Below are 431,418 nucleotides of genomic sequence, written 5' to 3' on the forward strand. Positions count from 1 at the left end.
CTCCCCTATTTCTTCCTCAAAGTTTCTTTAAACCATTTTCATTCATTTCTTCTACTATTGTAAAAAGTGACACTGCGGTAAATTACTCTTCTGATTGCTGAAAATGACTATCTATATCTATCTATCTATCTATCTATCTATCTATCTATCTATCTATCCATCTATCATCTATCTATCATCTATCTATCTATCTATCTATCTATCTATCTATCTATCATCTATCTATCTATCATCTATCTATATCTATCTATCATCTATCATCTACCTATCATCTGGCTATCATCTATCTTCCTAGGATATCCATCAATGCAGAATTGAGTAAGTACAGCAGTATTCATGACTGCCTGCCGATATGCTGTCATCAAGGTTCAGAGCTTCATGGAGTCAAAAACTATTCAGGTCTACAGGCTTTTTCTTACTCACACAGATGTGTTTGCCCAGCACAACCAAAGCATTTGCGAAGAATATGCCGGTGGACCTGCAAAGGCCTGGAGCCTTTCCAAGCTACTCATCCATCTCTAATGATGTTGAAAAACTTTAACAAAAAAACAGGAATGCCAGAAGTCTGACATACTGATATGTTGCTACATGAAATGCATAATTCAACTGTAAGCAGCCTAAGGCATTGCTTCATAGTTAGGCACTCCATTACCGTAAATAACATTATAGCTAAAACTAGGCAGCTATCCAAGCTTTAGCAGCTATTCATATATGTATATCTGCTGTCTTTTAATAATGTTGTACTTTCCGCAGTGTTGCATTAAACACAGCAAATGATTCATTTCAATCGTTTTAACACAAAATGAAGTATCAGAAAGTCGCAGGGAACACTGTAGTTATTAGTCGTTTCAGGAGCATTTTGCCCAAGCCTCCAGTGACAAGTGTTGAATCCAGGAGAACTCCCAAACCACTCCTTCCTAGGGGGTGCAGAAGCACCATGACCAACCTGTGTATTTGGCAACCTAGAAAGGCAATTCTTGCTCAAGATATTTATGGTTACGATATACGCATTGGGGTTTTTTTCTTGTTGCTTTGTTATTTTACGTATAATGCTTTTAAAACACATCAAACTTCTTGTTACACCCCATCCTTTCATTTTTTAAAATTTAAGCATCTTTAACCCAACTCGCGTGAGACCTTTGTATAATAAAGCCTTGCAATTATGCTGGCAGTAACCTTGGAGATAACAGTTCAAGCCTTAGCAACTGCATGGCAACCCACACTGCAGAACTGATACATTTGTATGTGTGTGTGGGGGGGGTATGAATAGGTTTTTTGCTTACAGATCCTGGCAGCAAAGAAGCAGGTTGGAGCTAGTGGATGTGAGGTGTAAAAAAAAAAGCTGAAAACTATGATGCAAGAGGAAGTGGTGGGAATAAGGTGGGGGTGAATACCACTGAGGGGAGAAATGTGTATGTGTGTTTTTAAAAAGGCAGAGGTTTGAGTGAAAAGGGACTGAGGGGACACTGCAGGGTTGTTTTTAAAACACAAACAAACAAGTTTTAAAAAGGAGAAATGTAATGGTTCTAGGGGTTGCTCGTGCGTAAGCTTGTCCCAACCTCTGGCTGGGTTACCTGAGTGAACCTTTCCTGTCCGGGCAGCCACTCGCTCATGACTGTCTCAATCGCTGGCAGAATCTGTCAGTGGGCGTTTCTTAAACTTCTTCCAGCAAAGAAGCTCTTTGACGCCAAGTCTCCTCCTACTCTACCTCCGCGGAAGCCTTTTGCGCAAGGAGGGCGTAGGCAGCGGAGGACCCCTACTCTCCCCGCTGGTCCCTGGCAAGGAATCATGGGACCGCCTCACTGATTCCCCCATCTGCCCCCCTTCTCCACTGGAGCTACGTTGATTCTCTTCCCCAGAAGACGGGCTGCCCCTCCCACTCCCGGGACGCTCTCTGGGATCCCTTTGGAGCTTGCTCTCTCCCTCAGACACTGATGGCAGTTTCCTGACAAGAAATAATAATAATAATAATAATAATAATAATAATAATAATAATAATTATTATTATTATTATTATGCTGCCCATCTGACTGGGTTGCCCTAACAAAGTCTTTCCAAAACCCTTTCTTGCTGTACTCAAATTTTGTTTTACCATAGTTGCCACTCCCCTCTTACCAATCATTGCTCGCTTTACTCAGAAGCCTGCCATTATTTAAAATAGCCACGTTTCAGTGTCCAATCCTTCTCACTATACTCTTAACATCTCCCTCTTCCATTGCTCAGTTGCTTCATGTGTGAGAGAAAGGATGCACAGCTATCAAATACTCCAAAGTACTTTACTCAAACGTCTGCCATTGTTTAAAACTGGCATTTTCCTCTCAGTTCCTTCCAACCCTGCTGTATTCAACATACTCTTATTTTAAAGCACCACTTTCCTCCTCTCAGTGGTCCTCTCACTTCCATGCCATGGCCACTGCTGTTGTGCAACCTCTCTTAACTTTTGCTCTCCTACCCTGCCTTGACTTCATGCAAATCCAAGATTGTGAGGTGGCTCTACAAATACTCCAACGGGGGCTGTGCGATGACATCCTTACGTTTTTGTTATATAGATTCACATGAAGTAATTCCATCCCTGACAATGAGGGAATATGTGGAAAGTAGGAATTTCTGCATCCATTTAAGTTTCTGTCATAATTCTCCAACATTCCTAACAGAGGGTGTTGGGTACGTTTAGCCTGTGAAAGAAGAGAATGAGAGGAAATATGATAGCCATCTTCAAATATCTCAAGGGCTGACACGTGGAAGATGGAGCAAACTTGCTTTCTCCTGCTCTGGAGGGCAGGACGTGAACTAAGGAATTCATTCAAGTTACAAGAAAGGAGATTCCAACTAAAAATCAGGAATAACTTTCTGACAGAGCTGTTCGACATTGGAACGGGCTCCCTTGGGAGGTTGTGGACTCTCCTTTCTTGGAGGTTTTTAAACAAAAATTGGATGGCACCTGTCATGGATACTTTAGTTAAGATACCTGCATTGCAGGGGGTTGGACTAGATGACCCTCAAAGTCCCTTCCAACTCTACCATATGAGACCATAGCGCCATGAAAGACTCCATCCATTTCTTAACATCTCTGAAATGTATACATTTTATTATTTTTCCCACTTTGCTCTGTCTCTGTTTTTTGTTTTGTTTTTTTGCAAACCTTTCCTTCAGTGTTCGGAGCAAATGGGATTACAAAATAACCCAGGTGGTTACTCAGTGATCCATTGGTAACTCTCCCCTTCCCAAAATGCTTTTTGCCCAGCTAAGATCACAACTGTTATCTAAGCTTAGGTGGGCGGAGAGTAAACTGCTTATAGAAAGAAGTGGTAGTGAAATAACAGAGTTCTGCGCTCCTCACCTCTTTTTGCTTTTAAATCAGATCCCCTCGCTCCACACACACCTTAATTTTCTATGTGCTTTATGTGGAACTGCAACTGACACATCTAATTTGGTCCTCTGAGATATCATTTTCCACATGTGGCCACTAGGTGCCAGACTTGATTCAAATTTAGATGATTTTAAGAAGGCTCTGACTGCAGACAAGACAAGCAGTAGTCCTTTACACTAGCTTTGAGATGTCAAGACTAGCAGCTAGCAACCCAAGCTGTTCATGTGCTTTGCATTTTTAGATTTTCGTGTCACTCCTAAGTAAAGGCCATCTGGGGAAACCCAGCCAGATGGGCGGGGTATAAATAATAATAATATCTGAAGAATACAGGGAGAGTAAACATTTCTATTTTCTTGGGCATCAGGGCTCTTGAACTGTATCACATGCATGGATTGAGACTGGAACTTTTCCTACATTAGTCAGTTTGTATTTAACCTTTCAAATGCCATCCAAAGTCAGGTTACTGGTCACCAGTGTTGACATCTCAAACCCAGTGTAAAGGACTGCTTCCACATCAGAAAGGGATATAATACTAAGTGCTAGAAATCCCTCAGTTTGGTATATATCAAAAATGTGCTTGCTTGGTCAGTTATGGAAACTAGGTTCGCTTGTGATTTAGGGTATATCCAAGGTGTAGCAGCTTTCTGCTTATTTCTTTTGATAAGCAACATGTCCTCTCCTAACGGATACAGCTCAGGACTGCAATACCTCAAGGACCCCCCCTCTCCCCATATGAACTGCCCCAGACCCTGCAGTCATCATCTGAGGCACTTCTTCATGTGCGTCCTCTACAATATGTCCAGAGAGCAGCAACACAATAACTGGTCTTTTTTGTGGTGGCTCCTCACTTGTGGAATGCTCTCCCCAAGGAGGCTCCCTGGCACCTTTGTTACATATCTTTAGGTGCCAGACAAATACATTCCTCTTCTCCCAGGCCTTTGGCTAATTTAACAACCTATGGCCTTTTAAACTAGGGCGGGGGGGGAGTATTGTTTTTGTTTGTTACTATGGTATGTATTTTTTTGGTTTTATGTTGTAAATTGCCCCGTGATCCTCAGATGAAGGGCAGTATAGAAATTTGACAAATAATGATAACGATATTCTGAAGCAGAATTGGTTCAGAGAGGGTACAAATGCATGTCAGACAGCTTGTATTAGATGCACCTTACCTGACTTACTTCAAAATTGCCTCAGCAAGTTAGTTATCCAGTCTCTCCAGCATAATGGTGAGCCTGTGAGTCTATGATTTCTTTGGTCTTGTAATCCTTTAATTAAACTTTCAATCTATCCCCATTGAGTTATTCTTCTCCATTATCCCAATGTATCATTAGGTAACAACAAATGCCTTTTGTTTACAAGGCGTTTTTTTTCTGTAGGAATTAAGTATCACAAGAAGAAGCTCATGTCTTGTGGCACTTTTACAGACTGGAACGTGAAGAACCCAGATTATAGGCTGCTGAAGAATGGAGAGAAATCAATGTCTGTACTTGTGTGTTTGAGCCAGAATGTCACCCTTTCCCATTTCATATAAAGTGGGAGGAAAGATTGGTAGCTCTCCATCCTTCATTTCTTCAAATTTCTTCCAGCCATGTTGTAATGAATCATAGCAGGTTATTTTAAATGTTACATTTTAAAAAATATTAAAATCTCCGTCCTTGCATTTCTTCAGATCAAGAAGGAGCAACAGGTGACCTTCCAACTGTGTCTGGACTACAGCTCCCATCAGCCAGAGCCAATATGGCCGGTGGTTATGGATAATGGGAGTTGTAGTCAAACAAAATCTGGATTGGGATGGGGCAAACTTCCCCATCCCTGGTTTAGATATTCATGTGTGAAGACCAAGACGCAATAATTATTCTAGGACTCTCCTCCACAGCATGATGGTGGTGGTCTCAGTATTGGATCCAAATTATTTTTTTTTATATATGTGCTGCAGCTGTTGTTGTTTCTCAAAGGGTTTTATATATCTCATTGTTTTTATAAATGCAGTTGTTCTGTGGGGGAGGTTTATTTATTTATGAATAAATAATTATCTATTTTTTTTATAAAGCACTTAATTAATATGCTCCAGACCCTGTGCAGAAAATTTAAAAATACAAACAAATTAGGCTTTTTATTATAGATTGCCTCCAGCAGCCTTGACCAACGTTGCCCCCTCAAAATGTTCTGGACAACAACCCCCACCAGACGCAGTCAGCACTGCCATTGTAATCCAAGTGAGAATTGTAATCCAAAATATCTGGAAGGCAGCATGTTGGCACCTGCAGGCTCACCTTCTAAAATTCACAAGATGGGGGGGGGAATAAGGGGAGTACAATATCAAACCAGGAGAGACTTTAAAAGTAAAGAAGTCAAGTTAAAGAATACAATAAGTAACCCAGGAATTTGGGAGAGGCTACCAAGTAAACAAAAAATCCAAGTAGATTATCCAGAGAAAACAAGCGGAGGGGAATATGAGTTTTGAATAAGTTCCTTAAGTGAGACGAAGAAAAGGCCAGCCAATTATTTCAAGGAACAGAGTTTCATACTTCAGGGGCCCCAAGGATGGAGACAAGAAATAGCAGAGGAGAAGATTAGTGTTTGATCAGCAGAGGGACAGAAGAGGAGAGCAGAGAGAAAGCAATGGAGATTATAGATAAGAAGGGGGTAAGGTCACGAAGAGATGTAAAGGTTAAGAGAAGAAATGTTTAACTTGATCCAAAGCAAGGGAGGAAACCAGTGAAGGGAAACAGGTGTATATGCTTTACCTCCAGCAACATACTTGCAAACGTAATTGTGATTCTTTGTGCGCATGGGATGGAAGGTGGGAAGGGAGAAATTCCCCACCTGGGGAAGTATCCAAAAAAAGAGCTGGATTGTACATAAAATCATAGACTTGGAAGGGACCCGAGGGTCATCTAGTCCAACCCCCTGCAGTGCAGGAATCTCAGCTAAAGCATCCAAGACAGATGGCCATCCAACCTCTGCTTAAAAACCTCCAAGTCCAGCACCTCTTGTGGGAGTCTTATCACCTAAGACACAAATACAATAAAGCAATGCACAAATTTCAAAACATACAAAATTGAATGTTGCAACAGGCAATCAAAAATCGTATATAAGAGCTGAGAGATGCAGTCTAATTCTTCTGTTTTTTATCCTTAATAAAAGCACCTTCAACAGGCTTTCGTTTTTCAGCTAATACCCTCCACTTTGAAAAATGTGGGCTTCATACACCTCACACACTGAAAGCACCCCCTGCCCGAATCCTGGTCACTGCAGTTTATAAAAGGTGCTAGGAAGTATAGCTCTGCGACAGGGTAACTACAGGTCCCAGGATTGTCTAGGGGAAGTTGTGTGCTTTAAAGTACTTTATGGTGTGCACATTCCTTAAAACTTTGCAGATGCAATTGTAACAGGCCTCCATTGACTTATTATAAAATCCTCAGAGAGCCACAAGTTGTCGGCAGAATCTAAAAATTGAAGAGCTGGACATTGAGGGCGGGAGTCAACTGAGTTGCTGTGTGTGTGGAACAACGTCCACTTGCACAATGGGACTTCCCGCTGCCTTCGCTCTGAGACTTCTCCAAGTGTACTTCAAGTCCCAGAACAAGTTTATAGGAAGCACAGGTAGAGGAGGGAGGGGAAAATCATGTTGTGCAAGGACACTTTGTTCTCCAGGCACATACCACACTTAGTACAATGCTGAATTCCACTCTGGGTTTCAAAATTTGCCCCTTGGAACCTTCTGGAATTGACCGATTTCAACCCACACATGTTTTTAGAAGCTGCCATTTTTTTCATTCATCTTTTTATTCATTCCTTCATTTTCAGCCTTTCGACCCTGTACTTTCCACCTCAGCGAAGCTCTCATAGAAAGGAGAGAATGGAAAGGAAGAGAAAATCAAGCTGCCAACATCGTAATGCCGTTATACAAATCTATGGTGCCACTGCATTTGGAATACTGTGTACAGTTCTGGCTGCCTGACCTCAAAAAGGATATTGTAGAGTCAGAAAAGAAAAGAAAAGCCAAAATTATCCGTAGGAATGAAGTCTCTCTCTCTCTCTCTCTCTCTCTCTCACACACACACACACACACACAAACACACACACCGTTGAGGAAAGGTTGCTGCATTTGAGGCTTTAGAGGAAAGGTGAATTTGAAGTGGCATCCTAGAATTTTATATAATTATTCATGGCACACAGAAAGTGGATGGAGAAAGGTTTTTCTCCCCCTGTCATAACACTAGAACTAGCGGGCCTCCAATGAAGCTGAACGTTGGAAGATAAAGACAAGTTGTACTTCTTTGCACTACTCATAGTTAAACAATGAAACTCGCTCCCAAGGGGAATGGGCAAACTCATGGAGGATCAAGCTGTCAATGTCTATGTAGGAAAAAAGGTAAAGGACCCTTGAATTGTTAAGTCCAGTCAAAGGCGACTATGCAGTTGTGGCGCTCATCTCTCTTTCAGGCCGAGGGATCCAGCGTTTGTCCACAGACAGCTTTCCAGGTCATGTGGCCAGCAGGACTAAACCACTTCTGGTGCAACAGGACACCGTGACTGAAACCAGAGCACATGGAAATGCCGTTTACCTTCCCGCCACAGTGGTACCTATTTATCTACTTGCACTGGTGTGCTTTTGAACTGCTAGGTTGGCAGGAGCTGGGACAGAGCAACGGGAGCTCACCCTGTCACAGAGATTCGAACCGCCAACCTTCTGATCGGCAAGCCCAAGAGGCTCAGTGGACCACAGCGCATCCTGCAATATCTACTAGCCATGATGGGGCTATGCTCTTCTTCTGAATACCAGTTGCTGGAAACTGCAAGACGGGAGAGTTCCCTTGTGCTCAGATACTGCTTGCTGGTTTCCCATAGGCACCTGCTTGGCTGCTGTGAGAACTGGATATTGGGTTAGAAGGGCCATTGGCTGATCAAGTAGGCTCTTCTTATGTTCTGACAAGTCCAACAACATCTGGAGGGCTTCCCACCACCATGCTCTGACAGACCTGTATAAGTCTATATTTTTCTCCCCATGAACCTGCCCAGTTCCAAAAGCTCTATTCTTCTGGCAAAGCAAGGGATTCAATATACTACCGAAGGCCTTTTTTTTTTTTTAATAAATCAAAACAATCTCCAGAGAAGTTAATGCAATGGCTTCGGAGTAAGTGCAGTGTGAAAACAGAAATGGTACCTGTCTCCTTCCTGACAGTGCAGCTTTTAAGATAAGAGATTTTCTATTTATCAGCAGGTTCCCACCCACACGGACACGATAAGCATAAAAGAACCAGACTCTCTTCTCTCAAGCACCATGTGGAGTAATCCATTAAGGGAAGGATGACCCCTACCTTCATTTAGGGAACTGAGTCACCTTTTTTTTTCAGATAACAAGATCTTCCACCAGCAAATCCTGCAAAACCCAGCTTTTCCCCTGAGAAGACAACAAAAGGTTTCAGACAAATAAATGCCATTATCTCTTGCACCTTGAGATAATTAGGATGGTTTCTTAAAGGTCAACACATCCTTTTTTTATCATCCAGTTGCTGGTGCAGGGGCTGAGGTTGGGCATTTTGTGTATGTGAGAGAGAAATATTAAATATGTGTCCCTCAGACAAGGACGCATATTTGAAGGACTTACCCATGAAGAACAATAGGCAATTTAAGCAAACAGACCTCTAAACCTTCCTCTTCAAGATGGGAGAAATATCTTTCGAAACAAAGTGAGCAAGCTTCCCAATGAAATATTAACTTTTCTGCCACGGAGGCAGACATATAAGCTACGACATAAATATAGCCATTCTTTTGTGGTTAAATAGGAGCTGAGTTTACTCCCCATTAGTATTCTCATATATTTTCAGCCTCCTATGTGAGCAGATAAAAATGTGAGTATCAATCACGTGTTGTAGGCACACACAATTTCCTAAACACTTTCTAAGGCTTGCTTTACTCTAGCGGAGAGGCATGAATTAGTTGCTGATGTAATAAATTGTTTGAATGGGTTTTCCAATCTGACAAATGTTTTTTTTCTGCTGGCTCACACATTCCTAATAACTCTTTTTAAAGCAGCATCATTTTTGGGCACTTTGACAGTAGTGGATTAAAATTACCATGCTATAGTAAGTGCTGTGATAGCAGAACAGCTCTGTCATAAATCTAAACGAGCAGATGTAAAAATATTACCGTAACTTTCCCCCCTTTTGCTTAATGTCTCCAGCAAAGATAGAGAGTAGCATCTTCACAAGCCCCACACAAATCTTTTGAATATCTGCTATCTAATTTGGTGCCTTCCTCAAAACGGCAACAAATTAATGAGCCCTACAGTAATTATTCGTCTGCTTGATAGGAAACTAAGGCACACCCTTAATTTCCATGTCAGGATTGGGTCTCATTTAAATACTTTGTCTGACTAGGCCCCAAGGAACAGCTCCAGTTCACCACATCCATCCTTCAGTTTCAACCTTTTCTTCACAGCAGTGCTACGCCAATACTGCCCATAATAAGAATATAAGAAAAGCCTGGTAGATCAGGCCCAATGGCCCATTTAGTGCAGCATCCTGTTCTCACAGTGGCCAACCAGAAACCTATGAGATGTGCATAAACAGGACCAAAGCGCAACAACATTCTTCCTTCCTGTGGTTTCCAGCAACTGGTATAGCAGGTCCTCCCTTAAAGACCTAGCAGTGAGACCTGGCAACCAAACCCTGTGTTGTGGGTGGGTTGATTGAATAGCCACAACACCCAATTGGTAGGTCCCCTTGATGCTGGAGTCAATCAGGCCAATGGGACACAAGCTAAACGCATCAAGGGACCTATATATACCTATGCACGTGACCCAGAGCTTTCTCTTTCGGTGTGTGCATCAGGCTGCGCGCTTGACCTTGCTATGTCGTCGTGTGTCATCTGTCGTTGGGACAGGGGCACAGCAGGAATTTTCCCCATGGCTGATTGGCTGGTGCCATTTGGGTTTCGCCTGCCATGTAGCAAATCGTCACAACTTGTAAGGTTGCGGATAGGCTCTGGTTCAAGTGATAGGGATGGGAGAACGCTCTCACCATCCCTATGTGAAGGGTATTCTTGTTAAAGGAATCCAGGGACTCAATGGTTTGGTCAACCCCTGTGAGGGGGTTGTGCCCGTGCCTGAGTCCAGGGGGGCATTTGGGTGGCGGAGATAGCCTGTTCCTGGCTTTCTGCTTATCCAGGTGTTCACCCTAGGCTGACCTACGCTGGTGCCTTGGGTCAGTGCTGCCTGCAACGGTGCAGGGAGCTAGTCAAACCAGAGCCTATGCAACCACTTACTTGCTGTAATCAATAAAGTTGTGGCCTAAATTCTGCCAAAAACCAAACAAAATTTGAATCTTGTCTGAATTTATTTAAGGGAGAGGTTTAAAGGTCTGAACACGCAATCAGAAGGCTATGTTTGTCACGTTTGGAGGAAAGAGAAAATGTGGTTTGAGACAATCCAGGAACAGAAGTGTCAAATCTTTCCTAGGGCTGTGTGGGTGGGTTTGAGGAATGCGGGGATTTGATTAAATGATTTGTACCAGGAAGGATGCCATATGACATGAACGTTGACTTGACCCTCCAAAAGAACCATAGAGATTCATGAAGGATATGAATATTAGTTGTGGGGAACCAAGTCTGGTCTTCAGATTTATCGTGCCCCTAAACCAGGGGTCGGCAACATAAGGCTTAACCGGCCCATAGACCCCCGTCGCCTGCTCGGTTGGCTCCCGAGCACAGTGCTAAACAGGCACGGAGCAGAGCAGGGATCGCCTTCCGCGATGGCCAGCTTCTCATTGGCTGCAGGAAGCTCCTGCACGCAATGGGAAGCTGCGCATGCCTCCTCTGCACCGGAAGGAATGCCAGAAATAGTGTATGCGCATGTGCGCACTCGGGCCCACTGTAGCATCTGTGGGGCTGTGAACCGGCCCAAGCCACAAAAACTTTGCCGACCCCTGCCCTAAACTTTAGGTCAGGCTTCCTCAAACTCAGCCCTCCAGATGTTTGGAGACTACAATTCCCATCATCCCTGACCACTGGTCCTGCTAGGTAAGGATCATGGGAGTTGTAGGCCAAAAACATCTGGAGGGCCGAGTTTGAGGAAGCCTGCTTTAGGTGGTGGAAGTTGCTCTAAGATTAGCTAAAGGTGGACAATATATGGAATTGCACCATTATTTACGGGTTGCACTGTTGTTTTTGATTTGTGAAAACCTTCAGAACTGCAGTGGGGCAAAGAAGCTCCTTTTCCACTTTACTGTCATAGGAATGTAATGATGACTATTTTATTATTAGGCTGTCCGTCAGTATGTTTTTTATGATGTTTTTAAAACTGATGTTCTGCAATGAGTTTTTATTGTTGTACACTGCCCTGGGATCTTTTGATAAAGTGTAGTATATAAATTGAAATAATAATAATAATAATAATAATAATAATAATAATAATAATAATAATAATAATAATTTCATAGCCTGTATAATGTGGACAGCACCTGCAACAATTACCTCTGCTGCAATAGTTGGAATATCCAAATGAACTGGACAGATAATCACTGACAGGACAGACAAGTCCAGAGAATCAAAATTACACATGCTGACTTTTTTTACCATTTCCTGAATAAAATAACCATAAATCATAGTGTAATCTGAAGCCTCCGCTTCATGAACTTTGGACTATTAAAACAGATCTACTGTACCTAGTCATTAACAAGGGATTATTGGGAACAGGGCTATTTTCAATGGTGCCCCTTATAAACTGCCTGATACTTTGAGGTAGGGTTACAAAGAAATGTTAACCTCTCAGGATTAAAGTTATGCTGAATGTGGCAGAGTGGAGTGTGTGCCGCCTGCGACTTGCTTCGGCCTGGGCACTTCACGGTTCCAGCTTCTGCACCAGCAGCTCTAGAGAGGGTGTGTTTGCGTTTCTCTGCTCTTGCTCCTCATCTTAAAAGCATCTTTCCAAGTGGAGTTGCAAGTGGAGTTTCAAGAAGAGAATGCGGTGGAGCACGTGGTTTGCGTGAAGAGTTTGGCTTCAATCCCCGGCACCTCCTGTTATAAAGGGTCAGGTGGCAGGTACTTACAAAGCCCTCAGCTGGAGACACCCTGGAAGGCTTCTGTCACTCACAGGGCACGATGCTGAGCTACGGTGCCCAACAGAACACATTACGAGATGAACAGAGGGCTTCCAACACTGTGCTGGCCTTGTAGGGCTGAAGTAGGAAACTGTGGCGATCACACAGGGTCCCCGGACGTTTCACCGTCTATTGATCCCTGTGCCACCACTTTATTTCTCGCTGCCACCACCCAGGCCCTACCTGGTAAAATACTGAGTCCAGCCAGGGTTAAATTGGAACATAAACTTCTGTTTATTTATTGCAGTTTAACAAGCGTGTGGTTTCATAAACGGTCTCAGTCAATTACAATCATGGGCTGCCTATCCAGACCTATAACTTCCGCTACCTGCTCTCACTCACTAAACCACCTCTCAGATATTTACTTGTCTTCCTAGCTCCTAACTGTTCCTGACTCAGCTTATTCCATCGTTACACTAACTCAGCCTACCCACAGACTCTTTCCCAATTCATTCCCACTCCAACCAATCACCCAACGAACTCTCCCTTCGCCCCTCCCAGAGCTGGTTTTATAGTCCCTCTGACTCCACCCCCTGGGTTCTGATTGGGTAATCTGTTTAACTATTTCACCTCCAGCACTCTCATATGTTAACGTCACAGAAACAATCAATAACAAGGGATGCTTCCCTTTGCCCATCGCCTACTGATTCCCCTGGGCAAGTGTCATCTCCAAATCCCAGAACCTGGTTAGAGGATCCCCTGCTTCAACTGTACATCTCCTGCTTGGCGCTGCAGTGGGAAGCAAGAATCGTCCGTCTCTGGCGTTGTACCCTAGGAGCTCCAGGGATTCCCCAAGCACAGAACAAGCGCTGGGGAGATCCCCTACTCCCTCTGCAGCCCCAGGCTTGAGAGGGAAGCCTGTCACACTGTGCTTCTCAGAAGCACAGGGCAACTCAGAGTGCTGGTTCCCCCATCCCACCAATGGCTTCATGTTCCTCCAGCAAGTGAATATCGGAGTTATGAACATAAGTACATACGGGACTAGCCCCTTTGTGGCTTGCTTTCTTTATCTATTTTCTGCCTAGTGCTCCGGAATTCTAACTCTGTGGGAGTACAGGAGATTAGAAGGGGAACTGTGTCTGAGCTCTGGCAAACCTGGTTATTGTGATGAAAGTTTGTCGGCAGCTAATGATTGCTGTCATGGCCCGTACTTTGACTAGGTACCTGTGTCTCTGTCTGCCATCTCTCTCCTGTGAAGTGACAGCTCACACCTGTCATGGGAAAGTGGAGCAAAACAGATGTCTCTCAAATCACACCCAAACAACAACCGCTCCACACAGAAAGAATATCGAGGGTCCTATCCAGATCTTTCACAAGAGTCACCATTTTTCTACTATAATAAAAAGGTTTTCTTTTCTTCTTTTTTTAAGTATGTGATTTCAGAATACAGCGGTACCTCAGGTTAAGTACTTAATTCGTTCCGGAGGTCCGTACTTAACCTGAAACTGTTCTTAACCTGAAGCACCACTTTAGCTAATGGGGCCTCCAGCTGCCGCTGCGCTGCCGGAGCACGATTTCTGTTCTCATCCTGAAGCAAAGTTCTTAACCCGAGGTACTATTTCTAGGTTAGCAGAGTCTGTAACCTAAAGCGTATGTAACCTGAAGAGTATGTAACCTGAGGTACCACTGTACTAACTGAATAATCATGATGAAGGATAATAATAATAATAATAATGCAACTATACCACTATAAATTGTAAGTGTCAGAAAGGTCACTTTAAGGCAGAGTGTTGTGTGGGACTGTTCAGAAATCCAACCACAAATGCATTCTGCAACATTGTCAATGGCATGTTGCAGAACATATCGGGGGTGGGGGGCAACAATCTGGAAGGACCCCCCAGTAGTTTGCAACTGATACTAAAATGTACTGCTTCCTAACACCAGATGAAATGGTACTGGGTTCACAGATGTTTTATCTGCTGCTATTATTCTGCACATAAAATAGTTAGAAAATACATTATAAAAGTAATTAATAGGAAAATAATATTAGCCATGCCTCAGTGCTCAAATGGACTGCAGCACAAGGCTTTGTTACACTCAGTAATCCTGAAATGGGAGTGAATGATATTAATGAGAAAATTCCCCGATATGTTAGCATCATTACATCATCAATATATGTGACGCTTTATAAAGTAACGTAAGCAAAACAAAACATTGTTTGGGTGGCAATTCTGTGAGTTTGCAATGGAGAGAAATAAAGCTTGGGCACTGCTGCTAATTGGCAGCAAACCATATTGTGCATTTTTACCTGAGAGCATCTGGTCAAATCAGGGTCCCAAACGACAGTCTGCTCCAGGTTTGGGGTCCTGGCTTTTGGATAAACACTAGCCGTCTTCCGAAATATTGCTCACACATTGATACAGTGCAGGATATGGGCCACACCAATTACCTTGTCCCCAGTGTTGCATGCTTCACTTTACCCTACTACCCAGGGAATAGTGCAAGGACTTCCCTGGGGCAAATTCTTGTACTATAGATGCAGGTGCCAAGGGGGAAGCTGGAGGGTGCAATGTTAGTGAGTCTAACTGGCACACCCCCACTCCCACCTTATATCATTTATTGATTTATTGCATCTATATCCCACTTTTCCCCTCCAAGGAATTCAAAGTCCTAGTCTGACACATTAACCTCTGAAGGGAAGCTTGTAGTTTCCCCAAACCAATGTTTGCCATGTTTGAATGAGAGAGAAAATGTGGTTTGAGACAAACAGAAGCACCAAATCTTCCCTAGGGCGTAAAGGAAAGCCCAAGGCTTGCTGCTGCTTGTTCTCATAATGGCAAGGACCATTGTGCATTCCCAAAGAAAATTTTTGGGGAGAAATATGCAGTGTTGTGTGGCACTGATGCTTTGCTATAGAAAAATGGATGAATAACTCTTCAGCTGCTCTGTTGCATTGTCAGGCTAATGGATGCTGCCTGTACTTTTTCTTTGAACTTTCTGTATTTAGAATCATAGGGACACAAAGCCTCATACTGAGTCAGACTGCTGTTCTGTCTAGTTCAGAACTATCAGTACTGCCTGGGATTTCAGAGAGCAGTATTTTAATTTGTACAGCCTTACCTAGGGTGCTAGTGGGCAGCTCAGTAGGTTAGAGCGTGGTGCTGGTAATGCCAAGGTTGCAGGTTCGATCCCCATATGGGACAGCTGCATATTCCTACGTTACAGAGGGTTGGACTAGATGATCCTCGAGGTCCCTTCCAACTCTACAATTCTATGTATTGTATTTTTCGCTCTATAGGACGCACTTTTCCCGCTCCATAAATTAAGGGGAAATGTGTGTGCGTCCTATGGAGCGAATGCAGGTTCCTTGGCTTCAGCAATAGCAACGCGAAGCCTCCGAAGCGCAGAGGGAGCGCTCCCTCCGTGCTCCGGAGGCTTCACGTTGCTTTCCCTGAAGCCTGGAGAGTGAGAGGGGTCAGTGTGCACCAACCCCTCTTGCTCTTCAGGCTTTGAAGATAGCCACCTGAAGCCTCCAGGTGCACTCTGGAGGCTTCAGATTCCTTTCGCTGAAAGGTAGGTGCCCCTTCAGCTAAGGCGCAGCGCCCCTTCAGCTAAGCAGGAGGAGAAATGGAAGGGGCTCTGTTTCTCCTGCCACTTCGCTGAAGGGGCGCTGCACAAAGAGGGGGAGAATTTTTCCCCCTTGTTCTCCCCCTCTAAAACAAGGTGCGTCTCATGGTCAGATGCATCCTATAGAGCGAAAAATACAGTAATGCTGGGGATTTAACCTGGGATCTTTTGTGTCCAAAGCTGGTGTTGTACCACTAAGTGAAGGTTTATGTTAGCGGTCAGGTAAGGTGCAAAAAAAATGTTTCCTTTTCATAAAAGCTTTGAGTTTTCCCAAGACTTGACTGTGGATGTAGCTTATTGCAGCAAGTAACAATTATTTCCCCATTTTCATTTGTACACTTTACCTATTTAGGAAACTGGAGTTTGGCTTTTGCCATAATTTTCTGTCCCTCTTTAATCATTTATCCTCTCCGAATTTCAAGACGCCTCTATCTCAAAAGCTTGATTCGTTTTGACACACAAAGTGAACTCTGGTCTGAATTCAAATTTTTAACCTTAGTGGCCAGGTCAAGTGTTTGATTTACCAGAAGATTGCGCAACTACTCCGAACAGGAAGGCACAATCAGCTTTTCTGATAACTAACGAAGTGCAAAAACAAACATTTCCCAAACTGGGGAAACAGTCCAAATCATTTCGTATCTTCTCAGATTATCAGAAGTATCGTTTCCCTTCCCGATACACTTCACTGAGGTCAGATTTTTGGCAAATGTATTGACCCCACAGAACAATTAGGGCAATACATTTATCCGACCAATTCATGTTCATCATCGTATTAAAGGTGAAGATGCTATTAAAATAATTTGTTGTTTTTTAAAAAAAAAATATGACTTAAGACCCAGATTGATGTTAACTTAATATTGAATGTTACTTCTTCTTTTTTTTTAAAGAAGTAAGAAATTGTAAGTACCGTAGCCATGTATCCAATAATTTTGTAGCTGGTGTCTTCATTAAATGGATTATAGTGTGTTTTAATGTGCAGGTATATATATATATAATTTTTAATTTATCAAATTGTACACTGCCCTATGCCCATAGACCTCAGAGCAGTTCACAACATAAAATTACAATATAATGTTGCTTGTTCTCTCAAAGAGGTACCTTGAATCACAATTCCATCCCTGCTCCCTTCCAAGACAGGTTTATTCCAGAAGACAGGAGCTATTGGTATCTTGATAAAACCATTCCTAGAAAACCATCCTCTGACTGTACTAACTGTACTAACAAGCTATTTTCATACAATCATAGAACTGTAGAATTGGAAGGTGCCCTGAGGGTCATCTAACCCAATAGATGTGTTCATGTGCTGAAATAAAACTGGAACACATTTTCTGCAACTTTCTAATGCGAAAAAATGGCATTACACTTGTATGCTTATTTGATCTCTGCCAAAGAATATTTACACTGCCTTTTAATTTGCCTTTGAGTGACATGCGCTCAGAGGAAGCCACACAGCACATGGCCAGGGAACATTCCATTTCCTTTCAACAGCCTGCAAAGGAGAAGGGGGAGAAATCTTTTTTCTTTTTCAACGTGGCCTTCAGATGTTGCAGAAAAGCTAACAAGCAGGCATCACATTCCTAAACATACAGCATACTCCTCAATGGAAAAGATATCTCTCACTGCCGTGTTTGGAATCCTGGGCACCTCTCTTGTCCTATAAAGGTAAAGTTAAAGGACGCCTGACAGTTAAGTCCAGTCGCAAACAGTTGCAGCGCTCATCTTGCTTTACAGGCCAAGGGAGCTGGCGTTTGTCTGCAGTTTTTCCGGGTCACCTAAAGACAGCCTTCCCCATTTCCCAGGTAAGATCACCAGCTCCCGCAGAGACTTAAATGGCTTTAAGTTACAAGAAAGGATATTCTGACTAAACACCAGGAAAAACTTTCTGACAGCAAGAGCTGTTTGACACCGGAACGGTCTCCCTTGGAAGATTGTGGACTCTCCTTTCTTGGAGATCTTTAAGCAGAGGTTGAATGGCACCTGTCACAGATTATTTAGTTGGGATTCCTGCATCACAGGGGGTTGGACCAGATAACCCATCCAACTCTACAGCTCTTTGATTTTATGCGACCATACTACCATACAATTCTAGGATTCTTAACGGCGAGTCTTTCAAGACTTCAGATCTTCAATTTCCCGGGTCATGTAAAAATAATAACGCCTTCCTTAAAACCCACGTGTTCGTGCAAAGTGGGCAACTTGGGACTTCTCTGGCCATGCTCACCTGCCAGGTTCCATGTAGCCAACCTGTGACCATTGCAACTTTTTTTTTCTGTGGGGATCAACGGGGGTGGGCAAGATTGGCTGCTGTCAATGGATTCCTGCCTCTCCCCACCCCTGATTTAGGATTTTTCTTGTTGTTGTTAAGACTCGCATTGCAGCTGCTTTGGTCTGGCCAGCTTACCCCTCCAGCCGCCTGTGCCTTGCTGTGAAACCATGACAAGAATTCCAGTGGCAACCCTGCAAGACAAAGCAAACAACAATAGCAGGGGGAATAAAGCCCTTCGGGGCAGAAAGGAATGTTTCAGGAGCTGTTGGCCTGTAGAGAATGGAGACAGGCCGGCAGGCAGAGAGAGATTTGGAGAGCCCCTCCCTCTCTCCCTCCCTCCTCCTCCCCTTCCCCTCTCAGCAGCTCTAGATCTTGTGATGGAGAGATCTGATCCCTTCTTTGTGATTCAGAGGTGCCAGGAAGCTCATTGAATATTCTGATCTGCCCCCAGTGTTTCTTGTGGCTTGACCCCGGTGCTGTGTCGTACCACTACCCAAGCAGCCCTGAACCTGCATAAATCACAACCCCTGCTGAAAACCTTGCACACTCTTGCTCTTTTCCCTTCTGCTTTCCCTTCTCCTTGCTCTAATGGAAACGCCCGAGAGGTTATTAGAGAGTCCTTGAGGGTGCGATCAAGGCAGAAAGAAGAGGGAGTCTGGGATTTTGAGAGACAAGGGCCCTCCAGTAAATAACCAACAGTTCCCAGCTGTCTTGACATTTGAAAGGGTATAATTTTGCATGGGCTCTTCCTTGCGTTTGGAACATCCAGCAGGGAAGTTCGATCGTGTGAACCTTCCCCCCCCCCCCCAAGTTAACAGCCCTGGATATGGCCCGAGAGCATAAGGAATCATAAAAAGTAATATAACCAAGTATTACTCTTTGGAGCACGTATTAACAGAGGCATCCTATTTCGGTCAGAGTTCTCAGATTTCGGTTAAAAATGCACACACCTCAGCAATTTTTAAGGTTTCAGCAAGTTGCATTGCTGTAAAGGCGGCATTATTGTTGTTGATTAATAAATATACCACTTGTATGCCAAAATTTAATGCATACCCAAATTGTGACGTTTTGTAACACATCTGCCCTTTATTTTCCTGGGCCAGGAGGTCTATCTTCCACATGGTGACATCAAATTACAGTCATCTGCAACTGTTTCCTTCATAGAACAGACCTTATTCCTGTGCACTGAACTGCAGGTTTGGAGTGTCGAGCTCAGTTAACCAAAACACAAAACAAAAATTCCTAAATTGTATATACATTTAACCATATGAATTAAGATTATTTAAATAATATTTACCATCCAAGGCTTCTGTATTTAGATGTGTGTGTAAAAAAGGAAGAGAAATAATTAACTGTCTTGTGCTTCGCTGAATATGGACAGGTTCACACATGCGTGTTAATCACTTGATAGGCTGGAACCAGACTAGGTTAGCTGAATGACGTTAGTAACAACTAGGTCAAGTCCTACTGATTTCAACCAGAACTAAATTCAGTTCAGTTTGATTTATTGTGTTTAGCGAGCAGCCATTACGCACATAAAAATATGAAGAACAATAATACTGCTAATAATAGTGGTTTGCATTTCTACTCCACAACCTTTACAGAATAAATCATTTCCCATATCCCCTTTCAGTTTTATTACATGAATTTTTAAAGCCTTGGTAAGAAATTTTGATGATCTAAAGGATAGATACCTCTCTACATCAGACAACAAAAAACAGGTCTTGGCAACAGACGCCCTTCCTTTCTACGATCTTAACTATGGGAGAATGTAATTGTTTAAGAACTAAATTCAGCTAAGGTTAGATGCAACCGGATGGCTGTGACATTGCATGTATGAATGGGTCACCAAAGAAGAGCAACATGCGTCATGCTCGTGCCTGGGGCCGGCAGCTATAAAGAGCTTTATGCAATGTCTGGAGGGTGGGAGTACGGTATATAGAAACCTTGAAGCCTCAGCCTATGAGCATGCCTTTCTTCTGCAACTAGTGGGATAGGAAGAGATGGGGCAGGGAGGATGGACAAAACACAGCAGAGTTGTGCAGAACTTTCATAATGCTGTACATAGGATAGAGCTGCCAATCAACAAGCGTGCAGTAATCATACAGAGAAGAACTCAAGGTGCCTGCAGGCATGAACTACGGTAGGTTGACAGCCATAATGTAGATCTCATCCACTTGCTCATGCTAGCTGCAGTCTACGATTTACTTAATTTGGATGTGATCTTGGAGTAATTTAATGAGTAACAAACTCCAGAGGAAAGGGTTTCTGGGCTGGAAATTAGTTTCTAGTTTTCACAGCCGCCCCACACCTTGTATTAACAGGAAACACCTGAGACTCGGAAGGAATGTTTCCATTGTGTTTGATACTCTGTGGGTGATGCACACTGTGTTGTATCCCACCCTTCCTCACAAGAGAGCCCAGGGTGGCTAACAAGCTCCATAAATTACAACACGCAAGCACCATTGACATTACAATTCTAAAATCACAACAACACATTACAATAGTAAAAACAGTCAGCAATAAGAGTTCAGTAAGACTATTTCCATTATGTTCTGAAGACCTGCATAAATCATTAAGATTTTAACAACTGATGGCTGCGGGGGGACGGGGGACGGACGGACGGGCGGGGACACAACCAAATATCCACTGAAACAGAGATTCATTTTTAATAACTGTAGTTGTTGTTGTTGTTGTTGTTTAGTCGTTCAGTCGTGTCCGACTCTTCGTGACCCCATGGACCAGAGCACGCCAGGCACTTCTGTCTTCCACTGCCACCCGCAGTTTGGTCAGATTCATGTTTGTAGCTTCGAGAACACTGTCTAACCATCTCGTCCTCTGTCGTCCCCTTCTCCTTGTGCCCTCCATCTTTCCCAACATCAGGGTCTTTTCCAGTAAGTCTTCTCTTCTCATGAGGTGGCCAAAGTATTGGAGCCTCAGCTTCATGATCTGTCCTTCCAGTGAGCACTCAGGGCTGATTTCCTTAAGAATGGATGCGTTTGATCTTCTTGCAGTCCATGGGACTCTCAAGAGTCTCCTCCAGCACCAGAATTCAAAAGCGTCAATTCTTCGGCGATCAGCCTTCTTTATGGTCCAGCTCTCACTTCCATACATCACTACTGGGAAAACCATAGCTTTTACTATACGGACCTTTGTTGGCAAGGTGATGTCTCTACTTTTTAAAATGCTGTCTAGGTTTGCCATTGCTTTCCTCCCAAGAAGCAGGCGTCTCTTAATTTCGTAGTAACTCTTAATTTCGTAATAACTGTAGTAACTACATACATTTGTTTTATTTTCATAGTAAACTAATCTGATTTAGTAGTAGTTACCAGGGTGCATTCATGCTTTTGATGTGCTATATATTAAGTATGGGCCACAATCCACAATTGAGAGTTTAGAATCCTACCCTCTGGGTTGATGTATATCAGCTAAGCCTCAAAGTGTCTCACAGAGGTCTCTCTGGAAGTGCCAGGGATTGAACCTTGAACCGTCTGCAAACAAAGCACTGTTCTACCACTAAGCTGCATCCCCACCCTCCACAGTAATCCCTGAAATTTTTGCAAACACCTGAGGATCACTAATGAAAAACTGTCAGTGACATGAGCATAGCCAAAGGGGGGCAGTTGCCCCCATCAATAAAAACAATATAAATGTGAGGTTCTGGCACACCCTCCACAAAAGCTTGCTCGCCCTAACAAAAATCCTGGCTACGCCCATGGTCAGTGGCACCAATTGTTGCAACAATCTTTCACAACAATAACTTATAACTACTACAGTCCTGGAGAGCTCTTTCCTTAAAACAAGAACAGTAGCGGAGTACGTAATCCTATCTGTTAATGAAGATGTACTTTCTGAATTCACAAGAACCAGCATTCTCCGTACTTGACTGTGCAAGGATGCACATGCATTTTAGGTTTCTCAAAACTGCTTTGATTCAGCGTTTTCTTCCATAGCTCTAGGGCTATTTAGCTATTCCCTATTCATCATGTTGGGGTGTGTGTGTGTGTGCGCGCGCAGGGGGAGAGAGATGGAAAATAGGGAATGCGGGGGGGGGGGGGGAGAGAGAAATGGCGCAGGTCACACCAGGACAGATTTGGGAATAATACAGCTGGTTTGAAAATGTGCAGGTGGGCATAACAGAAGCAAATATAGTCATGTGAAGACAATGTATGTTGGGAAAACATGTCACTGAACCCATAGATGAAGCTCCACTGAAACAGTAACATTAACATAACAGTACTTTGTATGGGGCATTCGTGTTGGGGCTGTATCGCATGCTTTAAGCACCCCTGTATGGATGGCTTCTCTTACATGCTTATATGAAAGATGCGGGGTGGGGGTTACTAGCTGCCACTTGGGAACCATTTACAATGGTACCTCGGGTTACAGACGCTTCAGGTTACAGACTCTGCTAACCCAGAAATAGTACCTTGGGTTAAGAACTTTGCTTCAGGATGAAAACAGAAATCGTGCTCCGGTGGCGCGGCAGCAGCGGGAGGCCCCATTAGCTAAAGTGATACCTCAGGTTAAGAACAGTTTCAGGTTAAGAACGGACCTCCAGAACGAATTAAGTTTTTAACCCGAGGTACCACTGTATAAAGCATCTCATACTTTTAAAATAAAACTCTCCAATTTCTTTTTGTATTTTTTAAAAAATAATTTTCAATTATAATCCAATAATAGCCTCATTATAACAATACCAATATATAATACAATCAATCATTCAAATACCAAATTCTATAATTTAGAATTATGCGAGAGTTGATGGTTTTCTTTATTTCTGTGTTCCAAAACCTTGCTGATATAGTTTGAGATCCTCACCTGTAGTTTTATAAATCATTTAATGTGTCAACACGAATGGACTATTGCAACTGTTGTATAAGAAATTATGATGATGACTGGAATGAAATTAAAACTCTCCCATTTTAAACGACCCCCCCCCCCAAATCTTGCCCTCACCCCCACCCTTGACAAGCTTTCTTTGAGGGGAGCAGCTCCTCGCGAAAAAGTCCCACTTGAAACTTGCTCAGTATTGTTGGGTCGTGATTCTTGCCCCACCTCGCTCCTGCTGCAAAGGCCAGGGACCCTGCAGGAAGCGACTTGGAAGTTTCGCTTGCAAAGTTGCATCTCCGCACGCCCCGGTTGCAAAGTGCAACTGAAGGGAGGGGCAAGCGCTGCCCGGGCTTCCCGGTCCTGGAGCAAATGCCTCATGCTAGTTCCGGGGCCGGCGGGTATAAAGAGCTTTATGCAATGTCTGGAGAGGGTGGGAGCGTCGAGGCCAAGCGATGCCTCAGCTGACGAGCGCGCCTTTCTTCTGCAAATAGCGGGATCGGGAAAGACAGGGCGGGCGGGCGGGGAGAGAGAGAGAGACAGGCAGACAGAGGGAGGGCAGCCCGAGAGGTGCTTGCAGAAGCGCGCCTTCCTCGCCAAGCCCGGCCAGCTGCGTGGCTGCGAGGGCTCCCTGCGAGCATCCCCGCGCAGATGGGACCTCGACGGCGCCTGGACGGCGGAGCAGCCGCTGCCTGCCAAGTGCTCGCCTTGCTCGCTGCATGCATCTTGCAAGCTGCCTGCCAAGGTAAGCCCCCCTCCGTGCCTTTGCAGCTCCAGGGGGAACCCCACAACTTTTAAGTGTGTTTTTAAAGGGAGGGGGCAGAGGATTGAGGGTGGTGGGGGGGGAGGGGGCTTGCTCTCCTTTAGTTTTTTCCCACCTAGCGGGTCCTCTATGGAGAATAACTTTCTCCCTCCCAACAGTGGACGCGCTTGACAAGCGACAAAGAAGCGGGCTCCAGCTTCTTCCATCGCCGGGGAGGGATTTTCTCACAAACGCGCTCGCTCGAAGGCGCGCCGAATTCGCACCCGGACCCGCCCCCTGCCCCGCGCGCGCTCAGCCAGCCCGCGTTTGTGTTCGCAAGTTCATCCTCTCAACAGTTTTGTAACTGTTGCGGGCCGAGCTGGTGGTAGTCGCTCGTGCGGACGGCCGTTGGTTGGCTTTGCAATTTCTATATATATATATATATATATTGGGCATAGATTCATTTCAACTCTAAATCGCGCGCGCACGAGGGCCGTGAGGGTGGTTTTGTTTTTTGCTGCTGCAAGGTGCATCGGCTTACCGTCGTCTTGAAGTGGGTTGGCTTTGGACCGGTGCGCGCGCGCGATTTTTTGTTGCAATGATATATATACATACATATATATACATATATATATATATATGTATGTATGTATGTCTTGGAGGGAAATTTGTGCAACTTTGTACGCTGGAGGGATTGTGTCTGTGTGTTTCCTTTTTGCAAAGCAAAGAACGGTGGCTGTTTTTGTCCAAAGCGGAATAATAAGCGCCCTTCCCATCGGTCAGGCTCTCCCTGGCAGATTTGAAGTTGCAGGAGAGAACTTTTTCTCTGAGCTTTGCTGTTGCTAGGCAACGCCGGGAAGCATGTGACTGGCAGAGCCTTTGGCCGCATCACCACCACCTCCTCCTCCTCCTCTTCATCCCCTGGTACTAATCTGACTGTTGAGGATGGAGGAGCTCTATCTCCCACAGCCTCATTCCCACCTTGTAATGGCAGCCCCTTCCTCCCTGCCCCCTCCCTCTCTGGCCTCCCGCACAAGCAAAGCGTAATTACCCTACAATTAATGAAAACCCCATTGTTGAAGCAGGATTAGGACTAGATTTCTTGGGGCACATCTGTAGGCCTGGGGAGCGCCCCCTCCAGCCACCAGTGTGTGTGTGTGTGTGTGTGTGTTGGTTGTGTGGGTGCATTCAAACTGTTAATCTGCTTTCTTTGCTCAACTCTTAGCCTAAGCTCCTTAGAAGGAATCAAGTAAGTAATTATACAGCAACTGCTGCTAACAGCACCCTCTTTCCGAGGGGGGGAAGCAGATACCTGCAAAAGGTCCCACTGAGAAGGTCAACATGGGCAGGAAGCTAATTCCCTTGCAGTTATTATTTTCATTAATGTCTGGAGCCAAGGAAGGGCTGGCATGTCTTTGAATTTTCAGGCCCCCTCCCCTCTCCCCCTAACACTGCTGAGAGGGCATTTTCATTCCCAAACCTTACTTGTGTGGAAAATTCTGGGCTCTGAGCATCACATCAGGCCTCAGAGACACATTTTGTAGGTTTAAGTCATGTTAATGCAACATTCTTGGTATGTGCATGTGTGATTGGCAGGGGGTAGTAAGTCTGTGATATTTATCGCCAGTATGGTGTAGTGGTTAGAGTGCTGGATTTAGACCAATGATGATGATAATAATAATTAATAATAACAATAACAATAATAATAATGTAATTTATTATTTATACCCTACCCATCTGGCTGGGATTCTCCAGCTACTCTGGGTGGCTCCCAACAGAATATCAAAAACACGATAAAACATCAAACATTAAAAACTTTCCTAAACAGGGCTGCATTCACATGTTGTCTAAAAGTCAGATATTTGTTTATTTACTTGACATCTGATGGGAGGGCGTTCCACAGGGCGGGTACCACTACCGAGAAGGCCCTCTGTCTGGTTCCCTGTAACCTCACTGCTTGCAGTGAGGGAACCACCAGAAAGCCCTTGGAGCTGGACTTTAGTGTCCAGGCTGGAGTGCGGGTGGAGATGCTCCTTCAGAGGCCTGGGTTCAAATTCTTGCTCGACCACAAAGTTTGCTGAGTAAGCTAGGAACATAGGAAACATTGGTTTACAGATCTGTTCATGTTTACATGAACATAAAATGCTTACAACAGAGGTTTTCAAGGGAGTCCATGGCTCCCTTGATCAACTGTACATTATTTCTGCGGTACCCCTGTGGGGATCAGTTTTGTCACCCCTTGCCTGCACAGCTGGCAGCCTCTCACCCTTTTTAGAAACCTCTTCCCTTGTGGGAGTGTTCCCTCAGTCTCCTCTCCTCTCACCTCTCCTTGGGAGCCCTCTGGGCAGCCACAGATGCCACCTCTGGTCTCTGAGCTGCCCCCACCCCTGTGCCAAAGAGAGGTGCCTCCTCACAGTGTCCCACAGAGGCCTGGGACTTGTCTGTCCATTCCCAATGGCAAGGGCTGGTGGACTGGCTGGCTGGGCTCCCTCGCCTGCTTGCTTGCTTACTCTGAGGCTGCCTTAGCTCCTGGCAACCAGCACTCCCTGGCCAGCCCCAGAGGCACCATTTGCCTGGGGAGCTTATAGCCAGGGCTGCTGCAGCAAATAGCTGTGCAAGCCTTTGGGAGGCAGAGACATGAGAGGGTGTCAGAGGAGGGAGGGAAGGAAGGAAAGAGAGACAGAGGCCAGTGTTGCCCACAGCACCCCTTACCATCATTCAAGGCACCCCAGGGTGTCACAGCACACTGGTTGAAAACCACTGGCATACAACATTTATAATTTGAATATAATGGGCAAAGGTCTTAGCGCTGGGTCTTTCTCCTTTAATTTCACTTCATTGCCACCTGCTTTTTGAAAATAAGTATAGATCTTACAATGTGGCTGTGGGGAAAGAAAAACAATTGTATTTTTTAAAAAAGCATATTACAAAGGAGGACAGCCCCTGACAGTAACTTGAGTTATAAACTCAACTGGAGAATGTTCAGATTTCATGGCTATTGGGGCACCAATTAAGATCCTCCTTAACAAATGTATAGATTTTTTTTAAAAAAAAAGTTATGAGACAATTAACGGCATATGAGAAAATAGTCATGGGAGAAAACACAATGATAAAGGGTCTGATCTCATTTATATGTAGATAAATTACAGAATCACAATTCTGTCCTCAACAAACTTTGAAAAGTTGGTGGGAATTCAAACTGGAATGGCATAGAAGAAGAGGAACAGAATAAACTATGGCCAAAAGCATCATGTAAGTCCTTTCAGCAACAGCCAGGGAAAGAACTTTCAAGATTGTACATGGGATGGTATTTAACTCCTAGGCATCTATCCTATATAAAACCAAATAGCTGTCCCATGTGCAGGATGCCCTAGTATAGCTATGTACCAACATTTTCTACTTTGGATGGGAGTGCCCTTTGGCAGGAGTGTGCCAGAGAGTAGAAAAACTTTGGAAGCATATATTTGGAGAGAGATCACTGATTATGGCACAGATAATTCCTATGGCCCTTGGCTTGGCGTTACTCAATTTATATGGTCAGGACATGGAGCAAATCACAAATAAGGAACCATAGGCAGACCCTGGAAATCTTTACAACACAGAGCAGTAGTATAATGTTGTATGGCAGGCAGCACTGCTGGAAAAACTAACACAAAAATTAAAAGTGCCAAAAGAGAAAAAAGAAATGGGACATTTTTTGTGCAGTCTACTACAATTTTATTAATTACACAAGTATATACCAATGAGTTTAAGAGGGTCTTCTGGCGGTTCCCTCACTGTGAAAAGTGAAGTTACAGGGAACCAGTCAGAGAGGGCCTTTTCGGCAGTGGCACCCACCCTGCGGAATGCCCTCCTGTCAGATGTTGTAGAGATAAACAACTGCATGACTTTTGGAATACATCTGAAGGCAGCCCTGTATAGGGAAGTTTTTAATGTTTGATGTTTTTCTGTGGTTTTATATGTGTTGTAAGCTGCCCAGAGTGGCTGGGGAAACCCAGACAGATGCAGATGAGCGCGGCATAAATAATAAATTTGTTGTTGTTGCTGCTGTTATTACTATTATTATTATTTATTATTAACCAAAGGCTATAACATTACAAATGGGACGCGGGTGGCGCTGTGGGTTAAACCACAGAGCCTCGGACTTACCGATCAGAAGGTTGGCGGTTTGAATCCCTGCAACGGGATCCCTGCATGGTCCCAGCTCCTGCCAACCTAGCAGTTTGAAAGCACGTCAAAGTGCAAGTAGATAAATAGGTACTGCTCTGGTGGGAAGGTGAATGGCGTTTCCGTGTGCTGGTCTGGTTTGCCAGAAGCTGCTTAGTCATGCTGGCCACATGACCTAGAAGCTGTCTGCGGACAAACGCCAACTCCCTCGGCCTATACAGCAAGATGAGCGCCGCAACCCCAGAGTCGGCCACAACTGGACCTAATGGTCAGGGGTCCCTTTACCTTTACCTTTACCTATAACATTACAAATTGCCAAACTGTGAACCATAGCATACCGCGTACAATCAATTACATAAAGCAAGGGAGTCAGAGTTCATAATTATCACCACCTAGCTTATACTGTACCTAGCTTAACTTCTGCTAGACCTTTGAATCTCCAGTGCAATTTATTGCAATATTCTCTCTCTCTCTCTCTCTCTCTCTCTCTGTGATCACGGGATACCTCAGTGCAGAGGTATCCGGAGATGACATCCACTACTCGTCTGTCGCTTATTTCAACCCAACAACTCAGTCAGTAGAGCCTGAGACTCTTAATCTCAGGGTCATTGGTTTGAGCCCTGTGTTGGGTGAAAGATTCCTTCATTCAAGGGGTTATACTCACTAGGTGAACTTCATGGTCCCGTCCATCTCTACAATTCTACGATACTTTCTTGCATCCGGAGCATAAAGCACCACTTTTGTGTGTCACAAATCTGTTGGCGTTGCTCAAAATAAAGGGAACCATTTCTGCCTTAGTAAGCCTAATTAGCAAAGGTTTCCGAAATCAGTCTCTTTAATCCCTATAAAAAAGACAGATTAACAAGTAATGCATGCTGTCTTCCACCTGTGGCTGGCCCACATATGCAGAGTCCGTCATATGGGAACCTATTGTCCGAGACCCCTGTGGACATCGCCTGGAATCTGACCTCCGACCTCCTTAAAGGCATTTTTTAAACCAGGCATGAGTTAGGTATGACATGCTCTGAAAACTGCTCCATTTTCAGAAGTGGGAACCATGGCGAGAATCTGGAATTCCTAATTAAATGCAAATCCCTTCTGGATTCTTTCCAGAAGAGCTAGTCCCAAAGTTGTCTCTTATTCATGGTTAAGAACAGAATTCGACTCTGAGAAGCATAACCATATATAAGCTTTTGTTGTGCAGACACCAAGTATTGGGTATTACACCATTCTGTATAACGCAAAGCAGGAAAACATTCAGCTGAATTACATATATGGCAGAGCAGGACCTGTAGTTGTTTTTTTTTTTTTTTACAATGAATGTAGTGTAGTGTATATACTTTACTTTATCCCCCCCCCCTATTTTTAATTTAACTTTCTGGCCAGTTATTCAAAGATGAAAACAAAAATATGTAAAACCAAATCACTGACATCCTTACAATGTTACTTACCTGTGTTTGCCAGTCTAAATGATACGTGTAACTAAAATAAACTGTTATTGTAACTGTTCCATCTCTTTTCTCTCTTGATCCAGTTTATAAAACATAAGACTTTTATTTCATTTTTTTCTTTTGTTTATGTTACCCACACTCATGTAGGTTGCATGCTGTTATGCAATTTAAGTCTGTATATTTTGCAAGTGGAATATCAATAAAAAAATTTTCAAAAATAATAATAACAGTAGGGAGGATACATATGTATACAGAAGCAAGTTTGTGAATTAAAAGGAAAACAAAATGTTAAACTATCTAAGAGGTTCCCGTGACCTGTGAGTTTGCAGGATGCTCAGAATGTTGTGGTGGCAATTGAGAGAGAAAGTAGTACAGTAGTAGTAAAAAAAGAGGAAATTAGCCTGGCTCCTAACAAATTGTCTTGGGGAAGCATTGGTTGTGGTGGGGAAAGTATGTTCTTTCGAACCAATCTCTTTGTTCTATGCAGGGATGTTTTAGAAGGGAGAAAAAGAACAGGGTGCCTTTTACCTTTCCTCTCTCTCTCTCTCTTCTTCCAGAGAGTACAGTACAAAATGTAAGTACAGTACAGTAATGTAAGTACAGTACAAAAATCTCAGATTCAAGGCTGCCAGCCCTGAGTCCTCTTCAGTGAAGGTGCCAGGGAGGTAAGGGACTGGTGTGTGTGTGGAACCTTTGTCCCTCCCTTGCTACTGAATCTTCTCATCTCCTCCCCTCCACCCCATGCAACAGTTACACTCAGAGTAGACCCATTGAAATGAATGAACATGGCTAACACAAATCCATTAATTTCAGTGGGCCTACCCATAAAAGATAATTGAGTACCACCCTATAAGGCTCACACAAAAATCCACTCCTCACCCCCTTCCTCAAATCAGGAAAGCTTTTGTGTTGTTCATGTTAAATAATTGGAAATCGGAAATTTGTACATTATCTACCCAGAAAGCTATCAAGAGATCTCAGTACACTACCTGCCAACTTCTGGTATACAAGATAAAAAAAACAGACCGACCCATTCACAATGGCATTCCCAACAGCAATGTTAAACATTTAGCTATGCTATCCTAATTCAACAGCTGTTGTGAACTATAATTTTGAATGCTCCATCTAGGCTAGAACTTCCTGACAAATTCTCGTTCAGCAGTTTTGAATGTGAGCCTCTCTTTAAAGTCGTCATGTTGACTTTCAAGTCAGCAGCAGAGTGCCCTTTCTGGGGAGACTGAAATATTCTCCTTCTGGAAGACGGAAGCTCTTAATGAAGTCATTTCTGATGTCAGAATTGTGCCCATTTATTAGCTTGTGTTGAAACATTGGCTTGTTTTATTTATGTAGGCATCATGGCAGGCGATTGCATATGTGAACACGTTGGGTGTTGAGCAGGTGAATGAACCTCGTGATAGTATGGCAGATGTTGCCATGTATTGTCATAGCGTTACCTGAATAAATATGGGAACAGAGTCTGCCTCTGAGTTTGTTCCAGAGCTTAGTTGCTGGGTTTGCATCTTTGTTAAATAGTTGCAGGTGAGTAGCCATTTTAGAATAGGGGCCAGTCTGTGAATGAGAGCTGGTCTTCTCCCCAAGGCATTTGAAGGAGAAGTATCACTCTGAATGGATTGTAGTTACGTTTTGGCTGGGGCCTGTGATTGACAAGAAATGTTTTGTCAATTTCTCTTCTGGACCTGTCATAACAGTTTTCTCTTGAGCACCAGTCTGAGCTTCTCAATCTGATTCTTAACTTAATTGGGTGACTACTGCAGTTTTAAGACACCCTGTTGTTGTTCTAGCGCTAGCTCTTGTCTGATGAGCTGTAACAAATGTAGTTGTGTTGTAGAGCATGACTGTAGTTGATGGATTGTGTGATGCACATTTGAGTTAGTTGAAAACAAGCTGATGTACGGTGGTTAGCAGTGCCCCCCCCCTAGAAAAAAAGGTGCAAGTACTCACCATGAAGTCGTTACATTAAGTGCCACACAACATAAAGATGTGCCCTTGAGTACCCCTGAAAAGAAAAGCACTGGTGGTTAGTAAGTTTATGGTATTAGGTGATGGTTGTCCTCATAACTGCATCATGTTGCTTGGAAAATTAACTTGCTGAATGGATTGTTCCAAGCTCAGGTTGAGGATGGGTTGAATTCTGGTGGAACCTAGATGATGGGTCTAGATCAGCGGTTCTCAACCTGTGGGTCCCCAGATGTTGTTGGATTACAACTCCCATCATCCCTGAGCTCTGGCCTTGCTAGCTAGGGGTGATGGGAGTTGTAGTTCAACAACATCTGTGGACCCACAGGTTGAGAACCGCTGATCTAGATGATGCCAAGCATATCTCCGGTAAACATGAGGTACTGGGAAATGAATTGTTGGCACGGTGGAACCATGTTTGGTGCCAATTGCAATGCATTTAACTTAAAACCCTATAACCCTACTCATAAATAATGGTGGGTGAGGACACAGTGGGAAAGCATGCTATCCAGATGTGCTGTGGCAGCATCAAGGCTAGTATCCCTAGTTTGTAGCCCATCTTTGTGGGGGATGTTAGTGTACAGAACCTCGGCATCTAAGGTTGTTGGAATAGCATTCTGTGGAAGATAGTTAATGGGCTATTGTTATCTCAGGCATGCTTATCTCAGTAAATAACTAGGGATAGCAGCACACAGCTTGTAAATTAAGTCTGTAACTAAAAATCCTTACTGTGATAGTGCCAATGCCACAGACAACAAGACAGCCAGGGTTGTCTGGTTTGTATTTACTCAGATGATAGAACATCTGAATCTCTGAATGAGTAGCCACCACTTCCAGCTGTAAACTATTCACAGCCCTTCCTTGCACCCAAATGAGTTGAACTATAGTTTGCTTAACCTATGGGTTTGTGAACAAGCTGGAATCCAAAACAGTGGTTTGATACTGGCTAGGTCATGGTTTGATAAAATTGGAAGTAGATTTCCAATTTAGTCTTCTGATGTGGGGGCATTCATGAGTCTACAACTCTTTCACATAGCAGGAAGCCATAGTTTCCAGTTCTGTTTGAACCAGCCCATTATGTTCTCTGGAGTTGTGCTGTTCCATTCTAGTATAGGAAAAAATTATATTATAAAGGACTTTTAGTAAGCCTTGAGCCAAATAAACTGCTATGCACTGGGCTATGTCCTGTACTCTTGTGTAATGGAGATTTGATTTTGATCAAGGATGAAGGATCTAACTCACAGGGGGAAAGGATATTAAATGTTTAAATTTATTGTTTTGTATCCTGCTAACTTTTAGTTGTGATGTATCATTTTACTTTTTCCCAGCTTTTAGGAAATTAGATTGAATGTTGTTGTATTTTCACAGTTTTTATGTAAATGTCTTAGATAATTTTTTTATATTAAGCAGCATAAAATTTTAATAAATACTACCATTGTGTGTTGAATAAATGTAGTAATTTTTACAATTTGCTCTCATTGTAGTGATAGCAATTTTGTATTTGCTTTATTCAAGAGTATCGAGTACTAGGCTAATATTTCTGTCATTAATAATCAGTATTGTTTAGATTTCTCTTTAATTCTTTTTAAATTGTTTAGAACATTGGTGGGTGTTAAGAATAGCGGTTCAGATTCACTCTTACTCAAAATAAGTATAGCAAAAGGTTATAAACTATTTGTCTAATTTTATGGGGGTTTTTCCCAGAAGAAGATAAAGAAGCTGTTTGCAAGTCTTTTAATAGGTTGACAGCAAATTAAATATCATTTAACTAGAGAATCTTTATCGGTGATGTATTTTTGAATAAATGGTGCTCGGTTTTTGTACTTCCCTTAATCTTTCTTTAATAATTTACTCTTTTTCTATGTCCCAAGCAGGGAAGCGTATCAGGAATTTGCTAAGTAATCACTTAAAGTGGAGAATAGGACAAGAATAGGACAATTTCAGTTACACGTTGAAAGCAGTAACTAGATGACACCTGGTTAGACTTACGGTAAATTCCACTTTGCCAGTGGTTAAAGTTACAGCCAATTATTAAGCTGCAAAACTGAAGACAAACAGGTACTGGGCATCTAAGGAGACTTAAGCTAAGATAGACGAGCAATCTATTTAACACTTCCAGGTCCATGAAAGACTTCCCTTCTTTTATATATTGAGCTAACTAGAAATTTGAGTAACACAATTCCACTTTAATCCAGATTTACTTTCCATGTGTTCTACAGGAAATTAGAACAGTCATTTGAGGGGATACAGCAAAAAGCAATACCAGTAAAACCTTTTCTCCCTTTCCTTCTGGGCTTTGTGACCTGAAGTAGTATTGTTCTGAGCTTTCCCCTCATATTTGTCTTCTTGCAGTGTTAGGTTTTTGGCAGATCAAAGACCAACCGTGTTTATTTTTCTTTTAGATAATGAAGAGCTAAACCTGCTGCCCTTTAGCTCAAGGGTCCCCCCCCCTTAAGTTTTTTTTCCTTTTTAAAGTGCTTACTCCTGCAAAATTCTACCAAATGCAGTGGACTAAGGAAGGCCTTTCAGAATTTGACCCTGGATCATTTGCATTACTTTAGCTGACACAACCTGAATGTAAGATTAACCCAAATGAAACTTTTATTTCTTGGCATTTAAGAAGAAACTACAGTAAGTTTTAGGACGATTGGAGTAGTTTCTATACTGATCTAAAGATGCATGTTAAAACGAATTAGGCATTTCTCTGGTCAGTGCCCAGATACGAGACTTCTTGGCAAACCTACACAGCCCTGAATTAAATGAAGACAGGCTATACATTTAATAAATAGATTCTTCATGTGCCAGGGTGGGGAATGGGGAAGGGACAGGATTTTGTCATATAGTCATCACCTCCACAATTTTCATATTTTGCCAAACTTAGCAAAACTTCTTGCAATTTTCTTGTAAACTTAGAAGATTCCTAATAAACTACAGAATATTGGGGTGGGGGCAATGAAGAATACATAGGTTATCTCCTTGATGAAAATGTGTAGTATAGGATTTCAACCTAAATATGTCATTTTTTATGACATTTGCACCCTGACCTGAGCTCTCATGAGGATGTGAGATACCCCATTGTTTTATAGAAAGCGAAAATCCAGTTATGTACATGAAGCCACAATCGAATCTGGAATAAATTGGTACAGCCTAACCAAGTAGCTCAGGGACGAGGGTGGTGCTGTGGGTTAAACCACAGAGCCTAGGACTTGCCGATCAGAAGGTCGGCGGTTCGAATCCCTGCAACGGGGTGAGCTCCCGTTGCTCGGTCCCTGCTCCTACCAACCTAGCAGTTCGAAAGCACGTCAAAGTGCAAGTAGATAAATAGGTACCGCTCTGGTGGGAAGGTAAACGGCATTTGCCAGAAGCAGCTTAGTCATGCTGGCCACATGACGCGGACGCTGTACGTGGAAGCTCCCTCGGCCAATAAAGCGAGATGAGCGCCGCAACCCCAGAGTCGGCCATGATGGGACCTAATGGTCAGGGGTCCCTTTACCTTTAACAAAGTAGCTCAGGACCATGTGCCTGTAGGAAATTTTGGCTTAGGTGAGGGGCGAAAGGTTCTGTTGTTCTTTTTCTCATCCTGAATCCAGAACTGTCCATTTCAGGACAGTGAAAGGCACCGAAAGAAAGGTACAGTGATTAAAGTCCTTTGGAATACAGGCAACTCCCAATTTATGCGGGGGTTACATTGCAAGGCACCACACGTCTAAATGAAATCACACATATTTGAAACACAATTGAGAAAACCTGCAAAGACCCTGTTCTGCCCCGGCCTCGTTCCACCCCTTTTCATGACATTTTTGGGTCGCTTCCGGGTTTGGCGCGATGTATGTGTGCGCAGTCGTGCCCATATCACATGCACCTAAAACAGTTGCTGCCTGTATGTTCTGAAGATGATTAAAAACACCCCTCCTTGGAAGTTGTTACTGTGAGGCACACAGTTACAGTTTTGTGAACCAGAGACAGCTGCTTTGAGATTGCCAAGTAGTCTTAGGAAGCCAGTACAGGCAACCCCAGATTGGGGTGTGTGTGTTTGCGTTCCGAATCATTGCACACTTGCATGGAATCGTGCAATTGAAACACACTGTTCTGTGCCTGCCCCACCCTTTTAGTGACATATTTGATGACGTTTTCAGGTCAATTCCGGGTTCAGCACTCTGCTCATATCTGTCACGCCTCAAACAGATGGCCTGTAGTCAGTTGATCAAGATGACGCTGGCAGCTAAAGAAAACTTTGCTTAGGTTCTGCGTTGGCTTTACAGTGGTACCTCGGGTTAAGTACTTAATTTGTTCTGGAGGTCCGTTCTTAACCTGAAACTGTTCTTAACCTGTTCTTAACACTTTAGCTAATGGGGCCTCCCGCTGCCACTGCACAATTTCTGTTCTCATCCTGAAGCAAAATTCTTAACCCGAGGTACTATTTCTGGGTTAGCGGAGTCTGTAAGCTGAAGCATATGTAACCTGAAGAGTATGTAACCCGAGGTACCACTGTACTGACCATATCATAAGCCACATTTAAAGCAGATAGCCATCACTGGCACTCAGCGTTTTCTCCCTCCCCACTTTTAACTCCATCATGAAGCAGCCTGGGTTACCTGAATTATAAAATATCAAGTAAGTCTTACAGTCCTGTCATGGGAATCAGTTCAAGGCAGGTGATCACTGGCCTCATTCCTTTTAAAGAGCACTGGAATGTTCTCATCTAGCTTGACCACCAAAGAGAGAAGAAGACTGTTCGCTCTACTGCAAAGAATTTCAGACATTGTTGAACATTCTTCATTGTGGTTGACTGCACCTGTCTGGCCACTTTTGACATATGTTTGAGAGAAAACGTTACTATCAATTTATATCCCCCATAATTGTCAAGATGGTTTCTAAGCTATTTGCAAGTATAAAACAATTACAAAACACACAATATTAACATTCACAATATGTGCATGAAAATGTGTGGTATGCATATTTAAAAGGTCTGGGTCAGGGATCTTGTGGCTCAATTTTTTTTATCTGGTTATGGCCATGCAAGCTTTGTTCAGTGTGTTGTATCGCAGCATGACTGCAATTCTGTGCATGCTTACTCGGAAATAAGTCTCACTGTATTCAGTGGGGTTTACTCGCAGGTAGAAGTGCATGGGATTGTAGCCAGAGTTAATTGGAGCATGAACAGCCAACACATTAAATTATTTTAAAATTAAAGTCTATTCCTTGTGATGTGTTGATGGTGTTTCTCAGGTTTCCTAGTATGATCAAATTCTGCTTGAACAATTGAGTTCACCTTTTCACTTCATTGGTTTTCAGGTGTTTATTTTAGGGGCATAGCAACCCTAACGGCCCATGAGTTGTTCAGAGTGGTGGAACCACCACTGCCCTCAAAAGTCCTGCCAACTTAACGCTGCTGACAGGATGGAAATGGTGGTTCTTGTCTGGTTTGGCTGTGCCAACTTCAGGTTAGTGCAACTAAAGGGTTCAGATCAAGCCCCTCTCTAGCAAATGGTTTGGCTTAGGATTCAGGAACTGCACTGTTCCAGGACTTTGCGTCAGCTAATGCTAGCAGCTGCATTGCTAGTCGTGGTTCTGAAATGGGAGACGGAACAGGCTGCTCCCATCTCAGTAATATGGATAGGGTGTTAGTATTGTTGAAGCTAACGTGCCCAGAGGATAGTCAATATATCAGACTCAAACGCTAGGAGCAATTAGTATACAAACCTTTCAATAGTTTAACCATTTTTGGAAAATCTTTTGAAATCAAATCCTTTTTGCACCTTGAGCCCAGCATAGTTCTTTCATATTAAGCTGAGGTTGGATGTCCACCTGTCCTGGATGCTCTTTAGTTGGGATTCCTGCATTGCAGGGGGTTGGACTGGATTGGCCCCTGGGGTTGCTTGCAGCTCTACAATTCTGTGATTCTGTATTGTTTCAAGAACTCAACTTGTAAATGCCAAAGTAAGTGGCTGTCCTTTCATTTGACTTACCTTTTGATGGCCCTTTTGATGTTTTATTGGTTTTCCAGTTCTTACAAGGGACTGAAGGATTAGCGTTGTTCTGTATCTGAAAAAAAGTTATATAGAAGTGTCGGGGTATGTCTGAAATATACTCCTAGTCCTGTAGTGATTTCATGCTCTTTATTGCAGCTGGTAAAACACTGGTTGAATTGCCCCCCCCCCCCAACCTCAGGCTTTTATATACATTATTTACACAATGAGTCCCATCTGATTGGCTGATTCTGGAGCCTGATTGGTCTTTTCCTGCAGGCCAATCACTCCTAATAGGCTGATTAACTTACTCCTGGAGCCTGATTGGTCTTTTCTTCAAGCCAATCACTTGTTGCATTCTAGGATCCTACTTGCCTATTGTTCTAGGATCCAAGCGTAGTACAGTACATAACAATGTCTTTACTAGCAAAATGCTAAGAAAACAAGCTGCTTGACAGCTTTGATTAAGTACATCCGTTTACACCTTTAGTTTGTGCGAAGGTAAGACAATATGCCTACATCAGATCCATTTGACTTAAATATACATGCATTTCACAATAATATATTGAAGGTCTTGGAGCCACAGAACTGTTGCTTGTGCTGACCAGGCTGGAAGGCATGGAAGGGGCAGAGGCATATCTAGGAGTTGGTGAAAGCAGCCCCTGCCAGGGATGCAGACCTGCTCCCCCCAAAATCACCTGTTGGACTATAGAGTGTATAGTTGTGTGTGTTGCAACGCGCCATCGCTGTCATGGCAAGATCAAATGTGGGAGGAGCTTTCCATCCTTCTCGCACCATAACACAAAGGTGTGTGGTAAAGCAATTTTTGTGGGTGGTGGTTGGGCAATACAGCTCCTTGCCAAGGGCGCAAGGTATCCTTGATACCCCTCTGGGGGAGGGGAGAGAGAAAAAATGTCCCTTTGCTGTGCTAGCTCCTAGGCTGGCACAGTGAAGAGGTCTGAACTGCACCCTACACATGACAACTGCAGAGATGGCTCAGGATCCAGCGTGTTGTTTGCTGGCTGTGCCCTGCCCCCCCGGCACAGGGGGTGCAGTTGGCAGGGATGCTGCCACCACCACTTTCTGCCCACCCACTGTTTGGAAACATTGGGGTGCTTCTTTCCAGGGGAGGGAGGTCTTTCCTGCCAACTACAGTGGATTGGAGGTTTGGGTTGCTATATAGCAACCTTGTACATGTTTTGTACTGCCGAAAAAGCCTTGGGAGAGATGTGCAGCATTCTGTATATATTCACCGGGGTGGCAAAACAACAACACCCCATACTTTGCAGAGTTGCTGCTGGCATCCGTCCATCTCGGGAGACAATGGAGGAATTTCGCCTTTGGGGGTGAAGTCAAAACTTTTGGAAGGTTGGAAGCAGATCCTTCTTCAGATTAACAGTTGTGGTATTCACTGGAAACCTTTGGCAGCTGCTCTACTATTTGTTGAAACGCAGTCAGCCATTTTTTATTCTGTAGTATTGATTTATATCAGACCTTCAAAAGTTGCAACCTGCCAAACTGAACACAACCTACCAGCTATGTATGTTGATTGATGAAGGACGTGTGTGTGTGGGGGGCAGGTTTGCAAAAGCATGAGGAGGTGTCAAATCACCTGCTCTCCACAATACATGGGTGGTGATCCCAAGGTGCACCGGCGACTGGATCTCTTATCCACCCCCACTCAAGAGTACTAAACAACAGATGAATGCATTTTGACAGTTCAAATGTCTTAAGAGATTCATATGGATACAATAGTACAAACATATTTACCAAGCTATTATTGGCAGAGTGGTGTGAATACTTGAATATTTGATGCGAATTGTAATTAACGATCATTTTAGGCAAGGCAAAATTTTGCTGCACTGAATGTTTGAGTCCTGCCGTCAGTATGGCAAGCAGGAAGTGCAGCAGAGGTGCTCTGATATTTTCTAGGATGCCTACTGAAAGTATAAAAAATGATTAATTGGTAGGTGCATAAGTTAAATGTGACATTTGAAAACAACCTTAATGTCTGGGGTGACAAATGTCTCAATCTCAGCTCGAAGTCTCCTCTTCCTCTCCCCCCTCCCCTGTGTGTGTCTGTTTGGAATTGTTTCAGGATTTTTGTTAGCGCTAGGCAGTAAAATACTTAATACCTGCATAATCTAAACAAATTAACATACACATTTTAACGATAACTGAGTACTTCCTGTGGGTGAGAAGTGGTAACCACTTGGGAAGGATTGATAAATTCTGCCACTCTGATCATCAGTGAATTGGTTCAGATAAATTTAACTGACTGATGGCTGAAACAATGTTAGCTGAGATGCACAACCTTTTTGTAAAACTTCCCTAGTTTTGTAGAATTTTATTTCAGTTTGAAGACTCACACGGTTGCTTTCAGCAGGTTGCATCTCAGCGTGACAATAAAATAATCTAGTTGAGATATTTGAAACCACAACAGACTGCTTATGAATACTGCTGTATATTTTTTTCTGGGCATTATGTATTGGCTTGCATAAAGGCCTATTCATGCATCATTTTTTTTTGTCATTTTGAAGCATAATAGTTTTTAAAACTATTGCCCTTAGAAGTGAATGGAACAACACACTTGTCTGAAATTAGCAACAGTGCTTCTAGCCTCATGAGTGTGAATGGCTTTCTTTGTTAGCTATTCAGGTTTTGCCTCTTCCTTTCAAGCTAGCGACAGGGTGCACTTTAAATATATGTCTGGTTCCACAGTTGGAGCTCCCTTCTTCTCCTGACCATGTGTGAGGGCACCAAAGAAACAGATTCTTTTCATTTCCTCTGTGCTTATGTGTTAGTGATTAATCTTGGGTTTTGAGAAGTATGGATTGGGCTGATTTCAGGACATTTTGCTTTATCTGTCAAAGGCTTCCGAAGGTAGGCACATAGGATTTTTTTTTTGGCAAGCGAGGAGGTGGACATGTTGAGAATGAGTAACGCTCAAGATCACACTGTGTTTCTTCAGGAAGAATTTTATCCCACCTCCGTTCTGTCTTTGAGGCCATCAAACTTTCAGCATTGCTTGGACTATTTCCCATCCTTGTTTTGTTTGAACTAGTAACAACAAAGACAAGTATAGTTGTTTGATGGCAGCACGTCTACAAATAAATAATAACTAGCTAAGCTTTGGGAGAATCTCCACGCTGTTGAACATAGCTCCTAAGTCCTTGGGTTGACAGTTGGGACTTTTGAAGGCTATTGTGTGCAGGATGTTGAGCCAAGTCTCTGTGATCTGCTGGTAAAGCAAGCTCCAGCATACCCTACCCTTGTTCCACTCGTATCTCTGAATTTTGTCATTGTTCTGTAGGCTGCATGCAGAGGGCACATTTCTGTGCTAGCAATATTCTGAGCCCCATGCCCCTTCTCTTCCTCCTGTATGAGGTGAAAGAGGCAGGTGAACACAAGGAGGGATCTGTGGTGTAACAATTGAGTGTTATCCTTCAATATAAAACTCCTCAGCAAACTTGGTAGTAGCCCCTGGTGAGATACTTTAGCCCTACCCAAGTATCCTAAAGCCAGGGCTTCTTTTCAGCCGGAACTCACCAGAACTTTGGCACCTCTCAGGTTGGGTGCCATTGCCATTCTGAGAGAACAAGGGTGGCGTTCATGGTGAGTTCTGGCACCTCTTTTTCTAGAAAAATAGCACTGGTTTTCTCAATCAGGAGGGATACTGGCTCAATCAGGGCCACTCCTCGTATTGGGGCGGTCCATTCGCCTACATTAGTAGGTGAGCAGAGCCCTTCCCCACACTGTCTGAATATGTGGGCAGCGGAAAAGCGTTTCTGCCACAGATGACAACGGAGGTAGACCAGTGGGACCAATCCTTTCAGCCGTATGGGAGCGGGGTCTTTGCTAACTTCCCGTCAGTCTTTCCTGCTGTACGTCACAAGGGGGCTCTAAACTGGGGAAAACAGATGGTGTGTTGCCTTTCCGCTTCTTCCACTTGTACCTTTGCACCGGGGCTTGGGTGGTTCTTTTCTCCAGATATAGCATTTTGTTAACAGTTGAATTCTGTCTTGCAGATTGAAGGTCCTTTTGTCCTCAAATCTATCCGTTTCTTTCCTCATTTCTTTGAAACGCTTGCATCGCTTGCCAATAACACTGAAGTATAGGCATTGTCCATATTTGAGCAACTATCAGCCAGTGTATAAACCAGGGTTAGCCAACATTAAGCCCTCCACATATTCTTAGATTACAAAACCCATCATCTCTGACTGTTGGCAATGCTGGCTGGGGCTGATCAGAGTTGTAGTGGAGGGAGCCACATTGTCAAGCTGCAGTATAGATAGTTCTGAGCCAGTTGAACTATTTGTCTAACTTAAGTTTTGACTAAAATAAACGCGGAACAGTGAAACAATGTCCACTCAAAGCACTTTGGTGGTATTTATATTTGATTATGAATGAACGGACATGAAGCTCATTGAAGCACGATATTTAAATGCCTTGTGAGTATTGATTCGGCCTCGGCCCAGTATACCTGCGTCTCTACCCCCATCATTCTGCCCAGACGCTGAGGTCTAGCGCTGAGGGCATTCTGGCGGTTCCCTCACTGTGAGAGGCCAAGTTACAGGGAACCAGGCAGAGGGCCTTCTCGGTAGTGGCGCCCTCCCTGTGGAACACCCTCCCATCAGATGTCAAAGAGAAAACCAACTACCTGACATTTAGAAGACGTCTGAAGGCAGCCCTGTTCAGGGAAGTTTTTAATGTGTGACATTTAAATGTATTTTAAATCTTTGTTGGAAGCCGCCCAGAGTGGCTGGGGAAACCCAGCCAGATGGGTGGGGTACAAATAATAAATTATTATATTATGATGATGATGATGATTCAGATTTAAGAAGATTTTGTGGATTTCTCAGTTGGCAAGGAGGTGTGGATCCATGACATTTTTCAGTTGTCTGGGAAGTATTTAACAATGGACTCCAGCTCTTTCTCTCAGTATGGGGCTTATTTTTGAAAGCATACATTGCGTTGTGCACGTCTTCAATACATCTTGGTTCATTTCAGATGGAAATGAGTTGCTCCAAGGTTTGGGTGCTTTTTTTAAAAAAAATTCCAGTTGATATCTGGTGAAATTGTCTGAACATTTGCACTGTATTCACTGTATTCAGCACTTTCTGGAGCTGTAGCACTGATTCTCTCACTTTGCTCAGTTGTAATTCTGGGCCAATGTTGGAACCATGTTCTTACAAAAATGTTTGGGATACCTCCTAGTGATCAGGAGCTAGGCTTCTCCCATTCTAGAAAACTACGGTTTGTTGTCAGGATATTGGGCTAGTCAGAATAAGCTTTCACTTGTTTAATATGATTCACAATCCATCAAAGAACCAGGACCCTCAGGCTCATTCCAGCAGGCGCTACTAATTCAAGGAACTCTGTCAGCAGGGCAGGGACAGAATGTGGCAGGACTCAAACGTATGTGTGTCCACACAAATAGATATGGGGAACATTGCGAAAAAATAGCAGCTTTTCCTTGCTTCTTCCAAAATCAGCTTGGGATGATAAGAATACAGTGGTACCTCAGGTTAGTACTTAATTCGTTCCGGAGGTCCATTCTTAACCTGAAACTGTTCTTAACCTGAAGTACCACTTTAGCTAATGGGGCCTCCTGCTGCTGCTGTGCCGCTGCTACACGATTTCTGTTCTCATCCTGAAGCAAAGTTCTTAACCTGAGGTAATATTTCTGGGTTAGCGGAGTCTGTAACCTGAAGCGTATGTAACCTGAGGTACCACTGTAGCCGTTGAGTGGAGCTGTTGTCCCAATACCTTTGTCACTGCAGCTTACATGAACGGGACTTGATTAGATTGGGGTGGTGGCGATGTCATGCCTTTGTGGGTGCTCCAAGGGGAATGCGGCCCCCTGTCTGGGCAGAGGCACCACCAACCTGCACAGCTCCAACCTTACCACCACCCCAGCCCTGTTTAGGTAAACTGCAACAACAAATTGTCGGGACAGTGAGCCTACTCTGCCACTCCTGCTGCTACAGGCCCTACACATCTGTGAATTGGTGAGAGCTTTCTCCCAGAAGGCATTCAATCTATCCAGTTTTTGGCTAATTGGGGAGGAAGACTCTACTTGCTTCAGGATGCAGCCCCCCCCCCACTGGAGCTTTGGTTTGGTCCCTCCCTGCAAGGATCTGCTCCACAGTTTGCATTTGGTAGAACATTGTTCCAACTCAGTGATACTTCGGAAAAACCTAAATGTTTAGTGGTGTGTATGATTTTCACAGTGTATGCTTCTTAATGTTATCTAGTTATTGCTGCAACAGCAACACTATCATAGGGACCATCTTTATACGAACCATTTAGTCAGTTATTATCAAGGCTGTTTTAAACAACAGGTTATTTTATGTGATGTTGAGGCAGGTAGGAAATTTTATACAGCTCGTCATCTCCAGTTCATCTGCAGGAATGATAAAGATCTGACTCTGCGTTTCTAGAAATGTTGCAGTATAGTTTCAGGACTAAGTAATGTAAACTTTGTGGCATAAGAACATGTGTCAGGCCTTTCAATGGGAAACAAATCTGAGGCCATTTGTTACATATATATCCGGAAGAAATACTTCCTTCAGGCCTCAAGAGATAATTGATGCCGATCTTTAAAATCTCATTTCCCCTTTGTATAATCCTTAGCGGAATGTGTCTTCCACACTCGGGCTGCTGTTAAAAATATACTTGGGTAGATAATTAGATTATAATACTGTGGTTATGATTTGATAGATAGAAAATAGGGTGCAGCAGGAGGAGATGAACAACAACTTTGTAGAAAATAGAGGTGGGAAGTTGACAAAAATAAAAGACAAAATTGTGTTTTGACTATACGTGTTTAAAGTTTTGAAACTTAATAAAATGTAGTTGCAAAACTGTGTCTGCTGGACACAGTGGGACTTACTTCCAGGTAAACATGCATAGGATCACACAACATATGTACTTGCAGCTTGACACAGCCACTATTGCGCCACCTCTCTGGAAATCAATCTTGCGCTACTGTACATGGTAATTTTACACAAGCATCTAATAACATATGAAGTTGAGCTTTTGGTTGTTTTAATGTTTGAGGAAGATTTGCAACAGCAATTGCATGGTAGTAGAAGAGGCTTGGTGTTCGTATATGGCGATAAGCCAAGTCTGCTGGCTTATCATGGTTTTTATTGGGAGCAAAAATTATGCTAATGTGTGTTGCCCAATCTGTCCTGCTTTGCTCCTCTCCTGGCGTGGGCAGGAGAAACCACATATGAAGCTGCAGTTAACACTGGCTTCCCATGACATCAGAACCTGAGATTGCGGTTTGTTTTCCCAGTGGATTGCTAGCTAGCCATAAACTAGGGTTTGTTGTTGGCTTGTGAATCCTGCCATGTTGGGTGAAACAGCCCATGATCCTCTGTTTGGATGTCCTAGGAAGCCATGCTCTCCCGCTTGTGCTGTGGGAGAAATAAATGGAAGTAGGAGTCATGAGTTGCTGGGGGTGGGGTGCCACTGAAGACCTGGACCTCCAGCACTGATGTCACTGCTATGTTCTGGGCTGGGAGGGGAGCAGGGATGGTGGATGGCAACATGGGAGCAGTTAAGGTGCACCAGTGGAAGTGCTGAATTGGCTTTTCTGATGTGCCAGAACTGTGTATCTTGCTGCTGACCTAACCAGCCCTCATACCATCCTGGTATGTTGTTGTGGCAGCACAGCTGGGAAGCCAGATCCACAGTCCTGCCCCTCCCTGTCAGCCACACCTGGCAGGAATGATGGGACAGCATGTACCAGCATGTAGATCATTCACAGTAAACTACTGCATACCTAGCTTGTCATTGTGGGAGAACTAGCTACAGTGATTTGCTTTTATAATTCTATCAGAATTGGTAGCAACCTTTGTAAAACTGACTAATTTGTTCCTAACTAAACCAGTATTGCATCTGAAGATTAATATTAAGTAAACATTTTTTTTAAAAAAAGCATAGCGAGAAATAAATCGTATTTTTAGCAGACTATTTTCATTTATAGCAGTGTTTAAAAATGCTAATTGAAAGTAGCACGTGAGGCTTATGAATTTCTTTTAATTCATTTACCATGTGGGCTCTTTTGAACTTCATGCCCGCAGGAGACTTTAAACTTTATTTCCTTTGAAGACAAAAAGCTTTCCTGCTTAGTTTCAGCAGATTAGAGCTCTGAATTTCTTAAATTCTGGGGTTTATGCAGAGGAATTAATAGCCATGAATCTATAGGCCTTTTATGACTGTATTAAACTGGGGGGATGGGGTGGGGGAGTGGAAATAGCACGGTTTACAAACATAGTGAGCTATGGAAGGGATTTGATACTGAGCTTTCCTCCCCAGTGCAGATGACTGGCATGGGCGTACCCCGTCCCCTGATCTGGATTGGACCCACAGTGCGAGAAAAAGGTGTTACAGCCCACCTATGCCCCATGTCAGGTTCCCGTCCAGACCATCTCCGCAGCCCCTGCAATTTACATTTAGAAATTAACAGCTGTGTGGACGGCATCGGGTTCAATTTGACCCTTTGAAATGATTTTTACAACCGCTGTGTGGCATTCTCCCTCTCAGCATTTCTAAAGTTTCGCTTCTGGCAAACTTATCTCTTCAGCTATTTGTGATACATGAAATAGATTTCTGTTGCATTTGAACTGCCCCGGGGTCTTCACATATCCATCTTTTGCACTTTGGATAGATGTCCCCCTTTCCACCTTGCAAGACAATTTACGTGGCGTCACCCATGGTAGAGCTTATTTGCAAAAATGCAATGTTTAAAATAGTTGTTTTCACTGATAATGTCATTGTTTTATCCTTTTGTAAATCACTTCAAGGATTTGTTTTGTATTTGCAGTCAAGCAGTGTATAAATGTTATGGAATAAGCAATTCAGTTGCAAGAGAGTTGCAGGTATATGTATACCACTCTACTGTTGTGGTCCTGATTTCGATTTACATTGATAAACTGTGTGCAAAGTCTTCAGATTTGCATGTACAGAGCGGTACCTTGGTTTACAAGCATGATCCGTTCCGGAGGTCTGTTTGTAAACCAAAATGTTGTAACCCAAGGTGCGCTTTCGCCAATGGCCCCCCCCCCCCAAAAAATTTGTTCGTAATAAAAAAATAATGGGTTGTAATCCAAAAAAAGGTTGCAAACCAGGACACGCACTTCCGGGTTTGACGTGTTTGTAATCCAAAACGTATGCAAACCAGGGCGTCTGCAAACCAAGGTACCACTGTATTTATTTGTAGGCTAATTGCTGCTGTGACAATATATGGGAGTATCTGAGAGTTACAGGGTACTGTATCTGGGAATTGTCAGACTGAGACAGTGGTACCTCGGGTTAAGAACTTAATATGTTCTGGAGGTCTGTTCTTAACCTGAAACTGTTCTTAACCTGAAGCACCACTTTAGCTAATGGGGCCCCCTGCTGCTGCCGCACCGCCGGAGCACGATTTCTGTTCTCATCCTGAAGCAAAGTTCTTAATCCAAGGTACTATTTCTGGGTTAGTGGAGTCTGTAACCTGAAGTGTCTGTAACCTGAGGTACCACTGTACTCCAAATGGATCTTGTCAATCGTTTAACACCTCTTGGGTGTTAAGGTTGGCATAGGGGGTCTTCACAGCCCTCAGAGGTTGGGAGAGGTGTGTGACGGTCTAGGAGAGGGCATTCTTTGTGGTAGCCCCTAAGATGTGGATTACTGTTCCACACTGGTGCACTTGGCACCTTCATTATATAGTTTTCACTGTACGTATGCTGAAGACCCTAGCTTTTGACACCTGAGATGCATATTTTTAGGACCCACCCTATTCTTTTGACTATAAATTACTTTTAATTGATTTTATTGCTGCGTTTTTAAATGGTTATATTCCTGCTTGGGACCTCGTGGTGAAGGATGGCTAGCAATTCAATATTATTATAATTATTACGTAGAAGTTACATTTTCACAAATCACTGTGGGCACAAACATTTAGCTGTGATCGGGATGCTTGACAACGGTGGGTATTTTGTCGCTGAAAAGGACGAACCTGGTTTCCACATGCATTTTAAAAGTTGTGGGTGTGGTGTACAAGAATTAATGACTATGAAAGAAGAAAAAAGCGAGCGTGGTTTGTTTTTTAGGTTTGTGCGCATGGATGAATGATAAGACAATCCATCCATTCCACTGCCCTCTTTTCACCAATGCTAGGGTTTCATTTCTTAGATTATTAAAAAAATTCAGGTAGCACAAAACAATCATGCACATAAACATGGTACCAAAGCTATTTAGAATAAAACGACAATTCACCACCATTAAACAAGCAGTCTTCTACCCCTAACAGTGTAGGAAAAGCTCCAGAGGAACTTTATTTTAAGGGATACCTTCAGTTTCAGGAATTGTGATCTGTGTTTTTAATCTCGAAACAGCCTCATGCTCTGGTCCATTGACTAGGACAGCTCTGGTCTTCAGATATCTCTTTCATTTTTGGAATGTTGACCTGCCTCGTATTGCAACCTTCAGTGCAGGGGCAAAAGAATTCCAAAGAACTGCTAAAAAGATAAGGAAAGATCTTGTCACTTAGTTATCTTTTTGGAGAATGTATATGGCACTAGTAAGTGATTGATGCCGTCAGTGTTAGCACTGGGCTTCAAAGCCACTGGTCTGCTAGATGGAAAAGGTAAGGTGCCTTAAAGAATTCCTTTGGGCAGAAATCTTCTTTCACAGCATGATCATCATTATCCAAGGAAGGTGTAGCTAAAGTATTTGAAGTCCACATGTTTGTTGTAGAGATTTGGAATATTTTATTCAACCAAATCATTGGGGTAGATGCCAGATTTGTGATAAAACACTCTTTTTTAAATTGCACCACAAATCAAAGCACACTTACTTTGAAATAGGTGGAATATTTAATCTGGTTTGGAACTCTGGTATGGGATTTTAACACTTTGTCTCCTGCTTCAGTTCTGGTCTGGATCGGTACCTTCACACTAGCAGCTTGCATTGGGAAAGAAATCTCCAACTTGAGAAAATGGGAGCTTTTACCCAGCACAAATTGTAGGCAATGACAGATATTTTTTTTTTTTAAAACTTATCTATCCACAAAGCCATCCAGTGAAAGTTTATGACATGTTTGTTATACCAAGGATTGGTAAAATTTGATAAAGGGGACTTGGTTGCCCACTCAGGTCTCTTTGGCTGTCTGAATCTGTGGTGTGTATAGTGAGGTTTGAGTACTACTTTCCTGATGTTTGGATAAGTGAATTTTCGAATAGCAAGCATTCAGATAGTGAAACCTGTGTGCATACGCTTTACTCTTGCTCTTCTTGGCTGATTAAGCCAAATGGGAGTGATCTGGTTGAGTGGGAACAGAGAGGGATAAATCCATCTTTGGAAGAAGAAGTAATGCCTTAGTTACATCTAGGTGGAAGGAGTTGGCAAATGCCTTGGTCACATTGATTTATTGCAAAGCACTCTGTATGGGATTATTTTGAAGTGTCTCTGGAAGCTGCAGTAGGTCCAGAATGTAGCAGTGAGAATGGTCATGGGTGCTTGCCTACAGGATCATACAACATTTGTCCTGCAATGGCTGTGTTGTTGTTGTTTAGTCGTTTAGTCGTGTCTGACTCTTCGTGACCCCATGGACCAGAGCACGCCAGGCACTCCTGTCTTCCACTGCCTCCCGCAGTTTGGTCAAACTCATGCTGGTAGCTTCGAGAACACTATCCAACCATCTCGTCCTCTGTCGTCCCCTTCTCCTTGTGCCCTTCATCTTTCCTAACATCAGGGTCTTTTCCAGGGAGTCTTCTCTTCTCATGAGGTGGCCAAAGTATTGGAGTCTAGTGGTTACCAAATTCTTTCCAGGCACAATTCAGACCCAGAAATGGCTTAGGCCTACATACTTTAGGGCTGAGATAGACTCCTGCCTGAAACCCTGATCTGGAGAGACAGTGTAAACAATACAGAGCTAGATGGACCCAATGGTCTGCCCAGTAGAAGGCAACTTCCTATGTTCCTATTCTGTATGAGAATATACACTGTGAACAGGGCTGGCCCACACATGAGGCAAGATGAGACGACTGCCTCAGGTAGCAGGATTCACCGGGACAGCAGATCCTGAGCTCAATCTTTCTTCCTCCCTTGTGTCTGATGCAGATCTTCCCTTACCCCTTCTTCCCTGGTGGGGAAGAGAGTGCCATTTTGGGGTCTGTCTCAGGTGCCAAAATGTCTTGGGCTGGCCCTGACTGTGAAAATATACTAACAGTAAAGCACAGGAACAGGAAAACCCTCCTTTTTCAACGGTCTCCCCCTCATAACTCCACCGTGCAACTTTAACCATGCTTAGAGAAATAAGTCCTATTGAATTCAGCAGGGTGTATTCCCAAGTAAGTGAGGCGAGAACTTCAGCCTTACTTTATTCATAGATACATGTTGTGGATGGTTTCAAAACAACCTTTGATTTAATTGCTTTATTGTGTATATGAAACATACTGGTAATTTCCTACAGATATCCCTCATGCCCCGTTGTTAGCCCAAAAGAAGCAGCTGTCAAAATAAATCAGGGAAAATTAGCTCATTAGTATAACTTTTTTTTTTTTTTGGCAGCCTTCAGCTGATTCCTGCCCTGCCATTTTTTAAAAGGGCTTATTAGGAAGTAAATATTGCCTGTGAAATAAGTGTCAATAATTATTTGCCTTCTTCTTATGAGCCCAATTTCCCCCTCTTAATGCTGAGGCTGTTGTCCACCAAGTTACACTTGCAGTTACAAGAGTTCTTTGGAGTTCTGTGGATTTTGAAAGCTTGGTCTGTGCATTTGGTTGCTGTTTAAACGTAACTTAAAAGGCAAAATGATAATGCTTAATACCGCTTTCAGCATGAGGGGAAGCAGATCAAAGGGGAAAGGGAGGCTGTAGGCCCACAAGGACTCTCAGCATTAATTAAAATCCCCAGTGGAATGACCCAAGCAAGCAAAAACATTGTGGGGGGCGAAATCCCCCCCGTTGACCCCCTACCATGACTCTGACAATCAACATGGCAGGGAGGAGGTTCATAGCTTTCCAAATGTCACATACCAATTGGATTTGCCTTAGCTGGCACTCTTGTCTCATGGTAGGAGCAAGCACTGGGCCAAATTCTCATGATTATATTATTTGAAGGCTCAGGGCAGGCACTGATGCAATACAAAGAGGGAACCAAATGGTTAAAAGACTAATTGCTCTTTAGTGATCATAGAGGTTAAGAATGAGCCCTTAATTATGTAGGAATTCTTTATTCTCCTTTGAACTCATCTCAGTCTTATAGGGCTAAACTATAGATGGCATGGCAGTAGATCCCTATGTGAAGGTATCCTAGATACATATATAATACATACTGTATATAAACAAGGGACCTAAGCTACCTCAGAGGTTGGTTCAAAATGTGAGAAAATGTTATTAATTATATTCTCAACTACCAAGGACAGATGAAGAAGGTCATCAGTTTTTGTTGTAGGTAGGGAAAATGATTTTTATCACAATGTCAATTTTTGTATTAATTTTATTTGTATTTATGAAAAGATTTCTGTGGTGTCTTTCATGTGCAGCAACAAGGCAGTGTACAGGAAATAGATTGATTATGGATTGTAATTACAATGCAGATATATATCTGCACTATCTAGGTTAGTTGTACTGTACTGAAGTTTTATCATAGGCATAAATGGCTGTGGTTGCTAAATTACATTTTGACTGCAATCTATTGCTCACTAGTTCACAGGTGAAACATGTATTTAAGTCCGTTTGTGACAAAAAAGCTTTAAACTATTGATTACTAGCCTTCATTTCTCACCTCAAAGGACCCTTTCCAGCTTAATACTTTTTTTTTTTGTAGGTGACTACTAAGTGAATAGAAAGCATAAAATCACCCATGTGCCAGGCTGTTTTGCTTTTGTGCAATCATAGTTTGAGGCTGCAGCATTCATGGAATAAGCCAGCAGAGAAGATTACATTTGGAAAGACTCATGCTATAATTAAGTGAATTATAGTAGGTCTGCTGATGAATTGTGCAAGCAGGCATTGCTACAACACCAACTGTGTGTAGATATGAATGACTGGGTTTTTTATTTTTGGGTAATGTTAGAATGACTGTAAGGGTTACTCTTATTCCATTAAGCTTTAGTAATTCTGCTGTTTTTCACTTTGAAAAAAAGGCAATGTTATTCTTAAATGGAATTGTGCGACACATACATTGTAGGGCAGCGTGCTTCCTAAAATCGCAATGCATACACAATACCTGTGCTATATTAAATGAGTAAATGCAGTGTTTCGTTTGCTTGTTTCACGTATGCACCATTTACTTTGTAATTTTCTTTCTTGCTTGCTTTGTTAACAGCTCAGGTTTGTTTGTTTTTTTAACTAGCCCCAAGATTCTCTCATTTGCAGGGCAGAATTCAATCAAAGGGCCAGAGATTCCAGCATGCATTTATACATTCCTTCGGGGCATTTTTTGCAAGGGAGGTTGTTGTGCTTTTAAAGGTACTTGATAAGAGACCTGCACCACCAACCCCAGACCTGCACCACCAACCACCATCATGCATTAGTCTAGAAGGTATTTGGGTGTACATGTTCCTGTACCACCCGGTACCACCATTTATCCAAGCGAAATATCTGACCATTTGTAGGATACATTATAAATCAGGATGTCACTACCAGACAATCAGATTTGAACATTCCTCACGTAAAGCCGTTTGCCTATGGTATACACCAAAGGAGTGCATCACTTAGCTGTGTTTATGAGCGGTGATATGCCTGGTTTTTCTGTCGGAGCTCAGATAATCTGTTGTCTGTTTATCTCATTGTGAGTTCAAGGATTTACTGGCATTGCCTGTTTCTCATGAGTTACTTTCCGATGAGTTGTAATTGGAAATAAGTAATTTTTTAACACTTGGTTAATAAGACGAGACAAGATTTTGTTTGGGCCGACAGACGATGAGAGAGGTTATTTTTTGCTGCTGCTTTTTGCTCTTTGAACCGTCAACCTTTCTGAAACTTCATGAAACACGAGTTGATTGAACGTGTTTATAGGGAACAGCTATCCAGTTGCCTGTCATTTTCACTGCCTTGTTAATTTAGAACAAATCTCTCCTACAACAGCATTGCTTACCCCCTTTGTGATATTACTGAAGTATTTTCCTGCTGCCTTAGCAATAATCCAGCACACAAAACCAATTCTCAAAAAACAAATTACAGTGGTACCTTGGGTTACATACGCTTCAGGTTACAGACCCCGCTAACCCAGAAATAGTACCTCAGGTTAAGAACTTTGCTTCAGGATGAGAACAGAAATCGTGATCTGGCGGCGCAGTGGCAGCTGAAGGCCCCGTTAGCTAAAGTGGTGCTTCAGGTTAAGAGCAGTTTCAGGTTAAGAACAGACCTCCGGAATGAATTAAGTACTTAACCGGAGGTACCACTGTACATCTTTTAGATTTGCACCAGTATTCTACCCATTAGAGTTGCCAAATTTGACATCTTATTTCCTTTCATTATGTTACTAATAGATTTTTAAAAAAGAAACAGTGCATTTCTAAAAATGGAAAGATTTCCATGGAAAAATATTTGTTTGAATTTTTTTCTACACATCACTGGATAGAACGATTTTCCATGCTGTTATACCATATAGTGACATTTTCATAACAGATAAATGGAATAGTGGTATTTTGAAATACACTGGTTGAAGGCTTCTTCTGTACCTGGATAAATGCATGTGGAGAGATAAAAATTACCAATGTTGGACTGTGCATTCCTATAGCAGCTTTACAACCATCTGTATGGACAGAGTTCAGACCAAGGAATGTCTCTCCAACCATAGAAAACCATTCCCAACCATTCCTAGATCTCCTCTCTCTGCATTGTATAACTGCAAGGGGATCTAAATGCATGATCCAAACACATCTCATAAATGTGACTCTATATTTTAAAATAGAAGTATGTGGATTATTTGTGACAAATAGGTTCAACGCTTGCTGAAATGTTAGCTTTGTCGCGGTGCTTTTTGGCTTCTTAACACAGCAGTAATGGGTGTCATTATTAAAAAAAATACGAGCAGGTAGATAACTTCTGGTTTGGTGTTTACATGGTTTGACTTGTGGCTGTCTTGCGTGAAATCACATTGGTCTACTATTGAAAGCAGAATTCGGCCTTTCTATGTGTGGTGGGGCATTCTGTAAGACTGTGTTTGAAGATAGCCATATTGTCTAGTCATATCTCATGTTAAGTCCGCTTCATGTTACGTTCTTTCAGGTTATGTCCTGCGGCGACCCGGAAGTACCGGAAAGGGTTACTTCTGGGTTTCGCTGCTCACGCATGCACAGACGTGCAAAATGACATCATGTGCCTGTGCAGAAGCAGCGAATCACAACCCACACGTGCACAGGCGCGCTGCTGCGGGTTGCGTTCTTTTCATGTTGCGAACGGGTCTCCGGAACGGATCCCGTTCGCAACCAGAGGTACCACAGTACTTGATGTTTGATACAAAAGTAAGGACACAAGCTGTATTGCTTGCTTTCAGGGTGTGAAAGTGGACAGTTTCGTTGTGGAAATGGACGCTGTATCCCCGCCGACTGGAGATGTGATGGAGCAAGGGACTGTTCGGATGACTCCGATGAAGCTGGCTGCCGTAAGTGAAATTAAGCTCATTCAAAACGGGTGTGTACCCATGCCCTGTGCTAAAAAATAAAATAAAATCTAGCCGTTGCTATTAGCGTAATGTCCACTAGCTTAGATGATTTAGAAAAAGATGAATTCACGCAGGATAGATCTACCAGTGGCTGTTAAGCCACAATAATTAAATGATTTTTTTCCTGCCCAGAGACTGTTGTTCTTGTGTTCTGCTTGTGTATAGTCATGTCTACTCAGGCTAGTCATGTTTAGAAGTAGAATGGTGGACCTTTGGTCTGACCCAGCGAGGCTGTTTTTACATTTGTGTGGAAGGCACTTTAACCACCCGTACCCTTGTAGCCTCTCAGACTTTCCGCCTTCTTCCAGCATGTGGCATAGTGAGCATTGCCGCACTTCTACAATTACGCTGAGAATTGCAAGGAAGCAGAGAGTGCTTACTGAATGGCTGGAGACTATGAAGGACCTCAGCACAATGTAGAACCTTATTTAGATTGGTGGCTGGTTGTGGAGTCTCTCAGATGTCTAATAAATGGACTCTACAATTGTCCCATGATGTCCTCATACAGCTTTATAGATTTGATTTAAGTGATTTTATTTAGCTTGTGGACTGAAGCTGGTGGCTTGTCATGCCTCCAGTTGGGCTGAGATAAGGGGGAAAGACTATTAATTCAAGGAGTAAAACCTCAAGGAGTAAATGGAATTTGTCATGTTAGAGTACTGGTTGATAAGTGCTTCTATATAAAAGTCAACACCCACATGAGAGCATCCTCCTTGTCTCTCTCTCTCTCTCTCTCTCTTATTTCAGAGAACTGGGGGTGCTGAGGGAGGAAGAGGAGCCCTTGTTTCCTTAATCCTAGTGGGATGACAGATAAAAGCTATGTAATGGAATAGCCATAACTCCCATTTGTAAGAGGTAGCTGTGGACTGGATGGCAGAGCTGTTGGGAGAGGGAGGAGAGATAGCTTCATCTGAGATGCAGAGATGTGAGTCTTTTGTTTATAGGCAGAACTTAGAAGTTTTGAGCTAAGACTTTATCCAAATAAATGTAACCATGTTTACCCTCCTGTCAGTAGAGTTATCTGATCTTATAGACGATGTCTAGGTCTTATTGTGAGGTCTGACTGGTTGAATCAACTGAGTGATTAAGTCTGCTATATATGTTTCCTTCTGGGTCTGTTTTGCTTTGGCTTTCTCTCACAGTCTCCCATGTCTCTTGGATTATGAAACGTTGTCGGCAATGAGGGCTAGGTGGTAACATGAAGTGTTAATTGAGAAGAGGTGCAATATGAAGTCAGTTAAAGTCAGAATAAGACAGGCATAGTGAATGTGGAGGGGTTAAGGTTTAAGAAGAGAAGGAAGTTGCTTTCCATCCTTTCATGGTATTTTTAGGGAATTGGTATTCATAGGACTCTCTGGAACTGGGTATTCCAGGACTCTGGGACACACATCTGTTGACTATGATGTCTGCTCCCTCATGCACCTGTTTGACTTACGTATGTTGACATTGACAGGGTGGCTTTATTTCCTTATTAGAGATCACCGCTGGTTTATAAGATGAAGAAGAAGAAGAGTTTGGATTTGATATCCCGCCTTTCACTCCCTTTAAGGAGTCTCAAAGCGGCTAACATTCTCCTTTCCCTTCCTCCCCCACAACAAACACTCTGTGAGGTAACGGAGGATAAAACTGGAGAACTTTGTCAGAGGCAAATTAAAGTTTTTGTCTCCGTTACTGTGACATCGGAAAGGTGTCTTCCAGTCTAGCCCAGCCAAATGGCATGACAAAGCTAGCATGCTTGCACCAAGAGCATATTGTTAAGACTTGAAGCCATTTTAGTAGCTAAATCTCTTTATGTACCTAACATCCAAGCTGGTGGTTTCAAACATTATTTGCTTACCCTCACTAGCACATCCCACCTGTGAAGGAAATCAGTTTCAGTGCCACAGCGACGGAGAGTGCATTCCTCTGCCATGGGTATGTGATGATGAAGAAGACTGTGAAGATGGCTCTGATGAACGTCAACAGTGTCGTAAGTTATGAACTAGCAGTGACTCCTATAGCTCAGTTGTACAGCACAAATGTTTTGTATACAGAAGGTTCCAGGTTCAATCCCTGTTGTCTCCAGGTACTGGAGCTGGGAAAGACTCCAGTCTGAACCTTGGAGAGCTCCTGCCAATCAGAGTAGACAATAGTGAATTAGATGGACTAGTGGTCCAATCTGATAGAAGGTAGCATCCTATTTTACCCATTAAGTGACCTTTCAAGCCTTTGTTGATGGGTGGGTTGTGTGTTTTTATCCTTGTAAGTTGCTTTAAGACTTTTTGTGGAAAGAAGCTAACCTTTGGACTTTGTTTTAGGGACCTTAACAGTGCAATCATAAATTCAATCCAAAATTTAAGTGAAATGGGAAGAAGAGCAACTAACCTCACAAGAGTTGCTAAGATGCATTTGGATGGATAAAGAAGTGCAATTACTTGTCCTGAAGTTTAGGGTCCAGGAGGGCTTGTTGTGGATTTATGTTCAGACAATGTTCAAATTTTTCCTGTGCTCATGTTATTTATGGGAATTGCTAAGCCAACCCAAATTTTGCTCAGATACTCACTTTCTGGGAACTAATTTCCCCAGTTGTGCTGCAGATCAAGATTTGGACTATTGACCAAGGATAAGACTTTCAGATTATTATTATTTTTAGCACGCTCTAGAAGAGAAAGACAAGCTCACCTTGTTCTTTGTCCTCATCACCCTTTGACTAGGGGCTACTGCCACAAATAGTTACACATCTACTAAGGAATCAGTAAAGGGCAAAATCCAGGCATTTCTAAGCCATCACTGGACTAAATCATGACACTTGCTTTAGTTTTGCACGTCTACACATTAACTCAAGACCTTTGGGAGGTGGCTGTAAAGCAAAGTCCTGCTTCTGTTTTCGAGTCATTTTCAGGAAGATGCACTTGTTGCTTGCTGTGTGTGGTCACCTAACTATTGTACTAGAGAGCAAGCCACACTTTGGACACTCACAGAAGGTAACCCAGTGTTACTCTTTCCATCCACCCACAGAACCATATGCATTAAAAGTGACATCAAAGACAGTCTAGTCCAACCTTCTTCTGATACAAGAAACCTACTGTTACAGCAGCATCTCTCTCACCTGGCCATTGCACCACAGTGAACAGGGGCTGTTCATTCTTCTCCTTCAGGCTGATGTTTAGTGGGTTCCTATGACTGAAGGGGGACGCAGGTGGTGCTGTGGGTTAAACCACAGAGCCTAGGGCTTGCTGATCAGAAGGTTGGTGGTTCAAATCCCCACAACGGGGTGAGCTCCTGTTGCTCCGTCCCAGCTCCTGCCAACCTAGCAGTTCACAAGTATGAAGTGCAAGTAGATAAATAGGTACCGCTCCGGCAGGAAGGTAAACGGCGTTTCCGTGCGCTGCTCTGGTTCTCCAGAAGCGGCTTAGTCATGCTGGCCACATGACCTGGAAGCTGTACGCTGGCTCCCTCGGCCAGTAAAGCGAGATGAGCGCCGCAACCCCAGAGTCGTCTGCGACTGGACCTAGTGGTCAGGGGTCCCTTTACCTTTACCTTTATGACGGAAGGATTTTATCATTGATAGTTGATAAGTAATGGCCGCAGCCAACTGCACTTTGTTTGGATTTGTTCATGAGAAATATGACTGCAAATCCCTTCTAAGGCTCTGAAGTGTTCAAAGTGAATCCATCTGCATACAACAGAGCCATAGTGACAGCGTTGTTTTTTCCTGTTCAGTTTTTGTTCTGAGAGAGAGGACACATAATTCAAGTATTCGCAGGGCATCCTTTGCAGTAGGCATGGTGGCAGCAGGTGCTCCTCCAGCTGGTGTTTTATCTTTTGTGATAAAACTGAGGAGAGAAGTGACTGATAAGTCCTTGGACCACCTCATAAAGGAATTGAGTTTACAAGCATAACACGAAATTGGGCGACAGTGCATCTTCGGAGGCATCCAGATTGGCGCAGTTTGGAACCGTCACACCAGATTTGGCAACAGTATATTCAGAGCCTTCCAAATCTGTGCTGTTTGCAATGGCTTGGTCTGCCATCTTCATCCAAAATGGCACCCAATATCAAGCGTAGATGAAAACTGCCACCTCAGACAGACAAACCATTTTACAAAATACATAGTAAAAAATAGAATAAAGTAAAAAAAAAAAAGGATACAGAGAGAGATAGGAAACAGCTTCAAACAGAAAAAGTAATATTTTTTCTCTCTGTATAAGTGATGCACTTCTAAGCAAACTGTGTTTTGCAGCTGGGCGAACATGCTCCAGTCAGCAGTTTACATGTACAAACGGACAGTGTATCTCAGGAGAATACAGGTGCGATCGAGTCAAAGACTGCACAGATGAAACAGACGAGAGAGGCTGCCGTGAGTACTTTTCAATCTTTAGCACTAGATTTGGTTTCATCCCTTGTCTCGCTGGCATTTTAATCAATTTGTAAGATTAAGAGGTTTGTTGATGGACAGAAATGGCCACAATATGCTTCTTGTTATCAAAATTTCATTGCAGATTCTTTCATGGATTAGTGTTGATGCTCTTATAACAGCTACATTGTTTTAAGACTTATTACCTGAATTATTGCTGTGTTGTGGGGTATGGTTTGTAAGAATCTCTCTCTCCCTCTCCCTCCCTCTCTCCCTTCTTTTTTTTTTTTTGATGCTAAACAAAGAGATAACAGCCCAAAGTTAGCATAAGCAGTTTGATTTGGAAAAACAAGTATATGCAGAGAGGTACAGTTGGGGACACCTGCATATTAGCCAGAGGTGGGGCTCACCATATAGTGTTGAACTCTAGCTCCCATCAACTGCAACCAGCAAGGCCAGGGGTCAGGGATGATGGGAGTTGTAGTCAAGCAACATATTCTGGAGGGGCAAAGTTTCCCCATCCTTGACATAATCTATGGATTTTGAATTTTGGGTGTAAAACAAACATGTCAAAGAACCCCATTATTCAAATGAAGATCAAGTACCTTTTATTTGGGCTACAGAAAGCGAAGTGCTTCTTTCCCAATTTGATACAGAAATTGAGCAAAGGCACTGGGAGTCATGTAGAAGTGCTAAAGCACTAGGTGTATAGGAGCCAGAAAGTAGAGACTGTGGGTTTCAGGAGCAAAACCAGCCTGCTGTGTCCGCTGTCACTGTGTAGAGTCCTTCTTGAAGAGTCCTTGTTGAATGATATTGTTGTGTAAGAAAATGCTAATTATAACACAGGTCTGAGGCTGCCTTTTTCAAAGGGATGCTTATTGTACTTTTAAGCTACTCCCAGTTTGCTTTTCTGGCATAGCTGACAGATACTGAGAGTGAATTAGTTTTGCCATGAAACAGGTTGTGAGGCAGGTGCCCCCCACCTGCCTAGGACATAACCACATATTGTTTTCTCCAGAAGTAAGTAACAAAATCTAGGCCAAAGTAAACATAGGATGCTGGAACCTGTGGTTGTCAGGTGGTGAGCCACCAGCCACATCAACCTGCCATTCCTGTTTTGATACCCACTTTTGTAGTGTTTGGTGATAGTACTTCATACATAGAAGATGGAGTTTGCCATGAGTTCTGCATCTGTGACAAGTGATATCCATAAAACAGCTGAAGCTAGACGTTGAAACTCATCTGTAGTGGTATTTAATATATATTTTTAGAACCACTGTGAACATATAGCCTGGCCTCAGTACTTGGGAGGGCAAGCTGGAAAAGAAAGTAGCCCTCTTCATCCCCTTAGCTCAGCATTTTCAAACCTTGGGTCTCCAGCTGTTGTTGGACTACAACCCCCATCATCCTCAGCCAAAGCTCAGAGATGGTGTTAGTGGTAGCCCAACAACATCAGCAGACCCAGGGCTGGGTAAGGCTGCCTTAGCCAATTCCCTACCGGATTGGAATATTCTGCAACTTTATCTATGAGACAAAAAACATTTGAAAGGTTTGCACAAGGGAAGATCACATTTATGATGAGCCAGCAGCCTTTTATCCCTTTCATTCGCTAAAATCCATAATGTATCCAAAACGGTAAGCGGTTCAGACACAAACTGGAATAAACGGCATCCAAGACAAGCCAGCTTGGAATTTTCCCATGTAACAGAACCACTGAGTCAAAGTCCGTAAGCGGCGCTAAAGACTATGAGTATGCCAGTGGTTTAAGGAGCCAAGTACTAGGGCTGGAAAGAAGTTTCATATCTCGGCAAGTGTGGCCTTTATAGGAGAAAATAGTTTTTAATGTGCCTTTGATAGAGGAAAACTTGATTACTTGAAAGCATGTTTTTGTTTCTTCTTTTCTCAATGATTAAGTCTCTGGGTGGATGTGTCCAAACTAACCTTTTCCCATTGTTTCCACGCCATCTATGATTTCCACCCTTTTGATTGACAAATGAGGGTCAGCCCAGCTAGTCATGATAAGAGTAGGCTAAAAAGAAACGAGCAGCAGAGAGCTTATGGGGATTACAGTGTAATCGTGGACATCTGCTTGCATCATTTGCTTATTAAACATGGGCTCTGAGTACCATGCCTTATTGCCTATTGTTCATTATAGTTCCGTGTTATCCTACGCAACAGGGTTAAGTACCAGAGTGGGTATGACAAACAACAACAATATTGTGTGTCGTATTTCTGTGAAACAATTTACGTACGTACATTAGACCAAAGGTGGAACCTTAAGGATGTTAGTTTGGACAAACCACTCTGTGTTTCCCAAAACTGTAGACAAAGGTAGTCTATAGGAACATAACTATTAATTGTGGAACTTCTGAAAGATGCATTATGAATGGACAGAATCTCTACTGCCTTCCTTACCACATTCTGCTTCCTGCCCTGATATTCTCATAGGCCTGTGATAAAGGTTTTTCTTCCCTCTGGTCAATAATGAATCTCCAGTAATGATTTCCATTCACCATTTCCGTGAGTTCTAAGAACGATTTCTCATCAACATGCCTTAGAGACAGTTCATTTATCTAGCAGAATTCGGCCACTGTGGTTCCTTCCAGGTATTTTGGACTGCAATTCTCATCAGCCCCAGCCAGCATAGACTATGGTGAGGTATGATGGGAGCTGCGTGGCGAGTTCCCGCCTCCCACCAGCAGAAATCATAGAATCATAGAGTTGGAATAGACCACAAGGGCCATCGAGTCCAACCCCCTGCCAAGCAGGAAACACCATCAGAGCACTCCTGACATATGGTTGTCAAGCCTCTGCTTAAATACCTCCAAAGATGGAGACTCCACCACACTCCACTCCACCAATAAAGACACATGATGCAGATATTTAAGGTTAATGGGTGAAATTAGGCCACAACATTATTGGTTACAGGTAAAGAGCGGTATTGGCTTAGGCATTGGTCCTATCAGACTGTCCGGCTTCAGCCTGCTTGCTTGAAGACCGGGAAGGGTTAACACCAGCAGGGGGAGCCCTGCTGATGCACATCAACCAGGGACTCCCCCAGGGTCACCTATCGGGGGCGTGCTTTAGGCCCTGACCTCCATAGGCTTTGGATGAGGCAACGCCCCGGAATCCTTTACCGGACTACCCTTCAATATTTGGGGGAGGTGATGGCGCTCCCCCCCCCAACAGATCTGCATAACAATACCCCTACCAATACCTAACCACCAAAACCAGGTGAATTGTGACGATTAGCTACGAGGTACGCGAAAAACCAAATGGCCGGTGCCAATTTGCCAAGTGGAAAAAAATTCCTACCAGGCCCCTTAACGGCGACCAACCGAGGTCCATAGCAAGGTCAAAAGGGAACCTAAAGGGCGGGTGGGTGGGAAAACCTTACCAGCTGCGGGGACCCAAAGAGGGAGATCCCGGGGCCACGCCTGCCTTAAATGAGGCAAGCCACGCCCCCCGAGCCAGCCGATTGGCTGGCTCGGGAGATGACATGGCCCGAGGATTCCCCTGCTTGCGCGGGGCTGGAAGCCAGCCCCGCGCGTGTGTTGGGGGCGTGAAGCCCGCAACACCACCTCTTCCTGACGTCAGAAGTGGCTTTGTAGTCCCGCAGCATATGAAGGGCACCGGGTTGGCTATGCTTCAGTCAGTGGATTTAATTGAATTCTGTAGTTTTTGCTAAACTTTGTCAGTGAAGCACAAAAATTAAAGTGTAAAAGTTCAAAAGTACTCTGTTTAATTTTAAAGCCCGCTCCCAGCCAAATCAGTTAAGTGGGCCTGTCATTGCTTTAAGGTGATTAGTTTCGCACAGCAGTGTGGGAGACCCAGGGTTAATGCCTGATCTCCGTTTAGTAATCCTTGGGCCAATAAATCCTGGGATTGTTACAGAGTGGTAGACTCAGCCTTGGACTGAGGCAAGGCTTCATATCTTTCAGCAACAGTCATTACGACTAATTAAAGGGTCGGTGTTGACAAACCTTCTTAATCAACAGAAGGGAGGTGCCTGTTAGTGTGGGGTCTTAAAGATAGGAGCCTTGCGCTGATTATGGGAAAACTAATGGCAGCAAATAGCAAAAGCGTGCTAATGTTTTGGAGGGCATACAATGTGGATAAAGTGACAAACAATATGAGCCCCTCATAGCTCTCTTTTACCCAATAAAGACGAGGAGAGCTTTGGATTAAGACTTTTAAGGCAACGAGCTGCTGTTGAAGCAACTCTGAAAATAAAGACATACAGAATTTGGTTTCTCCAGCAGAATTTGAAGAGCCTTTATTCTATTTGGCAATTGGCATTGCTGGAGGTAGGTTTAACTGTGTAGGAGATAAACAATGTTTCTGAATGAGGTATGATATTTAAGAGATTGGTCAAATGCACAATGCTCTGCAGTTACAGGCAAAGTAAAATGGAACAAGCAGATCGACGGCCACAGCCCATTTTACTGCTAATGGGATTAACAGCAAGAAAAAACTACCCATGCAAAGGCTAAGATAAACATCAGACCAGTGTTTCAGCTCCAGTCCATTTAATTAGTGTTTCTGCTTCATAAAAATAATGGTTTTCTCCACTTACATAAATGCATTGCTCTGATTTAGAATCCTGGCTTCTCTCTCAATAACATTTCAGATAAAACCATTGTGAAGAATGTAGAAGGAAAGTACGGAAATTAGCGTGGGTCCAATTCCCTGTAATTTGCCATTTTTATGGACAAGCATCTTAATGCACCAACTATAACTTGATATTTTGCTTCTGCGCTGTGCTGCTAAACTGTAGGGAAACTGTGGTTGGGCCAACACATTTTTGCTATGTGAATCAGAATGCCAACTGTTGCCCAAATTAACTATGGCTGACACATAGTGTGCTGGTGCATGCTGCTGAAATCGTCAGTGTTTTGTTCCTCCTCCTCCTGCTGCTGCTGTCGATGGTCTCTAGGACCAGGCACAAATCCAAGCATCATCAATGGCAAAGGAATATCACTGCTGGCATTTTCCACTTTTGGGGCATGTTGAGCATTCCCGGTGGTTTTCATGCTGTAGTAGCTGGAGCCCTCAGCTACACCAAGTTGAAGATTGGCCGAAGAATGTGTTAATGAAGCATTTCAACTGCGCTGTCTACAACACCACATATACGTGCCACTGTCTCTGAAGCAGCTAGCAGCTGTTACAATATTGTCAAGATTAATCCCATTAGCCCCTAATGACCAGCTGTCCCCGATGATTATCCTGCCCTGGGCTCATAAGGTTTTACTACTGTTGCTTCATTTAGACAATGATTTAGAAACACAATAGGAAACGTTGGAACAAAAAACTGTGCTTTAAAAATAAATCTGAAATAAAAATCTTCAAATGAATTAAAATAGTAATAGTTAATGAACTATGGCAAAGATTAAGGGGAAACAATGCTATCGTTGTTATAGGTCTAGAGGTTCTGCAGCTCTGCAGTTGCAGGTACCCTTTCTTTGCAAAGCTTGAACCAGAAATAAGAAGTGAATGACAACACCTGAATTCCCCCAGTCATCTGAACATGGGGAGCTGTATTTAAAGAAATTTTAAACTCGTTGATGAGAGGAGATCCTACACTGTGAGATCTTCCATTTGGTCAATCACATTTCCTTGTGGTGCTGAGAGAAGTAGGAGTGAGTGCGTGTACTAGCACTTTCCCCCAAACTCTTCCTAGGATTGTTCTGGGTAGGGCCAGCCCTACCATTAGGCAGAGTGAGGTTGCTGCCTCGGGCAGCTGATTTTGAGCATTGTGAAATTTTGCTGTTTGTTAGTTAGCAAATCACTAGTCGTTTAATGTATTGGTTTTCTGTTTTTGCTGCCAGGGAGGAAGAGAAGTGCTTGGGTGATTTTCTGCCATAAGTGTTAGAGTAACTTGACTGGCCTTGGATACCATACACCTTGATCTCAGCTGCCATTTGCTGCTCCGTCACAGACAGTGAAATGTCTTGGATTGGTTTTGGTTCTGGGGAAGAAGTAAATAATGCCCAAGTGGACTTCATAGATTGCTTGCAGTCTTGGGAAAACTGGTGGATGATTCAAGAGCTCAGTGGCAAAGAAGGATGAAGATGGATGTTTCACAAAGCAACAATGAAAACAAAATTAAGTGACATAATGAACAGCCAGGAGGGGAATAGATGGCCCTTTAGATTAGGCATAGGCAACCTTTGGCCCTCCAGATGTTTTGGCCTACAACTCCCATGATCCCTAGCTAACAGGACCAGTGGTCAGGGATGATGGGAATTGTAGTCCAATACATCTGGAGGGCCGAAGGTTGCCTATGCCTGCTTTAGATGATGATGGACCACAACTCCCAAAGAGATCTGATCATAGGCCATGGTGACTGAGGCTGATGGAAGCTGGAGTCCATCTGCCACCGTTGCTGATGTATAGCCTAACCGCTTCCTCTGATGCATTAGAGTAAAGCATCTTTCCCCTTGCAGAGTACCCAACGTGTGATCAGCTATCGTGTTCCAATGGAGCATGCTTTAATGCAAGCCAACGCTGTGATGGCAATGTGGACTGCAGAGACGCCTCTGATGAAACCAACTGCAGTAAGTACTGCGTATGCACCCCATGGAGGATTCAACTGGTGTGCTTGATCATAATAACCAAAATGCTGGCATTTCTTTCTAGGCCACGTTCATGTGTTTGTCCTTCTTTTCAGCTCGTGGATGCTCCAATGCCCAGTTTCAGTGTGGAAATGGAGAATGTATCCCCCGAACCTTTGTTTGTGACCACGATGATGATTGTGGAGACAGGAGCGATGAAAACGCTTGCAGTACGTCAGTTTTCACTTGGGCTTCTTTCACTACTTTACAGCTCAGAGATAGGGAACTTGTGGCTCGTCAGTTGCTGTTGGACCACAACTCCCATCATCCTTGGCCATTCTGAGTGGGGCTGATGGGAATTTGAGTTCAGCAGCATCTGGAGGGCCACAGCTTCCCCATACCTGACCTAGAGGCTGAGCTTGAATTAAGCATGAAATGTACTGTTTAGAATATTGAACAGCATACCTGTGAGTTTTACCAGCAGTGGAGCAGGTTCACTCAAACCTGGACCATTTCAAATGTGTGTGGGTGTGGGTGGGTGTGTATGCATGTACACTGAAGATTGATGATGCCCCGCTACTGAAATCCCTAGATGGGAAATATCTCTGTCAACATAGCTAAGCTCAGCTATGGGACGAAAATTCTTCCTACTTGTTGCTTTACGGTAGGTTAGAAATCCTTGGGATGTTCTCCACTCTGTGCTCTTGGAGGTAGATTCTTTGAAGGAAGATTTGTTTGGGGGCTGGAACAGAAGGCACCTCTGCTTCTTTCCTAAACACAGTCTTTCTCCTGCCTTTGTAATGTGTGGTTGTGGGTCCCCTCCTGTTCTGCTCTGCTCTACTGCTTTCATCCAGTTCAGCTGTCCGTGCTCCTGCTTGCAGGCCTGGTAGAAAAGAAAGAAGTTAAGAAGGCAGCAGAAGCATTGTGCACTGAACCTTGGTGGTCTGAGCTTGCTCTAGCAAGTTTCATTTCCATTTACACATGTCTAGAGTCCAGGGAGGTAGTGTGAAAAGTTTGGCATGTGGGGAATTCTTTATTATTAATGTTTGCTGTTCTCTTCCTCAGCATATGCAACTTGTAAAGGGAATTTCTACACTTGCCCAAGCGGTCGCTGTATTCATCAGAGCTGGATATGTGATGGAGATGATGACTGTGAAGATAATGAAGATGAAATAGGATGCGGTAAGCAATGAAATAAGCTGGCTTCAAAAGTAGTGACATTTGCAAATATGACTTTCCTGTCCCTTCTGGGTGACGATTTATACAAATGCAGGTAGAAGATAACTTGCCATATTTTTGCACCCCCTTTTACAAAGTCCAGCTTTAGATATGTAGCTTTTTGTTACCAAGTTCAGTCCAGAACATTAGACTATGACGTATCAATCCTCAACTGCACTTTGGCACTCAAGATGTAATATCAGAGGTTTTGTTTAAACTCAGGGTACGTTAGTGGGACAATGTGGTAAGTGATGAAATCATAATATACACTTAAAGGACAAGATCCTTAAAAAAATATATCTGCCACAAAACACATAATACATGCCAGAAAGGTCTAATTCCTAGTTAGAAAGATGTGTATGTGGAACCCAAGACATATTTGTCAAAATGGTGTGACCATAGGCTGTCCTAAAGCGGAAGGACATGAGGCCCTATATGCCATCCCAGTTACTTATTCCTTGTTCAACTTGACAGATGTTTCTGAAATCAGTAAGAGTTCCACCATTACACACACATTCTCAGTCTTTTTAAAATTCAGTCTGTATTCTGCCATACTGTTCTTCCCCCCCCAAGAAACAGAAACCACTTCATCCATTTGATTTGTTAGATTTGCACTTAGAGCATTTTAAGTTTATGTTTCAACATACAATGTGTGAGTATGAGTGATAACGATTTGCAAACATGGAATATCTTACAAGCCGGCATGTCAAGGAGCTGTGATTGGAGGCAGCCATTGCCTTGTTGGCAAACCCAGGTTCATTTCTGCGTAATGTGTGAATTGATCTCTGGAAATAATGGAAAATTTTGCTTTCTTAAGTACCATGAAGCTGAAAGAGAGAGGCAGAAAGAAGTAAAAGATTGGCTGATGGAGGCTTTTCTAGTTATGCTACAGCTCAGATAGCTAGTGACAACCCCATCCCTCAAAATAACAAATGCTTCTTCAAACCTGAAATACTATTTGATATTGTGTAATGATTTTCTCTTCTGTTCCTTAGAGAGCGGGCATCGAGAATGCTACCCTGGTGAATGGGCCTGCCCTCTGTCAGGACAGTGTATTCCAATTGGCAAAGTCTGCGATGGGACTCCGGACTGCCCAGGCAGAGAAGATGAAACAAACATAACTGCAGGCAGACACTGCAGTGAGTAAATAGCACATGCAAAAGTGTATGGAAGGATCAGTCTTGCCATCTAGGCAACTATGGTTCATCTCTGAGAACCTAGTATTGGAAAGAAGAAAAGGGAGGAAGACTTCGTTTAACTTGCACTCACAAAGTCTGGGACACCCTTTCTGATTTTTTGCAATGCTTCTTCCACATAAAAGTTTGCTCAATAATTTTAAGTATAATTTGTCTACAGAGATCAGTGGCGGTCCCCTAAGATGAATGCTTACGTGGAATCATCCAACACATAACTACTGGGTTGCGATTCCTAAGCTTGAATTGCACACTAGTAGTTATGTATTTGACAGGGCCTGTGAACATAGCTGTTGGATGAGCTCATGGTGCAAAATGGCCGCATTTCCCAAGTGATGTCTTTGCATTGTGCACACATTGGCTTATAGTTGGCTTATAGTTAAGGTTCCCCATTTCCCCCCCTGTTTGCTGAAACAGATATTGTGTGACAAAATACCTGTACAATTCAGTTTGCAGAACCAAGCTGCTCATACTGTGTCTTAAGGGCGATATTCAAAATGACTTTGTTTTTGGCAGACATATCTCGCTGTGCGGCGTTGAGCTGCCAGTACCGCTGTCACTCTTCCCCTTCTGGAGGAACATGCTATTGTCCTGCAGGATACATAATCAGCAGCAATGACAGCCGCACCTGCATTGGTAAGTGAAGAATGTTGAGATATTGATTGTCCCTCTATTCACTTCCTCCCCACAATTGTCATGGATGTGAAGAACTTTCAATCTTCTAAAGCTATTGCTACTACCCATTTTTTCTTTTGTTACAGTGACTCACGGGTTCAGCTTTTGTAACCCATTGATTGATTACCTGATAGCAATCAGTTTCATGCATTTTAACTTCAAGCTTGCCTGTTTTATAACCATTACTTGACACATCTCAGCAAAACTTTGCTTAACACCCCTATTAATGTGGAACCTGTTGAGATGTTTATAATGCTTTCCAAGTTATTCATAGTTTTGTTGATGGGAATGTAAGAACACCAGTGACCATCTGATTGCAGGATATTTCTTCATAATCTATAGAAATGTTTTCCAAAAACATACAGGTACACAAGCTGTGTTAGATGCCGTGAAGCATGAATGGTTTTAATCATTTTATTCCCAATAAAGACCATTTTGACAAGTATCAATGGGATGGTTGAGCATGCATTTTGCCAAATAGTAGATCAATCCATTTTGGTTTTCTCTTGGATAGGGATGCTGTGTCACTACATCAGTCTTTAACATCAGCAGTCAGGAGCGTTTCAGCCCTGTTTTTGGGTTTGTTTAAAACCTAAACAGCTTATCTCGTATTCCTTTGTAAGTTTTTTTAAAAAAAACCTTTTTGTAAAGGCAGTACTATAGTTTTTACAGCCGAGTCCTCAATTTCTTAATACTACTGCTTGGCTCTCTTAAATAGGGCTATGTTTAAAACTTGTCATTGAGGTTTTCATGCCTTTTTTTTGTAAACTCAGGGAAGTGTTTCAGCCCTGCTCTTGAGTTTGTTTAAAATCTTTTAAAATCATTTAAGGTTTATAATTTCTTTATTTCCTTCTGAGGAAACTGATTAGTTCAGTGAAACGAGTTTTGTAGCTGGCATCTCGATAGAAGAAGAAGAGTTTGGATTTGATATCCCGCCTTTCACTCCCTTTAAGGAGTCTCAAAGCGGCTAACATTTTCCTTTCCCTTCCTCCCCCACAACAAACACTCTGTGGGGTGAGTGGGGCTGAGAGACTTCAAGGAAGTGTGACTAGCCCAAGGTCACCCAGCAGCTGCATGTGGAGGAGCGGAGACGCGAACCCGGTTCCCCAGATTAGGAGTCTACCGCTCTTAACCACTACACCACACTGGCTCTCGTTAAGTCTTTGTTTAATTCTAGGTTAATTTTTTCCTTAAACTTTTTGATTTTTGTTATTTAATTTAACTCTATAGTCGATTACTTGTTTCAGGGATTTTCACGGCATTTCATTTGTTTTGTGCTTTCCAGTGTATGGCACAGCCCATGCTTTTCTACTTGCTTTTTTCGCTTGTTGTGTTACTCTTGTCTTCAGTTATATATATGGTGATGCCCCAGTGAAAGCAGTGGGCTTTCTGCATGCGTGACAAGGCAGAGTATTGCAGTGTGTGATGCTTAAAGGTGTAAGTTAGAACAATAAGGTTGTATAATCCTCCCCATTACCTTTTGACCTAGTTCTCTTAAGGTGCATATTGACAGTACCACTTCAGACTATAGATGACGGAAGGAGGGTTTCTCAGACAGCTGAATGTTCTTCCACCATTCAGAAAGCTAGCTAGCAGAGAAGAAGGGGTTCAGTCCACTCTTCTTCCTGCCAGCCTATTTTTCCTATGTGTGGATAATTTTGTTTGTTTGAAGGAGTATGCAAATTTGGGAGCCTCCCTATCTAAAGTGGTACAAGCCCATCCTCCTTGAGGACTAGACCTTTGTCTGTTGGTTTGTTCTTCATTCTGCCTTACTCAGACAGCAAACGTAAAGCCATTCACCTGCAAAGTAATCCAATTTCAGTTGTCCTTACAGTTTTTGAGATGGAGGAGTTTAATCTTCTAATGCTGAAAGCCGAGTCCAAATTAGTGTCAATAATCTGATTCTTGCTTGCTCCTGTTATAAATGTTGTGAGATGAGAGAATAAGAGGCACGTCTGGCTTCAAGGTGATTTCTGAAATGTCAGAAGACAAAACTTCGATGATTTGCTTTTTTGTTAAGATTGTAGTGCAGCTGAAAAACCCCTAATAAAAGCACACAATTGTTTTTTAAAAAATTGGTTAGACCTATCCCTTCTGCTAAAGCATGATTTTCTGAAGTCTCTCGTAGCTACAGGCATTGCGGTCCCCATCATTTTAAGAAAGGTGGTTTTCACAAATCACAGAACAAGTTAACTTTGTTGTTGTTTAGTCGTTTAGTCGTGTCCGACTCTTCGTGACCCCATGGACCAGAGCATTCCAGGCACTCCTGTCTTCCACTGCCTCCCGCAGTTTGGTCAGACTCATGTTTGTAGCTTCGAGAACACTGTCCAACCATCTCGTCCTCTGTCGTCCCCTTCTCCTTGTGCCCTCAATCTTTCCTAACATCAGGGACTTTTCCAGGGAGTCCTCTCTTATCATGAGGTGGCCAAAGTATTGGAGCCTCAGCTTCACGATCTGTCCTTCCAGTGAGCACTCAGGGCTAATTTCCTTAAGAATGGATGTGTTTGATCTTCTTGCAGTCCATGGGACTCTCGAGTCTTCTCCAGCACCATAATTCAAAAGCATCAATTCTTCGGCAATCAGCCTTCTTTATGGTCCAGCTCTCACTTCCATACATCACTACTGGGAAAACCATGGCTTTAACTATACAGACCTTTGTTGGCAAGGTGATGTCTCTGCTTTTTAAGATGCTGTCTAGGTTTGCCATCACCTTTCTCCCAAGGAGCAGGCGTCTTTTAATTTCGTGACTGCTGTCACCATCTGCAGTGATCATGGAGCCCAAGAAAGTAAAATCTCTCACTGCCTCCATTTCTTCCAAGTTAACTTACCTCTGATTTAATTTAGAGTTGCTGTGAGTTTTTATTGTAAAATAAGTGGTTGGGATTGGTTTGAATAAGCATTTGAGCATATAAATTGATTTATCTCTTTTTCATTTTGATCAGGGTAGACTGAGCACTGAGGAGTTGTGATTGGCAAAAGGGCACCTAGCTTGTTTCATGGCCGGGCAGTGTTTGAACTTGAAACTTGAAACCAGGGTTCAAAACCAATATTCTACCTGTTGCATTACATGCTGCCTCATATAGTTACTGTGTGCCATCTTTATTAAATGGCAGCCCACATTTTAGCCAAGGCAGCGGTTTTCCAAAGATGGGCATCAGTCTGGGATGAGTTTAAGGAGAATGGAAACTTAATGCAACCACATAGAGGAGCTGGGTGTTGTGGTTGCTGCTGCTTTGTCCTGTGGACCCCTTACTCAAAATACTCTCAGAAGTCTTGGGTATTTTTAGATCCTAAGTTCCTGGAAAATATGGAAGAGGCATGCGTTTATAACATCTGAATCTGATGGGCATCTTTCTATTAGTAAGCAAGCATGTGCATCTGTGTACCTGCAAATAGGCAGAAAGAAAGTGATGAATTCTGTGGACAGAATGTGCTTGGCAATGTTTGCAACCTTGTCTGTGTCACAGACTTCGACGACTGCAAGACGTGGGGCATTTGTGACCAAGTGTGCGAAGACCGCGTTGGCCACCATCGGTGTCACTGTGCAGAAGGTTACGTCTTGGAGCATCACCGCCACTGCCGAGCCAATACCTCATGTAAGCCAGGAGCTCTGGGAGCTGATCTTTCTCCCTTGAGCGATGCTTTGAAAGCTAACATTATCTTGTCATCTCACAGGTGCTTGAAAGGAAAGCCGATTATATGCTTGTGATAAATGGAATGCCCTTGAGTGTAATGCAAGGATGCTTAAAGTTTTGCAAGGCCTCCCAGCACTTTGCTGTCACTGCCTGCACCATTTATTTACCTATTAGCCAGTTGTTGCTGGAAGACCAGGCAGCAAGTCCCCCCAGTATCCTTCACCAAATAATGAAAACAAACAACCCCCCCCCCCCCGCCTTGAAGGATTTCTAAGTGCCATTGATTTAGATGGGAGAGGTTTAAACAAGACCATAGCTCAGTGGCCGAACTTATGGTTTGCATGCAGAAGGTTCCACATTCCATTATTATATCTCCAGAAAGAAATTCCAGTCTGAGCTAGATGCACCAGTTGTATATGGCAGCTTTCTTAAATGTGCATTTATCTCCACAACAGAAATCGGTGATGCTTAAAAGTGCTTTAAATTGGGCAGGTTTGCACACAATGCACATATTTTTAAAGTATGAAAGTCGTCAAAGAGAAACAAATAATTTTTGCCTGGCACTTTATGTGTACTAGTTCATCTTGTCCCAGAGAATGAGACCCAATTTACATGTTACACCAGTTATGTGACTTCTTCCACAATGTGTAACCATATGGGCACTTCTGCGATATAGTTAGTTACCTGTATGAATTGGTGGTGGTGGGATTAGGTCTTGGTTATATATTGACCTAAGAAACAATAGAAAATGAAAAATGTTCTGAATAGGGCTGTGATACGAACCGCATGAATACCTGTTCATCCAAGCAGATAACTGTATAGACCATTATCCAGATAAGCTTGGAATCCTGACTCTCTGTTTCATGTGTAAATTGGGCCTTAATATTGGGGTTGCCATAGAGAACCAGATTCTAGAAAATGTATAGAATAGGTATGCCCGTAAGGTAATATTTTATAGGCTGGTGGTACACACGGTTGTCACAGTTAACTGTTGGCCGTTACCCACCCTTTCTGTAATTTTCTAGCTAATGCCCAACTGCACGAGAAATGGCACATTAACGCCATCTGTTCTTTCAGCTGGAGTTGCCTCAGTTATTTTTTCTAATGGCCGTGATTTGCTGGTTGGAGATGTTCATGGACGCAGTTTTCAGACTCTAGTCCGATCCCGGAACCGTGGAGTCGCCGTCGGCGTGGACTTTCATTTTCAGCTGCGTAGAGTATTTTGGACAGATACAGTGCAAGATAAGGTAGGTTGAAATGTCGAGCAAAATGGCATTTTTGGAGCAGAGGGACCCAAGAGCAGGATGTGTTGATAACTTTTCATTTCTCGGAACAGATGCAGGGCCCTCCTTTGTTTCCCAACAAAAACGAACTTTGAGATGGTTTTATGATAACGACCGCACTTGCAAGCTATGCTCTTACATGTGATTTATCAAACAAAGCACACTATTATGCCATGGTACTATCTTGAGCAACTCTTAATATGATTGGAAATGGAGTCCAAAAACCTAATTAAGAGAAATAGTAGACATTCTTTCAAAACTGAGTGTATTTTTTCCTTTGCAATTTCTTGAAACTTGATCGTTTAAGATGTGAAAGTACTGTGTTCTCCGAGGAGATAAAAATCAAATATTCCTCAAGTATATTACAGATAATTGAGCTCTAGGTAAGAAATATTGACAGTGTGTTGTGCCATGGGCCAATATTTTATTCCATTGCTTTTATGCATTGCTTATATTAAGTTCATATAATCCAAAAGGTGTATTCAGCTTCAAATCCAAATGGTTCAGGAGTAATTACTTTAAAAAGATTGGGAATATGAGTTAAGAAGAACAAGTTGCTTTTTCTCTTGCCTTGCAAATGCCCTTAAAAATATTCTGCTGTCCAGTTACTAAACAAACAAACAAACCTATATTTGGGAGCAGGAAGGATTTGTCTCTCAGAAGAAATTGGTTAGTAGTGATGTGGAGAACATTTGGCTTCATCTGTAGCCCATTCTCTGCATCAAGGGCTCCCAATCTGTGGTCCACAACCTTCACTCCGATGGTCCCTGACATGTCTGTGCATTTGTGATTGAAGATGGGAGATGGCACATCCATCACATTAACTCTTCAGATTGATTTTTAATTGTATTTTTCTTCTTTTATTTTTTATATCGTGTTGTATTTTATCCTGTTCTTGTACTGAACTATGGAATTCAAATTGCTTTACAATAAAATACAGTATATAAGAAATAAAAGAAACATACAGTGAAATACAGTGAAAACCACACTGCATCTAATACATCACGTCACAATTGCTGCAACAGGCAGAAAAACAATTCAAGGGATCTGCCAGGACTCAACAAATTTCAAGTGGTCTGTGCAGACAAAAGTTTGATTGCTGATGCTAGACCTGTATTCAGAGTGGGCTCTAAATGTCCAAAGACCTCACCATTGTAATTCAAACTTTACTTTCAGGTTTTTTCAGTTGGCATTGATGGCTCAGAAATCCACGAAGTTTTAAATGTTTCAGTCGACACACCTGAAAACCTAGCTGTGGACTGGATTAACAACAAGCTCTATATAGTAGAAACCAGTGTCAACAGAATTGATATGGTAAATTTGGATGGCACTAATCGAGTAACTCTTATTGCTGAAAGCTTGGGAAACCCTAGAGGAATAGCTGTCGATCCTACTGTTGGGTAAGTTATAATGCTGAATTAAACAGAATCCCTTCTGTTTGTAAACTGTAAACTTTAAAGCATTTAAAGTTTTTGAAATATCATGGACTGTGGAATAAATAGGAACGGATGATGGTATAGAGCTTTCAGCTCTTGTGTTCTCTTCCTCTTGCAGAATTGCATTATTTTGCTTTACATTCCTTTGTTCACTGCTGTAACGACTGTGTTCCGGTGCAGCAGTACAAGAGTCGTGATAGGAACATTTTGCTGAATCCAAGAGAAGAGGAAGAAATATGGTGCAACTCACTGTGTTTATGTCTGTGGCAGGAGATGGCAGGAACCTTCTTAGTGCAGTGGTACCTCTGGTTATGTACTTAATTCATTCTGGAAGTCCGTTCTTAACCTGAGACTGTTCTTAACCTGAGACAGCACTTTAGCTAATGGGGCCTCCCACTGCTGCTGTGCTGCCGGAGCACGATTTCTGTTCTCATCCTGAAGCAAAGTTCTTAACCCGAGGTACTATTTCTGGGTTAGCGGAGTCTGTAACCTGAAACGGATGTAACCCGAGGTACCACTGTACTTGCTACAGAATCAGTGCCTGGGAAAGATGGGTGTGAACATAGGGAGATAGTGATAATTAGTTATCTCTCACATCAACATGCAGACCATGCATTCAAAGAACATGGCTTCCCTGAAAGAATCATGGGGACCATAATTTACCCTTCACAGAGATACAATTCCCACCGCTCATGAAAAAACTAGAGTTCCCAGGATTCTTTGGAGGAAGCCATGAACTTCAAAGGTATGGTATGTATGTGACCTTACTTAGAAATGTCTTCTTACAAAAAGATTTAGTGTAACTATACATATGTTGATGAGAAAGACAACTTAGTTGATATCTAGCTTGCTCAAGTTTACAAGATCTATCCATCTGACAGACACATCCTTAAAGTTCTGTTGCTTTAGGCAATCTACATTAATCAACTGTGGTTGTAAGTAGATTGGGGCCTTGGTCTCTGTTTGCTGTAGTTAGGCCACTGTATACACTGTATAAGATGCTGGGAATAGTCTTCTCATTGCAATGGTTCTGCATGTGACAGAGGGCATTACTGGGGAGCTCCTCCATGCAGTTTGAGGGACTGATGTGATAAGAATTTGCATTTCTTGGTGGCTGGTGTAACATATACACTTGGTGGCTGGTGTAACATATTCCCATGTGTCCTATCCTGGCCAGTGAGCAGAACGGCTGGTCTGGTGCCACAAGACTATTTCTAGTATTTTTCTGAAGACTGAGGGGCACTCAGTGGATTTTTCTTTTCTTCTTTCCTTTTATAGTTATTTATTTTTCTCAGACTGGGATAGTCTCTCTGGTGACCCGAAAGTGGAAAGAGCCTTCATGGATGGAACAAACCGCCTAGACTTGGTTAAAACAAAATTAGGTTGGCCTGCTGGGATAACTTTGGATATTGTGTCGAAGAGACTTTACTGGGTGGATAGTCGGTTTGATTACATCGAAACTGTAACTTACGATGGACTGCAGAGGTGGGAAGAACTTTTAATCAATATTTTTAGTTGTTAATTTATTTGTACTATCGCTTGTTCCAATGATAATCTTCATAACAGTTTATGAGAGTTGTGTGTTATGGATTGCCATTAAATCCACACAGATGGATAAATATTTGAAACTATATTATGAAACATCTGGGTTTTTTTAGATATTCACCACTGTCCCTGGATCTGTGAGCAACAACAAACCAGGGGGTAGTTAACCTCAGATGTTCTTTGGCTGCAACTCCCATAATTCCTTACCATTAGCCATACTAGCTTGGTCTGATGAGAGCTGTGGTCAAGCAACATCTGAAGGACTCTGCTGGCAACTCCTGGGCTAAATTATTAACAGAAAAGTGGTAGGCTCTCCCTGTTACATGCATTGATAGGAGAGAATAAAGCTAAGAATATTGTGTTGATCCTTAGTATTTCTAGGAGTGCAGAAGGTTATTTCATTGCCCATGTAGATTTGCATATTCTTGGGTAGGGGAAGGGAATGGTTTTGGGGCTTCAAATATTGATCCTGAGATGATTGGTAGGGGAGGGGCAGGGTATCCCTCATGGAAACGTCAATCCCTAAATACTGTACACAACTCTGCGCAACTCTGGATGCCAGGGAGTTGGCACCCACACAGCGCCTTCCGTCCCATTTGCTCCTTTTGTTTACAGGGGAGAACTTAATTTTAAAGTCCTATCTTTGTTTTTCCTTGTAATCTGGACTTTTCAAGGTCATTTGTGAACCAAGAACGCAAATAGAATACTCTCCCCCACCTTTAAGATAAAAAAGCCTGTTACTTACTGCTGCCTGGAGCTTCAGATGTAACATTCCTTCCAGAGAGGAACAGTTTCTAGTTTATTAATATAAAAGTAAATGAGATGCTTCAGTATAAGCAGCATACTTAAGATAACATTAAAAAATGCACTTTTAAGCAAAAGTTTCGATTCGTTTGGCTATAGTACAGCAGCAGTTCTTCTGACACATACAGCTAAAGCACACACCCAAATGCACATTTAAAGTGCACAGCCCCCCCCTCAAGAATTCTGGGAACTGTAGTTTGGTAAGGATGTTGGGAGATTTAGCTCTGTGAAGGAGAAACTGCACTCCCCAGGATCCTTTGGGGGAAGTCACATACTTCAAATGTATGGCAGATGTGCTTTAAATGTTTGGTGTGAATCTGCCAATAGCCTTGCTTCATAATTAATGCCGCAATCAATTTCAAAGTCCATTAAGGCTATCAATAGCTACTAGTCCTGATGGTTGTGCTCACTGTCATCAGATGTCGAGGAAATAAACTATCTTGACTTTTAGAAGCCACCTGAAGGCAGGCCTGTATTGGGAAATTTTTAATGCCTGATGTTTTACAATTTTTTAAAATATGTGCTGTAAGCTGCCCAGAGTGGCTGGGGAAACCCAGCCAGATGGGCGGGGTATAAATAATAAAATTATTATTATTATGAACAGTTGCTGAGAATTTTAGGCATACAGTTGTGTGCCATTGTGTGCATGTTCTGATTGTGGGTTCCCCATAGTCTTCTTTTTCGACACTGTGAGAACAGGATGCCTTTAATCTGATCCAGTAAAACAGTTAAATTGGTTTTATTGGTTTGAGCCCTTTAATTTCTTCCTTATTTTTTTTTTAAAGCTCATCAAGTTGACCACCTCCTTATAACCCTTCCTTGATGTCCTGTTCAGTCTATTCAATTTTACATCATCCCAGTAGTTTTCTCCTCTATGATTTTTCTTCTTTGACCTCAGTGCGCATATTTGTTTATGATTCCGCAAGTCAGTTGCTAAATCCCTTGTGAAGCCACCTTAACCAGAGATGGAATGTAATATTGATCTTGCCTGACTATAAGTCTTCATTTTCAGATTTTGTTAATGAAAAAGAATTCTTTCTGACTCACAAACAGGAGAACAATAGCTCACGGAGGCTCCTTGATTCCTCATCCTTACGGAATAAGCCTTTTTGAACACAATGTGTATTTTACTGACTGGACAAAGATGGCGGTGATGAAAGCTAATAAATTTGAGGACTCTAACCCACAAGTTATTTATCAGTCTTCCTTGCGTCCGTACGGAGTGACAGTCTATCATGCTCTCAGGCAGCCCTATGGTAAGTCAAATGAGGGAGCCAAAGGGAAGTAGCCTCTTTAAAGTGGCCGGAGGTGCGATTGGATGCCATGGATTTGGCTATTAGTTGTGATAAATGTGTTGCATGAATGCTTGGTATGGGTGATGTTCGTTCAGTGCCTTATTCCCTTGAAGCTTTCAAAGAATAAAATACAACAGATGTAAGGCATGTCTGGCTAAACTGCAGCCTAACCATCGACCATGCCATCTGTGACGGATAGGATAAGGCATGTCTGGCTAAACTGCAGCCTTACCATTGACCATGCCATCTGTGACGGATAGGACTTGGAGGCCCTTGGGCTCCCCATTTCCGACGTAACAGAATCTTTGCACTTGTAAGGGAAGAAGGAGCCCAGTGGATATGACAACAGCATGCAGGGCAAGGGATACTTCGTGCATCTAGCAGTTTGGGCTGCATGTGAGCTGTTCTCCTTGTTGGTTTGGTCGCATCCTTGATGTTGAAGGGAGCAGTACTGTCAGCTCTGACATCACTGCACACTTGAGGGACTGTGGTGGTAGATCTCCAGGAGACTTAATTTCAGGCGTCCTGCCAGCTCTCACATCACAGCATAACAAAATAAAAAACTTCCTTCCAGTAGCACCTTAGAGACCAACTAAGTTTGTTATTGGTATGAGCTACATGGAAGCTCATACCAATAACAAACTTAGTTGGTCTCTAAGGTGCTACTGGAAGGAAGTTTTTTATTTTGTTTCAACTATGGCACACCAACATGGCTACCTATCTGTAACATGACAGCATACTTATTTACAGGTTGGCAGCTGGGATAGCACCCTGTCCTATCTTCCAAGTGATAAGTGTTGTTAAAGCTGGCAGTCCTGATGATCTTTTGGGAAAGTCTGTGTATGGCATATCCCTTTACAAGAGGATTTCTAGGCCTCACCCAGCCTCTGAAGTATATATTGGCATGGTGTGTGTGTGTGTGTGTGTGTGTGTGTGTGTGTGTATGTGTATGTTATATATTTCTCTGATGGAAATAGGGACATCCTATTCCATAATAATAATCTGATTATTTATAGTCTGCCCATCTGACTGGGCGGCTTCCAACATATATAAAACATAATAAAATATTAAACAATAAAAAACTTCCCTATACAGGGCTGGTTTCAGATGTCTTCTAAAGGTTGTATAAGTTACTTATCTCTATACCCTCCAACATTTCTCCAGTGAAAATAGGGACATCCTAAGGAAAAGTGGGACATTCCAGGATCATATCAGAAACTGGGGCAGCTTCTGTAAATCTGGGACTGTCCCTGGAAAATAGGGACACTGGGAGGGTCTTGTGTGTATGTGTGTGCAATTTTCTTTTCATTTTTAAAGCGTACTGTTCTAACTACTCTTAAAGGGGAGAGCGGCATTTCCTTATTAGCTGGAATGAATGAATGTGTTTCAGATGAATTAGGTGTGAGACAGCCTCTGATCCCAGAAGTTAAGCAATTCCAGTCCCATTGTTTTCAATAGGAGAGAGGAATGCTTTTAGCTTTCCCTTTTAAACCAATGGGACTTAAATGTACTTGATATATAGAAAGAAAAACTACTTTTGGGGGGGAAAAGTTAGCCAAAATCTGTGAGTCTGCAATATGCTGAGAATCGGTTCAGAAATGCTTAGACGGTTGGGAAATTTGAACAGATTTAACAGGAGTTGACCATGTAAAATGTGTTATAGGAGGCACTCAGCATGAGTAGAGGAAAGCTGATATTTTGTCCCTAATGTTCTGCATGCACTTAGGTAAAAAGTACCAATGAGATTAAAAACATCATGAAAACCTAACATTTGATTTAGTTTGGTAAGGCTGTAACCATATTATTTTTTTCCAGTAAGAAACCCTTGTGGTAGCAATAATGGAGGGTGTGAGCAGATCTGTGTTCTCAGTCACAAAACAGATAATGATGGTCTTGGCTATCGTTGCAAATGCATGTTGGGCTTTGACTTGCATCCTGACGGACGACGTTGCATTGGTAAGGACTCATGCTGACTCTCTTAAGTAATGGTTCTATGGATGGCCGTATTGCTAGCTGGCTTTTCAGTTTCAGTGTGTCCAATCCTCACAGCTGCTGTGCACCATTATGTAGCAGAGTGCATGTGGGACTACTCACATCTCCCCACAGGGGTGTTGTGCATGTTTCCTATGCTTGCCCAAAGTATTCCACGTGGTGGGAACTGTTGTGTTTCAAAGATAGTCCCGTATCTGCAGCCCATCCCAGTTCCTTGGCTTGCATCCTGAATATACTTCTCATTTCAGAAATGATTTGGGCGTGTGATTGGGTTCTGTTGTGATCTAGAGCAGGCAAAGTTCCATTGCTGGGTTTGGCCCTTATTTTATTTATTTATCACGTTTATATTCCACCTTTCTTCCATCACAAATTTCACAACATAGGTTTTTTAGACAGTTTCTGATGGAAGCATTGGCCAGATGAAGGCCTGCTTAGTTTCAGCAAGTTGACAACATCATATGCCTTTAGATTGGGTACTTGTTTAAGTTCATATACATGCTTTGTTGTAATTTTCTGTTCTCCACTTTTCATTTTTAATTGAGTTCATCTTTTCTGGTAGATGTTCTTGCATGAATATTTTCTCCTAATCTCAGTTATGTTTTTAAAAGCATTAACTTCAAGTAAATATTTTTAGGATCATTGGAGCCTTGAAGTAAGGAAGCTGATTTTTTTTGGTGTTCTTTCCCCTAACAGCTGTGCAGCAGTTTCTGCTCTTCTCATCCCAGCTAGCTGTTCGTGGAATCCCATTCAATCTTTCCACCCAGGAGGATGTGATCATCCCTGTGACAGGGACCCCTTCCTATTTTGTTGGGATTGACTTCTACGCCCAGGAGGATACCATCTTCTATTCTGATACCATTAAGGACATAATTTATAAACAAAAAACAGATGGGACAGGTAAGATGCAAATATCTCTGTTTTGATTTCCTCCTCTGCCTATCTTAGCATCTTGAACTGAGCAGGAAAAAATGGGTAATAATCGCTTTTGATCCCATTGATTCAGGCCACAAAGCAAAACTGCTGTTTTGAAAGAGCAAAATAGCTCTTCTCTATAGACTGTCTTATGTAGAATAAAACTGCTGGCCCATACTGTCTGCATTGATTGGGAGCTGCTTTTCAAGGCTCTTAGGCAGGGGTCAGCAAACTTTTTCGGCAGGGGGCTGGTCCACTGTGGACCTTGTGGGAGGCCGGAATATATTTTGAAAAATAATGAACGAATTCCTATGCCCCACAAATAACCCAGAGATGCATTTTAAATAAAAGCACACATTCTTCTCATGTAAAAACACGCTAATTCCCGGACCAACTGTGGGCCGGATTTAGAAGACGATTGGGCTCTTAGGCATGGGTAGGCAGACTAAGGCCCAGGGGGCGGATCTGGCCCAGTCACCTTCTAAATCTAAAATATAGGCCTGAGATGTTTCCCAACTATGGTTCCTCAGTTCCTTTTAACAGGAAATTGAACCTGGGATCTTTTGCATACAGAGACTGTTTTCTACCACTGAGCTAGAGATACGGATTCCATAGAATTCCTATGGAAATGGGAGTGGAAGTTGGAATGGAGCAGTATTCACGATCATTATTATTAGTCTGCAAATGCTATGCTTTAGTCTGCATTGGTTTTGATGTTGCCCTTCCATTGGAATTAATTAATTAGGTTAGTTCTGGCCATAGCAAATAGGTTCTATAACATAGGTTTTAGTGGAAATCAAACTGCAGCAGAACGGAAGCAGCGTTGATTGCAATGAACACAGGATGCAATAGAAATCTACTGCTTACTTCCCCATCCACTGGCCATTCACTTTGGGGATTGCAGAGGGGAAGTGGTTAAACAAATAGTTAACTATTTATCATATAACACTTAAATAGAAAGTTCCCCATTCCCCTTTTGATAAATTATATGTCCATTTTATATGAACACCAGGCAGGGAAATCCTTGTAGCCAACAGAGTGGAAGGAGTTGAAGACTTGGCTTTTGATTGGATCTCCAAGAATATCTACTGGACGGACCCTCCATATAGGAGCATTAGTGTCATGAGATTGGCTGATAAATCGAGAAGAGCTATAGTTCAGAATCTGAATAACCCTCGTTCAATAGTGGTTCATCCTGTTATTGGGTAAGTCTCAGCACTCAGCTGTGTGTTCAGAAATATAACGAGGTAAAGCCCTTCTGCGATGCTGCTGTGTTAGAATGCAGGCAGTGCATCATGTGCTAGAATGATCCTCTGTGTCAATAGACCCCTGCCTGGAAACTTGAATGCTATAGAAACGATTTCTACTGTAACCTGTTTTTCCACATGCAGGATTGCTATTAAAAATGTGGGTATTCAACCATGCCATTCCACCATCTCCATTCTGAAGTGATACCAGGTCCAGGAGGGCTGTACCACATGATATTTATGAAACTGTAGATTGACTCCAACTTTTTTTTTTTTTTACTGTTTGTGTGTGTTTTAAGGGCCATATGGTTTTGTATTTCAAAAATACTTCTTGCTGTTTTCAGTCCAGGAGCCTCCTTTTCCCATCTCAGATATCTTCCCCTTGTTCAGGCATCCCTCCCCCTCCGCCTTGTTGTCCTGGCACCAGTTACAACATCCAGAGCAAAACGCAAGGTGGTACAAAATCAAGACAAAAGGGGTATTCAGCAGAATTATCTATTAAAAAACCAAGAAGCGTTTGTTCTGTGCTCTTTCTTTGGATTGGAACAGAACTCACTGCAGCGTAAGAGTTCCTGTTATCTCCACGGTGTTATCTGTATAAATAACTCTCTTGGAGGAGTGTTAGAGCATGTCTTTCACTTACCTAGTCTCTGATACTCCGTTCTGAGGGCCAAATCCCAGCCTGATGTTTTTGTTCTGTAGAGGAAAAAGAAGTTATTTCAGAATGCAAAGTCCATGTGGAGGTTATTATCGTGGTTATGCGTACTGCCTCTGATGACTGGGGCTCCCTCTCCTGGCACTTGGTTACGCAGCTGGAGTCAGTTCCCATTATCTCTGAGCGAGAGGCTAATTTAAACCTTCTATGAATGCCCTGTAACTTTGATTATACTATGGAGAAACCTTCCTCCTATCTATTTCCTTATTTCCATATTGTTAACTGTTGACAGATCTGTAACAAGAAGTCATAATGTTTTTATTTATTGCTGTTTATCCATAATGGATGGGGAGGGAATGCTCCAGTTCTTAGCAATATGGCTGGCACTTGCTTCTCTATTGAGTTAAACTTTTGTTTTGGTGAAAACTGGTCACTGCTACTGCTATTACTATTATTATTTAGGGTCAAGCTATCCCTAGGTAATTTTTCATGGATTTTCCCTTGCAGCACACTGTACCTCCCTCCCAAAATACTCCTCAGGGTCACAGTGCCCTTTGGAACATCATGGGAAATGGCTCTGTGGGGGGCATAAGGGGAAAAAGAAATAGATGAAAATTTCCTGCCAATCCCTTCCTCCAGTGTAGTCCCCCATGAAATCCACTCAAGGGAAATCTGAATCCAATCCATTATTATCCTTTTATTTATTTAGTGAGTGAGTGAGTGAGTGAGTGTTGAGTTTGTTTTTAAATTTGTCTCCTCTATAAGCGATAGCAAGAACAAGTCTCAGAACATAGTAAGTACTATGTCTAAAAGACCGTTTTTAGTTTGGGGGTTGGGTTTTTGTTGCACTGCAGGTGACAGGCTGGGGAGAAATATCAACATTTTGATGACTATTTGTAGTTTCAGTGCATTTTATTATTATTTCCAGATACATATTTTGGACGGACTGGTTCCGGCCTGCTAAGATCATGAGAGCATGGAGTGATGGATCACATGCCTTACCAATTGTGAACACAACACTTGGCTGGCCTAACGGCTTAGCTATTGATTGGAGGTAAGAAATCAAATCAAAACAAGGATTTTTAAAAGCAGATATTATACAACCATTAACCGGACATTGCAGAAATAATCTTTACACTACAGCAAATGCAGCATCTTCCAGAATGCCGATAGTCAAGTCATTTTCTTGCAAACTACAGATGCTTTTAGTTTGTCACCAAAAGTTGAAATACTTTAGCTGGTAGGGAAGTAAGTTATGAAATGCCATTCCGAACAACAGATTTAAGTTTTCAATTACGGCTGGGCTGAAAGGGTGGGAGAGGGCACCTTAGCCAAAGCTTTGATCTGTAGTGATAGGCACTCCCCCCCCCCCCCCCGTGTTCTCCCTGCCTCAAGGTGTGCTTTGAAAGGAGATTGAAATGGTTCACACCTCCGAAGTGAGGGCATTGCTGAGCCAGAAAGTATTGCCCTCATACTGGATTGACTTATGCAAATGGCTGTGTGGAATCATAATCATTTTATTATTGTTTTTTTAAATTTGTACATCACCCTTTATCTGATGTACTACCTTTCTGTAAAAATTCAAATAAAACTGTCATTTCTTTCAGTTCTTTAAGGCTTTACTGGGTGGATGCCTTCTTTGATAAGATTGAACATAGTACCTTTGATGGGCTGGACAGGAAGACACTGGAACGAATTAATCAGATGACACATCCATTTGGTCTCACTATCTTTGGAGGTCAGTATCTATGTTGAGTCCTCACAGCGGTCCTTCATCTCTCACGGTATGAAAGCCTTTTGGAATATAGTAGGTTGCAATGCATTGAAATGCAGGTTTTCTTGCAAAAGGATTGTTTACAATAGGGATGGGGAACTGGTGGCCTTGCAGGTGTTGTTGTGTCTCCGACTTCCACCAGCCCAAGTCAGCATGTCCCAAAGTGTAAGGGATTGTGGGAGTTGCAGCCCAACAACATCTGGGAGGCTTCAGGTTCCCTTATCTCGGGTTTATGAGGTTTCACTTCTTCATTTGCTTTTGGAATACACACGCAAACAGAAAATGCAGGTTTCAGCCTTGTATCTGACATTGCAAGTGCAGCTTTGGTCATTTTCTGTCTGATTTCCAGTATGTTGTTGTTGTTGGTTGGTTGGGTTTGTTTGTTTTTAATGAGGGAAATAATGTTGGTTCTGAAACTCCGTGCTGTAAAAGCTGTTGTTGTCACTTGCTCATATCACCAAATGTGAACAATGCCATTCACCATGGCCTCTTTCTGGAGCAAGTATGTGGAGAAATAGACTGAACCTCACATCACACATTCATTTTCATGCTGCATCACCCAACTCCCCATGTGAAATTCTACAGTGGTCCAGAGATCACTTTTGCAGTATGGATAGAAGAGAAGAAGAGTTTGCATTTGATATCCTGCTTTATCACTACCCAAAGGAGTCTCAAAGTGGCTAACATTGGATTTGATATCCCGCTTTATCACTACCCGAAGGAGTCTCAAAGCGGCTAACATTCTCCTTCCCCTTCCTCCCCCACAACAAACACTCTGTGAGGTGAGTGGGGCTGAGAGACTTCAGAGAAGTGTGACTGGCCCAAGGTCACCCAGCAGCTGCATGTGGAGGAGCAGAGACGCGAACCTGGTTCACCAGATTACGAGTCTACCACTCTTAACCACTACACCACATTGGCTTTCACTAATTCTGAGGAAAAGTTAAGAATTGACTAGCACCCTAACTTCCTTAAGTGGAGATCGGCTTAATGGAACAAGGCTTTCTTGCCTCCCTCTTCTCTGTACTGCACTTCTACTTTATTCCAGTGTGTTCCTTCCAGTTGGGTGATCCTCTAGAACAGCATGTGGTGGTGGGGCTGCAGCAGAAAAAGTGGAATCCATAAAAAACCCCACCCACCCCCACAAACACGGCTCACAGCCAGTTGGATCCAAACCAGTACATATGCCCAGTCAGCTTTGGCATGTGAATATTCCTGTTGTTCATATATAATAATAACCTCCGTAATGTTTTGGTTGGGTGTTGCAGGTTATGCATATTTCACTGACTGGAGACTTGGCGGAATAGTTCGGGTCCGAAAGTCTGATGGAGGAGAAATGACTATTATTAGGAGGGGAATCAATAATATCATGCACGTGAAAGCATATAATGCTCAGTCTCAAATAGGTAAGCTTATCTATTGTACTTTTTCCAAGGATGTATGTCGAAGCATCTTGATTTGCAGTAGCATTATCTGTTCAACTCCTTTAAACATTTTCACAGATTTCCAAGTTTTTGCCCTTCCATTTTTCAACTTTTACTTTTTGTGTCTCAGGAATCTTTTCCTTCTTCGGGAAAGGGGGTGTTTTGTAAGTGTTTCCATAGTGTTGCAAATCTTCCGAATTAATCTTTCCTTGTGTTTTCGAAGGCAATAACTACTGTAACAGAGCAACAAATCCCAACGGAGACTGCAGCCATTTCTGTTTCCCCGTGCCCAATTTTCAGCGGGTTTGTGGCTGCCCCTATGGAATGAAACTGAGCTCTAACCAGTTGACCTGTGTGGAAGATCCATCCAACGAGCCGCCCACTTTACAGTGTGGTTCATACTCCTTTTCCTGTGGCAATGGCAGGTGTGTACCCAGGTACTATCGATGTGATGGTGTGGATGATTGCCACGACAACAGCGATGAACAGAACTGTGGATCCCTCAGTAAGTATTGTTTGTGTTCCCTTTGCCCCTAATGTCACTTCTTTCGTTCAAAAATTACTCCACCTATTACAGTCCACCTATTGCAACAAATTGGAGAACATAGTGTAAGCCTTCAATACCATTTCTTATTATTTTTTTAAAAAATAGTTTTTATTAATGATTTTTTGTGTTACAAAACAGATAAACAGGGAAAGGTGCATCTATTGTCTCTACTTTCGATCCATAGTCTTTTTGTTTACATTTAGTGAGAGACAATTTTGTCATAGACATCTTGCAGTTGGGGGAAAAAGAGCTTGCATTCTCAGTAAAAATAAATAAATACATAAACAAAGGGCCTACCCACACGATGCTGACACAAACCCCTACACCAGTAATAGGCAATAGAATGAAATACCATTTATGTTACTCAGACCTAATGAGTTTTCTCCCCCTCACCCCCCAAATTGTGTTTTTACATTGAGTGGAACATCTTTGTGTGGTAGCCAGGAAGGCTGGTTTTGGTGGCATTATAACTCAAATCTTCTCAACGTTTTATTTTCTCGTTTAGACAATTCTTGTGCTTCGTCGGCCTTTACCTGCAGAAATGGCCAGTGCATTCCTAACCGTTGGCGATGCGATAAGCACAACGACTGTCTCGATAGTAGCGATGAGCTCCACTGCCCCACGCAGGGCCCCACTTCATGCCCGGAAGCCTTGTTCACCTGTGACAACAGCAAGTGCATTCCCAGAATCTGGCTGTGCGATACAGACAATGACTGTGGTGATGGATCAGATGAAAGAAACTGCAGTAAGCGTTCAAATAGGGAGGATACAGCGCTGTGCTTAGTTTTTCTCAGAAATCTGCTTTTCTGCAACAACAGCCCAAAACCTCTCCTGCCTTTAAAAACCCAAAGCAGTGTCCATGTGAGCCCCATCCAGGCCCTGAACAGCTCCAGATAGTTTAGCTCCAGGGTACCCTAAGCCCCCTCTTCAAAGTAGTTGCTATTATTTCTCTGCAGCTCAGCTTCTACACAGCTCTGGCTACCGTTCTACACAGCTCTGGCTACCGTTGTAAACATGCTTAGTAGGAGTAAGCCTGAAGGCCTGAGGACCCACTGCTAGTGTGCATTGGCAACACTGAGCTAGGAGGACCAGTGGTCTCCTAAGGCAGATTCCTATGTTAGTTCTAAACTAGTTCCAGGGAGATTTTCCTTCTTAGAAAATACATTTAGGATGGTGCTGCACAGAGTGTAGCTCTGTAATATTCTGCATAGTGTGTTAATGCAAAATAGGGCTGTGGGAAAATAGGTACAGCGGTACCTCGGTTCTCGAACATCTCCATTGATGAGCGTTTCAGAACCTGAGCGCTGAAAACCCGGACGTAAATGCTTCCATCGGAAGCAAAACAGCTTCCGCTGTGTGTTTTTCAATTTTCTCAATTGAATTTGCAGGCCACCCTTTGTGCCTCAGTTTTCAAACATTTCGGAACTCGAAAGGTCTTCCGGAACGGATTACGTTTGAGAACTGAGGTACCACTGCATTCTATTAAGTTGGTGTTTTGTTTTTATGCTGTCTTGTTTAGCTTTCACAGAGACATGTGAGCCTGGTCAGTTCCAGTGTCCTGATCACAGGTGCATCGATCCATTTTATGTGTGTGATGGTGACAAGGATTGTGTAGATGGAGCGGATGAACATGATTGCAGTTAAGTATCACCTGCCTCCTCCTTACACTTGACATTTTCATCTTCAGGGCTAGTCACACTTCTCTGAAGTCTCTCAACCTCACTCACCTCACAGAGTGTTTGTTGTGGGGGAGGAAGGGAAAGGAGATTAATGGCCGCTTTGAGACTCCTTCGGGTAGTGATAAAGCGGGGTATCAAATCCAAATTCTTCTTCTTCTTTTTCTTCTTCTTCTTGTACTTCAGGGAAATGCGTGATGCAAGCATTCCTCCTGTCCTCTACAATCCCCAGGGATATATATTTAGCCGTAATCACTGCCTACCATGTTCTCGCTCTTAGTACAATGGCAGAGAAACTGTCCAAAAGCTTGTCACCAAGTGAAACCTGAGATAATCTTTCTTTTTTATTTCAGTTTACAACTGTAGTTCCAATGAGTTTAAATGTGCAAGTGGAGACCAGTGTATCAGCAATTATTACCAATGCGATGGTGTCTTTGACTGCAACGATCACTCAGATGAGGCTGGTTGTCGTAAGTACACAACTGACCCAAGACATTTGGCTGCCTCAGGCAGAACAGCAGATGCCTGTCCTCCCAAGTCAAATTACTTATTACCCAAGTACTTGAGGGAGAAAATCCCATATACACCTCCTTTCCTCCTTGGCAGTAAAAATACATCTGTGATTGATTGACTAACTAGCAATTTGCTGCCCTTTAATGACATCCAAAGTATGCTGCCTGAGGCAGCTGCCTCACTCTCCATAATGACAGGACTGGTCCTGACTATAGGAACAGACAAGGTTCCCTGTTACTAGTGAAATATTATGAAGAATTGAACACGCTGACTGCAGACAAGATGAGATGTCTGCAATAACTCAGCTTGAGGCGCATAATAAAGTGGCATTCTCCAATAATAACATGACATGGGTTAGCTCTCACATGTCTTCTGAATCCAAATTTGAGTCAAGATTTTGTTATACTGAACCGCTTTGTGTATAGTTTTAGAAACAATTCACACATTGAAATCAACAAGAGTTTTCCTAATGGGTTCAATGAGATGTGCATTAAATTACTTTTTTAAAAAATACAGAAAAAAGAAGAAATATCAGCACTACAATGGCAGCAAGAGGGAACGATGTTTGAACAAATGAAAACTACAAAGTATCCATACCGCTTTATATTTTTAAGTGAAAAAAATCTTAAATCAGTTTACAACCGGCATCAAAACAATCCAAGAGAACATTCCAAAATAAAATATTATAGAAGAAAACAAGATACAAAATACACATTAAGAGCAACATAATTAACAGGAAACTTAAAATATCTGAAACATTTAAAGATAAAATAGTACTAAAAGGAAGTGAAATATAGAATGCACATTTAAAACAGCATGCTTAGCAAAGGAATAAAATTAGCAAGAGAAAAACGTCCCGCACTTCAGGCAAAGGCCAGGGGATAGGTGCAAGTTTTTGTATTAAAGCATATCCAAAATGTTTGGTTTTTATATAAGTAAAATTGCTGCTGTCCACAGACATTAAAATGGAATGTGTACTAGTCTCTGATATCTGTGTCTGAAGAAGTGTGCATGCACACGCAAGCTTATACCCAGAACAAACTTAGTTGATCTCTAGGTTGCTACTGGACAATTTTTTAATTTATTTCGACTGTTTCAGACCAATATGGCTACCTATCTGAATATAGTCTCTGATATGTCATTCTGTCATGTCAAGGGTGGTCCTTTTGCAATTCCTCTTAATTTCCAAAAAATTGCTGCCCCTTGTGTCCGAAATGTGTGCCACAGCTCTGCTTGCTTTCCCACCAATGCGTGGACTGTCTCCCACATGCTTCGTATGACTATCTTTCAGCCACGAGGCCACCTGGGATGTGCCATCAGAATGAGTTCCAGTGTCAGTCGGATGGCAACTGTATCCCTGCCAACTGGGAATGTGATGGGCACCCCGACTGCATAGATGGCTCAGATGAGCATCATCGATGCCCCCCCAGGACCTGCCCTCCTTCCCTTTTCCACTGTGACAATGGGAACTGCGTCTACCGTGCTTGGGTCTGTGATGGTGACAACGACTGCCGCGACATGAGTGACGAGAGAGACTGTCCCACTCAGCCTTTCCGGTGCCCCAGCTGGCAGTGGCAATGTCCTGGCCACAGCATGTGTGTAAACCTCAGCAGAGTATGTGACAATCTTGCCGACTGCCCTAATGGAGCCGATGAATCGCCCTTGTGTAGTAAGTTACTTTTTTTTAAGGGGAAATGGAACTGCAAGATGCCTGGATATTGGATGGGGCAGGAAAATCCTAGGAAAATCCAGCCTATTCTATTTTGCAGGGTCATTGTGAAAGGTAAAATGGGAACAGCTATATATGGAATCCTGATCTCCTTAAAGCAAGAGTGGGATACCGACATAATAAATTTAAAAATACATAAAGCTCACAATCAAGTATAATATGCTTGTTTGTACGGTAAACCTGCAACTTAATGTGGGGGTTACGTTCCAGGGTTGGTGCCTAAAGCCAAAATTGAATATAGACAAAGCACATTCAGTTTCTGTCTGCTTTTTAATTTAATTTATTATTATTTTTTGCTATGCACATAAAGTTGAATGTGGACAAGTTAAATGTGCATAAATTGTGGTCTTACTGTATATTAATTGCAATACCTGGAGCCCGCAGTTGCATGGCCCCACCATAACTTGCAGGCCTTTTGCAACTGTGCAAGACTGTATGTTCCTTATTTTCAGCAGTGCTTCGGTTGAGTTTAATATGTTAAATGTGTTTCAAACTTTGCTTATATCCTCAAATACTTGTTAAAATCACTGTCTATGAGATTGGGACATAATCAGTAGTTTCTTTTAATTAAAATTAAATTTCATCCAGTCTTTAATATTTTCTGTACAATTTCTAACTTTTATCTGATAATAATCTCAAAAAATGGCAAGCGGCCAGAAGTCGTGTTTGTGATGATTACTGTCAGTGTTGATTTACACTTAATCCTAACTTCTTTCTTTCTTTCCTCCTTTTTTTCTAATCAATGCACATTCTCAGATGAGCCTCAGCCAGGTATGAGTCTAAAGCATACTAGATTAATATTTTGACACCAAATTGCATTTGTTAACTAAAGGCTTGTTTACAGAAACAGGTATTCCTGAGAAGGTTTCAAAGACTGTGGATTTGGGTTTGGTTTTTCCCCCTGAACCGACAAACTTTATTGAGGGTTGTTGAGTTGAGGAGGGAACTCCAGAATGTGGCAGCCATGTATTCATCCTCAACAGCTCAGCGGACTGCATCATTTCAGATAAATCTCCACTCCTCTCACTTGGGCATCTTCAGAATTCTATGTGTGCATGCAAACGAAGTGCTCTCACATGTACACATGAAACCAGCTACATTTTCCATTCTAACCATGGGCTCTTCTGCCACATCACATATTTCTGTGGGGATTCCCCCAATTTTCAGGATCATTTTGTGGGGTTTGGGGAGGCATTTAACAGGCTGAAGTACAAAACAATCACAGAAAACCCTTGGTATGTGTTCACCATACCCAGTCCTCTCTATCACAGCCACATTAGGAAGAACTTCCTGACAGTAAGAGCTGTTCGACAGTGGAATTTGCTGCCAAGGAGTGTGGTGGAGTCTCCTTCTTTGGAGGTCTTTAAGCAGAGGCTTGATAACCATATGTCAGGAGTGCTCTGATGGTGTTTCCTGCTTGGCAGGGGGTTGGACTCGATGGCCCTTGTGGTCTCTTCCAACCCTATGATTCTATGAAAAGGGTTCAAAGGGGAGCCAAAAGTTCTGTACAGTGGAACCACGGGTTGCAAACGTGATCCATGTGAGAGGCATGTTCGCAACCCGCAGCGCCGCAGGTTGCGATTCAGCACTTCTGCACATGTGCAAGTGCTGAAACTTGGAAGTAACCTGTTCCGGTACTTCTTGGTTCGGCGCATTGCACAACCTGAAAACGCGCAACCTGAAGCGTCTGTAACCCAAGGTACCACTGTACTATCCATATGTTCTTGTTCTCACTTCACTTTGTCTTCAAATTGACACCTTGAGCAACTCAGATTTAAGCTACACCAAACCTGTATTCTTCTCTCCGCATACCTGATTATGTAAAAATAAGCCTCCAATTACCACAATTCCTATTTCTGGTATTAAACCATTCCTTTTTATGTGCTAGTGGTGGGAGAGGGTGGGCAAGCCAAGTTCTTTTTTGAGCTTCTTGCAGCCTACATTTAGACTCCTAAATTGATCCATTTTTGTGTTGTTAAACAGCGGTGGGGAACCTGTGGTCCTCCAGATGTTGCCGGACTCCCCAACTCTCATCAGCCTCAGCCAAGATAGCTGATGGTTAGGAATGATGGGATTTGTAGTCCATCAACATCAGAAGGTCCACAGGTTCACCACCTCTGCTGCTAAAGAAAAAAATGTAGATTTTAGACTTTACACTAGCAAAGTGACCTGCTAGTGTATGAGTATGTCTGAAAGGATCATGAAGTAAAAAGCGAATTATTTTGACTTTGCATCTCGTCATAACATCCAATACCATATTTAACTCAATTAGTTTGTGGGGAGTGGGAGGTGGGGAGAACTCATATAGGCAGCAAAGTATTTGCGGTTCATTTGTGGAAACCATAGCTGGGACTTTGAAGTAATGTTTTCCTCATTATTATTTTTTTAAAAGCTAGGATGGCTTTCTGTCTATCAGTTTCCTTGCTATGCCATTTGAGGATTATGAGCACCGCCTGTTATTTTCAGATGCCTGTTAGCTGACGATACCTTTCAAAATATTTTTCTTCTTCTGGTACTACTTGGATGGCATTTCAGCAATGACAGCCCACAGGAAAAGCAGGCCTTCCGTGCTGGCTATGTGTTATTACCTGCCAAATTGGCTCAGAATTTACCTCAAAACATGTTAGTTATATGTATACATATCAGTATACATTCCTTTTACTTATAACTTATTTAGTGCACTTGTGGCCCTCTAGATATTGTTGAATTCCCAACCTCCCCAGCCAGGGAAGATGGGAGTTGGGAGTCTAATCGTAATATATGAAGGCCCCAGGTTCCCCAATCTCTCCTACTCCTACATAAGAGCAGGCACTGTTACTTTGCATTTGTTACAACTCCCTTTTCTATACTTTAGGGGAGTTGAGAGGTTTTCATACCTGCTGGTTTATGTCCCTCTCCCATTTATTTGCAGACCAGGAGAGCTGTACGGATAATAATGCCGGATGCACACACGACTGTATCCAAGGCCCCTTTGGCGCTCAGTGTTCTTGTCCCTTTGGGTACCAGCTGGCCAACGACTCTAAAACCTGCGAAGACATCAACGAATGTGACCCTCCAGGGTTTTGCAGCCAGCACTGCCACAACGAACGAGGGTCTTCCAGATGTTACTGTGACGAAGGTTATGTGTTGGAACCCAATGGGAGGACTTGCAAAGTAGCAGGTGAGGAAGGCAACGATAAGTCCATAAAGACAAGTGCACATGTAGATCCCCATGTCCCTAGCTATTCTGTGGCCTTGGCAAAAGTTTGTCCCCTGTTAAGTCACCTGAAACATATTAAGTAAGAAAAGGGGTTGGGGGTGGGATTGAGCTGATGAAACTTGCAGGTGTTTTGTTTGGTTGCTCAGCGTTTTCTGTTTAAATTAAGTTGTTAAAAATTAGCATACAGTCAGTGGTCGTATTTAAATTGGCACGCAGTCAATGGTTATATTTATTTGCACAGAATAATAACAATAATAATAATTAATAGTAATTTATTATTTATACCCCGCCATCTGGCTGGGCTCCCCCAGCCACTCTGGGCAGCTTCCAACAAAATATTAAAATACAGTAATGCATCAAACATTAAAAGCTTCCCTAAAGAGGGCTGCCTTCAGATGTCTTCTAAAAGTCTGGTAGCTGTTGTTCTCTTTGACATCTGGTGGGAGGGCGTTCCACAGGGCGGGTGCCACTACCGAGAAGCCCCTCTGCCTGGTTCCCTGTAACTTGGCTTCTTGCAGTGAGGGAACCACCAGAAGGCCCTTGGAGCTGGACCTCATTGACTGGAAGCCCTCCCTCTGTGCCTCACTGTGAATTATAGCATTTTACTGGATGGGACCCCTAAACCCTTTCTAGATGGCAAAAAAGGAACTGCTGCAACATTTTTATTTTTTCTTAAATTTGCATACCACTCTATACCTGCAGGTCTCAGGGTGGAACAACCAAATAACCCCACCCCAAAAACCCCACACATTTAAAAAGGGTATTGAATGTCAGTCAGGCAAAGGCCTGGTTAAAGAGGAATGTTGTTTGCCTGGTTCCTAAAGGTGTATAATGAAGGTGCCGAGCGAACCTCCCTGGGGAGAGGATTCCACAAGTGGAGAGCCACTTTCTTCATGGACAGAACATTCCCATTCCTGTTTGTGGAGCAGAGGAAGCTGTCTTATACCGAGTAAAGACTCTTGGACCCATCTAGGACAGCATTGTCTAGGCCAGGGGTAGTCAACCTTTTTATACCTACCGCCCACTAATGCATCTTTCTTGATGGTAAAATTTCCTTACCACCTACCAGTGCTCAATGGAAGGAGGATTCAGCTTGTCCCGTAGAACCCCCTACTGCCCACTAGTGGGTGGTAGGGACCAGGGTGACAACCCCTGGTCTAGACAACCCCTGGTCTCATGCTTTACTGACTGAGCTATCCCTTAGAGGCCTCTGTAGCATATGCTCTGCCACCGAGTTCCTGTCACAAAATGAGGCCACTACTAGTCCAGGGGTGGCGATTTTATGACTGGCTTTTCCTCCAGCAGGTTTTTGTTTTTGTGAAAAAACTGTTACAGAATTTACATGACTTTGCCTGTTTTTGCAGAATTTGGGAATCTCCTCTTGTTGGTGGCAAGCCGTAACCAAATTGTTGTCGACAACATAACTTCCCACGCGCAGCACATTTATTCTTTGGTTCGCGATGGAAGGAACATTGTCGCGGTTGATTTTGATTCGGTTACTGATCGAATCTTTTGGTCTGACACCACACAGGACAAGATTTGGACTGCCTACCAGAATGGGACAGACAGGAAAGTTGTAAGTCTCTCATGGAATGCAGACATTGGTCGCATGTCACGATTGCATGGCGCCCCTGTGTGTGTGTGTGTCCACTTCTTCACTTGTGCCGTAGCTAACTTCTTTACAGATGTTCATGCAGTGCACAGATGTTGAAATGGTGGAGCCAGCTGTTTTCATTTGTGTAATGCATGAAGGGACTGACTCCCATGGCAAACGCCATTGTTTGCATTCTTTGACCCAGTGGAGTGAAAAGTGCTGTACAAAGGCATGTGCTGACCTCTGCGATTTCCCCAGATGTGGGAAATTTGACATCATAATCTGTGATAGACCCATCTCTCACAGTGCCCTGCTTTAACGCTTGTTATGTACGTACGCTGTTGGGAAAGGGAGTAGAAAACAGAGCTGTGTTATGCACTGTGGGGATAAGCCTGCATGGCTGCTAAATGTTGCAGACTGGGTAGAGGATTTGCTCGTTTCATTTGATGTCTGTCCCTCGTTTCAATCCGCAAGGGTCCCAAAGGCAGCTTTCATTTTCTTGATGCTTGCAAGTTTTTGGATGAATCCGTCTCTAAGGGTTTTGTACAGCAGTTTTACTTCCAGCACACTGCTGGGTAGATTCTTCCCGTAATAAAGGAAACAAGCTAAAAATGCACAGGGCACTATATTTCCTAGTACGTAATTGATAGTACTTGTGACTTTTGTTTAACCCTTTGCTACTGCCAAGTCCTCTTGCTTCTCTTGAGCTATTAATGTATCTTTAACATTACTCAAATACTATCCGAATATGAGAGCAAGCCAACTGCTTCCAGCCATAAGCCATTTGTTTGTAGTAGTTTTAGAATAGCAGTGAATCGTTTCATTGCAGTGAATTAGTCTCTTTGGGAACATGAGTTACGCAGCATAGCTCTCTTTTTGCTGTCAGTAAGAACGAAGCTGCTCCTTTTCTTTTCCATAGGCAGTTCATTAATTTTCACTCATTTTGGCTGTAGCAAACTGCAAGAGCACTAACTTGTTCCTTCATGGTTCCCGGCAGGTACTTGACAGTGGTGTTACCGTAACAGAAAGCATCGCAGTGGACTGGGTAGGCCGCAATCTTTACTGGACAGACTTCGTTCTTGAGACAATCGAGGTCTCCAGACTCGATGGGAGCCACAGGACAGTGCTGATCAGTGAAAATGTAACAAACCCAAGGGGACTAGTGTTAGATCCCAGGACAGAGTAAGGTTTTCTCCTTTTTTCAAAAGGCACCTTTCGACAATGGGATACTTGCTTCCTTGGGAAGAGCAATTTAGCAAAGAATTATTGAATTAACAAACTGTAGTGTTATATTACCATTTGCTGGTATTTGTATGAGGTGTAGTAGTCAAGCCACTTGACCACATTCCCAGAAGTTGTCGTTGAGTTCTCCCAGAAGTGTTGTCCAAAGCTTAACCTAAGCAGATTGAACAGATTGAAATCTGTGGGTTTTGGATCAGACTGGCCATCTTGTGCCACTTGACCACTTCCAGTTCACCCCATTGTTAAGCAGCTCCTTATACAGGGAATGTGCAATTCATAGGACATTAGGTGTACTTCTGGCTATGTTCTATGGTCCTCCTATTCCATAAGCTGTAGGAAATGGTCTGACCCAACCATGCCAGCCCAATAAATCCAACTCTTTGGCCAGCTTGGGTTAGTCATCATAGATACATTTAGCAAACACTTTTTATTGTTTGCATGGTATATTTGAAAATGCACCAGCCACTTATTTACATATGAGATTATTTGAAGAGTTGAGGGGCTTTACAATCCTGACTTTATATATTCTCCATGAACTAGGTTGTGTTAGTTCAATTTCAGAAACAGTGGAGCATGCTGGAGAGATAGCAGCTTGCTGGGCCTGCTCCAAGAGCAGAGATGCTGTTTTGTTTCAGCCTAGATGCTATTTTTTTTTTTTTTTGCTCCTTGTTTTCCATAGACAGTAAGTTTTGAGGAAAGGGGTCAAGGACATAAGGAAACATGAGCTGAGACACCTTGCTCTACATGTATTTTTTTGAAAGAGTATATGCTTCTCTCTCTCTCTCTTTTTTTGCAAATGCAGGATCTTTTCCTCCTTTGCACATTTTATAAACTGAGATTTATATATCTTTGACTCCTTTGTTTAGAAGCAGTCAGCTCCACTTCTTTCAGGCCTGGGGTTCTTGTGGAAATGTATTGGTGTCGGAACCACAGCAAGCATCTTGACGAAGTCTCGTTTAATTAATATGGTTGCTTATTACATTTCTGAAGCCCTGACGAGGCTGATTTCAAGGCTGAAACTAGGGGCAGTGTGTGATGACAAGTGTTTCTGGGCTGTCTGAACTCTGCCCTAAAAATAGAGAAATGAGGCAGAAAATAGCCCCATTTGGGCCCCAAGGAAAGCTGGGCAGGGGACTAAGGCCAAGGGCTTGGCTTGCCTTAAGGCCAACTAAGTGAGCTCTTGGCAGAGGTAAGATTCAAACCAGGGACTTTCTGGCCCTTGACTCTCTCTCTTAGCCATTACACTATAGCACATTTCAATACACCAAAAGCAGCTTTTGTGAATGAGGTCCTTTGACATTTCCGATTGTACCAGTGGTACCATTGTTCCTGCGATCGTTAATCAGTTGTTTTCCACAGTGCTCACGTGATGTTCTGGACAGACTGGGGCCGGAATCCCCGAATCGAAAGAGCAAGCATGGACGGCACATTACGAACCACCATCGTCAGTAAGAAGATCTATTGGCCCAATGGACTTTCCATCGATTACCCAAACAAGCTGCTGTATTTTGCCGACGCCTATCTCGACTACATTGATTTCTGTGATTACAACGGAAACAACAGGCGCCAGGTGGTGGCAAGTGACTTGGTATGAAAAGGAAAAAAACAAGAGAATTGGCCAGGGGCGCAGGGTGTGACCATGGATTCCTGTATGGTGCAAATGGCTTCTGTGTTCTTCTGTGGTTAGGCAGCAGGTCCCAATCTTCTGACTCTACTCCAGAACTCTTGCGTCCAAATCCAACACCTGTTCACTGCACCATGACAGATTTCTGAAGCCATTAGCCTACAATATATTGCTTAAAAAGCACTTACAGTGGTGCCTCGCAAGACGAAATTAATTCGTTCTGCGAGTCTCTTCGTCTAGCGGTTTTCTCGTCTTGCGAAGCAACCCTATTAGCGGCTTAGCGGATTAGCGCTATTAGCGGTTTAGCAGCTATTAGCGGCTATTAGCGACTATTAAAGGCTTAAGGGATTAGCGGATTAGCTGCTAAAAGGCTATTAGCGGTTTAGCGGCTTAGAAAAAGGAGGTGGGGAGTGAAAAAAAATCTCAAGACTCGCAAGACATTTTCGTCTTGCGAAGCAAGCCCATAGGGAAATTCGTCCTGCGAAGTGCATCGAAAAACGGAAAACCCTTTTGTCTAGCGGGTTTTCCGTCTTGCGAGGCATTCGTCTTGCGGGGCACCACTGTATTTTAAAAAGTTCTGTGGCTTGTTGTCTAGTTCCTGTATGGGATGCAGTGCTTGGAGAGGAAGAACATAGGGCAACTCTGTCTTGTAGGTGTTGGCTTAAGGCTGACAAAGTCTATTGAACTTAAAAAGACTTCAGACATCCCACCGTATTGTGATTTTTGGGACCCCAAAACATGGCTTTCATAAGAAGTGAACTATTCAGTCTAAGCACAAGAGAGCAAAACTGAGGAGTGAGGCTTATATGATTTCTTTCTTTCTTTTTCTTTTCGGAATGAATTTGATTAGGGTTTATAGAGAAAACTAACAAAACAGTATCGAATATTGTTTCCTCTGTTTTATCCAAACTAAGACTTTGATCTAAATACAATAAAAACATAAAGAAAAAGGAGGGGAAGAGAAAGAAATAAGGAGAAAGAGAGAAATGAAAAGAAATAGAAAGGAGGTTAAAAGAGAGAGTGGGGAATAAAATCCAGAAGGTAAGGGACTCCTGATTCTTCATCCGTCCACTATTAACAATATTCACTTCATCCCCTCCAATATAAGACCCAACAAAGCCACTTACTATAAACAAACATCATCTTCAATCCTCAAATCCAAATGTCATTATTTCTTTTTCACTCAAAAGGTCAATGAGAGGTTTCCAGTCATTAACAAATGTTAACAATGGCTTTTCTCTGATTAAACATGTTAATTAAACATGTCAACATCTCTCAGCTAAGTCCGTTAATTTTAACAGCCATTCTTCCATTGTTGGCAATAATGGGTCCTTCCACCTTTGTGCGTACCATATAAAAGTCTTGCAGCCTGGAGCGATGCTTACATTATTTCTCATATTTTACCAGGTTGTGGGAGAAATTACACCTGAGAGTAAATGTAAAGATTTCTGTGCTGTGCCACTTATTCTAGATACCAGTAACAACTGTAATAGCAACAGTGTTAAAATGAAACCAAGCCCTTTGCCCTTCTTTTAGGTGTTGCGGCATCCTCACGCACTGACCCTTTTTGAAGATTTTGTATACTGGACGGACCGATACACCCACCGAGTACTTCGAGCCAACAAGTGGCATGGAAGAAATCAAACCGTGATGGTTTATAATATCCACCAGCCTCTGGGCATTGTTGCAGTTCATCCTGTGAAACAGCCGGCCGGTAAGCTCAGCCAGTTACGACTTTGCAGCAGAAAAGCAAAACCATCCAGTGTAAATATTAGTAGACATCAATAATATTTTGGATACTTCCAGCGATGATATTGGGCAAACTCTCTAGGGCCGCAGCGCTAAAGCAGGGGTGGGAAAGAGGGTCTAGCCCCTGCAGGCCATTTTGACACGTGGGTGGGATCGTCCATCTGTCAATCCCCTGATGTCACAATGATGTCAGGTCATCTTTTTTTTTTTTTTTTAAAGTACAGGCCCAGCTCCAACTGTTAGGAGACCGATAGAAAACTTCTGTTCCCAGCATTCTTTGGGGGAAGCCATGATTGTTGAAGCGGTATAAGGATGCTTTGAATGATTGGCGTGGATGAGGTTCATGAGTACAAAGAGTTAAGAGGAAACAGACCTATTTAGAGGGCCTCATAAGCAGCTTTCCTTCCAAATCCCTACTGTTGTTCTAAAAGTACAGGTTTCTTTTCTTTCTTTTTCAAAAAAGGTTTTTATTAGGGTTTATAAAGAAAAATGCAAAGATTATTGTCAAATATCCTTTTTTGTCCAAACTAAAACGAGAAAGGAAGGGGAAAAGATAGAGAAAAAGGAATAAAAAAATATTTAAGAGTGAGAGAGAAGCTAAAGAACTTCAAATTCTTCGTCTGTCTGCTATAGATAAACATTATTCACTCCATCCATCGAGTATGACCTAAAAATAAAGGTTTTCAATGCAAACCAAGATTCTGGGACATAGTACCGAGACGCCATCAATAACTAGTCTGAGCTTGATGTAAAAAGCCAGATGTGACAAACCGGTGGTCTTGCCTAATTCCCTCATTTCATATCATGCCACGCTATTTCTCTGTTTTTTCCCAATTTACCTTATCAATGCTTTTATTTCTCTCTCTCTCAGGTATCAATTTTTGCAGCTCATCCCCCTGCAGCCACCTGTGCTTGCTTTCTGCATCTGGACCACGGTTTTATTCCTGCGCCTGCCCGTCTGGCTGGACTCTCTCCCCTGATCGTGTGAACTGCATGAGAGGTGGGGCCCCGGGAACTGTAGCTGGAGAGAGAAAGAAAACCACAAAACATGCCACTATCAGGGAAAGACTTCTCTAGTCCCCGTCTGGTATTTCAGCAGAGTATAGGGGAGCAAATCTCCCAGATTTTGTTGTTATCGTTTTCAGGAAACACTGTGCAAATGCAGTTTATAAAATTAGACCGCCAAACCTGAATCAGTAGGCATGTATTTTGAAAACATTTCAAACTTTGCGTTACATGCATTTAATATGTGTAGGACTCCACGTTCTGTAGACTTTTCTGCTATACACTGAAAACATACTGTATTATGATAAATGTTAAGCATTCAGTCAATTGGACTTGATAATGCACATGAATACTTAACTTCCTTGGAGATGCTCTGGCAGGCCGTGCGTCATGAGACTTAAATAGGATAGATTCCCTTGGGATTTGAGCATCCTTACTGGATACTGCAATCCTATGCCTCCATACCTGGGACTAAGCGTCTCTGGAAACAGTGGTTAGGAGCCTAAGGTTCCCTTTTCTCTGGGAGAATGAGCTTCCTCAATGGAAGAAGTGATAGAAGGTCTTCTTTCCACTGATGGAAAGAACCTTTTGGATCCAGCCCAGCAGGACTCAGCTTCTGAGTTAACATGCACTGCACAGTGGTTTTAACACAGAAGAGCAGATCGTAGCAAACACAAGTATTACACATTCTCATTCAGGATTTGGAAAGAATGGGGGTGGGGGGTGGGCTTGACCTTTTCCCTTGCAGAGATTGATTGGGGCTGTAATCCTTGCTGACATTGTTTAGTTCAGCTTGCCAACAAGAAACTTTCAGCGACTGCACTGAGTCGCGTTTGCTTGCATTGTTTTCTTTTCACCACAGTGGTATTGTTTAAGTCTGCACAGCTAATTGGTGGAGCCAATATTGCAAACCGTCACGATGACAGAAAAGCACAAAGTCCCAAGCAGCACTGTTTTCTTGTTTTTTAATCATCGCATGGCAGTTTGATCCATGATATGCAGCCCTTGAACATTTTTGTGTTTCCCTCCTTTCACTGTGAAGCTGTTAAAACCGGTTTGTTTGTTTTTGCTCCCCACCCCCCCTTTTTTAAGCAGTAGAGCTGTGTAGTAGTATGGTGGTCCGGTTCTCTTAATATGCAAGCAGTTCAGAATTTCAGGACATTTTGAACATTAGGCCTCTGTGATAGGCCACACTTTGATCTCGGAAGGGCTGTGTGGGGAGAGGAAAGTATCTGCTATTGGAGTTTGCTGCTTGGCAGTGTGTTGGACTCGATGGCCCTTGTGGTCTCTTCCAACTCTATGATTCTATGGAGTTGACTTCATGCTTGCAAGTCAAAAAATAGGGCAACAGCTGCTGAAACGCAGAGTAGCTGCAAAGGTGACAAAGACTTGAGTCTCTCTTGGATGCCGATTTCAAGCGGACTGCTCCAGAATTAGTGCTTTGAGGACATGGATGCCTTATAGGAAGGAACCAAAGCTCAGTGGTGGAGAGACACACCTTTTATGTTAAAGGTTTCAGGTTTGATCCCAGGCATCTCCATTAAAATTAAATAAAAATACCTCGCAGCGGAGCCTGGAGTGCCACTGTTAGTCAGAGTCAATAATACTGGGCTGAATGCACAAATAATCTGACCTGGTATGAAATGTTCTACTGTGTTCATACATATGTTTCAATGAGCTGAATTTCCCTCCAAGCCAGAGAATTACATTTTCTTATTTTTAGGAAATACAGTAGAGTAAAATTTTGCTGCCTTATCATGCTCTTTTGCAGTCGAAGAGCCGTTCCTTATAGCCGTAAGAGATAACATAATTTACGGCATTTCTCTGAACCCTGAGGAGAAGACCAATGATGCGATGGTTCCAATAGCAGGAGTGCAGAATGGATATGATGTTGACTTTGACGACTCGGAACAGATGATCTACTGGGTTGAAAATCCAGTAAGTAAAATGCAGTTGCTTTGTATAGCTGTTGGCTGGAAGCGCTCTGCTTTGTAAAACTGCCGTAAGGAATTGATGCTTTAGCCCGTTGGTAGGCATGCTGACTTTTATCTGCAGGGCAGCCCCAAATGGCTGATTGTACTTTGCCTGTTTTGCCACCCTGTGCTTGGCAGGTAGGCAGACACCATCTTGTGAAGCAGGTCATTCATTGCAATCTATTACGAAAGCCGAATTCATTATTTGGCTTGCTTGGGAGAGCTGCCAAATGTCAGGCCTGCAATTTTTTTTTTTTTAAAAAATTTTATTCTTAACTGCACTTGTGACTCATATTTTTGCTGAAAGAGCCCCCTATGGTGGCAAACTATATCAAGGTCTCATTCATGCACAATGAGTTGCATTCAGCTAAGTCGTGCTCAGAGTAGACTCACTGAAATTAACGAACCCAAATTAGATGTGTCCATAAGCTTCAGTGGGTCTACACAGAGTAGGACTAGCATTTAAACCACATGGCTTCCCCCAAAGAATCCTGGGAACTGTATTTTGTGTAGCTCTGTGAGGGGTAAACTGTGTTTCTCAGGATTCTTTGCATTTAGAGCCTCCTTTTCTCTCTACCCCTGATTCTTTATATCACTATTTAGGACTGGCACATTTATTTTCATTTATCAGACAGTAGCTGCCATCCTAAATACACTTCCTTGGGAGTTTGTGCAGTGGGACAAACTTCTATGTATAGAAAGTGTCTAATCTGAGGGCTTTATTTGGTTCTTTTTTACATTCAAGTTGTAGTAGACCCAAATAATCCTCCTTAGAGCTTGTAACACTCTACAATACACATGTGTAAGACGTTCATGCTTTTTCAACGCTTGGCATTTGTTTTTTCTATCTTCAGGGGGAAATTCATAGAGTGAAGTCAGATGGAACAAACAGGACAATATTTGCCCCAGCATCTATTGTTGGTTCCCCTATGGGCCTTGCTTTAGACTGGATATCTGGAAATCTGTACTACAATAACCCTGCCACACAATCCATTGAGGTAAGCCATTATTATCTTCAGGATAACAATTTTAGGATCAAAAAATATTTGGTTTAACACCTCAGCTAAGTAGCTTACAGGTTCACTGCTGTGCCAACAAGTGTGCAAATTGTGATTTAAAGTGCCTTCCTTAATTTCTGTGCCATACGGTTTGTTTGGTAGGTACTGACGCTCCACAGAGAAGTAATTTATCGAAAAACACTAATCACCAATGATGGTACTGCTGCAGGATCTGGAAGGCCAGTTGGTATAACCTTGGATCCCATTCGTGGGTAAGTTCAATAAATTGTTTCTGGCTCTATCAAGGTTTTATATTCCTGGCTACCAGGTTTGTGTCCCAGGGAGGTCACTTTCCTGCTTTCCTGGTCGCTGGATCCCAGACTAGCTGAGACAAACCAACTCTAAAGCACAGTTTATGAAGCTGCCTTCTTTCAACTAACCATACTTAAGTTTAATCACAGTTTCAGGTTTGAACAGCACATTAAACTGAGGAAACTTCCGGTCTCTTTGTGGCCAAGAGAGGGAAGCGGAAGCCAACAAGCCTGAGGGTTACTGAGGCTCGTAATTGTTGTAGCACTAAGCCATTTGGTTTAACATTCTGTCCAAACACCATTTGTAGTAAAACACGTCATTTTGTACTAATATAAAATGAGGAGTGTTGTTATACACACTTCAATAAGAATTCCACAAAGCAGTTCTATAAAGGCCTACTCAGAAGAAAGTCTGAGGCCATAAGAGCCTGCTGTTAGGTCGGTGTGCATAGGATTGCAACCAGAATGCCAAATCTCTAAATGCGTACACACACACCCATTGGTTACTGAAAATCCTCATTTCCTGCTTTCTTGATGATTGAAATAACATTACGTTGCAGGAAGCTGTATTGGACGGACCATGGAACTGACAGTGGGGTCCCAGCCAAGATTGGCAGTGCGAATATGGATGGCTCAGGTATCCAGACCCTCTTCACTGGTAATCTGGACCATGTGGAGTTTATCACCATTGATATCAAGGAACAAAAGCTGTACTGGCCAGTCACAAGCACCGGAGTGGTATGTATGCACATATAAACTTGGGTACGTTTGTGTGTCTGACTTCTGCTACTTATCACAGCCAAAGAGTTATGAGCTTTAAAACAGAAATGATGAGGTGGTTAACGCTGAGGAGGGAAGAGATGGATCCATCACAAAGTATTTAGTGTGCAGCTTCGGGTAGCTCTGGAATAAATTCTGCATTGCAAATTTTTAGCGGATGATTAATTTCTAGAGTTAATAGGAACGCTTAGCAGAACGATTCTGTGAATGTCTACCCACGGAATTAAGTCCCATGGTATCCAGTGGAGCTTACACTTCTGTTTATATGATCCAAATGGTTTTTATTTGGGATGACTTTTGGGTGTTTCTGAAAACCGTTCAGTCATAACTGGAAATTTAACTGCCAGACCTAGATATACTTTAATTTCAGGCAGGGAATTCTTGTGGACAGAGATCTGACTTCGCAGTCAGTTGTAATACAGTCCATGTCCTTTACCTCCTAGATTGAACGAGGGAACGTGGATGGCACTAACCGGATAACGCTGGTTGTTCACCTTTCTCACCCGTGGGGAGTGGCGGTCTATGGCTCTTTCCTGTACTACACTGACCGGGATTATGAGGTCATTGAGCGGGTTGACAAGTCCACAGGAGCAAACAAAGTGGTGTTGAGAGACAATGTTTCAGGACTGAAATGCCTCCGGGTGTATTATCGAGACAGTGAGTATAAGATGTCACCTGTGAGAAGGTTTCACAAATTCCTAATTTTGAATTGCTGTTGAGCTTGTTCCTCAGCACCAAGTACAATGCTTTAAATAATAGCTAAATAAACAAAAATCCAGAGGGAACAAGTCTTAACTACAGGGTTTTTTTACCTGTGCAGGTAAAAGCATCAGATTACTGGATAGGGGTTGGGTTAGCTATCTAGATTGAGCTGGGGCATTGGAAGGAAGAACTTTTCATTTCAGCTGTGCATTTATTGTCGTTTGTTGGTTTATTTTAAAAGCTTTTATCAAACCAAACCAGCCAGTTTTGACTCTTGTGGAACCTTACAATTTTATTTTATTTTTAAACACCCTATCAAATCCAGTGAAGTTATCAGAGTAAAAAATCAAAAAAATCTCACTTGCTTAAAACATAGCAGCCTCAAGCAACACTCCTGCAGCCGACTGCGCCATGGTCACAGACAGCAAGCCCACCTGACGAGCTATGCTTCCATCTTTTTACTAAGGACAGGTAGAGAGATTTCCAAGTGGGCTTCCCCCAGGAAGAGAACTCCACAACCACGGCCCTGGATTATAATTCTTCTCTCATACATGTTTATTGGCAACAAGTTGGTCCATATAGTGGGAGTTTAATTCACTTGCGGCAATCTGTTGTTACTTTTAGAATTCTTTAAAAATATTCCTTTTTTACTAGTAGCTTGGGAAGGTTCTTATTTCATTTACAATCCAAGATTGCTGTCCGCTTTTTTGTTACTCCTTCAGGGTGCTCATGACTCGCTGTTAAATCTTGGTTCCTAGGTATTCTTCTCTCTCTCTCTCTGCTTTATAGATTCCGCTGGTTCCTCAAATGGCTGCAGCAACAACCCTGGGACTTGTCAGCAGCTGTGCCTGCCTGTGCCGGATGGGCGCTTCTCTTGTGCCTGTGCTACTGGGTTCCGGTTAAATCCAGACAACAGGACCTGCTCCCCTTACAGCTCCTTTGTCGTCGTTTCCATGTTGTCTGCAATTAAGGGCTTTAGCTTAGAGGCATCTGACCATTCTGAAGCCATGGTCCCCATGGCAGGAAGGGGTAGGTTGAGATTACAGGAGACGAGCAAAATCCTTTTATGCCTAATGCCAGAGTCTACTGTTGCAGATGGATAATGCCTTCTGTGTCTTTCCTGTAAAACGCGTGTATTTAATGTCCTGAGACTAAAAGTCAGGTGCGCAAACCAGCTAAGCAGAAGCGTTTCAATTTAAGCCAATTTACCTTCAATGAAAATAGGCTAGAATCTACGAAGCCTGGAACATGGGAACAGAGGGCAGATTCAGATTCTAGTAATTGTATAGCAGTGCTACACAGGGAGACCATAACACAGGGATGCTGCTGGACTCCCAACTGCCTTCCTCCTTGACCATTGGCCATGCTGGTTCGGGTTGTATTCCAACAATATCTGGAGAGCCACAGGGTCTTCCTTTCTACTGTAGCATTTTAAATGTCCTCACCAATCATATGCATAGTTTCTACACAATTGCTACAGAGGCCACAAGTATTGGAGTGGAAGTTGTCCATGTTATTGGGACAAAACACCTTGATAAGTGGTTTCAGGTGTTAAATACTCTCTTTGGAACATCATGTCAGCATGTCTGTAAAGGGTAGAAACTCAGGTGCTAACTGAACACAAGGAAGACTTCCAGAAGAGAGACCCAGGAGAGCTGGTGCACCAGGAATAACCTAGACTGAGGATCTAGGCCAGTGTTTCCCAAACTTGGGTCTCCAGCTCTTTTTGGACTACAGTTCCCATCATCCCTGACTACTGGTCCTGCTAGCAAGGGATGATGGGAGTTGTAGTCCAAAACCAGCTGGAGACCCAAGTTTTGGAAACACTGGTAGATGCTACAGCCTTTTCTGGCTGTCAGCCAGGCCCTGATCTGGACAGGTATTTACACAGACTTCCCTTTCCTTCTGAGAAGCCTTGTTTGACTAGTTGGGCAGTTTTCTGGTGCCTCTGGAGTTCCTGTCTGGCTCATTGTTTCTTCTGCTATTGTATTCCTGAGGTTTTCCACCTTGTGGTCCGTGATGTAGCTGGAAGTTCAGGCAACCAGTATGGAGTCCTCTGGTGCCACGACTGGAGTGCTGGCATGCAGAGGCTCTGTGTAAACGGTGGGCTCCTCAGAGTTGTTGACAGTGTCAGGGTTCATTTGGACCTTATCTTTTCCATTACCTGAGCAGTGCATTTTAATACAATGAATTAAACGACCTGCTTCCTTACTATTTTTCAGGGAGAAACGCGCTACATGTGGATGTCCACATGCCTTCTGGTTTCATTTACTGGTGTGACTTCAGCAGCAGAACTCCGTCTCAGAATGCAATACGCAAAATCAAGCCAGACGGTTCTTATTTTAGGAACGTCATCACAGATGGCATAGGACTCAATGGAATCCGTGGTATTGCAGTTGATTGGGTAGCTGGTCAGTATTACTGCTGCTTAACAAACTTGTTTCTAATACTTATCTTTCAGAAGCACTTATGCCAAGAATCAAGTAACAGGAAGAATAATTATAATGACCCGTTAAAGCAGGGATGGGAAACCTACAGCTTAAGGGTCAAATGGAGCCTGGCAAAGGTTTCAGTTTGACCCATGAGGCTATTTCGCCCAAACTGTGTCCTGCCCACCTATCAAAGTTGGCCCGCAGTGATGGGGACAAATAAGGATCCATCCTACAGAGGAGAAGGGGGAGGGGAGCCTGAGACTCACTGGTGCTTGTTCCTGTTAAAAACGGTCTAGCATTACATATGAATGCGGGCAATTGGAAATTCAAGTGAAACAATGTGAAATCTGTGAATCTAAGGCTGGCCCTGGAAGATGTGTGTAGGAAGACACAAGTATAGCTGCTTGTAACCTTGCAGGAAGAGCCAGGGAAACTGCCTTTACCATGGTTTGCTGAGTAAAGATGTAAATTTTAGTCATGCAAACCACAAAGTTTGCAAATCCAGTTCACACCCAACTGATTTGTGGGCATCCGTTAACCATGGTTTAGGTATTCAGATGTAACACCTTTTTTTAGTATGTTGGAAACTGATGTAAGAGTTTGACCCTAAAAAGTGGTTGAAATAAACACCTTAAATAAATTATGATTAAGAAAAATCTGATTAAAATCAAGAACATTACAGGACCATCCTGAGAAATTATATACTTTCTGTACTTAGGTTATCATACTAGACTTTAGCGTTTTCTTTTATTTCATTGCACATAGGAAATCTCTATTTTACCAATGCATTCCTGACTGAGACATTTGTAGAAGTTCTTCGTTTAAATACGTCTTATCGCCGCGTTCTGCTTAAAACCACTGTGGATATGCCGAGGCATATTGTAGTCGACCCCAAAAACAGATTCCTCTTTTGGGCAGACTATGGACAGAACCCCAAAATAGAACGTGCCCTTCTTGACTGCACTAACAGGACTGTGCTGGTCTCTGAAGGCATTGTGACCCCACGTGGCTTAGCAGTAGATCACAGCAACGGATACATTTATTGGGTAGACGATTCTTTAGACATGATTGCAAGAATCCCACATGACGGTGGAGAGCCTGAGATCGTCCGCTACGGCAGCCGTTACCCAACTCCCTACGGCATTACTATTTTTGAAAATTCTATGATTTGGGTGGATAGAAACTTGAAGAAAATCTTCCAAGCCAGCAAAGAGCCAGGCAATAGCGAGCCGCCAACAGTTATAAGAGACAACATCGATTGGCTGAGGGATGTTACCATTTACAACAGCCATTATCAGTCGCTGTCGCCTGCCGACATCAACAACAACCCCTGCCTAGAGAACAATGGAGGCTGTGCTCACCTGTGCTTTGCACTACCTGATTTGCAAGCGCCAAAATGTGGGTGTGCGTTTGGGTTCCTAGAAAGCGACGGCAAGAGGTGTTCTGTCTCGACGGACAACTACCTGATCTTTGCTTTGGAGAATGCCATTAGCAGCATCCATCTGGACCCTGAGAATCACAGCCCTCCGTTTCGTACAATGAACGTATTGAGAACTGCAGTAGCTCTGGACTACGACAGTGTGAACAACGTGATCTACTTCACTCAAAGCTCTCCTGCAGGCACAGGAAGAATCAGTTATGTTAGTATCTTCTCAGGAACGGGTAACCCCACTGTAGTGGCATCAGGTAAATATAATTAAACATCAGAAACCAGGAGTTTTATTGCAGCCTAGTCTTACAAATATTTACTCAGGTGAAAGTTCAAAGTGATCTAGAGTGATCTGGTGAACATTGTATACTTGACACTCTAAAAGCTTTTGATAAGACTCCTAAGTAAGCTTTAGAAGTCATGGGATAAGAGGACAGGTCTTCTTATGGATCAGTAACTGGTTAACTTACAGGAAGCATAAAGGTAAAGGTACCCCTGCCCGTACGGGCCAGTCGTGTCCGACTCTAGGGTTGTGCGCCCATCTCACTTAAGAGGCTGGGGGCCAGTGCTGTCCAGAGACACTTCCGGGTCACATGGCCAGCGTGACAAAGCTGCTCTGGTGAGCCAGCACCAGTGCAGCACACGGAAACGCCGTTTACCTTCCCGCTATAAAGCAGTACCTATTTATCTACTTGCGCTTGGGGGTGCTTTTGAACTGCTAGGTGGGCAGGAGCTGGGACCGAAAGACGGGAGCTCACCCTGCCGCGGGGATTTGAACCGCCGACCATGCGATCGGCAAGTCCTAGGTTTTACCCACAGCGCCACCCGCGTCCCTACAGGAAGCATAGAAGAGGAATAAATGGATAGTGTAGATCAGAGCTTTCCAAACTGTGCCGCGACAGGTTAGTGCGCCGACTGCAGTGTGTAGGTGTGTCACATGAACGCTCCCTGCGCTCCTCCTGGGGCTGGAAAGGGTTAGTTGAACCTCCGGTTTGTTAGTAAAACTGAATTACTGCAATCACGAAATGATGCAAAACCGAATTACTGTGTCGCAAAATGATGCGTGTCCAAAAAGTGTGTCACCAACTTGAAAAGTTTGGAAAGCTCTGGTGTAGATGATCTTGTGGTAGGGGTTAAGTGTGAGGCATCTAAATTTGGTGACGGCACCAAATTGTTTGTGGTGGTAAAAACGAGAGGGGATTGCAATGAGCAGTCTTCCCAGGTACAGTAATGGGGCCTGAACTGTCAGTGACTGACCAGGAAAGAGATCTGGGGCTCATGGTGAATAGCTTAACGGAAGTCCCATTGAAGACTGTTGAAGCTAGAATAAGAGTGTTTTTGGTGCAACTTATGGTGGTTTTCACGCAAGGATTTATTTGTTCCCTACATTGTTTTGCTCTCTGCGTCTTAAGATTTGGGAACTCCGGATGGCATCGCCTTTGACTGGATCAGCAACAGGCTTTATTACAGTGACTATCTAAATCAGACTATCAGTTCAATGGCTGTGAATGGCTCTAATCGCTCTGTGGTGGCCCGTGTTCCACGGCCAAGGGCCATCGTCTTGGATCCTTGCCGAGGGTAAGTTATAATTTTTGTGTGATGGAAAAAGGGATGCCCATTTCTGTATAGCTGCTTGTCTCTCCAACTAGCATTAATATGGGAGTTTTTTTTTTTTTTTTAAATCCAGTTCTTCTTTGTGATCTGCTCCTTTCCCAAGGATTGCTTAGGGCCTCCTTCCCGAGGAACTTCCAACCTCCCTCAGCTCCAGCAGGGCCAGTTGCCAAGGATGATGGGACTTGTAGTGCCTAGTCCTCCAAGCCAAGGCACAGAAGAAGATGCAATTTAATCCACCCCCCCACTTCCTTTTTATACTTATAGGTATCTTGCCGTTCCAGGTGAAAATGAGTTTCTTGACTGTCTCTGACTCCTTTTCCAATTGTCAACTGTATTGTCGATTAGGTACATGTACTGGACCGACTGGAGTTCCAGTCCTAAGATAGAGCGAGCCACACTTGGAGGTAACTTCAGGACTGCCATTGTAAGCACCGACTTAGTATGGCCAAATGGACTTACCCTTGACTATGAGGAACAGCAGCTGTATTGGGCTGATGCAAGCTTGTACGTATTTTGTGTTCCATTTGCTGCATGTTTTACTGTTAGGCTTTCTCAGCTTCTGTCAGATGGCTGCATGGGGTCCTTGGTTTAAATAATATGCAGCTGTTTATTAATGTAGAAACCACATCCAGAGTAAATACTAATGATTCCAAGTGTTTTAGAAATGTCAATAATGCGAATTAGGGCTCGGCAATACCTGGTTTTCAACATCATGATCAGCTAAACAGCACGATATACGGATATATCACAGTGTCTGAAACAGGGATGTCACCAAGTAGAGATGACCTGGCAGCAGCTGCTACTTAGGCATCTAAAACAAATACATTTTTACTTACCTTTAGCATATTGTTACAGCTGTTATTTTATAAAGGTAAAGGTACCCCTGCCTGTACGGGCCAGTCGTGTCCGACTCTAGGGTTGCATGCTCATCTCGCTCTAGAGGCCGTGAGCCGGCGCCGTCCGAAGACACTTCCGGGTCACGTGGCCAGCGTGACGAAGCTGCAGCTGGCGAGCCAGCACCAGCGCAGCACACGGAAACGCCGTTTACCTTCCCACTATAAAGCGGTCCCTATTTATCTACTTGCACTTTGAGGTGCTTTCGAACTGCTAGGTGGGCAGGAGCAGGGACCAAACGACGGGAGCTCACCCCGCCGCGGGGCAAAAGGGGTAGCAGGAATCATGAAAGAAGTGATGAACCACTTCACGGTTTTTTCCCATATCACAATTTTTTTACATAGCACACAAACGCTGTGATTTGCGATATATCGCCATGTCAAATATTATGAAACCATTATGTGGACTACAAACCGATTTTGGATGATTTAACAATACATTACCCAGCCCTAATGTGAATGCTCATGTAATGGCTATAGCAGGGGCTCCCACACTATGGTCCATGAGCTTCATTGGGGTGACGTGCGACATTGCTGTGGATTTGTGGTTGAAGATGAGAGACAGAGCATTTAGTATGAATTAAATGTTCATATGGCTTTTTTATTGCGTTTTTGTGGCTTCTCTTATTTCTTAACATTATTATCATATTGTATTACAATTTGCAGTCTGTGGAATTTGAAGTACAAGATAGAAGAAATAAAAGAAGCCATAAAATACTTTTAAAAAATCACCCAGAATTTAGTGCAGCTCATTGCAATTCCCACAGCAGGCAGAAAAAAGCATTTAGAGAGTTTCAGCGACTTTCAAGTGGTCTGTGGGGAAGAGAGAGTGGAGACCACTGAATGTAGGTCGCAGGAGAGTCCTGAAACTAACAATGTATAGTTTTGCAGCATCTTAAAGACTTGACAGTTTTAACAAAGACCTGGGCTGTATCTTTCAACATCCCAATGGGGTCTGTAGACACAGTCGCATGGAATGTTACAGGCTCATGGTTGGTGTTCAAACACTAACATGTCCTACTTGTTTTAGGCAGAGGATTGAGCGTAGCTCCACTACGGGTGCAGAGCGTGAAATTATTATTAGCACTGCCCTGTATCCATTTGCGATGACCCTCTTTGATCAGCACATTTACTGGACAGACTGGAATACCCGAAGCATTTACCGCGCCAACAAATATGACGGGTCAGATCAGAAGGTTATGCTCTCGAACCTGCCCTCCAGACCAATGGATATTCACGTTTGGGCCAAAAGCAAGCAACAGCAGTGCTCCAATCCTTGTAATCAGTTCAGTGGCGGTTGTAGTCACATCTGTGTACCAGGTAAGATATTTCACGGTGCCTTTAATTAAAATGCACGTTGTAGCGGAGTACTGGGTTTCAACAAAACATCGGATTGGCAGAAGGAATTGTTATTTTAAAGGCTTGCACATGAATGGAATTTTGGCTTGGACCACCTTATCACTTGGCACGAACAAAGCTAAGCCACGGCAAAACCCAACCATACCTGAGGCTGAAATAATAAACTAGACATACTGAATCAGCCCCTTTAGTATGGTATTCCCTGCTCTGACTTGTAGCATCTCTCCAACATACCAGGCAGAGATCTTTCTCATCACCTGCTACCTGATCCTTTTAATATCCATGGAGTTGTCATGGATTGAACCTGCATACTGTCTAGCGCTGAGAATAAAATCATAGAATTGTAGATTTGGAAGGTGCCATCTCGTACAACCCCCGGAAATGCAGGAATCTCAGCTAAAGCATCCATGACAGATGGCCATCCAACCTCTGCTTATAAACCTCCAAGGAAGGAGAGTCCTCAACCTCCAGAGGGAGTCCATTCCACTGTCAAACAGCTCTTACTGTCAGAAAGCTCTTCCTGATGTTTAGTCAGACTCTCCTTCCTTGTAGCTTGGAGCCATTGGTTCGAGTCCTGCCCTGCAGAGCAGGAGAAAACAAGCTTGCTCCATCTTCCATGTGACATCCCCTTAGATATTTGAAGATGGCTATCATAGCTTCTCCCATTTCTCCTATTTCCAGACAATACTTACTGCATTGTCAGGGGTACATGCAGCATTCACTTAGGCTGGGCACACAGTACACCTTTAATTCTAGGCACTGTAGTTCATTAAAGATAGCTGGGAATTGTAACTCTGTGAGGGGTAAACTGCACTGCCCAGAATTCTTTGAGGGAAACAATGTGCCTCAAAGATAGTGTGTGCACTGAGACTGCTGGAATGCCTCAAAGCAGTTGTAATATGCCCACACAGCAGATGCAAGTCAGTAATACCTTCCTCTTCTCATGTTGGGGCACTGGCCTTAGGAACCCACTGTGGAGAGTTGGAGGAAGGCAGGAACCATTTTTCAGGTGCACTGGGTGACAGTGATGGGTGGGTATGAACGCAATCCTCTGTGCTTTACAGCTGTGAGCTGCTCAAAATGTCATTGGTCTGAAGAAGTATTGACTGTTAATAAGGGGATGCTATTTTTCTCGAAATTGTACTCCAGTTTCACCATATGTGGGTGAGAACGGCAGTGTGGTCATAAGCCCACGACATCAACATTCTTCTGTTTTCCCCCCAAAATTGCCGTCTTGCACTGGCTTTGAAGCCAGTGATTAAATTCCCATTGGTTCCAAATGGAGGAGAACTCAGTTAGTGCTAAGCACAGCTGCCATGTTACGTTAAGCAGCAAAAGACCTGAAGAGACCCTTCTTATATGCTGACATAAACTGTAATATTTGCAGTCCTGAAACCCCTAACTCTGCAGTGGACTCATTATCATAAAAGTGGCTTTGTACTTCAGGGTACAAAGTTAATGGATGGAGTCCCTTGTGCTGTAAAGGAAGCTACGTGTGTGTGTGTGTGAGAGAGAGAGAGAGAGAGAGAGGGAGGGAGGGAGGGAGGGAGGGAGAGAGAGAACTAACATTCTGGGAAAAGTGTTGTGTAGAGATGTTGGCCTGTTATCATTTTCTTGTTGTAATTAAACACAGGTCCAACTGGTGCCGAGTGTCAGTGCCCTTCTGAAGGACACTGGTATTTAGCCAATAACAACAAGCATTGCATCGTGGACAATGGCACCAGGTGTGGAGAAGGGCTCTTCACCTGTCTGAATGGCCGGTGCATCTCAGAACGCTGGAAGTGTGACAACGATAATGACTGTGGGGATGGCAGTGACGAACTGGAAAGTGTGTGTGGTAAGCACTTCAATAATCGAATCAAACTCTCACCCAGTTGCTGTTGATTTCGGGGTGGGAGGTGGAAACATTTTGGAAAAAGTTCGAGAGATAACCAATACGCGTTTGGTCAGAGAACCATTGGGCTTGTGAACAGGGCTGTGTACAAGAGCTGATCTCATTCAGAATGTAATTCTTTTAGTGTAAAAATGAAAATTAAAACACTCCTTTGGTTACTATGAAGGACATGACAGCAATGTTGAAATTAAATTACCTTGTTCAATTTGAACAGTGTAGAGAAAAATAACTGATTTTCAGAAGGGCTGGGAAGTATCTGCCCAATTGAGAAAAAGTCTGCATGTGTGAGACTTGGGGGTGAGAAGCTCTTTGGAGTAGAAGATGTCCTTAAATAATTCACTAACAATTAAACATTTCTTAAGACTGTTTCTTCCTCAAAGATCTTGCAAAGTTAGGACTCTAAGCTACCATTCCCCTCTATGAAATCCATTGGGTGCATAAATCCATCCTGGTAGGACGGTTCTCCATGCTGAGCAAGCAAGGAGGGAGAAAAAGGGGAGGGCAGGGTGCATCTGAAGACCCTTTTCTTGTAACACTCAGTTACAGAATTGGGAGTGGATCTACGAAGTGAAATAAAAGTCGTATTTTCTATTGACTTTTTAATGGCAACTCGGCCTTGTAACTTTAGGGCTGTGTCTTACATAGGTGCCCCAAATAAAATATTTGAGCCCCCCTCCCAAGTTGATGGGCATTCAAATGGTGTGGTTGCACCGTGTCATGTGATTGATTATTTGGGGTGGGTCTTGCTCCCTCCCCATATTTTATTCAAGTTTTCAGCCCTGCTGTCTTAGCTACAGAACTCCAATCTACTCTCTCCCTCCATGCCCTTCCATTTGAACTTCTCTCTGGCTCGTTACATTTTCATTTAGGGCAAAAAAGGGTTCGCAGGGGTTTGAAATGTCTGGAAATTTATCATTCATGTAGAGACAAAAAGAAACACATTGCCTTCTATTTCTGACTGATTCAAGGTGTGTATTTTATTTTACATGCAGTCCGTTTTGCAGCCGTGTTTGCCCTGGCAGGTAAAACAAACCGAGTGCTGTGTGTGTGTGTGTATTTCTTTGATGTGTTTGTCAAGGCCTTCAGGTTCTCTTCTGTCAGTGACATTGCTTTGTCGCCTCCTCTTTCCCTTTAGCTTTTCATACCTGTCAGCCAACAGCTTTCACCTGCGGCAATGGGCGGTGTGTACCCTACGCTTATCGCTGCGATCACTACAATGACTGTGGAGACAACAGTGATGAGGTGGGCTGCTTGTTCCGAACTTGTGACTCCCACACAGAATTTACTTGCAGTAATGGAAGGTGTATATCTCTTGAATACGTCTGCAATGGTGTAAACAACTGTTATGATAATGGCACGTCAGATGAGAGAAACTGCCGTAAGTTGATTACAAACTATGTATTGTCCTTTAGGATCTCACTCGTTAGGCTACAGAAGAAGAAACGTCTTCTTAAATCAATCAATCAATCAATCAATCAATCAATATTCTGTAGAAAAGAAGAAAGCACTTTGCAAAAACTGTATTTTTGACACAATGGCATCATTTGCATGTAATGCTAAACCAAGCTGTGACATAGCAAGAATGAGCAAATAGGTAGGTACCCAGTGAGAGAATCATGGCAGCTTCCCTTTTCTGCTGGTCCTCTTGATGCTATGCAAACCTGGGATCTGTCTTCTGGAAACTGTTGAGCTGTAAAACAAGAGCGAACCTTGGTTACAACTCATGGGTTTTGGGGAGCAGGACAAACCATGAGCTCAGGTTCGCACTTAATGCCAAGCCAAACCATAGTTTCGCTCTGGCAGTATGGCAGCAGCAGGGCTGAGGGAAGAGTGAAATAGTCATGATTTTCTCCTGGGTATTTGCAAGCTTGCTTGTTCTCACTAAGCCATAGTTTGAAGTAGTGTTTTGTGGAAACCAGACCACTGTCAAATTTACAAGTAACATTGAAAAACTGAATGGCTGCTGTTTGATTGTCTGTTGGCATCTGAGTCTGACTGATTTATTGCATTTGCCGCCATGGAACATTATGGCAAGGACTTGAATCAATATTTCATGGTGCCATTTGTTGTGCAATTCTCGGGGCGGGAGGAGAGGGGGAATTAGTTTGGTTTGGTTTTGTATGTTTCAAGAATGAATAAGCGTATATAACCCTAATTGCTTCCTTTTCTGCTCTTGCTGCTGGGCCAGAGAACAAACAAATGAGGGGCTGGTTTCATGTTATTTGTGAACCAGTGGCTGTGGTTTGTTTCCTGAGACAAACCATGGCAGGGAAATCAAGGACAAACTTTAAGAACATAAGATGAGCCCTGCCAATGGGAATCTAGTCCAGTGGCCGGCCTATGGGAAACTTGTAAGAAGGAGCTGAGAGCAAGAGCTCTCTCTCAACTTCTGATTCCCAGCAACTGCTATCCAGAAACATTCTCGCCTCAGACAATGGAGTATGGAAGCAGTGTTGCAGTGGATCACCTTGACTTCCCAGCTGTGGGTTTGTTTGAGAGTTGTAATGAAAAGCCAGTCTCTGGTGTGCTTCATTCGGGGCACGGCAGGAGTGGGGAGGGAGCAATTTAAGAGCTTTAGAGAAGTGTGCACCAACACTGCTTCTTCAAGTCGAATCATGTTTTAAAATAGGCTAGTTTAATGTGACGTGAACCAGGCCAGTTAAGGATAATGTGTCCCAGACATAATAATATAGCGTATCATTAGTGCATATTTTATAACCACCCCAATTTGTTAGTTCTTTGAAATTAATGGGAATGTTGGCATTTCCTCCATGGAAATGATTAATGTACCCAATGTACCTAGCCCCATAGCTTTTTTAGACCAAGTGCTTAAGATGTGGGTTTTCCTCATGTCTTCCACCTCTGGTTGGTTACTGATGGAGTAATAGCTAGCAATGCTCCTGTAGTGCAGTGGCCCTGACGCCATCTTTGGTTGGCTGTACAGTTTGTGCATAGGACTGAAATGATCAGAGAATTAGTTTCGTGGTACTGGAGAGGCGTCTCCGGTCTTCCTTTCTCAACTTATATCGCAAGACCAGCAGAGAGAGTTTTCATCTGTGAAACCTTTGACACATATTTTCAATAACAATTCTACTAGAAGGAGGTGGAACTGTCAAGGAACAGGAGATTACACTGTCTCGTTTGCCAGAGAAACAAATAGTGCCTTTGGTAGCTATGGTGGCATAAGCCAATTTTCTTGGAACCTAGAGATCAGTGGACTGATAGGAGAAAGGTGAATAAGGCCCTTGTCATGAAGCCCACCCCTTGCTAGCAGCTGTCTCTCAGGTGCATTGCAATAGTGTGCCCATTCAGTCGGAAGGAAATCCTGTTCTGTTCCATGCATGAACTTTGCAAATGATGTCTAGGATTGCAGTCTAGATAGACCCTTAAAACTTTCAACCCAAAATGTGCAGTGTTTACCAGTCCTGAAGGTTGGGCTATGAGGGGCTCTCTAGGCCTTTTATTGCTGCATGCCTCCAGCCATTATACATTGCTGGGAGGTTGTTTGCGACGTGGTGAGTCGCAGGATAAGCCGGTCTTAACACTAAATACTAAACCAGGGGCTTTGTTGTGGTGCTTGGTTGTTCCAAGACATTTTTATAGAGCAGTTGGCTGTAGCTGATAGAGGAATATATGTTTTGAATCAAGAGGCAGATGCTCTTTAGGAAGACAGAAGAACAGATTCACACATACAGCTCTGTTTAGGGAAGCTTTTAATGTTTGATGTATTACTGTATTTTAATATTTGGTTGGAAGCTGCCCAGAGTGGTTGGGGAAGCAAAGCCAGATGGGCGGGGTATAAATAATAAATTATTATTATTATTATTATTATTATTATTATTATTATTATTACAACGGAAAACTGACTCAAGCCTTTACTACTCACATAACGGTTTTAAATACTTGCATTGAAAATCCATAGTTAAATCTGGCAAATAATTTAGAAAGGATTGTGGTGTGTGTGTGTGTGTGTGTGTGTGTGTAACCATTCTATACAAATATAGATGGATGACAAATGTTGCTAGGTTCACTTAACATTGTCCAGCTATGACCAATATGCCATGTGAGTTAGTTTCTGTCTCTCATGATATGAGGCACAACCTGTCTATTCTGTCTAACAGATAGAAATCTGCTCTGTGAAGATGCAGTTTGAAAAGTGCTTTTTACCACATTTTGGATAATTCTCCTAAATGACTGCAGAAAGCAGAGAGGCAGGAAAAAGCTGCAATCATGCTTCAATAGAATGTCTATCTGATTTAAATAATGAGCATATGTCATTGGATAAAATAGTTATTTTGAACATACAGATAATAAGCATGAGCATGATATAGTTAAACTACTGCCCTCAGAGTGAATATATTAGCTCAGTCTTGGAGAAGGCATATTAGGCCTGTCTGCGATTGATTACTGGATACATAAGGGTACCTTTCAAAATTTCATCCCAGAACAACGCTAATAGGGCTGTGTGCAATTACTTTTTGAAAAACAGAAGCATGTTATTTTTTTAAGAAATCGAAAACTCTTTAATATTTTTTTTTTTTGCCCTTTAAAGCTGACCGTACTTGTCAACCTGGTTATACAAAATGTCAGAGCACAAACATATGCATTCCTCGAACATATCTTTGTGATGGGGATAATGACTGTGGAGACATGAGTGATGAGAGCCCAACTCACTGCGGTAAGCTAATGGTTCCCCCCCAATTACCCTCCTCCATTTCCTTCGACTCTGGCTTGATTTCTGGTGAAAAGCCAAACATTCTTGTAGCTTCTCTTCTTTGTTTTTGCTATTTTTGGATTGCCTTGCAAAAGACACCGTTGATGTGTGTGTGAGAGGGAGGGAGGGAGGGAGAGATGGCTATACTGCATAACTTCCAGAATTTAAATAAAAGACAGAAGCTCCTTAAATATGAGAATCATGGACACTATGGGATATGTAGAAATGGCGAAACTCACTGGAAGATTAAGGGATCAAGATGATAGAGTCTTTAACTTAAGAATGGAAATCATTTATTGATTTTTTTTAAAAAAAAATGAAAACAAATACAATCATTAGCAGGATGAACGTAAAGATGTGCAGTGAGATAAAATCAGTTTTTAATATATATGGGATAATTAATAATTAAGCTTAAACCAGGAGATTCAGTGAAGATACTATCAATTTAAGCAACCGCAGAAAGGGAGGTCGGTCGGAATGGGGTATTGAAATTTGATGTGAAACAATATCTTTTTTTATTTGATGTAAAATGATAAATAATTAGAGAGAGAAAGAGAATCATGGACAAAAAAGACATACAACTCCGCACAGTTGGGAATCAAAAGGAAAAGAATAAGGCAAAACGTAGAAGTTGTGTTTTTTCTTGACCCTTGTAGTTTCGCTGACTTGCAGCAGCAGCGAGTTCCGCTGCTCCTCTGGGCGTTGCATTCCTGCTCATTGGTACTGTGATCAAGCAGTAGACTGTGCTGACGGCTCAGATGAGCCTACCTCTTGTGGTAAGTGAGAAGTTAGAAACAGAGCTGTTTGCAAAGGTATGCCCTGAGTAGAGAAGGAGATGGATTAATTGATTGGCCAATCTTACTGTCAGGTATTGGCAAGTCAAGTCCAAAGAACGAGACAGTGCTGCTCTGCACCCAAACTACTATGCCCCTCTCCCTCAGCTTAAGAGGCAGTGGGGAGATGGAGAGGAATATTGTCTACCCCTCAGCCCTGCCAACCACTAAAGGCAACTCCCTATTTACGTGGGGTTGTGTTCCGGGGCACTGTGCATTTAAGTGAAATCACGTATGTTGGGAACACCATTGAAAAAGTCCACAAGCACCCTCAGAACCATCTGGAAGCCCTTGAAAAACCCTTCAAAACCCCAGCAGCACTTGCCAGATGCCCTCTAAACTTCCTTGCTCAAAAGCCAACTCTCTGCAGGCCTCAAAGGTCAGTGGAAAGGCTCTTGGGATTGCACTCGCGTAGGCTCGTGAGATGGCTGGATGCTGTTTTGTGCCATTTTTTGCACATTTGGGGGGCTGTTTTTGCCCCTTCAAGCGCCACTTCCAGATTTGTGGTGATGTGTGTGCACACAGGCATGCTTGACTTGAATGTGCATAAATGGGGAGTTGCCTGTACTAGATACAAAACGTAGATCTGTCTCTTTGCATAACCAAGCTGGTGTGTGCACATTCCAAAGTAGGAGTGCCGCAAGTTCCTTTTTTTCCTACACCTCCTAATGCATCTGTTGGCTGCAGGTTTAGCTAGCATTGGCCAAGAGAAAACAATCACTTACACCTTTTGAGGTTTTAGTTTTGCTATAGTTAGTGTTACATCTGAATGTGGCTGTCACATGGAACATGACTTTTAATGTGCTAGTAGGAATAATGCGAACACTGTTCTTCTTTTTCCAGTTTCCCCTGTGCGGAGCTGTTCAAGCGAACAGTTCAGATGTGACGATGGCAGATGTATACCAGCAACGTGGATCTGCGATGGTGACAATGACTGCGGTGACATGAGCGACGAGGACCAAAGACACAATTGTGGTAAGTACCTATCAAACAAAAAGCTTTACAGCATGGGTAGGCAAACTAAGGCCCGGGGGCCGGATCCGGCCCAATCGCCTTCTAAATCCGGCCCACGGATGTTCCAGGAATCAGTGTGTTTTTACATGAGTAAAATGTGCCCTTTTATTTAAAATGCAAAGTTGCATTTTAAACAAAAGGGCACATTCTACTCATGTAAAAACATTTGTTGGGCCTGCCTGGTGTTTTTACATGAGTAGAATGCGTGCTTTTATTTAAAATGCATCTCTGGGTTATTTGTGGGGCATAGGAATTTGTTCATTCCCTCCCCCCCCCAAAAAAAATATAGTCCAGCCCCCCACAAGGTCTGAGGGACAGTGGACCGTCCTCCTGCTGAAAAAGTTTGCTGACCCCTGCTTTACCATTAGGACATTATAATGTTGCTTCTTTACCCCCTAGACATCTTTCTTGGCAAATGCAGGGCTGCAGAAGACTTTGGGAGGTCAAAGAGGTGTTGAGGGCCAGGGACAAGAGACTTGTGTAAATGACTAATAGGACAAGTTTAAACCAGCTGCTGAAATATTGTTCTTTTCTCCCCAGCAAACCGCATCTGCTCAGACTCTGAGTTCACATGTGTGAACAATGCGCCCCCGCTAAGAAGGTGCATCCCTAGGGCTTGGGTCTGTGATGGTGATGCTGACTGCAGCGATGCTTACGACGAGCACCAGAACTGCACAAGGAGACCGTGCATGGCCAATGAATTCGCTTGCAGCAACGGGCTATGCATCCGTAATGCTTACAGGTTTGTTTATGATGGGTTGGGCAGTTTCGGCAAAGAAAGTACAGCTAATAGTAAAGGACCTCAGCCTGAAGTTAAAAGTCCCATTTTAGCGTAGAGCTCACCGTGTAACCAAATACAGGTCACTTAACTCTCAGCCCCAGTGCCATGTCATTAAGCTTGCATCTAGTGAAAAATGATGTCTACCTAAAAAAGGTAAAGGGACCCCTGACCATTAAGTCCAGTCGTGGCTGACTCTGGGGTTGCGGCGCTCATCTCGCTTTATTGGCCGAGGGAGCCGGCGTACAGCTTCTGGGTCATGTGGCCAGCATGACTAAGCCGCTTCTGGCGAACCAGAGCAGCGCATGGAAACGCCGTTTACTTTCCCACTGGAGCGGTACCTACCGTATTTTTTGCTCTATAAGACTCACTTTTTCCCTCCTAAAAAGTAAGGGGAAATGTGTGTGCGTCTTATGGAGCGAATGCAGGCTGCGCAGCTATCCCAGAAGCCAGAACAGCAAGAGGGATTTCTGCTTTCACTGCGCAGCGATCCCTCTTGCTGTTCTGGCTTCTGAGATTCAGAATATTTTTTTTCTTGTTTTCCTCCTCCAAAAACTAGGTGCGTCTTGTGGTCTGGTGCATCTTATAGAGCGAAAAATGCAAAAAATACGGTATTTATCTACTTGCACTTTGACATGCTTTCGAACTGCTAGGTTGGCAGGAGCAGGGACCGAGCGACGGGAGCTCACCCCGTCGTGGGGATTCGAACTGCCGACCTTCTGATCGGCAAGTCCTAGGCTCTGTGGTTTAACCCACAGCGCCACCTGCGTCCCTGATGTCTACCTACTAGCTGCCAAATGAAAACGTTCCTTTTCAAACAAGCCTTTGGCTGTTAAACAATCTAAGGCAGAGCTTTCCAAACTGTGTGTCACGACATATTAGTGTGTCGGTGTGTTGCACAAATGTTCCCCATGCTCCTGGAGCTAGAAAGAGTTAGTTTAACCTTTGGTTTACTAGGAAAACTGAATTACTATGTCACAAAATGATTCAAAACTGAATTATTGTGTCCAAAAAGTGTGTCACCAACTTGAAAAGTTTGGAAAACTCTGATCTAAGCCCTTTTAAATGTGTGTGCATGTCTGTGTGAGAGATGTGTGTTGTTTTTGTGTTTTTGTGTTGTAAACTGCCCTGTAACCTTTGGATGAAGGGAGGTTTATAATTTAATAATAATATTAATAAACTTTCTCTCTTTCTTAAACCTATGCTGGAATGCTGGCAAAAGTCTGTGATGCTAGACCATTACTGTTTGATGCTATAACATTGAACCTAGAGCAGTGGAAGGTGGAGTTCTATGCTCACATGTGAGACAGGGAAAAATATGTCTATGGAGGAGTTTCTCTGCCTATTTGCTTGCTGTGATGAAATGCCCTGTCCAGCCCAACCAGAATACTCCTCCAGAATTTGCCTGATCAGAAGTCGCATATACTGCAGTTTTGGGTGATATTATTGCCATCCTGTTCAGCGTCTTCATGTATCATGATCAACAAAACATTTGTGAAGCTTTCCCTGAAATCTTTTTGTATGCAATCCCTTTAAAGCGGAGCTTCTTCAGTGGAATAGTTTCTCGGGTCTGTTTGAATAAGGAGCAATTCTGCCACGATTTTCAGATCAGATCATTTCACCATACCAGAGCAGTGTGCAAAAGACCTCTCAAAATTCTCTATCTTATTTGCCGGCAGAGAGAATAATGTGGACTTATACTGAATTTCTCCAGGGAAAGCAGACATTCTTCAATAGTTTCTCAAGGATTATGGAGGTCACCACTAGCAACGGCACAGCTCCTTTCCTCCCCTCCAAGTTTTAACATTCAAACTTGTTGGGAGCCTCGACACCATTTTGTTTCCTCCACAATGCCCCAGACTTGGTGTTAGTTTGAGGCATTATGGGTGGGGTTGGAGTGGGGAATGGCAGCTTCCACAGAGAAATGGAGGATAATATTCAGAGGAAGATATGCAAGGAGGTATTTTTCTAGAGGAGTGTGAGCAAAGAACAATCTGATACATTGCAACTCAGCGCTTGCAACAGATAGACTTCTCCAGTGGTTGAAGAAATGAGAGTTTCAGCTGTTGTATACTAGCATTTCCCCCCCTGGTTCATATTAATCAGAACTTACTTTTCTGCCTGGCTGGCAGTTTCCATCTGCTTTGTAACGTTCCAAAACTGGCTTTCTTTTCCAGGTGCGACCGGCGTAATGACTGTGGCGACAGCAGTGACGAGAGGGGTTGCGTCTATCAGCCCTGTTCACAGTATCAGTTTACCTGTCAAAATGGCCGTTGCATCTCCAAAGCCTATATCTGTGATGGGGACAACGACTGTGGTGATGAATCAGATGAACTGGAGCACCTCTGCGCTACACCAGAGGCAACCTGTTCTCCCCATCATTTTAAGTGTGACAATGGGAACTGCCTAGAATTGGTCAAAGTCTGTAACCGAGTGGATGACTGCTCTGATAACAGCGATGAGAAAGGATGTGGTATGTATAGAACCTTTTTGACTTAGCCGATATTTATACAGTGGTACCTTGGGTTAAGAACTTAATTCGTTCTGGAGGTCCGTTCTTAACTTGAAACTGTTCTTAACCTGAAGCACCACTTTAGCTAATGGGGCCTCCCGCTGCTGCCGCGCGATTTCTGTTCTCATCCTGAAGCAAAGTTCTTAACCCAAGGTACTATTTCTGGGTTAGCGGAGTCTGTAACCTGAAGCATCTGTAACCCTAGGTACCACTGTATAGTGTTCACCTTCAGCTTGAGAAATTGGGTGGTTTATCTTACCATTTAGTTAACATCCACTGTATATAATAGTATATAATATAACAGTTGTACTGTTTTATTGTTGTTAGCCGCCCTGAGCCCGGCTTTGGCTGGGGAGGGCGGGATATAAATAAAATTTATTATTATTATTATTATTATTATTATTATTATAACCCAGTGTTCTTAGAAGAGCAAATTCATACAGCAGATTCATCTTACCACATGCCCAGGAGTGATTGGTTAGGTGCTCCAGGAGGCAACTCCTAGTGAAGGAGGATTGGGAAGCAGTTCGTTCTGCTTATCGTTTCCTAAAGACAAAGGTGACAGAATCTATGTATTACTGGTCCACCAGGACTGATGAGATAAGAAACCGTTGTGTTATGTGAAACCAACTATGACCATTCTGTGCAGCCTGGATGTTTGCTCCTGCTGTAGTTGATTCAACAGTTGATGGAATCAGTCACTATATATAATATCATGGTGGCACACGCAAGGTGAACATTTCCAGTGAAATCCAATGCTGCCATTGCGCTTGTGAAACAACAGAGGGAACTCCCGGTGGAAGAGGGCTGGCAAGCAGTTTTCTCTTATTCCCCCTACACCGCCTTCCATGCAGTTCTGAAAGGTCACCTAACCATCTGGAGCAGATTAGTGGTATTAGTGGCATGGGGGGCTGCAGCAGGAAGAAGTAGGAAGGTATCTCTTTCCTTAGCTTGCGTTAGTGGGCTTCTACGCTAATCAAAACCCATTCCAAGAGCAGAATGGCAGCTCTTTAAGTGTATAAGCAGAGACCAGTGCAGAAATGCAGCTGCTGCGTTATTTCCGGATGAAAATTGAGTGATCTATTTTGTTCCGTTTTTCTGGCTATAGGTATAAATGAATGTAATGACTCTTCAATCAGCGGCTGCGACCACGACTGCACAGACACCCAGACCAGTTTCTATTGCTCATGTCGCCCTGGATATCGGCTCATGTCCAATGAAAGGTCTTGTGATGACATTGACGAGTGCAGCGAGACACCATCCGTGTGTAGCCAGATTTGTGAGAATACCATTGGCTCCTACATCTGCAAGTGCGCGCCGGGCTACATCCGGGAGCCAGATGGGAAAAGCTGCCGGCAAAATAGCAATGTCTCGCCTTACCTCATCTTCAGCAACCGCTACTATCTGAGAAATCTCACGACGGATGGCGAGTCTTACTCCCTCATTTTGCAAGGACTCCGGAACGTGGTGGCGCTGGACTTTGACCGGGTGGAGAAAAGGCTGTACTGGATTGATGTGGGCAGGAAGGTCATTGAAAGAATGTTTTTCAATGGGACAAGCAAGGAAGTAATAGTTAATGATGGCGTGCCCAGTGGGGAAGGCATTGCTGTTGACTGGGTTGGCAGGTAAATCTCAGGACGTTGCAATAGTCATTGCCGAGGTGGGGGGGGGGACACTGATTGTTTTAATATGGACTAATGTTTCTCCCCCCCCCCACCCCAATAATATTTATTATTTTCAGTAGATAAACATCGTAAAAAAAAAGATTAACAATAATAAAAACAAACAAAGAAAAAGAGAAAAAAGAAAAAAGATACAAAAGCGTATTACCACTTAATTAATTAAAATTAAGAACCATCCATCTTCATAAACATAGTATTTGACTTCCTCGAATCTCTTCCATCCGAATTTCTTAGTAATTATATGTAGCAGTTTCCAATATCAGTGTTTCAAAAGACCATATCACAGTCTTAATCATATTACATAACTTTGGACTAATGTTTCAACCCACAGTCTCCAAAATTCGCCAGGCTTTCTTCTAAATGTGAGTTAGAAGGACCATTGTGGTGTAGTGGTTAGAGTGTTGTACCTGCAAGACCAGGGTTCAAATTCCTGCTCAGCCATGAAACTCACTGGATGGCCTTGGGCCGGTCACATTCTCTCAGCTTAACCTGCCTCACAGGGTTGAGGATGAAATGGAGAAAAGGAGGGGGTATAAATGCACTCAGTCAACAGAGGAGGTGGGCTATGAGGGCAATCAATCAATCAATCAATCAAAGAAAGCCATGCATATCTCACTTGTGCCTGCTGTTCACAGTCCTTTGCATGCAATCCTCAATGACAGCTCTGTAAAGTGAGCATTATTGCAATTACAGATGGCAGACTGCATCAGTAGCAGTGTGCGTGGTGGGGCTTAGGTTAAGTCTATTGTTATTGGCTTTTCCCAAGATCCCTTGGGAAAGCAAAATGGGTTGCCATGCAGTGTCTCTCTTTCTGTCCTTTGGGTGGGGAGGGGCTTATCTGCGGGATGGGGAAGAGAAGTGACCAGAGACAGGCTGATGGCTACAGCGCTTGTTCAGCAACCCAAATATGTCCATAGGCTAAGGTTACCAGATGTCCCCCTTTCCTGGGGACAGCCCCCAGATTTACAAATCAGTCCCCTGACAAAATCCATCTATTTAGTAGGAAGTTGAAAAGTGTCCCCGGATTCATTGCAAAAAAATCTGGTAGCCTTACCATAGGCCTAAAAAGGTTGGCAACCCTTAAGGAAAAACAACAGTTGATATAAAATAAATAAAATGAGGAGGACTCTGTGTAACAGGAACATTGTAAAATATTTCAGAAAACTCTACTGGGTAGATTCCTCCAAGGACTGCCTCTATGTGTCAGAGCTTGATGGTCGGTTCCGGAAAAAACTAGCTGATCGGTGTTTGGATCCCAACAACACCTTCTGTTTTCAGTACCCTAGAGCTATTGTTGTTCACCCCAAATATGGGTAAGCTATTTCCATGATTATTTCTTTTTAGTACAATTGTTTTATGGTATCCTGACTGCGGAAAACCATTGGGATAAAGGCTAATAAGGGCATTTTAAAAATCTGCGATGAGATGCACAGATTCTGAGCCCAGCTTCGGCTGGGGAGGGCGGGATATAAATAAAATATTATTATTATTATATTATTATTATTCTGAATGCATTTAACGTACTTGCTTGGAGATCATCCTTATCTACCTCTTTCAGAGGTAAGGCTGAATGCATTATCTGCTACTCGCGCTGCTACTCTTTTATTCCGATTTAGCAGTGCTGCAATGAAAGAGGCAAAGTTCAGAACTGAAAGAATGAAGCTGATATTCACCCGAACCTGAATATTACAGAAATACATATACATTGGGGGAAGTATATATAGCTGTGTGAGAAAGCCGCCAAGTCTGCAGATTTGGGGAGGGGAAGAAGAGGAGGTCCTTTTGTAGAAGTCTGTTGCACTCACACAAAGGCACCATTGGATTTCACCCAATTTTACTTACAACTAATGAAATAAAAGTATACATTACCTGATGGGTTCCCTGCCTCCTCCCACACGTTGTTCCTTCCAAACCACCAGATTTTTACGTTGGTGCATGTGCTATTGCATTACAAGTGAAGACTAGATTAATTTACGTTGTGTCTGTTTAACCAGGCAGGTCTATTGGACAGATTGGGGAGAACGAGCATATATTGGACGCTTGGGAATGGATGGCAAGAACAAGACCGTGATTATCTCCACCAAGTTAGAGTGGCCTAATGGACTCACCATAGATTACACCAACGACAAGCTCTACTGGGCGGATGCCCACCTAAACTACATTGAGTACGTACATAGAGAAGAATAAAGCAACTGGGTAACTCTTCATACCAAATTTTGGGGGTTGCCAAATTAGCCTGCTTCAGCTTTATTAAAGGGACACAACCATGATTACCCATTTAGAATATATGTTAGTTCAGTTGCGTCGTTGTAACGATTTATGGGTGTTTGTCACTAACATCAAAATGTTTTGGAGAGATATACTTCTGTTTATGCTTTATAACAAATATGAAAATTATGAGCAAACCGTTTTGCTTCTCTCAGAATGTCTTCATCAGTTTCTCTTCTGCGTTGCATTTCCACCCAAATCTGAAAATCAGTAGTCTGTCGACAGATTTGGTAGTTTAGCATTCTGCATTATGTCACCAATAAGAAAGGTCTGTGAATAACAGGGAAAAGATTTAAAGCTATTTAAAACATATCAAAGTATAGAGGACAAACAGCAGAAAGGAATTTGGGGTGTTTAAAATTTAGCAGAAAATATAAATGTATATCAGACGTGAGGAAACTTTCGCAGCCTGAGTGCTGCCTTCCTTTTTGGGCTACTTTCCAATGGTCACATGTCAGCAGAGGGTGGGGCAAGAAGCAGCAAATATTAATCCTACCTTTGTTCTGCTGGCTAGGTTCTACATACACTTGCCCCCCCCTCCTCCATCCAGGCGAGCAAGAAGCATTAGCTGAGTTCAGAGGCATCAGACTAAAACGCTCACAGCTGGTACATAGAACAGCCAGTGAGGGGTGTGGCCTGGGAGAGTTTTGAGGGCCAGATAAATAGGCCAGAGGGGCCACACCAAGCCTCGGGGCCTGTGGTTCCCTAGCCCTGGTGTACATAGCATATAGCTCAAGTCTATCATTTTAATTAATAATATTTTTTATTATTTGTACCCTGCCCATCTGGATGGGTTTCCCCAGCCACTCTAGTGTTCCAACAGGGCACTAAAAACAGAATAAAACTTCAAACATTAAAAGCTTCCCTAAACAGGGCTGCCTTCAGATGTCTTCTGAAAGTCAGATAGTTGTTTATTTAATTATATGAATATGCTGTTTACATTCTTAATGGCGAAGAAGCCTATGGAAAGCACTCTTTGAAATCCCAAAGGCAGGGAACAGATAATATGGAAGTGTTCTTCTTTCCATCAGCAGCTATGGGAAACATGAGACTTGTGGTCTTAGAGATTGTGACTGTTATGTCCCTTATGCCAGTCTATGGGTAGGTAAAACTCATCTTTTTGGGGCCTCTGTACCCAGGGGCATACCTGGGAACCCTTGGAAAGACAAAGAGGAAGTTTCATTTCCCAGTCTCGTTTTTCTGAGGGCTCCAAGCAAGCGTTCCAGCCACTTGTATGCTATCCAAATGGCTCAATGGGAGTGGACAAGAATGGAGATCAGAGTAGCTCCTAGATCAGGCCCAGAGGAGCTAAAGTCTCAAAGGCCTGCCTTCTTCCCCTCCTTCCTGTCCACTCTAGAATTCCAGGCGAGGGAGTCAAAATACTACAATTGCAGAACTTACTGGAGACCAAGTGGTTGGAGGTTGCGTTCCACCAGTGATTCTTATACCCAATACTTCACTCCGCACCCCATATGTTTTCATGCCCCTGATTCTTTTAAAAATATCTTTAGTCACATAGACAGTGAAAGGTAAGCAACATAGAAAGTTGGAGGTGACAGGTCATTCTTTCTCTACAGGGTAGTGAGAGGTAACTTGGGAATACAGGAAGTTGCCTTTTACCAAGTCCCTCTAGTTCAATGTTGTCTACATTGACTGGCAGTTGGCTCTCCAGGGTTTCCCACAGGGAGTCTTTGCAAGCTCTACCAGCAGAGACCAAGGAATGAACCTTGGGACCATCTGCATGCAGATCAGATGTTCTCCCACTGAGCTACAGGCCCTTCTGAACTCAAACCTTTATCTTACTAACATCTTCTGGAAAGAATGCTTAGGGAGGTGTTGTATTACAACACAGGAGGTGGAACTGAGTGGAGGTAATCAGTTGTGTGAACAGAATGTCTGGGGTTCCATTTAGGGAACTCTGAAGCAATAGACAAAAGTTCAGCATTACCCATGCTTGCTTCTTTCCCCGCAGGTACTCCGATTTAGATGGCCAACACCGTCACACGGTGTACGATGGGACATTACCTCACCCATTTGCAATTACCATTTTTGAGGACACCATCTACTGGACTGACTGGAACACGAGGACAGTTGAAAAGGGAAATAAGTACAATGGATCAGGCAGGGCAGTTCTGGTAAACACCACTCACAGACCTTTTGATATCCACGTCTATCACCCATACAGGCAGCCACTTGGTAAGCAATCCATTCTACTGATGTGGGTGTCTTCATTCTTATTCAAGGTCTAATCCTCTGAATTCTGCATGTAACTCAGAAGTAAGGTGTGAGACAACATAGGCATTTTTCAGGGGTCTGGTTCTTATTAAATGTTTCACCCTCATAGAATGATTTTTTTTTTTAAGCATTCCCTTAGATGTAAATATTATGACTGCATTTGGATGTAATGCAAAACCATGGTGTAAAGGTAAAGGGACCCCTGACCATTAGGTCCAGTCGTGGCTGACTCTGGGGTTGCGGCGCTCATCTCACTTTATTGGCCGAGGGAGCCGGCGTACAGCTTCCAGATCATGTGGCCAGCATGACTAAGCTGCTTCTGGCGAACCACAGCAGCGCACGGAAACGCCGTTTATCTTCCCGCCTGGAGCGGTACCTATTTATCTACTTGCACTTTGACGTGCTTTCAAACTGCTAGGTTGGAGGAGCAGGGACCGAGCAACAGGAGCTCACCCCGTTGCGGGGATTCGAACCGCCGACCTTCTGATCGGCAAGTCCTAGGCTCTGTGGTTTAACCCACAGCAGCACATAAATAAGCTTAACTTCTTTCTGAGCTTATGCATACCACTTCCCTCTCCTGTTCTCACCCAGCTGAGAGGAGGAATTCAGAAGCTTAACCACAATTTGCTGTTTCTTATATACTGGGACCCAGTGGCAACTGGTACTCATTGGGACCAGTGTAGGAAAAGGCAGGGAGCCCCAGAGTAGGTGGAGCCAGAGTCAATGATAGGTAGAACCAACTAATTTTTGTTTTGTCCCTGTCATCCCCCCTGCTGAGTTTTACAAGGGCAACATTGAAACCAAGGAGGAGGGAGCTAACAGGTAGTGACACCCCCAACTGGATGGATTGTAAGAAAGAAGGAAGGGAAGTGGGGGCAGGCTGAATTTGGTGGGGTAGTGCCCCATCTGTCCAGTGAACCAGACTCCACTGCTAGGACCTGTGGTTAACATTAACTGTGGTTAGTTTAAATGAGCCAGCATCATAAACCATAGTTTGAAGTTGCCCTGTTTTGAAACTGATCATCAGTAGCCACAATTCCCAGTTTGGACCAAACAGCTAACCATGGTTAACTAAAAGTAAAAACTGCTTCTTACTCACATGGAAAGGAGAGAGGGGAGAGAAGTTCTAAACTATGGTTTAGTGTTTCCCCTGAATATAGCCAATGTCACCATCTGGGAACCTTGCCTGCCCATGCACTGTTGCACTTATTCTAAAAGGGTAATTGAATTAATTAAATTTGGATGTTTCTTGTCTGTTTTGATCCCAGCAGCCCTGTAACAGGGACTAGGAAAAAGCTGCTGGCAGGTTGGTTGTTGTGTTTCTGCTGATGCCGGTTCCTTGCACCTAACTTACTATACATTGTTTTACTTGGCTCAACTTCTTGCTTGACCCTGGATTTGAATCAGCAATGGTTTCTCTTGATAGCATGTTTTAAACTCCTTCATTGGGCTGAGCCTTGGTTTGCTTGACTCAAGCCCATACTTGTTCTCATGCTCTTCAGAGCCCCTTCTTATAATGAAATACTGGTCACAATCCATAGTCCAACCCAGATAACATAGTCAGGGTACACTTGTCCAATAGGCCAGGATACATGTTGCGGCATTACCTTTTGGTACGTTGAATTTGTTGCAAATATGCATCAATAGGAAACAATCCCAGTATTGTTCGTGAATGCAAGTTGACATGTGCCACCAAAGATTAAAGCATTCTTTGCAATTTAAGTGGCGATAGTTTCATTTGTGGGTTGTTCTTTGCCGGGGAATAATTATATTTTCTTTCTCCCGCCCCCTGTCTTCTTTTGCTAGTAAGTAATCCTTGCGGGACCAACAATGGTGGTTGTTCTCATCTGTGCCTAATAAAAAGTGGTGGTTATGGTTATTCCTGTGAGTGTCCAGATAACTTCATGGTAATACAGTTTGGAAACACTGCTCACTGCCTTCCGATGTGTTCCAGCACTCAGTTCCTTTGTGCAGACAGTGAAAGGTATTCATATAAATCACACACCATTGTTTTACTTGCTTATTTACGTCACACGTGAATATTTCCCACGTATACATGTCCTACCTCCAAGGACTCAAATATGGCATTGGTCCTCGCTCTCATTTTATCTTCTTCATTTGGCTGGGCATGGCGGGGGGGGGGGCGTGCAGTGAAACTCCCAGTTCAGGAATCTCATTCCACCCCATCACAATTTAGGCAGCAGTGGCTGTATATTAAGACACAAGAATAGGTGAACGAAGCCCAGAGCCTTAATGGAGATGAAGATTGCCCCACCCCTGGTAATCAGACCAATCACTTGATGAGCAGAGAAGGGGGTAATAACCCTCTCCTCAGCTGATTGGTACAGAGAGTGTGTGGAGTGGCCACGCCCATCACTGGCATCTGTCCCACCATCCCTAGCGTTGGCCAAGGCTGAACGTGGCTCTCAGGCCAAGACAGCTTAGCTATCCCTGCTTTGGGGAAAGGTAGGCTGAGAGGGAAGAGTGACTGACGCAAGGTCACCAGCAGAGCTTCAGGGCTGAGTGGGGATTTGTACCTGGGTGTCCACAGTTCTAGTGTGACATGCTAATCACTATGCTGCACTAGCTCTCCCAAGTCTTGGTGGCACTTGGAAGCATAGAATTTCTGAACAGAGGTAACAGACAATAATACATCACTTACACTTCTCCAGGTTTGTGCCCCATTGCTGCACTTTGCCTTAGTACAGTAGTACCTCTGGTTGTGAATGGGATCCGTTCCGGAGGCCCGTTCGCAACCTGAAAAGAGCGCAACCTGAAGCACCGTATCTGTGCAGGTACATGGTGCGATTTGGTGCTTGTGCGCATGCGTGAAGCGCAATTTGGCGCTTTTGCACATGCGCAAGCGGCGAAACCCGGAAGTAACCCTTTCCATTACTTCCGGGTCGCCGTGGGACGCAACCTGAAAAGACGTAACCTGAAGCGTCTATAACATGACAGGTATGACTTCCTTCCTGTTGCCGCTCCTTTGTCACACCATGACACTGCCATGTTTAGGGAGGTTTTTAATGTTTGGTGTTTAATCGTGTTTTTAATATTCCGTTGGAAGCTGCCCAGAGTGGCTGGAGAAACCCAGCCAGATGGGTGAGGTATAAATAAATTATTATTATTCAGCTCACAGCCTGCCATGCTTCTGACAGCCTCCCTCTATCTCTTGTAGTTGTGGCTGTGGCTGGAGAGAGAACTTAATCTGTTCTGGGAGTCTGTCCGACTCCAGAAACCGTTTGAAAACCAAGGCGTGGCTTCTCATTGGCTGCAGGAGCTTCCTGCACTCAAGCGGAAGCCGCGTCAGATATTTGGCTTCTGAAAGACATTCACAAACTGGAACACTTACTTCCGGGTTTGTGGCGTTTGGGAGCCGATTTATTCGGGACCTAAGCCATTTGGGAACCAAGGCACCACTGTATAAGCAGCTGAGTAGTCCAGTTCCTTAATCATTAAAGGTGCCCCCAAACCCTCCATTCCCCAAGTTATCACATTCCTGATCAGAAGACTGTGTAGCTCTTTGAAGGGTGGCCCTATTCACTGAGCATTGCAGCCTTAGCAGTACTTAGGAGAAAAGTACCTGGAAGAAGGATACATGTCACTGATAAATTAATACCTCTGAAATCACCTACGGTCTATAAATATACATTCCCATACTTGCTGATTGGCTCAAATGCAGTATTTTCTAGGACAGACTCAGTTATGTGGAAGGGGCTACTAAATGCATGCACGAAGCCTTGGGTCAAGAAAACACACTAATTCTTCATGATGGGTATCATCCCAAAGGCTCTTGTGTTTACAAACCTAAGTGTTCTTGCCAGGAAGTGAGTCCCATTGAGCTCAGGTGAGACTTGCTTCCAAATAAACATGGCTATAGAATATGTCAAAGGCATTGCCTCCTCGAAACAAACATGATGGCGTCTCTCTGTTTTGTAGGTGTATTCCCATATGGTGGAAATGTGATGGTCAGAGAGATTGCCGGGATGGCTCCGATGAACCGCCCACATGCCCTCACAGGTACTGCCAAGTTGGGCAGTTCCAGTGCAATGATGGCAACTGTACGAGTTCCCATTACTTGTGCAACGCCCTGGCAGACTGCCCTGATGGATCAGATGAAGATCGTGTGCTTTGTGGTATGTTGCAAGTGCTAAGTCTCTAAATCAGGGGTCAACAAACTTTTTCAGCAGGGGGGCCGGTCCACTGTCCCTCAGACCTTGTGGGGGGGGCAGACTATATTTTGGGAAAAAATAACAAATTCCTGTGCCCCACAAATAACCCAGAGATTCATTTTAAATAAAATGGCACATTCTACTCATGTAAAAACATGCTGATTCCCGGACTGTCCGTGGGCCGGATTTAGAAGGTGATTGGGCCGGATCCAGCCCCCGGCCCTTAGTTGGCCTACCCATGCTCTAAATTAACCTGTTACTCGGTACAAGCAATAACGGGTCTAGAAATTACTTGTTCCATGAAGAGAAAACTAGTATGGTTAAATAACCTATTAACAAGGCACTCCCTCTAACAAAGATTTTCTTGTCTTGACGTGTAGTTTATAGGGCTAGGTGATATATTGACATACAGTGGTGCCCCGCAAGACGAATGCCTCGCAAGACGGAAAACCCGCTAGACGAAAGGGTTTTCCGTTTTGGAGGTGCTACGCAAAACGAACTTGCTATGGGCTTGCTTCGCAAGACAAGAATGTCTTGCGAGTTCCTGCGGGGTTTTTTTCCTTCCCCCCCTTTTTCCCAAGCCGCTAAGCCGCTTAACAGCTGATCCGCTAAGCCGCTAATAGCGCTAATCCGCTAAGCCGCTAATGGGCTTGCTTCGCAAGACGAAAAAAACCGCAAGACGAAGAGACTCGCGGAACGGATTCTTTTCATCTTGCGAGGCACCACTGTATTGTCCAAAAATGGTTTGAAGTCCATATCGTGATATCAGTTTCATAATTTTTGATCTTGCAATATATTGTGAATCATGGTGTATGTTAGGGCTAATTTGATCAGTAGAATATGCGCAATTGCAATCAGTCCAATTAACACACAGCATCAGTACATTACAATTGAACCCGGTAACATTGAGATTGTATATGCATTCTTTAAGCTCACATTATTTTGAGTTATAGTACGTGTTGCATTGAGATATTTAGCGTACAGTATACTCTTATTTCATATACAGAGTTGTGATTGATGAGGTACGTTAGGGTTATGCAAAAATCACAATGTGGGGAAAACAGTGAAGCCAGCCACTGCTCTCGATTTCTGCAGCCCCTGTTAACTCTGTCAACTCAACTCTCCCCTGCCTCCTTCAGGGAGCAGCGAATCATGACGTGTGAAAAACCATTAAGCCAGCCAATACCTCTACATAGCTCCAACTTTATATCCAATATCATGACATATCAGTATATTGTGATGTTTAGCTGGTGATATATCATGATGTTGAAAACCAGATATCACCCAGTCTTAGTAGTTTACCCAACATATATTATCTCCATGTCAGTCTTTTCTCTGTTTATACAGTGGTACCTCGGGTTAAGAACTTAATTTGTTCCGGTGGTCCAGTCTTAACCTGAAACTGTTCTTAATCTGAAGCACCACTTTAGCTAATGGGGCCTCCTGCTGCCGCTGCGCCGCTGGAGCACGATTTCTGTTCTTATCCTGAAGCAAACGTCTTAACCCGAGGTACTATTTCTGGGTTAGCGGAGTCTGTAACCTGAAGCATCTGTAACCTGAAGCGTCTGTAACCCAAGGTACCACTGTATAGCACTCCCATTTAGCTAAACAGCAGCATTGATCAAAATAGGGTTGGTTTGTTTTTATCCCTGCAGCAGTTTGGATAAGTGAGAGTATACTGCAATTTCATTTTATTTCATTTTAAAGTAATCTACTAATACCACAATTACGTTGGCCTTCTAGCCAATCACCAGTGTGAGTCTCATCAGTGGCAATGCGCCAACAAGCGATGCATCCCAGAAGCCTGGCAGTGCGACCGAGAGGATGACTGTGGTGATAACTCAGATGAAGATGCTTCTCATTGTGCCAGCAGGACCTGCCCTCCAGGCCAATTTAAATGTGACAATGGCCGTTGCATCCCCCAGTCCTGGAAATGCGACGTGGACGATGACTGTGGGGATAACTCGGACGAGCCGATTCATGAATGCAGTAAGTAGAGCACAGCTTGTGTTGATTGGCTGATGGATTGCTTCTTCCTTAATGGAAACCAGAGTAGCTAACAAGAAGACAAATGGCAAATTGGTCAGTTGTTTTCCTAATAATAATAATGAGGAGGAAGAGGAAGAAGTAGTTTATTATTTGTACCCTGTCCATCTGACTGGGTTGCCCCAGCCACTCTGGGTGGCTTCCAACAAATATAAAAGCATAATCAAACCTCAAACATAAAAAAAAATTCCCTATACAGGGCTGCCTTCAGTTGTCTTCTAAAACTTGCAGAGTGGTACCTCAGTTCTTGAACAAAATCCGATCCGGAAGCCCATTCGGCTTCCGAAACATTTGAAAACCAAGACGTGGCTTCCCATTGGTTGCAAGAGCTTCTTGCACTCAGTGGAAGCTTCGCTGCACATTCGAGTTCTGATAAACATTCAGAAACGAAAGCATTTACTTCTGGGTTTTCAGCGTTTGAGAACCGAAACGTACAACAACGGAGGCATTCGGGAACCGAGGTTCCACTGTATAGTCATTTATCTCCTTGACATCTGATGGGAGGGCGTTCCACATACCAATGACCATGGCTACTGTTTATATTTTCTGCCTCAGGCACCAAAACAAGTTTATAATGTTATCATTTTCATTTTAAGTATAAAAGCCCTTTATACATTTAAATATGAATAAATCTGGGGCAGGCCATGGTGTCTGTACATTGTCTATCCCATGTGACACATTCTCTGAAATGTATTTGGCAGCCGTGTGCAGCAGCTGTCGTAAAAAGGCAAAGTATTCAAATGTTGACTCTTCCTTTTATTTCAGTGGGCCCTGCCTATCGTTGTGATAACCACACAGAATTCAGCTGTAGAACAAATTACCGTTGCATCCCGTTCTGGGCTGTATGCAATGGTCATAATGATTGCAGAGACAACAGCGATGAACAAGGCTGCGGTACGTTTTTGGCCTGCAAAATGTACCTGTAAAATCATTGTGTACTTCAGACGCTGTTCAAGATGTGAAGCAGTGGCAATGACCTTGGCCAAAATTCCATGCACTTGCATTTATACCTGCTTCACAAATTAGGCCGCAAATGAAGGTGCAATGAAAACCCTGTTAGCAGCATGTCACTCTAATTGATGCTTGTCATTTGATGTAACCTTGGAGGTCACTTACTATAATTACAGTCTTGGCTATAGCTGATGTGAATGTCTTGAGTTATCTGAAGCAGTTTTTCGGTCACTGGGTCACACTGTCCAGGCAATCAGTGTTATGGGAAGTGAATGACAAGTGAATTCACACTTGTGAATGGGAAGTGTTTTCTGCATTATTACCATTGCTGTCTTTTCTTTGAACTTCATTGGAAGCATCCATGATGGTTGCACTTAGAGGTGAAAGGATAGGTAGATTTAAACTAAATAAAGTTTCCCTTTTAGTTAAATCAAACCATTATACCACCTCTTGTTGCATCCGTTTTGGATGCTTCAAAGGCATCAGAAGAAGGAAAAACAGTAATCATAGCAATGCAGCAAAGCCTTCCCTGTTAAATAGGTGCACATTCTGCTTCATAGCTGACAAGGCTCAGATATGTTTTCATGGTCAGCTTGCAACAGTTCATAATGCTTTGTCTGGGAGACAAATTTGCTTCCCACTCACCCCATGCTTGTTAGCTGTTGCCTTCACCTGTAGTTTAAGCCTCCTGGATTTGCTGTTGCCATCGTTATTTCTTCTCCTTCAGTGGTATATATTTTGCTTTTGGCCATCTTTAATGTGGTGTTTGCGGATGAATGCTGCAGGTAGCTAGACACTAGCTGTATTTGCATGTCACACCAAAACATGGCTTGGTGAGATATGCAAGAACTGGAAGGACAAGCCTCAAGACTAATAAGTTTCATTTCCCTATCTCCTTTCCCTGCACTGCTAGGAGGAGGATTCTGACAGTGTTTGCTTTTTGTGTTCCTGAATCTCAGTTTGTTGTGTGGTCCAGAGATTGTGGTTTGTCTATAATTGTGGTCAGTTTAAACAGTTTAAGCCTCGTAATCCAAGGTTTGAAGATGGCTTGTTTTTAAACTGAAAGTTAAATAAATGCTGCTAAAGTAAGCCTTCTTGCTTCACCGGGGCAGGGGCTGAAACTCATGGCAGCACCTTCCTCCTTTTGTGCATTTTACTAAACCATGGTTTAGTGTGACAAGAAAATGCAGCCAAAAGCTGAGTTGTGCTTGGCAATTGTTTCCAAAATCTAGGTGGTATTCTTTACAGCTTCTTCAGCACTTTTTTTTAAATCATTTATTATGATAAGATGTGGTGATTGAGAGATTTGATCAGCCGAGTATACTGAAGGTATACTCAGCCTGGAGGATGATTTTCTAATTTTGGGAAGTCAAAGTCTTCCACTTTTGTGATAGTTATATCATGCATTGCAGTGAAAAGCACTCTGTTTACCTTTTGCAAAAGCTAGACACAGAGAGAATACTTGGATTATGGGAAGCTTTTTCTCCTCTTCCACAAAGTATATATGTTAAGAAGCAGCTTTGAAAACCTATCTAAATTGCTTGACATTTCATTGTACCACGTCTGCTGTACCTGTTTTCATATTTGAGAATAGCATGTTAGTCTGTGCTGGTGTATTGACAAATATAAACTCTGTATGTGTGTTGCAGAGGAGATTACTTGCGATCCTTTGGGAGATTTCCGCTGTGATAACCATCGCTGTATCCCACTGCGGTGGAAGTGTGATGGAGATAATGACTGTGGAGATGAATCTGATGAACAAAACTGCAGTAAGATATTTCCTTCCTTTCCGACTATTGATAGCCTTGCAGCCAAAGGCTGCCTGTTTGAATGGTGCATTTTGCATTAAGTTTGACATGAGGTGCATGTTAAATGTTTAAAAATCTTCATGCTTGTACAGTTTTCTCAGGATCAAGGTATGAAGTGAAGTATCACTGGTGGATATTGCTTCATTGTGGGAATCTAGGATTCACCCGTAACATTTAATGGATACCTTTAGGTAGGCATGTGTGTGAAGTTTCACTGCTTACCTATCAGTTGTTGGCTGTTGTTTTTAAAAAAACCATAATATAAAATCACTCATTACAGAAACAAAACAAATGCTGCTCTAACTTAGGGTAGGTATAGATATATAGTGGTTGTTTCAGCCCTGTGTTCCCCAAGCTTGTGTCTCCAGCTGTTCTTGGACTACAACTCCCATCATCCCTAGCTAGCAAGACCAGTAGTCAAGGATGATGGGAATTGTAGGGGGGGATAACAGCTGGAGACCCAAATTTGGGAAACACTGTTTAAGCATATTGCTAAAAATAGCCATCCCTGTGACAAGTAATTCCCCTTGCAAAATCCATTTCACAAAATCCACCTAAGCAGTAAATAATAAATTCACTGGGCAATCCTCAACACACAAAAGATAATGAGATGTAATGCCAAGGAGATGACATTTCCAACATTGAAACTGTTATTTTATACTCTTACGTACCAGTTCTGTTAACTAGAATTCGGCAAGGATAGCTTAATCAAACTCTTAGCCTCCACTGGGAGTGGATAAATGGGCGCAGGGCTGAGTTGCTTGTGAAACATCTTAGCATAAAAACACACCCCGTGTTTCATGTATGCTGCATCTCTTTATTGCAAGGTCCCCGTGAGTGCACAGAAAGTGAATATCGGTGTGACAACCTGCATTGCATTCCTTCTCGGTGGATATGCGACCACGACAATGACTGTGAGGACAATTCAGATGAACGAGACTGTGGTGGGTATTGCAATTTGAGCATGTTTATTTGTTTGTTTTAATTCAGCTTGTCTTTCAAGGCATGTTGCCCTCACTTTTACAAATAAAATTTCAAAACACACAATTCCGTAAAAATGGGCATATAAATCATGAAAATACCACAGTTCTTTGAAAAAACAGTAATGACCAGGCAGTATGTATTTCCCTGGGGATAGAATTTGAAACATGTTGGGGTCACCACCAAAAAGCCCTGTCTGTGGTCCTAAAGGATTATGCAATAAATTTAATGTCATATTGAAAATATTGTCATGGAATTCTACTCAATATTGATCCAGAGTATAACTCCAATGTATAGTTAGCAGAGTAAAAACTTAAGTTCATTGCAGGAGTCTCAAAAAATGGACTAGAGGCAATTGTATTTCATCCAGCAGAGCTTTACTGCTACTGAAGGCAAAAGAGCATAATGGTCACTAATCCACTACATTCAGCATTGGCACTGTCCATAAGAAATCCAGTTGCAGCAGACTTAACTTACAATAACTTATAATAAGACTAAACCTTAACACTAAGCATACTATGTACAGAACACCACACCAGAAGAAAAAGAGATAGAAAGAGAAAGTGAAACTCAGGCTCCTTCTGGCCTTACTTTTATAGTCAACATGACAGAAAAGATAACCAGTTTAAGCCAGCTGTACTCAGCCAGCATGGTGTAGTGGTTAAGAGCGGTGGACTCGTAATCTGGTGAACCCGATTCGCTTCCCCGCTCCTCCACATGCAGCTGCTGGGTGACCTTGGGCTAGTCACACTTCTCTGAAGTCTCTCAGCCCCACTCACCTCACAGAGTGTCTGTTGTGGGGGAGGAAGGGAAAGGAGATTGTTAGCTGCTTTGAGACTCCTTAAAGGGAGTGAAAGGCAGAAATAACCCAAACATCATGAACCTTCTGCTTGTTTGCTTCACACAGAGAAGCTTCCTGAACCCTCTTGAATTCATTAGAATAGGAAAGATCTCTACGCATCACTAAGAAATTCAGACTGACAAATATGACATTACAAAAGCACTTTTTGTAAAAGAGCCATTTTGACGCCAGTCTACTTTACTTTGTAGAGCTAAGGACCTGCCACCCAGGTTATTTCCAGTGCGACAGTGGGCATTGCATTGCAGAACGTTTCCGATGTGATGGAAGTGCCGATTGCTTGGATTTCTCTGATGAAGCAACTTGCCGTGAGTGCCTAGATCTGGAGCAGAAACTTACTGAAATCCCTTATGAGCCTCTCCTTTCTGTGGGGCGGGAGAAATGAAACATCCTAGTATTTCTCTTCTTCTGCCGTTAGAAAGATTCCAAGAAACGCTGAATGCTCCCAAACAGAGCTTAAATAATGATACAGGGTTGTACCCAACTAAGATATACAGTGGTACCTCGGGTTAAGTACTTAATGCGTTCCGGAGGTCCGTTCTTGACCTGAAACTGTTCTTAACCTGAAGCACCACTTTAGCTAATGGGGCCTCCTGCTTCTGCCACGCTGCCAGAGCACGATTTCTGTTCTCCTCCTGAAGCAAAGTTCTTAACCCGAGGTAATATTTCTGGGTTAGTGGAGTCTGTAACCTGAAGCGTATGTAACCTGAAGCATATGTAACCTGAGGTACCACTGTATACAGATTGGACCCATTGAAATTAACAGGCATGCCTAAGTCCATTAATTGAAATGGGTCAGAGACTGGTAACTTGTAACTTGCTGCCTCCTGAACTGTTTTTGCTGTGTCAGCAGCACCAAAGTGACCTCTCCGGGCTGCAAGCCTGGGCAGTGTGTATGGAGATCATGGGCTATTCAGACGACAGAACTCACCTCTTGGCCTCACTGATGTGGTCCAAAGGGAAGCAGAGCAATATGTTTGACACCAGCTTGGCTGCAGAAGTTGCCAGAAGGAGACATAACAGGCACCATCCAATCATCTTAGGGATTTCACTCTGGATTTGTGTAGGGTTTATTTACTCCTTCTCCCGAAGATGCCCCACAAAGCAGTGGGTACAGGTCTGCATAGTATTATGAGGACAAGTAGATTGTGATATTAAAAGAAGGCGTTTCTGTTTTCCAGCTACCCGCTATCCTAATGGCTCGTACTGCCCACGCACAATGTTTGAGTGCAGAAACCATGTATGCATTCAGCCATACTGGAAGTGTGACGGTGATGACGACTGTGGAGATGGCTCAGACGAAGAACTTAACTTATGCTGTAAGCTAGAGGAAAAAATTGTAAAGCCTGAATCGACCCCACCTTGAACCCCGCCCCCTACATCTCTCTTAGCGCATGCCAAAGGGCTGGGCATATCCAGCTGGATGCGTTTGAAACAAAGGCTCTTGGTACCCAATTGCTGCGCCATGTCAAAAGATCATTTTGAAATTCCCCTTGGCTTTCAAAAGCAGTTTGTTATGTGGTATGGTGGGCTGCCCAAAGAGAAACACAAGCCTTTAGGATTCTGGCCTGTACCTTTCTTACAGAAACTTCAGTGCATGTCTAAAGTCCTAACACAGCCAGTGAAATGCAGTCTGTTTCCCCTTTGGAAACTCTAAATGTTTCGGGGCCAGGAGAACCTCACAGAGTTTGCCTATCTTGTGACTGGTTCAGTGGGGCCAATGTGGGTGTAAAGGAACATGATTATTATACAGTGGTGCCCCGCAAGACGAATGCCTCACAAGATGGAAAACCCGCTAGACGAAAGGGTTTTCCGTTTTGGAGGTGCTTCGCAGGATGAATTTGCTATGGGCTTGCTTCGCAAGACGAAAATGCCTTGCGATTCCTGGGTTTTCCCCCCCCTCCCCCCCTTTTCCCCAAGCCCCTAAGCCGCTTAACAGCTGTTCGCTAAGCCGCTTAACAGCTGATCTAAGCCGCTTAACAGCTGATCTAAGCCGCTTATCAGCTGATCTAAGCCGCTAATAGCCTTTTAGCAGCTAATCCCTTAAACCTTTAATAGCTGCTAATAGCCTTTTAGCAGCTAATCCGCTAATCCCTTAAACCTTTAATAGTCGCTAAACCGCTAATAGCGCTACTCCGCTAATGGGCTTGCTTCGCAAGACGAAAAAAACCACAAGACGAAGAGACTCGCGGAACGGATTCTTTTCGTCTTGCGAGGCACCACTGTATTTGGCCTTTTAGCTAGAATTCAGAGATCAGGAATGAGCTCTGGACCCGTGTATTTGTGTTAACACACATCATTTTACATTAGCCAGATGATATCAAGAGAACCAAGGTACCAAAAGAGAGATGGGAGGAACTCTGGGAGAGTGCAGGATCTTTCAGTCCTTTTGCCCTGATGAAGGCCAGTGTAACACTGGCATTGGTTTAAACATCACAACAAATCATTATAGTTTAGGATTGCTGCCTGGCATTTTGATCACCTTTTAAAATAAGCTTTTATATTTGTATCCTATAAACCAAGTTAGAAATCACTGGCCTGTTTTATTTTCAGTGGATATTGCGTGTGAACAACCGTTCCGTTTTCGCTGTGGGAACAACCGCTGCATCTACAGCCATGAGCTGTGCAACCAAAAGGACGACTGTGGAGATGGAAGCGATGAGAAAGAAGAGCACTGTAGGTCTATCAGTGTGCATAACATTCAGGAATTAAGAGATGAATGTGCCTAAAGATGATCGACAGTAATTCTAGGTTAAGGCTGCTCTTAGATCCTACTGTTTTTAATGTTTAATCACAAACATGTTAGCTAGATAAAAAGGAACATGCAGTGGCTTGTATTTTTCAAGAAATATGTCATTATTCCCCAATTACAGTGGTACCTTGGGTTAAGAACAGCGAAGTAGGTGTTTTGGTTTGTGAACTTTGCCTTGGAAGCAGAACATGTTCCGCTTCCTGTTGAGTGTAAATTTAGTCCCCTGCTGCTATGGGAAAGCACACCTTGGTTTAAGAACGGACTTCCGGAACGAATTAAGTTTGTAAACCAAGGTACCACTGTATTCATTACCAGTAGTATGAATATACTGTAGACCTTTATAGCCATGAATGAAACATGGCCTCATCCATACTGTCATTCAGTGTGGCTAGTACCTCCATGAATTCTCCGTTGTCTATATGAAATTCTCCTCTGGTTCACTACTTTCTCATACTTTCCACTCCCTCAGTGTGGGTTTTCTCATAACCTCTAATTTTCTGAGTATCCCTGATACGATAAAAAAATCTGGATCAAAGGAGGGGAAAGTGTGGGAAGGCAGTGATTTCAGATACAGACATTATAGATGTGTGTGATATGAATAAGTAAGCTACAGGGATGCTGTTGAAGTTCTGTAAGCTGAGCTCTGAGAGAGGAACTGAAACGAAAGACAAGCTTTGACAGCGCCTGGATTCTTTATTGGCTCAGATTAAATCTAAGACGGGGAAGAATTGCCTGATTCTCAGGCTAACAGATGCTTTGCAAAGGCTTTGTAAGCCAGGGATCGGGGGTGGGGGGGCTTTAGCAGCCAGAGACTGAGCACACTCTGAGCTCTGGCAGCATGCGTGCTCTTCAGCCTAACAGTAAATCAAGCCCAACTCTGGAATTTCCCTGTGAGTGTCTCTCAAGACTGGACAGGTAGCTTTAACGGTATTGGAAAGACAAAAGCTGAGGTGTGTGTGGGAGCCCACCACAGGGGACCGGGCCAAGTTGCCCTAACACAGTTTGTATAGCAACGTCTGCAATATGCATGCTATAAAACAGGATATATGTTTGTGTGAGGAGCTATGTGTGTGCATTATCTTCATGCAGGCAGAGAACCCACTCCTAAGCCTTGCACTACTGAGGAATTCAAATGTGGCAATGGAAACTGCATCCCACTACACTACGTATGTGATAATTATGACGATTGCGGGGACCACTTTGATGAATTAGGCTGCAGTAAGTACCACAGTAGCTTGCACTGAGTTCAAACTGTACGTTTGTTATGGGGAGGAAAACCAATGTTGAGGCGAGAGCTTTGCGTGTGCCCATGTTATTGGGAAATGTTGAGAAATCCTCAGGAACAGAATAAATCCTGGAATGCAAACCCAGCCTTCTTCCTCCCCCAGTCCTCTGTACTTGATACCTGATGTGCGTGCCTCCCTCGCTCCCTACACCTTCTCATCTGTTTCCATCCCTCTTCTTGGATGTTTGCTGCAGTGATGATCCTAATGTATCTGAAGGGCTGGGTGAGCCCCTTCCATCCACAACACAACTCAAAGAACATGTGAGCTAAAGCCCACATGATCCCACAGAAGAAAAGGATGCCGGCAGCATCCCTACATTACTGGCATATTTTGCTTAGGCCAGCTGTGAAGGAGGAGAGGTCCTATCGGACTCTATTTGTAAAGAATTTTAAACAGCGGAGGAAATCAGGCCCTCGGAATATTCCTTCATAGTTCAAAACAACAACAAAAAACAAAAAGCCAGCAACCTTCAAGAGATTTCAGGAGTTCAGTAGATGCATTTTGAGGATCTGAATCTTTTTTTATTATTTTTATTGAGGACCAGAGGTGAGGGAGAAATTGGTTCAGTTTCTCATTAAAATGCAACCTATGTTTTGTTTTGTTCTTTAGATTCTGGAACGGGTAGGACCTGTGCTGAAAATATCTGTGAACACAACTGTACCAACTTAAGCGAAGGGGGATTTATATGTACCTGCAGACCTGGATACAGCCCCAGTGAACTGAACAGAAATACCTGTGATGGTACCTTTCATCTTGAAATAGAGTTCTATCTCCAAATTGCTCAGCTTTAATAAACTCTCTCATCATTTTCATTATGGCACTGATAAAACATTCTGTGCCAGCTCTCTAAGCATTTCATCACACTGAGATGTTTTGTTTATTTATGTGGAATCCTATTTTTCTCATGGCATTTAGGTGCAGGTTCCTAAAACATTTTAGATAACTTAACCACCTTCCTGTCTTGGATCTCATTGTTTTTCTCTCTCCCTTGTGTTGCTCTTTGGAGCCTAACCAAAGTTAGGGTGATACTTCTCTGTGTGATGGATTGCTGGTGTAGGTTTCTTCTTCAAACCTGTGAAGACTCATTTTCTTTGGAATGGCTACTGTAGTTTCTCACTGAAAAGCAGTGTCTGCTTGCAGAGTGCATTGGATTGGATCCAAAGAACAATGAATGGAATAAAATGTCTGTGCACATACGTCTTTACAGGCTCGCGCTGTATGGCTACCGCTGCTGTCATTATTCTTAATGTTGCGTTATGCACAAAAAGATAAAACAGGTTCCATTCTTGTAAGCTCATAGTCTGAATATTCATAAAATGAGGGAGAGAAAAGAGGAAGGGGAAGAAAATTGGAATGGACCATGGTAAAAAGAAAAAAGGGAAATAGAAAAGGCAAGAGAGAGAAAATGAGTTGCATATTGGGCAGGGATGGACCCAGAACTTGGGTGCCTGGGCTTAAAAAAGAAAAGGACCTGAGCAAAGCAAGGGAGACAAGAAAGAGAGTCAAGAGAAGCTAAAGAGGCCTATTCCTGTGATAAAAAGAGAGATACATCATATAGGCCTTTGCTGCGACAACAAGGCAGTTATTTTGTCATTAAGTTCATAACACTTTCTCTTTGCCTTCAGATATTGACGAGTGTGAGATCTTTGGAACATGCCCCCAGATTTGTAAGAATTCCAAAGGAAGCTACGAGTGTTTCTGTGCAGAGGGTTTCAGATCTGTTGGGGATCAGCAGGGAGACCAGTGTGCTGCCAGTGGTAAGCTCAGCCAGCATTTCCATTAGAGCCAAATTAAATTAAAACTAAGCACCATGAACTGTCTTCAGAAACAAATCTTTCTTATTTTCTTGGCCACCATGCTGCATTGCATTGCTGTCTGTTGTCTTCTGCTCGCTTCTTCCCAACTCATTTGTGTAGAATCATGATTGTAAGGCTCAGTAAAACCATTTGACTGCTGGTATGCCGCTGAATCTGAAAACAAACCAGATCTTATCTGTGACATCTTCAGTGTCCTGTCTCTTGCCCTCACAGATAGCCTTGCACATTTCCAGAGAACAAAAGGGCTGTTCATGATGTAGCTGGTTGTCATCAAGAGAATATTAGCTGTAGTAATTTCTCTAAAGGCAGATTATATTGATATAAATCAAAGACACTTTGCTGACAGACTGTCATGTATGGTCCATGGACTATAAAAAATAAAATAAAATAATTGTCCAGTAGCACCTTGGAGACCAACTAAGTTTTTTCTTGGTATAAGCTTTTGTGTGCATGCACACTTCTTCAGATACAGATGAAGTGTGCATGCACACGAAAGCTTATATATATATATATCTCAAATGCGTCAAACAAACATGGTACCTACCTGAATATAGGTTCATGGACTGTGGAGCATAGATAGAAAAAAGATAAACCCTTTATAAGACCAGTCAATTGAATTCCATCATAAAAGAGAGTCAGCGGAGAATGTATTTGTATGACCGCATGAAGGGTTAAATCAGGCATGTCCAAAGTCGGTTTCGGGGGCCTAATCCGGCCCACTGGTCGATTTAATCCAGCCTCTGTGGCAGTATATGTCCTGGGGTTAAAATCCTAAAAAAAAAAAACACCTCAGCAACTTCAATCCTTAAAAAAGCTCAACAGCTTTGGTCAGCCCTCGTGCATGTTCACTTCATCAAATCTGGCCCTCTTTGAAAAAAGTTTGGGCACCCTTGGGTCAATCTGTGGATGGGGCAGGGTTGTACATGTAAGCCCCACCCCAAATGTCTCCCCCTCCCCTCAGTTGCTTTTCAGATTGTCACACTGTTTAGTGTGAAGGTCTGAAGAGGGTTTTCAAGGGAGAAGGTGCTGAGAAATTGAAATACTTTATTGTCACTTGTACAACTTGTATACAGTGAAATTACACGAGCACCCCCCACTCAGCTCTCTTAGTCTTAATTCCCCTCGTTTACTGACACCCACCCACCAAACCCGAATGCCAGTTGCCCTGTTGTTATCTTTTCATTCAGCAGCCTAACAGCCCATGGATAAAAGCTGTTCTTTACCCTGTTGGTGCAACTAATCATGCTTCTATATCTTCTGCCTGAAGGCAGGAGATCAAGAAAGTGCCGGCCAGAGTGTGAATCATCCCCGAGAATGATTCGTTCATACTCCCCGTGAGTAGCAGGAACCCTGGTTTGTGAGGGTTCTTGATCATGGGGCAAGTTTCTAAGCACGTTCAATCAAAGCAGGCTTAAAAACCTTCTGCTCTTCATTCTGATCATGTAAGGATCTGAAGAGCAGCCCATGCTTCTTGGGTAGGACTTGAGTGTATGTTCCTCCTCTGGCCATGGTTTAACCCTTTGTAAGTTTAGGTGAATGCCAAAACAAAGCTAGTGAATCTCTTGAGTGATAGAATTTGAGGAGGTGGAATCTTGCCTCGAACGAAGAGAAGAAAAGGAAGCAGAGGTAGACAAGTTAACACGCATGATAAATAGTGTGTTAGAACAGATTATTTTTTTTATAACTTCTCCATCCAGGTTATTTTTATATCTTTTCCGCCCAGAATTGCAATCAAGAAAAATCAGAAGGCTTATATAGCTAGTCCGTTAAGACTCACACAAGGGATTTTTCATAATTGATTAAAAAGATAATTTAGGAAAGAAAATGCTTAGAAGCACACCCCAGGAAACACAAAAATGATGCCAAAAAACCCAGCTTAAAAACCAGGAAAGAGGGGGGAAATGCTGCCCTGATCTACAATACTACTAAAATAAATAAACAGTTAACAGGAATTCAACTGGTGTCTCAAAGATCACAATATAGGTGCCAGCCAGCCATTCCTTAGAGGGTATTCTACCGTCAGGACATCACTCAAAAAATGCCCTGTCCATGGTGCCCTTTTTTTTTAGCATCTTCATGCCGTGTGGCAAGGTACTTTTGAAACTGAGGCAACTTTTGAAAGCTGTTTGTGTTACTGTACAGGGGACTGCTATTCTAAGATAAAACGGGTCATCCAATTTCATTAGGTCTGCATGAGTGACTGATATAAAAACAATGTTTTGGATCCTGACACCCTTCACCTTTGAAGAAGGTTTGAAGAAACTTGCTACCAAATATAACTCTGGGATAGCAAGGATTTAAAATCCATAGCAAGGGAAACATCGAATATTTGCAGAACAGCCTCTAAATTTTACAGTCCAAAGTGGTCCAAGAGTTTCAGAAAATTTTTTTTCTTCAAAATGGAAGCAGAAACTTTGACACATCAGTTATTTACCCTGAATTCCCTGATGGAAATAATTGCTAAACACAAGAGTGACAAAATGTATTAACTGTCTTTTCAGGTAACCCACCAATATTACTCCTGCCTGACAACGTCCGCATTCGAAGGTATAATATGTCATCTGAGCAGTATTCTGATTATATTGAAAATGAGGAGCACATCCAAGCCATAGACTATCACTGGGATCCTGAGGGGATAGGTCTCAGTGAGTATATTTGATTATTTATTTATTTTTACAACTATCCTTCAGCTAACTAAAAAAGAAGGTTCTTTTTTTTATCTGGCCTCGGGAACAAAAGTAATGGGTGGAATTCAACAGTACGCTAATTGGGGTATGCTAGCAGAGACTGAGGCCCACTTGTGCAACAGGACTTTATCCCCTCTCTTTCCCCTGCATGTCCCCTTCCATGCCCCCCCCAAGCCTGGGTTTTCCCCTAACCCTCCAGAGCAGATTTAGGGGGCACACATGAGAAGGGGAGGGATGGAAAGGCCTGTTATGCGAGCTGACCTTGTTCCTTACACACAGCAACTTTGTTAATTAAATATTTTGAGGGGATTCAACTTCACATATAACCATCTCCCTGTTACCTGTTTCTGAGTCTCCTCTCTGGAATAAAGTTATTGGGTCTCTAGGGTGTTATGGGGTTCCCCTCATTAAAAGTGCCCATTTTAGGTGCTAGTCAGAATTTGGATCAATTCACTTATATTTTGCCTTATATCTACAACAGAAGCACTGAGTGATCTTAGGGGTCCGATCTTGACCTGAGTAAATGATGAATTGTTTCTAATGGCAGAAAAAAGGAAAGTGATCTCTGAACTTTCCACAGGTGTCATATACTACAGCATTATGGGGCGTGGTTCAGAGTTTGGTTCCATCAAACGTGCCTATATCCCCACATTTGAAAGCAGCGGAAATAATCCCGTGAAAGAAGTTGACTTGAACCTGAGATACCTGGTCAGTCCCGTTGGTTTAGCTGTGGATTGGGTTGGGAGGTAAGAGCAAAAACTGAATAAAAATGGTTCAGAAAACCTTATTCATCTTCAAACACACACACACATATATGAATGAATGTTTTTCCCCAGCCTGGTAACCACCAGATGTTGGGACTACAATACCCATCATCCTTGAGCTTTAGCAATGCAGCTTGGGGCTGATGGGAATTGGAGTCAAAGGTCAGGCTGGAAGAGCTTGATAATAGAGTAACCTTTTTGGTTAAAAGTCTTGGACTCATTCAAAACATATATGTCCCAACCATCAGTGCAGGTGCTCATCTAGGGTACTCTACCTGTTTTGAAACAATGAAGGATTGATTTCTGACCTTTAGCTTCTTTTAATTATTTCTTTTAATGCCCTTTTCTTCAGTGCTAGGGAACCACTAATTAAACATTTCCAAGACCTCAAGAGGTTGCCGCGTTGGGCAACCCATGTGCACTTTACTAGGTGTACGGCATCAAGCATGAGAAACTTGAAGCCATGGCCAAAAGGAAGAGTCAGGAGCACAACTCCACCCCCCCCCCATGCATCTAAATGGCAGCACATTTGGAATTTGCCATCTTTTTTCTTTAACCCCCTACTATGCCAAATTCACACAAAAAGGTGCCACATTAAAAAAGCAGTGACTTTTTGATGAAAAGGAGCACAGCTTCAGCTTAAAATCAAACACAGCACTCCTGAATTAGCACTCCTGAGTTCTTTCCTTTGAAATTGGGCCATTGTGACATCAGATGATTGACAGATGAACCAGTCTGTACCCACAAGTGGTCTGCAGGGAGGAGAATCCCATCAATCAGATCCTATTTCCCACATCTGCATTAGATCTGATATCTCTTCCAGATCTAATATCAGTTCTTTTGTGAGCTCCAGAAACCAGGTTTTGAATCCCAACAATGTAATTTAATGAGTGAAACAACTTTAGCTTATGAAGTGGGACTTCTCCCTGCCTACCCAAATTTGTTCCAGGGGACTGAGAGGGAAACACAGAGCAAATAGGGGAATTAGAACAAGGGGATTTACATCTCTCACACAGCAACCATAAACTTGTGTGCATTGTATCACATTTATTTGGCATTTTCTCTGAATTTTTCGCATTTTACTACTGAATATTTTTTAAAGGCCTTTCCCATACACTGTAGTTGATGTTGACAAAACACACAGTTCATTTTTTCTTTAAAAAAAATGATTGGATCTCAACTAGGCACCTTTACTGGACTGATTCTGGGACAAATCGAATAGAGGTGGCAAAGCTTGATGGGAGATACCGAAAGTGGCTTGTCTACTCTTCGCTGGACCAACCAGCAGCTATTGCTGTCAACCCCAAACTTGGGTAAGCATTTTGGCAGCTTAAAGCATGAATATAAACGAAAGGAGATGCTGCATGAACTGTCTAAAATGTCTAATGAATAGGAAATATCTAATGCACCATAATATCTATATTCTATATGTTACCTGAAATACTTTGAATAACTAACAGAGGTTGCGATGGGCAAATGTCACAAGACTTCTCGTGGTTATTGTTATGTCACGACTGGAAGCAGAGACAGACCTCAGTAAAGCGGGGCAGATGGTTTCCCTCCCCTCTGTTGTTGGGACCCTTGTGCTGAATTCTGCTGTTTTGTCTTTACGACTGAACTGATAAATAACTAAAGTCACCACTTACACTCCAATTACATATAACAAGCAGTACATCAGTTCAGGGTTAACTGTGTTGCACAATAATTGTTTTAGCGCAGCTGATAGCTTTCTCATCAGCAGATGGTCGTAAAAACGGGCATAAAAAGCAAGCAGCATGCAAACAAACAAACAAAATAGGCCACAATAAACCCTTACATTGTGGGAAAGTTTCAGAAGCAAATCATCCTCATATTGATGTGCATTAGTAGCTTTTTACTTCGCCTAGGTATTGGGCTCCATTGTATGTGCATTGGCAAAGTCCACATAGCTTAGAAACAGCAAGCATAATTAGTGTCTGTCTGAGTTATTGGTGCCAATCTCCTCTGATGGGAGTCACTGTTATCATTTTTAAGGGAATATTTATCAATGTAACATGAAATAGCACATTGTAAAGAAATAGTTTAGCAGGGAATTAATGGTGGAAAACACAAAAGAGAGAAAAAGAGAATGGTTCTTAGAAACAAAAAATAATTTCATGGCGCAACAGAGAGGCAATACTTTGGATATTTTGCTGTGAAAACCATTGTCTTGATTTTAGGTACATCGTAATCTCTCAATCTTACTTACAAGGTTGCAGAAAGGATAAAAGAGACAAAGAAATACTGTAGAAATAATCAATAAAATGAAATGCAGCAAGTACAGATAAACAGAGCCGTGTGCACACAATATGAAATAAAGTTGGATAGCTACAAAAGGACTCTGGAGCATATTTCTCTGAGGGAAAAAGTGGTCAGCCATGAACTGCCAAGTTCCTACCAACCTGATTCTCATTTCATGGAGATTTCTCTCTTTTTCTGCATAGTGTTTGTGTGCTTTGCTATGTTGTATCTTACCATCTAAAAATGCCGATTCTGCTTTCCTCAGGCTAATGTATTGGACTGACTGGGGAAGGCAACCCAAAATCGAAAGTGCCTGGATGGATGGGCAACAGAGGCAGACATTAGTCTTTGAAGACCTTGGCTGGCCAACTGGCCTTTCAGTTGATTATTTGAACAATGACAGACTCTACTGGAGTGATATGAAGGAAAACCTAATTGAATCAATGAGATTTGATGGAACAGACAGGAAGACTGTTCTGCATGGACGTATGTATATGAACACGGACTGAGGCAATTTTAATCCAAGTTTCCCCCAAGATACTTGGGAGACTATGGTGGCAGGTGGCTGGGGGCAGGGTGGTTATTATTGATGAAGTGAGGGACAAGGGACTTGAACTATTACTCAAATTTTCAAGTGGCCTTCTGTGTCATAGCCAGCTCAGTGCCACCACACTTGACAACACCACTCCCTAACCATTAGTGCTTTTGGTTCAACCAATGCCAGTACCAATAACTTCTAGTAAAGGTCTGGACAGGAAACAGAGAAGTTTTTTTTGGGGGGGAAGGTCTCTCCACTGAGGGAAAGTTGCCAAAGGAGGTGAGGTGTTGAAGGAAATGAGGTATTAGTAGTAGTGAAAATTGGGGATAGAAAGCAGGGGTATAAGAAGGGAAAGCTTTTATATAAGGAGGAAGTGAATGTGAAAGGAACAAGGGAGGAGGGATGAATGAAACATGCAGTTTGCAGTGAGTGTATGGGAACAGGTCCAAGTTGAACATGGAAAGGAGAATATGAGAAGAAATGGCAGGAGATGGGTAAAACACCTCCAGAGCATACAGCAATGCGCCCAGAGCAAATGTCTGCATTTATCTTGAGGAAAGTTAAGCTGTGCAATCTCTTGCCGCAAGCAAAATGCTGCAACAAATAATTCAGCAATTTTCAAAGATGGATTACAATTCAGTAGAAAAGTATGTCAGTAATTACCTGCAGATTATGCCAAGCTCTACTTCTGTTTGCCACCATTTTGTTTGCCTCGGTAATTTTCAGCCAGAGTAGAAAGTCTGAGAACCCCTGCAATGGTATAGATTTGGCAAGTAGTGCAGATTCCTGTGCTCTTTTCATTTGTGAAGGAAAAACCTGAAGTCTTTTTGAAAGTACTTCGGGTTTACTTGTGAAATTCCCACAGGTCACTGTGATTTTGCTTCCAAAGCATGCATTAATCGCCACTAGAAGGAAATCTTAGAAAATGGCCCTAATATGATGTGGTGGAAGGTATACTTTGGTTTCATGAATGTTCATTAGACCACAACAACATTGCTCTCCTTTTGCATGTTAACTTAACCTGCTATTTTATTTCACCGAATAGTTAGCAGCCCATACAGCCTTGATGTCTTCGAGGGTCACATATACTGGATATCTAAGGAAAGAGGGGAAGTCTGGAAAGAAGACAAATTTGGGAAAGGAGAGAAAGTAAAAATGCTGACTATAAACCCTTGGCTTACTCAAGTCCGTATCTATCACCAGCATAGATGCAATCAGTCAGGTAATGGCCAGCCTTGTATAGTGCATCATCTATGAATCTTTGCTTTTTTAAAATATTTATATTTTATTAAGGTGATTTCAATTAAAAGAAATAAAGTGATACAGAAAAAAGAAGGAAAAGTGCGAAGGAGCAAACAACAAAGATACAGACAAAAGTGAAAATATGCAGAAAAAAAGCATACATTCTTGTATACATTGGTATAGTTTTATTGCCCTAGTGCTTATGTAAATGTTAATAGCCTACAACAACTCTCCACGCATGATATTGGTGTTTCTGAAAGCATAGAACTGGTGCTAGCCAGAGTCCTCATCGAGTGAGCTGTTGAATAAGCCTTTCTGGTTGAACTGTGAATTAAGCCTTCTTCCTTTTCGTGTTTCCACTGTACACAATTTTCTCCCCTTTGTGATATGGTGTTGTTATGGTTCTTCATGGCACAAACGGAGAATAGGAAGGAGAGGTGGAGTTCAATAAAGGAGGGGCTATTTTCTCTGGGTGAGGCACTTCTGTTTCTCCTGTGGCCCCTGGAAAGCTGCCCACGTTGGAATGCGGCCCTTCAGATGAGAGAGATTCCACATGCCCAAAAGAGAAGGTTGTTACTGTCCATTTTAAGAATTTCTGATCACCTGTCTGGGGAGAAAGGGCAAGGCGGGGAATTGGCCTCTGCCCATAAAATGAATGATGGGCATGGTTGAATACTGAGCACACATCTGCATGGACAGAGACTTCCCACCTTGTGCAGCACCATTTTGGAAGGGTGCTCTTCATACAAAGCTTCTCGCGATTCAATCATTAGACCAATAACTGGAAGAAAATAATGGCATCGTATTTCTTAAAACATCCAAGAAAGCTGGTTGTGAGCCAGAGAGGAAGCATGTTGTTCCCATTTTATTACCGCAATATATCATTTGCACATCATGCTCATCTCATGGCAGAGGCAGTAATGAATTCACCTGCCTGCCTCCATCGCCCATCTCAGGCATGGGCTATGTTGTAGCTGCCCTTGCCATTTGGGGCTCTGTAGGGGAGGACAGGAAATAGCATGTATTAGGAGTGTAGTTAAAACAGCAAGACACTACCTGAGGTGTATGCCATGGATAGAAATGGGGCAAAACACTCAAGGTGCCCTTCAGACACGTTAATCATGTAGTGCCTGCTTCTGTCCCAGGAGGTTGGCACCAACTTAATTCTTCTAGGAAACTAGGCTTGCCGGGTGCTCCCTGTTCCTTTCTCTTCCCCTCTTATGCAGCCGTCCTTCCCTTCTTATGAGCTTTGTAACTTAACTACGGTTTGCATTTTGACTGCCTGTGTTTTCACTAACCACTGTTAGTGAAGTATCTGTTTCTGGTCATGGCTGCAAACTGTGGCTTGGCGCTAACTGCGAATGACAGAAACACCAGTGCAGAGATAACATGACCGATTGGTTCAGAAACTGACAGGGAGGGAGAATGTCTTCATGAGAGGGGGAGGGACAAGTCTGCAAGCCTATGGAGCAGCACTGTGTCTCCACTGAGTCTACAGCTTCCATATTCCCAACCTATTGTCTGGTTGGAAGGATCCCATTAGCTCTTCTAAAAGATCTTCAGGTGTGTCTTTGTTTATCATTACAGTGTCCAATCCATGCAAGGATGTCTGCAGCCACCTCTGCTTGCTGAGACCTGGAGGATACACCTGTGCCTGCCCACAAGGAGCTCGTTTTGTGGAAGGCAGTTCGACAGAGTGCGATGCAGGTACCGAAATGGTGGAAATAATTGGAGATTGATAAGGTGCTTTATGTTTTGCAGAGTACATAAAGACTATTAACACATGCTCTCCATTTTTATAGCCATTGAATCTCCTCCTACGATGCCTCCTGCCTGTAGGTGCATGTATGGAGGGACATGCTACATTGATGAAAGTGGGCTTCCTAAATGCAAGTAAGTTTATATGGAAGGGCCAGGTGAGATATGTAGCACATGAAGATCTGCTCATCATCAAAGTCTGCAAGCGAAAAGAGATGCTCGTTACAAAATTTCCCTACCCTGCCTTTCTTCAATATGCACTCAAGACGACTCGCGAACAATGTACACCAGTCACATACTTGCACCCTTCTGACACATGAACAGCATTAGTCTGATGGGCTAGCTATATGCATACATGCCGCATAATGCTTCCTCCATGGGAACAGGAACCCTGGTCAGCCAGAGCTTCTGTGTATTTGGAATTCTATTGGGTGCCCATTAACAAAGTCCTCTCTGCAGATTCCATCACCGCAGAGGGAACCCCATGCATCTACGTATGCTCAGACTGGTCCCGATCTTGCATTGGCCAGGGCGCATCATGGCCCACATGTATGTCAGTGGCATAGGGAGCAGGTCTAGTCAGTGCTTTCTTGATAGCCTCTTCTTGTATTCAGTGCTCATGGGTACCGAAAACCAGAATCAATGAGCATCAGCCCCACTGATGAGCTGTATCCATTGCTGGGTTGTGCCATTTCAAGCTGCAGGTGAAAGGGGTGTGTGGAATGTTTGAATGCTTCCTCATCCCACAGCACACATTCAAAACTAACACATTGGGGCGAAAGCTGTAGGGTACCCTTTTCTAGCTTTGAATTTGCATGGAGTAAATGATATGAGGGGAAGCAGTCTGAAATGGTACAGCCCAAGAACAGATCCCTCAACTCAAAAGAGGCTTTTGCTCATTGTAGCTCTTAAGACCTCATTCTAAAGGTGTTTGTAAAGCTGAATATCTGCTGCCTCTGAAATGGGGAAACGGCAAGCAAAGACGCTTCCTTAAAGATGGACAATTTTAAATGCAGCAAGGTTTTTATTTTTAAGAAAAAGGGTCAGAGGACAAGTTGCTCAGATGCCTTTTCTACCAATTAAAGGAATATCTCTTAAGAACAGCAAAAAAGAAACACACACTTAGGTTCAGCTGAGCCTGTAGGGGCCACTGATACTCCACTGAAACAAAATCTTCTTTAATGTTTACAAAGCCGAATTTTTTCATTTGTGACTCAGCATTCCTACATGCTCATTTCCATGCTCATTTCCAAGTAAACAGTCAGCAGAGGTGTGTGTGTGTGCTCCCATTGAAACATGTAATTACTAAGGAATGAGTTTGAAAAACCATGCCATGCCGATTTACCTCACAGAGGGCAATAAATAGAGCCAATGTTTTAGTACTCAATTCCAGTTAGGCATCTCGCTTCCCTTTTACAGATGTCCGTATGGCTATACTGGAAATTACTGCGAAGCAGGATTGTCGAGGGGTGTGCCTCCCGGGACAAGTAAGCTTTGAACTATACTTTTATCCAGAATAACCAAGCACAGGCCTGAAAACATTTGCATGAGAGAGCCAGTCTATAAGTTATTCTCGAGGCAGTGTTGACATCTGAGCGGTATCTTCCGTATCGTTCGCTTACCCTTTGTCTTCTCTGGTAGCAGCAGTGGCCGTGTTGTTGACCATCATTCTGACGATCATCATTGGATCTCTGGCTGTGGGAGGCTTTTTAAATTACAGACGGACGGGCTCTCTCTTACCTTCGCTTCCCAAATTTCCAAGGTAGGTATTGCAAGGTCTAAATGTCTCAATATATTGCTGTTGTACACATTAAAGGTGTTAAAAGTGGTTCACGGTGGCCTCTGCTAATAACAAGCAACAGAACCATACATGTTTCGAAGCATCATTTCCTGCAGCTGCAAGTCCTATATATATGCTTACCTGTAAGTCCCACCATGTTCAGTGTGGTTCACTTGCAAGAAAAATATGCTTAGAGTTGCTTTGAATTGGAGGAAGAGCAAGAATTTATTGACACTCTTAGAAACATGAAGTCACAGTAGACACAACTTTTTGTGTATTTTCTGGTTCATGTCTCTGGGATTTCAGATTTAGCTACTGATACCTTGTGAGTGCTGGACTCCAGTGCCTAGATTGCTTTCCACTTGTCTCTGCATACCCATAATCAATAGCACTGTCCTTCACAAAGTCTTTGTTGAAAACTGACGGCGTCATCCAGCTGTCGCTTAGCTGCTCATCCCGGATAACAAATAAAGAAGTTTTTAGTTATGTTGGCTATCTGCCACGTCTTTGTAGAGCCCCATTTGCCCTTCCAATACATACCCAGACGTTCTTCATGACTCAGCTTATAGAAGGGACAGAGCAAGAAACATGGGTACAGCGGCTGTCTGTGTTCAAGATTGGAGGTGCCCTGTGCAGCTTTTGCAGTGAACCCATATATCTTGCCATATCAACAAATCCACACTTTTCCAGCCCTTACCCCTGAGGACATTTGGCTCACAGTAGAGATATGTTTAAGTGTCTCAGTTTAAGTAGCAATAGAGTGTTAGAAATGCTTTTCTTCAAGAAATAGTTTGACTTTCCTTTTTTTAATCATATGAGTTATTATTATCACATCAGTTCCCAACAATTAAAACTTGATTTAAAAAAGACACGATGAGAAACTAATGTTTATTAAACCATCTTCTGCTTGGTGTTGTTTTTTTAAAATGTTCTTATTTTCAAAGCCTAAGCATTCTTGTAAAATCCACGGAAAATGGGAGTGGGGTAACATTCCGCCCTGGAGCTGATGTGACCATGGACATTGGTGGGGCTGGCTTTGGAGCGGAATCTGCTATTGACAGAGCAATGCAAATGGTAAGAATTCCCTCCCCCCTTTCCCATATGAAGTGTCTCATTTTGCCCTCTCACCGTAGTATTGTGATGGGGAAATGCTTTACCTACCAAAAATGGGCGTACAGTACTTTGTAAAACGAGGGTCACACTTCCAGAACAATCCTAGCTATTGGTGCATATTTCCCCCAATCCAAACATTTAGAGAAATTTAGCTTACTCCATCCTTTCCCCCCGGGCTGAGTGTTTGCAAGGTTGCTAGGTCACGTGCCTGAGCTGAAAGGGGTTTGGAGTAGGTGTAAGTCTCTCCTTGGGACGCAGGTGGCACTGTGGGTAAAACCTCAGCGCCTGGGACTTGCCGATCGCATGGTCGGCAGTTCGAATCCCCGCAGCGGGGTGCGCTCCCGTCGTTCGGTCCCAGCGCCTGCCAACCTAGCAGTTCGAAAGCACCCCCGGGTGCAAGTAGATAAATAGGTACCACTTTATAGCGGGAAGGTAAACAGCGTTCCTTGTGCTGCGCTGGCTCGCCAGATGCAGCTTGTCACGCTGGCCACGTGACCCGGAAGTGTCTGCGGACAGCGCTGGCTCCCGGCCTATAGAGTGAGATGAGCGCACAACCCTAGAGTCTGGCAAGGCTGGCCCATACGGGCAGGGGTACCTTTACCTTTACCTAAGTCTCTCCTTGCTCCCATGATTTCCCTGCCACACCACTTTTGGCATAAGTAACACTGACTTGAGTTCCACCAGCTAAACCAGGGTGCAGAACTTATGCTGGCATATCTCCAGTTCAGCCAGGGTGAGAACTGAAAAGCAGCTTAGGCCCTCTGAGCCCAGAAAGCCTCAGATCCACTGGATCCAAACTGTCTCACCCTGGTAGATCTTGGATTTGAACCACCCTGTTTGCATGAACTTCTCTTGCACACGTTCAGTTGAAATAAATGTGTGTATTTAAGAGCCAGTTGTGTTTTCAGAGGCGGTTGTGCTGTCTCTGAATATTATATCGAAGATCCCGTAACTATGCCAAAAATCGCACCAGCAAATTCTCTACACGTGGAGTTGTTGGGAAATGTTGTACACTGGAATTCTTGTTGATTGGGAAACTGTAGGAGGGCTTGCACACCCACACACCCACACACACACACACCCCACCTGACCCTAGAATTCATTTCCAGACAAATATAGGATATAGTAAATATTATTTTTCCAGTGCAGTTTGCTCCAGGCCACAGTGGAATTGACATTACTATCAATTGGCACTATTGAGGTTTCACATCCTAAAATGCATTGCCTTTCAGCCTCCTTGTGCAGGCTGATCTTCTGCCATTGAGAGGAAAAACAGACTCTGGCTCTCCTCTGTCCATTTCTGTTCCTTCAAAACAGGAAGGCAGCTGGCTGTGCCTTTGTCAGAGAGCAGTTTCATGCCCTGCCTTTTCTGCCTCATAGGCCCTGAGGAAGAGAGTTCAGTTCCCTCTTTTTCCATAATTTTCTTGCCAGCTTTTAGACGGCACGTTTGCAATGTTCTTATTGTTAGTTCCTTAAAATGGGGGTTTTGCCGTATTCACCTAGGAGGTGAATCTCCTCCATTGTCAGATACTCATTTGAAGTTTCAGCCTACCCTTCCATATGCCAACTAACCTTCTGTCCTCAAGGAGAACATAAATTCCCAGTGTAAAACAAAGACTAATGCACATGGCCTCCAAAAGTAGTCATTTTCCCACCATGAAAAATAAATAAATCCTCCTGTTTTTCATTAATTAGCTGATTCTTTTGGGGTTTTTTTGAACCCAAGAGAGGGAGCTTGCAGCCTTCCAGTGATGGTTGGACTCCGAAGCCCACCAGCCCCAGCCAGCACAGGATGATGGGAGTTGTAGTCCAACCATATCTGGAGGGCCACAGGTTCCCGCATCCCTGCTCTACAGTGTGGTATCTATTTGGAAATTATGGTTTTGGAGGTATTTTCTTGCAATATGTTTGATTTGTAGAACCTTGCCTTCTGTTGTATGGCATTTTTTAGTGACTGATGGGAAAATATTTTTATTTTTACCAGCTGAAATGATTTATGTAGCATCATCCTTCAGCCACACTTAGGAGAATTGGCTTGGTTTGATACTCTCATACACTATTCGTTTCATATGTCACTGGAAACAATAATGTATAGTAAATTCCATGCTGGGTTGAATACATTCTAGAGCATATAATGCTTATATTTTGGTTGTTTCTTTTTAAAAGAGAGAGAATATTTATCCCAGAAGAATTAAAATTACATGGAATTCTTACGTTACTGTTACATTTTGCTTTAAGAATTTATAAAATTAATGGGTGGTATTCAGCTATATTTTACTCAGTGGAGACCCAGTGAAATTAATGACCATGACTAGGTTGGGTTCATTAATTCCACTCTGCTTAAAACTTACTTGAAAACCACACAATATTATTTGGAAGTGAGCATCTCACTGTTGTTCTCAGAATGAAAACTTTGCTGTTGAAACTGGGAAGCAGCCAATCACATTTGAGAACCCGATGTATGCGACGAAAGACGGAGGAGCTGGGGACATGAACGTAGCCCCTCCCACACAAGTAAGGGACAAACATAATAGGTGGTCTTTAATATTTCCTAGCCTATTAACCATTTGATACTGCTTACGCCAATCTTCCTTTTTCGGAAAGTACATCTGTAGGGTTGAAGATGTTTGAGAGCAATGCAGGCAGCCCAAGACAGCAGTAGGGCCTGCTCTGCTCAGATTGTCTGATTTCACACACACGCACACACAGCCCAACGGACACCATCTTTTCCTGTGAGGAGAAGGAGGAAGAGAACAAGGGAGGCAGGCAGAGAAGACACCAAGGGGCTCCTTCAATTAAACTGCCGCCTCCTTCCCAACCTTGGTATCCCAGAGCAAGCTAGTCAGTAAATCGCACAATTCAAAGCTGGAGTTAGTGAAACACAATCTTCACAGACTTGGCTGAGTTTCAGGCCTAGTGGAACACAGCAGCTCATGCCCTGTAGGTCCCCTACTCCGTGAAATCTGTTGCCAAGACTAAAGGTCTCTGCCTCCCAGCAGCCATATTTATTTCTCCTGCTTTCCAGAGTTTCTTGCAAGCAATCGGAGATTGTGCCTGTGTAGCGCTAATCTCACCTCCTCCCTCTTCATGCCTTTCCTGGTTCTGGGAGACCAGTGAGGAGAGGAGCTTGTCACAACAGCAGCAGCAGCAGCAGCAGCAGGAGACACCTGTGCCTCTTCACCAGCCTGACTCATATCTCCCTCTTGACCTTCCTCTTCCTACTCTCCTGCTTCAGCATCTGCCTCTGCCCCCTTATTCTTGACTTCCCTCTGCCACAGACTCTCCCTGCTCACTAAGCCCTGTTACTTCTTCATCTTCCAACACCTCCTCCTCCCAGCCTTCTCCCTCTTCTCTCCATGATCACTCCCTTGGTGGTTCCCCAGCTCTGTGTCCAACCAGTCCATGACACCTGGTCAATGTCACATTTTATATTATTTGCTTTAGTATTTTTTTAAAAAACCACCTTGAGTGCTTTGGCAGGCAGCTTGTATATAAATGCACCAAGAAACTAAATCGCTCGCATGCTTTTGCTGTTTTCTCAAACACTTTTGTGTCAACAGGTAACAGCTTCCAGCAGCGAAGGGAATGCCACGCCATTATCTCCCAGTGCTCCTCAGCCTCCTGCAAGTACAGATGCAGCACCGGTAATAGAAGGCTGTTCCGGCAAAATGTGCCAGGATTGAATATGGGGAATGAGGCATCCTGCTTAGTAGAGCCCTTGGATGTCAAGTGTGCCATACAGCACTTGATTCATGAATGTGGGATATCCAATCCATACTCCGAGCCAGACCCATTGAAATCAATGGCGTCAGTAGCTTAAGTGCATTGATTACAAAGGGTCTGCTCTAATTATTGCTTCATTGGATATCAGCCAGTAATATTTGCCTTCCATGATACTGCATATAATTTAGATACGCACCAAGAATGCTTTGTTTACCAAAACTAAAGGTAGTCATCCCTTGTAAATATCTGCATCTTTTATGCCTGTTTATTTCTCTTCTTGCCCTCTTGTGTTTCACTTAATGCACACAGGAGAGCCAGTGTGGTGTAGTGGTTAAGAGCGATAGACTCGTAATCTGGGGAACTGGGTTCGCTTCCCCGCTCCTTCACATGCAGCTTCTGGGTGACCTTGGGCCAGTCACACTTCTTGAAGTCTCTATGCCCCACTCACCTCACAGAGTGTTTGTTGTGGGGGAGGAAGGGAAAGGAGAATGTTAGCCGCCTTGAGACTCCTTCGGGTAGTGATAAAGCGGGATATCAAATCCAAACTCTTCTTCTTCTTCTCTTCTTTGGCCTGGTTCAGATCTGGTAACTAAAAGTTGTGCCTGTTTAACTCCGCCATGCATCTGTTTTAGTCTTTCTTCTCTCCACCTTTGCCTCAGTCTGTGCTGCAGGAACAGCGATGATCATCCTTGACATTTGGTTAAACCAGGTGCTAAATAGTCAGACTTTTTTAATTTCTTGGAATAGTTCCGATTTTCAGCTTGTGTTTGTTGAATCACCATTGATCTAAAAATAAGTGCAAAGTCTCAAACTTATTTTTTTACACTTCCAGGAGTCAAAGTGGAGCTTCTTTAAAAGAAAACTGAAGCAGGGTACTAACTTTGAAAATCCAATCTATTCAGAGGTAAAGTCAATTTGCTCAAATTCATTATTGGCACACACAAAAAAGGCAGTGCTGGATGACATCTGTCTGTCTGTCGCTTGGTCTGTCATTATGACAGATGGTTTAAAACGTAAAACTGGCATGGACCACTAAAATGCTGGTGAATGGGTAATGAACTTGGGAGACATCTATATTGCAACAGTGCTCTCACATCAGCTTTAAGATCTCAGTTCTTTCATTGATGATAACCTGGGCCTGGCACAAGGACAACCAACCTTTTCTGATTAGAAGCCATTTTTTGAAGGGCATGGACCCTTCCGTAAATGCCATGCATATGAACATGAACCTCACCATGACAGTGGTAGGATTTGGGCTCCCAGGCCTTAGCCCAACACATCTTCCACTGGAATCAAGTGCTAAGAAGTAGGTCAGGTTCTCTGGGGACCTCAATTCAGCAGGGATGCCCTCTGCTGCTCTGCTCTCTTTCTCAAGCAGTGTGTACTCTGGAATGTGTAAGATAGAAGAATTCTGGGCATAGCAGAAAGGATTTCTGTATGTCCTGTAAGATTGTTCGATATGAGACTACAGGCAGAGATCAATTGGGGGGGGGGCCTCCGTTCCTGACTCCCATGTGCGTCGGCAGAGCTTGCATAAGCCCCCCCCCCCCCCCGATTCCACTCTGTTTTTGAGCCACTTCTGGATCGGCAGCAACAAGCATGTGAATGATGTGCTCCTCAATCAGAGGCACATAAAGTGTTCGCTGCTGGTACATATGTACTGATCAGTTTTGTGGCAATACATTCCACAAGAGGAAGGAAGGAAGACTGGAGATTACAAAGAGTAGAATGTGCATGTGTCGATATACGAGATACATAACTTGAGTCACAAAGGAAGAGGAGAGGGAGCATGAGACGGGAATTAAAGCACTGTGGTCACTACTAGGTCTCCCTGACACACCATTCACTGCAGATGAGGAGGCCCCTCCCCAAGCTTCAATTCTCCTGCTGCACCCCCTTTCTGAAGGTCTTCAGTTTCTCTTCCCCCCACAAAGAGAACGCTGTTTTTCTCCTCCACAAGCCTGGAACTGCCTCTGACAACAAAGTCAGCGTCACCATCTCTTAGCCTAATCTACTTCACAGGGCTCTTGTGAGGATTAAGTGGGGAGGTGGGGAACCATGTCCACCGCCTTGAGATCCTTGGAGCAGCGGTTCTCAACCTGTGGGTCCCCAGATGTTGTTGGACTGCAACTCCCATCCCTGAGCTTTGGCCTTGCTAGCTAGGGGTGATGGGAGTTGTAGTTCAACAACATCTGGGGGCACACAGGTTGAGAAAGGCTGCCTTGGAGGATAAATAAAATTCTCAATCCGCCTTCAGATCCTTCCTCAGTACCCACCATGCTTGTGAAGCCTTTGCCACAGGCCCCTAGTTCCCATGCCCAGGTGTAACAGAGCCTGTAACTAAGTCTATGTATTAGTGACTTGCTGCTTGCTTCCCTGTCTCCACTGCCTCTGCTGTTTCCCCTGTGTTGAATGGTAGATTTTAGGTCCCTCAGACCTATTCTCTACTCTGTAAAGCACGTTAAGCAATAGATCAATATGAGATCTGTGTGTGTGTGTGTGTGTGTGTGTGTGTGTGTGTTGATCTATTGCTTATGTCACTAAAACTGAGGCGTCAGTTGAGGAGAGCTATGTTCAGAGCATATCGTACAATACATTTTGTTGTTTCAGATGGATAAGGAACATAGGGGAGATGCTGAAAGTGTCCCTCCCCCATCTCCATCACTGCCACAGAAGATCATTCTCAAAAGAGATCAACCGTTAGCCTATACAGCAACTGAGGATTCGTTCAAAGACACCGCCAATCTCGTCAAAGAGGACTCTGTTGTATAACTAGCTCAAATAGGGAATAATTAGGCACACTCGTTTGCACATATATTTTTGTAAACAGAAGGAGGAAAAAAAAATGGTTCACATCTCTTTATAAAGAAATATATTTAGCCTTTAGCTGGAGACATCTGTTGAAACCATGCCTTGTTGTTATTATTTTTTACACATGTCAATGCCTATTTTTATGAGCAATTATCACGGTGTACTATATGTATATCTTTGCACTGACACTCTCTGAAAGTAATGTTATAAATATACTGTACATTTGTAAATTTCTGAAAGATTATCTGGATGTCGATGTTTTCGTATGAATCTATTCTGAAACTGCATCATGAGGGGTGCACCCCCTATGTAATTAATTATACTAAATAATATAGAGGAGAAGGTGGTGGCCCTTCAGAGCATATATTTATAGGCAGCGCTCTGCTAAGTCTGCACTGGTGCTTCTTCTATCCATCTCTGTTTTACATACCAGAGCATATGAAAAATAGGTGCCTCTTTGTATGATACGAAACAGAACATAAACACTTTCCACAACTCTTTTCTTGGGCAACAAAAGAATTACAAGTGGCACAGAATGTTTTTCTCGGGCTAATATTTTTCCTGCTGGGAATAGAATCCTTTTCCCCCTCAGACATCATCTTTTCCTTAAGGTCCCAGTTTTATACACTGTCATTCCAAATGTCTGTAGGAAGCTGGGGTATGCTTTACATTTTTGCTGCATCCACATTTAACTGGTCATCAATGGAAGAGTTCTATTCTCAGCTGAAGCCTCTGCAAGTCATTTGTGTATGGTTAAATCCAATTTTAGTCTGCTATCCAAAATGCTTGATTTCTGTGCCATAGCAATATGAACAGTGCTGGTACGCTTTAAAATGAGCCGTCTCCGATGTTTTACATGCGAACATTTTTGATATTTGTCAACTATTTATTTCCTGAGCTGGGCAACAATAGAAAGGGAAACCATTTTTACTGATACAGCCTTGTACTATACATCTTGTTAGTTTTTACTACTGATCAAGACTGCTTTGTAGCCATAATTTGAACCCCTTCAGGAAAATTGTATGTGCCACTCCAGGAATAGTCTGAGCTGCCATTTAGTGTTCCAGACCTAGCTACTCAGAATAACGCCAGGCTTCGAAATTCATAACAGACTAGACTTCTGCTGTTTGGAGCATATATATATATATATATATATATATATATATATACACACACACACCTGAATTCTCAAAATCAAGGGCTATCCCTCTTTTAATATGCTTGGTTTTATTACCTTGATACGTACTTTGATTAGAAAACTGGAAAATGCTGCTGCTGAATAAATCTAATGTGTGTTTTATCATTGCCTGTGTTATCATTGATGGACTGTAGAGCATTGAGCCGCATTCTCATCTACTGGGTAGAGTTCAGAAGTCGGAAACAACCACCATTTCTCCAAGGCTAGATATGCTTATACATAGTTTGTAGTTCAAAAGAAAATGGCAGAAAAGGGAACTTGCAGCACAATCACATGCAAATCGGAAAGATTTGAAGTGGTCATTCGTGGTGGCATGTCCTTACTTTATTTTTTAAAGAGGTGTGAACTCCCCAAATTCTTTTTTTTTTTTAAGCACAGATAAGTTCAGGAAACTGGAACAAGAAAACTCCTCAACTTAAAAAAAAATCCTTATGAATGCTTTATGAAAACTTTTGTTGTTGATTAAGCAATATATAAAACTTATCAAATAAGATAAAATAAAGGTACACTGTTCAGTTCAGGTCCGTGGGATTGTTAGCAGCCAAATAAAAGTAAGTAGAGATAAGTCTGCAGAGGGTGATCGTGGTGGAAATGCTTTGTGGTTGAATCAAGGTGTTTTCCTCTCTTAAGGACATGGTTGTCATTTATTGTGAGACAGAGCTAGTGATTGGCCACGGTGCCCCTCCCTGGTATTGTGGTGGCTTCAAATGTGCTTACTTAGTCCAAGCACAGAAAAGTCAATAGCCACATCCATAATCACATAGAAGACCTATGCAGGTAGCTTTTCAGCAAACCGGTGAGTTGCAAAGCTGTATGGCATGAGGAGTAAAGGTCTGTTGCTGCCAAGAATGGAGAAGTTTGATTCAGTACATGTTTAAAGCTGAAACTATCTGATTCACACTTCCCCCAAATGATATACCAACTAAAATTGCTGGCCATTTATGTGTGTGTGTATTATTGAAAAGTGTTCAGTTTTGAAGAAATAAAGTGATGCAAAGGAAAAAAAGCTACCCTTAGAAATTCGCATGTACCTGGATTTTGTGGTTAGTTCTCCAGATGAACAATATTTATCAAAATGTATATATTATGGGAACGGCATAATATATAACAACGATGTTGTTAGTGAAAATAACATCCCAAGTGCATTATATTAGGATAAATGGCTTGCAAAAATGTAAATTAGTCAAAACGGTGTATTAAAATGTGCTTATTATAAATTTGCACTAAAATGCTGATGAATGGGTAATAAACTTGGGAGACATCTATATTGCAACAGTGCTCTTACATCAGCTTTAAGATCTCAGTTCTTTCATTCATGATAACCTGGGCCTGGCACAAGGACAAACAACCTTCTCTAATTAGAAGCCATTTCTTGAAGGGAAGTTCCATTTAGGTATCTTTCAAGCCATTTAACAGAAATCTGTGGCATTCGCACACAGTAGTGTAGAGGAAAATGTGGGATTTTCTTTTCTTGAGCTGCTGTACTGTCCTGTTGTGTGGCTTCCTCTCTTTCTGGTGAACGGAGGTAAACTTAATTGAGCTAGTTTTTAATGATTAATCAGAAAACCTTAAGCAAACAAAACCTTTATCCTGACCTTTTTCCAAGACCATTGTGCACATCAAATCATGTACTGAACCAATAATTTCCTAATAGAAAAAAATTCTAAGAAGCTCAGCATTGTAAACTCTTTGGGCTTAATTTGTGCCAAGACTCAGTCCCAGCATCTGCTTTTAATGCCAGGGCATTAAACAAGCGAAACAAGCAAAAATGAGCATGAGCATTTCCCTCAACACTGAGCAGTTGTATTTTATTTCATTTAGATTTGTATCTCTTCCAGCTCTACAATCCTATGATTTTGTGATTAAAAATTTCAGAGAAGTTATATTCACCAGGCAAGATAGAAGAGTCTATAAGAGCACCATGGAGACAACAGTTTGCTTCAAAACATTGGCACATTCACCTGCCTTAAACATCTATTTGATATCTTTTTGCTGGATTACTGTCGCCTGCTGGAACTGGAAAAAGCATTCTCAGCATTGCGTCAGAGAGGAACGTGGGGGCATAGGAGAGCGGGAGCCACAATAACTTTGCATCCCATCCAACTCCATAGCGCGTCCTTGGGTACTTGGCGGTCAAGGCATGCTCCATACACTTTGTGACCTTTGAAACATCAGGATCACACAGCCTTCTCATGGATAGCCTTTGCAGCCTTAAATCTGCTAGGAAGATAAAAGACCCCATCAAATCAAGTGAAAATCCAGATTTTTAAAGCTAAGGGAACAGAAATCAAAACACAACTGTAGTTCTAAAGCAGCGATGCAAACACTTTTTACCCCACTAGTCATGCTGCGCATAAAACTCAGCAACTCCTCATTCATTCAACAGCAGTCAAGTCTGCATAAAATACAGCGTGAAACCCCATTACCTGCAGCTAACAAAATTTCTTGAGTCATCTGTGCACCTGTTTTTCTAAATGTGTCCCATGGGGTGTCTTGTTGTGCCAGTCTTGTCCTAGAGGTAGCATTGTGAAGTTGCATTTTGCCAGTTTCTGTTCATAGTAACACATTACAGTTTGGACAAGATTGGAGGACTTTCAGCACTGAAGATGCTGATTCAGTAAGACTCTGCTCAGCAGCTTGTTAGATCTTGCCTGCCTCACAATTCACCAAGATTATTTTACACTCAGAAGGTGCCCTTCCGTTTCCCTTGTCAATGCAATCCAGTTTAAGAGACGGCATATACATATAGCAAGATATTTTGGATGTGACCTGTAATGTTTGACTATAACAGGATCTATAAGACCTCCCTAGATCCTGTGAAAGCTAAGTTGAAGAGCACAGGTGAAGTTATGGCAGGTGAAGTTATTTGCCTACCTAGTTGTGTATCATCTAATTGACTCTCCAAGGTCTCAGGAAGAGATCCTACCTACTGCCTGCTACCTGGTCCTTGTAATTGGAGATGCCAAGGATTAAACCCAGGGCCTCTGGTATGCGACGCTATGCACTACCATTGAGCTATGAGTTGGTGCTCCAAATAATAATTCCCCATGGTCACTTTTCTCTGCCTTCATGAAGTGTGATCTTTTGAAAATGCATGTATCTCCCAATGCATTTGATCAATGGCATTCCAACTCGGGGAAACAGTTCAGGGTCCCCTCCCACCCCACCCCATACCTCCCTATCGAAACCGAAGCTCTTTCCCATCACAGTCAACAAAATGATTCAAAGCTGGAAATGATTCATTTTCAAAACATTAAGTTTGGTATAACGCCAAGTAATCCTTGCAGAAATCATCACATAATTGGAATAAAATGCAGGCATTCAAACCATCCCAAATTTTTGTGCTGGACATTTGCACTTACAATCAAGGAAGTATTTCTCCCCGTATGAGTCTCTGGCCTCTGGAGTCAGCTGGTTCCACAGTCTTTGTAGGTCTCTCTCAATGTCCCCTATATTAGTTACTCCTGTCTTAAAGAATCCTGGCTCGATAATGCTCACCTTTACTCCGAAATGATGCATATCCCTCCTAAGAGAAAAATTTTAAAAACTCATCAGTTTGTGGTGGGTTTTACCAATCCAATTAATGGTGCAATCTTAAGGCTGTGGGGCAGGTGAAACTGAAGAGGATGCACGTGGCATATGCAATGTCCTGCTGGATGTTAATAAAAGAATGGTAAAAGTTAGGCCACGTGAGTCTCATTTGTTTGCTTATGGTTCCCTTCCCATTGGAATAAATGGGATCAAGCTATACCAGGCAGAGATTAAGATCACCTGCTGCTACCCAAGATCCTCTTAGCCAGAGATGTTGAGGATTGAACATGGGACCTTATGCATGTCAAGCAGACAGGGCTGGCATGTTGGCTTCTCACCCAGAATGGGGTACTGTAGGTGGAATCTGTGCCTGCATATTGCCTCCTGCAAATCCAAGATTGTGCCACCCTTACAGGAAGCAAATGCTCCTGACTTAGCTTTTTCCACGCTGTAGCCCTGATGCATCCTCTTCCACAGTAATCCTACAACTGGCTATTATAAATAGTTGTTGTGACAAATGAGTTTTGGCCTTCCTGTTTTCTTTTCCATGTGAACCCACAATTATACTTTTCAGTCGGTTCAGCCTGAGTTGCAGGCAGTCACAGATGTGATTGAACTTTCTGACAGTAAGAACTGTTGGACAGGGGAGCAGACTCCTTCAGGAGGTGGTGAACCCTCTTTCCATTGGAGGTTTTTAAGCAGAGGTTGGGTGGTCATCTGTCCCGGGTGCTTTAGTTGAGATGCCTGCATTTCAGGGGGTTGAACTTGATGATCCTTGGGATCCCTTCTACAACTCTATGATCACAGAGACAGTAGTAATCTACCATCTGTCACCCACAAGTCCATGGCAACTCACCGCAAAGTGTCAGAGAATGCCTCCACTCCCCATTTCGACACACAATAGCCACCCCCTAGAAATGCCAGGCGGCCCAGAACACTTGACACGTTGACAATCCTTCCTTTATTTTTTTTCAGGAGGGGGAGGAGCTTCAAGGTAATCCCAATCAGCCCCATTAGATTGACATCCAGGGTTTTGTAGAAATCATCCAGCTGCATCCAGTCGGTGGGGGCCATGGGTATGGATCTCCCAGCGTTATTTACCAAGCCATACAGTCCTGTTTGAGTATTTTAGGAATAATAATAATAAAAAAAAATGTGAAGAAGCATGGAAAGGATATCAGAGAATGAACTGGTAATGTGGGTTTGGAGACTTGTCCTGACCTCAGATTGTTACACTATATATCTATATATGAATAATAATTTGTTACACTATGTATTCTTACACTAGCAGAAGTAAATGATATCACATGAACAACACTTTTATCTTGACATTTTGCACTGTGTATAATTGTGTTTTAAAAACTGAAATGAATCTAAAATGCATATACCTAGGGAATTCTGGAGCCCAGGTGCCTCAAATCAGGCTTAATGTTCGAGAAATAGCGTATGTCATTTAAACCCCACAGACACTGTAGACCATCTGGAGAAGTTTTGAGCAAACCATTCTGAATGGATGCTCAATTCAGGTTGCCTCGAGGTGCCCCCTGTCTTTTGAAAGCAAGGCTGTGTTCTATAGGCTGCTTACCTGCACCCTCAGTTTCTGCCCGCACAAACTCCACAGCCTTGTCAATACTGCCAGGGTCCGTTAGATCAAGCTCCACAGTTTGCAATGACAAGGAAGTGTTGGCTAGTAGCTCCTGGCTTCCTTCCTTTGAGAGACACGCAGCAATGATGCGGAATCCTTTCTGGTCGAGGTACTTAGCCAGGGCATGGCCAAAGCCACTGTCGCATCCAGTGATGACAATATACTTACCCCTCAGTCCTTCCACTTTTAGGCAGTCTCTGATGAACCAGCAAACTGCGATGGAAAGGATGACAGCCATCATCCCTATCTGTCCGCCATCTGAAACAACACCAGGACAGCAGTGTGTGGACCTATCTGCCACAAGTGCTCACCATTCCTGTCAACTTGGGCACTTCACAGAGGCTTTTGTTTCCTGTTCCAGTTTCATTGAATCTTCCCGTCAGTATAAGTTGGCAGCTAGAGACTTCTGGCACAACCTGAATAGTATCCAAGAGTAACATGCTTTGGAGGAGCAGATTCCTCCACAGCAGTTTCTCAATACTGTAGTTCTCTGCTGCTTTCAAGATGGCATCTGCTCTATATTGGCCACTAACTCCCATCTGAAAAACCCTTCAACGTGAAAAAAGGGAGCTCAGTTAGCAGTTGGGGCAGTGCCCATTGTGGTGAACATTCATTAGTATTCAAGGCAATGATGAACACAGGATAGTGAAGGGAGAGGGGAGGGGAGTTTGATGGCTCTCAAGTGATGTGGAGGACTGGGTTCTTTCTGTTACTTCCCACAATGCCATTCTGCAATGGAAACAGATCGCAACCCTGAGCAAACCGTAAACTTTGGGCACTTTTTGGTGAGTATAATGACCCCTCTGCTTTGTGTTTTGTATGCTGATACTGGTGCTGACAATCTACAGTCTGATCTATCAGAGACTAGATTTAGCATGGTGTGAGAGTGCCTTTCTTTCTCTCTTTCTCTTTCTTTCTTGACTGCCGTTCATTAGCCTGACCATTGTAACACAAATGTGTCACAGTGTTTATTCAGCAAGTGATGCCAAGGAAGTTTTCTATCTGCACATCTTTGTATATGAAGCATGCAAAACACATGTTTGCTTGGGCAAATGAATGCTCTTAATTGTGAGGCGATGTAATGATGATATCTTGGCATGTTGTTAGAATTACACAGGGAAGTTGTAAGCAATAAAGTCAGCAAATATAGCCAGAAACATTTACAGCAATGCTATTTCTCTAAAAAAAATTGGTGCCGGAACTCACCATGAATGCCTCCCTTATTCTTTTATAATGGCAATGGCGCCCACCTGAGAGGGGCCGGAACTGAGTTCCGGCTGAAAAAATGCCCTGATTTACAGCAATTATTTAAACCCTCCCAAGGTGTCATACAATTAAAATATAGTACAGTACAAAAATAAAAATAAAAATTAAGAGCCGGTAAAAATAAATCACAAACGTTCACCCTAAAAAAATACAAAGACACAGCACACAAACCATCAGCAGAACAAAACTCAAGAAGAAAGAGGCAGAAATATGTGGTCCTTCGGTGCTTCCCTAAACACTTGATGTCAGAAGTGAGTAAAGCCACATTCTGAGTGGCACATGCTAGTGATAAGTGGGGCCAGAAAAAAGCTTTACCTCAAAGCGATACCCACATTGATACTTTTGTAGAAATGCTTGATAAATTCTTTAAGGAACACCACAGGTATCTCCACTTATCCTCCCACCAGGAAATTCTTATGCTGATGTTCACATGGGGTGTCATCAGCATAAGATACTAGTAAGGCACTGCAATTGAGTACCTATGGATCTATCTCCATGAGCCTTTTATCTCTTAAATCTCTGTCAGATAGAAAACTAATTATAACCAGCAGGCTCAAGGAGAGCACCAATTACAGCAGCCACATGAAATGCAGGCCAAAGATAAAGGGGAATTTAAATCAGGACTGCCCATTTCATGACCCACTGAGCCAGACATAGCTCACCCAGCAGCCGTTGACGGTGGTATACCAGGTCCTTGACAACCTGTCTATGTCACCCCAGGCAGGATTCCCATTATCAAGCTCTTGGTAGAATTAGCTTGCTGGGTCATCAACTGAGCAGACCTGCTTTAAGTGATGGGGGAGGGAGCTCAGGCAGAATCATTAAGGCACATCCATAATTGTTTTGGTAAGGATTTCAGCCCTATGTGCACTTACTTGTGAGTAGGTCCCACTGGACTGAGGATTGTTCCCTTGAAAGAGCAAGACACCGAACCTAAATACACTTACTTTAGGAATCACCAATGAACAAATCTCAGGGCCTGGTCTGACGATAGCTGAGGCCACCACTTTCCTGAGATGACTATCTAAGAAAGACATTGACATTGCCTTGGGTTCCATGGTAGAAGAGAGACTGGATATTAATGTAACAGCAGCAGCAACAACATCAATAAATTAAATAAAATGAAGGTCACCATCATCATCTATACAATACTCATAGAGTGGGATCTATTTTTGATTATTCAGACTATATATGATAGTCACCTGTCAATACACTGACTGCGATATCTTCTGAACCATTTTGCCAAGGCGTTGGTTTTGTTCCGTGACTTGTACTTACACTCTGCAGAGATGTCTCTCCAGCTCATTGCAGGGTCAGAACACTCGATTCTCGGGTTTTATGCTGGTTTCAGAATGGATGGTAGTTGGGATTTCAACTCATGAGGCTTCTCAGTAGCACCTGCACAGTTACATCTTTCTGGCAGTCTTGTGATTTTCTTCCAGGCATTTACTGGCACTAGTCAGGTCCTTGAGACGGTGGATATCTTAATGCCAGTGACCCCAGCTGACCCTTTCACTCAGGCTTAGCCTGATTTATATCCTCAGTGCATGCTTCTCCCACCTCAGCTGCCAACAGAAGGAATGCCAATTCAAATTAGAATAACTTTTTGAAATCTGAAAGCTGCCCCCTGCTCATTTGTGTGCAGATAATAATAATAATAATAATAATAATAATAATAATAATAATAATAATAAATAATAATAATAATTTATTATTTGTACCCCGCCCATCTGGCTGGGTTTCCCCAGCCACTCTGGGCGGCTTCCATAGAAACAAAAAATACAGTAAAATATCACAGATTAAAAACTTCCCTGAACAGGATCTCCTCCCTGTACTGTTCAAAGAATAAATAGATTAAGAAATGATTTGAGGGACTTGCCATCTTGCGGGTGTTAACTGCACAGCATCCCCAATAAACTATTTCATTCATTATCTGGCAGGCAGGTTTTTGGACTTGAATAGTAGAACCTGGCTACATATTTGAAAATTTGAGAAACAAAACATGTAGGGAGGGTATCATTACTTCTCTCTTTCTCTTTGGTGATCACTCGTAGCCGAGTAAGATTGTCTTCCATAAGCACTGTTTTAACAACGAGTCCATAAGTGACTGTGGAGGCCAATTCTGGATCCACACATCCTTCCACAGTGGGGTCATTGGTTCGCGGGCGGTAGTTGATTACGGTGTGGATTTGCCAAGCGTGCCTTCCTCTTAGCATGTTTCTCCCTTGCATTCTGAGTTCGAGTGTCTTCAAAGTCCATGACACCTTTGGTAAAGGCTGTTCTCCAACTGGAGCACTCACAGGCCAGTGTTTCCCAGTTGTCGGTGTTTATACTACTTTTTTTTAGATTTGCCTTGAGACAGTCTTTAAACCTCTTTTGTTGACCACCAGCATTACGCTTTCCATTTTTAAGTTCGGAATAGAGTACAGTGGTACCTCGGGTTAAGAACTTAATTTGTTCCAGAGGTCCATTCTTAACCTGAAACCGTTCTTAACCTGAAGCACCACTTTAGGTAATGGGGCCTCCCACTGCCGCTGCGTCGCTGCTGCGCAATTTCTGTTCTCATCCTGAAGCAAAGTTCTTAAGCCAAGGTACTATTTCTGGGTTAGCGGAGTCTGTCACCTGAAGCGTCTGTAACCTGGAGCATCTGTAACCTGAGGTACCACTGTAGTTGCTTTGGAAGACGATAATCAGGCATCCGCACAACATTTATTATAGCCATAGCACCAACGGCAATTTGAAATTCTGAGACAAACTCTTGATCTGATGTGAAGCTCTGGATCAGAGTGGAGAATGAGTATGGGGAAAGCTAGTTTTATTGAGTGTGTTGGGCTCTGAAATGACCAAGCAAGTATGTCTGCCTCTCTTTGAGGAAGAGGGGGAAATTGCTCCACCAGACAAGCAGAAATGCTCACACTGATAAGGAGATCTCATTAGTGTGACGCTGAATTCTTCCCGTGGTGATTTACTTGTTATGCAGTAAATATGCATATTTATCCTATCAAGTTGCTTTGTTCCCTTTTGCAGCAAAAAATAAAATAAAAATAAATTAATTTTTTTTTAAATAAATAAATTGAGTGAGAGTTTTGAACCAAATGGCTTGTCAAAGTGATTCATTCATTTCAGCAGCTAAATCTAACAGCAACCTCAGGAAGTTTCGGAGTTCATTTTAATTTTGATTGTCTTTTAAACAGATAGTATATTTAGCTATGTCGTGTCTGTGCTAGTAGGCATTTTACTGCTTTTGCAATGGTTTATAGCTACTAGCAATACAGATTTATGAATGACTTCATTTGTTAGTCAAAAGAAAACTTCCAAAACAGAATCACATCTCACCTGTGCCTGAGATAACACTCTGGCTTCTTCAGAGCTCGAAAGAAAACTCAACGGAACTGAAATGACTGAAGCAATAATGGAAATTGCTTAAGCCAAGTGTGGGCTGGTGTCGCAACATTTATTCAGCAAGAACGAAAAGTCTGTCAGCAAGGATTATGACTCTCCAGATGTTGTGGACTACAACTCCCATCAGCACCAAAATAGTCAATGGTCAGGTGTGATGAGAGCCGTTGTCTAACAAAATCTGGACGGTCACATCTTTCCAGCGCTATAGAAAGCAGTTCTCGAAAAGTCAGCATTTCTCAATGATTCTGTAAGTCCTATCTGATTTTGGAACTCTGTCTACAACTCCTGGAATGTCTGTGAATAACACATTAAAATATTTACCTCAGGAACGTTCTTACCTATGAATTTTAACATGGAAACACAAGACACTTCACAATCAAAGATATTGTGCATGTGCAGGGCTGGTAAATGGTTTAGGTTGTAATTACCGTAGTTTTAGATGAAAGATACAAGTGCAGCATGAAAGATTTGCTATGCATACTGCAAACATATATTCTATGGGCCTCGAAGTTTTTTGTAGTTTTTCATGAGTCCATCGTATAATGAATGAGAGATTTATTATATAAACATACTCAATGCTGTGGGAGAATGACTAAAGTTAGTGTTTAGTTACACTGCACTTTCTGTTTTGCCTTCTTATCACTGGTAGTCAAGTTTGGGTCACACCCATGAAGATTGGATCTTGAATTCATAGAATTGGCTCACATAATCAGTTGACTAGATCTTATACTCATTTATGCTCCGCCACGTAGGAATGTGACTCACCTACTGCTTGGTCTCACTTTGTAAAAATATGTCTTGTGAGGTAAGTGTCATCTTATGGCGAAGAAAGAGGTGTGTGATTTCTGTGGAACTCCCAAAGTGCTTCTGAACAGTGAAGTGGTTAGATAATTTAAGACTCTGAACAGAATGACCTTATGGAGGCCCACCTCTTTCGATGGAAATGCGTGCTAATGCACACAGCTTCAACTATCAAGGCTGCCATATTTTGAAGAGCAAAACAGAGGACACATTTGCAAACTTCTACTCTTAGCTATGTATCACTATGACAACTCTCATTTTACATACTCCTGAAAAAAAGGCGTGCCCTGGAAAAAGAGGACATATGGCAAGCCTACATAAGGAGACTCTTTTGACCAGCTGTGGGGAGACTTTGGCCCTCTAGATGTCACAGAACTACAACTGCCATCATCCCAGGCCATTTGCCATACTTGCTGGGGCTGATGGGAGTTGTAGTTCAGCAACATCTGGAGGGCCAAAGGTTTCCCATACCTGCTCTTTTTTTTTATAAGATGCCCTTATTTCATAATGTGGTAATAATGATGCTCAGCTGAGTGGGGCCTGGACTTTTGCCTCAAAGTCCACAACAGCACCACTGTTTCTGGGCATAGGATATTCCCAGCAACTGGGATTCAGAGGCATAATATATCTGAGAGTAGAAGCAGCTGTTGATAACCATGTCCTCTGTCTATAAGAATTTATCATCTTTACTCAGAATAAAGAATTAGACATCTCTTGAAAACAAACAGTTCTTCACTGATTCTTTGGCTATGAACACATCACAGCTTTAAAGCACATATCCATAGTTTGTTACGGGTGCTGGGAATTATAGCTATTTGTGAGGTAAACTACAGTTCCCATGATTCTATGAGTGTACTTTTAAAAATATAGTGTGTTTTCAGCCTTCATTGTACAGATGAACAAACGTCACTAACTTGCAGTCATTAATGAAAGATAATGTCCTTTTATTCAACATTTAATTCCAGAAAGACAGTCAGGAGAAAGAACCTCTGTCTGTCTGTCTGTCTGTCTGTCTGTCTGTCTCTCTTGAGACCTACATTCCCTCAGGGATAAACCATCAAAAGTCTCATGCTAATACAGTAGTACCTCGGGTTAAGAACTTAATTCGTTCCGGAGGTCCATTCTTAACCTGAAACTGTTCTTAAACCAAGGTACCACTTTAGCTAATGGGGCCTCCCGCTGCCACTGCATGATTTCTGTTCTCATCCTGAAGCAAAGTTCTTAATCCGAGGTACTATTTCTGGGTTAGTGGAGTCTGTAACCTGAAGCATCTGTAACCTGAAGTACCACTGTAGTGGCACAGTCAGGCTGATAATGCATAGAACCAGTGACAAAAGTGTTCTGGATTAACTAATCTAGAATAAAGGCTGCCCTGTTTTGATTTTCACCATGGCTACACCAGATTTCCAGTCCTATGGAGGTCGCCAAAAAAGTAAGCACTGCAAAATTTTATAGGGTTACAACTTTTATACTGAATAATCATGTAAATAGATCTATGTGGTATAACCAAGGTTTTTTTCAGCCAGAACTCACTAGAACTCAGTTCCAGCACCTCTCAGATGGGCGCCATTACCATTCTAAGAGAATGAGGGAGGTGTTCATGGTGAGTTCCAGCTAGACTTGACATACGTCTGGAAAATTCCTGACATCCCGATTTTTGGGTATAAAAATGGTGTTGGGGGGAATTTTGCTGAAACAGAAAAATGTCAGGGAAAACCTGTATGTATGGGAAAAGCAGTGGAAACAGCTCCAAAAGCTTAAAATCACAAGGGGGGGGGGGAGTTTCCCCTTAACAATTTGGGTTTGTTCCCCAAAAAAGTTCAACAATTTTGCGGGTGTCAACAATTTTACTTTTTGAGATATAGCAACCCTAGTTCTGTTAACTTCTTTTCTAGAAAGACAGCACTGGGCATTACAAACAAACTTTTTTAAACCACTGAGATAACATAGTCAAATCTGGATCTAGGAGCACATGAAGTTGCTGATCTGTTCCTTTAGTGGGAACGCATCCTCATCCCGAACAGGCAACTGGCACATCTCTCATCTACAGCAGTTCCATCTTGAAAGGATTGAAACTCTGTTTATTGGCCCGCATCCAACCCTCGGTTTCATCCAGTGCTTACATAGCCACACCTGACTCAGATATTATCGAGAAATGAAGCTGGGCGTCGTCAGCATAGTGATTGGCACCTTGTCCCGAAACTGCTAATGACTGCTCCCACTGGCTTTACATAGATGTAAACAACAACAACAACCCCAAGAGCCATGCTGGATCAGGCCAAGTCCAGCATCCTGTACTCTCAGTAACCAAGTGTTAAGTTGTGGGTGAACATATCAGACGACACAGCGATTCTTCAAACGGCTCTTGTTTATTCAGAGGCCAGAACAGAACTGAGCTGAAGGGCTCAGTCAGCCTGCTTATATAGAGCTCCAGTACAACGTTACTGTAGCAACTTTCTAAAACTATCCAATCACTGAACGTCACTTTCGATCCTTCATTTGCATAACTATCTACAGTATCCCCCTGCTGGCCCAGGGTGAGAACTTCAGTACATAACACCAACCACTTGCTTATTGGAAGGCCACTAGCAGCAGTGGCGTAGCGTGGGTTGTCAGCACCCGGGGCAAGGCAAGTAATTTGCACTCCCTAACCCGTGGATTTGTGCCCCCTAACCAGTGGATTTGCGCCCCCTAACCCTAACCCCCAGATGTTGCGCCCGGTGCGGCCGGCCCCCCCCTGCACCCCCCACGCTACGCCACTGACTAGCAGGGCCTGAGTGCAGCAGCACTGAGAATTTGGGGAGAGTTTGGTACTCAGTGGCACCTCATACTGCAAATACCAGGGGGCCAGGGAGCTCTCCCTCATTGCTATTCTCTGGACATGATACTCTAGGTAGGACCAGAACCACCTTAAAACAGTGCCCCCAATATCCACCCCACTGTACTGACTCAGAAGTGATGGCATGATTGATGGTGTCCAAAGCCACCAAGAGCCCAAGATGCAGCAGCAACAAGGTCTCATTTCCCCTGTCTCTTTGTCTCTGTCTCTTGATAGAGACCAAGATTGATTCAGTTCTGAAACTGATTGGAATAGCTCCAGATAATAAGTCTTCTCCAAGAATGCATGCATTAAAACACATTTTTTTAAAAAAAACAAATCAATGAAAAATAAAAAGAAAATGAACAGGACGGGGGGGTGGAACTGATGGGATGGAAGAATTGGGTAGCTTTGGAAGGTGCTGGTGGCGGGGGAAGTGTGCCATGTAAAGTGAAGCTCGAGTCACATGTGACCCCTTATAACAGGTTGCCAATCTGTGTTATGCACACTTAAACCTGAAAGAAAATCCCATTGAATGCAGTGAAGTTACTTGCCAGTAGAGATGCGTAGGACGGAGATCCTGGGGTTTAAATTTCTGAGCATAATTATTTTTTTTAGGAAGCTTCCTTAATTCAAGGCAGTGCCAGATTCAATGCTCAGATACATGCAAATTACTTCCATCCAGGGCAGTGTGAGGTCTGGGCAGTTCTCCTGTCCTATCAAACAAGGGGTTGTTATTATCAGAACTGATAGAACATAAAACCTGAAGGAGCGTCTCCACCCCTGTCCTTCAGCCTGAACACTGCAGTCCAGCTTTGAGGGCCTTCTGGCAGTTCCCTCACTACGAGAAGAGAAGTTACAGGGAACTAGGCACAGGGCCTTCTCAGTAGTGGTGCCCACCCTGTGGAATGCCCTCCCATCAGATGTCAAGGAGACAAACAACTATACAACTTTCAGAAGACATCTGAAGGCAGCCCTTTATCAGGAAGTTTTTAATGTTTGCCATTTTATTATGTTTTTATATGTATTGTGAGCTGCCCAGAGTGACTGGGGCAACCCAGCCAGATGGGTGGGGTATAATAATTTTATTATTATTATTATATGTGAGGAGGGATGTCTGAAATCAGGTACTTGTTTCCTTTGTATGTTCTTCAACAAGTTTTCAGTGTTGTCAGAATAGCAGAGCTTAGTGGTGATTTGCCCATGGGGAGATAACAGGCTAATGTTATTACACAACAGGATCACTAGTTACTGACTGGAGTTTTTCAAAAGAGGAAATGTGTGTTTGGTCATTAATCTCTAGCTCCTTTTTAAAGACTGTTTGTCTTGCCTTATACAACCCACAACACCACCAAAGGCAGACAGATGGACTAGAGTTCTTTACTCTGTGGGCAGCATAACACATTGCAAATGGGAGGCTTGTAAGTTACTTATTAACTGTGAAAAAGGACACTTGCTTTATTTTCACCAGCCTGAGCAATTGAGCTAAGCCTTAGGTTTGCTTGAAAGACACTATTAATCTGAAGCCTAGTAAAAAGGTAAAGGTAAAGGTATCCCTGACCGTACGGGCCAGTCTTGCCAGACTCTAGGGTTGTGTGCTCATCTCACTCTAGAGGCCGGCAGCCAGCGTTGTCCGCAGGCACTTCCGGGTCACATGGCCAGCGTGACAAGCTGCATCTGGCGAGCCAGCGCAGCACACGGAACGCCGTTTACCTTCCCGCTGGTAAGCGGTCCCTATTTATCTACTTGCACCTGGGGGTGCTTTCGAACTGCTAGGTTGGCAGGCGCTGGGATGGGAGTGCACCCCGCCGCGGGGATTCGAACCGCTGACCATACGATCGGCAAGTCCTAGGCGCTGAGGTTTTACCCACAGCACCACCCGCGTCCCTAGTATCGGATGCTTAAAATGATTTCTAGCAAAGGTAATAATAAGTAGGATCGGCCCTGGGCATTTTGGCACCTGAGGCAAACCACAAAATGGAATCCCTCCTTGCCAGGGAAGAAGGGGTGAGTGAAGATCTACATCAGGAGCAAGGGGGAAATAAAAGATCTACATTGGAATTTGATGCCCTTGCGGATTCTGCTGCCTGAGGCGATCGCCTCACCTTGCCTCATAGGTGGGCTGCCCCTGATAATAAGGCTATATAGGATCTAAACATGATTTCCTGAAGGTAGACATGAGATCTCCAACTTTGGGGCTAAACCAAAAGTGATCAGGCTTTCAGGTCACCATTAAAAGGTCATGAAAACAACCAGTGGCAAGTAAGTTCATGGGGCCATCCCATGATTATATTACACACCCTGGAACTTGTAGTTCCATCAGCCCAATGACTTATTTGACATGACAAGTGACTGGCCTTGATTCTCAAAATAGATCAAAAGGAAGTTTATATTAACTGGAAATTCTGTTATTCCACAAGAAACCATTGCATATCAGTGTTATAGAAACATATGGACTACTTTAAGGCTTTATTTTAGAGAGCAAATTAAACCACTCTTTATATTGGCCTGTTTTGGGATTATCCTCTCCATTTATTTATGCAAAGGGGTTACACCAAGTGTGCTGATACCTCCCCACTTCTGTGGGGATGGTACTGTTTTGGCCATATAAGGACAAGCACTTATAGAACGGACTTCACTATTAGTATATATAGGATGATTCCTCAGGAAGAAAGGTATGTTTATTTAAACAGCACTGAACAGTTAAGAATCACAAGCTTTTTGCATGTAAACCCACCAAAGGCTTTCATGAATGACAGAGGAAGCAAGCAAACACAATTGACCATTGAATGGAAAGTGCAAAAGGGAAAAGAAAAACATAGCTTCAGTGGTTTTGCCATGCCTAAACTGAGGTAGAAATATTAACAAGACACAGAAGTGAAATTTCATAGAGCCCACTCCAAAATTCATTAGTCTGTAACTCATATCGAAATTAATAGAAATGGCTAACTTGGGTCCATTTATTTCAGTGGGTCTACTCTGTGTAGGACTAACATTGGATAAACCTATTGCACTTCAGGCACATTACTCTGATAGTCTTCAAGTATTTATTTTATGAATGCCCTTATGTCCATTGGTAGGAACAATTATAAATATGGCAAGCTAGCATACCTTATACTATTGTGTGGGACATGTATGTTGCTTCAACAAAACATTACCAATATTTACAATGTACAAATAACGTAATATTGAAATACAGAACAGTATAGTTTGTAACACACAATAAATTAATGACTCCTGCACAGAAAAAACAATAATAAAATACATATGATAATTCTCTGAGATGCACTAAAATGGCTATTTTAGCTTTAACAGGCTCTAAAAATTAGACTGGACAGATGTTTTTATACTGGCTGCTATTTGAGGAGCTTTTCTCAAACAATTGAAAGTTGTCCACTCACATCACCGTTCTGAATTTACTCTACCCTGCAAGCCCTCCTAATGCAACACTAATAATCTGTTTCAAATGTGAACACACAGAGCTTTTCGTGTTCTACAGTCATGATCACAGATGTTTGAACTGGGGTGCTACTGGCCTTAGAAGAATACAACAGGATATGTTGCTCACCCCTCCTAAACACACACACACACACACACACACACACACACGAAAGTATAATTACTACAAAGCAACTGGAGTGAGGATGCAGTTACTGTTAGAATTCCTGCTCTGTGATTGCAGTCATAGGATTGTTGTCTATCACATGATGGTGGATGTTTTGACTCCACAGAGTAGGAAGTGACGGAGACAGGATATTTGTGTTACTGTGTTCCTAGAAGTGGGATTATTGTCCTTTTTTTAATCTTTGCTGCCTGATGCTAGAGAGGGAGCCATGTTGCAGTGCTCCGTGTGTGTTTATATATAAATAAAATAGATTAGCCAAAATGCTGAGTTGCTGAGGTCTGTTATGCAAGCTGCGGAGACTCTGCGGATCCCTAAGTGTGCCAGTGTCTGTTGGCATTGGTCCTGTGATGTTCAGGCAGAAGAAAGCTTTTGAAGCTCCCGAACGAACGACCAGGAGGGAGAGAACATGCCAGTTGGGCATGTGTCTCTGCCAGGGTTCTACTTGAGCGTAGTAGGAGCTCCTGACAGTTACACCCCACCCAGCTGCCCACCCACTTACCCAGATTTTGGCTCAAAGCTGGAGGAGGAGGATTCACCTGTCTCAGGACTCTGTCCTTCTCTGGAATATCTAGCACCAACACCACCATAAATAGGGTGACCTGCACCACTTGAAGAGAAACCTGCCCCATGGTTTGAGAACTGCTGAGATCTCAGCGCAGTTCACAATATAAAAACACAAGACAAAACACAAAATGCATAATAGAAACAAGAACCCCCCCCCAAATAACCCCCTCCCTGCAAGGTAATCCACCCGCAGGTAAATTTTATAAGCCACACAAAGAACTGGTTTGCAGACTGGAGTTCAGCCCCAAGGTCCTCTTTTTTTCTCCACTGGAAAGTCGAAGACAACTGAAAGGGTGTGCCTGACTGCTTACCATGCAGCAGAATCTTTATGTCTCCTACTGCTCAACACTTATAAACCCTTGGATGAACCATCTACAAGGTAAAGGGACCCCTGACCATTAGGTCCAGTTGTGGCCGACTGGGGGTTGCAGCGCTCATCTCGCTTTATTTGCTGAGGGAGCCAGCGTACAGCTTCCAGGTCATGTGGCCATGCTCTGGCGAACCAGAGCAGCGCACGGAAATGCCGTTTACCTTCCCGCCGGAGCGGTACCTATTTATCTACTTGCACTTTGACGTGCTTTCGAACTGCTAGGTTGGCAGGAGCAGGGACCGAGCAATGGGAGCTCACCCAGTTGCAGGGATTCGAACCGCCAACCTTCTGATCGGCAATTCCTAGGCTCTGTGGTTTAACCCACAGCATCACCCGCATCCCTATCTACAAAGTAGAAAATGCTAACTAGAAGGTGGTATTTAGCAAGTGCTCCTTCTCTCTTCCTTTTGGTGGGCAATGCAATCTGATTTATCTGGCTATGGCAGATGACTGTGGTGCCACAGTTCAAACTGCAAGTAGCTGTTTCACACCAGCATTCTGTCACACAACACACTTTCAGACAGCACACATAACATGGGGCTGTGACCAGTTGCATTGTGTCAGTTGACACCATCCAGCCATAGTCAAATATGTCATGAGCACCCTTCTGGCAGTGGCAACCTATCTTCCCCCCCCGAACCATGCTGTAGCAGTGAGAGACGTAAGGGGGCCTCACTTACCAGCTTTGCAAGAGTCAGGATCACTCATTGCTCATTAGGGCCGGCCCAGGACATTTGGCCACTGCTTTGGGAGTCTCAGCTTGCCTCATGGACCGGCCAGCCCAGCCACTCATTCAGGAAGGAGTTGGCACACTTCTGCTATACTAGCCACCCCATAGACCACCCTAGCCAAGCAGCCTGGGGGTGGGGCATGGGATATGCGCTTCCAGTCTTCAGATACGTGAGGGAACATATTCTTCAGAAAGAAAAAATGTTCTATGCATGCTCAGGGGCCTTTGGAAGCCATCCCCCCAAAGGATCTATTGCCTTTGGGAAGAAAAGAGAGCCGAAATATGTTCACAGGCATTTAGCACCAGAAAATGTTTGTTAAGGAAAAATGGGACAAGTCGTAAGTTCCTGGGAAGTCAATAGTACAAGTCAATAGTATTTTCTGTGGGAGGAGAAAGAGATACCTCTATGGTGTTGGGCAGAGCCCTTAGGAGGAACCAGGCTCTGTTAACAGGTTGTAGTATTTGCAACGGGCATAATTATCTATGTACTTTGACAACATTCTGACAAACTAATAATTTCAAACTATTACTCGAACAATATTTGACTGGTCGATTCACTAAGATTTATTTGAGTTGGCAAATGCTAAGCCTGAGTCATCTAGATCTGCCTTCACTACCACTGGGCAAAGCAGTCCTTATGACAAACTGCTCTTTAAAAAAAGGGGTAAACAAGAAAAGAGAAGCAATTATTGCCAACATCTCTGGATGCTTGATCACCTGTGAACACAGATGTATTCATCTTCATTGTTTGGTATGCACAGCTTGAAAAAGCACGAACTGGAGTTTTTTCGGATGCAATTTTACACAGCATTTGGGTCAAGTAGCTGAACTTTGTTCTTCATGAGTACAAAGTCCTGCACAAACGATGGCATTTTTGAAAGTGGTAGCCAAAGAATCTTAGCATCCATGCCTGCACTGTACCGGGCCTTTGGATATTTGCTCATTAAGGCATGTTCCATGCAATTCACAACCAATGAGAGGTCTGTATTCTGACACAGCTTCACTAGTTTCTCCTTCTTTACTGCATCTGCAAAGAAAATGAAACCAGGAGAGGGCGGTAAAATATATGCAGCAATAAGCTTCAAGAGTCTTAATTCTGTGCAATCCTTATTTAATTATTTGAAGTACTGTTGACGTGGAGCTAGTTTTGCACTGTGCAAAGAGCATTGGCATATTGTTACTTGCAGTTAAATAATAAGGCTTCCTATCGCCTTTCGTTCCCTTCCCTTCTCTCTCCATTATCCAGCTGTGCTGCAGGCAGGACATGGAAGTCTTTGCAACTGGCATTGTGGGTAATCCTTGGGACGATTCCAAGGCCTACCACTCTTCAGTCATGATGTATACTGTGGAGCATGAAGCTGAGGAAAGGAAGCAATAAAGCTTCCCTCCTTTCTACCACATGTTGCCGCTACTGCATTCACCTCTGGTAAATGAAGGGAAGGATTGTTGTTGTTGTTTAATCGTTCAGTCGTGTCCGACTCTTCGTGACCCCATGGACCAGAGCACGCCAGGCACTCCTATCTTCCACTGCCTCTCACAGCCTGGCCAGACTCATGTTCATAGCCTCGAGAACACTATCCAACCATCTCGTCCTCTGTCGTCCCCTTCTCCTTGTGCCCTCAATCTTTCCCAACATCAGGGACTTTTCCAGGGAGTCTTCTCTTCTCATGAGGTGGCCAAAGTATTGGAGCCTCAGCTTCAGGATCTGTCCTTCCAGTGAGCACTCAGGGCTAATTTCCTTAAGAATGGATGCGTTTGATCTTCTTGCAGTCCATGGGACTCTCAAGAGTCTCCTCCAGCACCATAATTCAAAAGCATCAATTCTTCGGCGATCAGCCTTCTCGATGGTCCAGCTCTCATTTCCATACATCACTACTGGGAAAACCATGGCTTTAACTATACGGACCTTTGTTGGCTGGGAGATGAGAGAAGGTTGAAGGAACTCTTCTCTGCCCTAGATATTGAGCCGAGCCACAGAAAATCTCTTTTTTAAATTATTATTCTAATTTTTTTCAGTGAGACATATTCAATATATTGACTCAGTCACAGAGTTCTCCTATTTTTTGAGGTGCCTTTTTGAGTAACCTGGAAGTTAATTTCTCAACCAGGCTTGGGTGAACTTTGATGGCATCTCTACTTCTGACTACTTCAGTATTATGTTTAGGCCCTTTCTCCATTAATACAAAACAAAGCAACTCATGGCTTACCTTCCTTTAAGTATTTTTCACCATACTGCTTTTGTATAGTTTGAGGAAGAGTGTCCCAAACAGACATTTTTTGTCTCATGACCATGTCTCTGTCAGAAAGCCCTGTTTTAAACAGCCCTGGCTCAATGCAAGAAACATTCACTCCAAATGGTTTCATGTCCTGTCTGCAAAGAAAGTAAAAAGCTGTCATTAATTTTGGTCAATAATTTGGGCGGATTTTTAGAGAAAGCGCTATGTAGATTCTGTCAGCAGCACATTATAGTTTCTGCACACAAACACAATGATCTTATAAATGAAATTTCTCAGTTTCTATATAAAATGAGTCACGGTCATGGGATGCCTTGTGGCATCCTTGTGGTAAACCTCACGAATGCAAGAGATCCATCATGCATGTCCTCATATGAACTCCTGCCTATCTCCTTGACATTTAAACCAGATTGTATCTCTTCATTCATTTTATATTAATGGCTCCACCAGATCCCAGGGATCTGGGCCATTCTCTGCAATAACTTGGTAACTGGTTCTTGCTTCACAATTAATGCACCCAATGCAACTCAAGAAGACATTGGGTTCAGATGTTCAGCACAGACCTTCAAATCCTTTTCATGATGTGCACTTATGTTTCAAGTAAGATATCATTTGTGAACAGACACCAGACAGAACATGGGCAGGAGGAGCCCATGATTTACATCCAAATAAGTCTTATATACTAATATCTTGTGTACTATCTTGCAATGTAGGAAAAGTGGAGAAAGTGGAGTAAAAAAACAGATGACCAAGAACTACATTAGTTTTCGAACTGATACATATAAGGAGCACTGTCTCATGGGTCTACCATTTTGCTGGATGACCCCCTGATTCAGGTAGCATGAGAGATAGATTTGGATGGATGTCAGTGGTGGTGAGGGCAGTGGCGTGCTGGAAACAGAATTCTACTAAGCCCAGTTTTATCCCCTGCATGCAGGCACTGAACCCATGCTCAGTTTGGGTTGAATCATACATGCATTATGAAGGCCATCCATTAGCTATCACTTTACCTTAAACTGTCAGTGAATGCTTCTGCCCCATATTTGGATGGACAATAACCACCTGAGCATATTGGTAGAACACCTCCAACACTGGTTACGTTTATTATCCTTCCCTTTGCCTTCTTCACCAATGGCAGCATGTGTATAGTAACATTGATGAGGCCTATCAGATTAACATCAATCGGTGCTTTATAGTGCTCGATGGTCAGCCAGTCAGTTGGTGCTGATACTCCCATAATTCCTGCATTATTGATCAGGCCCCACAGACCTATGGGAGGGGGGAGATAAAAAAGAAAAGAAAAAGACAATTTATTATGTCTGAGAATGAAACATTTTGGGAGAAATTGATTTCTGTGATTTAACATCCCCATTATCATTATTATTCAAAAGGCAGAGAATAAGATCATCATCATAATGGTATATAAATATCATTACATCTACGTAAAAACAGAAAGGTCGTAACAGTAACCCAGCTATGTTAATTGGTAGCAATTCACAATCATGCCATTTCTTTACTCTGAACACTTCAGTCTGGGTGAGCGAGGGCTAATTCACACACGCATGCACACCACTTGACATTTCATCATGCAGAAACTCACTGATGAATGTGTGCATTTCCATTGCTGAAAAGCATTGTAATATTATGAGGGCAATGTGAAAGCTCTGAACAGGACAATTATCTCCACACATACACGTAATTGCTCACTCACTAAAGCAATACTTCGGTCCGCATCCTGTCGTATGAGGGAGCTTGCCATATAAAATAGTAAAGTGCCTCCCCAACGCAGGATGTAGTTAACATCAAATCCAAATCACGAACAGCGGCTTGACCTTAAAAAGAGCAACTTTAAAGTGTTTCAAAATCAGGCAGGTATTCTTCTCGTTTTTTTGTTGGTTGGTTTATGAGAAACTAGCCTGCTCACCAGGACCATAACAAGAACCTACTTGATCAGGCCAGACTCCTGTTCTCACAGTGGCAACCTAGGTGCCCACGGGAAACCATGGTCAGGGCCTGAACACAAAACAACACTCTCTGCCCCTGTGGTTTCCTTCAATTGGTATTCAGAAGCAGACTGCAGTGCTTTCGACAGTGGAGGGAGAATATAGTTATTGTTCTTAGTAGCCATTGACAGCCTGGTCCTCCAAGGATCTGTCCAATCCTGTTTTAAAGCCGTCCAAGATGGTGGCCGTCACTGCCTCTTATGGGAGCGATTATTCTAGAGTGCTAGCGTTATGAGATTGGAGGGAAAAAAGACTTATTTATCCCCTTTCTCCATGTCATTTCATACATACCTATCATTTTGGTATTCTACCGTCCCCCAACCCTGGAAGACTTCCTGAGGATACCCTTATTAAAAATAAGACCACCATTTTTATTTCTACCCTGCCATAGCCAATACTGCTCCTAATAAGAGTCAAGGTTTGTGTGGCAGTGGCTAAACTAAATTACAACATTGAGTTACAACACTAAGCTTACAACAGTAAAAAGCCGTAATTTTAAAATGCCTGCAATTTCCCTGTAATCTTCACCGCTTTCTCTACTGCTCACATGGTATTACCCCCATACCTACTCAGAAGTAAGCCCCATTTTGTTCAACAAGCCTCTTAATAAGTTTTAAAAATTTTCAGCCTCACCCACACTCTGCCACATCATTGCACAACCTACTTCAAATTTCCTTTCTATGCTTTTAAAACATGAAGGCTGTGGAAACAGGAAGGGGGGGGAGAGCTCACTCTGCACAAAACAGCGGGTGAAAGACTTACCAACAATTATATATACAAATAATTTCAAGTCTGGACCTAAGAGACACAGGAGGTATCCACACTTCCTCTTGCCCCACCGCTTTCCCCCAGGAAAAGCTGCTCTTTAGTGCTCAATCGGAGCAAATGGCAATTTGGGCATTCCTCCAGATTGATGTTTGCTTCAATTTAGCACTAAACAGGGGATTTGCCCTGGGAAAAAGCAGGAAAACCACTTGGACCCATGCTTTCGAGGTATGGGGCAAGCAGAAGTGTGGATGAGCCCTCACCCAGTGGACAGAAGCCACAGGCATGGTGATCACTTTATACCCCAAACTGTAAGTTTAATTAAAAACTTGCTTTAAGAAGGAAAGGAAAAACCTAAGAAATACCAAAACAATTCATTGGCTTTTTGTGCAGGTTAGCAGATATGTACCTGGAGGCTATATCTTTAAGGTTGCACAGAAGCAGAAATTCTGTGCACTAAGCCTTCCTCCTTTACAGCAGCCCCAATTCCATGCTTCTCTTAAATGTGCAGGAGCCCTCTGGGGGTCTATTTAGTAGATTTTGGGAAGAGTTCAGGTGCCCATCACCTACCTTTATCCCCTACTTCTTTCTTAACATATTCCGTAACTGATTTGATGTTCTCTGTGTTTGTCACGTCCAGTAGCACAGCGTGGAGGTGCCTGGAAGTCTCTGCTTTCAGCTCTGCGGCTCCCTGTTGAGTCTGGCAGGCAGCAATCACTTGAAACCCTTTCTTATCGAAGGTTTTGGCTGCCCGCTTTCCAAATCCAGAGTCACAGCCGGTGATGAACACATATTTCCCTAGAAGGTACATATCTTTTAACTTCTGCCCTGCTCTCCATTTCCACCAGACGAAGCAGATGACAAACCACATCAACACGTAGTAAAAAAGTCCGATTTCGAGACCGCTATCTTCCATTTCCTCCTTGAAAGAGACAGAAAGACACGTTACAACAGGCATTTCCCTACCATTAGCATCATTTCCTGACCGTGAAAATCTAAAGGAAATAAAAAGCGGGGGCAACACGGAGAGCCACTCACACTTTCCATCACCAGCCTTTAACTTCTGTTAAAATAAGGAAAGCTTCCCTGGGGGCCAGTAAATAAAATGGTCACTTTGCATTCATCAGAGTGTGGAAGTTTTAAGTAGTTAGGAAGCACCACAGACTTGTGGCCTCTCAGTCAGGGCAGTAAAGTCCCTTGAACGCAACAGAATCTGAAATATAGCATACAATGGGGTTGGGCTGAAAATATAGCGCTTCACATAATCTTGCCAATCCTAACAGCCACTCTGTAAGGTAGGTCAATACAGTGGTACCTCGGGTTACAGACGCTTCAGGTTACATATGCTTCAGGTTACAGACTCCGCTAACCCAGAAATAGTACCTCAGGTTAAGAACTTTGCTTCAGGATGAGAACAGAAATCGTGCGGCGGCGGTGCAGCGGCAGCGGGAGTCCCCATTAGCTAAAGTGGTGCTTCAGGTTAAGAACAGTTTCAGGTTAAGAACAGACCTCCGGAATGAATTAAGTACTTAACCCGAGGTACCACTGTATTATTATTATTGAAGCAACAGGTTTTGAGACTGAGAAATAGTGGCCAGTGAATTAATGAAGGATGTAAGGTAAGATTTGGAACAACTTGCACTTATGTATTGTATGATATCTGTTCTATTGACTACATTAGTATTAGTATTAGTATTAGTATTAGTGTTATCATTAACATCCTGCCTTTTTCCCTGACAGGGACTCAAGGCAGCTTACAGTAAAAATAGGAACAGTTTAAAACATTGGGGGGGGGGGATTAAATATTAATAGAATTAAAACTATACACACACACACATATACACATATATATAAGCTCTATTGTTAGCTGCTCTGAGCCCGGCTTTGGCTGGGGAGGGCAGGATATAAATAATTTATTATTATTATTATTATTAAAAACATACAGATAATTACAATGAAATTTTCATTCAGAGCAGTCAGTCCCTAAAAGCCTGTAGGAATAAGGAAGTCTTCACCTGCCAGCAGAAGGGCAGCAAGGAGGGAGCCAGCCTAGCATTTCTGGGGAGGGAGTATTTATACCCTACATTTCTTCCTTTGAACTCAAGGTATCTTATTATATGGGGCTTCCTGAACATCCCCACTCAGGCACTGGCAGGATCTAGGGATGTGCAACTCTGCCAATTTCAGTTTCTCTCAGTTTCACACTTTTCCCAGTCTTAAATTCAGTTTGCCACAATGACAGTTAGCTCAGTTGGTTAGAGCATGGTGCTAACACCACCTTTGTCGCCATATGGGCCACCGGCATATTCCTGCATTGCAGGGGGCTGGACTAGAGGGCCCTTGGGGTCCCCTCCAACACTACAATTATATATGTTTCTAACATTTCTGCATCAGTCTGTGATATTTATTTATTTATTTATTTAGGGGGAAATGCCATTATGAAAAGTTCACCAGCTTTTTAACGTGAATTTCTCAAAATATGCACTTTTTAAGAGCCAGTGTGGTGTAGTGGTTAAGAGCGGTAGTCTCGTAATCTGGGGAACCGGGTTCGTGTCTCCGCTCCTCCACATGCAGCTGCTGGGTGACCTTGGGCCAGTCACACTTCTTTGAAGTCTCTCAGCCCCACTCAGTGCTTGTTGTGGGGGAGGAAGGGAAAGGAGAATGTTAGCCGCTTTGAGACTCCTTAAAGGGAGTGAAAGGCGGGATATCAAATCCAAACTCTTCTTCTTCTTCTTCTTCTTCTTCTTAATGCAGTTTTGCCTAATCTATGCATCTGTTCAAATCGCCCTCCCTAGTCTAAATGCATTTTCATGCACACTTTCCAGACCCAGCTGTGCTTAGCTCATTCAGCATGCTGGCTCCACCTTATGCCGTCAGCCTGGAACGAGCATGCCTGGAACATTTCCACGGCACAGAATTAATTACAACTATTACTTCACCCATCCTCACAACAACTCTGTGGGGCAGGACATCAGTATCATCGCATCAGAGAGAGGCAACTGAGGTTGGGAAAGAATCATTTGACCAAGGCCATCGAAAGATTTCACAGATGAGCTCAGACCTGTGTACACCCATTTCTTGCCCTGATTCTGCAGTGCTGCTGAAGGCATTGCTAGCTTGACTTCTTCAGTGCCATGGCTTCAGATCACTTGTACGCATAGACTTACAGCGGCATAAAGCAATCACCTGTTTTGGAGGCTGGCTGAAAACTAAAGAGTTGCAAAGCAAAACAGAGTCCATCTATACATTTACCTCTGTCATGCTGGCTGTGGCTCCTTGGGGAAAGGGTGTTTCTTCCTCCTATATGATCTGGCAGGATCAATATGCTGTTTGCTTATCTTCTCAGATTAGTTCCCTCTGTGTGGCAGGACTCATTTTAAAAGCAGGACATTGCACACACGATGTTGCAGAATGGAATAGGTAGATGTGGCTGTCTGTCCTCACTTCCTCCGGAATTTCGCTCGCAAAGATGCAGTCAACCTATTGGTGAAATAATTACAGAACAATGCAGCTGCTCTTTAGTAATCTCGCACAGATCTGAAATAAGTTTGCAACACTCGCTACGGACTAGTATGTTATGAGCCTCTCATAACATAACAAGTACAGTGGTATCTCGGGTTACAGATGCTTCAGGTTACAGATGCCGCTAACCCAGAAACAGTACCTCAGGTTAAGAATTTTTCTTCAGGATGAGAACAAAAATTATGCTCTGGTGGCGCGGCAGCAGCAGGAGGCCCCATTAGCTAAAGTGGTGCTTCAGATTAAGAACAGTTTCAGGTTAAGAACGGACCTCCGGAACAAATTAAGTTCTTAACCTGAGGTACCACTGTAGTTGGGTGTGTGTTTTAATTGTATAGTTTATAGCTTTCTGACATTTTAGACTGCGATTCTGGAAGAAAACCCACTGAACTCAATGGAAGCTACTTCCGAGTAGGCATGTATAGGGTTGTGCTGTTAATGCTGTAAAACAAGGGCGGGGAATCTATGACCCTTCAGCTCCAGCCAGCATGAACAATGGTCAGCTATGGCAGGAGCTGGGAATACAATGACATCTGGAAGATCAAAAGTCCCCCACCTTCTTTGCAAACTATCCTGAATCCAAATTTGGCAAGGGGTGTTATAGAGCTATTTAAAATAAATAAGCAATAATTTTAAAAGACAAACAAACAAACAACCAAACAACCAAACAAATAAACATATAAATTTGTTCTACCCTGCAAGGAAAATAACCCACCAATTGTGTCATTCCCTGCAAATATTGAACATTCCATACAATTCCCCCCCGAACAGCTTACATGCAGATACACAGTTACGAAAGTTGTTGATAACAGAGCAACAGTTAAAGCACACCTCCAATTACATCCCAAATGCCTGGTGAAATAAGAATGTTTTCACTTGCCTTCAAAAGGAGACCCAGGAGGAACACAGGCAAACCTCCCCTGAAGGGTGTGCCTCCTACGACTTCAGAGCCACAATTGAATAGGCTCTGTTCTTAGAAGCTTATATCCTCCCCAAGTAGCATGACATTCCTCAACTTCCGTTTGTTTCAAAATCCCCCATTTTTTTTTTATCTAAAAATTATTTTAGATCATCCAGGCAGCTTTTCTCAGACAAGTAAGGTTTCTCAGCTTCATTACTTCCTCTTTTTTTAAATGGAAGAAGGATAAATGCTTCTCAGTCTCCTCTCACTTCTTCAGGGAAGGGGAAACCCTTTAAAACTCTCTGTTCTCTTTTCAAACACACATAAGAGGAGCCTGGCTGCTGGATAAAACCAGAGGCCCATCTAGTCCAGCATTCTGTTCTCACAGCAGCCAACCAGATACCAAGACCTGAGCGCAAGAGCCCTTTCCTGCTCACAATCCCAAGGAGCCGGTGTTCAGAGCTGTACTGCCTCTGAGACTGGACCAGTAGCCATTCATATCCTTATTCTCCACAAATCTGTCCAATCGCTTTTTACATTCACTCTGATTTGCTTACAGGCCGTATATTCACCTTCTCACCAATCAATCATTCATGCATTCCACACTGTTCAAGGCATTTGTTCATCACTTTCCTAACTGCAAAAAGTGGATTTTTTTGCACAAGGGCAACAAAGCGTTTTAATCCACTTTAATCGCACAAACCTTTTTTTTTGCTGTACACAAAGTACCCATATTTTTCACTCTATAAGACACACCAGACCACAAGACACACCTAGTTTTTGGAGGAGTAAAATAAGAAAAAAAATATTCTGAATCTCAGATGCCAGAACAGCAAGAGGGATCTCTGTGCAGTGAAAGCAGCACTCCCTCTTCCTGTTCTGGCTTCTGGGATAGCTGCGCAGCCTGCATTCGCTCCATAAGACGCACACACATTTCCCCTTACTTTTTAGGAGGGAAAAAGTGAGTCTTATAGAGCAAAAAATACGGTACTTGACAGTCTGCAAGAGCCAGTGGAGACCAATTAGGGCTAATGGAGAACTACCTCATCAGCCCCTTCAAGAACGCTTGAAGGAGCTGGGTATGTTTAGCCTGGAAAAGAGGAGATATGAGAGGAGATATGATAGCTACCGTCAAATATTTTAAGGGCTATGACATGGAAGAGGGAGTATGCTTGTTTTCTCCTGCTCTGCAGTGCAGGACTCGAACCAATGGATTAAAGTTACAAGAAAGGAAATTCTGACTCAACATCAGGAAGAACTTTCTGACAGTAAGAGCTGTTTGACAGTGGAACAGACAAGAGGTGCTGGACTCTCCTTCCTTGGGGGTTTTTAAGCAGAGGTTGGATGGTCATCTGTCACGGATGCTTTAGCTGAGATTCCTGCACTGCAGGGGGTTGGACTAGATGACCCTTGGGGTCCCTTCCAACTCTAAGATTCTATGATCTTACAACCAATCGGGCTAGCTCTTCTTTTCATTGGCTCTGGCTTCACCTACCAGCATTTCCTAATAAGAATCCATGTCAATTTAGGCGTTTCCCTTTTCATCTCCAAGTTTATCCTGGAATGCCCATTCAACACCCACACCTGCCAGGAATAGTGCCTCAGATCATATTCCCTTATCTTAACAGTGCATGTTGAATCTGGCAGTCAAGGCACTGACCTGCATTTGCACAGGAAACGTGTTTGGAGATAAATGAGCAGAGCTCTTCCTTGGCTTATTTAGATGCTTCAATTTTGCTTTAATTTACAATGAATCAGGTCGGAGATAAGTGGTTCGGTTATTCTACTGCCACATTCTAATGCCTCCTTTCTGAGAATTTGCTTTTACAAATTCTGGATTATATGAAACTAATACTTTTTCATATATATATATATATATATATATATATATATATATATATATGCCTCTCATATTGTATTTTAAGAGCCCTCTACATGCCATACAATTTTGGATTGGAAAGAGTGTCTCAATTGTTCTTTTCCTGGTCTCACACATGCTTTTCTGTAGTTATGGGTTTTCTTTGACCGCTCTATAGCTTGCTGACTGAATAAAAAAGAAATTTCAACTTAGCACACAGAAAGGGTGAAATAGTCTCAGAAATCCAAATGTTATTTAAAATCAGGGTCAAGATGTACACTCGTTTCTTTCCCTCTAACGGTATCCTGACCTAGAAAGATGTGGACTTCAGTTTTCAACCCTCTCTGAGATTATGCCATGCTCATTTTTCTTGTTTGCTGTCCTGATCTGAGGAAGAAGGTTGTCATTAGAGGTGAGCTACACTGATCGTGAAGGAGATGACAACAAGAATAGTCACCCTTGTGATTGTAAGGAGCTGACTGTTGGATCCACCCAGCGGTTGCTGACACAACTCCCATGTTCCTTCCCTGGCAGGGCAGAGCGAGTGTAGCAGATCTAGTGCCCTTGAGGTTCCCTGGTCTCCAGCATCCAAAAGCCTGAGGCTCACATGGCAGGGCCTGGTGATGTCACAAGGCAAGCTCTAGTGATGTCACAAATCCTATGAATCCATGGAGTGAAGATCACATGCCCTTGCAAAGCAGATCACTCAAGGAAATGAGCCAACATTCCTAGAAACAAACACGCCTCTCTCTCATACTCATCCTTGGGTGTGTGGGTGGGTGTGCGCGCGCGCGCGCGCGCATGCACGGACACACACACACAACAATGCAACCCACATCTACTTTCTTCCTAGCTTTATCTTTCATTCTAAATTGCTTCCTTCTTCCTTTCCTTTATATTCTTTTTTCTCTCTGACTCCCCTCTTCCTTGGTTCCTCTCCAAATTCTTCCATTTATGGGTGTCCACAGGCACCTTTCCAGTGGGGAGTAAAATGCTTGAAAGGGGGGAGAGCAGGGTAGCTTCACGCACAAAAGAAAGACAAACCGCAATTGTACGTTTTGTCCCATATCTCAGGGTCTACAAAGGCTGGAAACATACTCTGGTTTAGCAAAGAATTCTGGGAATTATGGTTTACTAGTGGGAAAGGACTGCGCATCCCCTCCATGGATGCTCATGGTCCAACCCCTGTTCCCTCCCTCCCTCCCTTTCTCTGTGCTACAATAATTTTTGTATACATCATTTGGCAGGGGAACTGCATCACAATATGTGGATCAGGGCACATTTCAAAAGACAGCTGTGTTTCGGCTTGCATATTGTTTTTGAAAATGTGAAGTAGGTAGGTTCGCATTCAAATCTGAACTGAACCAAGTCCCTGTGGTGATGCGTCTGAGGGAACGGGGGCAATTGGCAAGCCCCCAGCTGGTTCCAGCCCACCGGCCAGTTGCCGGTCGAACTCCAGCCCTTGGTTCTGCATCAATCAGCAACTCAATCAGAGCTTCAGAAGCCTTTCAGAAGCTGAGCATGCAAGCCAGCAGAGATAATAAACTCTTCGCAATGGAAGGGCAGACAGAGGCATATGTAAAGCATATTTGCAAGCAGTTTATTCAGCATACATCAGGACAAAGAAAACATGTTGTCTCTCCTTCATGTTCAAGAGCAAGAAGCGTAAAGCAAAAGCTATACACAAACGGAAGTTCCCAGCAAGCTGGAATGGAACATCAATATCCTAACATCCTCCCCCTTTCCATGTTACCTGTAATATCCAGACAACATCCTAACAGTCCCTTCCTAATCCTTGCTCCCTCCCAGGAGTCTGGAGAAAATGAACCCAACAATTTAGCAGAGCCCTACCATGTTTGTCCCTTGGGATCTTTTTCTCCTGACCTCTTGACCTTTGGTGAATCAGGAGTTTTTGGGTCTCAGAAACTCAGGGAGTGATGCAATGATTATTTAAAAATTTAGCAAACGAGGCTTTGCCTATCAGATAGGCATTAAAGACCTCCAGTAGACGAACCTGGTGTTTAAAAGCCGCACCGCAAGGCCAGAGAGCTGGCTGAAAGAGCAGGTGAAACCAGAAAAGGAGGGTGGCAAATTTCACATGTTTCCTACTGCATGAGTGAGGGAGTATGAGGGCATGTGCGTATGCCATGGGAAAGGCGGCAACTCAAGGTCCCTATGGAATCAGCGTAGGGTTGCCAGGCAATAATTTGGATGAATCTCCTTTCTTTCTTTTTTCTTTTCCAACAGCATTTGTAAATATTAAAGGAAATGATAAGTAACAACAATAATAAGTAAATAATAGAGTAGACCCATTGAACACTTGACAGGAGTCAGTCATACCCATTGATTTCATTCATAGTTTCATAGAGCATGATTTAATCATTCACAACCCAGCGAGAAGGATGGGTGGATAGTCAGACAGACCAACATGCACATACAGTATGCTTCATCTTCTACCCTGTTAAGTGAGGCTATCCATATCAGTAAGGAGAAGTTAGAATAAATAATAACAATAATAATAATTACGTACCGTGTTGCCCTAAGTTCCCAAAGTACTTGCTATGCATGATCTCTGTCATTGCAATAACCCTTTGTGGTACAGCAACATTATGGTCCCTGCGTTACAGGGGATTTGGTGTCTAGGAGGCTATGGCTGACTTAAAAGCCCACAACAGCTTACGTTTGTTGTGGGGTTTTTAGGTGCTACAATACTCTTTGTTGCTTTGGCTTGTCTAAGGCTCTCAGGTGAGTCCATGACAGTATGGAAATTTGAACCAGAGAATTACCATCTCATAACTCACACTTTTACAGCCACTACATTACACCAATTAGTAAAATGCTTGCATCCCAAATATGGAATTGGTACCTACCTACTCAGTCGAAGAAAATATGTTGGCAGGTTGGCTGTTAAAGGTGCGCCTTACAAGTACAGCTAGTCCAAAAACTTGTTGTGTTCTCTCTCTCTCTCTCTCTCCTTCTTCCCTGGCGATCTTCTAAAGATGATTCCTGCACAGAACCACCTTTTGACTTTTTAAATTAAGGCATCACAATGAGTGCCTTCTGACTCAAGTCATAAACAAATTGCAGGTCTCATGAGTCACATTGTTGATTACATAAGTCATTTATGTTGTACAGGTGCATTCAGTTTGGCAGTGAGTCACACTTGTGTTTCCTCAGCTACGAAACACACAGTCCAGAGTCAAGGGTCACAGTATTGGTGTAAATGAGTAATACCTCCTTCAAGTGAATTAAATAATTTAGCCAATTATTTAAAATTACTGTATTTTAATGGTGGTGTTATATTTTTGTGAGCCACCATGGGAGTTCCATTGCAAACTGGAGGGCGGGAGAAACAAAACAAACTGGTAACCTGGATTCCACCTCTTATCAGTCTCAGTCAGCATGGTCAGTAAGCCCTGCTCTGGTTGGTTATCAGCTCTGGCAAGACAAAAACCTCCTTCTGGCTGGCACCATTGGCATCCTAAACAATGCTTGTTTACATCTCTCAAGGTTAAATCTCCCCATTTCCAACTTCATTGTAGGACACCTCTGCCATTCTAGGCAAAACATGGCATTCTAGGCCAAAGCGATTTTGCTTCCTGCAGCAATCTCTGAAGAAGCTAACTGAACTGGAAGTGGACTATTACTACAGCGCTGCCATTTTCTACCACAGAAGGCTAGCTTAGGGTTACTGAGATGGCCGCATAGCACTCACAGTTCTCTTCTTCAACAAGGGAGGGATTCCCTCAACGAATGGCGAGGGCGCTCACGAGGAAACGGCAGGAGACTGCCGCTACTAACCTCAACCCTCACACGCCACGTCACTTTGCTGAATGGTGAGACCAGTGGTTCCACAGCTTGCGGCCATCAAGATGAACACCAGCAGGACTGCTGCTGCCATTTTGAAACTCTTGTAACAGCTACAAAAAAAGACATAAGGGGGATGAGTGGCCCCTTTTGCCCACTAAATAGCTCCATGCTCCCCAGGTAAAAAAAATTTAAGCCATCTGTTGAACTTTTGACCCACCATAGGAGCCAACTCCTAGGGGCCAAAGTCTCTTTGACCCCCCCAAAAAAATATTTGAGGGGGCAAGGCCCCCCCCCATGATAGGCATTGTCACATAGCTGTCAACTTTTCTCTTTTCTTGTGAGGAATCCTATTCAGAATAAGGGAATTTCCCTTTAAAAAAGGGAAACATTGACAGCTATGCATTGTCATTCCAAAGCTGTGTGTGCACCGTGTCTTGTGATCGATTATGTGAGGTGGGGTTTGCCTGGGACCCCCCCCCCAAAAAAAAATGTTTTGTTCAAGTTGGCATCCCTGTGACCCACCATTAGTACAGAACCCTGTTAATAAACCAGTGAGGTCTCCAATCTGAGCTAGAGGATGAATCAAATATGCAAGTTTCAACAAACATAGAACCAAACTATACTGTCCATCAGGGAACAATAATAGTACAGTCTGTCAGGAATGATAATCACATTACCCTTTTATGCTAGGAATTTTGGTTGATTCATATTCTACAATCTTTTAAATGTGTTTGTAGGAGAGAAGTTATTATTTTGTTTTTCTTTTAACTATTTATTTTGTGCTTTTTATCCTTTTTTTATCTTGTGAACCGCCCTGAGATCTTCGGATTAAGGGCAAAATATAAATTAGGTAAATAAATAAATTTTGTGCCCTGCAGGAAAGGCAGAAAGAGGGTTCCCCACTCCCACCCAATTCACTTAATCTTCCCCTTCTTGGAAAAACCTCACCTACTAAATTTCTAGCTGCCTTTTGGCTTTTAAAGGCATCTTTTAAAGGTTCTTGCCACAGGAGCTAGGAAGAAAAAAACAATTCTTTGGGTCAGTCATTATTACACAGGAAAGCTATTTCCCTTTCGTGAATATGCGGTAAATGTGTGATCAGTCGTGATTCTATATTTAACTTGCAGAGTAGGGGAGAAATACTGATGAAGTAATCTTCACCTGATGCAGTAAGTAAGGAGACTGGCAGCCAGTGTACACCCTGAGAGCGATTGTTCTCTCATTTTAATACCACTCCCTTTCGAACAAATACTTTCCAACATGGTGTTCATCTTTCCCCCATATTCACCACAAGAATATAGGGTGCTGCCTTATACTGAGTCAGACCAGTATAAGCTCCATATTGTTTTCACTGACTGGCAGCAGTTCTCCAAGGTTCCAGATGAGACATTCCCTAGAGATGCCAAGGTTTGAACCTGGGACTTTCAAAGTAGATGCTCTACCAGTGAGCTACAGCACTTCCCACTAAGAAATCACTGCCGTATGAGAGTATAACCTTTGCCAACTTCACGATATCATTAGTACAGATTAGTACAGATGTACCTTGGAAGTCAAATAGAACCCGTTCTGGCAGTCCATTCAACTTCCAAAATGTTTGGAAACCAAAGCACGACTTCTGATTGGCTGCAGGAAGCTCCTGCAGCCAATCAGAAGCCGGGGAAGGCCCATCGGACGCCTGGGTTCCAAAGAGCGTTCACAAACTGGAACACTCACTTCCAGGCATTCGGGAACCCGTCTGAGTACCAAGGCGTTTGGGATCCAAGGTACAACTATATTAATATTTCAAAGTTTTGCAGTGGTATAAAATAAAGTGAAAAAGGAGGGCAGAAGAAAGTGAAGGAATGCAGTACAAAATATGGTAATGTAGCTATGATTCTTCTCTGCACACACAAATATTTGTTGATGAGGACTGTCATTTCTGAAGTGAGCAGGCTGATGTCAGCCCATCGCTACACGAGGTCATTTCCTAAGAATTAATTGGCTGTTGGAAGGCTGTGTGTCATGTTTCCTTTTTCAAATGTCATAAAACTGTGGGAAGCAGTGCAGCCGCGACTTTTGCTCTAGATCTCACAGCCTTGCAACATTTCTGAGTTGTGTAATGTGATGGGATATGGTACAGTGGTACCTCGGGTTAAGTACTTAATTCGTTCTGGAGGTCCGTTCTTAACCTGAAACTGTTCTTAACCTGAAGCACCACTTTAGCTAATGGGGCCTCCTGCTGCTGCTGCTGCGCCGCCAAAGCACGATTTCTGTTCTCATCCTGAGGCAAAGTTCTTAACCCGAGGTAATATTTCTGGGTTAGCAGAGTTTGTAACCTGAAGCGTCTGTAACCTGAAGTGTATGTAACCCGAGGTACCAGTGTAGTTACAAAGTAAGTGCAGCTGCCGCTAGAGCCACTAGTTGGCGGTAGTGATAATTGGGTGATATAAGATGCCTGGTTTGTAATAGAAATGCCCGCCCTGGGTAGGTGTGGTTCCCTCGACAGTTTGGTGACAGGAACTAGTTGGAACCTTAATTTTACTTAGTTTTGTTTGTTTGCTTGCTTGCTTTTCTAAAAAATGAGGTGCTGATATTCATCTGTTGATGGAAGCACCATGTGCGTCAGCAGAAAATGGCTGCCATGGGTAGCCAAAAGGGAAAGAAAAGTGATGGTACTCTGTACCAATGAGTACCACCACACACATAACATTACCTTTATTGTGAAGCAAGTCCAAGCTCATTTGTAAAAAGGACCCCTAACAGTTAAGTCCAGTCGCGAACGACTCTGGGGTTGTTCACTCATCTCGCTTTACAGGCCAAGGGAGCTGGGATTTGTCCGCAGACAGTTTTTCCAGGTCATGTGGCCAGCATGACTAAGCCACTTCTGGAGAAACCAGAGCAGCGCATGGAAACACCATTTACCTTCCTGCCAGAGTGGTACCTATTTATCTACTTGCACTTTTTGGCGTGCTTTCGAACTGCTAGGTTGGCAGGAGCTGGGTCCGAGCAACAGGAGCTCACCCTGTCACAAATAAATACCAATGTTGGAGTTTCCCTGAGTCCTGTTGCTCCCTGGCATTAGGGCAGACCCACTGCAAGTTTGCCTCACAAGGTGAGTACCCTCCCAAAACACCCATGGGATACCATAGACTACGTATGTCCCCAAAGAGGGGCAACTTTAGGACCCATTAGAATAAATTCTAAGACTTGCTCATCTAGTGTATAACTGAAGTGTGAAAGGTGGATCCCAACATGATCAGCTACACACCTGACTCTTTGATTCTGAATGTCAGTAATTAAAATTGCAGAGAAGCTGTGAATTTAATAAAAAAGATTAGAAAGATGACAGGTGAATTAAGATGCTTAAACTGTGGTTGCACCGGCTGTTATCGGGGTCCAGTTGCATCACACACCGATGTTCAGCGACCACATGAAGGGTCACCTGTGTATTGGCAACACACTGATGATAAACATATAGCTCAGAGCTTTTGTTGTTGGCTCCTAATTGGTAATGTCTCCACTGGGGCTCCATGAGCTCCAGAATGGGTTTCTGCTATTTACGCCAAAGAAGACCTTTTACTGCTTCCGTCAAACATTGCTGTGGGTAGTGAACCCATAAATGACTTCTCTAGAAAGCTTTCAAAAATGCTTCTACCCTAGGTCGAATCAAAGGGGAACTCTGTGAAGCTTTTCTGGCTAGTTAGCTGCTTAGCCTCCAGCTGAGAAAGATAAAGAATGAATGTTGTGCAAATTTTGGAAAAGGAACAAAGATTTTTAGCTTCAGATTTAGAGATGGACTTTCAAAGTGATTTTTGTACCCATTCCACATACGTAAGACTTCACTGTTGACCTTTAATCAAGAATTATCATAATGTTGCCTTTCTGAGACTGCATAAGACATTTGTTTTTGTTTTCTGTGTAGTTTTTCAAAGATTTCTATTTTCTCATTTTGCTGTTCAGCTGTATGATAATTTTACTCAAGTTAAAATTCTACACTGAATGTCAATGAACTCTGAGGACCACTCGGTTACTGACCTTTGTGTAAATAGTCTCTGATTACTTAGAGGCTTAACTCTTGAGAAATGGGTTACTACATTGGAAGCTGATGGGTGTTGAAAATGGATGTACAAACTGTAGACTAATTTCACTCCATAGGATCCTTGGAGCTTGTTTCTCTGTTTCTTCCTCTTTTTACTTCGACTGGTGAGGAAAAATATATGTATTTTTACAATGTTAGCTTTGGATAAAACAGTAAGAACATGCACCTCAGCAACTTAAATAAATTACAAAATATACTGTGACTAGATTGTAATGGTCTCAACAGTAATTAAGGAAATAAAGGAACATTCTGTGAAATGTGTTAAGCTAAGCTGCTTTTTTCTGAAACTCTTGTTTTACTAGGTTATAGAATAAGTAATAATTTGAAATAACTATTTCAAATACTCCTGGGCACAAGATGAATTTGCTATATTAACTGAAGACGTTTTCAGAGTATTTTATGGCCAAACAGATATAGGAGATCCATGACCGCATCACTTGATAATTTTAAGTTTTATTTAAAAGCAGAGGTGTGTGTTGGGAAGGAGGAATCTAAATTGGATTGGAACAGCAGAACTGGAATATGTTGATACCTCTTCCTTCTTGCAACAGTTTTCTGATATAATACGCTGCAGCTACTCTTTTTCCTACTGGGAACAAATATTTATTCTTGTAAGCATGAGCGTTCTTTAAAAGCCTACTTAAAGTCATTGTCTTAAACTGCTATTTTATTACAATGGTGATGATGATGTTGCTGCTGTTCTTCGCTAACACAACTCAAAATTCCTATAGAAGAGCAAAGCCCATTTGTTAATGGGGGGTGGTTGGGGAGAGGGACAAGTCAGGTCTCTGTTTTTATGCTGATTATGAATTCTGGGGTGGCTGCTGTACCCTCAGTTGAATTTTCCCTTCTGTGCAATACTTAAGTATGTTTTCGCCTATCACTTCAGGACTGAAGTGGGCTAAGTGACTTCTGCTGCGATTCTTCCTTCTACTTACCCACTTACTTCTCCCATGTAAGAGTGCATAGAATTTATACCTTAAAGGCGCAGGAAATGTCTTAGGTCAGGGTAGCTACAGGCAGATCTGGTGAAACTGCTGTTACATACAGTGGTACGTCAGGTTACATACGCTTCAGGTTACATATGCTTCAGGTTACAGACTCTGCTAACCCAGAAATAGTGCTTCAGGTTAAGAACTTTGCTTCAGGATGAGAACAGAAATCGTGCACCGGCGGCGCGGAAAGTGGTGCTTCAGGTTAAGAACAGTTTCAGGTTAAGTACGGACCTCCGGAACGAATTAAATACTTAACCTGAGGTACTACAGTATCTTTAGACATCAGGCCTTTGGTTTTTAATTATCTATGGCCTTTTTGGTACGAGTGGGATGTTTTAATCTAGCTTTTTAAATAAAAAAATAGAATGGTCTTTTAGGTTTTTTTAATGGTAACTGTGTGTGTGTGTTTAAAATTTTAAAAATACTATAAGTTGCTTTGCGTTGCCATGGCAAAAAAAACCCCTAATAAATTTAATAAAGAACTGTGATAATGGCAGTTATTTGGGCATGACTGGTCCAAGGCAATTTTGCTACCTGAGGCAGAGCAGCAAAATACTCCCCCTTGCCCTCCATTGAGTTATCTCTTCACAATTACACAAATGCCGCTACCAAGTGGTAAAAAAATAAATAAAAATGCAGCAATAATTAATTAAATAGGTAGCAATTTGCTGCTTTTCATGACACCCAAAATCTGTTGCCTGAGGCAGCTGCCTCCCTCTGTCACATGATAGGGTCGGCCTTATATTCAGACTATTCTGCATGAGGGGTGGAATATTCTGAGGCTTAGGTAAGGGTGCAAATGAAGGCCTTCACTTTATTTTTCAGCAACAGCTACCCCAGGGCCCCATCAAAATATTTAGACCACTGCCACCATTTAGTTATGTGGTGGTGGTGGTGGTGGGGGAGATAGAGCTGTCTAGCAATGTAAATTGCTGCGGTTTTCTTTTCTTTTTTAAAAAGACTAATTGTAACTCATACTGAAAGTTGTCAAGCTGAAGCTCAGAGTTATTTTAAGTAAGTAGGTAAGTAAATAAGTAAGTAAGTAAAGTGGAGCTGAACCATGGACCTCCTCAGATTTATTTTAAGTAAGTGGGTAAGTAAATAAATAAGTAAATAAAGTGGAGATGAACCATGGACCTACTGACTTATAAGAATTTCATTTCATTTTACTCAGTGAAACCATACAAGTACAAAAGAGAGCTTTAGAAAATTGTCATTTGGTTTGCAAAGTTGGGAGACATTATTATCATTATCATCATTATTTAGCAGCGTAAAGAGGAAGATCATGCCTGAGCCAGTTACTTTGCGCAGCATTAAGAAAATCGGAGAAGACAACTATGGCTTTGAGCCGGAAGAATCACGTATGATGTTTTCCATTTTATATACCTCTTGACTTTAGGCACATGTCAGTCAATCTCTTCAAGAGCCATTTGCTCATATCATCCCAAGCTCGTGGGGTTTTTTTTTGGGGGGGGGAAGTATTTGCTTGCCCACTCACTACTGCTAACTCCTCCTCTTCCTCTAGGTGGAAAAGTTAACAAATTATCTGACATGATGTGGAAGGAGGATATGCAGCTCAAGAGGATTGTCCTCTTCCCCAAGTTCCAGTGTGCAATAGACCAGTTTGCAGGGGTTGTGATTGGTCCCAAGACTGATATTCTCTTTTTGAGCATCTCAGCATCTTGGATGCAGAGTGCTACCTTTCTTAGCTGGAGAAGGAGGAAGAGGTAGCAGCAGAGGTGATGAGCAGGCAAGATTAAGTCTTAGAATTTTGAAATGGGGCAACCAGCTGCCCCATCTTGATGTGGTATTTTCTGCATTAGATTGACTCCCCCCCAGTAATATCATGCTGATTATTTTATGTTGTTTCAGAGTTACTTTTTAACTTATTCCGAAGTGGAATAAGAGCCTGGATAAATACACATACATAATAAAATACAGCGGCCATTTTAATATAGTGGGAATTTCCCCAGTGTTTTGTAATAATAGAAGCATCTTAAAAAACAAAAACAGAGCCTTGTTCTGACCTTGACACACAAGCACTCCTGTGCCTGAACATAGTCATTCTTCGGTTAGCAATGGCAAGATGATACAATTCTGTGGGATCTTCTGCATGCAAAACATTGGCTCCACCACTAAGTTATGTCTCTTTCCATTTCCTGAACCTGTTTTGGGAGCTGGTTTGTAGAATCAGATCTCCAACATGAATCATTCCAATTTGGTCCATTTTGGATCTTACTGGGATTTTTGTACGAACTCTTTGAGTTCTCTTTAATCAAACACTGCCTGTACATACGGTAATTAAAATGGCTTTGTATGTGTGTGTGGATTAATTTTCAAAGAATGCTAACTATAGGATGTATTTGTTTTCCCCACCAGATAACGGCATCTGCAAACCAGAGTAAGTAATGCAGATATTTACAAAGTATTTGGTTGCACAAGTAGGACATGCAACAAAATGTTGCAGTGTAGAGAGTCCTTCTGTTCTGGATTTTAGCCAGCCATGCCTCATTCCATTTCCCCTCTCCTGGTTTTACACCCTCTCCTTCCTTCAACTGTCAAGGAACATTCTGTGACTACTGAGCATGTGCAGACCTCATTTGTCTGTTTTGTTGGTTTTGCCCTCTTCATTGAACTCCCCCCCCCCCCCAATTTTTTTTTGCACCTATTTGGTACTTCGTGGGGGGAGGGATCTCTTGAGCCTGCTGATACTTTCCCCGTTGTGAGTGGATGGTGCAGTTTTGGCTGTATAAAGAATCCACACTATTCATTTATTTGATGCCTAGAAAGCAGTTTTCATAATTCATTGGTGTGTTTGCAACATAGGAAATGCAGCCACTTCAATTTTCTACGCTCTAATATTATGCAACTGGTATGAGTTAAGCAAAAATTCAGAACACAATATGCAATAACAGAATAGCAGAAGAAAATGCTACTATTTCAATCAATTCCTCTTACAATGCAGGTTGGAGCTATTCACAGGTTTCATGGCATGATGTGACAATTAACAATTCCATGTGCAAATATCTTCCACTCTGGCTGCTTTCCTTAGATATGACATTGACTGACAACCAATCAATCATTTTTGTGTGGGTTCATGGCTGTGGTCTATGCCACAACAGAATATTCTAGAACAGAATACAATATTCTTGCTGGAAAACCCTCTTACAAAAAAATAAAACAAAAAAACCCAGAATTAAATACGAAGAGATTTGTACTAGGCTATAATTTGGTGAAAGCAAAACTAATATGTCTTAAAATAGAAACCTGCCTGCTGTATCACTATACAGTTGGTGAGAGAATATAGCCTTAAGCAAATTTCTGAGGAGCTGGGCTCCAGATATGCGGAAATAGAGAGAGAAAACACCAAGCCCTTACATATGTTTTCACAGCTCAGAACCGCACTCAAACTGGTTGTCACGAAGTTTGGTGCCAGGTACACACATGAATGGGACTTAAGTTTCAAATTAAGCCTTCTGGTGAGGCGAAACTCAGAGTAGCGCGGAGATGCATTCTGGACATAACTGTCAACTTTTCCCTTTTCTTGCGAGGAATCCTATTCGGAATAAGGGAATTTCCCTTTAAAAAAGGGAAATGTTGACAGCTATGATTCTGGAAGGACTGGGATCTGACCGTTTTTACCAGCAGTATAATGTAACCTAACCATTATAGCAATATGATCAATGCCCTTCAAAACTGAAAATTCATGTTCGTGCAGGTGAACTTTGTATACGAAAGGTTAATTTATGCTGAATTGGATGGTACTTCTCCCTGATATGGCCCATGCAGATAGGGATGAAAAAGCAATCACATGCCTTCTCTGCCAATCTGGTCACTTACACTAAACTATGGTTTGGCTTAGTGTTATGTGCAGATGAGGGCAAAGATGAGCATCCCAATAAGAGACCAGTAAAGATAGGACAGCTATCATTCAGGAAAGCGTTGGCCCCATTAACTGATTTGCATGATGAGGGACACTAATACACTTCTGAGGATCTCCACAAGGTGGTGTGGTTTTTGGTTTTTTGTTTTGCCTCTGCCTCTGTAATGCAGTGGTTTTCATCAAATGGGCCGTGGCAGCCTGGGGTACCTTGAACGATGGTCAGGGGTGCCGCGGGCAACACTGGCCTCTGTCCCTCTTTCCTTCCCTCCCTCCTCTGATGCCCTCTCGCATCTCTGCCTCCCAAAGGCTTGTACGACTGTGTGTTGCAGCAGCCCTGGCTACAAGCTCTGCTGGGGCTGACCAGGGGGTGCTGGTTGCCAGAAGCTCAGGCGGCCTTCGAGTAAGCAAGCAAGCGGGTGGGGGATCCCAGCCAACCAGTCCACCAGCCTTTGCTGTTGGGAATGGACAGACAAGTCCCAGGTCCCTGTGGGGCAGTGTGATGAAGCATCTCTTTTTGGGGCAGGGGGGCAGCTCAGAGACTAGGGGCGGCAGCCGTGACTGCCCAGAGGACTCCCAAGCAGAGGGGAGAGGAAAAGAGGCTGAGGGAACACTCCACAAGGGAGGGTGTTCAAAAAAGGGTGAGAGACCGCCAGCTCTGTGGGCCAGGGGTGACATAACTGGGCTCCTGAGACCCACAGGGGTGCTGTAGAAAGAATGTAGTTGGGTCAAGGGAACTGTGGACTCAGAAAGGTTGAAAACCTCTGCTGTAATGATTTTGGGTAGAAAGGCCGCAGGAAGGAAAGGTGTTAACCATAAAGCACCCTTCTTCATTTTCCCCCACTCAACACTGCCTTTCCCCAAATCTGCTTTTTCCTAGGAAAAGCACAGAGACCTGTAGGCATTATTCATGTGTAATTCGTGATGGCAGCTAAGACTGTGAGGACTTGCCTGAGGCCACTCAGGGAGTACAAGAGGAACCTAGGCCTCTAAGGAGTAAATCAAACTCTCTCTCCCTTCTGAACAATACTGATTTTTCAAGTATCCACCCAGGCTATCCATCAGGATAGTTAATGCTCTTTATACTGTAGTGGACCAATTATGGGATTAGCAGGTTCTGGGAAGGGTGCCATCCCCTATTATGTTCTTCTCTCATTGTTATAGCGCTATACGAATTTTTTCCTGTGGGAGTGCAGCCAGATGAAGCAATGAGGTGGAATATTAAGATATATAGGATAAGACACAGCTTATGATCCTATAACCAGAACTGCCTCAAACACTCTCACATCATCTACCTTTGAAGATCCTCTGAGCCTCAGCATTAAGCCAGACAGTCCCAACCTTAAAATTAATGGTGCATTAAAGAATTCTTACTCCTTTCCTTTAAGAGTTCCGCTAGCACTGCCTTCCTTGTAGGAATGGAAGAGAAATTTGATTTTGTTTGCCTTTTAATGAGATACATTCCAATTCACTCTTCCCCAACAAATACATGAACTGAAATGCAGCCATACTTGAAATTTGACCTTTCTTGAATTTTTCTATTCAGTGTACAAAAATGCATGAATTAGGGGGAAATGTCATAAAAATGGATGAATATTAGAGAAAATAGCATGCAAAAATGCATTATATATGGGGAAAATGCTTGGGGAAATATGTATTTAAGTCAAAAGTGCATACAAAAATGTGTTCATTAGGAGAAATTTGCACTAAAATGCAGGTGCATTTTCATGAGAATTATTTTTTACAGTCATAAATTGGTGTAGAAATATGAAGAAAACAGCAATGGGGATGGGCTGTCCTGGGGACTAATGGTATCAGAAGGGCACAAAAATCAGACCTGTTGAAGGAATAGAGCTTTTTAGAACCTTTGTTGTAATCTACTTTTTAAGGGGGCAGGTTTCAAGTCTGTTAAAAATAAAGTCCAGTTCCTTGTATTTCAAATGCCTCTTTCAAAATGATGATCTTGTTGCAACTGAAGCCATAACAATGTCCCAAGATGATAACCTACATTTTGATAGATAAAATAAATTTGAATGGAAGTGCATGGGAATAGGCCCCTTAAGAGTACTCACATGGATATTGCCTTGCCTTTCACAGGTATTTCCATAATAAAAAGGAAACTTCTTCAAAGAACAATACGAAAGGGAACAAGTAAGTAAAGCTGGTTACTCTTCTATCAGGATAATTGCTGGGCCCATTCATTCTGCTAAACTTTGCAGGAGTGACAGAGGGTGGTAAAGGAGGCAAAATCTCTGGGACAAGATGTGCTGACAGCCATCCTTCAGACAGTTTTCAAATGTGATTAGACAAATAATCTGCGGAGGCTAGGGCTATTAACTGGGTGCTAGCCATAATGGTTGTAAACTGTGGAAGGATCATGATGGGGAGGAACTGTGTGAGAAAGGGTTATTGCCCCCTTGTGTCCTGTTTGTGGGCTCCCCAAATGTATCTTTTGGAAACTGGGTGCTGGACTAGATCTGGCCTTTGCTCTGATCTTGTGGGGCTCTTGTGTAATAAAGAAATGCAACACGTCAGTCCCGAAATGTAATAACCCAGCATGAACCCATTTCTAGAGACTCCTTACTTCTTTACAAAGACCCCAGCATGCACTCACATACCTCACTTTCTACCTCACAAGACCCACTTCATGCCACTGTGTAAGACAGGTAATCATTTACCATGATGTGTATGTGTGTGTGTTTGTGTGTGTGTGTGTGTAACCAACAACTTAATACTTTAATCATCTGTATCATCCAGATGGATGGTGGCAATAAGATTCTTTTCCACTTCCCTTCTAGCAAGTGCTCTTTTCTAGAAAAAAAGAGGTGCTGGAACTCACTATGAACACCTCCCTTGTTCTCTTATAATGGCAATGGCGCCCACCTGAGAGGGGCCGGAGCTGAATTCTGGCGGGGGGCGGGGCTCGGAGCCCTGCTTCTATGTAATATTTTTGTTCAAGTGCAGAAGATTTGCTTCATCATTGGGCAGGGCAATACAGATTGGTGCATAATGTGTGATAAATTCTGTCAGAATATATTGGGGTGTGTGTGTGTGTTTGTGTTTTCAATGCAAGTATTGATGCCGTGCAAGTATATGGGTGGTTCAATGACAGCAATAACAAACCACAGCTTGTAACTCTTCAGGCAGCACAAATTTATCCCTCAGATTAATCTGCCAGCCTCTCCCATCTCTGCCTCATTGTTCCAAGAACCGCCTTGCCTTCTGTACTATGCTCACTCTTCTTCTTTTGGGGCCTAAAATAGGTTTCAGTTGTGGCTGGATCTAGAATAACAAGAGTCTCTTTTAATTTGTCAAGGAAAGCACATTCTTTCACAGAAGTCAGAAATGGGCATTAGCAAACTTTTATATGCTATTTTTGCAAATGTTTTGTTATAACACCAGTCAATATTGATTACATGAGGGGGGCTTTTGAGATATGCTCCTGTAGTCCAGCATCTGTAAAACACCACTTAGGGAACATGCCGTGAAACTGGATTTCTCAAGAACGCAGTGTGTGTGTGAAAATACTGGAGAATTCTTTACTGTTTTGGATTGATTCAATGGTGGGGGAAGAGGCTGCTGGTGGTAGGATGGAGCTGCCTTTACACATAGACTTCTTTGGCACTGTGAAGAGGTTCTTCCATCAGGCAATACAACAAAAGGAATTTGATTCCTAGCATATCTGGGAGAAAGAATACAATTTTCATAATACAACACATTTGCATTCTTTCTTTTTTAAACAGGACATCAGAGAAGAATGAGATTCGAGTTGGCTTCTTTGAGTTGGTAATAAAATTGTTGCTTTTCACCACTTCATATATCTGCTGTGGTTCTATAGATCAGGGTGGTCAGATTCCCAGCTTATAGGATCATCATAATCGCAACCACCCCTTTGGAGATTCAAGTACAAATGGAGACAGCTTTGTATTTTGTTTTTCCAAAACTGTTATGGGGAGCCTGATGTTCCCTGTGAAGGTGGTGCATGTTGTTACTCCAAGAAGGAATGGTGGAGCTTAGCATTAAAGGTAAAGGGGCCCCTGACCATTAGGTCCAGTCGTGACCGACTGGGGTTGCGACGCTCATCTTGCTTTATTGGCCGAGGGAGCCAGCGTACAGTTTCTGGGTCTTGTGGCCAGCATGACTAAGCCGCTTCGGGTGAACCAGAGCAGCACACAGAAACGCCTTCTACCTTCCCACCGGAGCGGGACCTATTTATCTACTTGCACGTGACGTGCTTTCAAACTGCTAGGTGGGCAGGAGCTGGGACCGAGCAACGGGAGCTCCCCCCGTCACGGGGATTCAAACTGCTGACCTTCTGACTGGCAAGTCCTAGGCTCTGTGGTTTAACCCACAGCGCCACCTGGGTGAAATCCAGTGCTATAGTTCCACTCATGGAGTGGCTTTTGACTCAGAAGAGCATCTATTAATGCAAAAGAAGGGAGGTGATTTGCACTGATATCTCTCTTCCATACACAACCCTTGTGCCTTCTTCCACACTTATCTAGAGGGTCCTACAAGCTTCTGCAACAGATTTTCAGTTCTCAAGGGACTGTAGCAGGAAAATGGGATGGGAAAACAACTTCCGTTTATTTTAGTGGCCGCCTCTGCTGGATCAAAGCCATTCTGCCAGTGAAGCAACAGCCTTGGGTTTCAGCCATTGCTAGTAAGAAAAACAATTGGAACATTCATATACAAAGGAGCGGTGCATAATTTTTTTGTGAATTCTGTTTCCCCCCACCTAAAGTTTAGATTTGCTTCTTCATCTGAGAAACTGATGATGGTTTTTGGTGGCATCTGCGCTGCTCTTCATGGAGCTGCCCAGCCAGCCATGTTGATTGTCTTTGGGGTGATGACAGACACATTTATTCAATATGATATCGAGAAGCAAGAGCTTAGTGACCCAAACAAAGGATGTGTGAATAACACTATAGTGTGGATCAACAGTTCCTATCATCAAAACGACAATAATACACCAGTGAGTTGTGGGTAAGTGAACAAGACATTTTGCATTGTGTCCGGTGCTAATACTACTCAGAGTAGCCCCATTGAAGTTAAAAAACATGACTAACATGGGTTCATTAGTTTCATCAGGTCGACTATGAGTAGAGGCTGGACATAACCTTACAGTAATATTGCAATATTTCGTTATTTATAGACCTTGCAAATGAGCAAAGCATTTTATCTCCCCTGTTATTAAATGACATTGTCTGAAATCTTCTGCATTCTTGCACAGAAGACAAACCAATGATACTCCAGGTCAGTTTACCAGCCTGCCTTCATATATGTGTGATTACACAACTGGGCGTTGGCTCTGTAGTTTTGCAAACCCCATGCCTTAAATAATATTCCCATACCATGTCCTATCTCAGTTGGACTAATGTCATCTCCTCTCCAGAGCTGGAGGTGTTGCTACTTTGTTCATTTCCTGGCTGATAATTGCTCATTTTAATTTATGCTTCCCCTACCATTGAGTCTAGCCAGCTTTGCCAACTGCTGGCTCTTACTAGAACGTGTAAAAATAGAAATTCGTCAGTCATTTTTCTAAGATTTGCTTTGTACTGTCCTGGTTCTGTAGAAGTAAAAAAAAAAGAAAAAGAAAGATATATCTTTACTTTTGGCATTTAGAACTATTGTGCACAATTTCAACAGGAAATCACACAAAGGTAAATGTCCTTTGGCTTCAAAAGTTGCAGCTGCAACCCACAAGTCAATAGTGGTTGAGTACTTGGATTTCAGGGCCAAAGATAATTGAGCTAAACTTAAGGTTGATTCACTTGTCCCACCTAAGCACTGTTTTTTTTGGCAGTGGTTCAGATTCAGCACTCTTACGCATGTTTACATAGAAGTAAGTCCCACTATATGGAATAGGACTTGCTTCCAGGTATATGTGCATAGATTGCATCATTAGTCTTCCACAAGGAAATAGTTTGAAACTGGATCAGTTTATGCAAATGTTGAACAATAACTAATATTCCTTCTTTGTTTTGCCCTTGTTGAATTACACATCAACCAGTTAGCATTTAATGCTTTTAATGTTTGATGTTTTACTGACGTTTTATAATTTGTTGGAAGCCACCCAGAGTGGCTGAGGCAACCCATTCAGATGTGTGGCATATAAATGATATGTTGTTGTTATTAATATTAATGGAGAATATGGTGGACCTATTTTGTCAGACTGTCTGCTACTTACAGTGCATATTATTTTGGAAAGTCAGTTTTTTGTTTTCACTATAATCCATTACTCTGCCCTCTCTGAATTCATACCCGGATGTTAACTGAGGGAAAAGAACAATGGAAATAAGTTCATCTAGCTGCTAATGAAGTTACATTATTTCTCATATTAATTTTGCCTGCAGGCACATCGATTCAAGATGGACTGATTTACCAAGGTCATATATCTTCTTTAATTCTTTCTTTATCTTTCAGGTTGCTGGACATTGAAACGGAAATGAGTTATTTTGCAAGTTACTATGGGGGAATAGGCTGTGCAGTGCTTGTGCTGGCATACTTCCAGGTCAGTACAGTGGTACCTCAGGTTACATACGCTTCAGGTTACAGACTCCACTAACCCAGAAATAGTGCTTCAGGTTAAGAATTTGCTTCAGGATGAGAACAGAAATCGGGCTCCAGCGGCGAGGCAGCAGGAGGAGGCCCCATTAGCTAAAGTGGTGCTTCAGGTTAAGAACAGTTTCAGGTTAAGTACGGACCTCCGGAACAAATTAAGTACTTAACCTGAGGTACCACTGTATTATTATTTACTTCCTCATATTGTTTTCCACAATAGAAAATGGCTTAATGTCGGTGGCACTCACCTGAAAAACAACAAAAAGGCAGCTAAACTCCTTTCTCCACAGTTGGGACACAGTCACAGGGCATTTCCAGTTTGGAGTGCAACCACCCAGAAGGCCCTGCCTTGTGTTCCCATTCATCCCTCCCAACTTCCTGTCGACATTTGTTGACTGGAATCCTTCAGCTATGGGCATTGTGAGGCAATTTTTATGCTGCTGTCTCATGGTGATGATCCAGATCCAGTTATATACATGTCCATGTGTTTAGTAGCCCTACTGGAGTAGGTTTGTAAGCCTGAGATTTGTTCCCATGCTCCATGTCATGTAGAATGCACACAAAGGGACCAAGTGTTTATTTGCCCTTTAATCACAAGAGTTAACAGAAGTGGTTTGGTTTTTTTACAGTTAGCTCCTCAATGTCAAGATCAATAATGGTAGGCAAGGCTCTCTGGAGGCAGCTTGCCCACCACATTTCACCATGCCTTATAAAATGCAGCTGCAATGTGCAAGGTTTGAGTATTCTAGGGTGTATTCTAAATCCTGATGGGAAGGCCCAACTATCTCAGACAGCAGCAGTGATTTTGCTCCTCAAGAACACTATGTGGCTTACAATGTGACGTGGAAAGGGTTCTGTGGAGGTAGAAATTTATGAAAGCAGTGCATGTTACGACCTGACTACTGTTCCCAAGCACATAAAAGCACCCTATTATGTACTGTACTTTTCTGTGTATAAGATGCCCCTATGTATGACGCCCCCTATTTTGGGGGACTCAAATTTAAGAAAATTGGGGGAGATGGCACAGAGTTGTTGAGTTTTTTGGGGGGAATTACGTAGGGTTGTTGTGGGGGATTGCCGAAAATTGCTCACCCGCATGCGTCCAAAAAGCTGCCTCTCAAATGTCCCCTCGCTGGCAGAAGCTGCCAGTCGCCCGCCAAATTACCGCAGCTTCAGCCACTCAACACCAGCCATTGATGCAGGAACCAATAACACGCTCAATAGCCGCTGACAGCTGTGGCAGCAACCAATCAAATGTCCATCCTATGCACTATCCATGTATAAGACGACCCCTACTTTTTAGCATCATTTTTAAAGAAAAAAACCTAGTCTTATACACGGAAAAGTACGATATGTATTCTGTTCCTGGTTAAAGCCAGGCAATTCCCACTAATGTAACTGTGTTAATGGCTCCTGCCAGTCATTGTAGCATATATCTGTAGATGCCGGAATCAACCTATAAAGCATGTGCAGGGTTTTTATAACAGAAATAATCAATGCCAAATAAACCCAAAATTAGAATATTTTTTTCCATTTAGCTGGCTGTGCTGTCAATATTTGCATCGTGTTTTCGTAGTTGCTAGATGATCACCGCCTCCCCCTTTTAACCGTGACTCTTTCTTATCTCTCATTCTTCCCTACCCCCTACAGATCAGCTTATGGGTAATCTCAGCCGCTCGACAGACACAGAAAATCAGAAAAGCCTATTTCAGGAAAATAATGAGGATGGATATAGGCTGGTTTGATTGTACATCAGTGGGGGAACTCAGTACACGTATTTCTGAGTGAGTAATCTCAGACATCCATTGGTGGATGAGGTCAGCATGTTTTTAAGACGCTGCATGCTAATGAGTAGTCTGTGCGAGGTTATGTGAGTGAAGAATAATATCTACAGTATTACTTGTACCACACTGGGGTCTGACTCCAAAGCAGAGCTAATATTCCACTGGATTTTGCTAGCAATGTGAGAGAAAATTGGTTTGAATTTGCACTTCTTAGAACAATAAATGAGTTGAAAACAGAGCTGGCTTTCCAAATTCCTACTTGTGATGCAGTTCTTCGATTAAAAATGTGTAGAAAAATGCATATATTGGGGAAAAGTGTACATTAAAAATGCATGTATTAGTGAAAATCACATAAATGCATTACATAAAGGAATACTGCTTGCAAAAAAAATGTGTGCATTAGACAAAATTACATACAAAAATGCATGTTCACACTGAAACCACTTTGAGGTACATAAATTTAATGAAATAATAATAAGGAAACACTGATGCATTTCTGTGAGGACATTAAAAATAATAATAATCACAAACTGATGAGAAAGTGCTGCAAAGACCAGAAAAAATGAGAAACTAAATAAACCAAAACTGATGGATTTGTCCATCTTTAGCAGCTGCTGAAAACAACAGGTATTAAAAGGGTAGAAGATGAAACTATTATCTCTGTTTGAAACTTCCTACCAAAGGCCACCATAGACACTTAAGCAGAGATGTAGAAGCAGGTGGGAGGAAGCAGCCATGAGCCTCACAGGGAGAGGGTGGAAACACACAGATAGCAAGGCAGGTGTGTCATGTAGACATTTTCCCAGCAAAAAAATCTAAGGCCTTCCCTAACCTGGTACCTTCGACGTGCTTTGGACTGCATCATCCTCAGCCAGAGCAGTTGTAGTCCAAAACATCTGGAAGGCAGCCCTGTTTGCACCATCAACTGGCCTGCCATTTTTTCACAAGCTGGTGATGCTTGATGAGCATGTCCTTTTGTTGCTAAGTGACCCTGCCAATGCTCATTCACTCTCCTTTTCCATGGCTGACACGTAGCACAGCCAGTCTCCAAGCTTACAAGGAGAACTGGGGTGAGGAGGAGAAACACAAGCACAGGGTTGTTCGCAAGTAGAGTCCAAGAGTGGGGTGCTTCGTAAGCCAAATACCTGTCCCAGAAACCCAAGAACCTATAGCCTGCCTGGAATCTAAAAGGAAAGGCTTGTTTACCTCAGACCTCAGTTCCCAAATGTCTGAACAAAGGAACGAAGAGATAAAAGCAAATGAGATAAATGGGTCTCATCAATATTTCTCCAATGTAGAAACAAATTGAATGAATATTTGGGATTGCAATAAGGGTCATATGCAACTGCTGCTTCAACTCTTTTTGTTCTCCACAGTGACGTAAATAAAATAAATGATGCTATTGCTGATCAAGTAGCAGTCTTTATCCAGCGGTTCACCACCTTTATTTGTGGATTCATGTTAGGATTTGTTAGAGGCTGGAAGCTGACCTTGGTTATTATCTCAGTCAGTCCACTACTTGGGGTTGGAGCTGCCATGATTGGCCTGGTAAGAAACAATGCCATTCATATCTAATTATGGCTGCTTTGTAGTCATGGAGAACTATGGCATGATTTTAAAGTCGCTGGCTGTTTAAAAACAACAACTACTCCACAGAACTCTGTCAAACCACCTACTAAGGGTTTTTAAAAATCTGTCCAATATCTATTTTTCACTGTTGTTCAGTAATGCTGTCTGTCTTTCCTATAACCAAACTGAGAGCCTCAGTAAACCCAACTGGATTTTTGCCATTGACTTCAGTGGGATGTGCATGCAGTAATGGAAGCCACAATACCTTAGATCAACCTTTCTCAAACCTGGTGTTCTGCAGATGTTACTGGATTACAGCTGGAGTTATTGGACTACATCTCCCATCAGTCCCAAACCAGCTTTGCCAGGGTTGTTTGGAGTTGTATTCCAGCAACATCTGGGGGGCATCCAGTTGGGGAATGCCACATTAGGTAATTTTTGTTGTGCCGTAAGACTCTTCCTTGGTTTTGCTGCACAAGCAAGCACGCCCAGCCCTCTGAAAGCTGACTCTGTGGAAGGCAGGCATTTAACAAACTCCCTGTCAACCTTGTCTAAACATTCACAGAGAAATCCTCTGTGATGCTGGAAGGCTGACAAAATCTTTGTAATAGAAATATTAGGTGTGAAGTGTTACGGTTGTATGATGGCATATGCAACATCAATATTGTATATAGCTGATTCTAGAGCACAGTGGAATATGGTGATGTTGCCTAAAATGCAGCTATATAATGCACTAGATAAGCCAACCTGATCTATCACATAAGCACATGGCTATGGGTAGGTGAAGAGAGCGAAAAAAGAAAAAGAAGAATGAATTTGCTACATAAATGTGTCCTTTGTAAATGTAGATAACCCAGTGTGACAGCAAGGAGCTTGTACAATCCAAAGGAGAAAAACCTTCACTGCCTAAATGAATCTTCTTACTGATTGGTTTAGGCTGTGGCAAAGCTGACAGGTCGAGAATTAAAAGCTTATGCAAAAGCTGGCGCTGTGGCCGATGAAGTGCTCTCATCCATCAGAACAGTGGCTGCTTTTGGAGGGGAAAGAAAAGAAGTTGCAAGGTTGGTTCGTATATCATGACTGACTCACAGACCTGAAGAAATTTAAAAGCAACAAAGCCTATGATTTTAAGAGCATAACACGTGCAGGAAGATGAATCCTCTCCTTTGCTATAGCTTAGATCCACCCAGTCTATCATCCCATACAGTACACTTTCCCCCAAACTTTCTAGTACAGGCATCCCCCCAGTTACATTGGGGATATGTTCCAGGCCCCTGCACACATAAGCAAAAATTGCGTAAGTGGGGAGCATCCTCTAAAAAGCCTCTAAATGCCTGTTTCCCCCCTGCTCCCCAGCTCTGTCTCTACTTCTCTCTCTCTCTCTCTTTCTCTCTCCACACAACTCTATCTCCAACTAGAGTTGAAGCTCTGGGACCAGCTGGAGGACGTGCGAAAAAGTGGCGGCTGCGGCTGCTGCTGCTGCTGCGCTACCCTGCACATCAGCTGTTAGGTGGGGAAGCTGAGCAGCCTAAACAAAGCCCCGCTGTGCCATGGGTCTCTTTGGGGCTTCCTCCGCCCTCACTGACGTTCTCTTCGGGCTCTGGAAAGGGTCTTCTTGCAAGCCACAGGGACTCTCCAGCTCGCTACCACTATTTCTAGGGATGAACGTATCATATCTATCTCTATCTATCTATCTATCTATCTATCTATCTATCATCTATCTATCTATCATCTATCTATTTCCCAGCACTGCGCATATATGAAGTGACACGCCAGTCAATCATGCGTAGGTGGGGAGAATGCCTGTATTTCAATATGATATGGGGAGGAAATAAGGTGCAGGAAGGGGAAAGGGTCCAGCACCCCTCATCCAAAAAAGTAGAAGATAGACTCCTCCTCCTTGCACTACCCACCCCTTATTCTGAATCAGACCATTGGTCCAAATTGTTCAGCATTGCCTACATTGAATGGCAGCAGATGTCTGGGGTTTCACGTGTGAGTCTCTCCCAGTCTGACCTGGAGAGGTTGGGGACCGAACTGAGCACCTTGCACATGCAAAGGGTGCACTCTGCCACTGAGCTACAGGCATTACACCTGCACCATGCAAGCATGCCTCTTTTGTAACTCCTTCAGCCCCAAACCTGGCCCTTATTTAGCCCCTTTGCTGTGTTTTATTTTTCTCAAATGCACTTCTTAAATTTTCCTTTTGCTCTTTCCGCAGATATGACAAAAACCTAGTGTTTGCCCAAAACTGGGGAATTAGAAAGGGAATAATAATGGGATTTTTCACCGGTTACATCTGGTGCATCATTTTCCTGAGTTACGCGCTAGCATTTTGGTACGGCTCAAAACTTGTTCTTGAAGATGAGGAGTACTCACCTGGCACACTTATACAGGTAAGGCTTTCAGTGGTTTCCCCCGTTTCCCCCCCTCAAAGCACTTGCACTTCCAGCCACCTCGTTGCTTTGAAAAACAAAGTGGGTGCTTTGTAAACTTTTCAGTGTAACCTTAACAGGTGGGACCTGTAGTGTAAAGCTGCAGCGTACCTAGTAGGAGGTATTCTGTTCAGGGTTCCGGCTAGCCTTCTCCTCTTCTTTTGCCACCATCCCACACATTTTTCTGTCACACCTCCCTACAGCCAGTCAGCATTCTATACTTACCAAGCATATTCACTGGGCTGATATTTGTGTGGGGGGGGGGAGGTCCCTTGGGGTCATTTCCTCCTCTCCCCCTCCAGCTGGCTGAGACCTTCCTCCTATGCACAAATGGTGTCATTTTGACTACTCAAGGATTGCCGCTCAGACAACGAATTCACTATTAGCATATAAGATATATTTCAGAGCATCCTTTAACCTTCTTTGGAACCTCCCTCTACTCATCTGAAAATTTGAAATGTTTCCCTTAGTTGAGAAAAGAAAACAATAATGCCATTTTAAATTGCATTCCTGCCTTCAGATCTATAAATATCTTTTTTGTACCCTCCTTAATATATCACACAGGGCGAAAACATTTTTCTGCCTTCCAGAATGATTCCTTCTAATTATAATTTAATTTCTGCTCCAATGCAATTTTTAAAACCACCCAGAAAACATAATTGTTTTCCCCCACCCCCTTTTCTTTCTTTTCAGGTTTTTTTTGGAGTTCTGGTAGCTGCCTTAAGTCTTGGCCAAGCTTCTCCTTGCCTGGAAGCCTTCGCCACTGGCCGAGGAGCTGCAACAAATATCTTTGAGACGATAGATAAAGTGAGTAGCTCAACTGGTTCAGCACCACTAGCCTGTGTTGGAGGGTGAAATAAATGAGCTTTGCATCAGCTTAAGGGCTTCTGCCAACAGCACAGATGAGAAATATTATGGTGATTAAGGGAAAAATTGATTGCAGATTAAAGCAAACCAGCACCATGCCTGTGCATTTGACAAAGAGCGCATTCCTCCAAGTGGCAGTTCTAAATGATTGCTTATGAATATTCAAAGTATCAGCAAGCTCCAATATTTATCTATTAGGAGTCAACTCTATAAGCGGCCTGATCGCCAAGACACTCAGCTCCGCAAAGTGGTTTCAGGAATTAAGCTGCTATGGTCTCCCTTGATTTATAAGGAATGAAGTGAAGCCAAAGGCTCAGATAAGGGCATTAATACATATAGTGTTACCAAAGCTTCAGGGAATGGAGAGAATGGAATAGCCAGCAAATATAACCCTTTGTAATCCCATTGGGGGCAAATAAACTACGTCCATAGCAGCCAGCTGTGCTCTTCTGCTTTTAGCTCTCGCATAGCAGAAAATAATGCTTACTTAACAGCTTTGATGCGCGTGATTAGAGAACGAGACGAGTGGGTCATAGGAAAATGTGTATAATGCCTTGCACTTTTTAAAGAATATCTTTAGCAGTGCAATCCCTGTGCATGGCTACTCACATGCAAGCCTGAGTTCAATGGGATTGACTCCCAGGAAAGCCAAAGTTATTCCCCAAGCATGGTCTGGGCATGTGGTCTCTTTGCATAGCAGGCACATTGTGCCCCTTGACTCAAAGACCATGTGAAAGGTGGACAGCACGGAACTTGGGGGAGGATGAAAACAGGCCAAAACTTTACAGATTGCAGCAAAATGAGCAGAGTTGGCATGGCATAGGGCCAGGATCTGTTAACATCCTTAGACTTCTCATCTGAAGTCTGATTCACCATCCCAATTCGCCTGTTGGGGAAGTGCCATGGAAGTTGACTGGCATCTAGGGAGGCAGTGTGGGGGCTACCCAAGTGGCAGGCATCCCATTGGTAATCTGAAATGGGTGGTTCCATCCCCAGCCAATCCCAGGAGCTGGAGCAACTCCTTAAGACCCTCTTACAAGGGTCTTCCTTATGTTTGGATTCTACCCAGTGCAAAAGAGAGAGAGAAAGCAGCTTTTCTACAAGGGAAGTAATATAACCGATTAACTCTGCCCCAGAAACCTGTTATTGACTGTATGTCAGAAGATGGCTACAAGCTGGATAAAGTCCGTGGTGAAATTGAATTCCATAATGTGACTTTCTACTACCCATCCAGGCCTGACGTAAAGGTAAGAGCTTCACTTTTCTGGTTAACCATTATAGCAGCTTCCATGTACTGCTTTGAACATCAGGGAAAACACTTTTTAAACATGTGATCTTTTTCATTTTTATTTCCAGATTTTAGAAAAACTCAACATGGTTATCAAGGCAGGGGAAACAACAGCTTTTGTTGGACCCAGTGGAGCTGGAAAGAGCACCACAATACAGCTCATCCAGCGATTTTATGACCCTAGTGAAGGCATGGTGAGAGCTTTACCTAACTTCATTGTAAGAGAGTGGTCACTTTCATTTTCATCCCTCCCCCCATCCTTTTTAAATAAAAATCCTGTAAACAATTACATAACTTCTATTTTCATTTAAAGAATCCTGGGACATGATTCATTTCCACTGTGGGTATAGAGGAGGGGTAGGCAACCTAAGTCCCGTGGGCAGGATGCAGCCCAATCGTCTTCTGAATCTGGCCCGTGGACGGTCCAGGAATCAGCGTGTTTTTACATGAATAGAATGTGTCCTTTTATTTAAAATGCATCTCTGGGTTATTTGTGGGGCATAGGAATTCATTCATTCCCTCCCCCCCCCAAAAAAAATATAGTCCAGCCCACCACATGGTCTGAGGGACTGTGGACCCATGGCTGAAAAGGTTGCTGACCCCTGGTATATAGCAGAGATAGGGGAGAAATTAGATTCAGTTTGCATTTAAAGGTGAACATACGTAATTTGCGCTTTCTGAATCAATATATGAAGTGAAATCCAGCCAGCCTTTGAAATTCACAGTTTTCTGAATTTTGCAGTGCAGTTCTCCAGCAAAGTAGCATGTACATAGAATAGGGTAAGGTGAAAAGGTAAAGGACCCCTGTATGGTTAAGTCCAGTCAAAGGCAACTATGGGGTTGCGGTGCTCATCTCCCTTTCAGGCCGAGGGAGCCAGCGTTTGTCCACAGACAGCCTTCCGGGTCATGTAGCCAGCATGACTAGCCGCTTCTGGTGCAACGGAACACTGTGAAAGAAGCCAGAGCATATGTAAACACCACTTACCTTCCCGCCACAGCGGAATCTATTTATCTAATTGCACGGGCATACTTTTGAACTGGTAGGTTGGCAGGAGCTGGGACAGAGCAGTGGGAGCTCACTCCATCGTGGGATTCGAACTGCCGACCTTCTGATTGGCAAGCCCAAGAGACTCAGTGATTTGGCTACAGCGCCACCTGCCACCCTCATAGAGTAGGGTACAAAGTGCTTAAAGGCATTGATTAGTAAATATAGCATATAAAACTGCATTGTATTAGGGAAATTGCATTTCAGAAATGTGTGTATTAAGCAATATTCATGCTAAAGAACTTTCATGGGTACTTTTTTTGTTTAAAAAAATCACGTAGTAGTGTGGAAATATGAAAACTGGGAGAAACCAAAATTGACAGATTCATCTACAGTGGTACCTCGCAATACGAATGCCTCGCAAGACGAAAAACTCGCAAGATGAAATAGTTTTTTGTTTTTTGAGTTGCTTCGCAAGACGAATTTCCCTATGGGCTTGCTTTGCAAGACGATAACGTCTTGCGCCTTTTTCTTAAAACCGTCAATGCATTCCTATGGGAAACCGTCAATGCATTTCCTATGGGAAACCGTGCTTCGCAAGACGAAAAATTCACAAGACGAAAAAACTCGCAGAACGAATTAATTTTGTCTTGCGAGGCACCACTGTATTCCTAGTGTAGAGTCTATTCCAATATCAAATATTGAGTGACTGAACAAGTGTATTATGACTATTTATCCTGCAAACAACTTGTTGTTGTTGTGTAGATTACTCTAGATGGACATGATATTCGCTCGCTTAATATTCAGTGGCTGCGCTCTTTGATTGGCATAGTTGAGCAGGAACCAGTCCTGTTTGCTACCACCATTGCAGAGAACATTCGCTATGGTCGGGAAGATGCCACTATGGAAGACATCATCAGAGCAACCAAACAAGCCAATGCCTACGACTTTATCATGGATCTGCCTGGGGTAAGGCAAGCTTCAGTTTACAATATTCAAAATCCTGATGTGACTGCATGCCTATCTAGCTTGTGACCTACAAAGCCATGCACAGCTCACCAGTCAGACATTGTGGTCTTCCAGAAGTGTTTATCTGTTTTTGCAGCCTCAGGCAGGCAATGAGAACAGAATGTTTATCACACCTTGGTGGGTTCTTATACATGGCTGGTGGTGGACAATTACTGTGTAGGTCTATCCGCAGTGTTCAAGACAATATGGACACTTGCCGTCTTCTACAGTGGCCACTATCTTCTGAAGTTTACTTGTGGTTCCTTCCTTCAAAGGAGAGAGAGAGAAAGTAGATTTTTTTGGTGATGCCAGTGTTTATTGGCTGCAATTCCAAGGTGTGTGCCTGAGCCACTCATGCACCTACTAGGAGTTTCTTGGGTAAATTGCTTCTCAGCAGACAATCCCCTGTTGGATTAAAACCATTATTGGTATTTCCTTTTCCTTTTTTCCTTTTCCTTTTCCTTTTCCTTTTCCCGGGTAATGAAGAGACCATAAAGTGATATTTAAATGTACATGGTTGTTCTCAGTAAGTTGACTGCTAGTAGAAGAAGGATAAGGACTTTCAATGGCTGTGTTCTCCACTGTCAAAGTTGCTGGGGAACACAAGTTGGGGGATGGAGGAGTGCTGTTGCATGTAGGTATTGGTTGTGGGCTTCCATAGGTACCTAGTTGGCCATTATGGCCAGGTGTTCTTCTCTTCAAAGATACATATAAGAGACTTGCTTCTTCAGGTGCCTTGATATTTTTGGGGTGGGTTAGGGTGTACAACACATGTCATTCTCAAACTTATTTTGACAATTTCGAGGGGACCTAGCCATATCTCCATGGCAGAGCACATGCTTTGATTGTGTAAGCTCCACCAAAAAGACCTTAGCTAGAAAGCCAGCTGAAATTTATTGTCTGAGATCCAGGACACTCAAAAAAGATAGATAGCACCCGGTTAGGTGGATCAGACTTCTATTCATGGTTCTGTTTCATGCAGAGAGGAATAGAAGCTTGTTTTATTTCCTTAACAAAGAATTGTGTGGATGATACCTGCTTCAGGATCACATGGGGGTTTCCTGCTAGACTAGAGAGATACATGAGCTCACACCGGCACTGGGAGCACAGACAGAGGGTGGGTGCAGCTCTCACCATTGAATAGGATCGAGGTAAAGACCTTTGTCACTGGTTTCATATTCCCATCCCACCGTTTTAGAAATTTGACACCCTAGTTGGAGAAGGTGGTGGTCAGATGAGTGGAGGCCAGAAGCAGCGGATTGCTATTGCTCGTGCTTTGGTTCGAAACCCCAAAATCCTGCTACTGGACATGGCTACATCAGCACTGGACAACAAAAGCGAAGCTACAGTGCAAGAGGCCCTTCATAAGGTTTGGCATATTTAATGAGTGGGCAGATGGGCAGGGGACAACAACAACAACAACAACAACAACAACAATTCAATATCATGGAGGTGGGGGTAGGAAACTTTTAAAAACACACACACCCTCTTAAGTATAATCTCCTTAATGGTAGAGATTAGTCTCTTCTCCCCTCCACAACTTTCTTTTTATAATAAGTTTACAAGATACAAAATTATGGTGAGGTGTGGTTAGGAGAGCTAATGTGACATAGTGATTATAGTGCCAGAGTAGGAGTGGGAATCCGATATTCAACCCTCACATTCAGGCAGTCACAATCTCTGATGTGAGGATGAGATCAGAGTGGGGAAGAGAAAGAGGAAAAGGGCAGGCTAAAATCCAGTTAGCAACAACAACGACAACAGTGCTATTCAGAGCTTTGCATTTGCTCCAATGCACAATTGGTGTTCTCTGGGTGTTCTTGAAATGAACGGAGAAGCCTTTAGGAGCAAGGCTGTGCTCTCTGGAACTTGTTGCGTGTTTCCATAAGAAAATCATTAGAGTGGATGTGAGGTTCTACAGCCTAGAACCTCACATCAACCCATTAACCAACAAACGTGCATGCAGTTTCCAGAATTGTTAGGCTTGTTAGCAGTGGAAACCTGGGGAGGGAGCAGTGCCAGATCAGAAGCTCGACCTGTGGTGGGGAAGAGTTTACCCCAAAGACTTTCCCAACACAGCTCTCAAAGAGCTGTTGGGAAGAGTCATGTTGGGGATTGACATGGAAGTGGTAGTGTTTCCTGTTCTGAATGGACCCATTGAAATCCATAGGCACGACTGACTGAAGTCCTTTGATCTCAGTGGGTCTGCTCTGAGTATGTCTTAATTAAATGAAACCCACAGCTTTTAAGCTTCCAACCTTTTGTACGCATTTATATGGGAGTAGATGAGTGTTCCAATACCAGAATTGCACAGCCAGGAAGCGCACAGGCACAAAGGGTGGGTTAAAAAAGCGGGGGGGGGGGGAGGATTGTTCAGTAAATAGCAGGCAATGCTGGAGATGGGAGATAGGCATGCTGCTCTTCAAACATTTGCTTGGAAATAAATATAAATATCAGTGCTGGCGTAAGACAGCTTGACGGGCACACACAGAACGTACAGATTTCTGTGTACCAGCATTCATGTCCCTCTTCCAAGCATCTCATAGGTACCTGGTTTGCAACTGTGAGTGGCCTTGATGGGCCATTAGTCTGATCCAATAGAGCTCTTTGCATGTCCTTACACCAGTTAGGCTTCATTCCATGCTCCGTGACCGGCCACACACCAGTGGCGTAGCGTGGGTTGTCAGCACCCGGGGCAAGGCAAGTAATTTGCGCCCCCCCCCGCTGCACTGTCCCCCCCCCAGATAGTCCCTCACTCTCTCTCCGCACCGCACCGCACGCCTGGCACCCTCCCCTCCACAGTGGGCGGCGACCCGGCGGCTCGGATCGGATTCGCACAGCCAGCACTGCAGTGAGAGAGAGTGAGTGAGCCAGGTAGGGGCAGAGAGCTGCGAATGCGAGCGCGCCCCCCAGATGTTGCACCCGGTGCGGCCGGCCCCCCCTGCACCCCCCACGCTATGCCACTGCCACACACACAAAAGCAAAGAGACCAAAGCCTACCTGTTTTACTCATCTGTTTGCTTCACCGATATCTCCCCCCCCATTGCTTTAGGCTCGCGTTGGGCGCACGGCCATCTCCATTGCTCACCGCTTGTCCTCAATCAGAACCGCTGATGTCATAATTGGCTTTGAGCATGGAAGAGCAGTGGAAAGGGGGAAACACGAGGAGCTGATGGAACGGAAAGGGGTTTATTTCACACTGGTAACTTTGCAAAGCCAAGGGGACAAGGCACTCACTGACACGTCGGTGCAAAGCAAGTACCTTATTCTGCGTTTCTGAAAACGAGGTCAAGGTTTACTAACTCAAGGAATTAATTTCCTTTTCTGTACTAACACAACTATTTCCCTATGGTCCCATGAAAAATCAGTCCTACACATAGGTACAAAACAAGCTGTGCCTTATTCCAGGGTTAGATTATTTGTGCATCTATCTCTGGGTCACTGATGCACCTCTCTCTCTTTGTGTGTCGAGGTCCCCAGGGCCACCCCAATAACTCACACATCACACAGATAGTGTGATAGTTTGGGGGGGGGGCAAAGGGACATTGACCCCTAGGAGTTGGCTCCTATGTCTGCTCGCTTCTATTCTTAGTGTGGCAGCTGCTCAAGACCTTTCATGTGCTAGTGGTCTGTGCTTTGTACATGCAAAGAGCATTGTTCTTCATAGCTTCCTTTTGCAAATTCAGTGATTGCCATACAGCTCAACATGGGGTCATGGGACCATGTGTGGACAACTGATGGGCTGCTAAAGGAGCACATCCAGGACCCTTAAAAAGCTGCTCTGCCAAAGAAGTGTACTTTAAGTTAAGCTCACGCTTTTTTTGAACTAAAGAGAATTGCTGTGCTTCAGGTAGAATATTTAGCAAACCACCATGAAGCAAAAACTTTCAGCTTGTAACGGGTTTGCTTTATACACTGTAAACACATACCAAAATATAAGAATGGAATGGATGATCTCACTTTCTGATAGGCTTCTTTGGCTTTGTTTTACAGCAGCCGAACCAAATCTTGAGAAAATGCAGTCTTTCGTCAGGGGAAGTTATCGGGACAGCTTGAGGTAAGCCTTTCAGTGGGGGACAAAACACAACACAATGCAGCATTGTAACAGCACGTTCCTGTTTTGCTTCAGGTGAGGAAAAAGGATGTAGCACCCCTAGACATATGATGATGATGATGATGATAATGATAATGATGATTTATTATTTATACCCCGCCCATCTGGCTGAGTTTCCCCAGCCACTCTGGGCGGCTCTCAATCGACAGGCTCCCAATATGACAGGCAGCAACCAGTTTCTTTTGGAGTTTGACCTGGCAGTTTTATTTTTTTTAATGAGAATCAGCCCACCATTGAGAATGGGTATTCTTTGAACTGGCAAAGGGACAGGAGCAGAAGGCTTGTTAATTAATAATAGTTGATTGATTGATTGATTGATTGATTGATTTTTAAGTTTTGTGCAAACAAATCGGGATGAAGGCTTAATACTGTGAATAGGTTTGTCTGGGGGAGCCCTTATTTGGAAGTTTCCCCTTTGAACTCAGTGGGACTTACTTCTGAGCAAACATGTCAAGCTTTGTGCCATAAATCTCAGGATATAGGTATAGTAAGTATTTCCGTAAACTATGGTCGTGATAAGTAATAACGCTAGATGCAAACTCCTTAAACTGCTGTTCCTAAGACTTCACCTTTTCTCTTTATTCTTTCATAGAGCTTCCCTTCGACAGCGTTCCAGATCTCAGTTGTCAAATATAGTACCGGACCACCCAATGTCAGTTGCCCAGAACCATTCGGAGCATATCTATAGCACCGGGCAGTATGAAGAAGATGGCAGTCCATTTAAGAAGGTCATTATTTGACAAAAACATCCATTTTGTTTCCTTTCTCTGGTCCTCTTGAAAAGCTCGCTGTATAACCCTTCCTCGAAGTTTCTACAGGGCAGCACGGAAAGAAGAATATCAACATATTTGCCCGTTTTCTCTTTTAGGAGCCAACGGCTGTAAAAGTGGAAGAAGTGAAGCCTGCTAATGTTACCAGAATTCTGAAATACAATGCTCCTGAATGGCCCTACATGCTGATTGGATCCCTTGGAGCAGGCTTCAACGGGGCAGTCAACCCACTCTATGCCTTGCTTTTCAGTCAGATTCTTGGAGTAGGTCATGACCAATTTCCTCCTTCTTGTATTGAATATGGTTTTTCACTACCCTTGTATTATGCAGGACAACTGCGTGCCAACAGTGTGCCATTTCCAATATTTTGGCTTGCTGTTTTTAGTAGTTTTTGAACATTCGTGGTCATTTGCCCAATTCCCATGCAGAACACCAGGTTGGGGGAGGGGGCTGTTGACAATTGGCTCTCCCAGCAGACCCCAAGGACCGGGCAGCTGCATTCCAGAATCTTGAGGTTCATAGGCTTCTGGGGGTGCTCTGGAATTCATTGGTGGTGGTGTGGAGAGGTCTATCTTGGGAAGGAGGGTCTTCTGTTACAATGACAGGCCCACCAACAGTTTTGTAAACTGTTGGAGAATGTATGATTGAAACTTGTGGGTTGAGTCAGTTGCAAAAAAAGACATGACTGTTTCCTCAAAAGACCCATAAACACCAGTACTCTGGAGATGAGCAGGGGGTTTGGGGTCTTGCATTAAGAGCCAGTTTCATGCATTCTAGGAGGGGGACATATTTCCATATGATAAAGGAGACATTTCAGATCTCCAAAGGGTTTCATTTTTCTTTCTACTTTAAAGCAGTTATTTGAGCAGCAGCACTGGGGGGGGGGGGGTCCAGCCTTGTCTTCCATACATTTCTCGATTGAAATTAAACACACACACACACACACACACACACACACACACTCACACTCATCCTGCAACTGGCCCTGCTGGGAGTGGAGAGGGGGAGACAGGCATAATTCAGGTACCTCTCTTCCCCCATACCTCAGTACTGTTAATTTGATTAAGTTTGGAGCATCCCTCCACCTCACACCAATGGCTACTTTCAAGAGAAACAAGTAGAAGACTCTGAGTCTTGTTTGTTTGGCAAATTCCCCTGAGTTCACAGAGACATCTCCCCATAAAACAGTGCATTGGACTGCAACCTTAAATCTGAAAAGAGAAGAATGATTATATGCCCTCTTCCCCTTGATAAATTGTCCCATTCCATGGCATCCTAGTAATCATAAATAGCTCAGTCATTAGAGCATGAAACTCTTAATCTCAGGGTCCTGGGTTCGAGTCTTACATTAGGTGAAAGATTCCTGTATTGCCAGGGGTTGGGCTAGATAGCCCTCATGCTCCCTTCCAACTCTACAATTCTATGATTCTATAAAGAAGTGAGCAATATAATAAGGGTCTGCTTTTCTACATTTACAATATTCCAGAAAATACTTTATCCCTTTTCTACCTGACTGAAGTATGGAGGCATTTTATTATTAGACAGTAAACTCACAGACACAATAGCCAGTGCTGGTGGTGAATTAAATTCACCGGCACTAAAGCCACAAAGGCTTTGAACAACCCCTTTGCGTGGTTTTATCAAAACAACAAAACAGGCATGCTGACAGACTCCCATGCAGGCATTATATGCTTTTAGAAAGCAAATGCATATATTGCTCCCTTTTCGCACCGTGCATTTTATAGTCACTTAAACTCAACGTTGCTCGACTTTGGGCAGCAGTATTGGTTGAAAGTTAATGCGAAGACAGCCATAATTTATTCCACTGCTCTGTTTTTTTGTGAACAAAGCATCTCCTTTTGGGAGTCAGCTAATCCCATTTCCTAGAAAAATGAAGCACATTGGCCATCTGCAGAACACCTGTGGCAGGGGTGCCCCGCCGCCATCATTGCCACTGCAGAAGCAATAAGCAGCTGTGGTTTCTGGGATCTTATAGCTCTCTTGTGAGATCTTGACAGAACCAGGAAACCACACACTGAGCAGCCCTGGCGAGCGAGGATTTGGTGGAGGGGTAGTGGATGGCACCTTCCTGTTTCACCTTAGGTAGCAAAATGGAACACGCTCCCTCTGCCAATTGAGAGCCAGTGTGGTGTAGTGGTTAAGAGCAGTGGACTTGTAATCTGGGGAACCGGGTTCGTGTCTTTGCTCCTCCACATGCAGCTGCTGGGTGACCTTGGGCCAGTCACACTTCTCCGAAGTCTCTCAGCCTCACTCACCTCACAGAGTGTTTGTTGTGGGGGGGGGAGGGAAAGGAGATTGTTAGCTGCTTTGAGGCTCCTTAAGGGGAGTGAAAGGCGGGATATCAAGTCTAAACACCTCAACTAGCCCAGCATTCTGTTTTCATAGATGCCTATTGGGAAGGACACCCACAGGATTTGAGTGCAATAGATAACTACTTGTGGTTCACAATCACGGGCATCCAGAGCATACTGCCTCTAACAATGGGGCCAGAACTTGTGTCCTGATCCATCTACTTGCTACAGACACAAGGGATGGATCTACACACAGGGGGGAAATGCTATAAATAAGTCAGAAATTAAATCTTTATAACAAAAGAAAAAAAAGCTATGGAAAATTGCTTAGAATCCCCCACCCCACCCCTTCTCTGGCTCAATCTGGTGCTGCATATTTATAATGCATTTAGAACGCTGTTTCTTGACTAGTAGCTGAGTCCAAGGTTTCCTCTACCTATAATGTTTAGCTCCAAGGCAGATCCCTTCTTTTTAAGGGGGCAAACTTGAAGACTAGAATCCAGCTGGTGTGGGAATTGCTTCTGCTCAACTTAGTTTTTATTAAAGGATTTTCATAGTTGACAAGGGTACATACAGTCTCTGTTTGCTTCTTCTAATCAGTTTGGAGTACGTAGTTACAGATTAGTTGACTTACTAAGATTTGCCCTGCATAGACAAACATCAAATGGGAACACAAGCACGTGTTTCATGACCTGGCGATAGTGTAAAAGTTAGTTAGCAAGTCTGGAAGATCAAACTTCAGAGATCAGCATTTATAGCTTGAGAGCAATTGCTTTAAAAGTTAGTGTTTAAGTCTGTTGTTGTCAACATGCCTGTGAACTGGTGGCTCAAAAAACTTGTCCGAAAGACATGGGGGGTGGGGAGGGATGGATTTAATGAGCATAAAGAATGACCCCTCTTTGAGCGCTCATACTTTTTCCTATTGGCTACTTTTCCCATTCTGCCAAAGATAACAGGTAGCTTGTTGACCTCTAAAACAAATGTCCCAAAGAGTTAACAAACAGGATCTATTGCCTCCCTTGAAGGCACACTGATTATAGTGTCTCTTAATGACACGGATGTGGGGCATGTTTATAAGAAAGCAGAAAACTTCCTGTTTTTCCATTTGAGTTTTCACACACACACACATTTAGTTTTACATTTCCCAGTGAGCATGTGATTGCAGCTGACTTTATGAGGATTAGGGGAACATTTTAAATAAATGCTTACCAAAAAAGAGGTAGTGGGAATTGCTGAGCCTTCTGCTCCTTCTCTGAAGACTTATTAGCAGATTGAAGGGCTTTTAAAACCTGACTTTTTCAAAGACTCGCTACTTGCCAGTGTTCTCCTCTGGTTATTAGTCCTTTATGCCTCTTAAAAGCTGCATGGAAGATTTTTGTGTGGTTTCCCCCCCCCCCCCACGTCAGTGATTTGTTTGTACTTCAGTTGGGTCCAAGTTCTATGGTTTCTTGGTGCGGATTAATCCTTTGTTTTTGAAACCCAGGTATTAAACATAGTGCCATCAGTTATGAATAGCGCACACACCATTTAAATGGGATACTTCCCTGCAGCAAATACTGAAACACAGTTTAATTTGCTGGCCTGGTATTCTCAACACTTCCTTTTTCTTAATGGTTTCAATAGTGTTTTATTATGATTATGCTATTTTTCGCCTCGAACTACATCAAGAAAAGTAGGATAATTATTCTATATGAAACAAATACATTTCATTTTTAAAAAATAAATTTTATGAAAGCGTATAGAAAAAAATACAAAATTTTATACATTTCCCCATTTTTTTACCAAACCAAGACTTTTATAGAGATAGAATAAAAACACAGAAATATGGGGGGGGGGGGAGATAGAGAAGGAAAAAGAAAGAAAAAACAGAAAAGAGGTTAAGAGAAAGATAGAAAAACAATATTCACGAAAAACAATATTCCACTATAGTAGAATCAAATACATTTCAGATTAGAGAGAATAGCTTCTCCTCCTGACAGATTTAAGGCCTGGCACCTCTTTATTTTTTTAGTACCAAGCTGTACTTAGGTAGAGGAAACGTCCCTTATAAAAAAAATATCTATAGCTTATTGTTTACATTTGGGGAAATTCAATCGTAGCACCATTTAAATCAATAAACCTCCACTGATGTGAGGCTATGGTCAAGCTGTCCTTTAAGAAGTGCTGTAAGGTAAAGGTAAAGGACCCCTGCCCATACGGGCCAGTCTTGACAGACTCTAGGGTTGTGCGCCCATCTCACTCAAAGAGGCCGGGGGCCAGCGCTGTCCAAAGACACTTCTGGGTCACGTGGCCAGCGTGACATCGCTGCCCTGGCAAGCCAGAGCTGCACATGGAATCGCTGTTTACCTTCCCGCTAGTAAGCGGTCCCTATTTATCTACTTGCACCCGAGAGTGCTTTCGAACTGCTAGGTTGGCAGGCGCTGGGACCGAACAACGGGAGCGCACCCCGCCGCGGGGATTCAAACCGCCGACCTTTTGATCGGCAAGCCCTAGGCGCTGAGGCTTTAACCCACAGCACCACCCGCGTCCCTGATAAGAAGTGCTGTACTAGGGGGCAAAATTTGCTTGCAGCACTCCATTGAAATCTCACACGAGCAATACTCAAGGCAACTGTAAAACCAAAATGGGCTAAATCAGGGGTACCCAATACAATGACCCCCTACAACTCACAACAGCCATGGCCACTGGCCATGCAGGCTGTAAGTTGGAATCCAATAACATCTGCAGGCTACCCATGGGCTAGATTGCATGATCCTATGATTTCCAATATCATTGCAATCATGTGACATGAATTCTGAAGTAGAGACTCTCAATTCACTGCTTAGAGATGATTATAATGAAGCCGTGTATAAATTGCCTAAATAGATAATAAAATTATACTGTTTTAGTTGGCACTTAATATTATGGCCCTTTCTTTTCTTTCCCAAAAGACCTTTTCTATCCTGGATGAAGAAGAACAAAGATTACAGATCAACGGCATCTGCCTGCTCTTTGTATTGGTTGGAGTGATATCCTTTTTTACACAGTTTTTACAGGTAAATGACCATTAAGATTGGCTCTTCCGTTGCTTTTCTTTTCTCGTTTTTAGGTGCCTTGTGGCTGGCATGTCTAGACTTACACATTCTTTAAATGCATTTCAGGGATATACATTTGCAAAGTCCGGTGAGCTGCTTACAAGACGGCTAAGGAAGGTTGGCTTCGAGGCCATGCTAGGTGAAGAAATTGGTTGGTTTGATGACCACAGGAACAGCCCAGGGGCTTTGACCACAAGACTAGCAACTGATGCCTCTCAGGTTCAAGGGGTAAGAGATTTTATATAAAAGTAGCTAACGCACTTCAGATACTGCCACATCAGCTGGGCATCCACTCAATGAAATTGAGACAAGATAATTATTGTCATGGGTTTATTGGATAAAGCATGTTCTTCTTCATGGAGAGCACATGTTGCGGTGGGGTCTAGCAAGGTGGGGTCTTGGTTGCTGGGTGGGACAATTTGGATGGCCATGACTGTGATTGGGCTATTTTGGGTTGTAGGGGAGATTTTGATGTTACCATTTAGTGAGTTGGCCCAAAGGTTAGATATTCTCTGCATGCAGCATGGTGCGGCCTCTTTTGCTGTGTGCATCGGATTGCCTGCCCACCCTCCCTAATTTAGGGCTGTTGCGTTTGACCTTGCTATGCCTGTCATGGGGTCGTCTGCTTTTGGGGCAGGGGCCTGGCAGAAATTTTGTCCATTTGGCAGATTGGCTGGTGTCATTTGGTTTTTGCCTACTGCATAGCAAATTGTCACAACTTGTAAGGTTGCGATTAGGCATTGGTTAAAATTTGGTTAGTGGAGGGGTAAGGGTTGGCTGTGCCTGGCCCTCCAATGCTGCTGCTGCATGGGAATTCCGTTAAAGGAATCCAGGGGCTCACCATGCTTTTGTCTGAATCCCTGGCAAGGGGCTTGGGCCACACAAGTCCCTGGGAGCATGCGGGGAGGGGTGAGGGTGTGGTGCCCAGCCCCATTCTCTCCCCAAAATGTTTTCCCTTACTGACTTTCGCAGGTTTCCAGAAGTCAGTTCTGTCCCGGGGCGGGGGACAAATAGTCGTAACCCGTGTCTAAGCAACCACTCACATTATGTATTTCAAGAAAGTTGTGGCCAAAAATTATGCCAAAAACCTTAAATAAAAAATTCTGTGTGAATTGTGATTTATTTAGGGGGTGGCTTGGGGACCTCGACACGCAAACATGCCTCTGAAACTCCATAGAAATGAAAGCTGCTGGTAAGGTGATTTTAAGGAGAAAAAATGGCTGTTTCACACCTTAAATTTTTTTTTTACACTGGAGCATCTTTTAGCATTCAACTTTCAGCCAAAACTATAAGGCCTAGTTCTCACTGAAATGATAAAGCTGTGTCTCAGTTGTACCATTTCGTTCCCAAGCGCAGGCTTACATGATGGAATGATTCTTCACAGATTAAATTCAAAGATTCCTACACAAAAAACCAAGCACATCAAGGAACAGTCTAGGACTCTTCCCCCTAATGTTCAATTTCCCATGTACAGAGGCGATGGGGGTGTAAAGCTGTTCCCTCATTTGAGCCCCCACCTGCAGTCTGAAGTGGTTGAGATAGAGGCCTAAACGAGAGGAGCAGACAGCATAAATGGGAATTCCTTTCAAATCCATAATTCACACTTTGGACCCAACTTGTCTTCCCATATGCCACTTCTTGGAAGGTTGCTACAAACTGGGGGAAATGAACAGAGCACATTGCAGCCACGAGGGTGGCTTAGCCATTTCAGACCCTCTCCATGAGTGTGTTGCTGATGGGCCTGTTTTCACAATTAGGAGTGCCAAAGGCTTTCCAGTAACATAGGCAGGAAAAAGAGGTGCCTTGGCAACACATCCTTGCTTAGTCTCTTTGTTCCTGAAGGTGGGTCTAGAACACTTCAGGGAAATAGATTTCGGATAAAATTTTCTGGAGAAACTTTGTAATGGAAAGAGCTGTTTGGCAGTGGGACAGACTGCCTCAGACTGCCTTCATTGGAGGTGTTTCAACATCCTGGTTACAGCCTGGTTACAGGGAACCAGGCAGAGGGCCTTCTTGGTAGTGGCACCCGCCCTGTGGAACGCCCTCCCACCAGATGTCAAAGAGAAAAACAACTACCAGACTTTTAGGGAAGCTTTTAATGTTTAATAGGTTATTGTATTTTAATATTCTGTTGGAAGCCACCCAGAGTGGCTTGGGAAACCCAGCCAGATGGGCGGGGTATAAATAATATATTATTATTATTGATATTATTATCTGAATGGCTATCTATCAGAGAGGCTGCACTGCAGATCCTGCACAGAGAAGGTGGCTGTGCAACTGATTACCTCCAAAATCCCTTCTAACTCTTTGCTTCTCCTTGGCAATAGGAGCTGGAAATTAAACAATAGCTCTCCTTCCTTCACAGCTTTGAGGTAGCAAAAAATTCCCAGTGCTTAATGTGGGAGAGTGTGTTGGTGATCTTTTTTCTTTCTTTCCTTTTCCCCTTTTGCTTGTTTTAAGGCAACTGGCAGCCAGATCGGAATGATTGTGAACTCTGTCACCAACATTGGGGTGGCCATTGTTATTGCTTTCCTCTTCAGTTGGAAGCTCAGCTTGGTCATCATCTGCTTCTTGCCATTCCTGGCTTTATCTGGTGTGGTGCAGTCTCAGATGCTAACAGGGTTTGCCTCTCAGGACAAAGAAGCATTGGAAGCAACTGGGAAGGTAATGTTTAAAACAACTACAAAAAAGCACATCATTTAAGATTAAATGAGATGGTGAGTAACAATGCAATCATCCAGTGTTGTCAATGATAACAGGCATTTTGGGCCTGGCATAGTCATGTAGGGTTGAAATGTCCGCCCCCCCCCCGCCCCCCGCTACTTGTCAAGCAGTATTTTAAAGTCTCTATTCCTTGGAAGCCTGATTTTTCTTCTCAGAAGGGCAGTGTGAGGGTAAATAAAGTGTTTAGCTTCTGGTTGCAACTGGTTGGATAGAGTTGAAAGACACATTTGGCATTGCATATATGGGCATCCAAATCACAAAGGGGTGTGTGCTTTAAGTGGGCCTTGGCATGTACTGGCAGCCAGTGTAGCTGGTACACAATCGATCTTACATATTTCCTTAGCCTCCACAAGCAACTTCAGTTTGCACCAGCTGAGGCTTCTGAACTGTCTGCAAAAGGCAGCCCTGTGTAGAGTGGTTACAGTAGTCTAATCTGGATGTAACCAGGACTACGTCTGCAGGGATGCAGCCAGAGAATCAGCCAAAGCTGCTAAAAGTTTGATAATAAGACTGAAAGCAACAGTATAGCTACGCAGAACAAATGACATAAAAGCATACAACGAGAGAACGGTGTCTGTCCACAGCTGTTACCAGCAACTTAAGAATGTGATAAGGAATAGGAGCAGAACAAGCTAAGACAAGCCATTTGTTTGTTTAGCTCTATTGTCAATGTGTACTTAAGATGCTTATGTAGACAGCATCACCCTCGCCCAGATATGAGATCCCATGCCAGGAATTGTTTCTTGCCCAATATTGGAAAAGTCACCAGTACAGTAAAAAACAATTATTAGATTAGGAAACCTGGGGTCAGGCCTTGGTCAGATTCTGAAATTAGCTGCAGTAAGAGGGCCAGAAGGCAAGAACATGGGCAAATATATGCTAGTAGTCAGGTTCCAATGGTAGCAGCCAAGGATCAGAGAGACAGAATTTAAGGATATGATCAAAGACAGGGCCAGAGGTGGAGCACATGGTCAAAAGCAAAGTAAGTCTGTGTGGCTATTCAATGAGGCAAGTTCCTCAGGCTGAGGAGCTGATTTGGGTATGAGGGCCTAGAGTGTCTCCATTGGCCTGACCTTGGTAAGTTCAACTGAATCAGTTCAAAACTAGAGATTCTTAGTAAACTGGTGTGGAAACCAAACTTACACTTTAAAACTATAGATAGACAGACAAATGATGATAGAGATAGATAGATAGATAGATAGATAGATAGATAGATAGATAGATGATAGATAGATAGATGATAGATAGATAGATAGATAGATAGATAGATAGATAGATGATAGATAGATAATAGGTAGGCAGGTAGGTAGGTAGGTAGGCGATAGATGAAAGATAGATAGATGATAGATTAGATAGATAGATAGATAGATAGATAGATGATAGATAGAGATAGATAGATAGATAGATAGATAGATAGATGATAGATTAGATAGATAGATAGATGATAGATAGATAGATGATAGATGATAGATGATAGATGATAGATAGATAGATAGATAGATAGATAGATATAGATGATAGATGATAGATAGATAGATGATGATGATAGATAGATGATAGATAGATAGATAGATAGATAGATGATAGATAGATAGATAGATGATAGATAGATGATAGATGATAGATAGATAGATAGATAGATAGATAGATGATAGATAGATAGATAGATAGATAGATAGATAGATAGATAGATAGATAGATAGATGATATAGATAGATAGATGATAGATAGATATAGAGATACAGCAGCTCACCAGATGTATGGCCCATATCTCTCACACTGACATCTAACAGATCTTTGCTACTCCTCCATTTCTTTTTCTTTTCAACAGATTTCCAATGAAGCACTTGCAAACATCAGGACTGTCGCAGGAATTGGGAAGGAGAAAAAATTTATTGAAGCATATGAGAAAGAGCTGGAGGTCCCTTACAGAGCAGCAGTCAAAAAAGCAAATGTTTATGGATTCTGCTTTGGTTTTGCACAGAGTATTCTGTTTATAGCCAATTCGGTCTCCTATCGGTATGGAGGATTTTTAGTTGACAAGGAAGGACTTCACTACAGCTATGTGTTTAGGTAAAGGAACAGAAACACACCCACACAAATTATCTTTCCCAAATAGAACCTGTTAGTTGATCGTGCATTCTCAACAGACACATTTGTGGGCATGATAAAACTGAATGACAACTCAATGTTAAGAGACAGTATATCTCTGGATATATAAATTATTGGAGACCAACCATGGGGAGGGGGGAGGCTGTTGCCTTCCAGCCTTGCTTGACATAGTTGGCAGGCCACTGATGGAAACAGAATAGTAGACCTTGAGCTCTTCTTCCTAAGTATCATGTAAGCTGACGTCTTTCCTTCTTGATTTCAGGGTGATTTCTGCTATTGTGACCAGTGGAACTGCATTAGGAAGAGCATCCTCCTATACGCCAAATTATGCCAAAGCAAAAATAGCCGCAGCTCGCTTTTTTCAGCTGGTGGATCGTGCTCCCCAAATCAGTGTTTACAGTGATGCTGGAGAAAAATGGGTAAGAGCAGAAATTCATGTTATTAGAATCACATAATTGTAGCATCCGAAGGTCATCCAGTTCAATCTTCTGTACTGGAGCAAAGAAGATTATAGTGTGTCAAGAACATAAAATTAGAGCAATACGAGGTCCGCTGATACCTTGAGGGCACAGAGTATGTTTGATTAAAGAAAACCACATTGGCTTGAACAAATAATACGTGCCCAGGGTAAGGCAATTTGGGGTCAATTGTAGTTTGAATAAAGTTAGTGCACATACCCCAGGCACCATGAATGTGGCCCAACTTTTCATTGTGCTCTCAGCTTTAGAAGAAGGAATTCTTTAAGTGATGATTCCTGGTAACTCATCTGATAAATTTCTCCCCGTCTCAAGATTTATATGCTCTTTGTCCCTCCAATCTTAGCTCCTTGTTAAGTCCTCCCAACATACTATTGTTCTTGCAGTCTTCTGTGAGCACTGATGTTCTGAAAGTTAGACATTTCTAAGGTCCTCAAGGCACCTTGTGAAAAATAGGCGGTGTGATTAAAACTGATTAGAAACTAAACCAACAACATAAAAAAACCAGAATTAAAAAACAAACAACCAGATGGTAGCGACTAAGGAGGAATAATATCGTCAAACCTCCTGGTTTAACAGGCAGCAATTGTGGGTTTCCTTTTTCTTTGTCTGCAAAAAATGTGGTCTGTTAGGAAATCTTTCCTAGGAAGAAGGGGAAGCAGCTGTGCTTTGAGGACCCTTGTGAACCCAGTGCCAGCATAGCCATGTACCTGCTATAGCACTGGCATGGGGGGGAGGGCTGAGACACAGTGGCCATCGCAGAGCATTTGCTTTGAATGCAGAAGGTCCCCAGTTCATTTCCTTCCATTCTCTGGGTATGTACCCTGTCTAGATCCCTGGATAGTCATAGCCAGCATGCATGGACAACTCTTCAGGCCATTTAGAACTTGTGGGAAATGTTTCCACCTGAAACAAAGCCATGAACTGAGCAGCTCCACAGAATTTTACTTAGCTTCCTAGTGAAAGTTCACACCACATAATAACTCTTCAGCAGAGTAGATTATGGGCTCACCATGTTTGCCACCTGCTTACTGCAGCCATCACACAATGACTTGAATATGTGCGAGTGAAGTATTGATTTGGCATTAAGTGGTGTCTTTCTTCAATATTAATTAAAAGTCGTACCTGAGACAAAATGTTGCAAAATGTGGAGGTTCAGAATACTCTATTCCATTGCTCTTCCACCTGGTTTTCTGTCATTCCCGCCCAACCAAACCAGTCAATCAGCATTTTGTGGCTGCTGTGCGTGCTCAGCCTTCTTGGGGCTATTTTTGCAGCCCCTCCCACCCTTTTGGGGTTTTCTCCGTAAAGGTTTTTGCACTTGTGCAAACCTTGGGGCTCCCCAGAACCTACTAACACCTCCCTCTTATGTGTGTTTGTGTGTGTGGTGCCATTCTGACGCATAAGGCCTGGCTCCCACTTCATTCCTCCTTGGCGCAAGTGGAGCAACAAACCATGGTCCTTAGCTTAGCATACCCAAAGCAGGCTTCGGGTTGTGTCAAGTCAAACACGCCAAAGCATGGTCTGAAGCTAAGGCTCGTTCTCGGCTTCCTGATCATGTCTTGTTTGAGAGAAAACAAACCACAGTACCTGGACGCAGACATCAACTCTAAGCCAAGAATTCTGGCTTGTTGCTGCCACAAGAGCTAAGGGAGGAATGAAGTGTGAGCTGTCTGCTCCTACATGGTAAGCCATGATGTGCGAAGCAGCCCACAGTTGGTCACTTTGATTCCACAAAAGAAAAGTGGAAGGTATCACTATAGACACACACACAGAGAGAGAGAGAGAGAGAGAGGGAAGAAGAAGATGAAGAGTTTGGATTTGATATCCCGCTTTATCACTACCCGAAGGAGTCTCAAAGCGGCTAACATTCTCCTTTCCCTTCCTTCCCCACAACAAACATCCTGTGAGGTGAGTGGGGCTGAGAGACTTCAAAGAAGTGTGACTGGCCCAAGGTCACCCAGCAGCTGCATGTGGAGGAGCAGAGACTCGAACCCGGTTCCCCAGATTACGAGACTACCGCTCTTAACCACTACACCACACTGGCGAGAGAGAGAGAGAGAGAGAGAATGTGTGTGAATACAATATTTCTTGATGAAGGCAAATTTATCAAATGAAGGGCCTGGTGTTGCCTGGTAACAGCAATCACTTTATTTTGCCCTTCAGAACTCTGTACAAGCCACAGACTGTAATGCTGGATATGTAATGGACACCTGCACGTCATGAATTTCCTGTGCCTCATTTTGTCATGGTGCAAATATGAGGAACTTAGGCAATACTTGCAGAGAAAGGTGTATTAGGAATCCTGCGCCACTTCCTTTGGCTATTGAAAGTTGGCTGTTCTTTAACAAATGAGGCACAAATGACTCACTAAAAAAAATGCACAAAGCAGTTCATCAAGATTCATGAATTTGTAAACTGGCGGCTGTTAGAATGGTTTCACAACATGTACAGAACGGAAACCTCAGTGATATAGCTCACCCCGCAGAATGAACGATAGGAGAGAGTGGACTTCTCTGATATTGGGCCATACAGTACAAGGAATGACACCAGCCTCTGTTGCTTCATTGGCTCTTCTTTTTGGTTCAGCATCTTCAGGAACCGGACGCTGCTGCTTCAGAATTATTTCAGCCATCATACACATAAAAGTAATGTGAAAACCACTTTCCTTCCTATTGCGCTAGGGGCAATACGCTAGGTTCATTCTGAGGAGTGTCTGACTCAGAAATGACATGGAATATATTTTTAAAAGTAGTGGTATTTGTGGGGGCAAGTCCCAGGCAGCAGTCCTATGCACACTTATATGAGTAAGCCCCATTTGAACGAAGCGGGTGCTATTCAGTGTTAGAGCAGATGCGCTGAAATCAAAGAGATTAAATGACTTACGTAAGTCTGTTGCCAGTTGATCAATCAGTGCAGTTATTCAACTCAATCTCACAGGTTCAGTGTGTCTCCAGATTAATAATTTGGGTAACAGCAAACCAAAGCTCCAGGACTCAGGATTGTTAGCAGGCTTTGCCAACCTAGCGCTCTCCAAATGATTTGGACCACAACTTCCATCAGCTCCAGCAACCTGTGCAGGTTGCACACATGCTGACTCCCACTTCCTTGTGCCTAATTTGATGGGAAAGAGACTTAAAGCTCTTAGTTTACATGGAAAATGAGCAAATGGTTTACTTTTCTCAGTGATGCTGGTGCTGTGACCGCAGGAAACAACAAAGTTGGTAGAGGTCAGCTGCAATCAATGTCAACATGTCTTTTAAACCTTCCACACTGTACGGAACGTGTTATATTTTTGCAGCCTGGGGCCTGGGTTGTTTTTTTTTATTGCAGTGTCAATGTTGCAAATGTTGCAAATCTGATTGAAATATGCATGAGGTTATTTCCTTCTACCACAAAGTGGTAGATTTTTCTCCTTTTAACCAATGTCTTGTATGTTCCCACACTAAGGTGCAACTGTCTCCTTACTCAGTGAGGTTTTGCAACCTGCAAATTGATTTAGGTTCCATCTGCTTATCATTTAAGAGCTACATGGCTAATTGGTTTTAAAAGTGTAATTGATCGTGACAGTTCTAGGAATAGTGGTAATAGTAATCATTACTTCCATAAGAGTCATTTGTGAATTCAGTTCAACCACACCCAGAACATTCTCTCTCCCTCTCTCTCTCCCTTTGTATAATCAGGATAACTTTCGTGGAAGCATTGAATTCTTGAACTGCAAGTTCACATATCCCTCTCGTCCCAACGTCCAAGTGCTAAATGGTCTTTCGGTGTCTGTGAAATCTGGACAGACCCTTGCCTTTGTTGGAAGTAGTGGATGTGGCAAAAGTACCAGTGTCCAACTTCTGGAACGTTTTTATGACCCTGAGGAAGGAAGAGTGGTATGTAGCCTTCTCTGCTTTCATACATAGTAAAAGAGTGCTGAAGCATTGTTATAAAGCAAACCCTCAGTTCTCCCATCATGGCCCCCTGAACCCAGCAGTTGGAGGACGCAGAAGCAGCCAGTTCTGGTTTCAGTGCATGAAGTGATTGGATGAGAACTCCTAGGGGAACCTTTCCTGACCATCAGTGCTTATGGGGCCAGAGCCTGGACTCTCGCGGACATTTCCCCCTAAGGGAGCAGGTGCATCTGCAAATCACCCAGCTTGCAGTGCAGGGAATACACCAGGTGGGAGGTCATGGAATAAAAGAGGAGTGAAGAGATACTTCAAATATAATTTTACTTAAAGGGGTTTAAGCATTCAGCATAGATTCATGTGAAAATTATTTAGTAAGCTCAGTGTAAGCTTAACTTAAAATTTAAAACTGAGGTTCCCTTACGACGGCGCCAATAGTCCATAAATAAATATTTTGTCTTTTCTGGTTTTTTTCCTGTGCAGTTGATAGATGGACATGACAGCAAGAAAGTAAATGTCCGCTTTCTGAGATCTAAAATTGGGATAGTGTCCCAGGAACCTGTGCTGTTTGGCTGTAGCATTGCTGACAATATAAAATACGGCGATAACACCAGAGAGATTTCTATGGAAGAAGTGATAGCAGCAGCTAAGAAGGCCCAGCTGCATGACTTCGTCATATCGCTTCCTGACGTAAGCATCTTTTTCTTCACTAGTGTTCAGTGTTGTGAAAGGGAACGGTGGCTAAATAAGGAATCCATGGTGTGTGAGTCACAGAATCTCAACCATTTTCCTAGATGCAGCTATGCACATGCTATAATATACTCCTGAACAGCAGCTCACCTTTGGACAGCCAGTGTGGTGTAGCAGTTAGAGTTGTGGGACTAAAAGCGAGGAAACCCAGGTTCAAATCCCTTCTCATCCATAAAGTTCACTGGCTGACCTTGGTCCAGTCGCCATCTCTCAGTTACTTCACAGGTTTATTGTGGGGATAAAACGTGGATTACTCTCTGCCCTGAGAAAGTTTCCATATCCCAAGGGTAGTTCATATCACCAATAAAACACGAATAAGAGTTGTTTCATGCCACATTGCCTCCACAAGCAGCACCATTATTTTCTTCCAGTACTGCAGCACTGTGCATATTTCTGATGGTAAAAGGAGTTGCTTAAAATTCAGCCAATGTATGTTTTCCAGCAATACAAAACTAACGTTGGCTCTCAGGGATCGCTGCTCTCTCGTGGGCAAAAGCAGCGCATCGCTATCGCCCGAGCCATCATCCGAGATCCCAAGATCTTGCTACTGGATGAAGCAACATCTGCTCTGGATACCGAAAGTGAACAGGTAAAGAGGAGGGAGAGTAAACCACGTGGACTGAGAAACAACAACATAGCGCAAGTAGGGCAATTCATACTTGCATATTAACCTTTTGATGACGAGTAAGTCATCCTCACAGATGAAACTTTGCAAGCAGAACTTTCTTACCAACCTTCTTCACTGTAAATTTACACTTTGCTCCTTGGTTGTTGGGGCAAAGCTATTTCACCATGACTGAATCCCATACCGTATCTTAAGGCCAGCTGTGAAGGAATGGTTCTGTAGCATCAGTCATGCCTCAAAGATAACAAATGAATAGGATGAAAAAGAGCTGCTCTCTCAATTGTGAATCACTGTGTGTAGAAACATTTCTTTGGTTCTTTCCTCTCCCGTACATTCATGTGATGATCATGTGATGACTTTCTTAATAATTAGACTGAATGCTTGCGTGTAAAGGTAAAAGGTAAAGGACCCCTGGATTGTTAAGTCTAGTCAAAGGTGACTATGGGGTGTGGCGCTAATATCCGCTTTCAGGCCGAGGGAGCTGGTGTTTATCCGCAAACAGCTTTTCCGGGTCATGTGGCCAGCATGACTAAACCGCTTCTGGTGCACAGGACACCATGATGAGTGCCAGAGTACATGGAAATGCTGTTTGCCTTCCCACCACAGTGGTACCTATTTATCTACTTGTGCTGGTATGCTTTTGAACTGCTAGGTTGGCAGGAGCTGGGACAGAGCAATGGGAGCTCACCCTGTCATGCAGATTCAAACCATTGACCTTATGATCAGCAAGCCCAAAAGGCTCAGTGGTTTAGAGCACAGCGCCACTTCAGGGGAGAAAGGACTTATTTGGTTACATATATATATATATATATTAATTATGTGAATGACCAGATTAGAATGCAATTGCCAGGATCAACATCGAGATACTCTGCGGAAAGTTGCCTTTACTACCTTTACTTTGTCACTTTCTCCCTTGTCTTCAGACTGTGCAGGCTGCACTGGATAAAGCTAGAGAAGGCCGAACGTGCATCGTCATAGCTCACCGCCTTTCTACCATTCAGCATTCTGATATCATAGCTGTCATGTCGCAAGGAGTGATCGTTGAAAAGGGCACTCATGAAGAACTGATGGCCCAGCAAGGGGCATACTACAAACTGGTTACCACTGGGGCACCTATCAGCTGAGCTTTCACACTTACTCCACGACACAATCAATGTAATTTACTTGGGGATGTGATAAGACCAAGGATGAACATGTCAATAATCTTTATGTTACACATTCACTCTGCTATTGCAAATGTGCAGGAGAAAGCACACCCCCCCCCCCGCTTGCCAGCTTGTGACATCAGTCATTAAACTCGCTGTGGTACGAAGAAAGGCAACATCTACTCAAACAGTGATGCTGTTGGGAGAGTGCTCAAAACCTGTTTTTTTTTTTTTTATCAACTAAAGTTTTGCCGAAGTATTTATATGTCTGGATTATTAGGCCACATACCTGTGACACCAGTGAAGTCAACAACTGCAGATCTGCAGCCCCCGGTCCACCTGTTGTTGGGATACTGCCAGGGAGACAGGCATCTCCAGACGATCCATCGGTCTCTCGTAGGACAGCATCAGACAGTTAGCGACACGAGCCTCAGACACATTCCAGGACTCGTGCACGCCCTTGCAGCAGACTCCGCAACAGAAGATGCACCCAGAAGAGCATATTTACAACTTTATTCAGCGTTGGTCTGAAAAAAGGGAAAACATGACTGCCTGCCTTCGTGTCGAGGCAACAGACAGATACGAAAGCTATATACAAAACGGAAACTCCCTGTGAGCAGGAAGTACGCAGGCTTGTGACACACAACAGCCTGCTCCCTTTTTAAGGAGGAACGGAAATATCCTAACAGCTTCCACTTGGCACTCTGGGCAAACAGTGGCATCCACTGGCATGACCTACTATTACTCGTTTCACAGTTGTGATCATGGAAATATCTAAACGCAGGTGTCCACATATCCGTAAACACGAAGGAAGCATTGTAAGGTGGCTGTGTGTGTACTTCAAGAAAGGCCATCTTACCCATGACACCTGTTCTGCACATGAGTGCACTGCATGTGCCACTGGAGGTTCAGTGGTTATATTCACCACCGATCAAACAAGGGAGAAATTTCGCACAAAGCCAGTGCAGATCTATGTATGGATTTGCATGCTGATCCATATTGCAATCATTCCAGCACACTGAACTGTCTGGATGCATCTTGACAATGGGATGTACAGTTCCATTGCAAACCATTCAGCGCACATGAATATAAATGGATCAGGCAGGGCATGTGTTGCACCAGCAAGCTATAGGTCCTATTATGGTAGCTTTTGCAAATGGAGAAAAAGTCAGCTGCAGTTCTTCCCTTGCTCGTTAAAAAGGCATCTGCCACAATGCCTTTCTCAAAACAAAGAACACTGATAAAAACAGCTAGGGGGTGCAGGAGACTGTTCATACTGATGCTGCAGAAAGTGACAGAAAAATTACCATCAGTGCTGCTGAATCAGGAAAAGAAAACACGGGAAAAGGCAAACACAGCCTCACTGCACTCGGTCCTTTGGGGGTAGGGAATGTTTGTTGTCATGTGTTTGCAGAAGTGAACAACCAATGCTAAGTGAATATCTGAACTAGCTTCCCCCAGCCTCCAGCCACTGTGCTAGCTGGGGCTGATGGGAATTGTAGTCCAAAACCAGGTTGGGGGAGACTGGTAAGTAAAGAATCTACACTGTGTGGAAGTGGAGATACAGAAAGGAGAATTTGTATCACTACCTTCCTCCTCACTTTACCACTTGGCTACCCAGCTACTTGTGTACAGATATGTTTTCATTAAAGCAAGGGATGAAATTTTGGGTCTTTGCTGTCTTGTGTTTTCTGCTGACTAAATATCATTCTTTTTAAAAAGGATGGAAAGAAGAAACTGCATCCAGAACCATTAGGCTGAGTGAGGCGAGTGTTGTGAAGGGCAATAAACTGTGGTTTAATTTACTGTTGTCGTTATTATCTGGAATCAGATGTGCTACTCTGCAGTGAGGCGTAGCTCAGGTTGGGTGCAGGACGAGGCCAGCAGGGACCAGGCTGGATGCAGCACAAGGCAAAATTCAGGCTGGATGCAAGGCTCAGGCTGTGCTATAGCAATACAGAGCTCTGGTGTTGCTTCAGCAACAAACAAATTGGGCCCTATGCATCAGAAGCAGCTGAATCCCAATGGTTAGCTCTGCCTGCACTGGAAGGTTAAGGGAGTTTCTTCAGTTAAAGCAGCCCCAACCTGCTCTTGTAGTCTCCTACTACAGTGGAGTGGGGGAGCCTCTGGTGGGAACATAAGAAGAGTCTGCTGGATCAGGTCCATGGCCCATCTAGTCCAGCATCCTGTTCTTACAGCAGCCAACCAGATACCTGTGGAAAGCCGGCAAGCAGGACCTAGGTACAATGACATCCTGCCCACCTCTGATTCCCAGGAACTGGTATTCAAAGGCAATGGTCTCACTGGGGTTTCTGCAATGGAGTCTCCCAATTCCAATCATTCTCAAGCTGGAGGGGAACTTCGCCCTGGCTCATCTGGTGGAAGCTGGCCCCGACTGCCTTCTCTGTTCTGGTTCGGAATCCTCAGCCTCATCCCCTGAAGAAGGGGATTCTGTCTCCAGGGCCATGATGGTACCCAGAGGTGGTTTGCATCCTCCTTGATGTCCCTGACAGCTGAGTGCTGCCAAGTCACAGCTGTCTTTGGCTGATTGAATGGGAAGAGCCAGGTCTATCCATGACCATACTTTCTACCTTTTCATCTGGGCAATTCATGGGATTTATTATGGGCTTTCATCATCATAATGTGGAAAGGGAGTTTGAATTAGGCATCAAACAGTGACTTAGAAGTAAGGCAGCTCAAACTGATGAGTCCCAAACAAGGGCTGTCCATCGTTATAGAGGTGTGATGTTCCAGAGTGTGTGTGTGTGTGTGTGTGTGTTTTTAAGGGTACGTGGTAACCCCAAATCTTAAATAAGATTTGTGGAAAAGGCCTTTTCATAAACGCAATCTGTTAATTTGGAAATATACATGCTGCCAAAAATCAATCAATTTGAAACTAGATTTCCCTCATGTAGCTGTTAGCAATTTACAGAGAGGAAACCGTTAACAGGAAAAGAATAATTGGGATTGTAGCTGGCTTGATATAAACGGTTTTCCCAAATCCCCCTGCTCTGTGTTGAAACTCTTCATGCATTGCAAATTAAGTTCACAAGGTGACATTCTAGTATCCTCCAGGCTTGTTAAGCATTGGTGACTGTCACTTAACAGGAGAATGTCAGAAATGTTTGTGAAAATTACTGACATTTACACCAAGGAAAAAGGGGAAAAAATCCTTTGGCAATAGCTCAATAATATACCGGTACTTAGAGCAAATGAAGGCAGCAACATTTATAGTACAATCCTATACATGTCTACTAAAACTTAGTCCCACTGGGTCCAGTGGGGTTTAACCCCCCCCCCCCCCAGGAAGTGGGTATAGGATTGCTTCTTCTTGCACACAGAAAAGAAATGAATGCCTCTTCAAATACAGTACCTACTACCATCAAAAGCAAAAGATTTTTCCTTCGCAATTAATCTTTTATATTTACGTAAATTTAATTCACTAAAGTGTATCATTCATCAGCTAAGCTTTCTTTACTCAAACACCATCCCTGCTATGATGCACTTCTCTCCCTCTGTCTCTCAAAGGGAACATGCCTTTGTGCCTCTAGAGGAGTTTTGTATTTAAAATAAAAAGACAGAACACAACACAGCAATATAACAATACAATTAGGTATGTGGCTTTTGTTAAAACAAAGCAAAAGCACCGTACTATGAATACAGTATTCAGAATTGATTGTATGCTGCCTGGGTAAGGCACCCTACTTTTTGCATTTGAAAAGTCTGTAGCATAATGTTATGATGCTTTACATAAACAGCCGTGGAGCGCAAGAATGCTGATGTGAGCAGAACAGTAGACACCCAGAAATGACTGAGATAAGCCGCATTGTGTGCCAATGTGTAGTGGCAGAATTAAAATACAGTACACTCATATTTGCTTATTGTGAGGATATTTTTGTTGGACCACAACTCCCATCGTCCCTGACCATTGGGCCATGTTGCCTGGGGCTGATGGGAGCTGGGAATCAAACATCTGGAGGGCCAAAGGATTCCCCATCCCTGGTTTAGATTTAGTGCATGTTTATTGTTCCAGATGCAAAATGACCTTGCCAAATGCTGGATGTGTGTGAATGATATATAGATTAATCTTTGTGACTGCCATTAATAAAGAAAATTTGGTTAGCTTTGGTTCCGTCTAAACATCTACTTATGGCATGCATCCATGGTATTGCAGTGGATCTTTCCTAGCAGGAGCTGGGATGTGATGAATTAATGGTTCTGAATTTGGGGTGCCAGCTGAATATGAAGAAATGTGGGCTTCAGGTCACACCTCAGCCATGACCTTGGTCAAAGCATTATCTCTCGCATATCTGCGTCTTTCAGTTCCTCGGTCTACCAAGGTGGAAAGGCTGTGAGGCTGAACGTTATTCCATACAAGTTGTATGTAGCACAGAGCATGCATATCAATAAATAGTTTGCCCTTTTCTAAGCTACAACTCTGTATACTTATCTAACAATGATTCAGCTGCTTTCAGAGGGTAAAAACTCCTGACTTGTTAAGTAATGCAGATATTACCAGTATTTGAAAGAGAAGTTTAATGTATAAAAGATGTTTCCATTTTCATCACAAGACTGCACAGTTCAAGGCAAGGGAGGGTGCAGAAATAACATGCAAGATACAAAAACACAAGTGACGTATCAGTGCAAAAATACTTGCCTTCCTGTTATGTAATGACCAACTAAGTAGTTACTTTTGCTTCACATTCTTGGAAAAATCTGAGGACAGCATTTTACTAGTAGCCACCTCACAAATTATTATAAGATCCAGATAAGTTGTATCATATAATAGCATAATTTTAGTAAATATTAATCACTCATTTTCTCTCTTTTCAGTGAATAAACGAGACCCAATATTGTAGAGCCTTGACATTTGGTACATGTATAGTCCAAAGCACCCCAGTTGCTACACAAAGTTAAAAATAGGACATTTAAATACAGCTCCCACAAAACAGAGTATTCAAAGAACACCCTCAAATGGTTGAGCATCTTCCAGGCTTCCCAGAAAGCTGAATTTTTTCACATTCATTATCCAAAACACTCCACAGTTACCTGAAAAAACTGAAAGGCTCCGAAAGGCAGAGAGTATACATTTCTACTTGAAATCCCATTGAGTTCACTGACTCTTAAGTCCCAGCTAAGTGAGTATAGGGTTGTAGCCTCTGTGTCTTACTAAATGGGATGGGAAGATACAAGACAAAAAATATATACTCCCAAAAGGTGATGGAAATTCTGGGTCACCTAGCAAATTGGCAAATATACAGTCCACAAAACACTGATTAATAGAAAAGTCCGACAAAATGAATATATTGGGTCTTAACAGTAATAGCTTGGGTCATGACATTTACCTCAGAATAGATGTCAGCATTTCCGCAGAGAGCAAAGTAAGTCACACATGGGTCACAGAGTTGCTTAAGGCTTGGATGTGAGGAAAGTGTGAGCTCACCAGAAACATAGGTAGGTGCTTGCAGAATGCAAGTTTAATTTACTAGTAACTATACAAATGTACTGGCCAATAAAGCGAGATGAGCGCCGCAACCCCAGAGTCGGCCATGACTGGACCCAATGGTCAGGGGTCCCTTTACCTTTTTATACAAATGTACACATGCCCACACAAATACATAAAATGCAGTGCTGAGTAAAACTATACATCTCCTGGGCTGAGACAGAGGAGCAGGTAGGCGAAGCACTTTTCAGTTTCAGGGCAGAAAAAAATCCAGCATGCTTTGACTACTAGTACATACATATATACAAACTTTTCTAACTGTTGGAAGCTCAGGAAGCCATGTTATAACATTCTAATTGTCAGTATTTGGGTCTTAACCGATCATTATTTCTGGTACGAGAATCTCAGTCCTGGGTGTAAGCGTCTTTTCGATTTTACATATCAGAAATATACCCACCATTGTTCGGAATGGAGAGTGAGAGAAAGTGAAATAACTGTTTTGAGTCTTCGGCCACAGAGCATCCTTGGCATCTTAAGACGTTCCAGGATCTTCCAAGGCAAACCAACCATTAATGTCTACCGAAACTTCTTTTCTGTTGGCTTCATGAGCAAGTATATGCAATACGGAACAAAGGCCACTACCGTAAGCGGTATGGCTGCACTTTTACAGAAAGAAAGGATGTAAAACAGATACTCAGTGTGGGTGGGTATCTTGATAAAATCATAGAGCTGCAGCGTGGCTAAGGATGTAGCTATGCATGACATCCTGAAACTCAGTTTATAGCCATGTTTACCTTTACAGCCCAAGATAAACATCTCAGAGTTAATGCTGAGGCCTAGCCCAAACAGGGCACCTAAGTTCCTCACCAGTCCGGCGAATGGAGTCGTGTCAATATTGATCCACTCTGGGTTGGCACACCACTTCTTTGCCTTCGGAATAGACCACAAAAGATCAATATCGATAAGCTTCAGAACCAAGTAAAAGCCGAGAGCGGAAACAAAGAGGAACACATTTGTCTGGATATATGTTTTTAAACTTGCTGTTTGGATGGCTGGGGCATGTTCAAAAGCTTCAGCAACGAGCATGCCTGAGAATGAAGAAACGAGACATTAGAAGTGATGTGTTTACTTGAAACGGATATGTTTCCATGCTTAGCCCAAAAAACCCACACACCAGAATGAGAGTTTGGTGTGATATTTAAGGTATTGCAAAATGTATCCCTTCGTAAGACAGGCACCTTCGCTGTTCTCTTTTTGTCATCTGCTTAAAATGTTTTTGTTTAGGCAAGAGTATCCAGACATGAAGAACGCTGGCATGTGTTTAATCCTTTTGTTTACTGTTGATTTTAATCATCTTTTGAACATTTTTAAATACCTGTTATTAACTGCCTTTAGTTACTTTTAATGTTTTACCTTTTTAAAAATCACTTAGAGTTTACAGACACACCCACACCATCTGAATTGAAAAGGTCAGCCACAGTCACTCTGCAGTTAAGCTGAGGTGTGTCCACTTGAGAAAGTCATTGCACATGCACAGATGACAACTTCTTGAATGGAGTTGGGTTGCAGGCGTTGGGAAACCAAATAGGTCCAGCACATCAGGTGGAGACAGCCCCACCGTCACTCTGGTGTGTACCGCAATGTGGAAATGTGACTTGAAATACAGAGGAGTTTAAGTCACTAGTGGGTACATAGCCTAAACTAAGTACACTTCCTGTTCACTTAAAAGTCTTCACTAGAAGCCAGCAGCTAAAGAAGTTAAAATCAGTGTGTGAAATTTAGCCCTGCTGCCACCGCTTCTTATTCCGTATCGCCTCAGAATTTTGAAAACAACTTTAACATTGACATGGACACCTGGTTAGGTATGCATTCCCACTACCCACATTATATACTTATGAACCCACTTTCCCGTAATTTCCAAAATCCTGTACATAGAAAATCCTGCCATAGAAAAAGAAAGTTCTGCCCTTATTACCAGCAATCACGCCAAGGATGACTTGGTGAGGGAAATGTGTTGCTATGAAGACTCTCGAGACACACACACTGATCTGAATAATCCAGAACATGCTCCACAGGAAAGACCAGGTGAGTCTGTTAAAGAAACAGTTGGAGGAAATAATAACAAAAACCAAATGAAAATTATTAGACTGTTTTTCCCCCTCTCTCTTCTCAGCATCCACATCTCAGTTCAGGGCTGATCACAGTGGATGCCACAGGGGTCAATTGGCCTGGACCTCAAAGTCAAAGAGTCCTCAAATTTAGAAACTTGTTGTTTTTTATTTTGGCATTTAGCATGCCACTACAGTGGTACCTCGGGTTACATACGCTTCAGGTTACATACACTTCAGGTTACAAACTCTGCTAACCCAGAAATAGTGCTTCAGGTTAAGAACTTTGCTTCAGGATGAGAACAGAAATTGTGCTCCGGCGGCGCAGCAGCAGTGGGAGGCCCCATTAGCTAAAGTGCTGCTTCAGGTTAAGAACAGTTTCAGGTTAAATACGGACCTCCAGAACGAATTAAGTACTTAACCCGAGGTACCACTGTACCTGTTTTTTAAGTGCATCAGACCAAAAATTTATTTTATTTTGTTTTCATGTTTTGTCATTTTTAATTGTTTCATGGTGAAAGGTCTCCATAATTGGAAGCGGCATGGGCCTCTCTAGCCTTCTGTGAGGGCATGTCTTTATCATCTCACCCTCTGCTCCTCTCTCTTGAGCTCAACATTAAAGGCACACAAGGCTTTAAGTTACCAAAGAAACTGCTGCAAAATCTCCTTTGTATTGTTGCTGCTTGATCAAAAAAACAGCAACAAAAGTTGACCGAAAGCATTTTCAAATTTTCGCACTGCCCGTCTCGTGGCAAACGTATAACGTTCCTAAACAGGTGGCTTTGGGAAAGAGACTGACCTGTGCAGATTAATGGTTGATTTCCCTTTCTGCCTCACCGTGTAGCTCAGGGCTGCTGACACCATCACATACCAGACACATGATGATCCCATGGCATGTCCAGAGGGACTTCCTGTAGAGAAATAACAAAACAAGGCAGTGGTAAAATTCCAAAAGGCACCAGGGCATCTCCAAAGCCCATGTGTCTGTTGCAAGGCAGGGTTCTTGGCATGTAACATTCCAAACGACTTAATAATACTGCAGTTACAGGGGGGATCAGCAAACAGTGATCAGGAGCAGGTAAGAGGTGTCTTATAAACTTCAGATGTGCCCATAGGACTAAATTGCCTGCAGTATTCATATGCAGTTCATGCAGAGCAATTAGATGCCCAATCTTAAGAGACATCTCCCATCAGACCAGAGAAGGAGAAATCACCCATGGAAACTAACAGCCAATGAATCTTCAAAAGCAAGGAAAAGAAAATCCCTAGCCATAAAGGTACCGGTAACTGATCCATACTCATGGTAGCAAAATTAGCATTCTAATCTCTAATCTATTAGAGATGGAGCTGCAGACCTTCCTTGTGTCCCTATTTTCCAGGGACAATCCTGGATTTACAGAAGCCTTCCTGGTTTCTGATTTGATCCTGGAATGTCCCGCTTTTCCTTAGGACACCCCTATTTTCAGCAGAGAAATGTTGGAGGGTATGAAGTTATGCTACCCCTGAGCCAAGGAGTAACTATAACTAAGTAACTATACAACCTTTATAAGACTTTTGAAGGCAGCCCTGTATAGGGAAGTTTTTCAATGTTTACTATTTAATAATGTTTTTATATATATTGGAAGCCGCCCAGAGTGGCTGGGACAAGAAGAAGAAGAAGAGTTTGGATTTGATATCCCGCCTTTCACTCCCTTTAAGGAGTCTCAAAGCGGCTAACATTCTCCTTTCCCTTCCTCCCCCACAACAAACACTCTGTGAGGTGAGTGGGGCTGAGAGACTTCAAAGAAATGTGACTGGCCCAAGGTCACCCAGCAGCTGCATGTGGAGGAGCGGAGACGCGAACCCGGTTCCCCAGATTAGGAGACTACCGCTCTTAACCACTACACCACACTGGCTCTCCGACAACCCAGTCAGACGGGTGAGACTTAAATAATAAAAGCATATTATTATTATTATTATTATTATTATTAAATAGGACACCTCTATTTTCATCAGAGAAATGTTGGAGGGTATGGAGCTGCCGGGGTGGGACGGGACAGTTATATACAAACATCCCATCCTTACATCAATTTATTTCACTTGTATCCCGTTTGCCCTCCAACTTACATGCGAAGCCCAGGTGGTTTCCCATGCGATTGGCTGATGGGGCCAGTGTTCCTTTGCTTCAGCAGTAGAACTGCATCGCATGTCTTCAGGCTAATTGCAAGACCATGTGGTGCTGGTGCATGACACTTGCATTTGGGGAAGGGCCAGAGCTCACCTGTTAGAGCATCTGCTTTCCATGCAGAGGGTCCCAGGTTCCATCCCTAGCATCCAGGTAGGGCTAGGAGAGACTCCCTGCCTGAAATCCTGAAGAGCCACTGCCACTCAGTGTAGACAAGGCTCCCCAAGACGGGCTCAGGATAAGGCAGCTTGCTATGTTTCTGTGCCTGGCAAATTGCTCACAGCTCCTTTTTGTCAAATCCATATTTCGCTGGCCTGTAGTAATACTTGGTAACATGGTATGGAAAAGCATGGTATGAAGAAACACTTCAAGCAGCTGTTCTTTGCAGCCAGACTAGATATTAATTTCTCAGGGAAATGGGTACCAAGCCACTTATGTTGCTGGTCCTAAACAGTTTTATTGGTTTCCAGAACTTAAAGCCCATCCTTATAAATGATTGACTCAGCTACCCTGTAGCTGGTGGAACAAATAGTGCCTGATCTATTCATCTGCTACAATGATGGCAGATATGCAAATCTTCCTTCTCTTCCTTCTTTCTTTTCTGCAGTTAATCGTTCTTATGAAACCTACTTCTGAAGTTGAAATCTCCTACTAAGACTAGCATTTTCTACACTGCTTTTCTACAGATGGGGGCAAGGATGTGAATGTTATCACAAACAGTTGAACCAGGTCTTTTCAGTTCTTCATGCTGTTTTAAATCATTCTGGGGAATTTCTTCCCTAATTTAAATCTCCCCCCCCAAAAAAAAAAATCAGACAAGTGGCCATTTGCAACTCCATAGTAATGAATACACATACACAAAATTATTCTCACATTTATTCCCCACCTTCCGTCATAGAACCAAAGGCAATGTTCCCAGGCAGGCACAGACGAACCCCAGTTCTGCTTTGCAATGGCATCCAGATCATACTCTATATCTTACCTGGTCCTGTTTCACATGTTATAGGAAACTGCTCAAGGCATGGGGTAGTTTGGTTTGGATAGATCATTGTCTCCTGGACCCACCAATATGGACGATGACCAAACAAAATCCTGCCAGAAAAGAAAGCATTATCTTCAATGGACACACAAATCCAACACGTTATTTAGCAACATACCAGTCTCCCTTATATTAATGATTCTTGCTTGACTGCTAGATCAGTTTTACCATAATATGCTGAAGCAGAAGCATTATTTTCCTTTGTCTTGTTTAAAAGGGGGAAAGATAACTCTTCAAAGCTTATATACTACAGGTTGCATCCAACTAAGGGAACAGACCCATTGGAATTAATGAGCATAAGTTAGTTACACACATCAGTGTTAATGGATCAACTCCAGCTAGCATTGAATGAAACCCTAAATAATTTCAGTAACCAACAGTCCCCAGAAGATTTCTCATCTCAGAAGACTGTGGATCCTGCCATTCCCAAAGTTTCCAAGGAAGCAACGAACCTTACCATTTAAATATAAGATTAAACCAATCACCGATCACTGCCACCCAGATCATTTTTGTCCCAACCACTTGATTAAGCTGGAACCAAAGAGGAAAATAAATTGAAAAAATGTTCCGAGGATCTCCGACATGTGACATGAAGTTTAGAAAGCTCTGGTATGACCTGTAATCCTTCTGCAAATGCTGAATTATGAGCACACCATGGCTGTGGAGAAGATCCATCTTAACTTGTTAGAAACTGCACTAAGACCGAGTCCCTTGCATGAAGCAAGTTCCCGTCTGTTCTTTAGCTTCAATGGGAGAATTGAAACCATGGAAGGAGAGTAGACGAGGACATGAAAGCAGTGAACGGTAGTTGATTTTTTGCTTTTATATTGTCCGTTCCTGGAGCATGTGACTCTTGGCAAAGACACATGGCTCTCCTGGTTTTGGAAAGAGCCCCCCCCCCCTTTGTTTGCTTGCCATTTTAATGGAGGAAGAGAACTGAAGGACATGCTGATCTGCAGCAAATTGTGAGCAAAGGTGTGTGATGCTAAATACACGTCTTATGTAACCATTATATGAACAGTTGGGCCATGTTTGTCTGAATCTTTTGCACAGCTCATTTCTCTCAAGACTGGGCATTGGCCATTTGCACCCTTGATTAACTACTGCTGCTGCTGCTGCTATAAAAACCAGAAATACATGAATAATCGCTGCAGGCAGAAGCCATTAAAGCTTTGCATTTTTATTTGAAATTAAAACCTGCTTCAGTTACCATGCCCATCTCTAAGCATAGCCCAGGGCTTTTTTTTCCCCAGCAGGAACTCACCAGAACTGAGTTTCGGTACCTCTCAGGTGGGTGCCACTGCACCTCTTTTTCTAGAAAAATAGCACTGGTATAGCCTATTATACTTCTAAATTGCAATTGTAAACAGTAATAATACATACAGCAACAAGATCTTAAAAAGAACCATGTGCCTCCAAATAGGTTACCTTCTGTGCATTGGTTATTATGCTGGTCTAGAAAATACTGAGAAAAGGGCAGAACTACATGTTGCAATGTAAAAGAGGCCTGCTGTTAATAAATACAGTAGTCCATTATGAGATCTCCTTTCTTTCCCTTTTGACAAGGCCTGTTCAAGACATTTTGCCACCTGAGGTGATGCATAGCTGTCAACGTTTCCCTTTTTTTAAGGGAAATTCCCTTATTCCAAATAGGATTCCTCACAAGAGGAGGGAAAAGTTGACAGCTATGAGGTGAAGGACAAGATGGCGCCTTCTCCAAGGCACAGATAGGAGCCAGCGGGACTGGTAGTTGAATCTTACTCCAATACTGGGAAAGGACAGCGTTTTCCACTGCAGTTGAGGGCAACAGGCTGGCGCAGGCACTCACAGCTCTGGCCGCTCCCGGACCTCAGAATCTGCCACCTGAAGCACCTGCTTCATTCTGCCTCATTGTAGGGATGATGATGAAGAAACCTCACAGTGGGGGTGGCCATTTAAATGGCAGCGCTGTACCGTTCATAATGGTCCTTTCCTTCCTTAAGGTATCACGTTTACATGGACAGCAGCAGCATTGTAACATATTTGGCCTTAGAGCAGGCTTAAGCAGGGCTTTTTCACAGCTGGAACTTGCCAGAACTCCATTTTGGCCCCTATCAGGTGGGCACCATTGCCATTACAGTGGTACCTCAGGTTACATACGCTTCAGGTTACAGACCCCGCTAACCCAGAAATAGTTCCTCGGGTTAAGAACTTTGCTTCAGGATGAGAACAGAAATTGTGCTCCGGCGGCGCAGTAGCAGCAGGAGGCCCCATTAGCTAAAGTGGTGTTTCAGGTTAAGAACAGTTTCAGGTTAAGAACAGACCTCCAAAACGAATTAAGTTCTTAACCTGAGGTACCACTGTATAAGAGAACAAGGGAGGTGTTCATGGTGAGTTCCAGCACCTCTTTTTTTCTAGAAAAATAGCACTGGTTAAGCAAAGGATGCCCACCACATCTGATGTGGCAAAGTCACGAGGAGATTGTTTGAAGTTGTGCTCAATTTCACTCGTGTACAATTAGGAATGCGTCCTGATCCTGGCTGTGTGAAGATGGCTTGTATCTCTACCTGGTCAAGTAATCTTGTTCAATTTTCAAGCTTTTCACTTGACATAAATACCAATTGTCACCACAGGGGGGTGCCTGCATACAAAATATTCCCCAGAGGAAATTAGAATGGTTTTAAAATATATATATGACACTACCATATCAAAAATAAATAAATGAAAATGAATGAGGGAACCACTCTAGGCTCGATTGTTTTGTTATTTTTATGGACGCATTTTTTAAATCAGTGTGCATTGTGCTCCTTGCCAATAAGATGAAAGAAAATAGGAACTAAGAAAACAATAAAAGTAAATAACCTCTTGTGACTCTTTAATAAAAAATATGAGGGGGTGAGAAGACATTCTGCCAACTATATATGTTGTGTGTTTAATGGAATCATATAAAGCTATTGAATTTGATTCACACAACAGATGGTTTCAGTGAGTGAACTTAAAGGACCTTTTCTAGGGGAGAGCTATTTCACACATTTACTTTAGCAGAGATAAATGTGTTTGAAGAAGCCTTTTAGCAGATTCAAGTCCTGCAGTGTTTGATGAAGCTATGAGGAAAGGCATCAGAGAGGTAATTTGACTTCCTAATGCTCTGGGGTTGAGAAGCATTTTTGTTATGTAATTCAGATTGGCGCATCCACCTCCCTCCTCTTTGCCCCTCTCCTGATGAAGTATGTGAGTGATGTCAAATTCAACCTTGCTCCACAAGGTGGCTCAGCCATGTTATTGTTTGCTAGCTGGCTGGCTAGATATTAATTTAACTGTGTTATTTATCACAATATATAACATATCCATATGTCTTCACTTAACCACTCGAAAAATAAATAAATCAGCAACTGTTTAAAACAATGTAGGAACTAGTTTATGATGCAATCTCAATCATATAATGTTTAATTGCTAGGGAGAGTTTTAAGCAAGACATTTATTTCTTTAAAGTATTTAAACTCTGCTCTACTCTGAATAACTTCCATTCTGATTTAGGCTGTGTGCTCATTGCCATTGATTCTGGCTTCAGTGTCTCCTGTAGTTCAAGAAATACTGCTGTTTGATGCATTTCCCCTCAAACCAGCTTCCATCCAATTTGAAAACGTGAAGCTTAGGTGTGTACATTTGAGACAGCTGTCATGCATGTGCAGTTGACAACGCATGCACAGACAGCCTCCTTGAACAGGAGTTTGGTGAGGGAAAGCAAATTAGGTAATGTGCATTGGGTGAAGACATCTCCACCCACTCTCTGATGAATACAGCAATGTGAAAAAGCAACTTGAAAAGCAGCAAGGGGAAACGATGTTATTGCATTTTAAGCCTTGAATATGTGCGCAGCCTCAGTTCCACCCAGAGCCTTGTGGAAATTATTTTAGCATAAGCATCTTATTGGCATGAGTGGACTGCCTTGCCTCCCAGTCTGTTTCGGAATGTCAAGACATTGGTCTCTCTTTTTTTAAAAGAACGTTTTATTGTTTCAACAATACAAACTAATCAGCGGCATTGAATTCTTTCTAAATGAAGCTGCCCAGATGGTTAGACTCATTATTTTTTGAGTCCTTTAAGTGCTCATCCCTGACGGTCCGGCAGCTATTTGTTTTTCAGTCTTGGCCCCAACAAAGTACCAGTTGACCTTAAAAAAATTTACTCATGAGAGGGAAATTCTTTGTGCTCTCTTTAACAGATCGAGTCTTCGAAGAATCAATTTCATTTGGAGGTGAAAGGGGCTAGGCAGAGGTTTACTGGTGTCTTTGTAACCTGTGTATTTGTAAATATACAGCTATGAGCGAATAGCATTGAGGGAGACAGAAAGTAGATTGGGACCTACTGTAGGCCTCTTGCTGATTTACAGTAGACCATGAAAGATTTCTGACTCCCAGTGGGATTTTGTATGGAAGGACTGTGAGCTCTGTTAAGCCTTGGGTACTTAATAATAATTTTAAAAAAGCAAAGCAAATTCCTGCCTTCAGAATTCTTTAATTCTTAGCATATATGGCTGTTGCACCTGACTCCACATTCGTGGATCTTGGGGTTCTGACACAAAATAAAATAGATCTCATAAGCCTGGTGTCTGCTGTCCCTTTTTACAGGTGATCAGTCAGATAAGTGCACAAGAAATGTTAGTTTCCACTGTCATCACCACGCCATCCTTTGTCCAGGGCACCTAAAGTCAACTCGCTCTGAGCAGGGAAAATGCTCTCAGATCCAGACAACTGACAAACAGTGTGACTTCTAAGTAACTTAGACACTTTCTACATACTCCTAGAGCACCCGCCTTCCCGCTTCACATGCCAGTTTATCAGGGCTGTCTTCTCTGATGGTTCTGCTCACCTGCTGGGCGTGAAAAAAGGAAGGAGGCAACATGGCCAAGAATAGCCTTGGCTTCTCCTTTCCTTCACAGCATGAAGTGATCAGTCCCTGACAGTGGTGCCTGTCTAGTGCAAAAGCCACAACATGCACTGGGTATTGGGTTCCGAATTTAAAAACCTAGGAAGCTGCCAAATATCAGATACGACTATTTTTTGCTTCCTTAGGGAGCAATCTGGTCTCCCCACGCCCAGCTGTGATGGGTAAAACTTATCGGTTAAGGATACTCCAATATGCTCCTTTGTTCAGTGCTTTGGAACTGTGTAACCCCAATGAATTATAATGCCAAAGTGGCAATTTATTTTGCTTTTCTCTACCAGTTTCTCATTTAAATCACTTAACTCTGGATGTGGGTCACAGCTGCAGGAGCTCCTGGGGCTGCCCATGAGGTGCCCAAGATTTGCTCCTGCATGGATATAACCAATTTAAAACTAATTAAACCAATGTAGGAGTTGCTCTCTCTCTCTCTCTCTCTCTCTCTCTCTCTCTCTCTCTCTCTCTCTCTCTCGTGCATTCATTTGCATTTGCAATCTGAATTTTATCCACCAAGTAGCCCATTCATTTCCTTTGGCTCATCGCTCTGCTAGTCCCAGTGGTTTTCTTTAGACGTGCATGATTAAAGTAAACTTTGCCCATCTCCATATTATCCAACTTTGCTATTTCTCTCCTTTTTTGAGTTAGTAAAGACATAAATAGGATTGCAGCCTAGGGGATACAATCTTTACTAAATCCTGGTGCATTTTAATAATAATAATAATAATAATAATAATAAGTGCTTTTTTCTTTAAAAATGTTTAGGGGTACTCTCATTTTGACTCAGGGAAAATCACCATTTTATAGTTCAAATTGGGAAAAGTAAATAAAATGAAACTGACCAATCACCGTGCTAGATTACAACTCCTACTTCACACATTAAACGCTCGCTTCCATCTGAGACTCAGGAAACACCGTGACAGGAAATGAGGCCACCATCAGGGATAGCAACGGAACTGACGATTCACCATGCTAGAGAAGAAACTGATCAACAGTGGCCTTCCGGCAATGGTTCTGGTACAAAAACCTACAACCAATTGTACTTTTGCAACGTTTTCAGTTTACAAAGGGCTTCTTCAGACTGGGGTTTTATTCTGGGTGTGTCCTGCTGTTGCCTCCATGCCCTGCTTGTGGGTTTCCGAATGGCCACTGTGGAAAATGGTCTACTCTATTGGACTGGGTGGCTCCATGAATCTCCTCCAGGAGGTTCCTTTATGTTTTGAAATTCTGTACACTCTCGATTGACATTATTTACTGGGTGGGCAGAGGGGGGGTGGGGGGCATGGAAATAAAGCAACAAAAAAAAGTGATCGTCCAAAGAAGAATTTTGCAAGGTTTCTAAGGCCGTGAATATCAACTAGGATTCTGAGGTGTGGTTCTAGAGTGCAAAGCATTTCACACAGGTTGGACCTCACTGTCACCCTGCCTAAGATGACCGCTAGGACACTCCCAAATTTTGTCATGTATGTTCATGACAGGTGTAGCTTTGTAGTGGTTGGCAAGCTTATCTGTTATTGGTGGTCTTCTCACTGAGGAGCCCCTGATAAGCACCCAACAAGCATCTCTGGGATCTCCAGACCTCAGTCTGCAAACCTTTTAACTAATGCAAGAAAATGTCCATGATTACTGTACGCATATTATCAAAGTAAACATTATGTGATAACCGAGGTCAGGTGTTGCTAAGCAAATGTTTGCAAGGAGAAGGACAAGGCAGCAAAGCAAAATGACTTCTCTAACAGTGTTAGCTGAAGTCCACTTACCCTTGGTACACAATGTTTTTTCATTCATGGCAACAATAACATTAACTTCAGGCGTCATCATAGATCAGGCAGCAAATTTCCTTCCCCCTCCACTTAGAGTCAGAATGGAACAGGGATGATAAAATCCATCATCTAGAACGACTGGAATGAAAAATAATGATGATGAAGATCCAAAATTCAGTTAATTTGTTTTGTTCAGAATTACCAAATTTTGGTGAGCATCCATTTATCATGTGTCCCGTGGAGACTTCTTGGTAAGACTGGTCAGAGAGCAAGAAGCAACAGGATGAGATTGCTGACCATGAGATTCCTTTTCATGCCTCACATGCAAGTTCCAAATAGTGCATCTTATAGTGCATTGTCCAGTACAGACATTTTGGACCTAATGAATATGCGTGGTAGCTCCTGGGCTAGGACCAACAATTACAGCAGCATTGTTGACCTTTCACCTGAACCCCTGACTCCAAGTCCCACTGACAAATACAGTAGGTCAAGTCCAAAGCTCAACAGCCGGGATACACAGTCCAGGGTCAATCCAAATAGGCCAAGCACAAAGTCCAATGGTCAGGAAATACAGTCCGGAGTCCAACCCAAAGCACAGTACTGTAGAGGTTCTAGAGCTTCCAAGTCAAGGTCCATCAACATAGAAAGATAGGCAGATACAGCTCAACAGCCCTACTCCCCTTTTTGCTTTTGAGTCTTGATTGTAGCACCTGGGCTTGATGAGCATGTGACCCTCACCTGTCCTGAGTTGAATCCAGCTGAGGAATCACAAACCTTCTCCTAGAGCTAAGGAGCCCCACTTGGCAGGCTGTGGGCCTTTGCCTGACTCAGCCTCCCAGAACATACTTCCCACTGTTCCCTACACCTCAGAGCCCGCCTTGTTCGTGGAGACCCCTTTGGCTCTGATGATTGGTCGTGCTGCTCTGGTCCCTGCACACTGAACCACATCCCCTCGCTGTCCCCTGTCATCCTGTGAGCACTTCCCACAAAACCACCCTCTCCCTGGCTTGCCCCAGTGGGTCCCAGTTGCAGCTACACCCCTCTCCAAGATCCTCTTTCTCCTCCCCATTGTCCTGCCTGTTTGTGACAACCTTACTGTTTGTTATGGGGTCTTGTTGAGCTGCTTGGAAAAGCATCTATTATCAGTTGTACCTTGCATCATCATCATCATCATGGTTGCATTTATCAGGTGAGACTGTGCTAAAGACTTAACAGGATTTCCCCACTGAGGCAGAGCTTTCTGTACTCTGTCCTTTATGAGCAGATTTGGAAAAATCTGCAAATTTTTTCATCCTTCTCCAAGGAGCAAAGAAATAAAACTCTGTCATTGTTACATAAAACAGGTGTGGTTTTTTTTTTAAATTGGAGATGAGCAATCCTAATAAAAGAACTGAGAATTGCTAACAAACTCTGTCAGGTGAGTGCTGGCTCCTTTTTGTGTTCTGCAGATACATTTTCGTCAATGGGAAAATAATAAAGCCGGGAGGAAGCCATTGCTGCATTTCAAATGCAGTCTCTAATCAGCACCTGCACAGACGGAGAACTGGTATAAGACACGTTGGCAGCTTGCTAGACAACAGGTAAAAATAGAAGAATGCAATATAATTCACTGGATCTAAAAAGTCCAGGGAAACACAAAAGCCCTTTGGAGAGCGATGCTAAAGATCAATGCATGCTGCACAGAACTATTTTTGCAACAGGTAAATGAATGGATTCAGCTCATCCTGCTGCACACAGCACTCATTAGGAAACAACAAACGGCAATTTAAAAAGCAAGAGGATGATGTGTTCCCAAACTCGAGGCAGGTGACATGAAAGAAATATTCAGCCTACAAGTACTGAAGAAGAACCAATTGCAGAGCACACAGTCTATTATTATAAAAGCTGTTTTATTATAGCAGTTCAGCTAGCAGTCTGATTCTTTGCTCTTTATCCCATTCTGGCCCAGAATTTATGAGAGGTGCAGAATAGCCATCTGACAGTGAACTCCTACTCAGAAGTAAACTCCATTTTGTTGGCACTTGCAGCCTAAGGGAGTGAGTCCTTGCAGCCTTAATGACATATATAGAGGTTGTGAAATGGAAAAGAAATATCTACGCTTGCACTAAATTTAATGAAAGAGAAGTGAAAATCAATGCTAACCTAATTTATTTATTGCTAGACATTCTGTGGACAGATGGTTTTAAAAAGATTTTCTCTCTGTCTGCAAAAACAGGATTTCAGAACAACATGTTGACAAGGCAGGGAGAAAATGCCCTAGTGTGCCGAGTTTTGTACAGCCAGAAGTGCATCCCTATTTCCTTTCTGTGCTGAATATTTAATGGAAAGCTTAGAAAAACATTTTATTATATTGGTGATTACCACCTTACAAATACTATATATAATTTTGAAATAGGTTTTATGGGCTCATTAACTATGTACTCCATATGCTGCTAAAGCAGCTTCAAAAATATATGCCATCTACCAACTGTCTTGTAACTTACGGGATATTTTGGGGTTCTGCAAACCCAAACATAATATCAAAGGCAATTCTTCCTGAACCAACTGTTCTTCCCAGTGGAGATTCCTCAACATTTTTACAAATAACCTATGGGATAACAAGCCTCATATAACCAACATGCTTAAGTCTAAGGGATTAAGGCACAGAGTGAGCTGTAGTGCCAGGCTTAGCTCACTTTGGGATGGACTAGGTCAGGCTTCCTCAACCTTGGCCCTCCGTGTTTTTGAGACTACAATTCCCATCATCCCTGACCACTGGTCCTGCTAGCTAGGGATCATGGGAGTTGTAGGCAAAAAACATCTGGAGGGCCGAGGTTGAGGAAGCCTGGACTAGGTAATCAAGCCCTTATTCCCCTTCAGTCTACCAGAGAAGTTCAAGGTGTGAGGAGGGCTCAGCTGGTTGCTGCAGCTCAGACCGCATGGCTCTAACAAGCTGCTCTTGAGCTCCTAAACCAATAATTTAGGAACTTTCACCACTGTAACTAAGCATCTGGCTGACCTCTGTGAGAACAGAATGCTGGATGAGAAGGGTCTTTGGCCTGATGCAGCAGGGGCACATCTTAGATGCCACCCTATATTTCCCCTATCCCTAGGTAGGGCTCCGGACTCCAGTGCACTTATAAGATTCAGGATTCTTTGCCATGACTGTTACCATGACACAAGAGCTTTAAATATAGGTTCAGTCCCTGGGATCTCCAGTTAAAAGGTGTGTTTGTGTGTTTCAGTGTCAGTCAAGTCAGGTAGCATCCTTGGAGAGCCACTACCAGGCTATTGGGTTGTTGTTTTTATTTTTGTTAGGTATTTTGTGGTTTTATATCTTGATTTATTCTGTGAACTGCCCTGAGACCCCTGGGTATAGAGCGGTATATAAATTCAATAAATAGTAGTAGTAGTAGATAGCACTAGCCTATAATTTTATTACTGTTATTTTTATTACCTATTACATTTCTATACCTCCACTCTTCCCAATTTACAGTTTACAATATTAACACACAATACTACACAATATATAAACAACTAGTCTGGAGCTTGGCATAGTTGGGTGGCATCTGTCCTGAATGCTTTAGTTGAGATTTTCCTGCATTGCAGGAGGTTGGACTGGATGATCTTTGGGAATCCCTTCCAACTCTCTGATTCGGTGACAAGGTAGCACCCTCTGCGGGAAGCAGGATCAGAGAGGCCGTTCGTGATATGAGACCAGTCAGAGTAATAGGGGACATGTTGGGCGCTTTAACCCGCTCTTGTCGTTGAGAGAAAAACAAACTACAATTCCCATCATGCAGATCGTCACCCGTCATCTCTTTGGCCAATAGCGAAGAGAGAACCTGACGTCGCCGGTGACTTCAATGCACGCGGACCAATCGCTGGCTCCGTTGTGCGGCGCACGCTGAGCGCGAAGGAGGAAAGCGGCCGTTGGCCGTTGGAGGCCGGCGCGAAGGCGACGCGTGATTTGAACAAAGTGGCGGCAGAGCTGAGCGAGTCGGGCGGCCGCGCGCGGGGCGTGAGTTGAGTCGCAGCCCCGCTCCGAGAACAAGGCGACCTGGACACGGTCCCTTGTTCGCTGCCGAGAGACAGGCTCGGGTTTGCAGCTGCCGCGTCCCTTGGTATGGGGGGGGGGAGGGAGGGGACTCGTCTGACGGAGGAGGGGGGAAGTGTCTGTTGGTGTTCTCTCTATCGTTATATAGATATGGTGTGTGTGTGTGTGTGTGTACATGCGTGTGTGTGTGTTTACACACACACACACACATAATGGTGTGTATAGTGAGTGGATATGATGTGTTTGTGTATGTGTGTCTGTATATGTGTGTACGTATATGTAGTGTATGTATATAGTATATCTGTGTATGTATATTGTGTAGTGTATGTGTATAGTGTATGCTCCTGATTTTTTTTCTGATTTTTTTCCTGACATGTAGAAGACATCTTAAGGCAGCCCTGTTCAGGGAAGTTTTTAATCTGTGATATTTTACTGTATTTTTGTTTCTATGGAAGCCGCCCAGAGTGGCTGGGGAGGCCCAGCCAGATGGGCGGGGTACAAATAATAAATTATTATTATTATAGTGTGTGGCTATGTATAGTATATATGTGTTTGTGAGTGGTGTATATATATGGGGTGGGTGGGTGTGCACACACACAGAGAGAGAGAATTCAGTTCTTGCCAGGCAAAGTAGAAACATTTTTTTAAAAAAGAGAATGCTCCTGATTTTTTTCCTGTTAAATAGTCTACCTCCGTACTTAGGGGGTTGGGGAGCCCCTTACGATCCCTGCTTAGAATCATAGAGTTGTAGATTTGGAAGGGACTCCAATGATTTAAAACTTATTAGAGAGACATCGTCATTAATGACGGTGAGGGTCTCATTTTCAGGAAGATTCTTGAAAGAAAGAAAAAAAGCAAGTGGCCGGTCAGAAAGCAGGACTGGCTTTTTATTTACTCCGCCAACTGGATTTCAAAGAATCATAGAATTGTAGGGTTGAAAGGGACCTCAAATGTAATCTAGTCCAACCCCGTGTAGTGCTGGAATATTTTAGCCCAACGTGGGGCCTGAACCCACAGCCCTGAGATTCAGAATCTCATGCTCTACCGACTGAGCTATCCTTGTTTAAAATTGTAACAGCCACTTAGTTGCTGAGGGTGAACAGTTTCAGCTCTTCTTACATATGGTTTGATTTTGCTGCTGGATTTCTTCCCCTGGAAAGCTTCTTTGACCCCACACCCCTTTTTTAAAATGGCAAAGCTGGCAACACCTGGATGGAGTTGTGCAGCTTGTCTTGTGTGAGGGGAGGGATTTACACTTCCCTTGAAGGTGAGCTGTAGTTGAGGGGAGCATCTGCTCCCAAACATTGCCAATGGCAGTGCAAGGAGCATCAGTGGCCAAGCTAGTTTGCCTGTTAGGATCATATTCCTGGGGAAACCTGACCTAGTAAATCATGCTCTGACTCCTTCCAAGCTGAATTATTAGCACTGTAAGTAAGGTAACTTTTAAAGATGGTTTGGAAACTTTTGGCAAAGGAGGCTGCATATTGCAGCAATTCTGTACTGGTAACATATTTTGGTTTTGGGATTTGTCTATGCAAAGGGTTGCCTGTTCATACCAAACCTTATAACAGAAAATCAGGCCCTGCAGTCTCAACCATCACTAAGAGGCAATTAACAAGAGCAAGGCTTTCTTGGCAGTTGATGAAACGCACTCGCACTAAAAACTTATTTGGCTCCATCATTATTTAGTATTTAAAGTATTAAGTCGTATTCATTTTGAAGGGTTATGTGTGTGTTAGGATTACCGTAATTTTATATGTTCTGTCATGTTGAGAATTACATAGGGTCTTGTGAGAGCTTTTATGGCTAATGATAGCATTCAGTTGTAAACAGCCCAACACTTATTCTGATACCTAGATTTTTGCCCTTTAAAATCTAAATGACTTGGATACGTGGGATTTTTCAATAAGCAATTATTTTACGTTTACCCAGGAAATCAGCAAGCCTGTCTGTCTACCTGGAGAAACTTCTGAGTGATTATACCGTAATCTATTTTTAGAATCATGGCCCAGGAAAAAGGTGATGATGAACTGGCAAAACTTGCAGAACACATGAAGGAATTATGGACTAAGTTCAAAACCACTTGTAGCAATGAGAAGATTGACCAGACGCTGAGGCTGAGTGATTTATGCATGGAGTCTTTATGCAAGCTTTCAGGTACAATTTTATATGGGTTATTGCTATTAAATTATTGTTAATTGACAGTTCCTGCCACGGAGGCAAAGGTGCTCTACACAGAAACCGTTTCCTATCTGCAAGGGATGCTAAACTGCAATTCTGAGCAAGTGGTGTTCCTTTAAAACATTTGTGGAATGGAGGACATACCTTAGTAGCAATCCCCTTCCATGGCTGAGAAGCTGTTGGGAGGGAGGCTGGTGGGAGAGAAAGAAAAGCCAAATTGGGTCCCATGTCAACCCATCTCCTGCACTTGTCTCTCAGCAATGTTGGGTTGGGGAGGCATATCTGGGTATAAATACAATTTTGTGATGGCCAAGACTTTCAGCATAGCTTATCAGCAAAAGTTATTTAAATCTGTTTTGTATACATTGTTTATAAACCAGCACAAATGTTTCAGGAGTGGGCTGGCAGATAACTGTTTGTTTTGTTTTTAATTACAGATAAATGGTCGAACAGATTAATAGATGGGGACAAGATGATCACTAAATTTCATGAGTACACAGATGGTAGAGTATGAGTTGTTCATGAAATATTTTTGCATGAGTACATACCTTCTTGTCTCCCCTTTTCTGCAACCCCCAGCCTGTACACAAACTAACTTGATGCCACCTTCCTCCTAAGCACCCTTTTCACCTTCTACCCACTAATGAAGCAAATAGCCTCTCCTCTTCTGAAGTCACTGTCATACTCCTGCTTTCACTTCGCAATCATGGCCATGCTGCCCACTCCCTCCTTTTTTGTGAACTCCCTTTGCACTCCCCCATTTTCATCTTCACCTCCCTTTCCCTTCCTCCTTTTTCTCAACTCTTGCTTGCACTGAGACTGCCCCCATTTCTATGCCTCTTCCTCCCTCTAATTCTGTAGCCCTCTTACTTTTGCAGACATATCTTACTGTATCTTTAAGGTGTATAGAAATCTTAGAGCGAGCCTGTCACTTAGCTTGTTTAGTTAGAGACGGTTAATTAATGGATGTTGAAAATACCCGAGTGCTTGCTTGTTAATAAAACACCTGTTCTAAATGGCTACATGGAATCTGGAACTTAATGTAGAAGACAACACATAGTACTAGGAGTCAAACAACATTAGAAGCAGCTAAGGAATGGAAGATGGAGAGGTTTGAGTAGAGCAGGGATAAAGCAACACTAAGGGGGGACAGGGAGTGGCAGTTTTGAACCATGGCTGAGGCTTGAGTAGAGCGAGTAGAGCGAGTGAAGGTGGGGGATATGGGAAAAATTTGGTGGTTGAAAACAAGGTTTGAATATAGTGAGAAGGGAGTTGAGAAATGCTTTGTTCTGTTAGCTTATAGATATTGGCTTCCAGAGCTGGCCCAGCCATTAAGCAGGGTGAACCCACGGCCTCAGGTGGCACTCTTGCAGGTACCCTGCCTTGCCCCTCTGCCAGCAGCAGAGAAGCACTGCCAGCAGCACCTCAGTGAGATATTGTCTGAAAAAAGCACAGTCGCTTCTCTGCCATGGCAAATGCGGCAGGGCATGCAGTGTGACAGCAGGGCAGGGTGCCACTTCCCGTTTTGCCTTAAGCGGCAAAATAGGATGTGCTGCCTCTGTTTCTAAAATCTAAAATGTCAAACTGTTGTTCTGTTACTAAAGATTAATCAGCAGACTTTGCATTTATGGGATAAGAGGACAGGTCCTTGTCTGGATTAGAAACTTGTTAATGAACATGAAGCTGATTATAGGAGTAAGTGGACAGTTCTCACAATGGTAGGATATAAGAGGTGGGGCATGCCAATTATTAATATTGGTAGCAATGCTTTTCAACTTGTTTGTAAATTATCAGGGATATGGGGTGAGCAGTGAGCAAAGTTTTCCAAGTTCTCCCTGTTGCATGTAGAAGCCTGTCAGAAGAACAAATCCATTGAGGAAAAACAAGAGAAATTATCTGAAGTACTTGCTGACCTTAAGGATGGCAGAAAGGAAGAGGCAGACTTGATGGCTACTATTCAAGAGCTCAGAGAAGAATTGATCATAAAAAGTAAAAGTAAGTCACAATCAAAATGGTGATAAAGAATTCTAGTTCTGGCGAGATTGGAAAATGCCATACTATTTGAGAAATGTGTGACAAAGGGCCACATCACGTTAGTTTAACTCCATGAACATGATTTCCCCATAGTGAAATGTGTACTAAAATGTATGATGTATTTGCCTGTGATTTATAAAAATCTGGCAGCTTATGCAAGTGTCACTTCTGAATAAATGCATTAAAATATGACACTTTTAGGAGCTTTATAAGTGTGTTACATTTAGGGCAATAGAAAGGACTATGACTGCAATCCTTGGCATACTTTTGAGTAGATATACATAGGATTATATAGTAAGGCTTGCTTTCTAACTTGGGAAGCAAAATGACCCATCAAAATACCTTAATATTAAAAAAAACATTGGTGGGAAAGATGTATTCATATTAAAGTATTCAGTTGAGTAGGAACAAACCACATCAAGAAAATGAAATTTTGATGGGGCAGGTGGCTCATTAAATAGTATGTTGTTGTTTTAAAAAGCATGTATTAACTCCTCATTTGTAGAATTCAGATGAGGCAGCAAACAAGAGAGGCCAAGATTTGATAGGTTTATCAAATAGTTTTTTTAAAAAATACAACTTTAGGTTAATGGCATAGATGAAAAAAACCACTGCGTCTTATTTTGTTTAAATCTCAGTTAAAAGCAAGCCCCCAGAAGAAATCATGGAAAGACTTCATAAGTCTGAAAAACTATTTAAAGAGCGGCTTGGGTTAGAAATACGCAAAACTGGTGGTAAGACTGATGTGTTCATTTCTATAATTTCAGGGTGTGACTAGTATTGTTTTGCTGTAGCAGAATTAATCCATTAACTGCCCAATAAAAAGCGCAACAAGTGTGAACTTGAATAGAAACAGTTTCCCATGCAAGTGTGCCCTAACACCTGTACAAAAGGCTGCTGTAAAGAAGAAAGCCATTGCATCCAGCATATACTCGTGTCCTGAAAGTGCATTGTCTAATGGATAATTGGTGCTGATAGTTCTGGTCCTTTCTGGGTCCTATATAGATGAGTGAGAAGCAGCCGCCACAACTGTTCAGTGCTGTCAGTAATCTCATTTTACAGGGGCAGCAGGGAAAAGAGGATTTTGCAATCATGGCAACAAACAGGTTGCTTTTTTGTTCACAAACCAACTTTTTGAGATGGAACACCCTAGCATTGCATCATGTATGATTACGCTATCAGTTTTCTAAGTACCTAAACCAAAATGATGCATGCTTCTTTGGGGAGGGGGTTCATGTTGCCTATCCAATCAATTATCACAATCTTGGATTGTTTTACTTGCGTACTTCCATAAGGAAGAGGCCAAAAATTGGGGTTATTGTACACATTCTCTCTTCCCTTCCAAATGCACTTTTGATTGAGCAATATACTGTGCTAGGTATATGGAAAACGGGTAGGATGGTGGCATTATATAGATGATAATGAAGTAAGTCATCAGTTAGGGTGATATCAGTCATCCGAATAAGAATCCTATTCACTGAAGGGGCACATGATCTAATGAGGCCTCTGCTCATGGAAAGGGCTGGAAATGATTTTTACTAGTTTCCCCTGCAGCCTCCTCTACCAACTCTCATGTGGTTTGAGGCTCCCTCTCACTTGGAGTGGGGGGGAGGATTGATGAAACTTGCCTTTCCCTATTCTGTGAACAGGAGCATCCCATGAGCAGAACTCCATCCATGGATCTCTGAATCCAGCCCCCCTAATCTTCAGAGCGTAATTTGAACAAAATAGGGTGACTGGTGCTATCTAGACTGAGCAGATACATTTCTATGTAATGTGAATCCTTTAACTTGGTAAAAATACAGCAGCAGTTTAAGACTTAGTAAAATGTTGCAGGGACATGAAACACATGCAAATGAATGTTACGTGACACACTTAACGAAATATTGTTTTTGCCTTTAGCAAGTCATTTGCAGTTTATATTCCGTTGTGTTGACCACAAAGATCTTGAGAAACCATACATACTTACCCTTACCATAAATGAAGAGGGAGCTTATGAAGGTATGTATAAAGTTTATGGATACTGTTGCATTTCATAGTGGAACTGTTTTCTATAAATCTAATCTCAGATCATCATTCTCTCTCTCCACACACTGTAAAAAGGCATTAGCGTTTAGATTCTGCTTTTAAAAAATCACCTAATCTTTAGATTCTGCTTTAAAAAATCACCTAATCTTTGCAGCAAGAATTGTTACCTCCAGTATATTAAGATTCACTAACTTCATGGTTTGGATAAAGTAGCAACTTATGCAACAACTTATGTTTTTCCCTATTTTCTCCTAGTGATTTCTTGTTTTCCTCCTCTGGACTGTATAGAAGAACTGCAGCAAAAAGTGAGGGAAACCAGCAATTTTTCTGCATTTATTGCTAACGTCAGGAAAGCCTTCATCGCTTTGACTTATAAATGATATGTTGTTATATATGTAAATCTGTCTGGATATCTTTTCTGTTTAAATAAAAGAAAGTAGGCATTCATCGTAACTATTTGACCTTCAGATAGAGTTTGAGTTGCACCTGGGCTATGCTACCTCTGGTTTTCATGAAGACAGATCAGATCCTGGGCTCCTCAGATTTGAACAGGGTTGCATTTGCAGATCAGAAAGTTTTGCTTTATTTAGTAGCACCAGTTTCTAGGTTAGGGCAGGGCAGATGTCATTTCCCCCTAAAGCCTTCTGTTTCATTCAGAGCTGCCCATGGAATGTGGGCACATCAAACTCAGTCTCTGAACAAGGTATAGTAAATGTCTGCTTTCACTGTATTACTCTTAAAAAAACAAAACAAAAAGTTTGCCGCCCAGTACAAGCTAAAACCAGTCCCATTAAATGACAAATATCAATATTGTGGTTCCTTAACAATGCAATCCTATACATGTCTACTCAGAAGTAAGCTCCAATGAGAGCAATGTGATTTACTTGCAGTGAAATGTGTACAGCATTGCTACTTTAGTGTTGGTATCACTGCTTTAAAAAGAAGTTAAGAAGGAATTTGGTATTACAATTGTTTTTAATTATTTACGATAATGACAATAATTTAACGAATGAAAGTTGAGTTTTATATAATGCCTTTCAATATTTTATTTAGAACATGTAAAAGTTCTAAACAAAGGAAGAGCAGGCACTTAGAGAAGCTTGGATTGATGTCTTGTCAAAGTGAATAAATCCATATTGTTAGTTGCACTTGCAATCTGTCCCAGTTGTGGTTTTTCAGTTTAAAAAGACGTTTCGTCATCTTCATTGAGGCTCCTGGTGGTAGAGGGAATTAATTCTTCCACATATGTAGCAGGGAAAATACCTATTTTCCCATTGAGAGAGCCATACCACCATCCATCCTCTTCCTTCTGGTGAATTTCAATCACATCACCTAATAAAGGAATGTACATAGTGTTACTTTAACTTCCTTAGTCAAATAAACGAGATCTTAAACACAAGTTTCTTAAGGAAGCTACATGGCTTTAGAAAGTACTCTGTCTCTATCATCCTTCAAAAGAACAGAAGGGTTTCTCTGTGAAGACTAAACCAGATAAGCCATTCTTGAGTATGGCTTGTGCTTTTAAGTGTTCTTCCATATGTATGCTTAGAGCCAAACTACCGTATTTTTCGCCCCATAGGACGCACTTTTCCCCCTCCAAAAATGAAGGGGAAATCTGGGTGCGTCCTATGGGGCGAATGCAGGCTTTCGCTGAAGCTTGGAGAGCGAGAGGGGTCGGTGTGCACCGACCCCTCTCGCTCTCCAGGCTTCAAGAAGACATCCGCAGCCTAGGCAGCCCTGCGGGAGTTCCTGCAGGGCTGTCTAGGTCTAGGCTGCGGATAGTAGCCTGCTTCCCGGAGCGCCAGGCGCGCTGAAAGCAGAGCGCCCGGTGCTTCGGGAACGCATCCGCAGCCTAGGCAGCCCTGCGGGAGTTCCCGCAGGGCTCCACAGGCTGCGGATAGCAGCCTGCCGCTCGGCGCCCTGAAGCAGAGCACCCCTTGCGCCGGGCAGACATCCGCAGCACGGGGAGCCCTGCGGGAGTTCCCACAGGGCTCCCCACACTGCGAATAGCAGCCTGCCGCCCGGCGCTCAGGTCGCCCTGAAGCAGAGAGCCCCTCGCGCCGGGCAGACATCAGCCAGCCCCACAACTCGGGGGACAGCGGGGAGGTGCAGCGCTGCCATCCTGCTGTTCCCCGACCTGGCTTTGGGGGAGAAATAAAGGAAAACATTTTTTCCTTTATTTCCCCCCCCCCCCAAAAAAAAAACACCTAGGTGCGTCCTAGATGGATAGATGGAGAGTGGGCAGGTTTTAGTCCTTCCCCCAGGAGCTTATTTCAGCTTAAAGTTAAAACTCTACCCCTGGTTTTGTAGCCATAAATGCTACAAGCTAGTCCCTCTCTTGGCCACTGAGAACAGGATGCTGGAGTTGATGGACTTTGGGTCTGATCCAGTGGGGCTTTTCTCTTACATTGAGATTAGAGGAGGGAAAATGTTACCGTTACCTTTATTCAAGCTGAGCTCGTCCTCCCTTTCAGCGTGGTAATCATATAAAGCTGTACAAGTTCCATACACTGAATCACCATTCTCTGGCGGTAGAGCTGTTGGCTTTGAATTGCTAACAGCTACTGGAAAGTTTGGACAAAAGTGATAATATTTACAGCAGGCGATAACAAATATAGTCTTGTGGTAATAACTAGCTCTTTTAAAACAACAACAACCCAGTTATAGCTCTTGAATTAATTTTTTGAGATGGAGAGATTTGAAAACAGCTTGGATCTAAAGGGCCAGGTGTATTATGTTCCATTTTAGGTATGTTGACCCCTTTTAAATTATTTAAGAAAACTGATGTTTGATTATAGTTTCCATTTTGGCCTGGCAGTTGTAGGGCTGTTTTCCCTTTTTGCAGGGAGCATTATTTGCTTCTGGACAGAAAAAGTACCCATACTATATAGCTGTACGTGCATATTTCTAGAACCTGACAGCCCCATTTCCCACCATCGTGATAAATTTGAAGGACTGGAGGGTGGCAGGCACTCAAAAGATGCAGAGCCTCACCACAGAGGAACGGGGAAGAATAATCCTATTATTATTCTTTAGAGGACATTTGAAGGAAGCCCTGTATCGGGAAGCTTTTTAATGTTTTATTATGTCAGATGGGTGGGGTACAAATAATAAAATTATCAGCAGCATCATTACTAACACAATATTTGAGCCCCCAGAAGGCTCAGCTGCTTTTTATGCTTTTAATTTGTACCGAAACTGTGAGAGACATCTTACTAGCTAGAAACCTTTCACTTGCTCCTTAGCTTTCTACTGTTACAGTGGTACCTCGGTTTTTGAACGTAATCTGTTCTGGAAGACTGTTCCAAGTTGTAAAACGTTTGAAAACTGAACAGCTAGGCCTCAGAATCTTGCACTCAGCGGAAGCCGTGTGGCATGTTCGACTTCTGAGGCATGTTCGAAAACTGAAGCATTTACTTCCAGGTTTAGTGTTCAAAAACCAAAATGTTCGTCAATGGAGACATTAAAAAACCGAGGTACCATTGTACCAGAATGGCAGCCATTTTGCCAACTATGTGATTATGAGAGAGAAGAGAACCCTAGACTTCACATGCTGATCCTGCAATGGATTGTGTCCTTACCTGGTGGACAACTCCTGTTAATTCCTTCTTCACTGGTGGCCCCTGTGCTCAAAGTTTGCTTAAAACGTTTCTTCTTAACAGGGCAGGTGATTGCCACAGAGTGATGCACACAGTCCTAACAGTTTTTGGGGAAAGAAAAAAACATTGTTAACAGGAGAAATGCTAAAAATTGAATTGTTTTGGGCAAAAGTACTGTACCTAAAGGCACGTGAAAATAAATATACTTGAACAACGCAGGGGTGCAGTTTGCACATAATGCTAAGCCAAACTATAGCTAAGTGTAAGCATGTAAACATTTGCATACTCTGAACAAGTGTTGGCCATTTCACTCTTCCCCAATTGCTAAGATATGATTTGATAGTCTCCCCCAGACAAACAGTTATATTTTCTTACATGAAGCAGCTTTCCACAGGATTCTGTTCCATAATAAGACTGCATCTTTACAAGTAACACTAATAAACTATATCCCTTATCACTTTTGAAGTTGCCAGTAGTACAAGTGAAAAGGATCTAGGGGTCTTTGTAGACCACAAACTTAACATGAGTCAACCGTGTGATGCAACAGCTAAATAATGCTGATGCTATTGTAGGCTGCATCCACAAGTATAGTGTCCTGATCAATGGAAGTAATAGACACTCTCTATTTTGCCTTGGTCAGACTACTGTGTCTAGTTCTGGGCACTCCAGTTTAAACAGAATATTGACAAACTGGAATTTGTGCAGAGGAGAGTGACCAAGATGATCAAGGGTCTGGAAACCAAGCCTTATGAGGAATGGTTGAAGGAGCTGGGTATGTTTAGCCTGGTAAAGAGGAGATATGATAGTTATCTTCAAATATCTCAAGGGCTGTCACATGGAAGAGGGAACAGAGGGTAGGACCTGAATCAATGGATTGAAGTGACAAGAAAGATTCCAACTAAAAATCAGGAATAACATTCTGACAGAGTTGTTCAACAGTGGAATAGACTGCCCTGAGAGGTAGTGGTCTCTCCTTTCTTGGAGGTTTTAAAGCAGAGGTTGAATGACCATCTATCATGTTTGATCTAGTTGACATTCCTGCATTGCAAGGGGTGGACTAGACTAGTGGTGGACAAACTTGGCCCTCCAGCTGTTTTTGGGCTACAACTCCCATCATCCCTAGCTAACAAGTTTGGTCATAGCTGGACTAGACCCTCAGGATCCCTTCCATTCTATGATTCTAAGTTGTTTTTATAATTATCTCCTGTACTCCGCTCTAGCAGGCAAAATTTCCAGTGGAAAAATGACCTCTTTATAAAACAGCTAAAAAGTGAGCAGTTGAAAACTAGTGTACAGCACAATCTAGCAATCTAAAAGACTTCCCAAAGATTACTCTGCCCCATCATAGTAAGAGTTGTGATGCCAAACCAGACACTTAAAGTTCAAGATACAAGATAACTAAATAAGTACCGTATTTTTCGCCCTATAGGACGCACTTTTTCCCCTCCAAAAATGAAGGGGAAATGTGTGTGCGTCCTATGCAGGCTCTCCAAGCTTCAGGAAGCCTTGGGAGCCTCCAAACCAGGTCGGGGGGAGCGGGAAGGCGCCACAAGCTGGGGGGCAGTGCGCCTTCCCGCTGTCTCCCGATCCGATCTGGAGGCTGGCGACGGGGAGAAGTGTGCTTCTCCCCATCGCCAGCCCCACAAGCTGGGGGACAGCGGGGAGGTGGAGCGCAACCATCCCGCTGTTCCCCAACCTGGTTTGGGCTTCAGGCAGATATCTGCAAGGCGTGGGAGCCCGGCGGGAAGTCGCGCCGGTCTCCCAAGGCTTGCAGAGAGCTGCCTATTCTGGAGGCTGGGGTCGGGGGAAGCTTGGGCTTCCCCAGCCCCGCGCCTGGGGGGGGGGGAATCCCCCCTTTATTCCCCCCCCCCCAAAAAAACTAGGTGCATCCTATGGGGCGAAAAATATGGTACTTTGAAGAGTAAGTAAAAGCTTTTGTTTAGCTGTATTGTAATAACAACAACAACAACAATCTTTCCCAAATGTATGCTCTTACCAGCAATGACATACTGGTCCCACTAATGGCAGGTGAAAGAACCAGGATGTACAGAAGGCTGTAATAGTTTGTGGGATTGGGCTGTAAAAACATATCCTCCAAATTAGCCTCACACATGTTCCCTACAAGTGCTTTGACACAGGCCACAACCCTTCATTGTACCTTTTCCTTCCATTTTGAAATGCAGTTCCTGGGTTCGACTGGTTTGGGCATCTGCTCAATTTCTGCAAGCACAGTCGCCAGCTTGAAGTGGTTTGCATGCAGAAGGATAACTTTCAGAGATGTCTAGTAATACAGATAGTTTTTTAAAAAATAAAAATACTGTTAGTAAAATGGTATTTTGCTTCATGTTGATTTCGGGTGGGGGCAGGAGATGACCCTAGGGATGGGTGAATCTCAATTTCGATTTCCCTTCGTTTCCCCTTTTTTCCAATCTATGTTCAGTTGAGTTCTCCACATTTTCACACGTTTGCACATTTTTCCTAATACACTCAGGTTTGTATGCAAGTTTGCCTGTTAAAAGATTTTTTGCAAAGCAATTTCCCCAATATAATTATTTTTTGTATATTGTTTTCAGTAATATATGCATTTGTAGGCACACTTTATCCTACTTATATGAATTTTTGTACACATGATTTGGTTGCATTTCCACAATTTACAGAAGTGAATTTTGAAGGATGGATGTGTTTTGGTTTACATCCTGTTTTGGAAAATGCATATTACATAGGTTCACCTTTAAATGCAAACTGAAACAAATTTCTGTACCATCACTAGTTGACACACACACACAATCAGACTTCCAGTTTAAAATGTACTACAGTACTTCTCTTATTGTCTCTTGTCCTAAAATCACACACAATTTGGCAGGTTATTCTATTCCAAACCTGCCCAGTTGATTTCCTAGTGATTGTTTGAGGCATGGGCATTAGATATTAGTGAAAGCTGGATTTGAAATGAACAAATTAAGCCCAGGCAGGCATTAAAAAGATGGTATAAATCTAATTTACAGATTACAGTCAAAAAATGTTACCTCATCAAGCTGCTCAGTGATATCATTCTGATTCTTTGCATCTGAGAACTGTGGAGATTCCGTATAAGCGTTAAGCATTCGTTCCAGACCTTTAAAAAGAATATTGAAGGAATCACCATTCATAAAAGATTAAACAATCTGTACTATAGTGTTTTTCCCCACACACAGAACATTTACTAATCTTTCATGCATATGTCTCTGGAAAACAAATGCTTCATAAAATGTTTCTGGAAATCAACTGTAAAGCGTTATAGTGCCATTAGAAAACTCCCAGGACATATTTATTTATATTAAAAAATTAAGAGCTGCTTTTTGGCTCAATAGGCCACAAAGTGGTGTACAATCATATTGTGATAAAGCAGACAAGGTAATAAAAGACGCAGCAATAGCAGTCATTTGGAGGACCCAAGATGATCAACTGTTTGAAGGAGAACAAATTAACCTAAATTAAATACTGCCTTTATTAACTTTCAAAATGGCAAGAAGGAAGAGGCTAGCCAACCTGGAGTATTAAGTGGGCAATTCCTCTGTTAGCGAAGGGTGACTTGTGCATTTATTGTTTGCTTTCATTTGCTCGCTATCCACAACGGAAGATGCAACAGGTTGCCAGCTGTTTCCAAACCAATTCAAGTGTTTTAAACCCTAAATGGCTCAGGCCCCAAATATACAAAATACCATCTCCATCCCTACTGGCCCTTTTTGTTAAAACACATCAGAAGTATGAGGAATGACAGCCTGAGAAGGCTTTTTCTGTGGCAGCTCCAAAATTATATACAGTCGTACCTTGGAAGCCAAACGGAATCCGTTCTGGAAGTCCATTTGACTTCCAAAACGTTAGACTCCCAAGGCAAGGCTTGGGTACCTTTGTGTGAACAGATGATCACTTGTAAGTGTTTTATACTTTACAGAAGACTGCATAGCATCTTATTTTAGGAGGGATTAAACGGGAAAAATACCAGGAAATATTTACAGAGACTCTAACAAGTCTGAGCAAGCTATCTGCTGTGTGTGTGTTTAAAAAGGGGAATGTTAACTCTGCTGATTTTGTTGAACTTGTAAAGACGAGTTGGGATAGGATATCTTAGACAATATATCCTCCCCCGCATCCCTAAACATTCCCACATTCAGGAGCTAAAGTGTTTGTCAACCAAGGTACGACTGTACCTCCCCACAGAGATGCATCTAGCATCTTCATTGTACAGCTCTCACATTGGGCTAAAGAGATCTCTTTCCCCTGCTCTTTGAAAATTAAGCTGTTTTGTGGAACCATCTCATACTGTTTTGTACACTGCACTGTTCCATTTGGAACGCTTTTGCGTGCATTATAATTGTAATGGTTTTATCTGTTTTTATAACTGTATATTCTGTTATTGTAACTCCACCCCGGAATCTTATGCTGAAGGGCAGGTAAGAAGTTTTATAAATAAGTATAGGTAAATAACAGGGACGCGGGTGGCGCTGTGGGTTAAACCTCAGCGCCTAGGACTTGCCGATCGCATGGTCGGCCGGTTCGAATCCCCGCAGTGGGGTGCACTCCTGTTGCTCGGTCTCAGCGCCTGCCAACCTAGCAGTTCGAAAGCACCCCTGGGTGCAAGTAGATAAATAGGGACCGCTTACTAGCGGGAAGGTAAACGGCGTTTCCGTGTGCAGCTCTGGCTCACCAGAGCAGCTTCATCACGCTGGCCACGTGACCCGGAAGTGTCTGCGGACAGCGCTGGCTCCCGGCCTCTAGAGTGAGATGAGCGCACAACCCCAGAGTCTGTCAAGACTGGCCCGTACAGGCAGGGGTACCTTTAGCTTTATAGGTAAATAAGCTGTATGTTGAAGGGCTAACAATGCACATAGCTTCCTTACACATTTGTCTTCAATTCCAGGGGAATTGGTTTTAGTCTATCAATCTATGGACTCTTGTCTAGGCCAGTTTTCTCTAGAAGCAATGTCAGGGATTGAATGGTAATACTCAATCTATCAAGGCATACAGGCGGCATTTCAAGGCACCTGCTTTGTCTTGTAACGCCTTCTCCAAGTCCTTTTGAACACGTAGTACTTTGGCTTTGATGGAAGCCTGTCTCCTCTCTTTTTCGATGAGGCTCGTAGCATCTTCCTCCTTTTTGCAGGAAAATAAACCCACGTCTTAGACATGCAGTTCAGATGGAAAAGAAAAAACGCATCCAAGCAGGAAGGTGTTTATTAGAAGTGCAGAAGTACAATGAAGCCTGCATTTGGTACTACTCTAAACTCAAGCACACATTGAGTGTTGACACTGGCACGCTCTGCACAAATCAAGTCCAGGTGACAACATGGTTGACTTCACCGTGGCTTCATGCACCACAAAATATTTCAGTATTTAGTCTCAGATTTAAAAAAGCAACACTGACGGCAATAGCTCAGTTGGTAGAGCATACAACTCTTAATTTCAGGGTTGCGGGCTTGAGCCACAAATTGAGCAAAAGATTCCTACACTGCAGGGAGCCGGAATACATGGTCCCTTGTGGTCCCTTCCAACTCTACAATTCTCTGATTCTAAGGCAAGGCAGCGATCCATCAAAGCACTTAGACCCCGAGAGCATTTTCTTAGAAAAGGAAGGTGAATGTCCTATCAGCCAGAATTTATGGGTCTCATGGTATTCTGGCAATCACAGGTGAAGGCAGTAGAGATTAGCAAGCACTAAACTAACCTGTATATTCTGTCCAAGACTCTAGTTTTCTGAGAGGGCCACTTAGCAGAGGTGGTAAAAGGTAGCAGACCAGGCCCAACATCTTTCTAAAGTAGACATTGGGATGTTCTGTTGCCCACAGGCATCAACTGTCCTGCACTCAATCTTTTTGCCTTCCAGACTGGCAACTGGGGCAAGCTGGTCCTACTTAGAATATTACAGATTCGCCCTGGGGCTTTCAATTCCTGATCCCTACTCAAGTCTCCAGGCCCCAAGCAATGCAGTTAGAATATATCAAATGGTGTTATTTAGTCAATATTGGATTGTGCTAAATTATTATTCTCAATATGAAATAATTTGATTGCACGCGTGCAGCAATATTACGAGTTGCTCGGCAAATCGCCATTTCTAGTAACAGAACAATGTGAGGTAGCATACAAATGTTGCTTTTGCAGAACTTCCTTCCCCTTTATCTTGAAATGTTAGTTTTATGGTGCAACAAAGCAAGGGTGGTACGTCAGAAGAAGCAGACATTCTATGAAATTATGCACAAGCATGGATATTATCAGAAAGATGATTTGAAAGAAGGTTCGTTAAAAATCAGTGAAAGGTTTAACACACCTCTGATTCTGTCTGGCCCCCAAAACTAATGAACAGGGTAATTACCTTGGAATTCTGATGCTTGCCCAGTGTGTGTGTGTGTACATGTGAACACAGCCCTATAGTTTCCCCCACAAAGTCTTTGACACGTAAAAAATTGAAATATGTTCCCAGCTCAGTTGAATAATAATAGTTACAGACAATAAGCTTATCCAGATCCATTATTTGGATACTCCAGTTCTGCTTATCATATTGTGCTTTTGCAATGCATAAGCATAATTGCTGTGCCAATAAAACCTTGTGATTAAGTGGCATGCAAAGCGACGGTGCTGAAAAAGCAGCTCTCTGTTGCTATTGTATTATAGCTTAGTAATTGCATGATGTTGGATTCCCCCATATAGACAGTTACAGGAGAAAGTATAATAGTCAAGAAGGCACCCGCTGTGGCTTTTGGCTCTGTGGGCCTTAGTTTCTGATTTATGTCAACTGCTTCCTCTGTGTGGATAAAGCACTGGCAGCACCCGTTGATTTGTGATCAGTCCTTTGTGAAGCAAAAACAGCAGTGGCGCCAAAATATTACAAGCCCTTTTAAGGATCTTGAATGTGGCTTGTTTGCTTCAGATGCTCTACAATTGGGGTGTTAATTTAGAACTTGCATTATGAGCTGAACATGGTTGCAATGGCGTTTATTGCAAGAGAGAACAAAACAGTGTTCAGGTAAACACAAACCTATTTGCAACCTGTAGATCAATATTTTAATAGTATCTGTTTATTAATACACAAACTGCTTCTCAATGTTTTGTCCCACTCTTGCAACACACTCCTGGTTTTTACAAGATGTGGGCCATGGGTAAAGCCTGAATATTCCGTTTGTGCTCAGTCACAGTAAAAGGCACGTACCATGGTTTATTCATATGCAATGTTAGCATGCCAGCATAGGACCTTGAGAAGCTGCCCTGTACTAGGTCAGACCATAGAACGATCTAGCTCAGTTTTGCCCACAAATGATTGGCTGAGGGTGTCCAGGTTTGCAGACAGGGGACATTCTCATCCCTAGCTGGAGATGCCAGAAATTGAACCTGTGCAATACAGAATGCTCTACCACTGGACTACAGGGCCAGCATGCCCATCTGGGCCACCAAAGTACTGGTGTGCTAATCGTACACTTGAACGGGCCAACACACATGGTAAGAGCAGTCCTAAGGAACAGAAGAGGCTGGAGGTATGCAGATGGGAGCAATCTTGAGAAATGGGATCACGGATGGCAAGAAATCTATTCAGTTCCCATATTAATTGTTTCCCCCATTTACTTTCTGCCAAATTGTGTCATTCACCCTCCAGGGAAAGTAAAGTGCCGCAGTTGGGCACTGGTGAAATCAGAGCAAAACCTGCCTACCACTGGGTAGCTGGCTCTCAGTTTTATAGTTTACACAGAATGCACCAAGAGGCATGCCATTACACTTCCTCCAGAGGTTCCTACAGCAGTCAGTAGTACTGGGCGATATTTTGCTTTCAACATCATGATATAGCATTGGCTAAACATTGCGATATACTGATATGTCACGATGTCTGAAATAAGGATGGAGCTACGTAGAGGCACAGGCTGGCTTCAGTTTTTACTGCAATGTGGTTTTCGCCGGCCAATGCTCTTGTGATTCGTTGCTCCCTGAAGGAGGCGGGGGAGAGCTGAGTCAGCAGAGCTAACGGGCTGCAGGAATCAAGAGAAGCATTGGTTGGTTCCATGCTTTTTCCTACATTGTGATTTTTGCATAACACACACACACAAACATCCTTATTCACTATATATTGCCAGGTCAAAAACTATGAAACCGATATCACGATATGGACTTCAAACTGGGTTTGGACGATATATCGATAAATCGCCCAGCCCTAGCAGGCAGCTCCTATTGCCATACAAACATTGCCCATCATGATGACAAGCATTTCAATAGTGCACTTACATAATAGTCTGTTAATAACAGCTCCAGCTTGGTCTCTGTAGCAGGCATGGACATTTCTTCTCCTAACATCTGTGTGTCCTTGTGTGCATCAACTTCACTGACCGCATTATGAAGCCTTGTGTGGCACTAGAATCAGGACAAACAAGATTCATTATGAAAAGAAGTTCTAATAGAATTTAGATGGAAGTGAACAGTGCTTGGAATGAACTAGTCCCATTGATCAAAGTTCACTAACTAGTTCAAAAACTACACCTGAAAGTAGTAATTGTAAATGTCAGGTGTTCTAAAGATGAATAAAGTTCAGTTTGGGGGTAGAAGTTTGAATGATTTATAGTTCATCTTCATGTTCATTACTTTTGCCCTCGCCATCCCCCAGCAGGAGGCCCGGACTCTTAACTTTCATTTTTCTTTTAAAAAATCAACTAAACATTTCTAAAGAAAGTTGCAAAGCTAAATGTGGCAGGAACAGTCTAAGGCTTATTAAGGTAAAGGTACCCCTGCCCGTACGGGCCAGTCTTGACAGACTCTAGGGTTGTGCGCCCATCTCACTCAAGAGGCCGGGGGCCAGCGCTGTCCGGAGACACTTCCGGGTCACGTGCAAAGCGTGACAGAGCCGCATCTGGCGAGCCAGCACAGCACACGGAAACGCCGTTTACCTTCCCGCTAGTAAGCGGTCCCTATTTATCTACTTGCACCTGGGAGCGCTTTCGAACTGCTAGGTTGGCAGGCGCTGGGACCGAACAACGGGACCTCACCCCGCTGCGGGGATTCGAACCGCCGACCTTTCGATCGGCAAGCCCTAGGCGCTGAGGCTTTAACCCACAGCGCCACCCGCGTCCCCCTAAGGCTTATTAGGCTGTTGCTAAAGACACTAAGTCAGTCACTGTTGCTAAGGAATCAGAAGGAATGTGAGGCGTTTCCTGCACCTGTTCCTGGACCTGTTCTTCTTGCTGCAAGCTCTTCAGGTTAGAAGAGAGAAATGCCTCACATTCCTTCTTTCTGATTCCTTAGCAACAGTGATGCTTTGTGCCTCTAACAGCTGTGTAGGTGGCAGAAGTAAAACAGAGTAAGTCTTCTAGTATGGAAATGCAATTATGGGGAAAGTTTAACCTGCTTACGATCTGTCTGTCAGACATCTTATTACTTGTGTGTGGCCTCCGATTTGCTTTTGGACTTTGGTTCAGCATATTGGCTGGTAATATTCTGAATGCTGAAAAAATGTATGCCAAGGATGAACTTTTTATGAACTAAAAGGTTCGTTTGGATGAACTGGAACTGAACCAGTTCATTTTGCAAAACAACTTTATTGAACTGGAAACAGTTCCTTTTTAAAAACGAACTTTCTAACCACTGGAGGTGAAAAATCGTAATATTACATACCGCAATTAGGTTCTGTGCCAAATTGGAAAGATGCTGGCTGTAACAATTTAATGTATTGCACAGAAGATGCAGTCGCTCCTTTTCGAGTTCTAGGATGCTCTGTTTAAAGGAAGGGAGGAAGCCATTACCACACAAAATGGGCAATCTGCAAGGATTAGATTGGTCTGCTGCACACAGAGCCACCAGAGGAGCCCCGTCCCCAATCCAGACTATGCAAAAATAGCTCCTGCAAATGAGAACCCACCACGTCCCAAGACAATCTGCTCCACTGCTGAACAACATTACCAATAGGAAGTGTTCCTAATATGTCCCCCAAAACCTGCCCTGCAATTTCCACCCATGGTTTCTAGTCATGCTAGAACTATTATTCTTATTTTATGCTTATTATTTCATTTACAGAGCGCTCCTCATTAAAAATCCCCACAGAAATTTATATAAGAAAACAACAACACAAAGCTATCCCAACACCAAACGGAAAATACACTGAAATCCAAATACAGTCGTACCTTGGTTGTCAAACGCCTTGCGACTCAAGCACTTTGGTTCCTGAACGCCGCAAACCTGGAAGTGAGTGTTCCGGTTTGCAAACGTTCTTTGGAACCCAAACGTCTGATGGGGCTTCCATGGCTTCCAATTGCATGCAGGAAGCCCCTGCAGCCAATCAGAAGCTGTGCCTTGGTTTTCGAACATTTTCGGAAGTCAAACTGACTTCCAGAATGGATTCTGTTCAAAAACCAAGGTACAACTGTGCATAATTTTTTTAAAAAACAGAAGTGGGTATGGCATTTCAGAACCCCCATACTGCAACAATACAATACAGTTTGCTGTGAGTCATCAGAAACTCTCCAAAGCCTGGATAAATGGGCGAGTCTTTAGCTGATGCTGAGACTGATAGGGTTGCCATATGTCCTCTTTTTCCAGGACACACCCTCTTTTTCCAGGGTATGTAAAATGAGAATTGTCATAGTGATCCATAGTTAAAAGTAGAAGTTGGCAAATGTGTCCTCTTTTTTGCTCTTCAAATATGGCAACCCTAACTAGGAAGGTAGTGATTTGCCTCTCAAAACCTTCTTGAGGTAATATATGAATGTGTATATGTGTGTGTGTGCGCATGCACGCATGTGTGTAAAAATGAACATACACTTAAAATTTTGAGAGTTAATTTTATGTGTACTATTATATTCTAAAGGATTGTTGAATATTGCTTTATTTGACATAAGATGCTTATTTTAAAGTTATGTATTCATTATTACTTTTGTATTGGATCAGATTTCTTTTTGCCAATTATTTTTATTGATTTTCTGAATTTCAACTCAATCTTCACAAATTATTACAATACCAAATTAATACAAATAAATGACTTCACGTTTGCCACTGCTGATGCCACCTTAGCTTCTAATATTACTGCATCAAATATTTTGCATTATCTCCAATTACAATCCATTACTGGATCAGATAAGGTGTGCTACCTTGTATATTTTGTTGTTGTAAACTGCCTTGTGTATATAGAAAGGCAGTATACAAATGAAAAGTGAAATGAAATGAAATGTAATAAGCCTGAATTTCCCTGCATCTCATCCATACCTCTCAGGTGTTTGGTCACTGGAATTATCCATTTGTACAAGAAGTATTTGTGTGGTGTGGGTTGCTAAAAAAAATAAAAAATCAATTTGCAGCAGATTCTGTTCTGTGCTATACACTTTAAAGTGCTAGAAAAGTGCATGTGCCAGAAATCTAAGTACTATCAACCTAGGTAAAGGTAAAGGACCCCTGGATGGTTAAGTCCAGTCAAAGGCGACTATCGGGTGTGGCGTTCATCTCATTTATTCAGGCTGAGGGAGCCGCCATTTGTCCACAGACAGCTTTCCAGGTCACAAGGCCAGCATGACTAAACTGCTTCTGGCGCAAGGGAACACAGTGATGGAAGCCAGAGTGCACGGAAACGCCATTTACCTTCCCTCTGCAGCGGTACCTATTTATCTACTTGCACTGGCATGATTTCAAACTGCTAGATTGGCAGGAGCTGGTAAAGAGCAACGGGAGCTCACCCTGTCACGGGGATTTGAACAGCTGACCTTCTGATCAGCAAGCCCAAGAGGCTCAGCGGTTTAGACCACAGCGCCACCTGCATCCCTACTATCAACCTACTCATTACATCACACAGGTACTTAGGACCCCCCTGAGTGGAAAGGGTGCACCCAAACAACCATAGGCACACATGTGAAGCACATGATTCTCCCTCCACTGAAATCAAATGGGTTTAAAAGTGTTTTGCTTTGGCTGCATTGCACCCTTCGACTCTTTTATGTAGGTGTTCCTTTAGCTGAAGAATGCTAAAAGGCTTGGAGCAGAACTCAGCATGTGATTAAAAATACAGTAACTCTGTGGAGGTGGTGATGCTTAACAGCATTTAATTAAATTTCTGCTTCTAGAAAAAAAATGATTGAGTATGAAATTTACGGCCAATCTGTTGATGCTGGTGCTTTTTTCGGGGTGGGAGGGTGTTTCTTTAAAAAGCCTCTTTGATGAATTACATTTCATTACGTTTCAAGTCAGATTATAATGTTGTCTATGACAAACCAGATGTTGCAGCTTTGTTGGATCTACAGAAAGGGGGGTAAACGTCCACACTGACCCCATGGGTCACATTCAATGACGCTTCTGAGCCTCTCTCCCAAGCCATGTCATAGTCCTGGCAGTGAGTGCTGTTTTCCACCCCCAGGCAACACACTAGGCCAAAGTACAGCTGAGCTCAACACAGCAGCAAAAATGACCAGGGATCACCAGCAAAGAGGCTGGGATCTCCTCTCCAAGAGCCCAAACGTTTGCTACTTCATAAGCTTGGCTTAGGTGCAAACTGGGGCTCTGTGTGAGCCTCCACCCTTTTGAGATGGGTAAGAATCAAGCAATTTCAAGGCTAGATTAAATTGCTTGGTGTGCTGGTGCCAGAGGGATATCTTCCCTTAAGAAACTAGGAAATAGAAGCAGCCCCAGAGAAGCAGGGGAAACCCAGCCACATAGATGGGACATAAATAACAAAATCAAAATCATCATCATCATCATCATCATCATCAAGCAATTCCAGCGGATGTTGCGGGACTGACTTTCTTATTCCCTGGTACGATTTGCTATGCTAGCATTTGCTCGTTCATTTGAAAAATGTCTGTACAGGGGGGAGAGAAAGGGTTAAAATGTAAATCAATGGGAAAGCCAGAGGCGGAGCCTACCTGTATATAAAAGGGCTTAGCTTGAGGTTTGAGTTAGTTGTTGGTGGGCAGTTGGCTGGTTTTAGTGGGTAGGTTGGCTGGGAAAGGAAGTTGGAAAAGCAGTTGGCAGGCAGTTGGAAATAGAGAGACAGTGCAGTGGGTTCTTGTGTGAGGGGAGGTAGAAGAGATAGAGACAGGATAAAACAAGACTAAGAAGGTAAAGAGTAACAAGGTTTGGAATGCAGTTAAAGTTTGTTTGTGTCTGAAATAAACTACACTCTTCTTTGTTAATTTGAGAACATAACTGAGACTAAGTGATTTACCGGGGAGGACCTGGTTGGTGGCAGCGGATTAGTGGTGTACGGGTCAATATTCCGTGAGACGACCAGGGGCTCCATACGAACGCCACAATCATCATCATCGTCGTCATCATCAAGCAATTCCAGTGGATATTGCAGGACTGACTTTTTATTCCCTGGGACGATTTGCTATGCTAGCATGGGGTGACAAATGCATGCACAAACATATGAAGCTGTGTCATTCTGAGGATATGCCAAGTCAGCAGTGCTCCGGGGTTTTATACAGCCTTCTCTGGAGTGATGCCAGAGATGGAATCTTAGACATACCTCCGAGTTCTGGTCTGATTCATGTGGGGTCGTCTACTCTAACTGGCTCCAGCCTGAGGCCTTTCTAGTTGTAGAGTTGGGGAACTCAACCTGGAACCGTCCTGCTTGCAGAACATGTGCTCAAATCTTGAGCTGCATTTTGATCTGCAGCTCCTCCCTTTAATGTTTATAACTTCAAAGAGCAGGCCTCTGCTCCCAGGACCTTGATTTCCCCCCCCCCTTTTCTCTTCTCGAACACACAGCTGTAAATCAGGAGGTACCTCACTGTTCTCACTGAATTGCAAATCAAAATAAAAAATGGATGGCAGTGCAGAAATGAGGCTTGTTTATATTCAAGGGGAAGTGTCAGAATGAAAATGTACAACAGCACAAGAAAAGAACCTCAAACGACTTGCCTGGTGGCAATTTTCTAAAGTGCTTTCCCATTTCAACCTAGTTTTACAGGCGGCTAGATTCTTGTCATAGTAATCTTCATCGTCCTTTCCCAGTTTCGTCGCAGATTTTTCCAGGTTTCTGAGCAACTGAAATGAAAATATAAATGCAAGTTGTTTAAAAAAAGAGAAAGATGATTGACTTATCTCACCAGAGGCATTGTTCTCATAGCCGTGTTGGCAGGGGCAAATTATCTTCTATTTATGCACCTGTGAGGTCAGGAGAGGTAAGGCCAACAGCTTAGCAGCGTGCTATGTGCACGACAACATGCAGGAAACTGTGTTTTGTGTGTAGCAAATCACGAGTCTTTGCTTCACAATGCTGAAAGTCACCCTCTCCCCTCAAAGACACCTAATAGATTGACTCTTTGTTAGAATATTTCCGTTCCACCTTAAAAAGGGGACAGGCTGTTGTGAGCCACAGCCTACGTATTTCCTGTTCACAGGATGTTTCGGTTTGTCTATTGCTTTCGTTTCTCTCTCTGTGCCTGAGACACCGAAGCAGGCAGTCATGTTTTCTTTGTTCTGACCAATGCTGAATAAACTTGTAAATAATGCTCTCCTGCGTGCATCTTTCGCTGTGTGAATTCTGCTGATAGATCGTGCATCAGCTCTGGAATGTGGCAAGCTATTTCTGGAGCTCGTGTCGCTAATTGAATGATACTACGTGTCTACGGGAGATCGATGGACATCCGGAGGCGGCTTGGGGGCCATGATGGACTTTGTCTCCCTGGCAGTATCCCAACACTCTTGTCATTTTATCTAGCAGCCTGGCAGGACCAATGCTTCAGAAAAGTAGGCTGTTATTATCGTTACTACTTTTATAGCCCAACGTTCAATTCAATAACCTCACACATGGCTCTTGTCCACCATTTTATCCTCATAATAACCCTATGAGATAAGCTGGGGAGAGAGATAGTAACTGACCAAGGTCATGTACGGAGCTTCACCATCAAGCGTGGATTTGATTGGGGAAGAAGAAAGGAGGGAGGATAGTGAAAAGAAGTGGTAAACTTATATCCTTATAATTAATGTTTCAGTATGCTTTTATATACATATGTTGGAAGCCATCCAGAGTGGTCGGGGCTACCCTGTCAGATGGGTGGGGTACTATATTATTATGATTATTATTTTAAAAAATTGTACGTCCCAATTTTCATCAGAGAAATGTTGGGAGTGTATGGAATCTGGGCCTCTCTGGACGTAGTCCAACCCTCTAACCATGCCACCACACTGTCTTCATGATTTGTCAACTACCTTAGCTTCTACTGTGGAGGAGATTGCACTGCATCATGTGACCTAATGCTCTTGGCCCAGGGGACACTGGGAATTTCCCTGGGGACACCCATTCTCTTACACACAACCCACATGGTTGCAGGCAGGTAATCTGGCTGTGTAGAAACCCAAGAGGCAAGCGCCTGTCTGAAGATTTACCTTCCTTTTGGTCTTTGGTGAAGCCAGCGCTTGGGAGCTCTCTGTTTCGCGGAAGAGCGCTTCGTGGTTCTTGGTTAGCTCCTTTAATTTCTTCTTGGCCTGCCACCAAACACACAGAAATCAATTGGGATGTGAGGGGTTGAAGGAAACTGCCTATTTTTCAAGCTGAGCTGGGGATTGAACTGAGTAGGGATGTCTCATAGACAATTTATTATTTGATGTCGTGATTATTGTTCTCTGCCCAGACTCGTCTTTCACTGACGGAAGGGGTTAGGGCGCGACTCTGACAGTGGGTAAGATGTCATTGTCTTGGAATGGCGAGCGCGGCGTATGGTGCAAAGGAGATATCATCAGGCAGAGGACAAGTGAGGACTTCTCATTATGCTGCATTCAGTTACTAGCTGCTCTTGAACACATAAATTAATCCTTGTGTTTGTAAGCTCCACAAATGGTGTTGATCTAAAGACCTCCACTGAGATTCAGTTGCAGTAAACTGATCTGCACAGGCTCACCAACAGCAACCTGGGCTGGAATTCCTGGGAAGTATGTATCTTCTTCACCTGTGTCAGAGGTCACATCCACACCGTGCATTTAAAGCGGATGGCTTCCTCCCAAAGAATCCTGGGAATTGTAGTTCCCTCCTCACAGAACTACAATTCCAGGCACCCTACCCCCCAAACTGAAGTTCTCATGATTCTTGTGGGGAAGCCATGTGCATTCATAGAGTGGATGCGACCAGAAACTACTTGCAAACATGTACACACACACACAATCATTTTTAACTTTGTTAACCTGGTCTGGAACAGCGAAGATGGGCACCACAGATCTATACAGTTTCAAATGCCTGCAAGCGAAATTTTGGGTGCTGGATACCTTTGTAGTTGATAGAAACACAGGAAGGTGCCTTGCACCAGAAAAACGGTACACAGCTTTGTTGTTCCATTGGGAGTGAGGGGAAGGAAAGTTCTATAGCCAAGTGGAAAAACAATTTGGTTTTTTTTTTGGCATGCAAAAGGACCCATCTTCAATCATGGTAGGACAACTAAAGATTCATTTGTGAAGCTCTGGACAGCCACTGCCAGTCAGTGTAGACAATATAGAGTTAGATGGACCAGTGGCTAGTGTAAAGAAGCTTCCTATGCTCCATTTAGCCTATAGATCATATCCTTTGCTGTTTAAGGCTCATACAGATGATACCACATGGGGCTGCCTTTCCTCTCCATAGATGGGTTTTCAAACTCCCTCTATATCTGCATTCTAGCATAGCTAACCAATGCCTTTTATTTCAAACCATGGTACATAATCTAATCAAGCACTTCTTAGCCCCCTTCGCGTAGCTGAATTCAACGGGACGCGGAAGAGTTTCCCGGGGTTGATCTTGACTTGGTACCTTTGCAACGACAAAAAATGGAAACTTGCCTTTATTTGTTGGCGCCAGTTGCCGGTCACCAGGTCCGCTGCCTTCGCAACTGTATTATCTAGCTTATGGAAGAGAAACACAATGACATTTGAGAAGCATATCATTGCTTGCTTGCTTGCTTGCTTGCTTGCTTGCTTGCTTGCTTATTTATTTATTTGATTTCTCCTCTGTCCGTAACCATAACATCCCCGGGGAGGCTACAACCATAAAATGTACAATTATATAAAAAAAACAACAACCATGAGACATCGAAGTGCAAAAAAACAATTAAAAGCAGTTACCTATATAGAAATAAATGCAAACACTTGAAAGACAATTCCATATATAAAAATGGTTCTAGTACAGATACATGTACAGTACAGATCTTAACTTGTTGAAAGAGGAAGGTCTTTCAATAGAGATAGTTCCTGCCTAATATGTAACAGGAGGGAAATCCAAAGGTCTGGAATGGATCTTCTATTAAGATGGTATCCTGCAGAGCACAGTGATGGATTGGGTATATGAGGGGCGAGACAATATGGCTTTGTTCCATTATCAATGTAGAGCCTAAGAAAATCTAGCCAGATTGGGCCTTTTAAGGAAAGCCAGAATCTAAAGATTTTAAAGGAAATATATATATTTAGCGCAAGTGGACAATAATATTAGCATCACACCAGATTGGTAAGAGGCCCTTTGCAAAACCAAATCCTCATAGACTTAGGTTGTGATCCTGCTCCTGCTGACGCAACCAGAAGCCACCAGCAATCAGAAGCCATTGACTTTAACGATGCAGAACTGCAGCCTTACTTAGAAACAGAACTTTGTGCATTATGCATCATCACCTGCACAGACATTGCACCAGATCATCAGAAAAGCAAGGTTATTTGAACTCACTGCTTTTTTCCTCTTCTCATGCTCCTCCAGGACGTGATTTGTTGGACTTATAGCTTCCATCTGAATGGCTTTGCCAAGTTTCCTGGGCACAGAACATAAAACATATACACCTGCTGCATTAACATTTGCCTTCCGAAAAATTATTTGCTAGACAACCGCCGAGGGAAATGCAGTAAATATTCTCCATGCAATCCCAGAGTAGGCAATAAAAACTGCCATGTTGATTGTACAGGTTTTAAAACCCTCCCAGCTCTCAGTGGACTTTGAATAATGGACCAGACTGTACTTACTTGTGCAAATCGGAGGCAGATTTCATCCCTTCAGAAACACATTGCCAAGCACTGCAAATATAACTGAATGGAGACCAAACAAAAAAAAAGGGGGGGGGGAGGAAAAAGGAAATATAGTATACACATTTATTCTTACTTCAACACGTCTGCTAAAAATCTGGTCTCAGACACAATACATTTTAACAGTTCTACATGGAGATTTACATAGGATGCCATTTTGTGCAACTAACGGGGGATCAAACTCAATCCACAACGGTTGTTTTGCAAGAGGAATTGCAGCTGTTCGGCAAGCCACTGTCACCTTAAAAACACAGAAGATGACTTTAAACTTGTGCCAGTCATTTTAGAGAAAAGGCAAACCTGGGAACAGCTGCCCCATTCTATTAGATGTTGGGGATTCCACTGACCTCCCCCCCCCCCCCCGCATTCTATTATTGAGAAGTTGGCCGCAGCATCGGTGTGGCAGCATCCCCTCAATACATATGCCTAGCTCAGAAGGCAGCATATTGTAAGTATGGCTGCCAGGAAGGCAGACCTTTTGTTGAGCAAGGGGTTTCCATTGTTGGGCACAGAAGGGCAAAGGACCAGGTACACTTCTGGAGCTCCATCTGCCATAGGAAGCAATTGGAGCCTCATGTACGCCCAGGGCTCTAGACTACAACTTTCCATGACAAAGGAAAAAGAAAACCCTATTGGAGCAACTGGGTTCTAGGTGGGAACTGATGTCACTTACCTGACCTTCATTTTGCCCAACGCTTTGTTGAGCTTGTGGGCCAGTTTATCCAGCCCTTTGCCATATGTGATCTCCAAATCAGCCCTGCCAACGAGGAAACCAGAGGTCATGATGCAAGCAGCTCCTTGTATCTCGACAGCAATGATCTGTCATTTTGGAAGTATATTCTTACTCTTCCATGCTGACCCACAATTCACGCCACCCAGCAGTGCCATAACCACTCCTAAGTGCTCTGCTAATGCACCATCATGAATCAGTTATGTCCTGTTTGCCTTCAACATTCATGTAATTTACCCAAGAAAATTGTTTAGCAATACTCAGCCACTCTTGCTGGCTTTTATTAGAATTTGATTTATCAATCGATGCTCTTCAAATGAGGGGTGTGGCAGGGCATGGATAGCAGAGAAACCGGAGGACAAGGCCTGACATGTAATGAAAAACAATGAGCTCAAATGACAAGCTTTCCAATTCTCTGCTGCAGAAATGGCGCATTAAGGTGAAATGTGTGCGCAAGTGGATCTGTTTTCTGCACTGGTTCATACATGTACTGTACCTAAATCGACTTCTTGCACATCATTTAATAGCATGCAATTAAATGTTCAAACTGGCTTCACTTAAGTGCATTGTCTTTTGAGGTGAAATGAACATTGTATTTGTGCACTGCCTAATCTGCAATGGCTCATTCACACATACACCATGCAAGCAATAACACTGGTCACCAACACAGTGCCTGTGGGCACCAGTGAGCCCACCAGTACCTTGTGCGATGCCCTCAAAAAGGTCTCAGTAAATCTCCCTTCAAAAATCCACAATACACATGAGACTGTTTGCTCTTCCTGCTCCGCTCCTGCTTGCCCCAAGTCTCCTTAAACATGCCCACATTTGACTGAAGGTAATAATTTTATTACTTCCATCCCTTCTGTTCTGAAGGAAGTGGCGCAAATAGCTTTTCTCTGGGAGTGTGGCGATGACTGATGTAGGTGCTTCCTTGGCTCCCATTGACCGAGGGATGGCATGCTCACACCATTTTGTGGTCCTATTTTCCAGCTCTTTCGATGCGGCAGCCATTTTGTGTTTAAGCCACATCCCCACTGCAGCCATTTTGTGGCTGGCACCCAAGCCACTTTCTCAAAATTCCGAAAAGGTTGGAGACCCCAGCATTAATCAAAGGGGCACTAAATAAATATTCAGGGAGGCAACCATCGCTTGGTAGACCGCACACGTCATAGGCAGAAGTTTCCATTCTTTTCATTGCCATGCAAAAGAATCAGAACAGCTGATGATGCTTATATGTTCACAAGGTAAATTTATCACCAACCCACGTGACTTAATGTAGTTAATTTCATGACAAATGTCATATTTTATTATCCAAGTAGCATGGAAGTAATGATGATATCCCAAGCTTGTAAAAAAGGAAGAGAATTGAGGGGTTTTTGTGTGTGCCTGAATTTCACTTGTCCTACTGCATAAGTGGTAAAGCATTTCATCATATTTAGAAAAGAATTACTTTCAAAAAGGTGTCTCCTAGAAAGGGGAGCCTTGAGGTTTAAGATGCAAGGCAAATCTTCTATGGAATGGCAATTTCTCTTTGGAATGCACAGCTAATGAAATCCTTGCTCTCTACTCAGAATATCTGACAGTAAAATGAATTAGGTTTTCAGGATGAAGTAACAAGTTAGAGCTAAAAGCCTTCCTCCCAGCCTTCCCCCTTGGGTGAAATGTGTCTTAGTAAATCTTCCGAAACTCTGTTTGTGACTTTACAAAATCAATAGCAATTGCAGGAACAATATGACTGCTAAATCGGGGCACGATCCAGCAAAAAAAGGCAACCTGGTGAATCAAGTTGGTCACCTTAGTAGAGGCAAGGTCACCAGTCATACGCACAGGAAGTGGCTTTTGGCAATCCAATTAATGAAATCCAAAATTAATGCAATATTGTGGCCCTTGGGAGAGGAGCCTGTTGTTCAAATCTAGGCCTAATCGGGCCTAGATTAGGTGAATACCACCACCTGTCTCCACGAAAGAGAATCCTTTATCTCTGACCTGCATGACCTATCTATATCAGGTGCAGGAAATAGGGATGACACCTCCATGATCCAATCAATGCTGGAATTTCCTTTGAGGCTTTTGTTTACGAGAGTGCAAAAACTCCAGGCTTCAAAGCAACAATATATCTGGCTTCAGGATCTGGTTACTCAGTTCCACTATGAAATCATTTGCTGGATCACTTGTGTGGGTTCTGGCTCCCCAGATCCACCCTGTTGAGCATCACTTCATTGAAAAACACTTTGATGCACATCACTCTACTGATTTGCTTAGTTAGCCAGAGCTCAGGGGTTTGCCTCCCCTACTTTCCCCTTTCTGTCTCTGGACCCTGGCCTGCTGAAGGTCCCCCCTCTTGCTTACAGGTGGCTCCACTGCAATAGAGGTTAGTTTCACACTGGTTGGCCTGTCAGAACCAGTGCAAAAGTCTACTCTGGCTGGATCTAGACACATCAAAAAAGCGCTGCAGTTAAATGCGTTGCAAACTTTGTATGGAACTCCACAGTGCGATCCGGTGTCACAGTGTTAGAATGCATGTAAAGCAAATGCATTTTTTCTTTGCCAGTGTAGCTGAGTCCTCTGATTAGGTTTACATAACCAAACGTGTGTCAGAACTGCAGGCAGACGCATAGATCACAAACTGAACATTTCAATGAATGGGAAACTCCAGAAAGGCATCAGAGGAAGCCGCTGTTGTTCAAGCCAAGTAGGGCTATGGAAGTTCAAGCCAAGTGTGATCCTGTTAGAGGAATCTCTAGTGGTTCCCGCCAAATATCCTCTCTGCTGCAGTTGCTGTGCAGGTGAATTTCTCCAGATTAACCAATGTGCATAACGGACTGGGTAAGCGCAAGCCTAATGAATCCCCGGAACTTCTTCCTTATAAAATGCAAATAGATAGCCCTGTTTAAGGATGACCTGGTCAAAGGGCAGTGACAGTACGGTAACCTCCAGCAAACTCCTTTTCACAGTAACTGGGTGAAGCCTACATTTATGTTTTCCTGTGAAACAGCCTTTCCCTTTCTGCATAAGGAACATCCCAATCACCCAGCCATGAGTTCTAACTGCACAGAGACCTTGGGGGGACATTCTGCCACAAGGAGTTGGGAAATGTGTGTTGATATGTGTGCAATGGCCCAGTACCTGAGTTAATTAACACTTAATGCCCTGTCCACCCAGCCCTGTCCTTAATGAGATTACCCTCTACGTTAAGAGCTAAAGTCCATATGAGGGACTCTTTCCTATAACTGGGCACCTCTCAGTCTGCACTGCATTTAAGTTATTTGGGATCATCCAGTAGACTATTCCACACCACTCTTTTTCAAGGGTGCTGCTCCAACACTTCGGATGTCAGCAGGAGTAAAGTATCTCCATTCCCACTTCCTCCTCTTGCCTCTTCCCCCTTCCCAGCCATGCTTGTTGCTTTTATTTTGGGTTAGTCAGGACTCTTGTGGGAGGCAAAAGCCAGTGTTGCTCCAGAAGCACAGGTCTTATATATATATATATATATATATATATATATATATATATATGCAGGTTTTGGTGTCCTCGGGTGTCTTCCCGTGTAAAAGTTGGGGTGTCTAGGCGACGTTTCGACGAGGTCTCACTCGTCATCTTCAGGCTGGTGCTTTCGGCTTCTTGTTACTGTAACAAGAAGCCGAAAGCACCAGCCTGAAGATGACGAGTGAGACCTCGTCGAAACGTCGCCTAGACACCCCAACTTTTACACGGGAAGACACCCGAGGACACCAAAACCTGCATTCCTGTACCCGTGAAAATCTACGAAAGCAAATATATATATATATATATATAATCACCATATTTGCTGCATTCAAGGGAATCCAGGGTAGAATTGGACTTTGCACAATCTATGAAGGCTTGCCTGCTTTAGGTCAAAGCAAAAAGTTCACACCTAACATTAAACAATGGTTTCGTGTCATGGGGATGAGCTGCAGCGAGCCTTGGGCTTGCAAACTCCTCACTCCCCACTTCTCACTGGTGTAGCTTGCAAGGGGATCAGCAGCTTCTACTTCTGTTTTAGATTAACCACAGTTTAGGATTTGGACAGCATGCTGAACTCCTGTTAACAGTGGTTTGTTGAAACGTACCATGGCTTCACGTTGGCTTGTTTAAACAAACTATAATTATGGTTACCACAATTTACCTGGTTCAGATGACGTAGCAACCTGTGCTTAACCAAAAAGGGGGAAAGCTTTCAAATTCCTCTGTGTGGCTGTCCTGAAGGAGGAGGCACATAAACCCAAGGTTCCCCTACACTACTTGTCTCAACCTTGAAAAAACCATGGTTTAGGGTTACATCCCACTGAGCTCATCATCAGGCCAAAGGAAGAAAATCCATGTACTGTATATGCTACCTTGAAGCTGGTCCTTGCTATTAGACCTTTTCTCCACTCCCCTTCTTTACATTCCAGCAGCCACCCTAGTAATTACTGGATGAGCAAGTTATATTTCAAGTGGCATCAGACCAAGCCTTATAGAAACTGTTCAAACATGCAGGGAGGAAACGATAAGCAGCCTTGCATTATAGAAGTCTGTTCCAGAGAACAGTAACTCTCTCCCTGCTCCCTCCGCCAGCACACACATAGCATTTGGAGAAAATAATTTGCTATCTGAGCAAACAAGGGGGATTGAAGTCTACCAGGTTGAGGGGACACATACATACCTCTGCTGAAGAATAGACATGAGTTGCTTGCAGAAATTATCTCCATTTTTGGAAAATCTTTTCAGATCTTGATATGCCCTGTCATACTGAAAACACAAGATACAGACTTGTTTACAGGCTTTAAGGTTTGGGCAACATTTCAGGTCTGCACTCGTTCTGCCTGCCACACAGGAAAAGAATAGAGTAGGAAGCGGGTGTGCAGCTTGTGTGGGAAGAGAATGAGTATTTGCAGTAGCAAGGGTTTTCTTTTCCTTTTCCATCACTGAATGGGGCGTGCAAAGTGATTGCATACTTTTAAGCCAGAAAACCAGCTGTTGATAATGTACAAGGTCCTTAGGTACTCCTGTATTATTACTATTACTGTTATCATTACTTAAACAACAGGTAGAAGTTCCCGGTGGGTGGATTGCAACGTCTCCCTGAAATCTAGCCAAAATCTCCACCCAACAGAAATGATATCCACACACAGGGAGGAGACCTTTACAAAATCAACAGAGTTTCTGTAGCACCCACACATCTACACACCCTCTCTGGCATTGAGAGATCTCACAGGGCTTAAATAAAATGGTTCTCAGGGTTCGTTTTGTTTCCCATTCCCAATTCCATCACCCCATGCAAACATTGTGCCAGATCAAAGCCCATATGGAAGTGTTTCCATTATAACGCATTCACAGGTATGAAAAAGAAATAATGGAGATAACCTGTGCTACTCTCCTTTCACATTAAAGGCTCCCCCTCCTGCCAATTTGGGGAAAGGCCAGTGTATGGAGGGTGGATGGGGCTGTGGATCAGTCTTAGCTTTGCATCCAGAAGATTCCAGGGTCGGTCCCTGGCATTTCCAGGTAGGGCTAGAAGAAAGGACTCCTGCTGGAAGCCTTGAAAGCTCCTGTGTTGTCAATCTTGAGTTAGAAGGACCCATGGCCCAGTAGAAAGCAGCTTCCTATTTGGTGTGCTAGGTTTCCTCACTTGCACAAAGCATTCCTGGGAACGCCAGCTTGCTCATTCAGATCTCTCTGTGAGCCAATGTCCAGTTTGTGATTAGGCAAGTCACTATTTTGAAGAAGCTCCTCTGCAATGCGATGCTCCCCTTTCTCTTGGCAAGCCGGAAGTGGAAGGTCACTCTCCCAGTGCTGCTATGCATTGCCTCCTTTAATATACTTTCACCGAACATTTTAAAAAAGGAGGCTATCCACAAAAATGTGGCTGAAGATGCTCTCTGCCTCAGATGCAAGTGTTTTGCAAAGGGTGGAGAAGACACAGGGAGGAAGGGATCGGGATTTTGCAAGAAAAGGCTCTTTTTTTGTTCGAGGGAAGCACCACACCTCCTGACATAGTCCTTTGTGAAAAGCATGCTCTGTGACAATTCAGCACAGACCCATTCATTATACCAGTAGAGTTCAACATTCGCAACCGTTACTGCATATAGCCTGCTGTTTTATTATTATATTAATAGAACACTGGTTTCATTCAACATAGTGCTAAGGTGAACATTCCAGCAGTGTGAGGATTTTTCCTTGCATGACAGAACCAATTCCTTCCTGCAGTCCTGGCATTCCCGCTAAATGTGTTCTGGGTTCCCCCTTGACAAGCTTCCTCAGCAGATTTGGGGATGGCAAAGGGCATGCGCATGGTGAGAAGAGACGTGGGAAGAACATACCTTCCAATGAAGGTCCAATGAAAATAGGGACGTCAATAATAATAATAATAATAATAATAATAATAATAAAAAAAAAAAAACCCTGCCCATCTTACTGGGTTGCCACAGCCATTCTAGGCAGCTTCCAACATATAAAAAAACCAAAAAAACCATAATAAAACAATTAAGAACTTCCTTCTACAGAGCTGCCTTCAGATGTCTTCTAAAGGTTGTATAGTTACTTATCTCCTTGGCTCAGGGTTCGCAAAACTGCATATCTCCTCCCACCCCCACCCCCAATGAAAATAGGGGCGTCCTAAGGAAAAGCAGGACATTCTGGGATCAAATCAGAAACTGAGACAGCTTCTGTAAATCTGGGACTGCCCCTGGAAAATAGGGACACTTAGAGGGTCCCGGAGAATCGCCTTGGGCTCATCTTACATGCAGAAACTCATGAAGACAGTTTTCTGAGAACGGGTGACCAATACGCTCAACAACCATGCCATGCCATAATGAAATGTTTAAATATTTCTTTGATTGTCCTTGAATCTTCCTGCCACACTTGCCATCCTCTCCTGCCATGCCAGTGTGGTGCACCACACCCTTTGAGGACCAGTGTGCCAGCGCATAGTTTGTTGACCACCACCCTATATTAATTTTAGTATAGCTATGAGAAATACTGCATCATGCCTTTCCTCCCAAAGTGACCAAAGACAGAGCTAACGCCTACTATGAAATATTATTATTGTTTTCATTAGTTACGATTGTCATGCTGGTAATAGCCTACAACGAGGGATGTTTACCCTGCAATTGATTACTAGGCATTATGGTAACATTTCTCTTTTCTAGAGATTTTTTAAATATGTCGAATCCAAAGAAGCAGATTTTGCAGCAGAAACTTCTGCTGGCTGGCTCCCAGTTCTCCTGCTGTGCAAGATGCAGCTTGCTAGGAGCAGCAGCCATATTAATATTTTATATCGGATGTTAAATCTTTGCAAGGCATCGGCACTCCCTGACGAAGCTGAGCTGTGCAAAACAACAAAACAGCAGCACTTGGAGCAATTTCCCCCACGCACACACACATAATGGATGCACAGCAAGCCTGGAACTGCAAGCGGTCCTGCCATCTCTTAACAGAGGCAAAGGAAACAAAATGCTTGCTCGAATCCTTGGTAGATTGTGAAGGATCAACATGCGCAAGGCATCCAGTGGCCACGTGAACATTATCCCCAGGGTGGTGTGTAGTTAGCTGGTTTGTTTTTGAACGCAGCTGTACGGAAGTGCGGCTCTTGGAGGCGGGACTGGCTGCAGTGGGGTATTGTGCTCCTCTCCAGTGGTGTAGAATGGGGGGCACCGGGGCAGTTGCCCCAGGTGCAAAAAGGGTGCCAAATTTCAACACCCAGTGCTGCCTCAATACAGCTTCCATTCCTGGGCTCCAGACAACGGATCAACTCTTCTCCTCTTAGCTCTGCAGCTGAGATCTCCCAGGTGATGTGGATGCCGTTGGGCAGTTGAATGTGCATGCATACTCCGTCTGTTTCCCTCCTTCCCACCCACCCCCTCAGCATGGCCCCGGGCTCAGGCAACCCACACTATGCCACTGCTCCTCTCTCTAATTGCATGCTGTGTTCCTGATCAAAACCATCCTCCCTGCACAAGTTTTCCTCCCCTCAATCTTCTGTTTAGTCAGAAGCAGATCCCATTGCGTTCCAGTGGGGCTCACTCCCAAGAAAGTGTGTTTACGATTGCAGCCCTGAACTTGCAGTTATATATCTTGTCTATATCCCTGTGTCTCCCTAGACAGTTCAGAGGAGACAATTTCAATTGACTTTATTTATGTCTTTATTTTTGATCACTCACGTTGATGGAGCATAGGGCCTCTGATTCTCAGGGTTGTGGGTTCGAGCCCCATGTTAGGCAAAAAGACTCCTGCATTGCAGAGGGGTTGGACTGGATGGCCCTTGGGGTCCCTTCCAACTCAACAATTCTATTCTTCTTCTTTCTCAGCTTCTGACATCCATCTTTGGATACATACCTCTTCTAAGTTCTCCCCAGTTTTCTGCTGCATATTTATCCACCTTTCCCTTCAAACTGGCTTTTCCTCTAAGAAACGTCCCCGTTTTATCCTCACATCAGCCCTGCAAAGTAATGACTGGCTCAAGGTAACCCAGCAAGATTCACAACCAAAGGTTGATTTAAACTTGCTCCAGGGAAGTGTGTGTTACTTCGCCCGCTTCTCTGTTCCAATCTACGTTACAGCTTCCGAACCAAACTCAAGGAAACCATTCAAATGATCAGGCATCACATATATGGCTTAAGCCTAACATTTGAGTAGAGATAATCAGCAACAGGAGGCCTTGGGGCCAAATCTGGTCCTTTGAAAACGACAAGCTGCCTAGCTTTGCAAGAGGTGTGCTGGGGTGGGGGAGTTGTGGCTCTGGCAACATCACATGCCCACAATCCTCTCCCAGGGCAGGGTGGGAACGCAACAACCAATATATAAAACTGCCCTGCTGCAAAATAGCAGAAACAGCAACTTAACCCCATCCAGCAGCTCTCTCTGCCTTCCAGTTTCTGACCAGGATACGAGACTCCTGCCACCTTCGAAACTCAGTTAGGTCAGTCCAGCATCCTTGGCTACTCTTCAAGCTTTGCTAGGCCTCTGTCCAGAAAGCCAGTGCCACATCCGCGAGGCTGGGAAGAGGAATCTTGAAGAAGCAATTGGGGTGTATGCGTGTCGCATTGCCAGCAAAGCACTTTGGAAGATCAATGTCACAGCTCAAGGGCAGGCAGAAAAATCAGTCCCTCTCTCCGATGTAGACCACCAGCCAGGTATTCTTCAGTGGCTGTGAATGATTTCATTGTGGCCCCCAAGCCCCACATATACTAAGCTGAGAGAGAGAAGGGGGTGGGCTATGAATGAAATAAGAGGTTACTCACTGTGCAGCCTTCCAGTGGGTTCTTCATTCTGAACTGCCAGATTCTGTTCTCGTATTTCTGCCTCTGCCCTAACTTGTCCGCTTGGAATTCTAGGAGGCTGGAAGTTCCATGGCAATCAAGCCGGTGTGTCAGCCAAGCAGCTAATTAAGGGACTAACCCTGCAGCTGATTTCATCCCAGCTACTTCCTGGTAATGCAAACAAGATCCAGAGCCCCTCAAACAATCGCGTACAGCAAGGTGACCAACAACTGTTATGGACCCTTGCCTTGTTTTTCTGTTAATGCATTTACAAAATGTTTTGAAATTCTTTATGAATTAATTAATAATAAACCAGGCTTAACTTTTAGCAAATGTTTTGCTACTTGGGTTTGACTGGTCATTGTTAGGGTTGTCATGCATCTGGAATTTCCAAGTGAAACTAGCAGCTGGGAGGAAGTTTGGGGAAATGGTGATTTTGAGATTGATTCCTAAGAAAAGCCCAACAACTTTGTGTTCCATTTCCTAAAAAAAGCTTGACAAATTTTGTGTCCTGAATTTTACTTATAGAAATATGGCAACCCTATAACTGCACGAATGGGACACAGTTGACCTAGGGCCAGCTGCCTATCTGTACACCTGTTGTGTGGATCAAAGGGAATGAGGGGGTTTTTTTTGGGTGGGGACTCTCTAAGTGTGTTAAGAGAAGGGTGCTATCAACTTTTTTGTGTGTGTGTGCTTTTTCTCTTGTTTCTTGAACATTAGGTCAAAGTCTCTCCCTCCAGCTCCAAAGCTTCTCACCCTGCCAAAACAAAAGATCAGTTTCGCCTTTCTGCAGAATGGGTGCAAGAATCACACAAGTTCCAGCCACGGATGGATTTAAGGGGAAGAGTGTCTGCAACAGTGCCTGCTCTCATAGGAGAAACCTAGATTGCCACAGAGGGAGAATCAGGGCCAAGACATTTTTGCTGCCCGAGACAAAAAGCGAGAAAATAGCTTTTCTGCCACTGCCGCCGCCTCCACCACCACGACCTGAAGCGACAGGAGGCAGCCTGGGGACGCCCTGGTGCACTGAAGGCAGTGGGGGAGAAAAAAGGAGGCCAGAGAGGAGTGGGAAGTGGCGGCGGCAGCAGCCCTGTTCTTACCAGGTGACAACCATGAGTGACAAGCGAAAGAGGACCTGCTGTTCCATGTTCAGTTCCTGGCGTCTCCAGGGTCTCAGGAAGCAGGGGATGTGAAAAGCTTTGGCCTTAGATGCCGGAGAGCAACTTCCCGTCGGAGTAGACAATGGGGAGATGTAAACACACAAGTAGCATAAGGCTATGCACACACACTGCAAAGAAGGCAAGTAAAGAGGCCTAATACTTTAGTGTTTATTATGAAAGTGTTTTCAAATCAAAATTCACAATATTGATTGGATCCAAATATTCCAGGAAGAATTTTAATTTTTAATATTTAAAAGGAGGGGGAAAAAAAGAAACCCAGAAGCAAAACCCAAGGCTAAAACACAGTGCTGTATTTCTGACAGTGAAATATACCAGTAAGTTATAGTTCAAAGAGTTCCTCAAACTGTTGGATTGTCTTGAAAACACAGGTGGAAAATTGCACCATTTTGTCCTGACCTGACCTGCTGAAAGTAACCACCATGCAGAGCACACAAATGTGGCTACTGTTTTCAGTATTTAGAAATTTGCAGGGAGATAGAAAAACACCCTCTTGTGTATCAAACCAGCGTGTACCGTTCTTCTTTGAGATGATTCTCATTACCAGTGGTCCTAGTCAACCTACACATCACTAAAGCCCTAGGCTAAAATTAAGGCCAAAATAAATACTATCAAAATACACGTACCGCCTCCTGCCCTCCATTAAAGTAAGTGGAGGCTATTTCCTAAGAGTATAACTTTATACAAGCAGATCAGTTGCTTCAGTTTCTCTGTCATTACAACTGGAACTTCCTTGTAAGGAAAAATGTGCTAAGTAACTTTTCAATAAATAAACAAATAAATACCAAGACAACTATTTTTAAAAGGAGAAGCTAAAAAATACGGGCAGTTTTTAGCAACGTCCCAGTAGAATCCAAACAAACCAAATCACACTCAAGTCATGCCTAAGTGCAATCAGAGGATTTTTGAAGTTTTGATTTGTGATTTCAAGGCAACTCCATTTATTAAACACTGTGGGTTTTGAGTATTTTGGTCATTCTCACAGTGGCCTACAGAACTGTTGTAATTTTATTATTTGACAAGAGGATTCAGTAATGAATACTGGAGGAAATATAACACCAGGAAGCCTTTAAACAAAAATAAGAATAAAACAATTGGGAGGAGGGAGCAAATAAAGAAATCCCATCTTCTTCTCATTTGTGAGAATCACAGAAAGCCAAAATTAATAGTGTATGAGTTTGGGGAGATGAGAAATATGGACTTCAATAGCCCTATATTCAGAACCCTCTACCATACACTGCAAAAGGGAATGGCAGAAGAAGAACGTCGACCTGAACCACCAGAATACCGTGTAACCTATGCCTTCATATGTACAATGTAAAGACATTCAAAACAAGCTGGCATTGGGTTACACAACTATCTGCCCATAGTTTATTGCAAAATACAGCACGCTCACACCTATGCACGCACGCACGCAGGCACACACAATAATTTTATTTGTTTGTTGCAACACGCTCCGTTCCAGTAGCAGAATGACTTGAAAGGAAAGGTGCATTAATTGATAAAAGAACCACCATGATCACTCCATGGCTTGATATTGTCACTTTTTTGATTATGTGTGAAGATTGGCAATTACCCTCCTTTCCCTACAGTCCCAAAGCTAGGCTTTCAGGGTTTATATGCTCATTAGTTCCTTGCAAGTTACAACATGCCAGCTGTTAAGGAAGAAACCAGCTTCACTGAATGACAGCAGGAAAGGGGGAGAATGTGCCGTGCAAATGCTTCCTAAGGGAAGCTAAGATTTCTTTGCACACCGTTTCCTCTCGTTTAGCAACCCTTCTGCAATATCTCCCCCATAAACAAACTCTGGGTTGGTTCACAGAGGGTACTGGCACGTAGACCATGGAAGTGGCAGGGTACAGGGGGTTTTTCTGTTAATGCATTTACAAGCTTGGGACTCATGTTCCTTTCTCTCCCTTGTATACAGCAGGGATAGTTGGCATGTTGCCCTACAGATGTTGCTGCATTCCCTGTTCCCTTCAGCCCAGCATGGCCAGTCATCAGGGATGATGGGAAATGTAGTCCTGAAGCATCTCAGAGATACCACTCTTGGCAATTCTTGGTATAGGAGCTAGGGTTTAGACATGCCGGCATCTATGCAAACCCCACTGAAGTGTGCAGCCCCCCCAAAAAGGATGCACAGATAATGCGCACAGGCCCAAGATCACATTCAAGGTTCTGCACGCAGAGGGAGGGAAAGCATGAGTGAATCCCAGGCTGAACCCGCATCCTGCCAGATTTTGGGCCTACATGCTGGGTCTTCTGTGAACCAGGCCTCGGATATAAACATACACAAAGGGGTGGGTGGGTGGGTGGGAGAATGGAAAGTAACTGCACAAGAAATGAAGTCATGTGTTGAACAAATTCAAAAATGGCAACGAGCATACGTGTATATTTCTTTTTGGCATTTTAAAAATCTGGCACTCTACAGTCGGGATGGAGAGTGCAAATTAAACCCCACACTTCCATCCTCAAGTGGATATATATGTTGAAGATACCTGGTCTTCAGACTCATTTGTCCCACTTAAAAAATATACATAAAAACACACTTTTTTGTTTTTGTTTTTTTAAAAAGTGTGTTCCATGCCAATACTTAACTGAGGAAATGCACACAACAATAGATCTTACTCCACTACCCCAAGAGCTGGCTAATAAAAAAGTTCAGTCTAGCTAATGGCTACTAACTTCCACACACCATTTTTTCTTCATTTTTGTCGCTACGCTACACATTTCGGTCACTGCATCTTTTACTCTACTGCTAAAAGAGACCAAACCAAAGAGCTTTTTTCCCCCCTAACAAGAGCTTGTTTACACAAGACAATTTTGATAATACTAATCCAGGAAACTGAATACCGGTTTGTTTCTAGAAGGGCTTCCTGCGATTGATTACATGTTTTCTTTCTTCCTGGATCCAGTGGCACTTGGCATACACCATAGTGAGAGGCTAACATTGAACTTACAGGCCTACAAAGCGTATTCTCCCTAATTTCAATCCATTTAAGTGAATGGGGAAGCCCTCTTTGCATCGACAGCATCAAAGCGTCTATATCCTTGGTGTTTAAGATTGAGCCGTAATGAAGCCATTTTGTAACCCAGCTAACTTCACAGCGTGCTTTGTAACAGTTTCCTGGATGCCTGAGGCAAGGTTTAGGAGCTTTCCTCCCCTTAACCTGATTACCGTGCATTTCACCGCAACAGTGTGAGCTTATAGAAGCTAATGATGGCAGCTGTTGGTTCTACATTCCCTCCAAAAGCAATGCTTCCACATTCTGGGAAAACCAGACATCTGTCCAAAACTCCTGCCTAAGCAACGCCATAGAGCATTTTGAAAGTCCCAGACTCCCAATATGTGTTTGTTGTAAAACTAACCAAAAAACTGAATATAAACTATTTTGCCTTACTATGACAGTGCTTCACATCCAGTGCCCATGCAGATTCTCTTTATTCAAGTTCTATGCTGCATAGAGGACTCAAAACTGAGATGCACCAGATTATTAGTTATGAGAAACTTAAGAGTTCAATGACTCTTAAATGACAGCATGGAAAGATTGATTCTAGTGGCAACTAATATCCAATATCCATAGCGGTTCTGATATTGTTTTATATCCCTCCACTCTAATATACTTCCTGTTCTTCAGCTCTCGAGTTACTTTTACTACATTCACTTTATGGGCACTCTTAATTTGTGTTTTGCATGTTGGCACATGTTGCATAACCTTTTTTTTTTTTTTTTTTGTATTTTGCAGAGAAACTGATTTTTCCACTGGGCCCTGATGGGCTGAAGTGACACTGTTGAAATATCAACACACGCAATATGAATGAACATAACACAGATATGGAATCTAACTTGTTGCGTCGAGATTCACGAGACCAATCCAGCACACCTCAACCCACTAGGGAACAGCTATCAACCCAAAACATGTTCTGTTGGGTTGGCTTAAAAAATGGCCGCATGAATTGTGATGAAAAATAACCTTTCCTCTGCAAAGAACAACCACCTTTCCGTTCTCTCGTGTATAGAATAAAGCCAGAGTATAATAAATACTGTATGGCTTGAGCAAATGTTAAGGGTGATTTGGTTGCAGGAGATGTGCAAAAAGGATTTATGGCTCAAAATAATTTCTGATGGGAGACAGGGCTCTTATGATTCCAAGCAATTGCTTATTGCTTCTTTCCATCTTTCCCTGCATGTAGTTCTTTGGCATACATGTTACCTCTGTGCCCAACACCAACAGAAAACAAAAATGGCACACAGAAAAGAGAAGTTGTCTTCTTTGCCGAAACTGGCTTTACTAAGCACAGAAATAATGTGAAAGAAAGGTCGCTTTATCTAAGGATCTTATGGAAAACAAGGAAACCTCTACTGCAGAGAGATGAAGAGTGGGGGGAAGGATCTAACTCTTGTTATTCCTACTGATTTCCTTTAAGAACATATCAATAGCTACAGGTAAATCTTTAGCAGGAAATCAACAGGCTTACAATCACTGCCAGCTGTATTTCTCTAGTAATTAAGAAGAGCCTTGGATGCTTGTTGCTGATTCACACTGGGGTACATCTAGCCATCAGTTTTCCATGTTCCTGGGTTGCGCTCAATGGCGCCAATAGTTGCAAGTGTTGTGGGCTAAGAAAGAGAGAAAAGACTGCTATGAGACTCGTACAACCATCAAAGTTCCCTTGGGGACTCTTCTGTGGTGTGGCACAGGACCAGTATTAAGTAAACTGTCCTCTCACAAGAAAGTTGAGGAAGTGGGAAGAACCAGGGCACACTCTTCTTTTAAAATCAGAGCCACCTGGCCACACAATCTACCAAGAACACAACCTCATACCAAGCAGGGTTACTTACAAGGGTTGATGGACTGTGTCCTCGTTGAATCCCAAATGAACTGCCTAATATTTATTTTAAGTGTGGGCAAAAGCTTTCTAGCAGGCACTTAAAAGAAACCTCAGGCAGTAGAACAGGGATGGAAAACCTCTAGATGTTGTTGGACTCCATCGGCCCCAGCCAGAGCTGGCAAAGGTCAGGGATGATGTCCAACAATAATCATAGAGCAACAGGTTCCCCATCTGAGCAATAAGGCCTAATTTTCACAAGAAGTATGCGAGGAAGTAGAACTGTGTCTGGACTGTACCACTGCAGTGCAAAAGGGGGTGGCACACGTGATTTAATGCAACGTGATATAAAACAATTCCCTGGCTGACAGGTGAACGGCTTTAAGCTTGAACATCCTCAACCTATCCCATGACTTCTAGTTTCTATGCACATGGAATATATTTGTATGGCAAAAGTATTCAGTCAACTTAGTCCCCAATTGCTGTATGCAGTGGTACAGTCCAGACACAGGCTGCCACGCACCATGCAGATATCTTCCCAATGTCCTGTATCTACTTTACTCCCAGTAAGCAATTCTTTTCTGCCTCTATTCTTCTTGATGCTGGTTCTAAATATGATCCAACTTTTGTATACATGACTATGCGCTCAAGTAAGCATCTTTCTTCTGAAACTAAACAAAAGGCATCTCCAGAAATTTTTAAAAATCAAACTGGAGGTTAAAACTGCAAGGCAGGACTTATCTGTAAGACTTGCGTTGTTCTTACCTGATGTAAACATAGTTTGGGCATTTGCACAAAAAGAGAGCTCTGATCTAATTTGCCACCAATCTTGTAAAAGACAGCTAAAATCCCATCTTACAATAACTACGGTTTCATATGGACTGGCTCCATTACAGGCGGTTTAGAGATACTAATGCACCATTTTAAAACTCCTCTCTAGGGTGAGGGGAGTGACCACTGTGTTTGTAGTGGGAGTTTCTAAAGTCAGCATCCTTCGGCACAAAAACAGCAAATTAAAACAAAAACAACCTAGAACTAAAGAGGAACTTTTATAAAGTTTTGTTGTAACGCTAGATACCAGGCTAGAGAAATGAAGCGCGGAAACGTACCTTAAAACTTGGCAGTCCCTGGCCCTGATGTGAAGTCTGAAAGAGAATCTTGCTCCCTTTCATCCACAAGTCACCCCCAAATAAGATCTAAAATAAATAATCATCAAAGCCTACAGAAGAAAGTACTGCTCCCATCTGGTCATGTGTATATATCTATATACATACAGCATGCCTACATAAAGAATATGGTGTGGCGCTGTCATTCACAAACAGGAAACACAGCAGCACGCTATCAGAAGCTTTAAATACTCCATGTGCTTTGTTTTCTCTGATGTTGAGAAACAAAAAGAACAAGGGAAGGAAGAAAAGACAAAATGAAACGAAAAACAAAATCCAGCATTCACAACCGATTGACTTCCAGTAGCAAACAGTTCGTCTTGTTCGTGTATCCGTGTTTAATCCAGGGATTAGTGTTCCTCTGCGGAGTTGCCCCCAGTGAGATACCCGTTTGTTCCGTTTGTTCCGCTCGTCCCATTGGTGGTGGCTGAGCTGTGGGAGGTCTTTGAATGAGGAGCTGTGGTGGGCTCTTCGTCTGAACTAGACTCAATGTCACTTCGGTCATCCTTCGCCTGCAAAAACAAAACAAAAAAAACGGGTATGAAAAAGGGGGAGGGAGGTAACGTATTGGAGGTTATTTCATAACGGAAATTAAATCAACCCTCCCCTTGTTCACCCCCCCCCCCAAATCCGAAGTTAAACATAACCTATCAAGCTTCTATCCAGCCTTTACTCTTAAAGCTTTCCATCTGTTTGCTTTCGAGTGTTGCACACAATAGTATGGTGGGGAACAACTGCTCCTGCCCTGTCTCATATAAAGTGAGGTTTTGTTGTTTTAACATTGAAGGAGGGCCACATGGGTGAGGGAACCTAAATCACCTCCCCCCGCCCCCATCTTATCTCCCTGTACGCTATCAGTTCAAGCCTTTCTTCTTCCAGCCCAGCTCACTTCTGGTCTTGGAAGCAGGATGTGAGGAGGTAGAGAAAGGAAGTGGAGGTGCAGGGAGGTGGATTTGATATCCCGCCTTTCACTCCCCTTCAGGAGTCTCAAAGCGGCTAACAATCTCCTTTCCCTTCCTCCCCCACAACAAACACTCTGTGAGGTGAGTGAGGCTGGGAGACTTCAAAGAAGTGTGACTGGCCAAGGTCATTTCCCATGTTTAAACAAACTGATACATATCTCTCTTTCACTCCTGAGAACATGCTCAATACCTTTGGGCTTGGAAGCCCTTAACAAGCGTGAATTTTAAGCAGAGTGGCTGTGCAGAAAGACAACCACTGAAGAAATAAGGAGAGAAGATGCAATAATAATACTAATAATGATGATGATGATGTTTGCGTGGCATGTGTGTTCATTTTCCCTCAGGGAAACTTACATGCAAAGGGTTCCACTTCCCAGCCTTCAAAGGCAGCAGAAAGAAAATAATTAAGAAGGTTAAGAAAGAAGACGCATATTGTTTGGTGTTAAACAAGTGACTTCTGCTAGGACGGAAGAGAACAAAATGCAGTTCTGAGAGAACAGACAGAGAACTACCAGAATCACTAGAAGCCACATTCTCTGACATAGTAGCACCCTGTTACTGTCTATACAGACTACACTGCAATACTATGGGGTTGCAGAGGAAGCTCTGAATTCCAGAGGCCTAGCGTGAAAGCTCAGGGCTGCTTTGCACATTGCAGTTTTAAGGTGTACCTATGGGTAGGGAAGCGGTTGGTGCTGTGGTCTAAACCACAGAGCCTAGGGCTTGCCGATCGGAAGGTCAGCAGTTCAAATCCCCGCGACAGGGTGAGCTCCCTTTGATCGGTCCTTGCTCCTGCCAACCTAGCAGTTCGAAAGCACGTCAAAGTGCAAGTAGATAAATAGGAACAGCTCTAGCAGGAAGGTAAACATGCTGGCCACATGACCCGGAAGCTGTACGTTGGCTCCCTCGGCCAGTAAAGCGAGATGAGCACTGCAACCCTAACGGCCAGGGGTCCCTTTACCTTTACGAAACCCTTTAGAAAAAATGCAATGTATGGAAGCAAGCAAACCCATGTTTGCAAGTGCATAGATGATACAAATGTGTTTGCCAGTGAACTGGAACTGACAGCAGCTTCCGGACAAGTTTACATTTGAAGTGGAAGATGCAAATTTCCTGCCAATATCATGTGTTTGTGGCCTTGAGAAGTATAGCAAACAGCTTCTCTGGCTACAGTAAACAAGTTCCATAGATGAACCAAGGTAAGCCTAAGTGGAACAGCTGCCCTGAATCAGCAGCCCATGCTCAATTCAACTGAATGCTCAGATAGTCAATATTAAACATACAGTTTCAAGACCTGATGTGTCTTCTGGAAGGGAGCGACAAGTTTTTGCCATAGATTGATAAAGTCAAGTGACTTGAGGGAACTGTGCTAGTTGAAAAAAAAAATTACACACTAGAAAGCAGAAGACAGTTTTTGGTTTTTTTCCTTACCTTGCCTTTCAAAATTGCTTTATAGGCTGCCTTTACTATTAGATAGGACCAAAAACAGTGGAGAACTTGAAGTACCAGAAGTAAAATAATAAAGATCGTCAAGGAAGGAAAGCCACCAACTGCTTCGGGCAGTTCAAATATTGCTGTGTTCAATACCCTGGAGAAAAGAGAAAATGGCAAGTCAATATAAAACAAGAGAGAGATGGTTCCTTTCTCAACAATGCTTCCCACCCCTACTGGAGTCATTATGAATGTAATAACAGAGCATGAAAACTGGTCACTCAAGCGAGCCCATCCACATTATCAATGATCTCCAATATGAACAAGGTCTGGAATGCTTTAAAATCAAGACACCTGCATCATGGCTTCCCAAAGTGGTTGATACTGACCTCCTGGGGTCAGTGGAACTGTGCATGAGGTGAATAAAGACCTTGGGGTCAATAGGGGGTCAAAAAGGGCCTGGGATTTAAAATAGGTTTGTGAGACTGGGGGGAATAATTAGGAACTATGAGTTTCAGAAATAAAAGGCATGCGCTTCCTTTGCCAATGAGGAGCCTCTGTATTTAATAAGATGCCTCCACAAAACAACAGTACTCTCAGACCATGCTGTTCCGTTGCTAAAAGAAACTGTATACAGGTGCAGAGTTTCACTTTTTAAACAATTATTTTTATAGCATGAAAGTAATAATTCCAACACCTCCCACAAAGATATAAAAGGAAGTTGTCATCTGGAAAACTTCAAGCTTTTATTGAGCTACAACCCCACCTGCTGCCCCGACTTATTCATATGCTTGTTAAAAGCCGTAATTCTCATTAGAATGCTATTATTTTCACTCGTTTTACTTCCTTACTCCTTACATGTTATGATTCCTAGTAATGGTTACTAATGACTGATAAGTGTTGACTGCATATTATTTCTTGACTTTATTTCATTTACATTCCTAAGAATTTGGGTCAGTGTCAATGACACCTTTATAAGCTCATCAATGGGTCAAAATGAGCCCTGAAATTTGAGAAGCCCTGTTTCATGGGAGGCAAGTCTACACATTGCTTTGCTTTCCCAGTGACTCCCATTGTATCTTATTTATGTTCCTCCTTTCTTCTATGATGGAACTCAAGGTGAGGCTTCCAAGGCAGTCTTCCCAAACAAGACACTCACCTTAGCCATCTCTGCTTATTTATTCGTTGTTTCACCTCTGAATTATCAACCGGGACATTCAATCTGGATGAACTAATGTATTCATCTAAAATGCTTACCAGTACTGTTTCCATTGGACTGGTTCCTGCATATTAAAAGCCCTGCATCAACACTAGCATATCATGTGACTTGAAGTACTACTGATCAGTTCGCGTAATCTCATTTTGGTGTGAATGATATATGACCCGTTGAATCCCCAAATGGACTAATCAATAATTAACAGAACATCAGCATATTGAAGACTGTACAAGCTATTCTAGGGCTCAACTGATATCAAGTTATCTAATAGAAAAATGAATTATTGCTAGCAACCCTATTGTTTTATAATCTTCCAACTTTTTGTGAGGTGGGAGAGACATAGATGTATATATTGGTGAACTGGTTAATGAAATGTGTGCGTTTCATATTACATTCTTCTCTCCCACCCCCACTCTGCATTCTTACCTAATGAATAAACCACCACTCTGATTTGATGCTTTTGACTATTATTCCAGTGGACTGAATCATAACAGAAACTAGTTTAGGTAGCTAGACAAAGATTACTAGTGCTGCTGACACTCCAAGACACTTAGATTGATCCATGTGATAATGAATTGATCCATGTTATGACCCTGAGCTATGTTACTAATACTGTTATAAGCATTTGATTACTTAGTTTTAAAGGAAATTTAAATACACTTTATAAAATGAAATGTTTATTTTTTTTTTTTGTTCAATGATAAAGACACACCTGGCTCTCATAGGTTCTGCAGTAAACATTTAGTAAGTTTGACTAAAGGGGGGGGGGACTAATATGGATGATAGCTCACTGAATTAATATTTTCTACAGGGGTTGGGCTTTTGCAGCAAATATAACAGAGAGCTTTGGGGTCATCTTAAAGACCAATAGATTTATAATTCCACGAAAGCTTATGTCATAATAAATTGGTATTTATTGATATACAAGACTCTTGGCTGAATCACAGATGTAGCAGACTGAATTTAACCACTAGATGGCATGTTTAGCAAGTTAACGTCAACTGTCTAGATGGCATTGGGCTTGTGTCAGTGAATCCTCTGACATACATTAACTTGGAATGCCGTGCTGTTCTGCAAACTTTTGTGGTGGAAAACTAACATAATCAGTATGGCTGGTTTTAAGCCTCACACTTGGGATGGATGACAACTGGGGCCAGAGGCAACTAAAGTAAAGGTGCCAAGATAACTTCAGATGAAAGATGGAGAATGAGATTCATGGTAAAAAACAACACTCAAGTTAATCAGACAAAAGGCTCTGAAGAATCTTCTCAGTGCTTAATTTGGAGGGAGGAAAATGTATTCATTTACTGGTTTTTGGATGTTCCTTGGGTAGTTCACAGAACAAAGAAGCCCCAAAAATGTGAGAAAGTAGCTAGGACCTGAAATGCAGAAACATCAAGTAACAGTGGGTGGTATACAAACACGTTGAAGGGTAGGACTTGACCACAGTTATCTAACAAAGCCCATGGCTTGGCAGGGATTTGAATCAGTTTCCCATTGTCCTAATCCAGGTGGTTTGCAACTCACGACTTGGGAAATACTGACCTATAGGAACCCTGTGATGGCTACAGAGGAGTTAAGACCAGTTCCAATAAAAAAACCTGTGCATTTGGAAAAAGTTGGCATTATTCCATTCTAAGTTGATGAGAATCTGTTAGTATTATTACTTAATTTATACGCCGCTTAATGCAAAAAAACAGACTTCCAAGTGGCTTCTGAAGTATAAAAACCAGGTTTCAAAAATATCACTAAAATGCACACTAAAACAATCCCACATAAACATCCATACTGTCAACTAGACAGAGAAGAAGCAGATTATCAGTTGGAGAGCAGAGCCTTTCCTGATCTGCCTATTTCTCTTAGCTAACTAAGACAAAAGAGTTTATCATTCATAGCCTTGAAACAGGGATACACCTGCACATGTGTGGATGAGGTTAGCAATGGAGCTAGACAGTCCAGAAGTATGGCCTAGTAGTGGTGGGGCCAGGAGGCAGACCAATATAATTCAGACTCACAAATATGCCACAATGGGAATGGAGAGTGGCTGATGAAAGTTAGGAAACAGCAATAGGAAAACACGAAGAGTCTTCCAGCTTAAAGTATTTAACATTTCCTACGTAAGTTATCTGTGCACTCCTTGACTGAGCTAGAAGAAATCTTTCTAAACTTTTACTGCTGCAGTAACTACACAAGCCATTAACTGCACATTGCTATGGATTCTTCGCTCTCAATGGTCAGTGCACTTGCGTATTACTGATGACATTTCTCTGTTCTCTTCTGCAAAAACACGCAGAAGTGTTAAGTCAACTACAGCAATCTAAAACTAAAGTGCACACACGCACTGGGTTTCGGGTTCACTTCTCTGTTCTTGCAGCAAGTCTGAAAGTATTTTACACAAGTACCGTATTTTTCGCTGTATAAGATGCACCAGACCACAAGACGCACCTAGTTTTTGGAGGAGGAAAACAAGAAAAAAATTATTCTGAATCTCAGAAGCCAGAACAGCAAGAGGGATCCCTGTGCAGTGAAAGCAGCAATCCCTTTTGCTGTTCTGGCTTCTGGGATAGCTGCGCAGCCTGCATTCGCTCCATAAGACGCACACATATTTCCCCTTACTTTTTAGGAGGGAAAAAGTGAGTCTTATAGAGCAAAAAATACAGTACTTGCAAAATGTATGCCACAAAAGAAAGCTAACTGACAAATGCATCCTTTCATCATTTGTCAGTATGAGATAAATTAGTTTAAGCTTAATTATCCAGCTGGACTATGCATCTGAATAGGTATTTGTAAAATTTATATGCCACTAACCTGCTCACAGGGGCTATTATAGCAGCCTGCAATAAAAATTTCTTTTGGGTTGATATGCCAGTATTTATTCCTAAACAAGCCAAAAGAGAATTTCTCAGAAAGATGGCTTTTAAACAAAGGAGAAAGATGAGGTGACAAAATGGGAACGTCCTTAGCAACTGCACAACATATACAATTTGAAGCATTAATCATTAAAATGGTGGTGCCTTCTGTTTTAGCATTCTCCACAGAAATTTAAAGTAATGACCACCTCTGAATTTCACATATTGGACAGGGTTCTATTAATTCTTATCTGCTGAAAACTAAGGGGTATATTTAGCCATCTTTTTGCATTCATTTAAAATGCATTTTTAAACCACCCCAGACATTGGATACTAGACTTACTTAAATTTAGCCCAGAAAAATAATTAATGGTGCTTCCTTAGTTTCCCCATACTCTTTAAAAATTAGTACAGTCGAACCTTGGAAGTCGAACGGAATCTATTCCGGAAGTCTGTTCGACTTCCAAAACGTTCGTAAACCAAAGCGAGGCTTCCGATTGGCTGCAAGAAGCTCCTTTGGAATTGCACGAGGAAAAAAAGAAAAGAAAACCTGCCTCTACAGGGGAAGGTCATATGTAAACAAGCAGATTTTTGCAATATCTTCCTACCAAACCATTAAAAGAAGGTTTTTTTAAAATTCATGCAAATGTTCAAGGATGCACGTGAATAAACTAACACTACCAAAAAGCAGTGGAGGTAACTATTGTACAGATTTCCTGGCTTATTTATTAAATCCATCTTCCTGATACCATTAAACTAGGCCAAAGCCACAGAATTGATAATGATTACATGAAATTCGTGCTCTATTGTTCCATGCTGCTGCTGCAGAGCCAGCTGGTCAGCTGAATGCCCCCCAAACCACCTTTTGTGGTGCTCTGTTCACATGGACCGGATTAGCAATGCAACTATGATGACTTAATCAAAACAGGGTTGTTTCAACCCGATTTTGTTTGTCCTGTAGGGGCTTTGGGGACCTTCTCCAGGAAGAGCGGAAGAGTTAACTAAGGATCCTGCACAAACACTGACAGATGAAGAGCTTGAGGAGCTGGTGAAATCATGCGCAGAAAGCGACAGTAAATAAGATGGTATTGTTGAGCACGAGGCAGGAAGCTGGGACCTGTAAAAATATTCCAAACTCTTCCGTGCAATTAAGCACATGAACAATGTGATTTATGTCAGGGAACTGCCATCAGCTCAGAGGCGAAAGGGCAGTTGTGTTATAGGGAACCTCCAAAAATCTTGCGAAGCAGCTCCTCCTCCGGGGAGGAGGAAAACCCCACCGCCAGTGGAGAGGAGGTGGTGGGACCAGTGGATGCTAGGGAGAGCCTCAACGCCAAAGCTGAGCAAACCGGAGAGGAGGGAAGTACCCTTTTGCCAGCGCCCACTCTGCGCAGTAGGTTTCGGTGCAAGGAGGGGAGGAGAAGGCTGGGGGTCACGCGACTGTTATGCTGGGGGAGGGGGTACAAGGACTGCCCACTCCCAGATTCTGCTAGCAATTGAGCCGGACATGAACTTACGACGCTCTTCACTGTAAACAGTTTGCACTAAGGATAAAGCCTGGAAAAGGCAGGTTGGAGTCTTGCCTGTTTGCTCTCGAGCAACCACATCAGCACCTGACAATTTATGACTACGATCTCTCCATAAAACATACCCTGGATGACACGATGGGATTACAGACACCTCAGAGAGAGATGTTTGAAGAGGCAACAGCAGCAGGAGTGATCCTGTGAGGAAGTATTGCTGTAGGTGGTAACAATTAGCCCCCCAAGTGGGAGCATGTGATTGGGCTGGCTGGTTGGCAGCATTGATTGATTAGTAGCTTGGAGAGAGGACTCAGGAAAGCGACCCCCTCCTTGATAATGCTGGGTTGTTAAAAAATTTTTTTAATGGCTTCTTACAGGTTTTCCTTGCATTACGTGTTTGTGTGTAGTTCCTAGGAACTGACCCCATGTGTAAATTGCAGGCTTATTGTACTTGAACTTTATTTATGGTGCACAACACGAAATGCACAGTTTAGTTGTCTACAGACTCAGATCACATTATATCATATTCTGTGGGTTCCACTATGAGATAAGCTGATTCTTTAGTGGTCCTGCCAAACAAATTCAGTATGAGAAGCAGCAGTACATAAGAAAAGCAACCATAGCCCTTGAGAATGACAGGCAAGAGGCCCTAGAGCGGCAGTTCCCCAACTCATTTGGCCTAACACTCCCTTTTGGGGGGGGGGGAGATACTCAGTGCCCTCCCTGAAATCCACCTTCTTTAAGTGAAGAAGCAGAAGGGTGTAGTCACAAATTTGCATTCTTTTATGTATCTATGTTTCTACCTATGCCCCACAACACAGTAAAAGAAAGATGCTGTTGTAAATAGGCAGGCAAACTGTGACCCAGTTTCCAAGCCTGGGTGAAGCCAAAAAGGGTTTACCCAAGCCTGGGAAAGTGGGATCCAAGGGAGACGCATCGACGCCTGACCTGCCAGTAAGCATCATTCCACAACAGATGAAACATGTGCAAATGGCTTCCCAAAATTTTCTTATCTTCTTTCTTTATGCTTTCACTGCCCCCATTGCACCTGAGGCTACTACCGCCTCCCCCTTGATCGTTCCAGCGTCCCCCAGGGGGCGGCATCGGCCACCTTGGGAAAAGCTGCCCTAGAGGCAGGGTGTGCTCTATCTACCAGACTTAAAACCCCTGTAGTTCCATGGAAGCAGCAGATTTACTCACCATAAAGGATACAATCCAAGCCTTGTAATCATGAAAATGACAGCAAACGAGAGGAAGAGGAAATCACACAACTTTTGACACTTGCAGTAGTTTGCCATTTTGGCTGCCTATAACGAGGAAGGAACACGGGTTATCTCCTTAATAAAGTTACGTCTAAAATAATTATTGCACACAGTACCGGACAATTAATATTCAAATGATGCATAGCATATCAGTGTGAACTCTTGAGTGCCCTTACCTCTTCTACTGGCGATGCTTCACACAGCGGCCTCATTTGCATATCACACTAAGCCAAACCATGGCTTAGTGTAATCACACAATTGTGCAGGTTCTGGGAGAGGGGATTATGGCTGCCTCGTTCTCCCTGGTTGTTTTGTTGAGCCAAGTCATTGCTTGGCTTCATGAGTCACCCAAACAGAGGCTTGCAGTTTAGCTCTCTCCAGACCAACCAAAAGTGGTAATCATGGTTTACTACTCATGGTCTCAGTACAGGAGAGTTAAAAGGACCCCCCAAAAGCCAACATTTTAGCCTTCTTTTCTGTGTGTTTTTTAAAAATAAAAATCAGAAAAACCTAGGGCAAATAAAAATTCAAACAATACTAAAAGCAGCAATAAAAAAGACAGACGTTAAGGGTGCAATTCTATATACATTTACATTGGAATAAATTCCATCAAGCAATATGAGATAACCTTCTTACCAAACATGGCATGAATAGGACTGTGCTGCAGAACACAGCAGAAACAGATTTTTGAGAACTCACATTAAAAGCGATTAGGTATTCCATAGACTTGCCTGTCACATCTCATGTGTACAGGGGACAGAAAGCAAGAGCTCTGCAGCTCACCTTAAGTGCCATGCAGGCTCACGTGGGAACAGGCAGTTCTGGAGGTAGCCTGGCCCCAAGTCCTTAAGGGCTCTGAAGGCTAAAACCAGCACTTTAAATTGATCCCAGAAACAAACAGGCAACAATGAAGATGAGGAACATGGCTAGACTAATAAGCTCCAGTGTTTGGACCCTAGTCTGGCTGCCACATTTTGGACTAACTAGGACACGAATTACTGAGGGCAGGTGTGTTTTCAAGAGAGGAGGCAACAGCAGGTAAATCATTCAAAGCTGATGAAAGGAAGTCTTCACTGCTGCCTGTATACCCAAGGCGCAAATAATGTCTCCGCAATGCGCACCTGCCCTTTCAGGGGAAATATAACCCTTGTCTGCAATAGGCTTTATATATACACCCAGGTCTCCCAGAATAAAAGTGATGCTAGTTTTATAGACCTTTGCTATGATTCAGCAACTACATAGTATGAAAAAGCATTGCCGTAGTCAGTTAAAATGTGGAGATTCTATGGACTCCCAAATCCTATATGGTTTTTTTCAATAACTCACTGAATAGCCATGTTTGACAAGTACAGCCCAACTGAAAGCATTTTACTCAAAAGAATGTTTCACTGTGCTCACGGTGCTTAAGAAAAGCAGCACTGGGCCACCTCTGAGACAAATTTCAACAGCTAGAAGCTTTCATGGGCTTTAGCAGTATTTCCAAAATTTGGGTCCCCAGCACCCGCTGTTTTTTAGACTACAATTTCCATCATCCCTGACTGCTGTTCTTGCTAGCTAGGGATGATGGGAGTTGTAGTCCAAAAACAGCTGGAGACCCAAGTCTGGGGAACACTGGGCTGTAGCCTACTACTTTAAAACGTCGTTTGTTCTGGAAGAAATGTTTTGAAGACATGAAGATTTATTATGGCTAAATTTCTTTCTCTTACTCTCACCTCCAGCACGCTGTCCACCACATCATGAAGACACATAGTTAGGACTCCCACTCGGATGAAATTGACTGTGTAGGACAGGGTTATCAAAATGACTGCTATGATGTGATGGGTAAACATGATGGTAAAGTCCTGAGGTGGAGAGATAAACGGAGTTACAACATTTGTTCACAAATTAATTTGGCTTTTCAAACATTTATTCTTACAGATATATAAAATTAAATAAATGCCAGATATACAAACTCTGCACATATATTTTATGAGAGAAGATTAGAATGCAGTCAGGAGCTTAGCAGGGGCACAGGAAACGGCCTTGTGCTGAGTTAGGCCATTAATCCATCTATCTTACAATTGTCTGCAAAGAATGGCAGTCGCTCTCTGGGGTTTTAGGCTGAAATTCATACAGCACCTTCTGAGTTTAGTTTTTTTGATTGAAATATTTACAGACTGTCCAGCATACTCAAATATCGCAGTAGCGCACAATAGTAAAAAAACAAATTAGAACAGTTTTCCGAACAGAGATTTGACAGTGCCCACAATTTTTTTTTTTTTAGCATCCTACCAAAGGTGCACAAGGTTGGAGCCTGTCTTACTTCAAAGGGGGAGTAAAATACAGCCCATTCTAGCGACAGGCCCATTGTGATATTGCAATATTTCCATGCTGCTTTTTTCTATGTAAGCTGATGTTTGTGCAAGTTCGAAGAATTATGACAGAGCCTGAAGTTGTAAAAGGGTCAAAGTAGTTTAATACCATACCAACACCCCCAAATTCTTTATTTGCTGGTAACTTGAAGTAGCAAGGCAGAACTTAGCAGCAGCAGGAGGGCATCTGTTTCTAGGACTTCCCTTCATATACATCACAGCATTTTCAAGTTTAGTAACATCTAGAAACTGCCAGGGCCTTTGCTAAAACTACATGACTGCATTTCACATGAATCCAACACATTCCTTCCCTCTCAAAAATGCAAATAAACCATTTAATTGAGGTAGCCATTTTCTAAAATCCTTTAAACTGACCTCAAAACAGCATCTCTCTCTCTCAAAATACCATCTGTCATCTGACCAAAACTCAGCAAACACATACATAAATTTGACTGATGTTAAAGTAATGACATTCTGGGGCAGCTATAAGCTTCTTAGGAGACCACACTCCCCACATGACTGTTTCTGTCTTCCATAAATACAATGTAGGAATGTGTAAAACAAACAATATAAAAACATTCACTGCCCCCCCCCCAACTCTTGCGAATACATCAAAACGCAAAGTGTGCCACTGTGAACTGGTGAAAAAAGTTCATCTACCCAGTCACATTATTTTCGCGGAATGCTGAGCTGATAATACATGCTGGACTGCAGATATTGCTCATTAATCTTCAGGCAGGCAGGGATAATCTACTGGAATTTATACCCCACCAATAACTGAAAGAGGCTTTTGAACATCAGCAGTCAGTTCTATTGGAAGCTATTTTCCCGTCAGGAAATTGCTATTAGGGCAAAGAGCAGGGTAAGCACATCTCTGTGGTAGATTTCACTCTCATTCTAGGATCACACCATTGCCAGACATGATCCAGCACATCTTTCCCCTCTACAAAGAATATTCCTTCTCGCTACCAAATTGGCCCAGAAGGCCAAGAAGCTGGATCTCCTGTGAAAAGGACTTCTGTTTGCACAATGGATCTTCCTCCCTCTTCTCTCTGCATGCCCTCTACGCTCCCCCAAAGTGGCTACTGGAAGGTTGGCAGAAACCCCTAAAACAGCACATCATGGGAGAAGAAGGGGGATGGCATGATCAGAACAGTGTGATGTTGAATCCCTCTCCATAGGTTCTGGTACAGAATTCTTCCAAAGCTTTTTGGAGAGGCTGGAGTTTGCTAGCAGATTGTAGTTTGATAGTAAACTGTAGTTTCTGTAATCACCGTATGTTTGCACAATGATCTAATAAATTGTCTTAAATGCTTTGACTGCTCAGAGCATTTATGTGACTGAGCAGAAGCCAACCCAAATTATTTGAATTAACTACATTCATTCGATAATTGAGTTAATAAAATGGATGGTGAAAATGCTTATTCTTCTGCTCTCCAGATGTGCACCCACCATCTTTAAGCACCAGTGACGTTTCTTTATTCAAAAACATTTTCAGTTGATGGGACTCGTTAGTTGAATCCCACGGCCCCTCCAGACGGAGCTTGGAGTCTGGTGAGTGTGGGGGAGGGAGACAGTGCTCCTGAAGGAAGGAGTCTATTAATTGATGAAGATGATCATCCAAATGTCATAGACCAAATGGAGCAAACAGCAAGCAGACCTAGTGGTGGGAGGAAAAAATCCTTAAATAAGAGACACGGGGGAATGACTAATGGACTTCAATGTCTGTACACTAATGCACAAAGCATGGGAAATAAACAAGATGAGCTTGAGCTCTTGGTACAGCAAACTAAATATGACATAATAGGCATCACTGAAACCTGGTGGGATAAGTCCCACGATTGGAATGTAAAAATGGAGGGATACAATCTATTTCAGAGAAACAGACCAGACAAGAAAGGAGGAGGAGTGGCGTTATATGTCAGGGATGTGTATACCTGTGAAGAGATCCAAGATTTAGAACCTCAAAGCCAAAGTGAGAGCATTTGGGTCAAAATTAAGGGAGAGAAGAATAATAGTGACCTCACTGTGGGAGTTTACTATAGATCCCCAAGCCAAACGGAGGACATAGATGATGCCTTCCTGGAACAGATGGCCAAGCATGCAAAAGGAAGGGAGATAGTAGTAATGGGGGACTTCAATTACCCAGATATTTGTTGGATGTCAAACTCAGCCAAGAGCATAAGGTCAAACAGATTCCTCACTGGCCTTGCAGACAACTTCATTGTCCAGAAAGTGGGAGAAGCAACAAGAGGAACAGCCATTTTAGATCTGGTCCTAACCAATGTCGATGACCTGGTTAATGGGGTAGAAGTGGAAGGATCATTAGGCGCAAGTGATCATGCTCTTCTGAAGTTTACTATACAACGGAAAGGAGCAGCCAAGCATACTAGGACTCAATTTCTTGACTTTAAGAAAGCCGACTTCATAAAACTTAGGGAAGTGCTGGGTGAGATCCCATGGACAGTAATACTAAAAGGAAAGGGAGTTCATGATGGCTGGGAGTTTGTTAAGAGGGAGATAGTAAAAGCACAACTTCAGGCAATACCAATGAGACGGAAACATGGAAGGTGCCTAAAGAAGCCAGGGTGGCTATCTAAAGAACTTTTAACTGAGTTAAGATTAAAAAAGGATGTGTACAAAAAATGGAAAAGGGGGGAAACCACCAAAGAGGAATTCAAACAAATAGCCAGCACGTGTAGACACAAAGTCAGAAAAGCTAAAGCACAGAATGAACTCAGGCTTGCTAGAGAGGTTAAAAGCAACAAAAAAGGCTTCTATGGGTATGTTCGTAGCAAAAGGAAGAACAAAGAAACAGTGGGGTCACTCAGAGGAGAAGATGGTGAAATGCAAACAGGGGACACAGAAAGGGCTGAACTCCTCAATGCCTTCTTTGCCTCAGTCTTCTCCGATAAAGAAAACAATGCCCGACCTGAAGAATTTGGAGGAAATGATTCAGCAGAGGAAACACAGCCCAGAATAACTAAGGAGATAGTACAAGAATACTTGGCTAGTTTAGATGTATTCAAGTCTCCAGGGCCAGATGAACTGCATCCAAGAGTATTAAAAGAACTGGCAGATGTGATCTCAGAACCACTGGCAGTCATCTTTGAGAATTCCTGGAGAACAGGCGAAGTCCCGGCAGACTGGAGGAGGGCAAATGTTGTCCCTATTTTCAAAAAGGGGAAAAGAGAGGACCCAAATAATTACCGCCCAGTCAGTCTAACATCAATACCAGGGAAGATTCTGGAGCAGATCATTAAGCAAACAATCTGTGAGCACCTAGAAAGGAATGCTGTGATCACCAATAGTCAGCATGGATTTCTGAAAAATAAGTCATGTCAGACTAACCTGATCTCATTTTATGACAGAATTACAAGCCTGGTAGATGAAGGGAACGCAGTGGATGTAATCTACCTTGATTTCAGCAAGGCATTTGACAAGGTGCCCCATGATATTCTTGTAAAGAAGCTGGTAAAATGCGGTCTTGACTATGCTACCACTCAGTGGATTTGTAACTGGCTGACTGACCGGACCCAAAGGGTGCTCATCAATGGTTCCTCTTCATCCTGGAGAAGAGTGACTAGTGGGGTGCCACAGGGTTCTGTCTTGGGCCCGGTCTTATTCAACATCTTTATCAACGACTTGGATGATGGACTCAAGGGCATCCTGATCAAATTTGCAGATGACACCAAACTGGGAGGGGTGGCTAACACCCCAGAAGACAGGATCACACTTCAAAACGACCTTGACAGATTAGAGAACTGGGCCAAAACAAACAAGATGAATTTTAACAGGGAGAAATGTAAAGTATTGCACTTGGGCAAAAAAAATGAGAGGCACAAATACAAGATGGGTGACACCTGGCTTGAGAGCAGTACATGTGAAAAGGATCTAGGAGTCTTGGTTGACCACAAACTTGACATGAGCCAACAGTGCGACGCGGCAGCTAAAAAAGCCAATGCAATTCTGGGCTGCATCAATAGGAGTATAGCATCTAGATCAAGGGAAGTTATAGTGCCACTGTATTCTGCTCTGGTCAGACCTCACCTGGAGTACTGTGTCCAGTTCTGGGCACCACAGTTCAAGAAGGACACTGACAAACTAGAACGTGTACAGAGGAGGGCAACCAAAATGGTCAAAGGCCTGGAAACAATGCCTTATGAGGATCGGCTAAGGGAGCTGGGCATGTTTAGCCTGGAGAAGAGGAGGTTAAGGGGTGATATGATAGCCATGTTCAAATATATAAAAGGATGTCACATAGAGGAGGGAGAAAGGTTGTTTTCTGCTGCTCCAGAGAAGCGGACACGGAGCAATGGATACAAACTACAAGAAAGAAGATTCCACCTAAACATTAGGAAGAACTTCCTGACAGTAAGAGCTGTTCGACAGTGGAATTTGCTGCCAAGGAGTGTGGTGGAGTCTCCTTCTTTGGAGGTCTTTAAGCAGAGGCTTGACAACCATATGTCAGGAGTGCTCTGATGGTGTTTCCTGCTTGGCAGGGGGTTGGACTCGATGACCCTTGTGGTCTCTTCCAACTCTATGATTCTATGATTCTATGATTCTATGATTCTATGAGTGCTGCTGGTTTTGTAAAGGGTTTCCAGGGTTTAGAGGGTGTTTACAGGCTTTTCCAATGTAGTTTCAAATGTACACAATGTCACTTAAATGTGCGGTGCCTTTGGAAAGTAGCCCCCACATATATGGGGAGTTGCCTGTATGAACAGTGGCCAATATTGCCACACAGCACTGGAGATGTTAAAAACCATTTCAAGCTGGTTTGGAAATGTCAGCAAATGTTGCTGCCCCAAAATGCAGTTGTTATCCACCGCTGCCATCGCTGCATTTAACTTTGACAGGAGTTCACAGCTAGAAACAGGTTGTTCCTAATTCAATGTACAAGCGTTCACCAAAAGCGTACTTTCACAGCCTTCTTTAAAAACAGTTGCTCCTTAAAACCCACAGATTGCTCTTACCTTTCTTTTGATGTCAATGAACTGAGAAAACATTAAGGACCAATAGTACGACAGCTGAAGTATGTAGTAGTAATGCATTTCAGGCATCAGCGGCTGAAAGAAGGGGATATAAATAAAGAGATTAAAACAGAGAAGTTAAAAACCTTCAGATCCTCACTTGAATGGCAACCTCAGGCCACTTATAGAATATTTCCTATCTGGTAAGATTTCTAGCGAGTTCCTCTCCCGCATTAAAAAAACTTACGGAGAGAAAAAACACCACCTTACCAACACTTATCCCTTTCTTCCTCTATGCGGCTCACATTGTTTCCTTGTTCCGGCCTGGTCTGCAAACACTAAACCATAGCTGAAATAAACTATTGCGTAATCTGAATGAGCTGCATGCCGGTGCCCATTGATCAAATTGTGAGGGCTTCCCTCCTCCAAACAAACCACAAAAGCCCTGGTTTGAATGACAAAAAGCCAGACTGTAGTTTGCTTCCCACCAGCACGGCAGGAATGAAGGTCCATAATAATAGTAATCGTAATAGTAATAGTAACAGTAATAATAATACCCCACCCCACTCTGGGCGGCTTCCAGCACATATAAAAACATAATAAAACACCAAACATTAAAAACTTCCTGATACAATAATAATGATTTTATTGATAATAATATGAGCACAGTTTCAGGAGTTTGCAGTAGTATGCAGCTCGTTCACATTCACCCATAATTTATTTTAACTATGATTTAATGTGACACATGAACCAGGCTAGCATTGACGTATTATGAATATGATGCAGGGCAAGCCTTTTTGATAAAGGGAAGAGCTGTGACTCTGCCTAATTCTGGAAATTAGGGCCTCCTGTATGCATTCAAATGCTTTGCACAAACCTTTTTGGCTGGAAACTTTTACTTCTGTGGCTGGCTGGCACGTGGAACACTTGTCGTTTTCTATTTATGGCACACTGTGGGGAAATGGGCAGGTGAACCTACCTTTCACCAAAGCAGCTGGCCTAGTCAGGCTTTGGATCCTTTCCGACTCTAATTTCAACAGCCATCACCTTAAAACCTCTATATAAATTATTCTCCGCATAATGTGCTAATTAAAGGGATGTATTTGCCTTAGTGCTGACACTGAAGCAGAGTTTTATTTATTTATGATTTGGATAACCCAAATTTGTCCCCTACCAGCTAACGGGGATTTAAATGCTGTGCTGTACAGCAAATGTATTTCACATCACCCTTGCAAATGGATAACGTGCCAACGTCTATGCTCATTACAGTACCTTGAAAACTGTCCAGCATTTTTTAAAAAAATAAGAGAAAGCCCCTTCTCCCACCCTGCATGTTCAGATGATTTTTTTGTACCCTAAAAGGTTGGGTTCATTCCAATACCTTTCAGTATGGTTTGCCTTTCAGTCTATAATCTGCTTACACAAGTGGATCCTACAACAAAATGTTGCATTGTGGCATCACCTCTGAACATTAATGCTTCTGTTCAGGGTTCTCTTCAGGCATGTCCTCCTTTATGTTGTTGCATTCCACACACAGACACCCCCTCAGTTGAAAAAGTTCAGTGTTTCATAGCTTTATCCTAAAGCCTTGTTAATTAGTGATGCTGGTGAAGTTCTTTAGAACCAGGCTCAGAAACAGGGACTGGAAAAATCTGCCTCCAAGGAAGAGGAAATGATGATGATGACAAGTCCTGAATGCCTTTCTAGAGCAGACGTTGTAGCTTCTCACACCTGTCTTTGCCCCCCAGCATTCCTCCTTATCTTCCCTCCTCATTGGCAGCGTGTAAGAAGTAGCAGCAATGAGTGGAGAAGAAAAAGAAGAGTGTTTTCCTTCTCCTCCACTTCTCCTTCCCTTCCATCCATCCACCATCCAGATTAACAGCATCATGGTCTATTTTATACTCATTTCCATGCAATACCCATTACCTGATATGGGTATCCAGTCCAGCATAGCCGAGTGTTCCACACCCAGGGACTCTTTAAAGAAGAAGAAAAAAAGGGGGGGGGGGGAGAAGCAAACAAGTTTAAATGTTGGGAAATGTTACAGAAACGCAACTAGAGTTGGTGGTAGCTTTACATTTCCCTCCCCAAAGAATTTAGACGAGCGTTTTGCACAGCCTCACAATTACTTCCATTGCATTTACAGAAACGAAGTTATTCATATTATTTTGAAACTGATCATTCATGAAAGCTCTCTACAATTAGTAGCATCCTGAAAACAATAATCTGATTCTAATCAAGCTACGGATAAGATACATATTGTCCCATTTTTGCTTCCTAAATGACAATCACTACATTAGCAAAGAAAAACAAGGGGTGTGCTGCTATCGCTTGAGAATATTTTGACACATACATACTTAACCAAAATTGCAACGATCATTTTAAAATGATTTGTTTTGAGAATGGAAGCACAAATTAAAATGTCAGTAACTGGGAACTCTTCCACAGAAAGTCACTGACTAGAACCTTGGAAGTCAAACGGAATCCATTCCGGAAGTCCGTTCGACTTCCAAAATGTTCGGAAACCAAAGCGCTGATTCTGATTGGCTGCAGGAAGCTCCTGCAGCCAATCAGAAGCCACGAAAGCCCCAACGGACATTCGGCTTCCGAAAATAGTTCACAAACCAGAACAGTCACTTCCGGAGTTCAGGAGCCAAAACATTCGAGAACTAAACTGTTCGAAAACCAAAGTACAACTGTAGTTCTAAACAAAATGAAACAAAATGGTGCACGTTCTTAGTCTACACTGGATTTCTCAGGATACACCTTAAACAAAGGCAGGGACGAGGAGTGTCTCATGTGTAGATAAAGTCTCTGCAGATCAAACATTGCATCCACAAAATATTTGCCACCTAACATTTACGGTTTTCTGGGAAGCTGCTTTACATATTCAGCTGCCAAATAACAAGTGAAGGGAAATTAAGTGTTGCCTACAGGTGTGCACATATCCACCCTAATACAATATTTATGGAAATGCAGGAATGCTGCGAACACCGGAATCACCTTGTAACAAAGAAATCTTTATCAAGCTGTCGACCAACTGTAGTTTTCAATAAACTTGAGAAAACTTAAGGATCTCTTTAGAACGAAACCCAAGGCAGACGTGGAGGAAAAACCACAGGCATACGGTTGAAAGACTGCACATGCAATAGCCTTAGAAATGAAGTGAGAAGGGACATACGATAGGAGGCAGAAAAAAGGTAAAGGTAACTCTTAAAAAAAAAAAAAGATATGAAAAAGCTTGCATGCAGAAGAAAGAGACCAGCCCAGGCAAGGTAAGCCTTGCTGACGCCTGAAAAGATCTTGGTTGGATAGATTATAGTCATCTACAAAGCCATTTTATTCTCTCAAACTTTCTCTTATGCCAATGTCTGCCAAGAATCCTGATGCACATCTATCCCCTCTTGATTGCAGATTTGTGTGGTGTTTTTTTTAAAGCAACCCTCCTAAACATTCTCCTGTGTTTGAAAGTATGGTGAAGAATTTTTCAACATACCAATAATGGGGAAAGTGTGTACATTACCCAGCTGCCAAGGAACATTTTGCATCCATTGTCTTGTCTCATTATCTTTAGGAAGAGGGGCTAATTAAGCTCAAGCGTCTAGAAGCCCCAGAACATTAATAGCTACATATATAGCTCAAAGTAATGCTTTTATCTAGTGTGTGCCAAATAAAGGTCAGGTTTAATTGTGTGTGTGTGTGTGTGTGTGTGGCAAAACTGCTTAAAATTCCACCCCTCATTTTGCATTCAACACCTTTTGCAGAAAGGCAACAAAGCTCTGGGGTTGCTCCAGCTACGGCATTACTCTCTATTTTTCGGCGCTGTTATTTTTACCAAGGTTATTTGTATGTTTGATAAGGCGGAATACATAAACCATGTGCATAAAAGGTTTGATCCAACCTCTTGGTCTCTTGACATTTTCAAAATGACAATAATTTTATTCAAGTGGAGCTGCTAAAAATTAGAATGCATAGCCCACACGACATCCAAATCAATTTCAGCTTTCTTTCCAGCTTCCCTAAGTGGTGCCTGGACACTGGAATGACAGGATAAAAAATATTTATATGAAGAAATAGTGTTAAAAGTCTGACATTTTGTTCCAATTTACTGGACCCATTCAGGTGCAGGAGCTGTAAGGCATGCAAAAACTTGCCCTTTGTTGTTAGTGGCAGCTCTGCAGGGGCATTCCATTCCACTATATTTTTTTCACCAGTACTCTTCTAGCAAATGTATACATTCTAGAAAGAAGAAGAAATTCTAAAATATCAATCACAAGGTGGTTCAAATGTACAGTGGTACCTTGGGTTACAGGCATTTCAGGTTACATACGCTTCAGGGTACAGACTCCGCTAACCCAGAAATAGTACCTCAGGTTAAGAACTTTGCTTCAGGATGAGAACAGAAATCATGAAGCGAAAGCAGAAGGCCCCATTAGCTAAAGTGGTGCTTCAGGTTATGGACAGTTCCAGGTTAAGAACGGACCTCCAGAACGAATTAAGTTCTTAACCCAAGGTACCACTGTACTACTTTAGACTGCATGCTTGAAAAGAGGGGTGTAACCAGTCCTTGACAAATTCCTGAAGTTTTGAAACCCAACCAGAGCATCAGTTTGCTAGAGGATCAGAGGCTTCACATTTCTACCATCCAAATGAAACCCCAAATCAAAAGATACAGCCATTGAAAAGTGTACACATGCAGTATTTCCCCAATGTCTTTTTAAAAAGAAAAAATGTTGCTGAATTAAACTTATATTTTGCCCTTAATCTGAAGATCACGGGGCGGTGTACAACACAAAAACACAAATGCATAACATAGTAAAAAACATACCATAATTCTACTCCCTACATGGGATGAGAAGGGAACAAGTACAAGGGTAGTTTTACACTTTATACGGCCAATATATTTCCTGTGTGCACAGTGGTACCTCGGGTTACATACGCTTCAGGTTACATACGCTTCAGGTTACAGACTCCGCTAACCCAGAAATAATACCTCGGGTTAAGAACTTTGCTTCAGGATGAGAAAAGAAATCGTGCTTTGGCGGCGCGGTGGCAGCAGGAGGCCCCATTAGCTAAAGTGGTGCTTCAGGTTAAGAACAGTTTCAGGTTAAGAACGGACCTCTAGAACGAATTAAGTACTTAACCAGAGGTACCACTGTACATTGTATTTTTAGTGACTCAGCTCAGCCACTTATTGTTATACTATGCAGGATGCCCGTACAGTTAAGCCACTAGAAAGGTCAAACTTCCTAAGAAAATCTGAACATTCCAAACCTTAATAAAATCCACAATAAAGGATTTTGAATTTTATGTCCCACTGCAGGTTACAGGAACAGTCAGGTTGGTGCTATATCAGTGGTTTAACAAGATATACGCTTTAAAATTCCAGAACTTTTAATTCTGATAACCAGTCTCCTGCAAGTCTTGTTTTAAAGCTGCAGGGGGCAATCTTCTGCATGTTTGACCAAAAGTCAAACTAGCGGAGTAGCTAGTCAGGTTTATCAGAACACCAACATTTTCAGACTTGCCACGTTCCACTTGTAAATTCAAAAGAACATTAGTAATCCATTTTGAAGCAATGAACCAGCTATATGAGCCAGTGTGGTGTAGTGATTAACAGCGGTAGTCTCGTAATCTGGGGAACCGGTCTCCACTCCTCCACCCACTCCGCTGGGTGACCTTGGGCCAGTCACACTTCTCTGAAGTCTCTCAGCCCCACTCACCTCACAGAGTGTTTGTTGTGGGGGAGGAAGGGAAAGGAGAATGTTAGCCGCTTTGAGACTCCTTAAAGGGAGTGAAAGGCGGGATATAAAATCCAAACTCTTCTTCTTCTTCTTATAAAAGGCAAACCTAAGCATGTTTCATCATTATTCGCCTCCTCCTTCTACTTGCTGAAACCTCAATATAAAATGCAATCGCTCCAATATCCTTCTGCCCCCTCCAGCAACAAAGATTGCCCCTCCATGGCATCACAGGCTATCATTACTAACACACACACACACACACACACACATACACACACGGAAAGCGGAGGGTCAGCGTGCCCCTCACTGTCCCTCCTCTCACACACATTGTCCTGAGCTGTTGGGTTCCCCCAATCTGCAGAGGAAGAGGACTGTGTCTGAAAAACTCAGAGAGAGTGTGGGTGCATGGATGCTAAGTTGTATGCAAGCATAATATGAATGTTTACTGCTTATATGGCATGGAAGTTAAGTCCAAGAGCCTTAGCCCATAGTTCCCAATCTTTTGAGTCAATTTGTAGTTCTATTAACTCCGATTATATGTTTAAAACATCTTTGAATTTCCATCATGCACTACAAGCATATGTTTCTCAAGTTCGTACTTTCTACCAGCAAGCCCATATATGTTAGAAAGTTTCCCTTATGCTAATCAGAGGATTATATATGCATTCCACTGGCGCATTTAAACAAGTATTCTTGATTACAAGCATTTCAAGTGGTTTCCTTCCTTCATCCCATTCCAATTGCCAGACACCTGCATCTCGTTGACATATGTTAAATTGCTGTGGGGGCACACAAGGAAGTAGACGTGGTCCCCATAATGCAGCAGTCCAAAGCTTACCCAATTTAGGGGCTTGTAATCTGTATATATTTTGGATTAAGGTTTTAAAGGCACTCCTTACTTACCCTATTTTTTGCTCTATAAAACACACTTTTTCCTTCCTAAAAAGTAAGAGGAAACGTGTGTGTCTTATGAAGCGAATGCAGGCTGCACGGCTATCCCAGAGGCCAGAACAGCAAGAGGGATCGCTGTGCAGCTTTTCTAGTTTTTCTGGCTTCTGGGATTCAGAGTATTTTTTTTTCTTGTTTTCCTCTTCCAAAAACTAGGTGTGTCTTATGGTCTGGTGCGTCTTATAGAGCGAAAAATAGAAACTTTCCCCAACACGGTTCTATAGCTGTCTTCCCAGAAACGTGCTTCTGACTAATTTTGACAAGGAAATAATTTCCATCCCATCTATTCAGGAGGAACTGTTCCTATGTCCTAGAGCAGGCATGGCCAAACCTGGCCCTCCAGATGTTTTGGGACTACAACTCCCATCATCCCTAGCTAAAAGTCCCTAGTCCCAAAACAGCTGGAGGGCCAAATTTGGCCATGCCTGTCCTAGAGCATACAACTGAAGCAGCATTTTGAAAATCCCTATTGACATTTCCCTTCCTTTTGGCAAGGCTCACTCGGCTTCACTCTGCCATGTTCCAGCAGTATCCGGTGTCACTACAGTATTGCACAGAGGCAAGTGAAAGGAAGGCACACTGAAGCATTCAGCAAAGGCAAAGGATGTGATGCTTTGGAAAGGGTTTCTACCCAAACTCTGCTTCAAGCTGCATTGAGAGTTGCACTATAGCACTGCTAGGGCTGGATCTCTGGGCCCCCAAATCCCACCAAAGGACCACCCAGAGAGTGGCAGATGAAGGGAGCAGCAGCAAACAGACCCCACATCAGACACATTTAATATAGACAGGACAAAAACGGAGGGGAAAAGTGTGATAAATCAGGACTGTGCCTCAGAAAGGGGAGAGTTAATGGGTAACAGACACAGCACGTGACATTCCTACTACGCACACTGCTCAAACCCAATGCTTGCAAAAACATTCTTTTCATATTAGTCTGTCTCTCACTCTGTGCAAAGGATTGAAATATTAATAACTTTGAGGCTCAAGTCCCCCATGTCAGCAGCCTAGACATTCTGCTGCAACCAAAAACTAGGACAATCTATCAACATGAATGTGCAAGAATAGACAGTCTGGTAACACAGCCAAATATAGCAAAATATGAAATCATGCTCTGCTTTGGTAAGCTGAAAAGGAATGTGTTCGACAACACCCATTTGACTCTTATATGCCATTCGCAAGTCCCAATTCTTATGTGGAATACTGGCAGAAATTATCTGATGACACATTCTGGATAATGAAATGACAGATAAATTTACATAAACTTAATTTATGATGGAATGAAGGAGCTGGTTATGGGAAGTACACAATTGCTCAACAGCTAGGGAATGAGATGTCAGGTCAGGGGAGATGGACTACATGAAACAAGAAGCAACAAGTACAAGATGGGAAAGAACTGGTTTGTCAGTGACAACTAACATCGATTGCACCAATGTCTTCTTCACTAACAATGCAATACAGAATTCAGCTGGAATTGTAAGGTTAACTTGAGTCAATATGAATACCATCATCGAAATGCAGGTGTTTTGAGATCACAATGCAATGTATGATTATATAAAAGCAATGCCAAGTTGACAAGTCACTCAGTGAAAAGTTAACAGTAGCTATCTAGTAAGTTATTTTCCTTGCCAGTTATATGCAAGAGGAACATACAATTCCATTAAAACAAACCTTAAATGAGTGTTTCACCTCTCCTCCCTCTCCCTGATCATTCTCTTTTCACAATCAAGTTGTGTATTTTATTTTGCTACAATCTACTCTATTGATTTTTTTTTTACTGATTTTATGTTTCCTTTCCTAGGGTATAATTCAGTGCTTCTGACCCATGTGTATCATGTTTTGCTATCTTAAAACAGAATGTGGTTAATTTATTTTGAAAAGCCTGTATCTTGGAAGAGATCTAATTAGGATTTTATTATTTTTAATAGATGCATTGAATTAATACCCCACCATTCTTCCCAAGGAAGTCCAGGATGGCAGTTTTACAGTACCTGAAGCCCTAATGTTCAGACAAATGCCAACACCTCTGAAGTTTCCAGGAGGACACAGGAAAAGCAGCTCAGGGCAATGGAATCCACAAGAACTCTCAGGTATCAATGACTTACTGGACAAACTGGGTGAATTTAGAGGTGGTTCTCTTTCCTTGCAATCAGGATCTATATAATCTTCCAGGTAAAAGCTCCTCTCAGAATGCACTATTTTGTTTGGAACTGGGAAGAGCACATAAATCAGCTCAAAATGTTTAGGATACCAATTTCCAAATGCTGTAAATAGTTTCCAAATGGCAGTACCTATGGCTCCCTCGCTTCCTTTATAACTATTTTAGCTTCCCTCCTCTAAAGTCTTCCACTTTAATAGTTGCTTGTAATTTCAGTCATTCTTATATTACAGCACAAGCACATAACCTACAAGGTTATCTTTCACCGGTTTGTGGGTATTTACCTCCTTACAGATTTTCAATATAAACCCTGAATTAAGTGGTTCACAATTTTTGCAATTAAAATAAACCAAATTATAGATTTTGACCAAATAGCAAAACCTGTGTGTGTATACTTCATCTGCTTAATTGACAACCGCAGCCTCAGCATCCATTGACGTCAGTGGGGTATATGGGTCCTAGCTGTGCATAGGATGCAGCCTTAGGTTCCAATGCCTCTAAGTGCTCTGCTGGCAGAAGTCCCACTCAGCACAAAGGCTTTATCACTATATACGAATGCCTTTTCCAAAGCTCTGAATGAACAAACATTTGCTAGAATTTTAGGAACACACAGTGTGGGTCTGCTTCGATCTACTTTTGCAAGGTAATTTCTCTGGGACTGAGGCCAATGGTTGCTGTTTGTTTGTTTTAAGCACAATAATATGTCATGCAAGTAAAACTTGACTACTTACTAGCAGGCACAGAAATAAGTTGCTCCAAAGCTGGTTTCAACTACCTTTTGGAAATGCATTTCTAATAATTTTTAAAAGACTCTGAGAGTTTTCTGCTGGTTCCCTCACTACAAGAAGCGAAGTTACACTGAACCAGGCCTAAGGCCTTCTGGGTATAGGCGCCCTCCCTTCACATGTCAAGCAGATAAAGAACTACATTACTTTAGAAGACATCTGAAGGCAGTCCTGTATTGTGAAGTTTTTCATGTTTGGTATTTTAATATGTTTTATATAAACTGCCCGGAGTGGTTGGGGAAACCCAGCCAGATGTACCAGGTATAAATAATAAAATTATTATTATTACTGGCCACAGAAGAGTTTAAAAGGTGGACAGGTATGGAATAGATAGCTTAATCACAACCTCTCTTCACTAAACACAAGTTTAGTGTTCACCCCTCTGCGACCCCAACCTTGGCATTTAGATAAAATCCTGCCCCCCTTTGTTCACAGTTCCATATTCTAGACATTCTGCTGTTATAATTTAAATACTAATAGAAAAGTAAGGTCAGTGTGCTAAAAGAAAAATAACTAAATCAGGGAGAAGCACTTCTCAACATGGACTCAACATTTGAACTTGCCTTTTCCAAAGCAAATTTTTTAGATGCTACCAGTAATAAATCAGAAGTACATGCAGTTTCTACACCACCACCACATTTCTGCACGTGAGAGGCCACATAGCCCCACAAGGGAAGTGAGTATTTATAGTTTTGTAATTATGAAGGGGAACCATTAGAAATCCATGTCATGTACTTCAAAAGAATTCAACAGTTATATGACAGCTCAAGAAAAACAGCCAAAACCTGGGAAAACAACAGTGCCTTCCATACACTTTACAACATCCCATAATGTTCCAAACCGTCTCTCTCTCTCTAATGCGTCTGTGTTTAAAGACTAGTAAAAGTTTGGATTCTGAGCCTTTCCAATGAGGCTGAATAGCCATGTAAGTATTCACCACAGTGTAGATGGTCAGGTTTCACTGCATCCCTTTTCAGAATTTTTGAACTGAAGGAAGGAAGGGAGGGAGGGAGGGAGGGAGGGAGGAAGGGAGGAAGGAAGGAAGGAAGGAAGGAAGGATTCAACAAGACTTCTTGGCAAGTCATTTTCAAGCTTTATTTTTTCCTCCAGAGGAAGCAGAAACAATGTACTATTCAAGTTAGTACAGCTTTTGTACATGAGCAACTTCTGCCTTGGGGGGGGGGGATATATTCCTTGGCCCCATAGCAGTTTTTAAGTACCACGTGCCTTTGGACCAGAAATATCTGGGTCTCTGTTTTGTTTTAAATGAACCATTTGCCACATGCCGAATGCCACCCTTGTGCCATCACATTTTTCTTCAGGAGGTTTGTGTGTTGGACAGCTCCCTAATTAGCCGAAACCCTCCTCTGATGTTAACTTTTGCCATCCTTTTCTTCAGAGCAAGATTATAATTGGAAACTGGGGAACTGGCTAAAAACGACACACAAATGGGGTGGTTTTGAGTGGAGAACCAGTGGAGAAAAAACTTCACACACTACTTGCCTGTTTACTTTTCCATTCCAACTCCCGCCCCATAAACTTTCCCCTCTCACATGGTTTTGAATATCTGGCAGCGTAAACACACATTTTGAACTTTATACTGGGGAGGTAGCAAACAATACGTGTGTGGGGATTTGGTAGGGGAAAAGGGTTCAGCATTCCTCTTTCCCATATTGCCGTCCAGACATGTCTCTACCCAGAAGAGTGGTTATATTATACATCCCTTTTTGGCCTAAATGTCCCCGTCCCTGCAAGTGATAAACAGCATATTAATACAACAAAAATGTATTATGAAATACAATAAATCAATCAAAATATAAAACAGCAACTTATAATAATATAGAGGGACAAGACTGCAAATGGAAGGATTAAATTACCAATCGTGTATATCGACCCTTGTAGAAACTACAAACCTGAACAGATGATGAGATACATTTTCTTTCTTTCTTTTCTTTTAATGTATACAAACACTTGCTTTTTCTTATGGGAAAGAGGGGCCACTGGGGTTTAGTCACACATATTTGCATGTAGTGCACAGTAGGGGGTACTTGTTAAAAAGAAACGAAGCATGGTTCATTATCTGAGAGAAAAACAATTATCAAAAAGCTCTGTATCAACAAAAAGCTCTCGTTTATTAGAAACAGTTCAAAAGAGAACAGTTTAGTTATCTTACCATGCATCCTCTGTTTGTAACATTATAATGTAAAACTTGTATATTATTTAAAAAACACAGGTGTCTTCATGGTGTGTGTTCCAAGTTAATTTATTATTTGGCATTTTTCTAGATGCTGGAAAATTAAGTGCTGGTGCTAAAATGGGAGGGAGGGGTGGTTGCTAGGAGAATGATACTGATCTATTTACCAGCTATGTTTTGTAAGCAGCAGCTATATAGTGCTTATAAAAATTATCTTCACCGTGGTTCATTTCGACATGTGAGCTGCTTTGGGCACAACCGTGCCGGAAAGCGGCATAAGCATTTTATTTTGAAATTTCTTATCAATGCTTCCTATCCAAAAGAACTGCACAGCAATGAACAAAACAGAAATCAGGTACAATACTATAGAATCTCTGCGAATTAGCTTGCACAATTAGCTTGCGAATTAGCTTGCACAATTTCAACCACTCGTGGTTGAAGGCAGGCTGCTTGAAATTGCACAAGTTGAACCTCAGCAAGAAGGAGAATTGAAAACCTATTTTCATGCCAGGCCTTGCTTGGGGTTGTCCAGTGTGAAAAGAGCTTTTAAGCTCTCCACTTTGCACAGTGCATCAGCTTTGGGATGCTCTCATGAGATCTCTCAGGCCAAATCAAGTTCACATGAGATCCGGCGAGGAGGCGAAAGGAGGTCGCCCCCTGGCTGCATCACAGTTTCAACAGCAAGCGGCCACACACCCCGGCTATCCCGATTGGTCAGCTGGGGGGGGGGTGACGCAGCCGGGAGTCCCTATGATGTGGGCAGCATCCTTGCAGCCACAGCCAGGTCACTAGGAGGTCCTGGATTGCTCCCTGGGGAAGGGGAGTGGACCTTTTAAGCTCTCCACCTTCCTTGCTAAGTAAAGCCCACTTGGTGCATGTGCTTTGGAAGTACTGCAGATTCCCTCTCTCCTTCCTTCACCCGCCAGGTGAAGAGCTACATCTCTTTTTCCTGGCTTTTGACACCTGAGATGTACATTTTAAGACCTGCCTTATTACTGTAGTTTAAAGTTGTTTTAAACTGTTGTTTTAAAATATTGTGTAGTATAGCATTTTAATATTAATGTTGTTTTAGCCCACCCTGAAACCTTAGGGTGAAGGGCAGGTAATAATTACAATATAGTCAAAATGACACCATCCACACATACAAGGCCTGGGAGGAACCCCAGGATTTCCAGAAGAACATATATATATATATATATATATATACATACATATATAAAACCTAAGCTCCCTACCGCTGAGCAGGCTTAGTTGGCATGGAATGCTGCCTGTGAAGGAAAATGGGAAACTCAGGGGATGGAGGAAGAACAAAATGGAAAATCCTGAAAAGGGAATGGCTGACTGAACGCTGAACAGGAACACTAAATTCTCAAGCATAGTGTTGCAGAGCCCACTTGCCTGCTGTTTTCCGAGAGGTTTCTGTGTCGTGATGAAATCCTTAACTGTGTTTCGGGCTACAGTGGTTTCTTGCTATCTTTCTTCTGACTTTCCATTTCCGCTGCAAATTTATCCTCTAAGTGTACCTGGATCCATTTGGACGTATCTAACATTTCATAGAACTGCTTAAAGAGGCTACTATCCATAGAAATCCCTACTAAAATGGGAGAGTTCTTATTTTCTAAAATTTGTTGGCTGCTAACACGTTTCTGCAATTTGCCAACATGCATGCATGACTCTACTGGTTATACTTTGCAACGCTATACAGGAGTGCCACAGATTGAACAGAAGTATTCTGCCAGATTCTGTGTAGAATATTAAATAAGAAGAAACACAGCCTCATTTCAAGACAGAATTTGCTCTCCACTTCTAAATATACTTAGACGCTATTAACCTCCAATTTTTCTCTGTGACATCTTGGCAATGACAGCCCAATGTAATGTAATTACTTTATAAGATTATCTTTTGTTTCTCAAAGAAATAAATTACACCAAGGCACTTCAGCAAAGTTAAGGACTTTAACAATCTCTTCCCTTAAACACCATTTCCTTGTCATCTTTGCATAATTGGGTAATACTAGCCTCTTAAAACACAGCTTGTTGATGTCTGCAAAATCATCATCATACAATACAAGAGGGAGTGATGAACACTGGGATCACCACGGATTCCAGTCAATGAAAGTAGGGTGTGTCCTGGACTGAGCTGCTTCCCCCGTTTCTATCTAAAGCAGGGCCAAGTATAATTTATCCCTTCCACTGAAGAAGTTTCCAGTATTTTCAGGCCATACTAAGGAAACTTGACAACTGAAGGAAAGAAAAAAAAGAAAAAATCTGGCGGGGTGTGGCCTGAAGAATTCTAGCAGGAGACAAGAATGCAGAAGCCCAAAGGAAAGTCAGAGATAAAATACTTTACAACAGACTAGAAGAACTTGGGGGGGGGGGGTCTTACTAAAATCTTTAGCAAAACTAGTCTCAAAGCACAATCTCCTTGATAGTAACCTCCCTCTCCTGATGCTCACAAAGCAAGCAGGTAATGAGATCCTTCTTCACTACTCATTGCAACATCCCTTTGTCATACAAAAGAGAAAGGCATCTGATTGTGCTACTTTGACATTCCTCTTTGCAAAGTTTTCTGGTCTGTTGAATGTTTAAAAAGCATGTTTATAGACACCCAAGACCTAAACTCAAGTTAATCCCCAACACAGAAAAGTGAATTACTAGGCAGAAGCGTTTTGTCCAGCACAATAAATTTTGAAGTACTTCTCTGTGTCACAACCAAGCAAGCGGTGGTGTAATTATGTGCAGGGATGGTATAATGTCGGAGAAGACATGCTTGGATTAGACCTCTTTTTCCAAGCAGTGTGTGGCAAACCAAACAGAACGCAACATTGGCAAAAGCCAATGGCAAGCATAAAACCTGAATGTGTGCATGGATTTGGGAGTCACAGATCTTATTTCCAACTTCATAATATTGCTAAACATTTATTCAGCTATCATTATCCTCCCTCTGATAAACTACTGATATATTTGGATAAAAACTTTAAAGAGCAGTAAACTGGTGCATCTATCAGAAAAATCCAACATGAGATAGACTTCTTCAACCTTTGAAGCATGAGTCTACAGACCTCCCCATAAGTGATCAGGAACAAAAGCTAGCCTTTATGGGAGAAGGCAGTTATTTTCCAAGGGTTTACAATAATTGGAAATCTCTCCTTGCTCAGAATCTAGAATTGACAAGATTAAGGGCCACTTCAGACTTTCACTAGAAGCAGCAAATGGAAGCCAGAGTATCTTATTCTCACCTCCAGATTATAGCTGAAGGGAAGAGATATTCACATCACAGGAATATATATATTCTGCCCTGCATCAGTTGAACATGTACATCCCCAAAAGGCAGGGATGGAGAACTTGTGGCCCTCCAGATGTTGATCAACTCCAGCTCCCATCAACCCCAAGCAGTGCATCCAGTGGTGATTGACGACAGGAGTTTGCTCCAAGAACATCTGGAGGGCCACAGGTTCTCCACCCCACCATGGCAAATGTAGTCCTTTTTTTGGATCTGTCTCATATTGGTGGAAGAAGGAAGCATGGCTCACACTCCCTCTTGCAGCTGCTCATAAACATCTAATGTGGTCCACAGAATCTCGAATTCTGACTTCAGTCATAGGGTCATAGAATTAGGTTGGAAGGGATCCTGAGGACCATGTGGTCCAACCCCTTGCAATGCAAGAATATGCAGCTGTCCCATACGGGGTTCAAACCTGCAACCATGGCACTTGTTCTCATTTTTTTCTTCATCCCACCCTAGTGCCCCCCCAACAAAAAACACTCTTTCAAAGAAAAATGCATATTTTCTGAATTTGATGCTGCAGAATCCTAAATACAGCAGAAGCAATTAACAAAACAGTTCCCCTGCTGCATCCAAAGGCTTACTTATGGACTGATTGTACCACCGGCACAATAGATATTCTTTGCAAGTGTGGAGTTCATTATGTTGTATTGATTTTCATGAGTTTCTAAAATGTATTTACAACAATCAGCGAAACCCTCCAAGTGATCAACTGAATGAGGTGAATAACTCTGCGGGATACACGTCACTATTAAAAGAGCCAAGATAAAAAGCATCCATTAAGCACAGAATGGTAACAAGTCTTCCTGCTAATTTCTCAAAATGGCCTCTTTGGGCACCATGGTAACGTGCCTGGAAACTAAAAAGAGAAAAAAGGGGTTTCTAAGAATTTATCCTGTGTCAAGGACACCATTGCCAAGAGATTCTAAAATGCAGCACTTGTATTCTTTGCCTCAAAGTACAAATGTACAAGTGCTGAAATTAATTTTGGACATTAAATTGCTTTTAAAAAAATGCATATATGTATGCAAAAAGGTTTGATGACACCACTGTAAAATGAATGATGAAGGCAGGTTTGAAGCTGAAAGATGTCTCAATTCCACTAAGTTACAAGTGGTGAGCCCATGCAACAGCGGGGGAGCGACGGTTTCACCCATCTAGGGATGACAGGAGAGGAGTCCCAACTTCATGTGTTCCCTCTGTTACCTTATGTAGCTAATGAGTCATACAAAAATCCTATCTTGCTGGGCAGGGACCCTCCAAGGTATCTGTTAGCCCATGCAATCTTCAAAGATGCCGCAAAATACCTTTCCTAGTTATCTGCTGAACATATCATGTACCTATCATACTAATTTGACTACACCCAAATTCAAAATTACAGGAAGGACCTTTATATTATTTATAATGATGCTTAATCTAGATAAGGCTAAGGCACGCTTAGTATGTGGTTCCCTAAATAGGAGTGGTAGGGTTCTACTTGTTCTCTCTGAAGAAATAGCCTGGGGATACTTCTGGATCTGCTACTATTTCTGGAGGCACAATGGTATGGAATGCCTTCCACGGGCTTCAGCTGATGGCCCAGCTGTGGCTGTACCTAGATGGGGTAGTCTAACTTCTTGTCCATGTTTTGGAAAGCTCCAGGTTAGATAAATGAAATATGTTATACTGAACTGTTATATGTGGGAGGTAGTTTAGAAACTGCAGCTAATACACAATGTGGGAGCCAGACTACTGACTAGAACCAGACAATCCTAGCGTATACCACCAATCCTGGCCCAGCTGCCTTGGCTACTGATTGGTCTCTGGGTTCAATTCAGATTTCAGCCCTGACAACTCACTTCCTTTTTTATTGTCTTATCGCTGTCCTGACTCTTACAAAATTTGCTTCTGTCCTTTTTTTCTTTCCTTCTAATATTTTATCTAATATGTTAAAATTAATTTTAGATGTAATTTTGGTGTAAGAGATGAAGCTTTTATATTTTTATATTTTTTGCTTTCTTTGTGGTACAAGAGGTACAAATACAGTTTAGATTTCATTAGTATCTTTAGGCGCCAGGCAAAAACATTCCCCTTCTCTCCCTTGCCTTTGGCTAATTAAACAATCTATGTAGTCTTTTAAACTGGGGGTGGGGGGCGGTATTTTGTTTGTTTTGTGTCTTTACATTGTAAAATGCCCTGTGATGCTCAAATGAAGGGCAGTATAGAGATTTTATTAATTAATAAGGAAAGGCTTGAGTAGAAAAGGGTTCGTTTTCTTACGGAATGAACAATTACAAACAGGTTGATCTTTGCCTGACTTTTTGATTTTTCAGTCTGATCCCTGTAGAGCTATGTTGTCTGAAAGATTCAACAGATGCATAAAGTATCAAGCTTGATTTCTGAAACTTTCCTAAAACCTGGTGCTCACAGCACCAATCCATGCACTGGACTCCTTCAGATGACTGTGCTTAGTTTCACAGAATCCCACCATGTAGTTGATCTTACGAAACTGTTTCTTGCAGTATCTGAATTAATTGACAGAACTGAAAAACTCTAGGGATTCTTTTCTATCTTGTCAACTTCAGCTAGCCATCCTTGCCTGACCTCTCCCTGCCCGCACCCCGCACCTTGCCTTCTCTTCAATTCCTGTCTTGTGTTCACCTCTGATCTACAGCACTATTAAGCTACCTGAACACAGAAATTCCTTGCTCCTTAGAGCTGGCAGAGTAGCCCACTTCCAGAATCGACTCACGATAGTGATGCACGTTATAATTTCAGACTGAGAAAGATCTCCACCTAAAAGCCTTGTTCAAAGAGATGCCGGATTAGCTCACATGTTAATTAAGATGCAAGATTCAGATCTGTATGCCTTAATGCGATTTGATATGATTTCATACCACACTGATAACAGTTTGGTACTACAACTGATACAATGTTCAAAGGCCTATTGCAAGCAACAAAATAGGTGGGTACTGTACCGCTCCGGGCACTCTTGGATGACCCGAGATCCAACTCAGTTGCGTCAATATGACTTGCCAGCATAATTAGAGAAATTATCCATCTAGGTTATCCACTATAACTGCCAAATGGAGTATTTAAGAGCAGCATCAGAAAAACAGTGGGCTGGAGAGGACATGGTGAACACAGATAAGATCCACAGTGTTTTCGTCTGGCACTTCATTCCTTCATGATCTGGCCCATATAGGTCTTGGTATGCAGTTGGGCTGCTGTAGCTGCCAGTCAAACTGCTTCAGGGTCAGGCGGGCAGCACGAAAGCAAAGCAAAGGACATAGGACTGACACCACAAACTTTTCCTTCTGCTTCACCTGTGCTGTGCTCAGTTAGGCAACTCTAGCTCACACTTAAATACCGTATTTTTTGCTCTATAAGACTCACTTTTCCCCTCCTCGAAAGTAAGGGGAAATGTGTGTGCGTCTTATGGGGCGAATGCAGGCTGCACAGCTATCCCAGAAGCCAGAACAGCGAGAGGGATTCCTGTTTTCACTGCACAGCGATCCCTCTTGCTGTTCTGGCTTCTGAGATTCAGAATCTTTTTTTTCTTGTTTTCCTCCTCCAAAAACTAGGTGCGTCTCGTGGTCTGGTGCGTCTTATAGAGTGAAAAATACGGTAATCAGAAGTGGGTAACTGCCTCTCTCTCTCTCTATATATATATATATATTCTAAATAAGGAGTAGCAGGTTAACGCTGGCTCTCCAGGAAAGTTCTTTGTTCAGTGGGGCTTAAAGGTAAAGGTAAAGGTACCCCTGCCCGTACGGGCCAGTCTTGACAGACTCTAGGGTTGTGCGCCCATCTCACTCAAGAGGCCAGGCGCCAGCGCTGTCCGGAGACACTTCCGGGTCACGTGGCCAGCGTGACATCGCTGCTCTGGCAAGCCAGAGCCACACACGGAAACGCCGTTTACCTTCCCGCTAGTAAGCGGTCCCTATTTATCTACTTGCACCCGGGAGTGCTTTCGAACTGCTAGGTTGGCAGGCGCTCGGACCGAACAACAGGAGCGCACTCCGCCACGGGGATTCGAACTGCCGACCTTTCGATCGGCAAGCCCTAGGCACAGAGGCTTTTACCCACAGCGCCACCCGCGTCCCTTCAGTGGGGCTTACTCTTGGTTAAATCCTTAGCTGTGAAGCCACTGATTTCAGTTTAGAAAAACTTAAGTTCCATTAACAGATCAACCCTTACCAGAACAGAATGAGAATGCTGCCAGGAAAGTAAACAACAAAACCTTTTGCGTTTAGCACTATGTGCTTTGGGCAAATGTACAAGTATGCAAAGCTTAGCGTCACAATTAATTCGGTCAAACAATGATCCAGCAGATTGCACAGGGCGGGCGATCCTGCCAAATGCTACTCGGAATCAACATCTGTTCACAAAATCTCTGATAGCTTGGGATACTGACAAGGGATCCAGAGTGGTAACATAACAGCATAATCATGTTTGTGTACCATGCTCCTTGTTTAATTCCACAGCTGTGAAATATGGGCAAGTTACAGTCAGTACGTTCAGTGTGGGGGGAAATTAATCTTAATATCTTCAGCCTGCTATATATGTCAAGCTGGAAATCTAGAAACAATAAAGCTTATAGAAAAACATCTGCAGCACTTAAGTAGAAATTCTGAAAGCTAAACTGTTCATGTTTTGTTTACGTCCTCTGAACAAGACAAAATCTACTCTTTAAATAAATGCCATCCTTTCCCAGATTGCTTTCAATCCTGAAAATAATGGTTCCTGAATTTTATACACACACACACACACACACACACAGCGCCATATAAGCTACCAAAGGAGCAACTTGATGCCTGATTACAGGCAAAGGGCGAACAAGAGCTGGTTCTCCCATTCATTTTTAATATACAAGGGAATATACAGGGATCCATAGTGGCATATAAAAGAGCACATTTAACATACAATGACCAGTGAAGGCAAGTTTAAAGTATGCCAGACTGAGCAATATATTGTAAGCTTTTCATACTTCCCAAATAAAGTAGTGTGATGAATGCTCAGAAACAAGCCAATCAACCCAAATCCCACACTTATTTTCTAAGGTTTGGAAATGTTTTTTATGATTTTTTTTGACGGCCAGTTGTGGCTTAGCTATTAAATCTATGCAAATGTGATTGTCACATGTGACAAACTCTAAGTTGGGAACCTGTCTCCAGTTCATGAGATGCTTCATTTGAGCATCCTGGTGCTAATAAGGTCTCCCACCCACACTGGACAACCCCCCCCCCCAATGGAGCAAAGCACATAAAGAGAAGCTTTCATCCACATTATAAATAAGAGTGAGCAGCAGCTTACACACATATCACAATTCTCTCCAGCTATTGTCTGCAATGTATTTCTAAATCACCTTATCCTGTGTCATGATATGAAGAGGCTGTGGTTCACCTCCTAGAAGATCCTTTCTCAGACACACATAATAAGAAGCACAATGGGACATTAACACTAATTTCATTATTCAAATGGGCCTTACCTTTTTCAAGAGTCTGGCTCCATAGGTGAATATATAAAGGTAAAATGTAAATCTCCACCTGCAAATAAAGTAAAATATATTTATCTTGTTAACCTTGTTTAGGTTGCCCTGAGAACCTGCTTATAGGAGAGCATATAAATGCCCCCTAAAAATTGTATTTTATGTGTCACACATCTATAAATCAATATTTGGGCCAGAACTGGAATCCGATCAATAGTTTAATTCACCCATCACAGCCAAACAATTAAATATATACCGTATCTGAGAGCCAGATGAAGTCAAGCAAATTAAACTCAGGTTGGTCCCCCCCCCCCCAGCTAAATGCAAACTGATCAAAATAACGTCCATGGTAGTTACGTTTGGCTCAGTAAAACTGTACATTGCTGAGACAAAGGTTGCATACATGGGTCGTATACATACAGTGCATACAAAAGAATCATGGTTTCCATTTATGTTAAAGTGTGACTACCTCAATAGCCATGTTAGAAACCCAGATATATAACTTAGGCTCCTTAATGGCTCCTTAAACCAGGGTTATAGTCGGCAAAATGGAATGTCTAGTTGCCATTTTTGGACCAGACAGCTTGAAAGTCACATTATTCAATACGACTTTTTGATTCCTGAAATTCATTCTGATTGTCCAGATAAAAAATAATGGGATAGAATTCTACAGGATGTGTTGCTAGTATGTGAAAACAGTCAAGATTCAAGGGTCCCCAAGCCTGCACCTCCAGATGGTGTAGATGTCAGGTGCCATTCTGGTGCTCAGGCATCTTCACTTGACGGCAAGTGACTGACAGCCAGGTGCAAAATATGCCTACTGCCTGGCGAATTTGAAACTCTGCTCAATAGGTGAAACACAAATGCACTGGGGAAAATGAAGAGTTACCAAATATTCTAAATATCTCAGTAAAGCTTACTGTTTCAGGGGGACAAGTAACCTCTAATAATGGACTGTAAAGTACCCTAGAAGCATTTATACCAGTGGGAGACCAGTTTTGTCCAACAGTGTAAACATTTTAGAGTCAAAAGATGTGAACTGCACAGACAACAGACTGTAGATGAGCACAGACAACCACTGAATGGATTACTGCATGGAAACATAGGAAGCTACTGTATACTGAGTCAGCCTGTTGGTTCATCTAGCTCAGTATGTAAGGTTACCCTTGAAAATGGTCTGGAAGTTGCAGCTGCTGTTGATCTACCTAGCTTTCTTGCTGTCCAATGAGTATGTGTCAACACTAATTTTGTTGCTATTTGCTACAGTTGCATATAAACTACTTGGATCCCCACAGTTGAAAGGCTGGTAACCATATGATTGTTCAAAGGCATTCTCTGCTTAAGGAAAAGTATGATGGGCAGATTAGAGCTTGTCATTACAATTTAGGATGCAAGCAAAAAAATTAGTTCAGTGTTTCATCAGTATCTGCACTGACAGTGTCCAACTGTTCTTTTCTGTTCACAAATTCTAACTGGAGTTCTGGAAGGCATCTGTTAGCCAGGAGACACACTTAGATTATATGGCATTATTTGATTGTCACAATTAGCTTTTTTTCTTAAACCACCCTCAGTTTGTAGAGGTAGCTTTATATCTGGTTTCAGTTTTTCAGTCTTAAGCTTGTTCAGTGCACAGTGAATAGAATTTTAGAAATATTTCTTGAGAATGTCCAGAGTTCTTGGCTTACTGAGTGGGAGTCAGACTTGAGTTACTCTGGTAACAGTGGGACCTAAGTTGTTTATGATTAACTTTGCACACTGATTTTGGCGGGGCCAAATTATCAAATAACTTAATCTTGATCCAGCCCACTGTGCCTGCTGTCTAAGTGTGGTCTCTCTAACGTACGAAGGCTTGTAATAGTGGCTGTGAATAGCCCTTGTGTTCAACGAACATCTTTCAGCTTCATTATCGTCAAGTCTTGCAAATTAGGATAGAAAGTGATATAGCAGTACAGTGGTACCTTGGGTTACATATGCTTCAGGTTACAGACGCTTCAGGTTACAGACTCCGCTAACCCAGAAATAGTACCTCGGGTTAAGAACTTTGCTTCAGGATGAGAACAGAAATTGTGCTCCGGCAGCGCGGCAGCAGTGGGAGGCCCCATTAGCTAAAGTGGTGCTTCAGGTTAAGAACAGTTTCAGGTTAAGAAAGGACCTCCGGAAAGAATTAAGTACTTAACATGAGGTACCACTGTACATGGTAATTACTTAATCCTACCGTATTTTCATATGACTGTATGGTGTAGGGGTTAGAGTGTTGGGTGGAATCTAGACACATATAAAACCCGTTTTGAAAATGCTCTTTTTTAAAAGTGTTTTTAAAAATACTCTGAATTTTCCATAAGGCTCACCATCCCCACCTAGCGTCACATTGTATATTGAACTTAAAACGTTTTATTTGCAGCTGTATAGCTGAGTCCTTGGACTAGAACCTGAGAGACCCGAGTTTGAATCTGTACTCAGGGGGTGGAGACTGGGCCAGGGGGTGACCTTGGGCCAGTTGCAGTCTCTCTGCCTAGCCTACCTTGCAGGGTTCTTGTGAGGATAAAGCAAGGAGGTGGAGAAGTTTTCACTCCACCCTGAAGAAGAAGAAGAGTTTGGATTTGATATTCCGCTTTATCACGGAAGGAGTCTCAAAGCGGCTAACATTCTCCTTTCCCTTCCTCCCCCACAACAAACACTCTGTGAGGTGAGTGGGGCTGAGAGACTTCAGAGAAGTATGACTGGCCCAAGAAGAAGAAGAAGAAGAAGAAGAGTTTGGATTTGATATCCCGCCTTTCACTCCCTTTAAGGAGTCTCAAAGCGGCTAACATTCTCCTTTCCCTTCCTCCCCCACAACAAACACTCTGTGAGGTGAGTGGGGCTGAGAGACTTCAAAGAAGTATGACTAACCCAAGGTCACCCAGCAGCTGCATGTGGAGGAGCGGAGACACGAACCCGGTTACCCAGATTACGTGACTACCGCTCTTAACCACTGAACCACCCTGAGCCCCTTGGAGGAAAAATGGGATACAAATGGAATAAATAAATATTTCTTTTAATGTGACCACCCAATTATTAACTGGGGTGGCAAAGTGGAATCATATGGCACCTCTCGTAAAACACTGAATTCCGGATATAAGGTGCTGCTATTGTTATTTGGAGACCTGAATGGCTTGGGGCCTCCCAAATACTTAAAGGGCTACTTCTCCAATACCGGACAACTAACACCTTGAGATCAACTAGCAGCTTGTTTGTGCTGCAGCCAGTAGGTGGCGGGAGAGTTTCTCCATGATGGCACCCCTTTTGCATTTTCCCTCCACATTGTCATTGTTTTTACATCAAACAACCATGTGTTTTGATACCAGGACTTTCAGGGAGAGTGACCGAGGCTGAATGGTCATCAGTTCCTCTCTTCCTTTGCTCTGCTGGTGCTGTTTTCTACCGTTTTAATTGGTTGGTGATTTGCTACATCCAGAACTGATAGTCCTGGACTCCTGTGGGAGGAAACGCAATGAACAAAATAAATTCACCAAGTGGTGAATGCTTTGTCACTAGTCAGAAAGGGCTCATTTCCTGAGGCTAAGGAGCTTGGGCTCCGCAACCACCTGGATGGCAGATAGGTGAGTTCACACCTGTTCACATGGCTCACACCAGCTGCAGACTTAAGCAGAGATTGCCAAAGAACAGTGCAGTCGTTTAAAATAAGCCCATATTAATACTGATTATCACTAATATCACTGATAATGTCAATGTAACAAGATCTGTGACGGCAACTATCTTCTCAAAACAATGGAAGGGTAATATTAAAGAAGATCTTCTCCTTCAATTATGAATTTAAAGCACGCAGGCTAAGATCCACTGTATCACCTAAAATGATATAAACTGCCTGTACTTGTTTCTATTTTTGCCCTCTCTGCATGACTCAGGACAGGATTCAAAATGTTCTGAAACCAACAATGTGAAAAAGCTTTAAAATTACATATTGCAAATTGCGAAGAACAAAAAGAAGTCAGCTGGCTTATCTGCAAACGGCTTTAGGGACCAGAATTGCAAGCACAAATGACATTTTAAATTACAAGTTGTAACTTCTGCAGCTACTTAACAATTTCCATAGTTGGCCAGAAAGGGAAGCAAACAAAGCAGCCAAATCTGATAAAGATTTTGTAATTATCATAGGGTTACATATACCCATGTGGTTATTTCAGGGGATTATGGGTGGGATCACAGGCACTGGCATCTCATAAAAAATCCACATCAAAGCAAAGAACTCTCAGCCCATGGAATTCTCAGGATCACATTACCTTTGACACAGCAGACTGGACCCACTGATGAAGTCTGCTGTGCGGAAGACAATGTATAAAATGCAAAAAAAGGAGACAAAGGGTTGCTAAACACTTGGGGTAGTATGCCGGAGCAACACAACCTGAACAATCATGCCTTCATTATGACACCATCTACTCCAGGAAAAACAAACAGGCAGAACCCGCCCCCAACCCTCTCTCTACAGCTAGTGCTTCAAATGCCAGGAGTCTTCTTTTCTTGCCAATTATTTTTATTGACATTCCATATTTTATAACAAATTGTCACCAAGTTAATACAAATTCAATACAAATTTAAAAGTGGATTTCCCGCCCACCCCAGATGTCCCCACTATTTTCCTTCCTCCGTTGCCGCTCCCAATAAAATAACTTTCCCAGCTATAATTCAAAATACATTCATCCCTTCACCTCTACACATCACCTGTTCAATTACCAATTTCTGCTATGGCTTTTATACGTTGTTATAACCTGTCCTCAAAACAGTCAAGTAGAGTAAATCCTCTTCTATCTATCTGTAATAGTCGTTCGTCAATTTTCAAACATTTCCTTCTGATTCCTCTTGAGTAACACTTTGCCTGAGAAAAACAGATATTGCTTCCTCCCAGACAACATACACACATTCCTCCTTAACATGGCCTTGAACATTGCTGTCTGACATGTGGCCCTAGTAATAAACAACTCAGCCTCATGGTGCAGCGTGCAGAGGGTAAAAATAAAACCCCTAGAATTTTTTGGTATAAATGTATAATATACATTCCTCTCTCTCCCCCCCCCCCCACACAACGCTGCCAATCTCCCAGCGTCACCCACCCTTCACATTTCGCCAAATTTAATCTTCAGTTTTACATACAACCAGCTCATTAATAAATAAACGCAATCCATATCTCTTCTTTTCTGTCTGAAAGTCTCAGAAGCTGTCAAGATGGTATACACTGTGGTCCATCCCGTCCCTTTCACTGTTCTTCTTTCCAACTTTAGGCTTCAAGCGGGTGGGTTGATGTAATCTCAACAAAATCCGTATCTCCTCTCCATCCTCCCCCATAAACTAATTAATCTTCCTGCAAGTCCATCCTGCTGACCCTCAGTTCCATTACATCCAACTCCACAGTTTATTCTCTTCTGAGTGCTTAACAGTCAATCCAGTTGTTACCAATCTTTTCTTCTTTACTACAGTGGTGCCTCGCAAGACGAAAAGAATCCGTTCCGCGAGTCTCTTCGTCTTGCGGTTTTTTTCGTCTTGCGAAGCAAGCCCATTAGCGGATTAGCGCTATTAGCGCTATTAGCGGTTTAGCGGCTATTAAAGGCTTAAGGGATTAGCGGCTATTAAGGGATTAGCGGCTATTAAGGGATTAGCGGATTAGCTGCTAAAAGGCTATTAGCGGCTTAGTGGATCAGCTGATAAGCGGCTTAGATCAGCTGTTCAGCGGCTTAGAGAACAGCTGTTAAGTGGCTTAGGGGCTGGGGGGAAAGGGGGGGGAGGGAAAAAACCCCCGCAGAACTCGCAAGACATTTTCGTCTTGCGAAGCAAGCCCATAGCAAATTCGTTTTGCGAAGCACCTCCAAAACAGAAAACCCTTTCGTCTAGCGGATTTTCCGTCTTGCGAGGCATTCGTCTTGCGGGGCACCACTGTATTTTTATTTCATAATACGAAGTTCCAAGGGGTGGTCAAAATCCCTCAAAATTCCCTCAAGGTTGTTACTCTCCATCTTCTTTCAGGTAAAGCCCTTAGTTATATATAAAAAAAATTCCATTGCAAAGAGGTATCTTTAAAGCCCACTCTTCCCAAAAACTTTGCATTCCATTGCTTTAGGGGAGGGTAGATAACACAGATCTCGAAAAAACCATGACTTAAAGTATTGCCTCTCCTCCTTCCACCGTTCAAGAAAAGCATAAATCAGCGCCTTTAATTTGTTAGGGAAAAATCCTTCCCAATGTTTTCTCCTCCACCATAAATCAAGATCTTTTTTTTGGGGGGGTGCCTCTTCACTTGCCAATTATGTCCGAATTCAAGGGTATTCCACAGCTTGCCATGGTCCCTTGCTGGGGCTGTCCTTGGACAGAGCCAATGAGCCCAGCGCCCTCGCCTTTTCATCTGGGAGACGGAGATTTCCATCCCCGCTCACACACACACACAAAGGCATTAACAGACGACTGTGGGTTGTGCCGTTTTGATACCCTCAAAAGGTTAGGGGAGACATGCCCCTTACCCCTCATTAATCTCCACCTGGGACCCCTCCCGGACGCTGGAGCACCCAAGAGGGCAATTTGCCGAGTTCACTGCAAAACAGGAAGTCCAAACGCCAGGAGTCTTGCTTCCCATGCAACCTCTTAAGCAAATACTGAATATGCAAATCTTGAATAGGAAACAAGTACCGTAATATCAGGCACAAATGATATGTTCTGCAGGGAAGCTGTAAGGGGAACGTCTGGTGTCTGTTTTTATTTTAATGCAACACTGGGGAGGGAACACTCCAAATTTCATCAGAGCCTGCATGGAAAGGTGGGTGAACAACCACATTTATGGGAGGGATTCTTAAACTCTTTCTTCCCATGCAATCTAAATCCTCCCACTCTCAAAGATGCTGTCAGCTGAAGGGCAGGATTAATTTTTGCATGATTGCTTAAGCATAAAAATCAGCAAGAAGGTGAAATGATCCAGGGCTTTTATCCAATGCAAAAATGGTTTTACTTTTCAAAATAATATTGGCCTGTATGATTAGAACTCTTGCTAATTGAGGTTCTCATCAATCACTGAAGTTAACTCTCTGTAAGTGGGTAATTTCATAAGAAGGGGTTTTCTTAAAAAGTATCCAGGGCTTTTTTTTAACCTGAAAATATCTATTTTGGATATACTTTTTATCAAAACTTTTCAATATACAATGCATTAAAAACCAAACTAATCTAAATAAAAAGGAAGAGGAAGAAAGAGGAGAAAGGAAGGAAGGAAGGAGAAAAAATAGAGAGAGAGCCCTCTATCAGAGGTAGATCTTAATCATTATCCCACACAGGAGCTTCCCTTTCTTCTCCCAGCCTCCTACCCTGGGAGATCTTCCCTTCCCTGCCTTGCAGACAGACTCAAGTTAATTGCGGGCTTGTAAACTTTCAATAATATACACTACTGATGTTAGGTAACCTGAGCTAGGCATTAAAACTGCTGAAACTTGAACAATACAAATTTCACAACCTGGCAGGTGTAGGGATCCACTACTCAAAATTGCTCATATTGCCCTTTTGATGCATGCAAGGGAAAGCTACTTGTGGTTTGATCATTCATGTTATAGAAGCTTTTGGGATGTGGCTGTGTAAGCACAGTTAAAGGTAAAGGTAAAGGTACCCCTGCCCGTACGGGCCAGTCTTGACAGACTCTAGGGTTGTGCGCCCATCTCACTCAAGAGGCCGGGGGCCAGCGCTGTCCGGAGACACTTCCGGGTCACGTGGCCAGTGTGACATCGCTGCTCTGGCAAGCCAGAGCCGCACACGGAAACGACGTTTACCTTCCCGCTAGTAAGCGGTCCCTATTTATCTACTTGCACCCAGAGGTGCTTTCGAACTGCTAGGTTGGCAGGCGCTGGGACCGAAGAACGGGAGCGCACCCCGCCGCGGGGATTCGAACCGCCGACCTTTCGATCGGCAAGCCCTAGGCGCTGAGGCTTTTACCCACAGCGCCACCCGCGTCCCGTAAGCACAGTTACGGTAAGCTATTTTCCTAAACAGCTGGAACAAATGAAACCAGGTATGGTTGGGAAGAAATGCGGCCATAAAGATGTCCATTTTACTGAAACCTTTCTTCCTTTTATAGCATAGCCTCCAACATTTCTCTAATGGAAACAGGGACATCCATACCCTCCAACATTTATCCGATGAAAACAGGAATGCCCTAAGGAAAACAGGACATTCCAGCATCAAATCAGAAACCGGGCAGCTTCTGTAAATCCAGGACTGCCCCTGGAAAATAGGGACACTTGGAGGGTCTGTTATAGTCCCACTTTGCCTTTATCACTTACAAGTGCTTTATTTAATGGCAGGAAGAATCGGACAAATTCATCACAATGGGTAAGAAGAGCAGGATTTGCAACAGCACCCTTTATAGGCCACGAGTCAGGGGAGATCTAGGAATGCCAAATTTGAAATTGCACTACGAGGCTCTTTAGCTAAAACATTTGATTCAAACTATAATGATATACCATGGGTACAAATCAAAACACTGCCCCCTGCTTCTGCTGTTCAGGCACTGCCATTATCATACCTTTGCTGGCCAGCCATTCATAAGGTGAACAACCATTTCTCAAAATGAACCTACTGATATGGAAGAGAAGAAGCACTATCGATAATTCCCATTTTAGACCATCCAAAATTCTGCTCAACAGTAAGTATAAACATCTTGAACGCTGCAGTATCAAAGGGATTTGCAATATCGAAGATTTCATCCACAGGGGGCAGCCTGTGACTGCATCGCATATAAAGGGGTAAACTGAAGGATGCAAACCTAAATTGTTTCAAATAACACAGGCAATGATGTGCATTAGCTGAAGAGAGGAGGGGATCTGTTCCCTAATGGTTTACAAACGCTACTGTGCTACTACATCACTCCCAACACAAGGATTTCACTTACGCTATTTGCATGAATTTAACAGAGCAGACCATGGGTACATCGGAGGGTATTAGGAAAGTGTGGGGAAACAATCTTAGGAACAGTGGGAAAAAGTTTGGTCAAACCCTCCTCTATATACCATTTCTGTGAGAGTACAGAAAGCTATCCTAAAATTAATATTGTGTTGACACTGGACTCCTGTAAACTCTCATATCTAGCAAAGAATGTTCCTCCTCTCTTTTGGCAAAGATGTGGCGAAAGAAGATCGCTGTGGTAGAGCGCTCCTCTAGCTCAAATGTTTCAGAAGGAGGTATTCTCAGAGATAAATAGCTTTACCGATCAGCCATTCCACTTAGATATTAGCTCTTTTCAAACAAAGATTTGCTTGCATTGTTATTGGCTGCAGCTCATTTACATAGTAGAAAGGAGAAACGACTCCCACAAAATGTGGACAGTACGATCAAACATTGCCTTGTCCAAACATCTGACCCAAAACAGGAGAGTTGGCCTGGATAGGGCGAAATGAGATCCGTTTGATGCAATATGATTCTCATTTATCAGCTATGTTAATACTCATGGAGATACGCCTTGTCCTCCAGCGGCCCACACAACTATGTGGTGTTGTCACAAACAAAGATTGCCATGAAGATTGTAGGACTCAAATAATTTATTGCTGTTTACACTCAGCAGACCTACATTGTTTGTTGATGGTTGTGTTGCATTCGAGACTTTATGTACTACTATGAAAATCGGTAACACTTTATATATATATAAAAGAACAGGGAGATGCACTATTGCAAAAGGAAGGCTCTTGTTAAAATATGCAAAGTAGCAGGTAACGTATGCAAACCAAAATCTTTCTATTGAATTACCGTATTTTTTGCTCTATAAGACTCACTTTTCCCCTCCTAAAAAGTATGGGGAAATGTGTGTGCGTCTTATGGAGCGAATGCAGGCTGCACAGCTATCCCAGAAGCCAGAACAACAAGAGGGATTGCTGCTTTCACTGCGCAGCGATCCCTCTTGCTGTTCTGGCTTCTGAGATTCAGAATATTTTTTTTCTTGTTTTTGTCCTCCAAAAACTAGGTGCGTCTTGTGGTCTGGTGCGTCTTATAGAGCGAAAAATACGGTATGTGGTTGGAGACTTGACTGGCTTCCGGTTTTCTTCTTGGCTGAGGATTTTAACAGTAGCTTTAATATTTTATACTAACAGCATCACTTGAGACCAGTGTTATCCTAAGCCAACATACTCACCATGCATCTCTGTGATCATCAGAGGAAAATTTAGTGAGGCCAAAAACCCAAGGGTTGGGGGAGGAGGGAGAAGAGATACAACACAATACACTACATTTTTGTAGCTGTATGCCATCAATAATATAGTACGGCTGGATAAGTAGGCCAGAAACACGCAGTTGAACAAACATGTTTCTTAAAAAATAAAATTTCATGAACCCCACTCCAGCTGTTCCCAGCTGCCTAATTATTCTGGCCACCTGTTCAATCAAGGTCAGTTCAATGCAATTCTTTCCTAAGAGCGTATTTCTAGGAAGGGCTTTGCAAACACTAATGGATCTTGATCATCTGGAGGAAATGCAGGAAAACTGCTCAGCAAGGAAGTACTTTGCTACGACTCAGCCATGCCTGCAAAATGCAGCATGTAAATTACAGTACAATTCTCAATTCGGAAAGCAGATTTTTAAAGAAAATAGATGGAGTAACAGGTTATCCAATGACTGCTGCTCATCTTTGGATTTTGGTCAATTTTCCCCTCCCCCAAAATTAGCTCCAGAGAGTTATAAGTCTCTCCAAAACAAGGTGGAAAATGGCATGGCAAAGAGTGAAATGGCCATCCTCTGCTGTTTGCAGAGGTGTCCACTGGATCAAAAGCATTTCTGTGAGTGCAAGATGATCATTTGGATAATTATACTTCTGCCAGGAGATTAAATTGGATTGAGTCAGGGCTTTTTCCCAGCTGGAACTTGCTGGAACTCAGTTCCGGCACCTCACAGGTGAGTGCCATTGCCATTCTAAGAGAATGAGGGAGGTGTTCATGGTGAATTCCAGCACCTCTTTTTCTAGCAAAATAGCATTGGATTCAGCTAATATCATTTCAGTTTTTACACTTACCATCTAGCTTTATTTTTAATGGGCTCATTGTTCTGATTTTTGATTTTTTTAAAATCACTTGGGTGGCTTTGAATTCCCCTAACTGATAACCAGCTAAAATGTAGTAAAGGTAAAAGTAAAGGGACCCCTGACCATTAGGTCTAGTCGTGGCCAACTCTGGGGTTTCGGTGCTCATCTTGCTTTATTGGCCGAGGGAGCCGGCGGACAGCTTCTGGGTCGTGTAGCCAGCATGGCTAAGCCGCTTCTGGCGAACCAGAGCAGCCCACGGAAACGCCGTTTACCTTCCCGCCGAAGTGGTACCTATTTATCTACTTGCACTTCATGCTTGTGAATTGCTAGGTTGGCAGGAGCAGGGACCGAGCAATGGGAGCTCACCCCGTCGCGGGGATTTGAACTGCCGACCTTCTGATCGGCAAGTCCTAGGCTCTGTGGCTTAACCCACAGCGCCACCCGCATCCCTTAAAATGTAGTAATAGTATATAAATTAGTTAAATAAATTTAATAAAGTAGATAGGTGAGCCACAAAATGTTAGTAAAATATCTAACTCGTCAACATTATGATGGTTTGCAAATCAACCATGTTTTATACCCACTTTTCTCTACCATTTAACCAAAAAGAATTGCCTTTTGGAAGGCATGGGGAGCAGTTGTGTAGTTTTATATAAAGACATCAGCTCTTCGAAGAAATGCGGAACAACTGTTTGGAAATCACTCTGGCTGAACAACCTCTACCTCCAAGGGCACTGTATATTCCAAGTTAATTAGTCCCTGTGCCTTGCCTTCATGGGGATGAGAATGGGAGGAGAACACAACTCACCCACGAAGTAAAGATAGCCAAACGGATAATCAGATGGATTTTGCAAGTGTGCTATTTGCTTTGAGCAATTCCTCAGCAACCCTGTTGACAGGATCAAGGAGAGATTTCACTAAGCTAAGAGAAACCAAAAATTCTTATAGCTGGATGGATGTTCAGCCGAAACTGAACAGACTGAGACCATCAAGGATGAAACTGATGGTCCAAGTCAGCACTGCATGTTTATGGCAGGATCCGATACGCACAGGATCTGATATGCAGCTGCCTTGGGGGCAGGGAGCTTTAACGGGCATAAGGAGCAACAGCACAGAATAGGGAATTTCTGAAGCCAAGGCTAAAGTGGAGAGATCTGTTGGCCCTTTGGATTTCTTTCTTTCTCCAGTATCGATCACTGGGACATACTGGTAGCTGTGAAATGTTTAAGCTACTTATAAATCATCCCTGTCCTTTCTAACACTTTGATGTGTTGTTTACTCAGTGCACACTGTGGCTGCAAAGCGTGTCTCAAGTATGCTTGTGGAAAGTGTTGCCTATGAGCAAGTTTATACTAGACAATCTTATTAAAGAAATATTTTGGGTGGGACTCAAAAATCACACTCCAATCAGTCTGCAGAAGCTTTGCTGTTTGCCAGATGGAACAATCCACCCTCTTCTCCCTGCATGATGATGGCATTATTATTGTCTTTATGAAGGTTTTACAATGCTAGAAGCTGAATATCTGCATTCTCTTATGGAACATGTTCTGGAAGGTTGTTTTTGAAGGCGTTCTGGTCTTCAACTTGCCAACTTATATTGTTCCATTGGTGCCACTAACACACATCACTGACTTACCCACTAGTCAGGGCACTATGCTACTCATGTGGCTTAAAACATAAAAACATGCAACAAAATATTAGAAAAGTATAGTGTGACTGCTAAAGAAATAGAAGGCAGCCAAAGCAGTTGGCATTATTAAGTAAACAGAATTTACATTTGTGTAAAAAAAAAGCCCAACATGTAGAATAGGCCACTTTAAGAGCCACACACCTATAGATAAAAAACCATTGATCCAACAACAAAAAGCAGGCTATAGATAGGAGGCCTTTAAGAAGGTAACTAATCTCTTTCCATATGTTCCCACGGAATAGGGAACGTGGCACAACTAATAATTTTTTCTGCCTGAAGCCACATGGCATCTCAGTTCATCAAGGTTAGGAGTAGGAGGATGGCAAAGGAGATAAGGCAAAAGTACTTATCTTTTAAGGAAAGCACAGGGCTCCAAGGAAGAGTCTTAGACATGCTTCGTGCTTCTCAAATAAGTCACAGAGCTATTACTGCATACCATATATAATACGTCACAGCTGCCATTTAAACTTCAAAGTATTTCCTACAGCTGAAATGAACGGTAGATTTTCTCCCACTTCCAGAAACAGCCCCCCTCCCATGTCAAGTGATCTTCCAGAGCAATATTGTAGGAATAAAGAAAAGCCCCCACCCCACCTCCATTCAGGTGTCCAGAACTGATGCCCACTCCTGGGACAGTGCAGCAAAGAGCCCCAGATTAGACCGTGCCAACTGCAGGGCTGGCTCAGGATATAGTGAGTCCTGTGCCTGTCCAGTCCTGCCCCAGAAATGCCTTGTTGTGTGGGATACCAAAAGCAGCACATTCTCAGTCCTCTGAATAACAGAGAATAAACCGAAGTCATCAAGTTTTAAGTAATCTGAAAAGCTTAGTCAAATCATTATATAAAGTTTAGGAGTCGCTTTATAAAGGGACAAAACTCTAGTAGAAGGATTCATCCACGGTTTTTTTAGAGAAACCTAAATGAAGCCTGCAAATTGCTTCCTTTGCTTTGCAGGTCCTCTCCTCCCAGGAGCACGTTTGGCATGTCGTTCATGCAAGAGAAGCAGAATAATCATCAGATAATTTGCCTCTACCACAGTGGAGAGACTAATGGGATAAGCAAGTCACTTTCCATCTTGATATGTGCTTCTAATACAGTGGGAGTTGTGAGGGAGGAATGGTGTATTTGGGTCTGTTAATTTTCGATAAGGGCTGTAACAAAGCCACATTCTGTGCCAAGTTGGCAGAGGGAGGAGGAGAACAGGAATGAAAGCAAATAAACCTGTTCAGCCCACAAAAGAGGCTATTGCTTTCTTAGAGATGACAAACATCGTAATCAGGCAGCTTCTTCTTCTTCAAAAAAAGGGGGGGGGGCGGTAAGGAAAAATATAGACATGTTAAATTTTTTTAAATCTCCATAATCTTCTCTAAGACAAAATCCCAGACAATGTTAATGGCTACGCAGTGGTGACAAGCTGTTATCTGCTTCACACACTCCGCGTCACTCAGTGTTAGCTGAGATAAGAGGACAGAGCAGCTTCCAGAAGACACAAGAAATGTTTTTTTGTATATTGCAAGATAAAGGGGCATCACCTGCAAGGTAAAAAAAATGTAAGGTAAGGACAACACCTGCAGGAAGCTGCTGGCAGTGTATATCCTCACCTTTTTCATCTTCTGTGGGCACTTGTTGATAAGGAACTATATGCCACTGGACTTGCATGAATGGAATTTCTCCCATTGTTTTACTTTCCCCTCTTCCCTGCACCTTTTACCTGGGGCCCAGTAACAAACCCTCCCCGAAAACCCAGAAACTAGTTGGTAAAAGAGGTGTTTCCAGACCTTAGCCCCTCACGGTTGTAAGACCCCCTTAGCAAGTAACACGTGCAGTTCACTCGCCGTGTATAACACATGTTTTGAAGGACTATTCTCTAAAACTGAAAAGCGGTGTCTTCTGAGCCACAACAGTTATCGGGGAGGTGAAAGAAGCTTTCGAAAACAAGGCCACGTCGGGTACAAGTTAATTATTGAAAAGACGTTCAAGGGAGCAGTGAAACGTATGGGAGGAATGGTTCATGCTTTCTCGCCTGCTTAAACATTTAGCAGCCGTGTTTACCTCTTTAGTGCAGAGAAGAGGAAAAGCAGCCATTTCCTCCAAGTGCCCTCATTAGGATCTGGCTGTTCTGTTTAGGGTGGAACACTCCAGGGATTCATCAAGGCAATTCCCCCTACCACATATAGCAGGGATGCCCAACAGGTTGATTGCTATCTAGCGGTCGATCCCGGTCGATCATGCCCCCCCCCCAACTTCGGCTCATTGCCCCCCACAATAAGCTCAACAATTTTGGCTCATCCTCCCCCCAAAAAAGCTCAACAACTCTGATCAATCCAATGGGTAGATCACTGCCGGTTTTTTTATAATGGGAATAGATCACAGTCTCTTGGAAGTTGGACGTGGCTGCTATATAGTATTGAAAGATGAGATGGGAAAGCAAATGAAAGGGCATTTTCTTCCCTGGCACCTTGAGCTTACTGCAAAATTGGCTTTGCTGCCCATCAAATTCTATATAAAGTTTGGGGAACAGGAGCCAAGACAACATCAACTCTCCTCTTTTCATAAGTACCATCAGTCTCTCGGGGGCCTACTCTGCAATCGACTTACATGTAGTATGGCTATTCCCCAGCAATTTTGCCTCCAGATCATGTCCATAGGTTGTTTTGGGCTAGAAACACTGAGCAGGAAAACTATAGACTGGACCCAGGTGCAAATTCCTGCTTAGCCACATAGTCTTTTCAAAGCTCAGTCTAACCTCTCTCGGGGTTATTGTGGTGATGACTAAAACAGGAGTGAATGATTTGCAGGCCGCTGCTACCAAACTGACCAACCTGTTGACAAAAGATTTGTAGCATAAGACACGATGTACGCAGGAAGGTGCATCGTGCTTATAAATATGTAAAATGCAGTATCTGGTTGAAGCCACAACACTGAAGCCACAAAACCATGAGAACAATTCTCATCCCAGGTGTTCTCAAAAGGGCATTCTAATGCTGCTTTGTTCTTTCTTTCTTTTTCTTTAAAAAGGTTGCACATTTGGAACTAACACAGGTCTCTGGATAGTAAGTTTCAATGCAACGGGGCTCCAATTTTCAGAAGCCTAACTACATGTTATGAAAAAGGCAAATAAGTGGCAAAAAAAAATTTGACTCAAAACTTCCAATTTCTTTTCAAAATCATATGGTTCATTTCTTCATATTCTGTTACTCACAAATCAAAGTTTTTTTAAAAATTTTAAAGTGCCATAGTGCACTTTCATTCGTTGTCTTACAGGTCACTAAGCAGGAAGCAACAACAGAGGACATGAATATTACAAAAGCCCTGAATTAGAAACTGTGTTCAACTGAAGAGACAGCTTTTCCCTACAAGGCCAAGATCACAGCAACTTAAAGGCACCTTCAGTAACCTCGGAATAATCTGAGAGGCGAGGGCTTGGCTCGAGTAGCACATTATGCTTCTGCACGTTTTATGAACCTTGGTTTTATAAATTATATATTGAATAGTTCTTTAGGTGCTTCACAACCTCATCTTATTTCTCTATCCAACTTATACGTTAGATACTGCCTAAAGAGTTGTATATTACCTGTTTTTCTATCTGATGAGATAATTTATAATAATTTTCTTAATACCTGAAATTCTAAAAATAAACTGGTTCGAAATCACCATTCCCTTACCTTCAACATTTATTGCACATATTCATATCCTCCCTTTCAGGACACAAATCCTTCTGTGGTAGCTTACAAGGTGGGGGCAGCAGGAAACAAGTTGTTTAGTCTGGCTCCTTATAGCTGCTAAGAAGATACAGCTAAAATACAGATACAGCTAAAGCAGGTAACTGACTGGCAGTCAGGGTTTAACTACCGTATTTTTCGCTCTATAACACGCACCCGACCATAACACGCACATAGTTTTTAGAGGAGGAAAATCCGTAGGCATGCCACTCGTAGTCATTCCCTCCATAACACGCACAGACATTTCCCCTTACTTTCTAGGAGGAAAAAAGTGAGTGTTATGGTGCAAAAAATACAGTAAATTCGGCCCATAGGTCTCTAATTTTACCACAATTGGCATAAGGGACACTAATCACCCTATTAAGTAGGTTCTGCTAAGATGAATCCCAGGCCACCTCAATAGCTGCAGAGCCAGCCTTATACAATAGCTAGCACTGAGTTTGGATGCGGGGAACCAGCTAAATGACAAATCTGTTCTCCTTATATCCTGGTTCCTTTACATAGCTAGAAATTACACCTGATTTTCTCAGCTGTGTTTGAAATGATTTTGCAATCCACATGCACTGCAGTTATGAAGCAATGCTATACTATGAGAAGCCAGTGGGGAGGGAGCCTACCCTTGACTGTGGGACAAAAATAAAAAATAAGCAGTGGAGCAAAACAAAGAATCCCCAAAAGGGAAAGGAGGGAGGCAGGAACAGTTCCTTACAAGCTTTCGCAGAACCTTCTCAGAGTGCTCGGCTTTTCCTGATTGCGTCTCTGTCGAAACCAGCGCTGAATACTGCGAACGTCCCAATCCAGTTGCTTGGAAAGCCCTTCAAGCCTCTTCTCGTCTGGATGCTACCAAACAAACAGGGAAAGGATCAAGAAGTCACTCCTTTACTGACAGGATAGCATAAGGTCAATTAGTAACTACAAGCTAATGACTATCATTCCCTCAACCCGGTTGGAGAAGATTGTTTTAGCCCATAACTAAACTTTATTTGCAGACTGTTCTTCATCAGTTAGGTAGTGATCCCAGAATATCGGAAAACATACAGTTACAAAAGCATAAAGTTAAAAGCACCATTAAAATTAAAACTGGTTCTAAACGCAGCATTATAAGTGTATTTTATAGTATAGTGTATTTTATAGTATAGTATAGTGTATTTTAAAATGGGGTTTCAGAGTTTTTAGGGGTTTTTGAATGTTTTATGTAGTTTTTCAATTTCACTGTTCTGTATGGGACAATGACAATAAAGATATCTATCTATCTAAAAAAAAACATACTGCAAGCAGGAAGTGGCCACATTGGTTCACCCCACATATCTGGTGTTTAATTTATGTATTAAAGGTATGTGTGTGCGTGTGTTTTAAAGTTTGCAATAATGCTCCTAATGTAGGCATATTACTTGGGTATAAAGCCTATTAATATTTGTGGTGCGTTGCAAACTAAGAGTGCTATTATAAAAAGCAGCTCTGACAAAGAGCTTCCAAGTTTTGTAAGCTCCTCATAAATATTCAACAGCTGCATGTAAAGAATGTTCTTAAGAGCTGAGCCGTATGTTCAGCAATATCACATGTTACAGTTGCACTCCTTTAGAATGTGCATGTATGGGGTGGGGTGGAGCAGGTGGAATCATAGAATCATAGAGTTGGAAGAGACCACAAGTGCCATCGAGTCCAACCCCCTGCCAAGCAGGAAGACCCACCTGCTTAATGTGACTCTACAAACAGGGAGGAAAAACTCCTTGGCAATGCAGGTTGCAATCTTAAATATGCCAAGGTCTGCAACTGGTGCAATAAATGATAATAAAGAGTGAATGAAGGATTCTAAGTATCCAGTCTGTTTTTCTAAGGCAGTAATTCCTGTTGCACAGCAGAAAGCTTTAACTGAGCTTCTGGAGGGCCACCATACATGGGCAGTGGGCTGCATTGAAGTTAAGAAATGAATCAGAATGAGATTTGCAGGTGGAATAAACCGCCGACCTGAAGATCGGCAAGTCCTAGGCACTGTGGTTTAACCCACAGCGCCACCCGCGTCCCTGCAGGTCGCTAAATCTGCCAACAGGCATACAAAAAAGTATGAACGATTTCAGACCTACCTGGAAGCAAAGAATAATGAAGAACAAGAACAAACCGTCCCTTGTGGTTTTGAGAGTCTGTTCCACGACAGTGCATGTACTTTGTGCATGTACCTTGTTAATATATCTAATCAGAAGCTTAACAATGATGTTCCAATCTTGCAATCTTTCTATCTGATCAGTAGTTTCAGACAATGACAAAGGTTGCAGAAAGTTCAGCATACACACACACACACACACATATATATACTTATACTGTGTGTGTGTGTGTGTGTGTGTATATGTGTGTGTGTGTGTGTGTGTGTGTGTGTATAAACATACATATATACCGTGCAACCCACATCCCAATCTCGGATCTTGGAGATGAATTGCACTGGGCCCCTTAAAACATTAATCAGTTCTTTTTTACTGACACCTTGAGCTAGGTGACTGGGTCTTGAAGCACTTTCATACAGCACTCACAATGTAGCATCGCTCCAGCACATTAAATGGTGGCCCCCCAGAGCCAGACACTCCCCAGAGCACTGCTACCAAACAGTAAGCCCATCAGGAAGTCCACCAAATGGCATTTTGCCAAGGGGCCCACTCCAACCCAAGTTATTTCATATTTCATGACAAACCTATCCCTTCTCCCAAAGTAAACATTTTTTTAAGGTGCATATTGTACCTTTGTAATTGCAGTGAAGACTTTTTCAAGAATAGCATTAGGCTGAGCTTTCCGTGGTCCATTGGCCTGGACTTTTAGGCCTAAGGCACATGGCTTGGCTATAAACCTACAATGTTAAAAAAAAAAAAAGCAGAGGAAAAATAAGGCATTAGACACAAGTGGTCAGATAATCAAAACAGCTCACTGCAACTCATTCACATAGCAGGAGAATGTGTTTTCCCAGTATGTCTCACCTGGCCCCCTGCCATCAAACTTATTCAGGGAGGATGAAAGCGTGTTGCAGAAGCTAAATTGTAAATAATAATTACAGAGTATTACAGAGGCTGATTGTCCACTTCTGAAGCTTTACTCCACAGATCCTTGTGTTTCTAGCTGGAGATTTAGAGAAGTAAAAAAAAACCCCCGGAATATTAACCTCTGCTGCTGTTGCTTGTAACTACTGTAAGCTCACAATTACAGAGGAATTCCTGGATTACACTAATGAACAGAAGAGAGCAAGTCAAATGCTGGGTTTAAAGACAGAGAAAGCTTAACACCCAATAGGAATTTAAGCTCATTTTACAGAGAGGTGGCCTGAGACAAGAGCAGTTTCTCTCCTTATCAGCTCATCAAATATACAAAAAGAAAAGCATTTCCGCAGTAGCAGACAATGGCAATATCCACATACCACATAGTAGCCAAATACACACAGAGACAAAATTGTGCCAGGGCATTCCTGGGCTGCAGCAGAAATTTATCTCCCCTAATCAGGCTTCTCTTGGCTGACTGGGTATTCACTGCATCAGAACAGACTCCCTCCCTCTCCCTCTCAGTGGCAAAAGCCAAACACAGATGAATTCAAAATGAATAAGAGCAAGGACAGTGTCTAACATAAGCTATGTTCAATTCATATCCCAAAGTAGCTAGATTAGGAAGCAACCTTCAGTTTTGCTCTGTGCTTTCAGTTGCAGAGCCTCCTACAAATATGCCTGGACAGGACTCCAGGCCCCTATATCAGCTCCATGATGAGCAAGCAGCTGATAAAAGGCTTCTCGCATCCAACTTTTGAGTCCTACAAGTTGGGGAAAGCTTCAGCATATCATGTTAGCATTATTGGCGCGGGAGACTTGCCAGAGGGGTGGGGTGAAATAGCTGGCAAGCCATCATACAGAAGCAGCTTAGATCCAAGGGTGGGGTGAAGTCTATCACTTATTAATTAAATAATAAAACATTGCTGAGTCACAGCCAACAAAAAAAAAATCAGATATTAGAATGGAGCTGTTGACAACACTTCTGTTTATCAGTGAAGCCTGGAGACCTCCAGTGAATGTAAAGAGACTGCCGACTGGGGAGGAGGAGGTGGTTATACGCCAGCACTGGTTCCCATGATCACAACACTTTAGTCATGTTTACATCTGAGCCAGAGCTTTCTTGCACCATTGCAACTTTGGCATGCAGTGCAAATTGGCAATTAGCTGTAATTACTTATTTTATATCTCCACCCTGCACTTTGTATTTATAATTGTTTATTTTGCTGCGTTGCACAGGGCTGGAATTTTATCCTGGTTGATTAGCAGATCCACTGCTGGAAGGTGGAGATATATATTTCTGGGCGATGGTGGAGAGGTGACATTCCCACATTTTCCTTTTCTGTGCAATCTGAAATCAAACTGCATGGGCAGAGGGACAGATATCTGGAGGTGCTGGTGATCAGGCTAACTGGGATTTTCAGGCATTGTCGGTTTTGCAGGGAGCGTCTCCATCACATCATATGTTAGGTGTTAGGTAGGAGGGCATGCACTGAGGTAAATGGCCTTGTGGGCCAAATGCTGGACCTAATTAAACACACAGTCCAGAGGTCTCCCCCCCCCCCCACTGTCTTTGTTTCCTGTCTATATTTAGCACCAAGCTCACAGGGGCTGTCACCATAGGCTGTACTCCACAGGGGAGGCTTTAATGTAAATACAGTGGTACCTCGGGTTAAGTACTTAATTTGTTCCGGAGGTCCGTACTTAACCTGAAACTGTTCTTAACCTGAAGCACCACTTTAGCTAATGGGGCCTCCCGCTGCCGCCGCACCACCAGAGCACGATTTCTGTTCTCATCCTGAAGCAAAGTTCTTAACCTGAAGCACTATTTCTGGGTTAGCGGAGTCTGTAACCTGAAACGTATGTAACCCAAGGTACCACTGTAGTGTATCAGTCCCAGAAGATCTCATCTGTAGTCCTAATGCCTAACACAACACATACATAGACTTCTCCACAAACACCTATGGAAATGCAGCTCCTTCCCAAAGATAGATAGGTAGGTAGGTAGGTAGATAGATAGAGGAATGCAAGTGCATCTTCCCTGCATTAGCAAGCTAAATTCCATGCTGGCCACATCCAAACATCAGCTAGAACCGAATGCCACTTTTTGTCAAATGGCTCTCACGACTATGTGCAGTGGGTCAGACTCCTCCATTGCAATGAGTGACACAATTCACTCAGGTGTGGGTGGGTGTATTATAACAACAACAACAACAAACAACATCAACAACAAACAACAACAACAACAATTTAGTTATACCCTGCCCATCTGGCTGAGTCTCCGCAGCCACTCAGGTGTGGGTGGGTGTATTATAACAACAACAACAAACAACAAACAACAACAACAAACAACAACAACAATTTATTTATACCCCGCCCATCTGGCTGAGTCTCCCCAGCCACTCAGGTGTGGGTGGGTGTATTATAACAACAACAACAACAAACAAACAACAACAACAAACAACAACAATTTATTTATACCCCGCCCATCTGGCTGAGTCTCCCCAGCCACTTCGGGTGACTCCCAATTACATGTTAAAAACACTACAGCATTAAATATTAAAAACTTCCCTAAACAGGGCTGCCTTCAGATGTCTTTTAAAGATAGGATAACTGCTTATTTCCTTGACATCTGAAGGGAGGCTGTTCCACAGGGTGGGCGCCACTACCAAGAAGGCCCTCTGTCTGGTTCCCTGTAACCTCACTTCTCGCAATGAGGGAACCGCCAGAAGGCCCTCGCCGCTGGATCTCAGTGTCTGGGCTGAACGATGGGGGTGGAGACGCTCCTTCAGGTATACAGGTATATATATACACATCCATTGTTCCCAAGCATTTTCTCTGCCAAGGAATTTCAAGATTTTCTGGATTTGAGCTGTAGCAACTCTGTTTAAAAGCACCTGAGAATATCAGATAACTACAGACGCAACTAGAATGAGCATCAAATGTAGCAGATCCTTTCAATATTTCACCAACTCATTTGTCTTTCAGGTTGTTCCCAGAGAGATAACAAAACCTCAATTCTGCTTGTTAATTTTTTTTTACCACAAATATGGATGCTATTGAGCAATCTAAAGTCTTCTCGGTTTTTAATTTAAATCCTCCAATTTAAAAGACTTAAGATAAATGACCCCACTGTACTGCAACCTTCATAAGTCTTCAAGGAACTCAAAAGAAAAAATCCAATAGCTCTTTTCCATTTGACTCACTGGACACAGAACATGATCTGCTTTAAATTCTGTTTGCAATGCAAAGGGGTGAGGTTCATTCAAAATTACCTGCCAACCAGACAAGGGTTCCACCAAAATGTGGTCCATGGACCACCAGTGGTCCATCAGCTTCATTCAGGTGGTCTGCAGAAGTAATGGGGCAGTAAGGTGGCTTTGCCTTCCTTAGAGTATTGATGTCATGGCTGGCAGAAAGATAGGGAAAGGCACAGAGCAAAGAGGCTAAGAAGGCAATTGAAAGGAATGGAAGGTGGGAATGAAGGATGCAGCCACAAAAAAAGGGAAGAAACTAAGAGAGGACAAGTACGGTGCATTACAATTCTGAAACAGGCAAAAAAATCAGATGGTCCACCGAGTCCATCAGCAATTTTCTAGTGGTCCGGGGGGGGTGTGCCTGAGAGCCACTGAGCTCCATGTGCAGAAGCCTATCATGTGCAGCATAAGCTGTTGAACATATTATCTCCAAGAAGGGAGATGTGTTTCATATGTGAAGGATAGTCAAGTTTAGTGTAAATACAACTCCATCACTGGGTGATGGCCATCAGCAGCCTTAAACCAATCCCCACGAAAAGATACAACTTTGCACTTATTGCAAAGTCTGTCTGGGGTGTTTCAGGTTTGTAGATTTAACACATAATGTGATTTCCTAAAGAGCAAAGGGATGGAAAAACAGAGGGCATGATGGGGAGAGAGTCTCTCTCATATGAAGTGGCATTTCCAATGGTATTTTGAAAAAGACATGCTGTTCCTTTTCCAACAGTTTCACAGCAGATTTCCTCACATTGCCTACATTCTGCTCGCTAAAGGGCAGACTTTTGTTTTGGATTTGTAACTGAACTAATCAGGATTTTAAAATAAAAATTAAAAAGTGAGACAGTTACCCAGAAATAAGAGTTTTTTTCCTAAATTACTGCAGGTCACCAGATTAACTTCCAGCGTTCAAGGATATTCCCCCACCCTGACGTCTAGATATGGGAAAAAACATTTATTTAAACACACAACAGATATCATTGTGTCCTTAGCCAAGTCCTTCTACAGTACTGCTTATGAAATAACTGGTAAAATATGCCAGATATATCTGAGTAGCTTTTATATTAAATTTAGGGCAAATCACAAATGCTTGCGGATGGGGATGGCAATTTCAAGGATTACATTTGTGGGTGGGATGAAGGTCTTAAGTGGCTCAAGCTCAGACTTCAATGGAATTGCACCCATTTATGTTAAAACAGATGGTTACAATTGTCCAAAATTACACAGTATTTTGATGTCTTCCAAGGTTTAAGTGATGCAAATGACAAGTAACTGCAGACCATCTAACCCACTAAGCTGTTAGTACTATGTACTTAATAGATACAATACACACTTTAAAAGTTCCAGCCTCCTGCTCCATAGCCTATTTTCCCCAGATGTCCATTCAATTGCTATCCCAGGCACTCATGTTCTCACCTTCCAAAGCACTACCTCTCTTATTCCATCTCTCCTATATCTTTACTACCCACAGCCACCTATTCAGACACTAAAGTTTCATATTTTACCTGCCACACTCTGAAAGCAGCCTGCCTACACCCCTTTCCTCTTCATACTTGATATCCCAAAGTCACTTCCGAAACTCCCCACCTCTCAGACACACACATGCACGCATCACCTATGGTAAATAGAAAGGAGAAGGCAATCGCCTATGGTTCAGCTCCCAAGCTACTACTTATGGCATTACAGGCAGACTGGATAGCAGCTTAGGGTGGCATTCAACCTATTTTTACTCGGGGTAGATCCACGGAAATTAAATGGGCCATGACTAACTGGGTTGATTAACTGCAATAGGTCTACCCTTTGCAAAGATTTGTTGAATACCACCCTCAATCTGCTTCAGAGGATTGTTTAAGAATAAAAGAGGAAGAGGGAGCATGTATGAAAATCCTGAGGTTTTTTGGAGAGCAAGGTTAAGATATCAATTCAGCAAGCAACTTGAACAACAGTTGCGAGCAGAAAGCTAAAGATGGCCATAGCCACACCAGTGTAGTTGCACTTCAGGGAACTATGTAGTCTCTGTGAAAGAACAGGCTATTCATTCCATACTTGCTAGTGTTTCCAGACTGTAAGCCACAGGAACAGTTTGCTGACTGCAGCAATGCAAGAGGTATGAATCGGAATCACCAAATCTGAAGGGGAAATTGTAGTCCTCGTCAGATGCAGAAAACAAATCATTAGCCTTCCATCCAATCTTGCCTTTCACTTCCAAGCCTTCTTCCCTCTTGCATAGGGAAGCCATTTCACCTACACCCTTTACTACAACTTGTAGTATCTTGCCCCAACGAGCACAGCTGGCAGAAGCCAAAAGATGCTGAATCCTAAAACCCCTCCAGCAGCATGGCTAGAGGATTAGGATTGCAGCTTTAATGATGGAATTGTTTTTATCTTTGGAGTTGCTTCTACTGTATACCTTGTCAGACACGTTGAGTGTCTCTTTCGGAATAGAAAGGCGGGGCAGAAATTATTCAACAGATACAAATGTTGTAAGCCTACATTCATAATTGTTAGAACACAATTTTAGAAAAGCACATACAGATGTATTGCAAAGTCAAAAATTAATACTTCACAGCCAGCTGGTGAACATCTGATGCAATATCTAAAAATAAATCGCTCTTTAGGCGTACGTTTTTCGAAACAATTGGGGTGGAGAAGAAACATTTGCTCATTTGTGCTGGTTTGGATGTTAATATTTCTAATGCATTTAATTCAGCATATCAGTGCTTTATAGGAGGCATCTTTAGTATTTATTCCTTCTTTTCTTCAGTGAACATACCAGTGTGCTTTTCACATAAGCAATCTGAAACTAAAGGCTAGGAGACTCATTATTTTTGCTATAGGAATTCCACCAAAGATTATAATAAATAATAATAATAATACATTTTTATTTATACCCCGCCCTTCCTGGTTCAGAAAACCAGAGTCAGGGCAGCTAACAACAAATTTAAAATACTTAATTGATGCAACAACAAAAAGCATAAAATACAGTATAAAACGTGAATAACAATAAATTCAGAATTCAAAAATCAATTTAGGGGGGAAATCAACCCAATAAACATTAGATGATCACCAGGGCTAGCTGGTTAAGTTAGTCCTATTTGGGCCAGCGAGGATACCAGGGAAGAATTAGCTGTGGGATCCCAGAGTAGGTAATCTTCATAAAAAGGGGAGGGGGAGGGAAGGAAGGGGAATAAAAGATCAGACTAAGTTCAAATTGAAAGCCAGGCAGAAAAGCTCTGTCTTACAGGCCCTGCGGAAGGAAGTTAAATCCTGCAGGGCCCTGGTCTCATGGGACAGAGCTTTCCACCAGGTCGGAGGCATCAATGAGAAGGCCCTGGCCCTGGTGGAGGATAATCTGACTTCCTGACCCTCTGGCATCTTATTCCCCTTCCCCAGCTGCCTGGCATATCTGAACGGAGACAATGTCCATACTCCTAATGCTACATCCCCCACAGTCACAGGTAACGGGGGTAGAGTACGGGTGGGGATCCCATTGCCCTTCAGATGTTACTGAACTACAACTCCCATTATCCCTATCCACTTGTCATTCCGGTTGCTGCTGGAGGGAGTTGTGTCCAACATCTGGAGGCCCACAAGTGCCTCACCTCTGACTTACGAGTTTCAGGACCCCAAAGGATGGTGCAAATGCTTGCAACAGTTACTCTGTGTCTGGATTCTCTTGTAAAGCAGCTTGGGGGCAACATTCATGATAGGCCCAAATGGCTAGCACGCACTCCATCTCTTAAGAGTCAGTTCAGGTGTGCAACGAGCCGCATTGTACCTGCCTGAAGCACAACCACACAAGACTCCTCCAAGATTCAAGCTGTTTGCATGAAGCTGCTCACTGTGCATGCAGTTCCATCAACTTTAATCACACAACAGCAAATGCACAGTGGTGGGTGGGAAGATTGGGTTTCAGGGACAACCCATATAAAACTTTATGCATCGAAAGGGAGGGAGGGTGTAGCGAAGGTCTGGCTAAAGAGAAATAAAGCAATCTGTTTTTAAAAAGATGGAACAAAAGATGCCTTTTTAAAAGTGGTGTGATGAATATGGATGCACTTGGAGCAACATAGTGGAAAGACGCAACGCTGAAGGGCACAGAGAATTACTTGCCCTGTGGAACTGTCTCCATACACCTGGATTCTAAGCTACCTGCATCCATGAATCAGGTCCAACATGGATGGGTGAATCCTCAGAACATTCACCGTGTGCCCACTGTGACAACTATTACCTTAAACACTTGCTTAGAAGGGTAGGAAGAGAAAAACAGCATTTCACTGTTCTTCTACCAAACAGAGGAACGGATTCCTTCTTTGGAATTCTTCTACCTGAAGGAAAAGTGCTGGAAAAGCTATTCATGATTTTTACAATTATGACAAGACAACAGTGTGCCATACTCCCTAAATGCATATGTAATCCTTTAAGACGATTAAGAGTTAGCTTCATAATTGATACAGTAGGAAGAAGGCATATAGATTTAAGATAAATGCTCTTCCTTATACAATGGAAGTATATATATAGTGAGAGAGAGAGAATATTATATTTGACATTACAAGTACCTTAAAAATATGAGTCATTTTCTTGACATCTGCTATTTTGTGCCACTATCACTCCCTCTAATAGGGAACTCAAATGATGAGTGCCAATTAGAGCCAAAACGGGACTACAGAAAAAGGAACATTTTGTGTTAGTTTGAAAAGAAAAATGAAGGAAACTGGAAAGAGGAGTGGAATGTTATTATATCTTGTGACTCAGAGTCAATGTGGTGCACTCTATATGTTGGACTACAACTCCCATCTGCCCTGGCCAGCAGGAACAATGGGAGCTGATGTTCCACATCCGGAGGGTGCCATGTCTTATGGTATCCTGGAGAACGGATTTAGTGACTGCAACGATGGGCAGGAGATAGGATAATGATGTGTTGCAACATTCTGTTGCTGGTTTCACTTGAATTCTAAAGAATCCAGGTTCAGACCTCTTGTTCGTGGCTTTTTGCGAGAAGAGGGGTAATCCACACTTTGGTAATGTGTTTTAATAAATGAATATTATGGAAGACAGAATTATTTCATGTATGGCAATGAACATACCTGCATGAGATCTTGTTTATGAGATCCCATTGGCAATATGCTTCTTTTTTATTGATTTTTATTTTTTTATTGATTTTTATTTTTTATTGATTTTTATTGAAAGCCATAAGTTTTCAGTATTATTATTTTTTTAATATACAGTATGGCAATTTAAAACCAACCAACATTGTGTACGGGCTAACCTATAAAACTTGTAAAGTCAGATAGCTATTGTTAATAACACATTTTGTCAAGAAAACTTTTTTTTCTTCATGGTAGCTTCTAGCAGTGTCAGAAACAGCCTTTGGAGATTTTTAGGTAATTGCTTCTGAAGTGCCTGCCTACTCAGGAAGCATTCCAAATGTATCATTTCCGAGATTTCAGCACGAAGCAAGTCTAACTTGTCTTGTGTACTTTTGTGACATCATCCCGTTTGCTACATCACCCTCAATTACTAAGTAGCACTTTTCTATGTTCAAAAGTGCTCACCTCCAAATAGGTATGCATGGGATTGCAGCAAAACTCATCTGCACTTTCAAGCGTTATTGTTCAGTATCTTTGCATGTGTACAAAGAGCCAAGCAAAATTCTGTCTCCTGTGAGCCAGATAATTGTGTCAGGCAAAAATGCTACATATGATACAAAGCTGTGAATTATACACCTGGACTGAATAAATAACCCCACAGAAGTTATTAGCCTCCTTGGATTCTATGCTGGTACGAAAAAGAGTTGGGACACTTCCTGAACGTGCCTATGTGTGTCACAATAGCAATTAAAATGTAACTGGCTGTATTAGCTTTGACCCAGTTTTAATAATTATAACCAGTTATTATGCATACTTCAGCAAATATCTGAATTTCAAATTGAGAAAGTTTAAAATCTAAGAAGCCTGCCGTTAGCCACAGGCGACAAGGAAATTGCATGCAGGAAAGTGATCAGGCTGCTGGAGAAGGGGCACAGTGCTCTGCTCCTCCTTGGGTGAAGAGAGGACTAGAAATATGGTAAATAAGTAAATAAATACATAAGGTTGCTCACAGAATGCACAAGACTAGGAATCAGCAACCAATTCGAAGGTGGGCCAACCACCATCCGGGCCCTAGAGATCCAATAATGATAACTGCTTTTCCAGACCTTCCTCTTTAAACTTTCCATGTCTTAAATGTCAGTCATCTCCCTTGCTCATCTTCCACTTGTAATACGTGCAGCCATAGGAACAAGTCCTTCTGTACTCCTATTATATTAATCAATTGATTGGCATAATTAATAATTTCAACCAACTAAAGGCAGATGTCTGGCAGTCCCTAACATAGAGCATCATAATCATGAAGCTCATCTCACCGCCTCGTGTCAGTGTTTTAATGTGGAGATTAATTACTGGGACACTCAACAGTTTGGAGTAGACACTCCTGTCTTCTGGGAACTGGCTGGAAAAAGATTAAAGGACAGTGGAATTAAATAATGATGTACACAGAGTAATTATGAAGATAATTACTTATTAGATCACAATTTCCTCCAGATATATCACCTTTATACTCTGTTATTCTTTTCTCCTTGGTTTAATGAAACAGGAAATACCGGTATTTCTAATTTGGGGTTTGACTAAGAAAACAGATGCATAGGATATGTACATTTTCCCACTAACATATAACCTCTGGACTAGACCTCAAAGACATTGTTCTGTGGACAATGTGTGAGAAAGAGAATGAATACACCAATCGTCTGGCAAACAATTAGTTCATTACAGCTTATATTTCAATTGCAAAGATAGTAGGAGAGACCAAATCTGTGGTGGATATTTGGCTCTGAAGTCCCTGACATATCATAGTGATGGTGAAAGTCACTCACTATAATGAGCCTCTGGGAAAGACAGAGAGACAAGATGCTTTTTGTTTTACTGTGAAAAACCATCTCATGTGAATAAGTCTACCAAGAAATACTAAGTACTGTAAAGAGAGAGAGAGAGAGAGAGAGACGTTTTAAGTTGTAGCACTCTTTCTGGTATTTCTTGCATAATTTATTTTGTGTCTGTGCCTACAAAAAATGAATTTGTTCAAAAAAGCATTATCTGTACCAATAAACCAACAGATTATCGGAACCCAAATTTTAACATGACCTGTAATTGTAGTTAAATTAGAATGAAAAAGGCAATAGGAAAAGAACGGTTGCAAATCCTGGAGTGTGCGCACTCACTGCTCCAGCAACACAGATGGGCATATGCAACTGAATACTGCACAATATTGCAGAATGAGAAGTAAACCCAATGTAACAAAGTAAGCGCGTGTGCACCTTGGCACAAGCACAGCTTGAAATATTCGTTCCAGCATTTGCCTAACCTATCAAATGTACACCCTAAAAATAAGATTGTGAATTTGTCTAAGTGGAAATATAGCTGCATTTCAGGCATTTGATTTAAAAAAACAAACAGATTTATAACCAACTTAGTCTGCTATGTTGAACAGTTTGATAGAACTAGGTCAAATCTTTCACTAGATTTGGCTCTGGCCAATCTCAGTCAATTCACCTATGTCTTGATAATTTATTTCTGTTCTTTTCTTTTTAGTATTTATTCTAGACCTTGACATACATTGCTCCATGAAAAGGTAGAAAGTGGGAAGCAAAAGAAGGAACCAGATACCAGTAGTCTCTTGTCTATTTCACTAATTCTAATCTTACCAAGTCTGTTCTTAGTTCTTTTTTGTTAACAGATCAGTGACTACATCACTTAGAGAAAAGGGGCAGGGGTGGAGGGATGTCAGAAGAGAAATTGCTTTTTTAAATAGAGGTGACAAGGTGATAAAACAAAAAGACAGCAGATGCCAAATAGCCAGGTGTATGGTTCTTAAAGAAAGAAAGAAAGAAAGAAAGAAAGAAAGAAAGAAACTTGCCAGCGAATCATAAAGAAAATAAGATTTTACACAGATGATGAAGAAATGAATTTTCAGAGTGGAGCTTACAAGTTAAATGTAAGAGGAGGGCAGTTGCATAGTATTTGAATTATCTTTTCTTTGTTGGCAGGATGTAGGGTGGACGGAGGCGGGTCTGGAATATGTAAGGCTACCTTACCTGATTGGCTGAGCAGTTAAGAGGCTGCTTTAGCATGTGAAAAAGTCAGAGAGTTTGGTGACCCAAGCACAGAGCAAGACGCCAAGGCTAGGCTCTCTATACTCCACCATACTATGAATACTGTCACCGCTAGACATGAAGGCATGGACAAAAGTTGCAGCCTGAAAGGGGAGAAAGCTGCAATTTGAAAAGGGAGGTTTTGCACTATGAGTGTCCTTTTCTGGTGACAATCAGCTGCGCACACATGCCCCATTCTTAAGTGTGCAGAGCATAATAAGAACAGGGGGGCAATTTGCTCACTCTCAGTCAAAATGCCCACAAAGTGAATACAATGGTACCTCGGGTAACAAACTTAATTTGTTCCAGAGGTCCGTTCTTAACTTGAGGCGCGCTTTCACTAATGGGGCCTCCCACTGCTGGCACGCGATTTCCGTTCTCATCCTGGGGCAAAGTTCGCAACCAGGAGCAACTACTTCCAGGTTAGTGGAGTTTGTAACTCGAAGCATTTGTAACCCGAGGTACCACTGTAACATTGGGCTTTCCCCTTTGTGGTTCATTACATCACTTTCCCCAGGGTTCCCAATTGCAGAGAAAGTGCCATTCACACAGGTGTTCCGCAGAGACATTCAATTGAAGGTGCATAAGTTGGGGGCAGAGCATGTCACCTTGACCTCTGATACACCCCCATGGGCATTCATTTATTTACGGGAACAGAGTCATTGCAAATTAGGGATTAGAATTTAATTCATAGGCTTGTTAAAGCGTGTTTGAAGCTCCATCTTTTAGTTTGCATCATAGCGTTGTCAGGCTGCCAGACGCAACTCCTTGAGATTTGCAAAACCAAATTTTGTAGCCAATGCCACACTCTGCTGTTCTTGTTATCCTGCACCGGGCAGAAGCCTACATGTTTTAAACACATAACAAAAGAGAGAGGTTTTGTCACAAGCATGCAGGTTGTGCCACGAGAACTGCTCTCACATTGCACTGTAGTAAATTCTGCAAATTTTACCTGGCATGTAAAGTGGATGGTGTAAGCACAAGAATAGGCTTTCAGAAAAGGGAGGAGAGGGACTATAGATAAAAACGATTCACCACCCACCTTTCAGACTGCAGTGAATTATTCTACCGCACATTTCTGCCGAACAGGTCAGAAAACAATGCCCGACCTGAAGAATTTGGAGGAAATGATTCAGCAGAGGAAACACAGCCCAGAATAACTAAGGAGATAGTACAAGAATACTTGGCTAGTTTAGATGTATTCAAGTCTCCAGGGCCAGATGAACTGCATCCAAGAGTATTAAAAGAACTGGCAGATGTGATCTCAGAACCACTGGCAGTCATCTTTGAGAATTCCTGGAGAACAGGCGAAGTCCCGGCAGACTGGAGGAGGGCAAATGTTGTCCCTATTTTCAAAAAGGGGAAAAGAGAGGACCCAAATAATTACCGCCCAGTCAGTCTAACATCAATACCAGGGAAGATTCTGGAGCAGATCATTAAGCAAACAATCTGTGAGCACCTAGAAAGGAATGCTGTGATCACCAATAGTCAGCATGGATTTCTGAAAAATAAGTCATGTCAGACTAACCTGATCTCATTTTTTGACAGAATTACAAGCCTGGTAGATGAAGGGAACGCAGTGGATGTAGTCTACCTTGATTTCAGCAAGGCATTTGACAAGGTGCCCCATGATATTCTTGTAAAGAAGCTGGTAAAATGCGGTCTTGACTATGCTACCACTCAGTGGATTTGTAACTGGCTGACTGACCGGACCCAAAGGGTGCTCATCAATGGTTCCTCTTCATCCTGGAGAAGAGTGACTAGTGGGGTGCCACAGGGTTCTGTCTTGGGCCCGGTCTTATTCAACATCTTTATCAACGACTTGGATGATGGACTCAAGGGCATCCTGATCAAATTTGCAGATGACACCAAACTGGGAGGGGTGGCTAACACCCCAGAAGACAGGATCACACTTCAAAACGACCTTGACAGATTAGAGAACTGGGCCAAAACAAACAAGATGAATTTTAACAGGGAGAAATGTAAAGTATTGCACTTGGGCAAAAAAAATGAGAGGCACAAATACAAGATGGGTGACACCTGGCTTGAGAGCAGTACATGTGAAAAGGATCTAGGAGTCTTGGTTGACCACAAACTTAACATGAGCCAACAGTGTGACGCGGCAGCTAAAAAAGCCAATGCAATTCTGGGCTGCATCAATAGGAGTATAGCATCTAGATCAAGGGAAGTTATAGTGCCACTGTATTCTGCTCTGGTCAGACCTCACCTGGAGTACTGTGTCCAGTTCTGGGCACCACAGTTCAAGAAGGACACTGACAAACTAGAACGTGTACAGAGGAGGGCAACCAAAATGGTCAAAGGCCTGGAAACAATGCCTTATGAGGATCGGCTAAGGGAGCTGGGCATGTTTAGCCTGGAGAAGAGGAGGTTAAGGGGTGATATGATAGCCATGTTCAAATATATAAAAGGATGTCACATAGAGGAGGGAGAAAGGTTGTTTTCTGCTGCTCCAGAGAAGCGGACACGGAGCAATGGATACAAACTACAAGAAAGAAGATTCCACCTAAACATTAGGAAGAACTTCCTGACAGTAAGAGCTGTTCGACAGTGGAATTTGCTGCCAAGGAGTGTGGTGGAGTCTCCTTCTTTGGAGGTCTTTAAGCAGAGGCTTGACAACCATATGTCAGGAGTGCTCTGATGGTGTTTCCTGCTTGGCAGGGGGTTGGACTCGATGACCCTTGTGGTCTCTTCCAACTCTATGATTCTATGATTCTATGATTCTATGATTCTATGATTCTTCTCAAGCCAATATATGTCTGGGTATTGTAGAACTAGGATTGGGGCTACAGTATAAACAGAAGGAGGTGGCATTTTGTTATCGCTACACTGAAAATGTTTCGGGGTGTGTGTGTGTCCAAGCTGCATAAAATTAGCATAACGTTTATCAACATAAGCTGGCAGATCTCCTATAACCAGTAGAGCATTCTTATCACCTGGGTGAAATACTGTGGTAATGCAATCCAAAATTATAATTCAACCTTTAAGAAGCACCTTTAGAATTCATGAAATGTATAAAATTCAAAACAGGAGTCAACTGTTTGTTGCATACATCCTATGAAATCATTAAGCAGCTTCCTGTGCAATACAAATACAAGTCCACAGTTGATTTTAGTGTGGCCCAGAGTCAGAAATCAGCACCATCAGGCATCTGTTAAGGCCCACTCTCTGGCAGGTGGCTACAGCCAACTCTTGCTGCAGCTTCCACCTCCTCTGATGCTTTGACGTCCTCTACTGCCTTTCCCAAGCCTCCAAGACTGAGCATATGAGCTGCCAGTACCACCACCGCTGCCCTTCCCAATGCCTGCTGATACAGATTACGCAAACTGCAGTTGCTCAACACATGAAACTCGCGGTATACAAGCTAGGCGCCAAACAGCCATCAAACCAGGGTTTCAGTCGCCAACATGGAATGCCTGGTTCCTATTTTGGGAGCAGACTGCTCAAAAGCTGTATTTTCCAATACGACTTTTTGGCTTCCTGAAATTCATTCTGATCGTGCAGATAAAAATATCATGGACAGAATTCTACAGGATGTGTTGCTAATGTGTGAAAAGAGTCAAGATCCCAGGAGGGATCTTGCATGCACCTCCAGATGGTGGAGACACACACTGAAATACAAAGCTGACCATTAAGGCTAAGAAGCCAGCAGGTTTAAGCTTAGAAAGAAAGAGAAGTAGAATCTGCCTACCTTGCTCTGCTATGAAACAGTTGATCAGGGCTCACGTATTTGGGGGGGGGGGCTGGGGAGAGAGAAAAGAGCGCATTCCATTTCTCTTCAGTGCCAGGGGCTTAACTTCCCTGTTGAAGAGGGTTGGGCTGCCTCTTTCACCAAAGGGAACTGCTTCACTCCTGTCGCAAGACTCAGAAAATGAAAGGGTTCAGCTGCACCCAAGATCTTTCGCCTCATGACTTGGTCAAAGCTTTGGAAGTTTCCCTAACTAGTCCTTTCCTCCTCTTAAAAAAAAAAAAATAGATGACAATAACACCATGAGATGATGTGGCCTTCGTCTCCAGCTGCCAAGGGATGCCAAGGTAGTCTCTTCACTGGTGTCTTGCAAAGCAATCTGACAGTGGCCAAAAGTTTCCTCCCTCACCTCCTAGATGGAGGGGAGCAGAGCTAACACCTGCCCATGTTCTCCCACGAACCAGCACCTGCCCATTTGCTCATGTAGAACCGCAGGCCTCCTGTGCGAAAGAGAGTTTTGCCCCACCAAACACACCCACCCACATCATTACAGCCATACCTCAGGTTGAGGTAGCTTAGGGATAAGTATTTCCGGGTTGCGCGCTGCAGCAACCCGGAAGTAACGGAGCGTGTTACTTCTGGGTTTCACTGCTCGCGCAGTCAAAATGACGTCACGCGCAGAAGCGGCGAATCGCAACCCGCGCAGAAGCCAAGTTGTGTTCGCTTCTGGATGCAAACGGGGCCCTGAAACGGATCCCGTTCACATCCAGAGGTACCACTGTATGTTGCAAACAGCCAGCAACAATGCTTCGGGAAAACAGTGGAATTTGCTGCCAAGGAGTGCGGTGGAGTCTCCTTCTTTGGAGGTCTTTAAGCAGAGGCTTGACAACCATATGTCAGGAGTGCTCTGATGGTGTTTCCTGCTTGGCAGGGGGTTGGACTCGATGGCCCTTGTGGTCTCTTCCAACTCTATGATTCTATGAAACCTCAAAGACTGCTTTGTTGTCTTTGTTGTTTTTAAAAAAGTGTCCTTAAAAAACACTATAAAAAACAACCCAATGGAGGCCAAACATGCCCATTGGGCATGGAATGCTGACAGACCCTTTGGGGTCTGAGAACAGGGTGAGAGGAGAATAGAATCTCCTGAAAAGGGCCACAGCTAGCAGGAACCCCGACCAGGAGTGCTCCGTGCTGCAACACTTTATTGCAGGCACCATCTGTGCTTCCAAACAGCAACTGGGGAGCTACCAGCAGGGGAGAGTTACTGTTTTCATGTCCTGCTTGTGGGTTTATTAGAGGTGTCTGGTTTGTCACTACAGGAAAAGAGTGGTGGATTAGGCAAACTGTCTGATCCAGCAGGATTGCTATGAATCATGAAGCAGTGCGACAATCACAATGGAAGAAACCCAAATACCACAAGAGTGACACAATCATGAGAGATTATGTTAGGGTGGGGTGGGGGGAGAGACAGAGGGTGCTGCAACGAAACCCATTCTCTAAGTAGTGATTTCCAACTCACCCTATGAAGAACAGAGATATTTCCCCTCCATCCCCTCTATTGACTGTGTGAAAAGACTTATCCAGCTTTACTGAAGATCAGCCTCTCGCTCTCATCTCTCCTTGCAGTCTTTGTTTCTGGAGCACTGCCTCTCCCATATAACTTTATCATTAAAAGGCATTTGTGAGCTGCATTCCCTTTGAAATGAGCACTTTCTGTTAAAAGCTTCTGGACTAGCTTAGTTAAGGTTCAAAGGTTAAGAGCAGGAAAAAATAAAAAAACGAAGAACCTACACCCATTATCACAAATAATTTGGTAAAGCCTCAGTAAACAGACATTAGAATCTGAATTATTTAAAGCTTGAGGGTAAACTGAAACTTACAAGACAATTCTCTGAGTATTCAAAAATCAGCCCTACTGATGTCAATGAAATTACCGTATTTTTCGCCCCATAGGACGCACCGGCCCATAGGATGCACCTAGGTTTTTTTTGGGGGGGGGGGGTAAAGGAAAAAAAATATTCCCCCCCCCCCCAGGTGCCGGCAAGCTCTCCGCTACTTTGCGCGGCTCTCCCACGGCTAGTGGAGCGCTGCCCGAAGCTTGGGGCGTGCTGAGCTCAGCACACCCCAAGCTTCTGGGTGCCGGCAAGCTCTCCGCTAGCCGTGGGAGAGCTGCGTCTCCCACGGCTAGCGGATAGCTTCCTGAAGCCTGGAGAGCGAGAGGGGTCGGTGCGCACCGACCCCCCTCGCTCTCCAGGCTTCAGCGAAAGCCTGCATTCGCCCCATAGGACACATTTCCCCTTCATTTTTGGAGGGGAAAAAGTGCGTCCTATAGGGCGAAAAATACGGTATTTCTCTCTTTTTTAAAAAACAAAAACAAACCACAGGTCCCTAGCATGACAAAGAACAAGCTATTTCATGCACCTAGGAATGTGATTTTCCCCCACCAGCCCTTCCCCAAGCTGCTGAAACTTATAAAATATATTTGCTTTCTTTATTACATTTATATCCCAACTTTCCACCAAGCAACTCAAAATGGCATACAGTACTTGACCTCTCCTCCCAATTTCATTTTTACAGCAACCTTGCAAGGTAGGTTAAGCTGAGACTAAGTAAATGACTGGCTCAATGTTATCCAGAAATGATCATAGCTGAGTGGGGATTTGAATCTGGTCTTACCCTGTCCCTAAAGGTAAAGGTAAAGGACCCCTGACAGTTAAGCCCAGTCACAGTCCACTCGGGGCTTGCGGCACTCATCTCGCTTTACTGGCCGAGGGAGCTGACGTTTGTCCACAGACAGTTTTTCCGAGTCATGTGGCCAGCTTCTGACGCAACGGAACACCGAAACCAGAGCAGCGCACAGAAACGCCGTTTACCTTCCCGTTGGAGTGGTACCTATTTATCTACTTGCACTTTTGCCGTGCTTTCGAACTAGGTTGGCAGGTGCTGGGACTGAGCAATGGGAGCTCACCCCTGTCCTAACCCGTGCCTAATCTCTTCATAACAACTGATAGCAGTTTCATAACAGTTTGATGTCAAAATTTGTGCTTGACAACTCAGCAAAACTGGAATAAGAGGTTATCTGAGCTTCTCCTCCCTTTTCCTGGCAAGCAAGCCCACAGAAAAAGCCAAGCAATTTATTTCCACACAATTCTCACACGCAATTAGGTATTTGTGGAAAGCAATTATCTCAAAGTGTTGTAATTGAGAGATGTAATACTGGCACTTCCATATAGAAAGCAGAGGCGAGTTCTTGACAAAATAACTAATGGTACAATCCTCTGTATGTTATCTTTGGAGCCAGCCTCACTGAACTCAGCAGGACTTTGGGACAAACATGGATAGAGAGTTACTTAAGATGTAGGAGTGTATGTTCTGTCAAAATGGCTACAACTTTGTGTTCCTACTACATTTGCATTAAGTGATTTAAGCAACTGAGGAAAGATGAAAAGCAGAATACTGAATGGAATACTATAGTGAATAATACCGAAATCTGAGGTGGTTATGAAGACACCCTGCTAAATAAGGTGAGATTAGCACCATTAGAAGCTGTATCCATTTCTAGGTCAAAAGGAGACTTGCAAATAGAGAGTAAGAAATTCTAATCCTCAAAGCAGGTTGTCAAGTGTATTGTACGTCATGTGTCTTTGGACAGACATTATTAAATCTTTGTGTAAAGCCACACGGAGTCTGATTCTACGCCTGCTTACTACATTCAATGAAACTTGCATCCAAGTAATCATACATAGGACTGCAAAGAAAGCAATCATTCTCATTAGATTGCTAGCTGTTGCAGTTAATCAGTGAATAAATGTCAACTGATATACAGCTGTATTAACTATAAAAGTGAGCGACAGACATATCTCAGCGTAATAAGCAGAGATACAAGTGAGCCTTTTGTATGCCCCAGTCTGCGAACCAGCTGAAAACACTGAAAATGGACACCTTGTCTTGCATACGCACCTTCAGTCTGCAATTTTCATTACAGTATTAGCAAGGCATTTTCAAAAGAAACAATTGGCACAAGTTTGAATGAACCTATCTTGGAGGCGCTGTGGTCTAAACCACAGAGCCTAGGGCTTTGCCGATCAGAAGGTTGGTGGTTTAAATCCCCACAATGGGGTGAGCTCCCGTTGTTCGGTCCCAGCTCCTGCCAACCTAGCAGTTTGAAAGCACGTCAAAGTTCAAGTAGATAAATAGGTACCGCTTCAGCAGGAAAGTAAACGGCGTTTCCGTGCACTGCTCTGGTTTCTCCAGAAGTGGCTCAGAAGTGGCCACATGATCTGGAAAAACTGCGGACAAACGCCGGCTCCCTCGGCCTATAGAGCGAGAAGAGTGCACAACCCCAGAGCCGTCCGTAACTGGACCTAACGGTCAGGGGTACCTTTACCTTTACCTTGGTTTAACAAGTTGAGATATAAATTAGCCCTTGGCCCATAGGCCCTTCACTTCTCCCTTTGTGGCTCACCTGGGTGCAATGACAAAGTCTTCACAATTAACCATAGTTTCTATTAGGGAAGCTTTGGTTACCCACTTCAGGACAAGCCATGACCTGAAACCAATGTCAAACCATCATCCTGAAATTTTGGTTAAGCGTTTATATGTAAAAAGAATGCAAACATGACTCCGTAAGAAAAAAAATGCTTCTGATGAAAGCAAGTAAGTTAACACGATTACTTTCCTAACTTACCCTACAAAATAAAGACCCACTGTCTTAAGACACTTAAGTATCCTTTAAAGGAGGAAAGGTTGAACCTAAGAATATTATTTAGAAAGTACCATTCACAGAAAGCCACATTTTGAAAGGACTCTGAGGCAAAATTAAGGAGACAAAACCCGCTTTAAGTAACTTGTGGAATATTCTTATGGAGTCAGTTAACGAGGTAAAGTTTGGCACCTGCTTTGAGGCCTATTCGGCAACCTGAAGTGATGTAGTCCCCTGTGTTACCTCAGCAGTCTATCAGCTTATTTAAAATCAATATTTAAGCCTAGTTCACACGAAAGTGGTAAAACTACCCCTTCAGACCAAGGGGGGAGCCTTGTATGTCTTGAGAGGAGGCTGAAGAGAGAGCAGGCCAGACACAGGTTTACCAGCCCAGAGAGAGCCAGATTAGAGAGCTCATTTTTATCTCCGTGTTATTTAGCACTTCAGAATAGCTTGCTTTGTCTATGCTGTGTCTAGGATAATACAACAAGCGTAATTAAAAGTGTAGTAAAATGATCCTCTGCATACGAAGGACTGCCTCTGGAAAGCGTTTGGAAACTTTAGCGATCCAGAATGTGGCAGCCAGGCAGTTAACTAGACTCTTCTTGGTGAAACTATTTCACTAGCAAACTTACAAGATTGTCACATGCACCCAGTTTGTCTGGGGAACAATGCAAAGGGCTGGTTTTAACCTATAGAGTCACAGTATGGGGTCAAGGTTAACAAGAGGACCACATTCTCCCATATTACCTTGACTAGCAAGTTTTCCAGGTGTCCCCACCTTTTCTGTAGGAGCCCCAAAGGTAGAATTCCCTCTCCACAATTCAATTTGTACTGTCATTACTATCTTTTTTTTAATGCCAGGATAAGGCCATCCTGTTTACCTAGGTCTTTAATTGTAACTAATCTGCTTTAAATCAATACAGTATTTCACTTAATTATCTTAGGGGGGGGTTTGTTGGTATGTTTTATTGTTCTAAATTGAATTTCTATGTTGCCTTTGTTATGGAATAGCAGGATAAGAATCTATTTGCATAAATAAATCTATATGGGCTTTTTATGCAAGCTTTCTCTCTCTTCCAAACCCAGCAAACAATGGTTTGTTTCCCCCCCCCCAAAAAAAAACCAGGTCAGGACCCCAAACAACATTTTGAGCACAACTTCCAAACAGTTTTGCTGGGGTGGATCTGCACACACACAGAAAAAATACTATAAACAAGAAAGAAATTAAATCATTATAACAAAAGAAAAAAAACATTATGGAAAAACACATAGATTTCTTTTTTACTCTCCAGTGCCATCTGGTGCATGTTTATAATGCATTCAAAACACAGTTTTTTGACTAATGTAGCTGAGTCCATGGTCTTTTCTAATTCATAAGTTCCAAATGTTTATTTTAGAGGGCAAACTCTTGCCCAGGGGATGGGGGGGGCATGGTGGAAAAATCTGAAAAGCGTGGGTGTGAAGAAGCTGTAGACAAAGGGGGTTCAACACACTTTTCCACCTTCTGTGTGTCTATTCAGAATTCCCATCTACCCAAGCTGCTTCTCATTTAAAAGTAAAATCAAAATAACAGGGAACGGGAGATGGTTGACATGCATTTGTCCATCACATGTAATGAACGTATTGGGGCCAAATCTCTATGGACACTGGTGGATTTGCTTCCCTCAAGGAACTCTGGGGATTAGAGTTGTGAGAGTCTGAAACGTCTGTTAGAGACCCATATTTCCTTTGCGGGATTTTGTGGGGAGAAGCCATGACAATAATGGGCAGAGGACTCACAGCATTTTTACTTTGACTTTATACCACTTTTCGAAGACATTCCTGGAAGTCAGCAGTCTTAGAATTGGCTAGTTAGTTCAAATAAACTACATTACCTACTGCATCACACCCCTCCCATGTCCTTCTGAGGTTGCCAGCTCCCTATATTGCCATGATACTGACACCTCGGAGTCAAGAGACTCTAAACCTAGCATACTTATGTATCCCTGGCCTCCTCTGTCACCCTGCCAACAGTACAGAACAACCCATCTCTAGGCCACATGGTTTCCCCTAGTCCTACTTTTCCATTGACTTCTTTCTTCAACTCCAATTTTTCTACCACCCATTATTCCCTTCAAATCCTTACAAACTGTTCCCTCCAATTCCAGCTTGACAGGGGATGGCCTACTTTGTGCCCCTTCTTTAAGTCACTCTCTCTTGACCAAACTCTGTTGCTTCCCTTTAAGCACCTTGAAGCTGTTCTCTCCTCAGTTCCCCCCTCTCCCAAGCCCTTTCACCAAAAATCTCATTCTCCACCCTTCCTATGTTCCACTTCCTCAGTCCATTGCCTATGGAGCCTCAAAGCACCATGCTTCCATTGAAAGGCTCTCAGGCACACAAGGCAACCCAAGGAGTGCTCTCTTCTCCCAGTTCCGGGGGGGGGGGCACCAATTATGCGGAAATTCAAGTGTAACTGCAAGTAACTAAACCCATCCTCCATAACTCAGTGGAGTACAAGATTTTATGAGCTGATTTTATCAAAAAACTGTTGTACTACATTTTGCCTCTATGGTAGTTTACCTATGTGAGAATTCTGCATATGTTTTTCCTGAGTTTAGGCAGGAGAAAACGGGAGCTTCTCTCTCTTTATAAAAAGCAATAATGTGAACTATGTGAAAGCCATATATTGACATTGCACTATATTATGAAAGGGTAGTTATAAAGGATTCAGAAATAAATATTTGGCCTGGGTATCCTGGTAAACATATGCAGAGCATCAGGTTATCAAATTGCTCAGCGTACATCCAATTCTGGGCTCTTAAAAAATGTGCATTGTTAAAGAAAGTGTTTGTTCTTTACTGGTGAAGAATAAAAGAGATTATTGGATGTTTGAAGTAGAAGGGAAGAGCAGAATTGTGACATTCCAGAAAGGGAATACCTGTGAGCAATAAAAAGCAAAATATTGTGGATGGGAAACAGCCACCTTCTGACAAAGTTGTTTTTTGTGTTACAAACACACCAGTTTATTTTTTATTTGATTAATGTCATACTAGTGTTAGTCCTATTCCTTGGCATTAGAGTATTATCTAAACCCCAGGTGGCATGGTTTCATTTTGTTTTCAAACTAAAGTGTTGTCATACTAAAAGAAGGATCCTTAAGACCAAAGTTCCTTCAGAGAGTCTCCAAGACAATAGTATGTGCTTTAGGACAATTGATGGTAAAGAGTGTTGAGAAGGACAGTCATAGCTGCAGCTCACCCCATAAAAGAGATGAGATGACAAGGCAAAAAGAACCTGCAGCAACAAGCAGAGGGGAGCAACAGTTGCACCCCTCTCTTGAACTGATAGGAAGCTCCATTTTCACCTGTCCAAATGGACCAGACTCTTGCAATGGAGACTGAGAACACTTGGAAGGAAAAAAGGCAATATGAAATGGGCAGCAGCATCACCATCATGCACTCCTACCATGGGTGTACTGAGCAGACTTACCCAGCAACACCAAGGGAGGAAAGTCAGAGCTTGTGTTGCTGAGGCTACCATTCCTAAGACAGTCCTGCAGCCTAGGCAACAGTCAATAACTTTTGCTCTGTATGTCCTTCTTTTTAAAAATTCTCAAGACTTACGTGCATGCATCCATCCATCCATCCCATAATGTGTTAATGAAAAAGAGAAGTGGATAAGGTCTGTTTCCCCCTACCCTGCCTCCATTCCATATAGAAGATTACCTTTACCACACAGGTTAAACGCAGAAGGAGTTTAAAGAACTCCACAGCAGAGGATGGAGCAATAGAGACAATTAAGTTAATTACAGACAGGTAGGTAGTGTAGAAAAGGGAGGGGCACATCACCAAGCCCTCCACTACACCAGGAGAAACAATAGCACTATGTCATATTTGAAAGCTTTGAGCTGTTATTTTGATAGGTCTAAAAATCACTACAAAACAGCACTTAAAAAAAAAAAACTTTTTTAAAAAGCAGGACAACAGGGAAAATGCAGGAATGTAACAGTGTGGAAAGCATATTCCTTAGAATCCAGGAGACAAAACTAGTAAACAAATGTTGTCCATCTTGGGAGAAAAGGCTAGGGCAGAAGTACCGTACTCAAAATGACCCTCCAGGAAAACTAGACATTTTTACCACACAATATCTTCACACATTGTATTAACTGACATTTAGTGTATGATCAGTTTGGGTTAGTATTTCAGAAAAGTGATATATTCTATGTAGATCATTATAAACATCAACCTTAAAATTTAAGAGGTGTTCTCAGTTAACTATCACAGCAGTTATTATTCTGCATTTTCAAAAAGGATTCTTTTCTGTTGTGTTGTTGTCCTGTGTTTATCATGAAGGGAAACAGCTCTTCAACGGAACAGGGAAAGCATAAAGGAAAGATTGTCAACTTAACCATCAGGCTTTTCCCTGGAGCAAATAATTTTGGAGGTATAACAAAGGACTGAAAACCGATAGATTCCTAGCTTAATTAATAATCAGATTGTATTCATGAAGTGTACAGCATTTTACTGTTTTATGACACTGATTCGCTTTTACTTAAAAACCTACAAGCTATGTCACCAGTATACAAGTGACCTTTTTAAGAAATGGGGTTTTTTTCCAGTCAGGTGTTCCACACGGAATAGTGTTGTCAGAATTATTTCGACCAAGGACTCATAAACCCATGAGGTGTTCAAAATGCCGTACATGAGATCCGGAACATGAGGTAAAAGGTATGTGTACCTCTGGGTATGTGCGGAGCATTTTACCTCCTTCTCACAGCTTACCTACTCACAGCTGTGCTATTAGACAGCAGTTTACAGGTCTGAGGCCTGGGCTCCAGGCAGACTTGCCTGAACGCTGCTTTCCTCATTTTAGAAATGAGGCGATTAGCCTGTTTCAAGGAAGTTGGTGGAACCATCAATGTGGTGTTCCCATTTTCAAAAACAGCAACAACACTGGATTTTTCAGCAGGGTCAAGCACATAGTTGTCCCCCCCCCCCAATCCGATACTAGCAAGCCTGCTGGTCATTTATCAATGAATTTTTGCCTTGAATGCCATCACACAGGCACGTTGCCCACCACAAAACCATCTGCATTGGTAGCATCTGGGGGGAAGGAGTGACCAGGAAGGTGATCTAAAGCTTAGCTCGAAAAGCCTCTCTAATCAAAATAAAATGCCTCCTTGCCTTTTGAGTGGGCATGGTTTTGGTGTGTGTGTTTTTTAAGTCAGTGTGGCAGCATTGGACCCATGCTGCTAACATTGGACCAATGCTGGCGACCCACACACACACCTCTTATTCTTCAGAGAAGTTTGATCCGTACACCCCCTATAATCCCCACTCATGAGGCTGTCTGCCTACGAACTGCAAAGCCCCCTCACCACCCCCAGAGCCAACATCTCCAGAGGCGGAGAGACCCCAGGGGCCCAAATAAAACAAGCCCCACACGAGCGAGTTGGGAGCTTGTTTGCCTATGGGAAGAAGTAGAAGAGGGCAGCCCTTTCCCTGGGGGGGGGGGGGGGGCTTGTGGGGCTGGAGAGAGAAGAGAGAGAGAGAGAGAGAGAAGCATCCAGATCCCAGATCCCAGCCTCACCTTTCGAAAACCATGCGGATCATGAAGATGCAGAAGGCCAGGGGGAAGGCCAGGTAGAGGTCCTCCACTTGAGGGAAGGTTGCTTCCTCGGTGCTCTTCAGATCCGCCCAGGTGACATTGTGCGGCAGCCAGAACCTCTCGTTCCAGAACCAAGCGAGGATCCCTGCCATCTTTGCTTTGTCTGGCTCGGGCTGCTGCTGCTGCTACTCCCCCACCGGCTCCCTGGCTGCCCGATGCTGCTGCTGCTGCTAAGGATGCTCAGCAGCTGCCTGCGTCTCGCGCGCGCGCGCCTGTGCTCGTGTGTGTGCGCGCGGCCGGCTTAAATAAGCTCCTGAATCCTGGAGCGGCGACAAACCGCGATCGCTGACGCCGCTCTCGAAACACCGCCCTGAGCAGCGGCCGAGCTGGGCCCGCCCAGCCTCGCAGCTTCTCTCACTCGGGGCGAGGAGAGGGAGGGAGTGCCGCCTCTGCCTGTCACAAGGTGCTTCAGGGACGCGCCCTCTGATTGGCTTGCAGGGGCGTCAGGCAGCGGGATGCGCGCAAACCCTCGCGCGCCCGACGGCGCCCGAGTCTTGCCTGTAGCTGCTGGGTCTGCTTGGCGCCTGGTTTAAAGGCAGCAATTTGGTGCTTGGCTTCTCTTCTCTCTCTCCATATTCATCTCTATCTATCTTATCTCTATACTCACAGACCGTTCGGCTAGGAGAGATTTTTTTTGTTTATTTATTTGATTCTTGATAACTAAGAACCTATTTGCTGTTGTTGTCAGGTGCAGAGCACCCCAAATGCCTAGGCGTTGTTGGGGGAAGTATGTGGATATGCTTACTGAGCGTGCACAGAAAAACTGCATCGGGGAAAAGAGGAATTGGAGAAGGAAGTGCTGAAAGGTTCTCAGCAAATCCAAGAAAATTTGTTCTGGTTTAGATTTTTTTTAAAGAATAAGATTAAAATGGTGGGGGTTTTTTTGTAATTTTTCAAAATATACTCGATAGTAGCACGAAAGGTACTCCCTGTTGTTAATTTTTTCTTTAGCTTCCTAGTTTGCAAATGACTGAAGATTTTGACAGATTTTTCTGAGCACTTGGGGTCCAAAGAAAGCAATTTAAAGCAAGTGTTCCTGAGACATTTCATTCTGAATCTGCTAGAGCCAGACAGAGGATGATGACAGGTTAGTGTCCTGCCGCCCGCTGACATAAACGATGGCTCCGCCTTTGGACCCTGTGCTTATTTGTTTGAATTCCCTGAAATCCCACTTTTATTGGTTTTAACATGCTTCTATGCTGCTGTTTTACTGGTTTTGCATTGTACTTTTGTTTTATTGATATTATCTTTTACATTGTACACAGTGTATTCTTTAAAAGTACTGAGTGGTTTATAAATGGTTTTAAATAATCTACACAAGCAAAGATTCACATTGCTTGACCCTGAGGCAACCAATTTACTAGTGCCAGCAGTCAGATTTTAACTAGAATATATTTTTTTCAAACCCTAGGGATTTTGGGATGTAGGGTGTGTGGGTGTGTATTGGGATCCTCAGTGACAGATTACTTTATTTTATTTTGTTATTGCTACGTAGTACAAGTGTAGGAGCCCCGCAGGGCAAAAAAGTTGGCAACCCCAGTAGACAGTAATTTAAAACAGTAATTTAATGTTTGATGTTTTATATTGTTTTTAATATTCTGTTGGGAGCTGCCCAGAGTGGCTGGGGAAACCCAGCCAGATGAGCAGGGTCTAAATAAATTATTATTATTATTATTAAAACAAGTGTTGTTGAAACATTTCATTCTGAATCCGCTAGATAGAACCAGATGGAGGAAGATGACGGGTGGGTATTCTGCCCCCTCCCAAGATTAATTCTGGCTACACCTATGCCTGGTCTCAGACTTATCATCCGTAAAGCATAAAAACAAAAGGGAAAATGAAATAATGAGGGGGAAGAGAGAAGAAACCCATGGAACAGAAGACAGATCTTCTCTTTACTACGTTTATGTGCACAACCTTTCCAGCCAAGGAGCTCAGTAGTTCTGGCCTCCCCATTTTATCCTCTCAACAACCCCACAAGGTAGGTTAGGTTAGCGGTATATAAATATTCTGATCAAGAAAGAAAGAAAGTCCCCCCTAGGCCACCACTGGGAGCCATGAGGAAGGGGACATGAAAGTGGTTTGAAACACTGTCCTCCCTAAAGAGCCTTCCTAGTAGGAGTGTATGAGTTATGCTACGTCTTGGTCCCAACTCCAGGGTTAATAATTTCTACTTTTCTCCTTCTCCCACCCTGCGTTGCTGCTTCAGAACTCCAGATTTCCCCAAGAATGTGCACTTTTTGACATGATCAAATTCCACAAAAGATGGATGCAAAAAGTCATGCAACAAGTTTATGTTTTCTACCTTAAGAACCTAAGAAAAGGCCAGCACCCTGTTCTCACAGTGGCCAACTAGATGTTTGAAAGCATCACAGTGGGAGCCCCCGCCCCCCCCCCCCCGGGCCCAATTTTGACTGCCTAGGGGCCTCCACAGAGTTTAATACAGGACTGCTCATTGCTGCCAGAAATTAAATCTTGGAACTACTGCATGCAAAACATGTCTTCCAGTTATGGTGCTTGCTGTTCCGTGCACAGAAGCAGCCTTCTGCATCTGCATAGCAATGCTTATTTGGGTGTCGTGGTGCGGGTGAATGCATCTTATGATACAAAGAGCACTATGCAACCACATGACCTGTTGCCAATGACCAGAAACAGAGTAAGTCCTCTTCAGAGATTTGGTAGATGTTTTTAAGATGCAGCACTAATCTTTCCCTGCCTGGACCTATTCTGTAGTTGCAATGTATGTGCCCTGCTGCTAAAGGATGAATCCTGCTTTAGATGTGCTACCAGGAGCTAAGTATAACATCTGAGAGTTCTGTTGTCCTTCAAAATGACAAGTAAGGAGAGAACTCTTTTTTTAAAATAAAAAAACAACCCACCCCGCACACATTTTTTCAACCCTTGCAACAAAATCTGTTAAAATCACAAACAGGGCTTGTTGTTTTAGCATGCGCTGGAATGAAATAAGACTGATTTGGCATGGATCCCAAACTGCTAAAATCATTGTCTTTTTTTTTTTTTATAATAACGGACTGGCATGCTGCCTACATGAGCGTCCATTGTTTTGCATTACCTGAGGCACAAACTATGAATGTAAATTTGTGACAGCAAGGTCGGAATCCTTAACATAACGGTGGCAATTGCTCAGACTTGACTGTGTTGCTTTGTGCTTCCAAAGTGACTATCTTCCAACCTCTGACAACAGGGGACACGTTTGAATATGGAAAAAAAGGTTATTCCATTTTGAAATGCACAACAAATGTGAGTCATTCTGCCAGCGAATCAATTTTGTTGGAATATTATGCATTGTGAAACGAAAATAATAGCGATAATTTCACTGTTGCTTGCCTCAGAGATCATGACCAATGTTTTTGAGGTTGGCGGTCCCCAACTTCGCAGTTGCCCATGGATACAGATATTAAACGGCATCCTGTTAATTGCTGCCGTGTGGAAACTTTTTTGTTTTCCTGTCGTGGCTGCTTGCATCGCTTTCCTTCAATCCTGCCTTTTGTCTGAGTTCAAAGGGGAAGCAGAAATTCTGAATACAGATGAAGGCTAAACTGTAATTTGTAGACGTTTTTATAATGCTGAACAGCTGTTTTACAAAATAAAATAAAATAAATCTGTGAGGTTCCTTGGTTCCCTCACGGGGCCTGTCCCCAGGTGGTTTGCTCAACTACTCCACTGAGTCCAGACTTGAGATATTCAACTCAGTTTGCATTTAAATGTAAGCCTACCTAATTCACACTTCCGAAACAGTATGCAAACCAAAGCTTAGTCATCTTTCAAATTTCGCTCACTATAAGAATTCTGCAACACAGCTCTTTAGCCATGCAGTGTGAACAAAAATTCATATACTAGGGTGAAGTTTGTATGGAAGCAGATATATGAGTGAAAAAAGCACACAGAAATGCATTAGGGAAAGATGATTTGCGAAAAATCATATGAGGCAAAACCATAGAAAAATGTGCGTATTAGGAGGCATTTGCAATACAACGCTGATAACTTTAACTTTTTTAAAAAAAACTTTTAAAATGACAAACTGATGGAAATATGGGTTGCTGAAGATGGGGCCAATTATTTTTCAGTTTGTTTGTTTGAGGAAGTGGTGATGGGTTGTGATTGAATGGGGTGTTATTGGAAGAGAGTAATGTTGTTGAATGTTTTTTTCTGTTATATGAACAAAAATCTCACTTTTTTATTCACATGAAGTGACCTATGCAAATTCAGCCAGTTTTGAAACAGTTAATATAAACATGTTCACATAGCAGAGAAGTCATCAGGCAAATTCTGCATCTTTTGAAAGGCTTTTCAAAATTCAGATTTTCAGAACATTGGGCAACCATAATTGCACTGAAAACTTATCAATAAAGCATTAATAAACTCACAGCATTATTAATAAATCATGAACAAATACAGAAAACCCAGGTTGAAAAAGCAAAAACTAGAGATAGCTGCAAAATTTGGGGGAGATATTTGCTAGGGACTCTCAGGCCTCAAAGCAAAGAGCATACGTTCCAACTTTCCTCCAATAAAAATAGGGACATCCTATTCCATAACAACAACAATTTTATTATTTATACCCTGCCCATCACACTGGGCTGCACCAGCCACTCTGGGCGGTTTCCAAAATATATAAAAGCATAATAAAACATTTTTTAAAAAACTTCCCTATATGGGGCTGCCTTCAGGTGTCTTCTAAAGGTAGAATAGTGACTTATCTCCTTGGCTCAGGGATCGCATAACTCCATACACTGTAACATTTCTCCAATGAAAATAGGGATGTCCTAAGGAAAAGCAGGACATTCCAGGATCAAATTAGAAACTGGGGTGGCTTCTGTAAATTCGGGACTGTCCCTGGAAAAAAGGGACCCTGGGAGGGTCTGAAAGAGAGGAAGGGGGCTAGCCCCTAACTTTTTGTGATGACCCCACAGGCAGTTACTAGTTTTAGAAGGCTACAAGAAAAAACTTACTTTACCAAAATTGGAGGGGTTGATGAAGGGGCTCTCAAAGAAAACTGCCGCTTCCCTCTTATTTTGAGTACTGAGGATGTAATATCACCCACCACTTTCACTGAGAAATCTTGCCGATATATAGAAAGATTTTGAAACAGTAATACATTTATTTCCACTCAGTAATGTTTTCTTGTCTCTGTTACTGCCCATATCCTGAAGTAAAATTATCTCATGTGCGTCGTCTTACTCTCTCAGCACAAATATACAACTGAAAGGGGCGGGAAGAGAACTACCTACCCTTTGACACCTTTTTAAAAAACGTTGTATTTGATCCTTACAGAGCCTTCTGTGAAAATCCTTTGGTAGGAAAAATATTTGTGCTTGAGAAGTCTGCCCACTGCTGGGCTAACTGAGCATCATCCAGTCTGTGGAATTATTCTGTAGTTGTGATTTATCAAAAATCTTTCCCCTGAATTTTTGTGTACCCTCTCCCCAACCCAGATAGACAGACAGACAGATTTTTATCCCTATGTATGGGAAACCTGTATTTTGAGATAGGTATTGGTTTGTACAATTTTCCCCTCACTGGTTATTGGCACCTTTGAGACTGGGAAGGATTTTGGGTTTGGTTTACTGTTTGGGCTCCAGTGATAAGTGGCAGCAGGATGTGGGACGATCCACTTGTAGATCAGCTGTAGGCTGAGTGTCTGCAGGCAATAGTGCACTGCAGGGTTGATAAATGGAGTTGGCCCCTGTATATCGGCTTAGCTTACCAGGTGGGAGGAACTGAGATATTAGGTCAGCCAGCATCCAGCCGCCAAAGGTCTAGAGCATATACATTTCTCAGATGGCCTCTGACTCCTGAGTTTCGGTGTGGTCCTGTGCAAGAGTGCTCTGCATACTAGCCAGCTGGAGTCTCTTTGTTATTGTTTGCTGGAGCTCCTGATAATATAATGGTGAAGTAATTTAACTTGTTCATGCTGTGCTATTTTGCTTAAAGGCTATTTCACTGCTTTGCCTGCGCTATTAATTAATAAGAACACTGAACTTCCCTCCACCTGTGTTGTTATTGCCATTGAGACCAAAAGAACTGTACAGTGGTGCCTCACAAGACGAAAATAATCCGTTCCGCGAGTCTTTTCGTCTTGTGGTTTTTTCGTCTTGCGAAGCAAGCCCATTAGCGCATTAGCGCTATTAGCGCTATTAGCAGTTTTAAGGGCTATTAATGGCTTTTTAAGGCTTAAGGGATTAGCGGATTAGCTGCTAAAAGGCTATTAGCAGCTTAGCGCTTCAGGAAAAGGGGTTGGGGAGCGAAAAAAACCCCTCAAAAATTGCAAGACATTTTCGTCTTGCGAAGCGCCTCTGAAAATGGAAAACCCTTTCGTCTTGCGGGTTTTCCGTCTTGCGAGGCATTCGTCTTGCAGGGCACCACTGTACATGTGCTGGCTATGTCCTGCTTGGACTACTGCAATGCACTTTACATGGGGCCACCTTTGAAGTTGACTTGGAAACTACAACCAATCAGCTAGACTGGTTACTGGGAGCAGCCTCTGGTACCATATAATACCGTTCCTAAAGGATTAACATTGGCTCCCAGGATGTTTCCGAGCACAATTCAAAGTGTAGGTGCTGACCTTTAAAGCCCTAACCGGCCTTGGCCCAGTATACTTGAAGGAGTGTCTCCACTCCTATTGTTCAGACTGGACACTGAGGTCCACCTCCAAGGGCCTTCTGGCAGCTCCCTCACTGCGAGAAGTGAAATTACAGGGAACCAGGCAGAGAGCCTTCTCGATAGTGGCACCCACCCTGTGGAACGCCTTTCCATCAGATGTCGAACAGATAAACGACTATACAATTTTTAGAAGACATCTGAAGGTATAGGGAAGTTTCTAAGGTTTGATGTTTTATTGTGCTTTTATATTTGTTGGAAGCCGCCCAGAGTGGCTGAGGCAACCCAGTCAGATGGGCGGGGTACAATTAATTATTATTATTATTATTATTATTATTATTTGCCCTGGTAGGGGAAGAAGTCTACTCAACAAGACACTGAGCTGCATCTCTCCTTGGTTGGCTCAGCACAGGTGTTTGGGCACCATTGACTCAGGTATCGAACTGGCTAACTCTGCCAGTGTCATGAGATTTGGCTGAGATTGAGGGGCCCTAATACATGCAGATAAGGGACGCGGGTGGCGCTGTGGGTTAAAGCCTCAGCACCTAGGACTTGCCGATCGAAAGGTCGAATCCCCGAATCCCCGCGGCGGGGTGCGCTCCCGTCGTTCGGTCCCAGCGCCTGCCAACCTAGCAGTTCGAAAGCACCCTCGGGTGCAAGTAGATAAATAGGGACCGCTTACCAGCGGGAAGGTAAATGGCGTTCCGTGTGCTGCGCTGGCTCACCAGATGCAGCTTGTCACGCTGGCCACGTGACCCGGAAGTGTCTTCGGACAGCGCTGGCTCCCGGCCTTTAGAGTGAGATGAGCGCACAACCCTAGAGTCTGGCAAGACTGGCCCGTACGGGCAGGGGTACCTTTACCTTTACCTTTTAATACATGCAGATACTGGGAGGTTGACAGAAAGCAGTGACAGGGCTGGGACAGGTCCTGCTCATGGCACTCTGTGGTACGGGGAAACAGCTGGGAGCTCCTCAGAAGAAAGTATGCTGGCAAATTGATGAAATAAGTGCTTTTAAAGAATAGCAGGCGCTGCTGTGCTAGGCATTGGGAGGTGTGCAGGGCAAAGAGGATTTAGCAGGTGAAAGGGCTGTTACCCCGTTTGCTGTGTTAGGACATTGCAGACAGGTTAAAAGGGGTTGCATTCAGTGGTGTGCGGTCAGTGGCTAGGGGGACAAGTCTAGTCCCCTAAATGTTCCCAGTAAATTTGGGAAGGAGGCAAGAGGGCTCCAATGTCCTGGCAGAGACCTGGCACTTTCTTCTCAAAGGCCGGGAAGCTTCTGCCCAGCTTAGGGAGGAAGGCGCGATGCTCACATGCACAATGTCAGGACGTCATGTGCACTTCATGCCCCCCCCCATTGCCCTCGCAGCTGGAGCCTCTGGCCCAGCTGTTCCCCTAAATATACGCCACTGGTTGCATGCCTGACCCTCACAGGAATCTCATAAAGTCCCGTGACTGGAGTCCTGATAACTGGACACCTGGGAGACTGATAATGATTTAGACTGGACTGTGCGGGATGATGATGCTGATGAGAAAGTATGGGCAGCTGAAGACAGATCTCTATTACAGTGGTACCTCGTGTTAAGTACTTAATTCGTTCCGGAGGTCCGTTCTTAAACTGAAACTGTTCTTAACCTGAAGCACCACTTTAGGTAATGGGGCCTCCTGCTGCTGCTGCTGCGCCGCCGGAGCATGATTTCTGTTCTCATCCTGAAGCAAAGTTCTTAACTCGAGGTACTATTTCTGAGTTAGCGGAGTCTGTAACCTGAAGTGTATGTAACCTGAAGCGTATGTAACCCGAGGTACCACTGTACTAATAAATCTAAGGGGCTGCCAAGTGGCAGGGAGTACTCCAGGCAACTTGCATTTGTCAGGGACTACGGCCAGCAAATTTCTGAAAATGCCAATCAGGGTCAATATAAGCGTTGGAGCACGTGGTTAGTTTGCCTTTGGGGCCAGGATTGTATGCAAGTGAGGCGGGGTGGTGGTGCAAATTTTGGCATTGCACAGGGTGCCACAGGTCAACCCCTGAAGCCTTGCAGCCTGACATGCATCTCCTAGGCTAACCTACTGCCTTGAGGTGCAGCTGACACAGATACATATTCATGCGTCCTAAAAGCATTTGTACACGCAAGTCTGAAGTCCCTGGCCCAATCAGGGTTCTCAGATGTGTGCACATAGTGTTTAAAGAGGCATGTATAAAAAAATGTGTATCATCAAACCTTTCCACATTTGCCGTATGAATTGTGTAGCTGCCATAACTTAAGCCTGGGCACTTTACTAGCTTATGTTAGAAGTAGCATCCTCCAAGCAAATTCAGTATCCTGCCACAGGAGGCCACTGTGGTCGGCCAATTATCATTTCTAGAGTTGCATATGATGCTGTTACGGGTCTGAGCCTTACTTCCTGTCGAATTCAGTGGAGCCGATGGTTCCTATTAACACGACGTGAGCAGGAACCGTCGCCATGAATTCCGGTAACATTGACTGACAGGTAAAGGCACCAAATCGTCAACACCAAGTGAATTTACTTCCATCACAGAAACATGCCAAAACAAAAGCTCTCTGGGAAAGATGAATACGTAATTTGCACTTGGCACTTTGCTCCTGGAATAAAGTATGCTTAGCACAGAGACATGAAAGCTCTGTTGAAGCCATTTAAAGTAGAAGCAAATACATACGATCCTATAAGGCAGCAGAGGGAAAACCTGCAGCCTTCCTCACATTGTTGGACTCCAATTCCAGCTCTCATCAGCCCCAGCTAGGATGGCCAATGGTCATGGATGATGGGAACTGTAGTCCACCCACATCTGGAGGGCCACAGGTTCTCTGCTATAAGACTACAACATATAAACTACCTTTTCAATCAACCCTTTGGTGCAGAATGGCCCGGGTATGGCTGTGCCATAGACTTTTCATTTTCTACACATAGCAGATGGTTGTCTACCCGCTGCTTCCAGAAATAATTGCCTGCTATGGAATAGACAGATATTAATAATCAAAGAGGCACTGCACAGAGGCATAACATTAAGCAGGGGCTGTTTAAGCCATGCATTTTTAAAGAGATCTCTTAGAAACATCAACTCATCCATTGCTTACAAAGTGGAGACCGTTTCCCCAAGGTGAAAAAGGTGCACTGCAAGAATAAATTAAGCCACATATTTTCTGATGGCAGAGAAACTTCTGACCCATTTAGGAGCTTCATCTACCTGTAAGCTAAACACGGAAGTGGGACAAGAGCGGTGCTGTTTTTCTAGTAAAAGAGGTGCCGGAACCCACCACGAACACCTTTCTCGTTCTCTTAGAATGGCAATGGCGCCCACCTGAGAGGTGCCGGAACGGAGTTCTAGCGAGGACCGCACCCACTGCCATTCCCACTCGTCTTCCCTGCAGCTTCCGCACAGACAGACAGATGACGTCTGCAAAGGATTAGGGTGACACCTGTACACAATCACCTCTTTGCACACGTCATCTTGACCCTGGGAGCAGGGCCAGCGGCTCAGAGGTCCCATTTCCTCCTCCACGAGTTTAGCCTATGCAGGGAGGAAAGATCTGAGCAACCTTATAACCGCAGTGATTCCTTGAACAAACATGACGTTTGAATCTGTAGGCTAGCGCTCAAAAAGAGTAAGAGTACATTGAGCTCTGTTCCGCTTGAATTAAGTTATTTGCATTTCATGTGTACCTTATTGCAAAGAGTAAACACATACATGCAATCCAGCCATTTTGGGCTTACCCAGACCACAATATTACTCAGCTTTTCCAATTGGAGTTGTGGCTTTGGCACATTTAAGTGGGATGGCAGCTTTTACCCTTTTGGTTCTGAGTCTCTCTTTGCAAGCTGTGACTAGGGGCCAAATATTCTGGTGACAAGAGTGGCTAGGGCAACCAAGGGGTATAAATACTAAAATTATAATTATTGTTATGATTAACATCAGAGCTTTCCAAACTTTTCATGTTGGTGACACACTTTTTAGACATGCATCATTTCATGACACAGTAATTCAGTAATTCAGTTTTACTAGCAAACCGGAGGTTAAACTAACTCCTTTTCAGCCCCAGAAGGAGAGTGGAGTGGAGAGCATTTGCTCAGAGAGCATTCATACACACTGCAGCTGATACACTAACATATTTGGAAAGCTCTGAGTTACATAAATGGCTCTTACAAAGTGAATGGGAGAAAAAGGGACCCTGATCTTGACCACTGTGAGTGGAGCATGTGGTCGAGTGGGTGCACATAGGGGAAGGCAATCTCCTAGCTAAACTGGTCCCCAGTTGTAAAACGCTTTATATGCTAATAGCAACACCTTGAACTTGGCCTGACAGCAAAGCAGCAACCAGTGCAGATCTCTGAGCACAGGTGTTATATGCTGACAAGGCCTCACACCAGTCAGAATTCTGCATCGGCTGCAGCTTCTGCATCAAGCGTGAGGGAAGCCCCACATAGAGTTCATTGCAGTAATCCAGTCTTGAAGCAACCAATGCATGAACTACTGCAGCAAACCTTTCCCGGTCCAGCAGTGTCTATAAAAGGCATTTCTAGCCACAGACGCTACCTGAGCTTCCGGTGACAGAGCCGGATCCGGAAGCACCCTCAAACTGTGAACCTGCTCCTTCAGGGGAAGTGCAACCCCATCCAGAGCAGGCAGCTGACCAATCAGATACAGGGACGGCTCACCCCCCAGTGACTCCGTCTTACCAGGATTCAAGTGCAGCTTGTTCTTCCTTATCCATTTCACCACTAAGTCTGGGCAATGGTCCAGGGACTACACGTTCTGTCCTGATACAGATGTTACAGAGAAATAGAGCCAAGTCTCCTCAGCATATGGATGGCGCCTCATCCCGAAACTCCTAATGACCACTTCCGATGGCTTCATGTGATAGCTTCATGAGATAGCACCAAAGAGAGTTCCCTGGGGCACCCTCATAACATAGCCGCTGGGCTAAAAGGCATTCTCCTTAAGGTAGGATTGGAGCCACTGTAGTACAGGGTGCCTAGTTCCCATTTCCCAGAGCCAGTCCAGGGGGATACGATGGTTAATGGTATCAAATGCCTATGAGATATCAAGAAGCAGGAGCAAGGTTACCATTCGCCTGTCCACCATTCCTTAAAGGAGCTCAGAGCAGCTTACATGCCCTCCCCTTAGTATCTTCATAACTGTCCTGTGAAATGTGGTCAAGCTGAGAAGACTGCCCTCAACCCATTGTAGTCCAGTGAACTCTGTTGGTCAGTGGCATACCATGGGTTGCCAGCGCCCGAGGCCAAGCAGGAGGGGAGTGGGAGGGAGGGAAATGAATCATAGAATCATAGAATCATAGAATCATAGAGTTGGAAGAGACCACAAGGGTCATCGAGTCCAACCCCCTGCCAAGCAGGAAACACCATCAGAGCACTCCTGACATATGGTTGTCAAGCCTCTGCTTAAAGACCTCCAAAGAAGGAGACTCCACCACACTCCTTGGCAGCAAATTCCACTGTCGAACAGCTCTTACTGTCAGGAAGTTCTTCCTAATGTTTAGGTGGAATCTTCTTTCTTGTAGTTTGTATCCATTGCTCCGTGTCCGCTTCTCTGGAGCAGCAGAAAACAACCTTTCTCCCTCCTCTATGTGACATCCTTTTATATATTTGAACATGGCTATCATATCACCCCTTAACCTCCTCTTCTCCAGGCTAAACATGCCCAGCTCCCTTAGCCGATCCTCATAAGGCATTGTTTCCAGGCCTTTGACCATTTTGGTTGCCCTCCTCTGTACACGTTCTAGTTTGTCAGTGTCCTTCTTGAACTGTGGTGCCCAGAACTGGACACAGTACTCCAGGTGAGGTCTGACCAGAGCAGAATACAGTGGCACTATAACTTCCCTTGATCTAGATGCTATACTCCTATTGATGCAGCCCAGAATTGCATTGGCTTTTTTAGCTGCCGCGTCACACTGTTGGCTCATGTTAAGTTTGTGGTCAACCAAGACTCCTAGATCCTTTTCACATGTACTGCTCTCAAGCCAGGTGTCACCCATCTTGTATTTGTGCCTCTCATTTTTTTTGCCCAAGTGCAATACTTTACATTTCTCCCTGTTAAAATTCATCTTGTTTGTTTTGGCCCAGTTCTCTAATCTGTCAAGGTCGTTTTGAAGTGTGATCCTGTCTTCTGGGGTGTTAGCCACCCCTCCCAGTTTGGTGTCATCTGCAAATTTGATCAGGATGCCCTTGAGTCCATCATCCAAGTCGTTGATAAAGATGTTGAATAAGACCGGGCCCAAGACAGAACCCTGTGGCACCCCACTAGTCACTCTTCTCCAAACAAATGGACAGAGTACGTATGAGCAGTCAACTGCCTAATGGCATCCACCCGGAAGACCACAGCCACAAAGATAAGAAAAGAAGAGTTGTTCCCTTATCTGGAGAGGTTCTCATGGAGAAGCCGTTTTCAGTTGAGCCCAGCAACGGAAGTGCACAGCTGTATTGAGGCAGCACCGGGTGTTGAAATTTTGTGCCCCCTAACAATTTTGTGCTTCCCATGCCACTGTCATTGCCAACTGGGGACTTGAAGTGGGTCTCTCAGGTTTAACCCTGTAGGCCAAAAGCACAGGGTTGCACGCTATCCTTGCAGTTCACCATGCACATGGACTTTACAATTCAAATAAACAAGCAGAGTTAATTTATACTGGTTTGGTTAGTGACCCTTAACTAGAATTCAATTCTAAGAGCTTAGTCACTCATACAAGTTACAGCAAAGTCTACTTGTGTTGCTCATTCCGTTTTCCTATGTTGGGGCACACCTGAAAAAGTACCGCTGCGTCCATTTCTACCGCAACACAAAGCCGTGTCTGAAACCTCCTGCCTTCATTTATTAAAGCAGAAACAGAGCCCGAGACGCCTGATATGTAGTCATCAATTTGAATAATGAGATGGGTTTATTCATGAGCTTGGCTCAGTCTAGAGCTGCTGATGATGAACGAAACAAGAGAAGAGTCCTGAGGTAAAAAGTAAAACACTGACTTTGAATTTCTGCCCCAGATATTCTCTTCAGTTTTGTGTTTCAGGATGTGAAATAAGACTTCCTTTTGCATACTTATCATTGACTTCATGGATTGCAATAGAACTTTATGGTAACCTGAATACTGAGAGAGCAGGGGTGTTGTCATTCTTTATATCAAGCTATAAAATCAAAACAAAAGTTAGCAAATATGTAAACCGAGTGTTAAGATACCGAGCATATTAAACTATTGTTGATTATTTTGTAATATGTTTACAAAATGTGTGTTGCATGCACATATCCACAATGTTATACTATTATAAATGCAATGAACTGGTACTAGACTGCTTAGTATACTAATGTTTTGATATGTATTCCTGTTTAGTATTTCATTTCTATACTATTCTGTCGTTTGTTGGGGCACACTTATGTAGAAAAAGCAGTAGCCAAGTTTAAATAATAAATAAAGAACAAATGCGCTTCATAGGTGAGTGGAAATTTGAACCTTGGTCTCCCAGGTCCTAGTCTGGCACCTAACCACTATACCAAACTGGATTCCCTTCCTCCCTGCTGCATCCACTGCGGACCTGCACCTTCCAAGTTTCACTAGGAGACAAGTGCACTGAACATCCCTGGGATCCTCCAAAACAGATCTCTCTCTATCTGCTCCATTTCCCAGAGTTCACTGCGTTTCCTGTCCTTGTGTGGCTCAAACCCACCATTTCCATTCATGCTTTCTCTGGTGCACCTGCAGGCCCCCAGTGCCACCTACCAGATCTGCATCACCCACTGCTCTTTATATGGCAGGCGTGGGGAACCTGTGGCCTTCCAGATGTTACAGAATTACAACTATCAGCCCCAGAAAGAAGGGATAGTGGGCACTGTTGCTCAACAACATCTGGATGCCCAAAGTTTCCCCGTACCTCTTCTACGGCAACAGTAATATCCCCCTGCTCCTCCATCTTTTTTCTGTGTCATAGAAAAATAGGTCCAGGATAAGCTATTGGTCCAGGCAATGCCGAATTTGTACAGTCTATGTATTATTTAAACTAATCAAGTCACTTTCTGTAATTATCCCACTCTGGGGATTCAACCTGTGCAACCGTTGTTCTCTCTTGTGCCATTTTGGTGTCTGTAATCCCTAACAAATTTATTTTGAACCCTAAAGGTAAAGGGACCCCTGACCATTAGGTCCAGTCGTGACCGACTCTGGGGTTGCAGCGCTTATCTCGCTTTATTGGCTGAGGAAGCCGGCGTACAGCTTCCAGGTCATGTGGCCAGCATGACTAAGCCGCTTCTGGTGAACCAGAGCAGCCCATGGAAACACCGTTTACCTTCCCACTGGAGCGGTACCTATTTATCTACTTGCACTGACTTGCTTTTGAACTGCTAGGTTGGCAGGAGCAGGGACCGAGCAATGGGAGCTCACCCCGTCACGGGGATTCAAACCGCTGACCTTCTGATCAGCAAGTCCTAGGCTCTGTGGTTTAACCCACAGCGCCAGCCGCGTCCCTTTTGAACCCTAACTGGGACATAATGGTTCTTGCTAATCCACATGCCTCCATCCAAGTAATAAAAACATGGTTCAGCTTTCATAAGGCATGCCATGACTCTGTACCCCAGAGCTTGAAATACCACATCTCTGGGGTAACACGTTTGCACGTGTGTTGAGTGCAACCTGTGTCAATGTGGTAACAGCTTTCAGTTGCTGCAGGATTGTCTCATACTATTGATTCCCATTGATTTCCCCATATCTCCCATCTCTTTGTTTTCAGAAAGTGTAGAAAGCTGTGCAGAGGTTGGGAGAACCATGGCTGTTGCTGAACAGGTAAGAATGAAATTAATTAAACTCAAATATTAACTGAGTGGTCCTTTTCAATTAAAAAAAATATATTGAGTGGCAGCTAAGTAATGTCTGACTGCCTATAGGCAGGACTGGAAAATAAATATTTAACATAATCAAGGTGATTGAACTGTAGGCAACATCTGCCTTCTCATCAGAATTCCACTTGGTTTCAGTTAATAATGAAGGTGTTAAACTGCCAACTCGAAATATACATGTTAAGATCCCATGGCAACTACTCCTATTCCGGTTAGACTGTACAGATCAGACATCTGTCCAAACGGTTAAAATCTCTACATTCCCTGACTCGTATTCTATCTCGTGTCTGGAGGACAACATTTTCCGCAGCCTCTTTGTCTTTTGCATGGAAATTAGCCAACCTTCTTTGGACTGAACTGACCTTTCCTGCTGGAGAAGTGTACATAGCGATCATCACAGCCGTCAGAATCTGAGAGTGCCTACTTAGTAACCAGGTCCAACCCTCTCCGAAGCCAGACTGCCATTCTGCAGTCTTGGCAGGTACTTCTGCGAGGATCAACCAGTCAAGAAATTGGGGACTGTAGAAGCTGCAGAAGCCGAACGACCATATAGGAGTGGCTGCACCACTGCGTCTGTGAGAGAGTTGGCCAGATCTGGCAATCGCTGCAGAGAATCACAATGCCTGCTTAAAAACAAACAAGTAATGCCATTGGAGACATTCTATGCAGAGACTCTACACAAGAGGGATGCTGCTGGTTGTCCTACTCATTGGACATTTGGCAAGTATAACAGGATCACCTTTAGAGTTCGTCTGCACAAGACTCCAATCCAGGCAACTGCTATTAGCATAACATGCAAGTATGACATACTAATTATGCAAATGTAATTGGGGGGGGGGAAATCAGCCTGTCTAATTTACACATCATTCCAAACACATCATTCCATTCCATGCCTGCTCCTCCCATATTTTGAAGGCAGCAAAGAAAGATCTGTAGTTAATTTATGGTTGTTCATTATGCAGCAGTTTCTGCAACTGTAGCTGGCCATGGGAATTGCCCCAGTACCAAGTAGAGAACAGGAATGAGGGGTTGCCTCTTCCATATATATTTGTATTCAGGGCTGGGTGCTGATTAATGGACTGTCAGTCCTAAGCAGACTTCTGGGGGTGGGGATTGAACTTCTGGCAGGAAGAGCAAATCTAAGGAGGACCAAAATCGACGCACCAACCCTTTAAAATCATAGAATCATAGAGTTGGAAGAGACCACAAGGGCCATCGAGTCCAACCCCCTGCCAAGCAGGAAACCCCATCAGAGCACTCCTGGCATATGGTTGTCAAGCCTCTGCTTAAAGACCTCCACAGAAGGAGACTCCACCACACTCCTTGGCAGCAAATTCCACTGTCGAACGGCTCTTACTGTCAGGAAGTTCTTTAGTATTTCTCTTTCCTACAGAAAGACTCCCCTGTGGCATCCCATGGGATGGGATGGGGAATTGATACTTTCCATTGTTGTTCATGGTATTCCATTGGAACCAAAACTTTAATTTCACGAGGTGCTGTACAATACGCAACATAAGATTGGTAGTAACAACTTATTATGTAAATCAATTTCCACCAACCTGGTGCCCTTAATATGTTTTGGGTTATTAACTCCCATTAGCCACAGCCAACTTGATCCATCCTGGCAGGTGCTGATGGGTGTTGTAGTCCAAAATATCTAGAGGACACCAGGTTGCGGAAAGCTGATCTAAACAGACAGAAGAGGAAGCTGGAGTTAAAGGAGGGAAGGAAAGATAGGCACAAGCTCTTGGGACTGCTGAATTTAGAGACTGATTCCAATACATCCAAATAGAGGATTACCAGAATAAAATTGTGCACTTAATGGTGCAATCCCATACTGAAAATACGCCAGCTGGTGGTCCCACTAAACTTGTGGAATGCGGGGTATAAAAAGCATGCTGGCAAACATCTAAAATGTGTTGGAGTCATGGACAAGACATGAGTGTTCCTCCAGTGTTGGTACAGAATTTGTGTGGTTTATTCACCTATTTACACTTTCAGTCTGCATGAAGGGAGTCCAGGTCTTACAGCTTGGTAATTTAAAGAGGGGATTGTACCCCACAACAGTGCAGCCAGCCTTCAGCCAGCCTGCCCAAGATGGATTCCAGCCTTCTTCCTGCTTCTTCTTCCCAAAACCCCTTGCTACGAGACCCCCTTTTCCTGCCACGTCATACACACAGCTACCCTGGCAACCTTCCAAACCTGTCTCTGTTCACACCTCAGGGCAAGGGGGAAGGCAATTCTCTTGCATTGCCAATGGCCCTCAATGGCCTTGTATTGTTTCTTAATGGCCCTCACTTGGTCAGGTCGTTTTTTTGCATAAGCTAGCCCTGGAATTCCTCTGCGACTTGTATTCTCCCTTCATATCCCAAACAATCAAAACCCTACCATTTATTAATTTCTAGGGTTTAGGGAGTCCCGCCCCCCCCCCCAAATAAACAACTACAACACCAACTACAGAATTCACAGATCCCACACCACCACCCCTCCACCTTCAGAATGCACCAGTGGTGGCCCAAAACTTTCCTAGCCCTTACTCAGGTACAGTCAGAAGGGAAAAGCTGTAATTTAAATGTGGGCACCCCTCAGAATAGATGGTATATTCTGAATAAATGGCAAGTACCAAACAGACAATACAATGTATTCCTGTTGTGAGGATGAGAGGGTGAGACAGGACTCTGCTCATGTCATCATCACTTCAAAATCCCTTCTGGTTTTTCCCCAAAGAGTTTATATGCACAATGGTCAGCACATGAGGTAGCATATGAAATCTAGTGATCAATGGGCCCCTAGCTCAGGATGCAGTATTAAAAGCTATAAACATAGTTACACATAATGAAGAAATGTGGCTGCCTTTATTTATGATGCAAGGGAACAGAGGTATTCAGGTTGTTATCACTTTGTACGTAGCAAGTTTCACACTTTGTCCTTGCAGACAGAGCATTTCATTAAGTCATGGTTACAAAACAGATCATTCATCTACATCATCTAATTGAATTGTCTGGTTTGCCGGGAGGATATAAGTGAAGTCTGAAGAAACTGATAATACTCATGTTGTGATCAATAATGCGTGTCTCAAAAGGGTGTCTCGGGGCTGATTATGAACGCTTGGAAAAAATCAGGAAGGCCAAACTGTGTCTCCAGCAAGCTTATTGAATGAAAGGGAATTGCATAGAATTGTAGAATTGGAAGGGACCCCAAGGGTCATCTAGTCCAACCCCCTGCAATACAGGAATCTCAGCTAAAGCATCCATGACAGATGGCCATCCAACCTCTGCTTAAAAACCTCCAAGGAAGGAGAGTCCACAACCTCCTGAGGGAGACCATTGTTGGGATTTTCCATTCCACCTTTAGTTGCAGACATGGGATTGTTACGTGTCACATGTCTGTTTACATTCCTGCACAGTTTGCTGGCGTAAGCAGAACTTCCGCTGTATGGCTTTTGTTTGGATTCTCTCTCTGAGAAGTCGGCAAGGAGAGACAACATGTTTCTTTGTCTTGATTTATGATTAATAAATCTGTAGTTCATAGTATGTGTCCACAGCCTCAGCCTCTTCTGTTTGTGTGGTTTATACTGCTGAAAATAGTGTGCTCAAGTCTGAGAGGCTTGAGTCACTGATTTATGTCGGAGCCAGAGGTTGATGGACCTTCACAGTGGCACAGCTGGAAGGAGACAATCCAGGTGGGGGCTCGCCAGCTGGCCTTTCGACCCAAGGATGCTGACAACGATTCCACTGTTGAACAAGCTCTTACCGTCAAAGTTCTTGCAGATGTTTATTCGGAATCTCCTTTCTTGTAGCTTGAAGTCATTGGTTCGAGTCCTACTGTCCAGAGCAGGAGAAAACAAGCTTGCTTTTCGTTAAAAGCAATTCCATCAGGTTTGGGCAAAGAGATCTCTCAGAACCTTGTGGTTTCCCTAGAGACAACCTGCAAAATATCCCTCCACATGTTCATAGGTCTGTAGGTCAAGTTGACCATTTCAGGAACCAAAACACAGAGGCAGTGATTTCACACATACTATTATATCCCAGAAAGGAAAGAAACAGGTCAGAGTGAGTAAGAAATGGAAACCATTGCATAAGAGATCAGTTTTCATTTCTCTATATACCTATTATTAGCTAATTTTTTCTACCCAACAAAGAATTAAATTCATTTTGGATGCTTCCATATAACTACAGCTACAAAGCTGGTCCAGCAAAAATATATGGTATTACCTCTTTTCGATAAAGCTCTTGTGTGTCAGTTAGTCGGTAGGCATTTAAAAGCATTTCTATACCACTTAATTTGTAATAACCTCTAAGCCAGTGGTTCTCAACCTGTGGGTCCCCAGATGTTGTTGGACTACAACTCCCATCATCCCTGAGCTCTGGCCTTGCTAGCTAGGGGTGGTGGGAGTAGTAGTTCAACAACATCTGGGGACCCACAGGTTGAGAAAGGCTGCTCTAAGCAGTATGCAAGAAATACAACATGAAAACAGCAGTATCATAAAAACAGATACAACATAAAAGACAATAAAACACAAATTCAGTTGACTAGGTTGACCTCAGTTAAAGAAGCTGAATCACTGTCTTCCTGAAGATTACAGCTTCTAAAAAAAGAAGGCAAATAAATGCACGTGCACCAACGAAGAGAGAAATAAATAATTGTAACTAGGCAAGCATTTCTTCACTGCATGATTAATGTATATAATTAACAGGTACAAGCTGTGATGATGATGTTGAATGCGCTTAGATGGATTGAGCAAATTAATTGTGGATAGACCTATCAGTGACTCTTAATCATGATGGCTGTATAGTACCGCCATGTTCAGCAGGAGTTATTGCTTTTGTGCCCATGTGACTTCCTGGAGGCATCTGATTGGACGCTTTTGAAATGAGGATGATGAACTAGAGCATGGATAGGCAAACTAAGGCCCAGGGGCCAGATCCAGCTTCCAACACATGTGTGGCTTTCAACACATATAATATAAGACGAACTCATATTCTTAGGTTGAGATGAGAGAATACCCTCCAACATTCCTCAGGTGAAAATAGGGACATTCTATTCCACTAGCCAGTGTGGTATAGTGGTTAAGAGCGGTAGTCTCGTAATCTGGGGAACCGGGTTCGAGTCTCCACTCCTCCACATGCAGCTGCTGGGTGACCTTGGGCCAGTCACACTTCTTTGAAGTCTCTCAGCCCCACTCACCTCACAGAGTGTTTGTTGTGGGGGAGGAAGGGAAAGGAGAATGTTAGCCGCTTTGAGACTCCTTAAAGGGAGTGAAAGGCGGGATATCAAATCCAAACTCTTCTTCTTCTTCTACATCAGTGTTACTGCTGGGGGGGTGGTTCTATCTCTCTCTCTCTCTTTGCATGTTAAGTTTTTTATTAAAGTTTTTCATGATACGGTCAACCCCTGAACTCTAACAAGGTGGGCATTATCTCTCCCTACCTCTTTTATGTTATTACTTTGTTAAAAATATAATTATAGTACCGGTACTTCTTTCCCCCCCTGCAGTCTATCCATGCACGCTAGTCCTAAATCTAACACCCTCCCTGGAGAAAGTGAGAAGAAGAAAAACTGGCCAGCCTCCAAATCAACTTCCAGCAACAGGCTCACCAAAAAACTCCTTTAATTCCAAAAGAGAACCCATCTTCTCCCACAGGACTTGGGGAAATAGGTCACAAAAGCAAACTCAAATTGCACCACTGGAGATGGAGAAGTTACCAGGGGGAGGGGCAAAAGCTCATAATTCATCTGTGGTACAGATGAGCCATTTATACCCATCTAAGGTCTAGCACAGCACGTTCTCTTCCTACTCCCATTTCCTCTCCCACCCACCGGACCTCTAGGGAAGTTCAGGCATGATCAAACTGTAACCTGTCCCAAAGGTATGATTAAAATGATCTAAAGCAATGCATGCAAAAGCAAGCTGCAGCAGAAAAATGAAATGAAATAAACCGCAGGACTTGTTGAGTTCACCATTGAATTGTAGAATTGGAAGGGATCTCTAAAGACCATTCAGTCCAAACCCCGGCAATGCAGTGATGACTGAGTTCAATGGGGATTGCTCACAGGTTGCAATCCTACACTTACTTATCAAGGAGGAGGCTCCAGTGGGCTCAGCAGGGCTTACCTCTGAGAAGACATGCACACAGCCTCCCTTACTTAAAGAAACCATTAAACCAAATGAGGAATGTACCTACCTACCTATAATTGTAGAGTTGAAATGAAGCTGATGGACTATATGGAAATGGCGGAAATGACTGGCAGAATCCGAGACCAGGGAGAAGAGTCGATGGAAGAAGATTGGAAAAAATTTAAAGTATATTTACAGAAATATTGCAAAATTAATGAATGTTAGAAGAATATTGGAATGAAGTTACATGGTTTTAGCAGAAGTGTTATTAAGAATTATATAAATATTAATTGTTAATGCGCTAAAGTGGAAAATTTAAAGTTAAACTATGCTAGGATAAATTATAGAACAAAAATTGAGAAAGAGGGAAAGGATTTGTTGAACTAGCTAATTTGAACTAGAATACAAAAAAGGGAGGTGCGAGAAAGTCGAGGAAACAAGCATATGAAAGATAAAGAAATGAAATTTGGATGTGTTTTTAAATGTTTTAGTTTTTTCTTGTTGTCTTGTGGTATTGTTTTTTCTTTTTATTTTTGATGTATTGTCTGTTAAACTTTATTGTTTCTTTTTCTCTTTTTTATTCTTTTTCTTTTTGTAACTATTAAACATTTAATAAATGTCATTTTTTTAAAAAAAAAATAATAATTGTAGAGTTGAAAGGGACCCAACCCCCTTCAATGTAAGTAAGAATCACAGTGAACGAAAGCAAGGTAGGGAGAAGTACGTTGTTTCCATACAGCCCAGGTCACTCACTCTCCTTTCTTAAACTTACTATTGCTGGAATAATAATAAAAATTCATCATGTTTAGTGAGGCGCAACGGGTCCTCTGTTCTCCTCCTTCACAACAACCCTGCAGAGTAGCACTGAAGAATGATGAATGGCCACATGGATAGCTTGGCAGGCAGGCAGGATCTGAATCAGGGCTTCCCCGTACAGCAGTTTTAACACCACCACTGCCCTCAGTTTCTCTGAGCCCCCTCTGCAAAAGCTCACATGGAGGCGATTCGCTGCCCACCCCATTTCCTGCTCGCTCACTGAGGCAAGAAAAGGACACACTCAGAGTCTTATGCACAGGCTAACGGCTTCTGGCATATCATACACAGTAGAAAAACACAGGATTCTCTTCATCCACTCTCCAGACAAGCTGCCCAAGGGAGGAGACTGGTGGCTGTGGCCATGGAGCAGCGATGGGATGCTCCCTCACAGACATCATGGCTGTCATTGTCACTCGGGACAAGCGCTGTCTCATCCTCGTCCCCCGAGCTTGGCAGTGGCAGTGCTGGTGGGGAATTGAGACATTCCAGGATCCAACCAGAAGCTGGGATGGCATTAGTAATTCCGGGACTCTTCTGGCAAAATTGGGACATTTGGAGGGTATGCTAGAGTCCCTTTTCCCAGGAACCACTTCAGCCAGCATTCCACTCATCATAGTCTTAGGTAAGAGGGAAGCCAATGCACCTTCTGCTCATGCTCAAGAAAGAAGACAAAATGGCGGACTGGCAACAGAAAGTGGGACCCACAGGTGAGTCCACCATTTCCCCCTGTGCCTACAGTTTGCTTAACCTCTCTGCTAAAGATTTTCCCTTGGCAGCACAGTTATTGTGGGATTTCCACTCTCCATTCTTTTCTGTAATCAAATAAACAAATAACTTTGCGGTTCCTGTGAATAATCGAAAGACCCTAACGCATGGAGGCAATCTTCCCGGGTCATTTGCAAAGCAAATTAGCTGGGGTGTAGGAGATAGATAAAGGGCTTCAGTCTTCATGGTGGCTCATATGACATATTCCATGAAAAAATAACCTTGACTTGGCAGGGCCAGATCTTATGTCTGTAACAACAAGAATTACTTGAAAGAAACCATTATTGAGTCTACCCACACAGAAGGTTTAAATGCGCAATTTGTTGGCAGAGGAAAGGCCAGCTAAAGCCGGTTGGGAAATGCCAGCGGTGCTACAAATCAATACAGCTGACTTCCTTGATTTATGGGGTGTGTGCATTTGTGTCAAGTGTCTGGTGCAGCATCTGAATATAGCTCATTTAATTGCTCTACTTGACCTGTCTGGAAACAAACAAACGAATACTGAGTAAAAGTCTGTACAAAATCCCTGATGCAGAACTATCCTGAAATGTGCTCCTTCTGTAATTTCAAACCATCACTATCTGTTCCCGCTAAAGCTGTTTCGGTGGATTTTAAAGTTTTGATCCTATGACTCGGCAGAAAAGAAATCTTTCATTTAACATTTTCTGTTGTAGCATGCATTCCTTTATGCAGGAAGTGCCCGGAGTCAGTCTGTGGGAGTTCTAAGTAAAATATAAAACTGTAAACATGTAAAACTTCTGAGTAAAACTGTGCTGATTGACCTATATGCAAGAAGCTGACAAAGGAATCCCATGCATGTCTATTAAGAAGTACTTTCAGGTAACTATTGGACGCGGGTGGCGCTGTGGGTTAAAGCCTCAGCGCCTAGGACTTGCCGATCGAAAGGTCGGCGGTTCGAATCCCCTTGGCGGGGTGCGCTCCCGTCGTTCGGTCCCAGCGCCTGCCAACCTAGCAGTTCGAAAGCACCCCTGGGTGCAAGTAGATAAATAGGGACCGCTTACTAGCGGGAAGGTAAACGGCGTTTCCGTGTGCGGCTCTGGCTCGCCAGAGCAGCGATGTCACGCTGGCCACGTGACCCGGAAGTGTCTCCGGACAACGCTGGCCCTTGGCCTCTTAAGTGAGATGGGCGCACAACCCTAGAGTCTGGCAAGACTGGCCCGTACGGGCAGGGGTACCTTTACCTTTTACCTCAGATAACTCTTTGTATAGCAGAAGTGTAAAAGCTTTTTCATCCTGAAAGTTGTATTCCCTTCTGGGTAAGAAGCCGTTTAGGGCTTTAAAGCCGTTTAGGGCTTTAAAGGTCAGCACCAACACTTTGAATTGTGCTCGGAAACGTACTGGGAGACAATGTAGGTCCAGTTTTTAGTCCAGTTGGCACCCCTGCGTATACACCTCTCTGTCCTTCTTCCAGACAAGCAAGAGGCATCATCAGGGCTTAACAACATATTCCTGCTAGGGAAAGCCATTCAGAAGGTGTGAAGCTGGGCCTGTGAGAGGGAAGGGGTCATGGCATAGATGGATTCCTGAGGGCTACATAGAGAGGCCTGGAAGCTCCCTTTCCCCCCCTTTCCTGATATACAGGATGACACCCTTAAAGTGAATGTAAATGTTTGAGGTAGCAGTAACTACGCTAGCAGAATGCAAACCGAAAACTAAAACACACATGCCTGTGTTAGCATCAAAGGTCGGTATAGAATTGCAATTGCCACTGTGAACCTAATGCTGTCAGTATGAATGAATGGCCAGGATACAATACTGGCTGACTGGGCCATTTTCAATATATCCTCCTGCATGAATTAAAGCACCTGCCATATTCACGTCATTCTGCTCCTGCCAGCCTTCAGCTCTGCCCTTTCTCTATTGATCACTTCTCCTACCTGGGCAGTTATCTTCCCACAATGGCCAACATTGATGCCAAAATCCAGCATCGCCTGAGCTCTGTGAGTGCGGCTTTCTCCCAACTGAAGTGTAGAGTGTTTGAGGACCGGGACATTCGCTGGGAAACCAAAATGCTTGTTTACAAAGCTATTGTACTACCAACTTTACTGTATGCTTGCGAGACATGGACCAATTATAAACGCCATCTCCAACTCCTCGAAAGATTCCATCAACGATGTCTCCAAAATTTTTTACACATCACTTGGGAAGACAGGCGAACTAATGCCAGCATACTAGAAGAAGCAAAGATCACCAGTGTCGAATCAATGGTTCTTCAACATCAGCTTTGTTGGACTGGTCATGTTGTGCCGATGCCTGATGATCGTCTTCCAAAGCAACTACTCTATTCTGAACTTTAAAACGGAAAGCGTAAACAAAAGGTTTAAAGACTCCCAAGGCAAATCTAAAAAAATGTAGTATAAAGCTTGTGCTCTCTTGGTTTACAGACGGGAGTTGATCATGGTGAGGGCTTGCCAAGCGTTCCTTCCTCTTAGCACGTTTCTCTGTTTTGTCCTGACTTTGAGCGTCTACAAAGCCCATGACACTTTTGGTAAAGGCTGTTCTCCAACTGGAACGCTTGCAGGCCAGTGTTTCCCGATTGTTGGTGTTTGCAGAAATGTTTATTGTGGTTGTTTCACAGCTGGGCGCTAGGGGGCGCCAATAAACATGGTAGCTCAGAATGAGTTCTCAAGATGTCTGCCTAAAAAATACTACCTTAATTTAACCTGATACGTCTTGTCTTCTGGATTCACGAAATTAGCAGGATTTACGAACGAAACAGTTTGCACAGGGATCATAATTCATATGTGGAAGTGCTACGGGTAAGAGGAAAATCCAATTTTTGAAAACCCCTTGCTGTGTAAATTTTCTTCCCTCCATACCCCAAAGGTTTTATCAAAGTTTTCACAATGCAGTACAGTAAAATAATATCTAGAACAAATAAAATCAAAAAGACAAAAAGGAAAGGAAAGAGAGAAGAACAAGAAAAGATAAAGAGCAAAAAGAAGAAAAGAGGAATCAGAACTAAAGAACATTAAGAATAAGAGCAATAATAATAACAATAAAGCCGTGTAAATTTGCAATAATTTTTGATTTCATGCAATTGGCAATATAGCTTATTAATAACAGAGGATTTTGTACACATTATTGTGGCAATGTAGCCAACATGTCCTTCATTCTCCTTTTTTCAAACAAAAGCTGAAATATACCAAGTGATCATTGTTTATTTCCCATACCAGTCGTTCCCAAACCCCATGAACCACTTGAAAATTGCTGAGGGTCTTAATTATTTTTCTGCCTGTTGTAGCAATTGTAATGAGCTGCCCTCGATGCTGGATGACTTTAAAAAGTATTCTTATTTCTTTTATGGTCTTTTCATAATTGCATTCTAATTGTGATACAGTAAAATACAATACAGTGGTACCTCGGGTTACAGACGCTTCAGGTTACAGACTCCACTAACCCAGAAATAGTACCTCAGGTTAAGAACTTTGCTTCAGGATGAGAACAGAAATCACAGCGGTGCGGTGGCAGCGGGCGGCCCCCTTAGCTAAAATGGAACCTCAGGTTAAGAACAGTTTCAGGTTAAGAATGGACCTCTGGAACGAATTAAGTTCTTAACCCGAGGTACCACTGTACAGTGGTATCTCAGGTTACAGACGCTTCAGGTTACGCATTTTCGGGTTGCGCACAGTGCTGAACCTGGAAGTACCGGAACGGGTTACTTCCGGGTTTCGGCGCATGCGCAGAAGCGCTAAATTACACTTGCAACCCGATCACATTCGCAACCCGAATGGATCACATTCGCAACCTGAGCTTCCACTGTACAAGACATAAAAAAGCCACACACCCCAATTAAAATTCAATATTGATATTTAATGCAGGCATGCTGCAGACAAACTCAGATGAAGTTCATGGACCACTGGTGGTTCACAGACCACAGTTTGGGAACCCCTGGTTGATACCATGTGGTACCATTCAGAAGTTCTACTGGCTGGCAAAAAAGATATTGTGGGCACCTTGACACCTGCAAGGACCAAGATGGCAAAGACAGATGTACGCATTGCTGAGCTACAAGGCAGCGTTCTGTGTTCCTGGCACGAGGGCCCAGGTTTAATCCTCAGCATAGCATTGCAGACCCTCCCGTTCCCTATCTTCCAGGGACATCCCTGATTTGGAGAAGCCATCTTGGTTTCCGATTTGATCCAGGAATGTCCCACTTTTCCTTTGAATGTCCCTATTTTCATTGGAGAAATGACAGCAATCCTGTATAGGGAAGTCCCCCCCCCCATCCCATTTCTATTGGTTTTAACATGCTTCTATGCTGCTGTTTTACTGGTTCTGCATTGTTTTATTGAAATTGTTTATTATCTTTTTACAGTGTACACAGTGTAGAAATTATTTAAAAGTATCAAGTGGCTTATAAATGGTTTTAAACAAACTACACGAGCAAAGATGCACATTGATCCTGCAGCAAATAGTTTACAGCAGGCAGATTTTAACTAGAATATAATTTTTCAAACTCTAGGGATTGTAAGACGTTTATTGGGGATGTAGGCTGTGTGTTGGGATTCTCAGTGATAAATCATTTCTTTTTCTTTTTTTATAGCTATGTAGTGAAACAGGTGCAGGAGCCCCGAAGGGCAAAAAGTTGGCAACCCCAGGAAGGAGCCAACCGTGATTTCTCTTCTGTCTCTCCATCTTCCTCTCAGCCTCCTTCTCCTGGGGCTTTTCTCTCCTTCCCCACTCCCCCTAATAACTGCCTCTTCTCCTTCAGCCACCATGTCCTTCTGTGACATCAGAGGCAGCCTGTTGCTAATGGCAACAGCTGAGAGGCATCATCACAACCTCCCTAGGCCTGACCATTGTGGGGGCATCTTAGGAGCGAACTGCTTACCATTAAAAATATATATACAGTCCACCCTTCATGTATACTAATATCAGGATGGGGTGGCGGTTTCACACCACAAGTGAAGGTATTTGCCCTTCCATTATTCGTCTTTGAGAAAAGAAGATAGAATAGACACAACCGCTAGATGTAGTTGGTGGTGGGGAATAGAAGTATAAGATGGTTTGCACTTAAGACCTGCAAGTTCTGCTCATTGCTTTCACAGGGGGTGGCTGTGTTTTGAGAAAGCCTTGCTGGCTTCAGGCTGCCCTATGTTCCCTCTTCATTGCTTTCAAGCACATTCCTGGCTTCAGAGATCCCCGGAAGATGAAAATGACAGATGTGACGAGGGGGATGGCTACCATCCCACAACATCACCCAGAAGCACCTCCACTGGCTTCTGCATGGCAACTTCATCTGCTAACTTCTACCCTTCGCCTTTCCCACTTTCAAAACTTCCTTTCCACAGACACAAGCATACTCCAGCCAATATTCATGAAGAAGACGCATTTACTAACCTTTTGCTCTTCGTTCATTCACGGAAGTGCCCTGGCTTCAACCTACAAATATCCGCAGGCTTCTGTCGATCAGCTTCCGAAGGTGAATTTCAACCAGCTCACATCAACAAACATCATCACCCTGTTTCAGCCTCGCAACATCCAAATGAGAACTCCACTGGCTTCCACCCACCAACATCTGCCAGCTTCTGCTAGGTCTACCACTAGAACATCACACAGCTTGAACCATGGATATCAGCTGCCTTCACACAACAATTCCACACTGCAAGTGAACTTGCCTTATTATTGCTCCGTAGCATCCTACAGCCAAATGATCATCTCTGTCCATCTGCGTATTCACCTCCTCCAGGTGGAAGAGGACTGAACGTCACAGCAGCCGCTTGCTGTGTTCTGTTGGGAAGAGGAAAAGGCCCACCTTCATATCCACTCAGCTGCCATGTACTTTTGTGATGTCACAGGTAGTCTGTAGCCAGTGGCAACAGCTGGAGATGCATCATTATAATCTCTGCAGGCCTCACAATTGTGGGTACATCTCAGCAGTGACTTACTTGTGTGCTTGTTTATTGTTAAAAATATTTGGAGACCAACCTTCATCTGTACTGATACTAGGGAGGGGCATATTATTAAACTGTTGCTGGAGACCTTTTTCGGTACAAGGGGAACATTTTCATGTAGGGACCCCCCCCCTTTCTGGGGCTGCATGCCAGTGACTGATGGGAGTCAGAGGCAGGTGGGAGTGGAGCAGCCAGGTGACTCATACCTTTGTAGCCTAGGCTCCATTCCAGCTATGCAAATCAAGAGGCTTCTATAGTCCCCCTGCCCATTTTTTTTTCAATCCACTAAATAAGAAGTATAATAAAAGTACAAGGAAATAAGTGACTGCAGCTGGTGAGGGGAATAACCTGAAGCAGAATCCAGTGATCTGCTCTCGATTTGTGGACTAGGGGTTCCCCACCCCATAATAAAACCCAAGGATTATATCCAACATGAGTTGTATTCGGAGTAGACCGACTGAATCAAAAGACTTAGTAAATCCAGTGATTTCAACAGGTCTCATTTCAATGAAGTATTCGGATATCGCTCCAGTAATTAAAAACAAAGCCCCAGTCCATACACACACACACAGAGACACACACAGACGTATATTTTGCTTCATTTTTTTTAGTTTTGCACCTTATCTGTCATGGTATTATCCCAATCATAATTTATTTTGTTTATTCTTCCTGGAAGAGAAAGGAGAAAATATTAGTTTTCTCAGACTAAGATGATTAAGACTATAAAAGCTTATAAAATTTATCTAAGCTTTTATATCCTTAATTGTCCCCTGTTTGCTTATGAATTGTTATATGTGCTGAAATTAATCATGTCGCCAATGTTACTTGTTTAGACAATATTTTACACTGTATATCTGATTTTCATTATTGTATTAACATCTTAATACAAATTATAATTTAAATCAACAACAGAGCCAACCCAATTATAATAACAAAACACTATGACAAATTAATTACATTTGATTAAACATTGATTACAAATTGGACCTCACATCTTTTTCTTCAGTGTTGCAGGTGGAAAGCTGTTGCCACAACAATGAGTCATGCCCACAATCGCTGATCACGATCAGTGTCTTCCCTTGATGACATTTCCCAGCACAATTCACCTTTAAAGCCCTAAATGGCTTCAGCCCTGTATACCTGAAGGAGAATTTCCACCCCCACTCCAGCCTGGACACTGAGGTAACAGGGAACCAGGCAGAGGGCCTTCTTGGTGGTGGCACCCGCCCTGCAGAATGCCCTCCCATCAGATGTCAAGGAAATAAACAACTATCTGACTTTTAGAAGACATTTGAAGGCAGCCCTGTATGGGGAAGTTTTTAATGTGTGATATTTTGCTGTGGTTTTATAATTTGCTGGAAGCTGCCCAGAGTGGCTGGGGAAACACAGTCAGATGGGCGTCGTATAAATAATAAATTATTATTATGACCCCCGCAAACACATAGGGCTGTGGGTTGGGGCTTCAAGCAACTATACACCTTGTATCAGCACTCCAAAGTCTGTTGCTGTTACTTGGTTGTTCTTTGAGTAAGGTTACGAGGTGGCTTTTTTTCAAATGCTTAGCTTCAGAACATAAGAAGAGCTCAGTGGTCCATCAAGTCCAGCGCCCTATTCTCACAGAAAGTAACAAGATGCCATTGAGAAAGCTACAAGGAGGACATGAGCACAACAGCACTCTCCTGTCCTGTGACTTCCCATAACTGGTATCCTGAAACACAGGGCCTCCGACAGTGGAAGTAAACCACAACTATGCTGGCAAGTAGCTGTTGTTGCCTTGTTTCCCCTGAAATATTATTTTAGTATTTATTTATTCTATTTATTAGACTTACATACCACCCTCTGTCATAAGACCTCAGGGCAGTTCATAAGATAAAAATGCACAAATAAATAGTTAAAACAAAAGCAACAACAAAATCCCCCCCCAAAAAAATTTAAAAGGCTGTAGGATATTAATCAACCCAAGGCCTGGTGAAAGAATTTGTGCCTGGTGCCTAAAAATATATAATAAAGGTACCAGGCGAACCTCCCTGGGGAGAGCATTCCACAAACAGGGAGCCACTGCAGAGAAGGCCCTTGCTCGTATTGCCACCCTCCAGACCTCACGAGAAGGAGGCACACGAAGAAGGGCCTCAGATGATCAACACAGAGTCTGGGGTGGTTTATATGGAGAGAGGCAGTCCTTGAGGCCTTGTTGTTGATGAATGGTACATTGAGTTGAATACAAGTAGAGGGCATACAGCAAAGGTGTGCTTTTATTTTATTTTTTTTAAACAGAACTGAATGCTAATGCTGAACAATACCACACTATGAAATTTTTCATGCTGTAGCCTTGTTAAAACTAATGAGGTGCCCCCTGGCCAAATATACAGCCCGTTATTTTAATTGTTGTAAGCTGCTCTGAGCGATCTAAAATGCTCAGAGACGTGCGTGTGCAAATGTGCTCATACACATGGGCTGTACCTGAATGAGTGACAAAACCTCTCAGCACAAGACTTTAATCTTGACCATGATATTATCTCAAGCCTGAAAAAACGCAACCATCACCACTCTCTTCTTTTCCTCACAGAGTGACAGAAATGACTTAACACCTGCATTTTCACAGAATTAAAAAAAAACTTATCTGAGGAGTTGATGGCTTGTTCATACTCTAAAATAGGAGGGTGCCCTATTTGATCAGACATATTTAAAACAGTAGCGCACAGTGGTTTAAAAAACAGAAGAGGCCACCATGCAACTTTCTGCTAAGATCCCTTAAAAACATTAATGAGCTGTGGTTTAAGGATGCTGCTGCACTGAAATCAGTGGTATTTGGGTTGGTTTCAACTGGAGCAGATTTGCACTTGTGTAGTGTGAGCCTAAGTATACCTACTGATAAGTAAGCCCTACTTTGTGTAATGGGACTTGCTCCCTAGTCTTGGGTGTGTTACTTTTTCTCCCCCTTAACATCAAGGTACGCATTTACTTTGTGTTTTCAGACATGTGCTGGGTTCTCCATCCATTAGTGTGGTTGCAACCCTAGACGAACAAACAGAAGCTTTTTGAGGGGTAACATATGGAAAGGCCTCTAGGTGCATGTTTCCCCAGACCATCAACACAATCTATAAGCACTTTGAGTTGATTGTACATACTGCACCTACGATGATTGTCCTAGTCACTTCAGTGAGGGGACATCTCTGCCCACACAATGGAAAGTGTGTTGCACTCCCCACAGCAAAGTAAGTTAGGTACGGTAGTTTTTTCAGGTGGGGTATCCCGATCCAGCAAACTGCTGTGTTGAGAGGACATAATATCAAAACTTTAATGTAACCCAACAGGGCAAATCCATCTATATTAGTGAGAGATACATTATAAAAACATCACTTATTTATGGCCTTCTGATTTAATATCCTACTTTGTGGTGCTGACTTCCCAGCCCTAATTACACAATATAATTTACTTCTTCCTATCCAAGTCTGTTTGTCATATGATGTACAATGTACAGAGGACAGGAGTCGAATGCAAACGGTGTTCCTCTTTCTCTCTTCTAATTGCTGAACATATCCCATTCTTTAATTGCTCCATATTTTCACTTCTTTCAAGCAACAAATTTGTGAAAGGAGATTAATATGGAAGCAGTCAGTGCGAACAGCATTCTTCCAGGCTTCCTTTCTCAATGGCAGAATTGGAAGCAGCGAAAGAAAGAGAATTTGAAGGTCGTATAAATCCTGCACTCCAAGCAGCCAAAAAGCCGTCCATAATTCTAGAATTATACATAGCAGCAGGAGCAGCAGGAAAAGCACAAAAAGACAGTTGCTTTATAAAATATACTCTAGGTCACTCATCTTTTTAAACCATTCTGTGCTAGTATGTGTGGAAACTAACCTACTGTACAAAGATAAAAACGGCATTAAATGCTTCTCTCACTTTTGATTTTGGTGCTGCTCTCCACAGCTGTTCGGCCTCCAAAAGACTTCTCAGAAGGGAATATGGCCCTCTAGACGAAAAAGATTCAATACCCCTGACATACATGGAACAGGAACTGTTAAGTTGTGGGTGAACATATCAGACGACACAGCGATTCTCCAAACAGCTCTTGTTTATTCACAGGTCAGAACAGAACTGAACTGAAGGGTTCAGCCAGCCTACTTATATAGAGCTCCAATAGAACGCAACAGTAACCATTTCCTTAACTATCCAATCACTGAACGTCACTTTCGATCCCTTATTTGCATATGTGGACCTGAACTATCTACAGTATCCCCCTGCTGGCCCAGGGTGAGAACTTCAGGAACTTCAGGAACAATGAAACTATTACAGAAGGCGAGATTAAAAGATAAAATGTTGTGGAAGTGGAGATAATCACACATTACCGTAATCAATAACAAGAAAATATGTTGACGGTATATTACGAGGGCTCAAGATCTAGTAGAATCACACATCTAACTAACCATTGCCAATACCTTTGACTAAATTTTTTTGGCTAGCTTTCCTAACTCACAAGTGCCAGAAGTGTTCGATTACATTTTTTAAAAAAGTAAATAGACGGGTTAATAAATAATAAATAATGTTAATAAATAA

General features: G+C 42.9%; 8 protein-coding genes and 3 long non-coding RNA genes across 24 annotated transcripts; 6 read left to right on the forward strand and 5 right to left on the reverse strand.

Moving 5' to 3' along the window:
- The first annotated feature begins 23,486 nt into the window (after positions 1-23,486).
- On the forward strand, positions 23,487-168,035 carry LRP2 (LDL receptor related protein 2). The gene is given in 80 exon segments (XM_083404211.1): positions 23,487-23,670; positions 23,673-23,882; positions 53,944-54,051; positions 55,958-56,080; positions 58,334-58,450; positions 64,894-65,004; positions 65,118-65,231; positions 66,067-66,183; positions 67,215-67,358; positions 67,929-68,048; positions 71,555-71,683; positions 72,800-72,969; positions 74,182-74,405; positions 75,720-75,926; positions 77,844-78,046; positions 79,901-80,041; positions 80,771-80,974; positions 82,002-82,194; positions 83,820-83,945; positions 84,499-84,629; positions 85,931-86,068; positions 86,310-86,591; positions 87,139-87,378; positions 88,153-88,272; positions 88,663-88,779; positions 90,114-90,491; positions 93,463-93,711; positions 95,115-95,326; positions 96,342-96,526; positions 97,946-98,174; positions 99,747-99,924; positions 100,831-100,959; positions 102,736-102,902; positions 103,792-103,935; positions 104,098-104,207; positions 104,807-104,984; positions 105,470-105,683; positions 106,518-106,757; positions 107,951-108,139; positions 108,926-109,846; positions 111,002-111,167; positions 111,549-111,707; positions 113,127-113,416; positions 115,089-115,292; positions 116,485-116,727; positions 119,902-120,027; positions 120,720-120,839; positions 121,740-121,871; positions 122,451-122,652; positions 124,866-125,161; positions 126,309-126,825; positions 128,043-128,195; positions 128,877-129,047; positions 131,123-131,346; positions 133,192-133,369; positions 135,325-135,521; positions 137,301-137,546; positions 138,369-138,497; positions 140,204-140,323; positions 141,190-141,306; positions 142,394-142,510; positions 143,384-143,521; positions 144,756-144,878; positions 146,044-146,172; positions 146,850-146,981; positions 147,866-147,997; positions 150,559-150,702; positions 151,325-151,490; positions 152,693-152,821; positions 154,033-154,253; positions 155,351-155,527; positions 157,135-157,254; positions 157,350-157,440; positions 158,725-158,792; positions 158,947-159,067; positions 160,030-160,159; positions 162,602-162,712; positions 163,759-163,842; positions 164,754-164,825; positions 166,532-168,035. Coding segments are annotated over 80 exon segments (14,223 nt in total). The 5' UTR covers positions 23,487-23,516; the 3' UTR covers positions 166,694-168,035.
- Positions 168,036-169,739: 1,704 nt separating this feature from the next.
- On the reverse strand, positions 169,740-175,789 carry LOC310664198 (retinol dehydrogenase 5-like). 2 transcript variants are annotated; one of them, XM_083413003.1, is made up of 5 exons: positions 175,651-175,789; positions 173,047-173,364; positions 172,318-172,576; positions 171,293-171,456; positions 169,740-170,147 (listed from the first exon to the last, which is right to left on the reverse strand). In XM_083413003.1, exons 1-5 carry the CDS (start codon positions 175,676-175,678, stop codon positions 169,897-169,899), a joined length of 1,020 nt encoding a protein of 339 aa, XP_083269129.1. In that variant the 5' UTR covers positions 175,679-175,789; the 3' UTR covers positions 169,740-169,896. The 2 variants fall into 2 exon arrangements, with proteins under 2 accessions (XP_083269129.1, XP_083269128.1); XM_083413002.1 differs by having other exon boundaries at positions 169,740-170,150.
- ABCB11 (ATP binding cassette subfamily B member 11) lies at positions 173,607-250,887 on the forward strand. 5 transcript variants are annotated; one of them, XM_083405647.1, is made up of 29 exons: positions 173,607-173,895; positions 208,115-208,206; positions 209,225-209,246; positions 212,823-212,876; positions 214,469-214,511; positions 215,470-215,711; positions 217,152-217,239; positions 218,940-219,073; positions 220,450-220,621; positions 221,579-221,703; positions 222,864-223,038; positions 223,771-223,884; positions 225,081-225,191; positions 225,301-225,426; positions 226,983-227,186; positions 228,424-228,594; positions 230,278-230,479; positions 231,219-231,282; positions 231,932-232,067; positions 232,208-232,372; positions 237,352-237,456; positions 237,562-237,723; positions 239,956-240,159; positions 242,051-242,292; positions 242,594-242,750; positions 246,491-246,688; positions 247,187-247,393; positions 247,896-248,042; positions 249,002-250,887. In XM_083405647.1, exons 2-29 carry the CDS (start codon positions 208,131-208,133, stop codon positions 249,200-249,202), a joined length of 4,047 nt encoding a protein of 1,348 aa, XP_083261773.1. In that variant the 5' UTR covers positions 173,607-173,895; positions 208,115-208,130; the 3' UTR covers positions 249,203-250,887. The 5 variants fall into 5 exon arrangements, with proteins under 5 accessions (XP_083261773.1, XP_083261771.1, XP_083261772.1 ...); XM_083405645.1 differs by lacking the exon at positions 173,607-173,895 and adding an exon at positions 205,805-205,954 and having other exon boundaries at positions 208,112-208,206; XM_083405646.1 differs by lacking the exon at positions 173,607-173,895 and adding an exon at positions 205,833-205,954.
- Positions 187,223-200,852, reverse strand: LOC310664169 (dehydrogenase/reductase SDR family member 9-like). 3 transcript variants are annotated; one of them, XM_083412858.1, is made up of 6 exons: positions 200,833-200,852; positions 194,937-195,164; positions 192,255-192,606; positions 189,927-190,185; positions 188,890-189,053; positions 187,223-187,709 (listed from the first exon to the last, which is right to left on the reverse strand). In XM_083412858.1, exons 2-6 carry the CDS (start codon positions 194,943-194,945, stop codon positions 187,483-187,485), a joined length of 1,011 nt encoding a protein of 336 aa, XP_083268984.1. In that variant the 5' UTR covers positions 194,946-195,164; positions 200,833-200,852; the 3' UTR covers positions 187,223-187,482. The 3 variants fall into 3 exon arrangements, with proteins under 3 accessions (XP_083268984.1, XP_083268983.1, XP_083268982.1); XM_083412857.1 differs by lacking the exon at positions 200,833-200,852 and adding an exon at positions 198,420-198,585; XM_083412856.1 differs by lacking the exons at positions 194,937-195,164; positions 200,833-200,852 and having other exon boundaries at positions 192,255-192,657.
- Positions 250,888-253,744: 2,857 nt separating the features above from the next.
- G6PC2 (glucose-6-phosphatase catalytic subunit 2) lies at positions 253,745-261,131 on the reverse strand. Its single transcript, XM_083412748.1, has 5 exons — positions 260,435-261,131; positions 259,921-260,030; positions 257,574-257,685; positions 256,642-256,757; positions 253,745-255,754 (listed from the first exon to the last, which is right to left on the reverse strand). The coding sequence occupies exons 1-5, from the start codon at positions 260,650-260,652 to the stop codon at positions 255,243-255,245; spliced, it is 1,068 nt and encodes a 355-aa protein (XP_083268874.1). The 5' UTR covers positions 260,653-261,131; the 3' UTR covers positions 253,745-255,242.
- Positions 261,132-270,503: 9,372 nt separating this feature from the next.
- Positions 270,504-277,392, forward strand: SPC25 (SPC25 component of NDC80 kinetochore complex). Of its 2 annotated transcripts, none has more exons than XM_083413859.1 (7): positions 270,504-270,763; positions 272,696-272,853; positions 273,315-273,380; positions 274,726-274,872; positions 275,550-275,645; positions 276,814-276,912; positions 277,195-277,392. In XM_083413859.1, the coding sequence occupies exons 2-7, from the start codon at positions 272,700-272,702 to the stop codon at positions 277,317-277,319; spliced, it is 687 nt and encodes a 228-aa protein (XP_083269985.1). In that variant the 5' UTR covers positions 270,504-270,763; positions 272,696-272,699; the 3' UTR covers positions 277,320-277,392. The 2 variants fall into 2 exon arrangements, with proteins under 2 accessions (XP_083269985.1, XP_083269986.1); XM_083413860.1 differs by having other exon boundaries at positions 270,549-270,763; positions 272,629-272,853.
- A 503-nt stretch (positions 277,393-277,895) lies between these two features.
- On the reverse strand, positions 277,896-308,571 carry NOSTRIN (nitric oxide synthase trafficking). Of its 3 annotated transcripts, none has more exons than XM_083410202.1 (16): positions 308,475-308,571; positions 303,899-303,984; positions 299,176-299,259; positions 298,443-298,505; positions 298,153-298,234; positions 297,279-297,341; positions 295,860-295,958; positions 294,390-294,515; positions 290,163-290,261; positions 288,783-288,908; positions 285,563-285,671; positions 283,565-283,653; positions 282,697-282,819; positions 280,521-280,635; positions 279,381-279,503; positions 277,896-278,271 (listed from the first exon to the last, which is right to left on the reverse strand). In XM_083410202.1, exons 1-16 carry the CDS (start codon positions 308,499-308,501, stop codon positions 278,120-278,122), a joined length of 1,566 nt encoding a protein of 521 aa, XP_083266328.1. In that variant the 5' UTR covers positions 308,502-308,571; the 3' UTR covers positions 277,896-278,119. The 3 variants fall into 3 exon arrangements, with proteins under 3 accessions (XP_083266328.1, XP_083266330.1, XP_083266329.1); XM_083410204.1 differs by having other exon boundaries at positions 279,381-279,476; positions 308,475-308,570; XM_083410203.1 differs by having other exon boundaries at positions 279,381-279,500; positions 308,475-308,570.
- On the forward strand, positions 299,270-313,494 carry LOC310664961. 2 transcript variants are annotated; one of them, XR_014505128.1, is made up of 4 exons: positions 299,270-300,476; positions 308,106-308,366; positions 308,568-308,711; positions 313,420-313,494. It is a non-coding gene; the product is annotated as an uncharacterized lncRNA (long non-coding RNA). The 2 variants fall into 2 exon arrangements; XR_014505129.1 differs by lacking the exon at positions 299,270-300,476 and having other exon boundaries at positions 307,029-308,366.
- CERS6 (ceramide synthase 6) lies at positions 309,808-398,187 on the reverse strand. Of its 2 annotated transcripts, XM_083412176.1 has the most exons (11): positions 397,690-398,154; positions 371,985-372,090; positions 369,964-370,094; positions 352,818-352,875; positions 334,163-334,213; positions 332,240-332,332; positions 326,625-326,753; positions 324,851-324,957; positions 318,063-318,219; positions 316,986-317,009; positions 309,808-316,181 (listed from the first exon to the last, which is right to left on the reverse strand). In XM_083412176.1, the coding sequence occupies exons 1-11, from the start codon at positions 397,857-397,859 to the stop codon at positions 316,020-316,022; spliced, it is 1,188 nt and encodes a 395-aa protein (XP_083268302.1). In that variant the 5' UTR covers positions 397,860-398,154; the 3' UTR covers positions 309,808-316,019. The 2 variants fall into 2 exon arrangements, with proteins under 2 accessions (XP_083268302.1, XP_083268303.1); XM_083412177.1 differs by lacking the exon at positions 316,986-317,009 and having other exon boundaries at positions 397,690-398,187.
- LOC310665357 lies at positions 367,004-369,028 on the forward strand. Its single transcript, XR_014505429.1, has 3 exons — positions 367,004-367,071; positions 368,551-368,585; positions 368,797-369,028. It is a non-coding gene; the product is annotated as an uncharacterized lncRNA (long non-coding RNA).
- Positions 398,188-398,238: 51 nt separating the features above from the next.
- Positions 398,239-401,393, forward strand: LOC310665139. Of its 2 annotated transcripts, XR_014505188.1 has the most exons (3): positions 398,241-398,854; positions 399,485-399,748; positions 399,977-401,393. It is a non-coding gene; the product is annotated as an uncharacterized lncRNA (long non-coding RNA). The 2 variants fall into 2 exon arrangements; XR_014505187.1 differs by having other exon boundaries at positions 398,239-398,854; positions 399,485-401,393.
- The last annotated feature ends 30,025 nt before the right edge of the window (positions 401,394-431,418 follow it).

The sequence above is a fragment of the Podarcis tiliguerta genome, assembly GCF_965153285.1.
Source record: "Podarcis tiliguerta genome assembly, chromosome: 1".
Classification (NCBI taxonomy): domain Eukaryota; kingdom Metazoa; phylum Chordata; class Lepidosauria; order Squamata; family Lacertidae; genus Podarcis; species Podarcis tiliguerta.

Bases quoted from the DNA above. Each gene is read 5' to 3' on its own strand.
- LOC310664198 (XM_083413002.1), bottom strand. From the start codon at position 175,678: ATGAGCTGGAGAGACATCTCTGCAGAGT. The intron at 172,577-173,046 runs GTAAGCAGCCTA...ATACTCAAACAG, and splicing joins GGCAGAAACTGAGGGTGCAG to GACTGTATGGCTTGGTAAAT. The intron at 171,457-172,317 runs GTGAGTTGCCAT...TTTTTCTCTTAG, and splicing joins GCATTCTCTGACACTTTGCG to GAGGGATATGCATCATTTCG.
- NOSTRIN (XM_083410202.1), bottom strand. From the start codon at position 308,501: ATGAAGAACCCACTGGAAGGCTGCACA. The intron at 295,959-297,278 runs GCAAGTTTCCAT...GTTTGGTGGCAG, and splicing joins ACTGGCGCCAACAAATAAAG to GCCAAGAAGAAATTAAAGGA. The intron at 278,272-279,380 runs GTAACGGTAACA...TTCCTTTATTAG, and splicing joins CGAGCTCAGCTTGAATAAAG to GTGATGTGATTGAAATTCAC.
- SPC25 (XM_083413859.1), top strand. From the start codon at position 272,700: ATGGCCCAGGAAAAAGGTGATGATGAACTGGCAAAACTTGCAGAACAC. The intron at 274,873-275,549 runs GTAAGTCACAAT...TTTAAATCTCAG, and splicing joins ATTGATCATAAAAAGTAAAA to TTAAAAGCAAGCCCCCAGAA. The intron at 275,646-276,813 runs GTAAGACTGATG...TTTTGCCTTTAG, and splicing joins AGAAATACGCAAAACTGGTG to CAAGTCATTTGCAGTTTATA.
- G6PC2 (XM_083412748.1), bottom strand. From the start codon at position 260,652: ATGGATCTTCTCCACAGCCATGGTGTGCTCATAATTCAGCATTTGCAG. The intron at 257,686-259,920 runs GTAAGATATAGA...ATTTCTCTACAG, and splicing joins AACATGTGAAACAGGACCAG to GAAGTCCCTCTGGACATGCC. The intron at 256,758-257,573 runs GTCAGTCTCTTT...TTTCTTTAACAG, and splicing joins TCAACCATTAATCTGCACAG to ACTCACCTGGTCTTTCCTGT.
- ABCB11 (XM_083405645.1), top strand. From the start codon at position 205,857: ATGGGTGTTGAAAATGGATGTACAAACTGTAGACTAATTTCACTCCAT. The intron at 220,622-221,578 runs GTAAGAAACAAT...TGATTGGTTTAG, and splicing joins GAGCTGCCATGATTGGCCTG to GCTGTGGCAAAGCTGACAGG. The intron at 230,480-231,218 runs GCAAGTACCTTA...TTTGTTTTACAG, and splicing joins CACTGACACGTCGGTGCAAA to CAGCCGAACCAAATCTTGAG.
- LOC310664169 (XM_083412856.1), bottom strand. From the start codon at position 192,642: ATGCCTGTTGTAACGTGTCTTTCTGTCTCTTTCAAGGAGGAAATGGAA. The intron at 190,186-192,254 runs GTAGGTGATGGG...CCCCTCCCATAG, and splicing joins GAAAGAAGTAGGGGATAAAG to GTCTGTGGGGCCTGATCAAT. The intron at 189,054-189,926 runs GTAAAGTGATAG...CTTTCTTTGCAG, and splicing joins GCATTCACTGACAGTTTAAG to ACAGGACATGAAACCATTTG.
- CERS6 (XM_083412176.1), bottom strand. From the start codon at position 397,859: ATGGCAGGGATCCTCGCTTGGTTCTGGAACGAGAGGTTCTGGCTGCCG. The intron at 352,876-369,963 runs GTAAGGAACTGT...CTTTATTTGCAG, and splicing joins AGAAGGTTCTGCGAAAGCTT to GTGGAGATTTACATTTTACC. The intron at 317,010-318,062 runs GTAAGGAAAAAA...CTGCCTTTGAAG, and splicing joins AAGCAATTTTGAAAGGCAAG to GCTGGGAAGTGGAACCCTTT.